Source organism: Athene noctua, chromosome 24, assembly GCF_965140245.1.
Source record: "Athene noctua chromosome 24, bAthNoc1.hap1.1, whole genome shotgun sequence".
Taxonomy (NCBI): domain Eukaryota; kingdom Metazoa; phylum Chordata; class Aves; order Strigiformes; family Strigidae; genus Athene; species Athene noctua.
Genome location: NC_134060.1, coordinates 6,301,651 through 6,865,551, shown reverse-complemented (window position 1 = coordinate 6,865,551; position 563,901 = coordinate 6,301,651). Strand labels below are relative to the sequence as shown.

The 563,901-nt window shown below is 49.1% G+C and overlaps 8 protein-coding genes, 1 long non-coding RNA gene and 4 other non-coding genes across 25 annotated transcripts; 10 read left to right on the top strand and 3 right to left on the bottom strand.

The window, feature by feature from the left end:
• Window positions 1-131,538: 131,538 nt before the first annotated feature.
• On the bottom strand, window positions 131,539-141,374 carry SERINC2 (serine incorporator 2). The gene is made up of 10 exons (XM_074925995.1): window positions 141,254-141,374; window positions 135,321-135,482; window positions 134,618-134,805; window positions 134,235-134,314; window positions 133,960-134,097; window positions 133,666-133,835; window positions 133,486-133,576; window positions 133,218-133,353; window positions 132,630-132,842; window positions 131,539-132,330 (listed from the first exon to the last, which is right to left on the bottom strand). Exons 1-10 carry the CDS (start codon window positions 141,290-141,292, stop codon window positions 132,192-132,194), a joined length of 1,356 nt encoding a protein of 451 aa, XP_074782096.1. The 5' UTR covers window positions 141,293-141,374; the 3' UTR covers window positions 131,539-132,191.
• An 11,487-nt stretch (window positions 141,375-152,861) lies between these two features.
• LOC141969881 (cAMP-dependent protein kinase inhibitor alpha-like) lies at window positions 152,862-166,821 on the top strand. Of its 3 annotated transcripts, none has more exons than XM_074926076.1 (5): window positions 152,862-153,196; window positions 164,791-164,887; window positions 165,671-165,826; window positions 166,118-166,269; window positions 166,348-166,821. In XM_074926076.1, the coding sequence occupies exons 4-5, from the start codon at window positions 166,125-166,127 to the stop codon at window positions 166,428-166,430; spliced, it is 228 nt and encodes a 75-aa protein (XP_074782177.1). In that variant the 5' UTR covers window positions 152,862-153,196; window positions 164,791-164,887; window positions 165,671-165,826; window positions 166,118-166,124; the 3' UTR covers window positions 166,431-166,821. The 3 variants fall into 3 exon arrangements, with proteins under 3 accessions (XP_074782177.1, XP_074782174.1, XP_074782175.1); XM_074926073.1 differs by having other exon boundaries at window positions 166,051-166,269; XM_074926074.1 differs by lacking the exon at window positions 165,671-165,826 and having other exon boundaries at window positions 153,180-153,196.
• Window positions 166,822-170,530: 3,709 nt separating this feature from the next.
• FABP3 (fatty acid binding protein 3) lies at window positions 170,531-173,812 on the top strand. Its single transcript, XM_074925859.1, has 4 exons — window positions 170,531-170,759; window positions 171,498-171,670; window positions 173,296-173,397; window positions 173,513-173,812. Exons 1-4 carry the CDS (start codon window positions 170,546-170,548, stop codon window positions 173,564-173,566), a joined length of 543 nt encoding a protein of 180 aa, XP_074781960.1. The 5' UTR covers window positions 170,531-170,545; the 3' UTR covers window positions 173,567-173,812.
• Window positions 173,813-173,896: 84 nt separating this feature from the next.
• On the bottom strand, window positions 173,897-192,473 carry ZCCHC17 (zinc finger CCHC-type containing 17). Its single transcript, XM_074925858.1, has 8 exons — window positions 192,172-192,473; window positions 191,944-192,093; window positions 190,207-190,264; window positions 188,650-188,750; window positions 186,912-187,003; window positions 186,079-186,179; window positions 184,263-184,411; window positions 173,897-175,489 (listed from the first exon to the last, which is right to left on the bottom strand). Exons 2-8 carry the CDS (start codon window positions 191,983-191,985, stop codon window positions 175,310-175,312), a joined length of 723 nt encoding a protein of 240 aa, XP_074781959.1. The 5' UTR covers window positions 191,986-192,093; window positions 192,172-192,473; the 3' UTR covers window positions 173,897-175,309.
• Window positions 192,474-192,747: 274 nt separating this feature from the next.
• Window positions 192,748-203,453, top strand: SNRNP40 (small nuclear ribonucleoprotein U5 subunit 40). Its single transcript, XM_074926312.1, is given in 11 exon segments — window positions 192,748-192,795; window positions 192,798-193,043; window positions 193,205-193,334; window positions 193,907-194,000; window positions 194,603-194,768; window positions 195,393-195,515; window positions 196,493-196,613; window positions 197,330-197,412; window positions 197,828-197,889; window positions 201,152-201,255; window positions 203,012-203,453. Coding segments are annotated over 11 exon segments (1,227 nt in total). The 3' UTR covers window positions 203,062-203,453.
• A 10,517-nt stretch (window positions 203,454-213,970) lies between these two features.
• On the top strand, window positions 213,971-254,255 carry NKAIN1 (sodium/potassium transporting ATPase interacting 1). Of its 4 annotated transcripts, none has more exons than XR_012635128.1 (8): window positions 213,971-214,032; window positions 214,196-214,444; window positions 241,893-242,030; window positions 242,230-242,310; window positions 244,533-244,730; window positions 245,538-245,598; window positions 248,985-249,129; window positions 252,064-254,255. XR_012635128.1 is itself a non-coding variant. In XM_074926298.1 (8 exons), exons 2-8 carry the CDS (start codon window positions 214,391-214,393, stop codon window positions 252,071-252,073), a joined length of 624 nt encoding a protein of 207 aa, XP_074782399.1. In that variant the 5' UTR covers window positions 213,971-214,032; window positions 214,196-214,390; the 3' UTR covers window positions 252,074-254,255. The 4 variants fall into 4 exon arrangements, 3 of the variants coding, with proteins under 3 accessions (XP_074782399.1, XP_074782401.1, XP_074782400.1); XM_074926298.1 differs by having other exon boundaries at window positions 248,985-249,066; XM_074926300.1 differs by lacking the exons at window positions 248,985-249,129; window positions 252,064-254,255 and adding an exon at window positions 247,124-248,465.
• A 14,652-nt stretch (window positions 254,256-268,907) lies between these two features.
• PUM1 (pumilio RNA binding family member 1) lies at window positions 268,908-347,687 on the top strand. Of its 8 annotated transcripts, none has more exons than XM_074926393.1 (22): window positions 268,908-269,006; window positions 273,176-273,549; window positions 288,493-288,561; window positions 299,229-299,334; window positions 302,009-302,187; window positions 304,282-304,448; window positions 305,437-305,707; window positions 311,866-311,959; window positions 313,675-313,791; window positions 319,493-319,644; window positions 323,028-323,166; window positions 325,333-325,476; window positions 326,411-326,707; window positions 328,598-328,834; window positions 334,501-334,768; window positions 335,289-335,418; window positions 336,195-336,329; window positions 337,714-337,851; window positions 339,521-339,646; window positions 340,611-340,732; window positions 342,202-342,394; window positions 345,901-347,687. In XM_074926393.1, the coding sequence occupies exons 2-22, from the start codon at window positions 273,187-273,189 to the stop codon at window positions 346,030-346,032; spliced, it is 3,579 nt and encodes a 1,192-aa protein (XP_074782494.1). In that variant the 5' UTR covers window positions 268,908-269,006; window positions 273,176-273,186; the 3' UTR covers window positions 346,033-347,687. The 8 variants fall into 8 exon arrangements, with proteins under 8 accessions (XP_074782494.1, XP_074782500.1, XP_074782499.1 ...); XM_074926399.1 differs by having other exon boundaries at window positions 299,226-299,334; window positions 313,690-313,791; window positions 336,195-336,323; XM_074926398.1 differs by having other exon boundaries at window positions 299,226-299,334; window positions 313,690-313,791.
• On the top strand, window positions 312,183-312,268 carry LOC141970074 (small nucleolar RNA SNORD103/SNORD85). The gene has a single exon (XR_012635153.1). It is a non-coding gene; the product is annotated as a small nucleolar RNA SNORD103/SNORD85 (small nucleolar RNA).
• LOC141970071 (small nucleolar RNA SNORD103/SNORD85) lies at window positions 317,116-317,199 on the top strand. The gene has a single exon (XR_012635151.1). It is a non-coding gene; the product is annotated as a small nucleolar RNA SNORD103/SNORD85 (small nucleolar RNA).
• LOC141970072 (small nucleolar RNA SNORD103/SNORD85) lies at window positions 325,552-325,643 on the top strand. Its single transcript, XR_012635152.1, has one exon. It is a non-coding gene; the product is annotated as a small nucleolar RNA SNORD103/SNORD85 (small nucleolar RNA).
• LOC141970060 (small nucleolar RNA SNORD103/SNORD85) lies at window positions 343,263-343,347 on the top strand. Its single transcript, XR_012635140.1, has one exon. It is a non-coding gene; the product is annotated as a small nucleolar RNA SNORD103/SNORD85 (small nucleolar RNA).
• A 4,235-nt stretch (window positions 347,688-351,922) lies between the features above and the next one.
• SDC3 (syndecan 3) lies at window positions 351,923-399,673 on the top strand. The gene is made up of 5 exons (XM_074925938.1): window positions 351,923-352,058; window positions 389,627-389,744; window positions 390,195-390,799; window positions 392,402-392,672; window positions 393,558-399,673. Exons 1-5 carry the CDS (start codon window positions 351,963-351,965, stop codon window positions 393,722-393,724), a joined length of 1,257 nt encoding a protein of 418 aa, XP_074782039.1. The 5' UTR covers window positions 351,923-351,962; the 3' UTR covers window positions 393,725-399,673.
• Window positions 399,674-480,148: 80,475 nt separating this feature from the next.
• Window positions 480,149-489,110, bottom strand: LOC141970059 (uncharacterized). Its single transcript, XR_012635139.1, has 4 exons — window positions 489,077-489,110; window positions 488,117-488,185; window positions 480,295-480,408; window positions 480,149-480,186 (listed from the first exon to the last, which is right to left on the bottom strand). It is a non-coding gene; the product is annotated as an uncharacterized LOC141970059 (long non-coding RNA).
• Between the last annotated feature and the right edge of the window lie 74,791 nt (window positions 489,111-563,901).

Here is a 563,901-nt window from a genome sequence, read left to right as displayed (position 1 = left end):
ACACCGGGCCACGCCAAGGGGCCACGCCAACACCCCCCCCCCCCCCCCCCCCTCCAGCACCAGCTCCACGCGTGCAGAACTACAGGTACCGTAGCTGGGGGAGAGACAGTGCCTGACAAATAGATGCTTTCTTTTTTTCACCCATTTTCAAAGTCGGTGAATTTGTTCACAGCTTGTCCCCCACTTCCAGACCGTTCAAACAAGACCCATCAGCATGTTTCTTTATCGTCTTAATAGCTGGAGAAGCTGGGATTAGGAAATAGGGGCTTGCCTGAAGCTACCTAGTGGAGCAACGGCTCAAGTAAGAAGACAGCCTAAGACTTCTCATCATCTCATCATTCTTCTTCTCAAAGCAGGGGAAAGAAATCCAAAAATCTTCTTGGGAAATGAAGCGATGGAATAGCAGAATGGAATAATCCTGATGAAAACTGTGATCTACCTCCCCTGCAAACACACCACCTAGAAATGAAAGGTGAACACGTCCAGTGACACTGACAAACGTTCTTCTAAGGAGCAACTTAGCCACACTTTCCTGCTGGGGTCCCTAGCACAACAGGAGCATAAGGAATGGGAAATATGGCAGCCAAAAGCTAGCTTTTATTTCGTGGCTGCTTACACAAGGATTAAAAAAAATTGCATTGTCACAAAAAATAAAGAGGATTTGAGCACGGCATTTATGGTACAAATCAGCTTATGAAACCCACAGTTCTCTACTGATTGTGAAAAAACTCAGTAGTAAATGGGCAATATATTGGACGGAAGAGTAAAAACCTCCAAAGCTTCCTTATCTGGCCATCTGATGAGCAGCCTACAGCCCACATCAGCAAGTGGATCCAGCCAACAGCAGTGTGCTCTTGCAAGGGGAGCTTGGCAGCCACCACTTCCACCATCTATAATGCCCTCTCCCTCCCTGTGTCAAGGCAGGTGCTTTGGCACAGCAGAAACTCATCACCACTGTGTGTCACTGTAGGCATTAAAACAAGTGCAGTAAGAGGGAAGAAACTGAGATAATCAGGCTATTAAGCAAAAAAACCCACTGTGTCACTCCAGAGCAACAGGACACATTTCTTCATGCTGTTCTTCCCCTTCCAGATTTCAAGAGGAAGCCATACAACAAGGCACTTCATCACCTACACTAGCCTGGACCTCATGTGACAGATGACCCAAGTCTGTCATGGTAGGTCTGCAAGATGCCATGCAGCTCCCTGCATGAGCACCTGGATGAATTAATGGAGCTATAGAAGTGGTGTCACCACATTGGCATGGTGCTCCTACCAACATCACCACCCTCACGTGAGCTCAGATCTCCACGTGCTGCCACGCTCTACCAAATAGACCTTGAGAAGTGACGTGTCTTCGCGGGCCTCTCTTTCAACACCCACAAGTCACATGCAAAAATGCCAAGAGAGCATGGCAGAGCTTACTGAAGTCTGTAGAGTTGACATCTGAACACCTAAATGACTGGTAGCAAAACCAGCGTGACCATCACCTCATGATGCAGTGCTGGGCAGCCAGTGCTTGAAAGCCTCGTGCAAGCAGGAGCACATAGTCCAGCCTCCTGAGGAAAACACCACACTTCCCAGAAGGAAATCCTGTTTGAACAAGAGACCCTCTTTGGGAAAATGTACGATTGGCTTAAAAATTACTCCACAGCTGAACATGAGCCTTATCACCAGCCTGCATTTACCAGGCTTCAGTTCCCAATCTGGGGACAAGTCAGTCCTAACTGAGCTACACCAAGCAAAGCCAGACTCTTGTTTTTACTCCCTATGAAACTTCAATAAGAAGGCCCAAAATCGTTAGAAGAGATGATCTCCTACCAGTTTCGCCCTCCATTTTGCTCTTTTAGACCATTACCGGATTACTCTTATCTACATAAGGGAAGAATGAAAGATGTTGAACAATTCTGCTTTGAGGCATATTCTTCACAATATGGTCATTCAAGCTTCCCTCTGACCCCACACAATTTTTAGGAGATCCTTCCAGAAGAACACTTACTAGAAGGCAGCACAGAAGTTGCAGCAGACTACAACCACCTGATTTACCCCTAGAAACAAAAATCAATAAAATCATCCTGAAACTTAGTTAACTAGAGTTTAATCATTTTCACATGTGTCATGTTGAAGCTGCATCACCCTTTCTTACAGAAAATGACATGCATGCAGCATCCATGCAAGTGCTTTGTACAATTACCTTAGCACTTTCTTCACACACCCCCCCTTTTTTTCTTAACAGCGATACAAATTCAACTTTCCTCCAGTATTCTGAAACTTTCCCAGGAGTTCAAAATTTGTTATAAATCCACATTAACAGCAGGGAGAACTCCCTGAATAGCAATGGAAAGCCCTGCATTACAAATCATCCACCTCTTCGCACGCTGTGCAGGCAGAGCAGGGTCTGAAACCTGGGAGACCCCACCCCCGATGGGTGCATTAGTTCACTGCTCCCTGCGCAGCGAAGCACACCCTCATTAGAGGCGACACACTCCACAAAACCTGAGCTAATAAGTTCTGTGGGGCTTATTAGTTGGGCTCCATGCTGGAGCTGGTCTTGCTGGGAACTAGCATGACTGCAAAACCATCCTGCTGCGCAGCCAGGGCGGGGAGCTGGTTGCAATCAGTGACAAGAGGGGGCAGGAGTGGTGGGATGGGCCAAAGAAAGAGTCAAAGCTATTATTTTTCCACCTTTTTTTTTTTTTTTTTTTTTTTTAAAGCAGGACTCGCTGAGAGCACCCCCAGCTACTGGCTGTATTTTTGAGATCAAAGACATCCACTCCGTAGCTCTTTCCTTCTCCTTTTTGTCCCATGAAAATAATCAAAAAACAGAGCTCAAAACTTGCCTCAAAACTATTTGATGCTACCTTGTGGATTCTTTTCTCTTGACAATACTAACCTGCTTAACCCTAAGCAAGTAGGTGAGGAAAGGACTGACTTAGAGCTTGTCCAAAACTCTGGGATATTTGCAAGAGGCAGACTGCCCCTTTGTCCCGTGCGTCTATAATGGTACGTACGTGCTGTGCACAGTGCAGCACAGCAGGATGAGTCTCAGCTCCTTATGTGGGAATTCATGGTTCTGACATTTAATGGGCATTCTCCTGTGAAAAATGACAGAGGCATGTGCGACTCCGTATTTTTTGCCCTTTTGTTTTTTTAAGCTACCTATCAAGCCTGCTCAACTAGAAGCAGAAAGCTGCATTTCTTTTTAATTAATTGCTAGCTTCACTAGTGCTCTTGAGATCAAAAAGGCAAGGTTGTTCTTCTGTTTTTCTCCTTGCATATAAGTAACAAAGATACAAAGGCAAAGCATGGCTTTGGTTTCAAGTCCTCCGCAGCCACTGCCTTCCTGGGACCTAATACAGCAAAACAAATAGGATTCCTGGTGCCACTACATAATGCATTGCATTCGGATTACATACTGTGGTTTAGGAAGATGCAGAAGATAACAGCTCGTAGAGGGAGAAGGGACGAGTTGTAACCAGGGGAACAGACCAAAGGGCTGCGAGTGCTGTCAGAGCCCCGAGTGCCTGTGCCTTAACCAAGCAGCTGGGTTTTGACCCACCTCCTCTTCAGCACCCGTCTTGCTCACTGCAAACTGAGGGATTTTGTGCAGGAGCAGAGTGGGGAGCAGGATGGGAAGGATAAGATGCTGAGGAGCCTCTGGTTGCTGTTCACAGGTGGCTTTTTATCTCCGGGAGTTGCTGCCTCCTGCGTAACCCAGCAGCCTGGTCCTAGAATGGGAAGTGCCATGTGCCATTTAACTCTTTCTTGAAACTTATTCCAAAAACCAAAACCTAATTCAACAACAACAACAAAAAAGTATGAGAGCATGTGGACAAGGAGTGTATGGAGCGTGCATGGGGGTGGGAGCCTTCTGTATCCCTTTCCCCATCACCAGCCTCCTGCCCCACAGCCAGTCCTGACGGGAGCCCTGGACATTGCCAGGAGGGGGAGAGGGGCCACACGAAGTATCTGTGGGTGAAACCCTGCACAGAGGAACCTTACCCAGTCTGGTTCATTTTGGGTTGAAGGGGGTACAGTCTAGTAAGGGGAAATAAGGAGCACTGAGCAAACGTAGGCCCATGTCATTACCAGTCTCTCAAATTTCAGTAAAGATGTTTGGCTTTTTAAAAATTTTTTTCTTTCATCCTATTCCTACAAGAGGATGGTAGTTCTCTGATGCAGCAAACTGTATCTGCAGAGAGTATTCACACGTTTGCCTGGGATTCCCATTACATCATCTGTCCTCATTTTAGGATATATCTCTCTAAGCCTGTCTGTACACCCAGAATGAACACACATTAACTATGACCGATTAAAGAAGAACAAACATCTGCAAATATTTGGATTATTACTTCTGGCTAGTTCTGTGATCCAAAGTTACCCTCCAATACCAAACAACGGGTGAATCCCAAAAGACTCAAGTTTCAGATTAGGAAACTAGTTGATATTCAGGAGAGTTTTTCCTGTTGACTTTTTACTGAGCTCACAACCTAGTACTTTTTAGACCAGACATTTTTGCCCAATTAACTAAGCAACTGGTATAAAAAAAAACAATCTGCCATTGTGCTGTTAGAATACCAAAGCACTGAAAGGACAGCCATAAAAGCTCATGAGTGAGTAGTCTTGTTCTCATGGGTTTTTTTGTTTCAGTCACTAAACAGCAATATCTTGCACCTCAGCATCTATCACCCAAAGTGACATTCAGGGACACAGGCATTAACTCCCCGTCAGTCTCCGTGAGGTTGCTGCCAGCAGAGCCCCACACTATCGATTCCTCGGCTCCGCTGTCTCACCACTGACTGCGATGCTTCTCAGGGCAAATTATGGGGCTCTTTAGCACTCCCAGTTGCACTAAAGGTTTTGATGATCTCAACTGTCGGGAGTAGAGGGATGAGAGGAACCAACTTCTTCAGAAGAAATGATTTATCTAGGTATGACACTACAGTGAAATTTGAAGTTTGATGAATCACATCATGATTCAACTTTGGTTCCAGCCTGAATCCTATTAAACAAGAGCTGTAAGAGTAGCTAAGCAGTAGGATGGGTTTTGCTTATTGTTGGTTTTTTTTTCACCCTCCTTTTATTTAAATCATTCCTTGTCCTCATCAAGCAGAGAACATTACCTAATTCCTCTACAGCATGTACAGGATTGTGCGTTATCCCTCTACAAGGATCCATATTAAACCAACCACAGACAATAACCTCATACCATTCAGTACAGGAAGCGTCATAATCTGCCATGCATTAAAGGTCTAAAAAAACCCTGCCTGATGTTAGAAGAGTCTCAAGCTGTTAAGCTACTACTTAACTACGGTAATTCACCATGAAGTCTCTCCCATGGCACAGCTAGAGAGTTGTTTTCACTTTCTAATAATGAACACGTGACTTAGGCATTTAATGAGTTCCCGAAATAACTGAACCAAAAGGCAAAATCCAAGAAGTTTTACTGCCCAGGGAGAAAAAAAAAAAAAAATCATAATTAAAATAGTGAATGGGCAGAAGAATAAAATGAAGGCTGGGGGTGATTATAAAATCATTTAGGTGGAATAGTGAGTGTATTGCTTTCCTGTCCCAAGGGGGATTTAAGCATGACAGAAGGCAGCCAGCCTTGCAGTACCTACCTGGGGCTCTACATCCCTCTCCCCCCTTATCATCCTGTATCATCAAGAATACTGGTCCCTCATCTTGGATTCAACACAGTGATGATTATAAAGAAGCACCAACAAAATCATTTACTTTGCCATCACTTTCCCCTGTGAACATCAAAACACACTGCAGACGTTAATGGTACCTCATTGCGTCATCACAGAATCGTCTGTTCAAAAATATGCAAGCAGAGAGATGGAGAGGGTAAGTGGTGGAGAGTAGTAATTTGAGTTAGCAAGAAAAGAGTCTACAGGTTCTGACTGTGAACTCTCTGCTATAAGCACTGGGCTGGATAGCCCATGGTCCCAGTGGCTCGGTTGGGTCTGGAGTAACCGTGGATCCCGAAGAGCCATCACCAAGGTAGATCCAGTTTTAAAAATTCTGAAAAAACCTGGCCTTTAAATAGTTTGGTATTTTGTTAGGGTTTTTTTAGGTTTTTGTAAATCCCAGCAGGGGAGTGTGTTTATCTTCTGCTGCTGTGCTGGAGCAAGAGTCAGCGCACAGACCTGCAAGTGGTGCAGCATTTGCCTTTCCATCCTCCGGCAGAGCTCAGCCTCCTGGCCTGTGCCAGCACACCCCTGCAGAGAAACTGCTAGCCAAGCAGCAAAATCCTAGGGCAGAAACTTTATTTGGAGAAAAAGAGACCCAGACGCTACCAAAACTGCTCTGTGGGTATAGGTGCAAATTCTGCTCTGCTTCAGAGGTAAACATGTTTCTGACAGAGCAGCAAAGATGACTTCCTTACTCATCGGGTTTGGAAAACTGGGTACAGTGCGCTTCTCCACTTTGGCATTTGCCCAGAGTGGGGATGTGCTGCCAGCTCACGGCTGCAATATCTCAGAAGGATGAACGCTGGCATTGGTCACATCCTGGTCTCATGGAGACATGGGCGTATCCAGGTGCAACTCTGAGGAAGGATGGTCAGAGCCTTCAGGGTCCCCCGGTAACCCCAAAGCCAGAAGCAGTTTGGAGGTTGGGGCAGACCAAGCTGCAGGTCGGAATCACACCCTAAGGGTGGTCCCTGGCTCACGCTTTCCTCTGAACCCAGCCCAGGCTTGGTTTGCAGGAGAGACCCAAACCATGCTAGGGACAACTAAACAGCACAGATGCTGTTTAGTGGTCCATAACCCAGCACGGGTACCAGCACACGCACTGGACACCCATCTATAACCCACTGAAAGATTCTGAGGTTTTCATCTGCCCTAAACTAACACACCTCGGGTGATAAACACCTGTCAGAGGCAGCCCTCCATTGTACAACAAGGGGCAACAGTCCCCACCCTGATTTTAGAATTTGTCCATGTTTAATTTTCTTATTTAGATACTTCTACACATTTAATTCATTGGGTTGTTTTATAAACAGTAGAAAATAAGAGCTAAGAAAACTTGTTAATTTTTAGATTAAAACCTGCAGTAAGATTTCATTTCAAATTGGGCTTAGGGAAAGTAAATTACATTTTGGCCAAAGGCCAAGCTCTGAGTTTCTAATTAACTTAATCAAACTTTTTCATAGCCTAGCCCTTGATAATTTATATAACCAATTTCACTGAAAAGGCAGAGTGAGCCCTGCACCAAATCAGAGAGAAATAACTAGCGAGTTCAAAGGATTTGTTCTCATTAACCCTAGAGAAAATGAGTTCAGCAATGAGCTGAAAGGTAGTAGCAGGTAGTAGCTCAAAAAATGTCTTTTAAAATGTTGAATAAACACTGGGTTCATAGATTTTACTAGAGATAGGCAGATAATGTTGATCATTCACATTAAAAATTACTCATTTTACATTAATACCAAGAAGTGACCAGCATACAAGATAATTCAAGCAGGTAAGAATTTTTGTGTTTTTATTAGACCAACTAAACTGACTGGAACTGAAATAAATGGACCAGCATGCTTAACACCTTGCTCATTTTTATCAGTCTTACCAGCTGGTCCACTGAAAGATACGACCAGTCCTTATGAACTCCTTTAATACCTTTAGACTAGCATGGCAATAACAAAATACCATGTCATTAATACACACAAAGAATCTACACTTAGGCTTTTGGAAAGCCTGTTATTACCGACTTTATCAGGGGATAACTGTTTTATTTCCAGCTAAACAGCCAGGCTGACTGTAGAAGCAGTCACTAGGAAGAAATTAATGAAAACATCCATTGCAGAAACAACTAGGTTGTTTAACTAACTCAAGACCATCACACTCAGGGGAAATGGCATATGCTGGCCTGACTCAGTCCCAGAGTGGGATAAATTGTCTCCCTTGTCCTGGTGAGGTCACCCACTGCGTGTCTTGCTCCCAAATTACAACCCAGGGCACCCATTTGGTTAGGTTTTGTGGCAGATTTTGCTCTGTCACATGATCTGCCAGCTGAAACCTCTGTCAAAGCTATATATTGTTTTACTACAGAATATTCTGCTTGCATTTTTTTTTTTTTTCTTCCCCTCCTTTTCTTTAGCAAGTGGGTAATACTTATGATCACCTTGCAGGAGGAGCCCTGCCCACGCATGCATCAGCATGAGGGCTATCAAGTCCTTGCTTCCAGGCTGCAAAACTACCAAGTCCTGAATGACCTGATGGAGAGGCTCAGCGCCCAAGAGAGGCCTGGTGTGCACACCAGTAAGAGCAGGAAATTAGAAATTAGGGCCAACACATACACAGAAGTGAATCTGGCTTCTTTAGCTGACAGCTAGGATTGCGATGCACCTATGGAACAGAGCTGTTCTGGTGACCCTTAGCAGCTACTAATTAAGCTTTAGTTCTGCATGGGAACCAGAGCACAATTTACAGCATTAGCTGCATGCACTCTGATGCACATACATGTTTCACTACATATTCAGTAATATATTAAACCTTATGGCGCCTCGTGGTCCTGCGTGTCACTCCTGATGGTCTCAACATGAGTTTTACTTGCACTAGCTATGGGACAGGGAACAAGCAGAGCTCCTAGAGCAGGAAAGCATCTTGTGTATGAGAGCCCTCACAAACCAAACGAGCACCTCTGGATCAGCAGTAAGAGCTGCATCACTCCTCTCTGCCTGAAGATCCCCCCAAGGAAGCAATGGCCAGTTGCCATGGGCATATCCAGTCCCAGATGCCTAACAGAAGAAAATGTGGCTAAATTTATCAAGTTAATTGCAAGGATGCAACTATCAAAACCGTAAATTGCACCTTTGATTTAAGACAAAAAAACCCTCTTAGAAATGAAGGGAATTTAGCAAAATCAGTTTAGATAAGCTTAGGAGTGGGAAGAGAGAGGATGATTGGAATTTCTTCAGCTATTGGGTGAAAAATTAATAGGAATTTGCATCCTGGACAAAGAGGGAGTTGTAAAAAATCATGAAGAAAAGCTCCAGGCTAACTGAATAATTAAATCTCAAAGGATACTAGGAGTAAGCAGAGAGAATGCAAAGAAAGAGGAAAAGAAACCATCCCAAAGAAAGCTGTGTCTTAAAATTTGAGAAACAATGTTAGAAAAGTGAAAAACAGCACTAGTCAAACTGAATTAGGGTCTACAAAGGAAATTAAAGCAACTGGTTAAAATGATAAAATGTTTTGAAAATTAAAATAAGAGAAGAAAAAAGGTCACTGTTGGTGGCACCAAGATTAAAGATAATCTAAGTATGCTCCAAAATGTGCAATACTTTGCTTCAGCTTTCAGGAGGAAAGGGGGCAAAGGCAGGATGACCAACGGGAACACATATATTAAACAGGAGATGATCACATCAAGGGCTGAAACAAAACTCAGAAATCGATGGCTGTACACAGGTCCAAGAAGTGTCCTGAATCGAAACAATTGCGACACCTAAGACTTTGTGTTATTTTTAAATTGTGGAAAGCATCAAAGTAAGCTGAGCACAGGCTGCTGATGAGTCTCATCTTGTTTTGTGGCACACAGCATCAGGGTCTTTTGAAACTGGACTAGAATATTTGCTATAATGCCACATAATCATGCATCCAGCTGGAAAGATGGCAATCAGAAGAATTGTAAAGAACATAAGAAATTGGTCAGCAGGAAGTCTCCCACAGTTTTCACCAATAATGGGACTATTAAACCAGGATCACCACTGGAACTGCTCCAGAACTGGTCTCCAGACCAATTTCATGTAATATTTTCATAATGCAAAGCAGGAGGATTCTGAGTAAAGTCACTGATGATATGAAGCAAGGAAGGATCATCAGTGAACGAAAACGAAATATTGCACCAGGAAAGTGGAACGGCTCTGAAGACTGGAGCACTACGACCAGGGGGGACAAAATAATTCTGCAGTTAGCTGAGGGGTCTTTTGTGAGAAAAACAGGCTTTGGAAAGAGAGATTCAATTGCACCAAAGGGGGAAGGTAACCGACAGGAAGCAGAAAAAGAAAATCTGATGTTAAAACATATCTGGCAAGATACATTCAACAGGAGATATCCATGCTGTTGTACAAGTCCCTGATGTGGCCTCACCTGAAATCCTTTTAATCACATCTCAGAGAAATTATTTCCAGCAAAGATGCAGAGAACTGTAACGATGATCACTGAAGCAATGGAGAACATAATAAAAGGGGAGACTAAAAGAGGACAGTTTGTTTGACCTAGCAAAATGCAAGCTGAGAGAAGAGCTATTTCAAGGACAATATTGGCACAAGATCAAATGGAGATAACACAGCCAAGGATTGAATATAGTCTGGAAGTCTGGCATCGTCTTCAATGTTTCTCTCCTACAAGAGTAAAGGCAAGAAGTTACAAGACAAAACCTGGTCCCTTTGCAAGAAACCCACAGGAAAATCTTGGCACTGGGTCAGGGAGGGCTTTGGCCAGCTGAGCCTCAGGGGTCCACCTGCTTGCACCAGGGTTCGGGCTCACAGCGAAGCCCCATCATGAGCTACAGTCATCAGCAGGCAGCAAGACGTGCTGTCCTCATCATCTCCAGCAAACCAGGAGCATGAGCATGGTTCCTCCACAGCTTTATAAACAATATTTGTAGCAGAGGGCTGAAACTTAGCCCCACATAACTGTATCCAGGCAAATAATATTTTAAAAAATGGAACAAGGAGGAAACGAGAAAATTCAAAAAGATTGTCCGGAATAAACATCGACTGTGGCGCAGGAAGCAACCGGCCTGCTGTGAAAGCCAAAGCCAAGCCAAGCCAAAACCAAATCCAAACCTGCAGCTAAGACAGATCAATTGGACTACCCCGATCCAGAGCCCAGCTAAGAGGCTTTGTTTTCTTCAGCGAGTGTTTCAGAGGGCAGATTCTTGGTGTAAACAGAAGATTTAAACCGTATTTGGCTTCCGCTTTTCTTCTGCATGGGTCAAAGATAAACAGTTCAACTGGTTTGTTTGATTTAGGAGGAATAAAATAACAATTCTGTTAAATATTTTAGGTGAGATTTTACACAGTTTCCTTTGTGTCCAACACTTATTATTCCACATAACATCCTGCTTGGATCAAGAAAATATTCCAATTAAATTCAGACCTATATCAAGCATCCCACTATTCATCAAGATCAGTATTTGCACAATATTGAGCTTGACATTCACTGGAGTTTGACCACTGGAAACAGTGACCCAGCTTGCATTTTTTATCTCAACTTCTGATAACATTTTGCAGCTTCTTAGTGTAGGCAAACTCCATGAAAGTGACATCCAACTCATGTGATGGCCAGCAGCCCCAGCCCCATAGCCTAGTGAACCAGCACAGCCCAGACAGGAATCTACCCCAGCACTGGCTGTGAGCAAGTGGTTTGTCAGAGGATGACATACTTCCTACTGTGCGTGCAGTGAAGCACATCTGCGAGTCAAAAATGACATTACAGCATGGAAAATCTATGCTTCCTCCTGTCTGACCCTAATCCAGGTGAGCCCAGCTGTGGCTGAAGGAAAATCAAATAAAATATGAGCTTGCAAGTGTTGCATTAGACCTATTAGAGGTGAAGCTAGCAGTGCTGTTTAGGAGACAAAAGGAAGGAAGGAAAAAAAAAAAAAAACAAAACTAGTTTATGGGCTTTGGAGTTAGATTTCACCTTGAAGGCCCGAGTTTGGAATTAGAAGTCGCTGAAGCCAAACTTTTCACTTCTGGCCCTCCAATGGAGCTTTCTTTTAATTTCTGAGGTCCTGGACTAAAGCGCCTTTGCCTGACTGCAGGCTCCAGCTCAAGTGCACAGCAGCCGTGCTCTGTTTCTTTCTGAAAACAACATGTCATTAAAAATCCCCAGAAAATGGATATTTATTTTTGACATTGCTCTTTGCTCCTCGTTCTTTCAAAGCATAGTAACAGCAGCAGCAGCAATTTCTTGTTGGATTGCTGGACTGTGCTGAAGATTAACCCCTTGCTGTATCTCCACCTCAGAGAAGCTCATGAATAAATTAATAATCCTGCCATCAAAACAGCGTTTGAACAATAAGCAACAAATGGTGGGGTGATGACAAGGGGGCACAAGCAGAATGACAAAGATAAAATATAAAAACTACACAGCCAACCATCCTACATAATTTCTACAGCAAGATTCCTACAGCAAATTGCACATGAAAATGAATTCACAGACTGCATCATACCCTTAGCTCTGGCACAAATGTTTCATTTGCAAATGCCATGTTAATTCCAGTCTCTTGTATGAGATATTTACAAATTATATGTGTTTGAAATGAGAGGAAATTATAATTTGTTACCCATATTTTTATTTCTAATACTGCCATAAGTGTTACTAAGTATTTTTAAATGCATCCAGCTATAAAATTTATTCAGGTACCTCTGACAGAAGTGAGATTTACTGAGAATAATTGTTAGTTCCACTGACATAATTCATGACTATAATTCAAAACTGTATACAAAGAATACTTAGGCTTTTAGTAAGAAAATGTTCAGGGTCATGGCTTGGTTCCTCTCTGTTGACTAAATTACTGTCAGAATAATAGATGCTTCTGAGATTGGAGAAGATGAGAAAGCCAAAATTTGGTCCAAAATCAGAGCTCTTTGTTAGATTTCTCTAACAGTCCTGAGGAAGTTTTCAAAGAAAGAAAGAAAAATCAAGTTAATACAACTGCAGCAAAGTTACAAAATGTGCCTGTTGTTTCTTCTATGTGACATTGGTACACCCGAAGAGAACTTTGTACAGGTACAGGAGAGAAAAATGACACTGAGGAGCACAGAGGTCACAACCTGCAGTCAGATAAATCTGGGATACTGTCCCCATGTGAAGAGTTTTTAGCCCTGCTGACGGCTCAGGGGTCTGCACCCCTTTGCGGAGACGCAGCGAGCGACTGCATTTTGCCTCCTCCCTGTGCACATCCCTATGGAAACACACTCCTGCAGAAATCGTGCATGTCAGTTTGAAATAGGCAGTCTGTGGACTTTGTAAGAGTACTTTCTGTAAATTACTTTTAAAACAGCCATTTTTTTCAGTTCATTTGCCAAGTAATAATATTTATACAGTGCTGTTCATAGGAAGAGGTCAAATCACAGTTAATAAGAGACATTCAAATTGGTGCTTCATCTCCCTCCACCTCAAAAATAGAAGGAAAACCACAAACCAAAAAAAAAGGAAATCTAGCAGGAAAGCGTGAAGAAACCCATGTTTCTTTTCTGAGGGGGTATAAGCTGTACAAAGGTGCTCTGGACCCAGGACTATGTCCTATTCCTGCTCCAGGTGCTCTCACAGGCTGGTGTGCCACTACTCGTCACTGCTCCCACTCCAGCTTCTGGGTGACCCAAAGGATCCTCCTGTGCCAGACAGAAGCAGCCAACATGTAATAAATAAACTATCACCAGAGCTGGTGATGGCAGATAAAAACAGCCATCCCCACCACTAAGGCATGGCCGCACGGTAGTAAAATGCACTCCGCAAAGATACCTCCTTACATTGCCACTTCTCTTTGCAAAAATCATTGTTAAAGGCAGGCCAAATCTAATTTATCAATACAGTTAAAAATTTTATCTACCAGTGCACACATAGCGGTGAAGAAGGTCTAAGCAGTCTGAAAGGAATCTGGTCGCTGAAGACTGGCAGAGCGCTGGGTCATCTCAACTACAGCCGCTGCTGAGCGGCAGTCAGACGCCCAGGCTGCCACTTTCTGGAGCCTGCAGACCCTCTGCCCGACTGCTGGGGTGGTGCATGGTGGGGGTTTGGTTGTGGAGGTTTGTTTTCTCAAAGCTCCCCCAGCTCCAAGTCGGACCTGCCTCTGGCCCAGGCTGAGCCAGTCGGTGATGGTGGTAGCACCTCTGCCATAACATATTAATCACTGAATCGTTTCGGTTGGAAAAGCCCTTGAAGCTCCTCCAGCCCAACCATGACCCTCCCCCTGACCGTTCCCAACTCCCCCAGATCCCTCGGCGCTGGCTCAGCCCGACTCTTCAACCCCTCCAGGGATCCCGGGGACTCCCCCCTGCCCTGGGCAGCCCATTCCAACGCCCAACATCCCCTTCTGCACAGAAATCCTTCCTCAGAGCCAGCCTGACCCTGCCCTGGGCAGCTTGAGGCCATTCCCTCGGGGCCTGGCGCTGGCTCCTTGGCTCCAGAGACTCATCCCCAGTTCTAAAACATGAGAAAGTAAAGAATTGAAGAGAGGAAAAAATGTGCTGGGCCGGGGAAGAAGCGGGAGGCGTGAGATGTGAGGGAAATGCCTCTGCAGACACGCAGGTCAGCAAAGAAGGAGCAGGGGAGGTGTGGTGGAGCAGAGACCCCCGCAGCCCGTGGGCAGAGGCCAGGCTGTGCCCTGCGCCCGTGGTGGTCAGTGGTGGAGCAGGTGCCCCCCTGCAGCCTGTGGGGGACCCCACGCCAGAGCAGGGGCTGCGCCCGGAGAAGGCCGGGACTGTGAGGGCAGCACAATGGTTGTACTTCAGTGCTGGGAGGACTGTGACCCACAGGGTTAACCCACGCTGGAGCAGTTTGGGAGGAGCTGCACCCCGTGGGTAGGACTCAGGTGGGAGTAGTTCGTGGAGGACTGTCTGCTGTGGGAGGGAGCCCACGCTGGAGCAGAGGAAGAGTGTGAGGAGTCCTCCCCTGAGGAGGAAGGAGCGGCAGAGACAAGGGGTGATGAACTGACCACAACCCCCATCCCTGCCCCTGCACCACTGCAAGGAGGAGGGAGAGAAATGGAGAGTAAAGCTGATCCTGGGAAAAAGTGGGGTAGGGGAAGGTGTTTTTAAGATGCAGTTGTATTTCTCACTGTCCTACTCTCTTTGATTGGTAAATTCAGTGTTGTTGGTAGTGTTGTTTAAACTAAATTGATGTTCTTTTCTTCCCCAAATGAGCCTGTCTTTCGCCCATGGTAGGAGCTGGTGAGTGAGCCCTCCTTGTCCTTGTCTCGACCCCCAAGGTTTTTGTTACATTTCCTCCTCCCCATCCCCGGGTCGGGGGAGCAATGAGCCAGCAGCCCCGTGGTGCTCAGGTGTCTGCTGGGCTTAAACCACAGACACCTGTATGCAGTATTTTCCTGCACTCTAATGGTTTAGTAATCCAAAGATTTAAAAAATATATTTCTTTGCACTATGATGGTGCAAGTTTAATGACCCATCCTATCCACTCCTTTGCATTTAATGTAATAGGAAGCCACGTGCTTAATGAGCTATTGGAGATCCTCTTAGAGGTTTCCCATGCAAATATTGACCCAATCCTGTGTTTAAAATTCAAGGAGATCAACAGCCAAAAAAAGTTTGGGTTTTAGTTATTAGAAGTGCACTGACACCATCTACCCTAACCTTCTGATCTTCCAAGGCAGGAGGTTTTCATTCACTTCACACCTTTCTTAAAATACAGTAGCAGCTGGTTTAGGTTAAGAATAAGCTCTCTTGAAAGTGGAGGATCTCTCCAAGAAGACATTTTAAATTCTCACATACAATCTCTGCACATACTTTCTCTGTCATCCCATCTTTCCCAGTTTGGATAACTGGAAAAAAAAAAAAAAATCAACACACAACTATCAGATGGGAAATCAATGAAAGTTAATGACCCTTTACCACTTAACACTGGATAGAGAATTATGACATATCAAGAAGCGATAGATAATTGCCTGTGGTAGCTAAGGAGAGTCTTGTGTCAGCACTCGTGCTACTGAGGTGCCACTGGTCACTACCCCACTATAAACTGACTGCTCACCTGATCCGGGTTACAAGTAAAATGACCCAAAAGGCTGGAGGTAGAGGAGGAACTTGGGCAGTTTTAGACTGAAGCTGCAGGTTAAGCGTGTGAACACCCAAACATGGCTCGCATCTGCTGGACAAGTCGTTTCAACAGGATTTCTGAAATGATTAACACACACTTAGCGATTTGCAATATTGAGTCACGAGAATGAGATGGTTTCAAGACAGCAGCCTGGATGCAGCCACAGATGGGCTTGGCAGGACCAGTCTCACAGTAAAATAATGCCTCATAATGCAATTAATCTCCCTAAATAAAAGTAATAAGGATAAAACAACAAGACTTTTCCCAGCTTCAAATGCAATTCCCTACAGGTTACCATCACACCTTTCATTTCTCAACACAGGTAACAATAATGTTTAGTTTTTCTTTGTAATTGCATAAACTTCTCTAGAGTATTAGCTGAACAAGAGGAAAACCAAACTGTATTTAGTGACCTTCTGTGAAAAGGGAAAAATGCCTCAGGGCAGGGGGTTTTTTTTTTGAGTGTGTGTGTGTGTGTGTTGGGTTTTTTTAAAGAAAAACTTTTAACTGTTCGATAAATAAAACAAGGGAAGGGGATGGGAGCTGCTACCCCAGCCATTTGTCTCGGCAATAAACTTACACAAGTGACTGTTAGCAAGTGACAAGTAAACATGAAAAATGAAGGCAATGGTTTGACAGGTATCTCATGCATTTTATCAAAGTAAATGGGATGCAGAAATATGAAGGATAGGTTTTGAAATACACACTGGCTTCAGTGAATTAAATACTTGTTTCTATAGGGCAAGACAGCAGTGACTGGGCAAAAGAGGACCTTGCAGGGAAGCCTGATGGACTTCCGTTCAGACTTCACATTACATCACCATCGTGTCAGCAAATCTTTTCCAGGGTCCTGCACCAGCTGCTTATATTCAGACGCCATCCTCCCCTTCCCAGCTCAAACCTACTTCACTGTAGCTCCTCTGCTGGCAAACTGAAAATATAATAAAGTTTTAAAGTTACAAGAGCTTGATGACAAGCAAAGATCCATCAAGGCACTTCAAAGCTTGAGTCCCTACACACGGGTGCTGGAAGGTCCTCCCGCACACACACACACACACTAAAATATTAATTTTTTCCCTACTGTTTCATCTTTTCCAGAGCTGGCATGGTTGTGCCAGTGGTTTGCTCCTCTCCAAACACCAAATGCATATATTGGAAACTTTTAATTAGTCAGAAACTCTGGTCTCTGGGCGCCCAAAGCTGCGGCGCGTTGGCTTTGGGGAGGGAAGAACTCTTGCCTCCGTGGAAAAGCAGCAGCAACGTGGGAAAGAGGAGGAACCAGAGACCTGACAGCTTTGCCTGATGGGCAGCCGCTTAGCAGGTCCCACACTTTTTAAATGAATAATTGAATTTAAATTACTTCTAATGCTGAAATTAATTTAACCTGTTTAAACTTAGCGTGTTGTCACATGTTGCAGGAGTACGGCTTGCTGCTGCTCCAAGTGTATTAATAGGAATTCCTGAAACTATTAATAACTGGAGCCCAGCAGCTGATCCGTGTCATCTGCCCGGGGGTCTCCAAGCAGCAGCAAATGCCCGCCTCCCCTGCCAGCAGGACGTACACGAGCGCCAGCAGGTCTGGCTGGTGCTGGGGAAGGCAAGCAAAAAAGACGCAGAAAAGCTCAGCTCTGGTCAGCCAGGGAGGCTGCTGTTCTCCTGGGACCAGAGCCCACAACCCCATCCTCTAATCTTTGATCTCACAGAGACCACACGGAACTCTCCTTGAGGATGGGAAACTGTGAGCTCCTTGGGGCAAGGACTACTCATCTTTTTTCTTCATACATTGAAGCAAGCACAGTATTCAAAGTTGAAAAATCTTTTTAAAATGAACACTGGAAAGCCCCCCAATCATTTTGTACCAGTGGCAAGACCCAAAACTTTCTGTTGGTGGGTGGCAGGGTGGGATGAGAAAAAATTTCATTACAAGATGAAAGGTTTCACACTTCTCCTTCCAGCTAAAATCTGCATTACTCTGAACATGCTAAGGGGGTGTCAGCTCCCTCTGTCCCACCTACCCCATGGCAAATCCTCTGAGCAGTTACAGCAAAAAAAAAGGAGGCAATGTCCCAGTTTGGAAAGTATTTTTTTAAAGCATCTCCTCTGAATAAGTTTGTCATATGAAACTAAAAAGAAATCAGAAGCCAACTTTGCTTCTGTCGTCCCTGCTGGAGACAGCAGATGGGAAGACCCTCAAAATACCATTACTGTAAGTAGTATGTTAAAACATGAAGTTTGGCTTGGGGCAATAAAACCAGATCACTCTGACAAAGAAAGATAAATATCTTCAGCTGCGCCCCATTTTTTGCTTGAGCAAGTAAATACAAACACATCTCCTAAAGCAGAAATCCATTGCTGTCAACATTATATACATACACACACGCTTAGGTTGGGGTTTTTTTTAAATTATAGAGCAGAAAGGAGTCAACGATCAGTGGAATTTATTTTTCAAAATAAATGCCAAAAAAATTCACAGCACCATGGGCTTTTTGTGCTTTCTGCAGACTAAATCAGCTTCAGCCAACTGGTAGCAGAGTGGCGAAGAATGGGAAGTCAGCTGAACATACCAACAGAGTCACAACTTCAAATTTTACCCAGAATGTCACAAAATTTGATGCTTTACTAAAATCCACAATTCAGAGGCATGACCAACTACAGGAAAAAATTCACCTTTCATCTAACATTCAAAAGCCTGTTTTGCACCTTACTCTGCAGACAGGAGGGAAAAACCTGTACCCACTGGAGCCAGGGGGTGAAGCTTTCCCCTGCGAAACGCTCGCTGGTCCCAAAGGACTGGAAACCTTCCCCACTTTTGAGACGGCAGCTGGAAGCAGACCCTGACTGAGAGCCCATCCGCCGGCGCTGGGGTCTGCAGGGCTGAGGGGGCGGCTCTGCAGAAACACCCCCAGCCCAGGCAGCGCCCACAGCAGGGGAGCACCCAGCTCCCACTCCTGTGCCCCACCACTCACAACAGTTCGTGAGCACTTTGGAGAGTTTTTCCATGTTCTGCAGGAAGACACCAGAATCGCAAAGGAGCCTGAATGTGCAATACACTCTTCTGCATATTGTATACATAGATATTTAAGACTCAGCTATATCCAAATAATTCCACATTCATATATCACAGAATCCCAGCATCATCTGGGTTGGAAAAGCCCTTGAGGCTCCTCCAGCCCAACCATGACCCTCACCCTGACCGTTCCCAACTCCCCCAGATCCCTCAGCGCTGGGTCAGCCCGACTCTTCAACCCCTCCAGGGATCCCGGGTACTCCCCCCTGCCCTGGGCAGCCCATTCCAACGCCCAACAGCCCCTTCTGCACAGAAATCCTTCCTCAGAGCCAGCCTGACCCTGCCCTGGGCAGCTTGAGGCCATTCCCTCGGGGCCTGGCGCTGGCTCCTTGGCTCCAGAGACTCATCCCCCCTCTCTGCCCCCTCCTGGCAGGGAGTTGCAGAGGGCCAGGAGGTCTCCCCTCAGCCTCCTCTTCTCCAGACTGAACCCCCCCAGTTCCCCCAGCCGCTCCCCAGCAGACCTGTGCTCCAGACCCTGCCCCAGCTCCGTTGCCCTTCTCTGGACACGCTCGAGTCATTCAATGGCCTTTTTGGGGTGAGGGGCCCAGAACTGAACCCCCTCAGCGAGGGGCGGCCTCACCAGTACCGAGCCCAGGGCTCAGATCCCTTCCCTGTCCCTGCTGGCCACGCCAGTGCTGACACAAGCCAGGATGCCATTGGCCTTCTTGGTCCCCTGGGTTCACTGCTGGCTCCTGTTCAGCTGGCTGTCAATCAACACCACCATGTTTTTGTAATAGCCATGACATCATAATTTATCATACAAATAGTATTAACTATATTATAATATTAATTATTATAACATTTTTTTCCTATTATGTCATGAACAACACATCACAGACGAAAGCCCATGACAACCTCATCTAGGTCCCAAGAAGTTCACAGTCTCATTCCAGCAGCTGCTGCAGAAGCATCCGCCTACAAAACCAAAACTGGCCACCACCCTCCGGAGGCAGCTGCGGATGCTTCTCTGTCTGAAGGACCTGCCTGACTTTGCAGGCAATGCTGCCAGCCCCAAATGGAACTCAAGTGGAAAAGACCAAAGCATCAGGAAAATTGACATTTCAAATATATTCAAGCTTCAGAATCATGCCCTCACCCTTTTTCCCCTTGTCCTGGCCCAGGTGTGAGAAACATTAGAAGAAAGCAATGGTTGCATTTGTCTGATCCAAGGAAAATTGCGGACTTACAAACTATTAATGTAACAGTTTGCTCTAGCAACACATTCAACCACTTTATTCCTCTCCATCTGCAGAGGTCAAGACTGTTCCCATTTCTCTTTCAGCCACTTCCCTCCCAGGGGAGCTCTGGCAAGTTTTTGTAAATGCTACGCAGACACCCCCTCAGTACAAAAGGACAGTGCTTCTCCAACTCAGGCCACCTAAAAGCCCTTGGATAGCAACAATTTGGCCTTCTTTCTCCTTCAGGCTTGATTTGAAGCCCCAGCAGTGGCATCAAAACCCTGCAGAGGCTGCCTGTGAGCCCGGGGGCTCTGCGTTGAGCCTGGCAGGACCCATCTGCGCTGCTGGCTGCTGGCTCTGGCTCGCAGGCTGCTGCGTGCAGCGATTCCCGTCGTTGGCAGCAGCGTCCCGAGCACCACCGGTCATGCCCTTGCTCCTAACTCAATAGCATGTCAGAATTTCTCAAATATTCTGTTTCATTATAACAGGTTTTTCAACAGAGGCTGTTTTATATACGTATATAGGCTCAACATAAAGGCACGGACGTGTGTATATATAGATATGTGTATATATCTCTATATAATGTGTGTTATTCAGTAAAACAGTGTGTAGCAGGTGGCTGCTACACAATCAAGGCCACTACACCACACTTGCTGCTCCCAGCCCCACGTGCCAAGGCTGGGCTACCATACCCAGAAACGATGAGCTATTCTGAATGCCAAGCTTTGCTTTCCTTTCATCTGCCTTTTGGACTTCTCAGATTCACATTTTTGAGACTTTCTGTGAAACATAAGTATGGGTTTTTTTGCAGCCAGTCCGACCACAAGCACACACAGCCCTGATGGGCTTTTGCTGGGATCAGTTAGGTATTTGTCACCTAATCAAATGACATGCTTTCATCTGAGGTTACAGCTTCCCAACTGGTATAAATTGATTTATGTCTGCACATCTGAAATGGGCAGAGGCCAGCCTCACTCCCTAACCTGGGCCAGTTGATCTCGGTTCTTCCTTTGGGGCAGCGTCAGCTTTTTAAATGACTGCTAATGTATGACCAAAAAAAAAGGTATTTATTGCAAAAATGCTCATGGATGCAAGTTATTTTGTGGCTGTTTGTGAACAGACATTGGTAGCTGATGGCACTACAGCTCAGAGGACAGGAGGGACAGAAGAAGACAACTGCATCATCTCCTGTGAGGCCAGGTAAAGTCTTTAGTTCCAAGACAGAGGGCTTGTCATGTGGTGGACTAGAGGATCTAATGGCCTCAATGATGGCTTGAAACTCTCACTGAATGATTTCTCTTCTCCCTAACTTGTATCACCTCTTCATCACCATGGGGCACCACAAGAATGCATGGTCTGGCCCCAGGTCTCTTGCAGAACCTTGTTTCTCCTCTCGGGCCCTCTTTTTCACACACTTGGACAGCCACCCAGTGTGTGAAAACATGAATGAGAACACCAATATGCTCATTAAATTGCATTTTGCTCCCATTCTGCAAAAGTTATGACTGGCAGCACATATGCAAGTCAAGACAATCATCCCTCTGTCTTCCAGCAATACCATCTTCCTGTCCAAATCATCACTAAACTGATTTCCTATTGCAATTAAAGATGCTGCCAGCAAATACTAATGCATACTCCAAAAGGTTTCAGGTATTTTAGAGGCTAGGGTTGGTTTGATGACTATACCCTTATTCAGTACATTTTTCTATAGTCATTTAAAGCAAGACTTTACCCATCTCTGTTTCTTTTCCAACCCTCAGTCTCTTTAACTCTTCATTTCATAGAATAGAATCATAAAATCATTTAGGTTGGAAAAGACCTTTTAAGATCATCAAGTCCAACCGTAAACCCAACACTGCCAAGTCCACCACTAAATGATGTCCCGAAGTACCACATCTACACGTCTTTTGAATACCTCCAGGGATGGTGACTCACCACTTCCCTGGGCAGCCTGTTCCAATGTTTGAGATGTTTCATATGTTTTTCATGCATTTCAGCTGAGTTTAGTGATGTCCCAGAGTCTGGGGCAGAAATCTGACCCTCAAATTCCTAAATTTGAGGAGAAGGACTTAATTCTTTCCCATGTTAAAAATACCTTTAACTGGAAACCCATTTTCCTCATGTGCTAATGAGTCTACTCACAACTTCTTGGCTAAGACTCCTTCCAGTTTAACATTTTCTGCCAAACTAGCTCTCTCCTGACAGCTACTAATTTAGAACTGTTTTGTCTTAACTTGCATTTCTACTCAATTGACCTCATGGGCTTCTTTCTCAGTAATTCCACAGAAAATGTACTCAGTGTGCAATTCCCAAATTTGCTTTTTTTTGTTTATTTATTTATTTTTAACTTCTCAGTGCTGCAGACTCTAGTCTGGAACATGAAAATTATTCCTGGGCTTTTTTTGCTATGTCTATTATCCAGGGTGTCATCACTGCAAATACTTCGCCAACTGAAATATCACTCATAATTAGTATCAAAGTACAGGAGGAAAAAAAAAAAAAAAAGAAAGGATAAAGATCTGTTTGGTATCCCACAGGTGCCCTGAGATGACACCAGGCTGGAATGAGTGCGCATCAAAAAAAGTGAGAAATAACTGCTGTTTATAGCTTTCAATACACGTTTATTACAAATACATTACACAATATATTAATTACACTTTCAGCTGTAGCCTTGCCAAGATAATCAGGTTACATTGCACAGATCTGAGATCAGCTTCAGCACAGAGAGCTTCTAACCTGGCCATCAACCAGCTGCATCCCAAATAAAACATCCTTATCTAATAATACTTAGGAAGGGTCAAGCCTGGAGTACCTGTGAGTAGGTTGCTCAGCCCTTCTCTGTCCAGAACACCTGGCTGAAATTAGCTGAAAGAGCAAAAAATGAGTGATCCTGCCTGCCTCATGGTGATGTGTCACCTTGGGTTTAGGTTCTGTCTTCCTGTAAGGGAGAGCTTAGTATAAACTGGGGCTGGATCCTAACTGTAAAAAGGGGGGAAATAATCCCCAGTTTGCAGTAGTGATGTCTACCTAATGTTTGTAAGGAACTTCAAAAGATGGTATGTGTCACAGATATTATAGCTCCAATTTCTCTTGGGTCTAAATACCATCACCTTTGTATTAACAAAACCACTGCAGACGTTTTATTCCAGATGAGCACGGAAGTATTATGCACAGTCTCTATACACAGTTTTAACTGTCTAACTTTGCCTAATGACAGCCTCTCTTATCAAAGTACATAGTATCTGACTTACCAAAATTCAAACTTTTTTGATAGAGACACCAGGGTCAGTTGCTCAGTGTGTAATCTCTCACCCCGCTCTGTTTGAATACAGACCTGATGGCTCAGCCTTACCATGGAGAAGCCTTCAAGTCAGAGCATGGCCTCAGGAGAAAAATATTTTAGTGCCTAACTATGATAGTACCACAGGGAGACTTTAACATACCTGGGGGTTTGTGACCTCAGTAAAGATCATATTCCAAATTGTGCATCCTGGCATGCTAGTTATGATATTTATGGCGTAAATGTTTGGAAGATGCTCAGCTGGGAGCTGCAGAACCTTATGCAGCAGGATCAAGTGGATAACCAACCATTAATAGATGGATTACTAATATCCTAGAAAAAACCCGCCACCTCAATTCCTTTTAAGATACACATACAAACAACACCTGGCATGATGTGATGATTGAAGTCTTGTCAACTGTATCTGAGCTGAAGCATGATGCCATGAGCATGGTTTGAAGCACGGCTTCTTCCTCAAACCCCAAACCAACCAGGACCTCCCAGGACAACCCAGGCACCAGCCCAGGGAGATTTGGTACCTGTGAAGGCTGGTCTTTATCTTGCACTTCTCAAGAGAAATAAGTAGTTCTCCATTTAACAGAGTAATTTAGTTAAACTGCTCCATTTTTTAATATTGCTATTTAAATACAGTAACTAGAGCCTTCGTTTTTATGGATGTCAGGAGAAACATAAGTTACAAGTTATACGCAAACCACAGAGGAAGTATTTTAATTTCCAACATGCAGCATTTCTCCTAACCTGAAATAACGATTTTAGCTTGTTTGTGCTCCCAGAAGCCATGAAGTCTGCAGGGCTCTGAAACATTAATTTACCAGGAGGTGTGAGGGAAGTAACACAGCATACCCTCTGTATCTGCTGTGTCTCTGAAATTAAGGGGCTTTCATCCAGGAAAGGTGCTTTAATGATCCCTCCGTTTTTTATTAATGAACTTTAGGAATGTCTCTTTATGCTGTATTTCAGGTTTTTTTTTGAATCAGATTACTAAGTCATGTCAAGCGCCACAAAATACATTCAGATTCGCAAGAGCAGAGTGGTTTTGTGAGGTTCTCCGTCAAGCTTCCCCAATCAACAAGTGAAAGGATGTTAGCCATTAAGAAAAAAACACAGCCCTGAAAACACAGGCTGGTGTCTGCAGCTCAGGCTGGTTCCTCTCTGGCTCTCGTACCATCAACCACAAACATGCTCAGCCCTGGTTAGCAATTTGCTGGTGCACAAGCCTAAATCTAACCCAGCTCTTCCTTCCGCATGTGCTGTCTCTGCAATACAGCAACACAAACATCAGCCCACAGAGTAGAATATGTCATCCGTAAGGTGGTTTTGGTTTTTGGGTTTGTTTAGTTTTTTTTTTCTTTTACGCTAGTGCCACAGTTTAGAGAAGTTGCATTGGGAAGACAAAGACAAATGGAATCTTTTCTCATCGTTGTTTAGTTATTGGTAACTCTTCATCCTGTTATCAGTTCAAGTTTTTGGGGGAAGAAATATCTAATAGGATGCTGATTTGATCAACACTCTGGTGGTCCTCAGTTCTCACCCTCCCAGGAACCAGGACTGCTCCTAAATGGCCCCAGAGTGAACACATACAGCAAAAATATGTATTTCTATGCAATGTGGCCTCTTAGGGACACACTTGCTCTTCCAGACCAGAGATAAGGCACATTAATTGGAGGATACACACAGGACTTCTCTCAGGCTGCCTGCTACCTTTCACCAACACTTAAAATAATAAATTTCAGAGTTTGATGAATGTCACAGCTACTGTTTGATTTTATTTTTTTTTCCCCTCCCCTCTACATAATCATCCAGGTCTTAATTATACTCCAGCAGTTAGTCGCCACCCAAACAGCAATAACAAAGACTCAAAGAGCACATAAACATGGGTCTACCTATAAAAATGGAAATGCAAACTGCGTTGCCTTGTAATGACTCCAGGCAGAAGAAGTGGTGTGAAAAAGCAGACGAAAAGAGCCCAGCCATGCTCAGCTGCACAGCCACTTTGCTGGCTGTTCACCTGGGGAAATTTCAGTTTAATTTTCACTTACAGCCCAGGCAGGATGTAATTCAGTTTCCTTCTAGTCCCCACTGGACTTCTTTTTCCCCTCCATATCACAAAGCATACATTCACGTAACCATTAATACAACTGAAATCCTCAGAAATGCCACATGAAAGAAAAGGTCAGGATAGTCTAACATCTGCATTAACAGGGTTTTATGAGGTGCAAAAGAACCATCCCAGAATTGTCCTGGATGGGCCAGTTCAGTGGTCTGGCAGAAGTACAAGGACTCCTGGCAGATGCTTTATTTTAGTGTAGGATGGGAACAGCTTCAGAGCCTGTCACTGCAGTACATCCAAATATTCACAGAAAACAGTATCCTAACCGTGCCCAAGAGTTAATTTTCTAAGGGGCAGGACTCGGGCTACAGTAAGGAAATGTGGTTTTCTATTCTCTGCTGTACAAGGCACAGGAAAAGACTAAATCTGCATTTAATTTAACCCCCTAAATAAATAAATAAAAGCAACCCAGCGTCTTTTGACCTGCCCTTTCCAAAGCTCTGCAGCGGCCAGAGGGAAGATATCACAGGAGCAGAGAGGAACCAGCTGCAGCTGCTACCAGCAAGACAAAAGCACAGCGGGGAAGGCTTTCCTGCACGCCCAGGAGTGGGGAGGCACAGGGAAGCCCTGCTCCCAGCTGGCTCTCGGCTATGGCCGGGATGGAGGCGAGCTTGGCTTCGCTGTCGCGAGGGAGGTGGATGTAGCACACGGCAAGATCTGTTTGTGCCGGAGAACGGCGCATGCTGGGTGTGACATTTCCTCGCTCCTTCTTGCAGTGACCTGGATTTTCTGCCTGCAGCATCCCAGCACCTTCCCTCTGAAAGCTCCTCCAAGTGCCCGTTGGATCAGGGACGCGAACATCGGAGCTGAAACAGCAGGCTGGGGCCAGACCCATCCGCTTCCAGGACTTGGAGGTGGCATCTCTCCACCATTTTCTGGTTCAGTCACCCCCAGTATTTGCAGGTCAGCACAGCAGTGCTGAGGCCCTGCTGGTCTACGTTTTTACCACCTCTGAAAGCAGCATTTGTCCAGAACTGGTTATTAAAGGGCTGCGGGTCTGTGAGATGCTCTAGCAACACTTTCTTGCCTGTGAGTCTGTGAAAAAGGGCACCATCAGACTATCACCATTCTTTAGGGGGTAGAGAAAGACAGGAAAACAGATCAGCCTTCAGTGTGACTGTGAAACATTTCATCTTGTCTTGCTGAAGGGGCGTAAGTGCAGGCTGGGAGCAGCACCCTCACCACGCACCCTTCTGCTATTGCCTTGCAACTGCCTTGAGGTCCTTCCCTGAGAGGTTTCCCTTATGTACACCGGTGACATTGCCTCCCTGCTAACTCCCCCGTATCAAGACAATCCAAATTTCACAAAGCAATTAGAGCCAAGGTTGGGGACAAGCTTTGCGTCCTCACCCAGCACTGCCATCAGCACAGCGTTCGAAATGCAGGGGAGAGGGATGGGGCATCCCACAGCTGCACCCGGGGAGGCTGAACTTGCATGACAGCCCAGAAACCTGACACGGATAATAACTACCTCCCTGATGGACTCCTGCGAAGGATTTAATACAATTACTGCATTAGGTTGTTGTTCCTGGCTTGTCACAAATACACCTTCAAGTGGCCTTTAATTATTTTAAGTTTGCCAAAGTGTGGGCTTTCTACCACATCAATAAAACACACAGATATCTGACTTGAAATGCTGAAATCTGGGCAAAAGGGGAAAAACCCTCTGTTCTGGCTGGCAAGGGAAGATTTCAAACCTGTATTCCTCCTTTACCCAGAGGCTGGCTACAGAGTCCAGTCTTCTCGGAAATGCAGAAATTTCCTGCATTGCAAGCACCCATATTATTATATTTGTTTACCTTATTCTCTGGTCTTGTGTGACTGTTATGCTTTGTTAGCATAATACAAGTATTTTGTAACACAGAACTGAAATTTAGGCAAGAATTACCTTCCCTGCCCTTTAATTTATACCAAACCCAGAGTAGATTTAATTAACACAACAATTTTGAGCATAATTTAAAACCACAAGAAACTTTAATTTTAAAAATTGATTTTTATCTAGTTTTAGCTATTTTCCTGAAGACAGCCTGATGCTTGTTAACGAGTGCAGCAATGAGTATATAGTAATTTAGCCTTCATGTTAAATTTGGTACTTTTTTTTGCTACCTAGAGAACGCAAAATATTCTCTGAGTGTTGCCAAGCAATTATAACTCAGATTCTCTTAGTCAGTAGCTATGTTTGAAATCCTAATTTATTTTACATGCTTTATTATTCTAGGAAATACAGAATGGCATATATTTAATATTCAATTATTTTATTTAATAATTTTTGTCAAGCTGAGTTGAAATTGGAATTCAGATGAAATTATATAAACCCAGCATTTTTATTTGCTTGTCATTTAAGTAAATCAAATTAAAATATGCTGGAAAGACATAAATAATGAATTATTAAAGCATATTTTGCAAATAAAACTAAGTGCCTTCTACAGGGGCTGTATTAACAGTAGTTACTGAGCTGACTCTTTCAGGTTAACATGTGATTTTTCAAACACATTTATGTGCCCTGAGATGCACATAAAGTACCTAGCAGGAGTTTTTAAAGTACCTAAAAAAGTAAATAGCAAAGTACCATTGAAATGAGGAGTTAAGTTCCCAGCCTCTACAGGTATCTACTGAGATTTTCAAAGACTTTTAGGTAACAAAACAGCTTTGAAAGTCTGATTCCAAGACTTGGGAGGTAGCAGAGTCCATCCCTCCCTATGTTTTCAATTGCTGACTGGAACAATCTTTCTTGTTTTTCTAAGTCTTATCCTTTTGCTCAGTTTTGCATGAAGAAATCCAAATAAAACAGAAAACCCTCCCAAATATTCAATTGAAAACAAAAGAGACAAAAGCAAAAAGTTTAGAGCATGGACTCCGAGAAACTTATGTTTGAAATAAAATCAGAACTTCCCCCAGTACTCCTCATTCATGGAGACTAAAAACCCCACAGATTTAATAAATGTATGGAATATGTATGCAGTAAGCTTGAGCTGACTTCCAATGCTGAAGATAACTCTTATCACTTGAGAAATATTTTTAATGTCGTAAATCTCAAAGAGGTCCCATTCACAGATTCTTCCACAGCAGTTATTTAAAATAGTTGATGTAAACTATAACTTGAAACAGATTTTCAGAATTTCCAATTAAACAGGCATCCCCCCAGTACTAATTTTTTCTTCTAAATTTTTTTTTTTTTTAAATCTCATTTAAAACCTCAAAGCATCCAGGAATGTTTATGGAAAGTTTTTCACATGTCTAAGACAGCTGCAAGACTTTCAGCTTCACACATAATTCAGCGCTTCCTGCAGCAGCTCAGACCAGCGTGCCTCGGATTTCTTGGCGGCTTTTCTCACCAATGAACAAGGCTCGAAGGTACGAAATGCTGATAAAGGCGACGTCTAGGAAAAATTAACAGCAGGGTGGGACTATGAGAGGCAGCTCCTCGCCTCCCCTCTAGTGCTGGGCAGTGCAGGTACTTGGGGCTGGGGGCAGCTGGTGGATGGTAACTGCAGCCGAGAACACGGAACATCCCGGAGCAGAGTGACCGAGCCAAGACAAACCCCAGCAACAGGCGGAGGGGAATATGCAACGAGGCAATGACTCCCCAGCCTGGGGTTTCACCTGCCCCTCCCATCCCACGGGACGCACCCTCACCCCAAAGACCATGGCCCGGCCCCAGCATTGCAGATCTCACCCTGGCACAGCATCCGCGGGAGCCCCTTCCCTGCGAAGGGAGCAGGCGCAGGAGAATGACTGGCTTGTAGCCAGACTTGCCACTTTTTCCCTAACAAGACAGACAGTTGACTGTAAATTGGCATAAAAATATACATATTTGCATAAATCCTGGGACAGACCATGCATAGCTCATGCCTTCCCTTTTTAAAACACAGTGCCTCCTCCTATGCAGAGATGGTTCTGAGCACACAATGAATAAATAAAAGATAACCTCATGACATATTCCAATAGGATCCTCAACTTTCTTATATAGCAATAAGATGAACAAAGAGGGAGGAAGGAGGAGGGCCCCTTCGTGCTATTTTCAGCCATTATTAACAAAGATCAAAAGGAACGGCAGAAAGTCAGAGCCCTCTGAACGGTGTGGTGCTGCGAGCCCAGCCAGAGCGGATGCTGGCGGGACAAGGTCGCACGCCTGGGTTCCCGTGCTCTGCTGGGAACACCCTGCAGGCTCCAGAAACTCAGGCAACAGACAAAATTCGGTAAGGACAAAACAAGAAATCCAGTAACAGATGTCTAAAGAGAGAGAGGGGAAGGGATCTGTTTGGATTTGTGAGAGTAAAGAAAATGAAGTATGCAAATCACTTCTCAATTTCTTACAAAAAAACACCCCTTTTAAGGTTTGAGCCAAGGAATAGAGAAAAACAAGAGTTTGCTTCAATTTGCTTGTAAACCTGGGGCAAAGGACAGCACAAGACATGGCCTGTGCCACCAGGCACATTGTGCATCTGCACAGGAGAGCTGCACACCCGCTCTTCACAACCCAGGCAGGGGTTACTTCTGATTTGGGTGAGTCCTGGAGAAGCCAAGCCATCCCCATGCAGAGGCTGAACCAAGTCAAGGTCAAGAAACAAAGTTTTAACTTCTCGCATTGCTATCACTATCACTCCATAGACAAGTTTTTTCCACAGGCTGTTGTAAGAACAGCCCAACACATGGCACAGACTTACTCAGAGCTGGGTACCTTTATGAGGTTCCCCAACCCTCTGCCACTCCACAGGGTTCTCCTCTGGGAATGCCTTCTGGGTAAGTGATGCCAGAGGATGTGCTTGTTGCTGAAACCTCCCCTCGGCCCAGCACGGTGGAAGGTGCGGAGGAGTTCCCACGGGAAGGTGAGCAGCGGTGTGCCCAACCACTGCTGGCAACCAAGGGCACCTCTCTTCCCTATCCTGTTTATTCAGGCTGTGTTTTGCTCAGCCTGAAGCTCGTATATATGGATTTTCATTGTCAACCTTAAAATTCTACTCCTTTAAGTAAAAGTAAATTAACTGGAAAATCAAGAGGTTTTTTTCTTTCTGTTTAGCTAAATCTTGAATTCAGCAGAAAAGCACCAGCTTTTCTCCATGCTAACATCACCCCACACCCCCCCCCACCTGAGCCACTTCAAAAAAACCCGACTGAAGCCCTCCTCTGCCTGTGTATTGCTAGGGATGTTTAAACTCATTCTACCATTGTTAGATGTGGCACAAAGACATAAAAGAAAGAAGAGTCTCAACGCTGGAATTAATATAAAACGCCTAAGAAACATCAGTCTTGCCACTGCCTACTTCCACATGTGGAGAGCCGGGCATGGACCACACCGAGCTCCAAAGCATGCCACTGAAACCAGAAATTTGCCTGCCGTTTCCTGGTGATGTCATTCCAGGGCACACAGAGGGATGCGATGTGGAGGCTGAAGTGTTAAACGAGTTCTCCTATTCAACCACCATCTGATGTGTGCACATTCAAAGTGCTAATTATGTCTAACAAAGACAATGCACAAAGCCCTACATGATACTGTAGAAGATTTCAATAATGCCAGTATAGCTCATTAGGATCATTTTTTTTGTGCATTAAAATAGGACGAATATTCAAGACCTGCACGGATATTTGTACGCCGTGTTCCTGAGTACAGTGAAATCAGAATTAAAAGTGATTATCAGAAAGATATTGCATGTTCTGTACTATAACTCTGTTACCTTGCTCAAAGGTGCTTCAAGTACTAACGGAGAGAGCTGCAGGAAAATTTAACCAGCTATGGCTTGGGGACATCTCAGTTGGAAACCGAGGTGGTTGTAGCCAAAGCAAAAGAACTGGAGAGACGTTTTCAAAAGCAGTTTTGAGAGATCAGAGGAACGGTTTGCATCGCTGAACATCAAGGCTTCCCCACAGCAAGGGTGTCAGCCTCGTTTAAAACAGGGAGAAGTGGTCCACAGCTGGGACACCGCTCTTTTCTAGAGTAACAGAGAAAATGTAAGTCCACGCATGGAAAAAGATGTAACACTGGAGTTCAGCGTGCCAAAACAACAAGAAGTTGTTGAGGTTAATCTGAGGACAGCTGGGACCTGAGCCACAAACCTTGTCCCTCCCGTGCAGGCGGTTGAGCATCAGCTGAGCAAGTCTGCGGCACTTGCACTGGGGTGGCTGAGGCGGAAGGGAGACAGGTGCTGAAAAAGGAAACAGTTGCTGGCAGTGTATATATGCACATATATATATATATATATGCATATATACATGCATAATGGCAGCAACACAGAGAGCCAGGTCCAAGTCCAACCAGTAAGCAAATGCTAGATTAGTACTGTTTTAATTATAGAACTTTCGGCTTTTTGATTTTTTTTTTTTTTTTGGACTGTGTCTGCATTTTTATGTTTATGGAGTATAGATACCCAGGAGGCAAATCTCAAACAACCTGTGTTTCTTCTGTTCGTTATTACTTGGCATTGCAGAATCTGGGAGCCCAGGGCAGCGTCGTGCTCTGACATGTGGGTGAGCATTGCAACCTCTGAGTAAGTCCCTCAACAGTGGTGAAAGGCAGAATTTAAATGTGGGTTTGTACTTCTGGTGGCTTTTTGAACTTCTATACATTGCAGTGCTATTTATTAGCAAGGTTTCCTATGGAAACAAGGTTTATACAGTCACACTTCTGCACACCCAGACTGCAGCTAAATTCAAAATATGGGTATAAAACTCAGGGAATTACGTCTCTACAAAGGTAAGGTGTAAAAACTGGTGAAAAGATGTAGGTGGACAAATGCTGCCCCAACATATGGAAAAAGCAGCAAGAGTTAAGTCATTATAGATCTGTCTGGTTGTCATCAGTGGGCCCACCAGCATGAAGTGACCATGGAGATGGTACCTCAGGCTGGAGGTTGTCCCCAGCACCATGTCAGGGACACGGGGGACCCTACGTGAGCGTTACTGCAGCGGGAGCACCACGAATGGTTTAGAGACCAAAGGACTCAAACCCTCAGAAAAGCATACCTCATCTGAGCTGTTCTTGCAATTATTTTCTCTCTCTAGAAAAGCAGCATTGCTAAGCCAGAACAACTCTCACGTGACAAATGCAATAGAGAGCGAAATCAGCAATGCTGTCACAAGGCAGAAGTTCATAGCTTCAGCTTCTGGCATGAAGATGATGGATTATATGATTAAATAATATAATCATATAATTATATTATATCCTCAATGATACGGAGAAATTTTGAAGAAATAAAGCAAGGGGGAATTTAACCAACTCTATAAATTTCAGTACGCAAGTATTTTGGTCCTTAGAAAACAAATTGCTATGCAAAACATGAATACAATCACCACTTGAAATAAGTTTCTCTACTAGTAATTCGATGCTGCCGTCCCCTGTATCGCAAGCTTATAATGTCAGCAGTGTTACGCAGTCATTACGCATGAGGACAGAGCTCGTGCAAGCTACTGTATCACAGAACAGGTAAGATTTCTTAAAAAGTTCCTATTTCTAGTGCTGAACCACAGCAGGGACCCGGGGCTCACCTCAGCCAGGCTGCCAGCATAGGGGGCTATTTAGTCTTCAGTGTAGGATGGATTTTGGGATGAGGGAAAGAGAAGCAAGGAAATGGTAGAAACATTCAAAGCTTATTCAAACTGTTCCTAGAGACACAAATATAAAAGAGGTTAACTTCTGTCACTTTGACAATAATTATTTTATGCTGTCTGGATGCCCAAGACTTTTTCTATAAGTACTGTAATATTGATGTAAATGTTACAGCTGGACTTTATAGAGCACAAAAATTACCCAACATTTAGCCATCTATTCTGAATATATACGCCATCCTTTAAATTGCCAAAATGCATCACATCTTTCCTGCTACAGGTGATATTTTCTTCTTAAAGCCAAGAATATTTCATTTTCGCTTTACAGTCTGTTTTTTCCCTACACCACAATCTACCTTATGGCGTACTTTACACAACTACCAGGATGTCAAAGTCAAGGTCTCCAAAGCTTGGAAATATGAAAACCAGGTTCTTCTGCCCAAACTTAAATGAACCTTGTTGTACATATGAATTTTGCTGCAGCCTTTCTGAGATGACTCTTTCATGGGCTCTCTGCCTCCCTGAGTGCACTGAGGAGCTGCTGTGCAGGCAGCAAGCAGAGATTCAGCAGCCCATTCTGTTCTCGCTGTTCAGTGTGTGGCCTTGTGCCTTATTTACTATAATTATTTCAACATCTGCTCTGAAGACAGAAATTTGTTTATTTCCTCAGAGGCTTTTCTATGGCACTCATTGCTATAGTGTTTGAATGCTTTATAAAATATTAATGGATTTCTGTTCTTTCCCTTCTGTTATCATCTCCATTTTCCAAACGAGAAATTCTGGCCCGCATATTAAATTGTGAATTTGTTCACCAATTTGAGAGGAAGCAGCAGATCTCCCACACATATGCAAACCAACTATGACACGTTTGTAAAACAAGCTCTGGCCAAGGGGCACATGCAGGGCTACTGGGTAAGGCCCTCACTAGCCATGATGAAGCAGAAGACCTATCCAACATCAAAAGATGCAGAATTAAGTGACACATTCAGAATCATACTGAAACTTTGGGGTTAGACTTGTGTCGTGGTTTAAGCCCAGAGGAAAACTGAGCACCATGCAGCCACTTGCTCACTCCTTCCCCCTCAGGGATGGGGAGGAGAAATACAACAAAAGCTGGGAGATCGAGACAAGGATGGGGGGATGATTCACTCATTATGGTTATGGGCAAAGACAGACTCAACCTGGGAAAAAAACCCACATCCATTTAATTTGAACACCATCACCACTAATTTACCAATCAAATTGGAGGAAGACAGTGAGAAATACAAAAAAGCCACCTTATCCTCCCCTGCTTCTTCCTGGGCCCAGCTTGGCTCCCTATTTCTCTCCCTCCTCCACCCCAGCAGTGCAGGGGACAGAGGATGGGCGTTGTGGTCAGTTCATCACCCCTTGTTTCTGCCGCTCCTTCCTCCTCAGGGGAGGACTCCTCGCACTCTTGCCCTGCTCCAGCGTGGGCTCCCTCCCACAGCAGACAGTCCTCCAGGAACTTCTCCCACCCACAGGGTGCGGCTCTTCCCAAAGTGCTCCACCGTGGGTCCCTGCTGCGGGGTGCAGCCTCCCAGGAACAGACTGTCCCAGTGCGGGCTGCCCTCACAGTCCCGGCCTTCTCTGTGTGCACCCCCTGCTCTGGCGTGGGGTCCTCCACGGGCTGCAGGGGGGCACCTGCTCCACCACTGATCACCATGGGCACAGCCTGCCCTCTGCCCATGCGTGCAGGGGAGTCTCTGCTCCACCACACCTCCCCTGCTCCTTCTTCGCTGACCTGGGTGCCTGCAGAGGCATTTCCCTCACATCTCCTCCTCCTCTCATGTTTCCCTTCTTAAATACATTATCACAGAGGTGCAGCCACCATCACTAACTGACTCGAACTTGGCCACAGACAGGTCCAACTTGGAGTTGGGAAAGCTTTGAGAAGCTTCTCACACGGGTCACCTCTGTAGCCCCCTACCCCTGTAGCCCACACACAAAAACCCAACACAGCTTGAGTTTTCCAAATAAAAAAAATACAGAAATCAGAAGAACACTTTTCCTTCTTTGGCATCCACTTCTTGCATTAGATGCCTTCCTACTTTTGCAGCAGGAGCTATAGAAACAGTGTATTTCTAATGTCTAGCCACTGTTTCCCATCATTTCAAACCCTGCCATGAGGGTCAGATCATACTCAGCATATCCTTAACCTCTGCACTAACATCTTACAATTTGAAGACTGATGACATGTACAGAAAGTCTTTAGTGTAGGTTAAGTATTCCTCATTTTTCTTTAGTCCAGTTTCCCAGCCCTCTAATCAGTCCTGTTCTTTATCTCTAAGTTCTCTCTCACCTGGTCCACTTTTAATTTATTTAAATTGTAGGGTACCAACAACTGCCCTTGATGATGAGCAGAGCAAGTTGACTTCCCCGTGCTGCACCATGCACACCCCAGCAGCCTGGTGCTGATGGCCCACAGGCAGGTTACAGCCCAGCCCAGCTCCTGGCCCCTGGGTGCTGTGCCACAACCTGGCCAGCCAAGCTCCAACCTTGCACGTGCACAATTGATCACTCCTGTCTATATTTAGAAGTTAATTTGTGCCCTTATTGAATTACATTCCGTTTTGGCCGCTTTGTCATCATCAATTTGAATTCTGATCCTGTGCTTTAACATCCTTGCAGCCCATCTCAGCTTCGTGCCATCTGCAAATTTAGTAAGTATATTCTCATTAATTAAAATAATTGATGCCACCAGAGCCAGGTCAGGCCCTCATAGAGCCCCACTCCATGCACTCTTCCATTTTGACAGGAAATTGTAATTAGTTTGCAGATACGGCTGTCTAACCAACTTTGTGCCCATTCTGTAATTGCTTCATCAAGATGCAGAAGACACTAAGTTAGGGAAATTGTAACATTCCTACATGCATCTGCAGCTAAATTAACCATAAAGAAAAACTCTAAATACATCCCATCTACCACTTTTTCCCTGCCTGCAAAACTTGCTACCTGGCAACTGTACTTCATTATATGTCAGACTGGCAGGGGTGATTGCTTGAACTTCTGGTTTTTTATATTTAAGTACACCAAGAAGTTCATCAGCACAAGGTAACAGAAAAAACCCCACCACATTTATCTAATATATTCTAGCCTATTCTTCATTCAAGCCAGAGACCCTCTCCTGTCAATGCTGTTTATAATAATGTTTGACACTGGGCTGTAGATGATCCTTTCAGTAGTGGCAGATGCAGGGAAAAAAAAAAAAAGACATTTACTTCTGAATAATGCTTCCTTTTGTTTCTGTATTAAATACAGCATAGCCAACTAATTACTCCATACCTTTCATAAGTCTGCTTTCCTAGACTTCTTTTCCTTCAGTGTCTGTGCAGAAGGTTCCTGTTAGCCATGTGAAGCATGGCTGCAGCCATCTCAGTAGATCAGCAAATAACTATCAAGAGCAATATTGTTCATCAAAAGAAGCGTGAATAAAAGCCATTCTTGCAAGAGATAATGAAAATTTTTACACTGTAAAAGATAACTTTTCTAAAAAAAAATACCCCAGGAGAAAACACCACTCTGCTCTAAAAAATATATCATCAAACAGGTTTCTGTGTACCAATATGTCTGCATTGAACTTTGTTTTCTGGAGAACATGTCTTATTCTAGAGCACAGGTCTTACGAGGAGCAGCTCAGGGAACTGGGGGTTTTCAGTCTGGAGAAGAGGAGGCTGAGGGGAGACCTCCTGGCCCTCTGCAACTCCCTGCCAGGAGGGGGCAGAGAGGGGGGATGAGTCTCTGGAGCCAAGGCCCCAGCGCCAGGCCCCGAGGGAATGGCCTCAAGCTGCCCAGGGCAGGGTCAGGCTGGCTCTGAGGAAGGATTTCTGTGCAGAAGGGGCTGTTGGGCGTTGGAATGGGCTGCCCAGGGCAGGGGGGGAGTCCCCGGGATCCCTGGAGGGGTTGAAGAGTCGGGCTGAGCCAGCGCTGAGGGATCTGGGGGAGTTGGGAACGGTCAGGGTGAGGGTCATGGTTGGGCTGGAGGAGTTTCAAGGGCTTTTCCAACCAAGATGATTCTGTGATTCTCTTTTATTCTTTGCCTCAGCAGGGTTTGGACCTTTGGCTTAGAGTAACTTCAAGTGTTGCAGTTTGAATCTTTAATCGCTAATTCATATGCTATATAACTGCTATACTTGTGACATGCCTAAGATGTCTAAGGGACATATTAACTTAAAATTATGCCTAGTGTTCAACTTCACCACAAATGAGCTAGCTTGGTCGCATTTCCTAACCCATTCCTGACTTCCCATTGTATTTAGCTGTACTAGAGAGCCAAACCTGTCCTGCCACCTCTAGCACTAAGCAAGAAAGGTTAAACAAAAAGCTGAAATGCAGCTGTACTTTGAAAAGATATGATTAAAAGCAGAAATATTATTTAATTTTTTTTAAGTCTTGACACACTGGACAGGATAATCTCTCAGTCTGCAAGGAAAAGGTTGAGTTGTTCTCCCTTCTAGCCTTGCAAGCTCAGAGAGAAGTGAATATGAACTGGCTAAGGATCATCAACAGCATGAAGTTCTGCAGCTGGTGTGGGTAACAATGCTAGTGATGATTCAGGAGTCGAGACAGATCCAGCTCTCTGCATCAAGCGTTAGCTCTTTAGGAGAAGGGAGGAAAAAAGAAAGTAAAACTGTGTTTTAAGCAGTAAAATCATCAGGCTCTAGTTGTCAGCATTTTTGTTTGTTTTTAGTGCAAATTTAGTAGTTGTGAATATCTCAAGAAGTTGCTGGCATCTGGGAATTTCAGGCTAAGATGGAGCCGACGCGGCTGTTTTCGCTTCCTGCCATAGTATCAGCAGCAGCGTGTCTGCAAGCCCCAAGACCGTGGCCGCCCCAGCCCCCCAGCCCCTCACAGGGAGCAAAGGCACAGGCAGGATCATTCGCTCAGGGTTTCACTAGCACAGCACCCACCTGTGCCTGTAAGCTCCCCACAGCTCACTGGAGCTCTATATGGATCAGAATCCCAGAATTGTCTAGGTTGGAAAAGACCTTGAAGATCATCCAGTCCAACCATTAACCCAACATTGACAGTTCCCAACTCTACCAGATCTCTCAGCGCTGGGTCAGCCCGACTCTTCAACCCCTCCAGGGATCCCGGGGACTCCCCCCCTGCCCTGGGCAGCCCATTCCAACGCCCAACAGCCCCTTCTGCACAGAAATCCTTCCTCAGAGCCAGCCTGACCCTGCCCTGGGCAGCTTGAGGCCATTCCCTCGGGGCCTGGCGCTGGGGCCTTGGCTCCAGAGACTCATCCCCCCTCTCTGCCCCCTCCTGGCAGGGAGTTGCAGAGGGCCAGGAGGTCTCCCCTCAGCCTCCTCTTCTCCAGACTGAACCCCCCCAGTTCCCCCAGCCGCTCCCCAGCAGACCTGTGCTCCAGACCCTGCCCCAGCTCCGTTGCCCTTCTCTGGCCACGCTCGAGTCATTCAATGGCCTTTTTGGGGTGAGGGGCCCAGAACTGAACCCCCTCAGCGGGGGGCGGCCTCACCAGTACCGAGCCCAGGGCTCAGATCCTTTCCCTGTGATCTTATGGGGACAAGCAATCATGCACCAGCTGGGATGCCCCCTCCCACCAGGCCCTCAGCTGATGGGATGCACAGTGGGTCTGGAGAAGGGCCAAGAACAGCATAGGAAACAAGGAGAGGAGGTGAGGTGGGAGTGATGCTCTGGGACTACCAAGCCCAAGCAGTCAGGAAATAAAAAACTTCAAAAAGCATTTGGTTCTTTTTCCTCACAGCTTCAGAGCCCTGAGGGTAACCTGAGCCAGGTCAGTAAGCTCTTGCCCTCAAGGTTACGGAAAAAAACAAGTACTGCTTTTCTGCGAACTGATAATCCCCACAGCCACATGCTTGCAGAGCTGAGAATTTCAGAAAAAGTTGCACAAGTCACAGAAAAGTTGCAAGAGCTGTTACCTTTCATATCGTGGAGAAGGGCAGGAGCAAGCAGCAGGAGGGAGAACCCTGTGAATGAGTCAAAAATCACAGGGCAGATGAGGGTACAAAGGTGGGGACATCAGCGGGTCTACACCATAAAGGGAACTACAGCACAGACATGGCCAAGGTAGAGGAGACCTCAGCCCGTAAACATTGTTCAAAGCATTTCAAAGACTTCACACACCAGGGCCGATACAGGAGCAAAGCAAGAGGAATAACACACCTTCTAGGTCTGGACCCGCTGGTCCTGCACCACACTCCCCTCCATCCCCAGTCCTAGCCTCCACACAGGCAAAACCAGCTCAAGACTTTCTGCTACCCTAATATCGGCATGCCCCTGCAGCAATAATGAGAAACACACTTTCCTCGTGAGTCAGAAAGAGATTTAAAGAGGTTTTTTTTTCAACGTGCGCAGATTTTTTCGGGTCAAGTAATTCTCTTGGTTAGCAGGTGGAGGAATGCATTAAATCATTCAACGTAAACTAAGCTGTCAGCATTGATCTGAACAGGCATGAAAGTTTGAAATGCAGGTTTTGCCCATTTTAAATGTATCATCTTTCATATAAATAAAAAGAGTTCCAAGTCTTCTGGCACTAGAGCATACGGAGTAAAAGCAAATTATGACACTGCACTGCAAAGTTAAAAAGTCAATTTTCTTAACACCCCATTTTAAGTACTCTGCAACTATGTTTAAATGCAGAGGGGTATATTGAACCAAAGCCCAACCGTGCCTATGTATTAGTCAAAGGAAAGACTTAAAATGCACAAAATAAATAATAATGATTGCCAAACTCTTCAGGTTTCGCAGTTTACTAAACAGATGCACCAGGTAATTCAATTTAGTGGCTACGAAGAGTGTAATAGCTTAATGCAGTTTCATATTTAGCACAGTGGGCTAACCATAAAAATACAATTTATACTAATGGATATTCTAATCAGGGCAGCTTCCAAAGGGGCGCTGACAATTTAGCCACTTCACTTTCTTACCAGTGCTATTTATTAATGATGCTGGATTGCAGCTCAAGCAGCAGGGACACCGTTCTCTTGATTCAAACAGCAAGTAATAGTACTATGAGAGAAATAAATCACTCAGGATTTGCTCAATACATTCACTGCTTCTACAAAGCTGCCAAGAAAAGCCTCCCTTTAAGGAGTGTGGTTTCTTTCGGACTGTAAGACTTGAGGGGACTTTGTGGGCTATCAGGTCTAGTACTGTGCTATCATGGGTAACTACAACTCCAGCCATAGGTTTCTCCTTTCCCTTGCTCCTGTTAGAGGATCACTCTAAAACCTTGCTGACAATGTTTAAAAAAAACCCCCAAACAAACAAACAATAAACAAAAGTCTAATTTCCTACCAAAAGTTCATTTTTGACCTCTTAAAATTAAACCTGTCTTTAATTTGATGCATTTTTACCTGAAGACACACAGAGCTGGCATTCCTCCACATCACTTCTATATAACTTCACCAGATCTTCCGTGAAAATGTGAGCAGAAGAGACACAGGTAGCAATACCTGCACGGCACCTAATGAGACCTGCTGGTATCTGAGTGCTAGAGCCTTCTGTAAAAGGCCTGTTTTCATGCCTCTAGTGTAGGAGGGTTTGGGGCAGCTGAAGGACCAGGAAATAAAAAAGGATGCCAATAGTCACTCCTTGCCAGAATCCCCCAAAAAACAGTGAAAATCTTCACTTATGACCTGGGATTGCCACGGACTAACATCACCCAAGAACAAGCAGTTTACAAATAACAAAGTGCTGCATTTAGCAAAACTATGCAAATCCTGATTATGCTGAGAACCAGAAGATTTTCCTACACTGTGTTATTTCCATTTCTCACTCTCCACATGACCATCTCACACCGTATCACTGAAAGCTTTGGAAAATCAAGTCTTGTGCCTTTTTTAAAGCCCTGTCCTTTGGAATAATCTGTGTTAAAAACCAGGAGTTTGTGCATTTTTTTAAAGTAAGAAAGGACTCAGTATTTATTAGTTTTCCAAGTCCCTATCCTGGTGGGACAGGTGTGTACACCTCTGTCCTGGTCATGCAGTGAGACAAGACATGGAGGTGGTTGTAGGAAAAGCCCCCAAAAAGCTGAAAACCCAAAAGTCATGTAAAAAGACTTTTTTTTTTTTTTTTTAATATATAAAATTGCTGTATTTTCTCTAAGACAGGCTCATGGTCTGCAGGCTCAATTCATTTGTTAATGTTTTGGCTTCTGTAGCCCCAAGGAAGAGTAGGACGAGGGCACAGTGGCTTTGGTGAGGAGGTGCCAAACCCAAGAGGAGTGGTACGTCCTCGCCATGCAGGAGCACAAAATGGGGTCACAGAGTGAGAGTCTCATACGACAGTGTCAGGGAGGGTTTGGGAGGGCCAGGATGACCCTAGGCATCTCTCAGGTTTTTCCCAATGCATCACCCCTTTCAGGCACTAGGATTAACTTCTGACCCCTAATATTTTTAGATTAAGCTTCTCCATATGGCCAGTTCCTAGAATTCAAAGACAGTGAACCAGACCATAAAAATCATTACATTACCATTAAAATCTTAAGGTCTTATTTATCTATTTAAAAAAAAATTCATTCAATGTTCTCTTTACCAGTCCTTCTAATTAATTAACCTGCAGTTGGCTTGTCTTCCTCCTTTTCAGAAAGAGAAGTGAGGCTTTCCAGGTACAGGGTGCCCCTGAAAACTGCTCAAGGAGGCTGAAAATAATGAGGTGTCGATGCTGGACTTCAAGGTTAACACACTATATGCATGTAGTACTTCATTCAAAAATCAATCAGGGAAGTGTTAGTGCCTTGTAAGAGAGATTTATTAACTTCTTGCAACAGTGCTGACCTGGGGTGATAAAACGGTGCCTAGAAAAAGAGGAAAGGGAGAAGATCATACCCAAGATCTACAAGAGAGAGCAGGAACTTTTAATTCCCAAATTAACAGATACTTGATTTTGAAGCAGATATTTGATTAAGACCTTAGGTAGCATGTGTATTTAATGAATCAGTAACATTATATTTTAAAAGAAAGAAGAGTATCAAGTGACTGCAATGATAACATTTGGTCATTTGATCCCATTAGCAACAAAATTAGAGGTTCCTCACTGAGGGGTAAATTGTCAGGCCTAAGTAATATTAACTGAGACTCAAGGTATTTCCTCTTACAGCTGCTCAGCGCCCATCTCACCCTTTCAGAGGCTGCCATTCAGGGCGTACAGAGATTCCTTCTTACACTGACCACATCCTAAACTGTTAATGAAAGTTATCTATAACATATTAAAAAAAAAAAAACCAAAAAAAAAACCAACAAAAAAACCCAAACAACAAACCCCAAACCAAACAACCAAAAAACCAAACAAAAAAATAAAACCAACTAAAGTTTACATACTGGTGAAAAAAGTAACTTTAAAATAGTCTTTGCGTTGCATCTCTGTGATTTTTTTTTTTTTGGTGGTAGCAGTATTTTAGCATAATGGCACAAAATGTTTCCTAAGGGAGTAACAAGTAGATGCTCAGTGAGTTGGTGTGATCATTCCTCTGCACAGCTCTCCCTTCCTTATGGCTTTTAAACTGATTGACTGATTCAAACAAAGTTGACTGGAGTGTAAAGGGAATTGTGTTCCTCCTCTTTCAGTGCAAAATGGGCAAATACCTGGAGGGGAGAGACCCTGTACAGCAAAGGGGTGAACTCACATCCAGCCAGGCACTGGGGGATTCACATGGGAAATGGCTCTTACAGACCTCCAGCAGCTAGACTCCATGAAATGTCAGGCAGATTTGAAATACATTCCTTAATATTGCAGAAAACAGACCCTTCTGCCCCGGCAGCTTGCTCTCAATGGAACTGAACCTATTCAGCCTGGCTCTCCCATATAGGAGAGATTTTACTCTACGGTTCACGAAGATTAGCCTGAAAATTAAGCTTTTATTATGTCATGCCCATTCAATAATGAAAAGAAGTCCAAAAGACATATCCAAAATAATTTTCAGTTTAATTTACATGAACTAAAGAACCTTTGGTTAAAGATTCTCACTGAAAACCTCAGCCAGTTTGCACAAGTGGTATTTTCTCAAATGCTCCTTCCTAATCGTGTGTTGGCAAGCTGAAAGAAATTACAGTGTTTTAAGCAGCTGTGAAGTGTAGCAATTGTTTTAGATTTTCTATGAGTTATTCAGAGATTATGACATCCATTAATAAAATATGCCACCTGTGACTTGTAAAATTAACTCATGTTTTTTCCATGGGAGTTTCCAATAACACTTCATATCCTTTTCAATATACATACTATGCTGTCATATGATTTTGCCCTAAGTTTCTGTACGTAACTACACTTAAATAAAATGACTTTACACTTTGCATTAAAAAAAAATAAAGAGAGGAGTCCTTGAGGACTTTATTGGAAGCCTGCATGACCATAGGAAGGGAAATCCAAGCATCAGTTCTCACTTCCTCAATTGTTCAAAAGCATTTTAGAAAGAAGAAGTCCATAAATTAATGTGATAAGCCAGTACCTGTGAGCATTTCAGTAGCATTTTTTTAGCCAGCTACAGGGAAGGTTTCATCCTGGGTCTCCTACAGACACATCGCTACCCTGGCATTCAAAGGCTGGCCTCTGGGAGAAAGGGCTGGTGAAATGGGGATACTGTTCATTTCAGATCATTCAGCCCAAGATTGTTCTCACAGACAACAAGAACCATCCAGGATTTTTTTTTTTTTTTCTGGTAAGGAACATTAGAGCCCCTTAGAGAATGCAACCACATTCAACACGTATCACCAAAATTCAGTCAGCTGATGGCTCCTTAGTCATTTCATGACAGAAGTGTCCTGAGAGAAGAAAAGGTGATAGAGTAAAGCTCAAAGACACCTCTCCTCTGGGGACAGACCTACAGGGACTATTGCACACATGCGTTACTTGGTGCAGTGTCACTTAAGTTCCACCTTGGACACAAGGAGCTGAGAGCACATCAGGGGGAAAACACATCTCACCAGCCTTCAGCTGAGACCAGAACAAGGACAGTGTGGCCCAGCCCTGCAGCCACTGTGCCCCAGGACCAAGTCACCACAGCAAATGGCAGATCAAGGTTGAATAGAAGATGAAATATTTTCCTTGCAGGTGCAGTTATTTTTTTAAAAAAAAAAAAAAAGAAGGTGGTAAATCCATATTAAAGTGCAAAGTCTGTTACAGCTTCAGTGCTGATGGGGGGGTAAGGCAGAGCAGGCTGCTTCCCTCAGCCCTGTGATGCTGAGTGACCTCATAGCCTGGCCCTGGGAAACCTGCCCTTCAAACCAACGAGCACCTTCAGGGGGCTGTAACATACATACTGCTTGATGTTTATATGGAGGGGATTCTTAATATCCAGGAGTAACTTGGGTCTCACTGTCTTGTCCCTCACACCCTGATTTACCCATGCAAGAGTCTAAACCTAAATCAGACTCATGTGTTCACTCAGTGGCTGTGTGTTCAGCCCAGAGGCTGAGCTGCATTCCTATCGCCCCCCAAACAGCATGAAACTCAGGGCAGCGAGAAAACCTGACCCTCTCAATATACACACACGCACTTGCAGACATTCTGGAAAAAGAGCAGGGTCTATCTTCGCTTTCAGTAAGTTTTACTGACACTGGACCCGCTTTTACATCCTTTGGCTCTGGCAGCAGCGGTGCTGATGTCTCTCCCCTCTTTCAGAGCCCAGACAGTACCAGAATAAAGCACAGACTCCTGTCTCAGGGGCTGCATGGACACCTGATGTCCGGACAGCCAAACCACATGGGTTTGGACACTGCAGCCTGTGAGTCAGTGTGTATTTATAGACGTAGAGAAGCTTATTTGGTGTATCGTGAAGTTCCTTCCATAGCCAGGGACTCTGCAAGAGGTTAATTGTCAGCAGCAGTGAAAGTCCATTTGGTACTTGACTCCCCAATCTGACTTTATTGTTATTTATAGACCATTCAGCGCTTTAGCTACTGTTTTTATTCTCTTTTCTCCTTTACAATTTTTCCCCTTCTTATTCCAAGAAGGTTTTGGTTTTCCTGGCACCCTTTTTATCACCCCACCACCTTCTACCCTTTCATTCAAGTAAGTTTATTTAAAACCAAAACACCACATAACTGTAAGGGTTCCTACTTAACATAATGAAGTTATTCAAGATGTTTACTCAACAAAAAATAGATAATGAGCTCACATTGCTGTTGCAGGTTACAGCTCACTGCCGAGTTTACTGCTCGTAGCCACAAGGCAAAACCTTTGTGCTCCGGTCGCTCGGGGACCCATCGTGTAGATACGGGTCCTGACAGGGGCAGGATCTGAGCTACAATGATGCTACAAAAGCCCCATAAGTTCCTATACATCAGCCATTATCACTTCCCCAGCTGAAGCACAGCCTGAAAGCAAGCTATCCTCATAGCTTTTTCTCTTAATAAGAGATTTCAGGTAATTAAGGGTCCGTAACACATAGCCCGAAGTCACTGCATGACAGGGGGAGATTTGCACTGAGCATCTGTCTGCAGGGGAGCTCGCTCCTGCTGTTTCTTCTGTAAGAAGCAGGAGATTTTTTTTTATTTTTTTTTTTCCTCTTACAAAGCCCAGCCAAAAAAACTCAACAACCACCCAAACCAAAACTAAACAAAAAACTGCTAAGAAGTTAAATAGGGACACCATCAGCCTACCAGCGGCTTCACTATTTCTTGCAACATGTCATTTTCTTGTCTGATTTGTCAGAGTTTCCTCTTAAATGCAGAAACATAAAATTTAACAGTCTGGCTTCTACTTTCCTTCCCAGGCACCTAGCAGCCTCTGATAGAGAGATGTACCTCGGCATCACTCTGCTTTCCTCCACAAGAAATGCCTTAGAACATGGGAAACCATCAGCCTCATCCTTACAAAGATGTCGAAAGTGAGAGACCAGACAAAATGTCCTGAAGGTCTCCTCAGAGGTTAGCAAGAACAGAGCAGGACTCAAGGACTCCCCTAAAACACAGCATGGCTCCCTCATTCTCACATTAAAATGGACACTAAAATTTAAATAACTTTTATTTCTATGCTAATAGAAAGCCAACAGCACCGTTAGCAGAGCACAGTCTAACACTAGGTTAAAGCTGGATTGAAAAAGTTCAGCTAAGGAAATGGATGTCAAGAGTTTTTCTGTGCTTCGGTTTTCTCATCTAAACAACCATAGCAAATACTTAATGGGCTGTTTTTCCTTGCATAGCTTTCTTTGTAGAACAGGGCAGACAGTATCGTAGGAATTGGAGCCAGGGAAGGTTCTATTATCAGGGAGGACAGCAGCAATGCATCAGGAGGTATATTTTTAAATCACAAGTCCTTTGGGACAGGGATTATCCAGTATAAGTTAAAATACACCGCCAGCATTTTACCAATAACACACAGTCAGATGCAAGGGAGTCTGCAAACACATTAACATGTGCCTTTGGTTGATACTGTTGCCATGGCTATTAGCAACGCGATAGTCCCAGACCCCAAATTTTGCCCAAGGTTCAAGAACGATTTTAGCATTTTTTTCTATAAATATGCATTTTTCACACACAAACACCGCCCTCTGCTGCATGCAGGGATTGATGCTGGTAAGCAGATTTATGAGCGTTGCCCCTGGCAACGCAGTTGTTGAAGGTGATAAAAATTCTTATGTCTCTTTGGTTTAGAAAATGCCAGTGCATCAAAATGCAAATGATTCAGCCTCCTGCAAGGGTCATTCGAGGTAAGGGATATGCTTAACTTCTGTGTCTCTGGAAAGAAAATGGTGAAAACTGAACTACAGCATGTTTCAATACTTCAGGCATATGTTGTGTTGTCACCTCACTGGTTTCTAAGAGTATATTAAGAAGGCTACTGCCCACCCCTATAACACTTGTGATTTCTTCTATTTAAGAAGGAGATCAAAACTCACATAAAACCAGTATTTTTTATTCCTCTGCAACAAAATACCTGTTTGCATAGCGAATCCTACAGTGCACATTCACTCTTTGCCCTGGGGGCACATCCTGTTTCTGCTCAGCGAAAGACTTCTTCTTATAAGAAGATAAAATTGCCCCAACCTGGCAGAGGAGAAATGAAGCTGATCTGATTGCTTTTATTTGCATTTACATCTAGACACTCTCCTTCAGGCCAGAGTTGCTCAATCTTGGCCAGAGCGGTTCACAAGCAGCTGCAAAAATTCAGCTTGCCCACAGTAAAAAATAGTTATTTCATCTATCTAGACCGGAGGTCCCACCAAGTAATCGCTGAGCTTCAACCAAAAGGAAGCATTTTTATTGGGAACAGCCCTTCCAAAGCATGATCAACGGAAGAGCAGCAGTAGCCTACAGCTTGCAATCCCCTGGGTAGACCTGGTGTCCCTTGGGTGGCCAGTCTAGCTCACCACAAGGCCCTGTAGACTTGCAAAGTCATTAATTCAGTGCTTTAAATTTCCTTGGGAGAAATTATTGGTTTCTGTTTGTCTGGTTTGCCTCAGTATGGATTTAGAGGAAAGCACCTGAGCTTCGCTGACATCAGGAATGTTCACAGATGAGAAAAATGCAAAACTAGCTCCACAAAGAGCAGGAGCAGGCACTGAGGTTTCCTATGAGCAGCTCAACTGATTTGCCAAAAGGTCTAACAAACTCATTGAACTGCTGCTGGCTTTGCTCAGGGGGCCCAAGTGGTGCTGGATTAAACCAGAGCCCTTCTCTGAGGTGGGGAATTGGTGGTAACCTCAGCAGCAGCACACTCTCTGCCAAGCTGTGACTGCAAAAAACAAAAACAGAGACTTGTTCAGCTTCCCAGCCGGAGAACAGATTCAATAAATATAGAGCAAAAGCAAGATCTACCGCCTAGGAAACTAGCTAAGGAGACTTTCATTTCTAGGTTACCAAGACACATCAGACCCAGTGACTAAAAGTCATGGCAGCAGGCAGCACTTACTGGGCAGCGCAAGGAGGTCTGATGCCTTTACGCTGCCTCCAGCATGATGGTTGTTTATTTTACACTCTGAGTGCCACAACACACAGCAATATCACCAGAGGAAAGTGGCGGGGTGATGAAAAAATGCCGTTTACTTGGCTGTTATTGATATCCATGTTCTTTGCTGTTATTGATATCTTCTAGTAAGGACTGGAATGCTTCAGTGAGAAACAGCTCAAAATTACTGCTACCCATAGTAGTGTGTTAGTTCCATATCCGGGACTATTCATCCCACGCTAAAATCGGAAAAAAATTAATCAACTTGTTTGAGTCTGATTTCACTGGAGTTACCATTTTGATAAAAGAACAAAATATCCTTTTAAATTACCAGATTATTTCATGAGAGAAAAGTTCTAATTTCAGTTTATATTGCAACAGGGGGAAAAAATAAGCCAAATACTTAAGCAATGCTTATTCCTCAAACAGTGGCTAGCAACCTAAAGGGAAATATATTTCTGTTTGAAGGAGTAGAACCCATACTCCAAGAAATGAAGGGAAAAAAGTTTGCAAAGATAAACTTCACAAAATGAATTGTGATATTGGTGTAATCTTCCCAGCACTCTGGGACAAGCCTGAGGCTCCCAGCCAAGCACTGGGATCGCACAGAGGAGGATGGGTTAGAGGAGGAATCAACGTGTCAGTTTGTTTGACTTTATAAGAGACAAGCTGGAGTTGTATTTTAAACAGACATGAGCAGAAAGCAAAAAGCATGACGAGTGGCATTAAAAAGTTACCCTGATTTGAAAAAAAGAGCAATGAAGAGAGAAAATTTTGGGAAAGATGCTCAATGGGGAAAACAAAATTTATTTTCCACAAATATTTTTAATTATGTGACATGCCAAATAAGGGTAGTTTTCATCTCTTCTTTTGACACAAGTTGAAGTGAGGGCATAGGAGACTGAAAAAATCTTGCAAATCTCTGAGGAAAAGAGCAAAATACACATGATAGCTTCTGCACCGGAGCTGCACCGGGTGTGCGGGACCTTGGCCCCTGTGGTGGTGCAGGCACTGCATGTCTGCACAGGGCGATGCTGCCTTTCCTGCACAGGAGCAAGGCGGGGCTGGCAAGAGGAGAAACGCGGCTGAAACCAAGAGCTGAGGGCTCAAACCAGTTCCCGCTGCCAACTCACACGAAAGCACGTGCGCCCCAGTAACATGTGTGCTGCAGTTTCCCTTTGCAAATTAATTAGCTCTCGCCAAAGAGAATGAAAGTGCTAGAACCTGCATGGCAGAGCAAATTCCATTCGCTGAGCCCAACACAAAATTTTCTGAAGCAGCACTGCATGTTGATCCCCACTCCCCAGGGCAGATGTCCCTGAGCAGCCCACGTCCATGCTGCTGTGGGTGATCCCCATCATGGGTGGCCCCATGGTCCCATGGCAGTCACTTCTCATCACAGCATTGACATCAACTGCACGGCCCAACTCTTCTGTCACAAAACCATTTGCCATGTCCCTCAATTCATCCTGGGAGACACCTGCTGTAACAGGGACAGGGTGAAGCTTATTTCCTCAAGGACCCTCCGTGGACAGATATTTTAACTAGTGCTTGAGGTTCATCATATCTAATTTTAGACAAGGTGTATGATGCGTATTCAAAGTCTGCACCTCTGCCTTCAGTATAAATGGTCTTGGACCAGGTAGGGAAGGGGAACTCAGGACCTAAAAGGTGAATTGGACAAAAAAGAAACCCCTTGCTGGGAAAAAACAACATGATACGTACTAAACTGGATCCTACCCAAGAGGTGCATCAACTCAAGAGCAAGAGACGGGATCGTATTGGATTGCAGGGAAGGACCAATGAGGCAAGGGTTTGACCAAAGAGGAGGCTGAAGAATACTCTAATTAACTTGGACAGTTAAATTAAACTTCATCTCATATCTTGTTTCAGGTTAGACACAGAAGAGAAACTGAGTAAAACAGAGGTACTGCAGAAAATCATGCTGATGATTCACAAGACTGAGCAACCTTGCAGCAGGACCAAACCTGCACTTCTGGGAGATGTTAGGACACCCTAAGCCTGTGCCTATTTTTTAGAGGTTACATCCTTCTGTTCCTGCCCGTTAATGAATCTTGAGCTAAAGCCCTTATTTAGAGTGACCAAATTCCAGAGTCTGGTGTTTCCCAGAACTACATCAGATAGGAGTCAGTCTCCTGGACTCATTTCCTCAAACTTAGAGGGGGAGCACACACTATGGCATAAATCCCAGGAAAAGAAAAGTCTCCTACAGCCTTTCCATCCCCACTTCTGCAACCCCTTCCCAGCAACCCCCTTCCAATGTAAATATAGAGATTGGAGCCAAAAAGAATGGCAATGAATGAGAACAAACGCCACCACTTAGACAGGGCAGGGCTGGCACGTGCAGGTCTGGGAGCAGAGGCATAGACACAGGCAAAGACTGGCACCCCAAGAAGGGTCCATCCGATTTAATAAGTGGGAGAATCCCAGCCCTAAACAAGGGGAAAAATCCTGTGCTCACGCAGAGTCAAAATACTTTCTGATCACAGATTACTGGAATGAAATAGCACATGGAGTTCCCAAGAATCAGGTTTTAACACTTCCATTACAGTTCCACTTTAATAGCAGTTTTAGAGAGCAGTAGGCAATAAGTGCAAAAAAGTGTTAATGAAACATTAAGGTCACGTACTTAGAATAGTCACAAGTCAAAAAGTGTAAAAGTTAAAAGCTTGATTAACCTTAAGTGGTTCGTACACAAATAGCTCCCCATTTTTCACATGTAATACTTGCATTTGAAGTAATAACCAGTGTCAGCTATCTGGTCAGAATTCTATTGAGATTTAGAAATTTAAAAAAAAGAAAAAAAAAAGAGAACAATTAATAGAACACTACAGGTTATTAAAAGTATTTAACACTCCATCTACTGTCAAGTTGTCTTTAACTTTGGCAGCAGGAGCCAGATAGGTTTCATTTTTGTTTATACTGTTTAGAATCATCCCTCTTTTCTATTTTTATATTTTGTACAGAGGAGCTAACTTTACAAGAGTTAAAATTTGAATCAGCTTGTTGAGAAGAGTCAAGATAATGTTTTGTTCCTGATGGCCCTGGATCATGAAAAGTATTTGTACCACAATCTAAATATATGGCCTCGGATCATGAAAAGTATCTGCACCACAATCTAAATATATGGTTTTCATTTTTTTCCTTATTTTGAGGAAGAGAAGGGTTTTATTTGACAAAACAAACTTAATTTGAAAGCTGTCTCTGCTGCAACTCCTCCTGCCCCACAGTTGGCTTGTTGCATTGCTTGGGGACAAATACTGTTTATTAAAGAAAAAGAGAAAAAAAAAAAAGTTTGGCTGGCAGAAAACACTTCTCTTGGCCCCCAAAACTCCCCAACAACAAAAATTATCACAATGAGCCTTCATGAACACCCCACAGAAGGGAAACCAATGAAACCAACTTTTCAGCAGCCTTCTCCAGCACTAACCCTGTGAGACTGAACCGAAAGCACCCACCCTCACTGATCATCCGAGTGGAGCCTCTTCTCCGCCTCCTGCTCCATGAGACATGCCCCAGCAAAGTGCCCTTGGAAGTGCTTCCTAACTTATCTCAGCCCAGTGATTAATGGCTCCGAGAGTCACTGAGGGGAGAGTGAACAGTGAAATCTTTGTTTTGATGGGAAGGGTTGTGAAATGACCTTGTACCCTTCCTTCCCACAAGAAAATGCAAATGATTGGCTTATGGAGACACCCAAAGACAGGTAGGAGGAGAGCAAAGCTGTTCCACCCATGGGAAAGAAGCTAAAGCTTTAGCTGGGGACCCCGAGACTTTCCTTGCCACCCCAAATGTAATGTAACCCCCAGTGTCCCGTGATGTCCAGCAACTTCGCTGCAAACCCACTGCAGCTTCAACGAGCCCTGGGAGGGCAGAAAGCCGCCCCCAGAAGCCTTTCCAGCTTCTCCGCTGGGGTCACAGTCATGTTTGCATTAGCTTCTTGGCATCATTTGACCTTTAAAGCTCAGGACTGGGTGAAGCAGAAGGGGCTGGGGCAGAGGCATAGCAGCAAAGTCCTCCTCACCCGTCCAGCAGTGGTCAGGAAGCTGTAGGGGACAGGCAGCAGCACCTCCCTTTTTGCAGCCCACTTGCCATGAAGCTGCCAGGAAACGAGTTGGTTTTCCTCGTCCAGACCTAGGTTTGGGAAGAAAGGCTCTGGAGGACGTAGATGTCTCAGTGTGAACACCCACTGTGGGCGAGGATGCAGTACGAAGCACCAGACATTTCCAGGAAGGGCCCCGGGAGCAAGAAGCACCTGTGGATTTGCCTACAGCCCCGGCAGCCCACGCGTGGCTTTTATAGCTCCCTCTGACTAACAGAGAAACCTCCTCCCTGGGCAGGAGGTGTTTGAGCTGCTGCAGCCCCCACCCAAGTACGGGGCTGTGGGTCCTGCTCCACACAGGGACAGGGGTGGGTTTGGTCTCGGGCAAAAGCCACGGGTATAATTCGCCCACAAACCATAGAGGAGTAAGTAGAGAACCAGAACGATAAGATTTCTTTTTTTTTTTTTTTTTTTTTTTTCACACTGAGTACAAGCGTGTCTTCTTCCAACTTTTCTTCAAGTTGTTCCATGAAGCTCCTGATAATTTTTACGATATCTCTGGAAAACTGTCTCTAAAGAAAAGTAATGTTTTACTAAGATATACCCCCCAAAATAATCATTCCAATACACTCTTCCTTACAGTGGTTAAATTCTGATTCCGTTCTACCCTCTGGTGCACTATAAGATTATCTTTTCACTTAACATTAATCTTTAACAGGAATTTATATAGAAACATTCTCGCTGTATTTAAATGTTTAGTCTGGTACAGGGAAAAAGTATTCTCTACACAAGTCTAACTCGTTTAACACGTAGCCTTTTCAGTTAGAATAACCAACCTATTTTGGGGAATATAGAGACGTAGCATATTTTGGCTGGAATTTTATCTTCAACTCCCTATTTAAATTGGCATGAAAATGCCTTTAATTTTGAACAAGCTTTTTTTTAAAAAAAACCCTGATAGCTGCCTGAGCTGCTAGCACAGTAAGACTTCAAAATTCTTGTGGTCTGAAACCCATTCAAGGATGAACTTATTCTGGATTGTTTTATGATGTTAGTCTGCCCTATAAATTTGTGGTGTTGCTACAAGTGCTGCAGTAACTCCTTGAGACTGAAGGTGAAGAGAACAGCAAAAAGTTCCTTATTTATTTTAGAGAAATGGATGCAGTAATAGCTCAGCCTCCTTCAAATGACTCTTTGGGGATAAAATAAGCTGAGGGTCCTTTCACAGTAAATATCCTTAGGTAAATGAGTTGGCCCATCACTTATAATAATGCTCCAAAGAAACTGCTGCTGCAAGAATTATTATTATTAATATTAATGAAAATAAAAGAATAGCTGCTATTCTCTACAGAGACATTAGGAATACTATGGACAGGGAGGAAAGACACTTCTGCAGCCGGCAGGATTGGAGTCACCAGGGCAGGGTTGCCTCATGCTTCTGCTCAACACCATGACTGAAATATGATTTTGTTGTGCGCTGCAACAGGATTTCATTAGTCTGTGTATCGTTTTTTATGAAACACAAGTTTGGTATGTTCCTCCAAGGGGCTGTGCCAAGATTTTCGGAAATAGCATTTTGCTGTGTTTATGGGATACATGTCATGTTACAAAGGTTTGTTGAACTTTTGTCAGGGATAGTATCTATTCAGCAGCAAACAGGGCAAATAATCAAAACCATTTATTGAACGCAAATCTTTACCCGCTGTAACATGACCCGAAACATTAATGAACCCATCAGCAAGATGTTCTCCCCTGCCCTGGCAGATGTTGAGCAAATCACAGCAAGAGTGTGCAACACCACATTGCAGCTGGAGGGGTGTGCCCCACAGTCCTGAGCACATTTGTGCTGTCCTGGTCACACGTGTGCCGGCACAGGAGCTCTGCCAGGGCTCTGCCCTGGGCTGGCCCAGGGGATTTGGTGGTTGAGTGGAGCAAGGATAACCCAGTTCCTCCGTCTCATGGGAAGACGCTGTGTGGGGAGCAGCAGACACAGAGCTAAATCTAATGGGATCCTTCAGGGCAAGAGCAGTGATATATGGGTGCAGGGAAACCAGGCAAATTCAAAGCTGGTGTGAAACTTGCCTTCCCCATCTGCACGTTCAACACGTTCAACAGACCCTGGCCAGGCTGGTGCAGAGGCTTTTCCCATGTCTTTTCTCACTTCTGTGGGAGTACTTCTCCATTGCTTCCTCGGGCTTGCCGTGCAGAGCACTGCAGTGGTTTTATCACGCGCTGCTTGTAAATTAATGTGTTGTTCACACAGCACCAGTGACACTTAGAAAGTGCCCCTGCAGAGATGCTTGCCCCAGGTGCATGGCACGGCAAAAACCACACAGGCCACCAGAGAGCTGATGCCACAAAGGTCTGTGGAGAACGAACCAAATCCAGTTCGCTTTCATCTCTTGCACACTCCTTAGCCCTGCCTGACTCTAGCCCAGGGATTCTCCTTTTTTTTGTTACATCGCAGGTGGGGAAATTCCCTGCATCTCCCTGTGTTGAAGTTCACAATTTCACACTCCTCTCCAGTTACAGCTGATGACTGCAAAAAATGCCAGTGGCATCTCATCTATGTTCACATGGATTTGTTCATACATAAAGGTTGCGTCAGAAATATGTTTTTTAGGAAACGCACGAAATACATCATATAAGGTTCAGTTTTAAGATGCCAATAATTGATTTTATCAGACAATCATTTCTGAAATATCAGACCAGACCATACATCCCCCACTTGGTTCAGGCTCCCCAGGAGCCATCCAAAGATGATTTCACTCATGTTGAAACTCTGTGAAGGGACAGAGTCATGGCTGTGTGCTCCAGGTTCACCTTCACCTTCCTTCTCTTTTATGGGCTGAAGGTTCATCTTTGCAGCCAAATCTGTCCTCACCACTTGCTCATGGCCCCAGAATCTCAGGGGCCGTCCACCATGCAGCAAACCTCATGGGCTTTATTCCCTCTGGGAGAAAGGAGGGATGACCCCGCTGTCTGGGATTCAGGCTGTTTCCTTGCGCAGCAGCATCACTCCTGTGAAGTTGTGTCTTAGACCACGCAGCTCTGCCCACCACAAACCCTCTCCATGGAGGCACCAGCTGCTACGGCGCTCCCAAGCCACAGAAGATCCCGTGTCCCATGGGCACCTTTAGGCAGCTCTGTATTTTCTCCAGCTGGGAGATGGGTCGCACGTAATCCGTGCATTGAGAAAGGTTGATAGTGTTACATTAAAATCTTGCAATCGTAGGCCACAAGTCATTGCTCTTGGACAATCTGTGGATGGAGGGGAAATCAGTGGAACCAGTATTTCACCTGCAATCTTTTCCCTGGCCTTTTTAAGTGCTGTCATTCATTTGCTGTTATTAATTACATGCTAAAGTGTATGTGCAGAGCTGCTGAAATGGAGGAAGACACCATTTCCCGAAGGAAAAGCCACGTTTGCACTGGCATTGCTGAATGGAAATATTTTTCCAGTTGTGCAGAACGAACATAATTTTTTTTTTTTCACAAGGCAGCTTTCCACAGCCTCCCTGGAGTCAGCAGGGCTGAGCAAGCCCGACACAACCACGAGCTTGAGCATTCTGATATGTCCTTACCCTACAGAGAGTTCACCTACTCCCACACCTCATTTTTTGGGGACTGATTCTAATCCTCCTCCTGCTGCTGCAGATCAGTAGTAATCCCCCACAATTACTGGTGTCTTGAGGATGTAGGGAGAGAAGAATTGAGCCATCCTCTGAAAATGTGGCCTGCTAATACCCTCCTCGCTGGGGATTTTGGGAGGGTGAGTTGCTTAGCACCTGCTAAGTGCTCTTTGAGTGTTCAGTATAAGGAGGATGTGCCCAGCCCCCTCTGTGCTGGATGTTTTCAAGATCTAAGGTACATTTGCTTTGCCTCCTCCCAGCTGGTGCATTATGTTTAATAAGAACATTTCTGCCATATTTTTAGCATATATAGTATACAGTTGTAGTTTAATATTGTAGGCTGAAGTGTTGCAGGAGAGAAAGCATACATCTTCATAACAGTTGTACTCCTGTACAGTAATCATACTGTACAAATACACAACCACAGAATATATTAAAAATGTATGTTTTATTATGCATTTACCTTTTTGGAAGATGAGATAGAGCCAAAAATGTTGTGGTATTATTTTATTGTGTGAAGTTTTGCATTTATTTCACTTGTACATGTATGAACAACTCAGGGACCAAAACATCTCTGCTCCTAAAATGGCACTGTCAAATCCATGGTGCCTGAATTATCTATTTAATGAATAGTTCAACCTACAACAGATCATATATGATGGGAAATGAAGTCATCTGAGTCATTAATCTGTTTGCTTCTATTCCAGGATAGTAACAAGAAGTCAGAGACCACACTAAAAAAAAAAAAAATCCCCTCTGATCTTAGGGGAGCGTGTGAAGGATTGACTGAAAAATTTTTTATATCATTTCACATGGTCAACTGTGGAGCTCTGTGAGGCCCCAACTTCACTTCCCTGCATTAAACCCTTAAAATGATGCAAGGCAAATTTCAAGCTGAAGTGGTACCTTAACCTGTAAGGACTCACACAGGCTAGAAAATCAGTTCAGTCATTGATCAAGATCATATAAAGTTAATTAGGAGGGCAGCTCCAAATACTCCTGCAGTGCCACTAAGGGTGTAAAGCAAAGTTTTACTACTTGAATTAGGGTGCTATGGCCCCACTGCGCCAGGATAAAAAGGCCCTTAATCATCTCTGCTAATGGGTTTCAGAATGATGAGTGGCTCGCGCTTGCTTTTCAAGCAGGAAGACGTCTATAATTGTGAGACTTATTAATTTTATTTAAAGTGCTAAGGCTGACATCCTGGAACTGTGGTCTCTTAAAATCTCTTTCTTAATTGTTGTAAAGCAGCTTTAAGAGCACTTTAAGATGTCTCTATTTACAAGTTTAAAAAAAAAAAAAAAAACAAAAACCTATAACATCTTAAAACTTCTAGCAGAATTTCCATTCATTTGGGTATTTACCAGAGACTGGATTTTATTTCCCCCTGGATGAAAATGCATATACAGTCAAGAGCCTATTCCCTACAGTATCCAGCACAAGTAAGCTGTAAGTCCAATTTTGAACAATATAAATCAACTTCTTTGTTTCTGTGATTCCATATGGTGCAGAGAATGAGGTGACTGGTGTTAAGCAAAGAGGCAGCAGGGCTATAACTTAGGTATTAATAGGTTACATGATATTTATTTAATCTCTCATTTATTTTGAAAACTGGCATATTTTTTCAGATTGTGAAAATCTCCTTTGCCTTCAGCGGACTTAAATACTTGAGCATTTCCTACATTTCCCTCCTGAGGAATTAATCTCAATATTTCCAAAGGTCGCTTCTGAGGCACAGGGAAACTCAGGGTCCTGGCCGTGGGGACAGAAGGGGGACAGTGCCCTAACCTGGTCTCTACCTTCCTCTCCTCATCATCAAGGTCCTTCGAAAATCTCAGCCCTTCACTTCCACGGATTTTCTTCTGCTCAGAAAATGTGTCACCAGCTTGGCAGGGGAAGGAAGACAGGTCCACAAGATGCCCATCTCCCCCATCCATTCCCTGGATTGTTGCCCTCTTAGCACTTTTCTGCTTGAAAAAAGTAATATCCCACCAACAGAAAAAAAAAAAAAAAAAAAAAAAAAAGATAAAGCCTTTAACAAAGGAGGCCAGGGCAGTTTCCCAGTCCAAAACCAAGTTTGCCCAAAGACCTGTGTATCTTTCTCATGTTTGCAATGGGGCTGCTTTGTCCATCAAAGGTGCCTGTTCGATGCAAATCACTCGCTGCTGCTCTTGGGGATCCACTGCAGCTCCATGGGAGCTTTATTTAGCCCGAGCTGTTGGATGGACTCTGTGTGCCATTCCTCGCTTACGCACCAGCCCAAATCAGGAAGAACAGGGATAGAAAGCCAAAATGACTAACGAATAAGCTTCCATGACCTTAAAAACTTTACAGACTCAAAATGTGTTAGCAAAGCAAAGGGGAGGGCGCTGAGGGTGTGGGCCCCAAATCTTTGGGAGATGATTGTTCAAACGTGGGTCAAAGGGGACTCTTTTTGTGCCTCCCGTTAAGATCTGCACTGCAAGACGGAGGCTGCGAAATTGATTTGTAGAAGCCACACATTTGCAAAGAGGGCTCTAAAAAGGTTATTGAAAAATGTCTTCATTCCCAAAAGCCTCGCTATTATTTTAAAGTGTAAATAAAAATAGCAATATTTTCTTACTCTGGAGAGCTCTAAAACTTTAGTTGGGAAGTATGAAATCCTATTCTGCAACTCTAAAATTATGATTCACGAGTCTCTTTCCAACCTTGAAGCAGTTCTGTGATATAAAATGTGATACTAAGAGTTTGCTTTTCGTTTAAAAGGTCTCATTAAGACCAAAACCAAGCTTCTTCAGCCCTGTAACAGCTCTAACATGTCAAACCTAATAGAACCTCTTCACCATGGGGTGCCTTTCAAGGACATAGAGACATCAGAAGGACCCTGCTGTTTTGCAAGACCAACATACTTCTTTCTCCCAGAAACATCACTCCAAGGCCCCAGTTTAGCAAAGGACTTAAGCCTGTGCTTACATCCATTTATCTGCTGCAGAGACACTTCTACATGTGCTAATGTCCCCCTGAATTTGACAGCACTTAAACCTGATCATAAAATTAAGCACTTCCTCGGTGTGTTGCTGAGATGAGTTGCAGGATCAGTGTCCCCAGCCATTGTCCTTAATTAAGAGTTTCTCTTGGTTTTAATAGGTGCTGCATCAGGCTCTGGCATGCTGTGCCTGATTTTGATTTCATGGTCATTTTGTTATTTAATAGCACTGTGGAGATCTCTTATGCCTCTCTGTGCAACACTGCTCTTCCTGTAGATGCAACCCATTATTCTGCATAAAAACACTGTACCTACGCCCAGCCTCGTCCAGTTTATTAGTGACAGAGCTGATGGCATCCTCATGGCCAAAACTGCTCACAGCTCCTGATCATAAAATGTAGCTGCTCTACCTGAAATGTCAAATGGGATTTGTGTCAGGAGGTAGGATTCCATTTATTTTATAAAATAACTAATAAGTTATATTTTATATATATATATATAAAATATATACAAATTATGTAACATATAAAAAATAACATAGAAATTATTAACAAGACAGTGAGGGTGAAAAAGTGAGCAGCAAACAACAAACGCTGAATCTAATGATGCCTCTGCATTTCGAGTGATTTGTAGAAATACACATCTAGTGAAGTCTGTATTTCATTGGGAAAACAGCCTTGTCTGGAAAGCAAAATTTTGAATTTTTGACTTAGTTTTGACCCTGGCTCAACACCACTAAAATAACTGTGATAAAGGAGAGAGTGCTGAGTGGCATATTTGGTTAGGATAACATAGCAAATATTATCCTTGTCTTCCGCAGCGAAGCTTTTGCACATTTCTCTATTTGGAAATGTTTCGCTTTTTCTCTTCTGGCCAGTCTTTCTGCAGCAGCTTTTGGTTGGAGTTCCTATTTGTCAATTGTCCCATTTTTGGCTACAAGAGCTCTGAGGTTTCAAGCTGAAGATGGGAAAGTTGCACTTTTGTGGTTTGGGGTGTATGAATGTGAAAACCAGGGGATTTTCGCTCTGACCCTGAGTCCCACAGCGTTCCAGCACGTCTGCCTGATCCCGGCAGTGTTTATGTCGGAACTGAGCCACTGAATACCAGGACACCTCCTCTTTCTTGCTTTTATTTTTATTTTTCTGACTGGTCCTGCTGCCCGTGAGATCTTGCAGAATAACAGTTGAAGACAGCAATGCCCGAGAGCAAAAACAAGGTAATTATACAGTAAGTCGGCCCTCACATAACTTGTAAACTTTATGACCTGGCACTTTTATGACGTATTTATAACCCAGGGAAAATGCCTAACTAGAAAGAAAAACCCAGCAATTCTGCACTGGGCAATTATGGGTATCAGTAAAGTAAGAGATTTCCAAGAAATGTCTTGTTTTCCTTCTTCTCGTTATCCACTGCAGAGGATTACATTGGTGGAGTTGTAATTCTTACTCTGCCTTTGTCTGTTCTATTGAAGGAAAAGGTCATTTTTTGACAGCAGGCTGTAAAATGAAAGTTGATGAAGCCTGGTCCAAACAACCCACTTGCCATTCAACACTGTGCTCTGGCCTGTTGTCTTACAGAGGTGCCAGATACCCAGGGCATAATTACTGCCTTTCTTTTATGCCAATAACCTGACATTTGAAATACGTGAAAGTGAATCAGGCAGAAGATGGGTGAAGTTATTTTCTAGAAGCTGCTGAGGCAATATTCCCAGCCAAAATAAGTGCTAATGATGGTCTTGGTGACCACAACAGTCATCTCACACTAATTACTCCTAATTGCTCCTACTCCATCGATGGGATCTTCAAAGTGAGCTAAGAAAAAAGGGCCAGATCCTAAGGGGCAGAGCCTGGGCCCCTTTTCTCAAAGGACTAAACTTGCTCTGTTTAATCCCCACACACAAACAATGATGATATTTTAAGGCACTTTGTTCTGAGATCACAAATCCCTGTCCTAAGCCAGGGAGTCCAGCAGAGCTGCTGCCATCAGTGTGGCTAACTGCTCCACAACCTGTGCTCACATCCCACTGAACTGGGTGGTCAGTCACTTCCACGGGTGGGATTTTTCTGTAACCCAAGCGGTTGGGACCGAGGTTTTTGGCAGTGGAGGTTCTGGTTTCAATATCCATGATGAGGGGTTTTTGTGTGCACGTGTCTTATCAACTAACAAAATGAGATTTTTTTTTTGTGCTTGTATATGGTGCTGGGTTTAATTGCACTGACACATCTGGGCTCCAGTCAGGTCTGGAACAAGCCTGCACACACCGTGTTGGTGTGCTGGCTGGCACGCTGAAGGGGATGACCCAATTCACACGCTGAGGTTTTTCAGGGATGGACCCGCCGCTGCCTGCTGCCATGTGCTGTCTTCTCTGTTGAAGCCAGCGGGGAGCCAGGATGCTCTGCACTGCTCAAGAAGCTTTCAGCATCTCACAGTGTTTATATTGCAGGCCAAACCTCTCGGCTGCAGCCCGCCGAGCTGTTGCTGTCAGGATGATGAACCATCTGCCGGTTCCCAACCGGTGACGCTTCCTGCTGCAGTAATTGTAGCCCAGTCTGGGCTTATTTCAAGGTTTCCAGATGCTTTTTTTGCATTACCACATTAATAAAGCCCTTCACTGTTCTTCAATTCTGTGCTCCCAATCTTTGTTAGGTGCATGTCATGTTGGTTCAGCCTTGATCCGATGCGTAGATGACACCAAAAGTGTTGATGGAGGGAGCCTCCAAGATGAGAATCCTGGAGCAGTTAATGGAAAAAGGGCTGCCCTCAAAGAGGGGCGAGCCTCGCTGAGCGATGAGGAACCCAGATAGAAAATGGGAAGGAGGTTACCGGGCAACATTCGTGTCCAATTAAAGCAAATTTATTGTCAAGTTTTTTCCTTACTGCTGCTCTGTTATTAGTTGTTAATGTGGCGGTGCACTCTGGCTGCCGTGCGAGGAAAGGGTGCTGGAAAAAGCTGAGATGAGGAGAGAAGCTGGGTCTGAAAAGGCGGTTTCTGTGCAAAAACTCAGAAGTGCTCATTGCTGGCTCTGCTCTGCAGGAGCTGGCAGGAAATTCCTGCTCTTGGAACAGGGGGGCAAAATGATGGCAAAGCAAAATAAAATGTGTAGGGTCAAGGGGTTTCGAAATTATAGTGATATATACATGTGAAATGCTTGCAGGAAAGGAGACACCATGGGAATGTAAATTTGCAAAATACTGTTTAGCAATAGTGCGCTGTTTTCTCTATAAATAGAAGCAGTTCTCTGCTTCATATTGAAACATGAAAATGCTTTATCTTTGGACAATCACTAGATACTTTTCTGTCCACAACCCGATCATATCAACACCCTAGACAGTTTTTTAAGAAAACCCACCACTGAATACATGTGATTAGTGAGTCTGAACTATCAGGAGATGGACAGAACTGAACTGAGAAAGGCAAAGGGAAAAAAAAAAAAGATGGTAAACATTTGAATTGGAGCAGAGATAAGCCTCTGGCACATTATTTGCCAATGAGATGGTGTTCCTCCTCCTGTGGATCAGCTTTTATCGCTTCTTTTCCAGAGGAATAACCTGTTAAAATCACAGTGGTTTGGGAAGAGAAACCGCCTCTTTGCAAAGCCCCACTGAACACAGCCCAGCGCTGCCTGCGTGCTTGTGCTCACGAGAGGGCTCCCGGCTGGGATTTCAAGGGAAGTGAGGGGAGCTGAAGTATTCGGCTCCTATGGAGCTGAGCATTCCCACAGCTCCCAAAAATCTCCCAGGCCACAGAGCTCAGACCTTTGCAGGCTCAAGCTTGACTCTTAAGGAAATGCCAACTGCAAGAGATGAAGCCTGATGTGCAATTTGGTGGTTGCATAACTTGGGCTCAGCTTACAAAGCTATTACAGCTCTCTCATATTTTTGGTAATCAACTCTGAGCTAAATCCTGCAGCCCCAGCTCAGGCAGGGCTCCCACTGCACCTTCAGGGAGAGCTTGTCCTGTGCGAGGGTAAAGCTCCCAGTTAAGTTGAAGACAGTAGATGCATTCAAACGCAACAACAGTGACGGTGCTGCGCAAAGAAGGCTTTTGCAATTTTATTGTATTCTCCTTTCGGCGTGGAAGAAGAAAACCTGGGTTTCCAAACCTTCTCCTTCAAAACAAAATATTTTCAAATTCAGAAAGAAAGCAGCATTCATCAAGCCTTGTGCTACATTTCAGAGAAAACCCAGAGCTGCCCTGACAACATCTGGCCCCATGCCATAGACTTGCAAACACCACTGCCAACGCTTGCAGAAGTGACTGGGACTTTGAATGCTTTTTTATTTAGGTGGCTGCTCTGGGCCATACTATATATTAATGTTCCATTTATAGATATTTTACAAAGTGTTAATAAATTTACAAAGTGTTAATAAACATGGATAATTATTTGTTAGTGTTTTTGATAGAATCCAACAGGGCAAAGACTCCCTATAAATGATCTCTAATGCTGTTCTCAGATGAGCACATAAAATGTGTCTAACACAGACATGTCTGTAATGTGGTCAGAACATCTTTTAATCATTAACTCCTTACAACCCATTTTAAAACAGGACTTAAATATAAAACATCTCTTGAATCGGGGCAGCCTAGTGTTCACTGGGTATTTGCACTCCTTGAAAATCAAGGCTCTCAAGAGGTTGTAGGACCCCCAGCACAGTCAGTGGGGCTGCAGAAGTCACAGGGACCTGAGAAGGGGGACTCTGACATGACTACCTGATTTAGAACATGCCCAGATCCAGGGATGTCTTTTCATTCCATGTTGTCTCATCCCCGCTTTTGATTCTGGGCCCCCCCTGTTGTGTATCTTGCTCTGTTCTTAGCTCTCTAGAGCCAACCAGCTTGTTGCCTACAAGAGGAAAGCCAGGAATGGCTGGCAGGATAGTTTTCCCCTTGAACTGCTCCATGCAGGCGGTGTAAATGGGACCAAACCACCTTCAAGAATATCCCCAAAGGACTTGTAATCCCATATGGCCTCACATCACACCCCAGTGCAGGCATAAACCACTGGGGCCGTGTCGGGCAGAGGCAGCTCCCGCAGGCTCCATGGCACCTCTCACAGTATTCCAGCCCCAAACTGAGAAAACAGACAAAGAAATCACAGCGACATGCATCAGACCCCAATGAGACAGGGTGTGTCAGGCCCTATGGGTGAAGGTGGCCGAGCTGCTGGGAGGCGATGCACTGGATATTGCAGGAGATCTAGTGTGATGTGTCCCACCAGTGGCCCCAACCCCGAAGATGTGGGAGCATCACACCTCTGGGGTGAGTCAGTAACTGAGAGGTAAACCCTTTCCTGCCTTTCCTCTGCTCCCTTCCCTTCAGGTGCCCCTTCAGAGGAAATTGGTTTGTCCGTCTGCATTCACACACCTCAAGCATCTTGGATCACAGAATCCTTTGCAAGCATCGGTTACAGCTATTAATACCGGTAAAGGATCCATTACTGGGAGAGGAGGATGCTGAAAGGCAGAAGAGAAGTGAAATAGCTTTTCCAAGTCACCCATAGCAGACCTGGGGACACATCTGTCCTGCTGTTCCTAAACATTTACTAACAAACTTGGCTTTTCTGAAGCTTACTTTCCTATCAGATAACTCCATTTCCTTCTGATTTCACTCACATGTAACAGCACTTCTTCCCCAGGGAAAGCTGACCTTCCTTTCAGCTTTCCAAGAAGTGTGGTTTTCTAATTTTGTGCTCCACGCATATGGTAAGAATTCAGTTTTAAGGAATCTTGTCATTTTTTTTAACTATCGAAGATGAATTGTCTTCACTGCCCAACAGAGACTCATTTCGTGCCAGAGTCGTTGAATGCCTTCCCATAAATGTAAGTGACATCCTGGATTATAATGATCCCTTTGCAATGGGACAGATTTTGGTTTTAATGCATCCTTCACTTCCGTGTGTGTTGTGCATGGCTCAGTGCCTCCTTGGTAAGAAGGGTCATATGCAGACAAGAGAAGTTATGACACTTTCCTGTGTAAACTCCACATGGCTTTGTGAAAGGTGACGATGCAAAGTTTTTCCTTGATGAATGGGATCTTAGAAATTCTTCACCAGCTATAGGCATTTCACAGCTAGAAGCCCATGGCGTCTGAAGGGCTGGATGTTGGATTCCTCTGCCCTGCCCAGCTTGTGGCATCTCCCATGTGTCACACAAATTGGCAGCTCTGCTTGTGCAGCAGGAGGTACCTCCACTGGTGGGAGAGGATGGAAAATATTTAACAGGTATCCCCTACTCCTTTTTCTTGAGACCAGCGCAATCTTACTCTCACTTAAATATTTTCTGCTGGTTTATAATGTCTCATCTAAAAATTGACACTAAGATCCCCGCACAACGTTTCTGAGGCCCCTCTCTAGCAACTGAGAACGTAATTCATTACTTAAACAGGGCAACATGGCTAGCAAGATTTAGGAACAAGAGTTGGAAGTCTCAGATCTCCAGCCCTGCGTTGAGTGCATCAATTTTACACATGCCAGGTGAGGATCTAGGAGACCAGCTATTCTCTTGCTGCAAGAAAAGTACTGTATTTCTGGGAGCACGAAGACCAGCAGAGCCCCGACAGTAGCGAGACTGCTTCCCACCCCATCAGCTTCCCGGCACAAAGACTGCTTCCCACTCTGAACCCAGAGCCTTGGTGGCAGAGGTGTGGGAAGAGCCCGTTTTCAGCCTGGGAGAAGCTGCAAATCTTCTGACAAAAAACCATCAGGGCTCTGAACCTTTGCACCCGCAGCAGAGAAGCAACTGCAAAATTTCTTGAGGTGAAATCTTGGCCCCTATGGAAACAAGGGGAAACTCCCTTTGATTTACGTGGGGCTTGGCTTACTGCCCTCAGCCCCGAGCTTGCTGGATTGCAAAACTTATATCATCTTTCCATGGTGGGGAAGAAAATCTTCCCAGCTGTTAGGATAATCTCCTGCCTTTATGCCGTTCCCCCCGGAGGCAGGAGCCAGAGCTGCTCATGAGGGGGTTCCACTTCACTTGGCAAAGGGAGGACAAAACGAAGGGAGGAAGGAAGGAAGGAAAGAAGAAAATACTTTCACAGTTGCAAAAAACCAGCCTGAAAATAGGAAGTGCACCCTAGTGACTCAGGAGAGCAGCTCCTCAGTGCAAATGAACTGAAGAATTCGGAATGAATCCATGAAAAAAACCAGTCCAAACCCTTTCCCCAGCTCACATGACTTTTTAAGGCAATCCCTGACACCCGTAAAGCAGAGCTGTGCGTGTGCCTGTGGCACTTGGGAGGGCTGTGACTGTGCCCTGCGATGCCAGCCGTGCCGCACGCCCGCGCAGCAGCTGGCTGCACGCCTTGAGGACAACAGCACGCATCGTGTCTTATTTCAGACCAGTCCCAAGCTGCTGCTTAGAAATCCTGACAGCTCCAAAACTGCAAACAGCTCCAACAGTTTGTGGACAGAGCACCACCGCTCTGCTGCCGCAACTCAAACGTCTTTCCCCTAGCAGTGCTGTCCCCCCTGCCCTGGAGAAACATGACCCTAGGAAAAAAAAAAAAAAAAAAAAAAGTCCCTTTAGCAAGAGGAGTGAGGACAGCCAAAGTTCAAGAAATCCCGGCGGGGCTCCGTGCTGCTGCTCGGTGGTGGCACGCGCTCGGCCGCGGGGGCTCAGGGTGCCAGCAGCGAGGCCGCTGCTCGAGCTGACACGAAGCCGCCGGGTGCTGTCCTGCCGCCGGCTGCCCGTGCCTGCCCTGGGAAGGAAACCCGGCAGGCTCGATGTTCCTCCATCACGGCAACACGTTGTGTTACTCTGTTTTCTGCAATCTGGTTCATGAGTTATGGGGTGAACTTTTTGCCTTGTGGATGAAAGGTGTCACGACCTCTCTGAGGCGTCAGAGCTGGTGAATCTGTGCATGTCTCCAGCACGTTTATGGAAAGGAATGAGTTTTGTTTTGGAAATGGGCTGTCGCCAACCTCCTTGCCTGAACAGAAATCACCTCCCAGGCCCGGCATTTCCCCCGGCATGGCTGCAGATAACTGCATGGCCATCCTGCCCCCTTCCTGCCCGGCACAGAGCCTTTCCTCCAAACTGGTGATGTCATGGTAGCTAATGGGTTTTAATTGTGCCTCTCCACTTAGTAACAATAAGCTGAAAGCTCATTATACACCAGCCTTGCGGCTATTGAGAACAGCTCTGGCTCCTTAAAAACTCTCTGATTGGTATAGCTTTTCTTAAGAGTGCAAGAAAAGCAATGCAGGGTCTGACCAAGGGTAATGCCTGCAACAGGAGGCAGGTGTGGGAGCTTGGGGAGGGAAAGGGAGATGGTTCCCCAGATTAATTTCCCTGCTGGTTTATACCTCGGGGATTTGCCAAGTTAGAGGTGGCCCCTTTGCAGTTACCAACCCTAAATGTATCTCCTTCTGTGAATTTTTTGAGTTGCCTTCTTAACCCATGTGAACTTTCAGCACTCACAGCATCCCAGTTGTGCTTGGAGGTTTTCCAGCAGCTCCTCACTCCGCCTGGGAGCCGTTCACCTCCGTTTCCCTCCACTGCCATTGCCTGAATCCTCTCTGAGCTGCTGATGAGGGAGAGGGTCAGAGGAAGGACTGCAGAGACGCTGGAACAAAGCAGCGAAATGAGGAGCATCTGGTGAAAATAGATAGAAATTACTAAACCCACTAGCAAAGGTGGGGGTGTCTATTTGGAGCTTACACAGGATCACAGGGGATCTGGGGAAGGGCAAGGAAGCCCTGTGTAACGTTAAAAATAATAAAATTCATGTAGGGAAAAATACTGCTTGTTTTTCACCCGCTGGTGTCTGGAGTTATCTCAAGTGTGAGGTCCCTTGGAAAAGGCCTTGGGAAATGCCTCTCCCTCTCATGGGTGAGATGTGCCTCGTGCCAGCTCCCCGGAGCAGTCCCATGGCACGGCTGGGGCTGTGCCGTGCCAGGTGTTGAAATAGATTCAGCATTTATGGACTCCAGGATATTTTCCTTAGCCTGGAATTTGGCCCAGGCTAACACTTCCCTGGCTGAAGGCTGCGGGGGCATTCATAGGCTCAGAAAAGTGCTTGGTATCCACCACCTGGTGCTGGACCAGCCTGTGGATGTGTTTCTGCTGCATCTTGGGGTAGCACAAGTGGCACTAACTGGCATGATAGAGGCACTGCTGCAGCATTGCAGCCTGCCTGAGCCCTGGGGTACCCCCTGCATCGCACCCCGTGCAATTGGACCTCCCTGCTGGGTGGATATCTCTTCATCTGTAATCCCAGCTCAGTTACGATGGAGACACAGCAGAGGTCCATCAAGCTGCACTCATAAGCAGATTTCCAGGCAGAGCTATGGGCTTTGGCTCCTCTCTTATGAGCATCTGGGCACACGTGCTGGCACACCACGTGCTGGCACACCACACGTCATGTGTGTCCTGCACTGATAGCTCTGCCCTGCTGAGAGCACAAAGTGCAGGCGCCTTTCAAACCGGACAAAAAAGCAGTGTTTGGTTCTTAACCAGAAGACAGAAGAGAAAGACCCTTTGAAATGGAGAAATCATGGAAATGACTACAAAATGTCTGAATCTTTAAGGTACTTCATGTTGCAGCTGACCCTATAACCACACCGTGCCATCAGCAACTTACTGTCTGCCTGCATTTACCTAAGCAGTCTGCCTGCCCATCACTCCAAAGCTAATGCTCTGGACATCCGTAAATGAATAACAGAGCTGCCTGCTTAAATATCCAATAGGAGAAAGTAGAATCGATTGTTCTGTGCTTATGTGACTAATTGGATTAGAGAGAAATAATTTAATGATTTGGAAGTAATGAGTTACTGGCTGGCTGATTCCAGCAGAAAGTCTGATGGTGGCATTATGCCAATGAGAGCACACTCTGCAAGAGAGATCTCACTTGAAGTTTGACAGGGAACCCAGGGATAGGTCTTGGGCATGGGAGAAAGCTCCAGGGCTCGTTCTGATCTCATTTCATGCCTTCATAGCTCCATAGCCCTGATTTACACGGATATCAATGAGACTCTGATCGGGCCTTGGAAATTTAATTGTGTATCCAGCCTTTCCTAAAGCTGTGGAGCACTTCTGTGGACGGTGCCTGTTCCACCATTGAGGACAGATGAGATATCTTGGCACTGATAGCATCTTTTGGCTGTCTTGATTGCTTCTTTGTGTAAATTGTATTTTGAACCACGGGACTTAAATTTGATGTGTTACGCTGAGGTGTGAGGACTTTTGGGGGGTGAAAAAGGGAACGTCTAGTCCATGCTTCTGAGAGATGGGCTTGGATGTCTCATGTGGCCTTTCTCCCCTATGTTACAGGGATCTTCCTACTGCTCTGCAGTGAGCACAAGGGTTTCTTGGCATGCAGGGTTCTCCCTGTCGGCAAACCCACTAATTTCTTCATATTTCTGCATCTGCTGTTCAGGAATCTTGAAGTCCTTTAAAAATTAGAATTTCCAATGTGAGATTCAAGCTGGTGGATCTCCTTTTTGCACAGCAAGAGGCACCCCAGCTTGCTGAGATGAAATGTGTGGCTGAGGTTGCACAGCAGAAAAAAAATATAAAGGCCAAGAATGGGGGAATGACACCACTGGCTTTAACTGCAGCTCCTGTACAGGAGGACATGGAGAACCCGGCAGAAAACCAGGATCCTCAGTCCGGGCTCTTGCCTGCATCAGCAGCCGCAGACACACTGTGAACACCTTGTGCTCCTAGACAAGGTTCCTCCTTGTCACAAAGAATAGATCTGCTATTATCCACCAAATAAGGTAAAATAACAAGCAGTTCTCTCCAGTGCTATTATTAACTATGTTCTTTGAGTTTTTGTCAAATACAGGGATTATTAGACAACCAAAGAAAATAAGACTGATGAAGATCTTGAAATGTCATTTCATTCATCCACCTGTCAGAGGAGGGCTTATCTGTGACTACCTATTTCTGAGAGACCTTTGTCTATGCTGTCCTTCAAAACCTTTGGTGACAAGGCTTCCACAGCCACACCAGGCAATTCCCTGTGCTCAGAAATCCTCACTATTAAATTATTTTCCTAAACTTTAACTCCCAGTCTCCCCTTGCAGATTCCAACTCTTACGTTTTGTCCTATCTGCCCTGAACACAGAGCACATGTTCTACCCTTTCTCTTTCTGGTAGTCCTTTGTGCATAGGCAATTGCTACTGTGCCTTCCCTCAACCTTTTAATTTTTAGACATGTCAGCTCATGGTCCTTCTCGTTCTCTTCTGTTCTCTTTCCCATCAGCCTGTACCTTTGCTGAACTGCAGAACTACCCTTTTTTTTTTTTTTTTTTTTTTTTTTTTTTTGTGGCAGTATAACATTACTGCTGCAGGTTCAGTTTGTAAACCATTATCATCTCGTGTTTTGTAGAACTGCCCTGATGTTCTTCTTCCTGTATCTATATGATTATTCTCACCCTATGTGCCAAACTTTGCATGACTCTTTATCAGACAGCATTACATTTCTCTGGGATATTTTTCCAACTGAACATGGACATTTTGAGTCTTAACCCTCAGCTCAACATGTTTGCAGCTTCTTCCAGATGTCATTGCATGTGCAGCAGGTGTATCCTCCTCTCCTCTCCTCTCCTCTCCTCTCCTCTCCTCTCCTCTCCTCTCCTCTCCTCTCCTCTCCTCTCCTCTCCTCTCCTCTCCTCTCCTCTCCTCTCCTCTCCTCTCCTCTCCTCTCCTCTCCTCTCCTCTCCTCTCCTCTCCTCTCCTCTCCTCTCCCTCGAATGATCTAAACAAATTTCTGCAGCTGTGATTCACTATACATCTCAGGACAGTCCTTCCTTATCACATTAATAGTTACACAACAACAAAAGTTAATGTCTTCACACTTACTTTCACTAATACTAACCAATATATATTACCCCAAAAATTAGAAAACCTCACAGAAAGCTAGTGATTCCTCCATGTTCAGCATGGCTTTGTACAATCCCTTGGACCCCAGACATCCTGAGTTGTGATCTTGGTCTCTACAATCAAAGCTATCTTTCAAGTGCACTGTAGAATGGAAGCTGGTAGTTGATAATTTACCAGTCACATAATCAGCGTTAATTGCTATGCTTCCCTTGTGGAACAAAGAGGCTGAAAAAAAAAGGACAAAAAAGACTTCTTTAGGAGAACAGTGGCTAATTTACAGATTTCTGTTATTAGCATTTTCCTTATTTGGAAATGTAAATGTTCCAAAAATACGTTCTTATCAGTGGAGTATGAACAAGAAATTTTGAAGTCCTCTAATTTCTTGTGTGTCTTTAACTGGGATATATATTAATACAGATATAGACAGCTCAAGAATTTTTCACAAGCTTATAAAATTCATGTGACTACGTAGGATGGACTTTTTTCAGCTCATTCATGGAGAAGCTGTACTCTTCATATTGTTTTCTATCTCATGGGATCTATTTATATATGTATTCAGGCAAGTAAAATACTTCCCAGAAACTTCTGGTGACCATTTAGGACCAGTAAGCAGAAGATGCTCATCTGAGTCAGCAACACTCCTAAAGGAAGCTCTGTTGAGTTTTTGGAGTGTCGGCAAAGAACTTCTGCCAAGACTTTACACAAAAGGAACATAAAAGGCCTTGAAAGTTGGGTGTTTCTTCACCTTTTTCTTGACACTTCAAAGGAGTTGTAATGGCAGAAAGCTTGGTATTGGGAATGGAGGTGGTGCTCCTTGGTTTCTGTTTCCAGAGATCCAATGTCAAAGTGTTGCCTGAAAACATTTGTTTGGGTTTTTTTTTTTCATCATATGCAAAAGTTGTGGTTTAATGTAATGTTAATGAAATGAAAAATTACATCTTTTTTCACTCATTCTAAGTCCTCTTCCTGCATGATGGTAACTTCACTGCAGGTATTGGTAAAACTAAATCACCATTCACATCAAACCAACAGCATGGGTTTTGGCAGCTCTGGTTTCTTCTCATAGGGTAGCCTCTTGCCTGTGGACATGTTGGACTGTTGTTCAGAACTGCATTTACATCCATCACGGATTGTTTACAGAGTGAACAGCAGTGATGACATCTTGAAATTTCCACACATTCCCAATATCATTAACCATCTCCAGATAATCTGAATCAACTGAGTCTACAAGTCACTGGGAAACGGCCATTTTGCCAGCTGATCATAGATAGGGCTACGGTGCTACCTTGCTAGTTGCCAAGTTCTCCTTCCTTTCCTACAGGCATGAAGGAAAATGCAGGTGTATTTAGTTTTGGGGGCTGAGGCAAGGCTTGGGAGCATATTCACCCAGTGTAGCAGTAACACCCCACCCAGGTATCTGTCTGGTATTTTCAAGACACAGATCTCTTATTTAAGATCTCATTGTCTTTCAAGTGCCTGAAAATATTACAGTTCAGTCATCTGGAGAATCCAACCCTTCATTCACAGCATCCATGCCTGCCTGGGGTACTTCAGGTAGGGACTTTCTGACCATGAAGACAGAGTTATCTGTTGAGCATCCCTGTGTCTGCAGCTTCTTCCTTGTGACTGGAAGAAAATCAAACCCTGTCGTCTTTAAAAAATAGCATAGGGATCAGTTTTCTGGACTCTCATTTTCCTAAGAATGAGAGCAGCTGAATTTTGAAACTTACTTGCATCCTCAGCATTGCCATATTAAATTCAGTCATCTTCACTCACAGTTTAAAAATATCTCTAAGGAACTGCAGGAAAACTGCAGAGGAGTTAGAGAGCCAAGTTCTCTTAGAGGTACTTTCTCCCAAGTGACAAGACTGCCTTGTGTCTGGCTCATTCCTGAGTCAATCCTTCCCATAACCTCCACTCTGGATGGTTTTCAGAGCTAAATAGAAGATAACAATGTCAGCAGATAAATTAAGAGGTGCAGTGAGGGAGAAATTGTTAGGAGATTTAGAAAGGCAAACTAGTGAGTCAGATGGAAAGTCACAGAGAGGCTGACCCACGAAGCAAAGGTTGTGTATGAGAAAGAGCTCAAAACAGCATCAACAGGAGAGCAAAGATGTAGGAGCTACACAGGCATGAGGAAGGGGAAGGGGAACAGGATGGGACAAAGTCCTGCATCTTTGCAGTGACAAGCCCAGCAAGGTGGGCATTGCCCATGAAAAGGAAGGCAACAGACCCACCATTAATGTGTGCAACCTGTGCGTTACAGCCCAGATGCAAATGGCAGGTGCTCCCAAGTGACCGCCAGACTTAAGTGATCTGCTTTCTTGTTTTCCACTGTTAGCATCTGCTGACGATGGGCCTGGATCTGAGGAAAATTTCCCACATCATCCAAAATCCCCAAGAAAGGAGACAGAGCTGTGTTGGTTGGTTGCACTGACGGCACACACCAGCGAGGGTAGTCCAGTCAGACTGGGATGATGTCCAGTCAGACTCAGATGTTTGACTGAGGATCTGGGCCTTCTGGGAAACCTCACTGGCCCCAAACATAGGCTAAAGTAGGAAATAAAAGGCATGGAGCTGGCAAAATCAAAAGCAAATGTTACCTGTGTCACACTTCTCTCTGATGAGTTATGCAGCGTTTATGCATTTATTGTTCCGCTTCCTGCATTCCTGCTCTGTGGGCTGGACATCTACCCCGTAAGATTATGCTGTTGTAAGCAACATAATGAATAAACAAATAAATAAATGCGAAACAATGATTCACATTAACATGGACAATGACTGTTCTAATTTTATCCCTGTGTGCCTAGGCCAGCAAGGGGGCAGGAGATTTGTTGTAATATGTACTAACCAGGACAGGCTGTAAAGCTTTAGTGTCCCAGAACAAGGAGAGGCAATGTAGCAACTGGGCAGAGTAATGAAAAAATTTGCTTCATTTGTTCATTTTATATGAGAGACATATTTAGCAGCTTTCCAAAATTCAGTCAAAACAGCTACTAAGAAACGCAGATCAGAAATAGACCTCAAGCAGTCACCAGCTCAGCTCTTTGTTTGGTGAAGGTAAACAGAAAAAATGACATCATTTAGAAGATAAATCTTTCAGAAGATAGATCATTCATCCTGTTGGGTGAAGCCCTGCTGCAAATCCAGGGATATCAAAAATCAGACTTTCCCTTGCTGCAGCCCCCATTACACTCACAAGTGGGTAAGTGGTAGTTATTCACTGCAGCTATTCTGCTTTACACCAGCACCGACTCTGGCTTCACATAAGTAAAGTCCTTCTTCTCGTGCCAGGTTATTGGTTTGGGTTCAGGTGTCAGGGAACAAGCCTGGCCCCTTTACTTGGTCCTCATGTGAAAAAACAGTGTATTGCTCTGCTCCTACAACAGCCGTGCACACAGGTACGTGGAGCTTGCCTCCAGGAGCACAGGGAACATGCTTGTGCAGAGCTCTGTTCCTGAAGCATGTGTCCAAAGCCTTTCCAAGAGGAGTGCCAAAGCACATTTTCTTTTCCCAAGTTAGAGGCTGAGCGTGCAGCAATGCGTCTCGGATAAATGTGTCAGCATCACCCCAGCCAGGGGATTGCCCTCCTGGGACGGAGCACAGCAGGGTGGGCAAATTACTTTTCATTAATTCTTGGACTGGGAAGTTGCACCACAATGTGCATGAGGCCACGCAGGAGCTCCAGCATGCACAGAGTTCCTGACTCGCCTTTCTTCACTAGAAATCATGACAACTGAGGGAAAATGAACAAAAAGTACTTCCATCCCTCTTCAACCGATGGAAGAGGAACTTGAGTCTTGAAACAACAAGAAGGGACTTCTAAAGTCACAGGAAGTTTCTGTTTGCAATCTTGGGAATGGCATTCCCAAAAGATAAAACACTTCCCAAAAGATTAAACAGTTCCCAAAAGATAAAACAGGAGGACACGGAGTTCTGGAAGTGTCCTCCACTGACCCCTTCAGACTCCTTCCTCTGCACTCACCAATGCCTGGGCCCGTGGGCCTTTCATCTGATGGCTTTGCACTGTTGTTCCCCTGCCCTTATTCCTCTCAGTTCCTTTTCTTTCCGACTGGTTTTCTTGGCTTTTCTACAAATTGGATGTGCAGGGCCATTATGCAAAAGTTTATTTGTGCTTAGATTGACCTGTCCTGACTGGCTCACTCTAAACATATCACATGTGAGTTCAGTGATGTTTGGCTAGTCCGTGGCTCTCAGGGTTCTCCCAGGGCTGTCCCATGCCTGTGTCATGTTCAGCTCACACAGTCATGGCACATACTAGCACAGAAGAGCTTTGCTTTGTCTCATTCCAGTGACCTTATCAGTCATGGTGTTCCGTAAATCGTACAGATTAATAGTCTCATGGAAATCAGATGGTTCCTATTGTACAAAGAGTCAAGTGCTGTGTACACATACAACAGGGCATGGATTGAACACCCCTTGGGCAGCCTTGAGGGCTCTGTTGCTCTTCGTGTGGCCAAAGGGATATCAGTCTCCTCAGCATCAGGACAGAGCTGAGAACTCTGCAGCACTCTCACATCCAGGTTTTCCAAGTAACTTCTAAGCAATTTATCCGGAAAAACTCATGATTTACTTCCAGGAAAAGATTTCTGGGACAACCTAGCAGCTGCATATCCCAAGGAGGGATAAAGTTCATTCACATACTTTTCTTTTTTTCTGTGATTGCTGCAGACTTTGTTTACAATTGAGATTACTTGGAATTACTAGAAAAACAATGGCTCAGATTGACCACCTTCTTGCAGGGCTTCTAATCTTTTTCTGATATCTTTTGGCTTGAGTTTCATCATAAAGTTTCCATACAAGCAGCTTCCAAAGCATAGGATACAAGTTGCCATCCAAAAAATTGCAGCTACAACTGTAGACAGGCATCTAGTAAATAACACTGTGAAGGCAACAACTTACATTCCCAGGGCCAAAAGCAACCCTGGGCTAAAGGCCACTGAGTCAAATCAAGTCCTGCTGTTTCCAACAAGAGTGGCTTTGGCCCTGTATGGCAGCAGATGTCAGAGATTATTCTGAGATTATTCTGATGCACAGCATCACGCGGGCACAGCAGATTCACATTACAGGGGTCAAGCTAATACCAGTGCAGTTTTGGTTGAAGTTGACTTCTCCTGACTTTACACTGAATGTCAAATTCATATAGACTTTGTCGGTCTGCAGGCAGGGTCCCAGCAGTCCCAGGGAACGGTGTCTCCAATAATTAGGTTTAGTCTCCTCCTGCTCACAGGTGAAGCTCTGGATTTGGTGGCACGCCCTGTGTCTGACGGGGAATCTGTGGCAGAAGAAGATTTAGCAGCTTGCAGTGACCCTGGAAATAAGTCGTTTGGAGTTGAACCTGGAGCCACCCAGCCTCCCTGTGCCTCAAGCAAGACCCTCTCAATCCAGAGAGGATGCAAATGAAAAGCTGTCACTCTGCTGAGCTTCAGGTGGGGGTGTCCTTTGAAGTTTCCCCACCATGTTTTTCTCCTGTGGGGCTCGGATTTGTTCCTGCACTGTGGAGAGCAGATTCCCATGAGTGAGCTCTTCTCATCTGCCCTAGCCACGCCAGTACCCATGTACAGACACATGGGGCAGGGAAGCCCCCAGCCCCCCTATGTCTGCATTTCCCCATCTAATACCCCGCCAAGGATCTGTCCTGCATGCAGAGAGCCCTTGGCACAGCCCCCTGCTCCCTGCCAAGGGGTCCCCAGGCCTTCAACCATCAGCTGGGCTGTACGATGGGGATGACAGAGCTGAAAGGATAGTTCACATTGCTGAGATGCAGGGGTGCCCCCTCTGTATCAGTGTCACGGAGAAAGCGCAACTGAAAATACCCTCTGGATCAAATTGCGCCAGTGGAAGCAGCCCCTTCCTCCCCTGTGGGACCTGGGGTATCTGGAGGCACTGCTGCAGCAAGGACTCTGGTGTCACACGTCACCCAAAATACTCTGAGACAGCCCCCGGTTTCATAGCCTGTGCTCACCTCCATTCCCTCTGCCCAGGGCAGTTCAGCCCTGCCCACCGCTGCGTCCCAGACGCCTTTCCAGGAACTGCTCCCCGCCTCCATCCTCGGCGGGTTTTGTGGTCTCAGCTCAGAGAGGAACAAGCAGCCTCCCAGACTACATAAGGCCATAGCACTAAGGCGAATAATAATAAGACACCTTAGCAAAACTGCCTTTCCCAAGGCTGCTGAAGGGCTCCTGCACCTCTAACGCTGGGAGGCAGCAGCAAAGACATAGGCAAGGAAAGACGTGCTCTTGTCTCGCGCACCTTGATTCCTATTTAATCCCTTCTCCTCCCTCCACAATGGGTGCGATGCTTCTGTGCGTCTTAGAGAAGATAAGCTCTCCATCACATTGAAATGCGAAGCTTCCTCATTAGAATTTAATTTGCACCGATATAGAGGAAATTATCATGTCAGTGCAGAGAAAAGAAACAGTGATTCAGGAGAGAAGCTTTTTAATAAATTGTACCAAGCACATTTAGCACCATAAGCCTAAATGAAGATCAGGCTCAGGAAGGTTGGTACGTGGCTTCATAATGACCCTCCATGGAAGGGACAGATGGCCCCAGTGACAGTGTGAGCCCTTCCTATTTTTTCCTGAGTATCTGTAGCAGTTGCCATGGCAACCTCCACTGCAACAAAACCCGCAAATATATTTTCAATTAATTCCTGAAAAATATAAGAAGTGGGACACATTTCTCACAAGAAACAGTGACACCTGCATAGGTATTTTTGTGGTGGTTATTGTTCTCCTGCCAGATGCTCTACGTGCAGCAGGTGGAAGCTGTCCCTCGTTCAGACTTGCCTCAGAAATGGGAAATTTGTCAGATGGGAGTGCTGTTAACCCTCGTCCAGCCCTCTCAGTAAGGCTATCGAGGAAGCTGCCAGAGATACCCAGTACACAACGCACAAGCCCCCCAAAGTGGAAAGTCTCCATCCCCATCACTCCTCCATAAAGGGTGGAGGTAGCACTTAGAGGTGCCAAGAGTCAGTGAGACTGAACGCCAAATTGAGAAAGTATTTAGGTGCCTTGTTCCCTTCTGAGAGCCCTGGCGTTGTGTGCTAAAACCCCCTTTGGATGTGAGCAGCCCAGAGCCTGCGGGCAAGCCCCTCCGCGGGCAGCCTGAACTAGGGCTGGAGCCTTGATTCATTCCCCAGGCTGTGGGAAACTGTCTTCCCTAAGCTGGCTTGGCCTTTCTGTCTTTCCTGCCTTGCTTTCTGCACTACCATGTCCAGACCCGATATTTTTGTGCAGTGCAACTGCTTTTTTTGTTTTTTTTACTTCCTTCTGTATTTCAAACTGTCTGCCATATTTGAATATCCGATTCCTCATTCGGAAAGACAGATGTATAATAATTGCTCCATGTCTCCCCAAAGTGTTCCTCCCCTCGTATTGCTCATGTTGCCACATCTTTCTGGAGAAGGAATTTTTCTTCTTCTCTCCAAGCCTGCCTCACAGAGATCATGAATTACAGAGCTTCCTCACTTTGATGTCTCTAGTGCTTTGGGCTAAGTTTCTCCATTCCACCATTGCCTGCTGCACTGGGAAAGGATTGTCTTATTCAAGGCATGGGGATATGGAGATCTGAGAAAGGAACATAGGAGTCCTTGAAGAAAAAATGTAATTACCAGCAAGAGGCCTCTCCCCAGGGTGAATCAGAGCACTTTGATGCTTGTTGCAGTCCACACCGGGCATCTTCCCAGCTTCTGGCTCCGGATGCTTGGCTGCCCACATCCTGACTGCATGCCGAGACGGGACTGAGGCATGTCCCCCTCACTGCACACCCACGTCTTCATGGCCCAGGAGGAGCTGCAGCTCACCTTGACCTCCAGCAAGCCTGGTGCAGTCTGGTTTATCCATACTTGAGAAAGAGATGGTACAGGTGGCCCGGAGATGTTCCATCCTGACACCAAGAAGTAGGCTTAGGGCCATCATTCCTGAAGAAGGACTCACAGCCCTGGGGCCACGACAGCAGGACAGCCAAAAGCCTGGCAGAGGTTCAGCATTGTATATGCTAAACTACCCCAGCACCATGAGCAACTTCCCAAAACGCTGCTCAGGAAGAATATGGATGTGAGGGTGGTTTTGTGGGCAAGCCTGATGGGTTTGAAGCTCAACTCCAAATGAGATGAAGTGAAAGGCTGAAGGAGACAGGAGAGCCTCGCGGCAGGGTGAGGGTGGCACAGCCTTTAGCTAGCGCTCTGCAGCTGAAGGGCTTTTGCTTTCAGAGATACTCCAGGCTCACTGGCCCAAAACCCTACCTGGTGCCACCTTCCAGCTGTCATTTCAAAGCACTTTCCTCTATTATTCACTTTTCTTAATAACAATATATTAAAAAAATCCTGTACAGAAAAGTATTGCTTGCCCTGTTCAGGCCTATTCGTTCCCAATGGTTTTGTCCCAGAATAAACACAGACATGTTTTGAAGCTTGTTGTGAAAGGAGATTAACTCTAAAATCTGCTTCCTGGCTTTGAAGGCTGCAGACCAGCATGGCTTTTATTATTAACTAGTCATTAGACTGAGTGACATATAGAAGGAATAATTGCTTGGCGTGTTTGAGGGTTGAAGGATGTTAATTAAGAAGTAAAAATGTTTGTTTTTTCTTGCTCTGAACAAAGCAATCCAAGGGCTTGTGTTGTGCCGGCGTTTTCCTCCCAAGAGGCAGGTCTGCTCTCACTCTCCCAGGAGTTTGGGAATGCGAGTGTCTGCAGCAGCTCCGCTCCCACCACTGCGGTCGCGTCCCCGGGGTGAGCTGCTGTCCCCGTGAGGTGATGTGGATCAGGGAGGGACGCTCCGGGAGCAGCCAGCGCCTGTGGCTGGGTGAGCTCAGAGCTCCACGGGCAGCCGTGCCGGCGCTCCCCTCCCTGGAGAAGTCTGAGCAGCTCCAGATGGGCGTTGGTGGGACCCAGCTCGCCCAGCATCGGTGGCCAAGGTCCCGCTGGAGAGAGGGGAAGAAGGGCAGTGCTGAGGACTGGCTGCAAGCACGTGAAGCCGTTTCCATTTCTCTGCTGCCTGCCCTGCCGTGCTGGGCCCTTTCTTTACCGCTTGCACCTGGTTGCTCCAGGCGCATTCATGGCCTCCGATCCATCCGCCTGATCTGATTTCTGGAGCCACCAAGAGCTCTGCTGCTTTCACAGGCTGCTTTGGGAGGAAAGACAGCAGACCCCCTGACTTTAGGGCAAAATCCGCAACTGCACAAATCAACAAAATTATTTCAGGAATAAATTTAGTCCCTGCCCCCCAGTCCAGCTGTTTGTTCATGGGATAGATAAAAGTGTCTATTCTGGGATCCTGGAGGGGAAAGACTTTGCCATGAAGTGGGGAGAGAGAAGATCAGGCTGGGTAGCTCAGAAGGTCAAGAGACCGAAGGCAGGTGTGACATTACAATGAGCACAAATGGTGCGATGGCAGCATATGATGCAGAGCCACATGCTGCAGCACGACACACTCCCACCTCTGTACCCATCACCCTGGGGGACTTTGGGCACTAAGTTCAGCACATCAGTCCCCTTCCCAGGCTATTGCCCTAGCTGTGCTGCTTGCTGAAGATTTTTGCAGCATCATGACCAGAAGGTGCTATATTGCCTGCCTTTACTTATTTGCTTGCTCCCTACTCTGCCATCATGCCGCCTCTCCTGGCATGCCTGACTCTTCTTTTTGCAGCTCTCCAGGTTCAAGGTTTGATGTCAACAGCTGTCAGAAAAGCAAAATACAGAAGAGAGGGTTGGCCTTGTGGGAGCGTGGTGGCAGCAGCCGAGCCGTGGAGGAGATGGAGAGCAATCAAGCAGCAGCATCGTCTCCATGTTGAGCTCAGCTGCACACCAGCCCCATGGCATGGAGGATTTCTGAGGGTGCTGCAAAGCACCGAGGCTGTTTGTTTGCAGGAAATAATAATCGGAGGTATGGCTGTCCTGCCAAGTACAAAAAGATCCTGACAAGGCTAGGTTATATAATGCCGCCTGCTCCCTCGGGCGCTGCGCCAGCGGGGTAAGGAGAGATGCGGTGACCTTTCGGCAGTGACACATCGGGAGAGCTATGTGACTAAATTCAGCTCTGCCGTGCTCCTGCCTGCTGATGTTACATATGAGAAAACGCCGTGGTTGGTGCTTGCAGATTGCTTGTAAAATATGTCCTACAAAAGGGGACAGGAACGTCACATTATGGCCTGCTGGGTAGGCTGTCCCCATGTGTCACCTGTGCAGGAAGATGCACGCTCAGGGAGATAACCATCGTTTGGGAGGTGGAGAGATTCAGCTCAGCATCTCACTGCTCCTTGTGGGCCACCTCATGGTCCAAGCACCAGAGAAAATCCCTGTGCGATGTAGCCAGTGTTTCCACGCTAGTGGAGCTGGGGGGTTGTGTTGGCATGGAGGTCCTCCTCCATGGTTTGTGATGCAGAAGGAGGAAAGGGTGATGCCTCAGATCTGTCCTTCTCAATGTGTCCTTCCTCTCCCATCCTTGCAGCCCTGCTGTCACTGGTGACACCAACCCGTGCCTGCACTGGGCAGTGGGGCGAGGAGGAAAACACAACAGGGCCAGGCAGGGCAAAATGGAGCAGGCAGGACCAGCAAAGTGGTTCAGGGTAGGGAACAAGAGTAGCATTATGGCTATCACTGCAGCACCTGGAGCATCATTTCGGTGGCACGTACAAAGAGATGATACAGGTACAGCACCAGTACCGTACATCAACAGTGCAGCTACAACCCATGGCTCTGATATATCACCCTTCTGCAGCGCAGTGACCCCCGAGCTCCTATGCTGCTTTATGAGCACAGTGTGCTGACCTGATTGCTGGGATGGTTATTGTATATCCAAGTTAGGAAACAAAGGCAGAGGAAGGAAAAATGATAAGGTGCCCTGCAGCAAAGCTTGGTGGTTACTGCAGGACAATGGGAAATCCTCTGGCCTGCAGGCACCCCACTTGGAGCCGACCAGATGGGCTGCAGAGCCAAAAATCCCACAGCCCAGGGGATCAAAGTGCTCTAGCTGGGTGAGAAGTGGCTGTTCTCCCTTGAAGGGGAATGTGAGGGAAAGAAAAACCAGCAACTTTAGGGCACTTGCCGCTGTGAAGTTGTTCCAGTTGGCACACCCAGAAACCCACTCGTGTGCCTGAAGAAATTAGACCTTCATGAAGATCCCAGGTAAGACAGACTTGAACATCCGTGGTTTGCTGCTTGCTCTTGTACTAAACCTTAGTCTTACTGTTAAGATTCAGCCATAGTTTAGGTAAGAAGCTGTCAGTCTTCTCTGTTCTCCACTAAGGAGACTAAAGGAAAGATCAAACATTGCAGGACCCTCTAAGAAAGTGCTGTTGATTTCCAGGATCCGATGGATCTGCCAGGGCTTTAGCAACCCGAGTCCCCAATACTGAACAAAAATATAGCAACCTGCCCTGGTAAAGCTCTGCCAAGTCGGACAAAGCAGACGCACAGGACAGAGGTGACATGTCTTCGCAGCACCACGTAACAAGATCATGCCAGGGGCAGACCTGTGCTATGTTCTCCCAAATCCCAGGTCCCTCGGGGTCCACTTGTGTGCAGAAAAGTCATAGCTTAATGTCTGGGGAAAAAGATAGAGCATTTCCACTACCTACTCCTCTTCTGAATCTGCTGGGAGAAGTAAATGAAGAATATCTGCTTCCTGAGTTATGTCTGTCTGAATTTTGGATTTCTATTCAGCTCAGCTTGAGCTGCATTAATACAGCACTTCTCTTTTCCAGCACCCTAAACATGTGGGTGACAGGCCAGGCTCGGTCCCAGACAACGATCGCCCATCTGTCAGGGCTGTGCAAGCCCATGGTCTGGCTGCTCACGAGCCACACCAGGGACTTGTGCTGGCAAAATGAAATGCCGGTGGTGATTTTCAGAACAAACTTGTTGGGTGATACCTTCCAGCTTTTAGAACTCTTTTAATGAAGTAACAGCTCAGACTCTACATCTACTCTGCTGCCCTACAGCTTGTGGATGATGATTCGTACTTATGTAGGGTTTACGGGACAAGTATTTTGCTGTCTTCATTCACAATAAGACTTTGGGTCCTGATATTTAAGGTATTTCACTTACACTACCTCGGCAACCCTCACAGTGTCTGATAAGGAGGCAGGTTTTGGTATTTCTCATGTGCACTGACCACAGAGACCATCCCCAATCCCACAGTCAAGGAGACGAGGTGCAAAGAAGTTAGTGGGAAGAGCAGTGCTTTGAGGAAGCTGGAAACAGCCCATAAACTCTGCAGGAGCAAAGTGCCTCCATGGACGCAGCATCCCCACGAGCCCAGTCTCTGCCACCCGTCTCTCTGCACGGGGAGGGCAGAGCGGGCGTTGTTGTCACTGTCACACCCTGGAGTGCTGCTCCCTGAGCCCATGATGTCCGGGCATCCAGGGCATGTCCTGCCCCAAAACTTCAGTGGGGCAAGGGAGTGGGAAAGCCATCTGGGAACACGGTCAGATAAGGAAGGAAAACTGTTCCCAATGCTGCTGGCGATTGTTTATAGATGCTATAAGTTTTCCCTTAAAAAATTAAGCTTCAAATGAAGCTGTTCTCAACACAAAGAGCAGAAATAGCCTTAACTTAAGACAAGCAGGAGGAAATAAAAAAATAAACTAATGTTGAGATGGACCTAATCCTTTTCTGGAGGGAACCGTACCCCACCGCTCCCCCTGAGAATACGGAATGGGACGTGAAAATCAAAGATGTCCATTTTCAGGCCGGTGAGATACTTTCCCAGGCTGCAGCACATGCTTTCCCAGGGGTTTAACCCTGTGCACTCCTGTCTTTTTCCTCATCTAAAACTCCCCGGGTGAACTGTAGCTTCATCAGAGTCACTAATTACACTCCTCAATGAGGAAAAAAAAAAACGAATAAAATAAAACCAACACATAATATTTACTGACCTAACAAAACAAATTGCTCACACCATTTTTGAACATTTTTGCCAGCATGGCCAGCTCCTGCCCTGTGCAATGCAGAACTCATGGGGTACACCTGTTTTCCCTTTTAACTGAGGTTATTGAGCAATCAGTAGCAATTTCTGAAGTCCTTACAACTGCATTCATGGTTACTGGTGTCACTCGCCAGGTACTGCATAATTCTAAGTACATTAAGGTGCTCAAATATGTAGGAATTTAAAATCATTTTATTAAGTAAACAAAAATGGCTAAGGGAGGAGAGGTAAAGGTCAGGGCATGATCCTGGAGCTAATCTCAGAGAGGCAGCTGTACCCGGAGCAGGCTGGGCACGGATTAGCCGGCAGTGGAAACTCTGAGCTTACTGCCTGATTTATCCAGGGAGGAATTTGCTGCAGTTAGGGTAGGACTGCCTTGCCTTTTCTAACTGTTCCATGTACCAGTAGCTTTGATGCTCAAATCAGCTTGCACAAATATAGAAAAAAATCAGCCAGGAAGAGCCCTTGAAGACGTTTCTTCCCAATATCTGTTTTTCTAGCCTGCTTGCTGTTAATGTTTGTCCTAAAGTGGGTCTGAATCTTCTTCTGGCTGCAGTTCGGGCTCATCTCTGTGCTCTTCACCATGGGCTGCAGGTTGCTCCTCCCTCCCTTCAGCAGACGCTTGGTTTGAAGATTGCGGGGTGTCCCATCTGCCTTGGGGCACCAGCAGCTCCAGCCCCCCACTCCCTCCCTGTAGGCCATATTTTCTACATTTCTGTTTTTTTCTCATTGTTCACATCCTTTTCTCTCTTTGGTTTATTTTTCTCTTGAATCACATTGCCACCTGTGTTCAGCTTACAATCCACCAGCTCCCCCTTCTCCTTTTTTATTCCTTTTCCTCTGCATCTGCTTCCCAAACAGTTCTTTCTGTGCCTTGTTGGTGAAACCACGTATCTATGATGCCTGGCACTTGTCCCTACTGAATTGAGGTCTATTTTTTCAGACCATTCCTCCAACTTGTCAAAATCATTTTGAATTCAAATCCTGTGCTCCAACATGTTCGCAGTTTCTCCCAGCGGGTGTCATTCCTGGATTCAGCGAACAAACTCCTCTGTCGTGCCAGTCATGCTAACCTGTTCATGCAAGCATGGCCCATAGCTGTAATATAATCATGCACTTGAAAAGGACCGTGTCTTGAGCACGGTATGGCAGCGTTCCTGTTCCCAGGTTGCAAATGGATGCTCAGACAAACAGTACAGAATCATAAATCTTTCGGTGATGTCTGAGGTCAATTCTCTTTGAACATACCACTGATGCTTGCAGTTCATTGTACACGTACATCTGTGGAAGCAGGGGGGTTTTATTTGTAAGGATATGACTGCCCTTCTCAGAAAACAAATACCCACATAAGGATGACAAAATGTCATGCCAAAAATGCCTGTATAGCTAGTTTTGGGATGCTGGCCAAAAATCAGAAATAGCGTAATTGGTTTCAGCAAGCCAGTTACACATCTTGCCTGACACACACCTTGTGAATAATGATGGAAAAATTTTGCGGGTGACACCAGAACCAAGTTTTGTTTGCACTTGCCAAATAAACGAAGAGTGAAGAAAGTCACATAAACTGCTCTGTGTTTACAGTACAGAAACAGGAAAAAAGGGTTTCTGTTTTGTAATAAGCTGCACGTAGCAAATTATTTGCCTGACTAAAATTCTTAGGAGTAAGAATGCGTGTGGAACAACGATGGTCTAGAAGAATGACCAAGCCCTTCATTCAACAGAGCAGTTATTGTACCTGCATTAAAGATTGCAGAAAGGAAACGTATGGTGACAACCATATAACTCATCTGAAAATAAGCCAGTCCTTTTAAAGTAACTTTTTGATCTTCTATTATGTTCTCATTCAAAAAACCTCTGCAAGTCTTTCTGATACATCTTTTTAGACTTTCCAAGACCCAACCTAAATTTTCATTTGCCTAGATTCATCCCAAGAAGTTTTACCGCTGCAAACTATCCAAATGGTTGGTTCCCCTTCAAGGTAGTTGGCATTTCTACCTGACAGAGAGCATGTTGTTATTTATCTGAGCCCTTTTGTAAATCCTAAGCACATTTAGTCCTTTTAGTCTCCTTTGCAAAGCCATGTCTCAAAAAATCCCTGGAGCAATTTGCTCCAATTTATCAACATCAATTTGATAATGAAGTGTCTATAAACAGATACACAACCTTCTCTGCAACCGGTGTGATCCGTGAAACAACACAAACGTTGCAGCTCAGAGCTCTGGCCCAAATGCTAAGATTATCTCTTGTCATTCAGATACTAATATAACTCCCCCTGGTCAAAGGTTCAGCACACCTGCCCTCCTGGACTGACAGAGGCTCCTGCATGCTTTCTATATGGACGAGGAGGGTACGCAAATAGTCTCATAGGTGGCTCCAGAGGTGAGTATCCACTCACTGCCACGTCCGGCGGGGACAGCCTGTCCCCTGGATCTGGATACAAGCTCCCATCAGGCCTCTCTGCCTCCGAGGGGGGACATCTTAAGCTATATCTGTTTTGCAATGTATGTCCTGATACTGGAGTGACAGTGATATGGTTGCCATGACAGCTTTTTCTCCGTCCAAGGATGGCAGGTTGAACAGACCCTTTTGTTTCTCCCATAGCAGCCTCTAAATCACGGTAGCAGGCTGCATTGTGGGGTCCCATCACTGCAACACGTGTATCCACCCAGGTTCCTAAATGGGATGGACATATCTTCCTTGAAGGACCATAGCACAAGTGTTTTGGTGATGAGGCTGGTCAAAACCTCAACGTTTTCCACTCAAAAGCTTCCACTTTCCCACCAGGTGCTGTTGTGGTTTATTTTGGAGGGAGAAGCAAGAAGCCTGCCCTGGCACTTGATTGCAGTATGCTGCATTGCTACCTGGTGCTGTTTCACTGCAATGATGTAATGCTGTAGAGAGCACATGTACCGACAGAGACATCTGCATCTGCATCACGCCAACACGTGCAGGGATAGCGGGGGGTGAACTGCCTTGTAAAGTGCTTATTGCTCAGACACCTTCACCTTGCCTGTTCCTGCAGCCCCTGTCCCTGGGGCACTGCGGATCTCACACTCTGTCTATAACTCACTGAAATCAGTAGGACTTGGGAGCCTGGAAACCATTTAAAAATGGGGCTTTTTGCAACTCACCAAAGCTGAAGCAGTGTCTCACGTAGGTTAAGCTGGTTAAACTCTCAGACCGTGGTCTGGTTCAACCCTGCTAATTGTGTTCACCCTGTTTGTCAGGCATTCCCCCAAGACCCTACCACTGCTGTCCTCCTTCCCGCCCGGTCTCTGGTGGACCAGGGAGGAGCTGTGGGGCCTGGGTTGAGGCTGCAGGAGGGAGTGCTTCTCCCAAGCTCGGATGTCACCCTTTCTCTCCTGTTCCACCCCACCGATGGGCTGAGGAACGTCTGTTCCTCCCTGTCTGTGGCTTTAGTGTCCATTCTCTGCTATTCCCTCTTCTCCCTTCTCAAGGTCAGGTCCCCACCCTTCCTTCCTCCCCTTCTCTACCTTCATCATCGTCAGCTTTTCGGAGTCTCTCCCTGTCTCAGACCCTCTCCACCCCCCTCAGATATTGGCCTGACCCTTTGCAGCACACCTTGTCTCTTCCCATCCTTTTCAACACCTTCCTTCCCCTGTGTGACTGCTCCTCTGGGGCAGCTGCCACTGATTTCATCCCTTCCCCTCATCCCGCCTCTCTCCTGCACAGCCCAGGGATGCTGCCATGGCAGGAGGGCTGGGAGGGAAGGACTTAAGGATGGATCAACTTCAGCCACAGAGGCAGGGGACTAGCAGGTAGGCAGACATTTCTGCAGCACCCTTCAAATCTCTCCTGCAAACAGACAGTTGCTTTATGTCAAGATTGTGTGCCTGGTAGTGTCTGATCTGCATGAATACAATCTACAAGAGACATGTAGCTAGGAGTTTTGCTGCCACTCCAGTAAATAAAAGGCAGGCCCTTTTATCATTTTAAGTGGCTTGTTTTTCATCCAGAGGTATGTGGAATTCAAACAGGGCAATAAACTTCAGTCTCTCCTCTTTAACAGGCTTTGCCCTGTAAAACGCAGCCAGACCTACCATGCCAAGACTCATGTGATGTGAGGGTCAGGCAGGGATCACTTTTCATTAGCAGCAGTAAAAAGGCAGCCCTGCCTCTCTCTTCCAGGCAATTCCCAGCTCTGGTGCAGCCAAAGGGAGACCATTAACTGGGAAGGCATGGTCCTACCCTGGGGCGGCAGCTTTCCACAAGACTTGGAGGGGAAATTCCTCCCTGTGCATACCCCAGCACGGCTTTGCACCCACTCTCCTGACACTTCGGTCACCCAGGTGCAACCCAGCCTTCAGGGGTGGGTTTGAGTTTATGCACCAAAAGTCCTAGAGCTGCTGGGACACAGCCCCGTGTCCCCACCAGTCACCTCTGGTAGACGTGGTGAAACCCAACAACAGGCCAGAAGGCATCACGGGGGTTGTTAATGACTCGGCTGCCACTGCTTGATTTGCTGGGGCTTGTTTGCTTTTTTAGGCAAGTGTTAGAGAAACCGTGGGCCAGATCCAGCTTGCTCTGCAAGGGGCGAGATGCCTTTTGCAGACATCAGTGAGAGAAGGAGCCATCCCACTCAGAAACCGCTACGTATGCAAGTGGCACAGCAGGGTTTTATAGACTCAGCTGCGGGAGTGCAGACTTTAGCCTGTCCCATCTCCTTCCCTGCGTAATTTATTTTCCGTGAAGCTTTGAACAAAAAGTCTGCTGCGATTTCAAGAGAAGAATTCATGAAAATAATTTAAAGCCGGAGGAGGGCACTGTTAATTTGGGGTGTGCTTATTTATAGTTTGGTATCAACAATTATAAAACATGTGGACAGGTGCAGAATACAGAATGGCTTTTGCAAGTGGGTACTGGAAGTGATATCCCTCTGCTTCAGCACTGTGACTTGTCATGCTGCTTTCTCAGCCTGAGGTTTGCATGCAGGTCCTCTGGGAATCGGTGTGGGATGGGAGCTCCAGTTTTCAGCTCCAAATCGCAGCATGTCCATGCTGACGAAGCCACAGCTTTCAGCAGAAAACACAAAGATGACAACCTCCTTCCCGCAACCCTCCAATGTTAGCTGCTCTCTCTGTTTCCTTGACTTTATCCCATTGTTTTTACTTCTTGGATCACATATTAACATTGCTGTAAAGCCAGGTTACTGCCTTAGCCTGTTGTAATTAACCAGCATGACTTTTTAATCTACTAATTTATAATTGAAAACTAATAATAGCATACGCTGGGGTTTGTCTGGTATTTTGGATCAGGCCTTTCAGCTAGCAGAGGGATGAGATAGTAAAATAGGATCACCTCCTAAACCTGTGCAGTTCATCACCATCCCAGGCACCCCTGAGGACATCAGCAGTGCTGTGGATGCTGTGTGAAAAGTTATCTTTAAATTGCAGGATTGATCCCTCCAAAATCTCTAGCAGTCATGATGGTGAAGGGCAGCTTGGTCCACCAGGCAGGGCACAGGTTTGGGACCCTCAATTACAAAAAGTCTATTTACCCAGCTCCAAGTAGTTTAACAGACTGTTTCTTCATTTAGCTTCTAATATCAGAGGACAATTATATGTTGGCTGAGAGGGGAAGGAGAGCTACTTGGCATGGGGAGGCGGGAATGAGTGTGCTGGAGAAGCTCCGGGAGAACAAAAAACCACATCAAGGCTGTCTGCCTTCCCCGTCCTAAATTACAGCACCCGGAGAGGAATATGCCAGGGGTTGGGTAAGAGCAATGCAGGAGGCCGCCTCGTGTTGGAATATTTTTCTTTGCCTTGGGTGAGTAAATAATAATGTTTTGGAAAAAGTGTTTAGAGACACCGTCTAGCGCGGAGGCTGTGGGAGGAAAGCTGAGCACGTTTGCCAAGACGGACGCACGGACACAGTCATTGAGCTCAGCTTCAAGGAGGTCTGAGGTTGGGAGAGCTGCTGGGAATGGAGGGCTTGTGGGGATGGAGAGCTGGGAGCACCTCCAAGGCAGCCTCCAGCCATGTGGTTCGGATCGTAGCCCCCAGGGACCTGCTGAGAGTCCTTCACTGGATGGGAACGGTGGCAGGCAGAGGTTTGCTGGGGCATTTTCAGTCCACAGTGCAAATCTCAGTTGGGTGTATCACTCACCTTGGTCTCCATCCACTGACACTGCCATGTCCTTGGCACCTGCTAGAGCAAGCCTGTGGCTGATGAAGAGGCATGACTGCACCCGCCAGATTTGGTGGCATTTCCAAAAGAGAAGTCCCACATGGGCACACTCGCATGGGGGCAGCTCTGAGTGAAGGGGAGGTAAAAGAGTGAGTTTAAGGGTAAAGGTTATTGGGGTCAGCAGATGAGAAGAGGAACAACCTGAAACCACATCGACGGCAGGTGCACTTGTCCACGTGTAGCAGAAACTGTGGTCAGGAAGATGAAATTATGTAGGAAATGGAAGGAGGTGCACAGCAAGGAGCTCGGGGTAGGATTGCACCAATAATTTTAGACCTCTCCAAACTGGATACCTACATCAGAACCAGCCCCCCTCAGCTCCCTCCATGTCGAGGCAAAAGCTCAGGCAGTCATCAGGCTATGCTTTGGGTGGGAGAAGCTCCATGGGCATCCATGTTTCTCTCCCTTGGCTACAGGTGGAGTCTGAGGATGAAGCATCTAAGGTGGGTGTTGAATTTCTGCTCTTTCCCTCACAGTGCAAAGCCTCATCCGATGAGATAGTTTTGCAGCCACAGTCCAGCTGACATTTGAACATGGACGAGCTGAGAGAACATCAGAGTCTGAGCATGTGTCTAGGGGTTCCTTGGACTTCAAAGGACAGGAGACACAGACCACCCTCCTTCCAGAAAAGCAAGCTCTCCAAACAGCTGTAGAGCGGAGAGAGGCCAAATCAGAAACCCTGCCAGCCCCTGACAATACGTGATCTATGTGCAGTTTAATGTTTGATGGCTGATGTCAAAGGGAATTCAGCTAAAGGCAGGAAGAGGAACACAAGGAAAACAAGGGTAGCTGTGCAGGGAGCCAGCTTTATGACTAATGCTACCTTCTGAGTAATGCTTAAACTGAAACATAAATAACAATAAATCCAGTTCCACTCCATCCGGAGGACAGAGCAGAGCCCACTTTGCTTGGCCAAAACAGGCCTCAGTGTTTAACCACAAGAAAATCCTCCTGAAGTTTTATTACTTACTGTAAGGGACTGTAAAAGCCCCTCGGTTAGGAAATACAGCTTCTAGTGGATTTACAGCGTGAGCACTTGGACGGACCGTTTCCCGCTCACTTGCATTTCAGGAGGTGGGGCAAGATGAAATACTGATGAGTACTGGGGGATGTGTTCCCATCTAAGCTTGTGCCCGGTCCTGTCCCACTAACATTCCCTGAAGCTCTCTGGACAGGTGGCAAAGCTGAGACCCCCAGTTCTTCTGTCATTTTAAGCTCCCAAACCAGGGCCTAAACAGCCGCTCATTTGGTTCATGCTGCTTTGCTGCTGGACACAGGTCTGGATGGGGATGCTCTTCTCCCACCTATGCAACTGCTTCTTCATGAAGCCTGGACCTTCCTTCCCATACAGCTCTTAGATCAGCACATCCCTCTCTTATCAAAACTGGTAAAACCTGCTGCAAAAAAAGCACTCAGTGCACCTGGCTATCTGCTGCTGAACGTTATGTCTTCTGCATTGGGTTTACTGACACTTTTGGGACACTGAGGGGTTTTTTGGATCATAGATTGCTTTGTCTGCTTAAAAAAAGGATTGCGTTTTGCCAAAGAATGACATCTTTGATGGCTCAGGGTAGATGGAGACTCCTCCATGACGGAACAGCGTGGTCAGCTGAAGGCAGGCGGTGGAGTGTCCTGGGGGATGGGATTTGGCCAGAGAACAGAGAGCAAGGTCCAATGCAAAGCATTTCTGGAATTTATTTTTTTTTTTAAAAAAAAAGGAAGAAAAAAGCCCCTATTAGTTTTCAGCCCAGAATTCTCAGAATTTTGATTTTGTATGAGAAAAATGTTAAGTTTCTCCTGATGCTCTTCCAGAGGATGGGAGTTGTATTTTTTCTGCCTAGCGCTATTATCTGTCCATTTGTAATCTCTCAACACTGTATGCTGGGGTATATCATGGCAATCCCAGCCTTCCCAGGTGTAGGAAATACCAGAACAGGTCAAACCAGCAGTTCCTTAGACACCAGGAATTAGGAAGAAAATGCCTGAAATGCTATGTCTGTGATTCTTGGATACTGGGAGCCTGATTTGTGAGGCAGTATCATATATGGGTGATTAGTGGAGCTGCTAAGGAGAGGTTGGCTTTCTCCCCTCTACTCTCCCTTGGGAGGTATAAATCCAAAGGCTGTCCATAAGAAATGCAAAATAATCCTTCTGCTTCACGTAGCCAGAGAACTGCGTCCAGCAGGCACCGCCTCTAAAGAGAGACGATGATCAGCAGGAGACAGTCCAGAGGCAATCAGCAAACGTGATCAGAGGTCTCAAAAACACGACCTGTGGGGAAAGGCTGCGAGAACTGGGCTTGTTTAGTCTAGAAGCGATGAAGGGGAGACGTGATAACAGCTCTCAGCTATGCAAGAAGTTGCTGCAGAGAGAAGGGAATAAACTGTTCTCCTTGTCACTGAATACCAGGGAAAGGTAATTTAGAGTAATTTAGGAAGAACGCCCTGATGGGAGAGTAGGGAAGTCCCAAGTTTGTCAGTGGAGGAGGTTTGGGGCCTTACCTGTAGTTGGGGGGCCCGGCCAAGCTGGTGCCCACCAGGGCCATGGGATGGCACGATCTGGCAGGGGATGGCTGATGCCACCTCCCGGGGTGCTCTCCAGCCTCCTGCTCTTGGGGGGAAATCTTTCAGCCCACAGCTCCTCTTCGAAAAGGTTGGCCCCCACGAGGTACCGCTGTGATGCCCATGAACACCAGACCACGGTCACAGATCCCTGAACTCCTCCTCTGAGCAGATTTCCAGGGATCAAGAGGAGGAGCAGGGACCGGGCACCTGCCGAGCCTCAGCCTCGCCACGTGTCCTGACAGGGGAAAGGCAGCGGGAGCTGCAGAGGAAGAGCGTGTCACGATGCACGTCCTGGCAGGCACAGCTGAAACCATGCTGGCTGGCTGCGCAGACTGCAACACACTGCAGAATACAGGCAAGAAAAGACATCAAAAACTTCTGGAAAGAGGAGAGGCTGGCATTTCTAATTCCTGCTTTGTCTCTATTGGTCCCAGCTGTGGTAGGGCACCCCTCGGGGTCGACCCTTGCTCCCAGCCCTCATTGGAAGAACGCATCTCTGTCTGCAACCAGCATGGAGAACCCGTGTTCAGAGGCCTGGGGAGAGCCTGTGGTTTTGACGTGGAGGCCAAGTGCTTTGGAAAAGAATACTTTAACTGGGTGGTCCTTAAAAAAAATAAATGAGAGAGAACAAGAGATAACACATCCAGTTGGAGCACATGCTGTGATTATACAACTGAAGCTTTTATTGTTCATCAGGGATGTGGGCAGACCTGCATGGGGGTTATGTTGTTTGTCACAGCCACCCATGGCTCTGTGGCTCTGGGTGACAAAGTGCGATGGGTCACCAGCAGCTTTGTGGCATCTCAGTTTAAGAACTGTAATCCCAACGGGATCAGAGTAAGCTTGCCGAGAGAACGAAGTCCAAGCAAGCCCAATTGCAGCTGAGTTCTGGGTCTTGCTCCTTCTCTGAGCGTTTGTTCTCAAACCCGTGACTCAAAACAGCATGTTTGAGTGCATTTCCTTCAGATCTGCATCAGTGCTTTTCCCAGCAGCTTGGCAAGCAGCATAAACATCCATCCACACTTGTCACTGGTAGCAGTGCACATCATCTGGAGAGAAACTGGCTGCTCTCAGACACCCAATCACACAAGGAGCAAACAGTTGCTTTATTTCTGAGTGAAGCTACACAAACTATTAGGCACCTCATTAATCTTGTGTTTAATTCTCTGCATGAGGCTCACTGGTAGAAGGAATAAATTCTACATTTTAATTATTGGGGGAATAACTAGAGGAGCCTTCCTAACTCTATTTCATCCCTTGATGTTGGGAGGGCAACCTGTGGTCAAAGTTGTCCCTGCTGTCCCTTGATGTCTCCCCCCACCTCTGAGCCCTGCAGAGCCCGTGGGTGTCAGGGAGCAAAGACCAACACTGGTTCCACTGAATCCTGAAGCCAGTCGCTCCCACATCACCAGAGAGACCCGGGCAAACCAGCCGGACACGAGCTCTGCTGCCTCCACCACCATGCACCCTTGGGGCTGTAAATGTATCAACCCCCCGGCTCTCCCCTCTCCCCCTGGATGGGGCATTGGGAGCCAGTTCGAGGAGCTCAGGCTGGAGTAAATCGCTGTGCTCTGACAGATGTCTTCAGGCTGTCACGGCTCTTAGCTCTGGAAAGGGCACTGGCAGAGCATAAGCAAAGGGCACAGCTTTGGCTTTCTTGGGTTCCATCCCAGCTTTCGTCCCTTCCTAGACCTGCAGGCATGTTTGAAGTCAGCTCTGGATAGAGTCAAACTGCCCTAACACAGGTTTGGCACTTGCTGTGTTCTGCCCAATACCCCGGGCAGGGCTGCAGGCACCCCAGACCTGCTGGGACAGCACCCTACCAGCGCAGCATCGGGCGCCTGCCTGGGCAGTGCTCACATCTCACCTCCAGCAGAAGGGATTATTTTTCCCTTTGAGGCCTTTCTTTAGTTTAGTTTCCTTGTCTTTTTTGCTGCTCTGGTTTAATAACTGATTTTTAACTGGCAAAAATAAAGTGCAGCCACCTGCTGAAATGGAGCTGAGCTCAACACAGTCTGTCCTGCCTGGGCATCCCCGCTTGGAGAAGAACAGCCTGCAGACTGTACACCGTGACCATGCCTCCTCCCGTGGTTCACAGCCGCAGCTGCCTGTCACAGGATGACTGTATCGTGGCGGGGGACACTGACACAGGCTGCCAAACCATGCTTCACAGGGCTAATTAGATCAATACAGCCATGGCTGCTGGCGCTCACAAGCACGCAGCAGTTGTTTCTTCTGCACAAACACAAAGCGTTGGCTTTGCAAATAAAGACACACGACTCAACGGGCACAGAGGAACACCATACCCGGCACAGAGCCACTTCTCTGATTAGCACATGGGACTGTTCGTTAGTGTAAAACTACATCCCCCGTGTCCTTGCAGCACCCCCAGCAAACAGCTCAGCTCTGGGAGCCCTCATGCCCCAGAGCTGGCTCAGGCGATGAGTCCCCCGAGGAAGTTTTTGTTAATTATCCTCAGCCTGCCTCCAGAAAAGACATCTTGGGGGAACATCATCCCCAAGCTTTCTGCTACCGATCAGGGCCGTGGGGGCACCCAGAAATATTTTAATGTAGCTTTGTTGTGGTTTGGCTGGCAACAAGGACCAGGAGGGCTGCATGCTCAGGGCTTCCACGCAAGCCCAGCTCTGCTGACGACCATGGACTTGTGCTGATTTACACCAGTGGCAGATGTGAGAGTTAGTCATTTAATTGACACTTTTTCTTTCTTCCTTTTGCTTCTGCTTTTTCAGAGGCTGCTAATAGACTTGAAGCTCTGCAGGGGACAAGAATGGGATCAGTTAATCTGAAAGATGAAGAACTATTCCCCACAATCCCTGATCCAGAGGCTGCCTGAAGCAACCTGAAGAGGTTTGGTTAGGGTTTTAAACACTAAACCCACTACTAGCTTAAACCTTTGTGATTATTATCTGCATCTGCTGTGATGCCTCCCCTCCTCACACCCTCATCCACAGGCAGGATGATGCCCAACAACATGGCCAGTAAAATGCTGCCTCAGGGTAGACTTGGCCTCATCCCTCTAGCTCAGCTTTGTACCAGCTCTGGTATCTCAGGGCATCTCCATCCCCAAAGCCCTGGGTCAGTCTGGGCACAGTGAGAAGTGCAGCCTCAGGCTGCTTTGGCCCAAGAAGGACATGGTGGAGTAGGGAGGATGGTGGCTGCTTGTGACCAGGAACTGCAGCGTAAATCATTCACCCTCCCTCTCTCTGGAGATGAGATGAGATGAGCTGCTTGATCAGTCACCTGCTGCCACGTCAGCCATGTTACAGCCCCGATTCACCTGCACCCATCCCAGGGAGAGCATCAGCTCAAGTCTCTCTCCTTTGTCTCCCTGCTGATTCCTAAGGACCTCTCAAGACCTTCATTATTTGTGAAGCTCTGCTCAGCTGACCAACAGATGCAAAAGGGAAAGAAGGTACACCACCCCTTCCGTTAGAGCAGATTTATAGTCTGAGGAAGATGCTATTAAACAGAGTTTACTAGATTCAAAATACATAGCTGGGTGAAGGATTAGGCCCAGTAGCACTGAAGACCTGCCTGGGTGACTTAATAGTCTGATGTGTGAATATGAGAAAGATCACGTTTCTGGGCATGCACTGGCTCCCTGCCTTTCTGCAGTGTGTTTATAGGTGCAGGGATGGGTTAAAATCGTCTTTGGGCAGAGAGCTTGAGGGATGTGTGCAGCAAGCATCTCACCTGCTACTGAGCAGGACGGGACCTGCCGAGATGGAGACATAGAATTAACACCTCCACGAGAGCCTCCCTCACAGCCACGGGAACAGGCGGCTGGAGAGAGGAACCAAGAGAGCGATGGGGATGCTGAAAAGGAAAGAAACAAAAAAGCCTGACTGTTCTTTCTACTGCTGCTGCAGGAATTGGAGAGTATGGCCTGAGCTCTCTACTCCCAGGGCAGCTGCCATCTGTCCTCCCACCACAGTGCTGGTCTGGCTTAAGAGGTCCCACCTGGCTCACTCACTGCCACGCTCCCCCTTCTCCGAGGTCTCCCCAGCAGCCCTGTGTCAAAAAGGCCCCCTCTGACCACCCTGTCTAGCCCTCCGTAGGAAAACCCACCCCATTCTTATAACAGCCAGAGCTCGATTTAATGGGGAAACCTCTAAAATGCTGCCCGAGGCTTCATGTTTCTTAATGCAACTTCTTTTTCCACTCTCCTGTTCATCAGTCAGGCACCATCCGTGTGTGTGTGTGTGTGTGTGTGTGCGCGCAGGATGATCTGTTGGTCTTTAAATATGATTTATAGGGAAATGAAGCAGAGGAATCTCCCAGCAGCTGTGGCTGATAAAGGGGAGCCCTTCATCAGGCAGCAGCTGATGCTGCCTGCTGCTCCCAGCACCTCCGAGATGAAAGGAGAAAACACTTGCCTTGAAGACAAACAGCACCCAGAAATGCCGGCATCTCCCAGGAAGGAGAATTTACTACCAGTGAACAGCAAGGCTGGTTTTTTCCCCTCTCTAACCATGTGGCTTTCAGGCACACATGATGCTTTTCAAGCCAGCATTATCTGTGTGGAGATTACTCCTCAATTGTGAACAGAAGCATGACCAAGGCATAGCAGAGAAATCACTGGAGTTTATTCCCCCTTCTGCAGCACATGGGAGATGCACAAGCCAAAGGTGTAACAAAAGGCATATGTTTTGGCATGCAAAGGGAAAACTTTTTTTTTTTCCTCTTCCGGGGCTTTTATTATTTCTCTGGATCCGCTACATTAATTACGCGGCTATATGGCAAGTCTCTGCAATTGTAAGTCTCAGAAGAGAGGAGAAAGGTTCACTGGTTCTCACACATGTCTAGAAATGGGGAGGTTGGATTTTTCCTTCTCTGTGTGTCCAGAGACACCTCATTTCTGAGCACTGCTGGGTTTTCTGGCTGTGCTGGGGACTCTGCCATTGCCTCCTAGCCACACCTCTAGGAAGGAGGTGATTATGTGATAATCTCAAGCTTCATTGAAAAAGCCAATTATTTGTTTTGGAGAAAATGTGGAAAACTTGAGCCCTACGGACTCAAAACCCAATGGGCAAACAAAAGGAGAAAATAAAACAGATGGTTGTTTTTGCTGTATTTTCTTGCATAATCACTGTTTTCTCCCAGATTGTGCTTACAAAACTTGGTTGCTGCCATTGTACATGTTGCTTCTAAACTTCCTGATGATCTGAGACTTGGCGGTGGCTGGCAGCGCGCTCACACGGGAGAGCCAGCCTCTGAGCAAATACTGTCACTTCATTAGCTATTTTTAACAGCAACAAAGATCTTGACTTTTAAGTTGATCCTACTATATTTAAGGAGGGGGGGAGTGTGCCTCACTCATTACTTCTGAATTTTTTGGCATTAAAAATTGAATTTTTGCTTCTTTCTGCCTCAAAAAAAGGCAAGAGGAGGATAATTTTCATAACTTCTCTCCTGGTGTGAATTTACTGCAGGGTTAAATACTTTGATGCTTTGTAGAGGGTTTTAAGAAAGTCAGCAAGAGAGCCAAGCATTGTATTTCACGAGAGTATTATGTGCTGTGATGAAAAGGAGGGGATGATGCCTGGCTTGCGATTGCCAGCCATGCCGTGGACATTAGCAGAGCCTGTCACTGCTGTCTTGCAGCCGTGCAGCAACGTTACACATGCTAAACGCATGCAGAAATCCTGCGATGGGGCATAGCCACGCGGCCCTCCCCAGCTGGATTCACAAGATGTGGCCCCTTTCCAAACCAGGTCATCATCCTAAAAGATATCTGCGCGAGTTGAGCTGTTCCCATTCCCCCCCGGGGAAAGCAAACCCAGCAGGGCTGGAAAATCTGAGATTGAATCTTTTCTCTGTCTGATTTGAAGCTTGGACTGTTTTTGCCTCTTTCTCTAAGCAGAAGGCAGCAAGGTTTGTTGTTGTCCCTGCTCCATCCCATTAAAGCCATCCCTCTCTGTAGATAAGCTCCACAGCCAGTCACTGTGCTGGGGGGGTTGTGTAACACGGGTGAAAACTCTGTATCAATTTATATTTAATCATTTATACAACAAGGAAATAAAAACCAAGGAGCCTGTCCCTCTCTTTGGCATTTCCTTCCAGCTGTGCATCAAATGAGGATCCAGGCAACCATCTCACAGGCGTAAGTTGTGCTGGCTGGAGGTGCTGGGCTGTGTCCGTGTGCTGCTGTAGGTCTCTGCCATGGCGGTCGGGGGTCATCCATCATTTGGTCCCAGTGGGTCAAGCTGGATCCCTCGACTGCATGGCTCTGCCCCCAGCCTTGTGCTCACTGCACTGGCCCCAGCAGCAGTTTGCAGCTGGGACTGGCCAAGCTGACAGTGCGTGAGGAGGGGACAAGCACAGGACGTGAATGGTCCAAGGTTGTGGCTTTGAGGGGCGATGGTGGCACTGTCACCATGGGAGTCAGGGATAGCAAAGGCCGGGTTTGTAGGGATGGGTGTCTCTTGCTGCCATTCCCTTCCTGAGGATGGTCACAAGGATTTCTTCCATCCCCTGTTCATTTCTCAAGATGTTTTCAGGAGCTTGGCCCTCACCGCCCAGACTGGCTCCCTGGGGTCCCACGCTGCAGAGGGGCTAACAGAAAGCAGATGGCTGGAGAGCAAGCGCCTCTTGTCCTTAGGTGATGGGCTAAAAAAGGGCTGTTTTCATCCTCACTAAAAGAGGAGGCAAGATCCTGGTCAAGGAGCAGCCTTTTACAGAGCAGTCCGTCTTGCTGACTGACACCAGTGAATGTCCCAGGTGATGGTGACACCAGAGCACCCCTTTCCTGGTGCTCCATCTGCATCTCTGCCTTCCCCCAGCTCTATCCCTGTCAGCACCACTGGCTCCTGCATCTCCCCGCCCTGCCAGCCTGCGGAGCAGAGACAGGGGTTTGATTTGGGCTGGGGCATCAAGCCAGAACCACCCCATGAAGATACAGAGCTGCAGATGCTCAGCCTCTCCCTGACAACTGATGTCCCCTTGAGAGTTTTGCAATTCAGCAAAGCACATGAGCTCCAGGGGGTTTCTCTCCCTTCACAGGTGGGTCTACCAGGCTTTCCATACTCTTTATTCACTCACTGAGCAAGAAAAATTAATGAATGTATGCATGGAGGTCAGAAATAATTATTTGACAGTGCTGGAGGAAGCTCAGAGGGGTGTTGCCCCAAGGTCAACCCCCTGGGGGTGTTTGCAAGATGGGGATGAGATGAGCTTCTCTGCAGCGATTTGGCTGTTCCCTATCTCCTAGGCAGTGCATGTGTGCAAACCCACCAGGCATTTCAGCATCACCTCTGTCCCCTCTGCCCGATTTCCTGGGCTCTCAGATGAAGCAAGACCAAAAAAGCAAAAGATGAAGCAAGATGAAGTTCATGGCCCAAGTCTTTACGTATTGGCAAAGATGGAGGCTTTCCTTGGGTGTCTAGGTAAATGGATCCAGGCAGATCCAAATCCAGATGTTGACTTCATTTTAAAGTTTTTCTTCCCCCCTTCATTTCTGCAGCTTGTTTGTCATCTTCTTTAGAAGATTCAAAAAAATGCTCCTTTCTTGTAGTCCAAATTTGATGGAAAAATATTATTGTCTTAAGGCACTTTCGGGGCCATTTAGCTTCCCAGTTGCTAAGGCTGACATGTAAATTTGCCAATGATGTGATGCTGTTATCTAACACCTGCTCAGAAAGTGGCATAAAATAAGAAAAAGACCTTCATAAGAAATTCCCCAATTGTTTGTTTTCTCATAATGGTTTGAATACAAATGTAGATTTTGGACCCAAAGAAAGCAAAAGGAGAGGAAAAACAACCATACCTTCTTTTCCTGCTTTTTTTTTTTTTTTTTTTTTTTTTTTTCTGCTTGTATGTGCTCAGGAAAGGGTTTAGAGAGAAGCAGGTATCATCCCTAATACACAGAGAATATACACTTTTCGATGGGACACTTCTCATCTGCCTTAATCCCATCTCTCTACGTGTGAAGCAAGTGAAGTCCTTTGAATCCCAGAGCTAAACAGGGCAGGACATTATCCCTGTTCTTTAACTGAAACAAAAATCTCATTTTTAAACTGTCCCATATTACCTTCTTTTTCTTCATCAGAGGGTACAAGGGAGAGGAAAGGTCCTGGTGGATGCATATAATTGTAACACCTATAATTATTAAAAAAACCCCAAACATGTTATTAAAAAAAAACCCTACCAAACTGGAAGAAATCAGCTATTATCCCAGGGCTGCCTTATTTTTCATTTTCGGTGGGGAAAAGGTTCCTTCCTCTCCATGGTTCGGGTTAAACTAATTGTGCACTTGGCTCTTCAAGAGAAAAAAAGATAAATGCAAGAGGAGGGTGGCAGGAAATCACTAATTCCTCAGAGGAGTCCTAAACTGGTGTAAATCTGCTTACGTCTGTTGATTTCTGTGTGCTGTACCAATTAGTGCTGGCTGAGGATCTGGCCCAGAGTTTATACCCTTTCTGATTTTAACTTTAATTGCTGTTTCTGGATATAATTGTGCAAAGAGCCCTATTAATATTATCCAGTAAAAAGGAGTGAATCACTAGCCCCATCTATAGCATCATTGCCTATTAAGGCTGTCTGAAACTCCCCTTGTAAGACTCTGCTTGGAGTTATAATTTTAATTTAAATCATTTGTGCTGAAATTTTCTATAATGGAGCATCCACCTCAGGCTGATTTTCTTTTTAAGGGGCAAGGGGAGGGGAGGGAGTGAACTTCAGCCAAAACAATTCAGCAGTTTCGAAGAACAAAGTTAGAGCAAACCCCATTGTTTTCCCCAGTCTGCTAATTCTGGCCAACTTTTGTACAAAAACTTGTGACCTCCTCATGCTGCCCAACAGGGGGCTGCAGGGTGATTTCTGGGTGAAGTCTACACCATTTGCTACCATCTAGAAAATCCAGCTTGTAATTATATGGAAAAAAAATACCGTAAGGCCTTGGTCCAACAAAGCAACTTGGTGCAGTTTTGTTTAATCAACTGAATTGGTTGGATGCTGGTGGCAGAGGGAGACCTTTTCTCTATGTCACATCCTGGCCATGTGTCCCTGCCACCTCCCTGGAATCACGGAATCCCAGAATCATCTGGGTTGGAAAAGCCCTTGAAGCTCCTCCAGCCCAGCCATGACCCTCCCCCTGACCGTTCCCAACTCCCCCAGATCCCTCAGCGCTGGCTCAGCCCGACTCTTCAACCCCTCCAGGGATCCCGGGGACTCCCCCCTGCCCTGGGCAGCCCATTCCAACGCCCAACAGCCCCTTCTGCACAGAAATCCTTCCTCAGAGCCAGCCTGACCCTGCCCTGGGCAGCTTGAGGCCATTCCCTCGGGGCCTGGCGCTGGCTCCTTGGCTCCAGAGACTCATCCCCCCTCTCTGCCCCCTCCTGGCAGGGAGTTGCAGAGGGCCAGGAGGTCTCCCCTCAGCCTCCTCTTCTCCAGACTGAACCCCCCCAGTTCCCCCAGCCGCTCCCCAGCAGACCTGTGCTCCAGACCCTGCCCCAGCTCCGTTGCCCTTCTCTGGCCACGCCCGAGTCATTAAGCTCCCGGGCTCCCCATGCGCCCAGTTCCCACCCCCACCATGCCGGGCTCAGCCATCACAGGGCTGGGGTTATTCCTCCACCAGTCAGTGACCTGAGCTGACCTGCGGGTACCTGACCAGAGCAATGCAAGGAAGGGCCACGTGCGTGGTGCCAGGGTTTGGAGCAGGGGAAGCAGGCTGCCAGAGCCCACGGTGATGTTGGCTTGTGTTTAATATCAGACCTCAGCTGTACACTGTAGGGATCCAGCCCCTGTAGCTCCAACTGCACAGGCCACGGCTGGTCCATGTGTGAGCAGGGCCCTCTGTGTTTGCATCTCTGCTCAAGTGGCCTGTGATGAAGCTGCAGTCAACAGCAAAGCTGTAGCTTCCCCCTGCCCTTAAGATTCACCAGTTTGAGGTCCTGCAGGGGAAAATTTCTTGTGTCAGATGCAGAAGAGATAAGACCCCGGGTAGGGGTAGCATGGAAACTGGGAACAGAGATAAAGATACAGGAAAAGCCAAAGGGATTTGAAATTTGGAAAGGAGCAGGGGGGGATGGTCAGGGAACTGGTGGGATGGAACAGGAAACTCCACCCAGAGATTCGCAGGATGCCAGGGATCAACTGCGCAAAGGGATGGGGAGAGATGAGGTGCTGCACTGGGAGAAGCTCTGGGAGTGGGAGACGTGGCTTGAAGGGTGCGAACTTTGCCAGGGATTGTAGGAGCTGCTCCAGCATCAAGAGGAGAGGACAGGGTAGGCATCATGCGACAGAGGTGGGCAGGATGTAGCTCCACAGGATAATTAGTGGGTAACAGGGTGGGCTTCCCCACGTGATGCTACAGGGAACCAGGCCAGGACCAGGAGAGTTCCAAGCCCTATCCCTTTCTCTATCTGAGGGCAGTGGAGGTTGTCAACATGCAGCATTTCCACTCTTACTAGGGGCAGCACTACTCGAGCACCATACTGGGAGTGGGACTGGATGCCACTTCTGTGCTCATGTGACTGTGCGTGCTGTTAATCTGCATTTTACTTTGTTTGTTATCAGCAATGTCATGTTGATAAACCACTTTGTTAACAGTTGGGGTGTGTTAGGAAAACCTCTTAAAAGTAATAAAAATAATTATGGTGGAAAATTCTCATAAAATATGAAGAAATATCTGAAAATTCCAAACTCAAATATTAATGTTTTCCAACAACAAATATACTCTAAAAGTATTTTTCCATGAGATGTTGCAATTCATATCCTGGCATTAAAAAAGTGTTCCAGCAGGAAAGATCTTGTGAGGTCTAGCCAGCATTATCCTCATATTGTAAATGGGAAACTGAGGCCTAGAGATGGGGAGTTTCCCATAGTCCCTTAGTAAGTTAGCGATGGAGCCCAGAAATCCCTTCTGTTAACCCAATGTCCCTGGGTAAGACTATCCAGTAGAGATGAGCACTGCCTTTAATTTTCCATCAGATGCTAAATGTCCTCTTTCGGTTTATATCAGTACCTCACCGAATGCATTACATGCTCTTATTTCACTTGAGGAGATGTGGGAATACTCACTGATCTTGGAGGAAATTGCTTTTCCTTTTGTTAGGAATAATTAGGAATGCAATTCATCTCCCCTTAATTATGAGTGCAGGAGGATAAATTTGCCTTGTTAAATATTTATTGTTCAAAACCAGGTAGTAAGAAGCAAAGTGCTGGAACTGCAGCCTAGGAAATACATCTCCTGGTTTCCAGTGTAACAATTTAATCTACTATTCTGCCTCTCAGATCAGTTTTCCAATTCAATGTGCAGCACAAATTCACCAGGGATAATATAAACTTTTACTGCTACTGGCTTTGGGGCTACAAGAACCTGAAGTTTCAGTCTCTTGGCTTGGAGATCAATACTGAAACTTAAGTGGCTAACATCCCCATACAAGGCTAGAATTTATTTTCTGTGATTGTCTATAAATCAATGACAATATAATGTCCATTCTGCTCATGCCTGCCTGTAGTTTATGGTGAGTAGCCATCCAGAATTTGACTAATATGTGAAACTATTTCTGTCCATCTGGTCCAACAGGCCAGACAGGCATGTCAGAGAAGCGTAACTCTTCCAAGAGCTGCCTTTGTTCATAATAAATCTCCGATTAAAACCAAACAGATGTGGAGGGTGGATGTTTCATGCAGACCTTCGGCCGCATCCTGTATTGTTAGCCCAGGACTGAGACGTCAAACTCGACTCCATGGAAGATTCCCGTCATTCTTGGATTGCTTCAAATTGAAGCCTACTGAGAAAACATCTCTGTGCTTTTGGGCCATTTGACCCATTGGGTCATGAAAATAAACATTCTAAGGAAAGGCATATTTCTGTTAAATTCATAGTTACAAAATCCAAGGGTTCTTTTCTTGCCCTCACTCATGAGGTGGCAAGTACTCGTGGCAGGGTCCATCCTAGGACAGAGGCAGGGACCTGGTGGCAAAACCGATTGTGACTTTTTGGGCAATTCCTGCTCCTCAGCAAGAGGAGCTCCGGGGGAGAGAGATGCCAGTGGGGTTAACCCAGGGAGGTTATTAGGACTGTGGAGAAGGAGGGAGTTGCAGAGGCAAAGCCCTGATTTCTGCTGACGCAGGACCTGACCTGTACCTACCTCACAGTGATGTGATCCTATCAAACCAACTACTTCTGTAGGTTGATTTGGGTTTACAGAGATAGATCCCGTTGGCAGGGTCTGGAGGCTCTATGTGGCTCTCCGGAGGGCATACTGCTGCCCATCTGAGGGGTCTGCTTGCATGATTAAACACGAAGTCCAAAGGGATCTTTTCTGAAGACCGTTTCCAAATTCCCCTTATCCTCATCTCTGGCAGTGGCAATTAATTGCCAGTAAATTTAAAGTATCAGAAAATAATTCTGCACACAGCATGGATCCAGCATTTGAAATTCTTTGTCAGCAGAAACCAGGGACAAACACCACTGACTGAGAAGGGACTGGCCAAGATGATGACCAGTGTTGCTCTCTCTGCTTATTCACGAAGGGAAAGGCAGCTTTTTCTGCAGAGGCGTAACATGGGATGATCCGGACACATCACTGCACAATTGGCATCTGAATCTCTGTCCGCTGGGGTGTTCAAGGTTGGATGCTGTGCATGATACCACCCTGGACGTGTGATCTTCAGGGCCAGGGAGGACCATCAGCTCAGCTCATCTGGCCTCAAGCAGAAAACAGAGGCTATAAAATTTCACCCAGTTACCTCTGTTGGACTAAAGCATCTCAACCAGAAAAATATCCAGACTCGACCTGGAGATTGTGAGGAACAAGGACTCAGCTCTACGTGGTCACTGCCTCCGGCACTGGCCAATCTAGGTGTCAGAAGGAGCTGTGTGCCCAATGCCTGGCCCTGACCTAGCTTCTGACTGGGGAGGGCTGAGGAGCCATTGCACAATGGGCATTTCTCTGCTCCCTCATCAATCTTGAGGGACCATTATACCATGGCATGAACATTCTCTGTGGCTTTCTTAAGAGGGGCTTTAATTACAGGAGCATCTGGAGGCCCCAGCAAGGATGGGAGCTTTGTCCTGATGGATACTCTGTGCACAGATTGAGAAATGCTCCATCCCGGTGGACTTACAGGCTCTGTGGTCAAGGCACTCAAAGGATGGGAGGAGGACACGAGAAAAACTCTTTGCCAAGGATGACATGCTGGAGCAGAGCATAGGCTGAGGTCATCTGATTGTCTGGAGCAGGCACGGGTGTATCTGCACATGGGTGTGAAATCAGGAACTGGCCAGAGCATGCTCAGAAACACTGGAGTGTGGGAGTCACTGGTTATCTGCTCTTTGTATGGACCACACGAGACAGGGCAGGCACGACCCGTTTACAAACCATCCATCTCCCAGAGCTCAGGGCTGCCTCTCAAAGCATCCATCCACCAGCACAGTGCAAGCCTGAGCCTTCCTTTGGTCACTGCTCTAACATGGCCAGAATTAAGGTGCAGCGTGCCACACATTTCACACGTCTGGATAGTAAAAGTCCTCTCATTGCTTTGTTTCCACTGGCAGTGAGTGAAGAACCCTTACAAACCTGAAACTCTTTTTTCCATAAGTGAATGTGAGATGTTCTCCTGGGGTTGCATTTACTGTTTGGCAGGTGTGATGGATAGAAAAAAGGGAAAGGAAACCACTTCTCTCTTGATAGTCTTGGGTTTAGCTTTTCCAAGATTTCCTTTCCAAATCTGCGCTCTGCAAACAACACTCACTTTTATTACATCAATCTCACAACACTTGAGCAAGCTGGGACTAGACATCCCAAGCTGGGACATCATGGGCCTCTACTTCTTCAGCTATAGCAGAATTTGTAATTCCAGCTAAGACTAACATCATGTTGCTTGTGAGACTCTGGTTATGGGCAGGATCACAAGCTGATCACTCATCTACACAAACACAGCATATTGTTTATGTTGGTGCAGCGCAGAGCTGATGGGCCACATATACGGGTGTCAAGTTTGTTCCGTGCTGTCTACCCACGTAACATTTCCTTGTCGAGTTGAGGGTTTAACACAGAAGTTAAAAACTGCTATTTGCTTTGCTCTCTACCAGCATTTTGTGCACGTGGAAGCTTTCTTGCCAGCTCCCTTAACCGCTGTCGGTACAGGCTGCTGTGTGGCCCTTTGGCCAAGACTGTGAGGCTGAGAATCACTTGGGAGGATGGTTGTCTTGAAATTGCTATAACAGTCTGATTTGGGCTGCCTGGAAAAAGTGAAAGAACCAGTTTGTCTTTCTGCTTCCATTTGAGAAAAAAGATAAATGACCCTGTCTGAGTCTGTTGTGCCAGTTCCCTTTGGATAGGCAGGAAATCAGCATTGCAGAGGTGAGTATCTGGAGATGTCTTCAGCAGTGTGGGCAGATCTGCACTGTCACTGCAAAGAACACTCCAAATCCCAGATTCCTGAAGAACCTCCAGCCACTCAGATTCTCCATTGTACCATCCCACCTCATTGTCACATCCCTGGTGTAGGCCACATTTGCGTTATGGCCTGGATCATCTTCACAAGCCCTGCAACCTCACACCCCGCCTTCGCCCCCAGAAATGTGGCCTTGTGTCTGCAGCACGTGTTTGGGCTCCAGATGGACTAAGTATGTCCTGCATCACAGTATGTGCCAACCGCAGCCTCCCATGCCATCCGTTCCCAGATTGCACCTCCATCATCTGGGCAAGAGGGGGCTTGAACATAGAAGCAGGATTTCTTGCCAATTCTCCAGCCACCCCAGAGAAACCATATGCATTTGTTTGTCATGTGTTTGCTTGTGTGCGGAGGACAGTTTCCTCCTGTACTCACCTGGCTTGACCAGGATGGGGGGACCCAACAGTGCTGGTCCAAGCATTGAGGCTTCCCCAATGCCCTGTTGCCTCTGCCTGAGCTGACAGATATGATCCAAGCACCTGAGTCAAAACAAAAGGGTTAAACGAAGGCATGACTGGCCCTGGGAATGTAACTGTTAGCACATGCATTGAAAACACAGATAAAAGGACTGGCAAGACTGTATGTGCCTCTTGAAACCTGCCCACGTGCTTTCTTATGTCTCCAAGGGCCGCTTCCTTCTCCCTGGCCAGGAGACAATTTACCTCTAGGACCTGTTGCTGGGTGAAACAGCAAGATATTATCACCGTCCTGCATTCCCCAAGTTCACACTCCACTTCCCAGGTGTTGCAGTTACAGCTGTTTTGTTTCTGCACCTCAGCTAACACTTTCTAAGGACACTTAATTTAATTTTTCAACAGTTGTTATCTCTCATCTACAAACACCTCCAGTTTGACACATTATATCCTCTGGGTGCTGGTGAGCAGCAGAGAAATCAACATGACTGAAGTGAAAGTTCCCTGCTAGACCTGCAAATAAAGCTGCATCCGTAATCCTTGCTGCTGTCCTGATGTGACTCACAGATACTGAATTCTTTTGTTAACTTGCAAAACTGTTCGGAGCGCAAAACTCTAAGAGATGTTCCTTCTTCAGGTGACTGCTTTCCACCTGTAGTATCCAAGTCCCCACTGCCTCCAGACCTTGCTGCTTTTCCCTGTGATGGGTAGGTAGCAGTTGACCAAGGTCTTTCACATCTTCATGGGGGTTATTTTCAGTTCACACTACTGGAATATGCTTATTTGCTGAAAGTTTTTAGATGAGTTTTGCTCTGATGACCTTGTGCAACACTACTTCACATCCCCTCCTGCTATACCCTTTATTATCCATGCTGCCTTCTGTTGAACAGACCATTTATTTGTCTGAATACAGTCTTGCACTGGTTTGACCCATGGAAAGGATCCTTACCAAACACATTCAGCCTGGCTTCACCGAGGCTTCACCAAGCTTTTATTTCAAGAGCCCTTGACTCTCCAGGAATATCTTCCAGACTGGTCCCAGTGAGCTTTATATGCCCGTGCCTCTCCCAAGGAAATGTCCTCCAAGAAACCTCTGCTCCACATCCTCCCAGCTCTCCTGCATGTGTCCACATTTGGTACCTCACACGATGGATGCACTGGCACTAGATTTTTCTATCATCATTTAAAGAGCCAACAATTACCTCATCAGCTGCAGTATCTTCTTTAGAGCCTTTTTTCTCCCCGATATGGACGTTTCTTAGGACACTCTGTCAAGGACATGGGAGTAACTGCCAACTCCCTGCTCCTCCTTCCCATTCCTTCGGTTCACTGAGACAACAGAGGCTGGAAAATGCAGGATTCTTGTGCTAAATCCTGTAACTGAGAAACCCTGAAAGTAAGAGTCCTCTCGCCTAGCTTTAAGCTTCAAATGTTACCTTAAACTCCCCAGATAGCCTGTAGAGACCAACAAGCACCTCCAGATGGGGAGTCATCTGCCCTGCCTGAGAAGGCCACCATACGGAGATGAATTGTTCTTTAGAGAACCTCCGCTGCCTTCAGAGGAAGCCAAGGGGACTGGTTAACATTTAATAGTCTGATTTTTAGACACTAAATTAGGGCGAATAAATGTCCCTGCAGATGTCATGGGTCATGGGAATCTCTTCTTCCTTTAAAGATGTGAGACCTCTTCAACTCAATGCCACCACAGCGACCAGCCAGGTGTGGTCGGAGAGGGCCGGGGTCATCTGGAGGAGCATATGCTGCTGTGCTGAGTTTGGGGTTGATTTCTTTTATTGATGGGCTCTTTCTAGGCAAAAATAAATACGTGTAAAGTACCCACTTCCAGCAGCTGTCTCAGGAAAAACTGTGAGACATGCGCTCACGCTGCTGGGTTTTGCTACCTTACATGGAACACACTGTGCAAGACAGATCCTGATGGGACTGAGGTTCACACATTTCCAAATCTGTCTAAAAAAGTTTTGATAGAAAATTCAAGTGAGATGACACTTTAACTGGAAATAACAGCAGCAGAGAAATCAACAAACTTCAGGCCTTGGAGTCTGTTCCGTCATTTTCATCAAATCCAGCATATTCGTCTCAAACTGTCTGGAGCAGACGTTCTGTGCATTTATTTATTTTTTTTTTTATCCCAGAAGATACCACAAACAGTTTCTGTTTCAAATTATGAAGCAATAAAAGAAACCTCACCACACTGATGTTTGTTACTAATTATGTTACTTATGTTTTTATATCAGCAACTCCAAGCTTAAATCCACTTGCAATAATAATCAAAAAGCAATTCAGGTCAGATTTTACAACCCTTTAAACATATTATCTCCGTGCTTCCAATCAAATAATCAGTCCCATATTATTTTCCTATAAGACATGGTCAGCATGTTCTGCAGATGTTTCTGAGCATGAGCATAGCTGTCTTCTCTGCTAATGTGATCATATGATTACAATAATCCCATGTCCAGGGGTGTAATTCAAGCTTGGGATGCCAGGATGGCAGCAGAAGATGGGCCCAGGAGCCTATTTAGACAAGATGCAAGATGCAGTTCATCTTACAGGTGGGGAGCTGAGACAACGGATGTTTTTAAGGTTAAAATGCAATAGAGCCTTAGGCACCTGAGGTGGCATTAGGAGGGGTTTACAGAACCCAGGGACCTGCTGGGACACCGAACATGGATCCCAGGGAGCAGGCTCTGATGTGTTTAAGTGAATCATTACTGTCCCTGGTGTCTGCAAGTGCTCAGCGAGGACAGGACAGCTGAGACCCCTCTCAGAAGACCTTATTATCTCAGGAGAGAAAGATAATTTTGAAAAACCTATTCTTACTGATGCTCCAAAGTCTTGTTCCTTCTGTGGTTTATGTACGCAAAGGGAAACCCCCAAAGCCTCATGCTCTGGGGAAGCCTTCTGCTTCCACATGGGTAACGTTCCAATCCCTGTGACCCTGAGCCCACTCTCTCTCCACTGATGGTTGAGCATCCCTCTCACCTCCCACAGATCATCCCCCTGCAGCACTTTGCCCTGCTGTAGGAATTCTGGGCTTGCCAAAGCAGAGCTGCCTGACCTGCCTGACACAGCCCAGTAATTTCCAGTCCTCCTCGGATCATTCAGGAGTAAAGCTGTGGCCTTCCCGCCTTTCACCAAGCCCAAGTTGTTCTGGACTCTCTATCACTTACAGCCTTGGCTTTCTCCCCTCCCAAACGCTACCTGGGGAAAAGGGACAACTCCAGAATTTAAATGCTGTGAAACCATGAAAACTAAGTACAATTCCTACAGAAATGGGGCAGGTAAGAGAAATAATTTTTCCAGATACTCTCAGATATGGATGTCCGTCTTGGAAAATCCTCTGCCAGGTCCTCATCCAGCAGCTGTTTCACGTCAGCTCAGAAGCTGACTGGTAACACCACACACCCTGCTCCACTACAGCTCCCAGCTGAGGTCAAGGCCATCTCTGCTTTTTGCTTAAGCTGCTTTCAAAGTAACAAACCTAACTGGAAAAAGCCCCAGTCCCTCTCCAGAGTCCCAGCATTATGAGTACAGCTCCTTGTCTCCATGTCTGAGCTCACCCCGGTGAGATTGAAGCGGGGATAGTCTGACGCTGCTGGAGGGAACACGTCCACCACATCCCAATCCCAGCTCAGTGTGCGGCCCCACACCTCAGAGACAGTTTTCCCCTGTATACCCATTTGTGGGGTGCACTTGTCTACCTCATTCCTGTAGCCAGGTTCTTCTTTGAAAATTAATCTCTGAAACTCACTTACAGCTTTTCTCCTTCAAAGGCTGCCAGTAAATGCATCTATCAAGTGTATCACAGGTGGTATTTTAGGAAAAAAAAGTTACCTGACTCCAGTTAAGAGGAAAATGAGAGAACACGTTTACACTCTGGACAACCACAGATGCAAAGGTCTGTGCAGATGTATTTAGGGTTGAGGGCTTGGTTTGCCTTTGAAGAGCCCTGAGTGCAGAAACCCATGTGCTGTCCCTGGTGTTTGTGGCAGGTCACAGACCTCCTTGCAAGAGGATTTGGGTCTGCAGGATAAGCCTTAGCACTGCTGTGCTGGTGCTGGGATTTACCAGCCAAGCTAAGGGAGACTGGGGACAGTCAGGCTGGGGAAAGGACTGGGAAAAATGTGTTAGAAATGGTCCTTGCTGTCAAGCCACACTGGAAAGTTTTAGCACTATGGACTTCCCTGATGCATCCACGGAAAACAATCTATGAATGCTGCCAGGGTTTGTGCTGTGAAAGCAGTGGCCAGGTTTCACACCTCGGCCATCTCTGCTTGGATGGCCCCAGCTGCTACACAAGCCCCACAGCAGCTCCTCAGGGGAATTTTCAAGGCACTTGTTGGGATAGGAACAGTCTTCCTGGAAATCTGCCAGTCCTTGTGACTGTGGGCAAAAATGAGGCAATGCAGGCAAGCACTGAAGGAGCAGATACCCATCTGCAAGGGAAACCCCTCCAGCTGCTCCCGGCCCCAGAAGACACCCCACGCTAATGCCAGGGGCACAAGGGGCATCTGAAGGTGGGACTAAGAGGGAGCAAATGCAAAGGGAAGGGTCTTGAGGTTTTCTCCTCCAGGTTTCTCCACTACACTGATGGTAGCCCTTAGCACCGCAGCGAGACACTGACCCTCCCTTCATTTGGCCTGGAAGAGGCTCCTTTGCCGCCAGCTTAGCACTGAAGCCAAGGCTGGGAATTGTTGCCAAGCCCTGTGCAAGGACAGTTGGTCCTGCCCGCCGGGATGAGCTGCTCTAGCAGAGGGGAGAGATGAAGCATCACTGCCCTCTACCTCCGCTCTGCACCCCAGCACTGGCAGGGGAAGGGGCCGAGGTGCCCACATGTTTGCTATTAAGCAGTAACAGCGTTTCCAAGGATGGGTCCGCAAAGCCCAGGGAAGCAGATCTGCCAACAGCATCGTCAGAACTGTGTTCAGCATTCAACCATCCCTGGCAGCCAAGTCTTGCTGGCTGGGTCTGATGGGTTCATTGGCTTTCCTTCTTAGTGCTGGTGGTTTTAAGAAGTTGAGCAGCTCTGCAGGAAGCTGATGTGCTGTTGGCTCCCAGCCTTCATCTGGGGGGTTTGGAAACTCTGGGGATGGGCCCCTCAGGACAGATAATGGGGAAGCTTATTTGCAAAAAAAAGGGCTTTTTTGATTAAAAATGTTCATTGCTGCCCAGCAAGCAGGATAAAGCCCCTCTTTTCTGGAAGCTGAGAACTCAAGGTTTTTATTTGTTGAGTGAGCAGTCGTTTTCTATGGAAATAGTGTTTTCTGCTGAGGAGATAAGAAGTGATTTTAGGTCAGAAAAGTGTTTAGGTGGAAAATTCCTCACTGGCTGGAAAGGTTCCCCCAATCTCCCTGGAGGATATAGGGAGGTGAGAAGGGAGAAGGAGCAGCAAAGATTTTAACCCAGCTATAAAAGAGGCTCTTGGCATGCTTGTAAACTAGAACAGCTCCCTCAGCATCGCCCCAGGGGCTTCATGGAAACCTAGATAGCTTGCAGAGTGGCAGATTGCATGTGGGTAGATCAGTATGGGGAGAGAAAGATATATATGGAGATCAACAGTATAGAGAGACGTCAAGCTTTTGGTTCATCTTTTGGCAAAATAGCTGTGTACTTCCTTCCTTGCCCCTTCCATAGGGGAAATTTGGTCCAGAGTGTCTGAAACAAGGGTGCCTGTGGTATGTGCCAGAGCAAAATCATGTTTATAGGAACTATGTGCATATCCCAGGTTGTTTTTTGCCACGTGGAAACCTGCTATTCTAGGGCAGTTAACAGGGAATGGGGAGGTCAAGCAAGTCACTCAAATGCCTGATTTCTTCCCATTTACTGGGTAGGAACAGTGTCTGCTGGGGAGCTCTTAGCTCTGAGCCATGGCAGGGAGGAATCACTCCCACCCACCTGCTCTTTCCTACTGACCTTGGGAGAAAGATACTTACTTAGAAAGATTCACCCTGGTTTTGGGCACGAAGACAGGGTGTTTGCAAAGGTCCCGGGTGGCCCTGTGACCTCCAACTTGCTGCACTGTGACAGCTCAGTTCAAGGGGCTCCGTGATTTCCTCACACCACAAGTGGTTAGGAGAAAATCCTCTGCAGGTTACTTGGAGAGAACTTGCAGGAGGGCAGAGAAATACTCAGGAAAAAACCAACCCTTTTTTCTCCCAGAACAACCTGATTTAGATAAGGCTGAAAAGTACATTGCTGGGAGAGATTTTTTTTTCCCAGGTCTGGCCAGGGAATTAAGGGACTTAGGCTGTCCCCAACTCTGTAGCTGCTGTCCCTGAGTTTGTAGTTACCCTACAGCAGGGCAGAAGAGTCTCTCAAGGGGCAGAAAAAGCAAGAAGAATGTCATGGGGCAAAGCAACTGCTTTTCAGATAACTTGTTAAAAACAGTGGGTTCTGCTTGATTTCCTCTCTGACATTAGCATGGTGTTGGCACGACTGCCTCTGAGGTCTGGTCGCTCACTGACAGCCCAGCTTCTACCAAAAGAGCCAAGAATAACCCCAAATGGGAGTCATTAATAGCTTAAAAACATGTCAGTGACAAAAAACAGAGTAAACTGGAGGGAAATTAGGATGCTGTTTGTAAGAACTAATTAGGCATTGCATGGGGCATGGCAGCCTCCTGGGAGGATGTCGGCGGGACACCTGCATCGCATTGCAATGGAGGTCACGGGCAGCAGGACCGAGGAGGGGGGGGATGAGGAAGGACGAGGAAGAGGAGGTTGTTAACCCTGTGAAGCAGAGTTGTCTGTGAGCCTTGGGCAGAGCTGGGGCAGGGCTTGCCCAGGCTGAGCTGCCTGACAGCAGGAAAGCAGCGAGGAAGGATGCTTCCTCACCTCCTTCTTCTGGCCACCTCTCCACGTGTCACTGCTTCTACGGGGACAGCTGCCCTTTGCATGGTGGCAGCAGCAAAGACACTGGCTTGGACACACTGGGCTGAGCAGTCTTTACAAAGGGTGATGGGACCTTTGGATGGTCCCAAATCTGTCCTATTTCCCAAGTCATGAGCAGAGTGATGCCAGGCTGGGAAGAGAAGACCCTTCCACTGGGATGCAGACGACCTCCAGTCATGAGCCTCCCACCTTTGAGACTCCAAAGCTTTTTCCCAGCACTGAACAGCAGCGGAGACTCCAGAACAGCTTCCCAAAATTGTCTGAGAGACAATGGATTCATTTTTGCTGATTTATAGACAAGTATTGTGCTTGTTCATCCTGTCCTGGCACCCAGCTGTCCTACGGCTGGGAAAACCTGGGCTTCACCCTCATCAGAAAGCTGATGAGATGCTGAGGGAAGAGTGAGAGCCTGGGAGAGGAGATGTCTGGAGAACTTGGGAGCCATGAAGATGGGTGGTGAAAAGGAGATTTCCTTGAGCAACCCCATAGCATGGAAGGTAGGAGGAGGCCTGGAAAGGACACACATGGCCCTGGAAACAACCATGGCACTGATAACACAAACGTCTCAACACATTTTGTGCCAGAGGTCAACACAACATCACCTCCCAGAGTCCTGTCAGCTCCCGAAAAAGCACCAGACCAGGACCTTGCTTGTGCCTCATCTACAGGCCCTCCCCATATCCTTCACCCTTACTGGATGGGGGAACACACAGATCACTGAGCCTTCGACAATGTCCAGGTTTGAGGCTGCTGGAAGAAAGTCCCTGGTGAAGTGCGTGCTCACTGAGCAGGCTATTTGCCTTACATACTTATACAATTCTACACATATCTATATGTGTACATATATATATTTATGGGTGTGTGTTAGTACAAGTGACTGCACAGTCCCCTGTGGTACAGCTCCTCCTTCCCTTCTGCCCAACACTCTTCAGCAGTGAAAAGATCTGCTCAAAGTTTAAAAGCTCCCAGTGAAAGTTGCCCACCTAGAAGACAACCCAGATGCCCAGGTACGCAGGGCTGTGCCGTACCCTGTGCTCCACAGGGTCAAGAGGACAAATGTAGCAAACATCACTCCAGGATGCAAGTGGTCCTGCCCACCTCCTTGGCCAAGTCCACCACTCCTGGTATTGTCCAAGGTTGGAGGAGTCTTGCTGCTGGGCAGGTTGGTCTCTCAGCCTTCAAGAAGAGGTGATTTCCAGGGACTCTGCACCCTCGGCTTGGCCCGGGTGCTGGGTGGGAAGGTGTGTGCTGCAGGTCCTGCTCCAGGCTATGGCTTTTGGTGACTATGGGTCTACCAGTCGCCCTTCAGTGCTTCCCATCCTTGCATTGGCTATCGCTGCTCTGGACACACACAACCACATCAAATTTCAGTTCCTCCAGAGGAAATCCAGCGTCCTGCAGGAGCCTGACTGAGGACTTGGAGCCACCAGGAGATGTTACTAGGTGGGAGCCATTTCCTTCCCTCTCCTTACTACTCCTGCTGTGTGCTGCCATGGTGGGAAGGGGGAGTCTTTGCAGGGTCTCTGTCCAGACCATTTCCCATCGAGAGCTCCCCAAAGTGACAGAAAGGCTTTTAAATTAGCTGAAAGGAAAAATGAAAAAAAAAAAAAAAACAACAAAAAAACCTATTTAAAATGCAAAATTAAGATCTTTGCTTTGAAATACAGAAAGCACAGAGTAGTTTAGTCAGACAAAACAGAGATATAAAGGTTCATGTGCAACCTTGTCCCCAGGACGTTACACATCACAACAAGCTCTGGCCAGCCCCACTGGTCCCAGCACATCCCTCCTCAACCCCTGCAGCCCTGCTGGTGGCTCTTGCCATGTCAGCCTCCTCCCCTCAAGGGATCCAGGTGACCTCTGCTTTTTAAGTGAGCATAGCTCAGACTGGAGAACTCAAGCAACTTTCTGCTGTGGTTTATGTCCTCACAGCAAGACACACCAGGGTATTGTCCCTTCAGCATCGCCACTGGGTGAGGTTCAGATCCCTGGGTTTCCTCCTGGTAGAATCACAGAAGCCTTGGTTGGGAGAGGTGTTGGAGATCTCCAGTCCCTCCTCCCCCTTGGAGCAGGACTATCACCATCCTTAGAGCAGGTCAGCCATGGCTTTGTCTGGCCAAGCCTTGAAAACCTCCAGGGATGGAGATACCCCCACCAGTCTACCCCAGGGCTGCAGCACCCTCCAGTGAAGGACCTCCTGTACCCCCCAGGTCATGACTGTGTACACTGCTCCTTGTTTTACCATACACCAAGAAGAATTCAGCTCCATCATTCATCATTTCTATCTGCCTTCCAAAGAGTTGGAGGCTGCTGTTAGGTGCCATCTTGGTCTTCTTTTCATTCAAATAAATAAGCTTCAGTGCCTTCCCTGAGACGCTGGAGTGGGAGCTGCCAAGACCTCCGCAAGATCCCAAATGTTTGCTGTCACTCTCTTTCCTCAGGAGGGATCTCTGTTCTCTCCAGAGGGTCCCCATGACCTCTTCTTCCAAGGAACATAATGCAGGCTTGCATAGATTTTGTCTGGCACCCCCCTGCCCCCAGGGAATGAAGACATTGTTCCCTCCTCCAGATGTTTCCAATACAAACGTTGTGTTCCCTCAATTTGCAACCACGTATTACTTTGGGTTTGTTTTTAACTTGTCCCAAGCGACAGTCATGCAAATGGGGTCTGGCCCACACAGCTGGCCCCAGCGTGCCAGCAGAGCATCTCCTGCCTGTCCGTACAAGATGTCAGGAGATGTCCAGGCTGCTCTTTCCCTGCTCCCCAACAGGTGTCCGTGGTAAATCCCTGCTCTGTCAAGTCTGCTGGCTACCAGGCTTACACCTAATATGTTGCTGTAATTTCAGTTCATATTCCAGTCAGTTTTCAAAGACACTTCAGTCATTTTCTTGGCTCTGCTAAACATTCATGGTTGTGCGTCCTCTACACTTGACATGAGCTTCAAACGGCGGGGACAAATTACAGATGTATTTGGGGATATGAGGGAAGGGATACTGGGTATTAAATTACTGCATGTCTTCAAGTCCCATAAGCTGTTGTAAGACATAATATTTGCCCCATCAGCCATGTGGCTGATGCCAAGGTCTGTAGAGTGCAGTTTGGATCCCTGCAGATGCAGCAGGTAACCATGGGCTTGCCTCAGTTTCCCAAAGCAAAGCACCGTGGATGTGGTTCAGCTCTGCGTGAACAAATGCATCCACAGGTACACCTCCACGCAGGCAAGCCCTGGGCTAGTCCTGCAACAGCACGTCATGCCTCGACCATGTAAGACACCGGTCCTGGCACATCTGTGCATTGTTCACAGCACCCAGAGGGGGAGGCAGGATGCGTCTGCTTTCCTCGGTGGGCTCGCATCAACCAGCAGTTAGTGCTAGGAAGAGATCCAGGCTCTGTGTGGAGAGACCCAGCCCATCTCCAGCTCTCTGCAGCAGTCATGGGTGTCCATGCTACTGACTGAAGGAAGAAATAGGTCAGGGAGAGAAATCTGTCTTAGGTCAGAGCATCCTTGCAGGATTGACAAGGCACCTTTATCCATTTCTCCCTATTTTCTGTTTTTCTGCTTTTCTCCATCTCTGCATGGAGCCTGAAGCAGCTGTGGAACCAGTGTCCATGACTCCAAGGATTTAGGGGAAGCTACAGTGTTTTAATCTTTTCCTGGCTCAAGCTTAATTGAGGACTGTGACCCTCTCTTGTGATCCAGGAGGGGATCCCAAATTTGTGTGTGAGCTGTCACCAAAATCCTCCTTCCCTGCCTGACTTCTTCCTCCTCCACAGGTCCACAGAGCAGAGAGGGGCCAGGCACAGCCCCTGGGCATGGCTCAGCTGGGTCAAAAAAGGGAGTATGCAGTATAAGATGGGAAGATGAATGAAAAAACAGGTTCTGCCCATCAGAGCATCGTGCAGAAGGGTCTCCCGTAGAGAGGGATCCCCAGTGCCCAGCTCCCCGGGGCTGGTTCTCGCAGCCTGGACTTAGTGATGCTGAGCCCTGCAACTGACTGCAGAAAGTTTTCTAACTTATAAGGCTAGCTCTCCAAACTGCTTTTTATTGCCTTAAAAGGATTGTGACATTTAGCAGAGAAAAGGCCACCAAAGCACACGTCGCATGAGACACCAGCAGAGCCCCAGCTGCAGGGACCACCCGACACTTTCCTGGTCTCCTGGAACAGCATCCTGAGGAGTCAGCAGAAAAATGACCAGATGAAGGTGGGATAAGCAGCAAGGAAATGTAACGTTGTTTGTTTGTTTTTTTTTTTCCGTGTGTCTAGACCTGTTCCAAAAAATCATTTAACAAATTCATCCACCTGGCAGATGAGAACATGACTTTTATTGTCGAGGTGTAACAGTGCTGTGACAGCTCTGCCTGCGTGAGGATGGAAGGGAGGCAAGTCTAAGGGGTGAGTCACAACCATCATTAGATTAAATAGCATCTAGAGAAAAAAATGGACATACTTGCTGTTGTCCATGGACATACTCTGATTTGTGGTTAAAAGCTAGTCCTTATTTTCCAGCTATATAATTTGATTTAACAAAAAGCTTATTTCTTCCCACAAACACTGCCTCTTTCATTATGTCTTCCTCAATAAAGCACTCCTTGGTGGAGTTTAAGGATAATTATTGGCTGCTTTATTTCTTCTAACCACTGCTCAATCACAGAAGTCACACAATCGATGACAAACACATTCTTAAGTATAGAAGGGGTTTTATTTAAAGCAAAAATATGATTCACCCTCAAATTTTTCATTCAGAGTGCTTTAGAACATGAAAATATGTGGTGAACAAAGGAGATCCTGCAGCCACACTTCCTGTGAGGCAAAAAAAGCCGTAATGCTGAAATTATTTTGATTGCGACCTGAGACAGACCTATGAGCTGCCCATAAGAAAGCCTGGCAGGTTCAACTGCACCCCAGCTTCCGTAAAATCACCCCAACACGGGGTGCACGCTCATGTTAGAGGAGAGCGTTGCTGGATTGACTGGTCACGCTGGATCCAGACTGCTGCTTCTCTCAACAGTCCCTGTACACAGAAAAACCCTTTATTATTCTAAGAAAGGATGATTTCTATATTGCTTCAGCTCATTTAACAACACTTGGCCTTTACAAAGCTTTTCTAAGCCGTGTCTTTATGGTCTTTTCCACTGTCTTTTTTAACGAAGCCCTTTCTTTGATGAGCCCAACTATCGACTATGCAAATCCTTAAGGATTTCTTCCCATGTACCTCCCAGTCTGTCCTGCATCTCATTTTCCACTCAGCCTCCTTTGCTCTCAAGACCTTGCTTGTCTTTCTTCCCTCAGGCTGGACAGCCCAGCCAAGGGACTTCTGCCGAGGGACTCAGGGTGTCCCTGGAAAGGAGAGCAGCTTTGCTACGGCCACGTTCATGCTCCTCGCACAATGGCCCAAGGCACAGCACAGTTGCAATTAAAATCCAGCAATGAGCTTGCCAGCTTGCATTGTTTCTCAAAACCATATTAAGGCCCATCTCACCCTCTCTTAAAAATAATGCACATCAGGAATATTGCAGCCTGGGAGCTGGCAGACCATGGCTGATGCTCACAGCCCCAAGAGTTTGTTTCTGGGGCTGAATCTCTATAATTTACTTCACTGAGACTATGGCTCACACCTGCTTAGGAAAATGGAAAGCTGCAATTCAGCACAGATCAAGCTGCTCAATTCATAAAATTCAGGGGAAAAAAACCCAAGCACATGCCCACCTGAAGCTGGCTGGTAACCAGAGCAGGGGGCAGAGCATAGAGCAAATCCTGGAAAACAAACAGTCATTAAACCATCTTCACCTGGATCCTTTTCTGTGACAGGCTGCAATGCTGGTGAGCATTTCTCTTTGGTGAACTCTGTCACTCTGGTTTCTTAAAGAAAAAGGGTTTATGCAGATATTTGGTGGGGGGATGCCAGAAGAAGACCCCCCAGGCTCAGACAGTAGCTGGTTTTTTTAGGTTTCTGGTCCTACCTGTGGCCAAGAAGTGCAATGTGGGAAGGAGAAGAGAAAGCAGAGCGCTGGAAGGGCAGCATGCAAGAGAGGGCAGAGCATCAGTCTGGGACCAAAACACCCTATTGCCTGCTCTACACAGGCTTTCTTGATGTCCTTGAAAAAGTCATCATGCCTCAGTGTCTCGGTAAATAATGACAAAGAAAAGACAATGGAAGTCAAATATCTTCACTAAATAATGCTCATTAATGCTCTTCATTGAATAGTGCTGCTCATCATTCCTGTTCATGAGTACAGGAGAAGGAATATTTTCCAGGTTGCACCAAAGCAGTCCCACCAACACGCTGGAGGACAGGGCTGGTGTTCGCAGCACTCCCATAACTTCTGAGGTTGATGTGAAAAACCAGGCAGCCCCACACGAGGAACAATCACCAGCCGCCATGCCCAGGCTGAGCTGCTCGGCGGGACAAACACGAGAGGCACAAGGGGCTGGTGGGATCTCAGCGAGAAGAAGAGCTGGGGGTTAAAGCTGATCACAAGCTGCGCATGAATCAGCCATGTCAAGCTGTCACAACTGATAAACAGCGCTTTGGGACGTGTAACAGGAACATAACTGCGAGACACAGGAAGGTACCGGGCTGCTCGATGATGGGGGTAAGAGGGGCAAGGGCACGTCCTTGCCGTGTGCCTGCAGAGCTGCACAAGAAACACAGGGACGGCCACCGCAGGGAGGGAGCTGCGGGCACGGCTCCCCCACAGCCAGTGTCAGAGGGGTTTGCCTGGGGAGGATGCAGCATCCCCAGGGCTGGAGGGATTTAACTTTTCCCCAGGGGATTTAAGGTCCAGAGGGAGAAACATCTGTCAGAAATGATGTACTTAGGGTTGATCATGGGCTCACGGGCGTCCACAGATACACCCCTGAGCTCCTGGAGCAAACTCTAGGCAATGTCCCAGGACAGCTGAGCGCAAGCGGGGTGGGACCCAGCGCACCCACGGTGCTCCTGTGCCTGCTGCAGCCACAGACAGCCCTGACGTGACACAGGAGATGATCCAGGATGGGCTCGAGGTGCAGAACCGTCTGTCCCCAGGGTGTGGGTATGCTCAGGGTGCTCCATCACAAGTGGTTGGATGCTCCTGTGCTGGACCAGCTTCACGGGGAACTGGAGAGACAGGGTGTGACCATGGCTGCATCCAGCCTTGGAGACTACAACTCTGCAGGCAAGAGCTTGAGCTGCTCATTTATTTTTGATATCCTCATGACAACCACAGTGCAAGACTGTGAGAAAGGGAGAGGCAGCCTGAGCAGCTGCCATCCCCAGGGAGATGGGGGTACAGGCACCTGGGCACCCTGTGCTGGGGAGAGGCTCTTCCAGCAGATTTCTTTCCCTGTTCAGGTCCCTGCCTGGAGCAACCAGTCTAATAAAACACCTTCCCCTACCTCCTCCTTAGCCCTTATCTCCTGGAAAAAAAACACGTCTGCTCATTTCCCAACCCCAGCTACCCCCAGCAGCATCGCTGGAAGTGGGGGCTGCCGAAACGAGCCGTCCTCACCCCAGTCCCCGCGCCCACAGTCACTGGAAGCGTCGCTCGCTATCAGCTGAGCCTCACTCATTGCAGCCCCAGATGGTTTACTGTGGGTGGGAATGCACCCCCCCACTACCCCAGCCTCCCGCTGCAGCCTGCGCCCTGCCCAGGACTGGCAGCAGGGGAGAGCAGGGGGGTGGCAGAGGCTGAAGTGCTGCCGCTGCGCCCAGGGCACTGTGTGTGTCACCCCCCAGGGACCTCGGCTCCCACAGCAGCTGATTTCCTTGGGCAACAGCTTGCTCATGCATCCACCCAGCTGCGTCCCAGCAGCAGAGATTTGGGGGCTTTCCTGGTCTCTAGCACACAAATGTGCATTTGCAGGGTTTTAAACAATTTGGCAAGAGGTCCTCCTCCCCCAAAATCCAGGAGGCAAAGCGATCTGGCACCGAGAAAGAGCAACACAAAGCCACCACCATCAGCAGCCAGGTCTGGGCTCCTCTCGCAGCACCCAGAAGGGACCGTGGGCACGGCTGCAGCCCCAGCGCATGGACAGAGAGCCCAGGGCACCGCTGCGAGGGGAGGCCTCGTCCCTCCTCACTTCCCAGCTGTTTCCACTAGAAACAACCAAATGACAGTGGCAAATGGCATGTAAATCCTCCAGCCCAGACTCTCAAAGGCACTTTGGTGCCTGAGCAGTGGAAGCTAAGCCCTTAAATCCTTCTGCAAATCCAGGCTGCAATCTTGTAGAATCGGGCACTGCAGTGGCACCAAGGTTCATCCTCCCTGTGCATCGGGGAGGCAGCCTGGAGCTTTGCCCTCTCCAAAGCACCAATAAAGACTTCAGCACAAGACACAAGTGCACAGGGATCAAACTACGTTCCTGTAACACCCTACTGCATTTGCCCCCAAACCCTTTTGCACATTTAGTGTCACTGTATTGCACTCTGATACATCCAGGCTTTTATGTGAACCTCCAGCTTGACCTAATTCAACTCCTGCCCTTGTACCTCCTGCCCATTCCCCAGCCTGACCTCCTGCAAACCATATAAATCACAGAAAAGGCACAGAGCTACACAGAAATTGGTCTCTGTACGCGTACTCCATTCCTGCCCCTAGCAAACCTCCAGTGCTAATACACCTCTCTCATGCAGCTGCCATCCCAGCTCCATCGTGCCTCTATATCCCTACGACAGAGGAATTCTTCACCAGCTGCCAATTTTTCTCTGTTTGAACAGCCCTGGCCCTTGTACTGGGTTTTCCCTGCAGGTGATGTAACCAGCCTTTGGGAGAAGATAGAATGAGAGGCTGCTCCTTCACATGGATTAGTGGCATTGTGTGTGCTCAGCTGCTCCTTCACATGGCATTGCCTTACTCGACCCAAGCAACAAATTGTGCTAATTAAGCGCAAACTCATGTTGGGTCTGATTGCAAGGGTGAGCAGCACCGAGCAGCCGGGGGGGATTCCCACTTCCCGAGGTCCATGTGGAGATGGAGAGCACCAGGATGGGGAGATGCCACCAGCCCATGCTCGGTCCCCTCCTCCCTTGCAAGGGGGATCTGGGAGGCCTGGCTGGCAGGACCTCTGCATGTGTGGTGATTCCTTCCAGCTGAAAGGCCATTTTATTTGTATATTTAATTAAATTTCCTCCAACTTAAGGAAACTGCAACAATTCCATTTGAATCTGATTTTTCAGCATGAAAGCTGTTTGCAGCAGCACGAAGAAATGGTGCTGCAGATGTTGCCCTGAGCACAATACGGGCTCTTTGCTGGCCATGAGTGTTCCTGTGACAGCCTCATCAGTTGTGATATTACCTTATTTATTACTGACCCAAATCATACTGGTTATTAACAGCCCACCTGCATTTGGAGGCTGGGATGGGACTGAAGCACTGAGGAGCGATGCACCCACATGTGTTCAATGCAGAGCTCAGTGTGTTCCCACTGCACGGCCCCAGGGTGAGCTACACCACAGCAAGGGATGTTCCATATGTGGGTTTGGGTGTCACAAATACACTCTATAACCCCAGCGCTGGCCTGGATTTCTCCGCAGCACTGGCCACTTTTCCAGGCTGTTTAACCCCCTTTAACGGGGTATGAGCTCCCTTTATAGGGCTACTGGGTGTGGGGTGCTGGCATTAGAGGTGGGATGGGGATGTGATGCTCGAAGAGGGGTCAGTAACTGGGTCTGGGGAGCACTGCATTCTTTACAGCCAAGGCGAGGTGGGTGGAAGAGGCCGTGAGCTGGGGGAGTTTTGTTCCCTACTGTTTTGCATGAGTAAAACTACTGCAAACAGTGGCTGGAGGGCCCTGGGGGCAGAAAATGGACCAGCAGACTTCAGGTGCTTTTGTTTCGGAGGCTTTGCATGTCACGAACACCGGCGTGGGGAAAGGATGAAGCACGTGGCTGCTGTGTGACAGCACTTGCCAGTGAGCTCAGGCTGCCGTTTTGGGGACAAACACCAGGACTGAGGAGTCACCTCCACCACTCCAGGTATCAGCAGCCAACCCCTCTCCCAGCCCAGCAGGGACTGTGGGACCTCAGGCCACACACCCCGCACCCTCCCAGGCCATCCGCGGGACTCAAAGGGGGATGGCACAGAATAGTACCGCGGTCTGGAGCAGCAGCCTGACTGGGTAGCCGCACTCTGACCAGCCTGGCCTCAACACTGCCCCATCTCCCAGCTGCATTAATGCCCCATGAAAAACCCCTCTGCTGCCAAGGTGGGGGGGGATTTCTGCTTACAAACAGCTTTGAGACGAACAAGTGTTTATTTCTTGCTTTGAAATTCACTGCTAGAATTAGTACAAAGGGGAAGAAAAGGTTCATTTTGCTGTATTAAGTCCCTTGTTGTCCCTCACCATGGGATTGCCCCTCCTGGGCTGCGCTGTCAGTGTCACCACTGCGGATCACCCGGCTGGAGGGAGAGTATTGCTGTGGGACGTGGGGAGCTGCACATCCCCGGCTGCAAGGGCAGAAGGGAGTGAGTCAGAGAGGAAAAGAGGGGGAGGGAGGCGGCTTATGAACAGTCTTAGTTGTTACAGGGAGATGGGGAAAAAAAAAAAAAAACAAGAGGAAAAAAAAAAAAAGAGGAAAAAACAAACCAAAACTGTCCCGGTGCTCCTGAGAAGACCCTATGGAGGAGGGTGACGTAAGGGCAGCCTGTGCTTCCCACACCGCTGTGTCCATCGCTGACACACGCCAGCTCCGAGGGTCCCCAGTGCCTCCGGCGCGGCCATCTGCGGCAGCACTACGTGACGGGCGGCAGCGGGCAGGGTGGGAGGACGCTCCCCGGGATGGGCTTTCTCCAGGACGTGGAGCGAGCTGAGTCCTTGTAAAGCTGGGACGTGATGTGTCGTCTCACTGGCATTTTGGGAAGAAGGAAGCCAAAAAAAAAGTGGAAATTGGACCCAGTTGAAAGAGCCAAAGGTGCAAGCATCTGTCAGAGCAAATGTTTCCACTCCTTGCTCAGTCTTCTGGGATCTTCTGAGCTGGGGGGGCTCAGCTCCTCCCTCCCTTGAACCAAATGACGCTGTGTTTGAGGGAATGCTTGGGGGCTTATGGCCCCAATCCAAGCACAGATAACATAGATGATGCCAGGAAAATAGCACAACAGCAGTGCTGTGTGGCTTGGAGAAGTGGCCTCCCATGAGCAACCCGGCAGGGCCACTCCATGGAGTGTCACTGGACAGCCCTGGGGCAGGCAGCAGAACCGTGGAATGTAGCTGCAAGGGGGTAGTTTTGCTGTAGATGGAAAAGGAGACACCCTAGAACCTCTTGAAGTGCATGTGCATGCAGGGTCCTACTAACAAGGAGGGACGAAGGATGGGGTTTATTCTATGGGGGGCTGAGCAGTTGTGAGATGACCCTGTGGCTGCTGCCTACAGGAGCTCTGGGGTGCCCCATCTGTACCCCACTCGCCCAACCAGCTGCATGAGCTATGGGGAAGGCTGCAGAGTCCAAGCAACATCATCTCCCCCTTGCTGACTCTGGCCTGAACAAGGATTTGGGGGTTTTCAGAGCTGGCTCCACATCTCTGGGCCCAGTATTAGTTCTAGACTGAGATGTGGAAAACCTCAGCATGGTATGTTCCTCACCAGTGGAAACCCACCCCACCTGCCACAGCACCAGCAAGAGCTTGCAGGGACTTCACAGCTGAGCTTTCAGCAGCTCCCATGCCAGGGAAAGGTCCCTGTCTCATTCCCTTTCTTGCACCAGCAGCCACGATTCCTGGGCACCAGGAGGTCACGCACACGCCTGGAAAGGGCTCAGACCCCCGGAGCTGCTGAGTGTTGTACGGTGTGAACTGTATGGGGTGTGGGAAACGCCCACATGTCTTCAGAGCACTTCTGATGGGAAATCTCAATTAATGCAGGTGGCAGCAGTGGTGGTGGCCTCCGACAGCCCTCTCCTGTCCCTGGTTGGACAGTGAGGGACATGTCCCCAGTGGGAGCAACCTGGAGCGGTGATGGCCAGCACTTGCAGATCAAACCCCACTGAGAAAGTTCTTCAACACCGGCATGTCCATGGGCCAGCTCCAGCCCACAAAGGTCTGTGTCCCCGCAGCCACCATCCCACCCTGCCTGCCCCGGGGCTGGTGCTGGGCTCCTGCAGAGACTCAGGGCAGGGATGGATCCATCCAGCACCTCAGCAGTTTCCCATCTGGGTAAGCATCTCCCTGCCCCAGGGCTGCGGGAGGGTTTGTGAGTGGGGAAGTAGCGAGTCTGCACTTGATACGGGGTTTCTCTGAGCTTACGTGAGCCAGCGTGGTGGGATGGAGGAGGTCACCGAAAGGGGTGACAGCGGGGTGGGGACCAGCAGCAGGACATTGTGTCCCAGCGAGGAGCAGCAGGACAGCCCCGCTGCACCCCAGGGAGCCAGTCACATCCCCCAGGGCCGCAGTTCACCCTCCCTCTGACCTAGCTGCGAACCAGAAGACGACACTCATTCTTTTTCTATTTTTTTAAAGACCAGTTTTGGGGGGGTTTATCCCTGAAAATGCCTGCAAAGCTGCAACAACTTGTGTGTGTTACAGGAGCATGTGTTGGAATGAGGTTAGCCAGGGCGAGGCTGCTCTGCTGCCTTAGGGAGCTGCTGGAGATACAGTCTGTTCCCACTCACATCGGCGGATATTTATAGATACAGATGTTTCTCTAGCAGCAGGGTTCAAGCCTGACTTTTTTTTTTTTTTACTCCCTGTCTTCCTTTGCATCCCTCCTTTGCTCTTCAAAGCAATGCTGAAGGTAGAGAAAGCAGCTCCAGAAACCAGCAGGGAGGCAAAGGAGTCACTCCCCACTCCGGGGTTTTAGAAATAAAGTGTTTGAGTGGGTTGAGGTGCCCCTGTGTCTCCGTGCAAGGCCAGGGGCACCTTCTCAGAAACCCACAAACCACCACCCCAGACCACGGCTGGCAGCCAGCCCAGGCCAGAGCGGGCCCTGCCTCTGGGCGCTGCAGCTGCGGAGCACCCAAGGGAGTGCTGCCAGCCCTGTTTCTCTGGATGGAAACCACAGGGAACAATTCTCTGAGGGCAGGGAGGGTGCTGAGCACGAAGCCGGGTCCCCTGGAGCATCCCCGGTGTCTCGCCCAGCAGCAAACCTCCCCACGTATCAGACCAGGGCATGCATCTGAAAAACAAAATGGGGGTATTTGGGGCTAACTGGTTCTGGACCGTTGACTTCCCACTAATGTGGGTTTTGTCCCCCCCCAGGAGTCCCTCTCACCCCTTCCCCAGGGCAGGGCTCAGCCCTGGTGCCTGCCCATTGCTGCAGGGCTCAGACACACGCTGAGGATTCCTCCCAGATGATGCCTGCCTGCAAGCCCAGCCAAGTAGTCATGATTTTGCAGCCCAGCTTGGCTTATTTCTCCCGCTGCTTTAGCCCCACGGGTTCCCCAGCATCTTCCCACCCCAAGGAAGGTTGTTTGAACATCTTGGGAAAGAGAAAAGACCCACTGAAATAAATCCGCGCCCCAGGGTGTTCAGCATTGGGCGATGCTGCCTCTGCCTCTGAGCGTTATCTTTGGAGGCTGGGCAATGGCTTTGCTCCACAATTAATTATACATGCTCTGTGGTCCATCTGGGAGGCATTAATGGCTCCAGATGCGGATCATGGGGCTCTGCGTGGCACTGTAAACATGCTGGAAGTCCAATTTGGATTTCCCCGGGTGCCTCATTTAAATGAATTATGTAAACGCTTTCCCCTCCTCTTTTGAGCAAAAGCCAGTCCGGCTGCTGCCCGATGTGTTAATCCCATGAATAAAATAAAAAACAAGGGAGACCATGCATTAAAGAGAATAAAATGATGCTGCGGAGCCCCTCGGTAGCGCTGGCATCACCTGGGGGCCGGGGCGGGCAGGGGAGCGCTTTGGGACTGCGGCTGCCCCTGGGCATTGCTGGGGGGATCCTCACCCTGCACAGTCCTAAACCCCTTGATGACTTGAGCAGCTCCAGGGGGGTACCGTCCCCACCCCTGGGTTTAAATTCAGTTTAATTTTGCAGTGCAGTGATCACAATTACCTCTTGTAAAGCAAACTGCTGAGTGTCTTTGTCTGGGTTCCCCGATTTCCCACGTTAGCCCTATTTCCCCTGGATCCATCATTCTGAGGTGTGTGTCCCATCCCTCCCCCCTCCCCCCAAGGGAGAGCAAATTAAAACAATTAAAGCCACATGGGTAGATAATGGCAGTGCTGGAGTGTGGATTTCCCAGCATGTGCATGGTCTGATCCTGCTTTCCAGGCTGGGGCTGCAACCTGGGGAGAGACAAGCAGGGAGGGGACCCAACCCAGAGCTGTGTTTTCTGCTGAGTGAAAGATGGCAGATGTTTGCTGATCAATTATTCAACCAGAAAATCAGAAGGAAAAGGGCCACTCCACTTCTGCAACAAGGTGGCTGTGAGTGCCATGGGCTGGCCCACGCCCACAAATGGGCCGTTTACTGAAGCCATCAGGACCTGGTGGCCGAAGGTGCTGGTCTAAACCTGCCACTCTTCAGAGGGAGCCTGTAGCTCGTCCTCACTAGCAGAGCTGGGGCAGGCAGACCCTGCCGTGTATTTCTGAAACACCCAGCTGGTCTCCCAGACACACAACTGCTGCTGCAGGGCGTATGCGCAGCATGGGACATTTCCCTTTGGAAGTGACACCAAAAAAAAGGAAGCTTTTAGACCCTCACTGACTCTAAGCCAGCTCCCCAGGTTCCGAGCTCTCCTTGGTGTATCCCTTTTCCGTCAGAACCTGAAGTGAAGCCACGGCCAGGTAGTGCCCGGTGTAACGGGGCTGTCAGCAGCACCTGCCCCTGCGCTGGAGGGCGACAGCCTCCGCGGGGTGCTCCCAGCAGCCGCTCCCGCAGACTCGGGTGAGCACAGCGGTGACGCCCAGCTGGCAAGGGGCTGCTTCCCATCCGCCCTGTCTGCAGACAACAGGGTATTTGGACTCAGAACTGGACCTTACTTGCTAACGAGGAAATGCAGAACAGCCTCCTTCCCATGACAAGCACCGGGAGGGGTTTGTGAGGGCCCGGACTGAACACGACATTAGTCTGAAGAAGAGGAGGCTGAGGGGAGACCTCACCGCCCTCTACAACTACATGAAAGGAGGTTGCAGAGAACTGGGGATGAGTCTCTTTAACCAAGTAATAAGCGACAGAACAAGAGATAACGGCCTCAAGTTGCACCAGGGAAGGTTTAGATTAGATATTAGGAAGGATTTCTTTGCAGAACGGGTTGTTGGGCGTTGGAATGGGCTGCCCAGGGCAGGGGAGGAGTCCCCATCCCTGGAGGGGTTGAAGAGTCGGGTCGACATAGTGGAGGGATCTGGGGGAGTTGGGAACTGTTAATGTTGGGTTGATGGTTGGACTGGATGATCTTTGGGGTCTTTTCCAGCCTGGACAGTTCTGTGATTCTGTGACATCTCTGCCCACGAGCATCATCATGTTGTGCTTAGGCCTGAGGGTTTTTTTGCCATCAATCCATCTTTTGTTGTTGTTGTTGTTGTTGTTGTTGTTGTTGTTTACTTGCATTAAAATATACAGCCAGAGCTTGCAACAGCAACCAGGTTTGAACTCCTGCTTGGGGCACTCTGCAGCTGGATGAACATGGGTAGATAAATACAGTTGGATGGGACAGTTGTGTCATAGAGGCAATAACCCACTGTGGGGAGGTTTTCCTCTGCTGAAACCCAAAATCAAAGGATGCCAGAGGCAGCGTGGCTTGGCAGCCGTTGCCCTGCCTCAGTTTCCTTAGTTGTTTTGCAGTGATCAATGCAGTGGGAGGTATTTTCGAGAGGTTTGAAATGTCTCCTAAAGAAAACAGCAAGAGAAGAATATTCTTATTTAAATAAATAACGAACAGGAGGCATGATGTGAAAATAAATCTTGTAGCAGGCCCTTTTGCAATCCAGACTTTAGCACTGAGGGATCTGGTGGAGTTGGGAACGGTCAGGGTGAGGTTCATGGTTGGACTGGAGGAGCTTCAAGGGCTTTTCCAACCCGGATGATTCTGGGATTCTGTGATTGATTCTGTGACCTTCCCAGCCAAGCCGAGGGCAGGAGCACATTGATGTTCGCTGTTGGGTTGTTCCAGCAGCCTCACACTGGAGCTGTTTGGATGCAGCTGGAGAGCTGAAAGAAAGAACAAGGATTTCTTGTTTCAGAGAAAATCCCAGGGACGAGGCATTTTGGTGGTAGCTAGAGACTTGCTGCTGGCTCAGCTGGAGACTCATCCTGAGTGGGACACCCCGTCACTGTGTCACCTCCAGCGGCTGCTGTGTCACTGCTGGAACTGGAGTGGGTGCTGCCGGCTCTGCAGAGCCATCCTCATCCTCGCAGAGGCTCCCTGGCCAGGGGTGGCATTCGGGAGCCGAGGGCACATCTCGTGCAGCCGGTGCTTTGGGTCTGTCTCCTGTTGACTTGCTCTGGTTGGGCATTTCATGGGGAGGCGCCGGCCGGTGAGGCACCATGGCCAGTGGTGACAGCCCGGGCAGGGACCTGCTGGCTGCAGCAGGCGCAGGGTTCTTCTGCTCTCCTGAAATGTGGGAAATGCAAAAGGCAAAGCTCGTCAGGGGAAAGGTTTGAGCGTGTTCCTGCAGGCCCTGGGGACCGTGTTGCATCGGCAAGTGCAAGTTCATTGCCAAGGTGCACACGGGGATGTAGGAGTTAGCTGATGTGTCGCTGCTCTGCACCGCTGGTCTGCAGTGGGGCTCCTGCCTCTCCCCCACCTACACGGCCTGGGCTGGAGCGGCAAAGGGTGGGGGGCACCCACAAACACGCTCCTGGGAGTGCCTCTGCCCTCTGAGTTTCTGGCTCACACACCCCAGCCAAGGTTGCCCACCTGTACAGCCCAGCGCAGGCTGCGGGAGGAAGCGTGTGGGACGAAGGGTGCAGAATGAAGAGTGCACGATGCAGGGGGCTGGGTAGGCGACACAGGGTGCAGGAGGTGAGGTAGAGGATTCACCAAGCGGGCTGAGGGATGCGAGGGGCAGGACACGTGATGAAGGGTGCGGAGCACAGGGTGCAGGATATAGGGTGCAGGATGCAGGCTGAGGGGTGCAGGGTGCATGTTGGGGGGTGCAGGCTGGTGGGTGCAGGTTAATGGCTGCAGGCTGGTGGGTGCAGGGTGGTGGTGCAGGTTGATGGATGTAGGTTGATGGGTGATGGGTGCCGCAGCACGTGCTGCCAGCGCCACCTCGTGGCTGATCCCGGCCCTGCCCGCCCCGCCACCACCCCCCTCCCCCCCGCGGGGCCCGATCCCGGGCTCCCTCCGCCCGCACAAGGCAAACCCGGCCGCGGTGATGGGCTGAGCCGGGACCCCTTTCCCCGGGAGTGCAGCGGGCAGCTCCCACCTCCCACAGCTGCTGCATGACAGGGCCCCCCCCGCCAGAGCGTGCACCCACCTAGGGTCACCCCAGCACAGGACACACCCCAGCACAGTGCTCACCCCATCCCACGTACCCCTGGGCACGGTGCTTACCCCTACGTTGGGCACACCCCACCACGCCAGGCACCCTCCCTCACCCCCCCCTCCCCACCTGCCCCGCGAGCAACGTGCCCTCCTCCAGCAGCAACTCTGGGGGTGTCACAGGCCAGTAACCGGGCCCAGGGCTCCCAGCTGCCAGGCCTCAAAGTGCTGCCACCCCTGCCTGCACCCACCCGGTCCCTGACCCCAAGGTCAGGTGTGTTTAATACATCCCCCTTCCTCCATCTCCCACACACCCAGCTCATGCATCAGCAAAGAGCCCAGAAGGACAAACCTGCCAGTTTTATTCCAAACGAGACTTTATTAACAAGACAAGGTGCTGGAGCCAAGCCAGCACAGCCTGCAGGAAACTTGACCTGTGCTCCAGCGAGGACCAGGGACCCGTCCTCCCCCAGGGATGGCTGGGCAGGAGAGCCCTCGAGGAGCCCAGGCCACTGCCAAAGCTGGGGGGTGCAGTGGAACAACTGCCTCGAGCCACAAATCCCTAAGATTCATTTTCCTTCAGGTTGTTTGGGGAGGTACCAGCCAGATCCTGGTACATGCCAGTCCCCAGAGTCCCTCCAAAAGGCACCACGGTCCCAGGGCACCAAGTGACACAATGACAGCAGCTGGTGAAAACCAAACCCTCCCACGGCACGGCGGTGGTCTCCGCTAGAAGAGGAGGGTGTGGAGGCACCACCAAAAGGCACTAGACAAACATGGAGATGGTAAGAGCTTTAAAAACATCCTGAAGTTTTTATCAGCCCTTCCTGATTTTCCTTACTTGGCACTTCATGCCTTTCAAATTACAACAGAAGACCTACAAGAAGGCACAACCCAGCAGAGCTGCTCCTGCTTGCAGAGCCCCAGACTAAGGCAGAGCTGGGGCTGTCCCCTGGCTCAAGGGACAAGGCCACGATGGCTCCAACCCGGCAGCAGGATGCCCGGGGCCACCTTAGCTGAAGTCCCGATCTGGCAGCACCAGTGGAGCCACCAAGGTCCAGATGTAGAGCAGGAGCCCGGCCCAGCTGGAGCAGATCTTCACCCACACGGCCGTCCAGGGGCTCCTCAGCACCTGCAAGCTCTCGTCCGGCCTGAGAGAGCAAACAAGGGGGTGGCAACCATCACTGCGCTGCACCAGGGGTGCCATCCCCTTGATCACCCCTGCGGCCGTGCTGGGGAGGGACGGAGGCTGCAAGCACCAAGCCAGGGGTGCAATGCAAAGAGCATGGAGGACAGTGTGGAGTTGCCCCATGCTCGCAGCCAGGCGGCTTCCCACAGCTGGCCCAGGGGACGTGACCCCACCACTGCAGCTTACAGCACCCCAGGGGCTGGGTGCCTGCTCCCCGCCACGTCCCAAGGGGTCCCGGGGCCCCACGGGAGCTCTGCCCACCTGTACCAGTTGGTGAGGGTCATCATGATGTAGAGGGCAGCGAGGAGGAGGCAGAGGTGGAAGAAGGTGTAGTTGTAGGAGACGCCGTCCTGCTCGTTGTCGTAGGTGCGGTGCAGCCCGCTCTCCACAGCCGCCGCCTCGCCGCCCGCCCCGGCCGCGCTCTCCTCCGTCAGCATCAGCTTGTTGACCTGCGGGTGGTCCGAGGTGCGGACGCTGCGGGCAGAGGGACGGCAGGCTCAGGGCTGCCTGCACGCTGCCTCCTCGGTTGCCCCCCAGCCCGAGCTCAGCCCTCCCAAGCCCACCCACCTTGGGATGCTCCGCGGGGCTGTCCCCAGGACAGGCAGGGCGGTCTGGGGGATGCAGCTTGTGCAGAAACCCCAAAAGCTGCACCCACAACCCCTGAGGGGTGCCTGCCTCTGTCCCTGGGGACCAGGATGGCTTTGCAAGAGGCACCTAGTGACAAAAACCCTGGACCTGCCTGTGACCTCCCCTCCAGCATTGCCTTTCCCTAAAAGTATCCCGATGCCTCTGTGCTCCGGGCAGGCAGAGGGACACTGCAGTCCCCGGGAACCGAAGCCAAGTCCTCACCTGATGAAGAGGGTGCAGAGGATGAAGATTATCAACCCCACAATGCTCGGGGCGTCCCACCAGGTTGTCAGTGGCTGGGTGGCCATCGCTGAGCCAGTACTGTTCCTCACCAGCAGCGTGGGGTTACAGGTCTGGACTGGGGGGACACGCAGGGGGTTCAGCACCTTTCCCCAGCCCCCAGAGAGCCAGGGGGTGCAAAACACCCATCCCAGTGTGTGCTCCTGCCCCATGCACCCCCCTCCCGAACCCGAGGTCACATCCTGCTTACTTGGCACGTTGGCCAGGGCGGACCAGGTGACGTAGATGGTGTAGAGGGTGATGAGGGACGCCTGCAGCAGCCCCGAGTGCGGCTGAGCTTCCTGCAAACACAACGGCGGGCACTCAGGGCTGGTCCCGTACCCCACGGGGACACGGCCACCAGCCTCACAGGTGCCCCCCACCGCCTCACCTGGATCTTGGGCAGTATGGACACAGCAGAGACGATGAGGCAGAGGATGAGGTTGATGCTGATGAGGACCTTGCCCTCCGTACAGCCCTCAGGCTTGGTGTAGTATACGTAGAGCAGCACTATGGCTGCAATGGAGGTGGCGTAGAAGATGAAGGTGATGATGCAAAGGGCTGAGGGAGGAAGCAGAAAGTAAAGAGGCTGGAGTAGAGTCTCCAGTCCCCAGCAGCTCAGTGTCAGCCACCCCCAGGATGAGCTTCCCCTCCCTAGACCCTCTGTGGTGCCAGCCGCACCGACCTGCGTACCAGCCCTTGGCATTGCTCTCGCCCGCGTTGCGCAGCCACAGCTGGCTCCAGGAGTGGGCAAAGTCGATGAGGAGAATGAGCTGGATGAGGATGAAGAGGAAGGAGCCGACCACACCAAAGTAAAACCAGACTTGAGGGGGAGAGAAAAAACAGTTAAAAGCAGGTATAATGGAATTTGGCAATGGGGATGCCAACCCCAGCCCTGGGTTTAATCCCGTGCTGAGGGTTAACCCAGAGATGCAGAGGAGAGCAGGGGCAGCTCCTCACCTGAGGTGAAGGCACCATCGGGGATGTAGAAAGCCCCCACTGTGATCCCCACCAGCACCAGGAACTTGAAGAACCAGAAACTGTGGGAAGAGAGAGGAGGCATGGTCTGCAAGCAGGAACCCAGCCAGGAATTTTTCCCAGCAAGAGTGGTCAGAGAGTGGAACAGGCTGCCCAGGGAGGGGGGAGTCCCCACCCCTGGGTGTGTTTAAGGGTCGTTTAGATGAGCTGTTGGGGGATGTGGGGTAGGGGAGAACTTTGTAGAGTCAGGCTGAGGGTTGGACTCGATGATCCCGAGGGGCTTTTCCAACCTGAATGATTGCGTGATTCTGTGAAGGGCAGGTCTGCCCCCACACCGGCATCCTCCCTCCAGGACAAACACTCACCCGTTCTGCACAGCGGCTCGCGGGTCCTTGCTGCTGCGCACACACACCATGATTGCAGCGAAGAGGAAGAAGAAGGCGGCCATGGCAAAGCCCATGCGGTACACGGCTTTGTGGCCCAGGAAGCTGCCGCAGTCAATGTGGGTCTGGACCCCCAGGACTGACCCACTTCCCTCACAGAAGCCAGGGAGCTGCAAAGGTGATGGGAGGGTGAGCATCACCCCAGCATCCCCCACCCACCACGATCCCTGGTGTCACCAAAGAGCTTAGCTTGCTTGGGGACAGCCATGGGGTGACACAGCTAAAGCCACCCTGCAGGTCAGAGGAAAGCTGGGATGAAACCAGCATTTCCCAAAATTCCCATTAGCTCAGTTGGCAGACCTCAGCTCCCTGCATCTCAAGTCCCACCTCCACAAAAATGGGATCACTTGGCCAATTTAACCCCAAAAATGGAATGTAGGAAACTTTCCTGGGAGACATCTAGAAAAACTAGATAATGCATGAAATCATCCCACTGCGTTTTCCCCTCTGTGGAAAACTGGGCTTAATAATACCCTCTCCCAGTGAAATGTTTGGAAAAAAAAAAAGGAACAGAATCAACATCATGCCCCAAAAATTCACGTTCTGATTCACCCTCACGTATCCACCGTGAGCTAAACCTCTTCCCCATAGTGACCAGGCTCAGCGACCTCTGGGAGTTATTTACCTTGTGCAGCTCCTTCTCCACACCAGGGATTATCATAATGATGGACACAAGGGTGCCGAGGAAGAGGAAGAAGGTGAAGAGGAGGCGGGAGACGGTGGAGTTCTTGGCCGAGGGGCAGCAGGCACAGAGCAGGCATGGTGCAGAGCCACAGAGACAGGACACCTGTAACGAGAGCATCCCTGTGTCAGAGGGCTCGAAATTGGACCCAAAACATGTGCCTAAGTCGAACCAGGAGTAAGATCTGCCCAGGAATCCACACTGCTGGGCCAGGGGCTTTGATAAAGCTTCTCACCAGCCAGCATCACAACCTGCACCCTGCGGGACCTTGCGGAAACGGCCCCAAGTCTCCTCAGAAAGTTGCTGAAAAACAGAAGAACCACGGGAACAGGCTCACTGCAATAACCAACCAACTTGGAAAACGATGCCAATAGAGACTACCTCATCTTCTTTTTTGCTTCCCAGAAATTGCATGCAAAAAAAGGGTCCTTTCTTTACAGAAGAAAAAAAAAAAAAAAAAAAAAAAAGCTTGTAAAATAATTTAAGGCTACCTTTTCAATCTAATACAGGATGGGAAAAATACAGATATAGGCATCATGGGGAAATTAATTTGTTCTGCCATCCCTTCCCTTCCCCCAAAGGCCATTTTACAGGTGGGGAAACCGAGGCACAGCATCCCTGGGAGTCTGCAGTGGGTCCTGGATTCCCAAATCCACCCTTCCAGCATCAGCAGCGCTGCCGGGTGCACCCTCACTCCAGGGGCTCCCACTGCCGTGCCAGAGCTGGGTGTAGAGCAGGGAAAGCCTAGCTTAACGAAACCCAGCCTCACTGCCTAGCTAAACACGGGTGGGGACTTTCCTGCACAGGGCTTGCACAGAATAAGGTCTGCAGGGAGAGAAAGGAAATTTTTATTAAACTATAAAAGCCATCACTGGAGGAGCATCAGGGAGATGCTGTTTGCATCCCACCAGCCAGGCTGGGCTGAGTTTTGCTGCTCTGGTACACACTGTTCTCACCAATGTTCTCAACAATTTGGATATTCACGCACCTATTTAATACCCACAAAGTGTGGGAGTGCCCCAATCATTTGTTTTAGAGGAAGAACAGCTACAGGGGTTTTGATGGGGCAGGAATGCATGATGCCCTGGCTGTGGCATCCTTCATCTGGATGGGGGAAGATTTTCATCCTCTTAATCACCCGCCCCAGGATCTCCCAGCTCGCTCCCACATCCTAAACCCCCTATTTTCCCAAAAGAGGGTGAAGTTGGAGAATAAATTTTCAGGCAAGAGAATGGAAGAAGCATTGTTGGACAGACTGTCACTGCTGGGTCACTAATTCACTATGTCTTGCAAGCAGAAGGTCCCATATTAAATATTTGGGGAAAAAATAAGGGAATAAAGTGTCTCTCAGGTTTGCACTGAAGATGCTGCATTCAGGAACTAGCAGGGTTGGTTGGGGAAGCAAAACTGACATTTCACAACAAGGCAAAGCAGGTGCCCTCCTGGCTCTGAACCAGGAGCTAGCCCTGACCCCACGTAAACAAAGAGATGGCTTAAAGTGCTAAATAAAACCTCAAAGGACCCCAAAACTAAATTAAAACTAAATTCCCAACTCTGCTCTACTCCCCATGGTGTGAGCAGGAACAGCAGGGAGAGACAGCCCAAGCAATGCAACAGCAAAATACACCCCAAGTCCTCTAAAATAGGGAAACTTCAGGCTATTTCCTTTTTTTTTTTGATGCCTCACTGAAGCCATCACAAGCCCACAGCCTCCCCTGTCTCACGCACAGGCCCAGGGAGCAATGAGAAATCCCCAAGCAGAGATCAACCAGAATTAAATATCTGGAGTTTGTTTAAAATACTACTGCTTTGCTTTCCAAATATTTTTCTCTATCTAAAACGCATTCCCAGATCCACTTATTTCAAAATTTGCAACACTGGGCATTTTTAACTCCTTTTTCAGAGCCAGCTTCTTCCTAGGAATCTGGTCCTCAGCAAATTACTTTCCCTCTATTTACAAGACAACTTAATTGATTTATTTTGCTTCCCATACTTGATTTCTTCCCTTTGAACAGCTCTTCCTCTCCTGCACTTGAGACACATCAGCCGGCCAGATGTACTTGCAAGCAGGAGAAGGGTTCAGCTCTCTCCCACTACTAAAGGATGCAAATGTGGTGCGTGTTTATTATGTCTATGTACTTCCTAATTATGCCCAGCAATCAATTTAATTAAATATTGCTCAGTATCAACTCAAATACACATTTCTCATTGCTAAAACTAGTGTGAAAAATGGACGTGGCAGAAAAGAAAACCAGATGTCGAGCTGCTGTGTGAGAAGGACATCAAACCTGCAGCTCCCCCATCAGGGGTGCTCATGCATGCTCATGAGTGATGACTTTAATGTCCCCAAATCACTAGAGGTGACTTTGAATTTCTTTTTTTAAACATAAACACAGCATTATTTGAGAAAAAACACCTCCTGATTTATTCCTCTTTACACACATCCCAGCCCCACCAGAGGCTGCGTTGTGCTGACAGTATCCATGGGAGCTGGAATGGGTGAGAAAGCCCCCACATCCCATGGGGACCCGCATCCTGCCTCTCCAGGAGCTGCCTAAGGGACGTCGCTTCATGTTTTCAACTCGAAAGCAGGAAAAAAATGGCCTTCAATTAGAGATTGCTTCCTTTCAGGCTCATTAAATGTACCACTTGCACAAGAATGCATTTAAACCTGCCAGCATTACTGTATTTCCCCTTCAAATTAAAAGAGGAAAAAAAAAAAAAAATCCCTTTTAATGCAGAATTACTGCATTTGACCTGATTTAGCAAAGCACCTTAGTGCACCCTTAACTCAAAGCACATTGATACCTCCAGCTCCTCTCCTTTCAGTGCCAGCTGAAACAAAAAGCACCAGTCCCGAAATCACTGAAACTGGCCTGGAAAGTCATGAGGTTTGTTGTTTGGGAGCTGAGGGATCTGGGGGAGTTGGGAACGGTCAGGGTGAGGTTCATGGTTGGACTGGAGGAGCTTCAAGGGCTTTTCCAACCCAGATGATTCTGTGAATCTGCTGTTGGATTTGGGGGTTCAGCCCCACGTCCAAGCAGCACTGAGGACTGGCAGGAGGCACAGCCTCGGGTACCCCATCTTCCTCAGGGTGGGTGCGGGTGGAGGGGGTCAAAGTGTGTGCACAGGCTGTGCTGGAGCAGGGCTGAAGGGGACCCCCTGCTCCACCTGCAGTCTCCAGACCCATGGCTGACCTCTGGGAAAGCTGCAGGCCGATGAGGTAGTTTCTAATATGAGGTTTCTGGGAGCCGGCAGCATCCCTGGAGCCTGCAGGAGGTTTATTTTCAAGGACACTCTCACATGGCCAAACTCCGTGGCCGTATCTCAGGTTTTACAGCCTCTTGCAACCAGGAGAAGGCACCTGCTGAGGTAACAGGGCACGGCAGCCCTGCCCCACTGCCCTGCTTTGTGCAGCTGTAATGTGAGAGTCCCATGTCACCAGGAGCCTTTTTTCACAGCTCCTGGTGCCCTTCTTGAGCGTCCCCCTCTAAGCACCTTTGCAAAGGAAGCAGATCCCTTGTGCCATCTGCTAACCTGACCTGCTGCCCCAGCACCTCTGAATTCACTCTTTTTCTGTGAAAAGCAAATGGGTTAAGAGCAAGGAGAATCCTCCCACGTTAAGGCAGCGTTGGACACACTCCGGTACACCTCCTTTCAAAGATGCTCCTAAGTGTCAATGTGGCCAAAAGCCAAGCAGCAGGATGGAAAAAGCCAACCAAGGGAAGTGGCTGCAGCACAAGAGCAGTGGATTAACAAGGAAGCGTCGGTTTTCAGCTGCTGCAGATGAAAGATTAACCTCTCCGGTTTCACTATCGACTTCCTCATGAAATCCAGCTCACCTCCAGCGCGACTCGCACGTAAGGGCTGCTGTGCCTGCCCTGCCGGGGACTGGGAGAGTGAGGCTGGAGCTGGACAAGGACTGTGCACCCAGTCCAACACAGGGACATGCGACTACCCCACCCCAACACCGCCAGACCCAGTACCCCACCCCACCAAGACATCTTGTGCAAGCTGCCGTTGCCCCAGCAAACCAGAGACTGAGTCAACCAAAAGCAATGCTGAGCAACCTGCCTTTACCTCCTGTTAAATTAATGACCTGGCAGGTTAATCAGTACCAAACCCACAGGGCCAGGCACAGGCTTGGGAGGCTGGTGGCTCTCACGCCCGGCAGTGGCTTTGCATTGGTACAACGAGGCTGATAGTCCCCACGAGTGCCCAAACCAACCCTGTCCCCCAAGGCAGGCAGCTGGAGACAACCGCCCTGCTCATAGCAGCAGTGGGCAGAGCCTGGCAAATCGCTGGAGGCAGAGAAAGGGAAATTTCTCTTGCATGGTGCAAAGTTTCACTCAGCAACGGCTTGTGGAGTTTTAATGGGAAAGCACTGAAGAGATGGCTTAGCAATCTGACTCCGCTTCGAGTCAAATGATGCAGGCTGGCCAGAAGAAGTTAGTTCAGATCTTATTAAAAAAACAAAACAAACAAACAAAAAAAACCTTACAAAGATTGGGTAGTTTGTTTGGTTTTGGGGGTGGTTTTTTTCCTCTGCTGTGGTTTTCCAGTTCAGAATTGAGCTACAACACCCCTTTAGTCAACAAGCTCCACTGGAAGGAATAGAAGAACTAAACCTTATAGCAACTCAACCCTGTTAACATGGCCTGGGCCAGAATTTTTTTTTTTTTTTGGGGGGGGGGGCAGGGAATGCAGAATTAGGCCAGAAACCTCCCCAGGCCTGCTCCAGAGTAACTCCCAGCTATTCCAAATCCAGCCCATAAGGAAAAGTATCAGCTGTGTTACAGACTTGCGGACCACCCTCTGTCCAATCTTAGGTTTCAAAAGCTCCTGTTCGTTAAACCTCCAAAACTTTGAGGTCAAGTTGCAAAACTGGCCCCATTTCCAGGTTTCCAGGCCGGCAGCTCTCGGGTTGGTTTCGCAGCCCTGCCTTGGCCCCGTGCCCGCAGGTGAGGCAATGCCAGGAAAGGCAACGCTGGCCATAGGGAGCTGCCTGCGTCACCAGGCATAGCACCCCAAAACACACACCCTGTGTCACTGGGTATAGCACCCCAAAACACACACCCTGTGTCACTGGGTATAGCACCCCAAAACACACACCCCGTGTCACTGGGTATAGCTCCCCGAAACACACACCCCGTGTCACTGGGTATAGCGCCCCGAAACACACACCTTGTGCTTGTCCTGGGCCATGGCACCCCACACAGAGCCCCCCCACCCGTGGACCTGCACCCCCTGTCCCAGCTCCTTCTCCTACTCCATCCCCAGCTCCCCGCTTTGGGGCTCTGCAGTGAGAACCCGGCAGGACCCCCAGCCCCTCAGCATCGCACGGGTGCAGCAGGACTAGCCCCCCCCCAGTGTATCAGAGCAGGGGCGCCAGCCCCCCCAGTCCCCCAGGGCATCACTCCTCCAGCCCCCCACAGCCCCCAAGTGCAGCGGGGTGCGCCCTCCCCAGGCGCCCTCAGACTCCACGCTCCCCTTGACCACGACGTTCCTGAGCCCCAGAGTTTCCTGGGGTGAACCCTCTGGGTCTCCCCTGGACACCCCCGGGGCAGTGGGGCGCCCTAATCCGGGGGTCCGCGACATCCCCCCCGTGCCCAGAGGGGCGCATCCCCCCGGGGCTCCCCTGCATCCCCCGGGGGCAGCGCGCCGCATCCTCCGAGCTCCCCTTCGAACTCCCCCGGCGTCATCAACGCCCCCCCATCCTCAGAGTGCCCCCCAGATCTCCCGGACCCTCTCCCGGGCCCCCCCGGACCCGCAGCAGCAGCGACTCCCCCGCCCTCGGGCCGCGCCCGCCGCTGCTGCGCTGGGAGGGGGCTCAGCCCCGTTCCCCCCCCGCTCCCCCCGGCCCGGCGGACACTCACGCAGCTGAGCAGGGAGCAGACGCCGAGACAGGCCCCCATCGCTCCCGGCCTCGGCTCCCGGCCCCGCCCGGGCCCTCCCCGGGGCTCCCAGCTCGGGGCGCGTCGCTCCCGTCGCTCCCGTCGCGCCTCCCCCGGGGCGGCCCCTGCGGCGGGGCGGGTCCTTCCCGCCCTCAGGGGAGCTCCCCCCAGCCCCGCACCCCCTTTCACCGATTAGCGCCGAGGGGCCCCCACCGGCACCGGGAGCCCGGTCCGCGGCGAGGGCTCTGGGGGGCGCCCGGGGGTGCGGGGGACGCCCGGGCCCGCAGTGCCGGGGCTCTCCCTCCCCTCGAAACAGCTGGCGGGGAGGGGTCGGCTACTCTGAAGGCAGCTCAGGGGTCCGAGGGGTGTTTTGAGTGTGTTCGACGTGAACTGAGTCCCCTCGGAAAGGCCGAGCCGGGTCCCCCCCAGCGCCGGTCCCCAGAGCAGCTGACGGCATCACCTGGTACCCAGCTCCAGCTGGGGAATGAACAAAGCCCCGTGGTTTTCACGGTTAAATGCTGCTTGGGCAGGCAGATGTGGCCTTGCTGAGAGCTGCCAAGGGGACAGTGACTGTGCTTGAGGCCCGGGGTGCTGGGCTACTCCTGGCCATCGTCCTACAACCCCAGCACACCCACCAGCTCAGAATCACCGGCTGGCTGAGGCTGGCAGGGACCTCCAGGGTCCATCTGCTCTAACGCCCCTGCTCAAGCCAGAGCCACTTGACCAGGACCGTGTCAGACAACATCTGAGTAACTCCAAGCATAGAGACTCCACAACCTCCCTGAGCAACCTGGGCCAGTGCCTGGTCACCCTACAGTAAGAAAAGTGTTTCCTGATGTTCAGAGGGACCCTCCTGTGTTTCAGTTTGTGCCTGTGACCTCTGGTCCTGGCACTAGGCACCACTGGAAAGAGCCTGGATCCTCTTTGCACCCTCCCTTCATTGCTGAGGTCCCCCTGAGCCTTCTTTGCTCCAGGCTGAACAGTCCCAGCTCCCAGCCTTTCCTCATATAACATGTTCCTGTCCCTGAAACACCTTTGTGGCCCTTCGTTATTGTCTCTCCAGTATCTCCACATCTCGCTTGTACTGGGGAGCCCAGAACCGGACTCAGCACCCCAGGGGTGGCCTCAGCAGTGCTGATCACTTGGTGACCTCCATCACCCCGCCGGCAGCGTGTCACCTCATGCAGCCCAGGGCACCATTCGCCTTCTTTGCAGTAAGGGCACGTCGCTGCCTCATCTTCAACCTCGTGTCCACCAGCTCCTTTTCTGCAGATCTGCTTTTCAGCTGGGCAGCCCCAGCATGTGCAGGTGCCAGGGATTGTTCTTCCCCAGGAGCAAGACTTTGCCCTTCCCCTTCATGAGGTTCCTGTCAGCCCATTTCAGTCTGATGATGTCCCTCTGGATGGCAGCACCACCCTCTGCTCTATCAGCCATCCCTTCCAGTTTGGTGTCAGCTGCAAACGCTGAGCTCACACTCTGCCCTATCATCCAGATGGTTAATGAAGATGTTAAACAGGACTGGGGAGCCAGGACAGACCCCTGGGGTATCCCACTAGTGACTGGTCACCAACTAGACTTTACGCCACTGTCACCACCCCTGGGCCCGGCCATTCAGCCAGTTTTCAACCCACCTCACTGTCTGCTCATCCATCTGCACCAATGACTTCGCTATGAGGATCTTACGGGACACAGTGTCAAAGTCCTTCCAAAGTCCAGGCAGACAATGCCCACTTCTCTCCCCTTCTTTACCAAGCCAGTCTTTTCATTGTAGAAGTTTATCGAGTTGGTCAAGGATGGTTTCCCTTTAGTGAAGCCATGACAACTTCTCATCTTTAACATGCCTGGAAATGGTTTCCAGGATTAGCTGCTCCATCACCTTCCCAAGATCAAGGTGAGGCTGAAGGCCCATAGTTCCCTGGCTCCTCCTTGCCCTTCTTCATTATAGGAGTGAGTGCTTTCCTGCAGCCTTCAGGTTCTTCTCCCAGTTGCCATGATCAATCAAAGGTTGTTGAGAGTGGCCTCGCAATGACATCAGCCACCTCCCTAAGCACTCGTGGGTACGTCCCAGCAGGGCCCATGGTCTTACATATGTCCAGTTTGCTTAAGTATCCCCTGACCTGATCCCCTTCCACTAAGGGTATGTCTTCCTTGCTCCATCCTTTCCCCTGGTCTGTGGGACCTTGGATTCCTGCAGATCAATCTTGCAAGTAAAGAGGCAAAGTCAGCATTCAGTTACTCAGCCTTTCCCGTGTCCTGTGGCACTATGGAATCCCATCTCGTGGAGCAATGGACCCATATTTTCCCTAGTCTCCCTTTTGTCACCTATAGCAGCCCTTCTTGCTGGCTTTGACAACACACTGCCCAGCTCCAGTGCACCCATCAGCCTGAACCCACAACCCATGAGGGGCCAGACCCCAGCTGAGGGGACCTGCACAGAGCCAAGGGTGGGAGCTGGGCCTGGGCAGGGTTTCCCTGCTCTTCCTGACTGGCTGGAGTCTGGCACATCCACCCAGAGCAGCCGGTGCTGCTGGTATGCATAATTCAAGGGATGAGATAAACTGGGATGTGCTAGCCCACTTCCAGACCCTAAATTTAGACAGCAGGGAAAGTATATGGGTATGTGGCAGCAGGCAGGCTTTAGGGGGCACAGGGCTGGGGCAGATGGGGAGCCAACATGCCCCCTGTGCCCTTGAGGAAGAGGAGGGTGTGATGCTTCTTGCTCCAGCGGTAAAGCCCCAGGGTTTGGCCTCCAATCAGCAGTTGGCACAAATTTATAAAAGCTTTTCTAAGCCTCTGTGGGCTCCCAAAAGCTGCCGGCTGGCTGCAGTCCTGCAACAGGAGAGTTCAGCGCCCATAGATTGCTCACTGATCTCAGCTGATCTCAGGTTGCTTTTCCTTTCAGGAGGCAGCTGGGGTGCGAGCTGGGGACCTGCCCAGCCTGGTTGTGTGTGGGCACGGGTCTGGCAGCACCCGCAGGGCAGGCAGCGGCCTCGGGGACATGATAGGCTGGCTCCAGGCACAGCCCCCGGGTGGGAGGTGGAGGCTCTGGCAGCTCCCCTCTCTTCCCAGCTGGATTTCAGAGCTTGGTGACACCCGCAGCAGGAATGTCCTTCAATCCCTGCCCTCCCAGGAAGGGCAAATCGGCTGGAGAGGTGTCTGTCCCCTTGGTCCTGCTGTCCCCATGTGCCTTGCAGGGACGTGAGCCTGCTGGCATGCCAGGAGCAGAAATCCCACCGGCTCCATGGACCCTGAGGGACCAGTCCTGCCCGCACTGTCCCCTCATCCCCTTTGATGCTGCTGCCGGGTGTCAGTGCCGGTGTCACACCAGGGCACATAGCTGCTGGACACTGGGGATGGTGGCTGGGCTCGGTCCCTGCCCGCTCCTGGATGGCCAGTCAGGGCCCCGGCTGCCAGGAGTGGGGGCACTCCCCACCCGACTCACAGGGGTGTCCCTATGCCACCACCACCACCCACATCATCCTCGCCGTCCCCTTCTCGGGAGGTGGCTTGGCAGCAGCGAGAGCTGTCCCGGCCAGCCCGAGGCCCAGCAAGGCAGGCAGCAACATCATGTGTGATGGAGCGGTGACAGTCCCCTGTGCACAGAAGGACGCCCTGCACACTGGGAAGATGAGGAACGGGAGATGAGGGATGCTGCCAGAGCCCAGAGATGTGTGGCTGCCTCCAGCCCCCCCTGCAACAGAAGCCCCCAGCCGTGTCCCACTGCTCAGCAGGGCTGGGAGCATCCTTGTCTGCACACTCCTAATAAAACACCCTTTTTTCTGCTCTGTCTCCCCCTCCGCTCCTTCTCCTGCATCACTCAGCATCCCCAAGGCATGAAGGGACATCTTTTCCCTTCCCCTGGTGCCTGCTTCATTAGGGGTCAGAGTATCACTTTCTGCCCACCACGGGGGGATTATAGGGCTGAGGGTGGCACCAGACCGGTGGTGAGCAAGGTCAAGTGCATCTTGCCAGGGATGCCCTCCCGCCCCGGGGACCTGGGGGGAAAACAAATGATCTCATGTGACTGTATCTGGGACAATACCAGCTTAGCCGTGGGAGCAGCCAGAAGGGTTCCTGCTGAGCCCGAGCAGTGCTATTCGTGGATAAGCCTACATTACAGTAATTAATAATAATTAATAATCAAGTCTGTATTTGGAAAACCAGCTAAACCCATCAAACACCTTTTCTCCAGAGCATTATCTAGTGCAGGCGAATGCAGGTGTGGGGTAAGGAGGGGGATGATTTGGGGTTTGACAAACCCCTGGTCCGGGGGGTTGTCCTACCTCTGGCACATGGGGTCTGGCCCCGCTCCTGGATGGGGTTTTTGGGATACCCAGGATCCTTCCCCTTGGCTGACAGCAAGCACATCACAGCCCTGTGTTTTGGGTGCTTGGAGGAACTGCTCCAAGATCTCAGGGCGCTGTTCATCTACGCTGGGAAGTGTGGGGGGTCCCCCTGCCGCTCCTGTGCTGCAAGGGAGGCCAGGCGAGGAGATCGGGAATGAAGCTGCCCCCATTTACTGCCAGCAGTATATTTTCTCAGCTCTGTTGCCTCTCTTGGGGTTTCCAGCCCCTAGAAGAGAAGGGGGACACGCACAAAACCAGTCTGGGATGGGAAAGACAAATGCAAAAGTCCTGAGATTGAAGCATCTCCCTCCCCCCTTGTTTAAGGATGACTTTGAGTCGGGAAATTAGTTTTCCTCTAAGCTCTTCTGTAATAAACAGAGACACAGGAGGACTAGTGATCGCTTGGCCTTTAATTACAGACAGAGGCAGGGTGTTCAGGGTCACGGGAGCCGGGATTCAAACCCAGTGGGAATGAAGGGGATGATTTTCAGGAGGACCGTTGCAGGTACCTGCAGAACCTTCTGTGCCTGAGCTCCTCCTTTGTCCATTTTGATTACCAGGACCCTCCTGTCCTGCAACACCGCAGGCTTAGCAGCTGGACACATCTCAAAGGCATCAGCTCTTGAGACCAGGCCAACAGAGGAGCCTGATGGAAACCAAGAAAACCCTTTGAATCTAGTGACGGGCATCCCACCTGCTGGCAATGCTTCTGGGAAACCCAGAGCAATGGGGTTTGCCTTTGGGACCCTCTTTGAGGACCTTTTCCAGTCTGAGATGTCTTAAAGGCCACTGGGGTGGTGTGGAGCTGACAGCTGGTGGTTTCCACAACGGGCCATCACCAAACCTATTGCTTGTCACCCAGCAGGCTGGGGTCTTCTCCCCAGAGCCCCTCCCTGCCAGAAGAGCGAAGGGCTGTGAGGCCAGGAAATGCTGGCCACCCTCCGTCCTTGAAGATTGATTTAGCCTGGGCTCGCAGACACAGCGACTGGCTGGAAAAACTTCGGCATTTCCCTGCTGAGTTTGGACAGATGCTGTTTGTCTTTCTCATGGTGGTGGCCAGATGCCTGGCTGGTGATGGATGGGAGTGTCGCGCAGGAGTTTCTGCGCTGTCACAACCACTGGGTCTCTCATGGGGTGGAAAATTTGGGGAGGAGGTGACTCCACTGTGAGCTGAATGTCCTCCCCACGGTACCAGGATCTGAGTCAACAGAGACGGTGGGGTAGGGAGGCTGAGGGAGGAAGGAGCAGGGTGAGACCTTGACCTGGAGATGTCCTTGGTCCACCTGTCAGGAGGACCTGGTTCTTCCTTCATTCCCAGCCTCAGCCTCCAACCCACTGGTGCTTCTGTTCTGCTGCTCACTCCAGCTCTGGGTTTGAGCCCCCCAGCTTGCTTTCCTGGCACCTAAAGACTCCAGCTTTCCTCCAAACTCCAGCACCAGCCTCCCCAAGCCCTCACCTGCATTTCCCAACATCCCCCGGGTGACTGGATGTCCCCAGCGCCACCCGGGCATCCCAGACTGGGCAATGCCAGGGGGATTGCCAATCTGGGATGCCCGTGGAGAGCTGTGTATGGCGCGGGCAGTTTTTGAGACTGTTAATTTTCAGTCTTAACGATTCTTCCTTTCGGAGAAATGGCTAATGAGCCATGGGGATCCAATTAGATTTCTCCAGTCAGTCTTTCCCTTGTTCCTTGCAGTTAAAAAAAAAAAAAAAAAGAAAACCCCACAAGCGCCGTCGTGGAGACAATTAGATCAGTGTCTCCTTAATGAGTTCATGGCTCTGGCGGAAATATCTGTCTTTGATAGGAGAGGCAGAAACGAAACTGCACCCATGGGTGAGCGTGCTGTGGGGTGGGAGTCATATTCCCCCCTTTTCAGATCCTTTGGGGGGTGCAGGCGAGCCCACACAGTGCCTCATCGGGGTTTGGGTTTGCTCCCTGCACTGACTGCTTCACACAACACCCACAGGGATCTCCGAAGCCGCATGGCTTTTTTTATTAAGCACAGCAGCGAGCTGGGGTTTTACACCATGTTTCAGGGGATTCAGGGATGCTAATAAAGTCCAGATGCTCTCCAGCATAAAATAGCCTGTCTTGGGTGGCAGAACTCCAGGAAACCCCAGGGTGGGAGAGGAACGGGGCCACCAAGGCGGGGAGAAGCGATGAGATGTCGTTGGGAGCATCCAAGCAGCGGGTGATGCTCACCTGGGTGGGGATGCAACACCACAGAGTGAAAGATGCCACCAGCGAGGACCTTGTCGTCCCCCCCGGTGATGGCAGACCCCACACCCCAGCCGTGGCTGCGGCAGCGCTGCCGAGCCCCACGTGGCCCTGCCGAACAGATTTTGCTTAGCTGCCTGGGCTATATTTAGCTGCCTGTAAAAGGGGTTAGCAAGCAGCGCTGGAGCCAGTGGCACAGCTAAGAATGTCAACGTAAGAGCAGCCAGGGATAAAAAAAGCCCAACCCGGGTGCTGGGAGCTTTGCACAAATCCCTTTGGCTGCTGGAGGTGGAGGCAGGCAGGGCTGCAGGCAGCACCCGCATCTCCCCTGGGTGGTAGCACCAAATGATGGCTACTCAGTGTCCGCCGGGTTGGGGTGATTTGGCTGGTTTGCAGCATCCCAGCATTCAGCCAGACAGTGAGGGTCTGCCGGGGGAGAATGGGGCCTGAATTCTGGTGGGTTTGGTTAAATCCCAGGGCTTTTGAGACTGGCATCCCCCTCCGTGGGCAGGGGACAGTGGCAGGCAGGAGGGACAGCCTGCTCACACAACACAGGAGGTGTCTGTGAGGCTCCCTGCACCCCCATCCAGGCATCTGGAAGTTACTGGAGCATGAACAATAGATTTGAGCGCTTTTTTTTTTTTCCCATGAAGACATCTTTTTGGGATGCTTTCTTTATGCTCAGTTAACTCAAACACCCCTTTCTTCCAAAGGCTCACCTCACCGCCCCGATCTGGTTTCTTAAAGCAAAAACTGGGCGAATCCCACCACATCCCAGCTCTTCCCAAACCCTCCTGTGTTGCTCTGAGCTCTTCTGCACTGCCCTGACCTTGCCTGTGCTCACCTCCTGCCTCTGCGAACCAAGCTGCTGCCCAGAGACATTGCATTTAAGCCAATATAGGAGGCAATACATAGGAAAAGAGGTTTCCAGAACTGTAGCTATTTTATCCCAGAAATACTTTACATGTTCTGCTTGTTCATTGGGGCGAGTGATGAATTTTTCAATGGCTTTGCTCGGAGAGAGGCACTTAGAGCCATTTGATGGGGACCTTGTTTCCCTGATGGGACTGCAGCTCCCTTGACAAACTGGCAGCAGGATGAGCCCCAAGCTGTGGCTGCATCTGGCTGCGTGATCCACCACACCTTTGGGTCAGGAAAAAGCTTCTGCCGAAAAAAAAAAAAAAAAAAAGACATCATGATTTTGGTTGAATTTTCCAACTCTGCTGGGAAGGGCAAAGTTGCAGATGAGTCGCAAAGACCTGTACAAGTAATTGCAAGTATTCAAACTACTTTGACCTACAGAAATACACAAAGCAGCTCATGTGCTGTCCCCCATCGTGGAAGGGATGCACTGGGCTGTGTGTGCACCCGAGGGCTGCCCCACTGTGTGGCACAGTGAGGGGAAGACCTCCACCACCTCCCTCACGTCGTGCCCAGGGGGACATGGTGCTGCATAATCAATGTGCCCGGCGAAGGACGGTGCAGCAAGCACAGATCCAGATGGCTGAGTACCCAGAGCAAAGAGGATGCCCAGGAAGAGCGTTGCTATCTGCTGTGACCTGAACGTCTCCTGTTGAGGTGGCACAGAGATGTCCAGACTTTCATCTTGGCGTGACGCTCAACCCTGCCTGGTGACAAATTGCCTCCCTGGGAGGTGTTTGCTGGCATTTTCCCTCTTGTTTTAAATCTTTTCAGGCAACAAGATGCTCTCGCTGCCTTTGGCCTCCAAGATATCACAGGCAGGATGGTTTTTCCCAAGGGCTGAGCAGATCTGCAGATCTGTCCCAAAGGAGCCACCTCCATTGCTCCAGGGCTGGTACCCCCCATGCTGGGACAGCCCCGAGGGCATGTCCTGCCCAGGCTCATGGAAAGTCCCCGTCCTCAGCCAGGGAACAACCTGCAGGTCCCCAAACCCTGTGATCTGTGTCCTAAAATAGCACCTTAACGGAGGGACTGACGCAGCCCAGGGGTGAGTTCTGCTCAGGAATAACCTTTCCTCCACATCACTTACGTACCCAGCAAGAAATCAGGGTCTTAAGCGGGATGGAAATTAGGAAGATCTGTCTAAAAGTGGAACAGCAAAGAGCTGCTCTCCCTCAGAGGTGGCTTTTAGCCCAGATCCGAGCCCACCGCACTGGGCAGGCAAGTGGAAAACAGTCCAGCTCCTCCCCTGCCTGCACCCCTGGGCAGGGGGATGCAGCCTCCATCCCTGGGGGGCTGTACCAGCCCTACGGCATCTCGAAGGCTGGTGACTTTTAAAGACCTTCCTGCACAAGTGGGATAAAGCAGCTTGGCAGCAGCGGTGGAAGGAGAATAGACACTCTCATGCCCTTTTCTGGACCCTTTTCTTCAGGAGAAAATGGGATTTAAAGCAGGTGGCAGAGCAGGGAGTGGTCTGGCCCTGAGCTCGCTGGTTTCGCCTCCCTGATGGATAAGGCAAGGATGCTTGGGAGCACACAGACAGTCTGGTTTAGGTCCCCCATCAGCAGGGATGCTCACCTTGCCGGGAGCACCCTGGGAAGAGGATCCCAGCGACTGCAAAGCCTGAGAGCAGACGCTGAAAGAGCAGAGGAAGAGCAGAGCAGCCTTTGCTCCCATGTCGGTACAGCCCAGTACCAACATCTGTGTGCTGCCCAGGAAGGAAATAAGTTCTCCTTTCCCAGCTGCCATGCCATCGTGCTTTTGCATCGCTGGGGTTTGCACCCAAGAGTTTTGTGAGCTTCAGTTGGGAGTTTGGGCTCTGACGCTCACCATGTCCTGGATGTTGGCAGGTTCAGAGAGGTTATTCGGTGCCTCCAATGTACTGGCTGAGCGTGGAGGGACTGACACACTGCTCGCGTGCCTCAGTTTACCCAGGTCCCCCAGCCCTGCCATCCCCAGAGGATCGCACTGGCAGAGGGAAGCGTTCAGCCTCGGTGGAAATGGGGACCGTGCTGTCGCTCCCTCCCAGCTTTCCCAGGCCAGAGCATCCCTTGGGGGCACCCAGGAGCTGCAGAAAGGGAGACCCATGCCAGGGTGCTCCAGCAGGACCCTCCCCAACCAGTCGGGGCTTCCCTCCTCTCCCTCCCTGTCCCCTCAACATCTCTTCCCTTGCTCCCACACATTTCCTAGAGCAGAGGGATAGCAGCCACCCCCCTCGCCCGTGACAGCCAGTGTCACATCCGATCAGGTGCCAGGCAGGATAAACATCACCGATGCTCGGCCTGAGACTGCTCCGGAGAGGGGAGACAGTCAAGGAGAAAACGGAGCGTGAGGAGCTAAAAATAGCAGCTGGCGAAGGCTCTCCTCCCCGCCGGCCGCGCGGGAGCTGCCAGTCGCCCGTCACCACGCGTGAGTGAGCAGGCAGGATAAATGTCCCTCCCGCTGGCTGGCGGGGCTGGGTGGCTCCAGCCCCCCGTGAGCTGTTGGGGGTACAGAGATACCGGAGACAAGGATCAGGCTGAGAACAGCCAAATCCCCGCTGCTTCAGCGGCTCTCATCCCTCTACAGCCCTGGCACGGAGAGGCACGTCCGAATTTGTCTCGCTGGTCGGTGCAGAGGTCAGGAGAGCATCGTCCTTCCCGGGTCAGCAACCTCTGCTGGGCCCGGCTGAGCCCTGGGCCCACGAGCGTCGTGCAGTGCTGAGCCCCCCAGGGAAGGGACAGGATGGGCACCCTGCTCCAGGTGCTGAGCGTCACCCCTCGCCATCAGCAGGGAGAGGAGGTTGGCCAGAGCCAGGAATTTGGGAGTGTGCCCCCAGCCCCTCTCCTGCTGGGAACCCTGTTCAGGGCCAGGGGAGCAGGGACTCTGTCACCCGGGGGGTACTGTCCCCAAAGCGTGCCCCGCTTCCCCAGCCCTGGCAACATCCACCTTGAGAGCCAGGAGGGGACATTTTGGAGCTTTTCATCAAAATCATACTGTTTGCCAGTGGCACACACAGGCGGGAGTGCCAAGGGCAGCCCGAGGAGGTGGGTTACGCTTCCTGAGTGCGAATTTGGGGTGATTTTCATTCACCCAGGGGGCGGCTCCGTTCATCGCTGCCTCTCCCCTCCCTCACTGTTCTGATCCAGCTGAGGGGTGCAGGGGGGAGGAGGAACCCCATCACACACACTCAGTGTTGGCCGCAGCCCCTCTCGAGGAGATGCTGGTGGCAGGCCAGGAGCAGCTTGAGCCACCGAGATGGTGGCACCTGCTCTGTGCCCAGGCTCTGCCCAGCGTCCTTCTGCAGCGAGGACAGTCCTTGCGTTGGGCAAAACGTGGGGTTTGACACGATCAGGTGGATTTACCGGCTGGATCCAGGGTCTCCCAGCCCACCCCCCCAGCCCCACCCCCCACCCGGGTACCACATGCCACAGGGGTACAGCCACATATTTTTTCATATTTTTTTTCTAAAGATTTTGAGCCTGGCAATTATTTTTTGGCTGAAATCACTGCGCAGGGAGGTGTGTGGGTTGGGGCCAAGCTGTCCCGGCAGGCAAGCTGAGCCCTCCTCACCCCACCCCCCTCCCCGCGAGGACCATGGGGCTCCTTCCCCAGGGCTGCACCCAGGGACCTTAATTCAGAAGAAATCTGGGGTTTGCACTTTTTTTCTGAGCGGGCTGGCTGGGCTCCTGGCCTGAGCGGAGCTGCTGGCCACACTAGGCTACGAGCCCCCTGCCCGGGCTGGTGGGTCCACCCAGTGCATCGCGGGGCAACGTCGTATCGAGCTTTATGGGGGGGAGACGGAACGTCGGGGTGGGGGGCGATGCCACAGCGCCCCAACCCCCCCTCAAATGTCTCAGCGTGGGGGGGACACAGGGGACGCATCCCCGCGGCGGGCAGCCCCCAGATCCGGGGCGGGGGGGGCTGCGGCGCGGCCCCGGCGGAGTAAGGGGGGGCCGGTCCCCGGGGGGCAGGCGGCGAGGATGGGGGGGCCGGGGGAGCGGCTCCGGCAGCCCCCAGCAGGGCCCGGCGGCGGGGGGAGGCGGCGGGCGGGGCGGCGGCGGGGAGGGAGGGAGGGAGGCAGGGCCGGGGGGGCGGGCGGGTGGGTCCCCCCCGCGCGGAGCGTGGGCCGGGCGGGCGGGGGGAGCGGCGGGGAGCGGCGGCGCTGGGCAGGCGGCGGCGGGCGGCTCGGCCCCGGGTGCCCCAGGGGCTGCCGGAGAGCCGGAGGCTTCCCCGGGGCTCCTGCCGAGCGCGGAGCATCCTTCCCCCGGCCAGCCCGGTGGCACCGGCACCGACACCGACACCGGCAGCAGCATCGACACCGGCATCGACATCGACATCGGCATCCGCAACTGGCACCAGCATCGACACCGGCGTCGGTATCACCACCGGCATCGACACCGGTATCGGCACCGGTATCGGCACCGGTACCGAGGTTGGCACCGGCTCCCGGGGGCCCAGGTGAGCCGCTGGCGGGCGCTGGGGGCGGCTGACGTGGTCGCACCGAGGCCCTGGGCCACGGCGGTGGATGCCCCGTGCCCGCGGGTGCTGGGGACCAGGTGCCCGCCCTGGGAAGCGCACGGGAGAAGAGGGAGGGTGGCGAGGCAGGAGGCTCAGGAGATGGTGGTGGCCTTGGGGGACAAACACGTTTTTTTCTGAGGGGGGTGAAAGTTTGCGGCAGGCTGCGGTGCTGAGCAGGGCGGTGGGGTCTCTCTCGAGGGCTCGGGGGGCGCCGTGTCCATCCCACTGGGGACAGGATCGGGTGAGCAGTGGTTGGGCACTGAGCAAGGCTCATGCATCTCAGGGTGGGCACTTCAACCCCCATGGTGTCACCTCTGTCCCATCCTGGCACCCACTCCTGCCCCACTCACCCCCTGCCCCCTCCTCCCTGCCAGGTCCTGGGGTCCCCACTGCTCCCTCCACCTTCCACCCTGCCCTGTCTTCATCTCAGCTACTGCAGCCTCCCCAGTCTCCCCAGCTTCAGCCCTCAGCTTCCCAGATTAGAGCTCCTTGGGCCCAGGGAGCTGTGGGGGTCCCAGGCAGTGAGACCCCAGGGAGACCCAGCGTGGGTGCTGAGCATCACTCTGTGCAGGGGACACGCTTGTCTTGTGCCTCCTCCCCGGTGGCATCCTCTCAGAGGAAAGGGCTTCCCGAGGGACAGCCCCTCCTCGCTGCCTTCAGGGCTTTGTTTTGGCAGGTTGCCCCCGCAGATGCTTGGATTGGGTCCCTCTGGTCCCCAGAGCTGGCTCCTGTCCCCTGGCTGGGTGGCAGTGCCACCGAGGAGGTGGCAGAAGCAGCATGTCCTGTGCTCACCCCAAATACTCACAGCCTGTGACCTTGGGGCTGTCCAGCAAGGGACACCTCAACCCTTGCTGTCACAGAGGGCTGCCTGAGCTCCTCCCGGGATGTCCCCCCTGGTCACAGCTGGGCAGGAGAGATGGGAGGTATCAGGCAGGGGAACGGCCCTACCACTGTCTCCACCCTTTATCCGCTCAGCAGCATCTCCCTGCAAGAAGCAGGAGGGTTTGGAGAGGGAAAGGTGGTGGCAGAGCCAGGTTCTCCTCACTTTTTCAAACTGGGGGAGTCACAGTGTTTCTTCCCGGAGTGGGATACTGGGAGGCAGAGGGGGAGGTGGGAGAGGTGGCTGGGAGCTGGGGGATCTCGGTGGGTGGCTGTGGGTGGCTGTGGTTGCCACCACCCTTGGGGTTCAGCTCCTGGTTCAGCCAGCAAAGCTCTGGCATCCATTCCTGACCAGGACAGGGTGCTCTGGTCACCTGCAGGGACATGACACCACAGAGAATGGGGATGGGGGCCACAGCCCTGCCCTGACCGTGGCTCCTCGGGCAGGACATTCTGGTGCCTGGCTCAGCCACGGGGCGATGGATCCAGTTCTGCTCGATCAGGGCTGGGGATTTCAGACCGTGCCTCTGATTCTAGGGAGCCTGCTTCCCTCCTTGCCTTTCAGTCCCTTCCCCACCAGCTCCCCAGGGGCCGGGTGGGTGTCACTGGGTGGCAGAGAAGGTGCTGTGACAGCAACCGTGTCAGGGAATCCCAGTGATGCTCCCGGCATCCGTGCAGGGATGAGGGAAAACATCTGGATTGCCTCCATGCAAGGCCTCGCCACGGGGGAGGCCCATCGGTCCCTCCGGAGGGAATGCTGCCTGGGGAGCAGGACACCCTGGAAGATTTCCACCTCCCTTCTTGGTTGAGTTGCAGTGGGAAGGAGAAAAGTCTGTCGGCTGCCAGGGACCTGGGGGGAAGCACATGCCGGGGGCTCCCCAGGGAGCCGGAGGTACCAGCTGCAGCACGTGGCCTGGGAAGCTGTCAGCTGGCTCCACTCCCCAAAATTAATTATCCGGGTGCTTGAAGCTGTCCTGCTGCTTTGGCAGAGCTGGGGAGCTTCTCCCAAACTCAGTGCTGCTTCCCTGGGGCACCTGCTGCCCCCTCCACTGTCCCCAGCTGGATGCAGGAGCATCCATGGGCTGAGCTGGGCTCTCCTTGGTGTGACTGGTCCAGCCTTTGTGGTGGGACCAGTATCCCTCAGTATCCCTCTGTGGATTCACCAGGGGGGTAGGGACCCGGGATAAAGGAACCCTGGAGGTGGTGAACAGGGGGGTCCCTGCGTGTCCTGAGATGTGCAAGCACTAACGCGGTGCTGTGGGATGGGCAACACAGAGCATCGCTCCCCCAACCCGACTGTGGCAGAACAGGAGGTGGAAAACACCCCCAACACCGGGAGGTGGGTGAAGAGGTTCCTGCATTGCACAGCTGAGCCCGGGGCATTTCAGAAACACTTGCTGCCTCATGCCACCCAGCCCACGGCGCTCCTGGCTTGGGACAGCCCAGCATGCTCTTGGTGGCACCCAGCTGGCACCCTGCGCACCACAGATCTCCCAGCCCCTGCCTCAAGCAGCCCGTGGTCCATGCAGCAGCATCCTCACGGCTCCCTGGGTTCCCCCTGGCACAAAGCCCTGCGCCGTGGTGCTCACCCACGCACCTGCAGCCCGGAGAATCCACAATGTCCCCGTCTCGATCGGGTTCATCAGCTCCCACCCAGGATGCTCAGGCTGGAGCCGCTGATGAAGAGCCATCTGGGGAGGAGGCAACCTGAAAATCCTAAAGAATGAAACTGATTTAGATGTGGGTGACACGTTTATTATGCAAAATTATAGTTTGTGCCATCGTCAGAGCAGCTAACTAAAGGTTACGGTGGGAGTTGTATTACCCAGGGCTCAATCATCATAATTACCTCCCATTAGATCACCTGCTTTGCAACTGAGACGCGTGGTAGGGGAAGCTCTTGTTTACCTTCCTTGGCTACAGGAGCAAGTGCTGATTTACCCGTGGGGCTAGGTGCCTCTCTGTGAGGGCCGCGGGTGGGTTTCCATCATCCCTATGCAAACGGGGCTGTTGTATTTCCCCCCTTGGACTGGAAAAGGACCTGAATGTAGGTGATGGGACTGAGAGCAGACCCATGGGGTGAGGAGCACAGGAAAGACAGGCTCAGTGCTCCCACACAGCACCCAGCACCCTTGCAGGGTCTCTGATTGGCACCCAAACTCCCCAGGAAAAGATTCCTCTTCTCCTCCCACCACACCAGCAATTAAAGGTAATTCACTGATGGGGATGTTGGCAGGGATGCTCAGAAGCTCTGGAAAAGGTCACAGCCCACAGGCTGGGAAAACACCTGGCTGGCTTGGGAGCGGCTGGAGGAGCCCCCATCCCTCCTGGGATATGGTGGGACCCCTCTCTCCATCCATCCCTGGGATCCCTCCATCCCTCCTTGGGTCCAGTGGGATCCCTCCCTCCATCCCCCCCTGGGATGCAGGACAGCATCTCTCCTCTGGGAGCTCTGGGTGGGGGAACACATGGTCCAGGCTGCTCACGTGTGGGCAGAGGGATGTGTGTGAGCCGAGGGAGCTGCTGTTTCATGGGTGATCCCAATCAGCACCCAAACTGGTGTGTGGGGGGGGTCTGGCTCGCTGCTGTGCTCCTGCTGGATGCGTCCTCCTGCATGGTGGTGCTGAGCTGGGCCACGTAGCTGTCACCTCCCCGCTGGCACCAGGAAGCCAGGAGCTGCCGGCACTGCCGGCCCTAAGGATGTGCCACGTCCCCACGGTAAATAGCCATGACCGGAACATCGCTGGTGATTTTTTGGGTGCGTTTCATCTTCCTAATGCTGGTGAGGGGGTGGGCTGGTGGGGCAGGTGGTGGCTGCGGCGCAGGGATGGGATGGTTGTGCTGTCCCAGAGCTGCTCCCACTCCAGTGTTTTGCCCAGCCCGTGTGTCAGACCCCACGAGGGAGCTGCCGGCTCCTGCCTCGGATGTGCCATGTTGCAAAGCAGCTCCATCCCTGCCAGCAGCGGCTTCCCCTGAGTCCTGCCTGCATCTTTGCACAGGGACCTCTCACCTCCTGGGTTCTGGGGAACAGGAGCCCTGCTCTGTATGACGGTAAAAGCCAGAGATTCTTGTTATTAGCACAAAGTGAAGGAAAAAATTTCCTCTCTAAATTTCCCAGGGAAGAATGGGGAACGCAGGAGAGGTTGGGTGGGATGAGAAGCAGTGACTTGTGCTGGGCTGGGAGCCCCAGACTCCGGGAGGATGGAGAAGAGGACCTGGGAGATGGCTACTCCCTCTCCGGGTGAGCAGGGCCTGGTGCACATCCCACAGCAAACACAGCTGAGGTTTATCCATCTCCTCCCTCCTGTGCCGGCATTTTGGGAGCTTTTGGGCACAGGGTAAGTCTCCAACAAAGCCCAGCAGTGATGCTGCGCTGTCAGCTCACGTCCCTGTGCCTCTGCACGCTGAGCTTTTAGATCTTTGCTCTTTAATAAGAGCAACTCGGGCTTCTCCAGGAATGAAATTAGAATGGTCCAGAGGGTATCACACATTCAGGTTTCCCTGGTGCTTTTAGGGATGCCCCATGTGCTGCTCCCACAGGAAAAGATGCCTCAGCTTTATCAATGTATGGACTTGTAGGAGATGCTGTGTTCAGCGGGGCTGTGTTGGGGTTAAACTCCCAAATCCTCCAGAACACTCTTTCCCGGCCCAGTCCAGGTCTGCAGGATCAAAAGAGGATTTTCTCTGTGGCCATTACCCTTTGGGGAAGCCAAGCCATGATGCAGGGCACGGTGATGAGCACCTCGAGGTCTGGAGGCACCCGGATTTGGGTTGGCTGCGTTTGGGTTTGCCCTGCAGATGCTTGGGGAAACTTTGGGTTGAGATGTCAGTGAGCACGTGAGCTGGTTTTGCTCTTACCCTCGAGCAGGACTTGCTCTGATTTGTGTTTGCAGCATTATAAACCAAAGTGACAGTTTATACAAATAGCCTGAAATCCTGTCTGGAGAGACTCAGGTTGGATTTTTTTTTCTCTCTCCTGGCTTTTGTGAGGGTATTAAACAGAGCTGAACTCTGCCATCATCCCCAAGCATAAGACCGGGACTGATGGAGCAATAATGCACCTTACATTTCTCTCAGTGACTCCATCCTATGGATTTCAGCAGCAAAACCCACCTCTTGTGCTTGTCTCCCCGTTGGCATCCAGGAGTTAAGGGGAATGAAGTCTCCCATTTCAGAGTCCTTCATTCTCACTCTTTGCCTTGAATGGGAATTTAGGCAGCAATATCTAACAACTCTGGATGAGCCCCACACAGCCAGGGAAGGGAAGCCTTTGTGTTCAGTCCAAACTTGTATTAGCTAGGACACGTCTCAGGTTTTAGCGTGAAAAAGAAATTTCTAAGTCCCACAGCTGGAGAAAAAATCCTAAAAATACATCAGCTCTAAAGCATGTAAAAAGGAAAGAGGGGGTGAATAAAGGCAGGTGAAGGATGATCTTTAAAAGCATCCTTGTAACCCAGGGAGAGGTTTGGGTGGAATAGGTCAGGACTGAGGTGGAATAATTCAGGACTGGGTATGAGCAGGGGTGGGACTGGGTGTAGGCATGGTCCTGCCCACCTGCAGGGCAGTGATTGGGACTGGGAAGGGAGCAGGGGAAGGGGAGAAGAGGGATGTCAGGGTGATGGAGGGATGGAAGAGACACTTCAACGTGCCCCAAACCAATGGACATGGCAATCCAAGCATGAGCAGAAACTGTGGAGACGACGGAGAGCAGGTCAGGCTGCGAGGCTGTGTGTGCAAGAGCAAGAGCAGGGAGGGAGGTCAAAGTGCAAAGCAGGACAAAATGGGAAGGGGCTTAGAGGGTAACGAGAATTAGTGCTGTAAGTACATTAGTCTAATGAGGAAGATCCACTGCTCAGCAGTGAGGGGAGGCGGTGGGAGCCCATGTGTTGGATGCCTTCTGGGCAATGGTGTTTGCTGGAAAGTGGAGGGGCCAGCCCCACGGGTACCGGGATGTGCTGGACATTCTCAGGCTGGGACACGGATCTGGGGAGCTGCCAGTGTAAGCTCCTCTCTGAAAACCTGCTGGAATGATTCCTCACAGCACTGGGGAGGAGCTGAGGCTGCACAGCAAGGAGAAGCCAGGGAAAAATGGGAGAAAAAATACCGTGAGAATTCAGTGATGCTCTCAGCATCCGGGAACAGGTTCGCTGGGGTCTCTGAGCTGCTTCACTCTGTGCTGTGTCACTGTCACTTGAAAGGTGCCGGGCAGGATCTGAGCTGGACCAGGCACCTTCCCAGCCTGCCTGGAAACCTGGTCATTTAGGGACAGAAGTGCTGGTCCATGGTCAAAGTTTCACTGCCGAGGGCAGGCAGTGGGGTGCCAGCATCTCCCCACGGGCAGGCCCTGGCAGCTGCTTCCCTCCCAGCATCGCCTCCAGGAGGGATCATCTTCTCGAGGCACTTGGGTTGAGACTTTCCCGTGCTCTGGGCTTGAAGCAAAACCTGTTCTCTGTGTGGCTCTGCATCTCCATGTTAAATATTCTGGCACCAACCAACACCGCTGGAGCCTTTTCCCCTCTCATTTTCTCCCCCTGCCCTGGAGATGATGAGTTTGGGACAATATTTATGCCCATCCTTCCCTCTCACTTGGATCCTGGGAGCTGTTTATGGGCTGCTGACAGCTGATGAAGCCCATTTCTACGTGGCAGCGGGTGCCTGCTCAGCATCTCCTGGGCTCCGGCACCGTCAGCGCTGCCGCTACATCAGGCAGGAATGCTGCTGCCTACAGCCACGTCCCTCGAGACGAAACCACTGGGACCAAACCTGCTGCCTCTGTGGGAGATCTCTCAGCTCTCCAGATTTTATCCTGTGTTTAATTATTGCCATCTGCTGTTCCAGGCTCCAGGGGCTGCTTGGTCTGTGTGGTGGTGGTTGGTCTCCGGTTAAATCAGTCCCGTTGGATTTTCCTCCTGTGAGGACTCATCGTTGATTTTCCTGGATGATGCCCTCATCCTTTTCTGATCCGGGGCATCTCTTTCCTTCCCAGCTTGCAATGCTCATTTAATTCAACGTTATAGTTATGCTTTGGTAAATCCTTCCCATTTTTCATCACTTTCGTCGTCTCTTAATAACATCAATGTCGTGGGGTTGCCAGTGGATTTTCAGAGGGCTTGCGCTGGGCTGCAGCATTTCCCAGCCTGTCATCAGCGGGGCATGACACAGACACATCGATTTAAATGAGCATGAAGAACCCCCTTATAAAGAAAGACAAGAACATTAAATGTTCCAAACCCACACTTCCAAATTAGCTAACAACCCATCAACCACTTGGAAGCTGAAAAAGCAAATCCTTATGCCTATGGTTAAATGAATCCTTAATGGAATTTTACAGCCCTTGTTGCAACATCTCCCCAGTCTTAAACATCCCAGAGCATGTCTGGTTGATGTGCCCTGGGAGGGGGAATGGTGTGACCACGGTGGGGACCATGAGATGTCCTGTGGCCTCCCATGCTCTGGGCACTGGCTCCAGCAGCAGCCATGGATGCTGTTTTAGGTGAGACCACGAGTGTGGTCTGCTCCCTCCCACCCCCTGGTACCCCAAATTGTTGTGTTAGAGGGGACATCTCTGCCCCTATCACTGGGGAGGATTCATGGTCATGCTGCCCATGGAGGTGTCCGACCCTGAGCTGAACCCTCAGTCTCTTTGGCTGCTCTCACACCTTCCTCTGCCCATTCAGCATCTTCCTTCCTCCAGGGCTTTTATATCCAGGGAATTGGGAGATTAGGTCAAGCCTTCAAGCAGGAATGATGCCACGTCAGTGGGAAGACGTCTACCACCAAACCCTGCTGTCCATCCTACTCAATGCCCCACAGGAGAGGCCCGAGCTCCTCCTGACACCCTTGGCTGGTTTTCTCCCATCGAGGGCAAAGCCCAGGTCTGGCCCGGGGTGGCCAGAGTGTGTCCCTGCCCGTCACTGCCTGTGTCTGGCATCACTGCCTGCAGGTGGTAGGGAAAGGGCTGGCTGTTTGCAAGCCAGGTCAGTCCCTCGGCTGGGTCCATCCTGCAGCTTCCCTGGCCCAGGGCTGGGAGAGAAGGATGATGAGGAAGGAGAAGGAAAAGGAGGTTGGATGCTCCTCACCCCACACCACTCTCCCTCCCAGGGCTGGTGCTCTGGGTCTCAGCAGAGGTGTCCAGCTGTAGCACCTCCTTCACAAGCCATGGATTTTGGCTTTTTTGGGGTTGGATGAGGAGGTTTGGAGCAGAGACAAGGTGAGCTGGGAGCAGGGACTGGGGCAGGAGCCCTTCTTCCCACTGCCTGCAGGTACAGGAGCTCCCTGGGCTGCTCCAGCCTTGGGGTTTGTACCCAAATGTCAAAAGCAGGCAGTGGGGCAGCACCCAAAATGGGGCTTAGGAGATGTCTCCTGCAGCAGAACATCCCGCAGAGAGCTTGGATGCCAGAGGCAAGGTCTGATCCTGCAGAAGCTGCCCGGGCAGCCTTGGCAGTGGGCATAGGGCAGGGATCTGCAGCACATGATGGGGAGCGGCACATCCCGGCTGCCATGGGGTGGCAAAATCTCGCTTCTCTTTCATCTCGTGATTACTTTGCATTTCACTCACTGGCCTTCAGCCAGATCATCTCCTTCCTCTATTGTGCTTTAATGCAGCCAAATTATGCTACTGAGCATCCCCAGCCCCTACCAAGCAGCTCAGCGTGTGCCCACAGTTCTCACCCACATGACACAAGAGCATCAGAGCTCAGCGGCACCACAAGGTCCGAGACCTGAGGGGGGTCTCTTGTTGGGACAATGTTGTGTTGCATGAAGATGCCCAAGGATTGGTGACATCCCAGCCTGGAAATGGCCTTGTAGGACATTTTCTGCTCTCCTGATGCCTCTGTGCAAGACTCAGCTTCTGCCGTGCTGGGGCTGGCTCGATTCCTGAGGGACTTGACTTCCCAGCACCGTGTCCTCCCTCCACCTCTTCCCAGTATCTTCCACCGCAGCCCATCTCCAGGAGTGATTAAGGTTTATTTCTGCCCTACCCTCCCATATCCCATTAGGAGCATTAAAGCAGGAGCCAGCAGCCCCAGGGACCTTCTATGTGACTCCAGAAGCTTTTAAGTTGAGACCATATTAAGCCTCCCAGAAACAGTCCCTGCTTAGAGGGGGAAATCCCTGCTCACTGGGCAGAGGCCCAGGGTTTATGCAACGTTATTTGCCCGGAATTGGGTTTGTATTTGCTGCTCGTGGGACCAGGAGGATGCAGCAGGGCTTGGCATGGTGCGGGTATTGGCACTTTGGACCTTGCTCCCAAGGGAGCCCAGAGGTGCAAGGGGGACAGCCCGAAGGGCTGCCCGTGATGGTGATGGTGCACCCAGTAGTGCTCAGGCTTCCCCCCTCCCGTGACAACACCCCAGGGGTTTTGGTGCCTTCCAGGGTCCTGGTGGCTCTTCTGTCTGTGCCAGCATGAAAGTCCTGATCTCTCTGCTCGCCTTTTCGGTGTGCTGGGTGAGCACACACGGGGTGCAACCCCTGCCCATGTCCCGGGCACCCCATCCTGGGCAGTCCTGGAGGCGTTGAGCTGCAGGAAGGAGTTGGGCAGGATCCAGCTCGGTCCTGACGGCTGTTCTTTGCTTGCTTCTCCAGCACTGGAGCCAGCAGGAGCAGTTGGGGCTGCTGGGAAGCAGCTGTGAGCCAGCCCTGCAGGGCTGCTGTCTTGCTGGATGTGCAGGGATTGTCCGTGTGCAGTGTGTGTGCATGCCTGCAGTCACGTGTCCAAACAAACGTGCCTGCACACCTGCGCCTGTGCGTGGACCCTTGTATGCGTGCCTGCTCATGGGCATCTGTGTGCTTCCATGTGTGTGCGCATGACTGTGCACATGTGTGTGTGGGTGAACATAAGTGTACATGCATGTGCTTGTGCATCATGCGTGCCAGGTGTGTGACCCCCAGCTCACAGAATCCCAGAATCATTGAGCTTTGAAAAGCTCTTGAAGGTCCAACCAGGACCCTCCCCCTGACCATTCCCAACTCCCCCAGATCCCTCAGCGCTGGCTCAGCCCGACTCTTCAACCCCTCCAGGGATCCCGGGGACTCCCCCCCTGCCCTGGGCAGCCCATTCCAACGCCCAACAGCCCCTTCTGCACAGAAATCCTTCCTCAGAGCCAGCCTGACCCTGCCCTGGGCAGCTTGAGGCCATTCCCTCGGGGCCTGGCGCTGGGGCCTTGGCTCCAGAGACTCATCCCCCCTCTCTGCCCCCTCCTGGCAGGGAGTTGCAGAGGGCCAGGAGGTCTCCCCTCAGCCTCCTCTTCTCCAGACTGAACCCCCCCAGTTCCCCCAGCCGCTCCCCAGCAGACCTGTGCTCCAGACCCTGCCCCAGCTCCGTTCCCTTCTCTGGCCACGCTCGAGTCATTCAATGGCCTTTTTGGGGTGAGGGGCCCAAAACTGAACCCCCTCAGCGAGGGGCGGCCTCCCCAGTGCTGAGCCCAGGGCTCAGATCCCTTCCCTGTCCCTGCTGGCCACGCCAGTGCTGACACAAGCCAGGATGCCATTTGCCCTCTTGCCCCCCTGGGCACACTCTGGCTCATTATCAACCCCCCCGGTCCCTCTCTGACCGGCAGCTCTCCAGCCACTCCTCCCCAGGCCTGTAGCCCTGCTGGGGGTTGTTGTGGCCCAAGGGCAGCCCCTGGCATTTGCCCTCAGTGAAACTCCCCCAGTTGGGCTCAGCCCATGGCTCCAGCCTGGCCAGGTCTCTCTGCAGAGCAAATGGTTGCCAGGGTGATGTGGTGGGTGCTCCGATGCCATCACAGATGCCCCACGCCACCCACCCATGTCCCGGTGCCCGGAGCAGGGGCTGTGGGGCCAAGGGCCCCCACCAGGCCAGCAGACATTGCTGTGGGGCGCTCGGTGCTGGATGAGGGACTTGAACATGTGGCGTGTGATGAGAAACTCTGTGACCTGGAGGTGACAGCTCCGGCACTAATGGGAGCTGGCAGGAGCCCTCGCACTGCCATGGGTGTGCATACATGTGCTGGCATGCATCCAGGGCCCACAGCATGCAGACAGGGGTGTCAGAGGGTGCCACGCGTGTACACTCATGTGCTGGGGGTGCCATGAATGCACATACATGTGCTATAATGCACCATACATGTACACACACATGTCAAAGGGTGCCATGAATGCACATGCATGTGCTATAATGCACCATGCACGTACACATATGTGCCATGGGTGCCATGAATGCACATACATGAGCTACAATGCACCATGAATGTACATACATGTGCCAAGGGATGCCAAGCATGCACATGGGTGTGCCGTGGGACACCACACATGCACATGTGTACCAGAGGGCACCATGCACGCACACTCAGCTCAGCTCCAGGTGCATGTACATGTGCACTCACATGCAACAGCCCAGCCAGAGGTGATGCATGCAAACATGCACACACGTGTGCCAACGCGCACACGTGTGCCAACGCACAAGCAAACACATGCAGCTCCAGAGCGCCATAGCATCGCTTCTCCGCTGTGTCTTTGCCACGGCACAGCCTCAGCTCATGGGGCCACCGACCTGCCCTTGTCACACATCCAAGCCTCGCTCTGTGCCTCAGTTTCCCCCCCTGAAAAGGGCCTGGGTCCTGCCCCGCATGGGGCAGCCACCCCGTGACTAATCACCTCCCAAGTTAATGATTCATTTCTCCTCCTCCTCGCAGCCGGGGTCACTCGTCTCGCTCTGCCCGGTGCCTGTGCCCAAGGACTCGGGGACCTTGGCTCATCCTCGGCTGGAGAGGGATTCCCAGGGGGTCGCTGGTGAGTTCATGCCCCCCACAACAGGACAAGCTCCCACTGCCACCAGCCTGGGGACACTAGTCCCAGCATTGCCACTAGCATCCAGCCTGGAGGGGACGGGGCTGCTGGGGTGATGGCTTGGGGTTCCCTACGCCCCACGAGTGGGTAGAGGGGGTTTGGGGAGGGTGGAGGTCACCCTGTCCCTGCAAAATTCTGTGCCACCCCCCCCCGCCTGCAGCTGCAAAACCCTTCTGCAAAAGTCAGAATCATTTACCAGCATTGAGCAAACACCCCGGCAAGGTCCCAGAGGCACCGTGTGCCAGGGCTTGCTCCACGCCAGCGGGATCTGCACGGTGCCGGGGGCTTCCCGGGAGAGCCCCCCCCCCCCGCTCGAGGGGACCACAGCATCGCCACTGCCTGCCCTGGCTCAGCAAGAGCCGCTCTCCAAGGGACATGGTGGGGTCCCCAGGTTGGGGACGATGTGCCCTTGTCCTTGGCACTGCAGCTGGTCCCGCTGTGCCCTCTCCACCTCCCTTGCTGTCCCACCTCCCAGCTGGGTGTCACCTCCATGTCCCCACCCCTGCATCCGTCTCTCAATGCCATCCCCTCCTCCTGCCTGCCCACCGGGGATGAGGTGGGGTCTCTGCCCTTCACAGCCCAGCTTGGTGTAGCCACCCCGGGAGGAGGGTGCTGGGTGCTACGGGTGCCCAGCATGGGGACACAGCCTCTCCCACCCCCTGCTCCCTCCTTCACACCCCGTTGGCACCAGCCCCATTGCTGAACCCCTGCTCTGCCTCCCCCCAGGTCGGAGCCAGAGGGGACCCAGCCAGGAGTCCCCATCTCTCGTGGGGTCCCTCGCTGGCTGGGAGACGCCGGGAGGGGGAACCACCAGGCCAGGGAGTGGAGTGGGACCCTGGGCACAGGGGAGACGCAGTGCCAGGCCAGGCTGGAGGGTGCCCGGTAAGGCTGCTGGGGGTGGGCGTGCTGGTGGGACCCCTGAGGACCCCCCTTCCTCCATGATGCAGTGACCAGCAGAGCTCACAGCACCCTGAGGTGCCAACCCTGGGGATGGGGCTGTCCCGTGGGCAGGGTGGCCTTTGCTCCTGGAGAGCCTGCAGTCAGGGTGGGCAGAGGGGGTTGCGGAGGGCTCAGCCCTGCTCACCAGAGCATCCTGCCTGGACCAGAGCCAGGTCCCCTTCGCCCTGCATGCTCAGAGGGACTGACGGCGAGGGGGGGACCGTGTGCCTCCAGGGTTAGCATGACCGAGGTGGAACCCGTGCTGGACTTCGCATCCTCCGGGAGAACAGGCCGGCGCAATGCCCTGCCCGACATCCTGGGCTCGCCGGCCGGCGTCAGCCCCTCCGACCTGCCCCTCAAGCTGGCCGAGATGTCCCTGAACGCAGGTAGGTGGTGGGGAAGGTGGAGGGCAACGTGGGGTGAGCATGAACCGGGGTTGCTCATACCCTCGTCTCTACTCGCAGGCAGCGCCCAGGAGATGCAGTCGCCCTCGGCGGAGGTGCCCCCTCCGCAGCCCCCCAGCCCCGAGCTGAAGGACACGTCCTAACCCCGCTCCGGGCGGGACATTGCTGACCAGCGGAGGAAAGAGGAGGCTGCGGAGCATCAGCCCAGCTTTCCTGGCACAGCCAGAGTCCGCTGGGTTTTCCTCGGTGCTACCGCGGCGAGACCGTCGGGTGTCATCCCCCCCCGCCATGGGGGGAGCATCGCCTGGCGGGGACCTGCCGTTACGAAGGGGCGATTCCCACCCACGCCCTGGGCGAGGACCCGAGGGGCAGATTTTTTTGCCTCCTCGGGGGGGAGGAATATTTTTTCTTCTGGGGCATTTGGCAGAGCCGAGCACAGGGGTTTGCCGGGGGGGGGCCTTTCTCCTCGTCGCAGGAGCAGCCCGCGGGTGTTTCTAGCTGAGTGTGGTGTTCACTGTGATGTTTTGGGTACCACCTCTGTCTCCTGGCCTTTCTTCCTAGGGGAGGCAACAGCCTTTGTCAAGGAGAGTGGGGGGGAAGCACTGCACAACACCGACACCCCCCAGCCCTTAGGCAAAGCCCCCCCCCAGCAGCCAGCACCTTGCTGGGGGGTCCCACTGAGGAGTGGAGCCCCCAGGGTGGTCCCTGCCCCGGGGGTCTCAGCTCCTGGGGACAGGAGGGTGCCGGTGATTTTGGAGGGGGTGAGCCGGGTGATGCTGTTTTGGGCATCCCCAGCCCCCTGTGCCAGGGCCACCCATGGGTCTCCATGTCTGCTCCCCTCCCACAGCCCTGGGATCCCCCCCCGTGTCCCTGGGGAAAGCTCAGGGCGGGGAGGCAGCAGCAAACGGGGTCGGTGGCGCTTTGGGGATGTGCACAAAATGGGGTCGGGCTTTCCCAGGCTCTGACCGTGCTCCCCAAAACTTCTGCTCGCGGGTGGGACGGGGACCCTCTGCCCGGGCACGGGGGGGCTGGGGGAGGCAAGAGGCCAGGAGGGACTTGGGCTGCCCAGATGCCACCCAGGCCAGGGGCTGGTTGCCCGGGCCCAGGGTGGCCAGAGCTGGGCAGTGGTTGCCCGCTGTGCCAGACCCTGCTCCATCCCGGATGATCACCTATAGCTGTCGCTGTGGGACCAGCAGATAAATCCCAAAGCCCGGCCCACTCTGGCCACAGCATGGGTGGTGGCCACACGAGGGGCCACCCTGCCCAGCAGCACCCGCCCCCAGCACCCCAGGCTGGCCCTGGCCACCGCCAGGCTCTCGGGCCGGGCCACCCGCTGCCCAGCCCTTGGTGTGGAGACCAGCCCCGGCCCTGACGGAGCGTCGCGCGCGTGTGGGCCCCCACGCGTGTGGGTGCCTCTGTGCAGGGAGCACCCACACGTATGGGCATCCCTGTGTGTGGGTGCTGTACATGCGGGTGTCAGTGCGCGGGGGGCCGTGCTCAGGGGTGAGCCCATGGGTGGGTGGCAGTGGGTGGGCAACCGTGTGCGTGCGTGTTCATGCACGTGCGGGTGTGCAGGGGCACCCGTGTGCCTGGTGGGTGTCTGTCAGCAGGGCTGTCCCTGCGCGTGGGTGCTCCTGTGGGTGGGTGTCTGTGTGCGTGGGTGCTGGTGTGCACGGACACGCGTGTACATGGCGGGTCCTGTCAGCAGGGATGACCATGTGCACGAGAGCTTCTGTGTGTGGGTGTCTGCGTGCGTTCAGCCAGCAGTGTGCCCAGGGGCCAAGAAGGCCAATGGCATCCTGGCTTGTGTCAGCAGTGGCGTGGCCAGCAGGGACAGGGAAGGGATCTGAGCCCTGGGCTCGGCACTGGGGAGGCCGCCCCTCGCTGAGTGGGTTCAGTTTTGGGCCCCTCACCCCAAAAAGGCCATTGAATGACTCGGGCGTGGCCAGAGAAGGGCAACGGAGCTGGGGCAGGGTCTGGAGCACAGGTCTGCTGGGGAGCGGCTGGGGGAACTGGGGGGGTTCAGTCTGGAGAAGAGGAGGCTGAGGGGAGACCTCCTGGCCCTCTGCAACTCCCTGCCAGGAGGGGGCAGAGAGGGGGGATGAGTCTCTGGAGCCAAGGCCCCAGCGCCAGGCCCCGAGGGAATGGCCTCAAGCTGCCCAGGGCAGGGTCAGGCTGGCTCTGAGGAAGGATTTCTGTGCAGAAGGGGCTGTTGGGCGTTGGAATGGGCTGCCCAGGGCAGGGGGGAGTCCCCGGGATCCCTGGGGGGGTTGAAGAGTCGGGCTGAGCCAGCGCTGAGGGATCTGGGGGAGTTGGGAACGGTCAGGGGGAGGGTCATGGTTGGGCTGGAGGAGCTTCAAGGGCTTTTCCAGCCCGGATGATTCTGGGATTCTGTGATTCATGTGCGTGGGCAGCCATGCTCATACATGTTCATGTGTGTGGGTGGGTGCTGGTGTGCATGAGCACCCATGTGCCTGGTGGGTGTCTGTCTGTGCAAGTGGGTGTCCGTGTGTGTGTTTGTCCATGTGCATGGGCAGGCCTGTGCATGCGTGTTCACATGTGTGTGGCTGTCCATGTGCATGTGTGCTCCTGTGCATGGGCACGCATACATGTGATGGGCGTCCATGTGTGTGTGTGATCCCATGAGTGGGTGTCCATGCGGGTGGGTGTCCATGTGCAGACACGCTCATGTGCACGGGTGTCGGTGTGGATGTGTGCTGGTGTGCACAGGCAATGCGTGTGGTGGGTCTCTGTGAATGTGGGTGATCACATGCATGGGTGCTCCTGTGGGTGAGTGTCCATGTGCATGGGCAGCCATATGCATCCGTGTTCACGCATGTGGCTGTGTGCACAGGCACCCGTGTGCGTGGTGAGTTTCTGTCAGTGTGGGTGTCTGTGTGCGTGGGTGCTCCTGTGGGTGGGTGACCGCTGTACATGTGAACACCCACATTTCAGGGTCCCGTTGTCCCGGGGGGAGGCTGGGGGTGTGTGTGGGGGCCAGGGCTGCACAGGTCCCCTCCCAGGAAATGGGGGTGGGTGGGAGTGGGGGCTCTGGCTCCCCAGGGACTTGTCCAGGGAATAAATCATCCGTCTTTCCCTGGGGACCTGTGTCCCACGGGGTGTTCCAGACGGGGACGGGGGGACACCCATCATGTGGGGTGTGGTGCCTGTCACCCCCCCAGCTCCTGCTTGGAGGCGGTGCCGGGGGGTGGAGGCTGAACACGAGCTCCTGGCTATTTTTGGGTGTCCGTGATGACACCTTGGGGCCAGGGAGAGGGAGAAAGTGTCCCCGGGTCCCACCCGGACCTGGTCACTTTGACCCTGATGTCCCCAGGATGGGGGGACGCGCTGCAGCCACGGGGCTCAAAGACACCCGATCCCCACGCTGGGACCCTCTGCTGCCCGGGGGATGGGGGCAGGAGGAGGCGCGTCCCCAGGGACCCAGGGGCAGGGGACACCGAATCTTACGGCCACAGGTGACCCCCCCGCATGCTGGGAAGGGACTGGGGGATGCACTGGCCCTGCTACCACTGGAGCCCGAAGCAGGGGGAGACCTGGGCGGCACATGGTGGGTCCGGTGGCCCCACGGCTGGCCTTGTCCCCGCTGTCCCCCTGACACACAGAGCATCACTGGGGGACACCCCCACACACGCAGGGTGGGGACAAGGTCACACCCGTGTCCCCCCCCACACACATGGAGCAGGGACGGGGTCACACGTGTCCCCACGCACACATGGAGCAGGGGTGGGGTCCCCACACTCCCCTGGGTGACTGACCCCCCCACCCTGGGACTTGCTGCTCCCCGTGCCTCAGTTTCCCCAGCGCAGCCTCCGTGCCCCCAGAAGGACCCTGAAGGACACTGCCACTGCTGGTGTCCCCGTGTCCTGACCGTGCCCCACCACCCGCAGACCGCGGGCAGCACCTGCCTCCCCCTCCTTGTGCCCCCCCCTCCTTGGGACTGCCATGGGGTGGGCACATGCCTGCCGTACCCAGCTCTGCCTTGCCTCAGTTTCCCCATATCCCACACCCTTCGCCCCCCCTGCACCGCTGGTGCAGAGACCATACGCAACTCATGACACAATTGACCCAGTGTGCTCTCCCCGTCTTTGACCCTGCCCAACCTGACCCTCCGTGACCAGAGGATCCGGGCAGAGGTTGGTGGCCAGTGGCGGGTGACGGGTGGCCGGGAAGAGGTGGCCGCTGGCAGCGCTGGCGAGGAGTATTTCTGGAGCGCGGTTGTGCTCTTTCCAATCATGTGATGAGGACATTATTTAAGGCGGCTGCGAGGCCGGCAGGCAGCTGCAAGCTGGGCGGTGCAGAGCCACGCTCACAGCCGGCTGGACCCCCGGGCCCCCCCCCACACGTGTGCGGCTCTGTCTCCCCCCTGTACCCCCTCACCATGGTCGATGCCTTTGTGGGCACCTGGAAGCTGGTGGATACGACCAATTTCGATGAATACATGAAAGCACTGGGTGAGTAGGGGAGGGTCTGCGGGGTGGGGGGAGGCTGGAGTCAGAACATGCCCCCCCTTTTTTTTTACACAATGCCCCCCCCCCCCCCCCCCCCCCCCGACTGGCTGAGCCCTCCAGCACACGGGGCTCTGGGGGGGGCTGCAGGCGGTGGGGGGGTCGCTGCTGCCTGTGGGGGTGGTTTATGGGGGAGCTCTGGGGCTTTGTGCCCGGGGCTGTGGGCTGGGTAAGGGGGTCTCGTCCTTCCCCTGCCCCCCCCGGGGGCAGCCCTTGGCGGAGGGAGGGGATGGTCCTGCTGGGGTGCAGGGAGCCGCCCGGGACCCCTCCAGCCTCCATCTATCGCCCCCTACACAGCCCCCATCAGGCAGCCTCTGTCCCTGTGCTGCTCCTCGGCACGGGGGTCCCCCCCACCAAGAGCAGTCTGGGGGAGGGTGTCACCGGTGCCCCCCAACTCCGCCCAGCCCCGGAGCTGGTGGGTGTTGGTGCAGGATCTGTCCCCGAGCAACGGCAGCGTTCCTAGCCACCCCCCCCCCCCTCCGCTGGAGGCCCCCCCCAAGCATAGTGGGCACACACAGGCCCCCCCCCCCCCTCCAGACAGTGGGTGGGGAGCAATTTTGAGGTTCATCCCCCACCATCATGGAGAGGAAGAGCTCCGGGGTGATGCCAACAGGGACTGGGGTCTGACGGCCGCATCCTGCCCCTCCACGTGCCCTCAGCCCCCCCCAACCTTGCACCCCCCAGGTGTGGGCTTCGCCACGCGGCAGATGGCCAGCCTCACCAAACCCACCACCATCATCACGGTGGAGGGCGACAAGATCACGGTGAAGACCCAAAGCACCTTCAAGAACACGGAGATCAGCTTCAAGCTGGGCGAGGAGTTTGATGAGACCACGGCGGATGACAGGCATGTCAAGGTGAGCCCCCAGCGCTGCCCCCCCCCCAGCACCAGACCCCCGAGAAACAGTCTGTGGGTTCTGCCGGGTCCAGCCATCAGCTCTCGGCTCTGGGGCTCCATCCTTTTGCCTGTGGTACAAAACTGCTCACCGGGGTTGGTGCTCAAGCCTGGTCTCACCCAGACACCCCTGCCCCCCTCCTCACCCCATTTTGCAGTGGGGTTTTCCCCCGGGGCGCAGCAAGGGCCGGGGCTGACAGGAAGGTTGTGCAAGAGCTGGGCTTGCAAACGCCAGCTGCCCGCCTGGGGTCTTGCTCAAGAGGAGGCAAGGGGAGGTGGTGGGACATAAATACTTCATCCACGCAGCAGCTGGCAGCCCTGTGCCCCCCACCCAACCCAGGGGCACCTCAGGGGGGACCTTGGGGCTTGTTGGACACAAAATCCCTTCCCAGCTCCGAAGCAGCAAGAGCAAGGGCTGGGCACAGAGCAAGGACGGGCTGAAAAGGGCCGAGCGCGAGCAAGGCGGCAGCGCTGGGCAGATACAGGGCAGCACGTCCCTGCCCGCAGCGCTGCTGCCACTCGCACCCAGCAGAGCTGGTGGAAACTGTCCCAAGCAGCGGAGACGTGTGACCTGCCATGAGCTCCTGCCTGCAGCCCAGGGACATGCCCTTTGAGTGCCCCTCGGCCAGTGGCCAGAGGGCACATGACAGGGCAGTGGGGGCCAGAGGGCTCCCTGAGCCATGGGCTGCCCAGGATGGGGCAGGTGGGGTACGCCACGGCGTGGGATGCACTGATTCATGGGTGGGGCACCCAGCATGTGTGGGGCACCCGAGCTGCAGGGATACTCTGGCTGTGGGGCACCCAAGCCATGTGGGAGGACCCAAGCTCTTAGAGCAGCTGAGCAGTGGAGACAACCCAGCTATAGGGAGACCAGAGCTCTGTGGGGGGGACCCTGAGCCATGGGGGGCACCCAAGCCTTGTGGGAACCTGGGCTGTGGCAGCAGCCTGCTCTCGAGGAGCTGGGTGGGGGGCACAGGGCAGGATGGGGCCGGGCAGCCAGTGCTGCTGCCTGTCCCAGCACACCCCCCTGCCCGGCGCTGCCCGGGGGCCGTGCCCAGCCAGCTCCCACGCTAACCCTGGCACCGCCGGGCTCTCTGGGCTGAGTCAACACCAGCGGCTGTGCAAACAGCGGCGTGTTTGCTGGATCAGCCCCTCCAAAAACCCTTCCCGGGCCCTCCGGCGCAGGGGGAGGCTGTGGTTCAAAGCAGCGATACCTGCCCCACCCCTGCGATCCCCTCCGGCACCCCGAGCCAGCCGGCCGTGCTGGGGAGCGGCCGGGCTCAGGTCCTGGCAGCCCCGGAACAGGATGTGGCCCTGGGCAGAGCTCCCTGTGCTGGCCCCGTGTCAGGGAGAGCAGGGTCACCGTGACAGCACCCACAGCGGGGTTAGTGGGGGGGAGCCCAGGCTGGGAGCCAGAGCAGGATCCGACCTGTGCTGAACGGGGTACCCAGAGTCTGGCCCTCAGCCCCACGGGGCTCCAAGGCGAGCACAAGGACAGTCAGCATCGTCCCCTCCGAGGGACAAAGCCCCCCCAGAGCCAAGAAACCCCAGGGAGGAGGGTAACAGCAGGTCTTGCTCTCCCCACAGTCCTTGGTCAAGCTGGATGGAGGCAAACTCATCCATGTGCAGAAGTGGGAAGGGAAGGAGACATCGCTTGTCCGGGAGCTGAAGGATGGGAAATTAATTCTGGTAAGGAAAGAGAGATGGTTTTAAATCGGGGGGGGGTCTGCCCAGGACAGGGCAAGCCAGGAGCTGCACTGGCTTGGCACAGCTAACCCCCCCCCCCCCCCATCTCTGTCACCAGACTCTCACCATGGGCAACGTCGTCTCCACCCGCACCTACGAGAAGGCGACATAGACGCTGTCCCCAGCCCGTCACCCGGTGCCGCGTTCGCCCCCCACGTCGCCTCCGTCCTCACCCCTCGCCGGGCACGGCTCCCCCCGCTCTGGGTGGGCGCAGCACCCACGGGGGCTGCCTGCTGCCCCAGGCCCCATCGCCTCGTGGGGCTGCCTGGGGCTTGGGGGGTGGGTCCACAGGTTTGATTTTTTTTTTTTTTTATTAATGGGAAAACCCAGATGGAAAAATAAAGGACATGTTGTTACAGCTCTGTGATCAGTTTACTTGGAAAAAAGGCTTTTTTGGCACGTGCTCAGCCGTCGGGTGAAGCCACGCGTGTCACCACCAGGCTGCGGGAGGAGGGGGTGGGGGGTTACATCCAGCCCAGACACCCTGGCAGTGATGGGGTTAAACGACCAGACTGCAGTAGCCCGTCTGAGCTGTGGAAATCAGAGAGGTTGTTACGGTTAGAAACGTGCTGTTCCGGGGCGGGGGGGGGGGAATATTAGCTCACCCCCGGGCAGCCCTGCCAGCAGTGGTCCAGGATCCGCGCCCCAGCCGCTGCTCTCTGCCAAAGCATCAGCTGATGGCACCCGCTCGGCCGCGGGCGAGCCAGGAGTCAAGGTCACGGGCACTTGGGGTCTGGGTTTGGGAAGGGAACGGTCCCAAAAGAGGGGACTCAGCCAGGGGGAACTGGGACAAGAAGCGCTGGAAAAGGCAAAGCAGAGGGAGACAGGGCAGGCTGCCTCCAGCAACCCCGAGCCCTCCTCCTGCTACACCAAGGGGCAACCACCAGCCCCACTCTCACTTCCCCTCCAGCCAGAGGCACAGGCAGTGACCCAGCTGCCCCCCTCACATCTCTGCTGTCACCACAGCCCCCGCGGGGAGGGCCCTGCCCTCTGCCACCCCTTCCCCCCTGACCTTCAGCTCCAGTTACAAGATTTATGCTCCAGTTGCTCCTTACCAGGAGGCACCAAGCTTCCCAAAGGGGTCACCTCATCCCACACCCCCTTCCCAGCCTGGGGAACCGCTGAAAACAGTCAGGACTTGAAACAAAAACCCAAACCAACCTTTAATGCAGGTCTCAGCCCTTCCCACAGCTAGCCCTACTTTTTCACTGCCCAAGGTGAAGCATGGGGAGCACAAAAGACCCAGTACAAAGTACAACTGGAGACTGGAGATTTTTTTTTTCCATCACTTACCAAGGCAGCAAATACATCACAGTTAATGTTTACTTAAAATATCTCAGCTCCCCACTTTGCTCCTTACTTTTCACTCCCGCTGTTTGCAGACCCAAGGAGTGAGGCTGGGGGCAGGTTTGCAGACCAAAGCCAAGCAGGGCCCAGTGACCACCAGCCCCTTCCCCAGCACAGTTGTGCGGCTCCACCTCTCCCAGGCAGCTGGGTGAAGGCCGAGGGCATGCAGACTGGTGCTGCTGGCCACACTGGCCAGGGCAGTGCTGGCCAGGGCAACCGCCGGCGCTGGCAGCTCACCCAGCGAAACAGGAGGCTACAGGGTGGGAGAGATGCTGAGCGAAGGGTGTAATTAGCTGATTTTGGCAGGAGAGCTTAATGGTGGGAGAAAATAGCAGCTCATGCCTAGGTAACAGAGGACACTCCTACCAAAGCCAACACCTGTAACACCGTGTGCTGAGCGATGCTGTCAGAAGGAAACTTCTTGTCCCTGGAGCGAGGGGAGCGCCGGTTGGGTTCTGCTCACTCCTCGCCAGGGACTCACACGCTGGTACCACCCCCCGCTGCCCGCTCAGTCCCGGGGCTGCTTCTTATGCTTCTTTTTCTTCTTCTTCTTCTGAGCCTTGCTGGGCTTCCCCGAATGCTTGCTCCTCTTGCTCCCTGGCTGAGCCCCTTCACTGTCCGAGTCCGAGCTGTCCGAGTCTGACTCAGAGGACTGCTTACTCTTGTGCTTCTTTTTCTTCTTCTTCTCCTAGCGAATGAAGGAAAACAAATACAAAGCCTTGCATGTGAGAAAACTCTCACCTCTGCTCACCAAGGCAGTGAGACACTTTCTGTAGCAAGTGCCTGTTCTGGCACGGAAAGCACACAGTGCTTCTGCCCCAGCGAGCCAGGATCCAACCACCACTGTGGGTCCACAGCTGCCCTGGGCAGGGAACGGGCACTGTCAGAGCAGAGGGGGGTATCGAAATGTAAATCCAAGCCTGAAAACTGTTAGTCAAATCACCAGAACAGTCCTTGCCATTGCTCCCTGGTCAGAGCTTACTCCATTATTTAAGGCTGTTCTTCATTAATAGAGGTTGGCAGGATGAAGCCTTTTCGTGAAGGAAATGGGTTTCTAACAGCCAGCTGGACGTGAGCACCATCCCCGCAGCAGCCCCAGCCCCCAGCCTGCCAGGGAAGGAGCGCCGAGGCGCTGAGCGCTCGTGCCAACACGCCCTTCTGCTCCCAGCAAAGCCCAAACCCAGCAATGCCAGTCAAGAGTTTCCCACAGCCCTCCCTGGGTGGGGGGGAGTGAGGGTGAGGAAAGTGCCCTTTTGCAAGCAGAAATTCTTTGCACAATCCCCAAGCCGACTGCATCCCCTCCTGCTCCCGCAGCTTCCCGCTCTCTCCCCCCTGCACACAGGCAAGAGTCAGGGGGGAGCCGCACTGAGCCCCCTGGGCTGTGTTTCTGCAAAGCCCTGAAGCAAAAGCCACACAGAGCTCAAGACCTGACATTCAGATGCAGTATAAGAACAGCTGGTGCTGGAATAAAGCTCATAAGGAACTTTGAAATGGATCTAAACCTGCAATTTTGAGGCATCTGACTAAATGCCAAGCAGAGATTACTCTGAGGTGGGCACCATGGCACACCTTCTGCTGGAACTGCCGCAGACAGAGCATCCCAAAACAGATAAAGACTATTTAATGATGCAGTACAGCAATTTGCATATATTTCATTAGAAAGCAGTACTGGGGAGAGGACCTGATGTACCTGTGCTGGCAGCACACACAGCACAGCTGGTAGCACCGCTCTGCCTGTTGCTTCACCCCCTTCCAGTGAGGAGGAGGAGGAGGAGAAGAAGTAGTGCTGGCCACAGCTCTCGGGAGCTGGCCATGCCCTCTGAGCACCAGGGCAGGCCGAGGGCTCAGTGAGCCTCACCAGAGGTGGCCAGGGCCACCAGTGCTGGTCCGAGGTCCGAGAGCCAGGAACATGAGTGGCTCAGGAAGCACAAACGAACATCCAAATCCAATCCCTGCACAACTCACTCACCTTCCTCATTTTCTGAATACCTGCAAAACCATCGCATAGACCAACTCTTGGAACAAGATGGAAGATACTTTTTTCAGGTATATTTTAGGAAGATGCTTTGAAAAAGAAATTATTGTCCTGCAAAAATCAGGTATTTTCTCTAACGCCCCTTGGTTCTGGGAAGTAAAGGAAAGCAGCATGTAGGCAAGAGAGCCCATTAAAAAAAGTAATTTTAGTATTTTGCATATGCTTAATATAAGCATTAATATAAGCACTTCCAGATTGCTAAGATCAGTAAGGGTGCCAAGCCCAGCAACACCGGCCTCCAAGGAGGATCCACTGATCTCATCCACGGTCACATCAACATCAGAGAGACCTTCCTGTGCAAACGGCTATTTTGAGTTTTCATTCTATTCAGGGACAAAGAGGACGTAAGGAAAGAAGCAAAAAGGCTTTCATGAAGCAGAGATGGGGCAGCAAGGCAACCCAAGCCCGTGCGACTGCCTGCGATAGGCTTAACCACTGCCAGCGAGGAATGCAACCCAGCGAGCAGAGCTTGCTGCTCTGACTAAACCCTCTACCAGCATTTTTGCTTAAAGCCAGCTGCACCTCTCCGGTGACCCACGTGTGCTCACTGCTCTGGAACGGGTACACTTGTAAGACTGGCACAATCTTCCCCAAACTTGCTGCAAACCAGCATCCTATTCTCTGCCGTCATTTAACTACACAGCCAGATGCCAGCGATACAGGTACTGCTGCCCGCAGTGCTAGGTGAGGTTTTATCCCCTAGACACAGCCCAGCTCCTTTCCCCCTGCACATGCTTTATCTTGACTGCATGCCTCTCCTGTAGACTGGTGCCATCCCATGCTGGGGTCAGAGCAAGCTCTCGAAGCAGCACATGAGGAAGGAGCCGTGGCCATGGCACTGCCTCCTGCCCACCACCTCCGGAGGGCCGAGCTCTCCCTCAGCAGAGGGAACAGCCTGCCAAGCCCGTGCCAGTGGGCAGGAGAAGCCCAGGGTATTCACTTCAAGGCATCACTAGCCCAGGAAAAGGAGTCTTGGTAAGCCAGACAAAAAGCCAAATTTCCGTCCCCACCTCTCCAACTGAAAGAGGTTGAACGACAGCTTGTTCAGAGTGTGACTGTGCTCAGGCTCTGGGGAGCAGCACAATGGGAGACTGACAGCGCTCAGGTGACAGTCCCAGACATAACACAAACGTGGTTTACGTTCGGAACAGAGTGTAATGGAAGAAGCCTGGAGCTCCCAAGCCAACAGCTCGGCATGTTTTCTTTGCCAAGTGTCCCCAGTGACCTCAAGGCCACCCTTGGGCTTGCTGAGAGCTCTAGTGGGAGAGGTTTGCTCTAAGTCCCCCCTGCCTTGGCAGGGCTATTAGTGCCACACATTCATTTCATGAGGAAACAGAACGAAGCAGCAAGGTCAAGGGCACAGTTAGGCCAGTCACAGGACTACAGGCAGGACGAGCCCTCCCTGGCCAGCTGCTGCAGACATCCACAGCCACCCTGGAAGCTAAACCAAGGGAGAGAAACCAAACACGATTAAATGAAGGGAAGAGCAGCAATCAGCCACAGATACACATGAGATACCTGTACAAAATCAGGATGACTGATGTGGACAAGTATTTCCAGCTGCTCCAACACGACCAGGCACGGCACAGGCTGGCCATGGGAGCTAAAGTTCTGAACCCAGCGCTGATACCAGTCCAGCGTGAGATACTCCCTCCTCCCTCGGGCACCCACAGGTGCTGCCTTAGGCCTGTGACACACCCACCCCACCCAGGGGAAAAGAACCACCCTGGCTGGAAATGGATTGGAAAGCCTCCACCTAAAGAAAACTCTCTCCACAGAAGGGAGCCCAAGATAGGCATCATGTGCATCTTCACCCAGAGAAAGCCACGCTAAGCAATCAGCACTCATCAGTCCGAAACAAAAGCCAGAAGCAGCTGCTAAGCACAGCATGAAAAATGAGGCAAAGAGGGGGGAAAAATCTCCTGCAGTAACTGGCTTTTACATCTCGACCCTGTATCGTCATCTGCTCCAGGCCTGGAGGTGCTCAGTAGCTCACCAAGGCAGACAAGCACATTTAAGCCAAGTCTGCCTATTCAGGAGTGCATTAACAGCACAGGGCTGCTGGTAGCCCCCCTGTGCCACCCGCAATCCCTTCCCTGAAAGGCCAATTGTCTTAAAATTGCTCGGGAAAAAAGAAGTGTCCCAATGCAGAGAGAAGGCTGGGTTCTCCCCTCCTCCCCACAAGACACTTCTTCCATTAGCTTCAGCCACTTCCAGACAAGAGCAGTTTCTGTATGAGGATTAATATACTGGCTTACAGGAAGACAAGCTGAGACTGTCTACATTTCATTTAAAAACAACACGCTCTCCCAGAAGAGTGGGGACAAAGAAGGCTCAGCTAAAGACATCAATTTAGCACAGATTGTGTGTCACAGCACCAGATACAGGCTATCAATTAGGGACAACAAAGGAAGGGAGCTAGCAGCTTATTTAACATGAAACAGAACAACTCTTAGGGAAGTGGAAGCGTAAAGACAACGCGGGGCTTGGAGGGGAACATCAAGCAAAGATATTTAGTCCTGTGCAGGGAAGAGAGCAGGGGATTTGAGTTCACTCCACACCTAGCAGACCCCTGGTAGATAACAGGTTTTTGTAGCTCCACAACAGCACTATGATCATTGATGTCAACCAACATTTGAGTGTCTACATTTTTATGTGGGACAATACCAGAGTCACTACAAAGTCCCCTACACACAGATAAAGGGCAGAAGCAAATCCTAACAGTCTTTAGAAGAAGAGGATGGTAAAGAGTTAAATCTGCTGGAGAAAGGGATGCAGCAAGGAAAATTTTCTCAAGCTTTTCCAGCCTGTGCACATGGTGAGAAAGTTTGACAAGACCTTAACAACTAACAGGGTTTCATTCCAGAGCTTGGGAAACTTTCTCAGCATGTGAAGGCTGAAGGCAGGACAGGATGTCACACATGTTCCTTCAGGATTACAGGGGGAAATGAAAGAACACACGTGGACATTGTGCTGGCAAAAAAAAAAACAAACAACCCTGAGTCTTCCCTTTTTGGGGGCTTCTGACAGCCAAACTGCTCACACCAACACCGAAAAAATACTTTCAGTGCAGTAATGCAAGCACCAGAGCTTATAAACACACACCGGTCTCCAAATAGTGCAGGGAGAGAGCCAGCAACAAAGAGCTTAGCATTTTCTGTAGCAGGAAGCAGGGCTGCTGCGAAATCATTCTGCGCAAGCAGCATCCTATTAGGCCACCAACTTCTTGGAACTCCAGCATCCTGGTACTGGGTGACAAGCACTCCGCTGGTTACCGGTTGAGTCACCATTGCGCAAGCAGGAGCGTTTCTCTAGTTCACATGTGGGAGGGCAGTGCCAAAGCAAAGGCCAGATTTCTGCCTCCAGCAACCACAGCAAAGCCCTGCTGCACCCTGAGCTTCAAATTGCTCTCCAGAACCGAGGGCTGCTGATGGATGAAGCTCCACTGGGCTCTCAGGCACACCCAGGCACTCCCCCAGAACTGCAAACACGGCATTTGTGTAAACACTTGGAGTGGATTTTGCCCAAGCAGACTCAGCTTAAAGATGCAGAGAGGGCCAGCAGGTGCGAAGACCTGCATGTTACAGTTCCTTGTGTGTCCTTTCCAATGTATGCAACAATTACAATTCTACCAAAACAGACAAACTTGCTTCAAAATCTCTCCTCTACAAAACCCACACTAGGAGCTGGCATGCAGCAGTGCAATAGGCTGGGTTAGAGTGCTGGTCTTCCTATTGCTCTAGTTAGTTTTCGAAAGCTGGCACTAAGAGGGGGCCACATCAGCACACTAGGCTCCCTCCTGTCCTCTGTAAGGAGAGTTGCTCGGGGCTATGCTTTAAGAATGTGACAGCAGCTCATTCCTTCTAAAGGTATTTGATTTTGAGATAAGAGGGGAGTGTCCAGAACTCTCCAAGAAGTTTAAATATTTTTCACTGGACCCTTTTGTGCAGTTGTGGTCTCACTCAGAGACCTTATGTGTGTCCTTGTGAAAAATTAGAATAGATTTCCATATATCTCTCTCTATATATATATATCTTTCTGCATCTCCAGAGAGGGACGAGTAATCCTTCTAGGTTTTTGGTTTTTTTATTCTTAAACAGAAGAAAAAAATATTCTTAAAAAGAAAAAAAGCAAAATTCCACCACCCAGTGTAATTCCAAACAATATTCATTACATAAATCTAAAGGTATTATTGCATCCCTTGTTTAAGGATCAGTCAGAATTATTCTGATGGGAAGAATCCAGTCTGTGGATGTTAAATAAAGACAGAAAAGTTCAGGAAAGCACAGATCAGGCCAGTAAGAGACAAGCACAGTGTGTGAAGAGCTGTGCCCTAAGCTAATACCATGTAAGAACAGGTAAAACAAGTACCAGCTACAAGTGAGAAGGGACCAAGGCCTGATGAACTACAGGCTGCTGAACAAACAGCAGTTAAGGTGGTGTGAGTTAGTACACGAGGAGACAACATCTGCAAGCAGATTCCCTGGAAATCTTCTACACTTTTTACACGGTGGGAGAAAGCAGCAAAGTCTGCTGAAAAGCCATCGCAGGTCACACTCGCTATGCAACTCCAGTGACTGTCCCAAAAGTACCCCAGGGATAAGTTAACTGATGTTTCTGAGGAGAAGATGGGATGCTTTTGTAGAATTTAAAGGGGTTACACTCCTGCTGTCACAACCGCCCATCTTTTCTCGAAAGAAAAAGAAAGAAGAATCAGAAGGGCTCGTTTCTTCCCAGCACGCCTCCCTCCCACGCAGGCTCAGCACAGCCCCGCTGCCGCGTTCCCATAGGAGCTGCCTCACCCTGCGACCCGGAGAGAAGCGAGAGGCCGCAGCCACGGGCAGCTGCCAGCCAGACTTCCACACGGTGCTGCCTCTCCCTCCAGCCCCTTCCCTTCTCGGGGATTACCGGAGGCAAGACAGGGAGATCTGTCACTACAAAGATTTGTGCCCACGGTCACACCAGCAGCCTGTGTCAGTGCAGAGACCCGAAGCCTAGAGCTGTCTTCATCCTGTGGGGCTCAGGCAGGAGGGAAGTGAGGAACTGAGGGACCACTGGGAAGGCAAGATGAGAAATGAGGAGGTGAGGACTGCAAAGTATCTCCATAAGGAGAGGAACCTCTGGGGAGAGGAACGAGCACTCAAACTGCGAGGAAGCATCAGATCAAGGAAACGGAAACTGCTGATCATGAACAACATGATCACGTTAATACCATTGCTGTGACACTGAACGGATGCTCGTAGCTAGCAGTTCTCTGCCTACTCATTTAAAAATACAAGCTCTACATTACAAGCACTGGCTGGGATGGGGTCAGCAAGGCAATTGTAACTAGGTAGACTGAGCTATTTCCACTTTATGTAAATCCCTCTGGGGCTCCAGGCAAGCAGGGAAGCATATGGTGGCTCCCAGACAAGATCACAGCAGGCACTCCAGACAACAAGGGAGCTATTCATTTTGAGGATCCCACATCCTGCCTCCAAAAAGCTCAAAGTTTTATTTTCCAGCACTGGAAAACATCTGAAAACTTTTGATCTCCTCCTTGAGAAGGGAGGAAGATCAAAGGAACAAGCAAGATTTAAAGGAAGGCTGTTAATCCACAGACCCCCAACAAGCTAGTAACAAATTCAGGACAGTGACCCACATATCCTGTAGTCCCAGCAGGGCAGGACTCCACAGGGAATCCCCAGGCTGGTGGATGGGCACTGATATGATAGCAAGCTATTTGAGCACCTCTTAGCATAATTTTTCCTGGAAGCGTTTAAACAGCAGTTGCATGAGCCTTTCTCAGACAAACCACCATCACTGCTGGAAGGAAGAGAACCCAAGGCTGGAGAAGCCAGCCTTGCTGAGGTGTTGCCCATGCCTGCTCTCACATGGCTCCATGGCAAGAGAGGAGCCCAACAGCCAGAGAGGTCAGAGGTCTGTGCTTACGAGATCAGAACAGAAAGACCACCGTGTGTATTTTCTGTCGCAGTGTAACGACACTCCGCAGACAAGCACAAGCATTCTTGGGTAAAAGCCCACACAGTGGGAAAGCAAAACACATCTTGGGATGGAACCAGGCAACAGGATCTATGGTCAAGAGAGATCCTGTCCCTGCTACTGGGTCAGAGCCATCCAGAGCACTAGTGAGCAAACAAGAAGCTGGAATCAGGTATTGAATCAACACTAACTTTATTTTGTACTGACTGTGGGGCAGACACAGGTATGCCACAGGGCAGGGGCTGACACAAGGAAGGTCACACACCTGGCTGTGCAGTCACCACGTACAATCCCACAAACAGCCCCAGCTGCTACTCTCTCTAACAGGAGTGTACAGAGTGCCACAAACCACAATACCAGTGAAAAACACGGCTGGAAGTGAGAGTTCAGCTACCAGTGTGAGTCACTCCAGATTTGTCTGAGCATTGCCATCAAAAGAGACTCCTCCATTCCCTGTTGCCAGCATCTGCAGTCTCTCCTACTAGCACCAGTACACTCCACACCGAGCCTGGGAGAACTAAGCCCTCAGAAGTTAGTTCTCACTATGCAATTGCTAACACGGTCCTTGTCCCTCTCCTATAAAAAGGAAATCCACCATCTTTGCTGCCTGTTTCCCCCTCCAGGGATACAGACAGGCCACAGGGCTGAAAAAAAAAAAAAGGGGGGGGGGCATTTTGGAAGCGTAATTAAAAGTTGGGCACCAGTTGTGAAGGGGCTGATCAAACAGTTTATTTACTGAAGCCTGGAACTGGAACGCTCACTGCTGTATAAAGAGACTGACCAAACACTCAGTTTTGGATTCGGGTCTCCCCTATGTAGTATACCAGCATGCTCTGAAGCCAAAGTTCAAACACTGCATGTAAAAGGTCTCTTACCTCTTGACATTTTCACGTAGACAAAAATTGCTTTAGAGCCTGGAAAAGGAGCACACTCCCTCTGCAAACACAGGCAGCAATTTTCCCCTGGCCTGCACAGATAAGCCTAGTTCCCGCTGCACAGGCTGGGTCGGGATACCCGCTGCAGCAGGGAATTCAGCTCAGATTACAGAGGTGTTAGGGCAAGAGCAGCGAGACGGGAGGGGAAACAGGGTTATTGGTAAGAATCACACAAATTCCGGAAACTGAAGCAATTTCTATAGAGCTTCACAAAGAGCAAGAAAAAAAATTCCTTTTCTCACTGTAAGAAATCTCTTTTGAGGACTGTGCATTACAGCACAAAACCATCTTAAAGACAGTTTAACAAGAATAAAGGGAGAAAGCACAAGAATTACTGAAGTCTGCTGAGGAGATTCCTGTTTTGCTACAGAACCTGAACAAACCTGAGCCACCCTTTCAGACCAGAACTGGTTACTCATAACCATGTTGCTATAGTAAATCACAAGTGTAACTATACAGAACAAATGATCTAGCTCACTTTTTGAGGCCAGCAGTAGGGCACCTCGTACCTTTTTCCTTTTTTTTGAAGAATCGTCACCCATGCTGGTCTTTTTATCTCTTTCACACCCTGCTGCTGCCACCTCCTCTTCCTCCTCTTCTGGAATGAGGCTATATTTGGTACCTCCAGGCTGCACGAAACACTCCTTGGCAAAATGACCTGTAAAACAGTGTTTGAAGGAGCAACCCACTGCCTTTTTTTTTTTTTTTTTTTTTTACAGTTGCATTTCAGACATCTGAAGCTCTGCCAGTGATCTTTTTGTTATTAGTCACAATAAGAGAATCTACACTGTACGTTTTTTGTCCTGGCATTTCAACTACTTTAACATGCCCTGATTAAACAAACCGGGGAGCGAACGCAACCCAGGTCATTCTGGGAAGATTAGTCAGGGAAAAGCTAAGACACTCATGTCTGAACAGGGCAATAGGTAGAAACGTGTCTGTGCAAGGGCTTAAACAGCACGGAAAAGTGTGTGGGAAAGGGAGTAAACTGGTGTTACAGGCACCTGGTAAATGAGACCAAATTGACAAACATAGAGGAAATCAGCTCGTTCTGGTTCTACTCTGGAGACAAAGTTGACCTACTAACAGTTGCAGCGGAAACTGCGGATAGATAGCAGCTGCCTGCCTGTTATGAGTAGATATCTTCATTAAAAGGCAGACTGGAAATATGCAGAATCCAGTTTAAAATTTTAGGGGCTTGGTATTTTAAAGATCATTATCTACCACTAACAGAGAACCACACTTGTTATTAACCCTCTCCAGAATATCATTAACTCCAGCTTAACTATTCATTCTATCACTAAATAACCTAAGACAAGTAGGGTGCAGCAAAATCTCCATGTAAAAAGAACTTTATGCCTCAGCAACTTGCAAAAAGCTACTGAAGAGGCATCACATAAACCAACTTCCTATTGCTGAACTAGGCAGAACACAAAAATTTCACCAGCTTAAAAAAGCCAAACAAGCACTAGTTTTCAGCTCTAAAACAGGGCTCACAAGCTAACACTGTGTTCCCAATATCTCATCAGTGATTTCCACCGATGGTTCTTCATCATGAAATGATAAGGTGAAGATCTATGTTTATTTCTTAAAATGCAAAATTGGAATGAGACCTCAGCTCTAAGACACATTAACACAAATACTGCAAGAAAGGAACCTGTACTGCACCTGTACTCTGTAGGAGGGATCTTTACAGGAAGTGCAAAGGGGTGCAATTTTACGAAACAAACTTCTGTAAACAGAGTTTAGCTAAGTTCACATGTCTTACAAAGAGTGGCTGGGGGAACTGGGGGGCTTCAGTCTGGAGAAGAGGAGGCTGAGGGGAGACCTCCTGGCCCTCTGCAACTCCCTGCCAGGAGGGGGCAGAGAGGGGGGATGAGTCTCTGGAGCCAAGGAGCCAGCGCCAGGCCCCGAGGGAATGGCCTCAAGCTGCCCAGGGCAGGGTCAGGCTGGCTCTGAGGAAGGATTTCTGTGCAGAAGGGGCTGTTGGGCGTTGGAATGGGCTGCCCAGGGCAGGGGGGGAGTCCCCGGGATCCCTGGAGGGGTTGAAGAGTCGGGCTGAGCCAGCGCTGAGGGATCTGGGGCAGTTGGGAACGGTCAGGGTGAGGGTCATGGTTGGGCTGGAGGAGCCTCAAGGGCTTTTCCAATCCAGACGATTCTGGGATGCTGGGATTCTAAGCCCTTCCTTTTTGTAACAAGTGACAGAAAATGTAATTCAGCAAAATTCAGTCCTTATACACAACTATGAGACAGATGCCAATACAATCCTATATACAGGTCACCACCTGCTCAGAACAAGGCTCAGACAACGCTGCATGAACGTACCTTTGCAACCACATTTCTTGCACACAGTGTTCAAGACAGCTTCAAGCGTGATCTTCTGACTCGTGTAGTCTTTGAACGTGCGTTTTTTCCTCTCGTCCTGACTGGAAAGAAAAGGACAGTTCCATTTTCAATCCACCCTCCTCTTTAACCCAGTATATTTATATGGACACAATCTAAACACAAGTTTTTTTCACGTGTTGTTCTAAAACCACGACTTAGTCAGCTAAACCAAAGAATGGAGCTGACCAACTGCTCGTTAGACTAAACCATATTGTTCACAGCATGTTCATCTTCTGAGATTAATTCTCAGACAAACGTGGGGAGCTGCAGTTACATGCTTTATACTAACATCTGTATTATGTATGTGAATATATACACACATAAATAATTGTACACTATGAAAAGTAAATCAATTTTATTTGACCTGCAAGAGACGTCACAAAAAAAAGGTAGAGAAGGAAGCTCTGAAACATCCGAGCAGTTAAGATTAGATTTCATGGTATGTGAAAGCAAGACAAATCCCATCTGGAATGACCAGTCCTTCCAGTATAAGTGCACGGCCACCACAACACAAGAATGAAAATCCTGCTGTGGTGTGAAGGGCTGGAACTCCCTGCAGCCTCCTCCAGCTCCTGCCTGCCTCTAGGCAGCACAACCAAGGGAGCGCCTCCAGTCAACCCTCCCCCACACATCGCTGGGGGGCTCAGAGCCCCCCTCACACTCCAGAGGGGGGCGGGGGGGACCTAGAGCATAAGTATGGCAGGAAAGCCAGGGAAAAGCAGGCAGCAGCCACCTGTCTGATTTGTTATACTGGCTTTAGAAGATTTACCTACTCAAGGGAAACATTGTTTGGATCGAGGTCTTTTCCGGTCCCTTGGTTAACAACCTTCATGGAGAGTGAAAGCTTCAGTTTGTCATCCTTCATCTGAAAGGGGAAGATGTGGAACAAGAGGAGTAAATGACAGGGATGTTCATTAATACGCTGTCTCTGGAGCCTATAGAGAAGGAAATTATTGTTTCACAAAGAGCAACACAAAGGAAACTACATGGAGGTGCTTTTTTTCTGTTATTTTGTAGCTGCATTTAGAGTACCCTAGCTCACAAGCCAGCTACCTGTGGAATTAGACAAGCTCAAACTAAAGGTCTGTTCAGATTAACATTCTGCTTTCAATAAGCACAAACCTAAGAGCTGTAGAAGAAAGTGCACATTTGAAAGCTTTGCTGTAATTCTCAAATCATCCATCCCCAGGACAGTTCCCCCTAACCAGTACTTTGGCCAACCTGCATCCTGAAAAACAAAACTTGATATCCTTTTTCCTGTTTTGATCCTCTTACAAGACTAAAAATGTTTTAAGTATCTCTATTAGGGGCTTATTCTTTTCTGAATCCAAGTAAGTCCTTGATTGCCACATTATCACTTCAGAAGCAAGAGCAAAAGCTGCACATTTGGTTGGGGTTTTTTTAAGACTTTCTTAATACTTTCTACATTTTCACCAATGCTGCTCTTGAAGGTATTTCTCTTTTGTCTGTTGTTGACATCCATACAGTTATTTGCAGGTAATTTAGCAATGAACTCTTCCACTGCTCAGCTCTCCAACACACTTCTGCCCCTTGCCTCTACAGTAAAGAAGCCAGGAGCCCAACAGTTGTGTTCCACATAAAGAAAAAGAGTGATTTGATAGAAAATTATACAAACAAAATGTAAAAAAAAAGCACACCACAGATGGCTAAAAAGAATCTGTGAAGCCTTTCATAGCTTTTCTACACTGTGTAAGTCAAACCAAGTTTCTCCACTCATTTCATCTTTCACAAAATCAAGTCCTTGTTTTGTACATCAACTTGATTATCTTCTTCCAAAAAAAAAAAAAAAGCGAAGCATTTATAGCGAAATCCTGTGCAACTTCGAACTGAATCCTTCACCCTTGAGCCCAACAAAATATAGTCAGTCTGGTTTGTTTCCATGCCTCACCACAGCAAAAATCTTCATTTTTTGTTCCAAGTAATCTTTAAATACAGACGATATGCCTACTGTCACATCTTCTGCAGAAGAAAAAGCCATGTAGATTCTAGAGGGGGGGAAAACGTACAATGCTCGTACTTCAGAATAAATAAAAAGCCTCTGTATTTTCTTTTGAGCATAATTCACTGCCTGATATCTTCCTAAAACCAAACAAAAATCTCAGCTTCTTCTAAGAACGCACCCGTCTCTCAAAACAGTTAATGAATTGTGTTTATGTGAGCTCTTATCCTGAGATCGTCTCAAATTGTTCATTTAGCCACCAAATCAGTTGCGTTGATACAAGCTGCAAAGGGGCTTGCAGGGGCAGAAAAGGAAGCATTTAAGCCAAAAGCTTGTATGAATTCCCTTTCTCTGAACTGCATTGTTGCAAGTCACAGAAGCAAAGTGCCCAAAGTCACATCTGGAGGTAAAGAGAATTCACCTGTCCATAAAACAGAGCCTGTCAAACCCCAACAAAGAGACAGGAACACACAGCCTCTGCACACAGAAGTTCTCAGGGGTTTTACAGTGCATTTTATCTACACAGCACTAACAAAATGAGTTGACATTACCTCTTTTCCGATGAGCTTCACCCATACTTTGTCTCCAACATCTACTATCTCTGAGGGTTTATCCACACGGCAGGAAGACATGTGAGTCTTATGGACAAGGCCTGGTCAAGGTTTTGGAAGAGAAGAAAGGGAAAAAAATAAAGGCAAGTCTTCACTGAATTTCAGTTTTGCTCTCTAGGACAGCAGTCTCCACAGTGGGGTGGATGTGAGACAATCTTTTGGGGTGTGGGAAGAAAGTATTTTTGTATTATTAATAAATAGAATTATAAAATTAATAGTGCTTATTTTAGCTTTAGCTCTTCCTTTTTTAATTTCTGAGTATGTCTTATAGCATACATGTATGCTTATACATAGCATTATAGCATACATCGTATTAGTAACATTATATATTATAATGTGTACAACAATAGTACATGTATATAACTGGTCAAAATTTTTTAAATAGGGTTAACTGATTTTAACAGATTGTGCACTGGGGGTGCGCAAACAAAAACATTTGGAGACCACTGTTCTGGGAGACAAGACCATATTCAGCAGTTGTCCTAAGCAAACTCACCATTTCTTTCCTCCAGTACATTATGCAGGTGAGAATCAACTAGCTGCGTCAATCAAACATGTAAAAGCTCATCAAGATCTGCTCCAAATTACCTCAGAGAACAGGCCCCCAAAGCAATGTCTTTGCGCTCTGAAGGTGCCCACACAGAAAAACTGTAGCAGGCATAAACACTTCTCCTCTGCTGCCTGTCCTCTGAGGCCACCCCAAGCACCGCAGAACAAGCAGCCCATTTCACGCATCAGCAACACAATACTTTGCTGGCAAAGTCTAAAGCATAAAACAGCAAGGCTGCCCCAAACTCCTGTGCCTGCAAGGTCACACAGCCCCAGAACTGTATTTTTAATTTGCACAAATGACATGTGGACCACAGGGTTATACAAGAGAGGATAAATATGTTAACACACCTTGCTGTTCAAGCTTGTATTTCAGGGCTCGCTTGTGTCTCAAAGCGAGTTCACTCTAGCAGCCACACTTCTGTCCAAAAACTTTTATTAGAATTGGCTCTACAGTGACTGGGCACTTCAAGAGGCGAGTAGGGAAGGGGTTATTTGTGGGCCTACCAGCATCTGCTGTAAGCTGCTTCTTTTGTAAAATGAGTTTGACTTTGCAGGTTTCCCACAAATGTAGACAGAGCTTTAAGTCAACTTTTCTGGTTTATTTTTCAGTTGAGCTTCATTTCAGCCTTTTTTTACTTAGCTCATTTATAAAAGAAGTTGGGCAAACTAATTGTATAAAGTTTTAATGGTTTGTTCAGTACTTTAAAATGACTCTAAAATATCCTGAAGTTACCAAAAAAAGCCCTCTGAGTCTTTTGGGTATTCATCCAAACCATCACATTCTAAATACTTCGAGAGCCTCAATTTCTTCCTAATTTAGAAAAAAACCCCACCACCTTTTCTGAGATTTTTCTAAAAGCTAGCAAGCCTTTAATTCCAAAGACGACTGCTTGGCTCAAACACACCAACACGAAACTATGCCTGAACAAAATCAGAGAAACAAACCTTGTTTCCTGCAGCCTGGGATTTTTATAAATGCCCCATATTCTGTCACTGTAGCAACCTGTGAAGAAAATCAACACAACACCTAAACAAAAACCCTTCACAGAGTACCTGCTTTCAAACCATGTGTTAGAATACACATGAAAAGCATACATATCTGCTTTCCTTCAGTTTTAGATTTCAGGGCAGGTTAGACACTGCAAGGCTTGATCAGCCAACAACGCCTATGTTATTTAGATAAAGACCTTATATGTATATGCATGTATCACAGAATCATCTAGGTTGGAAAGGACCCTGGAGATCATCTAGTCCAACTGCTCTCCTAGCACAGTTCCCACCTACAGCATATCCTTAAGCTCCAAATCGACCCTACTCTTGAACACCTCCAGGGATGGGGACTCCATCACCTCCCTGGGCAGCCCATTCCAACGCCCAACAACCCCTTCTGTAAAGAAATGCTTCCTAGTATCTAGTCTGAACTTTCCCTGGCACAACTTGAGGCCATTCCCTCTTGTCCTGTCGCTTTCTGCTAGACTAAAGAGGCTCAAACCCAGCTCTCTGCAGCTTCCTTTCAGGTAGTTGTAGAGGGTGATAAGGTCTCCCCTCAGCCTCCTCTTCTCCAGACTAAACAATCCCAGTTCCCTCAGCCGCTCCTCATAGGACACGTGTTCCAGACCCTGCACCAGCTGTGTAGCCCTTCTCTGGATATGTTCGAGTAACTCTATGTCCTTTTTGTAGTGAGGGGCCCAAAACTGAACGCAGTATTCAAGGTGCGGCCTCACCAGCACCAACTACAGGGGCAAGATCCCTTCCCTGTCCCTGCTGGACACACTAATCCTGATACAAGCCAGGATGCCATTGGCCTTCTTGGCCACCTGAGCACACTGCTAGCTCATATTCAGCCGGCTGTCAATCAATACCCCCCCCCCCCCCAGGTCCCTCTCTGACTGGCAGCTCTCCAGCCACTCCTCCCCAGGCCTGTAGCCCTGCTGGGGGTTGTTGTGGCCCAAGGGCAGCAACCGGCATTTGCCCTTAGTGAAGCTCATGCAGCTGGCCTCAGCCCATGGCTCCAGCCTGGCCAGGTCTCTCTGCAGAGCCTCCCCACCCTCGAGCAGATCAACACTCCCACCCAACTGGGTGTCGCCTGCAAACTGACTGAGGGTGCACTCGATCCCCTCATCTAGATCATCAATAAAGATGTGGAGTGGCCCCAAAACTGAGCCCTGGGGGACACCACTCGTGACCGGCCGCCAACTGGATTTAACTCCGTTCACCACAACTCTCCGTTCACCACAACTCTCTGGGCCCAGTCGTCCAGCCAGTTTTTTACCCAGCAAAGTGTGAGATTGTCCAAACCTCGAATAGTCATTTTTGCCAGGAGAATGCTATGGGAAATGGTGTCAAAAGCCTTGCTAAAGTCAAGGTAAATTACATCCACAGCCTTTCCCTCATCCAATAAGCAGGTCACTCTGTCATAGAAGGAGATCAGGTTTGTCAAGCAGGACCTGCCTTTCATAAACCCATGCTGACTGGATCTGAGCACGTGGTTGTCCCTATGTATCTACATGTATTTACATAAACACACAGATGGGTGTGTATATACGTGGTACAGAACCGTCAATTACCCACGCTGTCACTAAAATAAGCAGTGACTAAAACACCAAAATAAAGAGACAAACAAACACGCCGCAGGCCATAACGCCTCCCAGAGCCCCGGCCGCAGGCAGCAGCCCTGCACACCTCTCCCTGGAAGATGGCGTAGAGCTCGGGCAGCGCCTCCATCACCGCAGGCCTCGGGGGGTCCAGGCGAAACGCTCCAAGGGTCCCACCAACGCCTGAGGAATTCACCCCAGGCTACCGCGCATCCACCGCCCGGGTTCAGATCGATGCCTTGAAGAGAAATATTTAATTATCGTATGCAGCTGCCTGCGGCCAGACCTAATTAGCAGGCAGCGGTGGCTATTTCACCTTGGCTTAGGCTACGACCCAGCACCGGCCTCCGAGCGCCCCGCGGTGCCCGCCCCAGCGCGCCGCGCCGGTCTCTGCCCCCACACCGCGAGGCTCCACCGGCTCGGGGGACTGAGGAGGGCGGCCGGGCTGGACCCGAGCTAAACACCGCGGTACCAGCCCGGCGCAGCCCGACCGGGACTGGCGCGGTGAGGCGGGACGGCCCCTGCCCAGCGGCCGCGGGGAAACCGGGACCCGTCAGTGCCCAGCGCAGCACCACGTAACCGCCGCCATCACTCTCCCTCCTCGGCCGCCGCCATTTTGCTCCCTCCACACCTCCCTCACCTTGAGGAACTCCTTTCATTCCGCCAATCGCCGCGCGCAATGGTGGCGGGTGGGCGGCTCCCAGCCAGTCAGCGCCGCCCGTGTTAGGCGGTGCCCTCCCCCCTGGCGCCACCAGCCAACCGCCGCGGGGAGCGCCCGCCGGCATCCGGCGCCTCCGTGACGTCACGCGAGCGCCGGAAGCGCGGCTGAAGGGGGCGGGTCATCCGGCCACGCTCCGCCACTCGGCGAGGCGGGAAACGGCCCGACCGACCAATGGGGGAGCGGGAGGGCGGGGGTGGGGCGGAGCGGGCGCGCGCGCGCGGCCGGCGGCGATGATCGAGCAGCACAAGCGGAAGGTCCCGGGCGGCGGCCCCGGCCCTGGCCCCGCTCCCGGCCCCACTCCCGCCCCCGGCGCCGCTCCCGGCCCTGACCTCCCGCTTGTGCCTGTCGCGGCCAAGCGGCCCCGCCATGACCCGCCGGGGGCACCGGGCAGCGGTGGCGGTGGCGGCGGCGGCGGCGGCGGCGGCGGCGGCGGGGGGCAGCCTCCCCCCGGGGCCCTGCTGCAGGCGGTACGGCTCGGGGGGGATTGAGGGGGAGTGGCGGGAGGAGAAGGCCGGGACGGGATGAAAGGGTGAGGGGATGGCGGGGTTGGGGGCGCGTGGGGGTGTCCCGTCCTGCTTGTGTCCCTCCGTGGCACCCCCTCACCCGGCTCCCCCGCTGCCTCCGGCAGGGCCCGCCGCGCTGCTCCTCCCTGCAGGCCCCCATCATGCTGCTCTCGGGGCACGAAGGAGAGGTGTACTGCTGCAAGTTCCACCCCAACGGCAACACCCTGGCCTCTGCTGGCTTCGACAGGCTCATCCGTGAGTACCGGGCACCGCTGTCCTAGCCGGTGCAGTGCGGGGCTGGAGACCAGAGGATTCTTCTGTGATGGGGTTTGATCTCAGCCCTCATTTTGCTGGGTCTTGAGCGTGAGGTGCTTTACTAGGAGGGGTGTAAGAAACTTCTTTCAGCTCCTCTGGCAGGTCACTCTCCAGCTGGGGTGGGCCCTTCCTCAGGTGGGGCTGGTACCGGGCCGTGCTCCTCACAGCCCTGTGTTCCCTGTCCCTCGCACAGGTTACTTTTGCTCCACGTTTGGCTGCAGCAGTAACCGTCTGCAGAAATACAATTTTTAGTGTTTTGGCTCGCTGAGGTGAAGTTTGTTATTTTTTGTAAGAAATCAAGGTTAATCTAAAACCATAGATGAGCTCAAACCAGCTGTCTGTCCTTCCAGGGCTCAGCTGATGCTTCTTTACAGGTCCACATCAGCCCAGATGGAGGCAGTTGTGGTTACAGTACAGAGTTTGCTTTGCTGAGTTCCTGCAGAACCGCTCCCTCCACAGCAGGGAGTTGTTCCCGTGTTTCCTGTACTCACCTCTCCCTTCCATTCCCCCAGTGCTGTGGAACGTCTATGGGGACTGCGATAACTACGCCACCCTGAAGGGCCACAGCGGGGCGGTTATGGAGCTGCACTATAACACAGATGGCAGGTAAGTGGTGTGTGGGCAGCGTTCGGCCTCAGGCCTGGCTCTGTCTGAGGGAATGAGCTTTCTGCTGGCCCGAGCCCCTCAGAGCACCTCGTCCTTGTGCCATGCTTGTAGTGTGGCTTTCTCAGGTAAGGAGTGATGCCTGCTTGAGATTAAGAAAAAGGATCTGGAGTCACCTGTTGACCCACCGGTGCCCAAGTGTCTTGAGGAACACGGAAAAGTTTGTGTTGGTCACGTGGGAAACACTCAGGAGAGAAAGAAAACAAGTGAGAGATTTGTTAGTTTGAAAGGCTGTTCAGGTGTTGCACCTGAGCCAGGATTGTCGCTGAGCTTTCCTTCCTGTGTTGATCCCCAATAGTGTTTGAGGAGGTGGAAAATACATGTGTATCTAGAAACGGGGTTTAATGGGAGTGTCTCCAGTGTAGCTGCGCTACTGTCAGTCAGCCTGCTCTGAAACGCCACCTTTGTCGTGCTCTGTGGGGGAGACTTCATGGTGTATTCCCACGGCACGTCTCAAGCGTTGACTGCAGAACTTGGGAGGAAAAAAGGTGGGAGGGGAGAAATGCTTCCAAAACAGAGAACCTCACAGTGATTTTCCTCTGCAGCATGCTCTTCTCAGCATCCACAGACAAAACCGTGGCTGTGTGGGATAGTGAGACTGGAGAGAGGGTGAAGAGGCTGAAGGGCCATACCTCGTTTGTGAACTCCTGTTACCCGGCGAGGCGAGGACCCCAGCTTGTCTGCACAGGCAGCGACGATGGGACAGTGAAGGTCAGTGCATTGTGTAAGGAGATAGTCTGCAATGAAAGTAAGATTGGATCTTTGAAAGAATTTTTGGGATTTTTAAGTGGGATAAATTCAGCCGTTTGTTACTCTTGTAATTTCATTACCTAATAACTTTGATTTCACAGATAAAAAATTTGAAATAAAATTTAATTGTTCCTTTTCTGCTGTAATTCTTTGGGGGTGTGTGGATTAAGAAGATTCACCTGCTCAGTTGTACTTTTTCAGCTGAACTGCACTAACAAAGCATGAGAAAGGCAAGCTGATAATGAAATCTCACACGATTGCCCCTTCTCTCCCCCACACTCCTGTGCTCTAACCACACCAAGTTTTTACTGTGTTTTCTGTAGAGATCTCCTGAGGTCAAAAAGGGGATTTCAGGAGAGCAATCTGAGTCTCTGCTAAGTGTCTGTGCAACTTCCTGTAATTTTATCGTTAAATATATGCATAATATCTGCATTATGATGCAACATACAGTGTATTATGATATACAATTTATTTATAATTATTAGTAATATCTAATGCAATAATGAACGAATTATTTATAATATATAATACATATAATATGCGCATTAAATACATGCAGCTTTTACAACTGCCATGTCTTTCCAGCTGTGGGATATCAGGAAAAAAGCTGCTGTCCAGACATTTCAGAACACGTACCAGGTCTTGGCTGTAACTTTCAATGACACCAGTGATCAGATCATATCCGGAGGCATAGACAACGACATTAAGGTAGGACACCTGTGTCCTCATGTGCTTTTCCGTCCACACACACCTTTTCCAGCTTGTCACATCTTGCATTGGTCAAGGACAAATGTGGAAGCCTGTTGGTTAATTTTACAGTCACAAGAACCACGCGGACCCGCTGTGTCCGACCTCACTGTTGGTACAGGGCCAGTAAACTCTGAAGGAGTTGCTCCAGGGCTGTTTGCCATGTGGCAGCCAGGACAGTGCTGGCGTTGCTGGCTGGGTGTCCCAGCACTGCTGTCACCCGCTGCAGCCCGTACCTTATGCTGGATCTTCTGGCAGCCTGTGCCTGTCCCAGAGCCTCTAGAGCCATATATGAGGTAAACTAAAGAATATGTGGTGACACATCCACACTCTGCCCTCTGCCCCAGTTTACAACTTTGTCACCTGCTAGTGTGGAAAGTTCTTGTTTAAGAGTGAGCTCAGTGTTTCATTCAGCTGGTAACAGATTCTGCTGATAGCTGTATGGTTCAGTCTATTTACTGTCCTTTTAGCCTCAGGCTCCAGCCTTACCTGGGCATGGGGGGCATGTGCTTGTCAGAGAGCCATCGCTAAGTGTAGCACTGCCATGGGATCTGTTCTGACTGCCGCTTGAAAGACTGTCCCTCTTCGGGAAAGAACAGCGTGGAATTTTGGGGATTGGATAACTGTTCTGTGCCATCAGTCAGTGGAATTTGGGAGCTGGGGGAACTCTAGCCAGGTAGAGAAGGATTCCTGCGTGCGTGGGGCTGCTGACCTTGGTGGTTGGTTCAGTTAGAAGTCTTCTAAGGAGCAAATTCAATTTTTTTCTACAACCCACATAAAATTCTAGCCTCATATTTTAGCCATTCAGACCCCACCAGCTGGAATCAAAAGCTGATGTCACCAGCTGACTGATCACCCCCAGTGAGGAAGGCTTTGGAAACAGCAGTTCCAACAGTCTTGGCTGTCTTTTTGTTAAGCTGCAATGTTGTGTCTGAAAGGTGTGGGACCTTCGCCAGAACAAGCTCACTTACACCATGAGAGGACATGCAGACTCGGTGACAGGCCTCAGCCTGAGTTCAGAAGGCTCCTACCTGCTCTCCAACGCGATGGACAACACAGGTACGTCCTGCCTGATGGGAGAGCACAGCTTTGCATGGCCTCCAGGATGGAACAGCTTCAATTGTTTGAGGTAGAAAAAACCAAGAGCTAGATGTGGGGATGGGCTGAAGGGAGTTTGGCTCTCGAGATAAAGCTTGAATTTTTGTTACACTGGTGACAGTCACGTCCTTTGTGGGGAGGGAGCAGCTGCATCAGAAGGGTTTGTCATGGTGAGGACACAAGCCACAGCACACGCTATTTACGCAGACAGTTGAGCACAGTCTCGGTCTGGCTCCTGTCAGGACAGTTTGGCTCTTCCCCGCAGCAGGGAATGACAGCAGAATGTCCAAACGGCCTGTCTCCTGTGTGGGGTGCTCAGTGAAGCTGATCCGATCAGAAACATGATCACAGAGTGTGTTAGAATAAAGCAAAATGCTCATGTAGGGAGGTGGTGGCTCACTGGTGTAATAGTTGTTTTGGATTTTTCCCCTCCTGTTGGCAGTGGTCTTGGTGTAATTATAAATTTCTGCATTTGACCTTTTGTATCAAAGCTTTCTACAGGGGAAAGCGGCTCCTTTCCTTTTGCTTCTGGGGAAACCTAGGCATGAAGAGAACAAGGAGCATGACCAGGTCTTTGCTCGTTAGTGGCATGTCTTAGGAAAAGGAACGTTTCCAGAAGCTGACCTTGCCCACAGGCCTCTGCCTTCTTCAGCTAATTACTGTGAGCTCTCTTGCAGTGCGCATCTGGGATGTGCGACCGTTTGCCCCTAAAGAGAGATGTGTGAAGATTTTCCAGGGGAACGTACATAATTTTGAAAAGGTGAGTGTACTGCAGACCAAAACATGATTTTCTGTTGCTGCTATTAACTCTTCTGTAAATTGTTTTTTAAATTCAAGTTTAAACCAGAAAGGCTTTAATAAGAACTCAAAGAAAGATAAATGCACAAAGTGGGATTCCAATTAAAGCCGTGGTAACAAGATTTCTTTGCTTGGTTCAGCTATAATTAGCTGTAAATTAAGAATTTTCTACATTTACTATCTACTTTGTGTAAAATAACAAGGCACTGGATGTTTCCAGCAATAAAATAAAATCTGTAATTACCATCTCATCTTCCGAAGGGAGATCATTAAAGTGGTGCTCATGATATTTAAAGTCTTGTGGTGATTTTCAGTCAAGCAGAAGGGGAAAACTAAATCTTCCTTTGGAAATAGACCTGTGCGTGTTTTTATTTTAGAATCTTCTGAGGTGCTCTTGGTCCCCGGATGGGAGTAAGATCGCAGGGGGCTCGGCTGACAGGTGAGTTCCACGGTGTTTATCTCTCACCATCAATCCCAGACGGTTTTCCAGGCGCTCCTGAAGTGAGCTGGATCATGTCAAAAATGAATCTGAAGACCCAGAGTTGTGCATAGAGGTGTAATGATCTGAACCATCCCCCGTGATTTTCTGTGAGCGTTGTCTGCCCTGGTTACAACAGGCAGTGGAGGAGTGCAAGTTGTAAAATCATCTTATTGTCAGAAGGTGACCAGGGATCTGCATTACTGCTGCTGTTCAGCCACAGGATCCAACACGAGGAGCAGCAGCTGACAGGAGTGTGTTTGTCACTGGACTAGGTCCCTTGTGTCATCCCAGCAGATGCTTGTGAGAGTTGTCAAGACGCAGGGAGTCTGGAGAAGTGTGGCGAGCGTGGGGCTTGTGCTGGCAAGGACCACAAATACCAGTTAAATTGCTGCGGGCACGAGTGGTGTTGCGAGGATCATTCTTGATCCTTCCTTTAATGAGTAAGAAGAAACAAAGATCTGACTAAATTAACACATATTGGACTTTTAAGTGAGATATTCTGTAAATTGAGGCAACTAAAGAGTAAAGTGGGTAGAGGGAGGAAACCAGCAGAGCATCCATGCCAGACACTGAAGGTCACTGTGAAGGACACCAACCTCTGCTGGAGCAAATCCAGATGCACTCTCAGTGACATTGAGACAGGAATTCCTGCAGGCCGGAGTCCAGGGCATGGAGCAGTAGTAATCAGCAAATTTAATGAGTTTCTGATAGAGGTTAGGGAGAACTTTAGCACTCTCTGTCCAGATATAGTGGGGCCAGCTATCACATCTAGTGGCTGAGACGTGACTCTCCTTTCCAGTCGTGCTGGGCTGCTGTGTGTGTGGTGGGGAGTGCCTGGGGGTTAGCCCGCTGAGGCTGGGGCTGATCCCTTCAGCACTCAAGTGTGGTGGATGTCTTGAGCATTTAGGTTTATTTCTCCAGATGCTGATGTAGCTCTGCGGTCTGACAGCAATTTTGTAGTGACATTCATGGAGAAGAGCACACAGCCAGGTCCCAGGGCAGGTTAGATAAGGCTGCTCAAATCTTTCTGCTATCTCTGAGCTTTTAAATTTCTTTCTGAGAAGGAGTATCTGCTGGCGGAAAAAAAAAAAAAAACCAAAAACCAAAAACAAAACCCAAACAAGATTAAACAGATATTTGTCTCAGTGCAAAATATTTCCCCAGCTATTAGTCTCCTGCATTATATGGAGTCTGTGTCTACACTGGAAGGACAATTACCTAAATTTTTTTTTTTGCTGTTAAGCCCTTCAGAAGGGTTGTAGTAAAATCAACTACTTAAAGTGCTTGCTTGCTTTGCAATACCAAATTAAAAACAAAGCAGCAGAGTGGTTTGAGAAAACATTCAATACAGTTCTTGCCTGCTAGATAAAATAGTTGTGCTTGAAGAAATGCTGCTTTAAGTAACATCCATGCCTTAAGTTGCAGGCTTGAATTTTTCCCTTTTATATTTTTCAAGGAAATAAGTCAAAGAGTAACAGCAGCCTGAAAATGAATGGGCCTAACAAAGCAGGTCTGCCCTGTGTTGGTATCCAGAGTCCTCTCTGTTTAGTCAGCAAGTGTTATAAATTGCTTTTTTGGGGGAAAAGAAGCTCAGTTCTGTTTCAGCTAAAAGACAGACTAGTTGTACAGGCAAATTTTGTGCTTCTGTCTGGTCTGCAAAGCCCCAACAAGTGGAAAGGAACAGGTGAAATTGAGGGATCCGTTGTTGGTAGGGTTGTGTAAGCCTGAAATGGTCCAGGCTTGGTGCTCAGAGCCTGGCTGTGTGCGGGGCTGGTGAAAGGGCTCTTGATCTCCAGCATGTCCGAGTTCGTGCAGGCGGGACACAGGCACGTACAGTGCCATTTGCAGCCACCTTCCTTTGCAGGATTGTAATGCAGTAGATTGATTTTACACGTGTTTTATGGGCTGTCGCCCATGCCCTCACCCTCTGCAGTCGCCTGTAAATAGCCGTGGTGATGCCTCTGGGCTGTGCAGGCAGCAGAGCTGCTCTTGATGCCAAACCCAGGCAGTTACAGCCCTGCTGCTTCCCACTCTGCTCTGGCAGATTGTGGTTCACCCGTCAGTCACCTCCCTAGAGAGCGAAATGAGACGGCAGGGTGAGTATAATCCAGAACTGGCAGCTTTCCCCAGCCACCCATTTTTAACCAGAGCTGTAAACCTTGTAACAAATGCCATTTCACGTGGCGAGGCCGTTGTGTTTGGATGGAAGGGAGGGATGCAGTTTCCCTGTGCGGGTGGGGCGCAGCATCGCCATGCCTGGGTTGGAGGATGTTGCTCAGGGCTCTTCTCATTTTTGACGTGCTCAAAAATCATGTGCTCTCCCATGGGTGCTCACCATAACCGTGGCCATGGCATTGCTCTGCTGCCTGGTGGAGCTTGTGTGCGGCCACTGCGCTGTGCAGGCAGCAGTCGGCACCTGGGAGGGACAAGCGGTGAGCTGGGGGACAGGGTGATTTACAGCAAGGCACAGTTTCCCCCACTCTCTGAGACCATTTATAAAAATGAGTAATCTGAGAGCTGATCCACGCCTGCTGCCAGCAGTTTCTTTCTGACCTCCTGCCTGAAACGCCCTGGTGGTTTCTTCAGCCTGGGAGCGATGCTCAGGACCTGGGGGGAGCCCCCTTGAGGCCTGTGGGGGGTTTATCCAAGGGCTCAGCATAATCTGATCGGTGCCCTAATAAATGCTGGGAAGTTGGTCATGACTCCAGTGGCACAGCAGAAGAAATCCATATATAAAGCTTTTGCTGGGAGGGATTAGGCTGTAGTGGGGGCTGGAGGATCACCTGGGCTCCTCCTCGCTGCTGTCCAGCCAGCCCAAACCAAAGGGTGTCCGTTGGGCTCGCAAGAAGTTATTTATGAGGTGAGACCCCTCCTCCCCGCTCCCAATGCTTCTTCTCTCCCTTGGCCCATTGTTGGTGTGATCTTGAGGGTCTCTACAGCCTCACACTTTCAAACCCATCTCCATGCCACGAGGGGTGAAACGAGGCTGCTGTGCTGTGACGGCGATGAGGTGTTTGACACCAAATTGACGTGTTAGCTCCTACCTGCTCAGACTTCTGCTCTTCTGCAGTTTTTCTCCTGAGAAGCTGCTTGTTTATCCACACTAAGAGCTGCATCTGTTTCAGCCTGGGTGGTAAACCGCTGCAGGAATAAGCCGTTGGTGTGGGGGGCAGCTGCTTTTCCTCCTCAAATGCCTCCACTCATAATGACTCTCTTGTAGGTTTGTCTACGTGTGGGACACCACATCCAGGAGGATTTTGTACAAGCTGCCAGGCCACGCTGGGTCGGTGAATGAACTGGCTTTCCATCCAGAGGAACCCATTAGTAAGTCCTCCCCACCTCAAGACTCAGCTGGGGAAATATTTTCAGGGCTGGCTGAACTGCTCATCCTCTGGAAAACAGCCCCAAAATTGCCTGTGGCCCAGAGCCCCGAGTATCAGGCAGATTTAAGGGTAGCAGATGACTCCTTGCTCCTCTCCAGTTATGGGAGCTGGGCTGGCTGTGCCCTGGGGTCCTGGGCTGAGCATGGGGGGTTATGCTGCTCTGTCCTGCCCGGAGGAGCCCTGGGTGGGGGCACCCACACAGCAGTGGGGTGGCTGATGCCCTGGGCTGTTGGTAACCTCTGCGTGGCCACGAGCTGTGGCAGGGCTGCCGCTGCTTGGGGCTTCTCCAGACTTCCCAAGGGCCATGCAGAAAGGTTTTGGGCTAACCTGGGTTTGGACACCAGGGATATAACCATACATTTGGTGATCACGTGAGGACAGCGATCACCTTGGGAGCCTGTCTCCAGCCTGTGGTCTTGTAACTTTTGTAACTTTACCCAAAAGCTCTAGGAAGTAAAAAAAGGTTCTTTGTGCGGCGGGTTTTGTCCCCGTTCTAGAGGTGTTGGGCACATGGCACCATGTATCAGTCCTGGGTGAGACAATGCTCATGGTGGCTTTTTCAGACCCATTTTAATCACAGTGCTTTAGCGAAGAGCAGATTTTTGTACCAGTTTTCTTGGCGCAGCGTGTGGCCCAGGCAGGACCGCGGGGTGCTGTTTGTTTCTATGGCAACGCTTGCACCATCGGCTAGGTCACCACATTGCTCCAGCCAAAACCTGACGAGAGTCAACCCCGAAGTGAAGCCAGGAGCTCGGCTGTGCCGAGGATGACAGTCTGCAGCAGGGCAGTGAGTTATGGGTTTGTTCCCTGGTTATTCATTGCCCTGTCTTCAGATTGGAGACTGCTGGAAGAGCAGAGCGATCTCTCCTCCCCGCTTTGGAGCAGATTGTTTGCAGTTGTATTCTACTGAGCTCCTCTTTGTGAATCAATCACTCAGCTTAAAATAAAAATTAAAAACCTATCCAGGCGTTGCATGCGAGTTATGCAATTGATTTCTATTAACAACTGGGAATATTAATCTTGTAAATTGCTTCACATCTCCATGACACTCATCTGCACAGGAAGGTGCCTGGGGAGGCAAAATGCAGCAAGATGACAGACACCAGTCCATGAGTTCATGTAGGAATCCCCCAAATATCTCCTGGACTCGAATAAAACTGTTGTCACTGTTAAGAGCAACACTTCTGGGTCATTCTTTGTGTCTTGAATCCCCTGAAGAGCCTTTCCGGAGTCAGGGTGGTTCAGTGATTCGCTGTAGTTGGGTGCCAGCAGTATTTTGCCTGTTCTGATCGAATAATCACGTCCCGGCGGGGCTTTCCTGGCCAGCCTGTGCCCTCTAGTGGCGTGCAGTCCCGACGGCAGCGCCCTGCAATGGAAGTGAATCCTTCAGGATGCTTGAGAACTTTAACAGTGTGTTTATATGCCTCTCTTTACCATTTTAATGCTTAGACATTACACGCAGTGCACCGTTACACCTGTCCTGGGACAGGGGAGTGGCAGCCACGATGCACAGCGTGTGATTAGGTGTCAGAGGAGTAATTCCATGAAGTGGTTTTGGGGAAGCAAATGGAATTTGGCTTTCGACATCACTTAGGGCAAGCGAAACGAGTAGTTCAACTCAAATGGCGTGTGGTTAGTGGAAGTCTCAAACTGTTGTGCTTAATTTTCATATTCCTCTCTCTCTCTCCCTCTCCCAGTACTCTCCGCGTCCAGCGACAAAAGACTCTATATGGGGGAGATCCAGTGACGCCGACGAGCGACGGTGGGATTTGTGCCCTTGTGGTCTGTGGTTTACAGGAGTCGAATTGACTTGCTTCTCACCGGTGCCAGCCCCCCTCATGTTTGTGGCAGTGGGAAAATGTTGAAGCAGCTCGATGTGACACGTCGCCCTCTCGCAGGCTGTCATGTCTGCGTGGTCTCGCTGTGCAGCTTTTTTCCACACCCCCTTCTTGGGGGAGGAAGGAAAATTGGGAATTGAAAGGAATTTGGTTTTGGCTATGCCACCGGCTATAAAACTCTTACCCAGATCACTTGAAATTGGTAAAATTTGTTTAAAGTCCATATGTGGCTTGTACATTCCCTGTCCGGTTCTCTTGATTTTTTTTTTATATGGTCAAAACTGAAATAGATAGCTTTTTACAAGAACTGTGTGGATGGGATTTATTGTTCTGTTTTGCTTTACTGTTGTACAGTACTACATCAAGGCCTTCACTCATATATAACCCAGGAAACTCATATATAACCCGGGAAACCATAGAATCACAGAACAGTTTGGGCTGGAATGGACCTTAAAGATCACCTAGTTCCACCCCCCTGCCCCGGGCAGGGACACCTTCCACTAGCCCAGGTTGCCCAAAGCCCCGTCCAGCCTGGCCTTGAACACTTCCAGGGAGCGGGCAGCCACAGCTTCTCTGGACAACCTGGGCCAAGGCCTCACCCCCCTCACAGGGAAGAATTTCTTCCTTGTGTCTAATCTAAATCTCCCCTCTCTCAGCTTAAGTCATTACTCCTCATCCTGTCCCTACACCCCTGATGACGAGTCCCTCCCCCCTTTCCTGCAGCCCCTTCCAGCCCTGGGGGCCGCTCTAAGGTCTCCCCGGAGCCTTCTCTCCTCCTGCTGAACCCCCCAACTCTCTCAGCCTGTCCTCACAGGGGGGCTCCAGCCCCCCCAGCATCTCCGTGGCCTCCTCTGGCCCCGCTCCAGCAGGTCCGTGTCCTTCTGCTGTTGGTGCCCCAGAGCTGGACCCAGCACTGCAGGGGGGTCTCCCAGAGCAGAGCAGAGGGGGAGAATCCCCCCCTCGCCCTGCTGCCCACCCTACTCTGGGTGCAGCCCAGCACACCGTTGGCTTTCTGGGTTCCCTCCAGCGTGTGACCGCGCCACACAGCTCGGTGTTGGGGAACTTGCTGAGGGTGCCTCGATCCCACTGCCCACGTCACCAACAAAGCTGTTAAACAGCGCTGGCCCCAACCCCTGAGGAACAGCACTTGTCTTCAGAAGAGCAGCTTTATTTTTATTCGTGGCAATAAAAATGACCACACTTGAAATAATTATTGGGCTACTGCTGAATCCTATTTTCATGTTTTGAGTAAAATCCAGCCCTCTGCTGTAAATAAATATAAAGGGAGTGAGTTCCCTGCTGTAAATAAATGTAAAGGGAGTGAGTTCCTGTGAGAGGCACAGTGTATTCAGTGCTCAGCAGTGGGGGAACCAGCCTGGCTGCATGTCCCCTCCCTCACCAGGCTGGCAGCAGGGTGGTTTGAGATGGTGGCAGGTCCCTGGGCAGGTTAGATCTGCACCTCCTGTGCCTGTGGCTCACTGCTGGGACAATGCTGGGATGCCTGCACCCTGCTGAGCGTCAGGGGGACCTCAGCTTCTGCCAGACCTTGTCCCGCAGCCACAGCCCCCTGCCTGGCTGACTGCTGCCCGCGCCCCAGCCCCATGGCTTGGACTGGAAGGGAATGGTCTGCACGGGCCAAGGCTGAAACCAGAGTCAAGCAGCCCTGGACTTGGGGCTGACCCTCAGCTGGTCTTTGTGAGAACACGCAAGGGGGGGTTCCCTGTGCCATGGGTGTTGTCTGGTGTTAATTAACTTGCCATGAAGAGCACATGCTGCATTTCTCTTCTGAATGTATCCACCCCAGTTTTCATTCTTTTTTTTTCCCCCGTTTGCTGCCTTGGCTCAGGTTGCATCGGGAGTTTCTCACTTCTCGTTGCCTTCCTGCCCCATCCCAGAGGAGGCTTCTCGAGGGCTGCAGTTCAGCTGGGTGGGACACTGGAGCATGGACACAGGGTGCTCCCACCCCAGCAGTGCCGCGGGGCTGTCCTGCCCGGTCCTGGCCACTGTTTGACCAGGATGGATCTGCTGCAGCCACCAGGTATTTAAGAGCTTGGAAATTGGTAAAAAGGGAAGCTCAGGGTCCCCCTGAGAGTTTCTTGTCCCTGCTTTCCTGCTGTGGGCAGAAGAGGATGGCATTGCTTGGGGCCTAAACAGACCCACCAGCTTTTAAAGAGGCAGGGGAATGGGGCTGCCTGTTCCCTGGGAGGTGAGATGGTGTCTCCCGGGCACAGGATGTGTGGCACTGTCCCTGCTCCCTGTCACCAGGGACGGCTCCTGTCCCAGTGCCATGTCCTTCTGTCAGCAGGTGGCTGCAGGCTGCCCCGGCCCTCAGGGACGCGGGGCCTCACTCTCCACCGTGAAGCCTTTGGGGCTGGATAAGAGCTCGTCTCTGCTCCTGGTTCCTGAATCATCGCAGTCGAAGTGACTTTGGGTACAGACAGAGGTGAGTGGGAGAGTTAAACCCATCCGTCTGGGTTGAACTGTCAAGAAACCATCAGCCCCGACTGTGCCTCCTGCACTGACCCTCTTCATACGTGGGTTGATGGATTCGAGCATCAGGTCTGAATGAGACTCAGCAGGTTCAACTCCAGGGAAGATCAGCTTCACCTGAGTGGGTCTGGTCCTTGTTGGCTGCTGACATCCACCTTCCCCCATTCCCCAAATCCCAGCAGGAGCCCTCAGGAACGGCTGCGGCAGCCCCGGGACTCTGTGGCTGTCCCTGTGCCGCTGCCCTCGATGCCGTCTGTCCCCGCGGGGAGAAGCGCTCACGGCTGGAGCCAGGCGCCGGGAAGGTGAGGGCGCAGCCACGGCCAGACCCATCGCCAGATCACGGTGAATGAATGTATCCGACCGCAAACAAATCACCCTGCAGCTGAAGAGGCGGGCGGAGAGAGCTGGAGGCAGGGGGAAGATTTATTTTTAACTCTGCAGAGTATTAAATAACGTGCCCTGAAACACATGGAAATGGGAGCTGGGACTCCAGCCAGGAGCGCTGCGACTCGGGGCTGACCTCCCCGGACCCACCGGAGCAGCAGCCCCTGCGCCTCTGTCCCCTCACCGGGGGCTGCCAGGCGAGGAGGGTGCTGGCACGTGGATTTAGTGCTTAATTAGACCCTGTTACAGTCCTCCAGGGTTTATGGATTGATTTGAATATATGCCCAAGTGTCAGAGGGAAGAGAGACTCTTGGGGCTAAGCTGGCGGTGCCAGGATGATAACCTTGCAGGTTACTGAATCATGCTTGTTTAAAAGAAGAAAAAAAAGGGGGGTGGGGTGTTTTCCTAACTCCTAACCCAGGAACCTTCAGGGAAGTGAGGGAGAGGCGTCTCTCTCCCCCTGCCCTGAGTCCTGGAGGGGTTTGCTGGGCAGTGATTGCTGTGCCCAGGGGTCCCACAGAGCCTGGGGCTCCCATGCCAGACATTCAGCAGCATCGGGCAGTGGGGGCTGGATGGTTTCCCCCCACCCACCCAGGGGGGTCCCCCCCTCCATCTCACTGGCATGGGCGTCTGCAGAGCCGTGACCCAGATCGGGGAAATGATCCGGATTATTGCTAAGCCCCCAGCCCCGAGGGAGCAGCCAGGCAGATGGAGCCAGGCGCAGGGGCAGGTGGGCAGTTTGAGTTGAGGGCATCTCCCCCCTGCATGCATGGCTGCCACCCGAGCACGAGCAAACTCACTGCAGCAGTGAGCACCCAGCCCAGCTTCCCAGGCAGGTCCTTGTGTCGGTCCCAAGCGCTGCAAGAGAAATCTCTACTCCCCAGCGCCAGGGAACCTGTGGATCAAATAAGTGTTCGATAACAATGGAGGGTGAGGAGGGAGACATGGCCGGGGGCAGCTCTGAGTTACTGCTGCCAATTACCATCTGCAGTTAGGGCTGGATCGATGCCCACCCGCCTGTGTTAGTGATGGATCAGACCATGGGCTGATGTCCCAGTCCCCAGAGAGAGCTGAAAGTTAATTTGGGAGAAGCACCTACCTGTTCCTAAGGGGACATGTGGCATCCTGGCTTGTGTCAGCACTGGCGTGGCCAGCAGGGACAGGGAAGGGATCTGAGCCCTGGGCTCGGCACTGGTGAGGCCGCCCCTCGAGGAGTGGGTTCAGTTTTGGGCCCCTCACCCCAAAAAGGCCATTGAATGACTCGAGCGTGGCCAGAGAAGGGCAACGGAGCTGGGGCAGGGTCTGGAGCACAGGTCTGCTGGGGAGCGGCTGGGGGAACTGGGGGGGTTCAGTCTGGAGAAGAGGAGGCTGAGGGGAGACCTCCTGGCCCTCTGCAACTCCCTGCCAGGAGGGGGCAGAGAGGGGGGATGAGTCTCTGGAGCCAAGGAGCCAGCGCCAGGCCCCGAGGGAATGGCCTCAAGCTGCCCAGGGCAGGGTCAGGCTGGCTCTGAGGAAGGATTTCTGTGCAGAAGGGGCTGTTGGGCGTTGGAATGGGCTGCCCAGGGCAGGGGGGAGTCCCCGGGATCCCTGGAGGGGTTGAAGAGTCGGGCTGAGCCAGCGCTGAGGGATCTGGGGCAGTTGGGAACGGTCAGGGGGAGGGTCATGGTTGGGCTGGAGGAGCTTCAGGAGCTTTTCCAGCCCGGATGATTCTGGGATTCTGTGTTCAGTGGATCATAACCACGGCACCACTGGGACAATTTGTGGATTTAATGCAATTTGCTACTGGGGTGGTACTTGGAGCTTGGTGGGTTCAACACTCTGCAGAGCCCCACTGGACTGGGGAGCACAGCTGGCCCTGTGACACCTTCCCCCAGGCTCACCCTTCCCCTGGGCTCGCTGCCAGGCCGTGGTGACTACTGGGAGAGCCGGGCACCCACCACAGGGGCTGGGACCCACCGTGGGGGATGGCTGGCACAGGACTGTGGCAGATCCTTGTTGTGTGAAGTGGGGACTGCAGGGCTGTGCCCTGTGTGTACGTACAAGTACACACAAGTGCACACAAGCACGTGCATGCACATCTGTGCACACACATGCGGGCACGTACTCATATGTGCACACACAAATGCACCCATGTGCACGCAGGTGCAGACACGCGCACACACACGTGCACACACACAGCCACATGCACCCACAGGTACCCACTCACCCCCCCACACCCCCCAGACACTGCCAGGGCCAGCACCACCACCAAGCCTCGGGGACAGGGCGATGCCCCTCACTGGGCAGCAAAGCATCCCGGGGGATTCAGGGCCGGTTTCCCCCCAGTTCCCGGCTGCTGCTGGCTGCACCCGAGCGGGCACAGCCCCTCTTGGCTCCCATCCCACGTCAAAGCCGTGCCAGCTCCAGGGCATCGCAGCAGCAAACCGTTAAAGGCATAATCCGAGCGCAGAGAAAATTGTTTTCTTAAACAGGTTTATTCCTCCAAGGGAGGTATTTGCTTGAGAGATTTCCACTATAAATTAAATCTTTCTCAGGATCCAGATAAACGGCCCCTGTGCAACAGAGCTGCTGTGGTGGGGGGCTGCCAGCTGCTTCCCAGCCTTTCAGTGGGGACAGGGGGGGGCTGGCAGCGACCCCTGGGCATGGCCCTGTGTGGATGTCCCCATCCCTGTCCCCATCCCCATCCCAGTCCCTGACTCTTCAGCAGCACCATCAGCAAGCGATGGTGGCTGGAGGCAGATGGGGTACCCAGAGCACCCCAGCATGGTGCTGTGGGCCAGATTCTGCGCTGGGTGCTGGTAATCCCCACGCTGGCCACAACGGGGGCATCACCGGGAGGTCCCAGCTCAGCCAAGGGCAGCCCTGACCCTGCCACCCTTCTAATTACCTCCCTGTCCTTCCTCCAGCGCTTTTCCCACCTTTCCTCACTGCTGCTCGGAGGCTTCTAATGAATTTTGATAGTTACAATAAGCAAGTGATAATTTCTAAAAGAATGGAAAACAATTATTTGCTCTGTTGGGGGATTAGATGATATTTAGTCTCTATTTAATGGAAAACTAATTAAATTACATGAGCAAGTGAATAGAAATTTTTTGTTAATTATGAATTTTGCGAGCTACAAAGGCTAAATGATGATGGATTCTGTAATTTGCCGCGCTTTTCGCTAGACGCCGAGATAAGATGACAGCTGAGAAAGAATGGCGTGAATGCATTTTAATTTCTATATCGATTCAATAACAGTCGGCTGAACAGCGATCCATTAACGGTGATCCACGGGAGCTGACGTTGATTGGCAGGCTGATGGCTAATTATGTTAAAGTCGGGGAAAGGTTGGTTAAATAGACGTGTGTTGATTGCCGGAGGTGGTTGGGGAAGTCGCTTTGGTTTGGTTTGCTCTGTCGTGGCCCTACCCGTGGTCCCCGCGGGGCTGGGTGGGTGGAGGATGCCCTGAGTGGGGTGACACGAGGTGTCCCTCGGGGCTCTGAGTTGCCGGGGCTTGTGGCTGTTCCCAGGTGAAGCCAGGAGGGGGTAGGTTGAGGGTCAAGGCCAGCAGCAGGGGTGCTGGGGGTGGGCTGGTACCAGATTTGGGCTCCCCATCATGGAGAGGAGCCCTCATCCCAGGGCTGGAGCGTCTCTGGCCCCAGGGCTGGGGTGTCCCTGACCCTGGGGATGGAGCATCCCTGGCCCCCGGGACAGAGCTCTCCTGCCCCTCAGCTGGGGCATCCCTGGGCAGAGCGTCCCTGACCCCAGAGCCGGGCTGTCCCTGACCCTGGGACCGGGATGTCCCTGACCCCAGAGCCAGGCTGTCCCATCACAAGGTGCTGGGCTGCACCTTGTCACCTCCCTCCCCCTGCCAAGGCTGCTCTGCCACTCCGGCCACTGCTTAATTAGGGACTTATTAGCATGAATCCCAGAGACCTTCACCCCTTGAGCAGCAAAGGTGTGCATGTCATGGCTCTTCAGCCAAAATCCAGACACTTATCAGCCTCTGGAGGGATTTGAGATTAGCACAAACCCCATCCACACTACCCATTAAGGGGAATTACCTGACCGGCTTAATTACGTGCGACCTGTGCCAATAATTTGCATGTGTTTATCCTGCACTGATTTACATAAAGCATCGGAATAAATATCTTTTACCTGTCACCATAACCCAGATAGATGGGGCCCCTTCGAAGATTTCTTTGCCAATAAACATGCCAAAAATCATCATTTTGCCATGTTCTGATGACTTAGTGCCATTAATTACTGCCTGAGTGGGTGAAAGATGCTCACCAGCCCCCTTGGCTTTGGCTGCACCACAGCTCCAGTGGGCTGGAACATCCCTGCTGGCCTCTAGCAAGGACATCTTTGAGCAGAGGTTCAGTGTACATTCACCCTCAAAATTCACATTCCAAATCATCACCAAGCCTGAACAACTGTTTCAGCCCAAAAGAAGGAAAAATAAATCAACCCCAAGAGCCCCTGAGGCAAAGAAGGGGGCAAAAAAAGCCAGCTCCAATGCCAGGGCTCAGGGATGCAAAACTGTGATATCTCCTGGGTGTTTTCTATTAACCTAAAACCCCCTTTTTACCCTGATTTTGCCTTTTTTAAGGCAGGAAGCAGCATCCCCAGCCTGTCTTGCCCTGCAGCAGCTTTAAGCCTCCTTCTTCCCCTAATAACTATTTGCTGGCTGTACTGGGAGCATTGCTGATGCTCATCCTGGGGAGTCACATTTTATTTTTTGCCTCCATTTGGAAATACTGAATAATTCTGGTGACGGATACAAGTACCCAAAGTCTCAGTGTCCCAGCAGGGACCCAGCTCTCCATGGCACATCCCTGTCTTCAGCTGAGGGAGCAGAAGCTGCTGGTGATGTGTTTTCTTTCTGTGCCAGAATTTTTTGAGGGGAAAAAAAGGGAAAAATTTGAAAAACAAACAAGCCCGGTGTTGGTTTTCTTGAGCAAAAAATAGACACTTTTGGGTAAATATATCAGTTTAGTGAAAAACCCCTATTTCCATGTGTTCTGTTTATAGCCCTGGCAGAGAGATCTCTCTCAGGCATAAGGATCCAGGCTTTTTTTTTTTTTTTTTTACTTGAAACACCCCTTTTTGGTGGAAGGAGATGATTTTGTGTGCCTGGGGAAGTGATCCCACCTGGCTCCTCCTGCCCTGGGGATGAAGGGCTTGGCTGGGCTGGATTCAGCCCTGCTGCCAGTCCTGGGGGGCTGCCAGAGCCCCTGGGTGAGCAGAGACATCACCTACTGCTGTGCAAAAACTGGGCGTGAGGGTCTCCCCGTGGCTGGTGAGCTCTGCGGTGGCTCTGAAGGACATGTCCTTTCACCCCCGCCATGGGATGTGGGGTGGCAGCGAAGCGGAGGCTCAGCCCTGGGGGGGGTGGCTCCTCTCCTATCTCCATCCCAAAGACGGGGCCAAAGCCGTGCTCAGGCTGCTGGAGGGCAGGGATGGTGGGTTTGGGATGAGGCTCCGGCATCACCGTCACAGTGGGTGTTGGGGAAGCTGAGGCTCCCCAGGGCTTGGTGGCAGCTCTGGGTGCACATCAAAGCCTGTAGCTTCACGGCTCCCTCCCATCCCATAAATGAATAACGTGACCCTGAATTAATTTCCTCCTATTATTTCCTCTGTAATCTTGGTCATCGGGATTTTTTCTTGCAAAAATACAAAAGCCAAGGGTTGTGGGGTCTGGAGGGTGGCAGGTTATGAGCAGAGCAAAAGACAAAACGTTGGGCTTGTTTCCCACACTGAAATGAAGTTATCTCCTTGTCTTCTAGGGAAGCGCCTTGACGCGCTATATTGACCTTTTTTAATCTAAAATTGATTCCTTGCAAAACTCCACCTGGTCGAGAGCCAGGCAGGATCTCAGCACCATTGTATCAGTTTCCATGATTTTACATCAGGGTGTTTTGCCTTTGTCTGGTATTTTTTGGAGCTGACTGCGAGGGTTGAGCTGAGAAGATTTACCCAGCCATCGCCAAGGAGATGCTACGGGGCAGTCAGGTCCTCGTCTTTTTTTGACCCGTGGGGTGAAACCAGTCCCTCTGCTCCACATTTTTGCTGTGCTTAAATCACAGAGGAACCCACAAGCTCAGCCCTGAAGATGGGTCTGTTCCCCCCTCAAAGCACCCAGATAACGCCTCGGGCCCTGGGATACCTCTGTCCGTGGGATGAGGGCAGTGGGACCTCTCTCAGGCTCTCGGTGAGGACCTGGAGATGATGGAGCCAGGAGTGCTGGGGGTGATGGACTCAGGCCCACAGTGGGGGTGTCACAGTGGGGGTGTCACAGTGGGGGTGTCACAGGTCCATGGGTGGGATCCTCAGCAGCCTGCACGGCGAGGCGTGGGCACACGCAGGGCTGGTGGAGGTTATACCCCACCGCGTGCTCACCCAGCCAGCTGAGGCAGCGTGGGATAAACGCAGAGCTCCCCATGTTCTAAACACCCACCAGCTCGGTCCAGGTTCAACCACCTCTCCCAAGACGCCCTGTTAAGAGCATCACTTAGTGAACCCACTGTATTTTTGCATCATGGTTTTTGCATTCACGGAAGCCAAGTGTTTTCTGCAAAGCCCCATCCCTCAGCCAGGCGCCGGCCTCCCAAAACACTCCCAGGGGAGCACAGAACAGCTGGGAGGGAGAGAAATTCCCCCCTCGGAGGATGAAGGGAAAGCTCCCAGTGTGGTAGGTGCTGGAGGCTGGTGCCAGCAGCGTGGGGGATGTGCTGAGCCCTTGCAAGCTTGGATGGGCCAGGTTAGAGCATGGCCAGCCTGACCCCGGCACACAAATGCAGCCGGTACGGAGCTGCTCAGACACCGGAGAGAGTGTGGGGCTGGCTCAGGAGATGCTTCCTTAAAAAAATCAGGGCTGAGGGTCAGGCTGGCTCTGAGGAAGGATTTCTGTGCAGAAGGGGCTGTTGGGCGTTGGAATGGGCTGCCCAGGGCAGGGGGGGAGTCCCCGGGATCCCTGGAGGGGTTGAAGAGTCGGGCTGAGCCAGCGCTGAGGGATCTGGGGGAGTTGGGAATGGTCAGGGGGAGGTTCATGGTTGGGCTGGAGGAGCTTCAGGGGCTTTTCCAACCCGGATGATTCTGGGATTCTGTGAAATCATGGAACTGAAAAGCAGAGAACTGTTCCCAAGTCCTTCAGCTGGGTGGCATTTCAGAGGGAGGTTTCTGAGACGCTGGAGAAGCAGCATCCCGGTTATCCCCGGCAGATGTGCGCTCCCGGATCCCCGGAGGTGTGCTGGGAAAACAGAACAAAGGCGAGCGGGTGGGTGGCGGTTGAGGGCCGTGCCTGCACCCACCCCCCTGCCCAGACCTGAGCCCCCCCGGGCTTGGCTCGCCTCCGGCCAGCGGCTGCCCCCGGGCCGGTGCCGGGCTCTGCCGGGGGATGCCGGGGCCTCTCCTCCCGGGGCTGGGCCAGCTCCGTCCTCCCGGCTGCTGCCCCGCAGGGTGGTCCCGGGAGCCCCGAGGGGAGGCGGGTGCGGGGTCCCCGGGCTGCGGGTCCAGGCACCACCCGGGGGCCGCAGAACCGAGAGAAAGGGGGGGGGGCAGCAGCTGACCGGCCCTTTGCATCTGCAAATCGCCGGGGTTTAACCCAGCACCCCCTGGTTCCGGCGGGGGGGGGGGGGGGGGATAAAAATAATAGAAACCTGCGATTAAAAAGACAGGATCGGGAAGGAAAGGCGGGGGGAGCAGCAGCCGCGCCTGCGGCGACACGGCCGCGCTGCCCGGTGCCCCCGGAAGCCGCCCAGGGCCCGGCGCGGCTCCCCCCGCCCCGGCCTCGCCCCCCCGGCCTCGGCTCCCCCCGACCCCCGCCCTGGGCCCCCCCCGCCCCGTCCCGGCCGCTCCGGGCCCGCCCCGCCGCCCCGCCCGTCCTGCCCGCCGCGGCCCGGCCCCACCCGCCGCCTCCCCCCGCCCGCCCCCGGGGCGCGGAGCGCGGCTGTGCGGGAGAGACAATAGAGGGGCCGGGCGGGCTCCGCGCAAACCTGCGCGCCCCGGGGATGGATGGCGAGGTGTGCGCGGCCCCGGGGGGGCCCTGCGCCGGGGGATGGGGCTGGCGCGGGCTCGGGGGGAGCGGGGCTGGGGAGGGCTCGGGGGGGGGGGAGGAAGGCGGAGGAGGAGAAGGGGGGCGATGCCCCTGTCTGAGCCCAGCCCGCCTCTGTGCTAACCCGGCAGGGTGCGGGAGGCGGCTGGGCTGCTGTGAAGAAAGTCCTGGGGCTGGCCGGAGGCTGGCGAGCGGCCCGCGGTGGCGGTGGCCCCCTGATGCTCCCCGGGTGGCGGCTCTGCGGGCGAAGGGGAGGCTGGTGAGGAGCTGGAGGACGGCGACGCGAGGCCACGGTGGGGGAAATCCGCGGCTCCGGCTGGGAAACCATGGGGAGATGCAATGGGAGATGTACGCTGGTCGGATTCTGCTGCCTGCAGCTGGTAAGGCGAGGGGCCGTCTGCGCTCATCAGCATGCCGGGTTGTGCTTTGTGCGAAATGTTGGCTGTCACCCTTCTCCGCTCCGTCTCGGCGGTGACCTTGCTGGGGGACCAGCTTGGGGATGATGCTTCACTGCCATGCCCTAAAAAAAAAAAAAAAAAAAAAAAAAGCACAGAAAAAAAAAAAAATAATCGAGGAGGAACAAAATGCCACCCTCGTGCCCTGCCTCAACCCAGCGCTGGCTGGAGTTGCCGCCGGGGAGATGGATGTGAACCAGTTCCCTGTCAGCGCCTGGGGAAGCGTCTCCAGCAGGTGTGAGCTTTGTTCCCAACTGCAATCTCTTCCCTCCGAGTTCGCTCCCGCCGGCAGTTTCCCATCCTGATGACTCCAAGGATGTTTCTTGGGGTGCTGGTCCCCCAAGTTGGGGCAACAGGGAAACTTGGAGCCGCTGCCAGCACTTTGGAAACTCTCCTGCTGTCGAGCGGGACCCGTCTGCCTGCGGCCGGGGTACGCCGGGATGTTGGGGGCAGAGAGAAGGGAGAGGTTTAATTTTAATAGGATTGTCGGTCTTCGTAATAACTAGGTGCCGTGCTCGCTGCTGCCCGCACATCAATCTTCATCAGGATGCTGACGGAGGAGCAGGCGAAGGGAGCGTGTGGGGTATTCGGGGGGTTTTCTGATAAAAACAGCACCAACGAGGTTGCGATTAATTATCCCGGCTGGGTGGTTCGTTAACGGAGAATCAGCATCCTACAACTTGCCCCTGTGGCCGTGCTGGGGCTCATCGCGGTGAGGAAAATGAGGGGGGGGTTGCCGAAACGCGTGGTGGTCAGCCCGTGATGTCCCCGAGGACTGGGGGGTGTGATGGGGTGGATGGAGGCAGCGATGGAAACGGGCTCTGGATCTGCTCTGGAGATGATGGTGGCATCCTGCTGACGGGCACTTTCTTCCCGGCGTGGCTCGTGTTTCATTCTCCATCCTTTGGAAGGCAGCGAGCAGGGAGGGGTCCCCACTTGTGGATAGAGGGGGGGACCGGGCTTTCTAGGGGCATGCAGGAAGCTTCAAAGCCAGTCCTTGATGCTGGGGAGAGAAGCTGAGGTGGGCTCATCCCTGGGCTGAAGTCCTGCTGTTCCCAGCAGGAATGGCCTCTCGTGTCCCCAGCTGTGCCCTCGGTTTGGTCTGTAAAGTCTCGCTTTGTGCTTCACCCCCCTTTCCCCTTGTTCAGGATAAATCCGACGGGTGTTTTCCGGCTGTGCGGGAATTTCCTGGCTTACGGTCACTCTTTTTTTTCTTTACCACCCAGCTCCTGAACAGGTTTGTTGGCATTTATTCCCTGAGATATCCCAGATCTGAGAGATTCTAATCTATTTATTTTAGGGGAAGAACTGAATCAGCTCAAGCTACTGGGCTGGGAGAGCAGCTCCTGCTTGCACCTGGAGAAACTTTGCGCTGCAGATTGGGGTCAGACTTTCCTCTCACACCTTGCCCTGTGTGTGCTGGTGCTGCTGGTGTCCCCAAAAGCTTGGCTTCAAAACTGTCCCTCACGCAGGCTCAGCCTGTGCCCCAGCTCATCCCCTCCCAGCTTGCAGGATGCTCTCCCCAGCTCCAGAGGCAGCAGCTTGCACCCCGCCAGCTGTGGGGAGATGCCCCCTGCCCCCAACACCCCCTCCCGCATCAGTGGCACCCACTCACCCCACGGGACAAAGGGTGCCGCTGGGTGCCCTGCCCAAGGTGGGTCTGGGTGCCCAGGGCGGTGGAGGTAGAGGGTGCCATCAGGGTGTCCCCTTGGGCAACCAAGGCCAATATTCATCCCCAGGGTGGCGTGGCCAAGGCACGCAGACCAGGTGCTGCCGAGGTTTGGGAGGGGACAGTGGGGAGCAGTGTTGACGCCTGACCCTGGCTCTGCTCCTCTCCTCTGCCTCAGTGCCACCCCTGACGTAGGGACGGCACCGTGGGGCTCATGTCTCTCTGTCCAGGTAGCCCTGACCCCTGTCCTGGGCCCTCTGTACTATAGGGGGGGACAGCGGTGCTCCCCGTGCCCCCAGCCACTGGGGCTGGGGTTGGACTGGTGTATACTGGGGCTGCCCGGGAGGCTGTTCCTTGTTTCTGCGGGGTCAGCTTATGCCACCAGCGGGGCTTGCTAAACCTCGCCAACTAGCCTGTGCCTCAGTTTCCCTTAAACAAAGCAGCACAGGTGAGGTGTAGCCTGTCCTGGGGCGATGCCACCATCTCCAGCTGGTCCTTGCTGCCAGGCCACTTTCCTGCAGGAACCTTCTCGTGTCCCCACTGGTTTCCCCAACGTTTGCAACCTGGTCCCTGGGGAATGTGCCCCTGGTGCCTTGTCCCCCCTGCTCACGGGCTGCAGAGGATGCTCCAGAGCTGCGGGGTGCCAGGGTGCTGCTGGCACCCACTGGGCACAAGGTCGCCCGTGCTGGGGTGGGAGAGGGCAGGTCTGGAGAGGCAACACGTCCTGCCCGGTGCAGGCAGAGCCCTGCCTGCTCCACCCCGCGCAGCCCAGACCTCAGGGCAGCGCTTGTGCCTCAACCAGTTTGGGAAACTGGTTTATGGGCTGTGGAACAGGGGAGCCCGAGCAGCTGCTTTGGAGCATCCAAATATCCTACAGGCTCCTTCTCCACCACTCGGCAAAGCAATGCTGCCAGCACTGGGTGTCTCTCTTCCCAGGGGACAAGCAGCACCCACCAGATTTTGCCTCCATTTATGTTTTTTCTCTGGGAAAATTTCAGGGATCCCCTTGCCAGACACCCACCAGCTCTGCCCCACCTCGAGAGGGGGAGATATTTACACTGATGAGGTGGGATGAAATCAAAACTCTTGGGTTTTTGCTGGCCCTCTCCATCATACGGGAGGCTGAATAGCGGGTTGGGGGGTTTCACAGTGCCTTAGTAAACCTTTCTCTGGGATTCCTGTTGTTGTCGAGAGGATTTATCTTTACGGGAAGATGAGAGCTGCTGAGGTGGTTGGATGGAAAATGAACCTGGAGGTGATACTGCCCCGCTCACCACTGCCAGCGTGGGCACGGGGGTGTGAGAGCTGCAAGCCGTGACTCGTTAACTCTGAAGCCTAGTAGTGTCAGTAGCAGATCAGGACAGCTGCACTGCTGTGAGGGAGTGTATCCAACCGTGGAGGCAGTGAGATGGGATATCGGTATGTGGACTGCTGGAAGCTGAGCTCTGCCTGGATCCGGGTGGCTGCTGTCACACACCCCTTGGCCATCCCGCTCTGTACCCTGGGCCGTGCTCAGGCGCTGGTGCAGGGCAGGCTTGCTCGAGCAGGCTGCTTCTTCATCCCAAAGTGGTGACCCCCTTTTTCTTCCCCTGTGTCCTGGGGTTCATCGGGGTGTGGGATGTAGCTGGTTGGGGACAGGAGATACTCAGCGCTCCCACCTCTGCCTGGCAGAGCTCGGCGTCGCTCTGAACTGGGGTTTCTTTTTGTTCTTTGTTTCTCTCTTTCTCCTTTAATTGGCTGGAATAGCAAAGCTCAGTTGGCACCTCCCGCCTGGCTGAGCCTGCTGGAGCCTGCCAGGCTGGCAGCGTGCCGTGCCATGCCATGCTGTGCCACGCCATGCCGGCACTGGCATCCTTCCCCCCACTGCCTCCCGGGGTCGGAGTGTAGGGAAAGGGGCTGCCGGTCCACCCAAGGGGTGGGGTTCACACAGGGCACCGAGAGCCTCCGGGATGAGACTCCCCCTCCATCACCGAGCCTGGAGAAGGCGCTAACAGGGTCAGTTTAAGGAAGGATGGGCAAAGGGAGACGATGGTCCCATCCCCTGCACCTCTCCACCACCCACCAGCCCGGTGCGACATCCCCTTCCCCAACAGCACCCCACTGCACCCTCGGGGGTGTCATGGCCCTGCCAGCCCCACCACCCCTCCTGCCCTCATTTGCTCGTTTTTGGCCGCCAACCCTCGGCACTGGCGAGAGGCAGCCCCTCCGACAGCTGCCATCATCTTTTGTCCTCGCGCCGTTCCCATCGTGCCCGATCCCCGGCGTGGGGACAGCACGAGGGCAGTGGGGCCAGAGCTGCTCCCGGCCTCCTTCCCACCGCCGGGAAAGGGGGAAAGGAGCCCGGGCTGAACTCTGGATGGGGGTTTTCAATTACACAATTAAATGCACAATTAGGTATAATTACCAGCGCTCAGAAGGTGCGACTGTTCATAATAGGCATGTAATCTACTGCAGTCACTGTTTATACTGCTCGGCTCCGCTCCCTAATGATTATGGAAAGCTTTCACATTTGCATGGTTGCCATGGAAATGGGGGGCTGACGGAGGCATCAGGGACGGCGAGCCCCTCATTTCCCCGCACCCCATCTCCGTGGGATGGGCCACTATGGGTGCGGCGATGCCTCTGAGCCTGGGGATGCTGCGGGCCTGTGGGTGCTGGTGTGCAGGGATGGGGCTGCTCCAGGGATGGGCAGCACTGAGGATCTGGAGGCAGCCCCCGAGGGGGGAAACTGTGTGTGTTGGAGGCATGAAAAACCCCAGCCCACCTTGTCACCTCCCCAGGTGACCACCCCAAGGGGAAGGGAGGGATGGTGGGTGCAGGCGGCCATGGAGCAGCATCCCAGCCTGGCGAGACCTCCGTGTGTACGTGCATCCTCCGGTGCAGCCGCATTATTCACAGGCAGAGCTTTGCTTGACAGGCCGCTATAAAGGTTTATTGGCGCGCGTTTGGGAAGGCAGAGCGTTACAGCCCGCAATTAAAACCGCGATTAAAGTGCAGTACATCTAAATTTGCAGGACCAGCTAATGTGCACCCAAGAGTATTAACGAGACCAGTTGAAGAACTCTCTAAATCATTCATGCTGGTTTGTAACAGAGCTGGGAGTGATGGAGACTGGAAAATAAATATCTCCGAGGGCTGGGTTGTAGAGAAAATGAAGAGGATGAGCCAGAAAACAGCCTGGCCCTACACTGAAGCTGTGAGAGCACGGGAAGGAAAGGTTGATGCACAACGTGATCCACAAAGCCTAAAACCCAGTGGCCTAATTGATGTCTGGGAAAATGAGTCTCGTCCAGCCAAACTTGATCTTGTTTCTTATTGAGTTCACAAGTCTGGCTGCTGAAAGGGACTGAGCTGCCATGATTGCGTTTAGATGCCGATAAGCAACTTGATTTAATCCCAGGTGGCTTTCTGTTAGGAAAAAAATTAGCGCTATAAAAAATCAATGATGCTCATTTCAGTAATAGAAAGAAAGAAGAGAATGAATAAAATCGTTGCCGGAGAAAATGTGTGGACTGATAGGATGGTGGCAAAGCATCGCCTGGCACAGGGCGAGTCGGAGATGGGCCCACCTGTACCGAATCCCTGCCAGGCCATGGGGCAGCCAGGTCTCCCATTCCAAAATACACCCCCAGCCAGCGGGAGGGGTTTGGGAAGAGAGATCGGAGGTTGGACGATGTGGCCAAGTGGCCTCTTGAGAAGCTCAGTCTCTGTGTCTGTTCTGAGGGGAGTCAGGGAGGTGGAAGAAATTCCTGGTACCGACAGTCCTTAATGCGGGAGAAGTAAGGCAAAAAGAGTGAGTTTGGGGGAGAAAAGCTGCTTTTTAGCCCTGAAAGTGGTTAACCACAGCGAGAAATTGCCTCTGGGTAACGATGCCTTTTCCCCCCCCACTGCCTTTGGCCAAGGCTTGCCCCGGGCTGGATGCTGGTGGTCGGTTCTGCATCGCAGGGGGGTGCAGGGCACCGCGGGGGTGTCCCCACACCGGTGACAAGTAGCTGCGTTTGGGAGGTGCCGAGCGCCCCGGGTTGTGTATCGGCAGTGAACCGGTTGGTTTTGCTGCGAGAACGCACTGCTCGTGGATCGATGAACATCTCGCTGCGCTCCTCGTGCCTTTATTTGTTTGCAGACTCGGAGCCCCAGGGGATGCTCCCCCCAGCACCGATGGCTCCCACCGCCTTTTCCCCCTGCAATGGAGCTGTCGGCTCCTCTCCCCACCCCAGTTTCTCTGGAGAGAGAGCACAGGGGGAGGTTCCCCTGAAGGGGCCGAATAATTGAGCAGGGAGAAGGATTCAAGGCTCAAACGGTTCATTGTGGTGAAATTCAGTTCCTGATAGGAAACCCCCATCCCCTTCTGGGACTCGGACCTGGTGCTGAGGCCGCGGCACTGCCAGCCCTGCACTGATCCTGCTTCGCCCACAAATGTCAGTACAGCGGTGGGTTATGGCTGTTGGGTGCAGGCACTGGGCTACTGGCATCCTCCCAGGCTTGCGCTGATCCTCTGGGGCTGTAAAAGGGCTTTGTAACCTGGCAGCCGTTGCACATCAACCTGGGGAGCAGGGTCCTGCCAGCATCGCCTCCCTCCACGGGGCTGGGGACCCCTTGGGATGCTGCAGCCGCCGCTGGGTACCAAGGCTTGGGGATATCCTTATGGAAAGGGGAGAAAATGGTCAAGAGCACAGGCAGGGATGGAAGACCCACAAAACCCTAACGTTCCCATCAACACTGGCCGCACGTCTTAACAGCTCCTCCAGCACCGGCCGGCGAGATGCAGGTTATTACGTATTGATCACTGCGGCGCCTGGCCGAGCCGAGCTGCAGGCATGGGCGGCTTCAGACCCCTCTCATCCCGGTGGTCCAGGCTGTATCCCCATCCCTCATCCTCCTGGGATTCCCTGGGATGTCCTTGTCCCCATCGCAGCATGGAGCTGGGGGCAGGTTTTGGCTGGAAGTGATGGAGCGTTGCAGGTTGAGTGGGGAGAAAATATTCTGCCCGAATCTCATGGGGATACTCAGAGGGGCAGAGGGGCTCAGGATGGGCCCCTTGGTGTCTTTTTTTCTCTTCCCCCCATTTGAAAGCAGCTATTTATTTAAATTTTCAAAATATGTACGTAGCAGCCTGGAAAACTGGAAAGGCAAAGTTGGCAGAGAGCAGCCCTGGTCATATTTAAACAGGACATTAAACCCCAAGTGGTTTATTAATAAGATTAATAACAGCTCCCATGTGCTTGGCTGGGAAATTTCAGACGTCTTTGGTTTTTGCTCTGCGGCAGAAGATTTGGGGGAGATAAAAACAATTGCCCAAGCACTGCTTTGCCTGCACCCGGATAGGAGCGGTGGGGCAGGATGTGGCCCCCCTCCAGCCATCCCTCCCACCCCACCCTGATGAGGATCATACGCCAGCACATTTTGCTTTGTTATTTAATCGTGATTTTTATAGCCAGTTGCCTCTGCACTGGGGTGGGAGATGCTGCAGGGACCTGCGTTGGGGTGCTGTTCCCCCCTTCCCCATCAGGGATCAGCTGCTGGGAGCCCGCAGGGAGCTGGGGGCTCAGCACGGGTGTTGGGGGGTTTTGGCACATCCTGGTGATGCTGTGGGGTTTAGGAAGCAGGAGCTTTGAGGGGGAGATGCTGGAGAGCATGGAGTGGGGTTTGAGGGGTACATTTGGGCTGCTCTGATGCCCAAAAGCATGCGCAAGTATTTGGGGGGCTGTGGGGGGACCTCACTGGAGGAGAGACCCCATGCAGTGATGCTGGGGGTAGTTTCTGCCCCCACTGCTCCGGTCCTTGTGTCATCTCAGTGGCCTCTATCAGTTCGTGGCTTGAGGCAACACGTGAATCAAGAAAATCCTCCAGTGTCATGTTTTGTGAGCCCTGGAGGGGACCGTGGGGCAGCTGGGGAAGGGGGGTGTCCCACGAGCCCCTCGGGGACCTACGGAGGTCCCCTGGGAACACCCCATGGCAGCTCGGTCCTGTGTTGGCCAGGGGCCACCTGCTGCCACCCCTCCTGGGGGCTGTGGCTGTATAAGGGGGTGCAGGGTCAGGCCTGGACCCCTCCCTAGGCAAATGTCTCATCCCTGTAGTCCCCAGACAGGGATCAATCAAGCTGTGGGGGCACAGAATTTTCCAGGGACTATTCCTCCCCAAAAAATATGCCCCACCACCCTCATCCCTCCCTTCGCCGTCAGGGATCGGCTGCTGGGAGCCCACAAGGAGTCGGGGGGGCTCAGGACAGTTCGTGGGGGGCTCGGCACATCCTGGCGATGGCAGGGAGGCTTTAGGAAGCAGCAGCTTCGAACGAGGGATTCAGGAGGGTGGGGGGTGGGTTTGGAGGGGTACACAAGTGTCTGGGGGGTTGTGGCAAGTCCGGCTGCATCCCCCCAGGGCTGGTGGGATCCCTGAGCTGAGCTAGGGGCTGTTGGCAGCCCATGGTGGGGACAGTTTGGGAATCCCCCAGACAGGGGACTTCCCACACAGTCCTTCATCACACGCGCATGTGCAAGCTGGTCACGGCGCAGGAGTGGTGCCACATCCTGGCTGGGACCCAGCAGCGGGGACCTGTCCCCTTGGGGGGACGCTGGGGGTGGTGGCACTGCAGCACGGTGTGGCCCCTGGCACTGAGCATCCCTTGGGCACCCCAGACGTGGTGGTGGCACCAATGGCACTGCAAAGCCACCAGTGCTGGCTGAGCTGTGGGACTCCCGACGTGGTTGTGTCCCAGCACCCTCATCATCCTCACTGCCCAGACTGGGTGTCATCCAAGCAGGGGACACAGCCACCGTGCCTGGTCTGGCATTGCAGCCATGCAGGGGACACAGCCAAGGACAGGGTATGGAGCAAGATCTGAGGGCTGGCCTGCTGCTTGGTTCTCAGGCTAATTACCTTGATTAGGGCTAATTAGCACTCTGGGTTGCTCTGGTCTCTTCCCATAACTGGATCGATAGTGCAGCCCTTTCCCACCACAGGTGCTGGGGCAGAGCCCGGGGGCACCGTGGGTGCTGCGGGGCTGGTGCAGAGCAGCTTTGCCTCCCTCGGTCTCTTGGTGGGGAAGGAAAGTGCAAAGACCTTTGGTGAAGGGATCAGGGAAGCCGAAGGGCTGGGGGTGGCCTGGCTCTGCCTCAGAGAGTGTCCCAGTTGGGGCTGGGGGATGCAGGGAGTCACGGGCACATCACGCTGGTGCTGGAGTGGTGTGTCTCTGCCTGGCACCCCGTGCCATCCCGCAGGGACACCCAGGGACAAAACCCCAGCTGGGAAATGTCCCAGAGGAGCGGGTGGTGCTTGGGGTGAGAGTGGAGGGTGCTGTGGCTGGAGTGCAGGATGCTTGGGGTCTGCATGCAGGAACGGAGGGTGCTCGGAGTGGGAGTGGAGGATGCTCAGGCAGCGCGGCGAGGGATGCTGAGGCTAACGGGAGCCCCCGGGAAAACCTGTCTGCTTTCTAATTCTGTGCAATAATGGCTGAGATTAATGGTGGTCCTCAGCTATTGCCTGGAAATGTCAAGCTGAGAGTCCTTGTCCCGTCCCCCTCGGGGCTCTCTCCTGCACACACATCCTCCCCCTCCTCCTCCACCCCACCAGTGACCAGGAGCAGTGGGAGGCCAAGGCAGCGCGGTGCTGCTGGCCGTGGCCGTGGGGTTCAGCCGGGGTCCCCGCTGCCTTGAACCGCGTCCCCCAGCCCTGGGGAGTCCTGCCCACCCCCCGGGCAGCTTTGCACAAACCCGTTGCAGGCTCTGATTTGTATTTTCTCTTTTTTCCCCCCTATTTTGGCTCATGAACCACCCCTGTCCCCCTTACCCTCCCTGGGGGCACGGCATCCCCATCTGCGCCTCTGGGACCCCCCCTGCTCCTGTCCCTGCTGTCCCCTCCTTTGCTGCCACTTCCAGCCCGTCACCGGCCGGTTGCCAATTCCCTTCGGCAGCTGCTGGGACTCTCAGGCGAAACCGTCCTTTCCTGGCCCCTTTTTGTAGCATCTGGTACAGTTTTCCCTCAGCTCGGGGAGGGGGGGACACAACAGGAGCCCTGTGACAGGCACCGGGGTGGCACAGGATTGTCTCCAAGTCCCTGTGGCAGTGTGGGGACCACTGGCAGAGCGGCTGGTGGGGTGGTCAGAGTGCAGCGAGGTTTGGGAGAGTCTGGGGGTGTCTGTTTGCTCCCCAGGGCCGGAGATGGCACTGGGGGATTGCTGGAGGGTGGCACGTGTCTGTCAGTGGTGACATCCCTCTGGCATCGCCACTGGGAGCCCCGTGGCATGGGTACAGCAGCTGGGCTTTGGTGGGGACATTGTGGGTCCAGTGCTGCAGGGCTGGGACCAGGCGTGGAGCTCACAGGGAGTGGGGTCAGTCCCCAAAGGGGGGGGTCCCCCTCCCCAGCCTGGCCATGCCTCCGGCCCCTCCAGCTCCCAGCTCTGCCACTGCAGCCCTGGACATGGTCACGTCCCTTTGCTCTTTGCTCCTGGGGGACATGCAGGGTATCACCATCGCTTTCTCCTGGGAGGAACACGGGGCAGAGCCCGGAGGGAAGGGGAAGCACGTGCAGGATCAGCGCCAAGACCTCGTTTATTCCCTCCTGGGAATTTGCATCATGTCTCAGACTTGGTGGCTCCAAACAAGGATTTAATCTGGCAGCAGCAGGCTGATGTTGTTATGACCTGCTCGATAAACACCAATTGATTATTAAAGGCTTTATTTATATGTTTTTAATTTTTTTCCCCCCCTGAAGCTCAACAGTTGTGTGGATGATGGTGAGTGGAGGCTGGGGCAGGTCCCTGCAGTCCCTTCCAGTGTGAAGGGGAGAACATCCCCGCACCATGCCTGGGGCCCCCAACCTTCCTCAGGCTGCACCTCACCAGATTTTCAGGCAGCCCCTTGTAGGGCTGATGCTCCTTAAGCCCAGCCTGGGTTTGGCCCTGGGCTGCAGGGCTGAGCTCAGGACAGGGGATGGTCAGGGTGCTGGCAGTGCCCACGCCTGGCGCTAAGGACGGCTGGTCCGGGAAGTGCAGGCAGGAGATGCTATGGAAAATTTGGGGTCTCTGCCTGGAGTTCTGGTGGGTGTCAGGGGCTGTATTTAGGGATACCTTCACCCATTTTGGGCTGGTTTACGCCCCATCGATGCAGATCATCCCATGAGCACTCCCACCCCACTGTCCAGGAGATGGGTGCTGCCCCCAGCTTTGGCACCCACAGCATGCTGCTGCCCCAAACCAGCCCCCCTTCTGGGTGCACCCGCAGCAGGGATGAGAATTTCCATCTCAAAATTTGGGGGGAAGACCCAGCCCAGCAGCACCCATGGCCTGGACACAGGGCTGATTCTCCCACCACCTCCTGTTGTCCCCCCATGGGTCCCCCCGTGGGAAATGGGGCTCAAGGGCTCTCCCTGCTCCATCTTCTCCTCTGCTGGGGGGGAAAGCCAACCCCACTAATGACCCTGACTCTGCTAACGACACTACCTCCTGCCTCGCAGCAGCCCCAGGCCCTAATTATTTTTAATCAAGCCCCCCTCAAAGAAGGAGGTGTGTGGCGGCCAGGCCAGGGGGGTCCCGCGGGGAGGTGGCACTTGCCAGACAAAGCAAACCCAGCCCTAACAAAGGAGCTTGAATTATACATGGGGTGCGGGCTGCCGCCTGCCCGGCAATTAGCAGCGACCTCATTAGCTGAGTCAATGGTGGGGTTAGTGCCCCCCACCCAGCAGAGAAGAGGATGGAGTAGGGGGACATGGGGAGAGCCCCAGAGCCCCATTTCCCATGGGGGCACCCATGGCAGGACCCCAGGAGGTGGTGGGAGCATCAGTCCTGTGTCCAGGCCATGGGGGGGTCCCATGTGGGGACCCCAGGAGGCCCCTCCAGTCCTTTGTCTAGGCCATGGGTGCTGCTGGGTTGGGTTTTCCCCAAACATTTTGATACAGAAACCCTCATCCCTCCTGTGGGTGCACCCAAAAGGGGGGAGGGCTTGGGGCAGCAACCATCACCTGGCTGGCAAAGCCATCCCATGTGGTTAGGGGTGAAAAAACAGGTTTTGGGGGAAAATCAGTTGCCCTAGTGTGGGACTGGCCTCAATGCCAGGGGGCTGGGCTCATGTCCCTGTTGGATGCAGGGCACTGACAGCCGTGCTGGCCTTGCTACAGGGCATGGGATGTTTGGGGGGGGCATCGTCCCCCTGCTCAGCCATGGTGTTGTCCCCTGTCACGACATCCCAGTGTCACACCTTATCATCAACGGCCGCAGCCGAGCAGAGCGGGAAGGCCCCGGGGCAATCGCTGGGCTGGAGCTGCCCCCAGGAGCTCCTCAGCTACCACCGTGCACCAAAGGGGCTCATAAAAAGCAACCCCAAAATCCACCCCTCCAAATGCGGTGGGTATAGAAGGAGGATGAACCAATTAATAAAAGCAATTTTTATGGATGTTTAAGAAGTCTCTAATGAGCTCCCATCCGCAGCAGCCGCTAATCGCTGCGTTTAATAATGTGCCGGTGGTCACAGCACGCTCTGCTAAGGCGCCTTATTAAATCCTCTCTGTGATGAATGGGAAAGGTATCGGTGGGTTTAACAGCACCGGCTCTTTTGCTAAAGGAATTGTTCAAAATACTCAGGTTTCTAGTTTTATTAGGACGGTGCATCCTTTTGGATGCCTCCTGATAGGCCGGGTTGCAGCTGTGCTGGGTGCGGGTGGGTGGGGTGACGGCAGCGGTCGGGTGCTCTGCTCCTGTGGGATCACAGCTCTGGGCTGACCACGGCCCTGTTGCTGGAGCAGAATCACAGAATCACAGAATCATCTGGGTTGGAAAAGCCCTTGCAGCTCCTCCAGTCCAACCATGAACCTCCCCCTGACCGTTCCCAACTGCCCCAGATCCCTCAGCGCTGGCTCAGCCCGACTCTTCAACCCCTCCAGGGATCCCGGGGACTCCCCCCTGCCCTGGGCAGCCCATTCCAACGCCCAACAGCCCCTTCTGCACAGAAATCCTTCCTCAGAGCCAGCCTGACCCTGCCCTGGGCAGCTTGAGGCCATTCCCTCGGGGCCTGGCGCTGGGGCCTTGGCTCCAGAGACTCATCCCCCCTCTCTGCCCCCTCCTGGCAGGGAGTTGCAGAGGGCCAGGAGGTCTCCCCTCAGCCTCCTCTTCTCCAGACTGAACCCCCCCAGTTCCCCCAGCCGCTCCCCAGCAGACCTGTGCTCCAGACACTGCCCCAGCTCCGTTCCCTTCTCTGGCCACGCTCGAGTCATTCAATGGCCTTTTTGGGGTGAGGGGCCCAAAACTGAGCCCACTCATCGAGGGGCGGCCTCACCAGTGCCGAGCAAAGGGGAGCAGCAAGGGTCCACTCCCAACCCTGGCCACAGTGACAGTGATGGGGATAGGGAGAATTTAAGGAAAATGCTGGATGGGATCATTATTAAATCCCTCAACAGGTAATGAACAGTACTAATGATGTCCTGCACAGGTCTTTGCTTCTTAAAGCACCCCAAAAAGCATCGTAGGTGCTTGGAGAAACAGCCAAATCCCTTGCATGGTGCCCACTGCCAGCCCTGGCTGCCTGGGTGCTTTTATATTCAGCCCATGGGAAGATTTATCTTTGCCTCACCAGCACCCATGGGTGCCTCAAGTGTCTTGTCCTTGCGAGGTGCTGGGATGAGGGACACATCCAGCCAGGAAGAGACCCACAAACTCCTCCAGGAGCTTGGGATCATTCTTCAGTATAAAAATAAGAATAAATCCCCAGTTCTCCAAGAAACTCTGGCCCATGAGGGTTTTGTTCACTGGGGATGAGTGCAGCATGACAGCCCTGCCTGCGGCGGGAAGCAATGCCCCTCACCAGGCATTGTGGCTGCCTGCAGGTTGGGGAATCACCCCGAGAAGAGGGAAACCCGTGGGGTTTATCATATAAATCCCTTTTGTGTTGGCAGCTGCCTTTTCGTGGTCTGCTGGGCAGCTGAATCTCTTGAACCTGCATCTCAGGGTGGTTTTATCCTGTACTTTAAGGCTAAAGAATTGGATAAGTGCTGGAAGAAACACATTTGCAGGGCTCGGTGGGTGCACCCAGTCACCCCTGGGTACCACCTCTGGATGCCCCTTTCATCCATCCAGGATGCAGGAGCATCCCCTCTTCCTCCAAAAAGCTCTACCCTCCCATAAAAATAAATATTTTGGGAGCCACGCGTGGTTTCGCCTCCCCACCGGCTGCTGCTGGCTGCTCCTTTCGCGGTGGCATCACTCCGAGGGATTATTTTTGCTCCCCGGCTCATTAACGGGGTTGTTACCAGGCAGATTTCCTCACCCGATTTTCTTCTTCCCAGCCTGCGGGTCGTGGGAGGAGGGACTGCTGGTTTCCATAGCAATGCGCTTGGCTTTAATCAGTATTTCTTTCCTGGGAGAATTGATTACGAAAGGTGTCACTAAATAAGTCAGTAAATTGGATTTTTTTTAATATTTTTTTTTTCTCCCCTCTGTCGGATTATATTAACGGTGTCTTTGAGGCGCCATTTGAGATCTGGGGGAAATTACCTTTTGCTTTTCGCAGATGTCAGTCTAAAGAACTTAACCTGGAGAATTAGCATCGAAATTGCCTGCGGCTTAATCCTTGTCCAAACAGGCTTGGCCACTGTGGGCTGGTGGGGGCATCTTGGCCAGGATCCATCCTGTCCCACCCAACACAGCGTCTGGTGTGTTTTGCAAAGTTTTGAAGATGGGATTGTCCCGCTCCTCTTCTTTCCAATGGCCCAAAATTGCTTTTCCTGGAGTGGTTGGCTCCGGCTCACTCCCCATCCTTGTCTGGCCCCAGCATTTATCTGTGTCTCACCCCCAGAATTTATTTAGGGGGACACAATCCCTATATCTCTTCTGGTTCCCCATCTTGTTTGCCGTACCTATGTGCCCCCCAAATTTAAGCCCAAAATCACCCAGATTTAAGATGCAAATCCCTCAAATTAAAACCTAAGATACCTCAAATTTAAGCCTAAGATCTCACAGATCTAAGCCCAAAAGTCCCTCAGATTTAAACCCAAGGAAGGTCTCCCAAATTTAAGCCCAAGATCCCCCAGATCTAAGCCCCAAATCCTCCAGATCTAAGATGCAGATCCCTCAAATTTAAGCCCGAGATCTCCAGTCTTAAGCCAAAGATCCCCCAAATGGAAATCCAAGATGTTCCAAATTGAAGCCCAAGATAACCTAGCTCTAAACCCAAAATATTCCAGGTTTAATCGCAAGACCCCCCAGATTTAAAACCTGTCTCCCCCCACCCGGGCTGGAGTGGAGCAGGATCAGTCCTCCCCTGTGGTGTGTTGATGGCTCCATCGTTACTGAGCACCGAGCACCTGTGGGGCTCTTCCTCGCCCCGTCGATGGGGTGACAAGGGGTTGGTGAGCGGTGGGGTCCCCGCGGGTGGAGGGGGGTGTCCCCTCCATCACTACATCCCACAGGCAGTCTGGCACCAGAGGAGATGCCGGCTGGTCTGGGTGCCAGAGGTGCTCTGCCAGGGTCAGGGATGTGGGTCCACTCGGCATCGCCAGACTTGCGGGGAGAAATCCCCCTGCTCTGAGTGATTCCCCATTTACTCAGGGTTTTTTTAGGGTTTTGTGCTCCATTTTAATTAATTCTCAGCCTCTCAGTGGCCATGCTGCTAATGTGCTTTCTGCTGCGAGTCTCCGGCGTGATGACAAGCCACGGCTCGTTGTGGCTAATTGAGGCGCGTGATTAATCCAAATTTTCTTTACCCGAAAGGCTGTTCGTTGAAGCTGGCTTTCATGGGTGATGTTTGCTGATGGTTTGGAGACAGCAAGTGCCTCCGAGGCTGAGCCAGGACAGGGGGATGGGATGGGATGGGATGGGATGGGATGGGATGGGATTGATGGATAGGATGGATGGGATGTGTGAGAGGGGTGGGATGGGATGGATGGACAGGACAGCAGGCTCCCCTGTTCACGCTCCATCGCAGACACACATCAGGTTATTCAGGCATGGCATGGGGCTGTACAGCCCCTTCACTTCCCCCTCTGCTTCCAGATGGATTTGCTCTAACCCGCAGCCTAACTTCTCTATTTGTGGCTGCCTGGGGCAGTGTGGCCAGATTCTGCCCCTGGGTCCCATTGGTCTCCTGTGCCCATTCCTCCTGCAGCCCTGTACCACTGGCCATTGCCCATGTTTCTTCTCTTGATTTCTCTTTGTGGACTAACTTAGGCTAAAAGTTGTAATTCAGCAAGATACAGTTCAATCCCATCTATCCTTGCCAACCCAGCAGTCCCAGCTCTGCTCCTGCAGGTTTGGAACAGCTCTCAATCTGGTGTCCTCATGGCACAGCCTTTCTCCAGGGCTTGACCTTCTGGTCTTCTCCACTGTGCCTCAGTTTCCCCACAGGACCTGCTCTGATGGAGCTGGTCACCCTGACCAAGAGAGCAAATACTGCCTGGTGTGATGCTAAGCAGGGCCGGGCAGGACTCACTTCATTTTCCTGGTAAACTGAGGCAGAGCACAGCAGCACCTGGGTGATGCAGGATCAGCCCTTCCCCAGCCATCACCATGACCTTGGTGCTCCAACCCTGCAGGTGTGAAAGCACCTCAACCTGAGGGGAATGAGGGGCTGTGTCCCACTGGGGTTGCAGCCTCATGCCTCAGTTTTCCCTGATGGAAAGTGCCACTGGGCACTGCTGCTGTCCCTGGTGCACATTTTCCCCTCAGGGACACTGCTGGCACCTTCTTTCCCATTAGTGCCACCACCCCATGTCCTCCCCACCAAGGGGACCCCAGGGGTCCCGCGTTGTTTCAAGGTCATTTGCAAGGTCAGGCTGGGTGGCTGCAGAGCGGCACAAGCTCAGGTTTAACGGGATCATCCCAGCTCCCCACTGTGGGGGTGCTGAAATGGGTTCACGGCTCCTGAGCAGTTCCCAGGGGGATGGAGCAATTCCCCGTGGGAATGGAGCCTGTCGTGCGGAAAGGCATTGCTCCAGAGCCAACCTCTGATGGGCAAGCGGGGAATTGAGCTGCTTCGATTTCCTCGGCTTTCTCTCGGCATGGAAATGTTTCCTTGCTGGGAGGCAAGAGAAAGAAAAAAAGTCTTGTCTCAGCGTTTATAGGACGGTGCAAATAATAGATGCAATCTTGTATTAAAGTTAAATAGATATAATATTGTGTTAGAGTTAAACCTGCCTGCTTGTGGGGAAATTTGAAATCTGTGCTGTTTGCTGGAAAAAAACACCCTATCAAAATTCCTCTGGGGGTAATGACCCACTGCAGGTCCTTGCCAGGGATGTCGGAGCCAGCAAGAGCCAAATCTACTCAAAACTTGAAGTTTTGGGAGCGGATGGGCCCAGCGGTGGCTCGGGGTTTTGTTTTAGCAGGTGTAAATCAGGAGGAGGCAGGGGTGGTGATGGAGCATCCCTTTCTGCGTGGGAACAGCCACTGCCCCGGGTTTCGGTGTTCCTGGCACCTCAGAGCACTGTGATGGTTTGGGGGGAGTCTCCCTGTGCCGTGCCTCAGTTTCCCTTCCCTACGATGGAGCCAAAAGAGGAGGGGGCTGGGTTTAATCTGCCTTGTGCAAAGGGCACTTTGCAACCCTTGGGCTACATTTAGGGGATTTTGGTATTAGTAGTATTATTAGTATTACAGGTGCTGGCCACCCCAAGGCAGCGTTTCCCAGCCCTCCTGGCAGGGACCCCCCGGGGATGGATGGATGGAGCCAGGGGCATGGATCTGGGGTGCAGGGCTTGGAGGGGACCCGGCCCTAGGGGTGCTCGGGCCTCGCAGCGGTCCTGGGGATGGGTGCAGCCGGTGACCTCGCACCCAGAGGGGCACCCGCCCTGGGCCGTGTCCAGCCCAAGGAGCAGGTTGCCGGCAGCAGGCTCCTGGGGCGAAGCGTCTAGACAAGCGCATCCAGCCAGGGCTGCCGCCGCGTTCCCATGGCAACGCTGCCGGATGCGGCGAAATGAAATAAATAACCGGGGATGGGGGGGTGGGGGGGAAACAGGCGAGAGGAGGGAAAACCCATCCATGGGGGGTGGGTGATGGGGAGCTGTGGTGAGGGACCTCGTGCACCCCAAGTCCTTACCTGTGCCCCCAGCAGCCGCAGCCACATCCCGGAGACCTGGGATGTTTGATGCTGGGAGATCCTGAATCCAGCAGTGCCAGTGTCGGGGGGAAGAAAGGGGCTGCGCAGAGGCCAGGAGTGCCCTAAAACCCACTGGCATCAACAAGGGGCTGCAACAGCTGGGGAAGGAAGGACCCAATTTGTATCCCTTTCACCCCACTTTTTCCTCCTGCCATGTTTTGCAAGGGGACTACTCAGTCCCGGAGCATCTTCTCGGCCAGGGGCCGCATCCTGCTCATCACCACCTGACACCAGAGAACGATCAACACTCCGGCGCCTTTAATTTCTTTTCCTCCGTGATTTCATGAAGGCTTTTGCAAGTTGGAAGTAGGTCAAGAACTTGTTTCCAAGTCATTAAATGAAGTCCCTGGGTTCACAGCGGTGTTTGCACCTTCTTAATAGTCAATTCGCTCACTTGCCGTTCATTTAAATCGCAGCCAATTTCCCTAAGTGGAGATGGGCGGCTCGAGGGGACCTTGCGATGAAAACGCCTCCGACGGCTCCTCGGGCTCCCCAAGAGCAGAAAAAGGCACTAGAAGAGCAAAAAACAGCAAAATGCCTCAAACTGCCTCAAGAAGAGGGGTTGCTGGGTGTGGGTGAGGCTGCGAGGGGGTGTTTGGGTACTCAGGGTGGGGGTGCGGGGGACCTGTATCATCCTTTGGGGCAGGGAGCTGGGCTTTGCTTTCCCTCCCGGGGAGGGGGGCAGGATCTGGCCAGCCCCTGGGAGCCCCGTTAGCCCCAATGATGCTCCATCTGCTGTGGGGACCCCCAGCCCTGGGGGCCACAGGAAACATCCTTTAGGGGGACCAAGAGCATCGAAACATCCCTTATGGGGACTGAGAGCATCAGACATCTGCTAACAGGCCAGATCCTGACCTGCAGCTCTGCCTGGGGGGTGTTTTTTACCTAAACCCCAACATTTTTTTGAGCAAAACTCCTAGGAACAGGATATTTTTGCCTCAGACAACCAGGATAAGCTCAGCAGTGGAGGGAGAGATGCTCTTGCATCATCTTCGGACGTAACACAGGAGGGAATTCGAGGCAGAATGAAAACCCCAAATCTCTTCAAAATGCAGCGAAATGAAAAGTTAAATCCCCGGTGAGCCCCAGGCATATGGTGTTCGGGAGAAAATCACCCGGCTGAAGGATAATAACCCATCGGGGGGTAAGGAAGCCCCGCTCGGCTCCTGCCACGCCGCAGCGCGGAGGGGAGGGCAGAGGGTTTATTCCAGCCCGACACGCAGATGCTGCTGCTGAGATCAAGGGCAGGAGGCAGCCGGGAGGAGCATCCTGCCTGCGCCGGCCTCGCCAACACCAACAAAATATACAGCTGGATTGTCAGGGCTTTTCAGTCTTTGGGGAGAATATTTCAAGGGGGGGAACATCCCCTTTTTTTTTTTTTTTTTTTTTTTTTTTTCTGGGAAGGAGCTTCTTCCCATATATTTTTTTATCCTTGCTGGAAAAAATCAGGGAGGGAATATCCCCCTCCCCTGCCCGCGTGGCTGGGTGAAGACCCTCGGAAGGGCAACAGGCAGGTTTGCTCCTGCCTACAAATGTCAGAGCCACATCCCTGGGGTACCGGCAGCAGAAAAGCTGCAGTTTCAGTAATGGGAAAAAAAATCCCCTAAAAATCCCCCTTTTCCCAGCCTCTATGCTCAGAGTTGGCTGTGGGGGAGCTTCTGTCTCCTGGTGCATCAAACCCCCAAAATTCAGAGCAAGCCCCTGTGTGCTCAGGGACGCTGGGTGGTTGGGAATCCCCCCGCTGCAGGGTGTCCCGTTTGGGGGTTCACCCCTCTGCCCCCTCCCTCCCCACGGCTGGCTCCCCTGGGGGCTCTGAGGGTGCTGTATCCCGTCTGGAAGCAGGTGCTGTGCCAGGACGTGTCCTGCTTTGCTGAAAATTAGGTGGCTGGGGACTGACAGGGGATGTGGGGTGCTGCTGTGTGCCCACACATGGTGGGCACAATGACACACGTGGGATGCCCACATGCCCTGTCCTGGTGCGAGGGTGCAATGTGCAGGCAGGCTGTGAGTGCAGGCAGCAGTGAGTGCAGGCAGGCCGTGCTTGCAGGCAGGCTGTGAGTGCAGGCAGACCATAGTGCAGGCAGATCATGAGTGCGGGCATGCTGTGAGTACAGGCAGCAGTGAGTGCAGGCAGCAGTGAGTGCAGGCAGGCTGTGGGTGCAGGCAAGCTGTGGGTGCAGGCAGCAGTGAGTGCAGGCAGGCTGTGGGTGCAGGCAGGCTGTGGGTGCAGGCAGCAGTGAGTGCAGGCAGGCTGTGGGTGCAGGCAGCAGTGAGTGCAGGCAGCAGTGAGCGCAGGCAGCAGTGAGTGCAGGCAGGCTGTGGGTGCAGGCAGCAGTGAGTGCAGGCAGGCTGTGGGTGCAGGCAGGCTGTGGGTGCCCACGTGCTGCCTCTCCTGCCCGCAGGCTCCGGGCAGGGGCTGCTCCCCATGCCCATCCTCAGCCGCTGGATCTCCCGGGCTCAGCCTGGATCCGGGAATCCCGACCCCGCTCACCCCAAGGGAACCAGCTCGGTGCCCACCTCGCGCCCGGCGTGCCTGAGCACATGGGGGTCTTGCCCCAGATTTTGAGGGGCTTTCACTATGCAGCTCCCCCCGACCAGCACTGGGGGGGGAGGCTGAGGTTGGGAAAAAGGGTTTTTTTAGGGAATTTCCTCCCCCACCATCCCCACCACAGAAACTGCAGCTTCTCCGCTGAGGCTCTCCGGGATGTGGCCGTCACCTTTGCAGACAGGAGCCAACCCGCCCATCGAGGGTGTTAACAAAGCCACACTAGCAGGGGAAGGGGATATTCCCCTCTCTGATTTTTCCTAGAAAAGGGAAAAATTAGATGGGAAGATTTTCCATCCCAGAAAAAATGGATGTTTTCCCCTGAAAGTGTTTTGCCCAAGTAGTAAAACTGTGCAAATCCCTTTTTGCTACCCCAAAACGGCCCAGCTGAAGCAGCAGCAAGTGGGGGGGAGCCCAGGATGGGGAAGGGCACATGGTGGCCTGGCCGGGGTGTCCCCATGGGCAGAGGATGGGGTGACCAGCAACACCTTGTGCGAGTTGACAGGGCTGGGCCCCTGTGCCACCGTGCCCACCCCCACGTCACCGTGTGCTCTGGACACCTGGGTTCCCCCTCAGGGATGTCAGGGACAGGGGGCTTTTATTTAAAAGCAATTAAATACATAATCATGTACCCCAAAAAATCGCTGCCTGGGCATGGGGGGTGGCATGGCTTGAGATGCAGCTGGGGGACAGGGGGGCTACTGCTCCATGGGGGCACGACTCCCTGCCTGCTGCACCCTGGGGTGATGGTGCACCCGGGGTGATGAGCGGGGGGCTTCGGGCTGGGCGAGGGCACAGTGAGCAACAGGGGTGTCCCCAAAACATTGCCCAGCATGTAACTGTGGGGCTCTGCAGCTTTGGGGGGGCTCAGGGAGAGACAGGAGGGACTGGCCCCACACAGATGCAAGCGAGTGAGCGGGATGGAGGGACTGTCCCCATCCCCAGCTGTCCCAGGAGATGTCCCTGCTACCCCAGCACTGGAGTGAGCTCCCATCTCTCTCCACCCGTTAATTATTGAGGCCTTTGGGATGCAATAATATATTTATGCATCTGTGTCAGCAAACTTGTCATCCTTGTTGCAGCCGAAGTGAGAGGATGGAGTGCAGGGAGGGGGGCAGCACCACCTTCCCCACAGAGCCCAGGGGGACCAGGGGCCACAGCCAGGCCAGCGTTCTCACCCCGGGCCTTGGTGACACGAGTGTCACCTCCTCTGGGCACTGCGGGAGCACGACACGGATAAATCATCCGTTTAATTGCCAAGACTGCTGAGCACCCGGACACATGTGCCTCAGGGTCACTTGTGTCCACAGGTGGCCATGTCCTCATGTCCCTTCAGTTTTGGTGGTAATTAAGTGGGTTTTGGACAAGTCTCTAAGAGCCATCAGGTGTGATGTATGATGGGAGGATCTGCTGCCAAATCCTGCTTCCATAAATCCCAAGCAGGGTTGTGGGCTGGGGCGGAGGGGGTGGGGCTGTGGTGACTCCAGCCTGTCCCCAGTGGGGATGATGGGACGAGGGATGGCCCCGGGCCATGCTGGCACCTCACCTACAGACCTGGTGTCCATCTTGCAGTGGAAGGACTTGTCCTGCCTGTCCCCTGCCATGTTACCAAGCAGGGCAGGGTTGGTTTTATCTCAAAAATAGCGGGTGAGGTACAGTAAGAGGTGTCCCCAGCATCCTCACCTTTAAATTGGAGAGATGTGGCTTTGATGGACAGTTGGATATGGAGTTGGCTGGATGGCTGTATCCAAAGAATTGCAGTCAGTGGCTCAATGTCCAAATGGAGATGGGTAACAAGTGGTAACCCTCAAGGGTCCATTTTGGGACCAGAACTATTTAATATCTTCATCAGTGACATAGGCAGTGGGATGCAGGGCACCCTCATCCAGTCTGCAGGTGACACCAAGCAGAGTGAGGCAGCTGATCCCCCCCCGAGACGGGATGAGATGCCATCCAGAGGGACCTGGACAGGCTGGAGAGGTGGGCTGATGTTCCTGCACCTGGGACAGGGCAGTCCTCAGTACCAGAACAGACTGGGGGATGAATGAGATCAAGAGCAGCCCTGCCAAGAAGGACTGGGGGTGAAAAGCTGGACATGACCCGGCAGCTTGTGCTCACAGCCCAGAAAGCCAGCTGTATCCTGGCTGCACCAAAAGAAGCGTGGCCAGCAGGTTGAGGGAGGGGATTCTGCCCCTCTACTCCATTCTGGTGAGACCCCCCTGGAGCTCTGTGTCCAGCTCTGGGGTCTTCAGCACACGAAAGGCAGGAGCAGGACCGGAGGAGGCCATGGAAATGGTCTGAGGGTTGAAACACCTCTCCTGTGGAGGAAGGCTGGGAGCTGGGATTGTTCAGCCTGGAGAAGACTCTGGGCAGACCTTCTTGTGGCCTTTCAATATATAAAGGGGGCTTACAAGAAAGATGGAGAAAGACTCTCTACCAGGGCCTGTAGTGACAAGACAAGGGGAAATGGTTTCAAATGGTTAGATTGGACATAGAAAGGAATGTTGTACGGTGAGGGGGGTGAGACACTGGCACAGGTTGCTCAGAGAAGCTGTGGCTGCCCCCTCCCTGGCAGGGTTCAAGGTCAGGTTGGACGGGGCTTTGGGCAACCTGAAAGATGCTCTAAAGATGTCATGCTCATTGCAGGGGGGGTAGATTATATGATCTTCAAAGGTCCCTTCTGACCCAAACCATTCTGTGATTCTATATGGTAAGTGTCCACGGTCAGGTTGGATGGGGTTTTGAGCAACCTGCTCTCGTGGAAGATGTCCCTACCCATGGCAGTTGCGTTGGACTAGATGGTTTTAGAAGGTCCGGCCAATAACCCATTCTGTGACTCTCTGATTCCAAGAGAGCAAAAAAGGCAGCTGCTGGGCAAGATTTCTGCTTTAATATTGCAGCGGGTTGAAGAGTGCTGGGTTGGAAATTCACTTTCCAGGGCCCAATGCTGGGTTGCAGGAGGGATTTTCAACCTTAAAATATGATGAGGTTGAAATTGAAATCCTCAAAATATGGTGAGGATGGGACATGAGGGAAGGTGCTCCCTGGTGTCTGTGCAATCCTCCCAGCACAGCTGGAGCAGTGTTCATCTTTCCCATCCCTGTCATGAGGTTTTAAAAGGACGGGGAAAACTCTGCTGGGTAACGGGATGGGTCCAGCGGAGGTGAAGGAGACATAACTGAGGGGTGATTTGGGGACAGGAGAGCTCCTTCCCATTTGAATTTGGTGCCAGCGCCCCTTAAAAATCCCATTTTCCTTCAGTTCTGCTTCACAGATTCTGCCCATCCTGGGCCCCCAGGCTGAGCCCCAGCAGCTCCCTGTCCCCAGGGAGCTGCACACGTGTCCCCTGCTGCCGTGGTCCTCCCCGGGGACCACCACACACTGATGGAGCCCGGTCCCCACGTCTCGCCTGCTTCGATTTCTTGATTAAAATAAAATCATTGCAGGCAACGCGTTTCAATTAGCAGGACTCTGGTGTGTGCCTGCCCCCGACTAATTGATGTGATTTGCTGCAAAGGGAACTTTTGGGGCCAATCGATAAACTAGAGAGTGTTTAATTAAGAGGGAGCCCTAAAACTCGCTGCATTGATTGGCTGCAGGTTTATCTTAATTAGCAGTGGGATGGTGTGTGGTTCCCAGCCCTGCACCCCCAGGAGCATCACAGTTTCGATGGCAGAGCTCTAGTAAGACCTGAAAGGGGGGGACCAGGGTGTTAATGAGGGTGGGTTGTTAATGGGGCTGCTATTAGCATGGGCAGTACCCCTTAGAGGAGGAGGACAGCCTGGGGAGGATGCTCTGAGCTCCACAAGTCACCGAGGTTTGTGGGGGGTTGGATGCTGCTGGTCCCCATTTTGTTCGGAGGTTTCTTGCAGAGCACACCAAGAGCTTGCAGAGCCCCTTCTCGCGTTTGCAAGTGATGCCGAGCACCATGGCCGGGCTTGCTCACTGCTCGTGCTTCATTTAGGGCCACTGCTGACGAATGGCTGGTGGTGGCTGCATGAAAAGTCTGGGTGTCTTTGCTGCTGGGGGTCATCTCACCCCCAAGGGATCAGGTGAGGATGCTCTGGGTGCTGGATCAGCCTGGGGTCTGCGGCAAGCGAATGGCAAGAAGTGCTTGGAGCGAGCCAGGAGCATCAGTCTGAGCAGGAGATGGTGCTTGCTCAGCCCCACAATGCCTCGTGCGAGGATTGCCAAGCCTGTGCCACCCACTTCCCCTGGAAAGGGGCCGTGCCTCAGTTTCCCCAGTTGTGAAAGCTGGTGTAAGGCTGCAGCCCTGCCCTTGGGATGCCCTTGGCACTCTGCAGGTGGTGAATGCCAGGGGAGCTGCAGCCGCAGACTCGCCACGTGCGTGCTGTGTCTCTGTATTTTCCTTAACTTTAAGCTCAGGGTCTGACGAGGCTGAAAAAAACCCCAAGATTTGCTTTTCACACAGAGGGAATATGCTTAAATAACAGCACACACAAAGCAGCATTTTACCTGCCAGGGTGTCTCCAGCAATGGATTTTGGTGCAGTTAGCAGTCCTCGTTCATCCAAGGGGAGGCTGTGTTGTTTGCCACTAATTTTGCCTCTCTTTGGGATAAAGAAGAATTTGGTTCGACCAGGCTCTTCCCAGCTCCTTCTCCTACAGCCTGTCCTGGCTTGATGGGCTGGAACTAAGGAGCCGTGCGGGCGTAAACGCATTGCTCTGGCTCCATGGGGTGAAATCAGAGGCTCTTCTAAGGCCCATCCCTCAGCTCAGAGACTCACCGGTACCCAAAACTCTCAGCCTTCGCATCCAGCTCCTGCTAAGCAGCTCTGTCAACAGCCACCAGATCGATGGATGGCTATAAAACCCTGAGCACCGTGCTCCTTGTATCATTTATTATTTACATTTCTCAATTTAAAAGATTTACAGCCCAGTTGTAAGTATTTCCAAAGGCTGTTTCCTCAGAGTGTTTAAATAGCGTGGAAGTGAATTAAGCTTCAATGCAAACAGCCTTGGTCCGGGCCCTGCGGATCCAGGGGCTGCCTGGGCTCGGCTGCTCCACACCTTTTCATCACCTTTAATTGAAACTGGGGTCCTGCCGGCATGGATCAAACAGATCCTATCCCAGGAGTAGGGTAGGGAATGGGATACCACGCTCCTCAGCTCTGACTTTGGCTTTCCACTCACTGGCAGGATGGAGTTGGGCATCTTACCCCTGTGCTCGGCACTGGTGAGGCCGCCCCTCGCTGAGTGGGTTCAGTTTTGGGCCCCTCACCCCAAAAAGGCCATTGAATGACTCGAGCGTGGCCAGAGAAGGGCAACGGAGCTGGGGCAGGGTCTGGAGCACAGGTCTGCTGGGGAGCGGCTGGGGGAACTGGGGGGGTTCAGTCTGGAGAAGAGGAGGCTGAGGGGAGACCTCCTGGCCCTCTGCAACTCCCTGCCAGGAGGGGGCAGAGAGGGGGGATGAGTCTCTGGAGCCAAGGCCCCAGCGCCAGGCCCCGAGGGAATGGCCTCAAGCTGCCCAGGGCAGGGTCAGGCTGGCTCTGAGGAAGGATTTCTGTGCAGAAGGGGCTGTTGGGCGTTGGAATGGGCTGCCCAGGGCAGGGGGGAGTCCCCGGGATCCCTGGAGGGGTTGAAGAGTCGGGCTGAGCCAGCGCTGAGGGATCTGGGGGAGTTGGGAACGGTCAGGGGGAGGGTCATGGTTGGGCTGGAGGAGCTTCAAGGGCTTTTCCAACCCAGATAATTCTGTAAAAGAGGTGTCAATTAGAGCCCTGGCCAAGCCAATGCCAGGAGTGTGTGATGCTTTATGGATGGAGAAACTGAGGCACAGCTGGCCGTTGCACACACAGATGCATTAGCCGTGGCTCAGCCTCATGAAACACTTAGGGAAGGACCTTTGGCACTTCGTTTATTTCCCCCCTGTAATTAGGACACATTAATGCGGGCTGGATGGGCTATGGGGCCCTGGGGCAGTCCCACAGCCATAACCTCCGTGGGAGCTTCACAGAGCGCCAGGATGGAGCTGCCCTAAATCCAGATCACCCGGGGAAGCTGCTGGTGAACAGTGAGGGGGGATGTAAAGCCCATTTTCTCCTGCAATTTTCAGGATAAACTCCTACTTCCCTACCAGGATGAGGGGCATTGCACTGAGAGGGGAAACTGAGGCACAGTGCTGCGGGGAGTACTTGAGGCCCCGGAGCTCTCAGGCTTTATCGTGTGAATCTGGGCCATCTTGAAGAGCGATGAGACAGGGCTGGGCTGTCAAAAAGATAAATGTAGAGGGTTTTTGGTTTGCAAGTCTGCTGGAGACACAGCTTGCTGCAGCCCTGTCCCTGCACCCTCAGGGACTGCGGCATCCAACACACCCTGAAGTTCCCTAAAAGTTCCCTAAAAAACCACAGCCTCATCAAATCAACATAAAACCATTGGCGAATGCTCCAGCGCTCCCACTTCACCTTTGCTACCACCCTTCTTTAAGCTAATCCTGTAATTAAGAGTAATAGACCCCAAGTCGCTAGCAAATAGAGCCATAAATAAGCGCTGGGATAACAGGCAGATCACACCAGCCACCATCCCTAATATTGTGTGCTGTGCGATTTAAGCTCCATCACATCCTTATTTATGGATTACAAATGATAACGGCAATCAAAATCCAATGGCATTAAATGGGAAGGCACATGACGAGCTGGCCAGGCCAGGCCGAAAAAACACTTGCAAAATACCAGGGGACCCTGTGCATGAGCTGAGCAGGAGGATTTGCCCTGGACGAGCTGAGCTTGGGGATAAACCCATCCTGGAGGGTGAATTTTTTCAGCAGTGCCCAGAACCTGAGCAATGGGGAAACTGAGGCACAGAGGGTGCTGGTGGAGTGACAAGCTGACATATATCTCCTTGCTTTCCCCTTCTCAGCTCCAAATGTTCCTAATAGTCCCTCGCTGGCTACGATGCATTTGCCCACCACCAGCCTATGCATCACACAGATGTTTCAGCCTATTGCAACTAATTATCCATGGGATTTCCCATTAATTACCGGCTGCTCTTTGCCTTTGGCATCCAGGAGCTGCTGTGGTGACTGATGCCCTGTTTTAATACCTGCAACCCCTCCTTTGTTCTGTTGCAGGTAGCGGCACTGGAGAGGCAGATCTTTGATTTTCTGGGCTACCAGTGGGCACCCATCCTGGCTAATTTTTTACACATCATGGCCGTTATTTTGGGTATTTTTGGGACCATCCAGTACAGATCCAAATACCTCATGATGGTAGGTACTGTTGCAGGTGCTGCTCCCACACCCAAGGGTAGCATCATCACCCTCGCGGGTGGCTCTGCCCCAGGCCCCCTCCCATATCCAAACCAAATCCCTGTGGATTTGGTGGGCTCCAGCGAGTGGGGCGGAGCGGGGATGGACGAGGGGATGTCCATCGGGCGTGGCGTGCCCTCACCAGCTCTCTTCTTGACAGTATGCAGTGTGGCTGGTGCTGTGGGTTGGCTGGAACGCCTTCATCATCTGCTTCTACCTGGAGGTCGGACGCTTGTCGCAGGTAACCCCCCCTACCTGCCTCCTCTTCCTCCCTCTATCCTCCTTCCCTCATCATCTTCCTATCCTTCCCACTGTCTTTCACCCTCCTTCCCCTTCTCCCTAGTGCTGCCTCCCAAAAAAGGGACCCAGAGCCTGTGGGTGCCCTCACCCTGGTGGCAAAGCACCCTGGTGCTGGGGGTGCCTCCCAGGGGGCTCCCGGCTGCAGCACCGAGCACCCAGGCATGTGTGGGATGGTCAGACGGACGGTTCAGGCCAAGGTGGTGGTGATGAGGGGGTTCAAAGCGGGAGAGCAAAATTAATGAGGCTGATGAGTTGGGAATTGCAAGGCACTTGTTAATCACCGGTGTGCCCTCAGCACTGCCAGGGTTTATGGGGTGCAGAAATTGGATGGCACCATTTCCTAATGTGCTGGAGAGGAGATAAAGTGGAGAAGGGACACAGGGACTGGGGACGAGCAATGACAGGAAAGTGTGGAGCAGGGTCTCCAGCAGCTCAGCTCACAATGCAGGCAGGGATGGGCAAGGCAGTGGCATGGGGAGGAGGAGGTCGCCTTGCTGCAGATTCCAAATTTTCTGGGGTCTTCTGAGGCTCTGCAAGTGCCATTCGGCCCCAGAGCACCCAGCAGTGTCATGAGAGCAGCTGGACATTGTTAAAGGCTTTGAAAAGTCCCCCAGTGGTAATGGGGGCGAGGATGTGAGTGAGGCTGTGCCTCTCTGTCTCTCTGCCCCACCCCGGGCTATTAAATCTTAGCTCTTACAGAAGAAAGAGCAAAACAATGTAGTGATGATGCATCACTAAATGGTTTGAGCATCCTCAGCCTGCAGTTGGGGTACCCGTGCCGAGGGTGTGCCCCACTCTGCCAGCCCACTCCTGGCTCTGAGGGCACTGTCCCCTTTGCTGGGCTTGGGGCATCACAAAGTCTCAGGGAAACAGGCTCCAGCTCACTCCGGGGCTGCCCACTGTGGGGAAGAGGGCTTGCTGGGGGGCTTGATGGATGAAACCATCTTCCCATGTTGCTACAAGTCATTTGGGGCTCTTCTGAAAAGCTGAAATGCTGGAGCCGTGCAGCAGGCACGGAGGATGCCATAGGGGAGGATTCACTCCCACTGAGTGTTTTCAGTGGAAATCCCCAATCCCTCAGTGACGCTGCAATGCTGGAACACCCTCTCTTTGGGCTTCCCAGCACAGAAACCCACATCCTTTGGTTTTAGAAACCAAAACCCACTTTCTTTCTATTTTTTCCACCCCCACCCACAAATATCTTCTAATCCCAGATCGGTGTTTTCCTACAAAGGATGCTCAGCAGGTCTCCCAGCCCCCTGCAGACCTGGTGGTACAGAGAGGGGCTGGGAGGACCCTCCGTGGGGTGGGTGCTCACCCAGCCATGCCAGGAGGACCCTCTGTGGGGCGGGTGCAGGAGACCTGCACCAGGGCTGCACCCCATCCCATGCGGTCCCCATCTCCCTGCCAGGTCCACGGGCAGGGGCATCGCCTCTGTGTGTCCTGAAATTGAGCCCGGGGGCTTAGCCTCATGCCAACCTGCTATGGCGAGGGTACAAGCAGGGACTGGGGGATTAGCCCTACATCTTATCCAACCCCAATGATAGCCCGCAGCCCTGCCTTGCAGCAGGGAGGCTCCTGCCTACTGCACTGCCCCCTCAAAGCTGCTGGAGATGAAACAGGGAGAGCCCCAAAGCCTGGTAATGGGCTTATGAGGAGGGGACGTGCATGAGCGAGGCCCTGCAAGGCTCTGAGAGGATGGGTTATGGGGGAGGGATGTTCCCCTGAAAGCCCAGGGGAAGCAGAGGGGATTTTCTTGCATCCTTGGACCACACTGGCAGGGTGATCCCATGGTCCCATCTCTCAGACAGCTGGATTGGCCGGCAGCATCGCACGAGGCTGTTTCCCTGCCTCAGGGCCAAGCTGGCACGTTGGTGGCTGCTCCGTGACATCCCTGATGTCACCTGGGCATCATGGTGCACCTGGATGCTGCTTGACCAAATGGTCCATGATGGCAATGTGGGAGGAAGCCACAAACCCCAGGGACACTGGCTGCAGGTTAGGGAGATGCAGGGGTTTGGTGGCCACACTGCATTAATGTGATCTGGGTGGGTGCAGTGCTCGTGGAGCTTCCTTGGGTTGGAAAAACCCATTTTCTGTCCATCTCCTCTGCCAAGAACCTCAGATCCAGTCTGTGCCTTCTCCTCTGCTCCCCTCCTGCAGGACCGAGACTTCATCATGACCTTCAATACCTCACTGCACCGCTCGTGGTGGATGGAGAACGGGCCGGGCTGCCTGGTGACGCCGGTGATGAACTCCAACCTGGCACCCGAGGACCATCACGTCATCACGGTCAGCGGCTGCCTGCTCGACTACCAGTACATCGAGGTAGTGAGCAGCGCCACGCAGATATTCCTGGCGGTAAGGGCAGCTGCTGGCACCTTCCCTCCTCATCCTGAATTGTGAGAGGGGGGGATGATGTCAGGGACTGGGGTGGGCAGAGCCACTGTGGTCCAGCTGGAGATGTCCCACTGTGCCATCACACATTGGTGACTGCTTATAGCATCAAGAGGGGTGTTGGCTCAGGGCTGGGAAGAGAAGAGCAGCTGGAGCCCATGCCAGCACCCCAGGGATGCTGCCTGTCCCCAGAGCTGGCAGGGGGTGGGCTGGATGCTGCAGGAATCAGGGGCTTCTCGGTGTGACACACCCAGGCACGTTACCGGAGCGTAAGCTGGTGGGATGTGCTGCTTGCTGGAAAGGGAGGGTCCCCCTTTCCCTGTGGCTGTGTCACCCCATGGGCAGGTGGGAACAGGGCATACCTGGATGCAAAGCTCCTGGGGTCCCTTAAGGGACTGCAGGCAAATAAAACTTCAAAAGGAACTGGGGTCCAGAGCAGCTGCCAAAGGGGCACCCAGAGCTACGTGGGGCTCAGCACCGTCTGTGTTGTTGTCCCAGTGTGATGCCAGGCCATCTCCCCCAAGAGTCACCACCCTTGTCCCCCTGGTGCAGATGAAACCATCTCACCTCGCTGAATCCCAAACCACCACTTGGACCCACTGGAGACGGGCTCCAGCACTGTGGCAGCCGTGATCCTGCCCAGGGTCCCCCCAGCATGCTCCCAGACACCCACCTTGCAGCACCCACCTCTGTCCCCCCACCAACACCGTGCTGGTTGTGGTGCCCATCACCCCAATAACCAGCTTCTTTCTGCCCATTTTTGTTTCACAGCTCTTTGGCTTTGTCTATGCCTGCTACGTCAGCAAAGTGTTCCTGGAGGAAGAAGACAGCTGTAAGTGCTTTTGCTCTCAGTTACTGGGGGTGGGGGAGAGTCACAGAGCTGCAAAATGGCCTCGGCTGATGCCAGCCAGAACCTCTCTGGGGCAGGAGGTCCCGGGCAGGGATGAGGGAGTGATGCCCGGGTTGCAGGCAGGCAAAGGGATCCTTTTAGTTGGGTTTTTTGCCCCATTTTTCCATCCCTGATGAGGCAGATGCACTGGGGTGTGATGGGCCACCCTGTGCCACCAGCAGTCGTCCCCCCCATCAGCCTTAGGGAGGGTGCTGCACCCTGGCCAGGGCTGGGAGAGGAGGGGGACAGGGACAGAGAGGCCTGAGCTGCTGTGTCTCCCGCGGGACTGCGGTGCTCACAACCTTCGGGCACAGGAGCGGTTTCATCCAACACGTGGGACTGGGCTTTGCCCCCGCACCAGCCCATGAAGAGGCTGAGATGGTCCCTGGGCCCTGCACCAGCATCGTGGCACCCAGTCCAGCTCCTGACAAAGCCGGGATGCTCATCCCTGTACGCGGCTGCTCAGGAGTGGGTTTGAGGCTGGCATCGCTCTTGCTGCTCCTCGCTGACCTGAATTCAGAGCATCTCCTCTGGGACAGAGCAACTGCCCCAGGGCTCTGGGCCGGCGTGGCAGCAGGGAGAATTGCCCTTGCTGGAAAGAGACGCCTCTACGCCCTGAGAAATGCTCCTCCTGGTGCAGATCTGGCCCCGAGGGGGCTGCAGGAGAGCCACCCTCCCTGCTCACTGCTCCTGGAGCCATCACCAGCCTCCCCCTCTCAACAGCCACCTGGGCCCTGGGGAGGATGAAACGGGAAATACTGTGTCCCCCCGGCCAGCATCCCCATGGACAGTGGGGCGGCAGAGCCCTCCTCCCTGCCTCGAGGTTTTTCACCCCAAAGCAGGTGAAAAACAGCAATTTAAGCAATTACAGGCTAATTTTGATACAACCTCTATTGTGCTATCTGATCTGACAACAATCCCTGCAAACACCCCTCCGGAAGAGCTGAGCACCCCAGCCCCAATTAACCAGGTGGTTAAGGCTGTAGCCATCCAACCGCATTAAATGCTCATCTGCCAGTAATTAATTCGCGCCAGCTGGCAGCTCCTGGCAGCTGACCGCAGGCAGGGATGTGCCACAACCGCCGGCATGGAAAAAACCACCCAGATGCACCCGGCATCGGGCTCCTTCCCCGCGGCATCGGGATCAGCGTCTCCGCCAGCGCCACCGGCCCAGAAATGGGCCCAGCCCAGCCCGGGAGATGCTGGGGTTTGGCATCCCCCCATTTCCTCCCCTCCACTGCTGGGAACTGGTGTAGTGGAAAAGGAAAATCTCCGTGTGAAATTGGACACTGCCTGTGGTAATAACTTGTTTCTGTACCCGGGGAGCTGGCGAAGGGGTTTATCTACCGCCGCTGGCTTTGAAGCGTGTTTGCATTCAAACAAACTCTCACATTCAATACACTTTTAATATTAATGCTGCTGGAGCCCAAGATTCAAATGCATCTTTTTTAATGGAATATCTTATTAGATTTGGAAATGGATGGATGGCGTCAAAATTGAGAGCTGGCTGAATATTAAGTCAGGAAGATAAATGTGCTGGGAGAAGTGGGGTCCCCTCTCAAGCTCGCTGCTGTTTCTTGGACACCCATGTGTGAACCTACCCAGGTCATGGCTCCGTGGGGACTGATATAATGGTTTGGGGGAGAGGGGTTGTGCCACGGCTCCTGTAACAACTTGGGTACCCCAGCCTGGCTGTGCGTGGTGCCTGTTCCTGGCCTGGCTGAGCTGAGCCTGCGGGAGGGTTTAGGTCTGGGGCACACAGGATGATTGTGGGAGAAGTTGGGGTACCCTCAACTACCCACCGCTCCCACTGCCTCGAGCTGGGGTGAAGGGCTGGGGTCTGGCGCTGCCATCCCTGCGCTGAGTGCCCAGGGGCCTGGCGGGCGGGTGATGGGCTCTGCCGGCCTGGAAATCGCAGCCGTGAAAACTGATATATTGGTGTCTGCAATTCCCCTAAATGACAGGCTTTAAACAAGATGTAATTCCCCCATAATTCTTCTTAAATGCCCACTCTGGAGACAATGATAGGGTAATTTTACCCATTTTGTCAGGCCTGCAACACAAGGACTGTTGTGGTGAGGAAAAGGGAGCCGCAGGGATCTCTGCAAGTCAGTCCAGCTCCTTCCCTCTGCTTCTTGCTGGCGCTTTCCTGGGATGCTGCCGTGATCTGGGATGCTGCTGTGTCCCCAGATGCTGCATTTCCCTGGGATGCGGCCCTTTCCCGGGATGCTGCTGGGACCTGGGATGCTGTAGTGACCTGGGATGCTGCATGTCCCCAGGGTGTTGTGGTGACCCAGGATGCCACATGTCCTTGGGATGCTAAATGTCCCTGGGATGTTGCACGTCCCTGGGATGCTGTGGTGACCCGGGATGCTGCGGTGGCCCAGGATGCTGTGGTGACCCGGGATGCTGCTGCATACTGAGGTTTTGCATTTCCCTAGGATGCTGCACTGGGTGCTGCAGTGAGCAGGGCTGCTGCGCTTCCCTGGGACGCAGCTGCAAACTGGTATGCTGCATGACAGCATGAATGGGCACACACTGTGCTGGGTAAAAAACTGTCTGGATGGCCGAGCCCAAAGAATTGTGGTGAATGGAGTTAAATCCAGTTGGTGGCCGGTCACGAGTGGTGTCCCCCAGGGCTCGGTTTTGGGGCCACTCCTGTTTAACATCTTTACTGATGATCTAGATGAGGCGATCGAGTGCCCCCTCAGTCAGTTTGCAGATGACACCCGGTTGGGTGGGAGTGTTGATCTGCTCGAGGGTGGGGAGGCTCTGCAGAGAGACCTGGCCAGGCTGGAGCCATGGGCTGAGCCCAACTGGGGGAGTTTCACTGAGGGCAAATGCCAGGGGCTGCCCTTGGGCCACAACAACCCCCAGCAGGGCTACAGGCCTGGGGAGGAGTGGCTGGAGAGCTGCCAGTCAGAGAGGGACTGGGGGGTTTGATAATGAGCCAGAGTGTGCCCAGGGGGGCAAGAGGGCAATGGCATCCTGGCTTGTGTCAGCACTGGCGTGGCCAGCAGGGACAGGGAAGGGATCTGAGCCCTGGGCTTGGCACTGGTGAGGCCGCCCCTCGAGGAGTGGGTTCAGTTTTGGGCCCCATCCCTGGAGGGGTTGAAGAGTCGGGCTGAGCCAGCGCTGAGGGATCTGGGGGAGTTGGGAACAGTCAGGGTGAGGTTCATGGTTGGGCTGGAGGAGCTTCAAGGGCTTTTCCAACCCAGACGATTCTGGGATTCTGTGACCCGTGGGTGCCATTGGGGTGGGCAGGGGGACAGAGGAATTGCCCCACTGCCCCCCCAGCTCACCTCCCTGCTCTTCCCCCCTCTCCCCAGTCGACTTCATCGGCGGGTTTGACTCCTACGGCTACCAGGCGCCACAGAAGACGTCACACCTACAGCTACAGCCGCTCTACACGTGAGTCCGTGCCAGGCCGGGGAAAGCCTTGGGGATGCTCAGGGCTGCAGGAGCCCCTCCAAGGTGCCTCATCACACCATCATAACTCAAAAGATTTGGGTCTGCGAGTCAGCTCAGCCTCAATATAAAGCCCGGAGGCTCTGGCGGGGCTGGGAACTTCTAGGGGGGATTGTGCCCTTGTTTTGCTTTTTGCTGCTTTTTGTTTGCTGAGCGTCGACACGCCGGGGCTGCCCAGGGGGAGCAGCAGCTCTTCAGATAAGTGCAGCTGACTTTTTTTTCCCTCTCCCTTACCCATTAAGCTTAACTAGATAAACGCTCAAATGAGATAAGGCTGCAAAATCTAAAGGGATTAGCCTCGTGTGGGCTTTGCTGGATGCCAAAAATTAATTATATTTTAAGCCTTCTATGCAAACTCAAGGGCACGCCATGCAATTAATGCAAAGAGAGGGTTGTGGTGGAACAAATGCATTTGTGATGTTGCTCAGCCCTCCCTGGGTGTTTAGGCACAGTCTTTTGTGTGCCCGCCCTGGTGCATGGGTGCAGATGGGCACCCACGGGTGCTGTGCGCCTCGCATGGAGCCAGTCCTTCCCTGTGAGCCCCGCAGACCTCCGGGTGGGAGTGAGGGATGGCAGGACAGGAGCTGCCTGGTGTGGGGACACAGACGGTGGCACTGGCATTTCACTGCGATGTCACCCCAGGGTGGGAGCGGTGCCAGCACCCACATCCTGGGGATAGATGTGGGTGTTCTGCCCTCCCCCAGCTGGGTGCCCACCCTTGGGGGGACGCAAGAGAGTGTTGTCCCATGGATAGGACATGTTCCCCCCGCTTCAGACCTGCCTTGGTGGGCTGGTGCAAAGCCTCCAGCAGCACGGGGGGGCACAGGGGGCACCGGGGGCTGCTGTGGGCTCAGTGTTCCCCAACAGCTGCAGGATGAGTGGTGAGAGCTGCGGCATTTGGGGATATTGGCAAGAATATCAATTGGGGGGGGGGGGGGGAGTAACAATTTTAGATATACAGGGGGCTCAAAAGCTGATGGCAGAGAAACTCAGTGCTGAGATACCAGGATGGGGAGATGTCAGTGGGGTACAGAGGTGCTGGGGAAATTCCTCTCCTCCCTTTCTGAGAGATGTTTAACCCAGCCCTGTATCCCTGAAGGGCTCCCCTGTCTGCCCAGGACCTGTTCTGGGGTGATTGGGGGGGGTTTGGGGGGTTGCATGGCTGGGCTGGGTGGGTTATGTGAACCCACCCGGGTACCAAAGCATCCCGTCCCAAGGTGCTGCTGGGCTGGTGCTGCCTGACCTCGCTCCCTGCCTGCACCACACGGTGGACAAGCCCCAAAGCCCTTCACGGGCAGCATGTGCCTGCAGGGCTGCCTCAGGCAGCGCTCCTTGTAATTAAATTGCTTCCTAATTAATCAAGCTCACTCAGAGTGCCCACGTCCTTGTGGCTTTTCTGCAGGCAGGGCTGGCGGGGGGAGGTCACAGTTGGGACCCTGCCACCGTGCTGCCAGCTCTCCCCTGCCTGCAGCCCCCTCTGTCCTACCCCAGCAGCTCATTAATAACCCACCACCTAATTATATGTAGCTAAAATTTATATCAAGGCACCTCCATCACTCTGACAGTGGTGGCAGGTCAGGATCATGGACTCAGGGGGATGCACTCTGTCCCTGAGGTGGGAGACACCGGGTCCTGCGGTGACACGTGGGGGGACCCGAGGGGGTGTGGGGACAGCGGTAACCCCATCTTGGGGAGGGGCACACCGGGGTCTTGCTGTCACCCAGCACCGGTGAGAGGATGTCCAAGGTGCTGTCCTGGCTCAGTGGAGTGGATCCAGCCACTTGTGTCCCCAGGGGACAGCAGACAGGCCAGAGCGGGGCTGCTGTCCTGGCCTGAGAAATTAAAGCTTATTCTGCAGTTAACAATTAGCTCTAATTGAACTAATGGTGGGTGCGGGGGAGGGTTTGCACCCAGCGGCAGGAGGAGGATGTGCCATGTCACCACCTGCTTCTCATCCCCTTGGGTCCCTCCTGCACAGCCAGGGTGGCACTGGGTCCCCCCCATGACATGTCCCCCCCAGGACAGGGGCTCTCGCCTCCAAAACCCCTCCTGTGGCACATCAGGAAGGGGGGAAGCGCAGGCTGGGAGCTGGGAGCTGAGATGTGGGCAGTTGGGCCAGGGGTCTGCAGGGGGTCCCCTGCGCTGTCCTGGGGGACACGGGGGTTGTTTCTCTGTGGGGTGAGGGGCTGTGTCCTTGCCTCGCGCCGCGGCTCTGTGCAGTCGATCTGGCCTCCCGCAGCACCAGTGGGAGGTTCATGGTTGGGCTGGAGGATCTTCAAGGTCTTTTCCAACCCCGATGATCCTGTGATTGTGTGACACCGGCTCTGCCCACGCATTTTCCGCGTGCACGTGTACACAGGAGGATGCACAGCAATGCCCGTGTGTGCTCACCCGCACACACGCCGACCTGCCCACGCACACGCTCGTGTGCAGACATGCTTGCACATGCTCGCACATGTCTGCACACGCCTGCACACACCTGCACACACACACAGGGAGCTGCTGGCCCGCAGGCATGTGCAGTATCCCCCAGACCCCCGTACCCCCCAGCTGCTGGGAAGGTGGCCTGCCCGGAGAGAGGGCTGGCAGCACGCAGAGGTCAAGGCTCCTGGGTCCCGCCGTGTCCCTTCCATGTCCCCTCAGGGCCCACAGGCAGCCAGGGATGGCTGAGCTCCAATGGCAGTCCCCGTGTCACCATGGCAGGGGGACTTCAACCCACTGGGGCTTCCCAGCCTGGCCCCAGTTTGCTCTCTTACATTCTGGGGGGTGAAACAAGGGTGATGGCCATGTGAGAGCCACCCCAGGGTACCCCAGCAGGTCTCTGTCCCCTGGGAGGGGCTGCTGGTGGCTGCCCATGGCCATGACTCCTTGTCCCCATGTGGTGACAACTTCCCGGGTCTGGGCTCACCCCTAACATCTCCTCTCCCCTTCTCTCCCCAGATCTGGGTAACCTCCTCCTGCCCTGGATCCAGCCCCGGCCTGCGTGGGAGCCAGAGGCAAGAGGACCCCCCTAGAGCGAACTGTCCCACACCCAATGACACGACCCCCAGCGAGGTGGGGGGACACAATGCCGAGCCACCTGGTCCCCTCCTGCCTCCCTGCACCCCACAAGACCCTCGAAAATGGAGCCAGGAGCTGCACATCCATCCCACCCTGGATGCCTCTGAGCCCAAACCACCTACCCACAGCAGAACTGGTGGGGGCTGGATACAGGGGGACACCCCCAAGCTGTGCCACCCCCTCGGGCTCCCACACCCTCCCCAGGATGCAGACATGGGGACACACGGGGAGGTGGCATCGCTCACCGGACACTGTTTTCTTCTGTTTCTCCCAGCCTGGTTTTTCCTTGGAGCAGCGGGGCCCTTCCCGGTGTGCCAGGCCGGAGGGGGGCCCGGAGCAGGACTGGGACAAAAAACATCTGGTTTGGAGCAAACTGGGACAGGGGCCAGGGGATAAACAGTGCATTGGGGACAGCGGGGCAGAGGGAGCAGCTTTGTCCTCCACAGGGTTGGGACAATTTCCCGAAATGCCAGGTTTGGGAGTCAAGCTGGCCCTGAAAATGGGGTTTTTGCTCCCAGAATGAATTTTCCAGCCCCCTGGTTGGATGAAACAGTGTCGGAGGGGCTCAGTTCAGGATGCTCCCCTCACCCCGAGGAGCTGGATCTGGCCATCAAAGTCTTGCCTCAACTCCCAAAATCTGGGGACATGGGGACAGAGCACCCCAAAATCCCTCTGCAAGCCCCCCCATCCTTCCCCATTTCAGAGGGGTCTTGCTCAAATTTGGCAATACTGACGCTGCTTTCGACACAGCCCCTTTCAGGCTGTTTTAACGAATCTAATGAATGTTTTGGGTTTGGTTTTTTGTTGGGTTTTTTTGGTTGGGTTTTTTTTTTTTTTTTTAATTATTGGGGGTTTATTTTAATTTAAAGTGCCTGAGTAGACTCTGGCTGAGCATGACCCCCCCAGTGAGCCTGCGCTGGGCCCCCCCACAAGGCCAACATCGTGCCTTCAGCAACACTGTACCCACCCCAGGGTTGCCCCGGTGCCCCCCGGCCCCTCTCCCGGGGCTGGTGGGGGGCAGCTTGGTGCCTCTCCAACCCCTCCCAGACCCTCCGTCCATTTGGGGTCTCGGTGGCAAACCCATCCATCAGGTTCAGCAGCAGAAGAGGGGAGATGTTGGCACATGGGGAATTATTATTGGCGGGGAGGCAAAGAATGTGGAAGGTCCACTGGGCAGTGATCGCTTTGCAAAATGAAGATGAGCTGGGAATTAAAAGCCTCGGAAGAAGCTGGAATGAAAAAAGTAGCTTCACGAAGCATCTCAGCTCCCCCTGAACTCCTTGTTCTTCTTTCCCTGGAGGTGGGATGTGATTTCTCCTGGATCCCTGGATCTGGTCCCAAGCCCAAACTTTGCACCTGGAAGCAGGGAGGGGTCACATGACTTTTGCCTCCTAAGTGTTTTCCCTCCAGTCCTGGGGGTTATTTGGGGATTTTTTTTTTTTTTTTTTTTTTTTTTTGCACCCTGGAGTGATTTTTATTTTGTCCTTCCCCACAAGCAGCCATGAAGTGCCAAGGACCGAAGCTGCCCAAGCCCAAACCCTGGGCAGGGGATGGGCTGCATCCCCCCGCCAGCCCCTCCACTGCCTCCAGCCAAGCTGCGAACTTTACAGGCAATAATTTTTCTGCCCTTTCCCCCTCTTTTTTCCAAGGAAAATAGTGGTTTTCAGGCAATGGATTCCCCCAGTCCCCCCAAAACACATGCACATCCCCAAGTTCCGCCCAGCGCCGGGGACAGCAGCATCTCCGGGGTTTATTTTCCTCTCCAGAATCAAGGGTGCTCTCGCTGACCTGCTGCGGGGCGGGATGGTGGGATGGGATGGGACTGGCAGACATCCGCCTACTCAAAACCCTTCTCAAACCCAGCAGGAAGCAGAAGGAAAAACTTGCCCTCATTTAAAACTCATTCAGAAGAGCTTCCCTCCCTCCTGAGCTCGGCAGGAGCCAGGCACCGGTGCTCCACGACCTTTTTTTTTTCCTTTCCGTTGGCTTGTTTTTATATAAGACTGTATTTGTAATGTGAACCGAGGATTTCTTTTCTATTCTGTAATTATAAAAGTTGAAGGAAAGTTTCATCCGATGGCTGTTCTGGTTTTGGGGCATCTACCTTCCTTGTGCAGTTGGATCAATTAAAAGGTGGTGGGGGTTTTATTTTGCTTTTTTTCCCCCCTCTTTAACACTGCCAGCTCCCTCCCGTGGGTTCTGCATCATGCAGCTTTCCGCTGTCTTATAACCCTGCACTTCTTTTTAATGATGCCCCAGTGAGATTCTGCCTCCTCTCTCGCTGCCTGTGTGGGTAATTTCCTCCCTGGTAGTAAAATAGCAGGGGAAAAAAAAAAAAAAAAAAAAAAAGCAAAAGCAGAAATACAGAAAAGCAGCCAGCGTGGGTACCACCTGCTGTGCAATGGGGGATGTGTCAGTGGGCAGCTGGTGGGGGCTGCAGCCTCCTTTCCCCTAAGAGAAATATTGATAAACCCCCCAAGAAAATTATTAACCCCCCCCGGGCTGTTTTTTCAGGTTGAACTCCCCAAATTAAACTTTTCAGGCCTGCCAGGGGCCAGGGTAGGAATTCCCTTGTGGGAGACACCAGGTTGAGGCTACAGCCCCGTAGGAAAGGTTTTCTTTTCTCCTTTCTCCCCAGATATTCACATTTTCCATCACCAAGGCAGCAATTTTTATTTAGTTCAATACCACCCCTTCGGGGTGGCACCCGCTTCGCACGTGGTTTCATTCCAAGTATCCAAAGCCATTTCACTTGCTCTATTTTTAATTGATTTCAAGCCTTCTGCTCCCATCCTCTGCCTTGGGTTTTTCTCCCCTTTGCTGTCTTTTCTGGATAAACAGGAGAAGGAAGGGGGTGATGACACTGAATTAAATCTTAGTTTTTAAATCAAAATGGAAATGTGGTGAGGCTGGGACAGCAAATACGGTGTCTTCAGTGACATCGGGGGCCAGAGCAGCTGGATGCTCTTTCTCCCCTGGGCTGAGCTCCCTGTGATGCTTCTGCTCGGCAACTCCCTGTCACAGCATTTGGTCGCCGGCTTTTTGGGGACACGGTGCCCAACTTGGTTTGTTCCCACTTGTTCCCAAATCTCTGTCCCTGTGGGAATTGAGCCTTCATCCCCGTAAGGGTTCTCCTGTCCCCAGGCAGGAGCTGGCATGGGGGGAGGCTGGAGTGTGGTGGTGCCGTCCCCAGCAGCCCTGGGTGTCCCTGGGCAGAGGTTGGTGTCCCCGAGTAGATGTCACCAGGTCACCCACAGGTGAACAGACCAAAAGCAGATTTCCAGACCTAAAATCCATGGATTTGAGCAGGGTGCTCAGGGATGGAGGAGTCACCGGGTTTGCCCTGGCCATGGGGACAGTAGGGTGTCCCAGCACCCCAGGGACAGGCAGGTGTTGTCCCAGAGCAGTGGATGAGAGGGTGAAGGTGGCCCACACACACGGGGAAACACCTGTGCCCCCACCCTAGAGTGAATCCCCACGAAAGGGACCCAAAGGACGCCCCAGTGAGGGTGCAGCTGCCGGGGTGGGTGAGGACAGCCCTGCCACCACCTCCGTGGGTAATGTGTGCTTGGGTGAAGCCTGATCCAACAAGAGCTATCCCATGCCTTGTAGGTACCAAGGAAGGGGGAAGGAATTTTTAGGGGGGGGGGGGGGGTGAGCAGGGATGGAGGCCTGTTACTATGACAACAGCGAGGCCAGTCGGACTGTGTGGCTGTGGACTGGGGAAGAAGCGGGTCAACATCCTCATGGTCCTGCCGGAGCATCCCATGGACACACTGCCGGAGCATCAGCATCACGGCTGCACTGCTGGGGCATCCACAGCCACGCTGCTGGAGCATCTCAGACACGGTGCTGGAGCATCCCGTGGCCACGCTGACTGAGCACCCACGGCTGTGCTGTTGGAGCACCCACAGCCTCTCTGCCCGAGCGTCCCGTGGCTGTGCTGCCTGGGCATCCCACAGCCATGCCGCTGGAGCATCCTGCCGTGCTCCTCCTCCCCACCTGAGGAGGAAGGAGGAAAGCTGTTTGCCTGTCCACACCCATCGATCTACCTCTTGCAAAACAACCTCCCGCTGCCCAGCCCCGTCCCAGCTCCAGCAGCCTGCCCAGACAGGCCAGCAAACCCTCTGACAGTAACGGCGCTCGCCATGCCCTGTGTTCTCCTCCTGTACCTTAGAGGGGCTGGTAAGGGGAGGTAAGCGCCAAACTGGAGGCTGAAATAGGGTTCTTAAAGTGGTTTTCGATTAAAATCTTCCATTTTTGGGAGGCACCTTCCAGCTTATTGCAGTGTTTGTGGTCCTAAAATTTGTGGTCTTTTATCTGACACAGATCGGGTCCCTTTGGAGGTGGCTGCTGCAGTGAAAGGTGGTTGTGGGGCGGGCAGATGTCACCCACGTGAGGGAAATAAAACCCCAGCATGTGCACATGTTGGCTGGTTAATGACTGCAGTGGGAATTAATTCAGAAATGGGTCTGGAACACACATCAGTGTTTTGTCCTGTGGGTGCTGTTGTGGCATGGCTGGTGAGCTGCCTCCCAGCAGGGATCTGAGCACACTGGGAAGGTGGCACTGGTGGGACTGGGAAATACAGGGGATGGCTGTGGGAGCCTGGCCGGGCAGGAGTTTATGGCTGCTACTAAACTGACCCTAAGTCAGAGCAAGGCAACAGCTTTCCGCAGCCCTGGGCTCATGCCAGCGCTGGGCTGGGGTTATCTCCAGCAGCCCCTCCATAAGCCACAGCCACTGTCACCCACCCACAGCAGCCATGAGGGAGATGCTTCCGGCTCCAAAACATCCCCGCAGCACAGAAAAAGAAATAAAAATACTTGGGAAACTGCTTTAAAAGCAAAAAAACCCCACATCCTGTCCTTATTTGTGGGCATCCCCAGCTGGGATGCAGGATGTGGGCACTCTTGGGTGCAGCTGAAGCCACCCCATGCTCCACGGGGCTGCAGACGGGGCTCAGCACCATTCCAAAGAGTCTCTTCCAGGAATCCGTCCTCTGGCTCTGCTGGGAGGGAGGTGATGAGTTTTGCTGGTCTGTCCCAGGGTTATATACTTAAAGTTTAAATATTTGGTTGGTTAGTTACAAATAACATTTATTTACTTTCAAATTTACTTATTTACTTACCTAAAGTAAATATATTAATTTATTTATAGTAAATAAAAATAGTTTATTTATCATAAGTAGATATATCAATTTATACTAAAGAAAAACTATCATAATTAAATATATTAACTTATAGTAAATGAGAATGATTTATTATAAAAAATTATATGAACTTACATACTTATTTATAAGTAAATTCAATAAGTAAGTAAATAAGTTCTTAAAGTAAATAAATATAAGGCAAAGTATCAATCTACATCTGTAGATAAAGTATAAAACTGTACTGAGGGATCTCAGGAGTTATAACAAGTCAGATTTTAATGTCTTCTAACCAAGGAAGTTTTTAAAACAAAGCGCCAGCCTGCAAAAGCTGGTTTTAAAAGCTTTTTCTGGTCTGACTGCTGGGAAAACATGTTTCAGAGGCAGCTTTGTGCTGTTTGCTCAGCGTTCACAACCAGCGGGACGTCCCAGGACAGGAGGGCTGAGATTTACTTCACAGGTAATAAATAGTATGGGTTTAGGGCTGGAAATCTGGGGGATGGTCCGTGTGTTTACCCCTGAGGCAAAGCCAGCAGCATCCTGGCCCTCACCATATGGAGACAGACAGGAAAAATTCGGGATATAGAGGAAAAACAATCATCCGCTTCCCAGCATTTCCCTTCTCTTCATTTCCTTGCCACCCCTTTTCCCACAGGCATTCTCCTCCAAATTTCAATTTGCAGATTTAGAGCCACACTGACCAAGTGGGATCATTTTGAAGTGCAAAGCCAGCTCAGGTCCAGGTGCTAAAAACCAAACTGTGCATTTTGGGGAGTGTCACAGCTCCTTTTCCTTGCAATCCGAGCAGCATCTTCCATGCTGGAGCTGCATCCCACCAGTGTTACTGGCATCACTGGGTGGCTCTGAAGAAATCCAGCCTGCTGCAGTGGTTATTGCTGTTGTTTGCCAGCTGAACCTGGGTGCCATGCACCCACCCCGGGGTCCTTGGGCAAGGCTGGGTGCTGGCACAGACCCATCGGAGGAGATGAAGGTGGTTGATAACCCAACCTTTAATTCCCATCCCAGCATGACTCATGGGGAGAGCGAACGGCAACGCCTGGGCTGGAAGCATCTCCTCATCTACCCCGTGATTCAGGCATGTTACAGTCTCAAATCACTTCTCTCAGGAAATGGATGTTAAAACACCTCCTGCCTTTCTGCCTTCCCCAGGAACACCTGACTCCTCTCTCCTCCCAGTTTGCAGCTGGTGCATCCTTGGCCCAGCGGGGAGGATGCTCGGCACATCAGCAGGTGCATTTCTCTCAGGTCCTCGCTTAGTTTTACAGCCATGTTATTTTCAGAGCATCGGGTGAAATTCTTTAAAATAAAAATGATATGAATGATCACCTGAATGGCACCAGCCATCCCCACCATGCAACATCCCCCATCCTGCTCCCATCCTAGTCTGAAGCCAAGAAGTGGGTGCAGCACCCCTGGCAGTGATGCTCTCGCTGCCCCAAAAACAATCAGGGCACCTCAAATTTAAAAAGCATGTGAGCATGGGCATTGCACTGCTACCCACAGCCATGGGAGGGGTTGGGGGGGGCTTCACTTGAACCCCTTACACCCTCAGCCAAGCCAGACCCTCCCTACAGCCACTGTCCCCTGCCTGGCTGTGACTGAGAGGTAATTACAGAGTCCAAGCATCTCTCGCTGCCATCATGTGAAGAAACCCTGTGTCGCTGTAAACAGGAAGGGCAGGAAGAAAAACGAGTTGATTTTCTTCCATCCCAAACTGAGTAAAGAAATGGCAGAGGAGCAACAAAGGATTAATTTACCCCGCACAGAAACGTCGGCTCCCTCCCGCAGCCGCAGGACCCTGGCGAGTCACAGATGTTAACGAGTAAAAAAGCCGCTTTCACAACCTCAAACAAAGGCATAGAGACGCTTTTCAGGGACTCTACGAGATCTGTAGATCCAGCTGCCGCAGTCCTAGGTGTGCCGAGTTAAACATGGCTGGTTCCAGGGAAAAGGGAGTGGGAGCAGGAGCGAGGCCTGTAGGATGCTGTAGGTGAATGGAAACAATGTTTTCATGCTTGGAAGGAAGCTCACTGCTTTCTTTTGGTGGTAAATTGATCAAGAAACATATCCTTGGCCTTATTTTTTCCCCTTTGACTCTTTAGTGAAGATGGATGGTTCTCCAGTGGTCCCTGCTAGGTGGAAGATGCACTGGTGTCCCCAAGGGACACCCTCCTCCTGGCACCACAACACCCACCAAACCTGTGCCACGGTACGGGTGCCAGCCCCCTGAAATCCCTGGCCCCACATCCCTAAACAGATGTTCGTTTCTGTGCTCCCATCATCTCCAGTCCCAGCTGGAAGGTGACATGTGGACGGGTGTTTACCCAGATGACTGTCGGGTGGACGCGATGGCTGCCTTGGTGGGAGCTCCTGGGCTTTCTCTGCCGGCCGTGGAGCATCTGCGGGCATCCTGAGCACAATTTTTGGCTCAGGATGCACAACACATGGCTTGTCCTGGGCAGAGACTAAAGCGCATGATGAGTTCCCTGCAGCCTGCCTGCTTGCACCAGAAGCTGGCTTCTTCTGAAAAATGCTGCACATAATATATATATGTGTGTGTGTGTGTGTGTGTGTGTGTGTGTGTGTATCACCGGCCCCATCACTCCCCAGGAGAGCAGCTATAATGCCTTTGCTGGAGCAAAGCAACATCATGCTCCCGTCGTGCAACAAAGCCAGCCCTAAATCAGCTGTCTTTTAGCTCCGGCGCATCAGGAAGGGGTGGAGGACGGGATGGAGTGTGCCTGGGAGCCAGTGCTGGACCTGAAAACACGCAGGGGAAAGCCAAGGCACAGTGGGGGCAACGAGGGTGGAGTTTGCAAGGGATTTGGTGCCAGGAGTCCTGCCAGCAGCACGCTGGCCCCAGTGCTACGGCAGGCAGGACAAGGGACACGACCAGGAGCAGGGGAAGGTGGGAGCTGGTGGGAGCGGCTGGCTGGGCAGGAAAAGCTCCGTTTTGTTCCTGCAAGTGGAGTGGGTGCCAGCTGTGTTACACCATTCCCTGAACTTGTCTCCCTGCCCTGTTGCCATGGGACTGCCCATGTTGTTCTTGGCACTGGTGCCTCTTGCTCCGGGTGGTTTGGTTGCATCTCCGGGGCCTCCTCCATGCATGCGGTGGAGCTGCTTTCCCAAACTCCACCTGCAGACCCCATTCACCCCTCTGGGCTCCAACCTGGTCCTGCTGCACAGGCAGAAGGGTGGGGTTTTGTGTGTGAAGGTGATGGAGATGCAACCAGACATACCCACCATGCATCACCTCCCATGCAGGGGAAATGCACAGGAAAATTCTCAGGGCTGGTGGCTCCAGAGCTGGCAGAAGGATGTTCATCCCTTCATCACCACGACCACAATGCCTGGGTGTGATCTGGAGTAAATTCACACCGTTACAGTCAAGACGGGAGCAAGAACAGGGAATAACGAGCAAATGACCACCTGTGGTTGGTTGAACACGCAGCCAGCGTTCAGGACCCTCCAGACCAGATGTCTTTGAGGTCTCTGCAATCCATCGCCACTCCATGGGTGCAAAGCTTGGCTCCTGCTGACACCCATTGCAGCTTTGCTCAGGCAAGTCCTGGTCTGTAAGCAGGCACCCCGAGGAAGGGGTCACCACCCCCCCTGAAGCCTGGGGTCACCCACGTTAGGAACCTTCCCTGGGTGTTGCTCCACTGCCCTCGGCTCCCTCCAGCCTCACAGGAAGAGCAGGGGCAGGTCCAGAAGGTGAATCAGCCCTTCTAAACCTGGGCTTGCTGCCTCCAAATTACACCGAGGGCAATTAAGTTTCTAAGCCAGGTATATCTGAGCCTCCCATCTCAGCACCGAAGATCAAACCAGGAGCACTGGCGAGGAGCTGGGTGCTTGTGTCTGGGAAGCTCAGTGCCGGCCCCACAAGCTCTGGTGTGGGGAGGACACGGGAGCCAAGTGCTGCTCGGGCAAGGCACCGGTGGGGTGGGTTTAGCCACCGCTTGGGAATTGTTTCTGGCTCCCCAGTAAACCCCAGGCCTCCCTCCGTGTAAAATTAGCCATACTGGGAGGATTTGCTGGCAAAGCTACTGGCCACAAGTTGCTCCCCAGCCAGCTCCCCGCTGTGTGAAGCACCCTTGCCTTTGGGCTGAGCAGTTTGTGGAACTTCGTGGCACATGGGGACGTGCAGGCAGAGGCAGAAGGTGTCGAGGTCCCCAGGCTGTCACCCTGGGCTGGGCTGGCCTGCAGCAGGCAGGCAGGAGGAGCAGCTGCCTGCGCTAGGCAGAGCAGCAAGAGCCGGCCGGCTGCCTTCTGCAAGGAGGAAGTCGGAATAAAAACAGCCTCCACCCAGCGCCCAGGCACATCTCAGTGTCCAAACCGAAGGTGGGTGTGGGTGGAGGGACGGCGTGGAGCTCAGCTCGGCAGAAGGGCTCTGTGCAAGAGGAGGGGAGGGAGGAGGCAGCCCGGGAGCCCTGCACAGCCCAAGGGGGTGGCAGCGAGGGGTCTGGGGGACGATGCTGGTGGCAGCAGGGTTTGGAGCTGGGAGCAGAGGCTTCACCTTCACCCTTCACCACTTCTTGCTCAGCAAACCCTCCTGCAGGACCCTGGATTTTAACAAAATTGCTCAGGTTATGAGAGAGAAGAATAGCAAAAACATTTCAAACATCAGACCTTCACACTGCATGCTCCTTAAAGCCTGGGCAGGAGGGCACAAGGGGGTCCCACATCCACATCTCCCCCATCACTCTGCCTCGGGGCAGAGCCAGCTCTAACTGGGCCATGAGTGCCGTGGGAAAAACCTACTCTGTGAACCTGTAATTAAAGACTGGATCGCAAAGCATGTGCCTAAGGGGGCTGAATTAAGATTGTGCAGGCAAAGGTAACGCTGGTATTTCCTAAATCTGAGCATGTGAGTCTGCAGCTGGGATGATGTTCTTTTAAGCATGACAATTCATTGGGTAGTTTTTTTCTTAACTAAGAAGTAACAGGAAAGCATCTTGAACTCGCAGTGTGCTTATAGCTGTGCCCTGGGGGGGGGGCCCAGGAGGCCAGTGTGACAGCCTGGCGGCAGTAGCATGATGTCACCTTCTGCGGGGTGACAAGGACAAGAGCAAATTGGACAACTTTAAATCTCAAGAAATAAGGTCTGGGAAAACTGGTAGCAAAGAACAAGTGGTGTTGGGGACTGGGAAAACTTACTGGCTGACTGACCCCTTGCAAAGTCATCACTCATCCTCTTGCTCCTCTTTGAGCATTGCTGCCCTGCAAACCTGCCTCCATGTGCACAGCCTCTACATTTCCAGAGTAGAAATTTAAATCCACAGCAGCAGCTGGCACGATAAATAGCTATCTGCAGGGTAAGGATCCACTGGTCTTGATGGCATACCCCAGCCTGGCTCAGCTCAGGAGATGTTTGAGAGGCAGGAGAAAGTCAGAGCATCCCTCCTGCTTGTTTTCCAGCACCGAGGAAGAGCTGATGCAATGCAAATGGCAAATGCAGAGCTGGTAGAAGGAAATTGCTCCCCATGAAACACAATCAGGCCATGGGACTGCAAGAAGTCATGCGGACTGAGAAGGTAGCAAGCTTCCAAAGGGCTTAGTCATGTAATTGCCTGTCAAGAAAACCCAGCGTCGATATATTTAATGATAACAAACAAGCTGGAAAGCTTAATCAGCCTCCTGCTTTGGAGCTCTAATGATTAGAAATTGTGATGATGGTGTGGGGGGTGAACCCCAAGAAGGGGAATCTCACAAGCACTCATGAAGGAGGTGGTGTTGCTTCTACCAGTGTCAGCATATGGGGACAAAATGCCACCAGTGGATGTGAAATGTCCCCAGGTAGAGTTTAACTGATTCACTGATGGGGCATCAATACAGAGGGACCCCTGTGTCCCATCCCCTTGCTCCTGGTGAGCATCTATACCCTCCAGGGGCCCACAAAGAAGGGAGGTGGGTAGGTGTAAGGATTTAGCTGGGATCTTGGGATGATCTAGTTAGATCATACATAGGCACAATCCCTTGACTCGACAGGCTGTGGCTGGCCTGGGACACGTTTGGAGGGACAGCTGCTGCAGGTGGGATGCCCTGAGCAAGGACAAGTCTCCACTACGACTTGGCAAGCACTGGCCAAGAGCAGCCCTGGAGCCTGCCAGCTCCTTTCCAGCTGGGTATCGACCAAGCCCTGGCCAGCAGCCCACACTGAGCGGGGACACCGCCACCACCTCCCTCTCGGAAGGAAAGTGCCACCACCTGAACTCTCCTGCCCGAAGCTGCTTGGCTGAGCTGTAGGATTTTTCGGATGCCATCGGCTCCCAGGGCTGCACTCAGCCCCGCTGCTGGCCCTCTGTAGCGCAGCCCTACCTGCCCGCAGGGCTCTAGGGAGGGCATGGCTGTTCATACCCCAAGTGCTCATTTATTTCATCCATCAGCATCTATCAGAGCTCCTGTTTTCTCTGCAGCTCTGGTGTCTGGGTCCCTACAGGGCTTGGTGGCTAGTTAAAAAGGCTGATGAAAAGGCAGGAACGTGGAGCAGGGCTCAGCCCCGCTCCTTGCTGCCATGACACATCTCAGCAGTGAGGTCCAGGGGGAAAACCCATGTGGTTTAAAAAACAAAGAAGAATTTCCTTTTTTTCTGGTTTGTAGCTGCTGACAGTTCTTTGTATGGCTGCTTTTTCTATAGGTTTCTCAATTACCTTCTTGTTAATAGTCTGTATCAGTGGGGTGGCAAAGGGACACTCAAGGACCCTTCCTAACGACATTTGGCCCTGTGTGCTAGTGACCCTGCCAAAAACATTTCTCACTGCCTGGCCCCTGGGGAAAATACCATCTTGACCCCATAAGAGTGAGAAGAAGTCCTGTGTGTCTCTTCTCATCCTGGATTTAACCCACTCTGGATCCCATAAATCCACCCTAGATTTATCTCCACTTCTCCAGGGCATTTTTTGCTGCCTGCCTCTGGCCATTTTCTTCTGCCATGGCTCTGTGAGCCGTGGCAAACTGGAGGGAGGACAGCAGAAGACATCACCAGGATGCAGAGGAAGGCATTGGCACGGCTGTTTTCTAGCCATGGGATGTCTGACACGGCTTTGCCAGTTGTCTCCCTGCACACAGAGAGGAAATAGCGGGATATGTTGATAATGACCCTCAAGACATCCCCCAGAGCTGCTTGGTTGTTATTGTACTCAGGACAGGGGACTCCGTGTTGGGCTCAGTACAACACTGAGCACAGCTGACTGGTGGGAGTTACTTAAAAATTTTAACTTTAAGGGGGTGTATTTCTGCAAGAAAAAGCAATTTTCTAGCCAAAATGAAACTTTCAGACTTTACTGTTGTCAGGTGGGTCTGCAGCCAGAATTTCCTTCAGCTTGCCGTAACTGCAACATTTCACCAGCCGCTTTTAGACACTTGGCTGTTGTCTCCTGAAAACGTCTGCGTTGGGTTTCTCAACGAGAGCATGGAAACCCGTAGGCGAAAAGTGTCGGTGAAAACCACGGTTTTATCTGATCACTGAAAGCTGCTGCAGAAATGAAGGGACGTTTCCCGTCTAGGCTGGTCGATGACGACTAGTCCAACCCAGAAAGCATTTACGTGTGCACCCTGCATCTGCGTGCGAGTGGGAGTGGGCTCTCTTGGGGAAGGTCCCTTGGGAAAGGTCCATGATTTGACGTCTCTGGCCGTCTTTGTGAAGCAGCTGATGGAGCGATGGATGGGTCAGCACGCAGCCCGTGTTCGTGAACAAGTACTAAGGCTGCCCAGCTGCAGGGCTGGTCATTACTTTTTGTCTCAAGGCAATGTGGTTTGATGAAACACTGTCCCAGTGATGAAGCTGCATGACGTACTTGGCTTTTAAAGCTTTTTGGTCAAGCTGGCACATTTTGAAAGTATCCTTCGTGAAAGTCTCAGCAAGTTTTAGCTTGGTTTAGAAAAAAATCAAGTAATCCAGTGGATGTTTTTATTTTTCTGGTGCCAACAAAATTTTGCTGCCCCACTGAAGAAATTGGCACTGTGGGGGGACACTCTCTCCTCCCATTTGGCTTTTAATTTCAGAGACAAAGTTGTCATTGAAATAAAAGTACTGGACTCCTCAAGGCTGGGGAGGGCCAGGTCTGTCTGGGGGCAGTACTGAAGCCACTCATCTGTGATTTATGGAGTCGCTCAATCTATTTCATTTTCCAGCTGAATCCCCTGTCCTGTGCATGTGTCTTCTCCATCAAGCTGCAGGAAGCTCTGTTCCGAGGAACATGAATCACAGCAGCGCTGTGTTTATCTGCTCTTAGACTAGAAGGTTCTTTCAAAGAGAAGATACAGTCGTGTTGGGCATCGTGCCATCAGGAACAGAGTCTGGGCAGAGCATGGATGGAGGGTCTGGATTTCGGCATTTGGCTTTGGACGTGTAACTTTGATGTTTAATGAAGAGCACAGCCGACTGAAGTCTCTTCTGTAGTCAACAGAGGGAGAAAAGTGCTTCTAGTGAGTCATTCGGAGGTTAGGAGGACATCAACCACCTTCTGGAGGAACCTTTTTCTCTTTGTAGACTGAAGACAAAGCACAGGATAACTTATGCCAGGTCTGGTACAGGGTGAGCCAGGGCCAGGGAGCTGGGTCTGCCCTTGATGGTCGACAGTGTAACAAAGATCAGAAGGACATTTCCACCTCCAGAAGGTTTCTCCCATGGAAGTGGAAGTTATTTCACTGCCCACACTGCCTCTTCCTCCCACTTTGCCTGCCCTCTGTGGATCTGAAGTCCCTGGAGCAGCCTGTGGAAGACTTTTCATGGATTGCAACAAGCTGGGAGCTCAAGCAAGGTCTGAGGGGCAAGAGAGGACAGCAGCGGTAGGAGGCAGAAAAAGCTGTGGGAGGGAGAGAGGTGCTTGGAGGTGAGACCCAAACTCTGACTCAGTCCCATGGCCATAGGGCTATGTGTCCCCATGTGCCATTTCTCTGCACCTTTCTTCCTAAACCGAATAAACTAACTGGCATAAGCGGGTTTTAACCACTAATACTTCATCCACAGGAGGACTCCTTCCCTCCCCCTCTCATTATACTGGTATAAATGTAATTATCCCAGGTATAATTAACACAAACCATGTTTCTAGTGTCAGCAAGCAGCCTGGGTGTGTGCTGCAGCTCTCTGCGGCGTAGCTGTTATCTCTGGCTCACAGCAGAGGGTCAGCGCTGCTTGGGGATCTCTGTGCTACTGCCAGCATGATAGCTCGGGGACAGGCGGCCCCACTGGCAAGGTGGGGTGCTGAGGTTGCCAGTTTGCAAGCACGGCATGCCAAAAGCCGGCCAGCAGAAACGGGTAGGGACTTGCCAACCCTCCTTCCCCCAGGCTGCGCAGCAAGGACACAGTGTGGGAAAGAGCTCCTGACCTCTCACGCTTTGCAACTCGAATATTCGTCACCCAGGAGCCAACACTAATGTCTTGTATCAGCCCAGAACGCTCAGGAGATGTTGCAGAATGCAACCCAAGGAGAAGGGTGTCTGGACATATTTGTTTGCCTCAGTGTGAAGATGACAGATTCACTGTTCATGTCTCCATTATGCCCAGAGGTTGGCCTTGCTCACATCGATGATGTTTCGGGGATGTTTCATGGCCCACCATGGCATGGAGAGGCAGGTTTAGGGCTCTACCAGCTGGAGGGTGACAAACTGATGCAGCCTCACCACACGAGTGTTATTCTGATGGGCTGACTGCATCACCAAGGCACTTTCCTTGTAACAGGGCCGCGCAGCTCAGCAAAACAAGCTGCATCTTTGTTAGGGATGCTCGCCAGAAGAACCTGCTGATGTTCCTGTTCCAGTGAAGAGCCTGGGGGCGGCCAGGCCTCGCTAACAGGAGCTACTCGTTGCACAGGATCCACACCGCAGCCGTTCGTGGGGTGCTCAGGGCCCGGCAGGGCTATGTGGCAGCAGGGCAGGGGGGTCCATGCCAAGTGCCACACACTCATTCAGGCAACATGCTGCTGCAGCGCAAGCAGCTGAACCCAGCAGAGCTGAGTTTATCACAGCAGGGTTTTGCCAGGTAAAGTAAGCCATGCTGGAACTAGCCAAATAAAGTTTTGGGTGGCTATACAAGGCTTAGCTTGAAAACCAGCATGAACAGTGAAAGCCTTGGCTAACTGTGTGTCCTGAAGGTCCCCTGTCAGGCCAAGCCTGGGGTACTCAGCACTTTCCAGGTTGCAGCCACGAGCTTTATTTCCCCAGAGCTCTGGGGGTGGCCAGGGTGAGGCCTTGCTTCCCCGCAAGCCCCGGCTGGCTGGGCCACATGCTCCAGTCTTGGTGTGGGCGCCTGGAAGAGGCATCATGGCAGTAGAGACACCCATTACCCTGGCAGCCCTTTGGGGAGAAAATGGATGCAAGCCAGGCAGCCAGATCTCAGCTGGATCCAGCTCTGCCTGTGCTTAAATGACTGTGATAAACCGGGATTGATTTCTTGTACCTGATCCCACAACCCGCTTGCTTCACCCACAACAGCTCAGATGTAAGGGGAATCTCTTGCCGAGGCCCGTGTGGTCTGAACGACCCTGTCGGCTGACGAAACCCTTTGAAACGCTACAGCTGCCGCGCCGGGCCGCCGCTTGTTTGCTCTCCGTGTGCATGCGAGGGCATGCCCTGAGCCGCTGCCCTGCGTGGGCAGTTTCCTCCCGGTTTTTGAGAGTGGTTCTCTCACCTGGCCAAGAGGGAGAGAAAATATTACATCTAAGTGTCGAATGCGGGTGCTAAATTCCCCCAAAAACATCGGAGCCCAACACATCCCAGTGCAGGAGGGTGCAGAAAACCACCAGCGGCTGCTCCCGACTGACCTGTCCCTTTAACATGGAGGTGTTATTGCACAAACTACCGCTCCCAGGGTACAGCGCTTTGTTTGAATGTCCAGGCTGGGAGCCCGGCCGGCGCTCACGGCGCACGCCGGGGTCTGTAGTTTCCTCACAGCCCTGACTCTGTGGGGAAGGGGAGTGGAGGGAGGGGGCGGCGAGGCACGAAAGGAAAACACCCCAGAACTGCTTGGCTGCTGGCACTGGGCTCGTAAAGGCGTGGGGCGAGGAAGAGCCGCTCGTCCTGCCTGCACTCGGCTGCGCTTCGGGCCTCTGGTGCGGTTCTCCGTCGCCCTTTGTGCGAGCAGGCCCCGGGAGGGTGGCTGCTGCTTCGGGCAGGGGGCTGGCAGCTGCCTGGTGGCCTCCCCCCCACCTGGTGTGGGGCCGGGGGGCTCGGGGTGCCCCAGGCCGGAGCGGTGGCAGCGGTGGGGGGGTCAATCCCAGCCCCATTAGCCGAGGGAGAGTTGATGGTGGCGGCGAAGCGCCGAGTACGGACTCTGCCCCCCGGCCCCACCTGGGGAAGGGGCCACGCTTAAAGCCTGAGGCCCCTGGGCCTGGCCCCACGCCGGCCCGGGCCTGGCCGGGGAGCGGCGACACCCGCGAGGGGACGCGCAGGAGGGTGCCGGGGCACGGCCTGTCCCCCCGCGGCGCTCCCGGGCCGGGGCGGGGGGGAAGGGAAGGGGCCGCGGGCAGGGCCCGGCCCGGCCCGGCCGGGGAGCGGCGGCCCGGCGCCGCTTGGAGCGGCCTCGCCTTCCCGGCGTGCAGCGCGCGCCGTCCCCGCCGGGCCGCCATGTTGTCGGAGTGAAAGGCAGGGGGAGAGGCAGGCGGCGAGCGGCCTGGGGGGGGCCGAGATCCGTCTTCATCCTACCGCTCCGCCCGTGAGTATCGGCACCGGACCGGGCCCCCGGCGCGCCGCGCACCCCAGCGGAGCCGCCGGTAGGGCCATATTGGTGGGGGGAGCGGGCGGAGCGGCGCCAGGCCGCCCCGAAGGCGAGCGGCGGCGGGGCGCTGCGCCCGGCTCTCCCGCCCGGCTCCTTGTCGGCGCTCGGGGGCCGGGGCCTGGCCCCTATTGTTACCGGGGAGGGGAGGGGGGGGCGCGGCGGGCTCCCGCCCCCCGTCAGCCGCCCCCCGGTCGCTCGCCGTCGCGCCCCGGTTGGCAGGGAGGGGGCTGTTATTGTTGGGGGGGGGGGGGGGTGCGGGCCCATCCCGGCCGGGCGGCGGCGGCGGCGCCCCCCGCCTGCGCCCCCCCGGCCCCGGCCCGCCGCAGGGGACCCCTCCGGGGGTCCCTCTTGTCCTTGGAGTGGGCCCGGCCCGGCCTGCCGGGGAGGGCCGAGGCCCCGCTTTGTTGCCCCGGGGGGCCCGGCCCGGCGGTGGCGGTGGTTGTGTTCCCCCCCACCCCACCCCCACGGCCTTTGCGGGGGGGTTTTGGGGGTTCGGGGTGTCCCTGGCAGAGGAGGGGGACGGTGTCTCGCAAGCAGGAGGGAAGGAAAATGCAGACAATACTTTTTGATGGGCTGGGTGACCCCGGGGTTTTTGTGTTTGTGTGTGGGTTTTTTTTTCCTTGTTTTTATCTCGTTTTCCCCTAATAACAGCGTTTGGCCCTTTTTAATTGCACACTTGTAATCTTAAGAGTCTGTCCCTTGCCCCAAACTGAGAAATACTCGCTTTTATTTATTTTTAGTCAATGTTTAATAACTTTGTTCTGAACAGAGATTTTATTAGACAGATCATGAGTAAGGAATTTCCTTTATTAAGACCGAGGGAGGTGGGGTAAGGGGTAGCATTTATCTTACAGTGTTTTAATGCTGGTTTAAGCAATTCGGTCGGTGATCAATTTACCCGCTTCCTGCTGCGTCTCCCCAGGTTTTCAGGAAAACACAAGGTTTAACGTTAAAAGTTCCTGGTAGGCCACACAGCTCACGAACAATGGCTGTGCTTTAATTTCCAGTCTAACTTTCCAAAAAAACCCACCCAACCCAAACTCTCTTTTAGTTCGTGATTGAACTTTTTGAAACACGCATCCTCTGCTGACTTAATTTTTAAATATTGACTGTTATTTCTAGAGGAATATCGAATAAGAGCAGTGAAGATCTGAACGCGTAGTTGTGCTCTATGCGGATTAAAGCTGCCTTATTCAGCGCCGTCGCCACTCGTGCTTAAAACTTGCTTGGAGATGTCTCCGAAGTTTTTGTTGCTTGTGCAACGTCCCATAATCTGAAGTATTTTGCTTGTGATGATAACACAGAGCGGTTTATTTACATGCAATGTTTTTATCAAGGGAGGAGGAAAATTGCTTGCTTTGAGCACTTTGAGGCAGTGTAGAAACCTTTGCTTGTAAATATGTAACTTCCCAGCAAACGGTTTACCTAGGGAAAGTTTATTATATATTTTCACTGAGAGTTTGGGAATGAAAAGGGTCCTGGTAGCCATTGACGGCGAGTCTTGCAGCTGCCGGTTAGCTAATGAATGTGCGTTGTGTAGGTGACTTAACATATTTCTGATGCTCTGTGTGCTTTGAATGACAGGATTCAGCTGTCCGCTGCATTTAACAACAGCATTTCTATAAAAACACGTCTTGGAACTAAACTTGAACTACCCAGAATGCTCTTTTCCCCTTTGCTCCCTTTCAAAATGTCGCCTCTGCCAAGTTTTTTTCTCTTGTGTTTGGAGCTGCCTTGTCTCTATTAGACGAAAGAGGAAGCGTCTGGGAGCAGGAGGCACTTGTGTGGATCTTCACAGTGCCTTGACAGAGACTTTCTAGAGTCTCAAAACCCCCCTAATTTTTATAGTAATGTGGTTATTAACGATTTATGTGCAAATAAAACCAGAAAAGAATTTATGCTGGTGAACAGAAGGACCTTGCAGCCCGTGGCCTCTTGAGGGGGGAAGGTAACATTGTGGCTGTGCAGACTTCTACTGGCAATTTTGTACATGTGGTATTTCCGCTGGAAGCAGAGCTTGTCACAATATATAGGTACTTCAAACTTTTTGTGAATTCCTAGTATCTCCCTATATATATATATATATTTTTTTTTTTTTGACTGCTCTGATGAAACTTGGAACCTCCTTTCATACAGCCTGCTCAGAGTTAATTGTTTGCAATTAATGTACACCTCAACGTGGTGATAAGTGAATTTGTTACCAGTAATTACTTCATTGTTTGTTTGTTTTTTTCTTATTGCATAGAAGAGCTTTATTGCTTCATTTCATGTTACTGAAGGATTTCGGTGATGTTTAAGGGGAGACTAACAGGAAAATGCCATTCAGTTGTAGTATTGTATTCATAAAAATAGTGAAGGTTTACTAATATCAGGTATTGTCACAGTGTTTTGTGACATATTTGGGGAAGGTAGTGATTTCCAGGCTTTCTGAAAGACGGAGAAGTTAGTTCTGTTGTATGTTGCGGGTATTTAAGTTGTGAAGGTCTTTGAATGTATAAAAAGATTTGGAGATTGCTTGTTTATGTGGCCATGGAGGCTGTGTGTGTCAACAAATGCATGTAGTAGGTGCAATTAAAAAAATCTTATCTCTGCAGTTCTTGTAGTAATTTTCTTCTGAATATTAACACTGTTCTCAATTAGTGGGACAAACTTGAGTAAGTTTGAACAAACATAGGATTGGGATTTTTTTGTGTAAGCTTTCTCTCTCTACTGTTAGAAAATTGTTCTTGGAAGTTGCTTGTAGTAGTTGACTGTTCAAAACTACTATGATGAGCAGAGAGGAAACAGAGCTGCCTTTCAGTCTGTCAGAGCTGCTGTCAGGATCAGGGCCAAGGTTTACAGCCACCAAGGTGCAAGAGTAAAAGCATTCTCGTGCTTGTATGCAGCTGTGGTGGGAGCCTGTAAGGGCTGAACACCCCCTGCCCCAGTTTCATCCTTACAACTCTCTGTGGTATTCGTGGGATTGCAGTTAAGTAACTGAAATAATAAACTAGCAATCTTTTTAAAAATAATAATTCTGACTATTCCATGCCTTTAAAAACATTCGATTTGTGTGTGTGCTCTGCATTGGCTGAGCATTACATAATGGGGGAGAACACTTTTCTGTTCACATGTGTAATGCCTTTATTGCTCTCAGGGTCAGCTGATAATGTTATCTTAAAATAACAAACTAACTTGTGTGGTTTTGTGCTGCTGGGATGCTATCAAAATATTTGGGAGGAATAGTAAATTAGTGATTTACTGTCAGCCTGGTCTGCCAGTTGTCCTCCTGCATGCAGATGATTTTGAGTAATTTAGGGTATTTGCAGTGTGAATCGTTTCTGTGGATCGTTTCTGTGACTCGCCCAGTTTCTCCTGGTGCTGTGGACACTGCTGGCTGCTCCGGCTCTGGAAGGTTCTGCCAAGATCCTGGGCACCGAGAGGTTAGCTGCTCTTTCTCCAGGGAATCGTACAAAACATGCCTGTCTGCTTTACCATCTCATGACCGAAGCCAGCTTCTGAGTTTGCAGGAAGAGTGCACGTTGTGTTTGGGACTTAATTAACTGCATAAGCAAAATCCAGTATTTTAAGTTTGCATTTGAAAAAAACCCAACCTGTTGCCTTGATGTTTTGCATAGCTGAGTGAACACATCGTGATACAGTGGGACTTGTGTATTGATTGAAGATCTGCCTTGTAATTTGTCAGGTGTAAACACACGCGGGAGGCACTGGTGGTGTAATTTGCGTTCCTTTGGGTTTTGGGGGGGGCTTTTTTCTAGCAATTTTCTGTGGCAGCACTCCAGACTGTTTTGTCCATCACACAAATTGGCGTTCTAATTTCAGTGTAATGGGCACCTTATACCAATCTTGTATATTCTGATAACACTTTGCAGCACAAAACGTGGGATTTTTGGCTAGTGTGTGTTTTTAGATGATATTTTAATTACTAGGTTAATGGAGCAAATAATTACGTTAAAAGGCGTCAGAATTGGCATCGTGATGTTTCCTTGCCAGTTCAAAATGGGTGTGTTAATTAATATGTAAAGCTGAAGCTGTAAGGTTTTCATGTTTTCTTTCCCTTCTCTCTTTCTCGCTGTCTCTCCCCCCCTCCCCTCACCCCCCCGTAGGTGTTGGTGGAATGAGCGTTGCGTGTGTTTTGAAGAGAAAAGCAGTACTCTGGCAGGACTCGTTCAGCCCCCACCTGAAACAGCACACTCAAGATACAGCTAATCCCAACATGCCTGTTGTATTGACATCTGGAACAGGGTCCCAGGCTCAGCAACAGCCAGCTGCAAATCAAGCGCTTGCAGCAGGGACACACTCCAGTCCTGTTCCTGGATCCATAGGAGTTGCAGGCCGCTCCCAGGACGACGCTATGGTGGATTACTTCTTCCAGAGGCAGCATGGTGAGCAGCTTGGGGGAGGAGGAAGTGGTGGAGGCGGCTATAATAACAGCAAACATCGCTGGCCTACTGGGGATAACATTCATGCAGAACATCAGGTAAAAAAAAAAGTTCAATGTTTCCAAACTCAACATGTGAACGCATCGGGTTGATGATAGATGTTTTTAATGACACTTTTTAAAGCTTAAGCTGGTTATTGTGTGGTTGGAAATGGCAACAGTCGTACTTTTTGTTTTCTTTTCTCAGGACTTCAGTAGCTATAAGCTGAAATATTCCTGTTCTTGAGGGTGTTGAAATCCCAGTCCACTTTCTGTGACAGTCAAATACATGTTTGCAAAATTTATCATTCCCTTTATTGATTTTTTTTTTTTTTTTTTTTTTTTTGGATGTGTGAACCAGTGTAGCAGTAACTGCTGCTGCTTTTCAAATCTGTTGCTGTAGTTAAATAATTCTTATGTAATGGTATTACAAAACTGCCAATGCATGTAGGTTGGGTTTTTAGCATTCCCAATATTGAAAAACACAGCTCTGGAAGTTGCTGGTAATTTATTTTCCCAGGTTTCTTTGCTTGTTTCTTTTGGGGTTTTGGGGTTTTTTGGGTTATAATTGGGTGGGGAAAGTGTTATTAATGTGCTTAGCTGGACTGAGAAGAGAAGAACCTTAAGAATGTCATGGAACAGTGCTTTTAGAAATATGGCTAACTTCTTACACTGACTTAATGTTTTTAAAGGGGTAGTGGGCCAAAACGTCTCGCAGTAGTAGTGTTTACTAGAAGTCTTTTCAGTAGTTGCATTGTCAGATGTGCAGCGAGTTAAATGAGCGAATGACTCACTCTAGCTTTCTGTCTGTGACCTATAAGTAACTCGTCAAAGGAGATGTGCTTCCTCTGCTAAGGGAGAAGAACTTAAGTGTAAGCACTTTTTAAAACTGAACGATTCCCACAAATATTGTCAGAGCAGTAGACACAAAGCTTTTTCAACCTTTATGAATATCTCCTGCCTCTAGTTTTTCAAATAAAAGCGAACAAGCCCTTGTTCCTCTGCGGTGCCTCCCCAGGGGATGTGTTGCCATCCAGACCATTTAAAAGCAAACATTGCAGTGAATTTTGCAACCTCACTGAAGTCAGTGTGTACATCAATAAAGAAGTAAACCCGAGTGCCCTGTTAATTTGTTCTGGAAGAAAAAATCTCATAAAATACTGCAATGTGAACTAAGCAGCTAGAAGACTATTGTAGTTATTCCCTTATGTGGAAACATAGTATTTAGTTATCACTTTAAAGGAAATAACTGCACTGAAATGAGATGTAGCTTTTCTGTTAACTATCCAAGTTTTCAGTCACTAAATGTAAAACTTGTTTCAAGAGACATTGATAGAAGAGATCTTAATGTGCTTTAAGTTGTGTAAGTAAGCAAAAAAAATTCTTTGTGAAAGGCTGCAGCTTTTAGGTTTTTCCAAGAAAACCTGTCATGCAGTCTTGTGTGGAGATGTTTAGGCAGGAACTGCTATTGTTTGGACATTTTGTGGAAAGATGACTTCATGAATTAAAATGAACGTCATAAATTCTCAATCCCTGTTTCCTCCCACTCATACTTTCCTCTTCTGTCGCTGAAAATCCCTAAAAGCAAAGAACAGAACTCACTAGAGTTTGAGGGGGCAGGAGACGGGACACCCAGATCCTCCAGTCATTAAAATTGTGCTTGTATTTGAACTTTTTTTATTGCATGCTTTAATAACCAGAAGACTTAAACTTTCACTCAAAGAAAAGAATCCTACCTGTTACAGAGACTTACCCTGATGACAGAAGGTGTGTTGTTCTTCCTCAGCTTGATTTTCTTCAGTAACTTGTTGAATGAAATGATACTAATAAATGTGCCACTTAATGAAAGAAAAACTCCTTAGCTTGTACTAGCTTAAATGAACTCCTAAAAAAATAATGCATGCATTTTTTTGAAGACTTAACACTTCTGAGAAGGTTGTATGGACAAAATACACCTGCAAGATTAGGCTCACAAGGTTCTCTGTGATGCTTTCTCTATTTTTCTCCCATGTGTTCTATGATCTGAAGCTCAAGAAATAGCCACTCTAATATAATTAATGTTGGAACCTTATCTGTTCTACTTCCTGGTGGTTTTTACATTGCCTGTCATGTTTTTGTCACGTAGTCCTGATGTTTTGCATTCAGTATGCATCTTTAAACCAATCTTTGTGTTTAATTTCTTCAAAGTCAGTTCTGAGATGGAGCAGTAACTTTCTTCTTGTGTGTCTTACTCGATACTGTATACTCCAGTGATTGCTGGGCAGTTTTATCTACGTGTTTATTGCTTTGGCCTCTCTTGAGTGCCTCTTTTTCCATGGTTCTCTGTTTGCCTCGGGGTTTTACTCATGGGAAACAGAATGCAGGATATATGTAATTGTAATACTGCCATTCCTTTTGACTTTTTAGCCACCTTTGCATCTGCTTCTTAAATTATAAATTCCTTGGAGCAAGAACTAGTCTTATGCATGCAAAATGATTTAATGCAGTTTGGGCTTAGCTGGGATAGAATTGAATTTGGCCTGCAAGAACAGAAGTAAAAGGAAGTGCTGGGACATGCATAGAGGTGGGGAATCATTATGGATGTCTTCTAAGTCTCAATTTCTCATATATACATTTATATTACTGTACTTTTTATTTTAGACTTTTAAAGATGATGCAGTGAGGGCCCTTGCCTTGTTGCCTTGAAGACTGGTTAGGAAACTCAGTAGCTAAAAGATAATGGGAAGTCAGAAAAAATAATTATAGGGTAATATAGGTTAATGCCTGCCTAGAGCTTGGGAGGTCGTAATTAAAGGTAGAGGGATTTTTTAAAATTGTTGAATCCTAGTTTCTTCTTTGTTACGCATGTAGACAGACATCTGTCTCAGTCTGCTGGTGATAATACTCCAGTGATTTTTACCAAATGATAGCATTTCATCATGTGTTATGAAATAGCTACGCGTGTTGTGAGTCAGAAGTTATTTACGGGATTCTTGCTTTTCATTTTTGATTGTGCTGGTTGTTTCTCCTTGTCATTTGTTTGTACGGCACCTCTGAGAATGGAGCTGTGAATGGCTTTAGTAGGGATGACTTAAAACCAAGTTTCTCTGTTCCCAAGGAGGTAGAGAATGTCCCCTTACTGAGAACAGCAGGAAAATGCTGGTTCTTTTTATGTTTTGCCTAGACACTTTCTTTTCCCTTTGCATTTTTTTTCTTCTCTAGAAAAGAGGAGGGGGGGGATAATTATGTTTTTATATAAAATGAAGCAATTAAAGATGCTATGTCATTTTTCATATTTAGGTATCAAAGATACGCCATCCACGCAACATGTATTATAAATTCCTCTTTGTTCTTGCTGGCATTGCAGTAATGGTGGAATCGGACTTTTCTTCTAGATTGGAAACTCTGAACTTGTAGGCAGAATTGTAGCTACAAATACTTAATCACCAAACTTTACATGGAAGACACTTCCATCAGCCAGGTCTTGACTGCGAAGCGTAGTCTTCTCTTTTTACCCACAAAAAGCAGCAAGATGAAGTCAAGTGTCAGTCTCCACCAGTAATTTCAAGATTGAAGCTGAGGAGGTTAAGGCTGTCGTTCACCTGCAGGGCTCTTCAGGCTGTTTGAGCAGACAGTTACAATAGCTGCACTGGGGGGGTTGTGCTGTTTATCCTGCAGAATCGGGTAGTGATCAGAACCTCTTCACATAGGTGAGTGAAGATGTACAGGATGACCCTTGGTGAGTAATGGCCTCAGTTGGATTTGTCTCGGTTGTGAAAGGTTGCATATCTCATTACAAATCCAAACAGGCATCTACTACTCCTGAGGGGAGTGAAAAAACAGTTGAGATACTCAGCTGGGAGAAGTTATCAACACTGAGCAGGTTTTTAGGAAAATCGTCTGGGTTTTCTTGGATGGGGTCTCCTGTGGCTTGTGCGTACTTGTATGTTCTTGAACTGGAGTGAAGAGAGAGTTGCTGTGGTGGTGTTCCCTTCTGAATTACAGTGAATGGATATACTTAAACTGTCTGAATTGCAGTTAGGGTAATATGGGAGTTGCTTAGTAGAAGCAAATGATTTTAGGGATTTACTTTCTTTGAGAGCATGTTTAATTAATAATTTGAGACAATAGAACTCTGCAGGGATAGTCTTGTTGAATGTGGGGAATTTTTCACATATAGTTGTTGAAGAATAGTGAGAGCAACAGGGCCGGGACTGTATTTTATGCTCAGTTTTGCCTTTTGGCAACATGACCATGCAACTTCTTAACTGGGAACTTGCATTCAAGTGGAGACAGAAGGTGATTCTCCTGGCAGCTGCCCTTCTAGAGCACTGCTACTCAAACTGTGCTGCTTGATGCTGTGAAAGTGTCTGGATTTGACATTGTTTGACAATGTTTGGTGCCTGCTGACAAGCACCATGACCAGAGTTTGCCTTTAAGTTGTGGCAAGGTCCTCTAAAAAGATCCTGGGACCTAAGGAAGCAGAAGCACTGGCTTTTGTTCTTCTCAAGTGAAATCCTGTTTAAGTGAGAGTTAACTCTTTGGGATGGAGATTTCCTGACCTTCCCACGGAAAGCACCTAGAGTATGAGGTCTGCTGTGGTCCAAATAATCTGGTTTGTTGTCTGGGCTAGAGTTAAAGGCATGGAGCAGATCCGCAGTCACATACACCTTGTGACAGAATGCGTGGCTCTGTTCTCAAAGAACGTTTTCTGATATGTTTCATTAAATCTGTTGAATTTTTGTGGGTACTTCCTTGTATCCTGGTGAACTGGTTAGGGCTTTTCTTACACTGACACTGAAATGGCTGTGCTAACTTGATACCCAGATAATTTAGAACATAATACCTTGCTGAAATGAAATGTCTAGTTTGGCTGATTTGTTTTGTGGAGATTTCCCTGTAGTAAAGGGGTATCTTGGGGGAAGGAACTCAGAAGATTTGATTTAGTTTTCTGATTTGCATTGCCCTTTGAAAAATCTTTCTGAGATAGAAAGAGCTTGAGTAGGTTGGCTAAGTTGGATATTTAAGATTGGGTATTAGAAAACCATTCTCACGTATAGGGGAGAGAAAACACCCTGAAGTCTTTAGAAAGTCAGTTTAAGAGTCTGCCTCCTTTGAATCTGTAGGTTTTACTGTCCTTGACAGGCAGTTGCAAGATACCTGGCTCTACTTGGGTTTGCACGAGTAACCTGATATGCTGGCTTTGGGATTTCTCTGTGGTATATCATCTTTGTAGTCTGCTGCTTTGCTGTGGTGCTTGCTCAGGAAAAGCAAAGATATTTTCACACTATTGAATTTGCAAATTTCAGTGCTTCAAGACAACTTCAAGTATTCCAGTTAATATATTGTGCCCAAGTGTGTTTTGAATAGAGCTTTATTAGAGCATAGTTTCAGCTTGTTTTCTTCCTCCCCTCTCTCCAACTTTGCTTTCCCCTTATCAGCTCTTTTGTGGTTTGCTGAGTTGGTGTGACCTATCTGTACTTCTGAAGAACAGGTTGTGATGCTCGTAGCATTTTTGTAAATGGGTGAAACTTTATGTAAGGCGCTGGCCGTATAATCTCTCCGCAAGTAGCCTCTTCCTTGCAGACTGGCACAGTTAATTTTGACTGCTGATCAGAAATCTCCTTAACAAAGAGCTGTACCAGACCATTAAATGTAGTGTTGCCTGTGTCTGAAAAGTTGCTTTTAGGTGTATGCTGAGACAATTTTAAAGCTATCTTCTCTGAATGATGATCTGGCAGGTCTGTGATGAACAAACTTGCCTTTGTGTGCGGATATCATGTGATGCTGCTCTCTCCTGTCAAGCGATCTGCTCTCAGATATCGTGTTACTCCTCTTCCTTTGTTAAGGGTAACTTTTGTTCTAGGGCAGTTGTTTTTATTGGGAGCATCTTGCTGTGTTACCCTGTACTGGAGCTGCGCTTCAGATCTTGATTCAGTGCAGGGGTGAAACTGGACTGTTACTAAACCCTCAAATTAGTCCTTGGCCCTGCTGCCAACAGTCGGTGTGGCATGGGGCCACTCGCATCTATTTCTGACAGAAGGACTGAGCGTGGAACTGGAATGAGACATTGCTGCGTCCCTTCTCTACACCTTTTTCCCCTCTGAATTCAAACCTTGGAAGGCAGAGTAGGGGTGGGAGGGAAAGGAAAAGCTTCCTGGAGTCAAATGAACCAGATCTTAGTGTAGTCTTGAGCGCTTGCACAAAAACATTGATCCACACACACATCTGGGAAGCAGAAGACAATTTTCCCAAGGTATTGCCAGCTCTAGTGGGGCAAAATTAAGGTTGTTTCTTTTGTAATCCAGTATTTTGGTAGTTTGCACCCCAACAATGTGTGCCCAAGACATCGCAGGGTAACCTAAATTCCACATTAATGAAGCGCTTCCCTTGGTGAATAAAATCTGAGGAAAAACATAATTAGCTAAGCCGAGCCATTCTGAAAGGCTGCCTTTCTTGCATTTATTTCTGTACCCTGAATCATTAATCATCTTGGCTAAATGCCATGTAAAGCATTAGCCAATGTGCAATTTCAATAGCTTTTTGCTTCGAATGCTAATGGTAGTAGCAATTCTAATGATGAATCCTTTACTACAAAAATAGTAGTTAAACCACCTAATCCTGTCTAATACTTGTGACTTCACATTCTTTCTTTACTGACTATTGTTATAGGAGGGGACTAAAAATAGTGCTGCAATCAGTTGATGGAACAACATATTTTAACCCTGGATCTAGTTGTTAGGGGCAAGCCTGTTGTTGACAGTGTGCGGTGCTTTTCTTACTGTCAGCTGGTAAATACTTTTTTTTTTTCTCTCCTAGATACTATATATGTGTGTGTGTACGCACTCAGGGTAGATATTTTTTAAATAACATGCTATGTGAGCTGTTCAAACAAGACAAACGCAGACAGTCTCCCACAGCTGAGTAGGAGGCATTTGTTTCCATCTGAAATTTGTAAACCTTTGGTTAATTTAAAAGGCTTTAACAACTCCTGAGTATATAAATCAAGTGCTAGAAAGTATTTATTAGGCTGTTCAACCAGCCATGTTTGTTTTTTTTTTTTCCCCTCTTCTCATTTCTGAGGATGTTTTATTCAGGCAGCAGCCTGAATGCTTTTGATATTTCTTGTTCTTACTGTCTCAATCCCAGTGTTCTTGTAGAAGATATTGACTTTTTTTTTAGGAATGTTTTACTAGAAAATAAGGAGGTTTTGGTTTTGTTTTCTTGTATTAAAAATTGAGCAAGACTTAAAATGTGGAGGCCTAATGGATGGAAACTTTAACTCGTGCACTCTGTGAGTGTTGTGTAAAAAAAAAAAAAAATATTCAAGTAATAATTACACTTTTGAGGTGCTGTAGGTAAGCACTTTTGCCTGTGCAAACAGGAGCAACTCAGAATCTCTCATCTCTTGTCTAATCACAGAAACAAATCCTATTCAGCTGAGGAGCTGAGAAACCATCATAACTTTTTGATCAATCCGGACAAGTATAGCAGTAACAAAATTTCCCGCGTTACTCTGCGGGAGTAGAAAGGCAGAAGGAGTGGTCTCACAGCGAGGTGGTCCCACCAAGCTTGTGCAGAGTTTAAATTGTTGGAGGGCTCCCTCCAGGCTGGAGGGGAGCACAGCCAGCATCAGGAGAGGCTGAGGAATGAGTCTTTCCTGTGGATTTGTGGTTCCAGCACCCAGCCCTTGCCCATGCTTTTGTTTGCCAGAATGGCCGATAAGTTTAGGGTGCTTTGCCCAGAATTCCTTATGGTAGTATCTGTGGGATCCCCTGGAGTTCATTCCCTTGGCTGGCAGGACTGAAGGCTGCAGTCGGCCCTGTAATTTACTGTAGATCAAAGAGATTTTGAAAGCAGCCATTTACATGTTCCAGCTTCACGAAATCCTGTCTCTGCAGTGCCCATCCTACCTCGGTTTTAGCGGATGCTGTCCTGGGAGTTTTGCCTCCTGGTCAGAAGTAGAACTCGGGGGGAAGGGGTAGTGGGGTAAGGGAGGGACAGCTGGGGGCTAGATAGTTCCTGGCATAAGAAAGTGCTGGGGAAGGAGAAAGGCAGCCTTTGAAATGGGGCCACATGGGGAGCGGTGTTAGGGAGAGGGGAAATGGAGAAACCGGAGAGCTGAGGCTTACAGAAGCAGCCTTCTAGTTTGCTTTGGTTACCCTATTTAACATAATTGGCTTAATAGAAATAGATAGTTTAAACCCTCTTCAATCGTTATTACCGCTAATAAATGCAGATATCTGATCTATTTAATATTGTCCAACATCAAAGAAGAAAAGAAAAATCACAAACCCTCAGGCTTCATGATGCACTTCTAGAGACAGGTTTTTTTAGATCACCAGCCTAGAGTATTTCTCAGCTGGTGATTTGTCACCTTTTTTTTCTAAAGGACTTTCTAGCTCGTTTGTTCTCCTGTATTTTTGGCTTTTTTTTTTTTTCTTCCTTTGTTTTATTCCACCTGTCCTTTCTCTTACTGGGAAACATCACTTGCATAAGGAGGAAGAAAAAATCCTTTGTGTTTAAGAGTGAAATTTAGCCTTTGATAGTTTTGCTGTATGTCTGTCTAGGTGAATATAAATTCTACATAAACAAGGATTCCTTAATATATAGGGCTAGTATACAGTCCCCTGAGATACCTGCAGACCATGAAATGTGATACAGTATTACACTTTGAATTTATATGTAAAGGTCATATTAGCAACCATATTTGCTTAATATAAAGTGCAGTAATAACACTGATTGACATTAATATTTGCTTAAAATTGTTATTCACCTACTTTGCTGGTAGCTGTTGGTTTGGAAAAAAACCCTTGGATTATTCTAGAATAAAAAATAGGGTACTGGGAATCTGAAAGGTAAATACAATGTTGCTCATGTTAATTTGTTAGGTCCTTCAAATCCCTGTTTAGTAATCATAAGGACAGTTAGAAGCCCCAGCTCCTGTTAATTTAACTGACTGCAGAATTCCTGTTGACAAGTGTTATTTAGCCCTGTGGGCCTTGTTGTTTACTAGGTTAAAATTAACTGGAGTTTTCAGTACCAGCAGTGCAGTGTGTCCGATCAGGTGCTTGGGTTTATTACTTCTTTCTGTGGGCACGCTGGTGCTTTTGCAGATTTCCCTGCTCATCCTTTACTGCCTTGCACCTTTTTAGCACTGGGGACATCAGACCCTGTTTTGGGATGGTTTGTTAGAGGTGTAACAGGAGAGGTTTGGTCCTGGTGTCTGTCTGCAAGTTGTTCCCTCCACTCTGACCCTCTCGTGGGTGATTTAGACCCTTGGGTCTTAGGTGATGCCTGGGATGATCTCCTGAGTCTGCTTTGCTCTTCTGTAAGAAAAAACTTATGAAAATTCTAAATACTGGCTGTATCTGTGACTGAGTGTTTGGGGGGGCTCGGAGTCAGGGAAAAGTGATTGCCTAGGTTTGTGGCATGGTAGGCAAGCAGCTGGTCCAGTACCAAATGGTAGCAGTGCATAGAACGTCTTCAGCTCCTGGAATAAATATTGGTTTCTCCAGTTCTGGTATAGCTATATAAATTCAGAAGTGTTCTATGTACAGACAAGGACTAGTGTCTGTGTAGCTTTGGGACTAGGAAAGCATTTGCTTCTAAGTTACTGTCATGGGATTTTGCAGTGGTGAGGCCTTCTAATCTTAGTTTAAAAAAAAAAAAAAAGTGTAATTGTCCTGTGTAAGATGGCTACCTGACATCAATTAGCTGTGTGCTGCTTGAGGGGTTGGAAAATCCACAGTGAGTATGTTCAGGGCCGAGTTGCTGAGAAGCTCTTCTACTGCGTGGGAGGTTGAGTTTTGAAAGCAGCCACTGACCTAGAGAGGAATTGGTTTGTGTTGCAATCTGCAGTAGGTGAGAGCAGAAAGCAGTCTGTGTTTTGTCTTGTTCTCTCTAAAATAGGTGGTGGGTATCTGCTATTAATGTCGAAAGGCCCCTGTAGCCTCAGCATGGATGAGGCCAAGGGTTTTTATTCAGGAGACTGAAAATAAGGTTTGGAGGTCTGACCTAGAGTGACTGTGAATGGATAACAGCTGTCTCTTGCTTTATCGCATGTTTTTCAGAGCAAAGGTGAAAATTGGTTAAGAGGGCTTTTGAGAGACTGAACTGCCTTCAGCCTCAGCGAGGCGAAGCAGTCTGGTGGGTTTACTCCAGTTCCTCGGCGTGGCTTTAGTTAACGCGCTGGGCAAATCCGCTTTGGGGTACGGGCTTCCACCCTGACAGCAGGAAACTATTTATGAGAGTTAGTGAAGTGGCTGTAAGCTAGAGTGTTATAGTGACATACATTCATATATTAGCGTGTGTGGAAATTAGTCTTCTTGAATGAGATTCTCATTAATTTCAGTGAGATTTACATAATTCCTGAGTGCATACTCAGCATTTAATGTGAAGGGGAGGAATGTTCTTGTGCAGTGAAATTGCTTTGTAACTCTTGTTCGGTTGCTGATGTATAGAGCCTTAATTTTGGTAAGCAGGCTTCAAAAGCAAGCTTGCTGGTTTTCTGCATTATCAGAAAGAAAGAGTACTCTTGTCAAGAAGGGGGGAAGGTCTGTTCTTGCTAGCTGGTGAGGATGCGCACTTTGCATTTTGCTTCGCAGAGGTGGAAGAGGCTGAAATGGGGCCGTGACTGAGGGCTGCTGCTGGCTGAGAGCGGGAGTCAGGTTTTGTTGTATCACTTATGAAGCAATTTTGACTACAGCTGACCTCTCCGTGTGATTCCTGATGTTTCTCAATCACCTCTTCCTCCAAGGGACCAGGTTGTCATGTTGTATCCAGATGTCAGGGCATCGCTTCCTTGTGCAGCCAATTCATCTTGGCGTTGTCTTCTGGATTTCTTTCAAAACTGGTGCAGTGGTGAACCAGATTTTATGGTAATCAGATCTCATTGATGTTAGTGCTCATCTGTGAAGTTGTTCGTTCTCTGTGGACCTCCTTGTTTCTAGTGTTTATACCATCATGACTCTGCTCTCCATGTCTGTGTTTGTTACAGGTCAGTGATAGCTAACAGGAATAGATACCAATGAGGTGGCAGATCATCTTTATCATTTCATTACCATTTCAGAGTGTTGCCTGCCTTTTGGAATACTAAAGTGTAGGAAGTCATGACTTTGGCTTTGTGTTCTGCTGTTTCTGAAGCTATTTGTTCTTTCAAAGGGAAATGAAGGAGCCCTGTGATACTTGTGCGTACTGTGTAAGAAAAAGAGGTGAAGAGGTGTTGCTGTCTGATATCATAGAAGTGGGGAAATAAGAAGAGGATCTTTTGGGTACAATCTTTGAAAATTGAATAATAAGCTAACCTATATTAGAAACAAGTAGATACAGTGATCAGTGGAGATAAAGGAACTGTCTGATTGAGAGAAAGGGCCTCAAAATTAGTGATTATATGCATACAGTGCCCAAAGTCAGGCACAAAGACCTGATTTAGAAAATGTTTTTATCCATAGTTGTTAGGATTGATGAAAGAGAAATGATTAGGGGTGTGACTTAAATACCTGTAATGAATAATTTCTTCCATTACCATCTGACAGCAGATTAAGAAGCCGGTATTACTTTTTTTCTTCTTTTGATAGTGACTGGGGTAAAGTACAGTTGAGAATGAGATTGAGGCAACCATTTCTCCTGTGTATCATTTCACAGGAAGGTTAGGATGGCTATTTGCAATCTAAAGTGTGTTTGAAGGACAGCTTCCTTCAGACCCTTAAGAGAGGAGTGAAAATAATAGTGCTCTGTTAGGTCTGCAATTATACCAACCCGGTATGAAATGACTGGGGTGCTCTTTGCTCTTTGATGTTTATCGGGCTTTTTGCCCTTTACCACGATTCTTATCTTGGTCTCTGTGTCACCTCCGTCGTAGTCAACTATCATGGCTTTACTTGAAGACAAACATGCTTCTCCATGTTGGAAATGGTCAACACTGAGGAGATCTGTCTGTGCTTCCTGGGCTGTAGCTCTTAGAGAAACAGGAATTGCTAAATGTTGTAGTTTCTGGTGGAGGATCATGAACTTGCATTGAAGGCATTGACTGTGTTGGAGATGATGTCGTTGTTAATGTTTATACCAGCTCTAGCTTCACCAAGAATTCAGGCCAGCATGGAAGTACAGCTTCACACGTGGATGTAAATCCCGTATCTGCACTGCTGTAACTGGTTTTACAAGATGATAACATGGTTTTCTACTCAGGACAAGTGCTTGAACAAGGCATCTGTGAAAACGTTCTTGCATGTAAAATGGTGAACAAAAATACATGATTCTAGTGTTTTTAAAAATGTTTGGTGGAGCAAGGATGGCCACGTAACATGCCAAAATACCATAAAGAAGGGTGAGAGAGGGGCTGAGAAGTAGAGTTTTATTCTTGTTCAGAAACTGCTGCACGTTCTGCACGGGGCTTTCACAGGGATGTTAGTGCAGCTGAATCTGCGAGGGGACTCAGCTTGGCAGCAGGGAGTTGCTAAGACTGGGATATGACCAAAACAAACTACAAATGTCTCTTAATATCCTTTTGATTTATGCTAGGAATGCAATAATTACATCTTTCTTGCAGCTTTGTTTTGAGGTTCCCATAGCACAACATCCACCTTGGGGAGTTTATTTGTTTTGGATAAGTGGGGGACACGCACTGAAGCAGCCTCTGTTTCTCCACTAGCACTTCCACAGCACTGTAAGTCCTGGATCAGTGCCGTTGTGGCTGCTGCTGTGGTTTGCTGGGACGTTGCTTTAGCAGTGAGAGTAATGAATATCACCTCCTGAATCTGTTTGTGTAGCTTCTCTATTCCTCACAGGTCTCAGAGAAATAATAATTTGCTACTGTTCAGCTTTGCAGCTTAGCATGTCCCGAGGGGGTTGCAGCACTTTCCATGAGTTCAGCTTGAAATGCTTCATGGAAGAATTTGGTCTTATCAACTTCTGTCTCACATGAGGCAACCGAGGTATCTTAGCAGCAGATCAGTGATGGAGTTAACCGTCAAGGAAAGTCCTTGGTGTTGCCCAGTGCTGTAGTTTCTGGAAGGTGTTTTCACTCTCTGCATTCATGGTTGATGTGATAAGCGTCACCACAGAAGGTGGCAAGACTGAGGCATAACTGAAAATAACTTTGAACTGAGATTCAGTAATAAGAGGATATCTTATTTTTAAACTGTGATTCTGAGTGACTGGCCATTGCAGATTTGCGAATTACAGAAATATGTATTCGATAGTTTAACAATATGTTACTAATCTTTTGCAAAGTGGTATTGTTACAGAATAGCAGAAGAACTCGGACTGGAGGGGACTGGAGGTTATCTGTGGTGCTTTCCCTACATGATAGTCTTGGATGAGGTCTGTTGAATCTTGTCTTAAAACAGAAATAAAGCATAATCAAAACAAAGTCTTGACTTGGTTCTGCTGGAAATAGTGGCACGAGTATTAGAAGTCAGGGTTAGTATTAGAAGTCAGGGTTAAGGTCAGCAGTCATGGTGTAATTGCTTACAGGACTGGTCACTGGCAGGGTGGTGCATTAGCATCTAAACCAGTTTTGGGGTTTTTTTGGTCCTATAAATCACCTGCCTGGTATTACTGGTTCCTTCCCTTAGAGGAGGCTGCATCCAAATCTCCTGCTGCGTCTTCAGTGGCGACACAACTCAACACTGCGTATTAAAAAGGGCCCGTGAAGAACTTCAGTGATAGAGTGTGTGGATTACTCATAAGTGTTTTACAAACTGTTACCCCAGCTCTAGCAGAAAGGTGTATCAGATCTGTTGGGTTGCAGGGATTATGTAAACATTGAGTAGGAGGTGTGTAGTATTGCCTGTGTACCATTGTAAGTGTTCGTGGCTGTTATAATAAGCGTTGCTTTGATACAGGTGTGTTATCTGAGGAGGGCAATCATTTAGTCTGAATCCTAGCACATGGTTGAACTTCTGTCCTTTGTCTTCAAGTTCATAGTTGTTTGTTTTTTTCTTTGCTTCTGCATGTGCTCTTAATGGCTGCATCTGTAAGGACTTGCCTAGATGAGATTCGGACATGAAAATCAGAAGTGTTTTCTTGCATTTTCGACGTATCTGACTTAGCTAACAGTTTTAAATTGCTGCTTTTTTAATGTTCTGATTTAATCAATTTTAATCAAGTCATGATCCAAAGCAGAAGTGGATGATGGCACAACTCCCCAAGTAAACGTATTTAGCTACAGGTTCTCCAGGTGAGCAAGGCCCGTGTCACCTCCCAGGGCTGTCCCCTTTCTCCTGCTGCGCCTGAGCTCTGCCCTGTGTGAATCTGGAAGGGCTGCTTCACTGTTGCCTCTCCCTTGTGTGCCTTGCCTTCGCTGGCAAGTCTTGGGGCTCCCCGCATAGCCACGGAGCTGTGTGGCTGCTGTCCACATGCTGGTGACCTCTTGGGAATGAGGAAAAGGCCATACCCCATCAGGGGTTTACTTAAGGTGTTTTGCACCCTCGTTTGTGCTTCTGAATTTTCACTTTGAGACATGGTTGTGGGTACAATAAAACAGGCAACTGATCTTAAGGCACTGCTTGCTCTCCTTTCCTCGTCCCCCGCTCCCCATTTTAAATGGCGTTATTTAATTTAATTTGCTTTTTGTTTCTACCGTTGTGTTTTTCCCTTTCATATCAATGTAACTTGAATATAAATCTGCCTATTTGATACAAGAGTCTACTTGATTTTCACCTGAAAGGAAATGATGCTGACTCTCTTGCTCCCTCACCTGAAATCCTGCAACTTACTGTGAAATATTATTCTTTGCAATACACTTAGCAAAGGCAGCTGTGTTAGACTTTGTGTGTCTTAAAAGTAATTGCTGGTTTTTCCTTTTTTTGTGCCTGTATAAATTTAACTATAAATCTTGTAGCTTCTGGGAGTCTTAAAGGTAAGTCATCATCTGGAGCTCAATAACCTTGTTATATGCTGTAATATGGAAATGTGCTTTCAGTGTGTATCAGAAAAATTGCTATAAACTGTGATTATCATAAAAAAACCCAAATCCACCCAGCATTTCCTCATGTATTTTTCTTACCCATCTATAAATAGGTGCGTTCCATGGATGAACTGAATCATGATTTTCAAGCGCTTGCTCTGGAAGGACGGGCTATGGGAGAGGTAAGTGAAAGGCCTATAGAAAAAAAATCTGTGTATCTTTTGGGGGGAGGAGGAAAATAAATAACAGTTTTTGAGGCTGCTGGCATGATTCTGAATTTGAGTTGTCCATTATGACTGTGAAGCTTGTGTGTGTGTGTGTGTGTGTGTGCTTTAACAAAATAAAGACCTGTCAGGCTGGAATACATCTTAGTAGGAGGAACAGCTAAGCCCCTCCACCTGTTGTATCATCAAACAGTAAAATGGTGGTTGTAAAAGAACAGTTAGAAATATGTCTTGTGACAAGTGTTACAATACTTGTAGCATGTTTATTTTGGGATCCAGTGATCTCAGACCCCATAATATTGTGGGTTTAGTTGTTTGTCATTGTCTACTGCCCTGTTTCCACTCCTGGCCACCTTTTGGCTCTTGTCGTAGAGCACAGGACTGTGTTTAACATTTAAAGTAGCTGGGCAATGTAATCAAGGGCTGCAGAAGTGATAAGTGCTTTGGACAGGTCAAAGGACTGCTGAGCAGGGAGTTGTCAGATAATGGGCCCTTTAGTTCTATCTTTATAGAAACCCAGTGGGAGTTCTTTTAATCTCGAAGCACAGCGAGGAGGTGACTGATTTGGGGCACATAGCCATTGGTTTTCTTTGAAAAGAGAGAATTTACTTGTTTTTAGGGTGACCTGAAAGAATAGCAGGTTACCGTAGACTGTGTTAGGTTCCTGAAAGTTGGATGTAAACACTTCTTTTCCTTGCTTCATTCCCTTTTCCTTTATAGTCAGTCCATTTAGAGGCTTGTGGAAGAACAGGGATGAGAAAATCATGTCTTGTGGAAGATATTAATGTACAGCAGGTCAGCCTGGTAGAGGGCCGCTCTTTTAGCCTTTCTTTTTGGTTTCCTGTCCGTCAGGTTCAGACTAGTGTATTTTCTCCACGTTTAGTCCATTCTGTCTCTGTTACCTAGTTTATGAGCCAGGCTAAAAAATAAAAATAAAAAAGAAATCCCCGGAACTCAAAAATTACAGTTTCGGAGGAAATGACAAACCAGGACTACTATTGCTTGGTGGGATTCATAAGAAGGTGCCATCTCTGGAGTGAAAGACCAGGGAATTCATGGGGCTTGCAGCTTAGCTTCTCTCCTTCCTTCCTTCTTTCTCTGGAAGATCGTAATACTAAATTGCATTTTAATTTGACAGTACTTGATAGGAAAATCTGTTTCTCTAGGTTATATTAACCTACATTGAAATTATTGACTAAGAGTAGATGAAAATGATTTACAAAGGAGAAAACATGACATTAAAAATCCGTCTAAAGCTGCTGAAAAACAGCTGACGTGCCTCCATATGAAGCATGCCAGTGGAATGATGGGGGTGTGAATGTTCTGTGAATATTATTTTTTTAACACCTCACTTGAGCAAGACGTTCATTTTGAGACAGAGCTACAGGCTCTTTGCAAGCCAGTTAAGAGTAAGTACAGCACTTGCTTTGTACTTAAGTGGCATTAGGTCATGTTAGCTTAAATGCCTGAAGGCGTTCCTAAATATGCTGATTTTTACCAACTCAGTTTATTTAACAGTTTTTTCAGAGAAGTGAATTTGGGCTTGGTTTTTTTAAAGATAGGAGGTTTGCCTTTCAATGATGACTCACCTGTTTTGTTTTGTTGTTTTTTTGGTTTTTTTTTTGGTTCCCCCCCCCCCCCCCCCTTTCTTGTAACTGTGATGCAGAAAGTTTTGGAGCTGGAATCCTTTTGTCACTGGGCTTTTCCACACACTGGAAAGTGCATGTTTTTCCAGGAAAGGTGACATTTCACCTTTCTCTTTAAGAGACTATTTCTTGCTTCTCTTGGGGTTTTTCTCCCTCATCCCACAGTTTCCTTTCTTTATCTATTGAATTTTCTCTGTGTTTCCCCAAGGTATTTCAACATAGATCCAGCTGGCTGATTTAAAGAACTATGTAAACTGAGATCCCCACAGGATATGCGTATTGGCTTTCAAGACCATGTTCTGCAACTACAGACTTTGATTTTGTGCAGCGTGCCCTATCTGTTGTTTAGATGCCTTAGCAAGGCACAGATAGTTTCCTCCGCTCCTCCTGCTCCTGGAATGTGAAGGAAACTTACGGAGAAAGTCGGTGTACTAAGAAAAATTGTCTGAAATAAACAAGAAAAAGAGAGAATTTAATTTGTATTTCTTCATCTTGTGTCTTCTGAGCCTTACCTGCAGGAAGCGTCAGTAATATCATACTTATGGTTGATAGTGAAAAACCTGGAGGAGAAAGATAGGAAAAGAGTGTTTATACATTTAGTGTATCTTTTTATCTTCCTGTTTTCTTGCTTCTTAGTAAGCAACATCAAAATTTTAGTGATTTAAAGAGTTTGTGCCTCTGAAGACATCAGAGCATTTTTTTTTAAAGGGCACTGTCAAACAATTAAATCCCTTATCTGCCTTTTGATGGCAGGATAGATAATATTTGATGATGAACAGATATCTTAATCTGGGAAAACTAAGACTAGTTTAAAAAAAAACCAAAACACAACTTTCATCTGCACTGTGGCTGTTTCCATCTTCAAAATCTGACCCTCCTCCACTGCAACCAGCCTTGTATGCCCCTAACTTTCTGTGTCAGTGGAAGTGCAATACTTTCTCAAGTGTGAGATAGAAAAGAAGAGCCATAGAAATCCCTTTTGCCCTGCTCTAAAATGAAAAAGTTTGGGACCATTAATAGTGAACATGGTCAATAATGTTGCAAGTAGCCTTCTAAAAAAAGATGAGAAAAGATACCCTTTTTTTTTTTTTTAGCACTTTGTCCAGGTTGTTAGCTGTAACAAAGGAAGTAATCTTGGAGCCTTACTACAAGCCACGTAACTGTAGTGAAATCTTAACTGGTTTTATGTCAAACTCCCCTTCTCAGCAGATGTTGAAACTGCAAAGTGATAAAAAGCAATTGTGTATAGGAACTGCTGAAGAATGGTGCTTCAGGAGTGACAAGGAGGGGCTGGTCGGTCTTGCTGCTTTAGCGCATAGGCTAGGACGTGTGTCCAAGTTGCTGGAGCTGGCTGCTGGTCTTTGATCACAACGCAGTGGTACTTATCTGAGGCTTAACATGAGCTATGTAAGTTCTCTTTCTTTTCTGGCCTTCTAGACACAGGAGCTGGCTGTGTGCTTTTCTTCACTTAAATCTCTTTTATCTGTAGCTTTGCATTTTTGAATATACGTTCAGTGTCTTTTCAGGGTAGTAGACAGTGCAGGGAGACTGCACGGTGGTGTTTGTCATCAGTGCATTACATGTATTTTGAACTACGGCAGCCGACTTGATTTGGTAGTAGGTTATGCTGTGTGATAAGCCTGTGGTCTAGAATAAAAGAGCAGGTGGGTGAGTAGCTAGCTGTAACTTAATCCAGGAGGGTGGGAGGAGGATGGGAACAGAAAGACATTAGGCAACTGGTAGGTACTTAACTTCAAAAATGGAAGGAGTTGGACCAGAAATTGTAAAGTATCAATATTGGGGGTAACAGTGAATCTCACTTGAAAAGAAACACTGGTAACAAATATCTTCCACTTTATCTGACAAGCATTTAATTATTGCTCTCTGCTGCTGTCCCCTGCAGGTTTTAGTGCTGGAGTCTAGCGTAGGTCTGGCTCTGGCCAAACAGTGAAATTACTACAACCCCCATTGTTCCTTGTAGCAGAGCTCTTGAACATCAAAGTAATAGGTGGTTCACCATGTCTGCGTTTATGTCCCCTTGATGCAGTTGGTCAGAGACAAGCCTCTGCCTCTCCAGTGACCTTTTTAAGCAAAGTGGTTGCGACACTGGGCCTAGACATTCTTGTATCTGGTTTAAAAAAAACCCAACCCCAAACAAAAAACAAGGAGAAAAAAACCCCAACCCTAAAAAAACCCCCCACATGACTTGGCTCATGATGCCTTCACTGTGTTCTCATAAATTTATGATTCATTGGCAGCTGGGCTGGGACTATTGATGGTTTTGACTAATGTTTCTGCGCAGTTGTTTGGGGTTTTTTTCCCTGCAATTTATCTAGTGCTAGCAGCCTTAGAAATGGGAGGATCGAAGCTGGGTTTGTGAAGTGGGATGGTGCTGCAGCAGCTACACTGCCACGTCCTGATGGCTCGGGGCAGGCCAGGCCACACCAGGGGACAGATGATTTTATATAATTTTTTAGAACCTTTCCCACAATATTCCCTCGTATGATGATCCGGCCCCATTTTTGTGCTATCAGACCCTCCTGCGAGCCAGTTTAACTCCCTGAGCTGGCAGAAAGCTGCCTGTTCTTTGAGAGGGAAGAGCAAAAGCTGTACAGCAGCCGGTGGCAGTCAGTCTCGGATTGCTTGGTGTGTGCTCAGCCTCCCTATCTTGTTTGTTTTTTAGATGGCAACATTTTTTTAGGGTAGATAACATCTTAGTGTTTGTAAACCTGCAGTGCTGCCCAAATGTGAACTTGTAAATACATGCTCTGCCTTTTCCTACCTGTTGCTGCAGATAAACTGAGTTCTCCAGCTGCACAGATGGCTTCTTTTATCTCAATATTTGCCTTGTCTGAAGGGGATCAGTTTACTTAATTTGTCTAATTCGTAATCCCATCTCAGTGGGATCTATATGCACAGGCTCTGCACTTGTTGGTTGTAGAATTGCTTTTGTTGATGTGGAAGTTGTCCTCTCCTTTCCTCCCCACTCTGCTAAATTAATATTGGCCTAACTGTAAGTCCTCTGTAAAAGAGCTTAAAAGGATTATTTTCATACAAGATAAGGTCAATTTTAATAAAAACTGGGAAATGAATAAACTAGTCTATTTATAAACTGCTGCATATTCTTTTCTAATTTCCAACCTGAAGAACAGGTTAATACTTAAAATATATTTTTTTTTTCCATTGCAACTGACAACTTTCCCTGAGGAAAAATTTGTTGTCTTGGCAGCCTGTTGCATAATTCAGTACTGGTGATTACTGCTTGCTAAACCTCTAGATTTGGTTGGAGCAGTACTTGACAGAACAAGGACCCCCATTGCCATCTGTTAATATTGTTTTTTGGTCGTGTGTGTCCCCCCCCAATATCTGTAAATAAATCCAGAATCAGTATGTAAAATAAACATTTATATTCTGCTTCTTTCTGCTTATGGTACAGAGCTTCCAGTTGGTAACTTTATGCTTCTGGGGGAAAAGATTAAACTGTAGGGGATAGTCGTCATTTGTGCAGTAAGGGGGTGTATGCACGAGATAGTGAGATGTTTTTTTTTTTCTAATCCTTGATGTGATTCATTATAAACTGTGAGAAGGTGGCTGGGTGCAGTTCTTCAGGATCTTGTTGGTAAGTGGATGTGTTTTCACCCTTAGGAAAGGGGTAGAGCATAGTTGAAACAAGGGGCTAAATTAGTCTCAAGTTGCCCTCCAGCCAGAGGAGATGGTCTTGTGGTAGTGACCAGTTTGTATGGTCAGGAAAATTGAAATATTTATTTAGCTGAGCAACCAAAATACAACTAAAAGCTTGCTCTGTATATTCCACTCCACAACACAGCTTGTTGCTGTGGCTCATAAACACGTATTATTATGAAGTGTTCGTTCTTCCTCTCTCAGCTAGGAGTGTACTCCTGGTTTATGTAGCTATATACCAGGTGGGTCTGAACCTGGTGCCTCATGTCTGTGGATGTCCCTTTCCACATCTTTAGTGTATAATTTTGTTATAATTGAGATTTGAAAGGCATGAACTGCGGCACGCCTGTGTGGGCAATACCTGTTTAAGGTATTCTTGTTCTTACAGCAGCCAGGGGGGTGCTTGCAGGTGTGTTGCAAACTTCTCCCCTTCCCTTCTCGGGCCCTCTCAGCAGCCAGTTTGGCAGGCTGCTCTTTGCAGGGGCTCTGACCGATTTGCAACGTGGACCTACAAGAAATTTTTCTTTCTGAAGAGGGGCTTTGAGGGGCGCATGTGGGAAGAAATATCTTTGTCTGGTGTGGCTGCTGAAGACAAAGTATTGCTGAAGCATGGCTTTGCTCCTGCTGGAGCTGCTGGTCTGGAAATGTGTTGTAAATGTTAAAATGGTGGAAATGAAAAATCTCATTTTGTTGCCACTGTTTATATTGCAGAAGAAAGTGAGTATGTCAAAGCATTAAAACCAGGAAGAAGGTTGAACTTAGTTACCTCTAGCAGACTTCCTCAGGAGGAATAATTACTGAGCCTTTACGCGTGTTTGCTTCAGACTTTAAGACTGCTTTAAAACTGCTGAGATTACCTATTGCTGTGACTGTACTTACCAGACAGTTGCTGTGCTCCCTGTTGCCCTTTTCTCTGCTGGTTTACAGATGCAGATTTTCTCTTAGGTTTCCATTATATGTGATTTTTTGCTTAAGTTTCATTTTGCCTTTTACTTTAAAGTAGAAATAAATTTCATAAATTTTGAATTCACTGTCAGTTTCTTGTGCATATCAGGAAAACTTATTAACACTTTGGAAACTCAGGAGCTTATGGAAGTAGTTTAATTTTCTTGTATACTAGAGATTGCTCATTCCTTGAAAAGAAAATATTCTGCTCATCCTTTACCATCTCCTTTCTGCAACACTGTGCCCCTTCTCATCCTTTATTAGAGGTGTGACTGCAGAACAGATTGTGTCCTCCTGCACTGTAACGTATTGTCAAAGGAAATGAGAAGTGTTTAGTTGCAGCTAAAATTTTGTTTAATTGGTCCATATCTCTTTCTTCTTCAAAATTCCTTGAAATGAAATGAGAAGAGTAGCTATTTTTGGTGGGGTGGCAGCCACAGGAGTGAAAAAGCTACATTTTAAGAAATATGGGAATGACAGAAGCTTGAAAAAATTGTAACGCACCTGATATATGTTTATGCTATAAATACTAGAGAGCACTGACTTGGCTTTCACCTCCTTAACATCACCCCACAGTGCAGATGGAAGAACAGGTTAGTCTGTGTGTTTTGGAATGAGTTTTGCTGATGGGAGTCGCTTGTCCTTACAGTTGTCCTGAGTTATTTTTGGATTACATAAAAGGGGAGTGTGGTGCAAGTTTCTCTGCTTTTATCCTTTAGCTGAGAGAATCATGAGCAGTCCTATGCTGTGTTTACGATGCAATGATAAATCCTAAAGTCACCAACACATTTCTAAAAAGTGAGTGACTTGCCCATATCTTGTGATGTTTTTTTTTCTCCTGGTTGGAGAGAAGGAGCAGCCGGGGAAAACACTGTGTTTTCTACTCCATGGTTGAGAGTTAAAAGAGCAAGTTGAGTCTTGTCCTCTCAGTAGGAAGAAGACAATAAAAACCCAGAGGAAGCTTAGCACTTGGATTAAAATGCCTTCTTACTTTGAGTTTTAACCTTTCTGATAGGTTTGGGTGGAAATGACTTGTTGCTAGAAAATATTGACACTAGAACAGGATACTAGAGAAAATGGGATACTAGAGTAAATGGGCAATTAAATGGTCTTGCTTGGACAGACTGTTGTACAAGATTCAGAGTTTGTAAGCATGGATGGTATGCCAAATATTGGAGGAACTGGGGAGAACACAAGTTTGGTGTTTCTGTGCTGAAAAGTTCTGGTACTCAAAGCCAGTATTTTGAACAAGTGTTTTGACTGTAGGGAAAGAAAGGAGAGACTTCTTGGACAGAAGGAAGAAATTGAAAGTGAGGGTGGTGAGACAATGGAACAAGTTGCCCAGAGAAATCATGGATCACAGAATGATATAAAATGGTTTGGGTTAGAAGGGACCTTTAAATCTCATCTGGTCCAGCCCCCCTGCCATGGGCAGCGACATGTTCAACTAGATCAGGTTGCTCAGAGCCCCATCCAACCTGACACTGAATACTTCCAGGGACGAGCATCTGCCACCTCTCTGGGCAGCCTGTGCCAGTGTCTCACCACCTTCATCATAAAAAGTTTCTTCCTTATATCTAGTCTGAATCTCTCCTCTTTTAGTTTAAAACCATTAACCTTCATCTTATCCCTACAATCCCTGATAGAGTCCCTCCCCTCTTTGCTGTAACCCCCTTAAGTGCTGGGAGGCCGCTCTAAGTTTCCCTGGGGTCTTCTCTTCTCCAGGCTGGACACCCTCAACTCTTATCAGCTTTTCTTTCTAGGAGAGGTGTTCCATCCCTCTGGTAATTTTTGTGGATGCCTCATCACTGGAAGTGTGGGGTGGAGCTTTGAGCAACCTAAAAGATACTCAAAAGATGTCCATGCTTATTGCAGGGGGGGTGGATTAGATAATCTTTGAAGATCCCGTCCAACCCAAACCATTCTGTGATTCTAGACTCTGCATCTGTAATGAATACTGAGAAGCAGGGCGGGTTCAAGTCCTGTGTGTCCCTGACACTTTTTATAGAGCTCTTTCACCCGGCCTAGTGACAGCCCAGGTACTGGAGTCCATATGCCCAGGTAGGGTTGAAGTGCACGTACCTTTGAAGGCCTTTGGAGTATGCTGCAGTGTGCTTGGGCACAGAAGGTGAATGAGCTCATCTCAGCCTTAGTTTGAAAACTAATCTGGAGATTTTTGCTTTTGAATTAGTAGGAGGAAGGCTATTGCGAGTTGGAAGAGGTCATTAGGGTGGGGAAGTAAGTTACGCAAGTACATTCAGTAAAACTGAAGTTTAATTGAGCAACGTTTGTCTGTAAATAAGTTTTCTTTAGCACTGTGGCAGCAAACAGCACACACATGCAGTGTCTTCAGCCTTGTAGGAGGATCTCAGCTGGTTCAGCAGTGGAGCTCCTGGTGTGCCTGGCACAAGAGGAGTGTTACTGGCACTAAATTTGACCTGTTATGTGTTAGTTTGAGGTGTTGACTCAGCCTCTGTAGGTGAGGATTGCTTTGTTTTACATTCCTGTGTGCTTGTATAGACAATATTCACGGATATGCGTGAAAGTTTCAGTTCAGCTGGAAAATGCCCCACGCCAGCTCTTGCTCCGGGTTTGCAGTCAGCAGCGGGCTGAGGAGCTGGGAGCGTGTTTCTGTGGCTGTAAAACTCGCATGCCTGTGTACAGTTTGAGGTTTGTCTGAGATCCCCTGAAGCAGCAGTGCTTCTACTCCAGGGTCTGCTCAGTCACCACGCCTGCCCTCCATCTTGTGCCTGTACAAGCTTTTTTTTCCAAAGGGATTGCATTTATTTATTTATTTTCCCTGGTAGTCGGCTGCCGTGTTTGTCACGGCTGATCTTGTTCTCTACACATCTTGGTGCAAAAGCAGGATTACTTCTAGTCAACAGCAACTTTGAGTGTTAGTTAACTAGCTGGATGTAATTGGTGTCTTATCTGTGGTGGGTTTTTGTTTTTGTTTTTTTCTTGTGTTTGTTTTTGTTTTTTTCAGAATTTGGCAGGAAATTTGCCTTTCAAGTGTGGGGTAGAATTGATGTTGCCTTCATTATAATACCTGTCTTCTGTGTAATCTGTTATCCACATCTGAACCTTGGGTTTGATCTTGTATGTGCAGACCTGCTTCATGATACTTTTCTGAATAAACAGATCTTCCTTAAGTTAAAAAGTAATTGATGAGCACAACTTTTCTGATTGTCTGTCTTAAACCAGAGCACACTGCAAGCTGGGAGCTCTTCAATCATTTATGCTTGCTTCATCTTCATCCAGCAGCCTATTACTCTGTTATGCTGTAGCCTTAAATATGCAGGTTGTTTGATGGAGTTATCAACGTTTCTTGTATATAGGAGATATCGATTAATCTGATGATTCTTGTTTGTTCTCTGGTAATTTCAAACAGATGCAAGTACTTGTTAATCTTCCAGTTCCTTTAGTTTTATTCCAACTTCAGCAGGCAAGGCTCATTTATTTTGTTAATTTGCTATGAATGTACTGTTGTTTCCTGTCTGAATTGCATACATCTCATTCAGCCAGAAGATTTAATTTGAAGATTGTATGCTTGACATCTAAGGCACTTAAGCAGGGCTCGAAATTCCCCTCGCCATATGTAGATGCCACACAGCAGGTGTTTCCTCAGCGAAGCTGGTATTTTCAAAATACATCTGCTAAATAGGGCACATTGTTCTTTCTGCCATCTTCTGAACTTGAGGACAATCTTCCTTGGATTCATTCAAGCCAAGGATGACTTTCTGTCTCATTCTCAGTAAGTGTATAACCTTTTTTTCTTTTTATTCGATAGGAACAATACATGCATGTCAGGTGCAGTGGCCCAGAACTGTTCACTCTTATTAGTGTTTACAAATAACCTTCATAGCATGGGGAGTCCTCAGCAGTCATTAAATAAGTGAGAAGTGAGAACTCTTGGCACCTCTTGAGCTATTCTGTCACTGCCAGCATCAGAACCACACTATTTGAAGGCAGGAATTTGTTTTAGAGGTATCCTCACAGCTCAGGTGGAAGTCATGACAATGTTCTGATCAGAACAGTTTTTTCTGATAATATTTTTCTTGCAAGCAGCTCTCATGCTGAGAGGCTGGGGAATGTAAATTGTATGTGTGTGCTTACATGTGTGGGATACATAAAGCATTTAAGAATGTAAGAGGATTGCAGAGATTGAATCATTATCTCAGTTGCTGTATGGCTTTCACCCTAGGAGTATATAAATATTTTGATTATAAAGCGTGTATCAGTTTGTGTTTAATGATTGATTCATGTTTAGAAGGGAGACGCTTATGGTTTATGTTTGCATTTTATACTTATTTTAATCATGCTTTGTTTTGTTTTTTTTTTTAATTGCAGCAGCTGTTGCCGGGTAAAAAGTTTTGGGAATCTGATGATTCCAGCAAAGATGGACCAAAAGGGATATTTCTGGGAGATCAGTGGAGAGACAGTGCTTGGGGAACATCAGGTAGCTCAATTATTTACTTAATTTAGTCGGGGTTGAATACAGAAATGTGCAACTCGTCTACTCAGAATTGCTGGCCAGTCTGTATGACAGAGCTTTTAAAAGATTTTTTTTAAAATCATCTGTTTTACATAATAGAAAACCAATAGTAAAACCCACATTGCTTTGTGATAGAGTTAAAAGATATCCATAGTTGTAAAAGATTGTCTAATGTGAACGTCTGTATCCTCATGTTTATCTGCTTACAAATTTTAGATTGCCATTAAAATTTCAGTTTAAACTTTCCGATGTATTTTCTGCCTTTGGATTAATTATCTTTGTTCAAACTTAAAAGTATTAAAGAACAAGATTAGTAAAAAGAATAAACAAAAACCCCAAACAAAACAGAAAACCCCACCATTTTTAAAATACTAAACCAATTCGCCAAAATCCAACAACATTGAGGTTAAAAAAGAAAAGAAGTGATGTTTTGAATAAGTGTTGAAGTTTATCTGCTAAGAATTTTGCTCTTGGATAAGAGATTGTCCCTTATTTTGAATGTAAGTGGAGACTGAGGTTGGTTTTAGTTAAATGGCAAAAAAATCACATGCATGTGCTGAATTTGGAATGCTAACCTTTTTATTTTCTGTGCTTTCTATATGTAATGAATATGCTCCTTAAACACTGCTGAGTATCTTGTGCAGTTTCCAAACAACTGTGCAGAACTACAGCTCCAGGAGAGATGTGATTTAGAGCAACTTCACTGTTGTGTGTGGTTTTTTTCCTGCTGAAAATATCTATTTTTAGGGTGAAGGTATTGGGATAGTGATAAGGGCATTTTGAAATTATTTAAATTATTTAAATTTCAAAATGGCTGTGAAAAGGGGATAAAGCTTCTCAAAATCTGCTTGGCTGAATCTTGCAGTCTGGCTGGGCTGGGGAGATTTTGGGGAGCTGCTGCCTCCAGCTGTCTGACTTGCCTGTCCGCAGTGGATTTCTGTGCAAGCTACTGCATCCAGTCTTCAACAACAGTTTGTGCCTGTATTAATAAAAACTGAAGTTGAGGGTGGATTAAAGGGCTGAGCCAGACTCTCAACAGCAACAGCTGAGAAGGAGACTTTCTCCTTTGCTGCCTCTGTTGTTGGGCTGGTTACATCCACCAGACAGGCAGGGTTAGACATCTGGGGGAGGTAACCTCCTACGCTGCTGATCACAAATCTCCATGAGTCAAAGCCTTTCGTCTCATCTCTTCCTTTGTTTATTCTCAATTAATCCTGTGCACCTTACAGCCTTTATTCCTGAGCCATGGCCTGCACTGGTGTCTGAGTCAGGGAAGTCATAGTTTCCCCTTTTGCTCATCTAAGATGAAGAGAACAGCCGTGGTCTGGGCAGTTGTTCAAGGTCACTGCCCCAGATCAAGGAGCACAACTTGGAGGTGGGGTGTGCAAGTGTCCTTGGCCAGAAGACGAGTTTGTTCCGTGAACAGTGGAACTAATGAAGCCTGTTTTCTGTAAGATGCCCTTCGCTTCATCCATTTTCCTTTCTGTCTGTGTCCACAGTGTGCACTGCGGTCCTCCCATATGGCTTTGGTTCTTCATTACTCTACCTTGAAGTTGTAGTTTTAAAGCATTTAAAGCCAGTACCACTAAAAGAAGCAATCCTGTCTGATGCAGCACACTCCTTTCTTCCCCTCCTTGCTGTACAAGTAGTTGTACAGCAGTGCAATGAAACCTGCTGGGGAATTGATCAGAGTTAAAACTAGCTTTTCTCTTTTCTTAGCTTTATCCCTAAAAAGTCTCCCCAGCCTGCCTCACCTTGGCCACACAGATGCTCGTGCTGGCTTGAGGCAAAAGGCAGGAAAATGTAGCCAGGAGCAATGATAGAATAGAATTACTTCTCTTGACAGCTTATGCCTGCTTTATAAGGAAGCTGCAGTATCAATATCATTGCATGTGCCTTCCACCATCCCCTGGGCAACTACTGTATCTGCTGCCTATTATTTTTGACTCACTGACTATTGCTAGTCTGAGCAGCCAGGAGTAGAGAACTTGTTCCCTTCCCTCGTTGAGGCTGTAGGGTCACTTTCTCCTGCCCAGCCAGTGGTTTTTGCAGAGCTCACAAGGACTTGGAGACATCTATCCTTAGTCTGTTCTGGTTGGATCTCAAACCCTCATGCTGCTGGGATCGTAAAGGGATGGGGCTGATGCTGAAGGACAGGAGATGAGGAAGAAGAAATTAAGTTCTCAAACTTTTTCTTGAGGAAGTAGCAGCTAAGAGAAGCTCTGATCATGACATGAATATGACAGTTCATATGACCAAGGAAACAGATGTAGGCCGGTTTAACGGTAGGAGAATGTTTTAAATGACAACGCAAGACTGATTGTTTTTTCACTGTATTAATGCAAGAGTTTTACTAAAACTAAAAATTAGAACTTTGTATTTTTAATTGTAACCATTAATTAGAGACAAATTTCTGAGATTTTATGATTTTAGACTTTAAATGTAGTCATCACTTGTAGGTTTACAGGTTCTAGTATTTAAAAAATGAGAAAGCCATCCTGCTTTTTCTAATAGACATCAGAGTGAAAAAGTTGGCACTTCTTAGTACAATTAAGACTCTAGAGAGTACGTATTTAATGACTTGCCTCCTTTGAATAGCTGGATCTACTTGTAAGAATTACACATGTTTTTGTTCCAGATCACTCTGTTTCCCAACCAATTATGGTTCAGAGAAGACCTGGTCAGGGGTTTCATGTGAATAGTGAAGTCAACTCAGTGCTTTCACCACGGTCAGAGAGTGGAGGACTTGGAGTTAGCATGGTGGAGTATGTGTTGAGCTCATCTCCTGGAGATTCCTGCCTAAGGAAAGGAGGATTTGTAAGTGTGCCTGATTCTGACATTTGAGTTCCCATTATGTTACTTTCTCCATTTGCTGCTTGGTTTGTTTGTTTGTTTGTTAATCCATTTCTAAAGGCAGATGTTTCTTCTTTCTTTTATTTGCTCTTAGTTTAGCTAGCTATCTTAAAATGGGTAGGCTAGCAGTTTAACTGTTGTTCTTGACTTAGGGGATGCAGTATGGGAGATGGGTGTAAAGGACGTGAAGGTTGCTGACATTCCCTGGTTTTTCGGATAAGCACACCGGCAGTAACACCCCATCTAAGCTTGTCGTTGGAAAAGTATGCAAATCTACCTGTGGTTTTTGAATGAGCGTGTGGCTGCTTTGTTGCTGGCTAAGAACAAAAAGCTCCATGTAATGATGCTAGAAACGTAATGTAGCTACAAAAGCCACTCCAGCTGGGGAATGCTTTCAAGGGCATATCATTTCCTATGGAGAAATGGCATTAGTCACTGTGCTTTGTGGGGTGGGGAAGGGAGCACAGTTGCTGCTGCCTCGAATCTAAGGATGTGGTGAGAGAGGCATAATCAAGCCCCATCCCTGTAGTGGGGAAAAAGGGGCTGCATCTCAGCTCTACCTCCTAGGCCAAGTGCTAGATCGGGAATTGTTGAAAAACATAAAAGCGGAGTAGGTTTGTTACTGTGAGACTGCTGTGCTCATTTCTTCAGGGAGCTGATTTGTGGTTTCCTTCATCCATCCTCTTTATTTTTGTCCCTCATTAGTGGGCACCTGATAACCTTGTTGAACCCTGAGCCTAAGAAAGATGATTTTTGAGAAATGAACAATCAGTGGAAGGAGCCAATTTATCATCCGAATTGGGGCATAGAGCGGTGTCTGCTCTGCAGCATTGATAGTCAGGATGCCGGTTCTGAAATGAAAGGTCTCACTGGTGAATATCACATTGTGTGGGTGAGAATTGGGCTCCAAATTTGTGTTTACAATTGGCATTTCCAAGTCCGCTCTTTAATATTAAGGCATATTTCGTTATAGGATTTTATCATATAGTATTTCATATAACACTTTATTATATGATTTATTATACGATTTTATTTTCTTTAAGAAGCATCAGAAGATGCTTTTAAAACAATCTTTTTTTTCTAAAGATAAGATGGCAAGATCCCACATGCAATAGGAGAGAATGGGAAAATTACGTAGTTGATACAAGGTTCAAATGCTCTGTTATGTGCAGAGTACTTTTCCCTCAGATGAAGTGGAAGACAGGGTTTGAATGTCTGTCTTTGTGACAGCACCAAAGCTGTGTCTGATAAATATGTTTATATGCCCCTTGCTGTTTTTTATCATAAATTATGTTGTTTTTCCTCTCCCTTTTGTTGTTCAAAACTCTGCCCCTGGCATAATCACCCTTTATTCTTCTCCCAAGTGGAATAAAATGCAGACATTAAGGGCAGAAATGCTGCAGATGTAATGCCACTCAAAATGCTCAACAGAACAAAAATTCTTCTTTTTTTTTTTTTCTTCCTTCCTGCTCCCCCCCATGTATTTTAGGATTATACGAACAAGTGATCAAGCTAGTGATTAACTTGAGTGCTCTTGAATGAGACATACCTTGGAATTCACTGTGTAGATCACAGTAATGCCCCCCAAAACTGAGGTGATCCTGTTCTGCTCAAATTCATGCACTTGTCTTTGAGACGGTGGCATTGGGAGAGGCACTAATTCTGTTTGTACGCCTTCAGTACATGCTGTTGTATTTAAAAATTCCTGAGTTAATTTTGAAGTGCCTAAGTCCCATCTGGAAATAGGATTTGGATAAATTTTCTTAAGAATTATTTTGGGGTGGGATTTTTAGAGTGTATAGAAGCCGACCCTAAATTACTAAATAGACGAAACTGAATAGATAGATAAAATCTCTCTTGGAAGAGTGAAAACTAATTCCCTTATTTCTTCAGTTATGATTGACTATTTTGCTTTTTTACATGTTTATTTGTAAGAACTAATGTTTGCAAGTGACTTATTTTACTGTGACATGGTTTTTTTGATTTGTTACCATCTCTGAATAAAAGTAAAATTGATCTGAAAACTAAGCTTATTAAAATAATGTCTCTTTTGCCTAGGGGCCAAGGGATGCAGAGAATGATGAGAATGACAAAGGGGATAAGAAAAATAAGGGCACATTTGATGGCGATAAATTGGGAGATCTGAAGGAGGAGGGGGATGTGATGGATAAAACAAATGGTTTGCCTGTGCAGAATGGAATCGACGCAGATGTCAAAGACTTCAGGTATGTGCACCATTTGTTAATAATTAATCAGTGTCATGCTTAACTTTTTTTTTTAAAAAAGATTTTCCATGCCATAGTGAAAAAGCCTTTGACTCATTGAAACACTGTCATAAGGATGTTAAAATGTACCCAGGGAAGCACTGTGAGAAGGTGGAGACTAACATCTGATAGCTCTAGTCTGTGCAGACGTGGTTCTGTATATTGTAATCTTGTTTTATTTTCACACCTGTTCTTAATTACTCTGTGTGGGATTCTTATGGAAATACCTGCTGAAGACGTTGACTCTGTTTATATACTAGTCTAAATTATAGTTGGGGTTTTGGACCTGTTGCTTCTAACTCTCAAGAGATTAAAGCTTTCTGAGATTGTGGTTATTGATATAATCTATGCAGTTCTATTTCTTGCTAGTTTACCTAATTGCTGGGCCTCGTGTCGACATACAGGAAAACTGTAAAAGCAGAACAAATGTGCTGTGAGGTGCATACCGCTGGCCCTTGTGTTGAGATATAAACCATTTATCACTTGAGCCCAGTAATTATGTTAGGTAGTTAAGAAACCATGGCAGCTACTTTAGAAAGGTTTCGAGTAAGGTACGGTGCTACAGTCACATGGTTAGTAATTACCAAATAGATTTATGAAAAAATAACTTTGGCATTTCTAAAATTCTGTCTTGTTATGACTGACTCTCTCAGTTGAGAAGAAAAAAAGAAACTGAAGGTTTTTATACTTTTAGTGTAAAAGGTTTTTGAGGCAGAGGGACTGGGAGTTTTGTGGGTGGGGGTTTTTTTGGCCTTTTTTAAATACATAAATTGTTCTGTAGAATTCATTTAGGGAACTATTTCAGACATTTCTTTTATCTTTTTCCTCTTTATCACAACATCTACAAGCAGTTCCGGTGAGTACTAGTGTCTGTTGCTGTTAATTGATGCTGTGTGACATGGCATTGAATGGATGTACTTAGTGACAAGTATCTTTTCTTTCTGCGTAGCCGTACACCTGGTAATTGCCAGAACTCTGCTAGTGAAGTAGATCTTCTGGGTCCAAACCAGAATGGATCAGAGGGCTTAGCCCAGCTGGCAAGTACTAATGGTGCCAAGCCGGTGGAGGATTTCTCCAATATTGAGTCCCAGAGCGTCCCTCTGGATCCCATGGAGCATGTTGGCATGGAGCCTCTTCAGTTTGATTATTCTGGCACTCAAGTACCTGTGGACTCGGCCGCAGCCACCGTGGGGCTCTTCGATTACAATTCCCAACAGCAGGTAAAGTGTTGGGTGTTGGTTCTACCCCACCACTCCAGTTCCTCCAAGAGAGTCATCGTGGGGTTAGCGTGAGCTCAGGCTCTTCTCTGGGGGAGAGGGATGGAGGAAGAGTTGGAACAGTTCCATCATCTCTGTGCCATCTATAGAGTGCTGCACGTGTCCTCCTAGGGAGCTCCAGGCAGAAGATCTATGTAAGCTGGCCTTCTGAACAGCAGTTATCAAACTGCACTTTTCTGTGTATTAATCATTTTTAGCTTGAGTAAGTTTGCATTGGAGAAAAGCTTTAAATTAGTAAAACTGCCAAACAACAACCTCCCACCCCCCAACCTCAAGTGCTTAAAGTGACTTAGGGGACATATGAGTGTTCAGCCTCAGTGCTGCAGCTTTGGGATCTGTGCGGTACAGAACTGGAGCAGGCTGAGGGAATAATGAGTTTAAACTGGCTCTCCCGTACTTGAGCTCAGTTTAAAACCTGAGGTCAGAGTCCAGTACTACAAAACTTTATCTCAGCCCAGTGGGTTTGTTTGACCTTTTCTCCCACGCAAGCGGCCCAAGCTTCTCATCCTGGACAAGTAATCTAAGTCCTTGCTTTGCTGTTGGCTTCTCTTGAATGCTGGGCCTACATCCAATGACTGACTTGTAATCCACTCCTGTTCCTGCTAGTTTGGGTAACGATTGTAAACTTTTATTGCTTTCCTTTTGTATGATACCCCTTGAAGAATAAAATCCTTTGTTGTAGCTGATTACAAGAGTGTATAACTTAGCCCTGGGTTTCCTGAAATACCTGATCTTTTTTAGCAAAATAACCTGTTGGCATTCTGTGTTGAGGAAAGACCATTGCCAAGTTTGTGGTAAACGCCCACCTTCAGAGAGTTATCATAGTCTTAAAAGCAGTGTAAATATCTGTGTTATAGCTTAATTGGGTGTTTTATTATATAGCACATTTAGGAGGTTAATGATGGAAATTTTTTTAATGATTAAACTAAATAGCTGCTGTATAGTTCAAAAAGGGGGGGGGGGAAGCAGCTCGTTTAAAGTCTTTGTCTTACTCTGTGATGTAAGACCTTGAATGCAAGAATTAGCTTCAAACAATGAAACTTGTGTATTTTTTTTAAACAGTATGTTAGAGCTAGCTGGGTGAACTCCTTTTAAAGAACCATTAATTATGGGAAAATAACGGCAGGAACATGAAGCCTGTAATTTGTGTTTTGTCAGTGTATTTTATTTAAATTAAGGCTCATTTACAAGTTCATGTAGCTTTTATTGATTTCTTCCAGCCTTTAGAAAATACAATTTAAAATTTAACATATCTTGCACCTAGCTAGAAATAAAAACTCTAGAAGTAAAGCCAACCTGGAAAGTGCTGTTTTCAGAAGTGACTGCAGTACGGCTTCCTGGCTCTGGATGGCCCTGTAGCCAGGCCTGTGGGGTTTTTTTTCCTGCTTTTCTTTTTTCCTGCTTTTCTTTTTTCCTGCTTTTCTTTTTTCCTGCTTTTCTTTTTTCCTGCTTTTCTTTTTTCCTGCTTTTCTTTTTTCCTGCTTTTCTTTTTTCCTGCTTTTTTTTTTCCTGCTTTTCTTTTTTTTTTTCCTGCTTTTCTTTTTTTTTTTCCTGCTTTTCTTTTTTTTTTTCCTGCTTTTCTTTTTTTTTTCCTGCTTTTCTTTTTTTTTCCCTGCTTTTCTTTTTTTTTTCCCTGCTTTTCTTTTTTTTTTCCCTGCTTTTCTTTTTTTTTTCCCTGCTTTTCTTTTTTTTTTTCCTGCTTTTCTTTTTTTTTTTTCCTGCTTTTCTTTTTTTTTTCCTGCTTTTCTTTTTTTCCTTTGTATAAAGTGCGTGAGTATTATTCACCTAGAGCTGATGTAACTTCCATGTAACAGTGCTTAAAACTTTCTGCTGGGTTGCCTGTGAAGCTGGAATTCTCTCTCCTCTCTTTGAACTGTAAATTTTGGTGGGAAGCAGGAGGTCCTGGCACTGTGAGCACAGCTGCCTGCCCACCCAGTCACTCTGGCATGCTTAGCTCCCGGCCAGGTCATGCTGAGAATAAGCAGGACAGGCTGTTTAATAAGGACTGTTATTTTAAAGTTTCAGCTTTGTTGCAATAGCTACTTACACCTACAGTAAATGCAAACAACAGGCTTTTGTAAGTAAGTGCTGTATTAAAGATAAGGGTTTGCTCTTTTGCCACATGTGACCTCTCAGTGCACATTTGTGTAAATGGCTCAAGAGTTGTACCCATTTTCTTATTTTATCCAGCAGCCAGTGTTTCTTGTTATTCACTGTCTGCTAGTTATAGCCTGTATGAAAGAAATCTGTCTTTTGGCAGTATAGTTTTTTTCCATTCAGTTGTCAGAAAGAAATATGTCCTGAACAAAAGGATCTCATCTGTAAAAGTGTCTATCTCAGTCTGTTGGGAAGTGTTACATACTTTGAAGGGATTACAAGCAAGTACAGCTAAAAGCAATATTAAGAAGGGAAGGTCTTAACCACGTGTAATCTGATTAGAGATGTCAGATGTTTATATTGCAGAAGAAACTGGCTTTACAGAAAGCTAATCTTACAGTGGTCCTATAACTATCATAGAGACTGCGATGCTCTGGTTTCTTGGAATTCCCTTGATGAACTCCCCCATGTGTTGTAAATATTTCATTTGAGTATCTGAAAGGAAAATAGCCTCGCTTTTTGAAATGCTGAGTTCCTTTGTATTCATTTGTAGGTTTTCACTCTGAATGTAGTTTCTAATAGGCTAAAATGCTCCATGCATACATTCTTATAAATTTAGCCTCACTTCATAAATTCCAGTTAATACTCCTGTTGGAAAAAGGAAAACAAACCTTTTCTACTTACCAGAGACAACACTGATAACATGGTTTAACCTTAGTTTCATATCCAGTAGGGTTCCAAATAAGATGACAAAAAGCTGCTATTTGAGTTTTTACTTTTTGTTTTGTTGTTTGGAATATAGGTCTTTGCTGTCAGCAGATGGAGACAGTGCATTGAGACTTTAATAACCCTTCCTAAATAGGTAGAGTTGACGATTCCCAGAGCTCATGTGGTGTAGGGGCTTATCTGGCTAAGTAAAGCCTGAAATTGTGATCGTTTTTGTTGGCTCCACTTCCTTGTGCATGGTGCAGGCAGTATGAAACTTGCAGCTGCAAAAGTTTTTAGCTGTTCACACTGAGTTTCTTCTGGGTAAGCTGAGTCTAGAATCTGGCTTTGAAGGTTTGCAGAAACTGGGATTTAAAGCGGGCAGAGGGGGAGGTGGCTGATTTGAGTCACTGCCTGAGCGCATCGCTTAGATACCAATATTTACCTGACCCTTCTTTAGAAGGGAAGCTCTCTAAAGGTTTGAGAGGTCGTCAGACAGAAGGAATCCAGCCCTTCCTCATGCTTGTAACGCAGTGTGAATGCAGAACATTTGCCCGTGGTTTTAAAGCAGCACAAGAATATTGTCTGAGGCAGTAAGCATCACTAAATTGGAGGATGCAGACATACCCTCCGTGATTTTTGTAAGCAGATGAAAGGACTCTGCCCAGCCACTCTGTTCCTTATTCTTCCATTACACCAATAATTTTAGGTAAAGGAGCATCTTTTCAATCTCCCTCTTTGAGTCTTTAGGTAAACTCTTAACAGTTGCTGACAGCAGCCATGTGCAGAGCAGTTTAGATACTATGGCCTGATTTCAGCAAAAGAAGAATGCACAAAGCTGTTGTGGGTACTTGTTATGTCTGGAAGTCAAATTTAGCAGTCATCAGCTGCGCTCACAAGAGGAGGAGGGAGCAAGCAGACAACAATAAAGTAATACAACAGCGGCAGGTGAAATATTCATGCTTTGAGTAGCTGTGTAGGTTGTGGTTGTTTTTTTTTTTGCTAGTACTTCTGATTTAAAGATGGATCATTGAGATGCATTTGGGTGATGTGTAAGTCATCACACATGTAAACTGAGCACAAGAAAAAGTATTTTCAGAGAAGGTAAGTGCTTTTTTGCCCTTAAGACAGGCAACTAATAATCTAGCCAGACTGGAAAAACAGATCCCAGGGATGCAAAAGGAGATGAAAATTAAAGGTTTTGATGAAGTGCTTGCAGCTGAAGAAAGCTGAAATACAGGGTTGCTGAACTCAATAGAAAAGTAGACCACAAAATTGAGGATGACTGTTCTAGATGTATCTATGCCCAGCAGTGAGGCAGTTTATGGGAGAGATAGGTGTGTATTTTTCTGTATCTGCTGATGCTGATCAGTGAGTGAGGTGTTGCTGGAGACTCCTACAGAGCCAGTATCCCCCTTTCCGTTTTCTGTAGATGTCCATGATGTCCTTGCTTTTTTAAACTAAAAGATGACAGTAGAGCATTTGATCCAGCTACTAATGACAGATGGTATATTAACAAAGATGATACACCTTATAAGCACTCAACTTTCTGTAAGCATGAAGTATTGTTGAATGACATGTTTAAAAAAATAAAAAAGAAAATAAAGGTGTGTTCTGCATAAAGACTGCTAGAAATGTTTTATGGCCCTCCTGATGTTAGGCCCAGGGAGTTAATAAAATAACTGGATTTGATGTGTTTCTCCATTACGATACTCCCTGGATATATTTAGGGGCCCCAGCATCTTAAGGGGTGAGCAATTTTTGGGGAAAACTGTTGTGATTAGGTTTTTGGTGCACAGAGGATCAATTCTGGATCCCCTAAGTACAGAGTTTCCACATCATATGTCTGATACTGATCCCTTATATGTTTTTTTTTCTTCTTTTGAACTGGTAAAAAGAGAAGAAAATAGAGGTAGACTATCACCCCTCTTTTTTTCAGATTTTCTGCCTAAAGAGTGCAGTTGCTCATCCTGCTCTCAGGAGAACCAACTCCAATTTTTGCCTAAAAAAACCTCCAACCCTAATTTTCTAAATGATTCTGTGCTGCTTCTCGATGGTTGCGAGTTTCTGCCAAAAATTTGGACAGAATTATTATTGCTGCTTCTGACAGCTGAAGTAGCTCACTTGTCTTGTCTGAAAGGAGGGCAGAGATAATAGGTGTGAAAATTGTATGGCATTTAGGCCTATTTTTTCCAAGTGAGTGGAGAGAGAAAACATTTATTACACTGGTTTGTGAAGTTGTTCACACTTCAGAAATGATCACTTTTGGAAGTAAGTGGTGATGAACATTGCTTCTGGATACTTTGAGTGGCTCTTCAGCTTATATATCCTTAAAAGTTTTAATTAGAGCTGAGCAATGGTCTGCTAATGGGTTGATTGATTCAGGGAGTGTTTCACTTGGGTGGAGGCATTGGAAATGGGGAAGTAAATTTTTAGTAAGGACCTGGATGAGTGAAAAACCGAAAAACCATAAGCAAAAATACTTCAAAGACTAATGTAATCCGCTCTTTTTTTTTTTTTTTTTCTTATTGAGAGTGACTGTTCTCAATAACATTGCCCACACTCCCTAAGATTGCAGTGAGCTGTAAACTGACAAATTTGTATATACTTTGGATGACTTAACCAAAAAGTCCCTGGGTCTGGTTTCTGTCTGTGGTTAAAGAACTTCCATTTCTTGCCTGGATTCATGTAGGAGATGCTGGATATACAGGGCTGGCAGGTAAAGGAACTGTCTTGTCCAGGGGACTGTGAACTCCTGAGGCTTCCATCCCATGCGATGGCTCTTCAGCTGGCTCTGAAGCCATCTCAAGTGTATCATCTCTCTCAGACCTTGCTCTGCAGCCCGCCTGCCGTCCCGCTTGCCACTTCAGACCATCTGGGAGAGTCACACGGGTTGGCCACTGCTGTAACTGTGATTTCACTGTGCTCAGTGGCGTTCAAGATCTGGAAGTTCTCGCGGCAGCTACTAGTGATCTGCTGGCTGCAGTTAGGGGCTGTGTGTTTGAGGAGGAGTTGGGGAAAAAATGGCTTTCAGACATTGTGCAGAGAATAGCAGAGAAAATGCTGTCTGTGGTTTAGCTGTGCTTCAGAAATATATTTATTTTTCAGGTGGATTATCATGGGCAATTGATTTCAAAAGAGGGTTTTTTTTTTCAATTTCTTTTGAAATGTTTCACTTTAAAGAGGAGTGTCTATAGTTGTGAAAATAAATCTAGTGTAAAAGAATTGCTTTAAAAGGAAGTAAGAAAATGCTTTTTGTGCATGAGTAAAGGACCATGTTTGTGCTTTTGTTCCCTTAGTTGTTCCAAAGACCGAATGCACTTGCTGTTCAACAACTAACAGCAGCGCAGCAGCAGCAGTATGCATTGGCAGCTGCTCATCAGCCTCACATAGGTAAGTCTTACATTTAATATATTATGTTTTGCTGGACTTCTGTTAATCGTCAGAATACATTGGGTAAATAGCAGGGAAAAAGGAGTGGTAGGCTTTAGAGAATCCCAAATATGTTATTGCAACTGGTAATCGACCTGCAAGCAGAAATATATTGTCTGAAGATTTACTTGAAAAATTCTGGAGGTATCTCTTGTATGCTTTTAAAAGCTCTAGAGCATTCATGTCTGGCAGAAATGATACTCTTACCCTAGCTAAGAGTGCTGTTCAGTGATGAGAGTGTTTTGAAGTACTTGCTTGTCCTGAGTGAGGCATGAATTAGGGTAAGTGGCACAGTGAAGTGAGAGTAAAAATGCACAATTCAATATACGTCTGAATGTGTTTCTTGTGGTTCAGCTGCTTGGGGTCTAATCTTAATTTAAAGATGTAATTTATGCAAACACATGATTGATATTATTAAAACAGTATAGATTAACTGGGAAGAAAGCACTTAGTCCTGTGCGTAGGAAAAGAGCAGAACTGTGGAAGGGCTACCCATGGATGGTTACAGTTAAACTATCTTAGGGTTAAACGTTTTTAACATAATACGCAATTTAAGTGGTAGTTCTTCCTACCCGAAAGCCCTGTACAAATATGTTGGGACTCTCCCAGCTCTGTGCAGTGTGCTTGTGTGCTTATTGCAGTTCACGGACAGAGCTGAATTAAAATTACTTAGCTTTTTAACTTACTCACCTTCACCTCCACTCCCCTCTCCCACCCACCAGTAATTTCTGTAATGATTAAACTGTTTCCTTGCATAAGAAGGTAGTGCCTACATGGCATTGATAGTAATCTGCGATGTTGCCTGTACACTCCTGAGCTCCTTCCAAATTAATCAGTTGAAGTACTGGTGTAGTGGGCATGGAACTCGGAAAGTAGCGTAAATTGGTTCATGATCAGCTTGCTATGGAAAATACAGAGCAGTAATAAGCCATTAGATAATGTTAATATTTAGCTGGTGTTAAAAGTCACCTAAACAGTAAGGGTGTTGGGAACTGGGGTTGTTTATTCTGGAGGAGGCTGAGGGGAGACCTCCTGGCCCTCTGCAACTCCCTGCCAGGAGGGGGCAGAGAGGGGGGATGAGTCTCTGGAGCCAAGGCCCCAGCGCCAGGCCCCGAGGGAATGGCCTCAAGCTGCCCAGGGCAGGGTCAGGCTGGCTCTGAGGAAGGATTTCTGTGCAGAAGGGGCTGTTGGGCATTGGAATGGGCTGCCCAGGGCAGGGGGGGAGTCCCCGGGATCCCTGGAGGGGTTGAAGAGTCGGGCTGAGCCAGCGCTGAGGGATCTGGGGGAGTTGGGAACGGTCAGGGGGAGGGTCATGGTTGGGCTGGAGGAGCTTCAGGGGCTTTTCCAACCCGGATGATTCTGGGATTCTGTGGTGTATCTGCGCTGCAGAGATACCTGAGCAAGTCTGGGTGTTGTGTGTAGAGTATTTTACTGCTTCAGCTTTCCTCATGGGATGTTGCATCCTTGGTATTAGGTTTCTTTTATGTAAATTATATCCTCTGTAGATTGTTCTGTTAAGACTCTGGGTGATGCAGTGGTTGCTCACTTCCCATAGAAAACAACCTGTAAAAAGATTAAAAATACTAAAGGAACCTCAGCTCTTGTGTTCACCAGCCAGGTAGTCAGAGGTATTTTGGTAGGGCTTCAGTTCTAGTTAAGTTTGTTTTTACTGACAGGTATGTTTTCAGCAGGTTTAGCTCCTGCTGCCTTTGTCCCCAATCCATACATCATCAGCGCTGCTCCACCGGGAACAGATCCCTACGCAGCCGGGCTGGCCGCAGCTGCAACATTAGGTGAGATGCTTCCAGTTGTCTGTGTATCTGTGACTGTTTTCTGTACCAAAACTGCTCTTGAGTCTGTGATTGTGGAAATTAAATATTAATATATTGTAATTTCTGTGGATAATTGTCTATCAGGAAGTTGAAACACAATTCTGTAGATGAAATGTGATAATTCTTGTGTAACACTTGCTATGGACTCTCTTTCTGTTGAGGATAAACAAGCAGAGAAAATCTGAAATGTAACACTTGCAGACATGAATGTTGCTACATGTTTGGGCTTTTTTGGTAACTGACAGTAGTGAGAGATACCTTTGAAAATGTACTTACTAAATGTTAGAAAGATGGAGGATGCGTTTTCCTGCCAGGAAAGTTGTATCTCATTGCTGTTTAGCTTGATTTACTGTTGTACATTCTGCAAATGATATCTTCCCCTTTTGCTAGAGTCTGTTAAGAAGTTACGCTTTTTAGGTTCTCTAGGTAAAAACATCCCATATCTGCTGTGAGGCTTAGACTATGAATATGCAGTTTTCCAGATGGCAAGCAAAGATGGTGGCTCTTGTCTTTGCGCAAGATCTTTCTCCCAAACGTTCATGTATCAGTTTCCAAATTCTTGCCAACTGTCATAGCCAAAATTGTTGTATCTTGGGATGACAGCTCGGTAAAACAGCTTATCAGGCAGTGTGAAGAACACATTGTACGTTGAACTTTTGCTGCGTATGCCATAAAGTTCTTGCCTAAGCACTGAGGACAAAGGAAGGAGGTACTTTCAGAAAAACATTCTTATAACGATGCTTTTCTTTCCATGAGCCGCCGGGTGTGTGGAAGCCTTCTACATTTTAAATAAAAACAGCTTAGTACAGAGTCATGGTGATTTTTAGTGGAGCCTGCACACTGTTGCTACACTCTGCTTACAAGTTGTATACTTGCTGCAAATCTCTTCCACTGTGGGATAGCTTGTACCAAATCAAAACCATAAAATGTTGGTTGTACGTGAACATAGCGCTCTGCCAGCGTTGTGGTTTGGTACGTGACTCTTTGGCATGTTTAACAGCTCTTACATAACCACTGCTTAGCTTTTAAGCTTTGAGGCCTGTATCAGGTCAAGCTCTGAAATGGGATTTCAGCAACTGTTACCCAGTTGGACGGCATTTTTAGTGGATCGTATCGAAGTATGTAAAGAATAAAGATTATAATTTGAAGACAGGCTTTGGACTTTTTGTCTGTTGTGAATTTTGCATGCTGATTCCATAATAACAATGCAAGATTAAGTTTAGGTAACAACATGTTGTTGGCAAACAAATGACTGATTAAATGGAAGAAAGCCAAGAGCTAGAGTACAAGGATATTTCTAATAGCCCAGGAGTTGATAAACTATCATGTGATGATGAATGTGTGGCAGTGAATGAATTACCTGAACTCTTGGTGGCAAGTATAAGTAGGAAGCTTCATTCAGGATGTAGCAGGGAAGAAGTGCCAGAGCAGTAGCAATTCCAGTTACAGTCATAAGAGGTGCTTTGTAAATGAATGCTATAAAAATAGCCTTTTTGCATCACTTCAGCACTTCTAAAGCTAGTGCTTATTCCTTGGTAACACACCGAAGTTCAGTGGAGCAGGAGGTCAGCATCTTGATTTCATAGAAAGACCACATGTAACTGCTGCCAGATTTCTAGGAAATGGCAAGCGTGTTAGCGACAACGTTTTGTTTGTTTTTTTTTTTTCTTTCCTTAGCAGTATTAAAGTTGCCTGAATATCTGATTAGGGCCTTATAAATCTGAACTGGGAATAATATACCCCAGGATACCTAAAGCATCCCAAAACTTGGCATAAGGATCTCTGCTTGAATAATTTTTAGACTGTGACTCTTGAAGGCAAAACAAAAGAATGTGTAATGTGCTGCAATGTACTTAGTGTCCCACCACTGAGAAATACGAGTTACTTCATCCATCTCATTAGTTTTGGACACTAACAGCTAGAAATGGCAATAGAACAAACTTACACTCCTTGTTGATGTTTGTTTTAAGAAAATCACCTTTTCTGTCTAGACTCAAGTAATTTTGAAAGCCTTTTCTCTGTAATAACCACTTGCAGCACTGAAGGGGCGTGGGGCAATTTAGAAGCTATGTATAAAGTCAGAAGGCCTGTGGGAGTGTTAGATTGGGAGGACTGGGAGAAGTTTGAGATGGAAGAAATGTTGAGATGTTGGTTAGATTCCTCACAGTTACTCTTAGAGTGGAGCGGAAACTTGTGTGTGTTTTTTATGGTGGAGATCATGCTGTCAATTAAGATTCTGCCGTTATGGCAGCTTTTTTTGTGATTGAAAGACTGTCAGCCCAGTGATAATATTCTTTTCTTCCCAACAATAGTAGCATTTTAAAGAACAAATTTGAATGCAGAGGGAAGGGCTTCCTAGACTTAAGAAAAAAAATCACGTGTAAGTTTAAACTGTGGGGAAGATACTGCTCTCTTTAAAAAGTGTTGTGAAATTGCCTTCTATCACTTGAGAAGGATGTCACTCAACGAAGAGAAATCTTGCCTTTTGTAAGACAAGTTGGGAAATGTTGATTCCCTCTGAGGTGGTGTGTTACAGATAGAAAAGTGTTTCAGCTCTTTGTAGAGAAGTGGATGCTGGAATAATCTGCATACAGGAAAAACACAGAGCTCCTAGACTGAAGGTAGTGTAGGTTTGGATGTGTCTGTACTGTGCTTCTCAAGCTTTGGGTTTCTGACAAGCCTCATTCCCTGGGTGCTGACTCGTGTCCCATGTGGAGCCAGCTCAGAGCTGGCAGCAGGCAGGGATGCACACCCGTGCTGCCCAGAACCGGGCTGGGTGAGCTGGCTGCGCCCGAGCCGTTTGAGCTCAGCTCTCACCCCCATCCCTAAGTAGACACCACTCCAGGGATATCTGCGGTTGCCGTACTGATAACGGTGGAGTGATGAGCTCACGAGTCACTAGCATTTGATAAAGTTGGTATTCACAGCCTTGCGTTTTCAGATGTGAGGTTCTTGAGGCTGGTTAACCTGGTGACTACTGAGTCCTCATCTTTGGCAAGAGGGGCTGGATGTTCCTGCAGAGAGCAGGTATGGCTTCCGCTCACAGAGATCTGAGCATGAAGACTGAGATTAAAAGTAAAAATTTTGTTGTGAACACACTTACAGATGGATTTGCTAATGTTTCTTGAAAGGAATATTTGTGGGTGTCTGTGGCCAATGTGTGAGACATAGTAGTGGGAATATTTCATTTCAAAGAATGTGCCTTCTCATGTATGTGTGTCTAATAAGTGTAAAAGCAGGTGCAATATCTCCTGAAGTAAAGAAACACTGTGGGTTTTTTGTAAGTCTGGCAATGATGGCACACTTGCCCTCACTGAGAACACTGTTCAATAATGAGCCTCACCATGTGTTCAGATGAGCTGAGCCAGACTTGCAGCTCTTTTAAGCCCAGCTGCCTGCAAACTTCAAAAACTTTGTGTCTGTTCTTTTAAACACCTGACGCTTTTGCAGATCTGATGAGCAACCTCTGACTAGGAAAAGAAACCCATCTAGACAGTGCTTGTTTGATAATTAGAACTGAGATTAAAATAATCCAGAGAGATGCCCAAATTTTGCCCAGATAAAGGGTATTGCAGCAACTTCCAGTAGCCTAGGGACTAATGACTTGCAGAAAATGGAGCAGTTGCAACTGTTTTCCTGTTGAGTGCAGGAGCACCCTAGCATTTGGTGTCTGATCTGCATTGACTGAATACAAACAGGTCATAATCCGCTGATTAGCTGTGGTCTAACTACTTAGGTCAAGATAGGCAGTACCATTGTGGGACTGATCTATTTTGTGCAGGTTTCTTAATTTTAGCTACCACTGCTCATGAATTCCCAGGTTGGAAGGTAAGAAACAAGTGTTTGCTGCTCCAGGAGAAATCTGGGTAAGACAGACAAGTCACCTTCTCTGACTGATGGTACACAGTAAATCCAGCAAGGGTGGATTTCACGGCGGAGCTTTAGTGTGAGATGCAAATCCGACTGTTCATGTGTATTGCTGAAGTGCCTGGCGTTAGACAACAGGCTGCTTGTACCATCTCCCTGCTGCACAGAGAGCTGAAACAACAAGCTGAAATGTGTGTTAATAATGCTACAGAATCCTGAGCTGGGGGAAAGTACAGTGGTTGAAACAAAATAATAAAGGAGAGTTAACTGTTACACTTTTGAAATATTAATTTAATATTCGACCTTAAATATGAAATTAATATCTTGGAAGTGTTGCTGAATCTCACCAGCCTGCAGTATTGATGGTGGGAGCAGCAGCTCATCCAGGCTGAGATCCAGGCTGCTGCACAGCGGATTGCTTTTGCATTATGTAGTAGCTCATTTGAGGCAAACACATGTTACTGTCTATAAAAACAAAATCATAAGAAAAAAGTACTTCCTCAGTTTCTTCCCCTCTTTGTCATACCCAAGCTTGTGCTCTGCAGTGTCTTTTTTGCATCTTCTTTTTTACCATTGCCCCTCGTTTTGGACGGAATATTTTTTAAGTCTCTTGGGGCAAACGCTCATAGCCCGTGTTACACTTGTTCTCCTTGCAGTGTCGTGCTGTAAGACGTAACTAACAGCAGTACTAAAATGTCTTGGTTAGAACTCAAATGCTAACCGCCTCCCTTAAAATAGAAGCTATTTTTATTCCATATAAGAACCAAGTGTGTGGTTCAAATTCACTAGAGGCTTGTTTATTCTACAGTGTCAAATATAACTGTGGCACTCTACCTTAAAAAAGGCTGGCACGCCATAAGTTACTCCTACTGTGGGGAGGGAACCTGTGGGATAGGTGATGTATTTGAAACTTCTACTTTTCTGCTGACCTTTCCAAAAGATACAGAACAGACATATTAAAAATATTATTGGATTCACATGTGTTATGTGGTGGGAGGGGACTGTACCATTCAGTGCAGAGCACTTGCTGTCTCCTCAATGTTATGCCAACTAGAATTATTTAAGGATATAGGCTGCCATTCTGCTATCACCAGATTAAGTGTGCGGTGTCGTAAGACTTGATAAAACACAATGAATCTTCAAAAGTTATGCTTTTTCTGGTGCTCTCCAGGATTATTTTTTTTAATTCTTTTCTTTTTTTAAGCCTCTTAAATTGGAGGAGAAGGATGGAATGCAAAAAGATACAGGATCATACAGCCTCTTTTATGGTGGTTTGTAAATGCGAAGTAGGACTGAGTGGCTAGAAAAATAAGATTTTTAAACACTTGAAAATTTATGCTATCCGGATGCAAAGAATTTTTAAAAATTTATTGGGGAGCTAAATGATAGATGTTACTGAGCTGTGAATGTCAGCTGAGACTGGAAGAGTCTTGTGTATCTCTGTGCTTAAACAAGTTTCCTGCTTTTTGGTTAGAAATAAAGTTTTGGTCCTTCACTAAAATTAGAGCATAACAATAAAATCATGCAATTTCAGCAGGATCACTGGTAGCGGAATTTGACCTCATCCAATAAGATAAAAGTAAGTAAAGCTGAAATTTCAGGTCTGACTTTAAGCTTTTAAAAAATGAGTAATACAAATGCCAGAATCCCTCCGTATTTTCAAAGGATTTGAAGTGGATCACCTTGAAATGGGATTTGTTAAACCAAACATGACGAGCAGGTATTTTCGGCGACGGTTTGCTGTGTAACGCTTGTCACACTACAGAAGCTCACTCTGATTCCCTTCGTGTTTTAGGCCCAGCAGTTGTTCCTCACCAGTACTATGGAGTTACACCCTGGGGAGTTTATCCTGCCAGCCTCTTCCAGCAGCAGGCTGCTGCAGCTGCCGCTGCAACTAATTCTGCAAATCAGCAGACAACTCAGCAAACCCAGCAGGGCCAACAGCAGGTAAGGGGTGGATGCTCTGCAGGTCAAGTCATTTACAGGGAGCACAGCAGCTTTGAAGAACCCTGATTTATTTATTTATTTTTTAATGACCACTCCCTACACTCAGTTGTAATTGAGAAGAGCCATTGACCTCTCTTAAAAAAGAAAAAAAAAAAGAAACATCTATATATCTGTTAAGTCATTTATGCACACATGGAAGATAGCTCACATACATTTGTGGTGGACAATTATTATTTGTTAATGCTTTAGAAAAATAATCTAATGGGTTTGTGAACACTGACCAATGCAGTAGGAAACACGTCCCATTGGCGTGGGAGTGGAAATAAACTTACAGTCTGTTTTTTGTGGCCATCACTGCAACTTGAAGCTGTGGAAATGATGATAATGGGTGTGAAATACTAAATGTCAGTAAGTGTGTTCTTATCTTCAGGGCACTGTCCAGTATAGGATGCAGTACAGTGCAGTATAGCTTTAGAGGGTCAGAATAACAGCAAAATGAATTAGTTTGGTATCCATGTGAGGACTCGAAGACAAAATATGAGGGCAAAATGAAAACACTGAATTTGCTGTTTTTATAAGGCAAACTGTGCAGCAGTTTTGCTTTAGTATGCACAAAAATTTGGAGAATTTGACACCTAAAAGGACAAAATAAAGTTAGTGAAGTTTTTTCATGTGATCGGCTGTTACCCATTCAAGTATGTTAGAGGTGAATATTGACAGGTATCTGTTGTTTAAATGGTATTTGCTTTTTTGGAAAAAAAAACAAACAACAAAACAAACCAAAACCCACAAAACTAAAAAAAAAAAACAAAACCAAAACCCAAAGAGGTCACACTGCATGCTGATAAGGGGAGCTTTTTCCTTATATATTTTGTAAATGGCGTGTACTTGATGGGGTTTGCACCATCTGCCTCTTCTGCCTTAACCACTTGGCAGTGGCAGCATATTGGATTATGTAGCCTGTACTTTTTCTTCTGTTGAAAATTGTTATGTGTCTTTGTGACAAATCACTGTACAATTTCTTGTTCGATTTCATTTGTGTCCTGTCTGTGTGTCGTAGTCATCCTCCCCCCCCTGCCCCTGGAATTTAACTAGGTTAATTTTACTAACTTCAGTTATGTAAAATAAGCATTTTAAAGGTCTGGTGTTTAATCATAGTTGTACCTCTGATGCAGAAAATGCACATGTGAATCTAGCAACTACTGGAGCAGAAGGTGAAAACTGAGAGGCTGGTACGAGAATTAATAAGAAACAATAATTTTCTTCCTTTACTATAACAATAAGCCATCACAAACGTTTTATGAAGTTGTATGGGAGTGCAAATTGTTAGCTTGCTATTTAAATCAGTGTTTTAAAAAATATTCCAAGCTTACAGACTAATGATGGTTGCTAAACCTGTGTAATTAAGTTAAATGCTAGAAGGATGATGGCGTCCCACCATCCTTGTTCTGGTCCTTGTGCCCTTGGACACGCGGTGGGATACACTCTGCTGTTCTCCTTTCAGGCCTCGGAATGGCCTGTAGGATGGGTGTCAAGAACTGGACTCTGGCTTCTGTTTCCTGGCCAGCTCTCCACAACAGCCTCAGCTAGTTTGTCTGGTATAGCTGGTCCTCACCTGACACTGGCTTTGGACAGTTTTATCAGCCGCTGTCTCACGGTGCTGCCTGCTGTGAAACAAAATGGGTTTGTTACCCCGCCGTGAAGTGAGGCGGCTCCTTTCTCAGAGCAACACAAAGCCTTCCTTTCTGGTCCTCGTGTGTTTGAGAGAGCAATTATAGAAGATAGCAATTGGCAGCTGAATTGATCAGCTTCTGGTTTGAAACCTAAAGCAAAAACCAGTGTCTAGTAATACTATAAGGCCTTTTCAGATAATAAAGGCAGTGATGTTTCACGCCAGTAATTCTGGACCAGTGATCAGGAGGAGAACACTTTGCTCCTGACAAAGTTAATCATCAAACCTCCCCGCCTGGCAGGTCACGGACAGGAACGTGCTGAACAGCCCTCCTGCACGCACCTGTGTGCACTGTGTAAAACGGCTTTAAGACTGTCTTAAAGCCATTTATGCTTTGGCATTCAAACTGGGAACCTTTCTCCATAAGGAAGGTGTGTGCTACGAAAGCTTCTGCAAGAGCTTAGGCTATTAAAATAAAAAATATCAATCATCAGTAGGCTTTATAATGTTTTTCATTACTTTTATAACTGTGAAGTGGGGATTGTGGGTATTGTTTTTAATGCAAACCTTCCATCCATAAGTGGATACAGTGTGTATTTTTTGGATGAAATTTTTCGAAGAAGTGCTGAGACAAATGTTTTGGAAACCTAGAGCGACGATTATGGACGCTTGATTTGTGATGCTTATGACATCTTAATAGTGTATTTATAAAAACCGCCAGCGTTTCCCTTCCTGCAGCCTGCCATCCATCGTGTCTGTTCTGTACGGTGCCCTTGCACCACACCTGCTTACCAAGCAGCTGCAGCTTGTGAGACTCTCTAGGCTGAAGAGTTCACGTTCAGGCTTTGACAGCCATAGCTAACTCTGGGGCGCACATCTAAATTGCTTAACTTCAGGATCCTCTCCCAGTTTCTCAGTGCACTAAGTCATTTTTTTTCCTTTTAATAACTTTAGCAGGTGACAGTGTTACTTTTTGCAACAAGGCACAGTGAGTACCAAAGGATGGCTTTTTTAATAAGCTGACCTTGCTAGTGGGTGCAGATTCTTGCATCACCACTTTGAGTAAAAGGCTTTTGCAAACAAAGCCTGTCACAGGTAATTACAGGAAAGGTCAGTTTGCCATCTTCCCTTTAGAGAGTAACATGTGCTTAAACCCCAAGAGCTACATATAAAAGATGGTGTGTGATCTTTGGTTATTATTTCCGATGAGTAAGTGCCATGTCACTGGGTCACTGTTTTCTACAGGGGCTGGCAGCTTGGAAAAACCCATGTCACCCTGTGTCCTCAGCCCCCAGCTCCAAAGTCAGGCTTTTTAAGATTTCTGCTCCGGCAGGGCTTTCAAGCAGGGCTTTTGCGGCTTATCTGGGATGGGGCAGATGGCTTGCCAACACTCCTAACAAAGGATGGGTATTGAAGGTGTATCAAGAAATGAAAGAGCTCAGATGATGAAGCGCTTCCAGATTGTCCTCAGTAAGCCTGAGAGAGGGGATGTGTTATTTAAATTGGGTCTTTTGCATTTACCCATGGTAGTAGTGTCAAGGCTTGCAGTGGCGAAGGCAGCGCTTTCCTGAGCGGAGGGGAGGGCTTGTCACACGTTAGTTGTGCAAGAACTTCAACCAGATTGCTGCTGCTGCTCCTGCAAGTGTCTGGTGACTGTGGCTTGCTCCTGGGTCCCAGAATAAACGGATCGATGTTCCTCTGTCTTCTCCAGGTTCTCCGCGGAGGAGCCAGTCAGCGTCCTTTGACCCCAAATCAGAACCAGCAGGGACAGCAGACTGATCCGCTGGTGGCTGCTGCAGCCGTCAATTCTGCCCTTGCCTTTGGACAAGGGCTGGCAGCAGGGATGCCAGGTAGGGGCTCCATGGGAGCTGCAACTTCTCCAGTGCCCAGGGAGATCTAAGAAAATCATAACTTATGTCTCTGCATGGTGTCACGTTTCCCTGACATTCAGCAGTGTTTTGGGGTTTTTTTTGTTGTTTTAATCTGTGGCTATAGAAAGCATTTTCTAGAAGCTGTTAGATGTCAACCAACCTACCTACCTGTGCAGCATTTAAGTTGAATCAGGGTTTAGGTCCCTGTGCCACAGATGAAAACAAATGTTATCAGCTGTGTACAGGTGCTTTAGCTGCTTGCATACTCAAGAGTTGATGGCTCCTATTGGAAGTGGCTTTCAGATTTTTCTGTGGATCATGCTAGCTTATGTGATCTTTATTTTAAAACCTCAGATACATCTTAGTCTCATTCATTAGCCTCGCCTTTCCATCCCTGCCAGGTGTTTGACTCTAACAGGATAAGGGCTTTCCCTTTCATAATTTCTTTCAGGGAAATACCAGGGGCTTAAAAACAAGGGGGAAAAAAAGCAACACTGATAAGAGGAAGCAGGGGTTTATTGTAATTTATGATTCTGCAAGATAGGAGCTGAGCTACTTTATGAATTTTAGCTCTGATCTGTGAGGCTGTGGTACAAATGCTTTTGACATTCAGTTATACAGAATATTATTGTAATGGCAAAGGGCAAGCGTAAGTATTTTTTTTTTGAATAACGTATAAGTATGTCCCTCTTACATTGTTAAATGTAGGAGAACAGGATTATTTTAATCTTAGGTCGCCCCAGTGGAAGTGTCACATGGTTGTTACATGGGGTGGTGGTTGTTTTTGTTTAAGAAGAATGTTGCTCTGTTAACTTACAAAATGAACTGTGACATGCATGTTTCCAAGCAATCTGCAGATTTCCTTAAATCTGCATTATTGGAGTTTTGGGAGTTATTTTTATAAAACAAATATTCACATAGAACACTCTGTGACCCCACTTTGGAGAATCACTTCAATTTTTCCTGAAAGTTCTATTTAACTGTAGAATTATATAGCAAGATACCTAAATAGTTCTATACTACTGAAAGTCTGTTGCTTTGAGAATCACCAGCATATTTAAGAGTATATATTAAAGAATGCTTTATGGTACTGTCATGCTTTAACCCCAGCTGACAACTAAGCACCACACAGGCACTTGCTCACTCCCTGCCCTGGTGGGATGGGTGAGAGAATTGGAAGACTAGACTAGAAGTGAGAAAACTCGTGGGTTAAGACAGTTTAACAGGTAAAGCAAAAGCCGTGCACGAGCATAGCAGAACAAGGGATCCATTCCCCGCTTCCCCTGGGCAGGCAGGTGCTCAGCCATCTCCAGGACAGCCGGGCTCCTTCACACGTAAGTGACTTGGGAAGACAAACGCCATCACTCCAAATGTCCCCCCTTCATTCTTTATCCCCCAGGTTTATGTGCTGAGCATGAGGCCATGTGGGCTGGGACAGCCCTGGGGTCAGTTGGGGTCGGCTGTCCCAGCTGTGCCCCCTCCCAGCTCCTTGTGCCCCCCCAGCCACTCGCTGGTGGGGTGGGGTGAGAGGCAGGAAAGGCCTTGGCTCTGTGTAAGCCCTGCTCAGCGATAACAAAAACATCCCTGTGCTATCAACACTGTTCTCAGCACACATCCAAAACACAGCCCCATCCTAGCTACGATGGAGAAAATGAACACTGTCCCAACCAAAACCAGCACAGATACATACCTTCAAAAAGATGTAACTTTAAGTTCCATGTCTGGTTTACATGTGTGTGCACACCGAACAACTTCAGCATTAAGTGGCAGAGTTGGAAGTGCAGGGAGTTCACATATATGGAAATTCCCAGCGCACAGTGTAGTTCTAAAAGAAACAGTGCTTTTGTATTTTAAGAGCTTTTTTAATCTGTATAACTGAATTTATGCTGAGGGCAATGCTAGTACAGTAGGCTTGGCTGGGGGGGGGAAGTCTTCTGTAACCAAAAGTCTTAATAGTATACAGTTGTAGACTGTTAATACAGATTTTTATGATTTTTTTCTTTAGGAGAAGCAGAGCTATTGCTGCTTTTTCTTTTTCCATTCAGGTTTTCCTTTAAAAATCCTACTGCACCGTACTTGTCTGCAGATGATTTATCTGCCTTGTGTTGTGTTGCTTGTTACCTTACCTGTAATCTGCCTCTTCAGGTTACCCAGTGCTGGCTCCTGCTGCTTACTACGACCAAACAGGTGCTCTCGTGGTGAATGCAGGGGCCAGGAATGGCCTGGGGGCCCCCGTCCGTCTGGTAGCCCCCGCTCCAGTCATCATCAGCTCCTCTGCGGCGCAAGCAGGTGAGTCCCAGTCCCATCAAGTGAAAAAATCTGCTCCATCCCCAGAAGAGGTGGACCTGAAATCCTCTGGGCTGTGCTGGCGATGATGACACACTTGCCCTCACTGAGATCCTTTGCGAGGATTGTTGTTGAGAACATCCTCTGTGCTCATGGTGTACTGAGCCTCCAGAACAGCCTCGGAGAGGTGTAGCATCGCATAAACTATTATTTTGCAGAGTTTCGTGACAGTTATTTAGATTTGTCTGCTGGCATCTAGTTTCCCATGTAATAAAAAGTTTTAGCCTGTGTCGAACTCCCAGATGATCACCTTGCGTAAAATGTTACATGCCTGGCCTTTGCTGTGAGTTGTTTCGTGTTTTATTGGGGTTCTTTAGGAGTTCAAGGCTCTAAAAGTATTTTTTCAGCCAGGGTCTGTGCATGTAAGCAGTATTTGTCACTGTTAGTAACAGGATTATGAAATGGACCTTTTAATTGTTTCCTTGTAGCTCTTATTTATTTTGCTTTTTCTTCTACTTTGGAACTGGCTGAAAAACAAAAGTACTTGGTTTTGATGTTCTTAGCACCACAGGATTGCATTTCATGCACTGAAGGACAATTTTGCTTATTTCAAAACTGGTGTTTCTTAATGGGGTATTGCTAAGTGTGTGATTGTATTGATTTGAATCTTAGGAGAAAGGAAAGATATTTGTGTGGTGGATCTACGTAGCTCTAATAATACAAGCAGCAATAACAACTAGGCATTGTTGGTATGCAGTGGCTCTGCAAGACTTGTGGAGTCAGATGGAAAGAGATGCAGAGTTTGATGCGAAAGGGAGATTTTAATCCTGAGAGGAAAGAATCTGTAATAAATAAAAGGACCCTGCTATGTTTTAACTTCCAAAACTGCTACAAAAATGGATTTTTCAGTCTGTGCTTCCAACTACTTTCTCTCCAGCAGTTGCAGCGGCTGCAGCTTCGGCCAATGGTGCAGCGGGTGGCCTGGCAGGAACAACAAACGGACCATTTCGCCCTCTAGGAACTCAGCAGCCCCAACCCCAGCCCCAGCAGCAGCCCACCAACAACCTGGCATCCAGCTCGTTTTACGGCAACAACTCTCTCAGCAGCAATTCCCAGAGCAGCTCACTCTTTTCTCAGGGCTCTGCCCAGCCTGCCAACACTTCCCTGGGATTTGGAAGCAGCAGCTCTCTTGGTGCCACGCTGGGGTCTGCGCTGGGAGGATTTGGAACAGCAGGTAAGAACAGCAGCTTCTTCATGGGGGGAAAAAAGGAGAGGAGCAGCTCCAAATGCAGCTACAGGGGTTGTGAGCCATTGGAGCTGGCGTCAGTGCACCGAGCTGCTGAGCCCTCCTCTTCATCCCTCTGAGGTTAAATAGAAATTTTCCTTCAGGGACTGTTTTGGCTTTCAAAATCTGCAGTGCTTTCTGGTGAAAATTCTTTTTAGTAGATGATATAATTAGAAGTACCACAGTAATACATTTGTTTTGTTATACACATTATCAGTCGTCCCCTTGTTGCCACAGATTTAAGTTTTTAAATGGCTTTGGATTTCCTTGCTTTTACCTGCCTGTGTTTGGTGGAGGTACTGGCCTGAGAGGAAGTAGTACACGGATGGATGCCACTCTGGAGCGAACTCAGAGTAACGGCTGAATAACTTTTTGTGATTTTAAACAAGCTGATCCGAGGTGGTTTCCATGCTTTATTCTGGGAATTGTTTCTTTTCTACACCAAAAAAAAAGTCCCTTATTGTGGTTGCAAGAAATGCTACATACACGGTTTGTTTTGATTTGTTTGTTAGACAGTTGGAGACAAAGTTTTTATTTTTTCAGAATAAAACAAAACCAGAAAGATGTTTGTGGGTTGTTGTTTTTGTTGGGCTTTTTTTTGTCTTAGTTTTTTTTTTGAAGTAGAACAATTGCTTTAATTACTGCTTAGTCTCAGAGGTAGTAATTATGTCCTGAACTTTCCTGCTTTCACCAGTGTGAAGGGCAAGTTAAAACATGCCTTTTGAACCTGCTCCATCAGAAGAGACTGAGGGACCTAGTGTCACTGCATCAAATCAGTTTTAAATAAAAGTTATTCTAAATATTTTTCTTAAACCCAGCCTGAGAATGTGAACTATCTTGGATTCAGGTAAACACAGCATTCGCTTCTTTCACTTCAGTTTATTTAACTAATTGAATTCAATTACTAGTTTGCTCAATGCCAAGATGCACAAACTTGTTTTCCATCTATCAGTGAATAAAAATGTGAGGCTGTTGCTTCCAGAACTTGTGTGCAGTCATGAAAAATGATTAATTCATTTCAGTTAACAGTTTCACTATTTATTAAACAAGATTTTAATGCAAAATTGATTTATTTTTTTTTCCCCCTCTCAAGTTGACAGTGCATTTAAAGAGTTTGTATTTGACTATCAATACAGCCTTTCAAAAAAATATTGGGTTTATGTTAAATTGAGTTCTGATTTCCATCTCAATAAAGCTTGGTGCAAACAGCACCTGTTTTTTAATATAATGAAAGGTGAGCAGAAGGATTTCAAGTAAATGTACACGAAGTTGTACATGCTCTTAAGTAAACATGAATAGATAAAATCTCATGTTGGATTTGTTTTAGCTCTGATGGCCAAAGAATAAATACGAGGCAGTGCTTGTAGGGCGATCTAATATCTTCTGTTACACTAAGTGATATGCTTAAGGGAAGAGAGCTTTGAAGTATATAAACCTTCTTCTGAAGGTTCAGAAGCAAAGCGTTAAGTGTTTGTGTCCAAAAGCCAACATGTTCGCTGTCGTTTCATTCTGTTGCTTCCTTTAGGTAGATTTTTATTTTCTTGATCTTTCTGCTTGTAGATTTTTGGAGCTGTATTTCTTGATGTGTTCTATCTGTATTAAAATGACAAAACTCTAAATGCAAAGACAGGATTCAAGCTGATTATTTAAATCAAGAGTTTCTGCTTGACCATTAACAATGTGGTTTTAATTAACGTGTTTAATTGGGCACTTGCAACACCCTTAGGAAAACAACAGCCTGGTGCAATGAAGTAGTTAATAGGTGCCATTGTACTGGCTCTCCAGGTGTCTCAGACGGTGTGTTGACATCACAAAATTTTACTCTCTTCCTCTTTTCAGTTGCTAACTCCAACACGGGCAGTGGCTCCCGCCGAGACTCCCTTACAGGGAGCAGTGACCTGTACAAGAGGACATCCAGCAGTTTGACACCTATAGGACACAGTTTTTATAATGGCCTTGGGTTTTCCTCTTCTCCTGGACCTGTGGGAATGCCTCTGCCCAGCCAAGGACCTGGCCACTCTCAGACTCCACCGCCTTCCTTATCTTCACATGGATCATCTTCAAGTTTAAACCTGGGTAAGAGCCATGGTGCCTCTGTGCCAGCCCTGCAGGTCACTGCTCTGCTTTCCCTCGGCGCAGAGACGTGAGCACCCCGCTGCAGGGTAGCTGAGATACCTGCTGCCCAGTTGCTGCTCTTACTCCTGTGGCAGAGTCCCTGCTTTTGCAGAAGTAGGTGAAACACTGAGGCAGGAGTTGTAGCACCTCTGTTATGTGTTTGTCTCTTGCAGTAGTTCAGCTGTTAAACAGGAAGGTTTCTCTATTGTCTCCTTGTTTCCTTATCTCTAAATTATGGATCACATTTCCAAGAGTTTGAAAAACAAACTGGTTTTCTTGTGCAGATCTTGGTAACAGCACCAGTTGTTTGTTATCCTTGAATAAAATAGATATGTAGATATTTTATATAAATAGATATGTTAAACTTGTCAAATATTTTTAAATACCCATTAAATTTTCAACGGTAAATTAATGAGCTTAGAATACAGCTTCTTCTTTTAACCAAAATATGCAATGTTATCTGGAGTAGAACTTAGCTTGTAGCTGAAGATTTTGTGAGTTTGCTTTTGAAAACTTCCCATCAATGTGGCCTTATCAAAAGCACATTAGTGCGTGGGGAGAGGCTTGCCTAATTTTGGGAAGATACATTACTTGATGCAAGCTACATCTCAGAGAGCTTCTAGTTGGCCCAGAGCTCTTACATATAATAAAGTAAATCTTCAAAATAAATAAAGCAAATATTAAATAATAAAGCAATTCTCATCTGAACTTCCTGAAGGGTTCATTTCCAGGCCTTGTAAACAAGGTAGGTTATTCATTGCGTCTGCACCAGATAACTTAGTAATTGCTCAAAAAAATCACTTTCTTCTGGTTCTGTCACATACCTATCTGGATGAAACAAAACTTTTGCTTATCAGAACAGTTTACTATTACTATTTACTAATACTATATCATGTTTATTACATGCATGTGTGATAAATTTGATCCTGGCTAAAGGTTAGCATGGAATAGTAATAAACATGATTTTTGAGATCAAGTTTAGATTTACCATCTTTCCTTGTTCAAAGCTTTAATAGAATTGGAGGGGTTTTTAGTTTTATTTATGCAGCTGTATAGTCCTTAAGCTGACAGTTAAATAGCTACAGTAAATTAATGCTGAAGACTAACGACATTCCAAGTCTGGCTGTAGAAAATGTCTGTTGCCCCTGCAGGCAAACAAAAGAATGAATCTTAAAAACTGGATCAGAGGAAGGTTAATCTGAGAACAAACTCTGGAAAGAAAGTGGAGTTACCATTTACATAAATGGGTTGTTCCTCAGAGCAGTTAGTGTGGGTCTTCCCATCTTGACAAAATATTCCTCTCCTTGTAGCTGGGTTTTCTCCGTGGCTGATTTTGGCTTTGCTGCAAGAAAGATCTCATACAGAATAGCTCTGCATTTGTGTGGTTTTCACCTTGAAATCTGTAAAAGGTCATTTAATATATTTTTTATAAGTTTCTCTTTCACCTGTAATGGAAGACAGTGTTAAATGTAGTTGTCGTTTCCTCTGGTTATAAAATAAGTTTTAATGCTATAAAACCAGCACAGGCATTGTTTTTCCCTTATAAGAAGCTTGAGGCTGACTCTCTTTCTATTTGGGAGTGATGTCAGAAGTAGTTTGTGATACAGAGGACAAAGAGTACTTCCAAATATCTAAAAACGAAAGAATAGATGGCAACACCCAAACTTGTTGTTTGTAAAAAGGGAAATTAGAGCAGTTAGGTTCAGAACCACATCCTATCAGTGCGTTACATGGGGGGAGACAGCCAGGGGGAGTCACTTTGAGTAACTTTCATTTCAGGGTTACACAATGACATAAGAAATTGGCATTAAATCTGACTTGCAGTCAGCAAATCTATGGTTAAATGCAGTGTAAGCTGTGGGTTTGACTTTGTCAGGTCTCTTGGATGCACAAGTCAATTGTCTGTTGGGTTGGTGCTGTGTGTAAAGATTCAGCTCCGGTTCTTCTGGCTTTCTGAAAGCTCGTAGCTGTGAAAAATGATGTGTATTTATCAAGCTAGGCTTTTCCTGGTGTTGTAAAGTGACCTTGTGAAATGTCTGGGTAATCACAAGTACCTGAAATAACCATGCAGCTAGTTCTTAGGAAAAGAACTGCTGGAGGAGGAAGGCTGAGCTAAATACATGCTTTAAACTCAAAGGTGTGTGCAGCATATACAACTGTGCCTAGCTAGGATAAAGCAACTCTGAATAGGCACTTTTAGGTGCTAAAGGCAGCAGGGGCCCTCTTCTTCTCCAGTAGTGATCAAAACTATAGAATTATAAATTGCTAAATACTTTTTTTTTTAAATGCTAAAATTTTAATTTTGGCCAGGTTATACATTACATCAGTTTGTGCAGTCCCACAAGCAGTTTTTGTCAGGTCTTGCATATGTAGCTGGTGTGGTCCCATGAGAAACACTTACAACGCTGCAGCCTGGGGCTGAATGTGCCTGACTCTGGGTTTTCCCAGTTTGGAGTGGGGATGGGGATTTGCAGTGGATAAGTAATTATTTTAATTTTACGATATTCTTTCAGGAGCTGCTCCATACTGTTGTCAGCCTGTAATTTAAAAGGTGGGATTGATGTGAGGAGGCTGATACACGCATGTGGGAATTTGATTTATTAGAGATTTTTTTGGGAAAACTGGCTGGGGAGTTGATAACCACTTAGCTGTGACCAACTGGGAGGGCTGCATCTCCCTGGGCAGCCGGTGGCACACCCTGGCACTGGGCTGCACGGGGTGACAGGTTGGGGCAGTGACAAGGGGGGGGGTGCCCCTTCCCAGCCCTGGGGAGGCAGCGTGGGGGCCCCTTAGCCGGGCGGGCGCTGCCCGGCGCCTCTGTGCTGAGCCCTCTGTAGGGGAGAGCAGCAGGGACAGTCTTCTCTGCCAGCTCTCTCACAGAGCCATCTTTTCATCTTCCCTTTTTTCCTACTGTTTTGGCGTTTCTCATACCAGGAACTCCTGCGTTGCAGAGCAATTTGAGGGCCTTATAAAAGTCCCCTGGAAGCTTACTCAAGTGCTTTGTTTTCAGACAGCAGCCTTTGTGTTTCTTCCCTTGTATTTTCTTTTTAACTCATCCTTTCGTTGTCTTTCTTTTTTTTTCCCCCCTCAAATCAGTAATTCTTTCAGGTTAACATCTGTCTCAAGTGTCCCAGCAACCGCTGAGAAGATGACTTACCATTTCAAAATAGAAAATGCTCAGTTGTTACGGCCGCGGTGTGAGTCTGAGTAACGTGTCCATCTTGGAGTCCCCAGGATAGACTCTGTGCACATTGTCCTCCCCAGATACAGATTTTGCCTGACATAGCCCAGACACTTTTAAGAAAATATGGTCAGTGTGTTCAGAGGCAGAACCACCCCACTCTGTCACTGCTATAGAGCTTCCATGTACTGTGTACAGCACTAGTTTACTGTCGTAGGGCGATGCAGAGTGCTTGGCAAGGGCATAGGATGTATTCACACAGTTTGCAGACCCCCTTTTTGAAGTTTGTTCTGGCCGAGGATGCAGGAGAAATTATCAGTGCCAACATCTTGCAGGAGTCCTGTCCCTTCTTTTCAGTTTTTGTCCCTTTATCCTACCCTTGTGTCCTAAGAATTTCAGGAGTTTCCAGCTCTGTGTACTGCTCTTGATCGGGGAGCTGTTTCCTTGTAGTTGCTGGTAGCTCCCACTGAACTCTGGCATCTGGCAGAGTCCCTGTATTTCCAGCCACACATTGGCATAAAGGAGCTTGAGGTGCTCCAAGGTTTCTGGCCTTTGGTGGTTCACAGGTGGGTTCCAGAAGTGCTTACTTGATTTAGGAAACCTGTCCCCACATGGTCTCTTAATTCCCAGTATGATTATGAACATCATGGGCAACCTGCAGTCAGCATCTCCGTCAGAAGAGAGAGATAATTCGTGGTTTATTTTGAATCTCTGGAAAGATCAGGTTTTTCTCAGAAAAGCTCTGACAGAGAAGACTTTTTCTGTACAAACTGTGCTTTCCGTCTTCACTGAGAGATAAGTCATAGGTGGTGAGTGCTAAACCCTTTCCTCTTACAGTCATTTGCAGATGACCAGGAACTAGTTTTCCACTTAAGAGCATTAGTGCAATGACTCTTACTTGCCCCAGGGTCTCAGAAAACAAGCGGCAATTCTGAGCTCTTCTTCGAATGCCATGGAAAAGATGAGTGTGCTATTGCTCAGCTCGTCACTGCTGAGTTTCGTTTACCTGAGAGGTTCCTTTGAATATCCTGGTCCTTCCAGCAGTAAGGAATATCACTGTGTCACTTTTTGGAGTTCTTCCTCAATTAAGTAGTAAGGTAGGTAGAGAAGATGATGGCCACACCTTTGCCAAGGCAGCATAAGAAAGAGATCTGAACAAGAATCTCTCAAGTCTCTGTCTCCTCCTCGAGAAAGGGGAGGTTTGGCACCAGCTCTGGAGAAGTCAGAACACATTTGCCCAGCTTAGAGACAGATGAACTTAATTAGGTCGTTATCAAGACACTTAATTCTCACGTAGTGTTTCCTGCATGGGAGCTTCCTTTAGGCATTGATGGCAGAGGAGTTCAGTCAGGTCTTACTTTATTTAATATTTTTTATTTCGGATACTGTCATGTGCATGGCTGCCAGGAGAAGGTCTGGTCTCTTTGCAGACAGCCCTACCGATGTTTGCCTTGAATGTCTTCCTTCCTTTGCAAAGACTTCTTGCAGTGTTTTTTTCCAGGTGGTTTGCCCTCTGCCTCATGTTGGCCTTTCAGATGGCAGGCTCCCATGTGATAAGAGCATTTTTCTTGGGGGAACTTTGTCCCACCCGGGAAAAACCGTACTCACTCAAGGCATCTTGCAGCCTTTGACCAGCAGAGGGATCCCGAGCCCTGCCAGAAAGGGAAGAATCCTCTGCTGTAGCTCTGAAGAAAATTTCAAAAAATTGCAGGCAAGGAAACACTGTTTAAAGGTTTAAGTTGGTTCCTATCAATGCTTGCAGTTTGCTAACCGTATAGTGAATCATTATCTATTCCCCATATACCTGTTACCGGGTAATTCAGCAGCTGTCTTAATGTGAGTGAAAATCTTTAGGGCATTTGTGAAAGCATAGGATTTTTAAAGGTATTTTATTGTTTTTAATTTATTGTTCTTTACCTGTATTTAATAGTGATTTGTTTTTTATATCCAAAATTTTTATAGTTGCTTCTTGCTGCCTTTTTCTTAAATAATTTCATCTTAATTCTGTACCCCACCCCCAGTACACTTCTTTTAAATCATTGACACGGCAGCAGGACAGGTGAAAAAACCTGAGGATGGAGGAGAAGGCAATTAGGAACAGCAAGTTCGTGAAAAGATGCAAGTGGTGGGATTGACATTTGTCTGTTTTAAGACAGTTTCAACACAGAGCGAGGAACAGAAGTTGTTACAGTCTGTTCTTTGCAGAAATCTATGGCTGTTCCTAACATCATACAACAGTGCCATGCTCAGGAACGGTGCTTGAACACTTCCCTATCTCAATTATTTTGGGGGCACTTCACATAGCTTAGTTGCTGAACACTTCCTAGTTGAACCATGTCAGTAACCCATCTCAGTGGAAAAGGAGTAAATAAAAATAAAATAGCATGCACAGGTTGTAAATTAATCCCTCGGCCTCTTGATTTCATCCTGGTTTTGTGACTTGCAGGAGGGCTCACGAATGGGAGTGGCCGTTATATCTCTGCTGCCCCTGGAGCTGAAGCCAAGTACCGCAGTGCAAGCAGTGCCTCCAGCCTCTTCAGCCCCAGCAGTACGCTCTTCCCCTCCTCTCGCTTGCGCTATGGGATGTCTGATGTTATGCCCTCTGGCCGAAGCAGGCTGCTTGAAGACTTTCGCAATAACCGGTACCCTAATTTACAGCTGAGGGAGATTGCTGGGCACATCATGGAGTTCTCCCAAGATCAGCATGGATCCAGGTGGGATTCAAAACCTTGTGCTGGGGGAAGCTGCTCTCTGAGTCAGTGTCGTTTGCAATTTGCATCACATCCTGAAGCAAAAAGGCAGAACAGGGAAAAAGAGTGAAAAACCAAGTAGTAACACACTGACCCTTCTCTTTAAAGATTGTTTGGGCACAAATGCTGATAGCAGGATTTCCTCCTCTGAAGAGGAGCTTGTTTGCTTTGTCATTTGCTGGTTAGACTCACTGTCATAGCTTAACTCATTTTAAAGAGCCATCTGGACACAAGACCTTGCTGTATTACTCTATTGAGATCTGCTTTGCTTGGAAGGAGGAGATTTTTGGGTACTGACAAAGTCATGTGGCCATGGATCTCATGGCTGGGACCACCCCAAGGTTTCAGATTGCTGGATAGGACAACTGTATTTTAAAGATTTGTTTTGCAACAGCTTAGTGTGTGAGGCTTTTGAGAGAACTTTTATTAACAAATGTGTTGAGGGTGTATGTGCCAGTAGCATCACACCATCCCTATTTTTCAGGTTTATTCAGCTGAAACTGGAGCGTGCTACCCCAGCAGAACGTCAGCTTGTGTTCAACGAGATCCTCCAGGCAGCTTATCAGTTGATGGTCGATGTATTTGGAAATTACGTCATCCAGAAGTTCTTTGAAGTAAGTGTGCGTTCCCCTGCAAGTTTTACTTGGATGCCTCCTGTTCTGAGATATTGGATGAGCTCGCAGAAACCCTGCTATTTGGATAAAATGGTGGATGTCTGTCAACACTGATGTCATCTCCTCCCCTCAGGCTGTTGCATCATTCCTGTTGGGGTGACTGAGGTGTGGGACTCATAAAGATTCATCTGAAAAGTAACACTTTGCTTTGAGATGCAAAAGGTCTAGGACTAGATGATCTTCAAGGTCTTTTTCCAACCTGGATGATTCTGTGAATAAATAACATCATATCCAGGAGATATAGGTTCAGCAAGACTTTTCAAGGGTGCTGTGCTGAGCTGCCATACTCATGTATTTAGGAACAAAAGAAACTTTCCCAGTGAACAGCATCTGCTGGAAGGAAGAGGTGTGTGTTCGTACCAGGAGGTTGGGCAGACACCCACCTCTCCTCCTTGAAAGTGGGCACCAAGCCTTGGTGGTTCTGTCCAGTAACTTTATATCAGCTCTGTCAGGGGTCAGTGAACTGCCACATGTCATCCTGGTGGCCCCAGCACTTTTGACTCTGGAGTTTGTTTCACATGTGTCAGACATGTCTGGCAGACACGGGACAGACGTCTGGCTTACGCCTGTTCGCATCCCTTGAGGTGCGGTTGGTATTTTTTCAGTAAGCACAGTGTTTCTCGTTTAACACCTCGGTGTGGCAGCGTGGGAGGGCTGCTGTGCTGCTTGGCCACTCCAGGGTTTGTGCATGTAGTGACTGGTTTTCATCTTCCCAGTTTGGCAGCCTGGAACAGAAGTTAGCCTTGGCAGAACGTATCCGTGGGCATGTTCTGTCCCTGGCTCTGCAGATGTACGGCTGTAGGGTGATCCAGAAGGCCCTTGAGTTTATTCCCCCCGACCAGCAGGTAATTGTAAGTTTCAATTTTAACTTTCTTCTTGATGTTTACTGTTCCTTGCCATTTGGTGACCTGAACTGCGACCTTCTGTTCCTCTTGTGGCTGGTGTTCTTTTGGTTTGTTTTATGGCATGTTTGTTACGTTTCATGTGCATGATAAGTATGTGACACCGTTCCTGGGTCTCGTTGTCATCTTCTTGTTCCACTTAACTGGTAATGGTGTTGGTTCTCTGTTAATTCCCTGAAATCAGATTATGTATGTAGGGAAAACTGAGAATGATGGTGAATTAGAAGATATTTTTAAATCCCTTGAAGGAAGCCGTACCAGAGTTTTGCCTTTAATGTTTGCTATCACTGCTTTGATATGTGGGTCAGTATTCTGCTTACCTCCAGTGAGGTGTATGAGGAGCTCCTAGTTCCTGTTGAGCCAGGCCTGGCGTTGCAGAGATGTGGATGATAGCCAGAGTCCCACTCAAAGCTCATTAATAAAGCAGTTCCTCTAGGGTTTTATGAACAATGAATTAAGATGAAAAAATACGCTAGGCAAGCTAGCTAATAAAGGTGTTAGCAATTGTAATACAAGAATCTCAATGTAGGTTGTTAAATTAAAAATCTGAAAGAGGCTTTAGGAAAGCTCATTCCCTTTAGGTTGAGCCTGAGTTAAGCTGTTGCTTTAATATGTCAGCAGGGTGGTGCCCAAGCTCCAGCACTGCTGGTCTGAGGATCTACTAACTGTATTCCTCCAGAATGGTATTTTTGAGTACTCTGTGCTCCTGAAATGCCTGCTTTCGTCTCAGTTGCAGAACTGAACTCATCCAGTTTTGTGGTATTGTTAAATTCCCCAAAACGGTCATTCTCTGTTTGCTGTTTGTGAAGCTTTTAGCCTGCACGTGTGGTACACTAGTCATACTTAAACTTTATATCTGCTCGGATTCCTTAATTATCATGCAGTATTACCTTGCCTATGTAAAATACTCGGAAGTTCTTACCCCAGTGCTGACTGCGTTTTAGTGACATATGAAGCTTCTACCCCAAAAGTTTATGAAGCTTGGGCATTTTAGATTTCTTTCTCTTGTGGGGAGCAGAGGAAGAAATGGAGGCTGCACAGTAAAGCTTTGGATCAGTAAAATTTCTTAAATTTGGATACTTGTAAGAGGACACTCATGTTTAATGAAAGGAGTGCTTCATCTTCATTTCGTAGTAATATTTTTCTTTGTGGTTTCTGTAGCACAACAAGCTTCATCTCAGTGCTTGGCCACTAGAAAACTTCCAGTTTGAAATAGATCGGTGCATCCTTCATACCTTTCATATTCTTGACCACGTTTAGCAGTGAAGACTTCGCATTTATCAGCCGTGAATCCTGGTGGTGCTTTCTGTTTGTCTTTCTCTCCTCCTAATAGAATGAGATGGTACGGGAGTTGGATGGCCACGTCCTCAAGTGTGTGAAAGACCAGAACGGTAATCACGTGGTGCAGAAGTGTATCGAGTGTGTGCAGCCTCAGTCCCTGCAGTTTATCATTGATGCATTTAAGGGACAGGTAAGTCCTTGACCAAGAGACTGACTCTCATTCTTTATATTCTTACGTCGCTTTGAAGAGCGTGAGAGTGGCTGTAACTTGTTACTATTTTGAATTTTAAATTTTAGCAAGCGTTAGTTGAAAGGATTATGCAGCAACGTTAGGGAGCCTAGGAACTCTTTGGTCATGTCTCTGTTATCGTTTTTGTGCAGGTATATCACAGTAAAGCATCCTTGCAAAAATCTGTTTTCTTGGAACATCAAGTATTTTTTGACTGATGGAGGGGAAAACAAGTCTCTCACTAATCCATCTTCATAGTAAAGGTGGTGAGCAGAGTTTTGTGATGGGTGTAGTAAGCTTTCATTATGATCCCTGTCTGTGAGGACGGCTTAGAGAACTGCTGTTTCCCAAGGGTGTCAGACCAGGGAAAAAACATGAGTTTCATCTAGAAAAGGGCAGTTACTTGTGCTTCATTCTCCTAGTTTTTTCTTGATATCCTCTCCTGAATTGATGTCCTGGATATTAATGTGTAGCTGGCTTTATTCTGCCTGTAGTCAGCTTGTCTTCCATTACAAAAGTGCTGGTTTGGGTGTTTCCAGCTTCAACTTAATTGGCTTTGGAGGGGGACTTTGAAGTATTGAGGGTTTTGCCACAGGGATGTGAGAATAGCCTGGGGTTGTTACAGCAGGAACCAGGCTTTATTAGTTTGGCTGCTCCTGGAACAGCTGTGAAAGCGGGGACTTGCTTGGCTGTGTCAAAACAAGCAGGATTCTAGCTGGAAACTTGCTCAGCAGATTTGCTGGTTAGAGTTTAGCTTTGGACCTTCCGCTAGGGAGTTAGGCAAGGCAGAAATACCTCTGGGAACTCGGTTGACGGCACTGACACTTCTTTGACCAGCCGTCCCAGTTTCGTCTGAACTTTCGTGTGGAAGATTAAACTTATCACCTCGCTATTTTTCGGTAGTTAATTGCACTTCAAGTCCTGCTTTTCCTGCACAGTTTACTCAACAGTTATTAAGAATTTGTAGACTGTCAATTTAACTTTGGTGCTTGGATTTGCTACTTTTGTTAATTTTAAGCAACCAAATAGGACTTTGTGCTTTAGACAGAAAACTGTGCAGCAATAATAAAATGTGTCATGTTCTTACCAACAGATTTGGTAATCCGTTAGAAATGAGAAAGAAGGTTCTTTGTTGTCACTTCTCCTAAGCGTGGTTAAGGCTTTTAAACAAATTCAAATAGTTGAGGAAAATCCTTTTGCTGAGCATTTTTAACTTTCTGGTTCATACCATTTCTTACATAGCTTAAAATACGTAGCTGGCAAACAGTATGCTGGATTTATTCTTCTGAAACAGTGTTTTAACACAGCTTCTAATAATGCTTGGTTGTCCCAGTGTTCTTTTTATTAATCAAGAGGCTTTTCCATTTGTTTTCCTGTTTTGTGAGCAGGGAAGCTGAAGCACAGGTAGGGGTGTGATGTGCCTGCGATCACCCAGTTAGTCCTGTGGCAGCGGGGAGCAGATGTTTCCAGTTTCAGTTTATGCTGTGTGGAGCTGCTGTGCTGCAAGCTGGCATTACCTACCATGCCCAGGAAACCCCCCCATGTGTTCATTTAATTCTGAAAGGTTTCTGGGATTCACAAAGACTAACAGATGTGTTGCTGCCTGTGCTTGCCTGTCTGTTGAATGCAGGTTTTTGCGTTGTCTACACATCCATATGGCTGTCGTGTGATCCAGAGGATCCTTGAGCACTGTCTTCCTGAGCAGACCCTTCCCATCTTGGAGGAACTTCACCAACACACCGAGCAGCTCGTTCAGGTCGGTGTGGGACAGGGGAATTCAGGTGCTGTGAGATGTTTCTCGTTTACTGCTTTGTTTTAGGGAAGCTTCTGGCAGCCTGTTTGGGACTGCAGCTGTAGTGCTGCTGGGGTTCTCTGAACACAGGGACGCCATTCCTGAGGAATGGCAAGGATCACAGCAGGCAAGAAATGCAGCACCACTAATTGTTTTGGCTATGTGCAAATATCCAGCAGGTATGAAAGTCGTAGTTACTCTCCTTTTTGAAAAGGATCTTCAGTTGAGTGGGTGTGTGTCCTAGTATTTCACTCCAGAAGTTACAGTGCAACTAATGTCTAAAGGGAGTTAATGCGAAAAGCTCGTTACTTCTTGGAAAAGAAAATGCCAAGTAATTCTTAAAATGTGTTGGTTTTATGCACACCCGCTTCCTGGCTGCCTTTCCTCTTCCTTGCAGTCCTTCTGAGAACTTGTTTTACTGGGATTCTGGTATAGGGGCACGATGGATAGAACAGCAAATGAACCCTGTCCTGTGTGGAAAGAGGTTGGGCATGGAGGTGGGGCATTGGATCATGCCTCTGGTATTGTGAACTGGGAAAATATATATCATATATCTTGTCATCTGAATAGACACACGTTCAGAATATGAAAATGCCTAAGTGTCCCATAGCTAGAACCATGGCACAGCCCTCCAGGATGTGATTTGGTACATTTGAACCTGAAGAAAGCAAAGAAACTTGAAATAAGCACAGTATTGACATTTCATGTTCAAGGACACTGTTTTCAGTTTTATAACTGGTACAAAGGTGTGCAGCATTTTACCTCCTGGTAGAATGCATGTTTTTGTAGAAGTATTTATATCATTTGTACAGTAGATATTTTAATTAGTGCTCAGTTCAAGTTTGTAAGTCTTAATGCACATTGGGAACTAGTTTGATATTAATGGTTCCTGTCCACGTTTTGTCACACACTTCTGTCTCTCAAACAGGATCAGTATGGGAACTATGTTATCCAGCATGTACTAGAACATGGTCGGCCTGAGGATAAGAGCAAGATTGTAGCAGAAATTAGAGGCAACGTGCTCGTGTTGAGTCAACATAAATTTGCTAGGTATGAATTTGTTCCTTAAAGTCTCCACACCCTGTGGGAGCATGGACACATGCTAGAGTTGCAGAAGTTAGGGGCGGGGTGTAGGGAGGTGAAAGGAGGTGAAAATAACTTTTTACTTAACAGAATGCTATTTATAACTGCTTATAAACAGGGATGAGTGACTGGCAAGGTAAGTTTTACTTGTAACAAAGGAGGATGAAGGTGTGGAAGAGTAGCTCTAATCTTAAATTCCTGAACTTGACCAAGAGTTTTGGGTGTTTTGTTTTGGTGTTTTTTTAAGTGGTCACTATCCCTTGCATAATAACATGCCATAAGAGCATTTCACTGCCCCTGGAATGCTGTGTCAAGCCACAGGGGAATCTGGGAAATCAGTGTTTTTCATCCTGCTTTTCATAATTTGTTTTTCATCCTGCTTTTCCTAGAAGAATCTGGGCTTTTTATATGCTAAGTCTAGCTGTCCTTTTTGAGACATATGCATAATGATAGCCTCGTAGGGAAGCTGCAGCAGTCTGAGGTTGTTAGTCCAGGTGCTACAGAGCTACACATGGGTAGCAGCAAAATCCAGGTACCTTAGTGGATGCCAAGACAAAGTAATACTTCCTACATTTGCAAACTCCTTTTGTGTGTGTTTCTAGCCATTTGAACATGAAGGCTGAGCTCTTCAGAGGCTCAGTGTTCCCCCCCCTTCTTATGATTAGTAAAACAGTGTTTTAATACTTAGGGACGTACTTAGGGACACAGGGGAAGTGTAACTTTAACAAGAATTAGGAGAGCATGGTCTTAATGTTTTATTTCAGATTCTTCCTCCCTGACTTGCCTTGCTCTTTTTTCTAAACTTCTTTCCAGATGAAGCGTTAATTAGTGTGCGATGTCCCCTGAGCTGAGCACTAGTTGTGGCAAACCACATGGTGATTTTATGATTCAGTCAGGGATGCAGAAGATAAGACTAGTAAAACTCTGTCCCCTTTCATACATCCTATTTAACTTGGCTCTCTGGAGAGCAGAGACTAGTCATCTAATATATTCAGGAATTTTGGAAGTTCTCTGCCTTTGCTAAAATCTTTCGTTCCTGAATAAGCATTTCCCTGTTGTTCTAACCTTGGACCTCTGTTCCTGTTGAGCTCCAGTACTGAGAAAAGCAAACAAAGGACAACTCATATGCTTCTCTAATGGGCACGCTGTGAGAACGGATGCTGACCTCAAATACAGCATCACTCTTACCACTGTGTAGAGTTGCACAGATTTGGGTGAAATAAAGCCTGAACTGGTCCTTTACCTCAATTCCCGCTCAGATCCCAAGTTCCTTGGACTGCTCTCCTGTTTCACACTGCTGAACTTCTGTGCCAGCCCATACATCTCTCCCAAATGGTCTGCCCTTGTTAGAAGCACGAGAGATCTCCTTGGTGTTTAATGAAAAGCCCAGTAGAGATGGTGTCTGCTCACAGATTGTCCTTCTTTTATTGTTACAGCAATGTGGTGGAGAAATGCGTTACTCACGCCTCCCGTACGGAGCGTGCCATGTTGATCGATGAGGTGTGCACTATGAACGATGGCCCTCACAGTGCCTTATACACCATGATGAAAGATCAGTACGCCAACTACGTGGTGCAGAAGATGATCGATGTGGCAGAACCAGCTCAGCGGAAGATTGTCATGCACAAGGTAAGCAGCTGCCGTTGATAGATAAGGATGTAGGGCTTGTCACTGCCACACTGGTTGCGGAGAGAAAGTAAGAAAATAAAATCAAGAAAATCACTTCAATTACTGTGTTCAGTTTTGGGCCCCTCACCCCAAAAAGGCCATTGAATGACTCGAGCGTGGCCAGAGAAGGGCAACGGAGCTGGGGCAGGGTCTGGAGCACAGGTCTGCTGGGGAGCGGCTGGGGGAACTGGGGGGGTTCAGTCTGGAGAAGAGGAGGCTGAGGGGAGACCTCCTGGCCCTCTGCAACTCCCTGCCAGGAGGGGGCAGAGAGGGGGGATGAGTCTCTGGAGCCAAGGCCCCAGCGCCAGGCCCCGAGGGAATGGCCTCAAGCTGCCCAGGGCAGGGTCAGGCTGGCTCTGAGGAAGGATTTCTGTGCAGAAGGGGCTGTTGGGCGTTGGAATGGGCTGCCCAGGGCAGGGGGGAGTCCCCGGGATCCCTGGAGGGGTTGAAGAGTCGGGCTGAGCCAGCGCTGAGGGATCTGGGGGAGTTGGGAACGGTCAGGGGGAGGGTCATGGTTGGGCTGGAGGAGCTGCAAGGGCTTTTCCAACTTCAGTGATTCTGTGATTCTAAGGCTGAGATGATTGCTTTTGCCATTAGAATTCCCTAACAATGGGGGTATTTCAAAGTTGTGTATTTTGGTAGTAGATGAAATATCAAAATGTACAATAACGAGATGCCATTTGGACTTAACTAGCTGGTTGCTTCTAGCAATCTCTTCCGACCTAGTAACCCAGTTCCGCACTCGGGGCGTAGCAAATGCTTCTAAAACCCGCCGAGATGTCCTGCAGCAGCGCCGTCGGGTTGGTGCCTTGCGAGGGGCCTCTGAAGGTCTGGCCATGACGACACTCTTGCCCTCCCGAGAACAGCGTTTGCTGACGAGAGCACTTTTCTGCACTCAGTGGAGCTGAGCCACACCTCCCCATGCCGCCAGCGTGGAGCTGCTAGGGGGTGTTAGGGGGGGCTGCCAGCGCTTCCCCTCCCCGCTTTACCACCCGGGCCAGGACCCTCAGGGTGCTGGTAACACCCCATAACGTGTTGCTGTAGCCTCGGAGCCTGGAGCCATTAATCAAATTCTCTGTTTCTCAGTTTTGAACACGGTTTTGATGAGAGACTTCCACGGTCTAGCATTGTGCTGCAGTGTTTGAATGCGTAACGGTTTCAGGACTTAATATTTGTCAAAAATGAAGACATTTTGGAATTAAACATGCATTGCTGCCAGTCCTACCTCCCAAGGCTATATGCCTGCTGCCCCAAGGACAGGAGGCTCTAAAAATCAGGTGATGTCTTCATTTTCCTGCTTTTCAAGGTCACATTTGTGGGTCTTTATAATTGTAATGAGTGGGGGAAAAAAAAACTCACCACTTTTGTGTAGTGGAACTGAGCTTATTTTCTTCAGTCACATGTTTTAGTGTCTGTTACTTTGTGAAAAATACCAGCTACAGCTAGACCTCTTATTAGAAATAAAATACTAACACTGGCTTGGAAAACCCCATATTTATTTATTTCTAAGAGGAACTGTGAAGAGGGTCAGGTATTCAAATCCCACTGAAATCAAGTGTGTTTAAGACTCCTTGAATAAAATAGACCAAGTGATTTTTCTGTAAAAAAGAGTGGGTATTGTCTGTGTAAGGGAGCTGATTTTTACCTACACAAAGCAGTTGATCAGTATATAAACAACATACATGCAGCTGAAATAATCTTCAGGGAGGTTAATTCTTAGGTTTAGGAATCATTTGGAGTAGTTCTTTGAAATCAATCTGTCTTAGACCAGAAGAAATTATAAAGATAGTTAAATAAAAAGGTATGGCAAGGGATAGACACAGTTTGACTGCAACAGAATGACCTGTAGCTTTGCTAATCTGTGTATATATATATATATATATATGTATTTAAAAAAAAAAAAAGAATCTTTACTGACATGTTCTTTTTCCTGTCAGGCAAAGTCTTTTGAATAAAATGCTAATTAGGTTATCAGTGTGGTTGTCAAAAATAGAACTGGGATGACAGCTAAATAGGACTGAATATGAAGATTTCAGCTACGTTATCAAGCTGAATGAAAGCCTGGGAAAATTGAGTGTATCGACTCTTGCTTTTGGATTGTGAAAACTGCTATTAGTACAAGTAAGCAGTTTGTGTTATTGTTAAAGACAGCACTTCTATTTAAAAAAAAAAAAATTACTGAAAAGTAATTTTAACAATCGTCAGTGGAGAAATAAAAAGTCTTAGAAACAGAGACCAACAGAGAACAAACTGTTGGACATGAGGAGCTTTACTTCTCCTTAACCTCAGAGCAGCAGTCAGACCTTCCTGGAAACGGGATATGGGGAGGGCCAAGGCATCAATTTATGACTGTTACAAGATGGGTCCTTGAAGTGAAATAGGAATTTAAACGGCTAGAGGCTGCGGGGATGAAATAGGATGAGTCTGGGATGGATCTCCCATGGAGTTTTATGGTCAGTCCGGGCTCAGGCGGGCGGTGTGATGTGACAACTCGAGGAGCAGGGAGTGCTGTACATCATGTTCTGGCTATTTTCTCATCCTGTCTGCAGCTTCCCCTCATAGAGGAGTCCATTGTAATGGTGTTATTGAAGGAACGTGCTGGTGGTGTGGGATATTTCTCATCTAGTAACGAAAATGAATTGCTCTTATGTCTCGTTCCTCCGAAACTCTCCAGCAGAACTTCAGCAGCGTAATGATGTTACTACCAGGAAAAGTTTTCCTTGTTTGGGTGCTCTGGCAGTAAAAGTGCTTTTACTCTGGCTACACTAATTACTGTGGTGTTGGAAGTGACTTTTACTCTGAAGTAGTGTGAGCGGGTGAAGTTTGCTTCCACAGACCTCTTCTCTTCTTAAAATAAATACTTTCATTGTCAGGCTCAGAAATTAAACTGCTGCTCAGCCCAGGAATATGTTTGTCTCTCGCGATAGCTCTTTCAAATATACTGCTGAAAATCCAACCAGCAGCTTTTTCAGGCTTTTAGCAGTTTTGAAGTTCAGTCTAGCCTGGAAGGAGGCAGAAGACCCTGCTTGTCTTCAGCAAAAAGCTGCTCAGCTCCACTAGACCCTTCCGCTGCCTTTTCTGTCGTAGGGCGTTTGCCCGCGGGCTGGGGCAGGGTGTCAGGGCACCCTCAGGACACTGAGCACCCAGGGGCTATGTCTGTCCAACCTCCCCCCGTGGGACAGAGCCTTGTCTCCACCCGCACGCTTGGATCCAAGTGGATTTCAGTAGCGTAGCTCAGGATGGTGCCACCTGCTCGACCAGAAGTTCTTCCAAAAAATAACATCAGCGAGTTTCAGAACATTAACATGATGCACAGTAATTGCTGTGATTACAGTCGATGGCACTTTCATATTTCAGGTATTTTTGTGGTCTGTGGTGCCCTGCTGGTGGCCAGCACCCTGACCGTGGGGTACCTGGAGCCATAATTTGGGTTCTTGGGCTTCACTGGTGCTTCTCTTCTCTCCTAGATCCGGCCTCACATCGCTACTCTGCGTAAATACACCTATGGCAAACACATCTTGGCCAAGCTGGAGAAATACTACATGAAGAACGGGGTGGACCTAGGGCCCATCTGTGGGCCACCAAACGGGATCATCTGAGGCAGCAAACTGGGGAGGAACTCACTGGCCATCCGGCATCTACGACCAGCAACCGACAATATTCCAGTATACAGTTAGAAAAGGTTTTATGGTTGCTAAACTGCTAAAAAAAAAAAAAAAGAAAAAAGGAAAAGCCTTTGTAAATTTCTTTAATTTTATTATGCATAACATGTACTAATTATTTTTTTTAATTAACTAATTGCCCTGCTGTTTTACTGGTGTATAGAATACTTGTACATAGGTATCAAATGTACATGGAAGGCCACATTTTTGTTCACTGTTGTATCTATATTCCAAATGTGGAAACTTTCAGGGTGGTTGGTTTGAAGAAAACAAACAATGTTTTTAATTCATCTGCCTTGCAGGCAACTTTTTTGCAAATACCTGTTTTTTCTCCTTTTAGTCAAAAGTCAGCAAGAAGTTTGAATTTTAGTTAAATGGCACAAACAACGCATTTAACGCTGTTTATAAATATTAAAAAAAAAATTCAACTTGCTAAAGCTTCAGTTTAAAAAATGAATTAAGTTTTTGAAACTTTTTAAGTGCTTTTTTTTTTTTTTTTTTTTTTTTAGTATAACATGCTAAAAGAGGTAGCATAGCTGTCGTTTTGGGGAAGAAAACGTACACACCCAGAAAGTTTTTAAAGTGAGGGGGTGGGGGGTGGGTGTACTTGTTTACTGCCTACTCAGTTTGTTCTGTTAACATTGAGAGACACAATTTGATTATTTAGCATGAGGAAAAAAAAAATCCAACTCGGCTTTGGTCTTGCTTCTATAAATATATAGTGTATACTTGGTGTAGACTTTACATATATAAAAATTTGTAGTATTTTCTTGTTTTGATGTCTGATCTGTATCTATAATGTACCCTAGTAGTGGAACATACTTCTGACTGTACAATTGTACATTTGTAAACCTCTGTAATGTAAATGTGGAGAAGTTTGAATCGACATAAACCCGTTTTTTGGTAAGAAAAAAGAATTAGCAAAACCTGTGCATTTCAGTGTATATTCACACCTTTTATGGTCGTAGCATATAGTGTTGTATATTGTAAATTGTAATTTCAACCAGAAGTAAATTTTTTCTTTTGAAGGAAATGTTCTCTTTATACAGCCTAGTTAATGTTTAAAAAAAAAAAAATAAATGCTTGGTTTTATTTGTCACCTAGTTGAACAGTAGCGATCCTTTCTAAATGTTATAAAAAAATGATTCAGTTCAAAATAGTGTTTTTTTGAATCTTAAAAAGTAATGTTTTGCTTATTTTGTGACAGTAAGAAACAAAAAGTGCAAAAGTACAGAATCCCCTAGTTTTCCTTACAATCAGAGTCCCTTTTCACCTTGTAAAGTGTGAATCACCTTCCCTTTTTGTACAGAAGATGAACTGTATTTTGCATTTTGTCTACTTGTAAGTGAATGTAACATACTGTCAATTTTCCTTGTTTGAATATAGAATTGTAACACTACACGGTGTACATTTACAGAGCCTTGTGTATATTTCCAATGAACTTTTTTGCAAGCACACTTGTAACCATATGTGTATAATTAACAAACCTGTGTATGCTTATGCCTGGGCGACTATTTTTTGTAACTCTTGTGTAGATTGTCTCTAAACAACGTGTGATCTTTATTTTGAAAAATACAGAACTTTGGAATCTGGCTTTGTGTTTGACGTTGAAACACCTTCACCCGAGGGCCACCCCCACCCCTTTTTGCCTCTCTTTTGTTTAAGAGCAGGGAGAGTGGTTGTGTCCGCGAAGAGCAGAGCTCCTGCACGTGGGTCTGCCTCTCCGTCCTCCTGGGGCTGAGGTTTTGGCTTTTTCCCCCCTCTTTGAGCACCTCTAAACCTCTTCAGAGCCTGTGCAGCCTCCAGGCACCCCCCAGCCTCCATCCTCCGGCAGTGGGTTGGAGGGGAACAACCCCCCTGTCTCTCTCCATCACTTCAAGCGCTGCAGCTCCTGCGCAGGGGGGCAGGGAGTAACTTTCCCTGGTACTGCTCATCTTCTGCTCCTGGTTTCCTCTGCTGCTTCATCCTCCCTTCCCTCCCTCTTCGGAGGCTGGGGCTGCTGCTCGCTCATCCTTTTGTGGGGTGGGGGGGACTGGGGACCTTCACCTGCCATCGAGGTGGGGATGCCCCAGTCACACTGCCTGCTGCGTTCTTTGCTGGTTCGTTGAGAATTGCCAGAAAATCAAAGCAAGCACCGAGCTGGTGTTCCCACGGAGACTTTCCCCAGTCCAACATCTCCTTCCCAAGAGTTTGGCTCGGAGGCGGGCGCTGGGTGGGCCAAGTCGGGGCTGTCCCGCTCACCTGCATTGTGTCCCACCCCGACCCCCAGTTCATCGTCTGCCCCCCGGGCTGTGGCCTTTACTCCCCAATTCCCTCCCTCGGGGGAGCTCCCACTCTGCGTTTCATCCCCTGTGCCACTGAACAGGACGGGTGACCCTTGCTTGGGGAGAAAATGGGCCTCTTCTTACCACCAATTTGTCTTCCTTTCCCAGTGTGCAGGACTGCCCCGTCCCTGCAGTGCAGTTTAGCTTCTGGTTTTAAAGACACTTTTCTGAAGGTTATCAGAATAATCTGGGAAATCTCAATGAGTTTGAGCACTTGTGAAAGTAGGGTGACGTGTCATAAACTGATGGAGGGAAAAAAACTTCCCATTTTACAAGAAATGAGATTTCTGGCTCAGGGCATTAAAAAGTTTGATTTTGATTGTCAAATTACTGATTCTGCCCGTGCTGCCACTTTCTTTTCACCCCTCAACAGAACCTGATACCCCTGTGACCCAGCAGTGGTTTTAAGCTGTTTTCACACCCTTTGTTAAATTTAGTGGAGAGCTGACTTGGGCTTTCTGACACCTTTTTTTTTTTTTTCCTGGGTTTGAAGCCAGCCTGCACCTCTCTGCAACGAGGTGGTTGTAGGAGAACTTGGGCCCCACGTCCTGGAGCCTTTGGGGCTCTTACAGCTCTTTAACGCTTCACTTAACCCACAGCCTTGAGCAGCTCAGCGAAGCAGCAGCGTGGCTGCAGATTTGGGGCAGAACATAGTGAAAGCAAGGGACATTTCTTCTTAAGTTTAGTTATTTCACATTGAGCATCTATATTAGTTTTGGGAGTGGAGTGAGAGTCTGCTCAGGCTCCGTGTTTCTTCCACCAGACACCTGTGGATCCAGGGTTAACCCTGGGCACCCTTCCCACCACGGCAGCGGCAGCAAAGGTGTCCAGGAATGGGTTTAGCTCTTGCCCAGACCTGCAGACTCCGGCTCCGTGCTTGACCTCGGAGGAAGGATCAGGCCAGCAGTACCTGAGCACCAGCACGGCTGGGGCAACCGCCCCATGGCCAGCGGTGTTGGCCCTGCCGGGGCGAGGGAGGGGGCACGACGGGGGCTTGCCGGGAAGGATAGAGCCGGGTCACTCCATGTTGGCCCCACTTTGGTTACTCCTGAGTGCGGCTGCTGGTTGCTGCTGGAGGAGGGATGTGAAGGGGTCCATCACGTCAGCTGGGGTCCATCACGATATCCAGGGTCCATCACAACACCCAAATCACGTCAGCTGGGGTCCATCACCACACCCAGATTCCATCACATCAGGCAGGGTCCATCACATCAGCCAGGATCCATCACAACATCCAGGGTCCATCACATCATCTGGGGTCCATCACAACACCCAGGCTCCATCACACTCGCCCTGACCCGACAGAACAAGATCTCCTGCTTCCAAAGGGGCCGCAGTGGGATACAAAAGGACCCAACGGCAGCCGGGCAGCACCCGGCCCCTCCCGTGGGACCCCGACTCCCGTGTCCAAGCCCCCCCCCCTCTCTCCCCACCGCGTGTCAGGGGCCACCTCTGGGGTGACAAGCCCTTGGTGGGGACTGCGGGGCCCGCGACCCCCCCGGCTGCCTGCCCTGCGGGGGGGGCAGCGCGGCGGAGCTGCAGGGGTGGCCGCGGCCGCGGCGGGGCGGTGCAGCCCCAGCAACGCGCCCCCGGCCCCGCTCCGATCCCCTGCCCTGCCCCAGGGACCCCCCCGCTGCCCCAAGAACCCCCCCACTACTCCAGAGACACCTCCCTCAGCCCCCGCGCTGCGTTTCTGCGCCCCCCAGAGCCTTTCACCAGGTTTTGCTCCCCCCTCCCAGTTTCTTCCCGATGATATTAAAGCACCTTTTTTTTTTTTTTTTTTTTTTTAATAATATTAATTTGGATCCTGCTAATTACAGCGCAGTTAAAACAGAGAGAAGTGACTCAGGCGGGGACCCCGAGGCAGAGCCCCCTGAAATGTTTCACAGCCCCAAAGAGGAGGGCTGCTCTGAGTTTCCCATCAAACGGGGAGTGGGAGGATGCTCTGCTGGGGGATGCGCCCCAGTTCCCCCCCTCCAGGGGCTGCCCCCCCATTTTTAGCTGAATGTGGCTGATTTCCCCTCTTAACCCGGCGGTGCTGGGAGGGCAGTGCCCCTTCCTCCAGGTAATGCCCCTTCTCCCCCCTTGGCCCCCCTCCTGGGGTCTATGTTGCATTCAGATGAGGTTTTCTTATGAGAATCTGAGTATATTTTTAGGCTTTTCACAGAAAGCGTGCGAAAGCCATTAGGAGGAATTACACGTGTGTGAGAAACGACTCATTTATATCCCATCCCGTCTGTTCCCAGCTCACCCACAGCCTCCGCCTCCCAGGCCCTTCGGGGTGACTGAATGCCCGAATTCGGAGCAGAGTCACCCCAGGGCCACCCGGCAGCCCCGTGGAGGTCACTGTCAGGACAGGGGGCTGCCCTGTCCTCTGACCTCACGGTTCTCTTTTTTCTGTTGCTGTTGAAAGGGGAAACTGAGGCACAGTGCTGTGGCGCTGCCCTGTCCCAGGGCTGGATTTCCCCCTCCCGGGTTGTACCCCCGGGGGTGGCCCTGGCCCCAGCACCCATCCAGGGGTGACTGAGGGAGGGGTTTAGGGTGGGGTCCCACTGCAGACGACCTGGTTCCTCTCCCCCATCTACCTCGAGGTGACCCTGTCTGCCCCCTGAATCCCCCCATCTATCCCTGGGCACCCCCCAACTGCCCCTGAGTCTCTCCATTGCCTCAGCAACACCTCATCTACACTTGAGCCCCCTCAATCTGCCCCAGGTCCCCCCTGTATCTACCCTTAAGACCCTCATCTGTCCCAGAACCCCCCCCATCCCAGGGTCTCACCCAATCTACACCAGCTCCAGCCCTCCCCCAGCTACCCCTGAGTCCCCACATCTGCCCCCCCCAGGCCTTCCCATGCATCCCCAGTGTGCCTCAGGTCCCCCCCAGTTTGCCCCAGTCTCCTTCTTTACCTACCCCAGTCCCCCTGCATCTACCCCAGGTCCCTCCAGTCTGCCCCAGAGATCCCCCTACATCTCCCCCGGGGTGTCCCCCATCTGCCCCACGTCCACCCTCATCTGCCCCTGGATTCCCCCCGTCCTTCCCCAGTTTGCCTCAGTCCCGTCCTTTACCCACTCCAGTCCCTCCCATCTACCCCTGGGTCCCCCCAGTCTGCCCTAGACCCCCCCCTGCATCTACCCCAGCATCCCCCATCTGTCCCAGTCCCTCCCCATCTACCCCTGGCTCCCCCAAATCACCCCTACACGCCCCCCGTATCTACCCCAGGCTCCCCCCACCCATCCACTCGCCCACCCCCCATCCCGCTCCCCTCGGGCCGGGTCCGGGGGTGCCCTCTGTGGCCGGGCCGGGGGGGGGGGCGGGATCGGGGGGGGGCCGGTCGGGCGCTTCCTGCGAGGCGTCGGCGGGGAGGGGGGGGTGCTCGGCGGGGAGGGCGGCGCGGCGGCGGCCCGCACCCACCCCCACCCCCCCACCCCCAGCCACGCCGCCTCCCGCGGGCGGCGGCAACAAAGGCCCTTCCCCGCCCCCGCCGCCGCCTCCCGCCGCCGCTGCAGCCGCCGCCGCCGCCGCCACCGTCCTTGCGGCAGGAAGATGCCCGGGGAGGTGCCGCCGCCGGCGCCCCGGGGGCTGCGGAGCCTCGCGGTGCTGCTGCTGCTGCTGGGGGGGGTGGGCGCCCGCGCCGCGCTGGTGAGTGGGGGCGACCACGGGGTGATGGGGGACACACACACACACACGCACGGGGAGCGGGGCTGGGGTCGTGGGGGGGCACCCCCGCGCCGGCCTGGGGGCGTGGGAGCGGGTGCGGGGTCGTGCGTGGACCGGCACCGGGCGGGGGGGGCGGCGGCACCCTGCCCTGGGGGTCCCGGAGCCGACACCCCGCGGCGGTGGAGAGGGAGGGGGGGCAGTGGGGACCCGCACCCTGCTGGGGTGGGGTCGGGCCGGTACCTCGCTGGGTGGCCGGGGTGGGGGGCGGCTCTGGGAATCCGCCGCCCACCCTGGGGGGACCCCCAGCTCTCGAGGGGCTCCGCTCCCCCGCACCCTGCTCCCCCACCCCGTCCCTGCCCGCACAGCCCCCCCCCCCCCCCCCCCCCCCAAAGCCGCAGACCCCCAGCGGACAGAGCAGGCAGGAGCCGGTGCCCCCCCTCACCCCCCCACCCCGGGGTGCCCCCTCCCCTGCGCACCCCCGGGCAGTGCGGGGCAGGGGCTGGGCCCGGGGGTGCCGGCAGGGCCGGGCAGGAGCAGGCGGGCGGGGGGCGGGGGGCCGGGGCCCCGCCGTGTGCGTGGGGAGGGGGATGCAGGCAGATGCCGTTTGAAGGTCGTAGGGAAACACGCCTTAAAAATAACCCTGCAAGGGGGAGCGGGAGGAAAATCCCGCTCCTGCCCGCTCCCACTTCTCAGTGGCAGGAGAAACTTGGGGGGTTTTGCCCTGCCTGCCCCCCTGCCTGCCCCCGGGAGTCTCTCTTGCATCTCCAGCCCCTTACGGGACGGGCAGGGGGAGATGCAGGCAAGCCCTGCCTGCTGCTCGCCCCTTGCCTGCACAGGCATTGCCCCGCTCTGCCCGCGAGGTTTTTCCCAGGTTTCCCAGTCCTGCTCCCGGGAGAGGCTTGCGATGTCGGCAGGAGGAAAAGGGTTTGTGGTTTCTTGGGGCACTTCCAAAACTGCTTGTCCCCACCGCCAGCACGCTCCGGCTGGGAAACCCTTCCATCGGCTGGGAAACCCTTCCATCGGAGCCCCCCCGCGCTGCCCGCACCCATCGTGGGGACCCGAGTGGCTTTGTGGGGCGCTGGCTGTTGGGTGATGCTCTGCGGGAAGGACCCTCCTGCAGCCAGAAGATGCTTTTCCCACCCAACCAACACAGCCCAGGAGGAATAGGAGAGCGTGGCGGGGAGGAAGGCTGCCTCCTCCTCCTCTCTTTTAAGAGGGGATGAAGCCCCAGGGCCTGGCTGCTCGCCAGCGCTCGACCTGCTGCATTAAATAACCCAGAGCTCTTCCCCATCCTCCTGGGGGTCTGGTTTGTGGGTGCTGCGGGCCGGCACCTCTGTTTCCGCGGGGCAGCGGGTGCGTGCGGGGCGCTCGCCCGGCAGCGGTTATTCCCCTCCTGAAAAGGCAGATGCGACTTTGGCGTTTCCGAGGAGGCCGCTGAGCCGCTGTTGCGAAGACCATCAGGTGTGTGATTTACTCATCCGAACGGTGATAAATATTGTGGCTCCTGGCGATGCCGCGTGGTGGATCAAAGGGTGGTTTATTAAAGCCGAATATTGCGCTTTGCTATTGATCCGGGGAAGCCCAAGCTCTGCCCGTGGCTCCCCTCCATCGCTGGGTGCCCGCGGGGCCGAGAGGTGTGTGCGGCCGTGCCAGCGTCTCCAACACCTGTGGCGGGCGTGGGGTCGGCTGCGTGGGTGATTGCTCCCCCCCCCCCCCAAATAAGCTTTTCCCCTTCCCCATTTTGGTTGCTGGTTAGTGGATGGCAACGAAGGCAGTTGCTGGCGTTTGCTGAGGGTAATTAGGCAGAAGGGTTATGAGCTTCTTAAATGCCAGGATGGGAGGTGATGGGGTGCTGGGGTGCTCCTGGGGACCACAGGGGCTGGAGGAGGCAGCTCCAGGGGACGTCTGGCATCCTCACCTGGAGGGGACCGAGGCCTCTCCCCTCCCTTCCTCCTCTTCACTGAAGCTTTGGTTTTGTTGGGCAAAGTCTCAGCTTCTCCCTGGGGTCACCAGGGTGGGAAGCAGTGACTGGGCACAGCTCTGGTGCCTCCCAGCCAGCTGCCGTGATGATGGGGTGAGGGATGGGTCTGGGGACCCCCGTCCGCCTGGTGCAGCTGTGTGGGCAAGTGGGTAACACTGTCTGCAAATCCTGTGCTGGATCCTGATCCCTGCCAGGGAGCCCGGCTCCAGCGCAGCACCCGGAGAATTAATTAATATTTGAACTGCGGAGACCGGACAAATAACTCCAGTTCCTGTTGGCATCGAGCCCACGGGCTCCCCGGGACAGGCCCAGCCCAGCGTGTCCCTGTCCTCAGCACGGGGCCGTGGTGTTGCTGGAGCGTTTGGGAACTGTAACGAGTCTCCCGGGACTCAGCGCTCGCCTTTGATCCCCTGACCGCTGTGATCCCTCTTGGACTGACGTTTGGGGAAACTGGGATCGGTCCCTTTAACCCTTTGTGTGTCTCCGCGGGAGCTCTGCGGGGCAGGGGCTGCCTCTCCTGGTGAGACCTGATCCTGGCTGTGGGTTTTCCCAACAGTGTCACGGACACACAGGTTTGGTTTTGGCCGGGATTCCCCAGGGCTGTAAAGCTCACGACCTCACCCAGTCCATCCTCACTGAGCCCCATCTCTTGCCTCCTCTCTTTGGAGCTGGCCATGGCCCAGGAGCAGGAGATCCAGGCTCCTTGGTGGAGAGGAGCCCCTGCATGTCTGTGCAAGGGTGAGCTCAACCCCTTATTAGACACCCGAGAACCCCAGAGCAGGCTGTTTTCAGCCGGCAGAGCTGGCTGCTGCCCACCCTGCAGACCACACGCAGGCTGGAGGGGGGGGGGGGGGGGGGGGGGTGTTTGCTCTTTCCTCCTCCTTTTCCTCCTCCTTTTCCTCCTCCGTGCAGGCCGCCAGCGGGGAGCCGGGGTGCTGGCAGCCAAGTGGCATCCGGGGACTGTTTGTGGCCAGAGTGGGCAGGGGAGAGGGCAGCGCTGCTCACGTTAATTAAATGCAGGCAAAGCGCGGGCTGATGAGCTTTAATCAGCGAGGGTGGCCCGTGCGCTGGGCTGTGGCGAGGTGCTGGGGGAGTGGGTGCCTCCAGCCAGCCCTGTGTGACACCCCCGGCCTGGGGACCCCGAGCGCCTGGGCGTGCTGGGGAAGGATGCTTTGCCTTGGCCCTGCCTGGCTGGCCCAGCCGTGACCTTAGGGATCAACTCATCACCTTAATTACTGAGAGCATCAATTAGTCGTAACCTTTCTGCAGGTCCCGGCCACTCACATCCCTGTCCCTGCTGGAGCTTTGCCCGGGATGGCTCCGGGGCCAGGCTGCTTTGGGGCCAGCCTCATCCTGCTTCTCTGTGTGGGCTGTTGGGGAGGTGATTTTTTCATTTAGTGGCAGCACGTGTGTCCGTGGGGCTCTCCTGGCGAGAGTCGCTGTGGGATGGCATCCCTTGCTCCTTGCAATCTCTTAAATTCACCCTTGGCTTCAATCCAGAGGGATGTTGGGGAATGCAGGACCCAGAGATGCCCCACGGCCTCGCGGAGGTTTGGGGTGGAGCATCCGCCTCCCCCTGCAAGAGGATTTGGGGGTTTTAGCGTCCCCTGAAGCTGTGGGTGCCAACGTGGGGGCTTGGGGATTTGCAGGGCTCCCTTGTTTCCATGATGTTTGCTGGTGGTCTGGTGGGCAGCCTGGCACTGGGGCCGTGGAGGGGTTTTCCCCCTCTGAGGTTTGTGGGTGCTCTGGGGGCTGCTGTGAAATTATGTGGTGTGTAATGAGTCTTCTAGGACTCAGCTTGGCTCCCAGCAAGGTGGATTTGGGCTCTTGGGTGTGAGCTGGGGTAACACAGTGATCTGACCCAGCCCTGCTCAAAGGGATGTCCCAGCGCTCCCCATCCAGCCGTGCTCAGCACCCAGCTCCTTCCTCTTATGAGCGAGATGTGAAGCAAATTCATAGAGAAACTGAGGGGGGAAAAAAAAAAATTAAAAAAAAGTGTCCTAGAGCTTCTCAAGGGGCACAGGGTCCTCTGACCATTGGTACCTCCTCCGTGGCGTGGGCAAAGTGGGACTTAAGCCCTCGAGTGTCTGTAAAGCTCCTTTTGCCCTCGGGAGACGCGCGGCAGCCCTGGGAGACGGCGACGGGGCCGGGGGAATGCCCGTCCCTCGTGTGACGTGAGTCGGGTACCAAACCCTGCTGGGGAGGCACCGAAACCGGGGCTGTGCGCTGGGGAACGGGAGCCTTTCCCTTCCTGAATCCTTAAAGATTTTTAAATAGTTTGAGGGAGGGATATTAATTTTGTACCTGCATCCTCGTCCCACGGAGCTTTCCCCATGCTCGGAGCAGGGCAGGGGGCTGGGTCCGATCGCATCCCTGCCCCCTGCATGGCTCTGGGTGTGCTTTTTGCTTTTATTCCACTCCTCAATGCATAAACTCAGCACTTGGCATCTTTGCAAACCCAGCCTCGGCGCTCAGGAGTTGGGGAGCAGTTATTTGTGGGGAGAAACCCCCTTCAGCACGTGGTTTGGCATCCTCAGCATCCCCCCGCATCCCCCTTCCCTCTGCACCCCCCGCTCCGGGTGACACCTGCACGAGGCTCCGTTGGCTCAGGACCCCAGGGAGCTGCCGGAGGAGGATTTACCCTGCAAAATGGGTGATGCCATCGAGCCTCCCGTGGGCAGGAAGGGGGACGTGCCTCTGTTTCTCACCCCGGCAGTGTCAGCCTCACCCCGGCAGAAGATGCTGATCCCTTGCTGGCTGTGTTGGTGCCACAACACGTGTGCGGAGGAAGGAGCAGCAGCTGCTGGAGAGGTTTTCCCAGCTTCTCCATCCTCATTTTGTGCTTTTCCCTGTTCCCTTGATGATGTGCTTTATAAGGGGAGAAAAATATTTGCCATCGGGAGTGCCCAGTGGTCCTTTGCCTCCCCTGGCCACAGCTTTCACAAGCCACAGCCAGTGCCTGGCTCCAGGGAGAGCGGAGGTGGGAGGAAGGGCGACGGGGCGAAACAGAGAGCTTTTTGTGGCAACGCATACATCTTTCCCAGTTAATTAATTTGACATTTACGCCGAGTTTCTTGTGCAAAGCTCCCGAGTGTTTTGGTGACCTTCGTGAGCAGCGCACGGGGCAAAGGCCCCCCCCTTTTGTGCCCAGCCCCGCAGGGCAGGACGGGAGCTGCTGGAAGTCGAGGAAGGATGTGGCTGGATCCAGGCAGAGGGCAACTCCTGGGGCTGCCAAACTGAGCCTGGTTGCAGCATCTACTCCCCCTAACCATGTTTTTTTTGGGTCTTGTTGTGGTTGGGAGGGAATGGGATTGAACCTGGGGTCTTGCGGGTGGCACAGGGATGCTCCTTGTTGCTGTCGGGAAGGTGAAAGCATTTTTAGAGCGGATTCTTTCAAGGCTTAGTCTTCAAAATTACTTAAAAAGTTAATTCTGGTCCTGGTTAAACCAGTATTTAACCCAGCTGTGGCAGCGCATGCGATGCATTGAGCAGATGGAAGGGACAGCATGGATTTGGGGGTGGACAGTGATGGGTACCGCTGCGGTCCTCATCCTGGGAGTGATTCTCTCAACACCTTGCAGCCCCTTTTCCACCTCAGCATCCCAGAATAGGCGATTTCAGCTCTCTCAGGTCTGGCTCAGGATGTTCGCTCTGCCCTGGCCGTGCGATGTGCCCCCGCCGAGACGGAGGCTGCGTGTGTTTACATCTCTGCGGCCACGATGCAAAGCATCTCCCTCCCGCGGAACAGCTTGGCCGCAGCTCAAACTATTTATTTCAAGATAAAAATAACAGCAGCAACCTCAGGGCTGATTCTTCTTTCCCGGCCGGTGGCAAAACAAGGAATATTTTAGCAAGGGAAGGGGGGGGATCTCAATGTGGGGGAGCTCAGAACGTGTCCCCAGTGCTGCAGCCCCAATGTGGGACCCAAATTGGGGTGGAGGAGGCTGGAGTCAGGGAGAAGCGTTGTCTCTCAGGCAGCATGGAGCACAAATTGTTGGCAAAACAGTTTATTTGCCAAAAAATGCTGGTTTTGAGAGGAGGAGGAGGGGAATGAAGCTATTTCATGAGCCACGTTGGTGAGGCTGAATAACTGCCGAGAAGGGTGTGCAGTCCTGAGTGCGAGTTTGGCTTGGTTTATAAGTGATGCTCATGTGAGCAAATGTCAAAAATATACTGGAGGGCTGCCTTTTGGGTAAAGAGAGTGGGAGTTTTGTTCAAAAATGGGCATTTAAAAAAATATCTTATTTTTCATTTTCTGCAAGGAAAGCTATAACTGAACAGAAAGCCCCTGTGTTTCTCTCCTACCCCAGAGCGGTTTTCCCTGCAGAGGCAGCAAGTGGTGCTGGCACGGAGCATGCAAAGAGCTTTACTGCCCCAAACTAGGTGTCAGTCCACCATTTCCAGAGCATTTAAGGCAAATTTTTGTCCACTGGCTCCTAACAACTTTTGTGGGTGCTGCCTGTCCTGGGGATGTCTGTTGTATCCCGAGATGCTGCCAGGAAACCTCTCCATCACACCCTGTAAAGGTTAAGTGGAGAAAGCTGGAATAATGCACTTTTTTCCCCTCTTTTGGAGGCTTTTTGGCGAGTAGCGTGGTCCAGCCTTTGATTTTCCTTCTCCCTCGTGCATGGGCTGCACGTGTGTTTGCTCAGTGTGAGGTGAGGGTGTCGTGGGAATCTCCTGCCCCTGGGACTGGGGTATTTGAGAGCCGGAGCTGAGTGTCACCGGAGATGGCACTTACAGAGGGAGCGGGGAGGAGGCAGGGACCAGCACTTAAAACTGCTCCAAAACCCTGGCTCCAGCCCAGTGGAAAAAGCCAGAGCTGCCAGGTATTTGTTGATGAAACGGGATGATTTTATACAGCTCTGACAATGCTTTAACCCGCACCCGGGAGGCTGCTCGGAGTGTGAGGTTCCCTTTTTTGGAGGTGCTGGCTGAGATGGCTGCTGTATCCCTGTGACTTTGGGGTGCTTTGGGCCTCAGCCGGTGTCACCATATCCCTCTTCTTGCCTCCTCCTCTGGGACAAATAATGCAGAATGTAATAAACCAGCTTTGCAGGATGCTCCCCTCTGCCTGAGGCCTGATGAGCTCGGTGCACCCCAGCCCGAGCAGTGTGACATGGAGCTACTTGTGCTCCTAGGGCACTGGTGAGTGCTAATTAAGCCCTAATTAGCCACCAGTGGTTGCGAGTCAGTGCCCTGCCAGCATGCAAGGCTCATGTCCTGGGTGGTGCTGCTGTTACTGTCATTGGACAATCACAAACCTGGGTAGGATCCTGGGGTTAATTAGCCCGGTGTTAATTAGGGAGCGTGCTGATATGTATTTGCTGATGGGGAAAGTGGTGCATTAAACAAGGACCTGGGCATCAAACAGGGACTTGTGGCATCAAGTGCAGCGAGCTGGGATGAAATAGAGTCCTGTGCTGGGCTCAGTGGCCGTGGGGCATCGTCATCCCACCCGGCTCCGAGGGGACCCGCCGATGCCGGAGCTGCACCCGGCTGGGATGCTCAGGTGAGCAGAGCTGCCTGGGATGCAGCACCCAGCAGCACCCAGCCTCTGTAATCAGTTGGTTTTGTTTTCTCCTGGCACTGAAAGGAGCTGCTTCTCCCCGTTTATCAGTAAATAATTGTTTTGGGTACCACTTGCTCGTTAGCTGCCTGGCAAGCTGCAATTAGCCTGTGGGAGAGGGCTGTAGGGAGGGTTGGCAAGCTGGCTTGACTCCTCGGGGTGTCCCCTGCAGGGGGTGTCAGGGCTGTGGGGGCTCTCATTGTTGGGAAGGACTCTCTGGATTTTTGGGGTGTCAGTTATGAGCCACATCCCTCAGTGCTGTAATTGGGATGATGCAGCTGGTTCTCCCTTTTTGCCCTCTTGCCTTTAACGGGGATTAATTAATGCCTGCTCCTCTGACTCAGGGTGCCTGTCCCGTCTCCAGGCCGTGGCGTTTAAAGCCATGCAGGGACTTTGCAGCGTGGGTCACACCATCCCCAAACATCCCTACGTGGATGTCCTTAAAGCCACTGAGGGTGATCCCCAGGGTTGTTCCCGTGGAGGTGGATAGATGCTCTCCATGCTGGGGGGATATTTGCAGCCCAGCTTTCACTCCAGGATGCCCGGTCCTGGACAGGATCAGGTCGTGGCTGTGGAGCATCCTGAAGCCGTTTATTTTTCATGGCAGGAGCTCTTCAAACACCCCGCCAAAGGCAGGAGGAGGAGGGTGGGAGGGAAGGCTCTTGCTGCCGTGGAGGAAGAGTGGTGCAGGGATGGGATGGGCACAGCTGGGTTTGCAGGGATTGCCTGGTACCCACGGGCTGGTCCCTGGCGCATCGTCCCTCACGGGGATGTGCGTGTCCTTACGGACACTTCTCCATCGGTGGCATCCCGCAGCGGCACCTTTGGAGCAGCTGTGCCTCCCTGTTGTGGGCCGAGCTCTACCGGACTGTGCCTGTTAACTCTTACAGTAAAAAAAAAAAAGGCTGCAAAAAGTCATCAGGGAGGGATGCGCCATGGGGGTCTGCATCCTGGGAGCCAGATACCCCCCTCTGCCTGCGTGAAATCCTCCAGATCCCCCAGATACTCACAAAACGCCCTCGCTACACGCACGCTCGCCCCTCCAGAGATGTGTGTGCAAAGGATGCTGTTTACCAAAGTTTGGGCTCGCTTTGCAGACAACCAGCCTCTATTTGTCCATAACATCCCAAGTGAGACCCAGAAATAGTCTGTGAGGGACACATCCTTTGGGTGTTTTCAGTTGATGTCTGGAGAAGGGGAAAACAAAAACCCTGGCCAGGCTCTGTGTGCAACAATCCAGCTTCAAACGTCCCCTGACTCGAGAGGAAATTGGAATTACACCATCTGTAAAGGCAAGGCAGCAGGCAGGGATGGCTGGGGCTGAAGGAGGCAATAGTTCTGTGTCCTTCCTCCCTCCCGCCAGAAGAGAGAGGTTTTTGGGTCTAAACAGTGACTTTTTAGCTCCAAATGCCTGGGGCTGTCTCCTTGGGACGCTCCTATCCAGCCCTTGGGAACCCAGGTTTTGTGCTGGGTTAAAAGCACCAGCAAAGGCTCTGGGGAAGATCAACCCCATGGGCTCCTCTGTATGGATTCCGACACAATAAAAAGAGTGTACTTCTGGTTTTGGGGGGGGGTGGTGTTCTTTGGTTGTTTTTTTTTCCCCAAGGAGCTTTTTGGCTGCTGCTCCCACCAGCCTGTTGTGAGGCTCCAGGTCTGGCTGGAGCCATCCTGGCTGCAAAGCACCCGGCGAAAGGGGAGAGGGTCCCAGGAGCCCAAACGTCGGGGGTTTTTCCTTCTGAGCCAGCTCCAAACTCCCTCTCACCAGCTCCAGCACAAGCAAAGGGCTTGTGCATCCCAGTGCTGTAACCCCGGGATGAGAAACATTCCCGAATCCATGCTGGACAGCTTCATGCTCTTAGTGATGCTGGGGATACGGGGATCAGGAAGGGAGTAGTTGGTTTCCCCTGGGCAGGATTGGGGTGTAAAGCCCCCACGCTCCTGACCTGCCCCTCATCCCTGCTTGCCTTCTGCTGACAGGATTTTTGCATCCCCTGGCTCAGGAAATGGCTGCTGCCCGCAGGCAGGCGGGCGTCCCCCTCCCCATCCCTCTCCCCCCTTATTTTCCTTCCTTCAGCCGGAGTGTTTTGCCTGATGGACTCTATTAAAGTCAGGACGTGAGGAGGACAAGCTGCCAGCAATTAGGCTGTGCGGGCCCTCCCCCAGCCGTGTGTGTGAGAGGAGCAGGGCTGGACGCCGAGGTTTTGGGAGAAAGGACCGTTTCTTCCCTCCTGCTCAGCTTTGGATGCTCGGAGCAGACGAGGGGCTGTGTGGAGTGAATTTCCCATCCCCTGGGAAATGCTCTTGGTGAAATGAGTTGTGCTGGGCACCTGCTTTTTTTTGGACAGGAGTCGCAGACCAGCGTCTGGGTTGTTCCCCTCAGCTCTGCAGCTCACCCTCTTTGCGTCAGATTTGGCCAAAAAACTCCAAATCTCTCCCCAAAACTCCCTGACCCCCAGCAGGTGAGCATCCCACTTGTCCTCTCCCATGGCAGGGCAGGGGACTGGTGGTTTTGGGGCCAATCCTGGCTCCCAGGCGGGATGCTCACCCCAGCACCCACTCTGCTGCTGCAGGCACGGGCCGGATCCTGCCTCTCCCCTGCGATTCCAGCTGCTCCCAGCGAGCGCAGTTGGAGTTTGCCTCCAGCTATAAATATCTCGGAGAGCAGCAAAGCCCCCAAAGGGTTTAGGAGCTATATATAGCTTTCTGCAGCAGAAAGACATCTTCCATGGAGGCCGGGTGGTGGGATCCCCTTCTAGGAGTGAGGGGAAGGAGAGGACACGGTGAGGGGGATGTTGACTTTCCATGCGGATACGGTGCTGGATCCTCTCCCTGTGGCTGGTGTCCTGGTCCCTTTGCACCCTGGCAGCACCCAGCTGTTCCGTTCCAGGTCTCGCTTATGCTGAGCATCAGCAAAAGTTGCTGTCTGAGCATAGAGGAAAGGGACATAAAACATTTATAGCCCTTGAAAATCGTCAAGGAAATGTCTGTCTCAGTTAAAATAGCAAGAGCAATTAGAGGATAAAAAAAACCCACCCCAACAACACAGTTTGTGTGTTATTCCAGCTCTTTTCCGAGTGCTTCCCATCCTCAGCTGGGTTTGCAGGCTCCCTGTCTCCTGCTCTCCCATCTCGGTGGCTCTGGAGGATGGGACAAGGTCTAACCCCCCCCCTCCTGTAAGCAGGAGTACCAAACTGCTCTGAAAACCCAATCTCGTGGCTCTCCCAAGGATGTTAAAAACTCAATCTCGATATCTCATGAAAGGGCACCGAGAAGTTAATTGGGTTCCTTCTTCTTTGTGGTGTTTGCAGTGATGCTGGAGCAGGGTTGGTGCCTCCTGCATGTCTCTGGACGCTGTTAATTAGGGAAGCCACAAGCTTGAACTTCCCCAGTGCCTTGGCCAGACGCAGTGGGATTTATCGTGTGCAGATGGGTCCTTCCCCTCCCCGGGCTGCAGCGGGGGCAAGGATGGGGTGGGAGATGAGGGAAAACAGGCACTTTCAGAGAAACAGGCCAAATCCTGTGGATAAGGGGAATTTTGATGTAGCTTTGTTTGACCCAGTATCTTCCGGGGGAAAAAAATCCCCAGTCCTCCAGCAGGCAGCAGGGCTCAAGGGTCACACTTGTTTGTTCAAGCCTTGTACTTCTCTGCCTAAACATCAGTGGTTTAGTGGGCTTTCTTGACTTTTTCTTTCCTTCTGCAAAAGTTTTGATCTGTCTGAGGAACACGGCCTCTTCTCTGGGGCAAAGAAGATGGAGGTTCAGCATCCACTGTGGTTGTGCTCCGGGACTGGACGTGGGTTGGGGCTGTCTCTGCCGCAGCACCTGGCGTTGTGGCGTTTGCATTGCTGAAGGTTTTGGGGACCAGGGCTTGTCTTGGCAAAGACCTCTGAGGGTTTGCACACCCCGGACGGGTGGCTCCGTGACCGAGCGCCTGGCACGGTGCAGCTTGAACCTCGCTTGTATGAGAAAGAGGAAAGAAAATCCCAGGAGGGGAAATCCGGGGAGGAAGAGCAGGTCTGGGTGAAACAGCCAGAAGGACATTGGGCGGGCGCTGCCCGGGGGTGGCAGTGGGTCCTGCCCGCAGCGGGAGGGAGGGGACCTGGAAAACCACATTTTCCTGGAGCTGACAGTGCCACTGAAGGGTAGGAAAGTGCTTCTGGAAAAAAAAAAAAAAGAACAAATAAAAAAGAACCTGTTATGAAGACAAGCTGGCCGGTTTTGACTTGAAACGAAGGGTTGTTTGGTGTTTTGAGCTAATAAATGTCTTGCCTTTTGTATGTTTGCTTTTGCAATGACGTGCCTTTCCGGTGCCATCGCACCAGTAGTGAAACCCGCATGAAAACCTTCCCGTTTTGTGAAATCAAAATTTGGGGTCCCTTTCCTTCACCACTGGGCTGTGAGAGCTTCTTGGGGTTCCGTTTTCAAGCTTTGATGGTTGACTTAAGAGCTGAAAATACTTTTCTAAGCACAAGGCGAATCCCTCAACTCGTGGAGCTGAGGCTTTGGGGAAAACGGTGTGTGGTGGGAGATGGTCACTGTGTGGAGAGGTTCTTCCTTGCTCTGTACAGAAGCCAGAAGCATCTCCCCAGGGGAGGAAGCTGAGCATGGGGAGAAAGAAGCCCCGTGGTTTCTACTGCTGGCAGCTGCCAGGGAGCCAGGAGCATCCCAGTGCCCTGGCAGCACGCGCCCCTGGGATGGAGTTCTCCCTGCTTTCATTTTCCTCCTGCTCTGATGGCTTTTGGTTTGTGGGTGAGTTGCAGGGTTTGAGATGGCGAGGCTGGGTCCTGGATGTAGTTGGGTGGTATTTGCCTGGGGATACTGGTACCCATTCCCATGGAGGGATGTTGGTACCCCTCCCCATGGGGGGGTGCTGGTATGTTCGACAATGCACTCACCACCCACCCTCAGAAGAAAAAGGTTTCTCTCCTTCCCCTCTCAACCTTCCCTTGACTGGCAAAACATTTTCTTTCTTTTTGTCTTTTTTTCACGCTTTCAGCCATGGAGCACTAAAGCAAACTACTCTGGATGGAAAAGAGGCCTCAGACGCAGTGAAACAGCTTCCTCTTGCATGGTTGTTTGTTCCTTACCTGCTTCCAAGGACTATATCTGAGAGCTGGTTGAGGTGGTTTTTATTTTCCTTCCACAATAATAAGTTTTTCTTCAACAGCAGGGACTAGAAGCCCTGAATAGCTCTGAACAAATAACACAAAATGTGTCAGGAAGAGGTATTTCCACCAGAAGGCTAAAGCTGCTTTGAATCTTTGCTATTGTAGAAAGACAGAGCAGAAGCCTCCTTCCTGCCTGAATATTTGCTGAGAGCTGCCCAGACTGAGGGAAATAACAGGGTGTGAAATAAATATCGGCATTTCTCCCCTCAGGGACTTCCTGGTGCCATCCCCAATTCATACCCACAGGTGAACACTGCTGGAATGCCTGCGAGCGGGAAGATGCTCAGCAGCAGTGGATTATGTGGCGGGTTTTTTTTCCCTTAATGGAAAAATCCGTGTTTGTACAGAAACCAATCGGTTTCTGCGGTCCTTAAGGGAAGGAGCGTCCCAGAGGCACCAGTAAAAGCTTATCATTTTATGTTCAGTGCTGCAAAAAAGGCTTATAAAATTAAAAATAATGTGTAGAGGTTGTGTGGGGGTCTTTATACCATGTGCTCCATCTTGCAAGAGCCTTTTGCTAGTGGGACTCTGGAATGGCAGTGAGGGCTGGGAGATGGAGATGTGAAGGAGCTGAGCCCCCACAGCTCGTGACACGTGTGGGAACCAGGTCCTGAGCGAGTCCCCGCAAGTGTGTGATTAAACCCGACGGATGCTCAGAGCCCACCGGCCCCTTCCCGTAGGTACCGACGCTTTGGAGGTGCAAGCAGCCATCGCATCCCCCGGGAGCTGCCGGTTTGGGTGTGAAAACTGGGAGATGTGTCAAAAGTGGGACTCCCAAACTGTTTCTGCTCTGCATGGGGGAGTGGGCTGCTCTGAGGGAGGATGAGCTGAGCCTGCTGCAGCCCCCGAATGTGCCCACATCCCACCGGGGTGGCAGGAAAGTAGGTCGTGGCCGTGCTGGCATGGCGGGCTCCGTCCTACATATGTAAATCGGGGCTATTTCTGGCCACTCTTATGACGGCGAGCTCAGGCGGCTCCGAGCGATACCTCGCTCCCCGTCCCCTCCACAGGGCTCCTCTGGGCAGCGCCAGGGCCACGAGGCTCCATCCAATCCTGTTTCCGCCTCTGGGGTGAAGAGCGGATTCTCGTGGGTCTGCAGCTTTGGGATGGGGCTTTGGGATTGTCTCCTGGTCCAACCGGGCAGGAAAAGTGAGGTGAAACCTCTCTCGCCACTCCCGGGCTGGGTGCTGAGCGCCCTGCCTCCATCCCTGCCTGTGCTGGGCACATCTGGCATCAATTGCTGGCAGATCCCAGCCCAGCTCTCTGCTTCCCAGTGTTTTGGGGTTTTTTGAAGTCCTTCTAGTGATAGGGCAGAAAAATCCCTTTAAAGCTGCCTTTGCAAAGCATGAAGCTCGTCTGAGCGGACTCCAGGCATCTTTCTCTCTGCATCCCCAGCAAGGGGCTGGGTCTCCCTCCAACAGTTCCCCTTTAACCCAGCGCAGGATTACTCTGGCTAATCTCCTTCAGGCTGGAGTCCCTCTGAAAATTGCAGCATGTTTGCATTTGGCAAGCGCAGCATCTTAATCAACATCCATTACAATTTCCATGACAACTCCGGGGAAGGTGGGCAGAAACTCCTTCCCGCTGAATACACGCAAGCTTGCAAACACCCCATCCTACTGCTCTGGCTAGCGGGCAGCAAAGCACCACCCGTGATGAATTATTCCTAATTAAATGCCATAAGGAAAAGGGCTCCCTGGGAAAAGGGCTCCTTCATTTTTTCACCAGTGGTTCAGGGGAGCTGCCGTTGCGGAGGGGGAGTTGGTATTTAGCTCCAGCTGCATGCAAGAGGCTGTAATATATTCCTGATTAATCATTATTAGGAGGTTCATTAGCTGTGGCTCAGCATGAGAACAGATTGGGAGGGGCAGCAGGGCTCTAATAACTGAACTGTAACAGTTTTGGGAGCGGATAGGCGATGGTTATCATGGCATCAGGACAGTGATACCTTTTCTCCTTTCCATGCCACTTAAATGCAGCATGAATGAAGCATCCCAACAACCCCCCTTGGTTTTAATGCGTTTATTGCCATTTTCATTGTCGCTGTGCAACCTGGACCCGGATGCTTCCTGCATCCCTAAAAGTGATGCTGAGAGGCCTCCTGTGACTGGGGGTGATGCCTTCGGGTGGGCTCCCCACATCCAAGGAGGGAGCAGCTTGTGGGGGGAGCTGGTGTGGATTTCCTGAGCGTTCCAGGCTGGTGCATCAGAAGCAGCTTTGGAAAGCAGGTCCCACGTGCCAATATTGGTGGGGTTTGCACAAAACACTTGAAGAGCTCTGAAAACCTGGGGGACCAACCAGCTCTGCAGGCCCTGCTGCCTGCTCTCACCGTGGGGGCAGGATGTGTCCCCTCCGCCTGCTCCAGCGCCCATTCTCCATGTTGCTGACCCGGTGTGCTTTGAAACCGTGGAGAAAATCCCCCTTCATGGTGACAATTTCTTTGCTCTTGTAGCTTGGTGGTTGGGGAGGGTCTTGGGTCCCACCAAGCATCTCTGCCGCAGCACGTGGAGGATCAGCTGCGACCACCGCTCCTTGGTTAGGGGTGGGGAAACTGAGGCAGTGGCTGGGAGGGAGAGGACCCGACAGCTGAGAGGGTTGTTGGGAGAAGGGGTATGGTTTATAGGGCTGGAGGATCTTCCCTCAAAGAGCAAAGGGGCTGAGATCTGCCCCCCTGGCCCTCTCCTTGCCCCAGTCCATCCCTCAGAGGCTCAGTGCTCCCCTTGTCACCTTAATGACCACAATTAAGCCAATCCCAGTAAATGAAGTGGCATTTAAAAAACAAAATAAAATTTAAAAGTCCCACAATTGCTTTTTGTGGTCATTAAGAGGCTTTTTACTCCCACGGCTGCCTCTTCTGTGGTTTCGGTTGAGCATCCCCTGGCACGGCGTCAGCGCCCCAGCTCACCGAAGCCATCCCGTGCTCCCTGGGGGGCTATTTGGGGGGGGTCCAGATTTCTCCTTCGTCTTTTTAGTTTTTTCCTTAGTTTAGGAAAAAGTACTTACAGTGCATCTGACCTGTGCCAATATCACCCACAACTCACTCCACGGAGGTGTTCTCCATGCAGGGAGGTGACACGGTGGCCTCGGACCAGGGGGATTTCTGCCTCCTGAGTCACCCTGGCTGCTCCAGCTGGGAAGGACATCACGTGCCCAAAAGCAGAAGAGGTTTTCAGCCTGGCTCATGGTCCCTGGGCTGTGTCCCCGTGTTCTCAAATAACTGCTGAGCTCATCCCATCTCTGCTGGTCCTGGGGAGGGCCAAGCCCTTGCCGCTGCCCATTGGAAACCTCATGGAAAAGAGATTTGGGGTGTTGTGTGGCTGGTGCCCGTGTCCCATCTCTGTCAGTGGCACGCAGGCGTTTCCAGCTGAAATCTTTTCTTCCACAAACAGCCGTGAGATCATTTTTTTCTTCCCACAACACAATTAAACATTGTCCTCCCTGTTCCGCTGAACATTAAGGAGGGGATATGAGCTAAAATACTGCAATTGGTGGCCTGGAGGCTGACCGTTCCTCTTCTAAGCATCAGACGAGCTGGGATGTGGCTCCCCAAGTCCCAAAGCCTTTCCCCCGCTGCAGGGGAGGGTTTTGCCCTGGTAGAGGAAGGGACCTGCCAGGTCATGGGGACCAAATCTGCGCTGCCGGTTCCTGCCTGCATCTCAGCTCTAGGACCAGCCCAGCCTGGGACGCGGGTGGGAGGTTTGGGGCTGCGCTTGGCTGGCTTTTAAAAAGGGTAATTGCTCTTTTCCTTGCATTTTCATTGTTTAGCAAAGGGCTGTTATCTAAGCAGGCAGGGAACAGCAGTCTGGCAGCACTGGTTCTTGGCTGGAGGGAGCGTTTCAATGTGCCTGATTGAACTGAGGCTTCAGGTCAGAAGTTTGGGGACAATAAAATAACGGCAAAATTTTTTTTTTGGGGGGGGGCTATGGAGAGCCAGTCAGAAGTGGGAGCTGGAGCTGGCCTCTGTTGCTTGGGAAGGGTGTGAAGAGGCTCCTGGGAGCCCTGTAAACCCAAGTGCTGCTCGCAGGGTGCCAATCTGGGTACACCCAGAGGGTCCTGAAAAGTCCTGGTGTTGCGCTGTGAAGCTGGTGAGCAGCACCCCTGCGCGATGCTGACGGGAGCGGAGGCTCCCTCTGCTCCAACCGGTGGGTATTTTTATGCTGTCGGGGATTCGGCGTTAGGGAGAACATCGCACTCTTCCCCTCGCCCACCCGCCTCCGCGCAGCACCCGCCGCTCAGCCCACGCGTCGTGTAGCACCCTTCTCCTCTGTGCGTTACCAGCACTGGTGGGATGCACACCCCAGGACACACAGACACCCCAAAACCCCTATTATCCCTGGCTGGGAGGCCCATAGCAGCATCACCCGTGGAGCCAGTGCAGATGGGGCCGTGCCACCAGCCCATCTTTGGAGCCCGTCTGCTCGGTGTCCCAGTGCTGGCCACACTTTGCCAAGTCCCCGTGAGTCACCCGCAGCTTGTCCCTGCGCAGGGTATTTTTACATCCGTCGCTTCAGGCTCCCGTGTCGCACATCTCCCTCCGCAGCTTTCCTTTTTTTTCCCCCCTTAATTAATGGAAACCATCCAGGTGTGTAATAATAGTGCTGGGTGACCTGTATTTTGCACGTTCTGCATTGTAATTAGGAGCCGGAGCAGAGAGACTGCGCTGCCCGGCATGGCAAACCTTTCCTGGCCATAATTAGGGAGACAAAACCAGGGGATTTTTTTAATCCATGGTGGGAAATGTGGCAGGAAGGGACCGAGCCTGGATCCAGCCCTGCGGCCTCCCACCCATTTCCAGCAGCTCCTGTCTCTGCTGTGCCATCCCAAGGCGCAGATCTGGTGGGATATACCTTGGCTGGTAGGTTTTAAGCCTAGAAGGGATGATGTGATCATCAAGTCAGAGGGTTTTATACAGCTCCTTCAGGCTCAGAGGCTGCTTTTCCTTTGAAGGACGGGAGGTGCATGGCCAGACCCTGCCGTGGCCTTGGCTCCCCGCATATAGAGAAGTCATATACCAGCGATAGGCAAAACCAGTGCTGAAAACCCACCAGGGGCAGCAATGTGAGGACGTTAGAACTGGTTTTGCTGGGGACCTTTCCCTTAGCTTTCCTGTCGTGTCATTACACAGAGAGGGGATTAACCCCCCCAGAGCATCACAGAGCTGTCAGCAGCCCCCAGCCTGCGGCCTGTCCCCCTCCAAAGTGCTCAGGTTTTGGCACTGTCCCTTGGTTTGGGACCTTCCTACTCCCTGTGGCCTTTCTACTCCACAGGCTGTCTGCCTGGAGGTCCCAGACCCCTCCTTGCATGTGCTGGGCAGGATTAGGCTCCCTTGAGCCATCTGGTCCCTGCAGCAGCAGACCCTGGCTCAGGTTCCTGCAAGCCCTGAGCTGATCCCCGCAGCCCCGTGCCCACCCTGGGGACAGCCCCCCGCAGCACCCATCCCAGAGACACCCTGGTGAGGGCCTCACCCACACAGGGAGAATTGCCCTCAGCACCTCCCAGGCTGCGGAGGGCATGGCTGTGCCTGGCTGGGGGAAAACACCTTGTTTTGAGACTGCTGGGGGTGGCAGGGATGGAATCCACCTTTGAGGGCAGAGTTTGGAGCCAGGCACATACATGCTCATGCAAACAGAGAGGGAAAACACCCCGCCGACATCTCCCACCTGTGTTTAGGGAAGGCTTGGATCAGATCCACCTGCCGTGGTTGGCAATAAGACGGAGAATAAGGGGACCTCTCTCCCTGTGCTCATTGGGGAGCCCTGGGGAGGATGCTCTTGACTAGGAACCACTTTCCGATGGCACCTTGGCTCCTGCCTTGCTCTGGCTTGATGCCACCACCGTGTTTAAGCAGTGGCTATAATTTCCTTTAATCCTCACGGGCAGGCTCCGGCTGCAACCCGCAAAGCACCGCCCGCTTCACCAGGGGGCTGGCGAGCACACCGGAGGTTCACCGCGGGCAGCCCCAGCCCCAGCAATCGGCTTAAGGAAGATAAAGCTGCAGGGACAGGAGGGACAAAGGATGGTGGTGGGGTCTGGGGTGGGGAACGAGCCATTGGAGGTCTTGCAGTTAGAGGTTGGGGCCTCCTGGGTGACAGTGGTGTCACCCCTGGGGTACCCTGGGGCCTTTGCCCACTCAGGACATGCCTAGCTCAAAGCTGGGCTGGGGTCAGATGGTGATGGATGCCAGTGCTGATGAGTGTCTTTGGTTTGGGGGTGGGAGGAGCAGTCCTAAGCATGTAAGAGGGGGATCATGGCATTTTTGACATCTCTGGATAAAGCCTGGCCTTGAGATCCCTGTCCCACCTCACTGCTGACATCCAGGGGCTTTTCCTGGAGGGTTTGAGAGAAATTTCCCCCAGCTCACTGGGATGTCATACAGACAGGGAGCATCACCCAAAATCGGGGGTGAGAGCAGTGGGGATGCTCTCTGCCTTCTGCAACCAAGAAATCCCCCACCTCCCATTGCACCCTCCTGCTCCCATGCGCTGCATTGTTGTTCTCCAGTGGGGACCCCCAAAATCGTGTGCCTGTGTGGGGACAAGTGATGCCAAGTGCCCAGCCTGAGCAGCCCTTGAGGAGAGAGCCAGGTGCCCTGGGTCACCCTGCAGGCAGGGGCAGGGGCAGGCAGGAGCAGGCAGGCACTACTGTGGTCGTGGAAGGTTAGTGAGAGCCACGTCCTGCTGCTGGAGAAATTTGGTCCAGGCAGTGGGAAGCCCGTGTTGGTCAGGATGAAGGGGCTGTGGGGCTGCTGTGCAAACCCATTGCTGGAGATGCTAAAGGCTGGGTTGCTCTGCGCATTGAGAACCAGAGCTGTGGAGTCGACCCTGACCCGGGGCAGGAGAGACACAGCCTGGTTGTGGGGTCCCTCCCAGCCCTATTGCTCCGATTAGCACAGCCAGTGCTGATTTTTCAAGAAACACCCCTCAGCAGTGGGTCACCCGCACTGTTTCTGCTGCTCCGGTCCCCGCAGCAGCCTGGCATCGCGCTGCTCCGCTGCCACGAGCCCAGGACACGGCTTTGGGCAGGGAGTGGGGCTTGGCAGAGCCTGGCTGGGCAAGCACAACCTCACCCCCTGCAAAGGGCAGAAATCGGGATTTCTATGCAGCGTGTGCTACTCCAGAACCTCCAGAGCATCCCTGCAGCAGCTGCAGAAGGAAACTCCGCATTAATCCTCAGGGTTGGGCCAAGCTGCCCGCTCAGCTCGGTCCTCGTGGGGTTTTTGGGGCCAGAGAGAGCAGAGCCATCTCAGCTTTGCCAGCGTTCCCACTCCCAAGCTGGGATATGTCTCCAAATCCACATTTTGAGTGCAGCCTGGAGTGTGTAAACTGCTTTATTTTGGATAGTTGGGGGTGAGCGTAGAGGACACCCTCTTCTCCACAGCAGCAATGTGTAAATTTATAACCTGGTTTTTATTCTGGCTGATGTAAGCGTGCCTTCCCTGTCCCTGGGTTTGATGCACCCTTCTGAAACTTTGTCCCTGGGGATGGCACATGCAGCAGCAAGTCCCAGAGGTTAATGATACAAGGTGCTAAAAATAGGGCTTTTTATCTACAAACACACGTCCTTGTGCATTTTGGGAAGCAGCGGGGAGGAAAGGCAGAAGCAGAGCTGGGATGAGTGTGAGCTCCGGGCTGTTGGGTGTCACGTGGAGGTTGGGGTTCTCTTTGGGGTGCTCAGGGGTGCTGATGTTTGTGGCTGTAGGGAAGAGCAAGGGAGATTCCTGCTTGTTTTCATGGTAAAAAATTCCTGAGGTTGTTCGTGGTAAAGTTGATGGAGAGGTGACTTAAAGCCATGCTGGGAATTTGCTCCGTGACTCAGTTTCCCCATGGGTGAAAAGGGGGTGGAGGTGCCTTGCTAAGCTGCTCAGAGACTGGCAGAGGTTTATAAATTCCTGAGGAAAAAGTGCCCTTTTGGTCAGACGAGGATTGCTCACCCATCGCAGCATTGCAGTGGATGTCGCTCATTTCTGCCACTGCGTGCATGTAATTTTAGCCTTTAAGTCTCCCCAGGTAAATCCTCCATTTTATTACACCATAAAAATCCATCAGATGCAAAGGCACGAGGTGTTACGCTTTCCTCCCCCCACGGCACAGGCAATCTGCCGGGATCTGAGTGCCCAACCGGGGCTGTGGGTAATCCCTCCGCTATCGCATCCTTAATCCTCGCCCTGTCCCCGCTGAACAGAGGGACCGAGCACGGGGTGAGCTTGGCTTTGCTTTCAAGTGAGCGATGGCCAGGGTGGGGTAAGAGTGCTGCCCAGCCGGGGCTAAAATCTGCTGCTGGGGGCGAGGAGTTGTGCCAGCCTGGCTGCTGGGGTTGTACTGCGGTGGTTTGCAGCAAGGTGCGTGTCCTGCTGCTCTCCTTGCACAGGGGAGGGCTGGAAGGGGCACCAGCCACTGATGTCCCCAGCAGGAGGGAGATTGAATTTAGAGGACCTCGGAGCCCAACTTGCAGGAGCATCACCATTTCAGCCTGGAATTTGAGGACTGGGCACTCAGGGAGAGCCGGTGTGTGGGACTGTGGTCCATCACCTGTGTCACACCCCAGTGTTTCGGTCCCCAATCCCCAGTCTGAGCCTCCAAACGTGCTTCCCCAGGTTCCTTGCTCTCCCTGTGTGCAGCGAAGTGGCCGAGGGGACCTGGACACAGCCCGGCAGCTGCCTTTGTCCAAGGCTGGGCTCTGGCCTCGCTTTCCCAGCTTGCTTACACCCAAGCCTTGCTGTTTCCTATGCCTGAAAACCATCTCCCGTGGCTTTTCCAGCATCATTTCTGGCGGTGGGTGGGTGCCCAGAATTTGTGCTGAGCCCTGTGCTGGGAATGTGGTGGGAAGATCACCACCAGCCGTGAAAATAATTAGGAAGAAGGAAGCAGATTTTTGAACATAAATTCTTGCTTTTAAAATATTTTTTTTTTTTTTTTTTTGGACTAAGCAGCAGCTGGGCAAGTTGTAACCTTGTTGCTCCTCCGCTGAGCAATAGCAGTCGGGGACCTTGCTGCTTGCTCCAGCCAGCAGAGAAATCAATGGTAGTGGTGGTTGTACGAGTGGAAGCGTGACAGTCAAAGGATGGGAGTGTGAGGAGGCTGGCAGGGAGAGGCCGTATCTTTTATTAGAGCAACCGATATGGTTAGGGAAAAAACGCTCCAAAGCAGATAAGCTTTTGGGCTCACAAGTCCTTATTCAGGTCCTAAATAGAAACAGCTAAGTCAGATCACTGGGTTTATTTTAATCAATTTTAGATCTGGGGAAAAAAAAAAAAAAAAAAAAAAAGACGACTAGTGAGCTGAAAATCTTTTTTCTTTTTTTTCCTGGTGTTTTTTTTTCTCTCTCTCTTTTTTTTTTTTTTTTTTTTTTTTTTTTATTTCCAAAGAGCCCCATTGCTGCAGCAGGGCTAGATAGTGCGTTGGGAGAGATGCTGGATCAGGTCATGGCCCCTACAGCCCCAGACACACCATTTTTTGTCTTTCCACATCCCCCAAGGAAAGGTTGTGAAGACAGAAGCCTCGGCTCCTGGATCTTCTCCCAGACTATTGCAGGCTTTTGGGGAGATGCTGCCCAGTTGCTCTGTGACTCAGTTTCCCCACAGGAACGGCAGTGAGGGTGCTCCTTGCAAGCCAGACTGGCCTTACAACTTACAGCTGCCTTTCTGAGGTGCGTGGAGCTCGGGGAGGTGTCACACCAGGATGCTGCTGTGTCCTCGGGATGAAGTGCAGTCCCATTGCACGGCTCCTTCTGCTCTGCCAGTCCTCCCCAGGGGTGGAGCAGAGCCCTCCAGCTGGGCTTCGGGGTCTCTCCCCACTCGGCACAGGCTGTTGTAAGTGCACATAAATGTGGCTGTCCCCTGGGTCATTGCAACCCCCCCATTAATCCTGCAGGCAGGATGCTTCGAGGTGCCCAGGCTGGAGATGCTCAGCTCTGTGGGCACCAGGGATTTGCCTTCAGTCATTCTTAGGACTCATCCGTCCATGGGACATCAGCACCCCTGACTGCAGCCTCCAGCTGCTGGAGTCTCCTCTCTGTGGGAAACACAACATTTCCTCTCCCGAGCAGAAGGGAATTGATGTTGGGTGTCTGTCCTTCCTGATGATGCACCCATGGGCCACGGCACCCAGCACCCAGCCCGTCTTCTCTGCTGGTGGCACGGTGCTGCCCTGGGCTCTTGCAAGCATTGAAGGGATAGAAATCCTTCTTGCGGGCCAAGTGACCTGTCTTGGGCCACAGAGGACGGCAAAAGGATTTGACCAAGGGGTGTGGAAACGTGGTGGAGCAAGGACTTGAACCTGCTTTCTACCAGTAGCCCCACACACCAGGATGTCTTGCTGTGTCCGTCCGACCCCTGCCAGCTTGAGAAGTGGAGGGGAGCAAAGGCTTCCCTTATGTATTAGGAAGATGCTGGACTCGGCACTGATATCCGTTCCCTTGCTCTGCCTCAGTTTCCCTCTCCATGTCAAGCACAGGAGGAGGTTAGTCCCCTTCTGTCACAAGTGCTTTGGGATGGGTGAGATGGAGGCACCCACAGGAGAAGGTCTCTAAGGGGCATTTCCCTCCAGACAGTGACAATACCTGCTCCAACGCACGCAGCCTCCACCTCTGCACGTGGTCCGGCTGCTTCACTTCAGCTGCTTATTCCCCAACAAAACTAAATACCTGCTGTGATGGTGGTAATAACCCATGCAGAGAAGAAAATAAAGAGCAATCAGGAGCCGGGGCTGACCTGGCAGCTCTCCCTGGCCAGCAGCACAGAGAAGCTCTTGCTCCAGGACTGGTGATGCCGTCTCGGCCCCATGAGCAGCCTGACTGGGTAGATGGATGGTGTGATCCCTGGTGAGGTCACACCACCAAAATGCAAACCCTCTTCTTAAAGCTCTGGGGATGACGCTGCCTGGTAGATGTTGCCTTAAGGATGCTGGTTTTCATCTCTCTGGCAGGGTCTTGAAACGCTGCCATCCCGCTTACTGTATCAGCCGTAATTATCGTTGGAAAGGCAGAATGGAAGTGGCTTGTTTAGTTACATTTCATTAAGAGGACTTCATCTGGGGGCAGGAAACAAGGAGGCTCGGGCTGTATAAATATTTGAACAACTCCTTCCAGCAACATAACCCCCTTTCACACCCATCGCATGTGGACAGGATACCTTGAAACTTTTCCCATCACATGCAAAAAGCCTTCAAACCCCCATTCTCGGTGCGGGGGCAGCAAGACTGTGGAGTTGTTTTGTCCATTGGCTGAAGCTTTGCTCATTTATAAGGCTTGAAGCCTCCAGCTCTTTTATTTTCTTGGTAAGCCGAGCCCTGCGGGGCTGGCGGCGTTTCCTGGCCAAGGACCAGTAACGAGAGATGGGCAACGCTCAGGTTAAGGCTCTGATCTTCAGCAGATTCGAGATGTTTTCTTTCATCTGGAAACTTTAGCTGCCTTGGTGAGGTGCAGAGCCGAAGCACTTCCAGACGGGACACATCATATCCTGGTGTCCCAAGTGCTGTGCCCTGTCCCAGTGGTTTGGGTTGACCCCGTTGCTGGGGGCTGTCCCAGTGCTCCTGCAGCTGGCGGGTCCACTGGGACCATTTCTCCTCCCTTTGCACAAAACAGGGTGACATCCAAAAAGGCAGAGTTTTAGCAAATGCTTGAGCTGCCCCGTGTGAGGAAAACTGGGGGTTTTTAATTGAATTTTTATTTTTCTTTATCACACATCATGTCTGATTGCTTAATGCCTCTGGGTGCAGAGGGGAGGGCGGCTCTACAGCTGCCGAGCTGAAGGGGCTGGTGCCGTCGGAAGGGAGATTGATTACATTTCCAGACGAATAACTGCAGCAGATAAAGTTCAGGGCAGATAAATATAGGTTGAGGCTCTTTGTGTGTGGACTAGAAAGAGGAAATACCTTTTTTTTTTTTTTTTCCTAAATCAAGGAGCTCCTGCAGTGATCTACTGGGGGTGGGAAACATTGACCTGCTCTTGAGTGCTTTTGGAGGGAGATGAGCTGATTTTGCTGCTGAAAAATGCAGATTAAATGGATTTTATAGACCTGATGACCTCTGTCTCACTCAGAGGGGCTGGGTAGAGCCAGGATGCAGCCCCAAGCTGGCTACTGGCCTTTCTCTGCCTAGTGGCATCACCTCTTCTCCCTGGGCACGGCAGGGAGGGCAGGGAGTCCAGTGTGAACTCCCCACACTGCTCTAATTCTTGTTGAAGAGCTGAGTGATGAGGCAAGACAGCAGAAATTGGGTTACTCTCGGCAGTGAGAAGCGCTTCCACGTGCGCTGGGAACCGCTGGCCCTTTGCAAGGAGCCTGAGCTGGGGTTTTTACACCCTGTTGCAGTGCTAACACCTGGTTGTTCTGAATCTAATCACCCGTCCATCTATTTTTAAGGTGCAAAAAATTTGGGTATTGAAGCATCAAGCAAGCAACACTTGGCACTTGCACGTCTTTCAAGTACTGGTTGATTGACTCTCTCAGCACCCCCAAAATCAGGTGCCATCCCCCGGTGAGAGTGGCACATCAATCCCTGGAACTCACTGCACCTCACCAGGAACCCGATGGCCCCAGCATTATCCCCACACCTCAGTCACTCCGTGCACTCCTCTCCCTGGGTTTTGCTTTGGGGTCTTGTCCTCAGGATGGTCTCGACAAAGATTAACCCCCTTGCCCGCGTCCATCCCGACTTAGGGGCCTGCGGCGAATGGAGCAGAAGGGAACGCAGCGCATGCAGAACCTTGCTCCATCCCTGCACCAGGCATTACATCGTTGTGTCTCAAGGGCTGGCGCCACCATAATATTTTGTTAGCGCTGCTGCCTGCCTCCTCAGCGCTGTAACACAGAAGAGCTGGGAAACCCGAGCAGGGAGGGAGCAGGATTAGGTTTCCCCCGCTCTGGCCATGCAGCGTGGCCAGTGGAGAACAAGGACGCTAGTGTCCAAGGCGCCGTGCATCAAACCATCCTGGCACCTGTTTTTTTTCTCCCCTTTCTGCTCCTGGGGTTGTAAAGAAAAACTGAACCTGGAGAGACCCGATTGCTCTGCAGGGCTTATGGGCATAGGGTGCCCAGTGGTGGCTTTTCTCCAGCTACAGTGTCTGTCCTTCCCTGGCCATGAAGGAGAGAAGCAAATGGGCAGCAAATAGGTTGGAAAGGGGAAAAAATATTTACTCTCCCAACCTCTCTACCTGAGGGTGGGAGAGTAAATATTTTCTCCTCGCTCAGGAGCTGGTGGGCCTGTGGAAATGCTGGCATTGCCCTCGGGTGACCCGGGAAGTGTGTAATCAGTCCAACCATCTGGCTGGGGAGATTTGGATGCATGGAGGAGCTCAAGCTGTTGCCAAAAAACACCCAGCTCTCAACAGGAATTGTGCTCGTCTGCAGCCAGGGCTGCCAGTGGCCTTGAAAGGGCTGAATATCTAGTGACCAACCGGGGAGCTATTTATTTTCACTCGCCCTTGATGGCCAACAGGCAGGAGGATGCATGAAGGTGTCATGTTAAGTGGGAATAATCAGTTCAGGTCCCCACCAAAAGCCTCTCAAGAAAGTAATTAGGAGGGAAGAGGCTGCTTTCCAGAAAGGTGCAGCACCCTGGTTCTTCCCCATCCATGTGCCCCTGCAGCTCCTTGGAGCTGGGTTTGTTTCTCTATGGGACAAAACTTTGGGTGTGCAAAACTTTCCATTGAGCTCCTCTCACATCTCAGGTCTGGCTTAAAAATTCATGAGTATTTGAGTTTTGTTTGTTTGTTTGTTTTTTGGGGGTTTTTTGCTTCTAGCTTTGAGGCATTAAGGTGCAAATTTTTGGTCTTCTCTTTCCAATAAAGGGGGCTGGAAAAGAGGTTTTTCTCTCCATCTCTTTGCTGATGCATGGCCATGGTCCCAGCACCCACCCTAGCTTTGTGGGTGCTCTGCACCCCTTCGGAGTGGAGACCAGGGCTCTGCTCCTCACCACAGGCAGGCACCTCTTCATTCCCCTCCCAGCTGGCAAATGCCATCTCTAACTCCACCTGTTTGGATCTGTATGGGGATTTTTTTTTCCCCTCCATAACGAAAAGTCCTTTCACCCTGTGCCCAGCGGTGGCTGCAGGATCTGACCCAAGGCCAGCGCTTACCTGTGAGAGCAGCCCAGGGGATGCTCCCAGCACTGCTGGGCTGTTTGTATGGCTGGAAAACTCCAACCCCCATAACGGGATTTTTAACCTCTCTAATGTGACGGTGTCCGCTGGCATTTTAGTCTCAATCTGTTTTTTTTAAATACCCGCTCTAACAGGGAGGCTCTGTCGTGTGCTGGGGCTCTGGCAAGGTTAAAGCAAGATGCAGAATAAATGACCAAGCCCTGAGCAGACCCATCTGCCTGTCCCCCTCCAGCTCTGCCTTCCAGCTGCTCCTCCCACATCAGGAGGTCGAGTCCTGGCTGGAGAGGACATCAGGCCTTTCCCTAATCCTCGTGGAAGGGGGAAACTGAGGCAAGGGCTGACGATGCCCTTCCCCGCAGTGTGCTGCCCATCGGCACCAGCACACGGGATATAATCCATGGCACAGAGGTTACTTCTCCCATTGGCCTCTCTGCCTCCCCTGGGAGGCTGCTCACCCTGTTATGTGTCTGGCTGGTGGGGAAACTCTGACTTTCAGCCCAGATTTGCATCTGGGGCAGTGGGTGAGCAGAGAAACTTGAGCTGCTGGGACAGTAGGGTATGAGATGTGGATGCTGCTCTGCAGAGATTTGCCATGGTCCCCAGAGCCATGGGGATGGGAGAGAAGCCCCTGCCTCTTCCAGTCCCCTGCCCCGCTTTATTTGCACTTTCTTGCAGGCAGGTAAACTGAGGCATGCAATGACTTGTCCCCTGTGCATGCCACCCAGGCATGCGGCCATGTCCGCAGCTCCCTGCCCCTCGACAACACTGAATATGTTTTTCTTGGCCAAACTCCATCTCCATGGCATGGATAGGGAGCACGGGACCATCTTCGCCCGGGTTGGGTAGGGTGAGCACTCCTGGGGGCCCGTCTGCACTGCTGGGTCTCTGTGGAGAAGCAAGTGTGAATCCCGAAGTGCCAATTAGCAACGTCCTGCTACCGGGAGGCCATCGGGGAGGTGTTTAACAGACATAGTGGCAGTCCCTGTGCCAAGCGCTCAAGGAAGGACAGGAAAAAAAAAAAAAAAAAGTCCTATTTTGCAGCTCTTTGGAGAGCCAAGTCCCAGGGAGGGGAGTGAGCTCTGAAATGCGCCTTTGTGGAAGGTGAGAAAAGCTTGAAACAGTTTTGCATGTCAAGCTGCAATAGGATTATGGAGCAGAGCAAATTAAATCAATTCTGTAATGACTGGGGGAAGTTCCTGCTGACGGTGGCAGCTCTGGAGTTCTGGGAAGGAAATGGTGGATGGAGCCGGGGGGCTGAGATCCATCATGAGCATCCATGGATGGTGGCCTGGGGTCCGTGGGCAGCGTGCCGGCCAGGGCAGGATTTTCCTGGGGCTGCCTGCATCGCCATGGCAATGTGCAATCCCGCGGGAATTAATGAGTCTGGAGTGCACTGTGAATCCTTTGGGTGGAAAAGAGATCGGCCTGGCCAGGTAGACCAGGGAGCTGGAAGAGTGCAGGCGGCAGAAGTGGGGGTGCAGGTGCTCCAGCTGCCTGAGCCCTGCCTGTCCCTGCCTGCCAGCCCGGCTGTTTTTTCTCCGTTGCCTCCCCGGGGTTAGCAGGATGCTCTCAGTAGGAGGATGAAGGGCACCGTAGGTGTGTGATTTCTTGGTGAGCAGGTGTCATGGTGCTCTGGGCTGTGGCACAGGACTCTCCCCACACTCCTGGGTACCAAGGGGGTGTCTGTAGAGCCTGGCTTTGGCTTGGCTTTTTCCCTGTGCTGGCTCACCCAGGCGTGGGGGAACCTCCTGCCCCACTCCCCCATCTGCTGATAGCATCACTTCCAGCCAAGTGCTCCACCAGCTCTGGACAAACCTGCAGCCATGCGGCAAAGAGCCACGCTTTGAACCACTGTGGATTCTGTAGGAAGCAAACATGGTGATCCCTGGGGGTGCCTAGATGTTGGGGGGACCTGCCATCCTAGGGGAACCCCAAGAAGCCACCTCAGTTGCCTGATGCAATCCCAGCCGATGAGTGGCAGAGCCTCGCTGGGCTCGTTTGTGCCTCTTCAGCCAGTGTTTTCTATGCAGCAGGAGGTTGGGACTTTTGTTTGTGTGTGTGTTTTTTTTCTCCTTCATCTCCCCCGAGGTAAAAAGCAGAGCGTGCTGGGAGATGAGGTGTTAGCAACAATTTACACTGGGAGGTTTGTTAGTTTTCATGCCAGCCTTGGCTTGGGGATGTTTATTGTGTAGTGGGGTAAGATCTGGCACTAATCCATTGAAGAATTGGGATAGAAAATGACGGTGTAGACAGGAGGAGAGATGCTGTTTGAAGAGCTGAGCCTGGTCCAGGGCACCTGGACCTGGTGGTTCGTTATATTCCCCGAGTGATGATTAAGCACTCGGGAGCATATGCGTCCGAAGGCAGGTTTGGGGATGCGCCTGCACCCAGCCTGGCTCCTCGCAGCGTTGCCTGCGTTGGCAGCGGAGAATCAATACAAAGCCAGAATAATTGCTGCTCCTCGGTAAATGTTAATGATTATTTTACTTGCATAAAATAACCAGCCTATTAAATCAAAATGCACTGGGGTTTAGGCAGCTGTTATTCAGGGGCTTAATTAATCTGAGAAGGAATGAAGTTACAGAAAATAACTGGCTGCTGCTTGCCTGAGCTCATACCATGTCTTGCGAGTGACATCTCCACTGGTTGTGAGCATCAGTCCCCCCGGTTTCCACCAGCATCCTGCACCCCCAAACACCAGCCATGCCATGGCACTGCCTTCTAGCTCAGCCTCCTCGCTTTTGCCTTGGGCATCTCCATCTCAAGCAGCTTTGGAAGTCTCCAGCATCAGTCCTTGGGCAAAATCTTGGCTGGGACTGGCCATGCTGGGATATCGAGGTCTTTTCCGAAAGCAGCAGGTCCCGGCGACACTGAGATGCTGTCTGGAGCAGCTTTCCAACAGATTTATTTTTAACTCACAGCCTTGGATCGAAGAGTGGAAATTCGGTGATATTTTGTAGTGGGAAAAGAATTGTGGAGTCTTTAAGGTTCAGAAACAATGTTTTCATTCCAACTTTATGTGCGAGTTAATGTTATTTCAACTGTTTATAGTATCACTAAATCATCTGTTGGGATGAGTTATTAAGGTTTTTTATCTAAAACACCAGAAAAGTGCTTTCAAGGGGTGATTAATTGAAAATATCCCATGGAAAATATCATAGAAATAATCGACACGTTTCTTGCGATATGTTCTCAGTTTAAATGTGTTTTCCTGGAGAAAACAGCTTTCAGCCCCTGACAGACTGCTGACCCTGGCTGCTTCCTTCAAGCTTTCCAACGCAGCCAGATTCAGCATCTCCCTTGGAGGACACACCCCAGGTCACTGTCACTCTTGCATGATGCCATTGCTCCATCCTGGCAAGGCCAGTCTCCTGCCCACCCTGTCCTCTCCCCTTGCCCTTGCAGCTTGCAGGGCTGCGGGTCTGCTGCTGGGAGCAGTGGATTTGGCTTCCCAAAGCTGCTTCACTGGGCTGCAGTGCAAACAGACCTTTGGGATGTTGGCTTTCTGGTTTTGCTGTTTGTTTTGCAAGTGGAATGGGCAGGGGATGGGATGCAGAGACAAGAACCTGTGCTTAGTGCCATGGGATGGGATGGCAAGCTGGTCCTTGTGCTCGCCTGTATGACCCCACCCCGTTCTCCAGGCTGCTTTCACACTGATTCAATCTTCCTTTTCCTCTTTTAACTGCCCACCTGTTGGGATGTGGAAGAGTCTGGTCCCTTGCGTCCTTGCTGATGCTCACTGCATGAATCCTTTCCCCTGCCTTGGCCCTGTCTCGTGGCCCAGAGTTGTGCTGGAGGCTGCTGGGTGGCCATGGACATCTATGTCAGGGGATGAAATCGCCTCCATCCCCACCCTGCTATGCCAGGTCTCCCTACAGCAGGAGCCTTCTCTTCTGAACCCGCACGGGTGGTGCTGGGGGCTGCAGCTGGACTCGGTGGGAGGTGACATGTGGGCTCTGGGGGCTGCGATGCTTTCCTGGGGTTCGCTTTGCCTCTGCAGTCCCTCAGCTCTGCTCTCTGTGCACGCTGCAAGTGAGCTTTACAAATTAAAAGACTTTACCACCTAGCTTTGTCCCCCATCACAGCCAGCCCAAGCTCCAGGCACAAACCAAGCCTGCGTCCCAGCTGCCTTAGAAACCACCAAATTTCAGCTTTATTCATTTCCTTTCTGATTCCCTCAGGGAAAACTCTTGAGCTTTTGTCTACAGCCAGGAGGGGTAGAAGCATCCACAGCCTTCAGTCGCTTCCACCACCCAGACTGGGGCAGATATCTCCCAGCCAGGGCTGCTGGGCTGTGGGGAGATGCTCTGACCCTCTGCAAAGTTCTATAGACAGCAGATTCCGGGACCTGAGCTGGGTTTTCTCCCTGCGCCTGGACCGAGGTCCCCAGGAGCTCCTCTGTGTTTTCAGAGGCAACTCTTCCCTCCTTCTCCCTGCACTGTGGCCCACGCCATGAGGCCATTTAATTCCTTCTTCCCCACAACACCCCCAGGGAGGCAGACCCCAGAGCCGGTTCGGGTGGATGTGCTGGAGGACACCACCCATCGCCCCGCACCAGCAATGGATGCGTCGCCATGGAGGAGGTGGTTTCCACGGCAACTGTTGCCATGCTGATGGCGACCGGAGAAGGGCTTCAGAGCATCGCAGGGAGGTTCACCAGCCTCTCCCCGTGCTTAAAGATGGATCCCTTCCTCCCAGTGTGAAAGCCAGATGCTCAGCAGTGAATATCACTTTCGCAAGGGGCTTAATGTTCAGGACAGGTTTTGGGAATTTTAAGAGTCTGCGAAAGCCCTGCCATGGAGTGGGAACACCCTAAAAAATACACCACCTTAATCCTCCCTGCCTAGGGAAGGAGGGATGTGCAAGCAAGGGTGTACAGGGAATTTAGGAAGACCCAAACCAGCTGGTCCCTGTCCCCCAGGACATGTACAAAGATTTGGAGGGGTGTGTAGGAGCGTGTTGGTGGCGGGCAGGTCCCCTCTGTCCCTTTGTTTTTAAGTACCCAAATCCTCTGGTGTATACAGAGGCTGCTCGTAGGAGGGCTGAGTGGGACCCTTTGCCTGAGCTTTACATTTTTTCACCTGCAGAATGGTGACACCCGCCTTGATAAAGGGATTGAAGAGGGAGGGATGGGGCATCTGCTGTGCTGGGGGGGTTAGATGTACATAGATAGTGGAAAGGGACTGATGCCTCTCTAATCTCCCTGCTCAGCTCTGATGGTGGCAGGCCAAAGGGCCTGAGCTCTCTCTTGCTTTCCAAGGCTCTTAGTGCAGCGATTTGAGCTGTCACAGCCCCTCCGCTGCCATTTCTGGCCAGTCCTGTCAAGCTGCAGAGTGGAGGCATCAAAGGGGATGGCGAGTGGCTGTCGTCATTGCCTGCCGATCTCGCTCAGCCCCATGGTGGCTGTGGGAGCAAAAGGGTCCTCTGGGATCAAATAGGGGCTTTTTTTCTTACCCAAGCTTGAGGTAGTGGCCATGTCACCTCCAGAGCTGCTGATATCCAAATCCTTTCTGGCTGGCACTTGTTTTGAGTCATTTAGAACACTGGAGGAATATTTAATGAAACTTGACTTTCTGGCCCTACCCTATGGAGACTACTTTGCATTGGGGCTTGCTTTTATAGCAGTAGATCTGTGATCTTTTTGGACATTGAAGGAGTAGAAATAGGGCAGGCAATTGGGGTCTGGATGATGCCAGAGCTGGCTCCTGGCCTGGGCTGCCCCCATGGCTGACATGGCAGTGACCAGCCCATGGGCTGAGCCACAGGGACGTGACACGAGCAGTTCCCTTTCTGCAGGACAGTCCTGAGCATGGCCCAGTGCAGAGCCAGCACCTTGCAGGGCACATTTAAACTTTTCCACTCCTGACCACCTCCCATGGACTTGGACATCGCCCAGGGTGGTGAAGCCCCTCAGGCTCAGCCAGTGTCTTGGGCTCCAGTGCCTCCAGCAGCTTTGTCTTGGCCCCTGGTTTAATTTCCTTAATGAAGCCCGGCTGGGGGAAGCAGGGCTGAGCTGGTTAGCAAAACCCCCTGCCAAGAGTCATTAGCTGGGAAGTTGTAATTGCATGGATGGGAGCTGCTGTCCCTTGGATTGAGCCGGCTAATTGGAGGCCCTCGACATCCCGCTGCAGGCAGGGCAGGGCAGGGGGTGGCGTGGGACAGGGGACACCAGGGCCAGGATGAGCATCGTGCTGGGGTTTCCTCCTGGTCCCGAGGAGCCTCTGCCTCTCTGGCCCGGCTTTGCATCGGACACCCAGAGAGGGCTGCACAGAGGAGCTGGGAGTCCTGTGAGCATGTCCCCCCATCCAACCACGGGAGGAGACTGATCAAAGGTGGAGATGTGGCTGGCATGACTCCCAGCCCTAGGCAGGCATGAGATCGTGCCTTGGAACACCCTCTTTTGGGGCTTGCGAACCTCTGTGGGGCAGCAGCCACATCCCTCCTGCAGTGGGGTCAGGACAGTCCTTGGCCCCATCCCAGGGGACCAGGGGCTGTGGGGGACAGATCCAGCATGCACGGGGGGTTCTGCCAGCGGGCTCCCTCCAACCTTGCTCTGACCACGTGGAGCCTGCTGGGTTGGGGGTAAAGTCTAGATAGAGTTTCTCTTTTTGGGACAAATCCAGCCAGCTGTGTGTTTGCTGCGATGGAGGCTGTGACGGATGGGGAGGCAGCCACAGGTCGGGAGGTGGGAGCTGCCATCCTGCGTGATTTATGATTTCCCGGGCTGGCAAGATCACTGTTCCTCTCCCCTTCATCCCGGCCATGCAAGGGGGAGCAGCCCCCTCATTGCTGGGGGAAGGCTGGGGGCCGTACCTGAGTGCGGGGCTTGGTGCATGTGGAGTATTAATGATCTAAGCAGCAGTAAATCCAAATAAACACCGACTGTTCCCAAGATTTATTGCATGAGCCTGACCTAATACCATCCGGGCTGCAGCTGGGGCAGCCTGGCTGGGAGGAGGTTTATGTCAGTGCCTCAGAAGTGGAGTGGCATGGGGGATTTTTTGGGAACAACCATGTCCCAAACACCTCGGGAGAACCTGGAGATATTTCACAAGTCTTTATCAATAAATCTTTGTGAAGCTTGTTGGGCTGGGGCTGTGCTTGCTGCAGTCAGGGACTCCCCCATACCTGTTCCTGGCTGTGAGGTTATTTAGGGCTTTATGCTGGGCAGAGGCAAACCTAGGATGAAGAATGCTGAAGAGGAGCAAAGAGTTGCCCAGAATCCATTGCTGCTTGCCATGGTTTTGTATTGCCAGCTCACCCTGCACACAGGAGTGACTTGGGAGCAGCCTCCAGAGACTTGTGGACAAGCAAGAGAAGGGGAGCTCTCTGCCATCCCACGTTGGGGCCCGTTTCACTTCCCCTGAGCAGCGAGCACTCTGCAGCTTCATCAGTATTGAAGTGCAACCTCAACATGATGCCTGGTTGTGAGGGAGCTGATGTGACATGCACTGAGCTGGCCAGGCATCAGCTGGAGCTGGGCTGCTGGCGACCTGCCCTGTGCCATGGGCTGCCGTAGCCCCTCCGTGGTATAAACCCCACCGATCGCTGCCAATCCTCCGGAATCCACTTAGGGCAAAACCTGTCTGAGAACATCTCTGCTCTCCTGCAGGCTGGCGTGTGAGGGGCAGGCGTGGGAGAGACGTCTCTCACGTTGGGGGAGTTGACTCCAGAGAGAGAGTTTTGGCCCTGTGAGGTGTTTTATTGCTGTGAAGTTGTTCCTGCTTCATTCAACAGCTCTGGGAGATGGATCCCTGCAGGGCTGTGGCGTGGATCCTGCTCCCTCCACCTGCAGGGAGTGATGGTGTTTGCATAGTGCTGAGGGAGTGGATCCGGGGAGGAGACTGACCCGGAGGAGAAGCTCCCAGCTCCAAACATGTGCATCATGTTGGGGAGCCCCGTGCTGCAGGTTGGAGCACAGCATCAGTCAGTGACCTCAGGAGGATGATGGAGCTGGGCACTGGTGCCTGGGCACTTCTCCCTGGCCACGTGCTGAGCAGGGGGGTGCTGGGCTCAGTTGCTGTCTGAGTAAAATACAGGGATATTATTCTCATGGCAAGGTTGATTTTGGATTTGGGGCTGGAGAGTTCTAATCGGCATCTACTCATTTGCCTTTGCTGCATCTCTCCAGGCTCTTCTCTTGGGCAAAGCAGATCCAGGACATGCACTGATTCTGCTGAGGCTCTGCACTCTGTGGGATGGATGGATGGATGGATGGATGGATGGATGGATGGAGGCTGGTGTGGCGTGCTGGGGCCATGAATTTCCATTTTCATTTCCTTGTCCAAGCATGGGGAGCCGGGGAGTCATTGGCTGAAGCTGCTCTGTCTGGTTCCAATTTAAGGGAGAAATGGGCTTGATGGAGCTGGGCCATGTGGCTCCTATTATGGCGAGGCTCTGCAGATCACGCAGAGAGAATCCAGCCTTTGGGGAGCTCACCCGGGTTAGCTGGCAGGGGTGAGGGTTGGTCTGGGGAGCACCTGCACAGTGGTCTCCTCATTTCTTGGTGAGCTTCAATATTTTTGGTGTAAAAAAGTCAAAAGGCAAATAAGAGCAACTCCAAATGTTTCTTCCTCCCGCCCCTCAAACCTTGCCTTTTTCCCTTGCCCTCCCATCAGTTTTGGTGGCCTGTCTCATAGTTTATGGGCTCCAGCATGGGTCCCTGCTGTGGGGTGCAGTCCTTCAGGAACAGACTGCCCCAACGTGAGTCCCCACAGAGTCACAAGTGCTGCCAGCAAACCTGCTCCAACGTGGGCTCCTCTCTCCATGGGGCCACAGGCGGTTGCCTGGAACCTGCTCTAGCACAGGCTTCCCACAGGGTCGCAGCCTCCTTGGGGCATCCCCCTTCTCCACTGGTGACCTCCATGGGCACAGGGGACAGCCTCCGCTCTCACCATGGGCTGCAGGAGAGTCTCTGCTCTGGTGCCTGGAGCACCTCCTCCCCCTTCTTCTTCACTGACCTTGATGTCTTCAGGGTTGTTTCTCTCACATGTTCTCATCCTCTCTTCTGCTGCAATTGCACAGCCTTTCTTCCCCCTTCTTATGTTATCACAGAGGCATTACCGCCGTTGCTGATGGGCTCGGCCTTGGCCAGCAGCAGGTCCACCTTGGCGCTGGCTGGCATTGGCTCCATCGAACATGGGGAAGCTTCTAGCAGCTTCTCACAGAAGCCACCCCTGCAGCCCCCCTGCTACCATGCAAACCCAATACAATTTCCAAAGAGGGAAAGCAAACTCCTGCCTTGCAGGGACATGTCCCCCTTGCTCTTGGCTACCTCCTGCCTCCATCCCATCTCTCCTGGTCTCTCCTCTCTCCAGGATGTTTCCCCAGCACCGTGGCCATTGGGTTTGGCAGGGCAAGGGGCCACGTGATTCCCAATTCCATGTGGATTAATTCCGGTGGACAACACACTTCTTCAGTGAGCTGCTGGTGACCATGTATTTGAAACTCCGGGATGGTGCATTATCTTTGGGGCAGACTGAATTTTCCCAGTGATTTGGAAAGTGTGTGGTGTGTTGGAGACTGGCAGGATATAACCAGCGGCTGCAGTGATAGGAGAGAGTGTTGCTACCACTGGAGATAAAGGAAAAGATCCAGCCAGAAAAAACTCAGCAGCACTTTCAGGAGAGACACACTCAAAAGTCCAACTCCCCTTGACCTTCCAGAGAGATTTATGTCCGCAGGAGTGTGCTCACGCTCTCACCGTCGGCGTATGACACAAGTGGTACCTCTGCAGCACCCCAGTGAATATATAGGCAGGGTTTGGGCAGCAGGCATCTCCTTGGCTTGGGCATCACGGCAGCAATCAGCTCACAGCCCCTGGGAAGTGCCCTTCCATCTCCCAGCCTTGAGGGCTGCTGGGTTTTCTCTCCCTTGCCAGCTAATGGGCTCCAGGAGAAAAGATGTGGAGGCAAAATGCGAGTTAAATCTCAGATTTTTATGTCATGGGATTTTCTGTTTTTTCAAAACTCCTTTTTGTTCCAATCTGGAATGAAAACAAAGAAACTCAAAGCTGTTGTGGAGAGGTAAAATGCCTTAATAGGTGAAGGGGACCCTTCAACCCCTTTTTTTTAATTTAAGCACTAACCTGACTTGTTACACCTTGAAACATCTGATGCTATCTTGAAGATCAAAGCCTCCTTGTTTGGGTTGTAATGAAGTGTCAAACCGTTCCCTTGCAACACAAACAGGAGACACTTTGATCTGCAAAACAAGATGTTTAAGAGCCCTACTAGCAAGGGCTCTTCAAGTTTTAGCAGCACTGTAAAGCAGTGGAATATTTGAAGTCTGATATTGTTTCATACTGAGACTTTCCAAGTTAGGGCACCTGATAGTGTGTGTTACTGTCACACTTGTGCCAGGAATCCCATGAAAATCATCTGAAACAGAACAATAGGGAGCTGGAGAACCAAACTGATAATTTTTCTAACAGTTTCCAAAAGCAGTTGTTTTTTTCCCCCGTTTTCCAGAGGGCTTGTTTACATGGGAAATGTTATCAGAGTCAATGTGAGCTCTCTACAAAATGTCAGCAGTGGCAAACTGATTTTGGGAAAAAAAACCATGGTTCTGGGTGGTTCAGCTGGAGAGCACTGCCTGCACTTGGTTTTGCTTTTCCCTGGCCTGTTTTAACCTGTGCATCATCCCACAAGGGCTGTCTGGGGCTGTCTGTGCAGACACTAGTCTTGATTTTGTCGGGCTGGAACTGCTCACACATCTTTCCCTGCTCGGCTGCAGGCTCAGCGCTGGCGCAACGAGAACTACGAGAGGCCTGTGGACCTGGAGGGCTCTGGGGACGATGACCCCTTTGGGGACGATGAACTGGACGATGTCTACTCGGGCTCCGGCTCAGGGTGTAAGTAGCTGCAGGGTTCCTGGGGAAGGGTCCCTGGGAGCCTGGACTTGGGCTTTGGTGGAACTGGAGAGGGCCTTGCCATGGGATGGGAGGGAGGGGATTACCCTTTATCCGTCTCTGGAGCTGCCCTCCTGCCCTTTCCTAGACAAAAGCAAAGGGAACTGTCCCAAAGTTGGGCTCCAGTGTCTCCATTTCCCATTTCAGTCTCTCGCCCCACAGGCAGGATTAGTCTTTCCCCAGCGCAATGGCACGTACCATGTTATAGAGGTTACACTGACTCCAGAGAGGGGCTTAGGCCACCACATGGGAATTTGCAGCCCTTGGTTTCTGCTGAGCCTGGAACCAGTCCATGTTCTCGGGTTTTTTGGGTGTGAGGCCAGGTGCCTGGCAGCCCTTGGAGTTACTGGGCCAGCAGCAGCTTCACACTTCACTCTTCTCCTCCTCTTTCAGATTTCGAGCAGGAGTCGGGGCTCGAGACAGCAGTGAGCCTCACCACAGACACGTCCATCACGCTCCCCACCACAGCAGCCGTGCTGCCCATCACCTCGGTGCAGCCTGTGGCAACCCCCTTTGAACCATTCCCCGCTGAGGACACCACTCCTGAGCAGACAACCAGCATCTTGTATATCCCCAGGCTGACAGAGGCACCAGTCATCCCCAGTTGGAAAGCAACCACCACCAGTACCACTGCCAGTGACTCCCCTACCACCACGACCACCACGACCACCACCACGGCCACCACCACCACCACTGCGGCCACAACCACCACCAGCACCACCATGGCCACTGCCAAGCCCACCACCATCCGGAGGTTCCTGCCCCCCTTTGTCACCAAGGCAGCCACCACCCGGGCCACCACCCTAGAGACACCCACCACCTCCCTCCCCGAAACCAGCACACCAACAGAGGTGGTCACGTCACGGCTTGTCCCCACCAGCACAGCCAAGCCCAGGTCTCTGCCAAAACCAAGCACCTCCAGGACTGCAGAACTCACAGAAAAAAGCACTGCCTTGCCATCCAGTCTTGCCACGCTGCCGCCCACAGAAGCCCCCCAGGTAGGAGGCAGGCGCCCTTCTTGCCTGCTAAAGGGCTTGTGGGTCGTGTTTGAAGCCAAGCGATGGTGATGGGAAGCCTTTGGGGTTGATCCATCCTTAGCCATTTGCTCAGAGAGAGGCCAAGCCAGGTTGGGCTTTTACCAGCTCTGCAGAGAGTGGAACATTTGGGGAGCTGAAGAGGGTAAATTGAAGGGTGGGGGGTTTAGCATGGGTGGCTGGTCCGAGAGCTGCTCCAGAGCAGCTTTCCCAGGCAGGAGGGGAGCAGGGCTGGGGGTACCACTGCCCCGTGGGGAAGAATGGCTTTCTTCTGGGTTTGGTTTCTGGAGTCATTGTACCATTTCCCAACTTGCAGCCCATCACTGGGAGGCCCAAATGCTCTGTAATTACAGCTTGATGGTGCATTTCCAGCCCGTAGGGTGTCCTGAGCAGGGGATTTAATCTGCTGATCCATCTCTCATTCAGAGCCCCTCAGGGGCCCTTTGAAAATTGCTTTGACTGAAAGGTGGAGTGATTTGTCTAAACTAGCCCCTCTTTTCTGTGTGCGTGTATGTATGTATAGTGCTCTAGGCTCTCACCGACCTTCAGTTAATCTCTGTCACAAAAACGCCTGCTTGTGGGAAGCAATGAGCCATGCGCTTGTGCCCGGGGCAGTGTGACATGGAGAGGGCTCCTACTCGCCCACCCTGGCTTCGGCCCGTGGAGCTCTTTGCTCATCCCTATTTGTAGCGTCCCAAGGCAGCCATGGATGGAGCCGTTTGCCCCGTAAAAGAGGGATCCTGGGAAGGTTTTACTCAGGGATGCTCAGTGTGGACCAGGTCAGCATGGCTGCTGGGACAAGGAGGAAGGTCAGGGGGATTTTGGCCCCGAGGGAGCTGCAGGTGTGGGGATGTGCAGGAGGCAAGGAGTAGGTCAGGGTTGGGCTGGAGAGGGGTGGAGCAACTCCCTTCCCTGGCCCATGTTTGCTCTCCAGGCTGGGTTTGCCTCCTTGCCAAGGGGGCTTGGTCAGGGACCACAGCAGGGAGCTGGGCTGGCTTCGTGTCCTGGGTGGGAAGAACTCATCTTCCTGCTCCTGCCCTGTGCCACAGGGCTGCAACCATAAGAGCGGGTTGAAGGGAGAGGGAAGGGACCCCACTGGGGCTCATCCGATGGTATCCAGTGCTTACACTTGCTGTGTGGCTGTGGCACCAGTGGTTGCATCACTTCATGTCTAGCAATGTTTCATCCAGCCATCGGTCTACACTGGGGACAGAGAGCACAAATGAGGGTCTGGGATGCGGGGGTCTCTTTAGGGGAAGATACAGGGAACAAGTGAGAGTCTGTGCATCTCGAGGGCACCTGGAATGGGGACAGACAAGAATGGTCCAGCTCAGCCACAGTGGCCTCAGCCTTTTGGTGACCATCAAGATGTGGGGTTGTGGTCCTTGCTGCAATATAACGGTCCACTTCAGTGACACGGGGAAAGGACACCCCGAAGTTATCCCCCATGGTCCCTGCTGAGAGGGCCACCCTGTCATTGGTACTGTTCCTCTGGGCACAGAGCTGATGGAGGCAGGAACCACCCCTTGGTCCTTGTCCCCTGCTCCATCTTGTCCTTTCTCCCAGATGGAGCCCGGGGAGGTGACAACAGTCCTCGACAACGAGCTGGAGGTCCCGGTCAGCAGCGGCCCCAGCGGGGACTTTGAGATCCGGGAGGAGGAAGAGACGACTCGTCCCGAGCTGGGTAACGAGGTGATGGCTGTGGTGACGCCGCCGTCGGGACCTGGGCTGGGCAAGAACATGGAGCCAGGGCTGATTGACAACACGATAGACTCCGGTAACTCAGCCGCTCAGCTGCCCCAGAAAAACATCTTGGAGAGAAAAGAAGTGTTGATAGGTGAGACTGGAGGCCGTGGGCTTGCAGGGGAAGAGTTGATGTGTTTGGGGGGGAGAGGCAGCTGGGTTGTTCATGCCCCAGGAGAGGGGTTGGTCTTCGGCAACATATAGGATAGCATTGAGCCTGGGATAACCCACACTCCCCTGCCAGAACAGCTCCAGGGCCTGTGCTGGGGGGTTCCCAGGGGTCTTCATGTCTTTGCCAGGAGAGTGCAGAGCTGTGCACAGTTTGCTTTTGCTAAGATGGGTTTCCGGGAAAAAAATAGGATGTTAGTGGAAAGATGTGCTACAGTGCTGGGTGAATATTACCTGGCCAGCTCTGACTGCAGGGGAGGAGAGGTGTGCCCTGGGAAGGACACTTGTCCCAGCCAGGGGGACATCAGAGATGGAGCAGAGGTGTCAGGGTCCCACTGCCAGCTAAAGGGAGCTGGGGTTAATGGCACGGCAAAGCAGTGATTGTGCTGTTGGTCTTGAGCATGGTGGATGCTGGCGGGCACCCAAATCAGCAGCTCTTTGGGGGACTTTCTGCACCTTCCTTGCATGAGGTCACAACCTGTGCAGGGCTCTCTCTGTGCCTGGGCTGCCTCGTGCCAGTCCATCACACACTGTGCAGCTGCAGAGTAGATGCTTTCGGGTCCCACCCACCCTTCAGCATCGCTGCACTTGGGAGTTTGTTGAAGCTCCTCAAATCACACAACTGCATTAGCCCCTCACCCTCATTGTCAGTTTTCTTAACGGTAGATTTCAGGAGGGAAGTTGCTCACAAATTTGCAAAGCCCAAACCCAAGCTGGAATCTGAAATGTTCCCCCCCAGATTATTTGTGCTGAAAGCCAGGCTGGGGCTGTGGGGCGGCACTGACGGCCGTGTCACTTCTCTGTGTTGCAGCGGTGATCGTTGGTGGCGTGGTGGGAGCCCTCTTCGCTGCCTTCCTGGTCATGCTGCTCATCTACCGGATGAAGAAGAAGGACGAGGGCAGTTACACACTGGAGGAGCCTAAGCAAGCCAACGTGACATACCAGAAGCCTGACAAGCAGGAGGAGTTCTATGCGTAGAAGGAGAGCCCGGCGTGCCTCGCTTCCTCCCTCCCCGCTCCAAACTCTCCCTCCTCCTTTACTTCATCCAGTTTCTCTCTCTCTCTCTCTCTCTCTCTCTCTCTCTTTTTTGGATCAGACTGTGAATTTAAAAAGCAAAACCCGCGACAGCTAAAGGAGAAAACACGTCTTCGGCATGAGGAAAAATCAAGCGCCCAGAGCATCGCCGAGTTCAGACCGAGTACCGCTGGCCTTTCTGCAGCGGGAGGGACAGGGCAAGGAGCCAAGGCCAAGGACCCCGTGCCTGGGGAGCATCCTGGCAAGTGCGGGACAGGGCAGTCAGGCTGCCAACAGCGGCTGGAGGTCACTGGGCTTTTCCCACCAACACAACGGACTCTGGGATCTGGACACCTTCTACCAGCCCTGGGGCGCAGGGGGGTTGGTTTGGATTTATCTTTTTTTTTTTTTCCCCTTCAGAAAGGAGAGAGGTTTCTTTCCCTCTCATTTGTTTTTATTTTTTATTTTCTTTTTGAATGGGGTTGGTTGCTTTGCAGGACTTACCTTGCTCCTTGCTTCTGTTTGAAGAGAGGACGCGACTCTCAAATACGCTTCGAACCTTGAAAATAAGCACAAGGGGCTGGAATACCTGATGCCCCGGGGTTTGCTCTTGGAGTGGGGAAAAACAAACAAACAAACAAACAAACATGGCCAGTACGCTGGAAACGATCTCTTCAGATCAACTCTTCAGAGAGTTTGTGGAGCAGTAAGAAGCTGCATTGGGGTATCTCATGCTGCTCCCCTTCTGCCACCACCTCGCTTCACTGCAATGCTGTGCACAGCCAGAGACCTTAAATCTATAGAAACCGCGTGTCACCAGCTGCTGAGGGGTTTGGTTGAGAAGGGACTTTGCTTTTCCTGGGTTTTCACTGTGACCAATAAAACTCAGCTTGCGCAGTACGACCGACGGCACTGGTTTTAAAATGGAGCGGGACATCGCTTGGTAGGGAGTTGGCAGGGAGAGGAGTTTGAAATGGAGAAGATAAATCATCTCCCCAGTTCCTCTGGAGGGGATAACAAAGCTCTATAAGGTGTGAGACACAGCTTAAGAGAAGAAATGCAAAGCAGAGGCAATACTCTGTCTCCTCGGGGGGGTCGGGGCAGGGGTCCCTGCTGGGCCAGATTGGCTTTCCACCAGTCAGCCCTAGGGTAGCTTGGCTGCTACCTATATTTTTCAAGACCCAGGATTGATGGTTTGTGTTTCTTTTGTTGTTGCTTAAATTCCAGTATAAATAACCCTAGGGCACCCAGGAGCCTGAGAGCAATAGATCCTGGAAGCCATCATCACCCAAGTGCAGTGGTTTCCTCTCTGAGGCTACCTAAGGTGCAGAGCAGCAGGGCTTGATCCAGAGCCCAGCTGTGCCTTCTAGAAAGGCTAGATGTTTTTTGAGCAAGCTCTCTGCACAGAAAAGTCAATTAGATATTTCAATGAGTTGGCTTTTAATTAGCTGAAGCGCTGTTTGGGATGCAGTCAGGGAGCTTTGTTTTCACGATGGTTGCGATCTCAATGGTGTCCCATGGAGACCTTGGCTTTGCTCTTAGAGCAAGTTAAACAGGAAAATGGAAAAAAAAATAATCATGAATTAAACCTGCACAGACACAGTGACACTTTGTTCCCTTGGGGTGTTAGTGGATATAGGGATTTATGACCCTGGTGGAGGCTACAAGACAGCAGCGCTTCTTTATGTTAGGAATTTGAGAGGCCAAATGCATATTTTATATATATATATAAACACACACTCACATACATACACAGTTATATATATATATATGAAATGAAATCCCTGTAAATTTTCATTGCACTGCATATGATGGCTGGATGGGACTTTGTGGTTGTGACCATGGGAGGTTTGGGCTACGCTCCCCTGGGGTGCGCAGTGCAGGGTCTGCGACCCAAAACGCCAACCTGGTTTTACTTCAGGGTAGGGAGCAGATCCCCTGTGCGTTGGCCAGCTCTAAAATCCCCATTTTAGAGATGCCAGCCTCAAAGTCATCATTGTTTTAGTTCTTTCAGTTTGAAGAAGACAGTCCTGTTGAATGTCTTGGCTGGTGATGCTGAAAGGCAGAGGGTGTAGCATGTGCGTGTGTGTCCAGTTCTTGGGTCCATTCTGGCTCCGGAGGATGAGGATGCTGTGAAGGGGGGACCAAGAAGAAGGCTGGTGCCAACCAGGCTCCAAGGGCCACTTTCTCTGACCTGCTCAAAGGGGAGTTTCAACTCACGGGTTCAAGGGTTTGGGGTTGTTTTGGTCCTGTTGGGACTACACAGAGGGCCCTAGCTGTTGGGGAGTGGCAGAAATCAAGCCTCAAGTTGGGCATGATAAGTATCAAGGCCACCAAAAATCACCATCTTTTGGAAGAATGTGAACTTAATCTTTCGAGCTTGCATTAAAAAAAAAAACCACCTTCCAGCTTAATCTTTTAAATTCTGCCTTTCTTAGCTGCTTCCCTAATCTTCTTCATTCAATTTTTTTCCCATTTAATAGTCTGAAGTTTCATAATGCAATTTTTTTATTCACTCAAGCTTAACCTCAGTTCTCTCAGCTGGTGTTAAGTTGTAATCCTGGCACTTAAATCTGTTACAGATTCAGAAGTGAGGAAGACTGGGAGGGTGAGAGGAGGCTGGGCAGCACTTTCTCTAGCAGTAATTAAAAGTACAAGAAAACCACATGTGAAAAAAGGTGAAGGCAATTAAACTGGTAATCAGAACGGGCCAAAGTCTTAATTCATTGTATGACTGCTGCTTCCATGTGTTTGCTGTGTTGCTCTCTGCCTGGAGAGGGGATGTGAGCTCAAAGAGACTGGTTTTTGGTCTTGGAGCCCACCTTTTTCCGGTGATAAATCATGACAGAGTCTTTCCTGTGGCCTCAGCTCCCCAGGAGCACTGGGTTAGTTGTTGGAACTGGTGTCTGGATTTAAAAAAGCCTTGTCTTGCTGGAGGATGGCTGATCTTGTAGGGTAGGGGGTGGTGGGATGGAGCTGAATGTGGGCTGAATTTCTGGGGGAAAGCCCAGCTCCAAAAAAATTCCAGATACTATCAGCTCTCTATTACCAGAGCAGTGGGGATGGGTAGAACCCCAGTGAGGCCCAGATGAAGGGTGCTGCCAGGGTCTGTAAGGGGATTGTGGTGGTTGGCAGGTGGCACCAGGTGAACGCGGTGTGCTGCGGGGCCCAGCTGCTCCCTCCCACGGGCGCTTTGCACGGGCACGAGTGTCTCACCGCACTCCGAGTGTCTCACTACACTCTGGGGCTTTTGAGGGATTCCTGGTGTGAAGATGGAAGGGAAAAAGGTGAGAAAGCATAGGGTGGGGGAGGAAGAAAACCATATTTTCTCAGCTGTTGATTTGGCTGCAGAGCAAGTTTTTAGGAAAATTAACTCCAATGAGAGCTTGAGCATCTCCCGCATCATCCCCTCCCAAACCTGCCAGATTTGGCATCACCCTCCTCTGCACAATCTCAGCCCCTTCCCCAGCCTGTGTATATCCCTCGAAGTGACTTTGTCCATCAGTGGCTGCAGTCTCCCAGCTGGGGCAGTGCCCAGGGGTGCTCGTCCTTCCAGCTCTGCACCCCTTTTCCACATCTTTTCTGTGTGCTTGTGTGTGTGTGTGGTACAATGGAGCTGAAGGACGATTCTTTGCTGTGCCAGTTTTGTAATTTTAGGAGAGCTGCAATTGCAAGGCATGAAAGATGGTGTCGGCTCCTCTCCCAGCTGTGCTGGATTTCAGTCTCTCTCTGCTGTGGTTTGCAGCAGCCAATGCCTTGGAAGAAAAAGATAAAGTAATCAGTGACTCCTGTGCCACATAAGTAAGGAGAAGACAGGACAAGGGGCCAAAGGGAAGGAAGGACTGGAAAACCTGTGTGAGAGCCCAAATGAGGGGCTGGAAATGGGAGGATGGGAAGGGCAGGGAATGAAGGTCAGTGACAGGACCCAGCCTCAGGTGGCAGGTTTTGCAGGGCTGGGAGTGAGTTGCCCCTTTCCTCCAAAAATTTCTGATTTTGGACCTTTCAAAAATAAGCAACAGGATCTTGCACCAAGGGGGAATCTTGCTGCAGGGAAGGAGATGGCACTGGACTAGGTGTGTGCTGTGGTGTGCTGGTTTGGCTCTACATTTCCCATTCCCTCCCAGTTTTGCCTGGTGGGTGCCTAAAATCCCTAGGTGGGAGCTGCTTTGCTCCACGAGAGCCTTGGCTCCCGATCTCCAGACTCACAATTCAGAGCTATCCGACCTCTGCCATAAGTCACCAGCACGGAGGCTTTAACAGGAACAAAACCATTAGCTAAAAACAAGAATGGACTTTTTTATTATCTCCCCCCCCCCATCATTTTATGATTGTAAGCATTTCTGGGCTTGGAGGTTTTCTACGAGGCTCTGGCAGCTCCTGAAGGGACATGAAGTTTTCAGCACTGAAAGGTTTATTGGAATAACTGGCATCTCACCGGGCACCTCGCCAGCTGCTTGGCCGGGCTGGAGCCTGCGGTGACAGGGATGGGTGTGTCGTGCGTGTATGTATGTATATATATGTGTATGTAATTAATATATATGTATATATGTATATACGCGTGTGTGCGAAGCACGCACGTGTGCACAGGTTCATTGTAAACTCTGCACCTAATGGGGGGTGGTTCTCAGCCAGCATCGTGTGCTGGACTCTGCAGCCCTCAGACCCCGACCTCTTGCCACGGGCTGCAGGATCAGGCCCCACGCTGCCGGCTCCTTCCTGCCCTCCCGCTCTTTGCCCCCTCATAGCAACGGCCTGATCCTGGCCACCTCGGCGCTGGGTCGGGGTCTGCCAGGGTTGGGGATATGGAGCTTTTTGCCGATGGCCGCATCCCTGGCCGGAGCTGGAATGGAGCCCGGGATGCTGGGAGGCAGCCACAGCCCCGCCGCTGCTCCGCGTGCGCTCTGGTTCGTCCCACGTACCTTGTGCCTGCAGCTCCGCGGACAGACCCACGCCCAGTCTCTATAGAGAAGTCAGTCTGGAGTGTACAAACTTTTTTTTTTCTGTTTTGGTTTTTTTTACTATTATTTTTATTTTGGGGAAAAGTCACCCTAAGAGACACCTGTGTGATGCCCAGATGGATTTTTTTTAACCCCACGTTCCAGACAGCTCATCCACCGCATCTCCAAAGACCTCAAGGGTACCAGTGACTTTATGTGCATAAGCTACCCCTGTTCTGGGTCCCCCTGGTCTAAGTCATTAAAGTACAGCTGACAATCAAACCAGACAGAACTGCTGACTTTAGAAAAATATATATCCATTGCAGTTTGATAGAACTACTTTTTAAAATCACATGCTTATCTCTCACTAATGCTCACCACCATGTCTCCAGGATAAATCGCCACCCATTGGTTCTTCTGTAAATAAACATGAAACATTCTTGTATAAATTAAACAAACAAATCCGTTGATATATGTCAAAAAAAATATCCCTTTCCAGAAGATTTAAACCATTCAGAGAAAAAGAAAAGCCCAACAAGTGAGCCCCACTTCACTTTTTCTTTGGAGCTGATTTAAATTCCCAATAGGAGAATGAAAAATCTTTAACAACAGAAGAAACTACAAGTGTTTTACCTTTCAACAAATATGGGAGGGAAAAAAAAATGCATGTAAATATTTTTAATAGGAAACATATCTTAAACAGAAATTTTTTTTGTATGTACATAACTCTTCTAGAGTTTAGTACTTAAATTGCTTCATAGTGTCTGTTAAAAAACAAAAATAAAATAAAATGTTTGTTAATTGTTTTTGTTCTTACTCAATGGCCAAAACTTTAAAAATAATAAAAAAGACTATAAAAATAATCTTTGCCAATGGATCTAGCACTGTAATGGTACTGTCTATTTTTTTTAATTATTTCTGTGCTGTGCCCATTTATAAAAGGAGAAGAAAAAAATAAAGTCATTTAAACATTGTCTGCCCAGGGCTTTGCCTGCTTTCTTGCTGCGGACTGCCAGTCCCCGGGTTTTTGTCGTGCTGGCACGCAATGAAGGTGAAAAGGGAGAAGATCTCACTTGTTCTTGGGGCTCGATACCATCGGGCGAGTGATGGTGGTTAATTAATGGTCTCCATGGCAACTCTGCGGAGATGCTGAGGAGCCGGCAGCGGCGTGGACCACCCCAGCGCAGACCGATTGCGCCTGTGCTGGACCGTGGGGGAGTTTTGGATGCAGGGGGGGCTGCCAGCGATGCAGGAGTGTCTGACAGCACGGAGAGCCACGGAGCATTTCGACTGAGCCATCGTGTCCCCGCGGCCCGCGAGTGTCACCACCAAGCTGGAGAAGATGCCCAAGGCGTAAGAGCCGTCCCCTCCCAGGCGGGAGGTGGAAGCAGCCCAGGCTGTTGGCCTGGGGTCCCGCTCTCGCAGCTCTCCTTTCCAAAGCCATTCCTGGAAGTGAACATGGTGAGAGATTTGGCAGCGATGCTGTTGGCCTCTGGAAGGAGATACTTGGATGTATTTAACCGGCTCCTGCGTTGCAGAGGCCAGACCTCCGTGGTGCACCCTGACTCACATGGTTTGTACGGCCTCGTGCTGTCTGGAGTCAGCCGTGGCCAGGCCCCAGGAGGTTCCAGCAGTATTTCCCCAGCCCCACAGGCTGGACACGCTCCGTGTTAGACACCAGGAAATCTTCCCCCAGCCCCGGTGATGTTGTACTGCTGGCAGGAATTTCAGGGAATGTGACTTCGTTTGGATTTGGTGTACGTTTTTTGAAGTGTTGCTGGTTTTTGTTACTAGTCTGGATGCTGCTGCCCGTATAAATCTCTGGCTGAAGGTTCTCATGCTCCATCACTCAGTGCTTCATCCACTAAAAGAGGGTTAGACTGCTGCTCTGTAACCCAACACTCAGCCCTTAGCAAGGGCCACAGACAGCTACGCTGGACAGACCCTGTCCTTTGAGGCCAGGCAGCTCAGAAGTACCTGCCGGATGGTGCAAATTTTGGAGCCCCAAATCTTCTCCCTTTTTACCCCAACCATCCTCTCTCAGCCCAGGCAGGTCCCGATTGCCCCCAGCCTCTATGTACCTCCAGGGCTGCTCTCAGCAGCAGCTCTCACTGCCTACAGAAACATCTCAGTTTTACCAGGGCCACCCATTCAGGTTTTCAAGCTTGTCCCAGCCCCAGCAATAATGATTTCACTGTGCTGGCGGTCAGACTGCTCGTTCGCTTGGCAGCAGCTGCAGCCAGCTGCTGTTACAAGTGGAGTGAATAACTGCTTGCAGTGAGGTGTTGGTATTCAGGCTGGAGGCTTGAAACAGCCTCTAATTATATCCCCATCCCCATTTCTTGTATATTTTACTTTCCCCCAACGGCTGTTACGGGAATGTTCCCTTCCCACAGCACTGTTGCAGACCCCCAGGATTTGGTAGGATAACCCCAAATGGTCCAAGTGGGGTTTTTTTTTGCAGCAAAAGGGGCTCCCTGTGACTCACCTGTTATAAATCTCCATGACATGAGCAGAGCATCCAAAAATAACACTGTAATTGAGATTTCACCTTGCAAATTAATGGGTGAAAGGCACCAAGCCCCCTTGGTTCAAAGGGCTTCTAGGCACTTGCATGAGAACAGCCACGACGCACACCTGAGTGTCCAGTGGTGACCACTTCAGCTGGGAAAGATCCTCAGGTACCAACCCTGAGCTGAAAAGAGCATGGAGGGAAACAAGATTGTCACCCCGGTCCTGGGTGAAACGTCCCCAAAGCCTTCAAGAGGCAACAGTTGAAGTAAACATTGTGCCTACGCTCTGAAAAGCTGCATTGCAAAACATGGCCACTTTAGGGGTAAAACTAGGGCTCCAGCTTAACCTAAGCTTGGGGAGGGGAGATCCAGGCTTATATGCAGTGTCACTGCTCCTTGAAAGTTGAATATGAAGGAATAATCCTAAAACAATAACAACCACCACCTGAGGTGTAATACATTTCCTTCTAGTCAGCTTTAGGAGATTTCTAAAACCTCTGAAATTACTTGCATTAGGACTAATGGGCTTCAGATGGAGTGGGAAATGCTCTGCTCAGCCTCCAAAGAAAAGGATTAAACAGCAGCAAACCAAAGTGTTAACACTGGGCTTGGCTTTTTAGACACTTTGATGACATGGGCTCTTATGATTGACTTGCCAATCATAGGGAATTGAGAGATCAAGGTTAATTTATCCCAGATAAATGCGATGAGTGGTTTAGAGAGGATGGAGCTGGAACAGCTCTCCACATCTGTCCTTGCGCTCAGGAGATGCACGGCGAAGCAGAAAGGCAGGAAGGTCAAAACTGCTGCCAAGGTCCACAGGCTGCAAGTCTCAGTCCTGGGGTCTCACCAAGTCTTCACAGAGAAGGGAAGATGCAGGGGACAAGCCAAATCAGGAACTAAAGAATGAACAGAGATAGATGTTTTCAAACAACCTGGACCCAATAAACATCTTACAAACCCTGGCTGAGCCATATGGAAGCATTCCCATTGAAGACCTGTGAGAGGACTTCCAAAAATGTGGGAAAAGAAGAATCAGGGTGCTTTAAACTTCCCAGTTTGCTTTGTAAACTAGAAAATATTGAATGAAATAGTCACACTAGTTGTAAGCATCCCGAAGATGACAAGGACATCAGTCCTGATGGACTTGTCAAGAACTGATATGTCAAATCAATCAAATGTCCTTTTGTGACCAGGAACCTTGCTCTGTGTGCAGACAAGGACCTGTCTGTGTCAAACATGGTCAGGGCAGTGAGGTTTTGTCCCTGTCTCACAGGGGACCCTCATCTACATGCAGTTATTGTAGGATGGGTGAAAAACCTGTTTGTAAGGTACCTGGGGAGTGGTTATCAGCAGTTCACTGTCAAAACGGACAGATGGATTGAGTGGGCATCCAGACAGGGTCTCTCCCGGGGCAGGTTTATTCAATATTTTCATTAACAGTTGAATGATGGCATAACATGGATGATTATTAAATTTGCAGACAATACCTTGCTGGAAGGGACAGCAAGTACATCAGAGGACAGGGCTGGAATTCCAAGTGGTCTTAATAAATTAGAAAAGTATCACGAAAAAATAAGAATCATGTCCATGATCAGTGGAGAGGTCAGTACCACTGAAGGATAATTCACCATGGTCTATCCAAGTATTCAACGCAGAAACCTTGAGAAAGCAATTTGTCCTGCCTATTTCTTTGCTGAACATAGCAGGGGATGAGAGATTTTCTTCAAAGCAATTTAATACATTCTAAAATTCGGGAGTTAACATTGATTGAGATGCAAATCAAGGTACTGTGCATCTCTGTGATACAGAGCCAGCAAAACCACAGCAGAACACCACAGTGTGGCTCCACGTGCCGTGTCCATGCCCACGCTTCCACCCCGGCCAAGGCCGCACCTGCAGATGGGTGCTGTCCCCTGCGAGTCACCGGCTCAGAGGTGGCCCAGCTGTCCTTGCTCACAACCCCAGGATGTGTCTGTGGCAAGGACGTGGCTGCTATCCAGCTCAGGGAGATGCCAGTTGGCATCCACCACCCAAAGCTGCCCCACTGGTGGCTCTGTTTTTTCTGATATGCCTCAAGCCTGAAAATAGGTTCAGGACTCCTGAGTGCCTCTCACCAGGTCATCAGGCCACTGGGCCATCTTGCATTCTTGCATGGATATAGCCAAGGCAACAGTGGTACAGAGGGGGCATTTTTTACAGGCATGAAAGATGCATTAGGCATATCTGAAATGCAGCACACCTGCCTAAACTCCTTTGCTGGTTCAGCTGGATTTGGGTTTTTGTCGCCCATGCCTGCTGTGGAGATGTGCTTCTTTAAGGCAGCATTTCAAAGGCGTGATGAGTGCTGGATTCCAGGGACATTGGTACTACAGGATGCCATGTACAAATGTCCTGGCAGTCCCCAGAGCCTGAACAGGCCCCCCAGGGTGCTCAAACGCTGCAGGATATTTGGGTGCAATGGAAGGTTGTTGCCAAGGGCTTGTGTGCTGGATGGGGACCTCCTACATGAGCCATGGGGCATGCTGGAAGGGAAGCAGGGCAGGGAGGGATATGTACCACTGCCTGGGATTTGCCAAGACCATAAATACACCTAAACATTCAGGTATTGAAGAATGAGCTCAGGATCAAATGCCTTTGTGTCTTTACCCCCACTCCCAGACTTCACATCACACCACCTCAGCACCAGCTGCGTTTCAGCAGTGATAGAGTCACCCCTGTTAGATCCTCAGAGTGTTACAAATCCTTTCTAAGCTTTTCTGCATACTCCAAATAAACAGCATTTACCAACTGCTCTGACTAATGCTGACTTACTGCTCCCAAGGCGGCTCTGCTGAAGGCATCTCTCATCCCAGAGAGCAGGCAGCTGCCGCTCTGCTCCCACCTTGGTGCATGGACATGGTGGGTCATCTCCTGCCTCCCCTTTCCCCAGCAGGCCTGATCCTGTATGCACAAAGTCCTATTTCAGAGTCCTTGGCACTGTTGTAAAATAACCTCCACATCCTCATTCGCATTTCCTATTCTTCTGAGGTCCCTCCCACCCAGCTCATCTCTAGGGCTCAACAAATCCCTCTCACCCAAGTGTCCTCCCTGAGTTTCCCCCGCACACCTTTTGTAGCTCCTAGACTCTTTCCCCTGCTTTCCAAGGACAGGAAGAAAAAAAGCAGAGAATGACCGGATAAAACTCCTTGTCCTGATCTGCAAATCAGGACTGCCTGATCGGAGTGATGGATATCTGGGCACAGCGGATGCCAGTGGCTCCAGAATGCTGCTTTGGAGTATTTTTGGTCTATTGTACAGGATTCGAGGCAAAGAACAGCCTATTCCTGTTCTGTGTGACAGCATTTCCTGAGCATCAGCAGATATTAATAGTCGCTACTACAGCGGTCAAATATTTCCCATTATTTACCTGCTTCGGGACAATTGGCATCTGTGCAGATAAACATACCTTTGGGATTTGCACATGTCCTCCCAGCCCTGCTCAGACGTACTTCCTCCCCTCTACAAACCAGGCGCTGTTTTTCCTGAGGCTGCATCCATCCCCATGATGAGGAGACAGGACAGCTTGCTCTGGGTCCTATATCTGAGAGGACAGAGAATTCCCTGGTGGGATATATACTCCTACAGAAAAGTTCAGAAAAATCAGCATTTGTCCAGGATTGCTGGAGCCTGGACATTTGGTGCCTGGATTTGCATTCAATGAGAAACTCTCCTGGTTGACAATCTGTGTTCAGTTTAATGAGGAACAATGCCAATTAAAAATAATAGGGACCCTGTGCTACTGCCTGTAACAGAACAATAATAATAAAGGCTAAATCAATTTAAGTGTTCTATTTAGATAAAACCAAACATTCCAATCTGACTCTGCCTTTCTCATTATTTTTTGTAATCCTCTCTCATCAACATTAAGTCATTGGAAATAGAGAATTGGAACAGCTGGTTCTGATAAAACTCAGACCAAATTTCATCCCTGCCAACGACTTCCAGAGGAAAACATGAGCAGCCCCACTCCTCCCACCATGGACAGTGTTTCCTGACGTGGCCATGGGATTTCTCACTGGACTTGGCCCATTGAGTTGCAGGAAGCCTCCTCATCTCCCACAGCTTGAATTCTGGGGGAAAGATTGTGTCAGAGGTAGAAGTTATCATCCTCCTCCTCTTATATGTAGGATGGGGAGCTCTCATGCAAGTCTGGTCTAAGTAAAGTTAACTAGTAAGGGGAATTGAAAAACAAAGCTGCAGAAGTTTGGAAATACTTGCAAAGACATTAAGTTGGGTCCCATAACCACCACACACCATCCAGCTGGATCACATCTCCTACAGCAATCTTCTTCCTTTAAATATCAGGAGAGGAGCTCGTTTAACAAATGTGAGAGGTGACCTCTATATGCAAATGATCCATACAGCTGCAAATCATTTCACTGAACAGTTTGCAGGATAATTGTCACATAGAGTAGGACATTTCTTACAAGTGATGTTGTGGCTTTGCACTTCATGTCTTTCATGAGGTGGGTGAATTGGAGATCCGCTCCCTTCCCTGCAAAGCTGGAGTGCTGATGGCTGCTTGGTGACCTCCTGGGTGCCATCCCCTGGGAACACGCAGGGGACAGACATGTCCCCAACACCTAACTGCCAGACGAAGAGGCAATCTGAACGCTGGGGGCAGCAGGAGGGGGAATCCTCCCCACCACCCTGTCTGGAAAAGTCTACAACAAAAGAGGGGTTACAGAGGGAGACTGCTCAGATTTGAATTTACTGAGGCTATGTGAAATGTGTTTTTTTCCTTATTGTCTCACCTATGTCTTCTACAAACATCTCTAGCTCTGTTGTCTATTTTTCGATGCTGGGAATTAACACCTTTATTTGCATTTTACCTGAATTTGGCCTGAGTTAAAAGTGATTTCAAGGTAATTGGATAAAGACAAGACTTTCCTCAGACAAGGCTGTGGCAAATCTCCACACCGGGGTCACAGAAGAGGCTCTAACAGGTCCCTAGCACCTAGAGCTGCTCTCCAGATAACTGCAGGGCAGCGCTGTCCCCAGAGGAGCTGCTGTGGGTAGGGGAGAGGAGGGATGGGGGAAGAAAGGGAGTTTATTGGCAAGATCCTAAAATCATAGTCAGCATGCTTGAACCAGGAAGGTTTCTGAGTTTTAGGCTTTTTGTTTGAACTGTTTTTTTTTTTTTTAGCTTCTTCTTAGCCACGTACTAGGGAAACTGAGGCACAGGCAGTGATTTTTCTCCTGTATCTCTAATCCAATAGTTTCTCTGCTGGTGTGAGCTGGGGGTGGAAATGGTTCCTCCTATTGCTGCTGCTCTCTGAACTGGAGCTGAAAGTTTCTTCCTGGCTGTGAACAGTTAGGAGTTAATTCCTGCTCAGAAACATCAGGTCTTGTGCCCAGTCTGGGGCTCAGGTTTCAGTCTGAATCCATATTATTATACCCCTGGGCATTTTCCTTTGTAATAGCCCAACACTCTTTGAATCCAAAATGGCTCAAGGCAATAAGTTCAACCTGTGAGAAAGCTCTAGAAGTGCCTGGTTTTTAGGCGCTTCTTGCCTGTGTGTTTTGCATGAAGAGTGGTGCCCTGGGAAGGGGCATCTCTGAAACTTTGTTATAAGGTCTCCGTAGGTTGTTGTGAGAAGCTGGAGGATGGTTTAGATGGAGAGAGCAGCGCACGTCAGTGTGGACATGCACACAAAGCCCTGATCCTGCCTGGTGTGGGATAACAATACATACAGTAAGTGCTCTGTGTCTTCCTGCTCCACCGAGAAGATTTTGACCACAGCCTTCTCATTTCACCTGGCTTTCTGCTTCTGCTCTGAAAAAACACTACTCACATCCTTAAACTGTTCTCTACTCTGCTACCACCTCTCCTATAAGATAGTACAGACTGTGAATACTGCTTGAGCAGGAAATTTAATACATATGGAAAGCCTGGGCTGTTATTTTTTTCTGGAGGCATCTGAAGAGCCTCTCCATCTCCTTCCTGTTCCCCTGTTCGTGATCAGCTCAGGAGATGACATGGAGCAGGACTATAACAAGATCATTTTCCTTCCTGGCAGGCTCTTGCCATCTGCAACTGCAGTCCCACCAGCTGGAGCTGAGCCTGGTGCTGAGCAGAATGTCAGCAGTTAATAATGATAATAAATTAATAATAGTCTAATTAATAAGTTTTCATTATTTCTGCCTCCTCAAGAACTCCTGGTGGCACTGGATAATCCGCTGAAACGTTTTGTACTACAAGTTCAAATAAGCACAACTGTTTGGGAGGCTGAGCGAATGGCAGCTCCCCCTGAGCCCGGGCACTGAGTCGCTGCAGCCCGGGGTGGAGACGTGGGGATGACTGCTGTAGCCTGGATCCCTCTTGCATCAGAGGGCCTCTGCCTCGTGAAGCAGAAAACTCATCTCTTGATGCATACATCTGCACTAATAACCAAGGCAGAAAGATAAATATTACTAGTTGAATTGGTTTTGACTGGGGAAGGAGGGGAAGTCTTTTCTTTCCAGGCTGTGATGCTTTGGGTGCCTTTTTATTTGTAACCCATGGTGCAACACACCCAGGCAAGGATGGGTTCTCCCTTCTAAAAGCCACCTGAGAGGCTATGTCAGCCCAAGCCCTGTCTCTGGTCATCCTCTGAAGGGTGATTCAACTGTCCTTCGGTGGTTTTTTGTCTCATCTCCCAACCCTGAGTCTCGAGAGTAGCTTGGGCCAAACACCTGGGCAGATCCAAAATCTGCTCTCTGTGTGCAATTTGCATCTCTGCAGACAACATGAAACTAGAAGAGGAGCCAGGAAATATTCTTGGGGTGTTTGGGGTGCCCTGAGCATTTTTTTCTGACAGACCACAAAACCTTCTGTTTAACCTTGTGAACACGAGCTTCTGTTTCTAGTAACGTCCAAAGGATTAGTGCTAGGGAGGGAGAAGAGCTATTTAAGCTTCAAAGGCAATAATTAGGAAATAAGTGGGTATAAACAAGCATAAATAAATTTAAACTAGAAATTGCAAGCTTCCTAAAAATCCAAGCAGTGAGGGCTGGAGAAGCCTCTGGCAGGGACCTGGGAGGCCAAACCCAGAGCCAGGTCAAGGGGGAAGACCATGATCACTTTGGGATGCTTTGGCCTCCATCCCCTGCAGGTGAGCACCGCGGGGTGAGAAATTTTAGAAGATGTGAGATACTTTCTCTGCCCTGGAAACATCTCCATATAGGGTCTTCTTGTGACTTCTACAGAGATGGAGACAAACAATCCTGCCCAGTTCAGTGGGAAAATTTTGATTTAGTAATTCTGAAATACCCCAGATAAAAACAATGCCCCTGAAATAAAGTGGAGTATCAATTGGCTTGTGTTCCGAAATGGTTTGTCATTTTAAAATGGGAAACCTGTCTTGTGTCATCTTTGAAAATGGCAAACTGCACCATTTAAACTATTTTTAAGAAATTACTCTAAAATATTCACATTAAGAGGGGTAGCGCAGTAGATCTTTCCCTTAAAAAGTATTGGGTTTGTTGAATATTAACTGTGTGATGAAAATGAAACCTGATTTTTGATGTCTGTGGTGAAGAAGAGAAGACATCATGAGTTTAAATTACAGCAAGAGGGAATAATAATATCCTAGAGGTAGGGGTAGCAGAGCAGGGGCTGGATTACCTAGGAGGATTGTGGGATCTCCACTGTTTAGTCTTTCGAGCCTTTTTGTGATTCCTTCTGGTTTGAATTTTCATATTTCTACAGCATTTGTGTAGGAAAGCTGCTGTCGAACACCTCCAACAAAGCTGTGTCCTGTCCTGAATTGCAGGGGAAATACACATTGCAAGCAAATACGCTCCCAAACACCTCTGAAACACCTCAAATTTCACCTTGTTTTGCTAATACTGGAATTCTGGGCGAGACGAAGGGCAGGGAGCCAAGGTGTCTGGGCTCCCAATAAATCACCTCCTGCAGCAGATGGTGAGAGCAATGGATGGATAGGCAAAAGGCCATTTGATTTTTACTATTTAATGCATTAAGAATAAAGCCAGAGGTTACATTTACACCACCCTGTCCCTTTAAAAGCAGCAGACGTTTCCTTGCCTCCATCAGCCTTCGAGAAGACAAAAGCAGATGGTGCTGCAAAAAGGGAAAAGAAAGCTTTTAGCATCCTTCAGGATGTCTCACCAGGCACTCAGCAGTGACAATTACTGAGCAGGTAATGAAGACAGAGCAGAAACACTGATTTGCTGCTTGTGGAGAACAAAAGAAATTGCCATTTTTTTTTTCCTCCATAGATCAGGGCAAACAAACAGCATCTTTAATAATGAAATCTGCCTTGATGTGCCCAAGATAGGATGTCTCCTGCTGAGTCGAGCTGGTCAGCTGATAACAGGCAGAGGTTTTTTTTATCACTAGCCCCAAACGGCAAAGATTATCTCCCATGGTAAATGTACTAGAGGCTGTCAGATCAAATACTTTACAAAGAGATTTAGGGGGGAAAGAAAAATCTTTAATGCTTCTCCTTCCTCATCACCATAGTTTGCACATCTCAGAGCCTCTTGCCTGTGCTGGGACATGACTTTGTCCTTCCTGGGGGAGCTGAGGAGAGGACAGGGCAGAAATGCAACCGCAGAGGTGTCTAGGCTGGGGAATACATGGCAGATTTGAGGTCTTGCCAGGGGTTCACATTATATCTGCATAATTGTTATTTGCTAAAATGCGATTTATCCCACTGTTTTGGTGTCCAGGGATTATTGTTATCCCCTATTTATAGCAGAGGTCCGGAGATGGCCATTGTGGGGTCAGGACAGAACTGGGAGATGGACTTGCCAAGCTGTAATGTCACACTATGGTGCAAGACCTGCCAGACCTGGAGGAGCAGGGCCTGGGTTCTTTCCCCAAACTCCTTTTCCGGTGGGTTAGAAGCATGAAGAGGAACATCACAACACCAATTTACACACTGGTTTCAGTGAGTGGACAGAGGGACTCATCATCAGGTTCCAGTTGAGGCTTTACATCTCCTGTCCTCTGCAGTCCATGAGAACAGGAGGAAATAACCCCCCAAAGCTGCTCTTGTTGCAAGAAAAGAGAGAAAACTTGACTCCTGCTACATTTGAGGGATCTTTTAAGGAGCAGCCAAAACAGAGCCTGGGGGCTCAAGCCTGGCTTTGGTAGGACCCTGCTGCTTGAGGCCACTTTGGACATCTCTAGAAGCCTGCAGGCTTTTTTACCTTACTGGAGCCCCGGATCTTTCACTTGGAGAAGAACCTGGGAATGGAAATTCAACTGAAAGGATTAATTGTGGCTGGCAGAGGGGAGTGCTAGGGGATGTGAGCTGCTGAGGTTTCAGGCTGGCCAGAGAGGATGGTAATTTAGTGGGAGGTGATGCGTATAAGTTTCTGTCTGGCAGAGAAGAGGGTAATTTAGTGGGAGTTGATCCCTTGAGGTTTTTACTGGATAGAGAAGAGAATAACTTGCAGGAGGAGACTCATGGGCGGGTTCTCTTTAGTTTCAGGCTTCACAGTAAGTTTCTTTTTTAACTTTGGGGCTGTCTTCCCCGGATGACTCTTCTATTTGCTATTTCATATGCCTGATTAAAGAGCAGCTCTTTGAGGATGCTGAAAGGCTCAGGGGCATGGGAAGGGGAAGTAGAGACTTTCTCCAACCCACTGTGCCAGTGACACCTTGGGTGGTGTGTCAGAAAGAGCTCTCAGCTCCCAGTCCTCCTCCCTGGGGCTCTGCTGCTGTTTCATAAAAACCCACCAGTGTAACTGGCCTCAGCAAAGATCATTTGATCACCATGGCCTTATCTTCTTCTTATGGAAAAGGTCATCTCTGGGTACCTCTCCAGGTCTGATGCTTCGTTCTGCTCTACTGGAGCAAGAATTTCAGCCTTGCCAGGCAGCTCAGAGCACTTTAGTTGTGTTTCCAACAGCAGGAGCACAGATAAAAGACCTCCATTTTCCTAGAGATCTCATGGATCAATCTTCTGGTCAAGCCAGAGGAAGGAAGATATCCTTGTGGGTGGAAGTTTTGTAGCCTTTTCCTCCTGTGTGAATAGTCAGGAGTCTAATAAATGTTAAATCTATATGGCAGCTTTCCCCTCAGAATTTTCTTATAACCTATTTCCACAATACCGATAGAGAAATTATTTCCCTGAGACTTCTTATCTTATCTCAAATGGTGCTGAAGTCAACCAGCAGATTTACGGGTTGCTCAGGACAGTCAGATGCAATAGCAGCTGCTAGTGTGATCACGCACCCTGTTTCCAGCAGGGAGAAGATTCAGTGGGTGCTCTGGTCTCCCAGCTCTCATGTCCTAGACCCAGTTCAACACATCATGGACAATGCTTTTGGCAGAGACCAATTCCAGCAGCACCAGGTCCAAGTCATGCTTAATTTATCTTCCTGCTTGAAAGACGCTCAAAGCAAACCTTCATTTCCCTCCTCCTGGAGGTCATGGCTGAGATGCCTCCAAGCCTAGTCTCCAAAACCAGCTTTGGATGGGGTGAGATGTCTGGGCTGCAGGGCCTGGAGCCTGCAAAGTCAGGATAAGGGAATCCAGGCGCCGTGGGCTGAAGTCAGTGTTGTCATGAAATGCATCAAGGGCACACAGGCTCACTAGGGCTGAGAACACCACAAGGTTTGGCTGTTTAAGGGTTAGCTGTCTGTTTTATGAAGTCCCTTTGCTGAGAAGGGAGCGGGGCATTTCAGGAGTGTGTTTGATGCAGTCCTCTGGCATTGCTTGCCTCTTGGGGAAAACCCTTCCATTTTAGACAGCTACTGTTATTCATACAGTGCCTAATATAAGAAGGCCCTAATCTCTTGAGAGGTTTCAAGATGTTGCTGTCATATGGCTAATATTTAGATTAAATCCCTGTTTTGCTAAAGCAACTATATCTCCCAAACTTCATTCCAGAACATACCACCAGAGCCTAATTCCACACCAGTTTTTCCAGCTTTAGCAGAGAGCTCTTGTCTGTTTATATACATCTCCTCTACACCTAATAACCACAAGAATAACTAATAGGAAGTACTTGAAGCATGTCTTAATTAGTCTGACATTAGCAAGCTCCGATGTCTTTAGTTAATTGATAGATTTTAGCACCATCGAATCTCAGAAACTGAGAGAGGGTTTCATCTACTTTCATCAGAGTATGAACAAACTGTGTTCATGTATCTCTTGGGGCAAGGATATTTGACACAACAGCAGTTGATTGAATGGAGAGGAACTACCTCTAAGAGCAGCTGAAGGAGCACCCAGAACTGCCTCCCATCTAGTCTGTATTAGGTGTGACTAAATGCAAAAGATATTATTCATGCTTAGCTAACAGCTAGAGGATCGCTAGAGTGGAGCTAGCGTTTGCCTTACAGCAGTCGTGCTCTCTAGAGACAAAGCATATAACAGAGAGAGGGGCCGATGCATCAGCATCACCCGCATCCAGATCCTTCCCTGCACCCCATTTTCAAGGCCACAGGCCAAGGTGGACTATCACATGATATAGCAAGGGCCCATGGGAGCAGAGGTGACACATCTTGGTGCCAATGGAGATGGAAAGGGAACTGTGTGCATCTGATCAGCTTCTGTGCTGGTACCTCTTGGGGCTCCTGGTCATTCCTGTTTGTTAAAAACCAGTCTGACAGCTATATGAACCCTCATGGGTCTTGGTTTGGATCTGCCCGCTACTGTTAGTCATTTCATCTGTGATGGACTTCAGTGATTGGACTTGTCTGTCTTTCTTGCTCCCTACAAGCACTGAAGTGCTCTGTGGAGATGAAGTCATGGTGATCCAGAGCTCCCAGGGCTTGGCCAAGTCATTGCTGGGGTTGATGTGTGTGATAGAAGAATGTGTCAAGGACAGGGGAGACCTGCTCTCACAAGCATGTCCTGGCAGAGCAACTTGTACTCAGGTCAGCCATCTACACTACTCGTATCTGCTGGGATTGGTTTCTGTAGGCAGCCAGCACCGTCAGGGACTGTGGCATTTCCATCCATTTTCTTGGAGGCAGTAGGCTGATGTAAAGTGATTGGTGACAAATGTCTTCCAAGAGTCGATCCTACAGATATTGTCAGGGTCCCAGTTCCACAGACCATATTTTAGCCTGTAAAGAGAGCTCATCCAACACTTGTGAGAAAGCATTTTCTTGTCAGGCATAACCCCGTGACCTTCCCATCCCTCCTCCAGCTCCAAGGAGGGATGCTCCAGGCAGCAAAGAGAGATCCCATGATTCAAGGCAAACCTCAAAGCTTTGCAGTGTATTTGCAAAGCAACTGCTGTGCTGCTGAACTCATTTCACTGACTAAAAGGCCCACAAGGAATATCTCAGGCCTATTTGCTTTGGATTTATAATGGCATCTCAGCAAGTTAACCTGGCTTTGAAAAAGTTTCCCCCATGTTGAAGTCTGCAAAGTAGGGGAAGGGGAGACGATGAAAACATTTAAAGGAAGCCCTGTGGGGATGACTCTAGATTTAAGCCCTCATAAAATGCAACTGGTTTTCCAAAACACGCAGTGGCAGATTATTGTGACAGCAAAATAGGAGGTGAGGGGGAATCAGCCAAGTGGAACTGTCTTAATGGCCACTAGAAAAGCAACTGCTGTGTAAATGTTGTAAAAAATGTTAATGAGCTGGACGCTGCTGTTTTGACAAGCCGCATGTGTAAAAGTGAGAAGAAATCCTTGCAGCACCTTGTTCTCAGCATCCAAGTTCTCAGTGTTCTTTGACTTAATCCCCATCGCCAACGCTGGGATGTGCACCTACCCCATGTGCTGGGGGTCCCCATTAGGGACTTCTATCACCATTCCTCATTTCCATGCTCCATTAGAGCTCATTTGTGTAGTCTAACATCAAAGATATCATTTCCATGATGTCACAGAACTTACTTGATTTAATGATGAATAGAAAACATGCTTCTTGCCCTAATTTGAGATATCAGATTATTAGAACAACTTCAGAATCAAGGAGAGAAATGTTTTCACTGGCAAAAATAAGTTGGCCCACAAAGAGATGGGGTTGGGATACTTGACTTCCTTTTCTTTTCACTCGCTCCCGTGCCTAGAGAAATGCAATTTCTGACCAAAACTTCTTCCAAGGTTGGGTACAGTCCTAACATCACTTTCCAGCGTGGACTGGTGCTTGACACCTAGATAAATTCATCCTGCTGTCATCCAGTGAGACATTAACAGGATCGTCTCTCCCAGCCATCTATTTTCTCACAGTTTGTAGGACTGTAACACATTTGAAACTTTTCCTACTTTATCAGATTCACTGGAAATTAATTGGCAGGTTCAAAGGCTACTGGGAGGAATGGAAAGCCAATTAGATTTTCCTAACTGAATGGGCCAAAAAATAGGAAACTCTGCTCAACGCTCCCCATCAACATTGAATTATTTCCAACCAAGTCTCCATTCAGCTGAGGAGGGAAATCTAATGGAAGCGTTACTCCAGCATACACCAGGGACCGCAGCATTTGCTCTTGCCTGTGGCAGCTGGGGAGCAGAGCTAATAGGAGAAGCTGCCAGGTGCAGAGTCTTGCTATTGGACATCCATACAGAGTCTGTTGGAGTTTGGAAGCCCTCGATGACAGCCCTCCTGTGTGATCAGCCCCCGCCCCGAGGGATTTAGAGAATCCCATCCCCTCTCCGTTGTTGTCAAACCTGGGCTTATAGCTAAGATTTTCATCCACAATATCCCCTAGATCTTCAGTTTATGCTAGTGAACATGTGGCTTGTCACAGACCTTTCTCTGTCAGGGCGCCTCAAGTCATGGCCGTGGGCTTTCAACAGCCCAACACCTGCAAAGTGCAGGTGTATCACGATGCTTCCCAGGCGCTGTGAAGCAAAGCCTACATCAGGCATGGTAATACTGTGCACAAGTCACCTTTCGCCCAGGTCCCCAGCGGGTCCCCAGCATGGCCGGGAGCTGATCTTGTAGCATGGAGTCAGACCCCCATTCCCTGCACAGAAATAGGTTTCCCGCCTGTTCAGGGATGCCGATCTCTCTGCTTTGCCCTATATGCTTGGGCCTGCAGCAGAAGGATGGTTGTCCCTTGGTGCCCAGGTACTCTGCATGACCCCACACCACAACCTTCTCCAGATGTTAGCTGCAGCTGGAGCTGGAAGTTTCCCACCAGCAGCTGGAGGAGGGCAGGCAGGGGTGCATGTTCAGCTCTGTGTCCCACTCCCCCCAAAGTGGCTGCATCTCTGATTTCACATGAGTGCCATGGCTATGACAAGAAGAAAAAAAATCATATTTCTAACAGATCTGCTGACACCCTTTGGTCTTTCACGAGTGAGGCTTTGATCGACATGGTGCACCAGCAGGCACCGTGCCAGGCTGATGAGAACCAAGGAGACTGTAATGAGATTCCTTTTGTAATTCTTGTCAAGGCGCAAAACCAGTGAGCCTCGGTAAATCAACGAAGCCTTTCGTGTTTCCCATCTTGATGAAAACATCAGTAGAAAGACACTTGGTGCTAAATTGTCTGCTCGTTTGCAGGTATCCAGTCCTGAGAGCAAGATGAGGGTAGAGGGAAATAGAGAAGGGTAGCTCGTGGGATGAGACTCTTCCTCCAGCTTCGAGGGCTAGATCCAGTCATGTGGTGGTCTGACGGGCACATCCTTGTAGAAGGAAAGTGACCTTCAGGTAAACTCATACTTGTGCGGCTCTCTGAGCTGATGGCACCAGAAAGAGAGACCCAGGAGCTCGGTGATCACAAGGCAGTTCTCCACATTTTTTTCTTGTCGCGGGGCATCACAGCAAAAGGCAGGGATTTCTAATATCAGCACCATGTTTTCTTAGTGTTTAGGAATTACTATCTATATATTTTTAAATAAGGCAGGGAAGAGAGCTGAGGACTAGGATTTGAGGAGGCTTCAGGTCCTGAAGGACCCTGAAAGTCGTTCATGAAATGGCTGCCTTGCCCTGAGGGCATTGCGGATCCATATCTTCAGCCTAGCTCTGCTACTAGTCCCATGACAGCAGGGTGGGTCCTCTGGCCTCTGGCTTAATGAATAGCATCCCTGGAGCCCAAACCTACACCGTCAAGTGCCAGGGGGCTGTCATCGCAGCTGGTGTCGTGGTTCAGATACTGCTGGGCTTTCTCAGAGCTGTAAACTCAACTCCCTTCAGTCCTCTCACCTACCCCAGTCTTGTTTGTTGAATTATTTAGGTCTTCTTGCTAAGATTTAAAACGTCTCCTCGTTAGCCTGGTGAAAAATGTACCTAGTTAGCGACATCTATCCTGCCTGGATCCATTTCAGGTGTGTTTAGCAGTGATGGATGCAGAGACTGGCAAGGCTTTTCTCTTCCCTCTCTCCAGCTACAGCCTTGCATATTCCCTGCTAGAGGATGCTGTTCCAGAGACTTTATTTATTTACCTTTGAGAGGCTGTGCATCTTCTCCTGCTGAGATCTTGCCAGGTTTAAGAGCCATCTAGCCCCTCTGAGCTTGGCTGCCTGGATCAACATCCTGAGATGCTGATGTCCTTTGGAATGGAAGGGGATAAAGAGGGTGGACATCTTGGGAGGGCAGCAGCAAAGTTCCCATTGTCTGAACTGCTGAGCCAAGAGGATTCAATTCACTGGCCCACCTGATAGCTCAACTCCCTCAGCACCAGTTCCTGCAATTTGTATAATCTGGGGGGAATTAGGTTTTCCTCTGTCTTGCGACGGCATAGTGTCTGCTTGTGCTCAGCTCTGATCTGCCATTTGACAGTACCGGGCCTGGTGGAAAACGTTGTAATTAAATGCTCTTTCAGGTCAAACTGTATTTCAGGGTGGAAAACAGTGACTAGCTTTAACTGAAGCATTAAAGGCTGCTGGGTGGCTGTGCATACCCTCACAATGCTGTGCTGGGAAGGAACGCTTGGCACTCGAGTAGCGATCAAGTCCTTCTGGCATCCCTCCGAGGAGGCAGCAAACCCAGTTTTCTGTGTCAGTTCCATCTATCAGACAGATGATGCCTTTTCAGATGTGGTGGCATGGATTCTCGAAGGGGAATTCAAGTAGTTTGAAAATCTGCATCTTTCCAGGCTCCTACCCCTGCCATTGCACCATGACTGTTCCTAAGTGCACTGTATTTGATCCTGATGCCTAGTGGCTTCCTTGGGCTTCTTCTCCCTGTTGTCTTAAGCCTTTACCTTCTCCACCTTACACAGACGTATAACTCTGTGATAAGTGCTTACAGACGAGAGGTGACATCTGGGACAGCCACACCACGTCCCAGCGGGAGGCAGGAGTCAGTTGATATGGGGGACGCTTGGAAAAGATCTTTACTCTTCCATGTTAGGACATTGGCTGCACTTTCTACCTGCACCCAGAAAGCTGTTGAGGACTTTGGGAATGTTATGCTGGAGAAATGCCCAAGTGTGTCTGTGGGACTTCTTGCTTTAAAGCTCTATATCACTGCATTTTGTTTCCATAGACTAAGCTACTGCAGCGAACAGCTGCCCTTACAGCTCTTAACCACCATTCCCTCCCTCTTTTGCAGGAAAGCAGAGCAAAGCTTTGTATAAACTGCTGCTCTCCAGATCCCTTTGAACGTTGTCAGAGCCCCCTTGTTCTGTGTGAGCAGAGCAGGTTTCAATATACATGAGACTAACCAGGCACTAAAATAAAATAGAAAATCCCAAACCACAAACATCTGGGTGAGTTCTTGAAAAAAGGAGTCTCTTCCTTTAATTTTTTTTTTTTTTTTAAACAAAATTACCACCAGAAACACAACAACAAAAAGCTTTCAAGTCTTTTTCAGACACGTGTCTGAGATTTCCGCATTTGACAGAGGATGCTTTGCGTAGGGTGCCTTGTGTCGAATTGTGCTCATCTCAGATGTTTCCAAAACAACAGATGCTTGTAAAACAAGAGGAAGAAAGCAAGCCGTGGCTGATCCTGCTTTGTCTTAAAAACTAACTTGCAAGACACTTCTGTCTGCTCTCCTTCTCTGGAGGTAGTAGTAAAGGCTCTGCCCACTTGGATGGCAGTGACGGGCTTCTGGCTATGTTGTGTGAAGCCTGGATTTAACCCACAGTAACAAGTGCACTCTGGCACAGTCTTGGAATAAAGATGCTCAGAACGAGATGCATCTTCTCAGACATTCGGCTTCAGGGCCTGACGTTCAGCCCTGCCACCCATGTGCAGTTCCTCTCACTGCTGGCCAGGATCCTGGAGAATAAATATCTTTGAACATCAGGCCCCTAAACTGCATTTTTGCATGTCAAGCCTTGGAAAGGGCTTTGCTTTGGAGTCTGCTCCTGTAATCCCAAAGGAGCTGTCTGCCAGTTCCTCACAGTCACTTGGTGCTTTCATACATATTGGAGTCAGAGTGGCAGATGAACCACAGCCCAGGCACAATTTCCCTTCCCCAGAAACACGATATTGATTTAACTAATGGTGTGCACTCTGCAGCACCCTGTGAGGGAGGATGCTGACACAGGGAGAGGATGCATATGATGAGGTCCTATCATGCCTTGTTTCCCTTCTAGAAATCACCCCTCGCACAGCCTTCTCTAGTCAACATGAAAAAATCGCAGTATCAAAACCATCATCTGGAACAGCCTGTGTTTTTCCTCCTCCAGCACCACTTTCCTTGTCTGTGGATGTCCAACGGAGGTCTATGGCCCGTGGGTATAAGAGGGATCAGTGCTGGAGCAGGTGAAGACTTTGGGTGGTGGGTACATGAAGGGTGCAATGGCTGGAGCTCAAGAGCAGTCTGCCTCTGGCTGTTGGAATAAAGATAAATAAGGGGAGCTCAGGAAAAGGGGTTTTCTCAAGTGTAACGTTTGAAGTGTTCAGGAGAGGGATGGGTGAGTGGTAGAGAAATGTTGCAGCTTGTAAAATTCCTGGTGGGGAGGATGGGTGCCTCTCCCAGTGCTTGAAGGGGATCCCAAGCATCCTGACACCTGGTTCCCAGCTCTCCTCAGGATCTCCTCCATCAGATGGGATCAATCAGTTGAAGGCCCCTTTTTCAGGGGGTCCAAGGGAAGAAGCTAGCGTTGGGCCGAGCCCCAAGGGTTAACCAAACCCACATCCAGCTCCTCTGCTGGCAGATCAAAGCGGCTGCTCTCCCCAAGCCCTGACTTGGCCATGTGCTCTGTGGTGACTCCATTGTATTCCTTCCACAATGAGAGCTCTGTGGCGGCAGGGAAACCCCCAGCACGTCCTCACCCGGAGACTGTCATGCTGGTGAGGGGTTCTGCCTGCATCTGGGTGCATGAAAGGGGGAGTCACGCAAAGGAGATGATGTCTCATTTGAAGTCTCTGGCAGGGCAAGCACTGCTGCTGTACGGGGACTCGGGCATGCTTGCCGCTGGTGGGGGGGTGGATGTTTTCTCAAGAACTTTGTCTTTCAAGCGCAGCCGGGCTCTGTTCAGCTGCTGTCCCTGGCTTTTGATGCTGGGGCTCAGCAGTGTGTTGCCCAGCTGGAGCAGCCAACAGCTCAGCGCTCACAGATGAAAAGAGGAAGGGACTTGCCCCAGCCCGGGCAGTGGGACGGTGTCAGGGACAGCACTGAGAGCTCCGATTCCCGCTCCTGGATTTACACTGCTGTAAACCGCGTCTTCACATATGGGTGGAAGCATAAAAGAAAAGGAGCGCTGCCTCGGTTTGCCAAATCTCTGCCATCCAGAACACGGGTAGTGACACCTGAGGGCTTCACCAGTACCAAGCCGATGTAAAGTACCTGCTATCTACAGTCCCCGTGCTTTGATTGACAGCTTTTCAGTTATCATTGCATATGCAAATCCGTGCAATGTGATTTCCAAAAGCTCTGAGCATTTGCTAACTCTCTTCACAGAGGGCTGTGTACCGAGTTGCTGTGAATTTACACTCGTGTAATTGAGAACAGGATTTGGCTTGCTGTCAGTACATCATGGGGTTGTTAAGAATAGGATGTGGCATTCCTGTAGCCACTGCATTTGGAACAAATTGTGGTTTTAATACTAAAATGTGGTTACTTAGCGCCAATGACTGATCACAAAGAAATCTATAGAAGAAATTATATTGAGTGGGTAGTGGTAGCACCCTCCCTCTTTGAAACACTCTCTAGTAATTCCCATGGTGAGCCTCTGATATCAATTGTTTATCATTTTGCCAAGTGTTTCATCTTTGGATTGAAGTGTCCCAAGCTTAGTTTTTACTTCAGGTTGAAGGCTGGTGAAAATGTTCAGGAAAAGCTGCTCAGCTTTTGTGGAGTAAAGCTTAAAACAGGACAGGCCACCCTGCTGACCTGGTTTTCAGTTTTTAAAAACAAACCCAAAGGATCCCAGGGTCTTGTGCAAAGTTCAGGAAGGTGTCTTGTGTCACACCTTGGAAAACAACTTCAGATTTGATCAAAATAAGCTCTGAGGATGCCCAGCTGAGTGTTTTGGAAACTCTGCACATTCCTGCACTGTGAACATGTTGCTGTTCCACGTAGCTCAAAAGATGATGGTGATCTCAGGCAATCACTGGCTTGTGATTTGGTTTCTGAATGGGATGACTTGAGGTTGGTTTTTATGTGAGGCCTCGACTAAACCTGACCTTCTGTGGCTTTGGTACCAGAGCTGCTGTATCTCCTGCTTTCCTCCTCAGAGAAGGTGCAAAGCTCATCCAAACTCAGCTCCAAGCTCACCCAGACAGATTTGGATATGTAGCTGGACCTGGAGCTGGATTTGCTCCCGACTGCACGATTTTGGTTGATTTAATCTGGTTTCTAATTGCATGGTTTTGTCATCGCCTTTGCAACAGCGTGTCCATAACAAGCAGACCACCGTTTGCTCAGCCCATCAGCTGCCGGCTGTCAGCACATGAAGGGGCAGAAGTCTCATGCTGCAGTTCCACAAAAAGAAGGGGGAAAAGCCTCAAAATTTTTTCCTAAATAGTATCTGTCTTTCTATGGAGTCCATTACGCCAGGCAGTGAAAGAACACAGGGAGAGTCCTCTTCCACTGCAAAACACATTTTTCAGGCCCTGGTTCAGCAAAGCATTTAAAAGCATGCTTAATTTCAGGCTCTGTGTGTAATCCCCTTGAAATCAATGGGAGTTAAGCATTTGCTTAAATGCTTTGCTGAGTTGGACCCTAAGCAGACAAGCCAGACAAAGAGGGAATGAAGGAGAGATTTTGATTTTCTCCTGGGCATGACAACAATGAGAATCCATCTCCTTAAATCATTACCTTGCTGCTTCTGTCATGCTGGATGGGATCCTTCCTCTCTCATAGGTGCTGCTGTTAGCCTGGGGTACCTCCCTAACCAGCCAGCTATTTCTGGAGAGGAGGAGAAAACCTTGGAGGCTCACAACTCTCGTAGGGTGCCTGCTGCAGCTGTAGGTATGTGCACCTCCACACACACATGCAGATATCATTTAAATCCAGCAAGTTACAACGGATGGGAATACAAGCAGGAAATCCTCTTCCACTGCACAGATCTGGCCTTTTTCCAGATACCATGTCATCACATTTTGCCTCTGTTAAAAAAGCTGACCTTCTGCTGCCTTTGCTTGCAGCGAGTTTAAATTACTTAAGACTTTTTTCCAGATGCTGTTTTCTTAAATTACTTACTGAGAAAGCCTAAGTCAATCTACATATTAAACATACCGGAGATTGGAGTCCAAGTCAATGTGGCTCATGACAGTCCTAGGAAACCAAATCTCTCTCCCTGTGAGCCTGCACTCCCCCTTCTCTTTCTCCTTTAGCTTAAGGCGATAAAACTTTGAAGATGTAATCTAGGCATTATCCGCCTTTTTGGATAATGTTCAACAGTAATTTTAGCATCGTCTTTATCTCCAAAATGGTTGCTTTAAATTCAGCTTCTTTCTTCCCAAAGGTTGGTTTGATTTTGAGAGAGCAAAACATCTTCCCCAGTGTATTTCCTTCTGGTGGGTCAGATATTTTTTAGTCCTGGTTTATTCTCATATTTGTTTTCCAGCTTTGCCATACCTTCTCATTAGCATTGTTTGGCTTTTATTATATTGGGATTTATTCTCTCTGTGAAAGGATTCATCCATACAGAAGAGCTCAAAGCAAATTCCAGAGGTGGGACCTGGGAGCCATTCCTGTTTCCCCACCAGCACCCTTCCATGTGCTGCTGGAAAGGATCAAGGCAAGAAGACATCCTCTCTCAGGGAGTGACCCAAATTTTCAAAACCTCCTCTCAAGATAGACACCACAGGATATTACCCCTCATCCTGGCCTGTTTCCCTCCTGTTTTAAGTTCATCATAATTCTGTATGCCTTTCAAAGCTCATATGCTAGGTCAGAAACATCGGTAACAAGGTTTACTTCTCTCTGCTTAAAAAAGAAATTTGAAAAGTGGGTCAGTTCGTATTTCCCCAATCTAGATAATCTTCTGTGGGGAAACTGAACTGTTACCTCCTTTTTTTTCTTTTTTTTTTTTTTTCACTCCTGACAAATCCTTTAGCATTAGTATGCAGTCTCAAATATATATTACCTTCCTTCTCACAGAGACAGAACCTGCTTCCAATAAAACTTCCCCCGAGACACTGGATCTGGCTTTGACTTTCCTGATTAAATGGGCTATGGATTTAATTTGACAAGAGAGAGAACTGATTTAGCAGATAAAGTATCTTGTTCAAAAGGTGATGTTTCTATTGCAGCCTGATCTCTGTCATGTCCCCCCCGTCATGTGTGGTTGGAGCCTACTATGAAACATCACCTTTTGCTGTTATATTTATTGCAGTCTCTCTTTCCCCCATATTTTTTATTAGATCTGTCTGAAGCTGTGTGATTTCATAGGCAGCGTGGCATGTGTTTCTGTGGGCTGTGGACAGGTTGAAGGACCCCCTGCAAAGCAACGGGGAACCCTCACTTAGCCAAGTGTCAGGAGCTTGTCTAATGGAGTTGGAGGGATGTGCATCTATGCCTGGCTCAGCGTAACAGAGATTTATGTGCATCTCTTACTTTCCAGCATGGCTCTGGACATAACATTGCTTTTCTCCTTCTGCCGTGATTGCATCTGCATGGCTGGGGCTGGGGAGGAAGGCAGGGAGGGTCGTTGCCTTGTGGAGGGCAAAGCAGCATTTTGGGACGAGCTGCAAAGTCCCCAGGAGGGGGATCATGCTGTTAGCAGTGTTTCCAAAGATCAAATACCGTCCAAAGTGAAGTCTGTGGGCCTTTTTCCTTGTCGGTGGGTTGTTTCAAGAAGGACGGGTTTGCCAGAGGTTGCTTGCAGGCACGTAATGCTTTGGGGTGGGAAGGGCAGGATTTGAGCACGCCCTGCTCCGGTCCCGTGCCAGGACCTACGGGAGCAGCGCAGCAGTGGCGAAGGGCAGCCGTCCACGGGGTGCTACAGCAGGGAGTGTTGACCGGGGAGGGTTTGTATGGAGTTCCCAATAAAATTCACTCATCTGCTAATGGCACCATTTGCTTAACCGTGGTGTCAGCAAGCTGTATGTGATTGCATCCTCTTTAACACAGGCTGTTCCCCAGCATTTGAAAAACTCACAGCCTTGGCGGAGGCAGGTGTGGGACAGACCCCCATCCCACCCATAGCATCTCGCCAGATCTCAGCTCCATCACTGGCACACACCGACGCACTCCTCCATGTCCTGAAACCAAGGCATCAGCAAGCTCTGCCAACGAGGGTTGATGACCCAAGCAGAAATCCTTCATGTGTGACTGTCTCTACAACTGAGCCGAGGCATGTCTCTCCCGTTAGCTCTGACTGACATCCGCTGCTCGCAGCTCGTATATAGGTCACTGGCTCTGAAATAGCGTGGAAGTCAGGCACTCGTGTCCCCCGTGTCTGTTTGCCTACAGGAGGTCAGGCGAGGAGTACACTGAATGCTGAAGGAAGAGATAGTAAAAAACAAATTCATCCTGATGGTGCCCATACAAAAGATTTTTTTTTTTTTAAATTAAGCTCATTAAATGTATGTGTTGGATCCACTGCAGTTTATTACCATATGTGTCTCTAAATTCTTCTTACAACTGTTTTTGTAGCAGCCCTAGAGAAGTTGTCCCTGATGTGTTCGTAGATATGTGGCTCATACATACTGCCACCGCATGAGTCCTACCTCATACCAGTTAATGCCAAGTTATCCAAGTGCTGCACAGCATCCACCAGGCTCTTTCTCCAGGTGAGCTGTCTGGGGGGTGGGTGAAGAATCTGTGGCCAGTTCATCCCACAAACAACACATGGCCACTTAAAGAGTTGCCCAGCTCTTTTCAACACTAAATTAACATCTCGGTCTTGTCGAGGTGGAAGACTTCTGTAAAGGGACATCCCTCCTAAGAACGATCTGCCTGGGAGCTGCCTGAAAAGGAATTGCTGGAAAATGCTCTACATGAACATCTCCTCTTCCATTCACCTTTCCTCAGGCCCTTCTTCAGGGGGAGATGTCCCATCTTCCAAGGCTGTTCTCACGGGTCTTTGATTTTTGGGTTTATAGGATTTTTTTAGCCACGCTGGTAAAGTATTTCTCCTTCCCCTGCTGATGATGAAGGAAACCATCAAATTCCTGGTCATGTCACAGGTAATAGCTACTTCTTTGATTAAGGACCACCTCAGCAAGCAGAATTTCACTGGAGAAGACATTGCTCAAGAAGATGCATTGTTGCACCTGAGCAATTTTTTGCAAGGCTAGCAGAGTCTCATTGCCCTTTTGTCTGGCCTGCTCTAATTTAGCTGCCGGTTATAATGTACCATGTTAGAGACGCAAAGTGGCAACTTTAACCCTTCATTCTTAACAGCTGCTTTAAAGAAAACATTTTGGAAAGCTGTAGTTTGTATTAGAAATGAAGAAAAGGCTATTTGACCAGGTGAAGGAAAACTGAGGATAAACATAGATCATCACCAGCTTCAAGGATAGTGTGGTGGGTATAATAATTTATGTTCTTGATACTACATTGCTTTACTCTTGGGTCATGCGTTCAGTCACGGCCTATTCTGATATTAAGATTAAGATGTTTTGTCCAGTGTGTGTCTTTGTGATCTGAAACCCCTGCATCAAATAGACTGTTGCATTGGTATTAGGAAATACCTGCTCAGGTTAAGGATTCTATCTGATAAGCCAAGGCACGGGAAGGTGGACATAAGGCAACAAGTAGTTACTGCAGTTTAATGAATATATTGTTCTTATGGGAGATGTTAGTTTGCCCAGTTTGCCCAGACAGAGGAATTAAGACCTTGCCTTGATAAACCAGGGATGGGATCCATCTCACCATAATTAGATGTCTCCATCTAATCCAGACCTCTAAGTGCCTTACATGGTCTGTCGAGACAAAGAGTGGACTCTAGAATACTTCATCTTAAAGCAGACTTCTGGAATAACACAGATGAAGTAAGAATGAAGTTTTCTGAATGTATCAAGTGAGCCCAAAATAACTATCACCGAGGTGGATAAATATGTCTTGGAGATTTGAGTCTACTCCCGGTTGTCTGTGTGGTTTTGGTTTAGTTACTCCCTTTTTATGGACTTCCTTTTCCTTTCCTACTGTCTGGTCTTGTCTCTTTAGGATGACAAGCTCTTCTCAGCAGGCACTGCCTTGCATGTAAGCAGCCACCAGCTCAGCAGGGTCAGGATTCAGCTGGGATGAATCACACAGCTACCTTAATAACAGCAGTGTGCTACTGGAATGCTGCAAGGTGAGGAAGCAGCAGAACTGGTGAAAGGAGGAACAAGAACAAGAACATCTCATGTTCCGAGTCAGTGGAAACAGCTAGTGTCTCTGAAAGTGCCTGTCTGACAGTCAGGGGATCCAGTGATGGGAAAGGTGTGTCTTCTGGCTGCTGAAGAGGAGTCCGCATGGCATGAGAGTTACTGTACAGAAAGCACTAACGATGGCAACCATAGAAACCACAGACCAGAGCAGACTGGGGTGAGAGGTGATGCAGAAGAAAACATGTGGGATCCTTGCAGCTGTACCCAGGTACATGCCTGCTTGAGCAGCTTTTTACCACCCAATAGAGAGCTGATAAAATGTCTCTTTAATGCCTATTATCACCAACCTTTCTTAATTGCATCCTTCTGGGAGCATTTTGCAATGGCATCATTAACGGCATAAGCTTCATGACTCATTAGCATTGCCACAAAGAAGTGGTTTGTATGAAGTTACTACAGCCACCTCCCTCCTGAAATAATAGCTCCAATGTTCATCAGACTTGATTGAAATACTCCCAGCATTGCACAGGGCTTTGCAACATGTTTGATTGATGAAGAGCCGCCGGGGCTGGACTATGGCAAGCAACAGCACAAGTTTTGGAAGAAAGGGTGTGTGTACATGTGTGGGCATCTTCCCACACGTGTCTGTGCAGACAGTGAGTCTCATGTTCCTTCCTGCCCCCAACCCTCTCACTTCCACCCCATCGCACTGCAAAGTCCATCTTCAGAATTAGTCGGGCTCTGCTTCCGTCTTGCTTGTCTTTGAAAGAACTAACATGTGTTGCTGCGAAGTATGAAGTGAGGGAAGGCAGAAGCATACAACCCATCCCCACTTCAGCCAGGGAGTGCCCACAGTGCGTTGACAGCAGCAGAGCCTGGTGTGAGCAAAGCGGAGAAGCCAGCGTGATAGATAGGAGCAATTACTGGGGGCCTTTTCTTCTCTGTCACCTCTGACTATCTCTTTACAAATGCAGTACTTCCTACTTGTTTCAAATGCTGTTGAGGCATTGAGAATCTTCAGTAAATAATGACCAGTCCCTGTAAACAGAGGAATAAATGAGAGTCGTCCCTCAGCGATGGCTCCCAGAAGGCTCCCGGTAATGGAGAGGAGAGCAGCCAGCCAGGCCTGTGAGGGCTGTGATTCAAACTTCGCTGGGAACATGGCTGAGATCAAAGGAAGGTTTTCTCTGCATTTTGTCTCTTCCTAGATTCATAACCCTCAGGCTGTTAGTCCATCTCATCTGACTTCTGGGGACCGTAAGTCCATCTCATCAGGCTTTCAGAATGGTGAAATTGTTCCCCCTTCCTGTTCCTTGCACAGAACAAAGCCGTTAGTGTTTTGGCCGAAGCATCTTTTTCCTGCTTGATGGCAGGGCCCATCAGCCTCTTATGGCTGTGCTGCTGAGTCCAGGAAAGGCAGCAGGTCAGAGCCAGACCTCCCCACCTCTGCTGTGCTCAACCACCCTAGAGCTGATCCAGCTGGGAGCTGCAGCACGCCTTCTGCTTTCTCTCCCCATCACCACCACCGTGGACGCTACTTTCCAAGCCGCTCACTCAGCTTTCAGACTGTCCTGGCTCTGGCTGGGATGGAGTTAATTTTCAAATTGGGTGCCCAGTTGCACTATCAGATGAAGGGTAAAAGGGCCTCCTGTTTCCATGTGATTGTGTCAAAACCCTCTCGTTTTATAAGGGATTCCTCTCCAGAAAAGCTCCAGTACTACTGTCCCGAGTAGATCCTCATCACGTGCAAATCAGTGAAGCATTAGTGTAAATCAATGGAGTATCATTAGTTTATCCAACTGAAGTTCTGGATTGGTTTGTCCCAAGATTCTATGCTGGTTTTTACCCCGTGGGCTGGTGATGCTTGGCTCAGCAAGCAGGTGAGATGCATCAGGTTTGATCACACTCTGTAGGACCCCTGACACATCGTTAGGTGAAAGGGCTGGTGGTGTGGAGTCCACTCATCTGGCCCCTTCTCGCACTGAACGACAGTGCTGGCAGCGTGCCTCTGAGCACTTTGGGATGCATGCTGAGCAGGGATGGTTCTTGCTGCAGGATCCCAAAATTGTTCCGTGGGGAGGACTGAAAGAGAAGAGGAGCTTTTGATCTTCTGCAGGTTCTTGCCTGCTCGTTTTATTCTCTTTGTTCTGGTGCACGTGTTTTTTTCAAAAAAGAAAAAGGATTGTTCAAGACAATTCAGTGTATCAATGAATTGTTGCAGAAGGGGAGGGCACACATGAGAGGCACTGCTGGTCTCCCTTTCTGTGACACTTGTGTTTACGGCATTCGGTATTTTGCTACAGGCTTATCTGTGATCTGGGTGTCAAGCTCTACAGCCTGGAGATATGCAAAACAGACATGCTTGGAATCCTCTGGATTTACCAGCTTTTCTGTGATAACTTGTGATGGAAGAGCGCTGTATGGTCCTTTTCCTATCTAGTGTATCTGTGACTGAGAATTTGTATAGCCTTTATAAATACACTATGACCATGACTTGTGCTATCATGGGGCTTCCCATGGCAAGTCAGTCTCTCTCCTTGGTGGTACCACCACCTAGGCTCTAGGCACTGGCTTGCAGGCTAGCTGTAGTCTGAAAGGCTGGCTAGCCCGGTGGGGAACCCAAACAAAAAGAGAGATACCAGCTCAACTCAGCTCCTCCACTACAGACAGGAAGGACACAACAAGTCCTTTGGCTCTAAAAACTTGACCTGGGCTTGAATTCACCTCCTCAAGGCTAAACAAACTAAATTTGTGTGATTTAAGCAGGGCCAGACTGTTCCAGGCATGAAGAAGACAAGCATGGTCTTTCTTCAGAACAACCTGCTCTAGTTCCCTGAAGACCATGCTACTCACACCAAGTACTGGGGGCTCTTCCAGTTCTCTGATCCTCCATGGCCCTCAGCGATCCGAGCCTCTCTTAAAAGCATGTGGAAGGCTCGATCAAGAAAGAAATCCTCTGGGATGTATGCTTGAGAAGCACAAAGGCAGTGCAAAGTCAGGCTGTCAGGAGTGGTTTGTCACTCATATGAAGCACAAACACTGCATGCTGGTTTTTCATGTCGCATTTGGTGTGAATTTACTCTGGTGGGAGATGGAAGGCTGTTAACTATGGAGACTACAGTCCTCAATTTTTCCAGAGGGCAGGCACAGCAGAGATACTATCAGCTTTCAGATGTACCTCTACAGGGATGCTTGGGAAATGAGGTGGAGGCGAGGCCATTCATGTGCTGGAATTACTGCTTGCATATAATAATAGGCACTATGCTCATTACGGTGTTGTTACCTGGTTGCTTTGCTAGCTGTCTTTTGTACTCACTGGCTGCCTTTCATCTTTTATTTAGACCATTCCACTTGCTATTCTATTTTTATAACATCACCTTTCACCAGGGTACAGGCCAAAATGATCCTTCAAGTACTTCCCCAGTGGGATTCAGCTTTTTCCAGCCATACTCCAACCTTTCTGCAGTTTCCATTCATCCCCAAGACACATATTTTTCTAGGTTTTCTCTAAACAAGGATCGGAAGTGTGATTTTAGTAGTTACCTGGTTTGCTCTAATTAACATTTTCTCCATTAGTCTCAGGATGTTTCAAGGTAGAATTGAGTTGTCCTGACCGGGGTTTTAGGAGCTGCCAGGTTATATACAGGGAGATAACAGCATCTAACCCCTCTTCTCCAAAAGCAAGCTCAGAAAGGAGATCTGGCTGACTATTACGATCCAACATCATGCCAGAAATCCCTGTCTAGACCGTGGCCAGCAGAACTCCGTCCCCACAGCAGAGCGGTCCCTCCAGGAGTGGCTGATGATGGACATATGTCTAAAGTAACCCGTCAAGACTGCCATCTCCTGATTACCCAGCTAGGGCTGCAGGGAGCCCAAGGATGCCTGCGAAACATGCAGTAATGAGACCAAAATGAGTGCTGAGGAGTTACATTTCCAACTTGATCTTCCTGATGCTGTGTGCGTAGTTCTGTGCCCTGGAGGGGACATCATCCATAGGTACGGCTTTGAGGATTGTCCACTGTGAACTGTGCCGGGAAGTGGGGTTAGATAGTGGCATCAGTGGGATGGGAATTCACTGGATAGTTTAATAAGCAACTTGGGATCACTACCTGTTTTCTAAGACAGCCACTGAGCTACCTAAAAGGTCAGTAGCCAAGGGAGGAAGAGCTCAGACCATCTTGCCTGTCCCATGCTGAGCCCCAGCTCCAAGAGATGGGACAACATCAGATGAAGGGATTTAGTCTCTCCCTCCCCCTTTCTTTCTTTCTTCATTCCTCTTCCCTTTAATCCATTCATCTCTAAGCAAGCTTTTCCTGTTTACAATCTCTCTAGAACACTTACAAATGATATATCAAGAGGAACATTAATTGTACATGCAGCTTGTTCCATTCATAATGTTCATCTCGCAGCAAGCATCACCTAGAGTCCACTCATGACATATTAATAACATAGATGACAGACTTGACATTCAAAGCACTCTTTCTAAACGACTTCTCCCACTCCCAGCCCTACTTGTATTGGTTCAGGAGAGAATATGCTGTCATGTATAGCTTTCTGATGGAGAGGGTAATACTTTTAATAGATATCATAGAACTATACCGGGTATTAGTATCAATCTTTGAATCTGCTGTGACTGAAAATATGTAGATTAGATGTCTATGTAAAATGTTGATATATCAACACATCAGTCCTCATTTACATCTATTACATTATTTAGGATGAAGGGGTGTTTAAATTTATGTTGGTGATGTCTGGATTTACTGAGCAGGTGCTGGTGTGTCAAGTCTCATCTGCCTGGTTTAGACTGAGCAGTCCCCACTAGCTTTGTTTTAGTCCCAGAATATATATGGGAAGAACTGGAGATTTTCTATTATCAAGTGTTCAGAAATGTCACACAACTCAAAATCTGGTGGCAAATTTAGTCCTTTTCTTCAATAGCTGTGTTGAGCTAGGAATGGCACAGAGTGTTCATTTGTGGGCATTTGGCATCAGAGAGGGGTTGATGGATTGGAGAATGTTAAAAGAAAAGCAACAGAAAAGGACATAAGAGAAGAAGAGACTGATTTATGAGAAAAGATAAAAGGAAATCAACGTAGAGGGAGAACTTTCTCAGGCTCTGGTACTCAGACAAGCTCCAGGATTTCTCAGCTCTCATCCTTCCTGCCTGATGTCCTCTGAGAGGGAAGCTCTTCGGTCCCACTCTACAGAGCCCAGACCTGGGAAAATCAGGCTGTTTTCTGGAGTGACACAGAAGACAAGAAGCATCCTGGCTCTTCTCAGATCAAGCCAACCTGCCCTGTGCTTACACATGCCTTTACCTGTAAGTGACCATCATAAAGACCTGCTGATGGTCAGATGCTGGTGGGAGTGAATTCCCTTATACTGAGCATTTTGAGCGTTCCCATGAAAGCCCTGAGGGTGAAAGGGCTCGATTCCTACAGCATGCAGCTAGTGGTAAACAGGGCAGATCTTTCCTCCCTTCCCACTTCTATATGTGAGTGCTCACATTTAATAGTACAGCCTAGAGGTCTGGAGGAGGGCTGCAACATGTTAATGATGCCAATTTGTATTCTGCATCCACCCAAGGCCCCGAGAGCTACAGAAGTGTCTCCTGCTGAAATGTGGAAGAGAGTAACCTGAAGGTTGTTCATGCTGGGGTCCATGCTCCATGTACACTCCTGCTACAGAAGCATGGGATGAGATGAGTCTGTGATGGTTGCTTAGAAGTTTCAGGGTAAGGAAAGGGACATTGATCTGAAGAATTTGGGACCAGAGGTGGGAAGGGAGGAAAGATCTGTGGGTCAGAGCTGCACACATGGCTCTCATGCCAGCACCCACAGGACACCCATGGCTTTGCTGGGAGGAGGGAGCTGGGTTCCATCTGTAACGCTGGGGCAGTTCATGGCAGGGGAGGCTGGGGCTGTGTCTGCTCCTCTGACCTTGCAACTGCTTGCTCTTGCTGTCCTGTTTTTACTCAAAGCTCTTCACAAAGCCAGCGCTGTATCCATGGCAATCAGGGATTTCCTACTTGTGGCTTTTTTTGTGTGTCATGGTCAGCGAGAACCTTCTGAAGGTGCAGGGTTTCAAGGGAAGCTTGGATTCTCCTGTCGGGAAAGCCACAAGCTCTTGACACAGGCATGAAAGAGAAATTCCCGTTATTAGGATATCTTTAACCATTTTTGATTGTGTCTGAGAGCACTGGTCTCAGATCTACATGTAAAACAATTGCAGTGACACAGGGTGCTCAAGAATTGCCCTGCACACACAGAAGAAAATATTGTGGCACCTAAAACAGTGCCTGGAAGCCCCAAAAATAGCAACAGTGATTTTATTCAGTAAACAGTAATGTAACCACTCCTTAGTACGCTAAATTTGTCACCCAAAGTGGCACAAACATGCATTTTATGGAGCAGTTAGTAACGACTAAAGGAGATGAATATTTGGAGCATTTGTGAAGGTTCTTGTTTTGAACCTCAGAGATTATTAGGTGAGGAAGGTTGGGGTATAGTGCACTGGGCTTTGGGTAATATATTCTATTTTTCAGCCATTCCTTGTTTTTGAGGCCATTTCCCAGCTTCTAGTCTCTGGTGAATTCAGCAGTGGGGTTTAGACAGCAGAAGCTGCTGGTTCTGTTTTGCTCAGGGATGTATGTGGTACCTTGGGAAAATAATTTTAGCTCCTTCACAGTTGTAGTCCCTTCATTCCTATCCTTCTCTTCCCTCCCTTTACACCTACCTTTGAAATGGAGATAGAAAAAAACACCCCAATTTTAATTTATTAGTGTTTGCAAAGGGCTTTGAGATCTTTAAATGGGAGTGAGAATGCAGGGTTGTATGGCAGTAGCTAGCTGTAGTGTTGCTCAGTGTTAGACGGGAATCACCTTCCTCGGATATTGAAAATAGTTTCTGCTCTAATTAGTGTGCTAAGTACTTGTCTTCTTTTCTTGTTTGAAGTGTCAAATTTTCATTACAGAATAAACAGGCGACTCCTTAGAAATTTTTTCTCTCAATTAGTAGCAAGTAGAAACTGGCTTAATAGTTCAAAAAGTGGAAAATGGTCAAAATAATAGTACAATGGTATTGGTTCCTGCATTTCCAGCATGACATGCTCTGTCACGCTATGGCATGGCAGGAGCAGCAGCTAATGCATCATGTTCTTTCTGTCACCACTAACATGGCACGGCATGTCAAATTATGTACTGTCACTGAAGTCATGTCATTAAACACTGGAAACAAGAAAAACCACACACAATTAAAATGATCCTGGGGTGAAAAAAATCCATTTAAAAAAAAAAAATACCAAATACGACATCTTCTTACATAAAATTAATTCATTTTTGTTTACACAAGAATTGCTATTGAAGCTGCTAGAATTTCCTGAAGATCTTTGTCTCTGCTTCAATTATTTCCTGCTCTTGGAGATTCTGACAATGCTGATCAGACCATCACAGTGGAGACATCGTACAGGCCGTCAGCTCCTGTGCTGCCAGGTACCTGTCTTGCTGTAAAACCCTACGGGAGACCAGTAAAATGTAGATTTTGCTCTGATGTTGCCGGATGAGATGAATACTGTTCTCTCCGGCTGTACACCTCCGCCTGATGTAGATCCAGGTAAAACCTACAAGGTCTTGTCTACTCTCTAGTTCCCTGCATGACAGCTAACTCTATTTGTTATCTCAGGGGATCTTGTCTCCTCTGGGGGCAGGAAGATGTGCAGCACTGCAGTACCAGTATGGAGACTGGTATAACCTGGAGCTTGCCTACTAGAGAAAGAGAAATTTTTTTCCCTTCCTGATGTCAAGGCTAATTCGTGGCTTTTTATGATTGATCAAACACAGGGGGGTGTTCGCTGCCCCTTTTACAAGCTGTCTGACCAGGGGACTCAGGCTGGATGTGGGATGACGGTTTCTGGGATGATCAGGGAAAGGGACACTCAAAAGCAGAGCAGGGGACAGCTATTGAAAACAGTCTACTTCAGCTTAAGCAGCCTCATTTCTTTAAATTCTGCCCTGTTGCTGGGAAAAGGACTCCTTCAGCAGGTGATTCAGAGCAAGGAGCCAAGGTATCTGCTCCAAAAATCCCTGTGGAAAAGCCAGTTCCTGCTCCATCGGCTGCAGAGGGGCCACGGGGGGACCTTCTGCCACAAGCCCTCCCCACATCCCGTCCTGGTCTGCGATGGCTCTCCTGGAGCAGAGCAGCACAGCGTGGGGACGTGCCACGCAGGGAGGAGAACCGAGGGACGAGACTGGCCCATGACCAAGTAGTTACAAAATGGCCATCAATAAACCAAGTCCGGAAATTAGAACGTCTTGAAGCTCGGAGGAGTGAGGTCCTGGAACAGGTTCCAGCAGGAGCGGTGGCGGCAAGAAGCCCACGTAGTTTAAAATGGAGCTTTATGAATAGGTTTTATTATGTGGCTGCCAGCAATAGCAAGGGCTGAATTGATGGCCAGGAAAGTTCCTTTTAAGGCGTTTTGGTCTTTGCTCCATGCTTTGCATTCTCCTGGGATTTTTTAAGGTGACCTTCAAAGGATGTCTTTTAGAAAGTGAATTCTGTCATACTGTGATTTCTTTGCAAGGTATAAAGAAACCCTGAAAGATTTTTAAATATTTGTGTTAGTTTATGCTTGACGGTTGCTCTCGAACGAGCAGGAAAATTGAGTCTAGTTTTGCTGGAAGCCCTGCTGGTCTTCTAATGCATCTACTGGGAGAGAAGCTTTAATGTCCAGACTCCTCTAGTGAGTTCATTGTTCAAAGAACTTTAGGTAGGCACAATCTGGGAAAAGAATAAAAAATGCTCCATGAAACCATCTACCCTTTTGCTTATATTATAATGACAAATACTTTTTTTTTTTTTTCCTCTGTAACTGTCTCATTTAGATGACTCATTGAAATGTCTTAATCTTTTTATTGATTTCCCTTTCACTTATCCTTATCCTCTATTTACTTTTTTAAAAGATGAGTTCTTCCTAACCTGATCTGTTCACCAGTTTATGAAACTGAAATAAGTGATTGACTGATTTTATGTATCATAAAGAATATTGTTAATCAAGCATATGTTTATGTCAGGACGTGGGTTTTGCCAGGTTCCTCAGACTGTACAGGGACTATCATACAAATAAAGGGATATGCACATACCCAGCATGAGATTAGTCATACATACTCTTGCATTATGGTGGCTCGTAATATATACTTAGAGATCTACTGTAATTCATATCTTTATAGGAAGGAAGGTTGTTTTCTGTGTTATGTCAGGCTGTGAACCAAATTCCCATGGTGCTCCAGCGCTGATGTCAGAGCTGTAACTAAACTCTGTGTAACCTCTGTATTGTAAAAGATGCCAAACGCAATACAGTTAGGAATTTGTAAAGGTGATTTCCCAGGCGCAGGTGATGCACATATTCTGTGCCAGCATTAATTTGGCACCAAAACTACAGTGCCCTTGTGGATTAAATGTAAGAGTGTATTGCAAGACAGAACAAAATGGATTATGCCATTGATTCCTGGCAAGCACGTCCCCCATGGTGAGACAGGTTAGAGCAAGCTGCCTTTGAGCTCTGCTCAGCTTCTGATGGTTTTTTTTGCTGCAAATGAAATAAGAAACAATAAGTGCTTCACAGGCATTTAGCAAAGGTATGGCATACTCAAGTAATATTTTTGGTGGGAGCAAGGGATCCGAATTCAAGAACTTCCAAGGATGGCTTGGCCCAGCATGCTTCAGGGATGCAGCTGAGTCACAGCACACAGGGCTGGTGACATGTGCTTTATCTAAATATATGTTTGTGTTTATATAAACAAGGCAGCAACATAAAGAGCTTTCTTTACCAGAATCAATAAACTTGTTAACTTGGTCTTCTCTATCAGAAAAGATTAGTAACTAATCCTTTCTCCTTCACCTTGGGGGCAGTTCAGGCATATTTATTACAGAATAGGAACCTTCCTGCATCAGCGTGGGGGATCATCAAAGCGGTCATATAGACAGGACAGCGCTCTCTGCAGCTGGCAATGCCCAGCCACCAAGGTAGCTGTGCCAGAGCCTCCCCCACGGAGGACACGGTTAGCTGTGACTTCCCAAGGTAAACAAGGACCCAGGACAATTTTTGTAGAGCTCAAGGCTTCAAAGACCAGGCTCCAAAAGGAGAGTTGCTGCCCAATGGCCCTTCCCAGGTTCTGCATGTGTGCGCACTAGGGATGTGCATTTGCGGAAGAGCTTCTGTACTGTCTAAGCCTGGAATTCAAGGGTGCCCTCAAAGGCAACAGTTAATCGGAGATTTAGAGTGCTGGGGCAGTGGTGCTGAGAGGCTGCTGGGAGGGAGGGCAGTTGGTTAAGTCTACAATGAACAGTTTACTTAGATCAGGTAGAAATCTCTGCAATATACTTGGGCTTTGTCAGGCTGGGCTTTGTATCCAACTCAATCAACCGTTAAGAGGGAGAATTTCCTTTTGTTCCTGGATTGGTCTCTGTATCTTCAAGTGAGACAATAGGGAGATTATTTTTTGAAATAATAATTTAAGAGCTCAGTGAACACAGATCGAGCAACAATAACTTGTGGCAAATAAAAAGGCACTTGATGTATGAGATGGATAAAGGTTGTTGGCTAGGGGAAGCTATACATCTAGCACAATAAGGCAGGATGATCATGTATTACTCAGCTTAAAGATCCTTGTACTTATTCTTTATTTTAGAGATTCAAGATTAAATCCTGGCTTTGCCAAAAAAAAAAAAAAAAATGTGGTGGCCATCTTTGATTTCAGTGGAGCTAGTTTCTACCTCCTGAAATTTAAATAGAGTTATTATAGTTGTTGGAAATGGAGGAACAGAATCTAATAGGGAAAAGATGGGACAGAGGAGAGATAAGAGGCAAAACTACCTGGGGAAGAATAGAAGCATCCCGGAAAAGAGTCACAAGCTGAAAAAGATCTCAGAGAAGCTTTCAGGAGAAGACTTCAGCCAAGCTACTTTTTGCAGGTTCTGTACCTATAATCTGGGGGGAAAGCCCTGCCACAGGTTTTAAGAAGGAGCTTTCACAAGGGGAACTGAGTTATACAAAGTGAGGGCCAGGGGACAGCTAATCTTCCCTGCACAAGGAGAGACTCTGGTCCTTATTCCACCACGCTACAGAGAGCCACAGCCACAACCTCACCAGCTTTAGGTTAAATTGGGAAAAGTGCATTTGAGTCCGTTTCTGCTCTGTCCCACACCACTTTTTCAGAAAGTCGCTCACAGCGTTTTGTTGGAAAAGTGTTATGCTTAGTTCTGGGCAGAGAATGGTTAAAGGGCAGCCTAGAAATCATCAGAAATGCATCAGAAGATTTTTTTTTTTTTTCTTTCCATTCGTCAATCAAAGAATCTGGTGTAATTGGTCTTTAGTGGGATGATTTATTCACAGTGTTTTAATGTGACCTAAATCCAATCTTACTCATCATCAGCAACCATTGTTCTTGGCGCTCATTTTAATCAGATGTCTCGCTAATCCAGACTGATTGTCTAGTGGCTTTCGCACATGCCGAGACCCGTTTCTTCAGAGCAAGGAAAAAATCCAGGAAAAGTTATTTTCTTTGCAGTCATCCTGAGCTTGATCTTGTGTGCTATGTATTTCTTAGCTCTAGGACACCCCTGTTGGATGTTTCCAGCCCAGAATCTCTTTTGGTTTTATTCAGCTGCTATTTAACTAAGATCCTGAGTCACTTTTTCTCCCCTTTATTTTCTGAGTAATCTAAACTACACCAGGATTTACCAGCAACGCTAGGCAGGGATGCATCTCTCCTCTGCTAGCCATCAAAGTCGGGTTTCATCCCAGGTCCTCTCACTGAAGGAAGGAGCAAATCATTCTAGTTATTTCAGAGATGTATTTGGGATGGAGGAAACGTCTCTGACAGGTTCCAGTGCCACCTCAACCCCCCAATATCCCAGTGGTGTGAATTTAAGGGGATCATTCTATTAACCTCATGCAATTCAGACGAGGCCAGGAAGGGGAGCTGGAGCCCTGGGGCTGCTGGGACCTTGCTGGTTGTGCTGTCCTGCAGCCAGCTTTAGGTGAGGAGGTGGCAAAATTTCTCCTTTTTCCGTGCTGAGTTTTGCAACTTTACAGCATTATTTCATTGTTGCTTTTGAAGCAATGTGAAGGCTAATAATTAAACAAGCTTTGGCTGTAGAAGACTAAGGGGAACCTCAAATGTGGGAGATCCCACACTGGAGAGGCTGAGAACTGGGGGAGATTCACTGGCCCAGTTTGCCCAGACCAAGAGCTGGTGGATCCTTGGTGGTGGGGTCAGAGTGCTGGGAAACCTGCTGAGGAGGAGCTGAAATCCTTCACCTCCCTGCTGCAAACAGGGAGCATGGATAAGGGGCAGCTGTAACACTGCAGCGCTGGTGACGGTTTGGGGGAAAACAGGATGCTGATGAGTGTTTTGATTGAAAGTGACAGCAGATTCCTATCTAGGTTGGGGGGTGGGTGTGTGTTTTGGTTGTTGGTTGTTGGTTTTTTTTTTTTGTATTATTAATCTTTGCTCAGGAGGGTGCCATGGTCTTGTTCTAACATGCTGCTGCTTGCGTAGGTGTGGGGAAAGGCAATGCAGACAGAATGCTTTCCTAAGACAAGCAATGACTGCATTTTTAAAGGTTTTCTTTACTTTTTTTTCTTTTTTTCTTTTTTTTTTTTTGAATGCCACACTGCTGTAGAGCTGACCTTGCAAGCCCCATCCCATCCCGTGACTACACAGAACAAACTCGGGGCTTCTGGTTCAGTTCCTGGTGAACTGAAAGTCATTTCTAAATAATGCCTCCAAGCACAGATGTTTTCTCTCTAATTTCCCTGTGTCCTGCATTTCTTGCTCTACCTCTCACGGTAGATATGTGGATATTAATCAAGTGGTCATATAAATAAGAGTAGTAGAGAGTGCTTGAAATCCTTTGGGTTTCATCCCTGTGCACGGAGTGTCCTGTCTGGTCCACTGCAGCTTCAGGTATGTAAATACCCATTAGCTTTGATTAGCACCGTGATTTTGCACTGCTCTGCACCATCCAGAGCTGATCCCCTGCATTTCAAACTGTCAGGTCGAAGTTATCAAGAAGTGGCATTGCCGTTTCAAGGCAGGGGAAACTGAGGTACAGGGAAGGAACCAGCTTTGAATTAAATCATTGGTCATGAATTTAGTGTCAGAGATGGGGCTGAATTAGAGATCACCCAGGTGATACAACCTCACAGCTGCCTCAGGGGTTAGTAAACCCTGTGCACAGTGAAATTAATCTTTCTGCTTCTGCAGAGCTGATTTCCATTGAGAATTGCTCTTGTGGGCTCTGCTGGAGACATCCCATCAGACAGTGCGAGCGTGGACACAAGCTCTCACTGCACCCAGACCCCATTTGTATGCTCCTGCCAGGCTTTGGGCACCCGAGAGACAAGCAGGAGGGGGATGTGGGTTGCTCAGACCAAGGTGCGATGAGTTCCTTTAAGTTCTGCAGGTGAAAGAAAGCAATTCCCTGAAAGCCTCTGTCCTCCACTGACCACACAGACTTGGCAGATGTTCTCCATTAAAATGCGCAGAGCTATAGTGCTGATCTCGACATCCATTCCTGTCATGATCTGGGATCTCAGACGCTTCATTTGTTTATGCTTAAAAGCATTTCCATTTACCTTTGAAATAATCTCTTTCTCTTGTCCCCCACCCCCATGGCTTGAGCAGTGAGACATGCTTTAAATTCCCTCTCCCTTCTCTCCCCCGCCACTGCTCCACTGCCTCTGTGATCGGGTAGCTGTGTGCATGCATTATTGGCCGTCTGATAGTCCTGCCTGATATGATAGCATTGCTAAGTACCCTCCGAATGCTTAATGCTGTAATTATTATTCTGGTGGGCATCTCCAGAAACTTCTCACAGTTGGATGAGTCTAGCCTTTTACCTCAGCTCCATTAACAAACATCTTCATCATCCTGAATGTTGTAATGGCCTACAGGGCACGTGCTTCCTGGAGATGCTCCCATCCTCTCTCCATGGAGGGGACAGAAAACCTCCTCTGAATACAGGGACCTCTCCTATCAGTAATAATCTGTCCAGAAGTCTCAAAATAACATTGCTGTTAGCACAGCGCTTCCCACCTTCTCCCTCGTGCCTGGATGAGGGCCAGGAGGTAGCTCCCGCACCATGCTCCCAGCAGCATGTCTGTCCTGTGTGACACGTGCTACATGCAACATACATTTATCTCATGGATGTGTGATACCCGGCTTAATATTTCATGCCATGATGATACCTGGCTTAATATTTCATGCCATGATGATACCTAGCTGAATATTTCATGGCAAAGCGCCCCTGTCGGTGGCCAGCTCTTTGACCTTGAACGCAACGCATTATCAATCACTGCCACTCCTATTTTTGGGTCTAGAATATGTCAAGTACCAGGAAAGTGGGAAACACTGTCCCCTTCCTGGAAGGGTTCAAGGCCAGGTTGGACGGGGCTTTGAGAAACCTGATCTAATGGAAGGTGTCCCTGCCTGGGGCAGGGGGGTGGGAACTAGATGATGTTTAAGGTCCCTTCCAACCCAAACTGTTCTGTGATTCTATGAAACATCTTTCAGTCCATCCTTTCTAGGCCAGCACCTTCTTGTCCGTCTCCTTACACCTGATCATGGACAAGGCATTGCCATGACCAAGCCAAGGTCTCCAAGGACTGTATCTGAGGCTTGGAGGTAGGTGAGGGGTTTGGATTTGCATTTGGGGTGTCTCCTTGGCTGGTGATGGTGTGAGGGCTGACTAGTGCCATCCTGAGGATCTCTGGGCTTTGCATCATCCTCAGCATCCCTGTGGGAGTTCTTAAAAATGGTCAGTACTGATTGTTTCAGAAGGTGACACAGGAAGAAATCATGGTTCAGCTCCTAACAGAGGAGCTTAGTTTGACAGGTTGTTTTCAGCTTGAAAGCACAGAGATAAATATCCTGCCAGTGTCCGTGTGAACTGCTGCCCCCCGGGACGCGCGGGTACCCCCAGGCACCCCTTCGCTCGCAGCAAGCAGGCTGATTTGCTGGGTGTGCAGCAGGCTCGCAGCAAAACGCTGCAGGCATCGTGCCGAGCAAGGCTGCTCCCAAAATGCAACCCTTGCTTGCCACTGTCAGTCAGCCCTCCATCACCTTAATGAATCCTTGTTCCTGGTGACAGCAGCACCTCCTATCACGTCAGGTACTTTCAAGATACAGAGGAAGCCACTGCCTGCCCTGAAGTAGATACAAATTAAGTCTATCTCACCCTGGAAATTAGACTTGTGGGAGGAGGGAAAAGTGCTGTTGCTTCCCACGGCTGTTACAAGACGGTGAGATTCATGGACCAGTGTGTTTGCTGCGTGATGCTGTGGGAAAGGCACATGTGCTCGGAACAGCTCACACTCCTCATGGTCAAAACTCTTTCAAGAAGCAACAGCGACCAGGAGTTGCTGGTGTGTGTTTCTCCATTCCTGCATCTGCCTTTGGCTCTGGGTGAATTAATAGCATGGACGGAATGTTTTCTGTTGGTTTATTCATTCCTTGGCTTGTTTTGTCAGTTGAGCAGCTCTTGTTACCCCAGAAGGAGCTTGGGGAATGATATATGGCCCTGACAGCAAGATTAAACATCCCATTTACTGCTCCCTGTCTCCAGAATTCAGACAGCGGAGGCACGGGCAACAGTAATAATAGTCACAAAGCAAACAGAAAACAGATACTTTTCATCTTTAGTTCATTTCTTTAGGGGAAAAGGGCAGGGAAAGAAAGGGAAGGAAAAAACAGAGGGAGGAGAAGAAATGGACTGGAAAAGGGAGAGGAAGGGGAAAAAGTGTCAAGAGGGGAAAAATGAAGAGGAGTTATTGACACTTGATTTAAATGAGCTCAAAGTCAGCTCAGGGTTAGCAGTTTCTCTCTCAAAATCGTAGCAGAGTAGCTGAGGACTGTACAACTGGGAGCCTTTGCTGGTGCATGCCCTGATCACTTGTGCTTAATGCTGCTTTAAGTGGCATCTTCTGACACATTTTTTTTTTTTAGGAATTGCAGCTGCTCTGGGCTGAGCGGGAACTCGAGACATGTGGGATGGCTTTGAATGCAAAGTGGGTCTGGGTGGCAGATACCCAAGGCTTTGCCTTGCTGCTGCTTCTGTGCCAGAGAGTAGCAGATGGGAGAAGAGCTGAGAGCAGCTTTGGAAAGGCAGACCTGTTTTGGTCTAGCTGCAGTGAGTTGAGCTCCTCTGGGCTGTGCTGGGCTGGAGCTGGTCCTAGGACCCAGTCCTTGATGGGAACCCACAGACTGGGGCTGTGGTGGGATGGGGTGCCCCTTCATCCTCCTTCAAGCTTGGAGAGCACAACACCAGCTGCATTACTGGCAGACAGGCTCCTGTTCCCGGCTCCCAAACATTTCTTGGTCCCAGGAGGAGGCTGTGATCCTCTCTCATCTTTGAGCTTGGCTGGCACTGAAGGGTTGCTCAGCCACAAAACATAATGTGCAATGGAAATGTTCCTCAGGTCCACCCCAGGACAGTAGATATATTGAGGCAGGCTCTTCCCACAGCCCCTTCTGATGGCAGTTTGCACTGGGACACCTACAAAGAGGGGCGTAAGAAGTGGAGATCAGAGGATTATCACTGTTTGGACACTTGAAGTCTGGCTTAAATGTGAGGGATGTGACAGGTCTTTAACTACTTGCAGTAGGTCACAGCCCTTTTTTTCTGTGGAGGAGGACATTCCCATGAGATGAGGGAGCATTCAAGGCCCTTATCTTCATCCCCCTGTTTTTTCTGGATGAAGGGAGCATTCCTCCTGCTGTACCAGTCTATGTGTTCAGCAGGTCCTGTGGCCCAGCTGATGCAGGGTAGTGTGTTAAACTGCTGTGTCTTGACCATGTGTTTTAGGATGACAGTTCATAGCGTTGAACTGGGACAAAGAGAACGCACTAGCCTGGCCACTAGCTGATTTTGAGAGATTGCTGTAAATACAATAATTCCTAAAAAAATGTCCTAGGACTTTACTGGCAATGCCTGTACTGCTTCTTCTCCTCTCAGGACTCCTCTCCGCCATTTTCATAAGTGACGTGGGATTCTGCTTCACTCTCTGGATGTGATCTGTCCCCACGCTTCGGGATGTCCTGCTTCAGCACCAACTAGAGACTGGGAACTACTGAAATCATTGAAACTTGAAATACACATAAAGGTCTTGGTCAGAGGGACAGCTCTGGGCACTGAGTGGGTTGACCCATTTCATCTGTAGCACTTCTCAAGTCCTGGAGTGAACACACCAACTTGCTGGATCTGCTCGGGGTTGTCCCTCCTTGTTTCTGAACTGAGCATGGGAGTGGCTTCGGTGACATTTGTGCCTTTTTCATGGCTCAGTAAATGTCACCGTGAAATGATCACATCTAACCATGCGTGATGTATCAGCAACAAAAAAAGGTCAACTCCAACCGTAAATATTTCAAGCCTTGTAAAATATTCATTGGTAGCCATGAATACTGAAGGGGTAGGATGGGCCAGAAATCTTCCAGCCTGCTCCTTGTCCCTGCCAGCCGTGCTGCACAGCTGCTGCTGGGTCAGAGCTGTCTCGTCCTACTGCCTTTCAACACTGATTCCCAGCAGTATGTTCTCTGCTCTGCTGGATGTAGACATTTGAGGAGTGCTACAGCTTTCTCTGGATATTTTTGGCTAAGTAAAGCTGGCTTTCCCAGGGGCTTGTGTGTTCTTCCCACATGCATACCTAGCTGTCCGCTGCCAGATTTCAGGGCATACCAAGCACACACGTGCCCAGACTGACACCAGGGCTCCTGTGAAGAAGAGCTGGGCTTCCTGTGGGTTTGTGCTTCTCTGCGCGCACACACACGCACCTCTCTGGCTTGAAAATCCCAGGCAAGGTTTCCAATACAAGAGTGTGATTTTCTTAAGCCAGCAGTTATAGTGGGAAGAAACGAGTCTGGTTTTAGGGCTATTCTTCTACCTAAAACAGGAACAGCAGCCTCCAATGTCCAGGGCAGGTAGAAACTAACAGCTGTCAGCTTAGCTGGATCGTACTATTTATTTAGTTAGACCATGTGGGAGAACCACCTGGCAAAGAAAAAGGAGAGGTGCTATGAGGGCGAGAAGGAGAAGGAGATCTACCATAACCTCTCCCCACCATCATTTTTGTCCTTTAACAGTGCACCTTCAGCAGCAGTTTTCCTTTGGGAAACCCTGCACTGAAATGTGTACTGTCCTGCTGAGGGGTCTCCTGGGCTACTGACAGCTCTCCTTCATGTTGTCACGGTCACCTCACTCAGCGTGGAATGAGTCAGACCTAAAAACACCTGAAAAGGGGCCAAAGTCTGCATTTTCAGTGTACTGAATGCTGGAGCAATGAAATCCCATGGCCTACCCATAAAATCTAGAAGGACAGGGCTCATCCTATGTATCCATCTGAAGTGAGGGGTGTCCTGGCCAGCGAGGTGCCCCAAGAGCCACGGGGATGAACAGACCTCCCCAACAGTGACACATGTCTTGTCTCCTCTCCACAGGGCTGGACTGCCATGGGATGGACAGGATTTGGGTCTGGAGGTGTGCAGGAGGATCTCACAGCCTTCAGCTGCTGGTTGGGAAGAGGGAAGTTTCCCAAATGTCCCATGTCAGCCTTGCAGCCCTGTAGAGGTGCCCTGGATGCTCTAACACATCTTAACTGGCACAGATGTCTGATTTTTTCAAGCAGCCAGATCATACCTGTAATGTTTGCTTCATTTGATACAGAGACCTTAAAGCAGACACCTAACCTTGGCTCGATAAAGGGAAATGAGACTGATTTCACCCCAAATAAAAGACTGTTCCTCTCCTCCTCACTCATCTATTAAGCAATTACAGGTGTGTTCATCCACAAGTCAAGCCTCCCCCCAATTTCTTGCCCATTATCCTAATCTTTTGTTGCCTTCATCTTGTCCCTGTCCTCTCTTGATGTTTGCAACATGTCCTAATTCATCACAGTCACTGGTGTTTATTATTACTGGTGTAATACCGAGACATTTCAGCCCAAGACTGGGCCCAGTTGTGCTGGATGTTTGACATCTGTAATGAAAAAGATGGTTTCTCGCCCACAAAGAGCTGAACAGTTGAAGAGTGCAATGAGGAACCACAGATGGAGACAGACACATGGGCTGTGTGGGACAGCAGGGGACAGCAGTGTAATTGTTTTCTTTTAGATAATAGGTCGTAGTTTTATTTAATAACACATTTCTGGCCCCTTGGCAAAATCCTAATCAAATATCAATAGATACCGTCACATTTGCTTTTACTGGACCAGTGCTTCAATAAATAATCTCAGTTTTTCTAAGAGCCACTGCAAGGTCTTAGATGTTGGGTGGAACATTTTTGTCTTAATGCCTGCTTTTACTGAGGAATGAGAATGGGCTAATAATCAATAACCAATTGAACAGTAATAGTCCTTGTTTCAAAGCAAGCCCCTTTCAAGCCCTAATCTACCAAGGCAATTCAGCTGGGAGGAAATAGTGGTGTCTCTTAATTGTAAATGCAGTAAAGACTTGTGGAAATTGCCTCTTTTTTTGCGAAGCGGAATCACTGTACAGTCCAGACAGAGTATTTTAGGGGTGGAGGGAGAGCAGGCAAAAGGTATCTTGACTCTTCAAAGCAAAAGGCAGAGCTTTTACTTTGTCCACTGATCTTGTTGGTCTTATTTTCTCTTGTCAGAGGCTTCCTGCATGTCCTCAGGTACTTGGTACCACCCCTCTGCACCACTCTTTTCCCCTAAGAAGATGTAGTGACTCTGGTTTCTTGCTGTGTGTTGCTCTGAGGGTGAGCACAGCACTTCTAACAAACACCTACCCAACAGTTCTTCCTTCTGAGAAAGGTCTGTATAGCAAAGCAGTTTTACCAAAGACTGGCAGTGCATACAAATCATGCTGTCTGCTGGCTTGTGCACCCAGGGTATATTGTATTTCTTGGCTGGAGGCTTGTCACACATAACCTGAATGGATTACTTGAGCTTTCCAAAGGTTTTCTTAAGAAATTACATATTTTGTAAATATTAGCTGTTAACCCAAACCCTTTTGCCCTGCTGCTAGTGTCACCAGACTGACCTTTAGAGTATTTTGGAGGGTGAGACTGGATTCTTTGCTCTACCCAAATATCCCCTTTTCATACCAGGGCAGGTGAGAGGAGATTCAGACCCTGTGATGGAGGAAAAATTACTTGTTACTTAAGAAATGTCTGAACACTGCCCGAGAATGAAAGATATCAGCTGGCCAGAAGAGTTGAAAAAGTATGCCAGAAATATCAGTGGGTCAGAAAGTCTGGCAAAAAGCAGGCACACTTCACATGGTTTCAGACCCAGCTGCACTGGCTGAGGATTTGTCTGCAGAAACATCAAAATTAGATCTCGAGGCTGTAGTGGACACTCTTGCAAAGGCCAGCTGGGGAGATCAGAGCATCAGTGTTCACACCCCAGGTGCTCAGAGAGCAGAGCTCTGGGGTCTTCCCAGGGAAATGCCACTGGCAGACATGGGCACACCAGCATCTCTGTTTCCTCTCCAAGAGCTCCAGACCAATTAGGCTCAGTTTGTAATGTTGTTTTTTCCCCGTCCCCAGCTGTCGGTATCACTGATGCTCCCGACACCAGAGCTGACAGCCGTGCTGGGAGCATCCCACTCCTTACATCACTGTTCGTGTTGAATCCCCTCTAGACAAACACACACCACCCCGGAGACCAGCAAAATGCCATTGCCTTTAAGAAACATGTCCAGCTGAAAGATGACTGGAAGTTAGTGCTGGCCCATCACAAAGCTGGGAGCCTAATATGCAGCTGGTTAGGAGGATAGGGAAGCACCTAAACCCCCTTTCTAGACAGGACCATTCGTTTTCTGCTGACAGCATGCAGGACACCAGATCCATCCCACCAGCTCTCTGTGTAGGCATTACCAGTCTCTCTGTGCAGGCATTAAAAGCAATACAGCCTCTGCCCATGGCTAGGACCTGTCAGAGGGAATGGAGCTGTTGAGCGAGGTGCTATTTTTACAGTCAATTCTCTGAGCAGTTTAATGGTCATGAGTGGTCAAGACCTCCGTTTTATATCTCACCATTAAGAAGGATGCCCCGAGCTATAGGAGTTTCCCCTAATCCCACGAATTGGGGCACTGATTTCAGGTGAAGAGCACCACCTGCTGACATCCCCTCCCTGTAGCTCACCGGATTTTCGGTGAAGGTCCCTGGCCAAGACATGGCCACGCACAGCTTCAGATTCGGGACTTGCACAACATGGGCTGCCTGTGCGGGCTCAAACAGCTCCTATCCTGATGGGTGGCTTTGTTTATTTACTGTTTTAATTGGAAATCCATGGAGTCTGGCAGCCCCAGAGGAAGAAGGCTGCTCAGTTGTGCGTGTCCTGCCAGGCACGAAGTCCTCCCTTAGCATCACCTCCCAGCCACGATCTGCAGAAATTCCTTTCCATGCCTGTCTGAGGAGACTGTTGTGGTCCAAGACTCACTGTAGGACCATCAATTGGTCCATCAGTGATGGTGACTCCTGTGAGGAGAATATCTGATCCTATTCCCCAATCCTTTTATAGCAAACTCTTAAAAACACCACAGAAAGTGGTGATTCTTGGCTGCCACCAGCCTAGACTGGATGTGAACCCAGCCCTGTAGCCTGCAAGTCACCATCTGATTGTCCTTTGTCATGGTCTTAAATGTTGGGCTCTGTTGGTCTGAGACTTTTTCAGAAAGGAGTTTCTCTCTGTGCTTCATGCCATTCTGCAAATCGAGGATTGAGGATATTTTAAATATGTATAAGCTGATGGAAAGCACTCATGAAAGGAAAAGCATGGCTGATGAGCCTGTGTGAGATTTTTCTATTGCTGAATTAATTGGTGTAGGAGATGAGGCAGACGCACAATGAATTGTCTGCCTTTCAGAGCACTTTAATAGAAAGTACACAGAGATCTGCTCTTTGACGCTCCCTCCACTCCCTTGCCTGGCCTGTTCTCTAGCGGTGGTGCCTTCGCATCTGCTTTTCCTCTTTCTAGCCACAGGCTTTGGTATTTTTTTTTGCTTTTGTTCATCCTGTATCATAAGCTTTCCTCTGTACTTCCCCCACCATCCCTTTAATCAGCCTGGAGGTCTGAGGCCATGCCAGTTGTTCCCAGCCACTTTGCAAACCAGCTAAAAGTGCCTTGGACAAGCCCTGGTGACCAACATGCCCACAACATCCTGCTACTCTGGGATGAGATTCTGTAGTTTCAGGGGAACTGGTTCTTCTCTCAGGAAGAAAGGCTGGATGGATCAGACTGAGGGTCTTCCTCCCCCAGCAGTACGTACCATGGACAATCCAATCCTGCTCTTCTCCCTAGATGAAGACAGATGAAGATACCCCACCCACATAAGCAGTGGTCCCAGTGTGGCACCTGAGACTTGCTGACACTGTACCTGGTGCCAACACACAGAGCAGAGCTGTCAGGAGCTGGTGACGCCCGAGCACAATGGAAAAGGCTTGCTGAGGCTCGAGAAAAATGTGGTTCCTGCCTACAGTCGGGTACAGCGTTGTACTGGGCAGGTGGGATGAGCATCAGCCAAACTGGAGTCAGCTCCCCACAGGTTGAAATGCTACCCGCCAAATGCAGGCAGGGGCACATGCAGAAGGGGTCGGTCTAGCTGCTACCTGGCACTGGGATGCACTGGGATGCACGGCAGTGGGAAGCCTGAAGGCTGTTCTGCCACCACTGGAGCTGGGTGCAGTGTTTCCCTTGCGGTGAAGCAAGGACTGAGACACCAAAATGCTCCCAGCACACCTTCCTCCACCCCCAGCTAAAGCATGTGAAAAAGGGCCCTTCTATTTTCTTTTTAGATTCAGCATGACCTTTTCAGCTAGGGCTATTCCTCAATTCGTTTATAAGGAGTTTAAAGGAACACTTAAAATCTGAACAAAATCCATTCCTTTTTAATTTGCCTGGTGTTTTTTTTCTCCGCTTGACCTAAATTCAGTCCCCCTTGTCACCCCTTGCCCCAGTTTTTTGGACCTGGCCATAAGCCAAAAAAGGGGAAAAAAAAAAAAAAAAAAGAAGGAAAAAAAAAAGGAGGAAAGATATTCACAAAGCCCTATTTGTTACATTTTCTCTGAGTAGATTGATCCGAGCTCTACTGCTCAGCTTTTCTTTGTGTCCAGACAATGAAGGTGCACTTTTCCCTGCTGGCATAATTGGCTACAATTAAGCTGTGGACAAGATATTTGGTTAACGATCCCCAGGAGACACAATTTGGGGATTAGGGGCGATAGTGTTTCCTGAGCACGGGCTATCATCCTCTTCTGTGTCTCCTTATTGAATGTCTGTGTCACCAAAGCATGGGCTCAGGCGGACTTGCCCCCCCTCTGCCCGAGCAACACTCCTTTTTGCATTTCAGCTGAAATTCTGAAGGGCTTTGCAGGTTGTGGTTAAGTGGGCCAGCCTAAAATTTTGGCCATCTAAGTAACATAGCCATTAGCATCATGGATGGGAGTGCTGCAGGGGAGACTGGGGGAGGGGGGGGGCAGGGAATGACTTAAAAGTCCAAGTGAAATTTTGCACAGGGTTCCCCAAAGCACGGAGAGTTCCCTACCAGAGTGCTGGTGGCTGAAGCCAGCTCTGACCCTGCTTAATGCGTGTCTCCATGTGTGACCACACACCTGCATTGCCCTCAGCCTGCTCCAGCATGGATGACTCAGGAGAAAAAAACTTTTTTCTCTGGTAACGCCACGGCCCTCATTTCCCATAGCTCTGCATTATGCAGAAGTTGGTTCTTTTGATTTGACCCACACAACCTCCTTAGACCATCTGCAAAAACTGAGCCAGGGGATGTTTCCAACCTGTGGATCTTCTGAAGCACGTCAGGGAAGGACCCACAGTCCGTTGTACATTTGTGAATTAAATCCACGCTTTGCAATTAAAGGTTTGCTTATGGTTGGGTGGAAACAGCCCTGCTGGGATATGAGTTGTCATCCCGTGTCAAAGGGCTCGATGTTTTTCAAGGATGTGAGGGGAGAGGGATCACAACAACCAAATGGGAACCTCATTGTTCCACGTGATTGTGGTTTAATGCTTCGTTTTCCTCTTTTGTAACCTTGCTCCCCAATGGATGCTCCAGAACTCGACCTGTGGCTCAGCTGAAACTGAATTTGCATTGTTTTTCACCCACAGGCAGGTCTGACCTTGGAAGAGGGCTGGCAAACCCTGCTTGCTTTATGAGTCTGAATTTTGCAAATGTGAAGCAAATGCTGGGATGGGGGGGGGGGGGGCTGTGCCTGGGATGCCTTTAGGGACCCCAGGAGGTGGAGCAAGTCCTACTGCAGAGCCAGGTTAGAGCCAAGGAGAGCCAGGCCACCTGCCCTCCTGCAAGATACAGGGCAGAGTCACCTCAAAGCATCACAGCAAACCACGGAGACCCCTCTTGGGGCACCGTCCCCCCAACTGCATCTGCACTCACCCCATCGGGAGCAGCTCATCCCTGCCTGGAGGCAGGATTTCCTCCTCCTGGAGCCTGGGCCGCCTGCAGGATCTCAGGCACACACTGTCCTCTCCCACCCTCCTCCCCAGCTCTTGCTGATCCCAGCCAGCATCCCCCCTCGCAGCCTCCCCGGCACCCGCCGGCTTTGCCGTGTCTGCTCGGCAGATGCAGCCCATTACGCGGCGGAAAGGGTTGAGCGGGGTGATGGAGAGAGGGGAAATCAGCCAGGCCTCCCCGAGACATTAAATCTAACAGTCAGGTAATAATCAGAAGGTCATTGAACGAACAGGCTATAAAACCAGCCGCTGCCTCTGCCCTGGATGGGATTGTTTGTGAACCTCAGCAGCTTTTCCTCGTGTAAACAGCCAGAGATAAACAATCTCCACTGCCCAGAGCCCACTCCCGGGAATTCTTCTTTTTTAGGGCATGTTTCCATTTCTATCCCTTGACCTTTCAATTGAGTGAGCTCTGGTGCTCACAGAAGCGCCGTGACCCCGGGCAGGGCTCCCAGCACTGCTGCAGTTAAAACATCCAGTACCGGGGGAGAAAAATCCCTCTGCAAGGGTGAGGGAGGCTGGGCTGGGAGCGCTGCGCTCTCTCCCTGGCCTTGTATAAATCAGGGCTGCTTGAAAAATGTCTGACAAGACCATTCAGCAGGGTCACATCGGGTTTTGGCTAAATAAACATTTCCATCTCTATGGAGAATATCACACTTGCTCCTAAAATTTCTGGGTGAAGCTCTGTTTCGGTTGTAAATTTGGGGAGGGGTACTCAGTTTGCTTTCTTGATTATAATAAATCAAAATTGCCTAATTATTTTCCTCTGAATTGCTCTCCAGGAAAGAGGTTGGAGAGGCTGTGCCTTTGCCTCACTGTGTCAAATGAGTTGGTCTGTGCCTCAGTTTCCCCACCTGTGGTGAAAGTAGCATAGCAATCCCACCCTACTGATGAGGATCAGAGAGGCTTCATTACCACGTGGGGTCATTGCATAAAGAAGAAGATCCCTTTTCCAGTTAGTTTGATGCTGGGAATAGTTTATAGATTGTCTCAGATGTTTCTTGGATTGAGCCCTTGGCCAGGTCTCAGCTCTTCAAGCTCCAATTGCTGAGCACGAGCATTTGCAGTGTGTTGCCTCTCTGCCTCAGCAGAAATGCTTTGGGATGCCTGGGCTAAGGTGAGGTGTGAAACAAACTCCTCCAGCTCCTTCTCCAATGCTTTCTAAGATGCAGTTGTGTTTCAGTCAGAAATGTTGACATCCAGATCTCTGCAGAGCAAATGCAATAGAAACTCAGGGGAAGCCCCTGCACTGCGAGTGCTAAAGGCTGGGTGCTGCAAAGGTCTGATGGCTGCAGTGTCTTGGGCTAAATGCAGGTAGTATTTGTCTTCTCCATCCTTCTTACTCTGTTGTGCCTCCTTCTGCTCTCACTTGTACCCAGGCAGATCAAGAGTAACTTTGGTGAGGCTGGCAGGCTTGTAGCGATGGGAATATGGCATGAGCTCCCACATGCAGAAGCGTGTTTTTCTACAGTGGGGAACATCTTCTAACCCTTTTCCAGCTGGGGACATAGAAAATGTTCCAAAAGCGCATGGTCTGTCTCATCTGTGAGGAAGTCACAGCCCCGTGTCTCACCTGAAAGTCCATCTTTTTCTTCCTCCTTTAATTGCTCCATCAATATTTCCAGCCTGGGTGGTTTCTGGGAACTCCACAAGCAGATGGGCTGGTCATGAGTTAAAATACTGTGACAAGCTTTGAGTCTCTGGTGCTGCAGTACTACCCGACCAGCACATTAGCTAATGCAGGTGTAGATACTTGCTCTGGATCATATGTAGGCACGTGATGGTATTTTGGTTAAATTAACCAGGGTGGGGTTTTTTTCCACATTAGTGATTTTAATCCAGCAGTAAAGCATGCACAATAGCTGATCTGGAATAAAGTCAGAGTTGTGTGGACATATAATACCTGTGTGGGTAGGAAAGCTGCTGGCACAAAGTTAGAACTAATCAAAATTTCTGAACGCATTTGAAACAGCCAAGTGAGTTTTATACAGTTCTTGGCATCGTGTAGTTGCAATGTTTTTGATGTGATATTAAGCGCCCTAAAGCTGCCTTTAATGAATTGGTAAACCATGACTTGTCTTCGGTCATGTTGTTTCTAAGGCAAATTATGTGATGAGATTTGTGTCTGGAAAACTACAGAATTCAGTTCAGTGTCTTTGTTGGTACTGGAAGAGAAAAGCATCTTCATGAGGACATGGGGGCTCAGAAATATTGCTAGTTTCCCAGTGCTTAGGAGCAAATTCAGTAATTTTCTTGAAAATCCCTTGACATTGATAACAATGGGTGTGGTATGAAGCCTGCAAAGAGCAGAAGGGAAAAAGCATCAGCAATTCTGCTTGCAGCAGAGACCTCCTTCTGTGCTGAAAATCCCATCAGCAATTGGGAAGCTGCTTTTGGAAGGGGGAGGTTTCTTTGTAACAAATTTCTGCTGGAAGAAGGAAAAAAGGAACCTCACAGCATCTTTGATAACTTGGGCAAGAGGCATGCTCGGCTGATACTACAAGTGGCAAATAAATCACACTTAAAACCCCAGTGTCACAGCAAAGAGGAAGCTAACGCAATATCGCTGTGTCTGCCGGAATGCACAAATGTCTCAGAGATACAAAAGGGGAGACACACATCAGGTACAATTTGCATAAGATTTCAGTTTATTAAAAATACTGCTGGCCAGGATGGGTGTGCTGGATGAGATAAATGACGTGTATTTATGATCTTCTTGAGAGCGAGTGACAGGTAGCAATGAAGTGTGGGCTTGCATGGAGAAGAGGGTTTCCTCTGAAAGTGCCTCTGGTTGCTGCGGCAGAGAAAGATCCTGGTCTGGAGGGAATTTCAGCCTGACTTAATGTCTAGACCAAGGCACAAAGGAGATGCATGTCCAGTTCCTGATCAGGAGCAGAGAGCTGGGCATGGTCCTTTCCCACAGCAGGTTGGATTGTCACAGGAGCCTGATCTGTGCCAGGGGGGGTGGATGGCTCTGGCACAGGCAGAACCATAAAAATCAGCTGCACAAATTCTTTATCTTCTTGTAACCTCTGCAGAGGCAACTCATAATGGGATGGACGGAGGTTGGCAGGGAGGTCAGCAACTATTTACAACCCAGCTCTTCAGCCGTGTCTTCAGCATTACAGCAGCAGGGACAACCGCTGTCATCCTCCTCTCCCAACACCTAGCTCCTGGCATCCTTGGATGAGAGGCAGGTGCTGAGGAGGGTGCTGAAGCCAGTCGCACACTGAGGAGAGGACAATCTCTTCTCCTGGCGCTGTGAGCTAATAGCAATGCCCTGTGGCACCTCTGCAGCCCACACTCTCTGTAAAGATGCTTCCAGCTGGGTCAGGGACACCATGGGCTGCTTAAGTGCTACAGGACCAGCAGCCTTTTTGAGCAGAAATGCTTTTGCCCAGATGCTCTCTCTCAGGGGCTTGCACATCTTGTTTTTTTATTCCTGGCTTCATTCCTCACCCTGGACTGGGGGAGCCCCTTTGCCTGACAAAGGCACGTCTTTGAGTCAAAGTTTGAAAGGTGAGAGACAAAAGTGAGGTCCTGCGTGGGCTAATCTCTGGTGAGATGCACACGCTGGTAGATATTACATCTGCAGTGACTTCAGTGAGCTGCAAGACAAGTTAAGAGCCAGGATCTGACTCACAGTTCCCAGGAGGAGGACAACATCACAGCTTAGCCCAGACAAACTGTCCAGAATAACTGCTGTTCCTTTGCCAGAACCGGTGGCTTCCTCTCAGCTTCCGAGGGGTGACACAAGGTCTAGATTGCATCCAGATGGAAGCACTGCTAAGGCTGACAAGTCATGGCTGTAACCGGTTTAGGTAATAACAGCAGCCAATGTCACCGAAAGAGACTGCTGCAGAGCTGAGGTCTGAACCTGCGCTCCCCACTGGTCAAAGAGGGGCCATTACACCAGACTTGTGCTACTGGTGGCAAACCAGCCATGACTTGGAGATAATGACTCCTCTGGGGAGAGGCAAGCCTGAAACAAAAGCAGGACTTGAGCTGAAAGGCAGCTCTGTGCAAGGAGAGGGGGAAACTATGAGTCTTCTGGCAGAGGACAGCACAAGGGGATGTGTGCTGAATGGAGCACGCCTCAGCATACTGATCAGAGGAGAGATTTCAAAGGTATTGTAAGAGAAAATATCTCCAAAGCCTTCGCCCTCCCCTGCACAGGGGTGGGTGGCATCCTACAGCGGCAGAATGCAGATCAAGGCAGCACTGGCTCCTCTGCACAGGGGGGCCCAGCACCTCCCCAGCAGCTCCCATCCTGCCTGGCCGGGGTCCCCATAATGCAGGGGTTATCATGCAGCCATGTACTGGGACTGGGGGAATGCCCTGGGCTACTGGGATGGGCTGTTTCTCTCTGGATGTACTGGGAAACAAGCAGCGTATTGCAAGTAAGATGTTGTGCCTGCACATAGAGGCAAGAAAAGGTTGTGACCCACTGACCGATGAAATAAGCCCGAGTGATGGACCTGGGCTGTGGGTGCCTGGGGCAGTCATGGGTGGGCTGGGGATGGAGCTAATGGGCCTCCATGGCTTGTTGTCCTGTGCTGGTGTCACCGTGGTCCTCAGAAGCTCTGCCAGGCTGATGGCTAGGACACAGGCACCAGCACGGGCAAGGCTGAGCTGAGTCGCAGCTGTGTAAAATTAATGCAAAACTGGATTTTGAACATCTGCTTGTAACAAGGTGAGAGCCTGCATAGAGATGAGTAAATCCTCAGTATTTAGGAGCTGCTTGCAAATTCCCCCAATCCCATCTAAAAGCCATTTCTGCATGGCTGAATGGAGCTCTGTAGCCAATGGATAGGATTCAGCCACCCTTGTAACCCAGGCAGAGCTACTTATGCTGCAAACACAGCCACTAAATTCATCACGGGGGGGTTCAACTGGTGCTCCTGTGCTGCTGAGCATCAGGAGAGGTGAGAAGAGCAGAGCAAGGAAACACAGGCTCAGAGAGGGGATGGCTGGGGATGTTTCTGGTTTCTAAGCACAAACCACACCGTGGCACTTCTGATCATGCTGCACCTTTGCACAGCTCCTCTGGCTCCTGCGTTTCCCTGCCCTGGCAAGGAAGCAATGCCAGCACCTGGAGAGCAGCTAGACATGGCAGGGCACAGCACTGGGCATCCCGGGGAGCCCCATGGCTCCCAGAGGTGCTCAGGGAAACAGTGAAACTTGTTTTAGATGAAGCTGCTGGGAAGGCACAAGTGCCACCCAACAGCAGTGCCACTCGCTCCCCATGAGAGGTCTGGGAGAGGGCAGAGCCACACAGCTGGGGATCTCCCACCAGCCCGGAACCAAGTGGGCACCCGCGGGAAAGATGCTGATGGGGGAAAATGCAGCTGAAATGCAGCATGGGCACCCACTTTTAGTCTCTCTTCCAACCTTCAGCACACACCTGAGCTCTCTCCTCTGTTCCTCCTCCTCCTGCACTGTGTCTGTCCGGTTTGTATTTCACTTGGTCCCACCCCTGCCTGGGAGTCCTGGTGCAAGGCACTGCCCAGAGGTGACAGCCCCAGCCCCGACAGCCCAGCCCTGCAGCAGTGTGGGCTTCCTCTAAGGTGAGAGCTCTAGCCATCCTTCCGTGCTAAGAAATGTGGATTAAGAATAATTGCTTTTGCTGCCACAATTATAGTAACAGCACTGCATAATAAGAATTTTATGCTTTATATAAAGTAGATGCATAAGTCTTCATTTGCTTGTGTGGTATTTTGTAAAACAGAGGCATAATCTTGTATTATCATTCTTGTTTGCATCCATACCCCAGACACTAACATCTTCCTAAGCTGCAAAGCAGATCTGATAGGAGGAAGCTGCTTATTCCAGGATTCCTGATGAAGTTCAGGGTTTGAAAACATCAGCCATGTATCTGTCAGATTGCTGACTTTTTTGTAGGTTAGAAAAGGGAGGGAGATGGGAGGGAGGAAGGGAAGAGGCTGTACTTTTGATAATGAAGTTTGTGCATTTCAAAAATTAGCATCACAAGAGGCAGAAAAAAATACCGTGTGTTTATAATATATTTTTACATAGTCAACATTTCCAGACAGTGATAAATGCATTTTGCAACATGCATTCAGCTAATGACGGCAAAGGTCTTGACAGAAGTAAGTGGAAAATACCCATACTTCACTTTTTTTTTTTTTTTTTTTTTTTCTGATAAAGAAATATATGTGTGCTTGTGGGTGTTTTGTTCTGATGAAGTTGCAGGTGGTTGTGAGCTACCAGGAGGGCACAGTCCCTGTGGAAGAGGGGCTGCTCCTCTGTGAACTGGAGGCAGGAGGGAGGCATGATGGATGGAAACACATAAACGGGCTGGGAGTGAGATCCAAGCCAGGTCTCCCTGTCTGGAGGACTGTTTGCAGTGGATACAAGCCAGAGCTGACCCTGGGAGAGGACAGCAGACTGGTCTGTTCCATCCTCTCCTGCTAATTGCTGTTAAGTCCTTTCTCACCAACTTTCCTGCCCCAGCAACCACTCGAGGAGCAGGAAAAGTGGTTTTTGCAGGAAAAGTGGGGCTGAGCCCTTTGTTTCCCACAGGCTTGGAGCCCTCAGACCAAGGGAAAAGGTGTCTCCAGGCTTCCGATGACCCAAAGGGGCTCCAGAAAGATGCTGTGATGCAGAAGACCTGAACCACATGTGGCAGCTGCACCAGGCATGGAGAAAGGCAGAGGTCCAAGTGTTCCAGGGAGGTGTTAAATCCCCCAGCCCAGGCAGCAGGGCTCATCCTCTTACCAGTTCTGCATCTGCAGTGCTGAGTCCCAGAGATCCCAGGGAGTGGGAGGGGACCCTATGGCCCACCTGGGTACCAGCACCAGCATCTCAGGCATCAGCATGAGTGCGGTCACGCCGTGCCTGCGGGGCTACCGCGGAGCTGGCTCCACAGCGCGAGTGTCCCTCTGCTTTTCAGAACCGGCCTCCTGCTCCTGGTAAAGGGGAATTAAATTCCATCGGGTGGCCGTAGCTAATGGACTGTGTTGCCTCCCTTTAGCCTTTAGTTTTCAGATAATTAGCTGATTTTGAATTATTTATGTTGTGAATTTTCAAATAAATAATGTAATAAATGCATCTCAATTATTTACCCTGTTACAAAGCTGACTTGATGGCCAGGCAAATATTTCCATGAATCATTGATTTTATGAGTTTTGCAATATTAAAAAAAAAAAAAAATATCCAATTTCTAAGGCTTTAAATTATTCCTTCATTTCTTTAACCTTATATTCTGTTTTTGGGAATCCTCCCTGGACTTCTGCCTTCTAAGAAATTCTGTAATGCATTTAGAAAACTGCAATTATTTTTAGCATGAAAGTCACTCTGTAGAGCTTGGTACCACATTTAAGCTGAATAAATGTGAGTTCAGGTCACCAGTGTGCAGAAAAATGGTTACTTTATCTCACCAGGGTACTTCAGGAGATCATATTCCTCTAGGTGGGTAACTGCAAAGTGTGAAGACTGTTTGCTTAGAGCATGTCGAGTGTGTGCTTCCCCCTGCAGACTTTCGATTGGGAATATGAGATTTAAGGTAAAATCTGAATGTATTGCTGATAGTGTTGAATTACCATGAATAAAATACGGATAGAGAAGCCTGGATATCCGAATCTGAGGTAGAACAAACTGCACAAACAAGCCTCTAGCAAGTAAGAGTATTGAAACTTAAAAATATTTGTAGGCTCAGCGAGCATTGCTGCAACCACAGAGGAAAATGGAAAGGAGGAAAAAAGAGAGCAGATGTTTATCTGCCTCTTGCACGGGCCTAAATCAAGGTCAGAAACACTGTGGGGCAGGGAGGAAGGGTTTCCCCATGATCCTCACTGCCTTCCCCTCGTGAGCCTCCTCCATGGAGGTGGACCCTGGTGATCCCCAGGACCTGCCATGGCCAAGGCCGTGGCCCTCCCTGGGGAAGGGAAGCCCTCTGCCAGGCAGCTGGAGGGTTTGTGTCTTTGGCCCGTGTGCCTGAGAGCAAAGATGAGCTGCTTAGGGAAAATGTTGGATTTCCTGTGCCCTCTTAGGCTGCTGGGATCATAGCACAGGCAGTCTAGATCTGTAGCTGGTACGCAGACAAAGGGAGGCAGGACAGAGAATAAATATAATAAATCAGAGGGAAGCTACTCAAGGATGTAAGGGGCTTGGCAATGTCTGTTTGTCTGAACTGAAACAAGTTACGAGGGGCAAATCCTGGCTGCTGCCCTTTCCCAGCTTCCCATTGCCCCTGGGGCTCTGGCTGCCTACCTGAGGGATGCTCAGACTCACCGATGCGGTGGGTACCTGGCACTGCGGGTCTGACTCCAGCAACAGCAATCACCCCTGGCAGGCAGGTCTCTGGCTTTGTCCTGCTCAGGGATAGCTGGGAGGTGCTCTGAGGAGAGCAATGTGAATGGACTGAAAAACAACTGGCAGCTAAGTGAGATGGATCCTAAAAGGAGCTTTTGATGCAGCTGGTGTATTCAGACCTTGCCTCCAGTGCATTGGCACAAAGGGGCTTTTCTCTGCTCTTCCCTCCCTCTCCCTGGTGCATGGGACTGACTCTGTGCAGAGCTGGCCGAGGGGCCAGGCTGGGCTCTCCGAGCAGAGGGCTGCAGCCCCTGGCCTGCCCTTGCACAAGCAGACCCTTATCCCCGTGCCCACGTGCTTGGGCCAGTTGGAGGAGAGGGGTTGGGTGTCCGTGGGGAGAGGAACACAACCTGCGAGCACCAACCGCTGCAAGAGGCAGCAGGGCCTCAGCCAAGTCCTCCTGGTAACCTCCCTGCTTGCACTGATGAACTGAGAGAGAGTAATTATCCACGGCTGCCCACCACCCTTCCCTCCTTTCAAAATAAACATACAATTAGTGCTCAGAAGATTAGTGTAGCGATTTACACTTCAGCACTGATTTTTCTTCCCTCTTTCCTCCCTGCCAATTACGGAATTAGAGGTAGAGAAAAGCAAGGGTGGCCCTTTGGCTGATATGTGATGATTACTGGTGGAGGTGCCTGCACAGGGGAGGTGGGATAATTAGTGCTAATAACGTGTAACAACCTGCCTCGCTGCCTCACGTTCAGAGCACAGTTCATCTCCCAAACGGAGTTCATCTTCCACTTGGAGCAGGAGGTGGGGCACTGCTCTCTGAGTGCCTCTGATTTCCCACTGCTGGGAAAATCCACTTGTCTCAAGCCGATTTCTGTACGTCTGGTATGGAGCCACTGTTTCACCTCAAAAACCAGACATGAGCAAGTGTTAGAGCATGAGATGGGCAAGAGCTGCTGGAATTTCAGCATCTCCAACAACTCAGTTGCTTACTGCAGTGCTTCAGGCTGCCTGAAAGAGATGAATCACTTTGAATCCCGTCTTGGTCTGAATCTCTTTGTTGTATGTCTGCTCTCATGGTGCTCTTCACCCTTCCCTTCTGCAGGAAGCTTCTTGGTGTTGGCCTGAGTTACCTCTTAAGATGAAGGTGTCTAATCATTCTTTAAATCCTGTTTTTGTGAAGGTTTAGGAACATCCTTTCAGTCCCTCTCCAAATACCTGAGCCCTGTAAGAGGAAGGGATTATTTTAAACAGCTCAGGTGAGGAAAATATCTCGAGAGAAGAGGGACAGAAATGAGAGATGTCATCACTCCTGTCAGCTCTATTGAGGCTGGTCAGAGGTGACCCACTAGCAGTGCCTTGAATTTACTGAGGCCCTTCTGATGCCCCCAAGCCTCCTCCCAGCTGCAGCCCTGTCCATGGGATGCTGTTATTGCGAGTTCTGCAGCTCCTGTGGCCCATCTAAGAAATCCCCCTTTTTCTCTGTCCTTTCAGACAGTGCACAAGACCATACTGGAGCCAGTGGTGTGCCCATTTCCAGTTGGATGCTCTTTTTAATGCCCTTTGCCAGCCAGTGACCCGCGGGCCACTTTCCTTTCCCAAGGACACCCCTTACAGTCAGCTCCACGTTGGTTTTATTAGTCAGCAACAGCAGCAGCAGGTGTTATGATTGGCAGCCCTAAACAAGAGCTATCTGCCACTTCGGAGGGTGGGAAGGATCAGCAGACCCACAGGTGAAGGTCCTTTATCAGGATACACCATCCACTGGACCAGATGCAGATTTTGGGGCAGAGAGGAGGTTTTGCACGCAGGGATTGCTGTTCATGTGCGGCACAGAGAGACAACGGCTGGTTGTTTCAGCAGAGCCTTCTCCTATCAGAACACAGCGTGGGGAATGCACGTGGGTTTCTCTGGGGGGTTAGCAGCTTTTGCACCAACATCTCCCACCTTGGGAAAGTAAAACCTGCGCTGCATTATCCCGCAGTGTGTGTTAGCATTCGTGCCAGTGTGAAATGGATGTAAGGTCCTTATGAGAAGAGAACAGGCATTCATGCTCCCCAGCACAGATGACAGTGGAGGGCAATGGTGCATCAGGTTGTGAATTGTGCATGAACAGAAAGTGGTTGAATAGCTCTGTCTTCCAGGAGGAGAAAAAAACAGCCTCCAGGATGCTCGAGGAATTGCGCTACCATATTGAATGAATTGAATGGCTTGCTGCAGTACAGTGTATTGGAAAGGAGAACCCAGACTTCTTGCTCATGTCTTGGCAAAGCAGATTTCTTTTTAATAGCTTTGTTAGCAATGAGAACCCTTTGCTCTCTTGCTGGAGGTTAAAAGCCTATTTCTGCCATTAAGCAGATAAAAACCCCTTTTCTGGATACTCCAGTTCATTCTCTGCCTCAAACTTGTTCCTTTACAGCAGTTTTCTTCAACTAAGAAAGATCCAAGGGGTTGTTGGGACCGTTTTGTGTGAGCAAGAGCTTCAGAGCAAGGAGTCAGAATGAGATGGGTGGAGGTGGCATTGAGCTGCTCAAGTTAATCCCATTAAGGAAGCAGTTTGGGAACTGTAGTGGCTTTGAGCTTAGTGCTGGGCTATGCAGGTATGATTGGGGATGGTGAATGGATCAGCAAAAATTGTACAATTTGCTTTGGCTGATATATCCTATGAGCTACGGAGGTACGAAACCAGAGTGTGATGGTTTAGGGTGTCCCCATGCACACAGTCTTGTCAAGGGGGCTGAGGACGATGGGGAGAAAGGGATGTGCTACAGGGGCAGGTTTGGGCTGGTAGCTTCTACGGCAGCATGTTGGAGTAGAAACTCAGATACTCCGTTTGCACGTGGGCACAGTTTTGCTCTGAAACCAGGTGGGAGACTCACATTCATGGGGCATCTGGATGCACATCGACACAGGCTGCTTCAGGGCCAGGCAGAGGGGAAGCCACAGCCCTGAGCAAGAGTGATCTGTCTCCCCCATTTAATTCTGCACCCAGATGGTGTTTTGGGGGTGTATCTATGGTATAACCCCTTTTTGGTGCCCCACAAGTGTGGCTTGCCCAACCAGGCTGAGGGATGCAGGTCAGAACTCACAGCCAGTGCAGAGAGTATGATCCTGGAGCAGATTTGGGATGAAGTTCTTGCACAGCCTTGCTGCACCAATTTTTGTTGCTGGTCAATTTGTAAATGAAAAAATAAATTTTGGGGAAAAGCATAATCTCCACTGCTTTGTGGATAATTCATGCAGAGAAGCCTGGATTTGTCAAATGTATTAATTCCTAATGAATAATTCAGAAGTGGCTGGGAAGGAGCCATGTACCTTCCAGAAGGAGCTCTGCTTCCTTCCCCGGGAAGAGGTACCTGGCCACCAGACTCCCTCCATGACTGGGCATTGCAGAAGACACCAAACCTCCAGGCCAGGTAGGGTACAGGGTAGTTAATCCCTGTGGTACAATAACACGGTTGGTGTCAGGGCTTCCTTGCTGTGATCACTGCATTTTTGCAGTTTAACAGATAACAAAATAAAAGGAACAACACATACAAACAAAATCAAAGGCACCACAGAGCAGAGTCTACTCTGCTCATTTATTTTGACAAGTCTAGTTGAAGTTTAATTATTTATAGTACTTCACAGAGTACCACGAGATGATCTGTCACGCGTTTTGTAAAAGTAATGGAGCCTTAATAACAGCACTTGGATGTTAAATTCACAGAGAAGGGGGAGAGGAGGGAAGGTTGTTTCTTTGTGTGTCAGTAACAAGGTGAGATTTAGGAAAATATTGTGTAATCAAATAGAACTAAAAGCACAGACAGAAGAGCTTTCCCTAACGAGAATGTGTGGCTGGCTCTGGGGTGGGGAGATGTAGATAAACCTCCATGTAATGATGTCTGCTGGCAACTGGTGCTCATTGATGAGTAAGATGTTATGAAATGCAACAGCCGTCTCACATGGATGGGGGTGTTGATTCTGCCTGCAAGCAACCCAGCATCTTCAGGATCTGCTTTAGGAAACGCACAGTGATTTCCTCCAGTGCTCCTGTTGCCTCAGCCACCCCATCGCCCAACAGACCATGCTCAGTGTGCCCCCAGAGCCATTCCACCCTCCGAGGTCTGCTTCATGTTTGGATCTGCTCCTCCTTTGATTTGCTGTCTGGCTTAATTGGAGTTAATTTGTCACTCTTTATGGCTGGTCAGCGTCAGTGCAGAGCTGCTGCTCTGACATCTACCAACTCAACGGGCACGAAGGGTGCAAGAGCGAAAACAAAGCAACCCTTTGTTGCTCTCCAGGCTTGTCGTGCAAACGGGGTGTTGGTGATGGTTTAAGGTGATGCCTTCCTTGGACACCACCTCCTTCTTACTGCTGGAAATGGTGCTGGCCTGGAAGGACCACTGCTCTGATCCAGTAGACAATTTCCTCTGCGGTATGATGTTATTGCATGGAGAGGCTTCATTTCTTTAGTATTTTCAGTCAAAAAGTGGGAAGAAGGACAGGAGGGAGCTGAGTTGCAGCAGCTCCTCTGCTCAGAGTGTGAGTTATGGGGTCATGTGGGGCTCGGGGGGGCTCCGGCAGGAGCTGGGGGTTGCAAAGTCTCTAGGCTTTAAGACGACAATAATGACTTCCTCTAATTTAATCGTAATCCCCTGGGCCTCTGAGAAGATCTATCTCTGCTGGCAGCTCAAGAAATGGTTTATGAAAGCAGAGGCTATCAAAAGCATCTAATCTATAAAGACAAGGACATGACAATCTTTGACACTTTCTCAGCCAAAACAAGTCTGGGCGCAAAGCTGCAAGGAAATTCCCCTGATATTTCAAGGCATCAGTTTAGTCTTCAAGGGAGTTTATTGAGCTGCTTCCCAGGGTGCTAAGGCATGTTAATGTTATGTGTGCATACTTTAAAAGTTTCACAGTCTTTTAAGCAGATTTGGGGCATACTGTGTTACACAACAAACTTTAAATATTGGGCAAGCAGACCTGTTTCGCAATGCATTTGGCAACAAAATTTATAGATGTATGAGGTATGTTAGAGGATTTATGCAACATATTATGCTGTATGAAACAAATCTATGGACCAAGATGACTTTTCCATATGGAAAGAATTGTAAATGTCTACATTTTTAGGGTAGTAAAATTAAATCTGTTATTTTAGTGCCCAGATCTCTCCTTTTCTGAAGCAAGTTGTAAGATCTTAATAGCTTGGAGACCTTTACCCCTTTGTAAAATTTGGCTGAAATTACCCAATGACATCAAAGATTAAAGGACACGGGCTGTGACAACACACACCTTGGCTTTCTAATTCTGAATGTGTCGTGCTCTGGGTCCTCTCGAAAATGCTGGACATCTCTTCAATATGTAGAAGAATTAACAATAATATAACGTCGACCTCGTAATGCTCCACTAAAATTAATCAAGTCCATCCTCTTCCTCTGTGGGGATGGACGTGTACTTTTCTGCTCTTTTTATTAAAAAAAATTTGAAGACTCCGGCCAGCAATTATCACCCAACAGAGCAGGAGAGCTCAGAATAGGAGCAAAAAAGGTCCAGAGATGAGTTTCAGCCTGTGATGAATGGGGGTGTTTTTTCTTTACACATTCAAAGTTTTTTTAAAAAAGAGGACCCACACATGATTGGGATTGTGACAAGATTTCTGTCACCCTAGATGAGGCTAGATAAACCTTGGTGCTTTGCACCACCCCAGGGTCCCCCTTTCTGTAACCCAGGCACAAGATAACAGCTAAGAGCAAGCTGGAGATGGAGGGCAGGATTTCAGCCGCTATCAGACAGTATTAACAAACATGAAATGTGGGTTTGCAATGAGAATGAAAAAAATTTTAGAAACACAGAGTACAAGTGTGTTGGGATAATCAGCGATGGCGAGTTGTCACACACTTCAGAAACTTCACCGACTTCAGACTCAAGATGGTGAAGTTTAGATTGAAGCTGTTTGGAAGATGCCCATTCAGTTTGGGAGAGACTTAATACATTGTTCTGCACTGATGTATTTTTTGAAATGGGGAGAGTGCAAAGTACAAATGTTGTCTCCAGGCCTGGACTGATGCTGCAGCATCTCTATGACTTTTTATGTGTAATAACTGTAACAGCCTCTCTCCGAGGGTGATACAGGTATAAAAAGGGCTGTTCCCCATGGGTTAATCCACAGGCATGTCTCTCGGCACTAATTCCTATTGGTGAGAAGACCCTGGAGTAAATTAATCCTTCTTGTAATAAAAAATGGCAATTTTCATCACTTCCTCGACCTTGGGAGCTAGGTGGCAACAAGTCTTGTTCGGAGTTTGTTTGGATACAGTGTGATTTCATTTAAATTTCATATCTAAATAATGAATTAAATACCTGCTTTGCACTGCTGTGTTGGCGGTGGTGGGTTTTCTCCAAGACTGAACCATTTTACATAATAAAACTCTTTGGAAGAGACTGGGAGATGGGAGCAGTTTGATAGTGTGTTTGTACTTATGAAGCTGTCTGCTTTGGTTTATCCCTGCATTTCATGCAACATTAGCTTTAAAGAGCCTGTGTAGACTTGTTAAATTTCCTAAGAGTGAATAACAAGCAGAAAATCCCCTGATCCAAAGGCCTATGAAATGATAAAAGGTACAGGTCCCGGTCACTGCTGAATGTGGAGAAGAGATGCAGATGGAGCCTGGTCCTCTTCAGCACAAACAATTGCAGTAAGTCACTGGGATGGAAAAACGTTATTGGGTTTCAATTAATGACTTTTCTATTAGAATTTCATTAATGACTAAACAGTGTTTCCACTTTTGACAGTGTTATTAGGTTAAGCTCCATTTCAGAAGCAATAACCCAATACATATGGCCAACGCTATATACTGGTATTAAGGAGGGGGAGTATGTGGGGAACCAAAACCATCACAGAGCCTGGATTTATAGTTAGTAATGATTCATTAGCCTTCATGTGGCGTTTTCTTTCTGCAGAAATATTCCTGTTTTCTCCCGCTGGTGCAGTTGGCTATCACTGATGGTCCCCAGGTGCCCCTCGGGTGCGAGCTGGCCCTCCTGCTGTGCCCTATCCCTCCATCCCCATCTCATCCCCAGCATGGGCAGCCTCAGCACTGCAGGATCGGAGATCTCCATGTGGCAGGTCACCTCTTGGCCATGGTCAAGCCAGTTATAAACCTTTCTAGCTGGCCAATTGAAATACTCCATTACTTGGAGCTACATTTCTCTGCGGCTCTTAGAGTGCTTTGAAGCCATCAGTTAATTCTGCCTCTTGATGTGTAAGGAGGAAAGAAAAATTATATTGCTTTAAACTAAAACAGACAGATGTCTGGTTTATAGGTCTCCTGCAACTAAGTTTTGTGAATAGAGTTGATGAAAGAACCCGGATCCCTCAGTCTAACCATGAGACAATATTCTCTGCCAGGCTTATACAGCCAAAATCAGTGCACAGAGTTTAGCATAACCTGCTTTTGCTGTGTGGCTGGATTTGCATGGAAGAGTTTAACTGTCCTTGCAAGGACAGCTCTGCCTTTCAACCCTCAAGCTAATAAACAAATAAACCTCATTGCAATCCTTCCCAAAGGCAAATTCCCACCACTGACAGCCCCTCAAGAAACACAATCACGATAGTTCCATCTTGCCAGCATTTTTTGTCCCTTTGGCTTAAGCAGGGTAAGCCATAGCCAGCAAGCAAAACCAGGACACTGGAAAGTTTGCTTCAGTTTAATGGGCCCTTACTGGGATGTCTGGGATCTGCAGGTGTTTCTCCAGTCCAAAAAACACTGGCAGTGCCACGGGTCATCTTAACAGCAACTTCATGGGGTTGGATGCTCAGTTCTGGGGGTGCATGGGGAGCTGAGCTGAGCTGCATGGCACAGAGGGCACAGCTGGGAAACATCGGGAGCCTCTGCTGTATGCTGCTTGTGAGAAGAGACAGCAAAATTAAACATTCTTTATCTGGAGACAGCTTTGGAACAAATAAATGCAACAGCCCTCCTGCCAGACAAAATATTCTTCCAGGTGCCAGTTGTGCTGATGGCATTTAGTGGCTGTTTGATTCATCAGCTGGCTCCTGCCCAAAAAACCACACTGATATCTCACAGGCCTTTTTCTGTAGTGAAAGAGGCACATGCAGGTATTGCTGTGTGGGAAGGGGATGTGCGCTTTGCAAAAGGTTAACAGGAAAATAAATATTTTGTAATTTAAAAAAATGCTGCAATAGCAACGGAGGCTGATGTGTTGAAGGGAGGTGATTAATGCTAGGAGTTGATGCATGCTCACCAGGGGCCTAATTACGGAGGTAAAGGCAGCCTTAATTTCTGGTATTTCCAAACTTTTGCATATTTGACTCTGCATTTCTAATAATGATCACTTAATATGAGTTGCTGCATGTGTGCAATAACTCATGCCCCAATAGCTCCCTGCAATGCACTCTGTGCTGTCCAAAGAGAGAATGAGGCATGAAATGGAGCTGAAGCCAGTGCCAAGTGTCACACCAGCAAATCTGTTTTAATTCTCTTTCCTTTGGGATCTGATGGCTTTTGTCCGTGCAGGTTGTCGTGATGATCCTGGAGAGCTAGGAGGCCTGGGTATTAAAAAGAAAGTCTCAAGCGCTTTTGGGGGGGTGGGTGGGATTAAGTGCCTTTAAAAGTCTGTTTTAGTGATTACTTGCATATAGGTACATTTGGGATCTTTATGATTTCTTTTATAGGCAAGGTGAAAAGAGGTGAAGTAGTGAGCTCAGGGCAAAACAGCAAAGTGAAAGCAGGAAAAGACTGGAGTTCCTTTCAGCATCGTTATGCTGAGAGGGGTGAACCATCATTAAAAGCCAGTTATCCATCCCTCAGCTACACTCATGGCAAACGTCATGTTGCTTTTGGAGTAAAAGCCAAACGGTGGCAGCCGCATCCCAACCTGGCCTTTGCCAAGGCTTTCGGGGGGGAAATTTCTGTTAACAAAGGGATGCAATGTGCCATGTGTGGGTAGGTTCTTTCAGATGCCTTCCATCTACTGGGTGTGACAGCAGCAAAACAGACTGGCAGAGAAACCCGTACAGCAGAGCACAGGCAAAGTCCAGGATGCTCCTTGAGAAAAAAAACCCCAAACAACCTGGAAAAAGGCTTGGGATTTTGAACCAGAAAACTCTCCTGACTTTTAATCCTTGTGTGCTCAGGAGGCAAGAGGGAGCTACATGTTTCTCCTCTTACAAATGTTGCTGCTGTTTTCCATTGATTTCCCCCTCTCCCAGGTCTTAACATAATCAGAAAATTCAAGAAAAATGCCCCAAAGTTGCCCTGAAGTAAACATTTAAATTAAAAAAATCAGAATTCCCAGTCCATAACCCCTAAATCTCATTAAGAAATCCTCAAAATATTAAAGATCGCATACCTGCATTTCCCTAAAGCGAAATGTCAAATATCAGAGAGGCTGTTAATGAATTGGCAAATATAACCCGGTGAACTGCACCAAAATATATTAGAGGAGAAAGCAGGAAGATTAAATTGCAATTAAATGACTTCAGAACATCCAGCCCCGATGAGAAAATGAAGCTGACTGTTAAGAGGAAGCAACTTTAACAAAACTGCTGCTTAGATCTTCCCATTTAAGCTGCTTCAAAGCCTTTTCTCATCTCAGAGCTGCTCCAAAAGAACAGACAAACAACTGAAACCCATAAAGCAAAACAATAAGAGCACCGATAATTAATCTTGATGTGATTAAGAAGTTGGAGAAGATGAGAAATCTAATTGTGCAACAATTACTTTTATTTATCAGTTTTATAATGAAGTGCTGAGAAAGAAGTTTCTCTGGAGATCCATCCAACCATGGGTTATTTTTCCAAATCTCATCCACGCAGCGCAACCATCTGCTTTGTGGAAAAACCAGCAGCCTGGCAAGTCCGGCACCTCCTGCCTCCTCGTCTTGTGGAAAGCTGGTGCTGGGTGTCAGGGATGTGCAGGTGCTGTGGCCGAGGGGTGCGGGGTGGGACTGGTTGAGCTGACTGGGGGGGAGAGGCATGAGGCTCCGTGACAGGAGCAGTGTGCTGTGTGCCCAAACCTGTCTGCGCACTAATGAGATTTTCCCCGTTAGTCTAAAGACTTGCCTTTGTAAGCTGGTCAAAAAAAAGCTTAGGAGGTTTTAAGGTTTACTCTGAGGGTTTTAGAGGAAGCACAAATTTCCTGAAAACTTTGAGAGGAAAAGATCAGACTTGCTCAAGACATTTCCTTTCAATAGCATGGTAATATTTGTTTCAACCATCAATCACTTTGTCTTGATTCTTTTAAAATCCCTTTTATTATGGACAAATGCAAATACACACATCCATGACTCATGTAACTTCTGTGGTGCCTCTGTTGTGAAGCTTCAATAAATCACTCCAAAGTTTCTGAACTACCTGGAATCATCTACCTATGAATATTTAAAAAAAATTCTACGTTGGTTTGGTTTTTTTTACTCCCCAAAAACCTCAGGGTCAAGAAACATGGTGCTCTAAGGGACAGAAATTCCCCTTGTCCCTGGGGCTTGATAGCCTGTGGACACAGAGGAGATGCCAATCGTGCAGTGAACCTTGGGCTTGTGGCAGGAATCCCTCTGCTCCTGTCCCCGGGGCTCAGAGACAAAACTGGGAAGGAAGTGAGGCTGTTTGGAGACTGCAGGTGGCTGCAGAAAGGGTCAGCAAGATCAGGGTCCTGAACCCCACGCCCACATCTTAACGCCTTGTTCAACATGCTCCGAATAGCCTGAAGTGACCCTGGATGTGTTGCTGGGTTGCTGTCTCCTGCAAGCTTGACTTACAGCAGAAGAATATACATGGAAACAATTTTGCTTTTGCATTTGCAGGCTCACTTTGTGTGTGCTGGGCCAGAACAAAAAACCTCAGTGGTTTTGCAGAGACGTGTTCATCCCTGTGGTGAGAGGCACTTGGTACAGTGATCCCCCGAGCCCTCCAGTCCTCTGCTCATTGCAAACATTTTCTGGCAGGACAAAAGAGAAAGAATTTTTTTCCGAGTAACTGGTGCGGATCCATGTTTAGAAAAATCCTGTTTAGAAAAATCCTGTTGCCCCAGTGAGCTCTACAGCTACCACGTATCTGTTTACTCATGGCCACCAATGCTTCATTAACCCTTTTATACTGCTGTATGTGGAACTTTTGGATCAAGAGCTTAGCAGATTAATTTCTGAGCTTTGCTAAAGCCTTAATAACCTTTCAGCTGGCTGAATGAACAACCCGGAGCTCAAGCAAGCAGCCGTGCAGCTGAGGATGGGCGCTGCCAGCTGGGCTTGTGCAGCACAACCCAGCACTTGACCTTTTGCTGCTTTTCCATCCTGCAGCCTCCACCGCTGTTACCTGTTGCTGGGTCAGCAACCAGCTGGAGATGGAGCAGGTACCTCAGGGAAAATGGAAACCTTGGCAGCCGCAGGTGGTTTTGTAAGCACTGCAGGGCCGTGGGGTTTGAATATCACCTCCTCTCCCCTTTCCTGATCAATAATGCATTGTCCTGGATGGGATTTCGCTCTGCGAGGGGGGATGTTGGCACGGGACTTCGTGACCCTCTTTTCTGGCATTGCCATGCAAAGTGTGCATTGAAAAGGAGCCGGGGGAGTGGGACAGAGTATGGGAGAAGCTGAACAAGAGACTGTTGTTCACGGTCCATTCCCAGTACAAGAAGTAAGTTCAGACAAACAACAGGAGGCTGTTCCTCGTGCGAGAATTGCTTATCCGGTGGAACTCCTCACTGCAGGATGTTGCAGAGGCTGAAAATTTCTTTGAGTTCATAAACAGTCACATGAGGTGCTGGGGAAAACTCCTCAGGGGCTCAAACAGAGAAACACCCCTTCTGCCTTAAAAATTCTTTCACACGTGCTGGGGATTAAAATTATTTTGCAAGAGGAGCATCACTGCTTAATTGCCCTGTTTATACACCGCTGGGTGACTCTGAGAGCCAGGATGGGGCCAGATGAATCAAGGATCTATCCTAATGCCGTGGTACTGGCATCCAGACCCAGATGGGTTACTCTTATCAAGCAGCTGTCTCTCTCTGCCAGGTGTTTCCAGATGCTGCTTTGAGTCCCTTTCTCCCATCAGTGATTCCCTCATGCCCACCTCCTTGCCTAGGTATTAGCATTTTAATAGTCCTGACTTTACCTGGTTGCTGGTCTCTGCTGGTCTTGACCGGGTTGCTGATGTGCAAAATGTCAATGCAGAGTCCTGGCTGCTTTGTTTTTGGGGGTGGAGGGAGGCTAGGCAAGAATACCAGGTGTAATTAGAAGGCTGGGGGCTACTGTATCTCATAAACCTTGCATGGGTATCTTGACGGAGAAGAAAAAAGGAGATTCTTATTCTTTAGGCCAAGAGTCTGTAAGTCAAACACAGACAAAGCCATGATGTGCCTAAGGGCAGCTTCCCAGTGGAATCTGGGAATAGGGACCTGTAAATAAAGGTTTTCTTGGCAGCCAGTCTGAACAAGGACAGGTGTTTGAAGTGTTTCCTGGATGCCCTGAGGCAGCAATCACTCTTGGAGGGAGAGCTTTCTGCTGGTGCCTCTTAAATAGGGGCACAGCACGGGGTTAATATACCCTGGGCACCCATCATCCCAGGGGGGTCCTGCTGGGAGCTCTGGGAACTCTGAGGGTGCTGCACCCGCCCTGTGGTTGTTGCTACTAACAGGGAACCTCAGCCTCTGGGCAGCTCTTATTAAAGGCAAAGCCTGGCACATCGGCATTTCCTGTTAGCGGTCAGATCTGCATTTAATTACTGTGCAGAGAGGCTCTTTTAAACAGGGAACGAGGTCTCTTTCCTCATGTAATAAAGATGCTTTCTGTGGGCTCGACCCTCAGGGCTTTATCTCCACTGAGGAGCTGCCCCTTGAGAATGGACTGGCCGGAGCATCCAAAAAACATCCGCTGGGGTCTTTCCTAGTGCCCTCACGGTGGCTTTGGCAGCAGCGATGCTCACACCAGAGCCACGGAGCATCCGTGCCCGTGGCTGCCAGGAGGTAGCTGGGGTGGGGAGGCTGCGTGAGGGCCCTGAGCCTGGCTGCGGGCAGGCCCACGGCGGGTTGGGCACGGCAGCAGGACGAGCACTGCGGGCAGAGCTGGTGTGCTGCCTGGGGTCGCTGCCTGCTGAGGGACATGGCACGAGACAGCCAAGGACAGCCTCTGGCCGACCGAATTGCTGCTGCAAGGGGTGATGGCCTCTTCCCATGCTCCTGCAGAAGCACGTCTCCTGCCCCGTGGAGTCTAGCCGTGGGTGGTTTCTTATTGATTAGTGGAGAGGAAAAGGAAAACGTAGCTTTAGAGGAGCATTTCTAGCTAGCAAGTCCTTGTGGAGGAGAGCAGCTCCTGTATCAGTAGTGGGCAGAAGCAGACTTGCTTTTGATGACAAGGCCTGCAGGCCTGGCAGCACAGGGGACCTGAATTATTTACCCTTTGAGGAGTTACGATCATGGGAATAGGGATAAATTTTTATCAAGAAACTATTAAATAAATATAAAGTTTTTTGTTTTTGTTTTTTTTTTTTTTCTGTTTCCATGAAGATTATGAATGGCTAAAAAGACTGAAGTGTTTTTATCAGGTAGAGGAGACAGCTTGTAGGTCTCAAGAGGATCAGGTTTTTAACTTAAGGTAATTTTTTTTTTCCGCTATTCTAAAGCGTATTTTAAATAGTCATTTGGGAAAATTTCAAGGTTTGTTCTTTCCTCAGTTTCCAGGAATGGACTAGATTGCAGGTAACTTCATGGTACTGAGCGTTTTTCCCAAACTAAAGGATAGTCACAAGCAGCCCTCTCAGAGCATTATGCCAAGCGTTTTCTTCATTCCCAAAACAAGAGGTTAAGCACACAGTGAGAGATTGCAACTCCCACTGAGTTCAGCAGGAGTCTGGCTGTCACATGTCCTTCCAAATGTGCCCAGCGGTCAGATCTACCAGTTAGATTTTAATTTAATGTACTACTGTCCTGAGTCTGTTCTGCCTCTGGACGAACCCAAAAACCTTTTGAAATGTTTTTTTCATGATAAACTTGATATTCCAAGTCAATAGTTTGCTCAGCAGGGCGTGAAAATGCCCCTTTGAATTCCTGCTGCAGCTTGAGCAGTGCTGAGGGTTGAACCAGGCTCTCCAACATCTGGAGGAACCATCCTGGTTTACCAGCCTATGGCTGTTTGAGAGGATGCTGTCTAGGCTGGTGTGCTCCCATGAAAATTTTTAGCATCAGTGAGTCCATACGTTCAAATAGAAGAAATAAATAAACAAAATCCCCTTAACAGGAACATCTCCAGGTAGCCCTGTATTGGTGCAGAGCACATCTTTCTCCACTTCATGCTCTTCTACTATCTCTCCCCCTTCTTGATCACAATAAATTGATGGTTTTGTGGCTTGTTGTGTTCCCTGGGGGATGCCCTGGTCCCTTGCTGGGACCTGGTTGGGAGCAAGGTCAGAAAAACCCAGGAGCATTGGGGTTTGGGGTGCACCTGCAAAGATGGATTTGAATATATCCACTGTGGAGAAGGATGATTTTACCTGTTGTAATGAGGATCTCTCAGAGATAGATCGAGTTTCTTGAAGTAGGAGGAACCCGTAGGACATGAGGAACTTGCCATGTATTGACAGTCTGTAGACATGATAAACAAGTTGATGTTGGAGGAATCAATTCATTTTAATTTGGGAGCAAGAGCGCGGAAATGGCTGAATTATCTGCTCTCACAGGGATGGTCCAAGCAACACCACAGAATTGGATTTGTTGTTAACTTTTACAGCTATTGTTTTATTGTCTGTATTTTGGGGAAATATATTGAGGACTCTAATGGCTGCACCTCACAAGTGAAGCATATGGGAGTAATAAAAATAATAGCGCTTTTCCACTATAGATATCAAAGTATTTAATGAGGATGGTTTTCTCTCCCTTACAGACAAGTTACTTGAAAATGTTACATCAAATTTGGTGGCGTAGAGCCACAGAGATGCTGCCTCAGTTTCCCTCCTGCAGTTGCAGGCAGCAGCTGAAGAGGATGAGGGTCTCATTGCTCAGACCTATGCCATGCTCTGCCCGTGGATGCTCCTCCACATCTGGGATAGCTCTGTGGCCTCTTTGGTCTCTTATTGACTCTCATCAACGCATGCAGCGTTAATACTGTAGGCAGGGCGGGAGTATTTATCTCAGAGTAATCAGTGCCCCTTTCAGCATCGTTTGCAAGCGCCTGCCTCTCCTTGCAGCCCTTTGCAGAGGGATGGGGAGAGGATGCAGGCCAGCAGTGCTGTGGCATCGCTGTCTTGGGACCCAGGAGAAGGATGAGGCAGTCAAAAGCGGATGAAATCCCACCCCGTCTGTGAGGAGCAAATCCAAACATCTGCTCCTCTGCTCTTTTTCTGTCCCCTCCAGGCAAATTACAGGAGCTTCTGCCACAGCAAAAGGCTTTTAATCAAAGCTGAGTACCCACTTCAAACATTTTTCCAGGGGTCTCAGGGTCAGTCCTGGTGACAGTGTCCCCATGATAGTGCACATTCTTGGCTGTGCTTCCCCTGAGCAGAGGAGGAAAGAGAGCTGTGGGCTTTGATGGCAGCCCTGCCCTGCCTCACGGAGCAGGTCTCCATGAGCAAACCGCAGGAGAGAGCTGATGAGTTGCTCAGTGAGACGATGACATCCATTAGTTCGGCTTGGAGGGTTTAGTGACACTGGCTGACTTAATTGGATTTCGGTGTGACACAAATCTGTCCAGTCTGGAGCAGGGGAGAAAATTAAAGAAACTCAGAGGCTTTCTGCCTTATGTTTCCTTGAGAGCACTTGGCAGAGCACAAATCCCACTGTGGGCATGACATGGAGGGGATTTTGTTTTGCTGGTGATGATGATCAAGCTGGGGCCAAGTGGGATAGATGAAGCATCCCAAAGTAATGTTTCAGGCTTGTAAACTGGACCAGTGGCTCCAGGGGCTTGTCAGGAATATACTCAATATAAGGGTAGTGCTGGTTGGGGCTACCAATCCCCTGCATAGGGGTCTGGTTGGTTGAACTCCTTGGGGAAAGGCAGGTAGATACCAGGCACAAATTCTGCTGCCCCTTGAAATTATTGAGACCTCTGGGTCCTTCTTACATGTGCTGCTTGAAGTGCACAAGATGTACTATTAAAGCAAACACACTGGGTCAGAAGCCCATCCAGCTGTGTCTCCAGCAACTGTCACAAGCAGATGCCAAGGGAATGGCAAGTCCATCCATGTCAAATTGCCTGGCTCCATCCCTGGTCATGCTGCAGATGTGCTGTGTAGCCCAGACAGGTTTCCACACTATAATCTTCCTCTCCCACTCCTATCTCTTACAGGATGCAAAGCTTGACTTAACTGGGAAATGTCCCATGTGCTGCAGATCCCAGGTCCAGCCCTGGCTCTGTGGGATTTCAGTGTGGAAATCAGTGGGAGCTGATGGGATTCCTCACTCTGAGGTATCCTGGAGAAGACACTGATGTCACTGAATTTAGGACATACCCTTGATTTTGCAGATCCTGGAAGCACCAAACATGCTTTAGACGTGCAGAGGGAGCTTCTCGAGCCAGGACTGACCGTTAGTGGCCTTTCAGCTCCCTCTGCAGATATAATCAAAGCAATGTTTCCATACCCAGATTAATTCACTGTGTCTTGGACCTCCTTTCCCCCACACTAAAGACAGATTAAGTTTATAACTGCCTCTGACAAATCAGCTCAGGGAGGCTCAGGGATGGGAGGCTCCCCTGCTCTCCATGCTCCTGGCTGCAACAGAAGCACAGGCTGTTGCCAGCTCTGCTCTGTGCAAGGTTGCCTCTTGCCATGCTTTTGGCACCCTAAGGTGCCAGTCGGCAGAAGATGGGTTGTTTCTCCTGCCTAAGTTGCCGGGCCCAGGGAGGCAGGGAGCAGGCAGATGGTGCGGGCAGGGCCTGCCGTCTGCCTGCCGCCTTGCGTCAGCTGTGCTTTTGGAAGCCTTCTGCAGCCCTGCCCTTGAAGCGCTGCTCGGATGCTCACGCTGAGATCTGTTCTCTGCCGTTAGTGCCAGAATTCAGCAGCAGCCCACCAGTCCTTGCCTGGTCTGCAGCAGTGCCCTCCAGGGGACGTGTCCCGGGGACTCAGTCCTGCAGCCACTCAAGCAAGCAGTAGCAGAAGCTGCAGCCATTGCCTTCAGCAATGGGGTCTTGTCCCTGCTCTAGACAGGGGTAGATGTTGTCAACTGGCATCAGAGTGCCATGATACTTTGGGTCAGGGCTGGGGCTCTTTGCAAGGAGGCCAACTCATGGTGGTGGGTGTTCACGGTGGGTTGGAGGTGTGCCCGTCCTGCAGAGAATGGAGCTGAGAACCTGACAGTTCATTACATGGGGATGCCTGAGCCTCCTTCAAGCCTGCTGCTGGTCCAGCTGCTTGTGCAATGGCAGCATTTTGCATTTTCTTTCCAAGGAAAATGGCTATACAAGGTATGAAGCAGTGGGATATAGAGCCCCTGCCTTCCACAGGAAACATCCTTCTTTGTCAGTAGCCTTCACCTTCTGCATCACGGTCTTCTTGAGGTAACATAACCAACGATGATCCGTAAGTCAGATGAAGGCATATATCCTTCAGTGGATTCTTAGGGAGGAGTAAGCAGGACAGAGGTATTCAGGGACTCCTCTCTTAGCAATGCCCAGTAGCATGTTCTGCACTGAGAGGTAGAGAAAGAAACACTGGCAATACATTGCAGTGAGTGAAATCTGCTGCGCCAAATGGTGTCCAGCTCTGGCCATCACATCCAAGAACATTCAGACAAAGACTGAGGGTCTGGTGAGAGGAGATGAGTGATTCAGGGAAACCTCTTCTGTAAAAGATCAAGCAACTGAAAGAACAAATGGTGAAAGTATGCAAACCTGATGAATTATCCAAAGATGGGGAAATTCTGTTCCTCTGATTGTGGGTACTTGGGCAAGTACCATTAGCCATGAAGTTATCAAGTAGCATTTTCAGAGCTCCTCATCTACCCCATGGCAAGGACTCTGGCGAAGAAACTCATCAGCACCTGATGTGACACAGGCAGAGGGAGTTCAGCTTGATAAAACTAATTGCATAGACCAGGTTCACTGCAGGAGCAAACCCAGACTTTCTAAGAAGCAGTTTGGTGCTTTATAATGAAATCTTTCATGTCAGTGTGGCTTCTGGCTGTCTAGGTGGTTGCGACCTTGTGGAATTTGAAAGGTGTTGAAGATATGGGCTCATCACAATTTACTTTGATGCACCTTTTACAGCAAAGTCAGCAGAAATACTTCCAGATTTTCTCCCTTTTAATTTCCCTCTCCTCTCTTCCTGTTTCAACTTTCCGGACAGAGTTGTCATGACGATTTTGATAACGGGATCTCTACTGTTTCAATGACGCAGAAAGGGGGAAAAAAAATGCTGTTATTGATATTATTTCTTAAGCTTCCTGTACTGAGATTAATCTTTGGGTGGAAAACCCTATCCTTCAGCCTAAATGTACTGTTCATACCTTCTCTGGGATTCACAGGGAGAACTTACAGCAGAGGAGGGAAATTGCACAGTAATATCGAGGCTGTTAGGAGTTTGATGACCGTATGCTGATAGATGACATTAAGTATGGGTAATAAGTGTGAGACTGATATAAAGTCAAATACAGGGAACCAAATGTTTCAGTTTCCAACCCAAAACCTTTAGCTCATGGTGAGCTGGGGAGGTGACCTTTAAAGCACTCCTGATGCTCTCATCAAGGTGGAGATGCTCCTCTGATTGCGTGATGTCAGTCGTGACACACAGCTTCTTAAAAAAACTGGGATACATTTTGACTTAAACGTAACATGTTTTTAATGATGATCCAGACTAAGGCATAGCCCGTGAGCATGTCACTGGACTGGGTCTTTTGCACCTTGGTCTGGGCTGTCACAGATGCAATATCCCACGAGTGAAATGAGGCAAAGCTTGGGAGGGAAAGACAAGCAGAGAAAAGCCACAAGCCCTGAGCTTTTTTAAACTCCTGTTGCATTCTCCATCCTGAGCAGGTCCTGCTTTGAGAAATATGGATCCCTTTGGGTGCTGAGACCTGTCGTGTTTAAGGACTGAGGCACCCCTTCTCTTCTGTTTTTGTTTGGGTTGTTTTATTTGGGGTTTTTTTGTTGTTTTGTTTTTTTCCTGTAACTTACATCAGAGCAACACCACTCTCATGTAAGCACAGTGATGCTTCTCTAGGAACAGTTCCTCAGCCTCATCTTATATTTTGCTAAACAGGTTTTCTATGCAGGCTTTGGCAGGTGGAGGGAGGTGTGCCCCAGCTGCCACTGCCACTGGCTTTTCTTTGGGCAAATTGTTCTCTGGGGACAGACTGAATCTCTCTTATGAATGGAACAAGAGTCTGAGGAAGGGAGAAAGCAGCCAGAGCTTCTTCAGATCTGTCTGCAGCATTAGCCAGCAGAGATAAAGGGTTGAGAAAGAGAGAAAGTCTGTTCTGCCTGAGATGTTGCTCCAAATGTGCCCTGTTTCACAAATAAATCTCTTTTAAAGTGTTGTCAAGCGTCATTGGGGGTAAGATGAAAGGTTGCAGGTTTGCACCAGAAGTGTGTTTCTCCTCTCAGCCCTCTGCTTGTTCCTGAATCCTCTCTGAGGACTAAGGAAAGGAGTGTGTTTGGGGCACAGATTTAGCTGCAGTCTAGCAGATGGCATGGAGACGGCCTGTGCTAAAATGGTTGGATGCAACAGCTTAGCTGGAGGATTAAGGGGACAGTTTCCTTTTTCCTTCCCCCTTTTGAAAGCTGTCACTATTTCAGCTGCTTTGTAACTCCTTTTGTCATGAAGGTGCGCTGCAGGAAGGGCGGCCTGTCATTGGTGATGGTGGACAAGATCCATTGCAGCCCTAAGCCCCAACAATGTGACTCTTCCTGCCCTGCCAGGACGTGGCTCCAGCTTCATTGATTTTGCTCTACTTCTCCATTTACCACTTTTGGATATGACACAATTGTTCAGTGAACAACACCAAACTTTAAGGAAACTGCTTCTCTCCCAAATTCATTCCTTTGCAGGATTTATTATTTGTAAGGAAAAAAAAAAAAAAAAAAGAGACAACTTTGGTGCCATAAGTTTTTTTATCTTTTTCCTGGTGAGGACCATATAAGGTCTCTTTGGAGTTGTTCTCCAGGCATTTTAAAGCTTTATCTCATTTTTATTAGCTGCTTTTTGTGTTGTTTATTTGAGCTGTAGTGACTGTATTACCTTTGGGGTATAGAAGTTGTGTTGGGTAAATGTCTCTTCTCCTTGGACTGAGTTTGAGGGCAGTCTGCATTGGTCCTATGCTGACAGAGAGCTTGTTTTTCAGTCTGTCTTCCCCTGAGAAAGCTCGTTTCTCTCCCAGATAAGCTCTGCCTTTACTGGTGGTGCCAAGGCGTTCACCTGTCTGTCACATTCATAGTCCCAGGTGTTAGCTGATCTTTTAGACGTTTGCAACCCGGATTGCCTGGGAGGTAAGGATGGGGACCTTGAACCTCTTTTGATGTGCTGCAAGGAGTGTGAAGGTCGACTTTGCCATCTCTCAGCAGTGTGCTAAGGAGTTTTCTTGTCTGTTACCATGGGGTATTGCTATTCCACAGTTTGCTAATCCTATACAACCCAGGTAGCACAGCTCCAGCTTTCATCCCTGCTGTCATCATCCCTGCCAGAGGAATGCTAAGGTTTTGTATAAAATTAGTTTTTATCAAGGTGATAATGCCACTGGTTTGTCTGGCCTTGGCACAACAGTCTGAAGAAATCAGACAGGCACTAAAACCCATCAATCTGCCGTGGCCCCCAGCTTACCACTGCAGTGAGCTGTTCATGGGGGGCTTTGGAAAGGGCCAAGCTGTCCATCAATCAGCAAAGACTCTGCCAGATGGGGGTGTTAGATGTTGTCTTACCTGGAGCATGTTTCTAGAGGGCTTGCACAGGAGGTAGAAATGCTTCATTTCAGGTACTTTCCCCTGATTCTCAGCCAGCTGAAATACAACTACAGCTGTTTTATTACCATCACCTACAAGTGTGATCATAACAGCAAGGAAAATACATCTGTCTGTTGTTCACTGGGAAAATTACTGCTCCTAAATGACCTATCAGTGAAGGCTGCAGCTGTGCTCAGAGACAGGCTGGTTGCATGGAAGCACAAGCCTTCATAGGAGGTTAACATGGCCAAAAGATTGTGCTCTGTCACAGACTCTCCTGATAACCTCAGATAAGTCCTTCAGCCGCTGCCCGGTTCAGCTCCTGGCTGACATGGGAGGGTGATAACACAGCTCTGGACACAGGCCTTGTAAACCAGCTAAACAGCTTAGACTCCAGCTCCCTTCAGCCAGGTACCAGACACCTAATTACAGTTATAAATTTGAGCTGTAAATTCCTGGAGCCCTTCTCTAAATAGTTTACGTTCAGCTGAGTGTATCGAGTGTACGGACCCTCTTTTAATACAGATGGGCTTGATGGCCAGTTATCATCCCATGGATGTAATGCCCTGTGCCCAGCGAAGCATTTTCACTAATGCTGGCGAATTTCTATGAATTAGTTTTCTATTGAATTGAATTTATTATGGTGAAAAATTCGGAGGAAAAAAAAAGAAGGGGTTTTACCACCAAGAGCCAGTCTGCTGATTTCAGCACTCTTCTTCCCCTCTGCAGTGCTGTCACCCTTCTGCCCCTGGTGTACTGGGATGAGAGAGGAGGGATTTCAAAGTGGTGGTAATGCTGCTGCTCTTGTCTTTGGCAGGATTTGAAAGCATGTGGGAAACCCCCCAGGGACTGCAGTTCCCTTACCTCTATCATTCAGCTGTAAGTGGTTTGCAGGCAGCACTGTGGGGGTCACAAACACCCCTTGCTGTTGCAGGGAGGATCTCAGCAGTGCCCTCCAGGCCATTTCACCAGCAGCTCCTGCAGGAAACAAGAAAGGGCAGAACAAGAGCAGGCCATGTGTCTTTTCTCCAGGAGACCTCAAGAACATGAGGTTTAAACTGAAATATCACACAATTTCCCATATGAGCATCACAAATAGGGTTTTGCCTTCCTTCCTGAGGCCAGCCAGGCCTTTTCCTGCAGACACAAGGGACAGATGCTCGAGTATTATGGGAGACAAGGAAGACAATAGCAGTGACTGTGGTGTTCTCTCCCATCAAGAAGTAGCTGGTTTAAGAGATGCCCCTGGCAGCTGGATGTATTGCTGCTTCAGAAATCCTGCTTTGTACCTTAATAAAGGATCTATCTGCCTCTTCTGCCTCCATAAAGCACAACCTATATTTAGAGCATTTAGATTTGCGTATTTAAGCAGCAGGGTTAATTAAATTCTCCTGGTAAAGGAATCAGCCCCTATTGCCTCTTCATGAACCTAATCACAGATCGCTCTGCTGTAAATACAGCCTGCCCAGAGCTGGTGGGGAACCAAATTCAACAGGAGACCTTCTGCTCTGCCCTTGGAGCAAAGGCATTTGGATCTAAGTGGAATGTCCCGTATCAGTGGGACAGCTGGGTTTAACTCAGGAGAAGAGTGAAGGTAAAGCTCTCTTCTTGCCTTAAAGCCTGGACAAAAAAAGCCTTTTTCTGGGTACTTTTTACCAGCACTGAAGTCTAGGAGCATGGAGGTAAGTCTCTGCTCTTTTCTGCAGGATGGTTCCCAGAAGATATCATTATACATTTGTTTATTGAATTAAAAAAGAATGTAATCCTCTCCTAGGCCTTCTGCCATTTCTGTATGAGGGCATGCACAAGTAATGGAAAGACATCTACTTCAGTTATTTATCTGAAGAGAAATACTTAATGCATTATGATATATTCCACTTGAACTGGAGTCCAGTACCCTGCATTTCGTATATTAAGCTGTAACTAGATTATGCCAGAAGCTGGAGCCCTAATGAAGATCAGGGCCTGCTGGGACTGCAAGGATCAGCAGGAGAAAACTGTCTTTGTTCCCAAGATCTCGATTTGAGCAGGGTTGGGTGTAAAAAGAGTAAGACGGACAAGGGGTAATGGTTTTAAATGAAAAGACGGTAGATACCAACTAGATATAAGGAAGAATTTTTTTACCATGAGGGTGGTGAAACACAGGAACAAGTTGCCTGGAGAGGTGGCAGATGCCCCATCCCTGGAGACATTCAGTGTCAGGTTGGACGGGGCTCTGAGCAACCTGGTCTAGTTGAAGATGTCCCTGCCCATGGCAGGGGGGTTGGACCAGGTGAGATTTAAAGGTCCCTTCTAACCCAAACCATTCTGTGATTCTATGCAGCAGGAAGGGCATTTCTCTGCCATGCAATATCACATAAAATATAATCATTGATGGAAGGGAAGAGTCAGGGAAAAGCTGTAGTATCACTCCCATTAGATTGGGCAATGTGGCATCCAAAATGCTTCACACTGGCCAAAATCAGCCTCAGCAAAGGAGCTCTAGTCCATCTGTAGAACATGCCTGAAGGTGACTTACCTGCAGTCATGCAGGGGGTCTGCAGGAGAGTGAGGGGTTTGGGTTCTCAAGAGCTCTTGATGTAAATTTTCTTTCTCAGCTGTGCCAGGGAGCAATCTCCAGACCTATCTTAGGGGCATGGACCCCATCTGGCTCCCAGCTCTGTATGCCAACCCTGACTGATGTTGTGTAGAGAAAAATTTAATGTGTAGAGGAGGAGATAGGAGAAGATCCTGATAGATGTAAAAGCTGATCTTTGCTCTGACAGCATGACCCAGCCTGTTCCTATCCTCCCTGTAAATTTGGATTTGAATGCACAGAAAGTATGTGCACATCAGCTATTTTTGTAGCAGAGAGCCAGCAGCCAGTGCTCTTTGTCACCTGCCAGAGATCAGACCCAAGAGCAAACGTTGCACCACGTCAACATCGAAAGGACCTTCGTGCCCCTTTCTGGATAGGAAACAGCCTGAGTGCCAGCTGCGTGGGTACTTGCAATTCTCCACTGACCGGAGTGGGAGGGGGAGCTTGTTAATCCACCGCTGTTGAAATGCTGTTGTACAGCTCAGCTGAAGAGAGCAGGGGTTATCCTCTCCCGTGCTGTTTGCTCTCCTCGACCGGTCCCCAGGCAGGAATTTGCCAGGCTGACTGAAACACAGAGCTCAGACCTAGGGACTGACTGAAACATCCATGTCAGGCTCCATCCCGGGCACTTTGTGAAAATGATGGCACAAGGATGTCATCATTTACAAGGCTGCTACAGTTCCAGTTCTCCAGGCCAGTATTTCAGGCGGGATGTTCTGTCTCCCAGAGCTAATATCGTGCAGGGCTAAATGCAGCACCCGTGCTCTCCAAAGCCCTAGAGAGATGGTCTTTTTCTGTGCCTGCTGTTGCTGCTTGTGTTACTGCTGTAGTTGTAGAAATAATATGCTTTATTGATGAGTTTTTATTTCCTGTTGGAATGGCATAAATATGTATACACACATTGTGAGTGTATTTATACAAGTGAAAATTATTGCTAAGCCCCAGCCCAAGGAGGATGTTAAAATGAAGCTGGATTTGATTTTAAATAAAGACATAGAGGGATGACATTCAGCTTCTTTACAATCTGCCTCTATTTGCATTTTAAATGTGTTTCTAACATCTAAATGCACCAGCATGGGACAAACACAGGGACCAAATCTAAACTCTTGAGTGGTAACAAACTGCTGTGCTTTCAGTTTGGGAAACTGTCCCCTAAATGTGGTGCAGATGGTTCTTGTTTGGCTCCTGTAAGCACTGTGCTAGAGGGGGGACACAGGGCTGCCCTTAGAGCAGGTTGTGTCTCTCTTCTTTGGCTGTCAGTCTCCTGACCAAGGTTGCCTCTTTTCTGTCCAGTGGGGTGGGTATATTGGATGATCCTAGAAACTGAGCTGTCAGAGTGGGTGTCCTTGGGGAGCCAGTTGCTGGACCCTTCCTGCCTCACCCTACACATGCCCCTGTGCTGTGTTCTGTGTTTTGATGTCAGCATGGTTTGACTGGCAAAATGACCCCTCCTGTTCTGCAGAAAGGAGGCCACTGTGCCTTGACAGTGTAATCATGTAAGCCTGTCTGCTTACAGCAAAGAGGGCAGCAAGGATCATCTTGAAAATCTACCCGCCGTCTTATGAGCCAGCTCGAGCCCTATCCTCCCTTAATGCATCAATGCAACACATTTACAGAGCATGACTGAAATGTGAGAGTGGAGGGGAAGGCAGGGCATGCCCTGGTCATCCTTGTAGTCTTGCAAGACACTTGGTCTGGAAGATGAGGAAGATACAGAAATGAATGGCTGGAAGTGGCTTCAGGGCGTTGTTGAGACCAGCCGGCCCTGCTGTCCTGTGGGAGACTGTCAGTGTGGCTGTCCCTGGTATCTGCAAACTTTCCTATCCTCTCCGTTAGTCTCGTTCAAAGCTAACTACCCTTAGTTTGGAAACATCCCTTAATGCTCACCCTACCTGGTCATTGTTGGGGATGTTCCAGTTGCGTCTTTCCTTACTCCCATGGGACAGTTGGAATAAACTAATCACCTGCCTTTTCTCTAGAATTGGCAAGAGACACCCCAGTGCAGGCCATAGCTATGTCCCCAGATAATAAACATTTAGAGAAAAAAGAGATAGAGCCCATGTGTGTCCCTTGTCTGCTGTGCTGCTGCCTGGTGCTTACCCTGTCTTGTCTCCGTGTGTTTGATTTCCTTCTAATTAATGCAATCCTCTTTCTAATTTTTTTTTTTTTAAATTTCATCTCTAATTTTTTCAGACTCTTTTACTACTATCCTTTTCATTCTGAATTCTAACCCTGTACTTCCCAAGCGTAGCTCCCCTCTTTGTATCACACGCAATAATTGTAAAGTCTACTATCTTTGCCATCATTGTGGTTTTCAAGAGAAATTTTTGGACTTGGACCAGTTTCCTATGGGACCCCAGATGAGAAATCCTACTTATTTTGATGACCAAATGTGGAAAAATCCTGAGTACAATTTTCCCACCAAAGCCTCGCAGGGATTTCCCCTAAACCGTAAATATAAATCTATGATGCTATTTTAGGATCCTAAAATTTAGGATGACATGTGAGACCATGTCAAAAGCTTTGCTAAAGTCAAGATATATCACAGGTGAAGCCCCTGCCCTTATTCACAAGGCCCATTACTCTGTCAGAGAAAGAAATTAGATTGGTTTGACAAGATTTGTTCTTAAAAAATTCGCATTGGCTGTTTTTTATCACTTTATTATCCTCCAGGTGCTTAGAAACTGCTTAATGATTTGTTTGAGGGTCTGTTGGGATATGGAAATCAGTCTATCTGTGCTTCCAGGCTCTGGGTCTGTCAAAGACAGACGTTATATTTGCCTTCTCCAGCCCTCCAACACATCCCTGCTGGCCTGGACAGTGCGAGTCCCCATGGTGGCAAGGCTGAGTTTCAGCAGACGCTGCTGAGTTGAGTGAATGCAACTCATTACAGCAGTGTAACCCTTCTCTCCTCCTTCTGGCCTCCTCCTCTCCCTTGTTTATATTAGTTCTGAAAACGTTTTCTCTTTCTCATTAGGAATAAAGGGGAAAAAAAAATTCAACCTCCTCTCTCTCCTTCTTTAGCAATAAACTTTTGTTTTCCTCTGTCTTCCCATCCTTCTAAGAAGGGCTGATCTTCAGCCACAACTTAACCTTTGCCCATTACCCTGGCTTATAAGTGAAAAAAAAAACCAAACAAAAAAACAAACCAACAAAGCATTCCTGTATTGAAGGATTTGCCTGGTAGGTGGAGATGCCAGCTGGCTGTGTGGCAAGAGGGACAGCAGCAACACAGTGTTAAGGATTTGCTCCAGCAGGTTCCTCCACCTCCTCCTTTTCAGTAGCAACAATCATGATGTTACTCAGTCTCTTAAGACTCTATATTCTGGGAAAATGTTGGGGATTTCAGCTCCTACACCACCAATGCACCTTTCAAGATTTAAAACTTGAAGTTCAAACTTGCAGCTGTGGAATAAACCTCAGGGCACATTTAGTCTCTGCAGGGGAGTGGGATGTGCAAAGTCCCAACTAGCCCAGCCTGGTGCATCCGCAGGCGCAGCACAGCTCTGGGCCAATTTGACAGCAGCACCCCTGGTCCTTCAGCGCGGGGCCAAAGCTGACACTCAGCCCCTTTGAGGGGTTAATGAGCTTGAGATCTGCACCACTGTAAAGCTTCATCCCCTTACTGCCTTGCACCTCCTGATCTTGGCTGCACCCCTTCAGCTCCCCAGTGCTACAGTCGAGTATGTGAATTGCGCTGTAACCTTGTCTGTTCAGCAGAGGCACTGAGAAGTCTGGATGCATTGGGATCCCTGGATGAAAGAGCCCTCAGAAATACAAAGAAGGAATATTCCCCATTAGCAAAGGCAGCATGGAAAAGACAACCCAGCAGGAAAAGGCTGGAGTGAGAAAGACAGCACAGATGAGAGCTGTAGCAGAAAGACCCATCATGGAGCAGGTAATGCGGGGGGATATGGCAAGGATAAAGCTGACATGGGCACTGCCTGTTACAATTCATTAGTGCAGCAGAGCCATATCACATCAGCTCTGTACCAGAAAGAAAATAATTGAATACATTTCATACAAACAAAATGAAAAGTGTCTGGGAGAGCTCAGCCCACCCTGAGCTGCCGCTGCCTCAGCCCGGGTGCCTGTGGTTTTCTGGCACAGTAATCGGTGACATGTCCCTTCTGCTTCCTGATGAGCCCCATGTTTGAGGTTGCTGTCTCCTAAAGCCAGGTGGTCACTGATCTTGGATTCTTACCTGCAAGTACTGAGGTGTGACAGTCTGGTTTTTGAGGCGATGGGATGCAAAACTGGGGGATGGAGATGAGTTCACAATGAAATCAGACACTTCCTTGGCTCTGGGCAAGTCTGGCCTGTCCCTTGGTTTCTCCAGAGGAGGTATCTAGGAATGTTAACCAGCTCACAAGGGCATCAGGAGTGACTCTGGGGGTGGTTGTGAGATGGTCTGAGAACCAGTGACAGAGGCCCTCTCTGGTCTGCACACTGTGGTTTCTCTCCTGCACATGTGCGATAGAGGGACAGAAGGGCTGAATCCTTCAAGTAAGTCAGGACTCTGATCTCTGTTCAGTAAATCCTTTTGGCAGGCTCTGGCTATCGGGTGCTTCTGAATTTTGCTGGATCAATAGAAAATTGCCCAGCACTTCACAGGATTAGACCCTTTGCACACTCAGCAAAGTCATAGAGGTTGTCCATGACGAAACAAGGACGTGACTCCCAAACTGCCAAGAAGCCCCATTTCTGTGCCTTAAGATGCTCTTTGCTGCTATGTAAAGATTTCTTATAATCTGTAGTGAAGCATCTCTTTGATGACAGCATTTGCTTTTGCTTTTCTTTGCAACTCATCCAACACTGTAAAATGGCCTTTATCACACTTGGATATCTCTTGTTAATAAAGTGCCAGGAATTCATTAAGCACAAGGACTGAATGGGGTCAGGATGACAAGGAGAAACTCCACCACAAGAGGAAGTCAAGAAGCTGCACCCTGGCAGCACAGCTCACACAGCACCACTGACAGCCAGCGTCGCCTGCAGAGAGACGGGGTGTCACCCAGGGCCACTGGGAAGGGTGGGGGATCCTTTAGACTTTTCAAGAGCTTTAGCTGTTGAAAGCAAGCTGAGAGTTGGATTTTAGTGCTCCACAGACCTGGGGATTTGTAGGGAAATGCTTGGGCAGCTTTGGCCTTCTCTAAGTGTTTTTGAGGTGTGAATGGTTTAAAAGAGTAGGCTGGGCATCGAGCAGTGGCAATAGTGTTGTGCTGCACATCTGTAGTGTGTGTTATGTTCCCAGGAGTGGATACTTAAACATCTGTCATGGTTTAACCCCACCTGGCTACTAAACCCTGCACAGCTGCTCGCTCACTTCCCAGCTGGAGGGATGGGGGAGAGAATCAGAGAGTAAAAGTGAGAAAACTCATGGGTTTATATAAAGACAGTTTAACAGGTAAAGCAAAAGCCGTGCACAAGCATAGCAGAACAAGGGATCCATTCCCCGCTTCCCCTGGGCAGGCAGGTGCTCAGCCATCTCCAGGACAGCCGGGCTCCTTCACACGTAAGTGACTTGGGAAGACAAACGCCATCACTCCGTACATCCCCCCCTGCTTTCTTTGTCCCCCAGGTTTATGTGCTGAGCATGAGGCCATGTGGGCTGGGACAGCCCTGGGGTCAGCTGGGGTCAGCTGTCCCAGCTGTGCCCCCTCCCAGCTCCTTGTGCCCCCCCAGCCACTCGCTGGTGGGGTGGGGTGAGAGGCAGGAAAGGCCTTGGCTCTGTGTAAGCCCTGCTCAGCGATAACAAAAACATCCCTGTGCTATCAACACTGTTCTCAGCACACATCCAAAACACAGCCCCATCCTAGCTACGATGGAGAAAATTAACTCTTTCCCAGCCAAAACCAGCACAACATCTCCTTGCAAAATTAAAGCGTGTCTTTTAAAGAGCAAAACTAAAAAAGAGTAGTGCTGGAGCAACAGTGGGGACCGCCGCCTTCCAGCTCCATGCACAGACTGTCTTGCTGGAGCCGTTTCTAAATGCACCCCCCTCCATGTCCCTCCCACCCCAGGCTTTCCCCTGCAAAGCCTCCTGGCTCTCCAGAGCTGCTTAACCCCACAGGGAGGAGCACACAGGGGAAATTCAGGCCAAGATACCTATTCTCACCACTGTTTCAGGCTTTCGGCAGATGCATGATGCTTCTGTTGTCCAGTTGTCCAAAAGACCTTCACAATAAATATAATAGAAACTGTTTTAGCTACAGACATCATTAAGAAGTTCATTGTTTGCACACAATAACTGCTGTCTGATTTCAGAGATAGTACAGTGTTATATTAAGTTCAAAATGGAGAACAATTTTGTGGTAATTTGTGACTTTGAAGAGGAATAGGTTTTGCTTTAGAGGGTGAGACTCAAGATGCTCAAGAGCAGTTAAGGAACTGTCAGCCCTGGAAGTTTTTAAGAACTGGTTAAGCAGCACTTCAGATCTATGATTTATATCTTGTTTGAGCTGCTCATTCAAGAATATGAATAAAAATTCTAAAGCAAGTTTGCTAACTAAATTTCTCAGAGTAGAAATCCTCAGAGACCATTATAAAAATAGACAATTTCATAACATAACTAGCATAACTAGCCAGCCATTCTTAACATCAAGATTTCCAAAAGCAATGAAAAACTCTGGCTATCTCAGGTTTGGGGCTTTCAGCATTTTCTAGAAATATAACTCTTCTCAGGTTGGGCTGCAGTAATCCGAATTTTCCAGTTCACTTGGGAGACTCCTGGGAGTTATTCCGTCCCATCCATGCTGTTAGTGGCTTTATGGCATCATGCCAAGGCAGAGGATAAACCAAGTCAACAAATCTGAGTTAACAAATTACCACAGATTTGCTGAAAGAGCTTGAAGGAGAAATCAGAAAAGGCTGGGAGGAATAAAAGAGAAAAAAACCTCCAACACAAATCAACAGCCCCAAAGCTGAGTAAGTCACTTCTCCTACCACATGACCAAATTATCTCCTAATAGCTCCACAAGCCTTAGGAATGGAGTGAAATCAGAGCCAAGCACTCTGGCAGGGGAGCACACTGTGCTGCTTAATGAATTCTTATTGTTCTTTACCTACTTTGTTCCTGGGCCACCGTGCTGGCATGTTCCTGGTGGTTGAAGACAGGCTGCTGGATTCAACCTTCTGGAAGGTGCGGATGCACCCACAGTGTCTGTAAATAGTTTGTAAATCACTCCAGAGAGGGGTAGCGGTAGGGGCTGGTTGTCTGTCTTTCATCTGCCTTTCCGAGCTTCATCTAGACTGACAGACGGGACAGGGAGAGGGACAGGAACAGGGACAGGAACAGGTTGTTTCTTGAGCATGACCTGTCAATGACTTTACAACTGCCAGTGTGCTCGCTGGCATGATACTGGCCTGTGCCAGCCAGTGCTGTCCCAGGTGACTGCGGGAGAGCTGAGCACGCACACGACCAATGTGATCAAGAAATGCCCGTTTATTACAACTAAGAAAGCCCTTTTATAATGTTCTCCCACACACGTGAGTAACATGCAGTACAAGTCCTCAAGATTGGACAGTTAACTTAGCCCGCGCTTTAAACCTTCTTATGATTGGATAAAAGTGCCACATCAGCCTTGCCAGGCACCCGCCTTGTGGAACTTCCTCTTCCGTCCCAACCCCTTCTGGGGGTTGTTTGTCTTGTTGAGTTTCTCCTCCCTCAGTCAGGGTCACATCCTTACCGCATTCTTGCTTGGCTGAGGCTCTTATCAGACTTGTCCTCACGCAGGACTGCTCACATGTCCATTCTCTCGCAGAAAGCCCTCTAGAATCCCAACAGGTAATGCTTGGGCACAGCCTGAGAATAGCTCAGGACAGGACCCTTGTTTTCTGAAACAGGGACATTTATTTCCTGGCAACCCAAATATTTGCTGGGAACACTACTGGGGCCATTTTAGCAGCGGAGACAGCCCTGCTTGAGGGCACAGGCCTGTGCCTGAGCATTGCTCAATTGGCTAGTATAAATGTACTCACAGGCTATTTATGATTACCTATGCTGCAAAAATTGTAAAGGAGACTCCATCTCTGCCACTGCCTCTGCAAAGAGCCCTTTGATTGTGCTACATGTCCAGCACAGCTTCTGTGAAATCTATTTCTGGGTCCAAATCCAGGATTAGCAGAACTAATGGGAGTGTCAGTAGACTACAGTAGCCTTTACATTGGGCAGTTGGCCCTGTATGAACGGCAGAAGCTTTCTCTGGCTGCCTAATGCAGAGCAGTAGCAGCTGTAGCAGGGCTGAGTGCTGCAGTACCATGAAGTCCTGGTTTGAAGCCCCCGGTGGCCTTGATGTAGTGGGAATATCTTTCTCATCCTTCATCAACAGTCTCTGCTCTCCACACGGAACTGGCTTTTGTGACATGATTGCTGTCCGTGAGGTGTTAACCTAGAAAGCCCTTCAGATCTGCCTCCTGCAGATCCCCTGGCAGCAAAGAGAGAGGATCCCACTCTGGAAGTGTATCTGAGCTTCTGCCTGAAGCAGGACTTGAATATTTATTCTCTTCCATGCGCAGCATCTGAAAGTCATCAGCATCCCTGGGAGCCTTCCCTTGCCCGCACCCTGCCAGCGCTGCTTCTGAACCAAGTGCCACAGTGGTGGTGCAGGCGTAAGAGCTGTCCTTGGAGGATATTGGTTCTTCCTTCTCTATTGTGAGAAGGTAAAATACAATCTCTGTTGCTCTGTTGCGAGGAGCATAGGAAGGATTTTGCCTGTCTGGATACTCTAATTAATCAGATTTGGTTCAGTTTCCTCGTCTTGGCTCTGAGCTGTGCATTAGTTCACGATCAGGTGCTGCACCGAAGAAGGCTGATGTTTTCCCTTCCCTCCTGCCAGGCTGGGGAAAGCAGTGCAAGAGGGTTTGGAAAGCCACTGCTGAGTGATCTTGTTCTTAATTGCGCTCCGGCTGGATTCGTAAAAGCAGGATGACACATCAGGTTGTTCCTGCTTGTTTTTCTGCTGAGTTCATTTAGAAGTAGGGGCTCTAATCTTTGTACTGAAGAAACATCATTTGTTGCACTTGCTGATGTGGCTCGTGAAGAGTTCCAGGCACGCAGGAGAGAGGAATTTCTAGAAAATCAAACCTGGACACAGGGTGGCTTTTATTCATGCGGTGAAGAAATAGCAAAGGCAGGAACTGGGACTCATACGCCGTGTATGTGTGCAAGACCCACAGCTGCCTGGCTGCAGAGATCAGAGTGCCTGGTGTCACTGCAAAGCTCAGCCTCTTGCTATTGTACAGCCCAAAAGGGACGAAGGGCTTTTGCTTCCCAGAGGCTCAACAGCAGCAAGTAAAAATGTGCCAGCCTGCAATGCACGCAGACAAAGGCAAGTCCCTGGGCACGGACATCCAGGTCGTGTTCATCCTTGTGAATTCATCTGCTGCTACGACCTTCTGACCAGCATGTGTTTCATGTCCACACAACCAGGGCAGGAAATCTCAGGGTGTATCCAGTTTTATCAGTGCTTGGATCATCATTTCTTTCTAGCCTTTTTCTACCCACCATAAAAATGCATCTACGAGTACTGTCTTGTTTTAACACCAAAGCACTGGAATTAATGCACTTTGTCAGGAGCTTCTTTGTGCTTTGGGTCTGTCCGTGCCACAGTTTGATGCCTGTCTCCTAAACCCAACGGTCCACCACTGGCTGTTGACTTCTGTGCAATCTGCAATAGTTCTGAGAGAAAGGAGTTGAGCCGTAAGTGGTAAAGGCTGGATCCAGGCCGAAACGCATTGATCAGTGTGAGGAAACTGGGTCTTATCTCCTCCATCCTGCAAGTCTTTAGCCTAAACTTTCACCCCAGGCCCGCATTGGAGAGCATCTCTGTCCCATCCCACACCTTGGGAGCGGGTCCAGCTCAGTTGCAGGAGAACAGCATCTATGTTTGTTTTAACTTGGCAGCAGGTGACAGCCTGAGATGTGTAGTGCCTTTGTGGTTGCTGCATGGACCCGCCCTGCACCCTGATGCCTTTCTGAGGTCATCCCAGGCTCGCTCCCCGGCTTGTGCTTGTGACTCTGGATAACTGTTGACTGACACTTTCTCAGCCATTCATTAGAGAATATGTTATGTTAGCCAGCTGCTCTCCACACTATGAAAACATATATTATTCCTACAAATTGCTTTCCCAGAAGGCTTCATATGAATATGCATTTTTCCCTGCTATCCCTTACTTAAATCAAGGATATCTCTATCCATCCCTTCCCAGATCTCTTCTTAATGTTCCTTCTGATAACCCCACTGCTAATAAGCATTTATGTTCTCAGCAGTGCAGGGCAACACTCATGCAGGAGTTAGGAGCAATTTACACCCCACCTGCTTTCCCCCTGCACTGATGGGGAAGGCATTCCCCGTAGCGCTGTGCTTCTCGTTCTGAGGAGTGGAGTGGGGGACAACTGCTATGTGCCAATTGCAATCTTAAACGTTCTCCTGGGGAACAGACTGTTTCATGCTAAGTGCAAAATTCAGGAGAAACAACAAAAATATTTGAGAATATTAAAGAAATCTGAAACCCAGCTTGGGACTTGGAGTTCAACTCTGTCTTTGTTGCATGTGGTTTTGGGACCGTGGGCAAATCATGTGGTGTCTCTGTCTCCTTCTCCCTACCTTGCTGCTGCCTGATGGAAGTGCATCTGGTGCTGCAGGCAAAGGTGTACAGGCACTGTGGGCACCTGAGAGCAGATCGAGAAGTCAAGGTTTCCATTTATTAACAGAAACAAATATGAAGGATGAACACTAGATGAAAATATGTCTGTTGTTATCAGAAGGGAACACTTGAAAATTTTTACGCGTTTTGTTTTAATTTAAGCATTTTGACACCCCCTACCTAGGCTGAATGCTGAAGCAAGGAGCATAGCACCCACATGCCTACTCTGGGCGTTTAACATCTCCCTTCTGCTGCTGTACAGGGTGGGTGACTGCAGCTCTGTTGGGAGTGGAGAATTTGCTAGGCTGTGTGAAATGCAAGTGAATGCACGTTGGTAATTCTAGTTTTCTACCCTTTGCTTGCTGGACTCCTTTCCTGCAATGAAAAGCCAGCCCTCTGCTGCCTGCACTCAGCAAATGAGCAATCCTGCCTGGTGCTGAGCTGAAAATGGTGGTGCAGGGCAAGGGATGGGTGCGTGCTTGTTCCAAAGGGCACCTTTGGCACCTCTGGAGAGTCAGGTGATGATCTGTAGTGGGAGATAAAGAGAAATGAATAAGATCCGTTTGTGTTACTGGGGGACCAATGCCTCCCAAGAGGCTGAGCCAGGGCAGGGATACAAATATCTCCTCTCTGTTTGCAAAAGGTTTTTGGACTATTATGAAGAGGCACCATGTGCCCGTCCATGAAGGCTGAACATCTGCACAGACTGATGCAACTCCCCATGCTGCCAAAGACCTAGTTATAAAGCATGTTTCTAGCTGCATTATCATTATTTATACATTTGCTGAAGAAACAGAGATGATCTTGCTTGCAAATGGCTTAAAGAATATGTTTTATTTTAGAGGAGGCAGGGACATAAATAGCCCCCATTATGCTGAGATGCTGTAAGTAGGACTGAGATAAGGCTTGCATGGAGGGGATTTTTCTGGAGAGTTTGTGCAGAGATCAATTACACTCCTGTTTTCTTAAAAAAAACCACAATGAATTGCGGCTGGGGTGTGATTTGGCTCTGTTCCTGAAACTGTTTATATCCAAGGACACAAGAGGCTCCTATGTATGTAACAGCTTGAAAACTAAGTATGCAGGTCTGCTCTCGTTAGCTGAGGAGGGCTACGACTAAGAGTGTGTTCAAAGACGAGAAGAAAGGTGGAGTTTAGGGGACTGTGACAATTCACCATGTGGCAGTCACACAGGGGACTCGCCCATGCTCAGTGCTGTACAAACACAGAGCAAAACGAGCATTTCTGCCTCAGGATCTCCTGTATCCTGCTAAAACTAGTGCACTGATGATTCTGATGTATCTTCCTCCGGCTTTGCCCACTGGTGTCTCCCAACAGTGCAAAATGCTTGGGGATTTGATGCTAAGAGTGGTACTCCTGGGTCAGCCAGTGTGTGTACCCCTCTCTGCTGGGGTTTCTGGCTGTGTGGGCCATCTCTCTGCCTCTCAGACAGTCTAGAGAAGTCAGTGCACTGAAATAGGTAAAGACTGTTGAGAAATTTGGGGTGAAAGTTTGTAAGAAGATGAGAGGCTTTGCTGAGATGGATCAAAGATGCACCTGCCCCAGTACCCTGAGCCCAGCATGGCCACAGGTGAGGGGTAGGGAACAGGCTGGGAGCACAACCAGTTCAGACAGGAACCATCAAGTAAAGGCATGAACTGAGTGGGACTTCCAGATGCTGCAGGATCAGTGAGATTTTCCTGTTCTCAGCTCTCAGCTGAGATAGCTGAAGGGGGTGATCATTACATGGGAGCAGAGAGAAATTTCTTCTTGTGTCAGACAGGGCTACCCAGCTATCAAATCCATCCCTGCTCCCAACCAAAGTATCCACATATGAATAACGTCACCCATCACAGTTAACCTCTCCCCACTCTTCATGCCTACACTTAGAGAAACTTAAGACGTAGCGATGTTTTTTACAACTAAATATCTTTTCTAAAAGATTTCATAATCCCAAGATCACTGTGATGTTTAGCACCGGGCTGAAATGTTACAGAGCACAGTGCCCGCTACAGGGTGTAAATACAAATGAAGGAATCAAGAGGGCAGATCCTGGGGAAAGTTAACAATTCCATTAAATTACCTTTAAAAGCTATGTTATTTGTCAGGTGTCAGGAGCACACTAACATTAGTGGTGATGTGAATGGTAATGATAGCTCATCCTGTGGTGGGAGCAGCATTATTTTTAGCCTGATTAGTCCTACTTTAGATTTTAACCCAGTTACCAGATGTAGATAAAAACAAAATGAACGCGATCTGGTCCCTGCAGCGTCATGTCCTCGGGCTCAGGCACAGGCTGCTTTCAAGAGCAAATGAAATGTAATGAACAGTGTACAAGAGAGGACGTAAGAAGATTGGATTTGTTTTAATGGTTTTCTATAAATACCCTGTCTGGCTGCTAAATGCAAGCAATTATTCTTATGCTGGCCCCCAAAAACCTCAAACAGTCCCTTTTACCCAAGGCAAGAGGCATTATCTAGGGATCGGGCGGTGCTGACACGTTCTATGGGAGCATCGGCATGTGTTTCTGTGGTGTTTGGGGCTGCTCCTGCTGGGCTTTGGCTTCGGGTGACTAATTGTGTGACGACAGTTTGAAGCATGCATAACTTGAGGGACTTTGGTGGTTCCCCAAGGATTTTTGGGTTTTTTCATTTAGCTTCACACTTGTATCTCTTGACAGAAGGTTGTGTTGACGCCTCTTGCTAAAGCACATCAGAGGATGCCCGGCATGGTGATCATGCCCTGGCAGCTTCTTGAAACATTATCTGGGAGCACTTGCCTTGCTCATCCCGAGGGGATCACTGCTGGCCGCTGTAACGGGGTCTAAAGACTGTAGCAGATGTGATCTGGCTGCTCTCATGCCAACTAAAAGGCAAAACACTCCTCAGAGCTAGAGAGAAAAAAGGCTGTATCCATCACTCTGCCACTCCTTATGCTATCAGACAGAGGCTGTCACGGCCGATAAACATTTCCTCCCAGCACAGGGCTCTGACGGGACTGCTGAGCGATTTTTGCTGCATCCACTGAAAAGGGCAGTGCTGAGCAAAGCCCACCTCATGCCTGCACCTGAGACACACGCCCGGCCAGGAGCAGGGCTCTGCTGCTCACCCAAAGGGTGATGGAGACAATTCATGTGAAAGGACAGAAGAGGGACATGTCCCTGTGTCCCTGTCCCTCTGGAGGGAAGGCTGGAAGGAGCACAGTGGAGGGGAGAAGAAGATGTTCCCCATTAGACCCAATTAAAAACAACAGCCGAATAATGAACATTTCCCCGTCTGCAGAGCAGTATCTGTTTGGCTCTGTTCCTGCCCAGGATTTACTATGTGACCTTATATCTTGTCTTGCCTCTCCCTGACTCAGTTTCCTTATCTGGTAAAGGGATTTAATAGTCCTTATGGGAATATAGAAGGAAGAAAAAATAATTTCAAGTCCTGTATCAGGAGCTGGCCAACAAGTACAAATTGACTTATACAGGAGTCTGCAGTTATCCTCTTCCACCAAAAATCTGTAATTGTTTTCACTTTTCTCATGGAAAAATAAAACTGGCAGCAAAAAGAGCATCAGCTGCTGAAATGTGACCACATCTCCTTCAGGTTTTGGTCCCTTCCCTCTGCCTTGTCTCCCTTCCCATTGGCAGAAAGAAGGGAGGTAGGAGAGGAGTGAGCGCAGGGATGCACGGGTGGGAATGTTTCGTTTTATTTTCACACATCCTCTCAGATATGGTAATTAAAAGAACATGCATTCCCAAAGCTTTTCTTTGAAAAAAAAACAAACCTGTTTTTCATTCAAAAAAAAAGCCTTTGATTGAAAACTTCTCTCTAGTTCACATCATCGCTCCTGCTTGTTGGTTTGTTCCCATTTGGGTAACAGCATCACTTCTTCTTTTTTCACATAACTGCTTCTTTCCCCCTAGAAACAGCCAGATGGCATCAAAGAGGCCACCCCCACTGGCCAGCAGCTGGGCCGAGACGGGGCTGGCACCAACTGCTTCCGAGAGGGTCGTAAAACATAACGTTGCATCCCTTACGCTGGGCAGATGAGGAACGTTGTTCCCTGTCCTCCTCATTAAGCTTCATCCCTGTTGCTACAGGCTCATTGTCCCAGACGGAAGGTGACTTGAATCAACTGCTGCACCGTGGGATAACCTCCCAAAGAAGGGAGGAGACAGTGTTCACGTGAAGATGCAGGCCAAGCAAACCCTGCCTTGACATGCTGACTCATGTACAAAACCACTTGTTACACTGAACTCATTAGGAATTAATTAGCTCTGATGGGGAAGACAACTTTGTTTCTTGTCATTGAAGAAATGGTTCATTTTCTCCTTCAACTAGGAGCTGGGTTGTAGAAAGTCCTGGAGCACAAGGTTCAATATCCATAAAGTTGCTTCTGGACTGTGTTTTTCTTCTTCTTGACATTTTTCTTCTTACTCATTGAGTATTAAGTGACCTATTAAATTCACTTTGAAATTAATAATAAGATCACGACTCTAATGCTCTATGCCTTGCCAGCATCAGGCTTGGCACTGATGGGATCTGTGCTGATGTTCTTCCTTCTTTCTTTCTTCTTATTAAATGCTAGAGGAAAAAAAAAATAAAAGAAGAAAAAAGAATAGAGAAAAAGAAACGCATGATACTTTTAGATTTAAACTCCGTGAAAGTAGTTGTGCTCAGGACTGAAATCTTGCATGCTACTGGACACCGTGGAAATGCTTCTGACACCCAAACTCCAGCAGTAGCGGGAAGGTTCACTGCAGATTTAGGCTGTAATTTTTCACTCCTCTTGAATGTTAATGGCTCTTGGGCACATGATTCTTTTGGGATCATTTAATCCCAGTCTGAATGAGGATGTGTTGGGTTTTGGCTGACTGGCTTTTAGAGTTTCCTCGCAGTGGCTCTGTGCCCCGAGTGGAGCAGCCTGGGTAGGGATGGTAACGGGGTATAAATGGCCAGAGCTGGTGGGAGACCTTCGGGAATCCTGCTCCTCTGTGTGTCCAAGGGAGTGCATTATCTCCCTGCTCTCTCCATAGATTGGGCCTCGGGGTCTCCTGCAAAGAAAACACACTGGACAAAGCTGTTAAGAAGCTAGAAGTGGTTTATATTTTTTTAACGTTTTTTCAGAGGATCTGGGCATCAACAGATGCTGTGGTTGCAGTTCCCCAGCCTGACTGATCCAGCCCGTGATGCCTGGGAGATCTCACAAAGACACACAAACATGCTCCAATTATGCTTACATGAATTTTCCTGAATTATTTACCAGCTGAGGACTGACTACAGCCCTTCCTGGTGCAGAGAGCACAGCTGTACCGGTGCATAAGAGGAGGCTTCCTGCTGAGCAAACCTGCCTGCCCTTTCGCACTATGTGGTGTGAATGCTCCATGGTGCACCTGTACCTCTTCTTTTTGAGAGAGAAGTCCGGGGAGATGGAGAAATGGGCATTCCTCGAAGGCGCTGCACGTCCCCATGGCTTCCCAAGTGCAGGCTCAAAGGGTTTATGCTGCACTAGGTGGGTATCTTCTGCTGATGCTGGCAGAAATTCAGGAGAGGCTGTGGAGCCTGTGGTGCTCTGGTTGCAGGATTTAAGCAAGGTCTTGAGGTTCAGAAAACACCAGGTTTTCTTGCCCTGATCATCCCTCCATGGCTGAGAGAGGAGCCCTGGTTTTAGTGGTAGGAGATGGTGAGCAAAGGGACTTGCAGCTCCTCTTAGAGCAGAAACCATCTACCCCGGCTCCCTTTGCCTTCCCCTTGGACCAAGTGTCTCCTTTCCCCTACCCTCAACTACCTTCCAACTTTGTGGTCCGAGAACCTCTATGGGTGGGAACTTCCCAACAGCAGGACCTTCCCCTGGGGCTTCACTAGTTACTGACAAGCAGATAGTCACTGGATTCTCAGAAATGGGCTATTCCACCTCTTTTTTAAAATTTTCTCTTATTTACTAAAGAGTTTAAACACCACTGGTTAAGTTATCTGGGGAAAGGGGAAGAAAAAAAACTGGTTTAGAAGGAGAAACCCTGCAGATTCATCCAGTTCATCATTTTCTCAGAGACTGACAGGTAATTTATGTCCAAGCAGAGTGTTGAGATGTTGCCAGGGTAACTCACCTTCCTCATGAAGGCTGCAACCTTAGAAACGGAGCTGAAAAAAGCAAGGCAGAGAGGAATTCTGCAAAGTTTTGGAGCTGTTGAGCTGTGCTGTCTATGTCTTTTCATTGCTGGAACAATCAGGGGCTGATCTTTGGATTATTTGTCAAGCCACAGGAAGGACAGAGTAAAGATCCTTAACTGGACTGAGGTACAGCAGACATCAATAGGTCCAGATATCAAGTACTGCAGTCAACCTGGATTTATATGAATGAGGATGCAAGCGGCGGATCGCAGGGTGGATGTTAGTCTGCATCTTATCTTGGCTGCTTTGTGCAGGACTCCTCAGAAATACAGGCTGCACGTTTCCTTGCAAGGAAACCCCAGCGTAAGACATGAGATGCTTTAAGTGAGGAAAAGGCTTCTGGAAAGTGCTAATAGTAATCTCAGTAAAAGCTATATTCATTAGTGCGAAGGAATTCCCCCCAGGCTGCACAAACCCAGAATAACTAAAGAGCTTAAAATATTTGTGAGGGGCTACAGGTGGGTTTAGATGGATGGGGCAGAAATGATGAAGTGGTGCTGGCCAGCTCTGCAGCTACTGTGCTGCTCTCAAGTCTTCAGTGATTTTTTTATTAGAGAAACATTAGGAAATGGGTTGGGAAGTCTGACACAGGTAGGAATATGAAGCAGCTGCCTGTGGAAGGAAGAAGGATATCCAAATTTTGTTTCTGTGGCTCTCCACTACTTTTTCCTTCCGACAGCTTGTAAGGACTTTGAAAGACAGCGATATCCTACATAGCTAGGAAACACAGGCTGGACACTTGGGATGTTCCAAGCATCAGGGATTTCCCTCTGTGTCTCAGTTTCCCACACTGTATATACGGATATTTGGCCAGCGTTTGGTGAGTCAAGGAATAGAAACAACCTGTTTCCCATCAGTGACCTGATGCACACGGAGCCTTGTTCAGGCATGGAGCTAAAATCAGGCTCCTGCTGCCGTAAGAGGAAGGCCGAGTCCAATCCCCTGACCTGACAGGCCTCCCTGCAGCATGAACACATGATTTCTAACAGAGTGCATGCTGTTTGCTTTTCTCTCCTTCTCATCCACACTTATACCACTAAGATGCCCAGTGCGAGGAATGAAAATCAGCTGGAAAATAACGGCAGTAAAAATTTTCCAAAGCTTTGTTAAAATAATTTTGCTCATGCATGTGTGATGTTACAACGTGGAAATAAAGATGTTGTTAGCATTTGTTGGGCCACCTCTTCATGGCTGTTTAATCGTCATCTTCCTAACGTAGGATGTACGAGCGGTGCCAGCCCCAATGGTGCTGCTGCTGCCTACGTAAGCTCAGTGCTGCCCCAATGGAGCACAGCAAGATCAAAGCCCTCCTTTTCTCTCCTTGCGTTATCCACCCCCTCGATCCACCTCTCGTCTCTGCTGGGAACCTGCAGCTATTTCTGTGCATCCCTAGACAGATGAAACCAGTGAGCTTGTACGTTGGCAGAGGCAGTCACAGCTGAACCGAGCACTTGTTGCTGCTTTCGTGAGTGTGGGAGAAAAGACAACGGATGAAATTAGGGCAGTAGAGGTAGGATGGGATGAAAAGGCATGGAAAAGGTCAGTGAAGAAGGGACCCCTAGGCTCTGTATCATTAGGATCTACATCCCTTCTTTTTTTCAGGGCTGGGAGATATCTGCTGTCTGGGTTGTTTCTACTGCAGGAGCACTGGAGAGGTGGGTTACTCCTGAGATTAAAATATTGGGCAGATCCTCAAGGGAAGATGGAACCATTTCTGTTTGCCAGCTGGAGGAAGGGAGCAATAATCAGGAGGAAAAAACACCCAGGAGCTGGAAAATCTGCTGGTAAATACTAATTGTTCCTCCTCCTTTTACTTCTTTGCTTTTGAACTTCAGTCTTGGCCTTTTGTTAATAAACTCTGCTGAATATCAGCCCAGAGCAGCACCGTGAGCAGCACAGCGGACCCAGTGTCCTCATGAGCTCCACCCCTTAATTCACCCAGTGACCTTCACAGAGACATTTCACCTCTCTGCCCTCCGGGCTTGCCAAGCCCAGTGATGGATTTCAGTTTCTGAGAAAGCTGCAGGGATGAAATGATGTTTGCAAGGAGCCTCTAGCATGCAAAAGCCAGTTGTTTCTTTGCTGGAATGGGGGAAAAAAACCTCATAACCCTGATCTGACCTTCTTTCCAGCCCTTCTGCAGAGTCATCTTGGAGTTCATGCCCCTATGCATCCTTCCACATCTTCTGTTGTTTAGAAGGAGCATTCTGAGTTCACAGTTGCCCTGGGTGCCAAGCTGCTTTTCACCCTGTAACCTTTAAGCAAGGCTCTGCCCTTCCACAGGATTCGGTTTCTTTCCTTGTAAAACTGAGAGAAGATTTGTGAAGGTGGGGATGGATTTCCAGCCCCTCCAGGGATGTGGGAAAGCTTCCTTCTACGGAGCTATCGCTTCCGTATTCCATTGATATCCTTGCAAAGATAAGGATCTATTAATGATAGTAATGTCACATACAGAGACTCAGAGAAAGTAGTGAGCTAATGTTTTAACTCTCTTCTTTACAGCAGAAAACCCTCTGGAGACCATTCAGAGTTATTGCTGGGAATTAGGGTGACTCTGAACTTCAGACTGATCCATCTCTTATTGGAAAATGCCGGGTTGCTTTTTTTTATTTTTTTAATATAATCTTTCATCATAGATTTCAGTGATATTTTCCAGAGAAATTGAAAACTCTGATGTTCTCATTTCAAATAAATTGCATCAAATTTTTTAAAAATTCATTAAATATAGGCTTCTTTATGATTGAATATAAAGGTTAATATTCAGGTGTATATTTACAAATCTGATCATATAAATATATAACACCATCCATCTTACATGGATTTTTAATATTAAGAATGACATTTTATATATGAGCGCAGCCTTGCAGTGACAACACTGAAGATATTTAATCTAGTCACAGCTACAACATACGATCTGCTCTGCAGAAACCCTTCTTAGCAGATATTTGTATAATCTGATCCTCAAAACCTCTAGAAACTGAGATTTTGCAATCAATCAGCTGCACAACCTGTGCTATGCCATTCTTACTATTAGAAAGGCTCTCATAATGTCTATCTAAATATTCCTTGATGGAGGTGAACCCATTGTTTCTTGTCCTGTCTCCAAGGTTGATGGGCAATGGCTCACTCCTTTCCTTTCATCATTTTCCTTTTATATATTTGCAGATGGTTACCATTATCCCCTTGGTCAGTTTTCCCTAGATCAGACAGCCCCAGCTTGTATAGTCCTTCCCTAAATGGGGTTTTCTTGCTGCTGTCCTCAGGATGTCTACAGCCTCTCTGGATGTCTACAACCTCTCTGGGTCCATCCATGAGCTCTCAACTTCATCTGAGACCTTTCTGGGCTGAACAAATCAAGAAGGTTTCTCTCATGTCTTCTTACAACTCTCCCGTGTATACCAGGACATCTTCTGCTGATGCTGACTGTGCAATCTGCTGTCACTCCCTGCTTCTCTTCTGCAGAGCAGAAACTAGCCATTTCCTTCCTGAGATACTATTTCAATTATTATAGGTTATAAGTATTATAGTATTTCAATTATTAATGTGCTGTCCTTAACTAATCCTGTGCGCCAGCATTTGTAGCTTCCTCTGCACCTAAACTAAATACTCTCCAGCTCATAATCAAAGACAGCAATGAGCACATCAAATAGCACCAGGTCCAAGGTGAGTCCCTGCTCAGCTTCAAACAGCCCAGAGAATTGTTAGCTACTCTCCAAACAGATTTTGTAAAGTGTTTCGTGTTCATTAAGTAGCCGGTCATGTCTTCCCACCTTGCCTTTGAGCATGCATTGTGGGACAACATCCAAAGCACCACAAGAGCCCATCCTCCCTTATACACAAAGCCTGTGACCCTGTCATGAGAGGAGATTGGATTGTTCTTGACAAATCTGTTCTGGCTGTGATTCATCTCCTCGTTATCCTCTAGAGGCTTACAGAGGACTGGTTTGATTATCTGTGTGTATTGGGTCTGAACCACGTAACTGATATATAGTCATGGGGTCTCCCTTTCCCTACCTGCAGGCACGGTGCTTGTCCTTTTCCAGCCTTCTGGGACATCACCTGCTGTCCATGTGTCCTTGACTTGACCAGCTGTGAGCCCACATCATTTAGGTCAGTAAATATTCCCCAACTTGCTTTTTTCCCTTGCTGTAGCATGAGCAGATCCTCTGCTTTTACCACCATTAACCACACAGCCCAGCCAGACACTGCTCACCTGAATCACACTCTGCAGATACGGTGCTGTGCACGCTAACCGTCCTATCTGTCCCCATCTGGGCCTCTCTGCTGAAGAGTGCACCAGCCACTTTTTTGATCTCCCCCCTCATCACCTGACATACTTTCAGACTCATATCTTGTTCCTTGTTTATGTTCCTTACAGCCTGTTTATCATTTTGTGCTTCGATCTTCCTGTTGTGAATGCCACATCATGGGGGCAAGGAGCATTTTCTCCTCTGCTGATGCTCTTCCTCACTCACTGCCAGACATCCCTCCTGCTGATGTCCTGCCTCGTGTGGGTAAAGCAGGGTGACTGTCCATTTGTGTGCAACTTCTCATGAATTTCCTTCTGCTCTGGATTGAAGAAAAGCCCCCCAAAATGTGATTTCTTGTAGGATGAAAGTCCTGTTGCTAAGATCTCCCTTCTGTTAATATCAGTGGTGGGGCATGAAAAGAGAGAAAAATATGGCCCTTCTGCTCCCATTTCAAGAGATCTTGTGGCTGCCCCTCAAGTGGCATTTGTGCCTGATTTTAATGAGGCCATGTTCCACCAAAGTCAAATGAGTTCTTGAACCATTGACCTTAATGGGATTTTGTGTTGTCAGAATAATAGGCAAAGATTATTGCTTATATTATATTGTTCACATAGATAATGTGAATAAAATGACTGCTGATCCAACTTGCAGGATTACAGCATTGTTCTGCAAGTGCTTTGGATAATCAAAGTGTGAAACAAGCCTGCCATAAAAAGAAATACAGTGGTTACAGATGAAACAGCAATAGGTAATTTTATGACCATTAATAACCTTTGATGCTCTGCAAACTAAGACTATGATAAGGGTAATGAAACCTCATGCTTCAGGACATAAGAACACTTGCAAGGGAAGAGGAATGAATTTGCTTTTGCCCATTGAACAGCTGGCTAAGCACGTTATGAGTGCTTCTGCCCTTTCTCTGAAGCTTCAGGCCTTATCTGCACTTTGGGATGGAGGATGCTGGAACCCAATAGAAAATGTTTTGGTCAGACGTGGAATTTTACTACCTGAAACAGTGATTTTCACTGTGTTAAATCCCATAAAAATAAATGGGATGTCTGCTCCATTAAGCTCATTGATTCTTTGGCCCCAAAGAGTAATAGAGTTGCTGTGCAATCTGAAGAGAAAATGGCAAAGTCCTCTGGCTAGGTGCATCCCATAAAAATCATACAAACATGAACCAGATTAGGACTCGTTGCCTTCGTTTCTAATACAGCAATATCAGGTTTGAATTTATCCACCAAAATTTACAAGGAAAATTGAAGTACTGAAGTACTGATTAAGTTTCATGAAGTATTTTATTTGCTAAAGATACATGCAGACTGACAGAATGAGCCCTAAACACCACCTGAAAGAAGCTGTGCAAACAGGATACCATATGTTATTAATTCCCAGTGGGTACATCCTTGTTCTGAGATAAGAGCATCCGAATTCCCCACAGGAAATTTAAGCGGATTAAGCTAGTTCAGAATAGGGATCTTAATTTTAAATGTGTTTTGCCCTAAAAATCACTCCCATCTTAATCTAGTTTAACTTGAGCACATGTGAAATGCAGACTTTGCTGCCAGATTACTTGCCCTGTAACTCGAAAGTATGTGAAATGAGTCCTGTGTTAGAGAAAACAACCCGATGTCCCCCAAAATAAGTGCCTGTTCCAGCAGTTTAAGAGTGAGATGTTTGAGATTAAATTTGTTTTGTCCCATGTAACGTACAGCTGGGTGTGCAAAGCCTTTCTGATGTGTGAAACAGGGGGTTCAAATACTGCACCTGCATCATGATCATCACTGGAAGCAGATAAAGTTGAGATTAGAGAAAACCTTGAGAGCAGTAATAAACCAGCTCCACGTCTGTCCCAGAAGAACAGCCAGACAAAATATTTTGACCCAATTCCTTTTTCCTCGAAATGAAATACTTTGTTCTAGCTGAAACATGTAATGAGAATATTTTCCCGATGTATTTCTAAGGGAAAGGTTTCTGAAGTCCAGGGTGAATTTTTCTATCCTCTCCAGGTAAGTGCAGGAGTCTGAATTGAAATCTTGGCTTTCAAATTCCAGGCAAGAAGCTCTGACACCGTTACTTTCACTGAAAAAGACTTCCTTTCATCCCAGTGCAGAATGAAATACGGTTCATAAACTGCAGTAGTCCCAAAACTTTGTTTTCAGTGAACTTTAGTTGGGAAATGAATTCAGTGATTCATGGATGGTCTAGCCAACTTGCTAGGACATTTGGATGAGCCAGCCCACCTCTCACAATGCCTGAAGAACTGTAGGAGCTGATAAATGTCCTTCTTTGAAAGGTAGAGGATCAGGAGAGAAAGTAAAAGGTAGTTTGCTAACAGTCTCTTCTCATCTGAAGAATCCCTATGGATGGATGGTCCTTGGATGAAATACCTTTGAGCAGCAGGAGATCTCTTGCTGGGCCTTTTCTATAAGGAGGATACTGCAGCAGCACAAGGCTCTTATTGAGATATTGCTCTGATAAAGGTAGCAGAAACTCCATGCTGAAAGGAAGATCATTTTATATATCCTCTAGGCCGGGCTCTTCAGGGCATTTTCATATTGTCTTTGTACACGATAACTCGCTGCAGTAAACGAATGACATTTCTAGGAGAACAATCGTTTTAATGGAGTAGCTTTGCTTTGTTTCACAAGCAGTAATTCTAAGAAGGCATTGAGTTTTGGGTATTGAAATATTTAATTTATGAGTGTAATGTAGGACATGCCACCAAAATGATTTCTAATTAGGATGAAGTGTAAGAAGTAAATCTGATTAGAATTAAGACCTCCAGCAGTTTGGGTGTTTGCCTTTGGCTTGGTGCAGAGCTGCTCTGCTGAATCCCTGCAGGGCTCCCAGACAACTGGCTGATATCAAACCCTTCCCTTTCTGAACCCAATGGGTGGCCACCCTGGCAGGGCAAATGTGCCCTTTATAAGAAGAATGAAAGCAGATATCTCTAGAATAACAACAGGCTATGAAAAAAAATAATAATAAAAAAAAAATCCCTGGGAGAAGGGAATCGGTTGAGCTCAATAAACGGTTGTTTAATTAAATGTAGCTCCCGAGGGCCCTGAAGCCAGGCAGGTAGGGGTTGAGCAGTCAGTGGGTTGGCTGTGTTACTGTGCGAGATGGAGCAGTGCAGGCACCATGCTGCTTTATGAGCTGTTATTCCCCCGCTGTTTCTGCAGCAGTGCAAGATCCAAACTAGTCTCACCGACCAGGGCCGCAGGATTGCTCATGCCGTGACCTCAGGAGACTGCTCCAGGGCCTGGCGAGAGACCTCATGGAGAGCAGGGACAGGGGACAGTGGGAATGTTGCCTGGCATGAATGCTTCCTCCAGGAAAAGAGGAGATCGAGGAGGTCCATCCAAAGGATCTGGATGCTTTTAGGTGCTTAAAGGCCTCAGCCCTGGCATTTCAGCCTTTTTAGGTGCATAGTGTGGCAGACTGACAGTAAATGGAGAAGGTAGTGAAAACATGGGGGGATATCTTTAAAATGCAGAAAGAAGTTAGCTGTTCATTCCCTGTGTGATGGTTTGACTCTGGCTAAATGCCAGGTATCCACCAAGTCGCTCTATCACTTCCCCCCCCCCTTCCCTTTGTTTTCTCAACAGGGTAAAGAGGGGAAAGAAGATAAACTAACCCTTGTGGGTGAAACAAAAGCAGTTTTAATATAAGCAAAGCAAAGCAAAAGTCCGCGCGCGGAAGCAAAAGCAAACAGATTTATTCTCTACTTCCCATGAAGAGGCGATGTCGGGCCTTCTCTGGAAGCAGGGCTCCAATACGCGTAGTAGTTGCCTCGGAGGACCAAGGGTGACCCCACCCCCTTCCTCCTTTCTCCCAGCTTTATACTGAGCAGACGTCATATGGTATGGAATATCCCTTTGGTCGGTTTGGGTCAGCTGTCCTAGCTGTGTCCCCTCCCACTGGGGGAAATATCAGAAAGAGCCTTGGTGCTGTGTAAGCACTGCTCAGCAGCAGCCACAACACCAGGGTGCTATCAACACCCTGCAGCTCCCAGCATAAACCACAGCACCGTGAGGGCTGCTATAGGGGAAAACCGATTCCAGTTCAGCCAGACCCAATACAGTCTCCACCCCTTATTCCATACCATTTACGTTATGCCCAGGTCCCACATAATATTCATTTATCTATTCCATAAGCTTTCTTCACTTCTTCAGATGTTCAGTGTCTTGGCTTCCATCTGTCAAGATAGATGCTCAGGACAGAAGTATGCTTGACCGTTGGACTCCAGCACCGGCTAGGTTTGGGTCGTCATTGCACGTGTCTGGTTCACTCTTCATCGTTCCTACTTCCTCCATCACTTCCTGCAACATACAACTCATCCCACAGATTACTTTCCCCCCAAGGTTAAATGTTCTTGAGGCACACACTGAGTAGTCCCATCCTCCCGCATTACCCACCAAGTACATCCAGGTCCCTGAGCAAAGACAATCCCACGAGTGGGCTTGCCTTTTCCCAAGGGAGGAGCAATCCACACTGCCTTCCCCAGCCACCTCCCTGTGTGTACTACAGGGACCTTATCTCCTCCCACAGTATGAAGGGGGTTTGTTTGGGCAGGTCCAGGACGGTTAACAGATCCTCTGGTATTAATTAGCCAAGTGGCTTCTGCTAAATTTATATCCCAATGCTTCCATCCCCCATTGTCCAATGCTTTCAACATAGTCTTCAACAGTCCGTTATATCTTTCAATCTTTCCAGACGCTTGTGGGTAATAAGGGATGTGATACACCCACTCAATGCCGTGTTTCTTTGCCCAGGAGTTTATAAGATTATTTCGAAAATGGGTCCCGTTGTCTGACTCGATTCTTTCAGGAGTACCATGTCGCCATAAAATTTGCCTTTCAAGACCCAAGATGGTATTTCGGGCAGTGGCATGATTTACAGGGTACGTTTCTAGCCAACCCGTAGTTGCTTCTACCATGGTGAGTATGTAGCGCTTGCCTTGGCGTGTTCGTGGCAGTGGTCCAATATAGTCAATCTGCCAGGCCTCACCGTATTGAAAACTCAGCCATCGCCCTCTGTTCCAGGGAGACTTTACTCGTGTGGCTCGCTTGATTGCAGCACATGTTTCACATTCGTGAGTGACCTGTGAGATGGCCTCCATGGTCAGGTCCACCCCTCGATCACGAGCCCATCTGTACGTTGCATCTCTGCCAAGATGCCCTGATGTTTCATGGGCCCATCGAGCTACAAACAGCTCACCCTTACGCTCCCAGTCCAGGTCCAGCCGAGCTACTTCAATTTTGGCAGCTTTGTCTGCTTGCTCATTGTTTTGGTGTTCTTCAGTGGCACGCCTTTTGGGCACATGAGCATCTACATGACGCACCTTTAGAGCCACGTTTTCCACTCGGGCAGCGATGTCCTGCCACAATGCAGCAGCCCAGATGGGTTTACCTCTGCGCTGCCAATTGGTCTTCTTCCACTCCTGTAGCCACCCCCACAGGGCGTTAGCCACCATCCAGGAGTCCGTGTAGAGATATAATACTGGCCACTTTTCCCGTTCAGCAATCTTTAGGGCAAGTTGGATCGCTTTTACTTCTGCGAACTGACTTGACTCTCCTTCTCCTTCAGTGGCCTCAACGACTTGTCTTGTGGGACTCCACACAGCAGCTTTCCACTTCCGATGGCTTCCTACCACACGACAGGATCCATCAGTAAAGAGAGCATAACGCCTCTCATCTTCTGGTAACTCGTTATATGGCGGTGCCTCTTGGGCACGAGCCACCTCCTCAGGCTGCACTCCAAAATCTCTACCTTCTGGCCAGTCCATGATCTCTTCCAGGATCCCTGGATGGTTGGGTTTCCCCAGTCGAGCCCGTTGCGTGATTAACGCGACCCATTTACTCCAGGTAGCACTGGTTGCATGGTGTGTGGCAGGGATGTTTCCTTTGAACATCCAATGTAATACAGGCAGCCGTGGTGCCAAGAGGAGCTGTGCTTCTGTACCAACAACTTCTGAAGCAGCTCGAATCCCCTCATATGCTGCCAGTATCTCCTTTTCAGTCGGAGTGTAGTGGGCTTCTGATCCTCGATATCCCCGGCTCCAAAATCCTAATGGTCGACCTCGAGTTTCACCTGGTATCTTCTGCCAGAGGCTCCATGTGAGTCCGTGCTCCCCAGTTGATGTGTAAAGTATATTTTGCACAGCTGGTCCTGTCCGAACAGGCCCAAGAGCTACCGCTCGAGCTATCTCTTGTTTGATGTGCTCAAAGGCTTGTTGCTGCTCAGGACCCCACTGAAAATTGTTCTTCTTTCGGGTCACTTGATAGAGAGGGCTCACAAGCTGACTGTAACCTGGAATATGCATCCTCCAGAATCCCACAAATCCTAGGAAAGCTTGTGTTTCCTTCTTGTTGGTCGGTGGAGACATAGTTGCTATCTTGTTGACAACATCCAATGGCACATGACGGCGTCCATCTTGCCATTTTATTCCCAAGAACTGAATTTCTCGTGCTGGTCCCTTGACCTTGCTTTTCTTTATGGCAAACCCAGCTCTCAGAAGAATCTCAATTACTCTTTGTCCTTTCTTGAACACTTCTTCTGCCTCATTGCCCCACACAATGATGTCATCAATGTATTGTAGATGTTCAGGGGCATCACCCTTTTCCAGTGCAGTTTGAATTAGTCCATGACAAATAGTGGGGCTGTGCTTCCACCCCTGGGGCAGTCGATTCCAGGTATACTGGACACCCCTCCACGTGAAAGCAAACTGTGGCCTGCACTCTTCTGCCAAAGGAATTGAAAAGAATGCATTGGCAATGTCAATTGTGGCGTACCACTTGGCTGCCTTTGACTCCAGTTCATACTGGAGCTCTAACATATCTGGTACAGCAGCACTCAGTGGTGGCGTCACTTCATTCAGGCCACGATAGTCTACTGTTAACCTCCACCCTCCGTCAGACTTCCGCACTGGCCATATTGGGCTATTAAAAGGCGAATGTGTCTTACTGATGACACCTTGGTTCTCCAGTTGACGAATCAATTCTTGGATGGGAGCCAGAGCGTCTCGGTTTGTACGATACTGCCGTCGGTGCACGGTCCTCATAGCAATTGGCACCTGTTGTTCTTCAACTTGCAACAGTCCCACAACAAAAGGATCTTCTGAGAGGCCAGGCAGATTAGACAACTGTTTTACCTTTTCTGTATTCACACTGGCCACACCAAAAGCCCATCGGTATCCTTTTGGGTCTTTGAAGTATCCCCTCTTGAGATAGTCAATGCCCAAGATGCAAGGGGCTTCTGGGCCAGTTACAATGGGATGTTTTTCCCACTTGTCCCCAGTCAAGCTAACCTCGGCCTCCAATACTGATAGTTCTTGACAGCCCCCTGTCACTCCTGAGATCCAGATAGGTTCTGCCCCTCTATAACTTGACGGCATTAGTGTACATTGTGCCCCGGTGTCAATTAAAGCCTGGTACTTCTGTGGATTTGATGTGCCAGGCCATCGAATCCACACTGTCCAATACACCCGATCATCCCTTTCCTCCTCCTGGCTGGAGGCAGGGGCCCTCTATTCCTGTTCTTGGTCGGAGTACTCACTGTCTGACTCTTGCCGTGCCAGGCCGGAGGTTCCTTCTTCAGGATCAAGGGAGGTGATCTCAGTCTTTCTGTATCTGGGAGATCGCTGGTTACTTCCTTGTGGTTTTACACCAGCTACATTAGCAACCTTCTTAGATGTCTTCTTGTTGGCAGGGGTCTTTCCTCGCAATTCATGTACACGTGCTTCCAACTTAAAGGTGGGTTGACCATCCCACTTCCTCATGTCCTCCCCCTGGTCGCGCAGGAAGAACCAGAGTTCGCCACGTGTCATGCGCCTTGGCTTTCCTTTCCCCCTGACTGGGACAGAAGAGAAATGATTTCTTGGGGAGCTCCTAACATCCAGGGCACTCGCCCGTAGAGATGAGGAGGTACCAAGACTCTCTTCAAAGTTCTGAAGCCAGGAAGAGACTGCCTCCACAGTTGGCGTACATCTTAGTCCTTCTCCTGCATCCATTTCTGGGTAGTACATTGCGGCCAAGCCGGCAGAATACGAGGATGGCGCACCTTTAATCACCTTCCTCCACATGGCCCGTGTGCATGGGACATCCTCTGGATTTTTAGGGGCTTCATCATTATCTGGATCACCATAGATGACTTCCATCACTGCTAATTCTCTCAGGTACTGGACACCTTCATCTGCAGTAGCCCACTTCCCTGGGGTGTGGTCCATAAGATCTTCCTTAAAAGGATACCTTGCTTTAACACTTGAAAGGAGCCGTCTCCACAGACTGCAAATTGCTGTCTCCTTTCCAATTCCCCTTTCAATTCCTCGATTTCTAGCAAGGGAACCCAGCTGTTGGGCTTCCTTACCTTCTAGCTGTTGAGCATCTGCCCCATTATCCCAGCATCGCAGCAGCCAGGCAGCGATCCGCTCACCCGGCTGGCGGCAGTAGTCTTTCCGCAGATCTCGCAGTTCTGATGACGTCAGGGACCGGGTAGTTTCTGCCTCCTGTTTCAGTTCTGTTATTCCCTCTTCTGATACCTTTGCTGAAGGACCAGCTTCTTCCTCCTCTTTCTCCTCCCTTATTAATCGAGGGTATGGGCCTGTTGTTCTCCTTGTCCATTGTTTCTTTTTTACTACTGGGGCAATCTCTGTTGTTGTTATTGTTTGAGTTCCCATGTCAACCACAGCCCTTTGAGAGTGCTGAACTGCAGCTCGATAAGCACAGGCCAGGCCCCAGTAAAGTGCTAGAAGTTGTTGATTCTCATTGGGATAGGCAAGGCACCCCTCTATCAGGTGATGTGTCAATTTTGTGGGGTTGCTTGCCTGTTCAGGGGTGAGATCCCAGGCTACAGGAGGTGATAACCGTCCTAGGAATCTGCCCAACTCCTTCCACTCTCCCTGCCACCCAGGAACAGGCCGCCTCAGAGCACATTTTGGCACCGATTCACTCAAAATTTGCGTTCTCTTACACCAAGAGCATACCGAGCTCCACACAACCCACAACAGGCGAACAGCATTAATAAAGAGTATCAATGCACTAACATAAGGATGACTAAGTACCTCGGGAGCCTGCAAAATAAAACCACTCATGATGTTCCCGATTCCTTGCAGCATGTTCCCGAGCTTAACAAAATAAAGATAAGCAGCGCAATAAACAAGCCCGTGACCAGCACAAGAGCTTGTTGCTTAATAACTACTATAGCTACAGCACATTTAATATAAAACTGCCGTTGTTTTGCCCCACGTTGGGCGCCAGAATAGACTGTGATGGTTTGACTCTGGCTAAATGCCAGGTATCCACCAAGTCGCTCTATCACTTCCCCCCCCCCTTCCCTTTGTTTTCTCAACAGGGTAAAGAGGGGAAAGAAGATAAACTAACCCTTGTGGGTGAAACAAAAGCAGTTTTAATATAAGCAAAGCAAAGCAAAAGTCCGCGCGCGGAAGCAAAAGCAAACAGATTTATTCTCTACTTCCCATGAAGAGGCGATGTCGGGCCTTCTCTGGAAGCAGGGCTCCAATACGCGTAGTAGTTGCCTCGGAGGACCAAGGGTGACCCCACCCCCTTCCTCCTTTCTCCCAGCTTTATACTGAGCAGACGTCATATGGTATGGAATATCCCTTTGGTCGGTTTGGGTCAGCTGTCCTAGCTGTGTCCCCTCCCACTGGGGGAAATATCAGAAAGAGCCTTGGTGCTGTGTAAGCACTGCTCAGCAGCAGCCACAACACCAGGGTGCTATCAACACCCTGCAGCTCCCAGCATAAACCACAGCACCGTGAGGGCTGCTATAGGGGAAAACCGATTCCAGTTCAGCCAGACCCAATACACCCTGCTACAAGTATAAAGATACGAACCCTGCTGTGTGCATCTCTCTGAACCCACCTGCAGAAGACAGAGGGAAGGGAAAGGGCTGGCTGTTGAATACAAGAGCTGAGATCCTCTACTCCACGCACCTCTATTCAGCTGCATCTGTAAAGCCCGTAGCAGTCCTGCAAAGCTCTGCTGAGGCTTTGTAGGAGAGAGTAGGGAGGAAAGTCAACTTTACAGGCAGCTCTGATTTCCCTGCTGGAAGAAATGGCTTATTTTCTGGTTTTGCTCATGGTCTAACCAGAGGCTGGTGTCCTGGAGATGAGCAAACTTTGGAGTAATTAGCGGAAAGCAGGAGCCACAACCTCACTGGGTATGTAGGAATGGGCTGGCCCTTGGCGATATGATGCTCCCATTTTTAGGGAATGTATTGTCACCCTTGGCTTTTAGGGGGTTTCAGCCTGTTTCCCAAGAGCAGTTGCATTCATCAGCCAAATTCATAGAGCTAAACCCACCTTTCCTTCAATTAAAGGCAAGAGGGAGTTTTGTGCTCCCGAGACACACATGCACCCCTGCTCCTTTCCTCCCCCATTCTTTGCCTGCTTTCCAAGTAAACTGCCTTTATAGCAAGATTCATCCTGTTTAAATATTAAATAGCAAAGCCATATAAATTAATGGTGCTGTTTTAAAACCCTCCGTTAAAGCCAGGCCTATCAGCAATGACAAATTGTCTCATTATGGGACATTAATTTCTTGTAATTTATTTTAGTGAGTGAAGGTAAATTTACGGTTCCCTTTTCCCTGGGGCACGTTGAGACCCAGCTACCGGGTCAGAGAGAGGTCACTAAGCCCCAGAAGAACTATACTAAACGTCTTGTCACGCAGGGAAGGAAGGGAGGAGAAAACAAATTTGTGCAACCAAGAGTCAGTGCAAGACCAGCAATGAGCCCTCTGGTTCCCAGTTCTCCCCCATGGTGGCTTCCATCTCCATCTGCCAGGTGAGACTCTCAGCAGCCATCGCATCTCCCCCAGCATTAGAGTACCACACACACACATCTGTGCAGTGCAGTCGTAAGGCCTCAGCCCCGGTGAGGGCACACTCTTGGAGCGTCCATCTGCACAGCATCATCCTAGACTCTGGTTGTAAAAACAAGGGGTTTGGTGTCTTCCTCAGCCCATCTTGCTCAAGTACATGTAGTGACACGGTGGAAGACAGAGGGCAGCCAGGTTGTCTACATTCCTGGGTGTCGTTTGCCATACGGGCTGGGCTGGGGACTGCCATGCCACTGGGGGCTTCAGCGTGACACGTGGCACACGGAGCACCAGGCCTGGGAATCCAAGGTGGGAACTGTTTCTGAGAAAGAGCTCAGACTGAAATGACTGAAATTTTCATGAAGGCCAGTAGCATCTGACAATTTGAAATGTCTCTTTGACCTGTCAGATGAAGACGATGGGTGGGGATTTTTCTCTCCTTTTGCTATCTGTGCAGTTTTCACAGCTAACACAGCACATTTCCAACTATATATATATGTGGAGTAAATAAATTATGCATGAAGGGAATATTTTTTTTTTCCCTTAAATCCATTATAAACGCCGTTATTACATTTGAATCCTTGATGAGCTGTGTACTGCACAAAACTCATTTAGTGGCTTCTTGATTCCCAAATCAGCATGCAGAGGCTGCTCAGACCCAGGCTGGACTTGACCCGCTGAGAAAGTAATAGAATCGTAGCTAATGTTTCTGGGGCATCTCCTGCCCCACAGGGTTGACAGAGTGGTTTATAATCCGGTACTGATATTTTCACACCTGCATACACAGATCCAGGCCCAGAAATTCCCAAGGAGTGTAGTTAGTCATGAGCTCCTCAGCAAATGACTATTTTTTTGGCTGGGAAAAGGAAGTTTTATTTACAGGTTGGAAATCAGCTTGTGGCAGCCCCAGTGAGGGTTGTAACTGGGTTACTGTGATTGTGGGTTGATCTGGCCCTTCCTGCCCCATACATCTTCCCATCCCAAAGGAGAGCTAAAGAAACCAGGGAAGAGAGTTTGGCATTTGGCAGGTGAGACGTATTAGTGATGCTAAATGTTTGCAGAAGGAAAACACAGGGAGAAATTGGATGTTGCATAGAGGAAAAATATTTGCCTGGTGAAATGTGGCTCAGGGCAGGCAGCAGAGGCACAAGCAGGATTTCTGCTTTTAAACAGAGACTTGTGGATGGCAAGAACTGCTCCCCGCACCCAGCTCATCTGCAGAGATCTTCCCCTCCTCAAATACCATTTCCCTGGTCTATAGGATGCAGATATTTTCAGCACTGCCCTGATATTTTCACCACTGACCTCCACCAGACACCCTGCTCTAAGTAAGGATGTTCCTGCTATGGTGGGGAATGTGTTGGGAGCTGGAAGGAGGTGTAACAGGCCCGAGCAGCCATGCCTGGAAGTGACTGCATGGCATACAGACCCGTAAAATCATTTTCCCTGCAGTAAACTGTGAGCATCGAGTCCTGATCTGCCGTAAAAAATAAATAAATAAATAAAGAAAACCAAAATGCCAGCAGCATGCACACACTCACTGGAGGGAAAACACTTTTCACATCATTGCACGGCTACCTGCTTCCACCAGATGTAATTTCCCTTGCAATTGCCTTCTGCTACATTAGACTTTGCTGGAGACACAGCCCATTGCTATTCCTCAAAGCACAGCTTGGGTTTCCTAGTCGAATAGTCAGCTGCCCAAGTGAAAGCAAAAGCTTCACCGCAGGGTAATGGTAAGGCTTGGGCTCTTCCCCATGGCACGGCCACGGCTGGGGACAGGGCTGGCCCATTCGGCCGTGTCATGAGCAGGCTGTTGTGCCGTGGGCCACAGGGTGCGGGGATGCAAAGGCAGATGGTATCTTTCTGCCACTAATCATTTTGGGAGAGACAAGATGAACTGTTTTCTGCCATAGGGCAGAGAGGAAAAGCTGTGCCAGTGAATGGGTGGCAGAGTGGTGCAGTCCTCTCAACAAGGATAGCACTGAGCTGGCTCTGCTCAGACGAGGGATGGGGCCTCATTTCTGCACTAGCAGAGCCCAGCAAGTCACCGGGTGTTTGCTAAGGGACGGTAACTTGCCAGTTGCCTCCTGGATGTAGGATGTATAGCTTTGCTTTGTCCTTCTTCGGTGAAATGCAAAGTTATGTTACCTTGCACTTGCACATGCTCTGTGTCTACACAATTCAGCCAGGGTGGAGCAAACTCTTCAGACCTGAGAACTCAAAGAAAACTCCAGGTACAACTCTGCAGTGGCTTTTATTATATCTCTTGCTCCAAAAAGCAAGAGAGTAAATGAATGACAAAACCTGACTGTTGTCTGAGGCTCAGAGAAAGGAGTAAGGGTAATGCAAGGCTACTGGTCCCACCTTGGGCCCTCAGCATTTATGTCCCTGCCTGTTATACAAGTGTCAGGTGGTGGCAGCCACTCACCCTGCAGTGCTGCTGGCATCACACCCCTCCCCATCACTGCTGTGCCCTGGTGAGAGCCCTGTCCTGAGGACATGGGGTGACACGGGTTTGCTCCATCATGCTAGAGTGGTCCAAGGCTGCCTCATCCCTGAATTACACCTGGGACTTTCTGACTCCTGGCTGTGTCAGCAAGTGGAAAAGCAGGGACAAGGAGAGTTAAAAGAACATGTACAGCACCTGGCACAAGGAGATCCTGCCCTTTGGAGGTGCAGTAACATAGTGGGACTGTGCCCGAGGCTTCCTAACCTCCTATTCTCCTGCCTTTTCCCCTCAGCCATACTGCCTGCCTGCCCCTGTGCTGTGGGATGCTGCACAGCAGCACTGTAGGACAATTAGGATGGGAAAGAGAGCAATGATGTACCTGCATGAAATTACAAAAGCAATTTAAGATGCCAGATTTTCAGGTGAGCAGAGGAATCGCAGCTCGTTTGGCTTCTCCTGGAGTAATCAGCACTTCTGACACTGGGTTGCAAGAGGGGTGGAGAAAGTTTACCGACGTCATGGTTTGAACAAGACAGCAGGGATCCTGTCCTGATTTCGCATGAGTGGCCTTATCATCAGCTTTGGGTCCAGCCATCAGGACAACAGCAGCCTTCCCTGGTGGGAGCCGGAGCATCCGCCATCTCCTCCTCTGCAGAAGGGTGGCGTAGCTCCTTCCTCCTTTCTAAAATTTTCCGAGGCAGACAGATGTTCAAGCCATATATAAGAGCTCGTTGCTGCCCTTGGCTCCAGGTTGTTCTAGGAAGTGGGCCAGCACCTGGAGAAGTCAGCAGAAAGGCTCTCGGCAGCTTCAGCAGAGCAGTGATGCTCTGAGAGGTGCGCTCACCGTGTGAAACGCTGCGCCAGGTCCGGGGCTGATTTACTTCTGATAACCCCCGCTGACTTCTGCACAGCTCTGCCAGGCTGCTCTGTCTGAAGATGTGCCCCAGAAGCCAAGAGACCTCAGGAATGTGCTTTCCTTTCAAAAGCAGAGCAGTCCTTCAAGCGGCACATGCCTCAGCGCAAAAACTGCACAGGGGAGGCAGCGATGCTGCCTGTTTGTGCTGCTCGCTGCCATTTGACTCTAAACAGGGCCTGGGAGCTCTTGTTGTTTGGCTTAATTGCCGAGCCCCCCTCCAAAGGGTCCTTTGTGCCCGTGACTGCTGAAGGAGAGAAGCTCATTTGTGTAGCTGGCAGAACATAATCTCAATAACACTGTTAATGTGCTGTGTAATTGCAGGCAGCCGTGCAGGTAGATGTGGCCAGGAGGAACACTTGTCCCTGAAGGGTCAGGGATTCAGACATCTCTCTCTCATATAAAGCTGGAAAAAGACTGTGAAGCACAAGTGTCCTGATTTACATGCGGAGCCATGTATAAATAGCAATGCTGGATTGGCTTCAGGGGTCTCACTGAAGGGTTTTAAGCCTTCCTTTTTTCCCAGGAGCTTGCTCTGTCTTAAATCTGTCTCGGTTTCCCTGCAACACAGAGAGGTGAGGTTTGCTGGTGCTCTGACATCTCCCAGCTGCTCTGCTCTGCTCGGAGCTGGGCTCAGGGATCGGTGCCCAGCCACGGCTCGGCAGCGCAGAGCACAGCCCGTGCTCAGCGCCGGTGTCCTGAGGGTTTTGTTGCAGACCACAACCAATTCCAGGCATTGCTTTTCCACCAAAAGCCTTTCTGTTGCAGTGCTGATCTTTTTTTTTTTTTTTTTTTTTTTTACTATGTCAGCTGCTTTTTACAGAGGAGAAAAGAAAACAACGACTCTTTGCTTGTGACAGGGGACACCTGGAAAAAAATGCTGCCTTTGACTTCTTGCCATCACTAGGCTGGACTTCTACATAACGATCCTGGCAGATTAGCTGTCCTCAGAGCCACAGCAGCTGAACCAGGCAACCTGCGCTTGAGACTTTACCCTGGTTTTTCAAAACCTTTCCCTTAACCCTTAAATCATCACCTTGGACTGCAATTGTCTCCTTTCCATGTGGGGAAGGAACTGATTAGAAGAGCATGGCAAAATAAATGAAGAATAAATTAAAATTTGGTTGTAAGCAACATAAAATGTAAGCTGTTTGGGTTTAGACTGCTTGTAGCTCTTTTCATAATTAAAAATAAATCATTTATAGGGTATGTAACAAAGCTGGAGGCCCAAGAAGTATTACCTCCTCTTTATTCAATCTGTTTGTACTTGTGGAGCTCCTCCAACACTTAGGTAACTCAGGTTTGATTCTCCTTGGGGAGAGAGTCTGTGATCGGAATGCATTTGTCCTTCTCCTGGGAAGGAGCTGGTTATGGCCTGGGATGCTCTTAGACATGACTTACACAATGCAATGTTTAACGATGAAGGGGTTGACTTCAGTCTGGTGCTGGGAAGCCCCAGGGGGATGGAGCCAAAGAGCCTGAAATGACACCACGATGTGGAAAAATGCTACTGTCATCTGAATTTCCCCTTTGGTTCCCCTGCAATGTTGCTAAAAGTCACCAAAAGGAGCCAAACCCAGGCCTCCTGCATCAGCACCCTGATTGCAGGGCTCTGATTTTAACTTGGAGTGCATCTCATTCATAACCTAGAGTACGTGCCCCCACAGAACAAGAGATTTGATGAGTTTGTGTCCTCTAATTGCAAGAACCCAGCCCAGGGGAAAAAAATATCACCTCTCCCTACAAAAAAAACCCAACTCAATGACAAAAACAAACAAACAAACCCAGAGGAAAAAGAAAAACCAAAAAATGCAGAGAAACTTTCCTTCCCCCAACCCTGAAGTCAGCGATGCTCAGTAAGTTGCCCTGGGAGGTCTGTGAGCACGTTATAAAGCTACGAATTCAAATCCAGGATGGTCACGCTGTTGCCAGCTGACTGATTAAACTGGGAAGGCAGAGGTCCATGTATGCAACATGACTTCCTCCCTCCAGCAGCCAAGAATGAAAAATGAATGCCTTTCTAGCTGTGTTGCCCTGGGCAATTGATATTTCAGTCTCTGAGGCTCTTGGGCACATTCAATTTTCAGTTAAAAATAAAAACTGGTTCATCTCAGTGGCTTTGCCTGAGTGCCATAACAGCTGGGCTTGTTCTGCCTCTGCACTGCCCTGCTCCTGGCTGGGGAAGGGGTTAAAACCCAGCACCACCACAGCCAACAACCCATCAATGGCAGTTTTAAACTCATTGCTCTCAGTGCTGTTGAGTCCCGGTTTATGAGGTGGGGAATGCAGCCAAACAGCCTGAAATGCCATTAGGATGGGGAGCGAGGGTAGGGGGGGACAGGACAAGGGACTCGAAAGCAAACAAATACTGTTGCGTTGATTTAATTTCTCCTGGACTTCCAAAGGTCTTGCCATTATTCACTGTCATGCTTCACCTCCTGTCAGTTAGCGCCAGATGAGAGCCTGGGAGCTCCTACAATTAATCACAGCGGAATGTCAAGGTGCTGACGGCCGGTGGCAGGGCCAGCCAGTGGAGGCAGGGATGCTCTGGAGCAAGGAGCTGGGGGAGTGAAGGTCTGGTTCAAGGCTTGCCCTCCTGAGAAGCTTTTATGCTGTGCAAAAGTTGTGCTGCTGTTAACTGAATAACCTTCCCAGAGCAGATGAAAGCTTGTCACCAGAGCCTCAGTTACAGCAGAGCTGTCCCTGTGCAGGAGATGTTTATTCCCCTCCAGTGCCTTTACGCTGCTGCAGACAGGGACTGGACCACACGTTGTTGCCCTCTCCAAACTGCTCCAGACAGACCTAAAGCTATTTACCCTGGCAGGGTAAAGTCATCAGCTCTGATCTGCAGCTTGTAACAGGTTGACACGCACCCAGGGTTTGGTGCAGGGCTTAGGTACCTTTCAAGGTAAGGAAGTACCTTGATTTCCAAAACTAGAGCTTGAGTAGGTATTTCCGTGAGATAAGTATGTATCTCCATGAGAGGCAGCAGTGCTCAGCAGGGCATGGAAGCCCTCTGTGTAATTGAGAATCTGTCATTGCACCATTTGTGATGCATGCTTTATGGCCCAGAAATGGCAAGGAGAGCCTCAGACTGCTGCAGTTTGGTCCCTTCTCTGCTACTTGTCAGCTGGTCATTGTTTAGTAGGTCATGGTGTTCCAGTGCCTCAGTTTCCCCAGCACAATAGGGATAGTGACAGTGACTTACCTTGACCCCTACTCCCAGAGTCAGGGATGGAAAGGGCAGTTTAAGAGCTCTCTGCTTGCTGACTTCAACATACAACTTTGGACACTCCACGATCAGACAGCAAAGTGCCACTCACCATTTTGGTTAGCATGCTGGGCTATGGAAATCACAGAACGGCGTTTTTTACCCTCCTTCCAGACCAAAATGGCAAAGTAGTGATAAACAAAAATGCCCTTTAATCTAACTTCTCACTCAAGCTGGATGACTGTGTTTGTATGCCCATAGCCCACATCAACATACTTGGGGTTGAGTTCCTGTTCCCTAATCACTGACAAATGCTGTACAAAGCACTGGAGAATCAATAGGTCCTGACCCAGGGACCTTATATCCTCAGGGGTCAACCCGTTTGTGACAGATCTGAGACCCCGAGAGCGTGGAAACCCCGAGATGTGCCAGATGTTAAGGCACTTGGGGTATTCCAAGACCTTGCATAAATTTAACCCATGTCATCTGTATCCGTGCAGGGCTCAGAGGAAATCCCAGGGCTAAAATTGCTGACGGGGATAATTAATGTTAATCCCGGTTCAGTTGTCAAGTCTAGAGACAACTCAGTGGCCAGCTGGGACCAATATCGGTATGCTTTCATCTGAACTGGTGGGACAAGGCGGAGCAGGGGGGAATCATCAAGGGATCTCCAGCTCTCAGGAGTTTTATACACATCAAGATTTTGGTGCAGCGCTTGGGAATATTTTAAAGTAAGACAGTAGCTTGATCTCTCAAGCTAGAAATTAAGTTGGTATCACAGCCAACTTATCATGCCCAGATAACTGCAGCGAGAAGGTAGACGTGGCATGGGCTGTCCTTCTGGGTCTCGTCTCCTCCTGTGGAAATTCGTGCGATCTCGGAGGGCTGGGAAGTTCCACAAAAGGAGACCCTAGTGCACGGAAGTGCTGGAGAGCTTTGGAGAGAAACACACAGTTTCACAGCTAGTTGAGAATTTAGGCTGAGGATTTTGAAGCTAATTGGGAGGATAGTTCAGAGGAGCAGGCTCGGGTTTCCCGGTTCTCTTCTGATGCCCTTCAGCTTTGCTCTGCAAATCTGGACCACCCGATGTGTTTTTCACAAGATTAATTGCTCGCCTTCAGAAATATCAGAGCTGTTTCTCCTGTGATATTTTGCCTCTTAGTTTCTTAATTTTTCAGAAAGCAGTTTCCAGATTCTTGCCATGAAGCAGCTGCCTCCACGGTTGAATTTTGAAGACAAGGTCTCGACTTGGTGCATTTTATCCATCTGCCTCACTTGCAACTATCTAAACTCCTTCCCCTTAGCAGGGGGAATATTAGATGTGATATATGCCAAGCGCAGCTGTATATATTTCATCTTGGGTTAGTCCTAAGGCCAGCTCAGATCTCTTGCTTTCTGCAAGATGGTTTGCCTGTGTAAGGCTGATGCAGTTTGCAGAAGGGCCGTGCAACACCTCTCCAATTGCCATAGCAACATGGAGCAAAACAGGTGGCAGGTTAGTTCAGGTCTGCAGGAACAGGGACAAAAAATACAGAAATTAAGGTGAAAGCAATTCTGCCTGAGCAACGCCCTTACAGCAAGAAGAACAAGTGTCTTGCATCCCCTCAGCTGGAGTGGGCTGTTTTTCCTCTGATTTTCCTCACTTCTTGTTGAGAGAAAATGAAAAAGCAGTGCAAATCTGGTGGATCCTCCTCCTGAGCGTCACTGCTGGCTCTGACCTCCTCCTTGGCCTTGACTCAGGCAAGTGGTATCTTGGTGCCTTTGCCCATTGCATTAAGTCCTATTTCCCTTCTTTCCTTTTCTACCTCAGATATCCTGGCCTCTAAAAATCTCCCACTGCCATATAGGTATTTAAGGTTGGATCTTCAGCTAAGGTAAATCAAATTGTCTAGAAATCACCTTATGACAATTCAGATTTTACCCACACACCTACTTTTAAGTTAGCTGCTCCTTCTAAAGTTGCCTGACTTTTGGGATATTTTCTCTGTAAACCAAAGTTCCCTCTGCTCCAGCTGAGGTTTAATTTGAACTTCACCCTTCCATGGAGTTACCTTTTGCTGTCTATCAACCTTCAAAAAAATGACAGCTTAATTTAGCTGGAAACGGGTGGAGTTTGGAGGTGGAATTCATGTAGTCTGCAAAAACTGTACACTTCTGTGATCTTCTTTGAAAATGAGTAGGTATTCCCAATTTATAAGCCCCTGCCTGAAATCTCTGATTTGGCAGGTGTCAGCTTCTCTTCTGCAGAATTCAAAAAAGACGTGTTGATTCAAAGGCAGACTCTGCCATCATTGATCCCACGTTATTGATGGGACAGCAAAATTGAAACAAGGTAGAAAAACACTAAAAAAACCCAACCAAGGGAGAACTGCAGTGCCTGAGCAGAAAGCACATTCATGGGCACGACAGATCACATCATGGGGTGCTGGGAAAAGTAACACTAAACAAGAAAGACTCCATCAGCTAGGAATAAAACATCACATTTTTCACAGAAATTTTTTTAATTCCTTGAAAGTAAAGAGCAGAGCAGAATGAAGTCAAGCATCACTCCTACTTAAAAGAAGTCCTTTCATTAAGGGGAATATAAAAAATTTAAGGATGATATAAAAATTATTCATTTCCAGTTGTTCTAGTTTCTCACCAAAATAATTCTTTGTTTGGTGACTGTTGCTTGTTCTGTTCATGCTGTACTGTGCAGTCTGGGTACCACATGGTATTAATTTACTTGATATTAATTTGTGCAGTATTTTAACTAGAAAGTTCTTTGCAAGCTGAAGAATTATTTTTTTTCAGCTTGCAAAGGGGAAAAAAGGACCCCGAATTCTGTTGACAGCTGAAATAGAGGAAAAGGAATGTCAAACAGAGAGCTGAATAATCCTCAGTCCATCTCTAGAAATTTAAGGGAACTTAACTAGGACATTTGCATTATGGGCTCTGTGAAATTCATAGCCACAAAAGGGAGTTTAATTTGTCAGCTATGAAAATGTTCAGAACTATTTCCAGTTAAATGCTCTGCTATTTCTGCCAAATCACTTCATTTCAGGAGTGCGGTGGATTTATAGACACTCTTTTAGAGGGAATCTTCAAAAAACAAAAAACACCCTTCAAAAAAAAACCCACCAAACCTCAAAACAATCCTGAACAAAGAGCCCAGCTCTCTAACCTCCTCGTGTGCTCACCTTGGAAAACGAGCACATTCCTCACACTGCTTTGGGTCCCTCAGCAGCACAGAGAGCAGCCTGAGATCATCCTGCATAAACACAGACCACAGCATCTTATCTCCTGATGGGTGTCCCGCCTGTAATTACAGGTTGAGCTACATCATGGCTTTGCAAAAGCTGCCCTGTCTGGATTTAAGGATTTCAAGGGATGCAGATCCCTCTATATCTCCTGGTAATCGCTTCTGATGCTTAATTACCTTCTCTGTTGAGACCTCGCTCTGCTGGGAGGATGTGTCTCGGGTCTCTCGGCAGGGCAGTTTGTGGGGTGTGCTGCTGGAGGGGTGCAGGTTGCTGTGCAGTTAAGGAAGAGCATCAGCTCCGTATGAGGATGCCCCCACTTAGGCGTCTAAACATGGATAGCTACATACGTTTATGTGTCCAGTCTTGTACTGTGGTCAGTGCAGACTTCTCACTATAGTTCTTGGAGTCTGTTTTCCTTGTCTTTATCTAATTGTTTTTTGGCAACACCTCCACGTGTGCACTTTGGTTTCGCAATCACACCACATCCTCCTGCTTCTTATGAACTCTGTAGTTCACAGGCCACAGGTTGACTCAACCAGTCCCAGACGAGTTTAGGCATCATTCCCATGTTTAAACCTTTCATTTCAGTAGACCCCGGCAAATGCTTCTTCCACAGAAGATAAGAGACCAATAAATACACAGTCAAAATTTTGGCTGGCTGTGCTCATGATAGCCTTTGCTTTCACAGTCCCTTAAAAGTGCTTCTGTGATCTAACCCCCCCCTCACCTTCCCCAGCGTATGACCATGAAATTTCAGCCAAATTACAGTGTGATCCTTTGTCCTGATTTCAATTCCTATAATGATTAGCCATGTGTGATTTCTTTTTCTTTTTTTATTTTTTTTTCCAGGCTGTAATGCATTATTATCAGATTAGTATGCTAATTTATACTACAAAGAAATTAAAGCATTTGCCGTGGCGTTAAGTTACTCCTTTAGATATAAATCCCTTGTGGCAACATATAGTAACTCTCCATTTTAATGCCAGGTTCAGTGATGTGTAAGCGACAAATGATCCCCCCAGCACAGAGTTTTTAGGGGCAAATTTAGTCAATTTTCATGGTGTCTGGATTATATTTTTAATCAATGTCGCAAACAGCAGGATGCATCTCTTTTAACTGTTTCCAGTCATCAGGGTTTAGTGGCATCCGTTTGGGCAACAGATGGGAACCCAGCCAAGCAAAGACACCCATCAGACACAGGGTTCAGGCAAGCTGGTCCTGCTGAACTGAGCGGAATGGAGAATGAAGGGTGACCATGGGGTAGGTCAGGCACTTGGTTGATCAGGGTGAAAGGATGGAGCCCTGCTCAGCAGGGAGGCTGAGCAGAGGACAAATCTGATCCATCCCTAGAGCAGCCAAGGAGCTTCCTTGCTCCGGGCATGCCTGGTCTGTAGGGAAGTTAGAAACCATCTTCATCACTGAGCTCCGCGGGGCTCCAAACCCACTTTCAACTAAAGACAAAAATCATTCCTAATCACTCTCATAAAGCGTTAAGCTACCAAGCAGTCTTCAGGAGCAATATGCACTTGTTGAGTGACAGCATGGCAGCACTCCTGGTGTGGGGATGGAGCAGGGATGCTCAGGTCACAGAGCAGAGAGGGGTCCCGCTGTGCCACGGGGGATGTAAGGCACAGGGTAAGCCATGTGGATGCCCTGCAGGAGAGGCAGCTAAGCCATTTTCAGCAGAGATGTTTTCCATTGGGAAAATTTAACACTGTCATAATCCGAAAATCTTAAAGAAAAATACTGATTGCAAAGAGATTTTCACCCAGGAAAGCACAAAAATGAGTAATTTCAACTTCTTCATTTCCCTCCCGTAACATATAGACATTTTTTTAACATCACCCAAACATTTGCTCTCCTAAACTAAAGCCCATTCTTATTAAAAGCTGAGACTTCACATTTTAGGCTGGATCCTGGGATAGACCTGGCCAGGTACAAGATAATATTTCCATGGTGTGACAGCAACATTTTTAGAATCTTCTCTGCCTCAGGAATTTTTAAACCTGTGCTGTTGAGTTTTGGATTTGGACTGAAAAAGGAGCTCAAAATGTCAGATTTTCCAATGGAAGAGAAAATCTGGGTTTCAGCCAGTGCCAATAAATGGGTTAGTTCAGATCTCAGCTTCGAACAGACTGATATTGCCATATGCTTTTGTGAAGATGTAAGCCCAGAGCAGTCCCAGGGCTGGAGTGATGCATGATGGACCAAAACACATCTTCCCTCTTTCCTTCATCACCATCCTAAATATAATTTTAGTTTTTTCTGACCTTTTATAGTAGGGAAACAAATCCAAAAGATCACCCTCCTCTGCCCAGGCAATGCCATGTATTGAACAAAACAACTGCAGCGTGAATTTGTGCATGAACATGGTGTTGGTAGGATGGAAAGAGCCACCCGGGTTAGGATGTCAGCCTCTGCACAAGCCCCTGGTGCTGCAGTCACACTCATAAACATCCACATTTCACCCAAAGATCTCAGAGTCCTTCATAAACACTAGTGGCTCAATTATCCCTTCAGCTACCACTGGTTTTAATGCGAGGTGCAGGCACACAACTGACAAAAAATCATGTCCTGCTTAATTACCCTTCTCGCTGTCCTTGTGAAGGAGGCAAGAGAAAATTGCTACTCTCGACTGAAGGAGGGTTTTGAGCATGGGGAGGAGGCCAAAGTGAGGAAACCTGATGTTGAATGCTCTGCATTTAAATTCCTAATTCTACATCATTAAAGGTGGAGAAGAGAATAAATCTTTATGGACTCCTCCATTCCAGTGGGAGATAATTGTGTCCTGCTTCCCACAGAAATACTTTCACAATTTGCAGTTACACCCTCCAGAGCTGAACTCTTAGCTTGGAAAACTGAAGATTTTCACAAGCAGGTCAATAGCAGTGGAAGCTAAGAGAGATGTTGGAGGACTGAATGGGATCCCTTGTGTCACCAGGTCCCCCACTCCTGGGTTGGCAGGAAGCCATGGGACAGGTACTTTGTCCCAAATAGCTCATGGAAATCTTGTTTTCCAGCCCTGGGGCTGAGTGCCCGGCAGTACAGAGCCTGGGAGCCCAGCATGTGTGCCAACACCCTTCGAGGGAGGGCAGGATTAGCCTCTTCCCCAGTGCTTCAGTAATCCTTGAGCTGTTGGAGATGCTGAGGTCTTCACCCAGGAAAGTGTCTTTCAATTAGTGTCTTGCAGCACTTAAAACAGCAGCCCTGAAAGGCTGCTGCTTTCCACCACCATTCAGATGCAGAACAACACTCCCATTATTTCCATCCACAGCACCAGGCTGTCACCCCTGTCTTTAATTGCTAATTATGTTTTCATTATATTTACAGCATTAAATTTTTTTAGTGATTATCAGCCAGAGCTGATTTGCATAGGCACTTGGATGAATTATTTTATCAGAAATCAACATGCACTGCCAGAGAGTTTGCTCATGCCTGTATTTTCCTCAAAGAAAGGAATAGAAGCAACTAATTGTTTTAAATCCATCAACTTTGGAAACTGTTACTTGGTGCAGAAAATGACAGCAGCACTTGGCCAATAGGCTTGTAACGAGCTCCTGTGTCTGCAGTTAGCTGTAGTGCCTAACGCAGTGTGGGGGTATGCATGAGGGGCTCCTCTTGCTAAGGTCAGGGTGATTCTCTGTTGTCTATGTTGCACAGCCCTGGGAACTAATACAGCATCAGCCACTGACGAGCGTGGCTTTGACCCTAAAAGCACACAGGGGATTTAAAATATTTGTAGTGGCTTTATTGATCCATCACGGGCTTCCTTTTGCCATCATGAACTGCTTCTGGACGTGAGATCTCCAGATCTTGCTTCTGATGGATCCTCTTAGCCAGTGTCCTCAGCCAGTCCCAGCAGAGCCTGGTCCAGGTCCTGGTCCAGACTCCGCCTTGTTATTACCCAGCCTTCATCCTGGTGCTGATTTCATTCTCTGTTTTTCAAGATTTAGGGGGATTTAAGATGATCTTTACTCTCCTTGTCGTGTCAGTGATGTCTCAAAAACATAGAAATACATGAGATGTTTTGTGATTTTGTGTTGCTGAGACATCCTGGTACTCATCCACCCTGGTGCTCATCCAGCCCAGCCTAGCACCAGCCTTGGCTGCAAAGGTTTGTCTCTAGGACCTTGGTCTGTCTTGAAAGCTGTCTGTGGTGGGTGCCGTTTCACATGGAAGGCCGGAAAACCTTCGATAGTGTTCTGGTGTCATTTACTCACCAGGAGTGAAGGGAAATTCCTGATCTTTGAAATAATTTGAATTTTTTTTGAAATACACAATTTCTGCTCTCTGGAAGCGTTTTTTTCTGTGCTACAAGCTAAAACACCAATGCTCTAAAGGCATGGCTGGCCATGATTTAAAAGTCTCTACTCCTCATTAAATGTCATGTGTTGAAAGCAGAGGAATAAACTCCCACCTCCTCCAAGAATCAAAGCATCTTCCCTGAGACACTTGTTCTGCCACATAGGAAAGTTCTTCACACAAATGCCACTCAAAAGCTTTAAATGTCAAATGATACCAAGAATTTCCTAGGTGGGGGCAGTCACAAAGAGTCAATAGCACTGGGGCACTTCTGTTTCACTTTTCCATGTATATATATAAAAAATCTCACCACCTTTTTCATGTCAGATGAAAAGTGTGTTTCCATCGGGACTAAAATGGGGAAGATTTCCAGAGAAGCAGAGCAGTTATAGCTTGCCTTGTCTGCCTTCATGTGTTTTATCATCTGCTGGTAACCTGCTGCTACACAGCACGGGAGATGACATGATTTCCCCAAGGGACTTTCATTATTTGTGCAAATACAAGTGTATAAGCAGCTACATCAGAGGTGGAGGGGTGAGGACAGGAAGGAGTTTAACTGACAATAATTTCACCTTTTGTTTCACATTCAGCTTTCGAAACTGTCACGCCGGGAGAAGAAAAGCAAATTGCTGTGAGCCAGGAGGAGTGGGCTGCGAACCCGCCAAGAGCTGGGGCGTTGTGTTGGTGGCAAAGCACGTGGCTGGGAGGCAGAGCTGGGCTTTGGGTGATGGGGCTCAAACTGCCCCTCATCTCCAGGCTGGGGAATACCTTCCTGAAGAAGGTGCTTTCGGGCACGCAGTGATAAAAGAGATAAATTATAGTTTTATCACAATTGTTGCTGCTACCCGCTGAGCATCCGTGCAGCACTACCTGCCTTCCAGTACAGGGAAGTCCCGTGTGTTTGTGATGTTGAAAGGCTCTTTACATTTCTGTGCTGTGCTCATTTTGTGACAGACCACCTAACGCCTGCAAAGAGAACGCAGGCAAGGTCCTGTCTACGGCTGATGGAGCTGGGTAAGTGTAAAATCCATGCGTATAAGAGACAAATCAAGCCCGTGGTCTTACCACAGGACTTCCGTGATGCAAAAGACCCCTGGGAGATTAAGCAAATGGGAAATGGAGAACACAGCTCTTATCATTCTCACTGCTGCCAGCTCCTGCAACACCGCACTGGGGATGAATTAACATTGCAGCCCCCAGGGTCCCGAGCGTGACAGATTTGTAGCCCCCCCTTTGCCAGGCTGTGCCTGGGCTGGCTTATAACCCCGTAATGCAGCATTGCTATTGCTAGTTGTAGGCCAGGTTATTATTGTGAGCATCAGGCAGCAGCACAGAGAGTGCACACACTGCCACTTGTTGTACCTCCTCATGCTGGGGTTTGTTTTTTTTTTTCTTTCCTGAGACTAAAGGAGGCGAGATGGGTGAATGCCAAAGCAAACGTCTGCACGTCCAGGCCCGCTGGCGGGGAGCGGGTCGTTCTCACCAGCGCAGCTGTAATCCTCTTTCGGCAAGTCGGAGGTTGTCCTGCTTGTGAAGCTTTGTTTGAAAGCCCAGCTGGGTGCTGGGCGATGGCGGCCAGACACAGCCCGCAGCTGGGTGGTGACTGCCAAGGGCGGGAGGGCTTGTCCCACACGTGGTAATGTCCACCTGATGGGGCCGGGGCAAGGAGGAGATGCAATTACAGATAAAGGTCCTAACAGAGTTGTCTTCGAGGTATGATGAGGCTGAATGAATCTCTTGAGCTTCTTCAGCTGCAGTCAGGGGAGAGAAATGCAAGAGTGAATCTGCTCTCCTCCCGCCACTGCCGGCTCCTTCCCCAACCTTCCCCTTGCACGAGCACGTGCACAATCAGTGCAACCTCCTGGTGAACCAGGGAGCTGGTGTGCCTTAAACCCACAACCCACAAAGAGCCACTGGTTCCCTCTCAGCAAATGGTTTTCCCTGGTGTGTAATTCACTGCACAGCTTGAGCTAAATCGGGATGTGCAACACTGGACTGGTTTATGTCTTTCAGGTATCTGTGAACCTATAGCAGGAGGCATTGTCTGCCCTGTAAGTCAAGCTGCTCTCCCCGACAGCCCCTTCTGAGCAGGTACAACCTGCAACTGTCTGGCCTGAAACCAGCGGAGTTCCAGGCACACAGAGACCAGCACAAGGGGGAAAGAGATGCAAAAGTGCGAGCAGCACAAAAGGCTTAAGAAGTGGGAATACGTGTTTTTTTTTTTTTAAAAAAAGATTTTTAACAATCAAAGAAAGAAACCGTAAAGTCATCTCTGGTGGCCCCTTCTGTCCCATGCTGAGGGTTTTTTCTGCTCTCTTTCTATAAACCATCCCTTTGAGGAGAGAGAGTGCATAGCTCTGCTGGTGGGACCAAGAGCGGGAGCGCTGCCCGTGCAGGCAGCATTCCCTGCCAGCTTCAGGAAGCAGCGGCTCTGTGCTCCGGGAGAAGGCCAGGCATGGTGTGCATTGTCTGCCTGCACCTCCTGGCAAGCCTTACTCCTTTAGATGCTCAGAGGAGCTGGGAGGATTTGCAAAGCCCCAGGTTCCCAGCAAATGTCTCTCCAGCCCCCACCGTGGTGCCGTGGGAATGCGACGTGGCAGCTTGGGAGAGTTGCGACGCGCCTTAGAGTCCCTTGACAAAGCTGCTGGACAAGTCAATTAGGTTTTCTTCTAATTTGGCTCCTACGCTGTATTCGCCAGCTGATTAGTGTCACTTTCTCTCGCTGCCTGGCAGCTCCAGGGTGCTCCCGGTGAGACAGCTTCTATCTGGAAGGGCACTCTCTGGTGCTGCATCAGGCTTTTGCAGTATCGGGGGGCTCAGCCACAAAGTCACTGGTTAATCTATAACACAGGATAATGCAACGACTCCTCTGTGGGAGGATGCTTCCCTGGCAGGGAGTCAGTTCCAGCCTAGAATAATGTTTCCCATTAGAAATGGGATAAGCTGTGTTACAAAATACCCCCCTTCTCTCTGCTGGTCCTAATCTCTGCTCTGTTCTTGTTCCGTTTGTGCACTTGGATGTCAGCAAATACATATTCTCTGACAGAAGAATTTTCTTTTTGGTGTTTATTTACACAGCCAATTGGACCTGCTGTAATACTAAACCCAGCACAGGCCCCTGCGCCCCTTCCCTTAGGTAGCTGCTATAACTCTGATAGTAAAAGCTGATCTGGATGCTGGGGCAGTGAGCCCAAAGCAGTTGCTCTCCGTGCCAGGCAGCAGGTCCCTGCTGCAGGTCCCTCTCCCTATTGCCCTTGCAGCCCTGTAAGGGGATGGTCAAGTTCATTGGTGAAGGCAAGTTATTGACCACTCAAACACCTCAGTCAGCCTGTGGGCTTATCCTCACCTTCCTGCCATCCTGCCCTCACGCTGACACCAGTAAGTCCCTTTCCCACAGTGGAAAGTCACAGTGCAGTCACAGCTGGTTTTAGTGGTTGCAAAGAGCCCTGCACAGGCATCCTGCAGTGTTCTGATCTCAAGTTTTCTCTCCCAAGCTCAGGGTCTGTCCTTTCTCTCCTTGGTCTGCCAGCATTGTTGCTCTTTGCTCTCACACCAGCTCATTTGCCTCTTTCCTTCCTGGCCCTTGCTTGCAGATTTGGGCAGCCAGAGGTCTGCCCCTATAGCCCGCAAGAGTCCCCCCACTGCTAACGAGCTGAGCTGTCTGCTGGATGCACACACAGCCCTGCTCCCGCTTGGGGACCAGAGCTGAGAGGGGACCTCAGCTCGCCCCAGTCTGGATTTGCAGACTGGTCCCCAAGCAGGGTCCTGAGCCCCAGGCAGTGGGCAGACACCCCCTGTCCCGGCGTCTCTGCCAGCTACCAAGTCCCCTCCTTCCCATTAGTGAAAGAATTACCCTGCCAGAGAGTCAGCTTGTTATTTTTTTTGGCATTCCTTTTTGGCTTCCTGGATTGGACTATAGATTTTCTTTGTTCTTGTGTTGTTTTTTTCACCTTCCACCTTCTTGGATAGCTAAAAATAACACATCTCCTTCTTGTTAGCAGCCGGCAGCTCTGCATTCATTGTTCTTAGAGGTCTCCCTGCATATCTCTGCTGGTTTCATAAACTTCTGTGTCAGAGTTGAGCACTGGTTGTTCTCCCCCTAATTGTAAGGCAACAAGAAGCCACAGCTCTGCCAAAAGGTTTTATTAAAGAATAAAAACAGCCAGCAATCTACATGAGCCAATAAAATGGCACCCCATGTCCCCAAGCTAGCAAGCACATGGAGTAACTCTTAAACTGATATTTTATTTGGAAAAGAAATCAACCTTGACCCACTGCAGTCCATAAAATTAATCAGGCACGATATGCCCCATGCAGATTTGCAGTCCCTACAATGCAGGAGCTGAAGGAAAGTCATCACAGAAGGCACTTAAACCCACCATAACACAGCAGCAGGACACATCCCACAACACATCACAACCCACCAAACAATGAAGGCATTAGTGACAGACTACTCATTAAAATCGCCATGTGTGGCATGGCTGGGGGGGTACTCGGCATCTTTAATTTTCTTTGTGTCCCATGATTTGGCACTACCCAGGGATGTTCTGTGAACAGAAAAGGGTTTGAGTCCACGTGGCTCCTCCTGCGATGCCAAAGTAGGAGCATGAAGCTTATGGGGCAGTGTGTGGTGGACAGCAAGTAGGTTAGGACCTTCCATTTCCAGGCTAACCCCAGCTCAGCTTCCAGGGCTTTGGAGCTGGCCCTGCCTTGCTGTCTATGTACCACCCAGCGCTAAGCAGGGATAGACAGCTAACCCCAACGTGGGCAGCTCGTCTGCTCTGCCTGCGATCCTCTTGTAACTGCTGAGCGGCAGTCGTTGGGGGGCTTGTTAATTATCTTCAGTCTTAGGTATTTGCATCCTACATTTCAATTTTGCTAACTTCAGCCTCCAGCCATTGGCTTCATCAGGCTTTTGTTTGCTGGATGAAAGCATCTCCCAGTATCAGCTAGCTTTTCCCTCTGTTGGTAATTACAGACCACAACGAACCACTGTTGAACTTTGCCTTCAACAAACCACAGGCTCTTTCTATTAAATCTGTTCTTCCCAGGGCTCTTTTCTCTTTCCCATCTCCCAGTCTCTTCTGGCAGCTCACCTCTGACTTGGTGAGCTGCCTTTGCCATGGGCCTCTCCAGCACCGAGTCCTGTGGTGGGACAATGGCCTCAATGCTGGACTGGGTCTGCTGGGACACCGAGCACAGGGTTTCTGGGCTGACAATCTCAGCTGCCCCCAATGCACATGGGCAGGATGTGTCCCAACTCTGGCTGCTCATTTTTCTTCTGTGCATCCCTCTGCTGTGCCCCAGTCTGTTGCTGAACTGGAGCAGGGAATGGAGCCAGCTAGAGAAAACCATTCAAATTTTTAAGATTTGGCCAGTTTCTCACTCCATTTTACCACAAGGCTTCACCTGTACAAATAAAATGGAGATTAAATAAAATCAAAATGGGATGAGGAAGAGCCACATGCAGCAGTCCCTGCTCAGACAGCCTTCTCAGCGATGCTCTATGAGGGAAGGCAGGTAGAAATGGGGATTTGCCACGTGTTGTCTCTTCCAGAGGAGATTTAGGAGGTGTGAATGATGTTAGCAGAAGGTAGGTTCAAAGCAGACCGGAGGAGGCAGCTCTTCCTTCACCATGGAGACTCCTTGCTGCAGGAGTCTGCTGTAAGTTTACAAAGGTAAAGTCAGCAAGTGCATGGGGGAAAACCCACTGAGGGGCAATAACTACACAGAAACCCCTGTGAGCTGCAAACGCCCAAAGGAGAGGTACTAAAGGAGGGGAGAGTGAAAGATGTTAGCTCTGTTATACCCTTGCCCTGACATTCACTTTTTTCCTGAGACAAGAGTCAACGCTAGAGGGATGTGCAGGATCACCCTGCGCAGCCGCTCTTGACTCCTTATAGTGGTGAAGTTAGATACTTACTCTTTCTTTCTGTGCCTTTCCTTCCCAGACAGGATTTAGCTTGTTTCCTAATTTCTCTGGGGCAGGTCTCAACGTCTTTCAGGCAGCATTCACGCTGCAGGGACCCAGCAGCATGGGTGGGTATCTCTGGTGTGCAGATCAGACTAAATGGCCCTTTGAGAGGTGTCACGATGAGCTGTGATACATTCCTTGGCAATATTTCCTCTGTCTTGAAGTGCAGCAACCTCTCATTTAAATATTTTAACCAAACCGGCTGGCGAATCTGATTCTTCTCCCTGATGGATTACAGAGCACATGCAAGACACCGCTTGCATCTCTAAGTGCTGCCATTAATGATGGTACCAGTATTTGTGTAAACGCTGCCCGTGTAATGTAATTGTTTTAATACAGGCAGTTTATAGGGCTTGCTTAAGTGGAAAGAGATGAAAGTTGCCAACATGAGGAATCACTTGATATATCAGTCCAGGCATATCTGTGGACAAAAACAAGGGATGGCAACAACTGCCAGCATTAAATTGCTTGGCTGTTTCCCTGGTTGTCGCAAAATGACTCTTCACAATACATTTCCTCACACGCTGCCGAGTCTTATTTTAACATTAACACTCCCTCCAGGCTTTCACTTCTTGTTTTCCATGAGTGGATTTCCAAGCTCTTCATCAGCCTTATTTTACTGCAGATGGGGAAACTGAGGTGTGGGGACATGATCTAATTCCATCCAAGTCATGCAGTGACCGAGAGGGGAGCAGATCCCCCTCCCAGACATGCGACCTGCCGTGTGTCCTGCCTGCTGTGGTACTTGCCTTGGCCCTTGGTAGAACCAGTGTGCCCAGACATGGGTTGCTGCCTCCAGACAGCAGCCTGGCAACACCAGTGGGGATGAGAAGGGCTGAGCAGCCTCCTGGGGGAGGAAGGACTGGACTGCCATGAGAAGGCTGCGGGAAAGGGGGACTGACGACTGCCTGGGAGCAGCTGGGCTGGTATGTGTCCTTTCCTCTCGCTGGAAAAGGAGGGACAGTAATGAAAATAATTGAGCAGGAAGTTTAAGTTAATGAGCAGTTAATTCCTTCAGCATAATTAACATCTTTATGGCCTGATTTGCATTATTTTGCATATCTGCAGATAATAATCTGCCATCGGGGAAAGGGAAGGAATGGCAGGGCTGCGTGGGCTGTTTGCTTGAGAGTGGCCTGTCCCATGGGGCAGTTTTGGGAGAGCTGAAGGGAACATGCCCTTTCCCTCTCCCCCAGGTGCTGGTTCCCTCTTCCCAGTTTTCGGCTGCTCCCTGTCTATCAGCCCACAGTCACTCCAGCATTTTGGCCTCTGCCTGTCAATTAAGAAACTCTCATGAATCCTGGTGGTTTTATTTGGGCTGTTGGCTTGCCTTCTTGTGCTAATTAGGACATGGGCTGCATATAGGTGGTCAGGTGCTGGGCACACACACCGTGCACAGGTCCAAGCATCAGACACACACTGCTAATCTTTGCAAGAACTTTTTCTGCACGGAGGTTAGGTCTCATACCCCAAACCATGGTGTCTGTCCCCTCTATGGACACCATTTATTGATCACTATCGGATCCATGACTCATCTCAAATATGGGGTAACAAAGTAGGTGAGATGCTGCTCTGCTGCCTTGGGTTTGTATTTCTTTAGAGAGTTGCACAGAAAGGAGCTCTTCAAGCTCTTACTGTCTGAGTGTCCCAGCCACCACCTCCCCAGATGAAAGCATGACAGCCCTACACACGCTCTTGTCCGTTGACATTGACAGTCATGGTGTGCCATGTTGGGTGTTCTGCAGAACGTTGACTCACACTGTGATCATGTTCTTGTATAAGATCCCAACAAGTCTGTCTCTCTGGTCTATAACGAGTTCCAGGAGAGGGGAGATTAAATTGGAAAAACTAACAGTGCAAATAAAGGACTTGGAGGAAGTATTAAAGCACTGAGAAAACTCACAGAAACGTTCAGCTTTTTGATCTTGTCCTGGAGCTTCAATGCTGTGGAGTATGTCTCTCTTGGAGACGTGCTCTAGCTCAGCAGCTCCTGAATCTGATGCTCTATCAGGCTCTGGCAGCCTGAAGACATCCAGGTGCCCTCATCCAACTGTTGGCTGAAAAAGCATAAATCTAACACGGCTCCGTGGCCCGATGTGACTGCTAGTTTCTGTTCACACCACGGGCAAACCAGCGCCTTCCTTTCCCTGGCACGCTGGGCAGTCTGATCAATATAGAGATTCCTTGCGATTTTAAAGCCAATGTATGTGCTCCTGCATCGCCCTGTGCTCATGTTGTACTCATCTCAGTGCAGGGCTGGGTTGCCACTCTGCATTGCAACCTTGGTTAGACCTTCTTTGCCATTCCCAGCCTATTGTCTGTCTTGTTTACTCAGACTGTAGGTTCTTGGAGGCAGAAACCGTTACTTATGTGTGTACTATACTTAGCGCAAGGGGTTTCAGGCTTGGCTGGATTCTCTAATAGCAATGAATATTCCATTAAAAAACCCCACAAACTACTTGATTAAAAGAAAGCTATTTAGGTTACAAAGTCAAAGTACTGCCAATTTAATTGTTATCCCTCCAACCTTCGATCTGCCTCTAAAACTTTTCCAAATGAATAAAATTAAAACATGTAGCATGTTTTCACCTCGACTAACTCCTGCTACAAGTTGAAAAGGCAAGGGGGCATGCCTCTTGAGGCAGAAGGTCCTCTGCTGTGCTTTAAAGCATCCTGGAAGGATGAAGAGGTTAAAGTTTCTCCCAAGGCTGCAGGAAAAATTTGTAACAGTGAGTGTCAGGCAGACCAATTCAAATGTTCCTCACAGGTTTCCTTCCAACAAATAAAGTGCTTACTTCTCATCTCTGTAGAAATGTGTAAAATTTGGAGACATTTCTGGTATTTCCACCCCTTACTGATAAGCTTACAGGTTTTGGACTCTCCCTGAATCTCCTGCATGTTCCCCAGGAATCAGTGGGGGGAGGTTGGGGTGTGTTGCTATTACAGCCACCTCCACAGCCGTTTTTATTTGACCTTTTCTTTCTTACCTTTTATGCTTCTTTTATCAGACATCTGCAGTGAGATTGCTCTTTTCCTGGATTTAGCAGCACTCCAGGCCTCCCACTCCTGGTTTTATGGAGTGTTCAGTGATCAGCAGGGCAGTTTCTGTATAACTTTGCAAATAACACAGAGTAAAAGCAAACCCAGCACTGATGTTTTTTATTTAGCCACACTGCTAAGTCATCTCCATCTACCCCCGCTTCTTGAGTGTGACTGTATTTCAGAGGGGCTTACTCAACAGCTTATTGCTTATATGTAGCTGATTTAAACTTTCTGCTGATAGCAGAGGCTCTGTGTCCAGATCTGAGCCTGGATCAGGATTTGATGGGCCTGGGGAGGGCACAGATCTTCCAGTTTTTGTAAAAACCTCCCTGTGATACCTGCAGGTTCCTTTGAAGCTCTTGATCCAACTCAGATCCCAGCCCACAGAGCAGCTCAAGACTGGATGCTTTGCTGGTGTAAATCAGCTGAACTCTGTCAAACCCAGTGGAGCAGTGACAGTTTCCACCCCTCCAGTTGTGATACTTGTCTATTCCTCCTTCCCATGAGACCTCGGGCACCTCAATGTGTTCATTTTCACAGTAGGCAGATGCAGATCTCCCTGGTAGAAGTAATGTCACACCACAGAGAGGTTAACTGGCAGCCTCAAAAGTCACTATATTTTTGCAGCTGCAGGTAAATCTCAAGGATTTACTCAGGGACCTGAGTCCCATCAAGACTCCACATGTGCTGGATCCCGACCACCACTGGGGACCTTTGGAAAGGACACAAGGTCTTTCATAAGTTGCCAAGTGCTCTCTTGACTCCTCCAAGGTGGTGTTGAATGGGCAGCAGCTATTACTGACTCCAACTGCATGTTCATAGCCTCCACCCCAACCGTAGGCACATCTAACACACGTGCAGGTCTATGGCCTCTTCACCATCGTGACGGTGTCATGGGGGTAGGCAGGGTGCAGATCTGAGGGTGTCTCCGAGTTGGGACACCTGGGGAACTTGTTCTCTAAGGAATCACTGCAGGCTCAGGCACCCTGTCTGCCCATGGCTTCTTCTACCTTTGGAGCTACCATGAGCCAACCCTTCCTGAACAGCGACGAAGAGCACAGCGAAACAGAGAGGTGTGGATCTGGGCCCAGGAGCCACGTTCAAGGGCATTCAGAGATGCAGATCAGAGTTGAAGCCCAAAGTCCGACACTGTAGGTTTTTACACCAGCCCATGGACTCCTCTGGAGATCCTGGAGGGCCTGAACACAGCCCTCACATACCTGTGGAAAACCCCTGTCCCTAAAGTTCCTCAGAACCCATTTTCTGTCTAACCCCATATTTACTTTTCAATATGAAAACCAGAGGATTAAATAAATTTTATAGAGTGTCCTGATAGCAAAACAGACTGGTATCTCCCCTTTTTTTGACTCAACATATCCTGTCTTTAGTCATTAAACACAACCAACAGCATGAACATTTCATGAGCAGATAGTTAAATTTTAATTTCCCCATTGAATTCATTAAGGTGTGATCATGCATCTGAATTGAATTTAGCAACCTGGCAAGGAACCAAATTAAACATGACACAGTGACAAGGTTTCCTTTTTCATTGTACTTGATCAGCCACCCCCACTCTTGCCCTATTAAAATAAGTGTTGTTTCTTGCCCCCCTGAATATTTCTTAATCAAAGTCTTTGCTAGAATGAAGGAAGAGTGTCCTGCCTTAAGCACCAGTCAGAGATGTATACAATGCGCTAAAAAGAGGTCTGACAGAATTTATTGTTTATGTTGGCAGATGGAGTAATTGCAAGAGAGGCAAAAAACCCAGGTGTTCTGCAGAGAATGATGGTGGTCTCTGTTATAATGCTTAATTTATTATATAAAATAAATTGCACGCAGGCAGAGCTTGAAGCGACTGTGCTTTCTGTACTTCAATCCTCCTCCACTCCTTCCATCTCCCCATTCATGATTCCTGGTAGGAGAGAAACGATCTTCTGAGTGCAGGAGCTGCTGGTGCACAAGACTTGAAATCCAAGGCACAGCAAGGTGGATCCTCTCCCCATGCTTCACTGGGGGCTGCCCTCCACCACGACCTGCTCAGCACCCGGGTGCTGGACTCCACAAGTTATTTCAGTCGCTAACTTGCAATTCCTTCACCCACCCCAAACTTCATCTTCCCTGATGTCTGGGGACACATGAGATTATTCAGAGGAAGCACTAATAAGACGCATGTTGAGGGGGAACCTGGAAAACCTGTATGCGGTTCCCTCAACACTTCACCCCATCCACACCTCTTCTCTCATCTCTTTCTTGGAGAGCTTGTCCCTTTCCTAATAACTTGCAGGGTTTGGAGGAGCTAAGATCTGACCTGCTTCTCCCTCATCCCTCAGTTCCAGGTCTTCAGGTCCTCCTTGCTCAGGGGACAGGTCTCTGGCCAAGGGGTCCTAGTGTTCGGTAATGTGCCAGGAGAAGTAATTTGTCCCTTCCGCTCAAATCTGGGAGATTCCACGTACCCTGCAGGTGCCTGCAAAGGGACTTCTCATTGAGGGGGAGAAGGATGGGTCTGGTGTCCTCCATGGGTGGACCTGGCAGCATATTCCAGATGAGACTTTCGCTCTGTGCCTGGATGCTGTGTTATCCTTGTGTTCCCAAAGCGGGCAGGAGTTGGAGAAACCACTTGTTAGTATGCTGCCATCTGCATTTCTGAGCGTGGTGTGTGGTCTATGCAAGAAGCTGGTAATGAGCCAAAATGTGCTTTTGAGACGTCTGTGTACCTGATGTCTCATATAATATTTAGTGTGAGCAACTTAGCAACCCATGATAAAACAACCATCCAGCTGGGTGGGTGGCAGTCACACCAGCAAGCCAGCTAGAAACAAAGTGGGAATTGCTTTTAAAACACTTACTGCTCAGTCCAAGAGGAATCATCACAAGCATGCGAGTTGCTGATGAGATGGGGTATGAGTACAGGCATCCTTTAAGAACCCAGAAGACCTGGCTCCACATAGGGCAAGCAAAGACTATTACATTCCTGTATGAAACCGACCCCCAAGGAACTGTAGCTGGGGCTTGGTGCAGGAGGGAAGTGTTTGGAGATGAGGATAACACCTGGAAGATGGATTGTTACTGCGAACGCTTATCGCCAGCTCTGAAATCAGAGTCATGTCAGGGGAGGTATATGCTTGTTAAACCTCAGCTCGGTTTGTGTTTTGTATTTGTTTTACTTCTCACCTTTTGCTTCCAATCTTGTACCTACAAATCTGACCTTAAATCTTAGAAGACTGCTCTCTCCTCGGTGTTACTGCAAAACGTGGCTGGTATTCAGGGCACAGTGAAATATGGTGAAAGGAAGGAACTGAGAAAGCCTGGTCTGCCAGGAAACGGCAGATCTGAACCATGTCTGGGCAGCCTGGGCTTGGGGGAGTCCTATTATCCTGCTAAATTCATGGTGGAGGATTTTGTGGCCGCACAACAGTTTTTGGGCAGGAATTCCCACTAATCCCCACTTACAGTCCCCCTCCAGCAAAGAGGACAGGAGGATGCTCTGTGGCCCCGAATGAAGCCCTTTCATTGCATGGTCTGCTGGAAAAGGGACAAACTAATTTCCAGGGGCTAAAGCAATTGGGAATGATATTTCACAAAACCAGTAGGTGCTCTGAATGCTGACACAATGTTCTCCGAAAATGACCACAATTTGTCTCGGTGGCTAATCAGCCCTGCTGTTACAAAAGTGTGCCGCCTCTCTCATTTACATGTGTCTGGCTCTAACTTTCAGCTGTTAGGTCTTCGTTCTGTTGTTCCCTGCAAGATTAAAGAGCCCTTTAGTACTCGATATTTTTCCCTGCAATGGTTCTTACGCAGTATAATCAAGTTACCTCTTGATCTGCCTCAGAAGAGCTAAAAAGACTGAGCATGCTGTCTCTGGGAGACAGTCCTGCCATTTCTGACAGTATTTAGAAGGACTTCGACTGCCCACATGCCCCCCTCTAATTTTTAATAACCTTTTTGAAATGCCAACACCAAAACTGAGGACTTTCTTCCAGCCATGAGCACAGAGAAAGTCAGTTCCAAACTCCCACTCATTAATTTCCCTTTTAATATTTCCCAGCATCACGTAAACCCATTTTTCAATGCCGCAACCATGAGGGCTCCTGCCTGTCAGAGACTCACTCCCACACGCCTGTGCTTCCACAAATAGTTTCTGTTTTAGAGGCCTGGCCTTCATTTTGTTTTTCTTCAATAAGTGACCACAAATTTGCTGTTATTCAAATTACATACATTGTTTGAACGGATCCGATTTATTAAGGAAATTGGGTTACTTCGACTGCACTATCTTCACCGTTGCTAATTGCTTTGCCGATCTTTGTGACATCTGTAATTATCAGCAGTGATTTTCTTCCAGATCATTGCTAAAAATATTGAATAACTTGGCCTGGAAGTGGTCTTGGCAGAATCCACAAGTAACATCCCCATTCAGCAATGCCTCCCCGCTGCTAACTGCTTTTTGAGAGCTGTCAGCTAACCCAACCTCAGTCCATTTAACATGCACTCTGCTAATTTGGCACAGAGTTCATTATAAATATATCAGAATGTTGTGCAACAGGATACCCAAAGCTTAGCAGAAATCAATTCTACTTTTTACAAGACCTATTTCTGGGCAAAACAAAGGAAAAGAAGAAACCAGCAAAACTTATTGACTGTTGTTAATCACATCCTCATTGTTTGTTTTCCTCTGAGTCCTTGACCAGTCTCTTATTTAGTTTGCAGGGACTAGCATAAAGTTAACTGAGCAGTAAACATCCGAGTTATATATACTTTTTTTGAACAATGGCACACCACTGGCATTCATTCAAGTTCCTGCAGATCTCCTGGTAATCCAAGATGTTGAAAAATTAGTACAACTGGGCCAGAGCTCGCCTTAGCCAATTATTTTAGGACTCCTGGGTGAAAAATCATCATGGTCTGCTGCTTTAAAACTTTCCACACTCAAAATAGTTACTGCAAGTAGCTGGAAATTACTTAAAATTATTAAATGCCAAAAAAAGAGTAAAACTTAAAATGGTTACTAGTGGTCTGGAAAGTTGTGCTGCAGCCCCATATGACAGAGAGAACAAAGAGCTCTTTCAGCCAATTTGCAGAGTTGGTCTCTTTGTTCTGCTGCAGTAGAGAGGCTGGAGAAGATTTACAGCAGGATACCCTGGAGATTAAAGGCAAGGATGCCCACCCTGGGAGGCAGGAGACGTGATGCAAGTGTCCTAAAAGGAAGAGTTGTGGTCACAATAAAACCAAAGATGACTGAATATGACCCACAAAAATGCATAAAACTTTTTATGAGGCATGATTTGCAAAATATCATAATGTTAGTTTATAGCTCAAAGCCAACTACATTCCTAAGAGAAAAAGTGGACATGGATAGAGAAAACACCACTCGGACCATCATCCCTCTGAAGGTGGCATGAGATGAGTAGGAAGATGCTTTTCTGCCAGAAAAAAATTCCTAAATCCAGCTGCACGAGGTACACTTTGCTGCCCAAAGATAGGGTATGACAAGATCACACCCATGCTCCTGTGAAAGTTTAATCACAAATCTGAAGTGGAAATCAGCAAGAGAGTCTGTGAGCATTCACCTTGTCAGAGCCTGTGGCTGTCTCTGGGGCGAGGGTGATGGGCTCACACTCCCAGCTCTGGGCTCTTCCACCCCTGCATCATTACTCCAGCACCTGGGCAAGGAGGTAGAAGGTGGACTCCACATCCATCAGTTCTTCAACACCTCCTTCACCTTCTCACCCTAATTCTTCTCCTCCCAAAACTATTTCCTGAATTTATTTCAAATCCTCATGGATTTCAGGGCAAAAGGAATTAAGCTTTTCTGCAAAACAACAGTTTACTTAAAAACCACCTTCTACCAGAGGCAGTGTCAGTTGAAACTGCAGCCTTTTGCGTAGTTTGAGGTTCATTTATCCCACGCCATATGGGATGTTGTTCCATCAAGGGCAATAAGACACTTGAGGTTGTGCCTGTCGAGGAGCTGCCCCTCGCTGAGGCTACGTGCAGCACCGCCGCAGTCTCGGCGCTCACACCAGTGAGGATGGATGCGTTATCCCCAATTAACAGGCAGCAATTTGGGCTCGGGGTGAGCAGCCCCATGTCTGATAGCACACCAGCTTCCACCAGCGCTGAGCCCAGATCCCTGGGAGCTGTGGCCATCACACTCATTAATAGGTGACTAAAACCACAACAAGCTGCTGTGACGGAGCCGGCATTCACACAAAAGCTGACATTAACAACAACAGAAGAAAAGGCTTGAATCTTTCTCCTGTGAAATGTTAAGCTGAAGTACTGTTCCCCTGTCACTGGCTTCTCATTCTCCTGATTTTTACCGCATCTTTTTTTCATTTCTTTCCACTTTATTCTTCCCTGTTCCTCTGGATGGCCTGGTGTGCTTGTTTGTGATAGATTTATGACTGTTTGTATTTTGTGTGATTAATAAATTCTGCTGTGATTTATGTTTCAGGAGGCTTTAGTGATTCTACTTCATTTTCCATTGCACAGCCTCTCTCTGGGATCAGCATTTTTGCACTATTGGAAGTGATTAGGTGTCTAACTGTCACTCTATGAGAGTTCATCAGCCTTAATTCTTCACTTAGGCATATTTTGCTTTTGCATGATTTATTACTTAAAAAAACCAAACCGATATCAGCGATGTCTTTTGTGAGTGCATGTGCATGAAGGCAGCTTTCTGCAGGGTTTGTTGGAGTTTTTGGAGAACCAAGAACTGTATTTCCTACCCGGGGCCTGATCCTCCACCGAGGTACCTTTGTGGGATGCTGGGTGAGGGCTCAAATGCATTGGCAGGCAGCAAGACCCCTCCTGCCTCTGCCTGTGCCGTATGTGGGCAGGCGTAAGGGCTCTCCAAGGTGACTAGTGCTGGTGTGCAATCATGCTGCAACCCAGCCCGTATCTGCCAGGATTTTCAAGAAAAAAGCTCTGATTTTTCTGTTGCCCAACACCTTATGCAGTTATTTATATGCCAGCGTAAAGGGACAGTGCTGCATCCCAGCAAATCTGACTGGTGACATTTTCTCAACCACTTTGCCTTGATAGAAATGATGGTACAAAGGTCCAGGCAACGTCAATTCAGGCAAAATTGAATTACATGCGTATTTTAATTTTTTTTTTTTTGGCTTGGCAAGTCAGACCTGACAGAAGATCTTTGCAGCTTTGTGGCTCTCACTTGCAGCTGTTAATCAACAAGCCACTCGCTTGCCACAGAGAGTCATGTTTCAAAGTCCTCCAAACTGCTTATGAACATACATTAGAAAAGCATCTACCCTCGCTTCCCTCCTGCCTGCGACAACCCACATAGCTCTGATTAAAAAGCAAACAGAAAGCAGGATGAAAACCCACTTCCCAGGTTGCCTAATTAATGCCAAGAGCAGTACCATTACGGTGTCAGGTTTTCTGTCTCAATCGCTGAGACATTGCATTCCCCAAGAGCAGACGGTGCAGACCAGGTCCCTGGGGTACCGCAGGAAACACCCCTCTCTGCCCAGACACCATCCAGAAAATTGACTTTTTGATTTGTCTTAAGCATTTCATTGGAGGAACCTGTTTCACGTTTCTGGATCTCAGTTTTTCCATAGAACAACCTTTAGAAATGTCTGTATTTCTCAGAAACAGAAGTGCACTTTTTCTCAGCCCCCAAGTGACAATTACCTCAATTTTTAGCTCAACACCTATTGCTGACAAAAAGAAAACAAACAACCAGGAAATCCCAAACCCCTCAAAACAGTGGTACAAATCCAGGCTTCCCAGTCTGCTCAGAACACCTACTCTTGGTTTGGTAGGGGGCTGGAAAATTGGATGTTGTTCTTGGATAATAAACATTGCCAACATATAATGAAAGAACCAGGAGGCCAGTGACCCATATCAACATCAGATCTGACTCCCTGCAAAAAAAGTCAAAGAAGGGCAACAAAACCACGTGTTTTTAAGACTGGAAATGATAGGTGCACTTTCTCTGCTGTTGCAAGCATTGATCTTACCAGAGAATTCCCTTTCCTCCTGACAGGGGACCAGCTACAGCATCGATCATCCTGTGCTGCAATTCATGAGACCTTCTGGAAGACACCACACCCGTTGGGGTGGCTGAAAATGGGCAAGAAGGCACGAACTGGTCCAACGGGTCTGTGATGGTGTCCGGCTCAGTGGTACAAACAGACTCTGTCCCGTTTGTTGTTGGTTTTTTAGTCACTGCTGAGGGACTAAGTGTGTAACGTGCAGTTGGCTGATGATATTTGAGACTTATCCACCCCCAGTGCAAATTGGCAGTGCCTTGCTTGCTTTAATGAAGTGCTGATAATTACACCTGCTGGGAAGCCAGCCTGTATTATACAGACCTGAGGGAAGGGAAGGGAAGGGAAGGGAAGGGAAGGGAAGGGAAGGGAAGGGAAGGGAAGGGAAGGGAAGGGAAGGGAAGGGAAGGGAAGGGAAGGGAAGGGTCTGATAGGTCTTAATGGGTCTGATGTAGGTTTACACCATGTAACAGATGTTCCCAGCTAGTGCTGCCTCAGCAAACTCCTTTAATACATTAAAGAAAGGTTGGGAGTCAGTAATTTGCAGAACATAAAGTTTTAGACCGAAATACAATTTTTGTCATTTATAAAGCGATTTAAGCCCTGGAAGTGAAGGTGCACTATCAGCGGGAATGGAGCCTCCGCTTACCTCGCAATGATTTCCCACCTATGTGAAACAAACCCACTAAACACACTGCATTTTGTTATTTCCTTTATTTCCATCCCCTTGAGAGCAGCGCAGTTATTGTTTTTCACAGCTCACCAGTGTTATTCAACCTTGATTTCTTCTCTGAAAACAAAGCTCAATTCAGATGAGCACACAGATCTGGTACGGATATTTGATTTCCCTGAGCTGTAAGGATGCTTTGAGTAGCCTCAGCTGAGATCCAGGACTAGACTGTACAGGACTTGGCACTAAACCTCTAAGAAAAGACTGTCGATCATTATTCCTGATTCTAGCTTGTTTTTCACTCAGGAACAGAGGCACAGATAGGGTTAGCGGGGGTGAGGCTGTTCAATCATTATTGAAAACAGCATAATTTGGGGAGCAGCAAGGGCCAGGGGCTGTTCCAGGTAGGTGGGATGGGTGTGGGCTCTTTGGGGAGTGTGGAAGAGGGGCTTTACCTGCACACTTCAGTTAGAGATATTTGTACAAGTGAGGCCACGCTGTGTCCTGATTAGCAAGTTGTTATGCTGGTATTGCCAGCCCAGACATCTTTTGGACAAGATGATTTCTGTCCCGTGAACAGGGAAGGGACCTGAGGGTGAGTAGCTCCAGTATCACTGGAAGGTAGATACCAAAGTTTTTTGTTTCCTGATGGCTGCAGCTTCTGACATTGAGCTGCTGAAGTTGGTCAACGCCTGGCACCCAGCCTGGGTAGCATAGACATGCCAGGCCACACTTCTCTAAAGCTCTGTAAATTCTTAGTTTCAGCTCAAATGTCTGAAAGTTGGTAAAGTTATGAGCAACTGAAACCAATGGGTACTAATACAGAGGAGAGGTGTGCCATAGCTGAGGTTGTCGTCAGCAGTTTTATGACATTTTTATGTCTTCCAAGTTTCCCCTCAGTAAAGATGTATAAAAATGTTAATACTTACCCTGCTGACAATCTTTTTCCCATTCAGAGCTGTGGCCATGGCAGCGAGGAAGGGCTGTGACTGAGCTGGGCAGGGGAATTGCAGCTAATCTGAGGGAGTGTTTCCACCACAGCAGGAATCTCTAAGTTCTGTAAATCATGTAAACATCACCTCCTTGCTTAGCAATCATCTCTGTAACATGGCCAAGCAAGAGAGCATAGCAGTCTCCATTACCCTGCTCCGAGAGCCTAAGGTTATGTGATATTCATGGGAAAACCTGCTTAAAGCACTAACAAGCCAGTTAGTTATCTGCTACAGCATTAGAAACAGCGAAAGGAGGGGAAGTCTGGAGAGGGTTCGGCAGGGGATGTATGAAGTTTTGATTTTTCATCTTTTTTTTTTTTTTTTAATAAAGCTTTTGCCTTTGGAGCATGTATAACACAGAGTCCAGCTTCCTTGCAGAAATATCTGGTTTATGGGGTTGAAGTTTGCCTGAACCAGGGAGGACAACAATTTGGCTTTCCTCTATGGCAGATGCAGTCCATAACGTGCACAAGCACCTTCACAAGAGTTTTAAGAGTCGATTTGGGACTCAAAAACTTTGGAGTGAATTCCTGGTGCTGACATGGTTGGTTGTTTAACTGTGTGGGGATGTGGCTGTGGCTCTGCACAGCGCCTGGCTCAATAGGACCCTGATTTTGGTTATGACTTGTAGTCTCTGCTGAGATAGAAATAATAATCATATCGTTACGACCTGAAAATGCAACGGTGCTTGGAAAACTGAGAGTTCTGGCAGCTCCTGCTGTGTATATTTGCCCTCAAAGGCAGGGAAAAGTTACAAGGGTTTAAAGGGAAAAAAAAAAAAAAAAAAGGCTGTGACTAATCCGGTTATTTGCACACATACAAAATAGCAATTCATTTGCTCCGTGGGTAGGTGAGCCCTTGGGGCTTGACCAAGCAAAGGGTACACACCTATATCACAGGGGCTTTGGCTAAGTGAGGGGTCTGGGAAGCCCCTCTCTTGTCAGTCAAATCTGTTAGTTTATGTAATTTCCAGGCATCACCTTGGGGCAGTGTCAAGTGCAGTGTAATTACTGCTGTGATTGGTGTTGCTGACTTTGGTTGTTAAATGTTAATGCAACATATTAAGATATGTTTGCCTACAGGCAAAGTCCTGCCTACCTGGTATCTCCTTAACTTCACTCTCCGGGATCATTTTTAATACTATTTAGTGACTCGGAGATCTGGAGGATTTGGAGACGGTATGTGATGTGCTGGGGAACCACGACTTAATGGCTGGAGACAAGGAATGGGTGGTAACAGCTCTCACATCCTCTCAAATCCCAGCCAAAGCGTGGGTGCTGTGCAGGACAGGGAATCAAGGGGAAGGGATATGCACAAGGACTGGGTACTTTTGCAGGGATTGGGCACTTCTGCAGAGACTGCACTTTTCCTTCATCCCTTGTTTCACTAAATTCCTGCTGCAATGCCCTCTGGGATGAAAGCAAATGCTCCTTTTCATTAACTTCCCTGCTTCCTTTCTTTAGAATTCATAGCCCCTTTTGTGCAGCAGGTTGAGAACCAGTCAAGAGTCATTTAATTCTTCCAGTTTGTGTTCAAGTGGGTAAAACACCAGCCAGTGAGGCCAAGAGCCGGACAGGCTACAGCATGAACACACTGTGTCTCTCTACCTGCTCGCATTGCCAGGCTGCAGATCTCCAGGGGATGAGTTCATGCCTACACCATAGCCATAGCACATCCAGAGATGCTCAGATCTCACTGAGGGGCTCCGAGTGCAATCATAACAGTTCATAAATTCACGTTTTCCACCTGAAAGAAAATGTTTCAGACCTGCTGATGGCACGATGCCCTCATAACCACTCCATAGAGCTGGTTCAATGGGCTGGGGGCCTGGTTCAGCACCCCCATCCCCTCCTGGTTTTCTCGGGTTGCTCAGGCCTCTGCTGTGATGGGTGAGCTGGGCATGTGGTGTCCTGAGCAATCCCCACTGGAAATATGCTCAAAAGCCTGTCTGCAATGATGCTGGCCGTGGCAGTGTGGCCAAGGGACACCAGCATACTGTCATTTCCAGGACATGGAGGGTCCTCGTTACTTTTCTTGTATTGCACGCAAAAGCATAGCAGTGTGCCCTGCATTTTTCCTGGCACTACATTTGTTTCATTTTTAACCTTTTCTGAAGGTGTATTGCACACTTGAAGCTGAGAAAGCTTTTGTGCTGGAGGAATCCGGTGCTTGACTGTGCAACAGCAAACACCACGGGAGCAATTTTCCCTTCTAGTTTCTGAATATATTGAAAGCAGAAAGGCAAAGGGTGTGAATTTAAATGAAGGGAAGGAAAATTAACCCACCAGTCACTACAGAATCTGCCTGGTTCTCAGTTTCTCATCCATCCTGCGCTGTCTGACCAACAGGTGCCCAATTTTTAAAATTGCCTAGTCTTTCTCCAGCAGACACAACACAGCTAAATAAATACAGCAGTGGGATGACGATAGCTCTTCTGCAGTTAGCAGTGCTCTAATGCAATTTTAGAGGCTGGCATGTACGGCTTGAACATAGTTTTGATGGGAAGAGGAGGAAAAATCCATTATACAGTGCCTTGTATATATTCCTCAGACTGGAAAGACCTTGATTGTATAGACAGCAAGGCTCTGCTCCTGCAGAGAATGACATGCAGGAAAATTTGTGCCTTCATTGACAGCTCTGAATGTTATCTGTACGGGTCAGATGATCTATCTAGATAAACTATCAATTTTCGTCTATAGCTTCAGCATTGTAGCATATGCACATCCATTAACAATGACAATAATAATTTAATTTTAAATTCCAAGAAGACTACAGTTATGTCGGAGATTGGTGTTTCCAGCACTATACAAGGATGGCTAGATAGGCAGATAGGTTGATGGATATTCAATTATGATCAAATAAAGGTGATATGTAATATTTATTTCTCACAAAGCAATTCTATAAAAAGTTGATTGAAAAAGGAAGGATAGTTTTGCAACCTAGAAAATCCATTCCCTTTCTTTGAAATGCAGAAATCATTCCTCTTTCTCCTTCTTAAGCCCCACCCCAAATCTCTTGGCTTGGGAAAGTTTAGTGCACCTAGTTTTGAAAATTGCTCTGAATCTTTAGGGAAGTAGTGTTTTATCTGAAGAGGAGAGTCTTCTGCTCAAACTTTGGCCATGTAAATATTAAACATCTCATCAAAACTTTCCTACGGAAGGAAAAACGACAACTTCAGGACAGATGTAGCTCATACCCCACCTAAGCCCCATATCTTCCCCATCCTCAGGACAGACCAAACCTTTCCATGGATGCTGGTTGCTCCAGGGGTTGAAAGAGAAGCCCAGAGAGCCAGTTTGGATAGATTTTTTTGAAAACTTCATTAATATAAAAGCTCATTTAAAATCTGACTACTAGAAGAGCTCAGAGTGATGGAGCTCAGGCACGAGTTTCTTCCCCCTGGGACAAGGGCCGGTGCTGCGGTGCAGGTTTGCAGGGAGGCTCCGGGGCTGCTGCCCCATGGTTCACACCTGCAGCGGCTCCATCCCGCTCTCCAACCCACCCCTCGGCCTCTGAACCACCTCCTCTCGCTGCCTCCTGGGCACCAGGAGAGCTCTGCTGAAACTGGGTGAGGTTACAAGGACTTGTCTGCTTTTTCACCATGACATTTGGGATCTCTCCTTTAGGTGACTCCTTCCCTTTTCTCTGCTGCTCCTTCCCCCTCTGCTGGTGACTAGGGCTGTGGATAAAACCTCACCATACAGGCAGGAATATTTTCCCTAAAAGGTAGAAAAGTGCATTTAGCCAAGATCAAACTTTTAAAGGAGGGACCCTGCCCAAATGAAACCCTCTGTGGAAATCACAGCCCTCAGGGGAGCAGGTTTTGGTCAAAATCAAGGCAAGCACAGTGAAAAAAGCTGGTATTTGTTAGAGCCAGGCAGCAGATAGAGACTGAGGAAACTCTTTTCTAAGTACATGGTTGGTAATTTTGTCCTTTAATTAACCATTGCTTTTAATAGGCTTGTTGTGTCACCACTTGACTTACACAAATTGTTTCATTGACATTACAGCGACTGGCTATACCTTGTACTGTTCCTTGCGCGGATTTGGCCTTATCAAATGTGGCTCCAGGCTGTAATTCTTCTTCTTTCCTACAAATACAGGTCCCTGCAGTACTGCCAAGTCTCATTAGGGCATGTGGATAATGGGATATTTTTTTCTACGATAATTAAGTAATTATTACATGTAATATAGAGAGGGGTGAGTTGTACCTAGCCTGCTTCCATTTACATTGTAGCAAGGAAAAATAAATACTTCCGTGTACTTTCTTTTCTGAGAGACAGGTCCATTTAAATGTCATTTATTATTTATTGGTCTCTTTGTCGCTTTGGTGCAAAATTAACCTCATTAATAGCAAGGTCTCAGAAACAAAAAACAAAAAACAAAAAAAACAAAAAAAGGTATCTTAAGCGTAATTTTATTCCCACGTTGAGATAAACACTCTCCTGTCACCAGGAGTGGAGAATCCATCCTGAGCCTTCACCAGAGCCCCTGAGCAGCTCCTGGGCTCCTGTTGCTCTGGTGTGCCCTGGGAGAGGGGTGATGCCCGGAGCTGGGGTCCTGCGGGGTGCGGAAGGGCGGCTTCAGCTGGGGGGTCCCCACTCCCATCCAAACCTCAGGAGCCTCCGGGGTGCTTTCAGCAGCTTCGATCTCCCTCTTGTGGCTGAACACCATGGACACGGGGTGCACAGGCCGGACTTGCACCTCAAAGGCTTTGGGAGATATGGGCTGGGAGCTCTATGGACTCTCCCTGCATGCACCCTAAGCTCCTGGAGAAGGGGTCTTTTTAGCTTAATTATTTATTTTTCCTAATGAAATTAGGTTTATAGAACCCTTTCTTTCTGTCATCTTCTCATGGGTAATTCTGAACCCAGCAGCCACCTGCAACTATATATGACAACAGCAAGAGTGTGATGTTTTCATGTACTTCATGGATTTTGGAAATTCCTGCCTGGGAAGGGACCTTTTGGCCCGGGCTGGCCTTGGCTGGCCTGACCCAGGGTTGATCTGCACCCACAGCTTGGTGCTGCAGACAGTGGGGGCTGCAGCCCCTTGTGCTGGTACTGAAGAGACCCAGCCAGGGTGGGGATGCTCAGAGGAGTGAGGGGCTGCTGGGAGGAGCCTGAGGGTGCTGCGGCTGTGAGGGCTGGAGGTGTGCGAGACAAAAGGGGAAGGAAGGTCCTTCTGGCACTGGTTCACAACCTGCCCCCCACATTTATCTTGTTTCACCACTCACGTAGTAAGTGAGTGTGTTACTGGTGTGTGTAACCACGAGAGTGACCCAAGTTTGGGACCACTATAAGCAAATACGGTTAGAACTGGAGGATCAGCGCTGAGAAATTATGCTGGGCGTGAGGGAAAGGTGAGTTCACTGCTTGATGAAGCACCATGTGCTTTTCCCTGTTGATGTCTCTGTAGACAGAAGAATAATGGTCCCTCTGGGGTTATTGCTAGGTATTAGTATGAGACCTGAGAGGTAGGGGGTCTGTGAGCAGGCTTGGGGCTGAAGTCCCCAAAGGGTCACTGTGCTTCCCCAGACAACCTTGGAGCATGGGTACACACACGAAGAGGACACCTGGATATGTTCTGTAAGTCAGACACATCACTGTACAACATCTACACACACATTTCTGTCTGTACATTTCCCGACTCCATGAAAGGACTTCTGGTATGGGGGTTGTGTTGTACAATCGTTGGGAAAAGGGGCTTTCTGTAGGCTCCAACACATGGAGAGATGTCTCAGGTGAGAATCTCAACAGAGCTCCTTGTCTTGACCCTCTCCTTGGCAGATCTTACTGTCTAGTGCTTCCTTGCACAGGTTGAAATTTAAGCCTGGAGATTTCAGGGATGCCTAAAAGTTCCGTGCTGCAAAGCCCAAATGCCTTAGGAAGCTTTTCTGGGCTTTGCTCAGCTGCTCTCCAGGGGCTCTGGGTAAGGTTTTGGTCCCACTGGGTACAGCACCTTGCATAAAGCTTCCAGGGTCCCAAATGGGGCCTTTTTTTGCATCACTCTGATACAAATGGCCATTTAGCACTCCATTTCTAGAGTCACTCTCTGCAGAATAAAGGTCTGTTGGGAATTATCAAACAGCAGAGCTGTGAGGGAAATCAAGGATATCGTCAAGAGAAAGAAAAAATAAGAAAAAAAAAAAGCAGCAAACAAACTCAAGGAATGGAAAAGAACTGTTAAGTTTGGAGTATTAAAACATCAATCCATTTCCATGAAGGATTGGATAAATGCCTGAAGACATCTGAAGCAGCCCCATTACACATACCACATTTGAAATATTTTTCCAAAGAGTATGCTTTTTACAAAGAAGTGGCCTATGTGGACTTTGTTTGTAGAGAAGATATGGAGGTAATGGAATGTAAGTGAAGTTTTCCAGGAAAATCTTTATGTGTCTAGGTATTTATGTAAGTGTGTGTCTGTATCTGTACCTCTGTAGGCTTTGACTAATGAAAAAAGAGATGTTGAAATGTAGGATCAGTGAAAAATCTTCCTCCCTTCCTTGAATTCTGTCATCCATTCAATTATTTATGGTTGTGGCTTGCCTTTTTGGACCACTCAGGCTGACTTGCCCAGTTTGTTTCATAAAGCACATGGAAGTTTGATTAAATGGCATTTCGGGGAAGGGAAAGTATATTTGTTTAGCTGATCTATATGAGCCAGACTAAATCTTTAGTAGTCTTCAGTAACAAGGTAAGAATACATAACTTATAAATTCCTTCACCCCACTGAGAACTTGTGGAAAAGTATTTCACTGGGATTTGTGAATTTGAAGTCCCACTTCATTGCAGGCTGTTTATATTTATGCATGAGAGGTTTCAGACATGCTATAAGAAGTAAATAACTTCCCTGGCATTATGTTCTTTTCCACAGACACAAAGAGAAAAAATATGTGTTTGCAAAACATCTATTTACAGCCTAGGAGACCTTTTATTTCAGCTTCAGGAAACGTACACAAATGAAATCTCCATGGAGGGAGGGAGAGCAAATCTGTACACTAGTGAGGCTGAGAGAGGACATGCACAGCGGGGGCCTTGGGGTGTAACATTCCCACCTGAAGGGTAAGATTTTAAATGCCAAACTTAGAGAAATTTTGGTATCTAAATCAAGCTGGTCTCCCTTAGCTCCTTGAATAGGGAGCAGAAAGAAACAGGCAGCTCTAGAGAGTGATTCATCACATCCCAAGACAGGTGTCAAAAATGGGGTAGATGAATCGTGTTCCTGCGGCACTTTTTTTCTTGATTATTGACAATAAGACAACACGGGGAGCCAAGTAAAAAGCCCAGATTAGGGTTGATGATCCTATGGGTAGCAAAGGCACAGGCTTTCAGCACAAATAAAACAGCCACTAGGCACATCCAGGGATGCAGGGTACCAAAATGACAGTGGCAACCTCAGGTTTCCATCCAGCACATTCACTGCTCTGATGTTTGCTGAATATTAAGTGACCGAGATATTTCTTTCTTTTAGCTTTATCTAACAGTTGCAGACCCCGGCACTTTATCCAGCAGAGTAGGGGTCTGTTATAATGAACTTAAGCCTTCTGCTAATAGGCTTTTCACCTCCTCATTGCAGAGCACTGTCATTTTTAATGGTAGAGCTAAGTGCCAGACCTACCCCCGAGCACAAGCAAATATACAAGCTCCCGTGCAATTCTTTCCCCAAAAATTAAACAAATAGAAAGCAAATAGGTGCTAGCCCTGGCGAGCGAGCTATTTCCACATCCCACATTATTTGGATCCTCATGACTACTGGGAAACCACAGGTTAAAGAGCAGAAGGGTTTGCTGCAGTGCTGTGCATGGTTGTGTATGCACTGGCTTGTCTTTTAGCTGCGAAGATATCTTCTCAGATCAGGCAGATTGTTCCTGTCTCAAGGGGTGTTTAGAAGTTCTGTTCTGCTAGGTTCTCTGAAAATATTCAGAAAGAGAGCTCTTGCCCCAGAGAGCTTACATTTGACATGGAAACCAGGAGATGAAACATTTTTCTTGAGTTTGAAATGTGGGCTTATAGCAGGGTGGGCACCAGCCCTCCAAGAGTGTTGCCTGGAGGGCAGTAGCATGGGATCACCCCACATTTCTGTAGAAATCATCTCCCGCCATCAACAATCTGCAGCACGTGTCCCCACAAAGCCCACCGCACCCTTGAGAAGCCTTTTGGCCTCCTCTCTGTTGGGGCTGGGAGTCTCCCCTGATCCCCCCACCTCATGTCTGCTTTCCGTTTCTCTCTGTTGGGATGCAGGGCCTGGTGCTTGCAGGTCTCCTGTGTGTCATTAAAGCACTTGATATCTTCTTGGTATGTTCTGAGGAGCTGGAGCTGCCCTGCAATTAATTAATACTCTCTGCCTTACACCAAAGGTTCTGCTCTGCTCATCAGCAGTGCTGGCTGCAGAGGCTTTCAAGGCATTAGCAGCAATGTAATGACCTCTGTTTGGGCGCTTGAAGTCCTCTCCAAGCTCAGAGTAAACCTCACAACTCCCAGGAAAAAAATAAACAAGTGTGATATTATAAAAGCAAGTGCTAGATATCTAAAATGTGGATGAGTCTTGCTGAGAGTGAATGTAGCTGGCTTGGAAGCATATAAGAAGCCCAGAAAGATGATTCTCTCTGTAACCCCTCCTGCTGGGTACAGGCTCCCTGCTTTACCTGCAACAGGACCGTATTCCGTGGTGGTGTAAAGGTCTCACTGGGGCAACTCAAGGAGCTGTGCCTGCCTCTGCAAGAGCTGAATCTGTCCCATGGGCAGCAATTTCCTGCCAGGAGTGAGTCTCAGTGTTTTCATTTCCTCAGTGCCCCTGCTGACCTCTCTCTCTCTCTCCAGGATTTTCTTGTGCAGAGACACAGGTATAATCATAATTCTGTCATCTCTCTCAATAATAGCCTTGAACAGGTCTAGCACCGGTTCATCTCTGCCTGGCTGGTGATATTTCCATGAGTCTTGAGTGTATCTATCTAAGCTGTAAATACAATCTCCCTTGCAAACGTCCATAATCTCTTGCTGAGTTTTGCCAGCTAGCTATGCTGCATGTACCTGAAATGACCCAATGCATTATAAAGCCTTTAAAACACTACAATGGAGACATAGCAGTCAAAAAATCTCACCATGTTCCAGGAGTGCACACATAGGCTAATCGTGAGTCACTCCTTGCTCTGAGCATGGGGCTAAACAGAGGAGAGAGATTAGGAGAGTAAACAAAAAAAAAAGAGAGATTAATTACCCCGTGAGGAGAGTAGAGTGTGGAACTGGTCTACCCATCATCTAACCCTCCTTTGCAGTCAGCTGAGAGGATTGGAGGCCTCCAGAGGGCAGTTCCTCTCATCTAAGAGAGGTCTGAAATCTGGTCATATGAATCCTAACGCAGGAGGCATTGGAGGGGGTATGGGATGAGATCTGTCTTTGGAGAAGAGATTTCAGAGGAAACGTGGGAGGACAATCCCACACAGGCAGGTAGGACAAGTGTCTTGCGGCTTCTTTCTCAACCCTGTTGATCTCAGAGTGATCAAAGAGCCCCACATAGCGCTCGAGGGCTGTGCATTTCTCTCAAGGCCATGCTGCTACACAAGTGGGACCTGTGGTACATGACTGAATTAAAAAAAGGTATTTCTCTTTCCTCTTTCTTCCCACAGTTTCTTTGAATCCCTAAAGCAGGGGGGGAGAAAGAGGGAGACATGTCAGAAAAAGACAAATTCTTCAAGGTGACCTCTCGTAAGTAAACTTCAGCAGATGAAGAGGGATAAAGCTAATTGAGTGACTGTTTAAGAAGCTTCTGTTGCCCCTCATGCTTGTAAAGAAATTGCATTAAATTGTTAAAGCATCTTTGCCACACAAGATGCTATTAAGATGCATTTTGCTCCGCTACCTAATCTGCTGCAGAGGCACATGAATGTCAATGGGCTCCGCAGCTGCAGTCTTGGGGGGATACAAAGGTGCCAGTGTCAAAGTCCTATCAAGGCTTAGTGGAGAGGGCTCCGAAATGAATCCCACGAGGCATTCAAATGTTCTGTGTGCTTTTGATGCCGTCAGGGCTTGCACTTTCCCCCTTGCACAACGGCATGCTTGTGCCAAGCTGACTCTTGTTCCTCTGGGTCCTGTGCTGCAGTGATTCTGGAGGTTTTCTTTTTAAATTATGATTTGAAGCATCATGATCCTGTGAGCTGAAAGCTACATATTTCCTCATAAGGGATGCACACTTCTTACGTGGTACCCAGACAGTCCGGACTCAAATAATTGGTCTCTTTTGATGGGCTTGATTAAAAATGCAGCCTTCTGCTTAATGATGGAAATCTCCTCAGCTAGCTCATATGAAGATGGTGGTGCTGTGGACAGTCCTGCTTGACAAGATGATGCCCAGCTTGCCATTTCTTGGCTCAGGATTTGTATGTACTCTCTGACACCAGTGGGTCTTTGCTGCGTTCCTGCTACAAGGAACATCTCCAGATTTCTCCCTTTCAGATTTCCAGGCAGAGTCATGTACTAGTCCATTTTAATTTCTACATTTAATTTGCACCTCAAGGGTTTCTATCGTAGTTGTTTCCAGATGATGCTTTTATTATTTCAGTCACATGCAAGTTATTAGTTTTGAACAGGTCAGAAATCTGACAGAAATGAAAATGCCTTTATTTGTGAGCGTGGTACACGCTATATGACACAAACCCGTCCTTTGATTACTTTTCCATAGCTGTTGTGGGGCTGCTTGGGAGCTTGGAGGATTAGAAGATGGCATCAGAACTCATTCAGATATAAATGACTTTAATATGCTTTGACACGCACCTCAGTAAATAAGCCTGGTGTGTTGCCAAGGTGATGCTCCTTTGTTGCTATGACTATATCAAATAGCCATGGTTACTTCTCACCGGTTCCACTTGGAGAGACCTATTTTTGAAATGTCCTTTTAATAACTTGTGACACTAATAGAGTGATAGGAATTCTGGACATGAATAGGATTTGTGTGATACACACTGTGAGCTGTCGCCGTTAACATATACAGAAGGCTTTTCTCTAGGAGAAACTACTGTGGACCGAGTGTTGCTCTGCTTAGTACCTCTGCTGACTGTTCTCGAGGCCCACCAGTGATGGATTTGGCCCTTATCTACTGCTTCCTTTCAACCATATCCAAACTAGATCTATCTTGGCTATTATTTTACCTAATTTTACACCTAGTTGTGCAATGAGAGAGGTGTTGGGTTTTTATTTCCAAGAGTTGTAAGCATTCAGAGAAATAAGTCAGAGCAATTATTTTGCATTTAAAGACACTTCTTTTCTTACATTAGCAGAAAGGGTTAGTAATTGGTATAATATCACTCCGAGCTGGAATTTACTAACCCTTGTTGACTTCAAAATGTGGTTTTATCACAGGTTGTTTTGCCTGAGCTTTGCAATTCTGGTGAAATGTGTGGTCAGAAAGCAGTTGACATGATTTGTTTCTTTGCAGTTGTGCCTAACACATCATTTCAACTTAATTATCTTCTTCAGTTTAGCTCTAACATTTTTATCCTAATACTGATGGAGTATGTATAAGGTACACCAAAACACATAACGTGGATATCACAACGAGAAGCTGTTCCATGTAACTGCAGTAAGCTGACAGTTCTGAGCTGAAAAGCTTGGGAATGGCATTTTCCCAGGAAAACCTGAGGGTGCAGCTCTGGATTGCCCTCAGACTGGGAGTTAGTTTAGAAATGTTGGCATTTTCTGGAACAAATCCCACCTTTTTAAAACTAGCCTCTCTAATGAGTGAACTGATCAGAGATCAGGACTTCAGTTTCCAACCCTGCTGTTGATTTGCTGTGTGAACAGCAATCCATCATCTGGGCACATTACCTTCCCATCTGTGAAACAGGTAACAAGTTGATGCCATCCAGTAATGTCCCCAGACATAATTAACTGACAATAATAAAGCTGTTTGTGACTGTGGATACAAAATGGTGAAGAAAAGCCAGGTGTTTTTCTTGACTGAGTTGGACCCACAAGAAGTTTGCTCCTCAAGACAGGATCTCACCAGGCTGTCAGTGGGGTGTTCCTGTCTGACTGTGGTTTTGGTGGAAAATGCTCACCCCTCTCCTTTTTTCTTAATAATAAAGATTGTATGAGTTCACAGCCAATTTTCTGCAATGAGATAAATGCCTTTCTTCTTTAGAAATGAATTGTTTTATTGCTTGGTGAAATGTTTTCATGGGGGTGCATCGTATGGATAACATACACATAAGTACAAGCTCCTTAGTCTAGCAGTCCTGCACATCCATTCATCACTCTCCAGCCTGGGCAGCCCCCCGAAATGTGTTGTTTTCCTGAGGAGGCCTGGCCGTGGCCTTGCATCTATACCTTTTTCACTCTCATGCAGTTATTCCCTCATCTATCCTTCTGGATCACACCAGCATTCCTCATGGCCATTTCCAAAACAGTATCTCAAGAGCCACGCTGTGACTGCTGAGATCACTCTGGGATTTTCCTCCTTGTTCAGCTGTAGCCTAGGGTAGAAATTCCAGTTTTCAGCCCCCTGAATGCATGGACTTTATGCTATTAAATTTCATCCCATTCCTATTATTGCATTTTTCAAAGCCATCCAATATATTTCTAATTCCAAGAAGCAGCAGTGGGACTTCTTGCTGTCCATGGGTCTGAATTAGATCTATTGAGGGAACCAGTTCTGAAACACAGCTGGATAAGATCAGTTGTATTTGGTACTGTCACCGTGATCTCTTTACAGCATAAATGATGACACAGGCATATTGTAATGAGGGCATGTGAATTTGTCTATGCTCCACAAAGTTACGGCGTACAGCTATACTGAAATAAGTCAGTTTACATCTGTAAAAGATTGATTTTAAATTGATTCACTTCTATCACAATACTTTTTTCTTTTTTGAGTGTACAAGAGCGTTTGTGTGTCTAACTGTCCCTGAACTCAAATGGCTAGAGGGATTGTGTTCAAATCATCCATTAAAAACAATCTCCTGGCACAGACCAAGCATGAAAAATTCAGTCCAAAAGATGAAAGGTTCAGAAAATGTTAGGAGTTCATGGAAAGAGGGGATTTATAAGGGTTTGCAACCTATACTAGAGTTGCCATAAGCAATATGTACCCTAACACATATAGGGCCAAAGCTCCCATCAGCTTTAAAGAAAACTGAATTAAAGCTTTAAGCCTAAAGCCTCATGACTAATCATCCATGCAAGTAACCCAAACCGCCACAGGATCCTTCAAGTGGATGTTTTACTTCAGAGATAGCTGCTGCTGGAAACTCCCTGGGTTTATTCCTTGGCTTGAGTGGCAGAAGTAGCAGTCCTGAATGTGAAAGATCTGCTATTGAATCCCCACTGAAAATCCAGATGGAGGAGTGATGCCTTTCCCCCTTCATGGGAGTGAGCAGCACTCTGGAAGAAGCTGTACATGGTTTTAAGCTGCATCCCTACCGGAGGTCCTTCTGGATGGCATGAACATGGGTGGGGAGCTGCTTTCAGAAAGCCCTGCCATCGTGAAAGAAAAAGAGGTTACAGCAATTAATAAATGTTATTTATAAAGCACTTCCCACACCAAGAGCCTTTCGGGAGCAGCATGAGCCATTAAAATAAAATCCAATTATAAAAACCAATCACAATTAAATTGTTCATATCCCTCCGCGGGAGCCCTGTCTCAATCAGTCACTTTGTCTCTCTCCTATGGCCATGCTGCAGAGGAGGTTCAACTCATTTGTTTGTGGCATCAACAAGAGAACCCTCATTATCTGCATATTACAAAGCTGTATGGGCTAAAGTATTGAGATTAATATGAAATAATTAGCTCTGATGAAAGTTATACCTCACTCAGAACAGCTGGGACTTGAATAGGATGCAACTGAGACTTGATTACTGTGTCATTACAGTATTAGTGCTGTGTACAGTCATTGTCATACAACTCCAAAATGCCTTTGATATGATTACATTTTAATTGAACACTAGCCATGCTAGGGTTTGATGGCACTGCAGCGCTGGGGGTGGTAACTTTATTATGTAATGACTTTTGTTTTGGTTTTATGAGTAGAGCAAACTCCTTAGCATTTAAAAATCAATCCTTGGGGATTGATCCTCCAAAAGGGCATGTTCCTCCTGAGAAAGCTCTAAAAAGCATATCGGTGTTGTCTCTGCTTGAGGTAATGGCCTCAAGTTGTGTCAGGAAAGGTTTCGACTAGATATTAGGAAGGATTTCTGTGCAGAAGGAGCTGTTGGGCGTTGGAATGGGCTGCCCAGGGCAGGGGGGGAGTCCCCGGGATCCCTGGAGGGGTTGAAGAGTCGGGCTGAGCCAGCGCTGAGGGATCTGGGGGAGTTGGGAACGGTCAGGGGGAGGGTCATGGTTGGGCTGGAGGAGCTTCAAGGGCTTTTCCAACCTCGATGATTCTGTGATTCTGTGTTTACTCCAGAAAACAGCAAAATCATGATTGTGATAAATCCATACCCCATGAGGACTTCATGTCTGTCCCTAGGCTGTATGCTGTAGTCACATGGACAGTCACAGTGACAGGTAGGACATAGAGAAGGTCCTACAGTGGCCATACCAGACTTGAAAGCTTGTCCCAAAGGAGAATCTCCATCAATGAAGGCTGTGCAGTAGGTGGTTCCCACTACCCCAGAGACAGCAGAGGTGCACACATCCCGATCCCTTCTGTGCAGTGGGGAGAGGATGCTTTACTGTTCCACCCACAGGTCAAAATACCCTCAGAGTTACTAATAGAAAAGGGGACCTTAAAGTCATTAAAATCAGATTTCCATTTTATAACAATTAATGTCACATGGTTTAAAAAATACCTTAATTAGGAATTACCCTTCTTAACATCTGACTGACCGAGGCCTGAAGGTTTAAGGTTAACTCCGAGTTGCATATATTTCATACCCTGGTGCTGTTTGGAGGACAATGGTTAAGGTTATGTTCTCACTGATTTATGCAACCATGCTGTGATTTGCATATAGAAGTCAAATTTAATTTAACTTTTTTTTTTTTTTTTTTTTTTTTGGTAGCATTTTTTAGCAGAATGGAATGATACATACAGCAATTCAGGAGTTCGGGAGGGGAAGAAAAAACATTTTAAATGGAATCGAGAGAGATGGGCCTATTTTAGCATATCCTGGAGCTGCAGAATTAACTCTCCAACACACACGCACATCCAGAGTTGGGGTGTATGTGGATTTACAAGAGTATGTTAAGAAATGATGAGCTGCCTTAGAAAATTACGTGCAAATCTGCAGTACCTGCTGTGTTGTTGGACAGAAGCTGGACTGTGCTCACACCTCTGGAGCCAACTCCCCTGGAGCTCAGGGGGTCTTGATTCTGGAGCTGAATTTGAATTTGAGAGCTGGCCCTATATAACAACTCAGTCTGAACTCCTGTTTCAGAGCCCCATAAAGAAGGTAAGGGTGTTCTACACAGTGCTCCAAAGATTCATCCCAATTTGTTCTCTCAAAATGAGTCATCAGAAAGCATGACTGCCATGTAAGATTGCATCGTTTTGTTCCTAGTGGAGCCAAGAATAGAGCTGTTCCTGTAAGAATGGTTGGTCTCTTCCACAGAGGGAACAAAACATGACACTATCAACCCAATTTTATAGATCAAATAATTTAATTTGAGTTCAAATTAATCTTAAACAGGCATAGCTGCTTCTGCCAATGAGCTGAATAATACAACCTAGCCACAACACTGCTCTCCTGCCTCTGTTCGCCCAGCACATGAGACCATGAGCCCGTTTTACAAGACCCATGCCCACTCCCACAAGAAAGGTGCATACATGCACATGTGCACCATAACATACACATGATGGAAAAAATCATATCACGAGACTCTGCTATTAAATTATCTCATTCCCTCAGCTGCAGAGAAGCTGCTCTCAAACCTCATTGCTTTGAGGGCTTTTTTTTCTCTCCAGTCTGAATTTTTTAATGGCTGCTTCATCCCCACTTCTTCTTGTGCCAGTGCTGTCCTTTCGTTTGAGCAACTCTTTTCCCTCCCTGGAGTCCAGTCTCCATCAATCTTCATTCTGCCAAGCCAAACAAAGCTCGCATTCCTCCACTCTGTCCCCATTGCCACCTCACTCTGCCCCATTGTGAGACCACCCCGGAGTGAGCAGGGCTGAGTGTGAGCTCTGCCCTGAGGTTGAGGGCTTTCTGAGTTTTATTCTGCTGCCAGATACTCACACAAGTGGAGTAACAACACTACAGTCAGGGCTTGATGAATTTTAAACAAAGCCGCTTGAATCCGTATCATCCATGCAGACAGGTCCCCACCTTCTCTCTTGCAGTTATTGATGAGGGCAGGCGTTACTTTTGTCCTTAACATTTGGGTGATGGAGAAATAAATCTTGCAAATCTTACTAAAAACAGCAACAAAGAATACCCTCTTTTTTCAAAAATCCAGAGCAATTTGTGGATAGTGCCTTATGCCAGAATTCGGTTGGTTTATAACATCCCTTTACTATTTTTGAAAATTGGTCAAAATAAATATATAGCAATAACAACTTAGGAATGAACAATTGGGACTTCTAGAGGCAAACACAAGTTATGAGTAAAATTTACAGCTTAGCTGGAACACTTCTGAATGCTAACAGTGGTACATAGCCAGAGAAGGCAGACCACGTGTGCCAGTTTATTAGCTTAAAAATGAATACCTGGGCTTTCTGCACTCATCAAACATAGCCCAGAGGAAGATCAGGCTCTTAAGCTTTCTAAACATAACTCGACTGATAGCTGGGTGCAAACCCATAGGACCTTTCAGTGCAGAAAAACTTGCCCAAAAGTTTATTTAGCTCATTCATCCCTAGTTATATTGGCTTCGGTGATTTTACTGCAGACTTAGCAAATGATTCTTTATCGTACCAAAAAAAAAAAATAAATTATTCTCTGGCGCATCAATAAAGAGTTACTTGATACAGTCAGCAGAGGGAATACTTTACTCAGCAGTAATAAAGCAAAGAGGCCAGTAGGAGAGGGGGATGATGGGCTCATGGAAAGGGAGGGAGAGTGTGGCAGGTCTGAGTTACATCGGCTCTTGCACCTGGAGCATTCCCCTTTGCTCCCCTGACGCACCGTGCACGTGTGGTTGGGTGTGCTGGAGACCCCCGGGCCTGGAGGAGGGAGCTTCAAAGGCCGTGAGCAATGCTGGCGTGGCATTTCATAGAGTTCCTGCTCATAAATGGGTCTAGAAATCATCCACG

What these genes read in the sequence shown, in the direction of transcription:
- ZCCHC17 (XM_074925858.1), bottom strand. Translation starts at nt 191,985, where the DNA reads ATGGAGGCGCTGCCCGAGCTCTACGCCATCTTCCAGGGAGAG. An exon ending in CCAAACAATGTTTCCCTTGA is followed by an intron (nt 186,180 to 186,911) that starts GTAGGTAAATCT and finishes TTTTCTTTCCAG; the next exon opens with TCAGGACGAGAGGAAAAAAC. An exon ending in CAAGAAATGTGGTTGCAAAG is followed by an intron (nt 184,412 to 186,078) that starts GTACGTTCATGC and finishes ACTGTTTTACAG; the next exon opens with GTCATTTTGCCAAGGAGTGT.
- SERINC2 (XM_074925995.1), bottom strand. Translation starts at nt 141,292, where the DNA reads ATGGGGGCCTGTCTCGGCGTCTGCTCCCTGCTCAGCTGC. An exon ending in CGATGGTGCCTTCACCTCAG is followed by an intron (nt 134,098 to 134,234) that starts GTGAGGAGCTGC and finishes CTCCCCCTCAAG; the next exon opens with TCTGGTTTTACTTTGGTGTG. An exon ending in CTCTGCACCCTCTTCATCAG is followed by an intron (nt 132,843 to 133,217) that starts GTGAGGACTTGG and finishes CTCTGCCCGCAG; the next exon opens with CGTCCGCACCTCGGACCACC.
- SDC3 (XM_074925938.1), top strand. Translation starts at nt 351,963, where the DNA reads ATGCCCGGGGAGGTGCCGCCGCCGGCGCCCCGGGGGCTGCGGAGCCTC. An exon ending in TGGGCGCCCGCGCCGCGCTG is followed by an intron (nt 352,059 to 389,626) that starts GTGAGTGGGGGC and finishes GCTCGGCTGCAG; the next exon opens with GCTCAGCGCTGGCGCAACGA. An exon ending in CGCCCACAGAAGCCCCCCAG is followed by an intron (nt 390,800 to 392,401) that starts GTAGGAGGCAGG and finishes CCTTTCTCCCAG; the next exon opens with ATGGAGCCCGGGGAGGTGAC.
- PUM1 (XM_074926390.1), top strand. Translation starts at nt 273,187, where the DNA reads ATGAGCGTTGCGTGTGTTTTGAAGAGAAAAGCAGTACTCTGGCAGGAC. An exon ending in ATTACAATTCCCAACAGCAG is followed by an intron (nt 305,708 to 311,865) that starts GTAAAGTGTTGG and finishes TTGTTCCCTTAG; the next exon opens with TTGTTCCAAAGACCGAATGC. An exon ending in GGGAGGATTTGGAACAGCAG is followed by an intron (nt 326,708 to 328,597) that starts GTAAGAACAGCA and finishes TCCTCTTTTCAG; the next exon opens with TTGCTAACTCCAACACGGGC.
- LOC141969881 (XM_074926076.1), top strand. Translation starts at nt 166,125, where the DNA reads ATGACCGAGGTGGAACCCGTGCTGGACTTCGCATCCTCCGGGAGAACA. An exon ending in CGAGATGTCCCTGAACGCAG is followed by an intron (nt 166,270 to 166,347) that starts GTAGGTGGTGGG and finishes CTCTACTCGCAG; the next exon opens with GCAGCGCCCAGGAGATGCAG.
- FABP3 (XM_074925859.1), top strand. Translation starts at nt 170,546, where the DNA reads ATGAGGACATTATTTAAGGCGGCTGCGAGGCCGGCAGGCAGCTGCAAG. An exon ending in TGAATACATGAAAGCACTGG is followed by an intron (nt 170,760 to 171,497) that starts GTGAGTAGGGGA and finishes TGCACCCCCCAG; the next exon opens with GTGTGGGCTTCGCCACGCGG. An exon ending in CGGATGACAGGCATGTCAAG is followed by an intron (nt 171,671 to 173,295) that starts GTGAGCCCCCAG and finishes CTCTCCCCACAG; the next exon opens with TCCTTGGTCAAGCTGGATGG.
- NKAIN1 (XM_074926298.1), top strand. Translation starts at nt 214,391, where the DNA reads ATGGGGAGATGCAATGGGAGATGTACGCTGGTCGGATTCTGCTGCCTG. An exon ending in GATTCTGCTGCCTGCAGCTG is followed by an intron (nt 214,445 to 241,892) that starts GTAAGGCGAGGG and finishes GTTCTGTTGCAG; the next exon opens with GTAGCGGCACTGGAGAGGCA. An exon ending in AGGTCGGACGCTTGTCGCAG is followed by an intron (nt 242,311 to 244,532) that starts GTAACCCCCCCT and finishes CCCCTCCTGCAG; the next exon opens with GACCGAGACTTCATCATGAC.